The 576,716-nt window shown below is 47.4% G+C and overlaps 1 protein-coding gene across 1 annotated transcript; it reads left to right on the top strand.

Annotated features, from left to right (window-relative positions):
• Positions 1–177,869: 177,869 nt before the first annotated feature.
• DIABLO (diablo IAP-binding mitochondrial protein) lies at positions 177,870–515,648 on the top strand. The gene is made up of 6 exons (XM_069619599.1): positions 177,870–178,059; positions 242,194–242,314; positions 323,932–324,060; positions 335,986–336,096; positions 481,009–481,105; positions 513,181–515,648. The coding sequence occupies exons 1-6, from the start codon at positions 178,010–178,012 to the stop codon at positions 513,411–513,413; spliced, it is 741 nt and encodes a 246-aa protein (XP_069475700.1). The 5' UTR covers positions 177,870–178,009; the 3' UTR covers positions 513,414–515,648.
• The last annotated feature ends 61,068 nt before the right edge of the window (positions 515,649–576,716 follow it).

The following is a 576,716-nucleotide window of genomic DNA, read 5'->3' as shown; positions in this document are numbered from 1 at the left end:
TCCAGCACCGAAATACAATGGCAACTCCAATCTGAACGAGAGTACCACCAGCAACCCCATACACGTGTTTCACCCTTGTTGGGGATCATCAGTGAGGTGAAGCTGATGCCTCTCTAAGCACAGTGAGAGGGAGACCACGTCTGGTTGCCCCCAGGAGACCTAGGGTTACCAATCCCAGGTTCCTTAAAAAATAGTTTAACTAAGGTAGCGGGCGCCCCTCTCTCGCAAGAACAGACATGATAACCTGTTCAGTGGTTATTAACCACTTGAGAGTTCGCAGCCACTGCTTTTACTCACTGTGCCTTTCACAGATGGGAAATATCCATTTGCATATCAGTCTTTGTCCTGCCCAGGGGCAGTCCAGCACCGAAATACAATGGCAACTCCAATCTGAACGAGAGTACCACCAGCAACCCCATACACGTGTTTCACCCTTGTTGGGGATCATCAGTGAGGTGAAGCTGATGCCTCTCTAAGCACAGTGAGAGGGAGACCACGTCTGGTTGCCCCCAGGAGACCTAGGGTTACCAATCCCAGGTTCCTTAAAAAATAGTTTAACTAAGGTAGCGGGCGCCCCTCTCTCGCAAGAACAGACATGATAACCTGTTCAGTGGTTATTAACCACTTGAGAGTTCGCAGCCACTGCTTTTACTCACTGTGCCTTTCACAGATGGGAAATATCCATTTGCATATCAGTCTTTGTCCTGCCCAGGGGCAGTCCAGCACCGAAATACAATGGCAACTCCAATCTGAACGAGAGTACCACCAGCAACCCCATACACGTGTTTCACCCTTGTTGGGGATCATCAGTGAGGTGAAGCTGATGCCTCTCTAAGCACAGTGAGAGGGAGACCACGTCTGGTTGCCCCCAGGAGACCTAGGGTTACCAATCCCAGGTTCCTTAAAAAATAGTTTAACTAAGGTAGCGGGCGCCCCTCTCTCGCAAGAACAGACATGATAACCTGTTCAGTGGTTATTAACCACTTGAGAGTTCGCAGCCACTGCTTTTACTCACTGTGCCTTTCACAGATGGGAAATATCCATTTGCATATCAGTCTTTGTCCTGCCCAGGGGCAGTCCAGCACCGAAATACAATGGCAACTCCAATTTGAACGAGAGTACCACCAGCAACCCCATACACGTGTTTCACCCTTGTTGGGGATCATCAGTGAGGTGAAGCTGATGCCTCTCTAAGCACAGTGAGAGGGAGACCACGTCTGGTTGCCCCCAGGAGACCTAGGGTTACCAATCCCAGGTTCCTTAAAAAATAGTTTAACTAAGGTAGCGGGCGCCCCTCTCTCGCAAGAACAGACATGATAACCTGTTCAGTGGTTATTAACCACTTGAGAGTTCGCAGCCACTGAACAGGTTATCATGTCTGTTCTTGCGAGAGAGGGGCGCCCGCTACCTTTGTATAACTAATTTTTAAGGAACCTGGGATTGGTAACCCTAGGTCTCCTGGGGGCAACCAGACGTGGTCTCCCTCTCACTGTGCTTAGAGAGGCATCAGCTTCACCTCACTGATGATCCCCAACAAGGGTGAAACACGTGTATGGGGTTGCTGGTGGTACTCTCGTTCAGATTGGAGTTGCCATTGTATTTCGGTGCTGGACTGCCCCTGGGCAGGACAAAGACTGATATGCAAATGGATATTTCCCATCTGTGAAAGGCACAGTGAGTAAAAGCAGTGGCTGCGAACTCTCAAGTGGTTAATAACCACTGAACAGGTTATCATGTCTGTTCTTGCGAGAGAGGGGCGCCCGCTACCTTTGTATAACTAATTTTTAAGGAACCTGGGATTGGTAACCCTAGGTCTCCTGGGGGCAACCAGACGTGGTCTCCCTCTCACTGTGCTTAGAGAGGCATCAGCTTCACCTCACTGATGATCCCCAACAAGGGTGAAACACGTGTATGGGGTTGCTGGTGGTACTCTCGTTCAGATTGGAGTTGCCATTGTATTTCGGTGCTGGACTGCCCCTGGGCAGGACAAAGACTGATATGCAAATGGATATTTCCCATCTGTGAAAGGCACAGTGAGTAAAAGCAGTGGCTGCGAACTCTCAAGTGGTTAATAACCACTGAACAGGTTATCATGTCTGTTCTTGCGAGAGAGGGGCGCCCGCTACCTTTGTATAACTAATTTTTAAGGAACCTGGGATTGGTAACCCTAGGTCTCCTGGGGGCAACCAGACGTGGTCTCCCTCTCACTGTGCTTAGAGAGGCATCAGCTTCACCTCACTGATGATCCCCAACAAGGGTGAAACACGTGTATGGGGTTGCTGGTGGTACTCTCGTTCAGATTGGAGTTGCCATTGTATTTCGGTGCTGGACTGCCCCTGGGCAGGACAAAGACTGATATGCAAATGGATATTTCCCATCTGTGAAAGGCACAGTGAGTAAAAGCAGTGGCTGCGAACTCTCAAGTGGTTAATAACCACTGAACAGGTTATCATGTCTGTTCTTGCGAGAGAGGGGCGCCTGCTACCTTTGTATAACTAACTGGAAAATGTTCTGCCCTGATCAGATCAAAGGTAAGGTATTCCTGATGGTTAGCCATCCTTATCTTCAGTTCCTGTGTTTCGTGGCTAATGCGACCTGAAGTTAGTGGGGTACCATCGACTCCTTCCATTGGTATGGACCTAATCTTTGGGCGTCTGGGTATTAGATGTTCCTTCGCCCACTTGTCGTCTACAAAAGTGCCCGCTGCTCCACAGTCCAACATGGCTATGCATTCCACAGAACCCTTTGGATCCCATTCTATCAGTACCTTGATCACCATAAGACTGCAGCAGTCCAACATCGGAGGCTGTGTCATACGACAGGGATTTACGGTATTCACCCCTTCCTTTTCCCTGTTTAAGGTAGGGGGTCTTTCGTTTCCCTGCCTTCTGGGGGGCACTTCTGGACAAACCCTCAATAAATGGCTGTCTGATCCACAATACATACACAAGCCAAGGTCCTTTCTTCTTTTACGTTCGCTGGTAGAGAGTGGTACTCTTGTGGCTCCAATCTGCATAGGCTCTTCCGTGGATCCCTTTTCAGGCACCGAGGGGGGGCTTGGTCCCGATACGAAGGTGCGTGGTCTTCTTCTCTCTGCCTTTCTTTCAGCCATATGGTACTCTATTTGTAAGACCAAAGAAACCAGGTCTTGGAAAGTAGTAGGTCTGGCTACTCTCGCCAGCTCGTCTTTAATGTCTTCGTGGAGTCCTCTTCGGAATATAGTCTGGGCAGTTTCGGGCCATCTTGCCTCTGCTGCTATCCTTTGAAATCTCATAACGTAAGACTGGACATCAGATGATCCTTGTCGTATGTCGAGCAAGTTTTCGAAAGTGGAATATAAGACTTCCGGTCTCTCGAACCTCTCTCGCAGTCTTTGCACAAATGGGTTGTAACTGTTAAGGACCAGGTCCGAAGTAGTGACTAGAGGTGTGGCCCATACGAGGGCATTGCCTGTTAGATTGGATATTAGGAACCCGACCTTCGTTCTGTCTAGTTCGTAGGTTCTAGGACGAAAGGTAAATTGAATGGTACAGGCGTCCAAAAACTCTTTTATCTTCTTTGGGTCCCCATCATATTTCCCACATGACAGGGTAAGGGGAGGCAGTTCTCCTCTGATATCATCCCGCTGCGGAGCCTGTTGTCCCACCTGTTGGATCTGTTGCTGCAATGTAGTATTATCCACTCTTAGAGGCTGTACTTCAGCTGTCAAGGCTTGAATAGCGTTTACCATTTCTTGGTATTGTTCTAGGGAGGCCATTTTGTTTGGCGTTGCAATCTCTCAGGTTCTGTCTGATCTTTAATATCTTCACCAACCCCCTCCTCACCTGAAGCCTTTAAGGTAGGGGTATCGTCTGTATCTGTGTCCCAGGAGTCGTCCGAAGATAGCTCTTTCCTTTTCTGTCTCCAATTATCGCTGGGCTTCATACACGTTCCTTTCCCCTGTTTGGAGTGATGGGAGCGAGCTCCACCGGATGCCACTTTGCCAGAGATGCAGCTTGCCTGGCAGCGGAGACCCCGGGGAGCCCACCCCAGGCCAGGGAAAAGCTTTGCCGAAAAACCCTGGCAGATGGTTATGGCTGAATGGACTATGAATCCCAGAATGCACAGTGTTGTTGATGAAGTGTTCCGTGATATCTCCGGGAGAAGTTCTGAATCCTTGGAGAACACGGACAGATGGAAACTCGGAGACTGGAGGTGAAAAGGAAAGGAAGCGTGGCGTGCACCTCGCGTAGGATAGAACAGGCGTGCACGGGGAAGAAGGGGAATACAGGAGGTAGGCAAAGTAGAAGGCACAAGGAGTACAAGCCGTCCGAGAACGGCAGAAACGAAGGGTATGCCGTTTGGGAGCGGCAAGAGAAAAAGAAACACACAGGAGCGCTTGATTACCTTCCGTAGCACTGGAAGTTGCAACGCAAATGCGTTAGCCGCTTCCTGGAAAATAAAGGCTGAAATGGCTTCAGTGCGCAAGGCACTCCTGGGAAAATGAGTCCTTCCTCTATTGCTCATGGATGACAGTGCCTGCAGCTGAGTCTATGCAACACCTGCATGAGTTAGACAATAGTCAGCCAGGCAGTTCCCTAACATCATGCCTTTTATTCACCCACGGGAACATCATCTGACATGGACGGCGGTCAGCAACACACATCAAGGGACAGCGGACATGCAAGGGCCACAGCACACCGTCCCTCAACCTCTGGTGCAAGCACCTCGGCCATCATGGGAGTGACAACTGCAACGGTGCACCAGGCACAGCCGGCAGATTCCTCTCCTGCCCCTGTCACACAAGCAGCCCCTCTGTTTGCTCCACCTGCTGACCCCGCCACACAGGCACCCCCTCTGCTTGCTCCACCTGCTGCCCCCGTCACACAGGCAGTGCCTCTGCTTGCTCCACCTGCTGCGCCCGTCACACAGGCGGCCCCAAGTGGAATTCCATGGGGACCTCCACCACCATCACCCCAGCAGCCCGACTCATATGCCACAGACAGCAGTCATGGCAATGGAGCTGTTGAGGCAGGCCTAAACAATGGCGAGGACACAAAGCACACCCCAGAGGTTTTGGGCACATTCAGCCCCATGAGTCCCAGAAGTCCCATGCGTTCACCCAACCCCTCATTACAGGAGATGAATGCGCATTTCCAACGCATGCAGGAGCGACAGGACACACTAACCGCCCTGGTGCAGCAGCACTTAGAAGAGTCACGCCTGATGAGGGAGAGCAATCAGGCAATTGGATGGCAGGTTGCCTGTGCCATTAGGCGTTCGGCTTGTGCCACTGTACTCATGTCTCGGAGGGTCCGTGAGGGGAATAGTGTGCAGTCTAACGTTGCAGAGACAATGGCACTGGCCCTACAGGCTATCCTGTCCTGACTACTGTGTGAAAACACGCCAGTGCCCTCCACCAGCACCACACCAAGCATGGCCGAAAGTAATGCGGAAACATGGACACTTTCGCCACATGTGAATAGTTTGGGAGTGGGTGGGGGGGTCCATAGTTGGGATAGGTAGCTGGGGCATGGGAGGTGGGAGGGTACGTTTGGGAGTCGGAGGGGGGTCCATAGCTGGGATAGGTAGTTGGGGTCTGGGAAGTGGGAGGATACGTTTGGGAGTGGGAGGGGGGTCCATAGTTGGGATAGGTAGTTGAGGCCTAGGAGGTGGGAGGATATGTTTGGGAGTGGCAGGGGGTGGGTCCATAGTTGAGATAGGTAGTTGGGGTCTGGGAGGTGGGAGGATACGTTTGGGAGTGGGAGGGGGGTCCATAGTTGGGATAGGTAGTTGAGGCCTAGGAGGTGGGAGGATATGTTTGGGAGTGGCAGGGGGTGGGTCCATAGTTGGGATAGGTAGTTGGGGCCTGGGAGGGTAAGTTTGGGAGTGGGAGATGGGGTCCATGGTTGGGATAGGTAGTTGGGGTCTGTGAGGTGGGAGGATACGCTTGAGAGGGTATTGCTGTTGCACCTGTTTTCAATTGTCTTCATTATAATGCACTGGGTTGTGCATATCAATCACGACTGGACATTCTTTTTCTGCGTGAGTATTAATTAGTTAATTAAAGTGTTTGAAATTACGTGTCAGAAATGGGAACCATGTGCTTGTGAGGATTGTTCAAGAGAAATTGTGAATGAGTGCATCCCGTGCATGTTGACCATCCATGGCATCCCGCTGTGGTCGCACTGCCGTCCCATCATCGTCGTCATGCCCATCCTCCGCATCTGCTGGGTCCATGTCTGGGGGCAGTGCAATGTTCCGTCGAATACACATATTGTGCAGCATGGCACATGCCAGGAGAATTTTTCCAACCTTGATGGGGCTATACATAAGGGCCCCGCTGGATCTGCTGAGGCAGCAGAACCTGGGCTTGAGCAGTCCAAAAGTCCATTCTATGATGCCCCATGTATGGATGTGTGCCCGGTTGTAGGTCTCCTCATGCCTGTTCCGTGGACATTTAACGGGTGTCATCAGCCAAGGCGTGAGGGGGTATCCGGCATCACCTGCATGGGAGTGACATAATGGTGATTGAATGTTTTTGGTGTAAATCTCATGTCAGTGATGTGAGCATGTACACATTTCCAGAATTTAATTAGCACATAGCATAGTACATGACAGAGATGACCCAATTAATTTTTACAATGTTGCATGCGACAACATTTCCATATTCTAATGTTTGTTCACTCATTCTGCCTGTTTGGCCTGCTAACTGTCTGCAGTCATGATATGGCCTTCGATGCTACTACATTTCTTATTCCTTAGAATGGAGACAAAGGTGTGTGTCTGCCTACTAGGAGCCTCATGTTTTGTATGGTGCTAACAATCTGCGTTCCGCACCCGCAGCATGCAAGAGGCCAGAAACTGCTCTGTGCAGCGTCTCCTGTAGGCAGTGTGCACAGGGGAGCACCAGCTACTTTCTCACCAGTGTATATATCAGCATTGCATACTGTGGCACTCCATGGTTAGGGGGACTTTCGATTTACCGGCACATGGATTCCTGTGACATAGTAACCTAACCTGTAATGGACCTCATGCAGTGGTAAGCCAGGTGCATGTAAGTTGTGTGGTGTCCGGCACAACCCCAGCAGGGGATTGCTGGATCTTCACGCAGGCCTACGGATGGGGGCCATGTGCATGTTGCCTTTGATGTCTCTAACATATTGATGCCCTATCCCACTGAATTGTTCTTTCATGTTGTGTGTTTTGTCTGCTTCAACATGCTATTGAACATCTTTGGAGCTCTCATCTGTCATATTAAGGTGGGTGTATAGCCTGTAATGAGTACCTGGTGGTTGCGGCCACTTGTGTAAGCATATGTAGTGATAGCAGTTGCAGGCGTCAATGATGATGGTATGTAGGTTTCCATGATATTTAATTGTATGTGAAGCAGGCGGTAGGGGATGCGCACTGTCTTTTAGCAGGCACATGTGTGTATTGTCTGATGCATACAGGTACATGTGGCAGTTCTGTGTTACCTCATTTGGCTTATCATTGATAGGCATTGGGTGTGATCCATATGCCCGTTTGGTACAAACGTTCCATGATTTTTGACTAAGGGATGCAGTGTATTGAGGTAAGTTGCATTTGCCACATGCTCTGCTGACTGTGCTTCTACCCCCCCCCATTACACAGGGGGTCATGCATTGGTCAGTCTACTCACCCAACAGCCAGGTGTGCTCTCCGATGTGACGTGCCATGTACCCTGGCAACGTGGAGTTCCGCAAGACCATCGTGTCATGTGTCAATCCCAGAAAATGTGCACAGCAATGGGTGATGAGGTGTTTAGCATCACAGACCATTTGCACATTGAGGGAGTGGAATTGTTTGTGATTTGTATACACTGCCCCAATGGCATGTCTGGCCACCAACTCCACATGGGTGCAATCTAACGCACCTTTGCAACTGGGCATGCCTACAAGGGCATGGAAGGCCTCTTTGGTGGCATTGACCTGGGCAGAGGTTCGGGGTAGGGCAATGTGGTCTGACACATGGCGCATCAGTGCATCCAGTACCTGGAACAAGACCCTAGAAAAACAGGGTTGTGACAGCCCGTGCTGCACACCCACAATGTGCTGGTATGTGCCAGTTGCAAGCAAGTGCAGTACCGACACTACCTTCAGCAAGGGGGGGGGGTTTGCAGTCCGTATGTTTGTCATGCTGCTGATGTCATTAATGAGGGTGACTATTGATATTATGGTCTCCCTGTCAAGCCAGTACAAGGTGTGGATTTGGCTTGGGGTCAGGCACCAGGGCGAGGCCCTGATCCGGGGTATTGCTAGCTGCATGCGGGGTGCTACATGCAGGACATTGAGGTTAGGCATGGCCAACTAGTTCCTCATTCGCCTCCTGTGCCTACGCCGCCGCCTCTGCTTCTCAGCTGCTTCATCCTCAATAGCTCCTTGCAGGTCCCCAAGGTGGGACTCTTAAGCACAGCACACTCCTGGGCCTCGCCAACACAAGGTTACAGTTTGTTTGAAATATCAAGGACTTCTGTGGCCAAGTCTCTTTCACACAAAGTCTCTTGCCGCAGAGGACCTGATCTGTCACAACCAAAAAAACCAAAATGTTTGTTCAGTAGATCTTCACAGGGCAATTACTCCTCGCCTTAGGATCCCTCTCTGCTGGGCTACGATCCCTCCATACAAGGTGGGCCTCCCTCCATCAGGTTCACTACGGCCTTTCGTTCAAATTATCAGCAGCTTGTAATATTCAAGAGTCTTCAACCATTCACTGTGGACAACCCTCAGCCGGGTTCACTCTTGTCGACACAATGCTCACGGGTGTATTATGCTTCACCCCAATACGCAGGCATGCCTCATCCGGGTTCACGTTTGCCAGATACACAGTTCCCTTTGCTTTCTCACAATGCGGGATTCACTCTGGTTAGCTTTCCCCTTGGCATCCCTCCATCAGGTTCACATAGCCATTCTAACACAGTTCCTGATTTTCTAATACAGTTCATGAGTTGTTAATCTGATCAGAAAGCGGGGTTCCCTTCCCCTAGCTTTCTCTTGTCATCCCTTCGTCGGGTTCACACTTGCCTTAGTTCACAATTTCACAACCTTATTAGAAAGCGGAGGTTCCCTTCCCGTAGCTTTCTCTTGGCAACCTGAGTTCACATTTGCCACAATTCACACGAAAATTCCTTTAGACCCCTTAGGTCTAGATTCTTCCTTTTTCCTTAGTCTGGATCTCAGCATCCAGTCAGGCTTTCCTTTAAGCTCCCAACCAGGCTTCCCTTTACTTTCCTCATTGTCAACAATGCGTCAGAGACTTTCGATTATACAAGTGGTTTGACTCAACCCTTGTATGACCCCTCTGACTTCTCACCCCAGCCTCTCCTAGGGCCTCCCGGTACTTGTAGTTTCAACAAAGGGGACCTGTCAGAGTCCTTTGATGAGTGCCCACGCAACACCAGATCACTCTGGACCTTCACAAGTTCTTTGTTACAAGTTCTTTGTTCAACAATTTTGACACCTGCAACCTTGGGCCCAGCACAGTTTGATTTATTATCAGTCCTCTCTGACTCACTGGCTGTGCTGAACTGTTGGAGTTTGTTGTCTCGGGAGTCAAGGACGACACCACAGCGACAATCGCTTCTCCCCGCTTTGGCTATCAGCATGGGAGGGCCCTGTGTACTGTTGCCACCTGTCACACCACACACCAGCTGGACTTCCCGGTACTATGATTTCCCTTTCAGAGACTTTGCCAGTCTGAGTTGAAAAGGGCAAGGTCAAATCCCTCCTTGTCGTCCTTTCAGGTCTCGCTGCCTTTCTCCTCCGTTTGAACTGCTGGTCCGGAATGGCTGCTTCCTCGTGCGTTTGGCCTTGCTCGAAGTGTGCTCTCGGGCTCTGCCTTTTATCCCTGTGGGGAAGAGAAAGTGCTGTCAGGTGTGTGTAATTATTGGCAATTGCCTGTCTCTTCCTGACCCTTGTGTTGGAACATGTCAGGTGAACAGCTCTGGTGTAGTCTGTTGTTTGTCACAGTGTAGGAACGTGCTCATGTTAGAAAGGCGGGGGTAGAGTTTCTAGATATCCTACGGGGTAAGATGGGGGAAAAGGTGTCATAAAGAAGGGGATACAGCATCTCATCCTTTGGTGTCCCACTTCCACTCCCCGAGGACCCCTCATCCAGGTGATCCTCCCCCACTGGTCCACCCCCAGGACCTGCAACCAATAGAAATGGCTGTGTCCTGGCCACCTGGAAACGGAGACTAGTAAGTGAGACACCTTCAGGTTTCTCACAGTGATTAACTTACGTACACGTGCCTACACATTCTACTCCTCAGTGCACGATTAATTTTCATGGATTGATTCATGGTTGATCTCGGCTTCACTCTTGGTGGAAATGATCAGGCAGTAGATGAATTGCTGATGGGCAAGGCCCCAAGAATGGATGGCATTAAGGTTGAATTCTATAAGCATTTTAAATTTGCCCTTCGGCCTTATCTTCTTACAGTATGGGACGAGGCCACGGAGTTGCAACTGCTACCTACTACACTGTGTGAGGCAGTCATCACAGTTCTTTTGAAACCGGGTAACCTTCGGAGAGCTGTGGGTTTTGTTGGTCCCTCTTGTTAATAAACTCAGATGACAAAATATTCACGAAGGTACTGGCCAACTGCCTGACACCCTTGATGGCACATATTGTACACCCCGACCAATCAGGTTTCACACCCGGATGTTGCACTGCTCTTAACCTTTGAAGGTTAATTAATATAATAGCACAAATTGACCGCGCAACCCAGGTGGTGGCTGCCACATTAGACAGCCATTTGATTCGGTCTCGTAGAACTACATGTATGCGGTCCTCTCAAAGTGTGGTTTTGGTAGTGGATAAGTATCATATATTAAGCTGCTTTATTTCTCTCTTGCCACCAGGGACAGCACCAACAGCACGTTATCAGCCCTGCTCATTATACAGAGGGGTACCAGGCAAGGCTGCCCCATACCCCCCTGCTATTTGCCATAATTATTGATCCAATGGCAGATCTCATTAGGTATCAGGATCTTCACAGGGGACTCAGAATGACAGGAGCCCCAGAGATCTTCTCACTGTATGCTGATGATACGATACTGTACATCAGGAACCCGCAGACCAACCTAGCGCCAATTATGCAAGATGTTGTTAGGTTTCGGGATATTTTGGGGCTGAAAGTTAATTGTAGTAAGTCTGAATTTATTTCCACTAACGGATGCCACCACCAAGCACTTAGATTTTCATTGCTCCACATGGTCTCTCCACCACATCAGATGTCTGCGGGTGGTAGTCAGTAGACAGGCCACTACTCTGATAGATCGCAACTACAGGGATTATATGATGACATTGGGGTCTAAGCTGAGAACATGGGCGCAACTTGCACTGTACATCATGAGTAGAATTGCATACTTAAAATGGTAGTGCTCCCGAAGCTTCTCTACATCTTCCTAACTGTCCCGCGGTGGCAAGGTATGTCGTACTTCAAGAATCTAGATGCAGCCGTAACCAACTTTGCGTAGAACTCTGGGGTGGTACTGCTGGTCTACCCTCACTAGGACATACGAGAAGGGTGGGTTTGCGGCACCATACATCAGATTGTACTGGCTGATGTCGCTGGCACACTCGGCAATGTATTGGTTTGATGAGGGCTCGCATATGCTGCATGTTCCGATGGAAAGGTATCCAGCATGCGACTGTAATATCAGGTCCCCAGTATTGGTTCAAAGAAAGCTGCCTGTTTCACCCTGCAAATGTGACATCCCCTGCTTGGCTTAAGTTGCAGAAGATGATGGGGTGGGGTATCCGCATCATGGGAAGCTTCCACTCTGGGGCTGTATGCCCTCAATCCGCGTTGTCCGTACCGCTGAAATGCGATGATGGACGCAGGGTGGGTTTCACACATTGGGGAACATGTATTCAGGGGGGTGGGCAGTTTAATAAAGGTGAAGGATAGCGCAACGGTCTCATTAAACAACTCCTTGCATTGGTTAATATATTGTGGATTCTGCAGGGCTTTTAAGTACGTGTGGCGGGAGTGTCCTGCCGAGCCACCCATCAATAATGTACTGGGGTACTTAATGTGTGCACAAAACTGCCAAGGGGTAATCTATGCGATGTATATGTTGATCCAGGAATGGCTTTGGGGGCAGTCACTAAGGGCCCGTGACAGATGGGCAGTCGATTTAGACATTGAACTAACCGATGAAACCTGGGGTAAAACTTGTGCTCATACACAGGAAGGGTCATACAATTCCAGATCCAGACTTCTACAGTGAAAGGTGCTACAGAGACTGCATTACACACCAGCCCAGCTGCAACAGTTCTCACAAGAGGAAACCAGGGCCTGCCGCCCCAAATCTGGTGAGGAGGAGGCAGGGTACTATCCCATGAGCTGGGCTTACCCGCTACTCAGAGTCTTTTGGGATGATGTCTGCCTGGTGCTGACAATAATGTCCTGTACTGAGATAAAATGGGCCCCTCTGAAATGTTTATTTCATATCTTTGAAGATAACGTCGGGGAATTTATAAAGTTCTCTGGTTGTGTTTATTGTTAGCCTAGCGTGTGTATACCTTTGCAATGTAAGAGCCACATGCCACCCACTAACAGCAGTGGTTGCGCGCAGTAGCTTGGGCAAACGGCAAGGAGGAGCTGTGGGCCACTAGGTAACCTACGAGATCTCGGCCTACAGACATTTGTGGCCCAAGCAGGGCATATCTTCTGTGGATCCCACTGGGGGATACTGCTGGTTCCAACCCGCCCAATGTGTGTTGTCAAAGGCCCTTACAAACAATGCGAGGTTGAATAAAGGCCCTGAGGCTATGATGTCCGTCTGACTGTTCTGCTGTAAATTTGTCAATGATATGCACTATGGTCTTATACGAGTAATTATGTCATACCATGACGCATCTATACGTACTATGTCATGCCAAGTGTCTAATAAAGAAAGTTTAAAAACACACACACAAAAAGAAAACTTCTGGCAATTTAAAAATACTGGTGTAGAGTTCTCCATATATGGAGTTTACTTAAATGTGTTGATAAGGGCGCATAAAAAGGTTTGGTATAGTTGATGCAGCTGCCCATTAATTACTGGAGGGTGGAGACACTATAATAATGTCCACCTATGGATTTTGGTTGTCTTCATGTTTTTGTATTTCTATGTATTAAAGATTGGTTTGTCAGTTCGACCAGAAACAACATCCCTAGGAAACTGTAAAGGAGACAGAATGAGTCCCAGGATGGAGTGCCTTTGCAATATATTGAGGGTATCTGGCAATTAGTAGCCTCTTGTTGAGGAGGACAGGTAATGAGATACAGAAACATGGGACGCGGATAAGGAAAAATACATTGAAGGCAGGCTTGATACAGGCCTCGTGTGACTATACATCATGCTATACATACAGCAAACAGTCCTTATGTAGGGCGCAAACATCAAGTGAGCATATAAGGTGGGTAGAGGCCACTGTGTGTGGCTGCCTGCCTGAGCGCGTATGGACACAGGCTTGTAGACAAAAATAGAAAAGGGAGAGGAGAAACCCCAGCAAAGAGCAGTGGCACACCATTAATGACCCCAGGCCACAGGTATCTTCCTCTATTGAGCTTTAGTGGTGGAAAAGAACAGCACACACAGCTAACGCGTTTCACCCTAGAAACTCTGACGATGCCGTAATAGGGTGAAATGCGTTGAGTGTGTGTGTTATTTTCCACCATTAAAACACAACAGAGGAAGACACCTTGGCGCAGGCTTGATCAGTAATACTAAGCGCCAGAGTAGAGATTAGAGTTCTGGATGAGTGGTGATTGACGTGGGGGCCATCATTTTCTGACGTTGAGGAGATTGATTCTTGCAGCCTTGCCAGTGGCTGTATGGAACTGATTAAATCTAAAGTCACTGTCGGAGAGGTCCCACATGTTGTAAGCCTTGTGTGAATGATTAAGGATGTCCAGTAGGAAGGAACTGGGAGATATTAGAGTGGAAGTAGCATAGGACGCGAGGAGAACTATACATTACGTTTTGGAGGTGTTCACCATCCTACCAGGAGAAATATATTTTCTGTTTTGGAGGAGTTCAGCACCAGGCAGCGTAATGTCCCAGTAGGAGAGGGAGCGATGCAGTTGGTGATATTTTGAGAGATAGCAGATGTAAAAGATGGGAAGGAGAGGAACATCTGGGTGTTCTAGACAAAAAGTTGGTGGTTAAAGCCAAATCAGGAGAAGTGATTACCCAGGAAGGTGGTGTAGAGCAGGTACAAGAGTGAACCAAAGACAGATCCTTGGAGGACACCCACAGAAAAGTGAATAAGAGAGTAGGTTTTTGAGTTCCAGAAGATGGAAAACGAAATGCTGGAGAGGCAATCCATCTATGTCCAGTGCCCTGAAAGCCAAGGTTGGAGAGGGTTCAGAGGAGGCCCGAAAGGTCTGCAGCGCCAAAGCCGGCATAGAGATGGAGAAGAATTAGAATGGAAGAGAGGCGGGAGTGGTGGGTTGTGGCTAGAAAGATGGGTAGGTGGGTATGTGTAGGGGGGTAGCAACGAGAGTGGACCGAAAGGTAGCTGACCTTGCAGTTAAAGATGACTTGCTTGAGGATTTTGAGCTGGTGGGCAAAAATAAGGTCTGTAGAAGGAGAGATTACTGGAGTCAGCAGTGGGTCTCTAAAGAATCGGGAGGTCCGTGTCCTTTTTGCAGATTGAAGAGGGAGGGGAAGTGTCAGAAGGTGACAGCGGCAAGTGCTTTAATTGTTTCAGATGCAAAGGGGTCACTGTTCACACGGTTTGTGTTGGCTGAGCGCAGGATCTGTAGTAGTTCAGTGGAGATGTGGGGGTAAGATAGAGAAGAGAGAGGTGATCATGGGGTGGAGAGGATGAAGGGTCGGAGGGACAAACGGATTGATAGGGATCACGTATTTGCATCTATATGCAACATTTTCAAGCATGCATCTTCCCTGGCTGTCCAGTCCACCCCTGTTATCTCAGAACATAGGTATCCCATGCCCCTCTTCAGGTTAGCGCCGAGAAGCCCCTGATAACCATTGAGGTCTTCACCTTTCTTTAAATGACGAGTACAATGAGGTTATATTTAAAAATTCATATGAATAATAGTCACAGTATTTATTTCCAGATTTTGTTTTATTCGTGTGAATGAGCTTTGTATATTTACTGTTAGCCTAAAAAAGGAATAAGAGGGAAATAGTTTAATGAAAGCACTGGATTGGAATTTGGGAGAACAAACTAAAGCCTTGACTTAGTGGATGCATGCCATTCACTTGTGCCCAAAGAACTGTAGAGTGCTCATTCAGATGCCCTTATCAGTTTGGGCTATTAGGTGTCGCTTGCGACACCTATAAGCCTAAACTATTGAAATAAAGCACAGATAGGGAGCAATGGCATACGAGGAGGGATACAGAGGAATGACATATGAGGAAAGACACACAGTCTATGGGTGTTGTTTGGTTATGAGCCCACCCATTGACTGCCCATAGCTATGCTATGGGCAGTCAATGGGTGTCTTGTCAGTCAATGGGTGTCTATCCCTATGGCCATTCCCATCCATTCCTGCCTCTTCCCACCCACACCTCCTCCTCATGGGAACTCTTTTAGCTTGCTTTAATCAAGTCTTACCATCAGGCTTTGCACTCAAAGTGCCTGCCAAGGTTTTTTCAAAGCCGTCTACGGAGAGTTAATGACTTAATTGGAGTTGTAAACATGCTGCTGGTGTAATAAAATGTCTTTCCAGGCATGCCTCCACTCGATGTATAAGCACTCTGCTTGTCCTTCACTGAAGTCCTGTTAAAAAACCCACACTAACCAGGGTTGGACAAGCATCGTCTGTATGGGATGGAACTTCCACAGGGAAGCTTAGCCTCCATCCACCCCACCACCATTCTTCCGGCTATTCTTACACGCTGTACAGGGGGAGGAGTGGGGCATCCGAAAACGATGGCTGGGGGCTCTCTTACCTACAGCTGTGAAAACCTGCCTGTATATGTCCATAATAAAAAGGCATTGATCTGGTATTAGGATTTAAAATGCAAAAGGGCAGTTGAAAAATAATAAATACTTTTATAGGGGCGCAAGCAGTTTCAGTTGGTAATTCTTTTTCAATCCCATGAGCACATGTCTGATCACAAAATCCATGTATCATAACAAATGGGAAGAGTGAATTCAGTGCAACCTAGGTAAAAGACTTCTGTCAAGGGAGGCAGCAGTGGGGTGCTAAGAGTATAACAGGAGAATACATTTCCTATTGCAAATTGAATGAGTGAGTTCCCCGGTTTTAGCTTTAAGGTTGGATAAATTGATGGGTTCCACTGTTGAACTTTATTAATTTCCCAGTTTATTAGATACCCCACTCCAAAGAGCTAAAATGAAGGGTGAAACATGTCTGTGATTATTGAACAGTTTTCGGAACAGTCTGTCTTCGGCCAACAGTGCACAATTAAAGTGCACCAGCCTTCAATTTGTGAGGACTAATGTTTCTTTAGGGCTTATGTGCATATCTTCTGCTCCACCCTGTGCCTCATCTTGTGGCTAACACTAGATGTAGCAATAGAGAGGATGTTAAAACTACAGATTATCACAGGGCAGGTTTACTGACCTCTGCATAGCAAAACAAAGAAAGGCAGCCAGCAGGGAAACACTAACCCCCCCAACTGACTGCTTAAGAAAAGCTATTAAACTTTCTTGTCAAATTCTAAGGGGGGCACAAAGAGTAGAGTCCCATTCTAACTGAATAGCTTGAAAGGTCCTAACTCCAGGCCTGATTCTGAATCACCTTATTATATCATTTTATAATCTTCAGACTCTGGCAATTCATGATGCATGTAGCCAGAATCCCTATGCTTGCTCTGGTTCAGAGGCATGCCCCATTATCACCATCTGAGTAACCTCGCCTGACTGGTTGCTTGGTGACAGAGCATAAATGGTTTCTGGAAGTATTTCTGGTTTTTAGAGTACAGTAGTGGCTGTTGGTGGAGCAGTGGAGTCTCTAGGAAGGACCGGGCTGGACTGCATTAATAAAGCCTACCCTCAACCCCTTTACTTTTCCCTGCACTGAGCAAAAAGGAGGCCTGTCGTTGTGGACGTGTAGCACACAGAAATTGTGTTTGTTTCAGATTCTAGTCAGGTGAAATGTATGCACATTGCATTTAGTGCAGACTCCAGTTTGTCATTCGCACCACAATTCCTCCTGCCAGGAACTTTCCTCATTTCACATGCGTTTTGGCTTTCTTTCAGTGGCTAATCTGCTTTTTTCGCGATGATACTGGGAGACAGTAGGGTTTGTCTATTTAGGGCAGGCAGACTGGATGCTCCAATTCAAGAGATTCTTATATAGAATCAACTTGACTTTTTAAAATCGTTCTATGGCCTATCATTGAGGGCATGCCAAAATACTACATTTTTATGCTCCTGCGGTCTAGATTTTCCCTAATGCTGCGAGAATATGATATTATATCACATGTTTAAGTATAGTACTTCATGCCTTAACCCTCCCACTGCTAAGTGCTGTAGCAACCATGGAATTACTAACAAAAGTAATGGTACTCAATGTATCAACCTCAGAAGGATGAAGGACTGATTAGGCGCTGCCAAGATTTTAACTTGTAAAGTGCAGGCAGGCACATGTCGCAGTAATTGTATGTGGTTATTGGAACGCGAGATGCTCAGACAAGACCAGGGGTGTGGCTTATCGAAATGTCGCTGAACATAGTGTTATGACATTTAATGGATCAATTGCAAGGGCCACGCAGTGGCTTTGTTATATGCAGGAATGGGACCTGTTTTTTCTTAATGGACGGGCCAGGGGGTATTGCCGGGGAGGGTCAAACTTGTTCTCGGGAGGGGGGGCACGTTGGATTATTTTGCAGGTAATAACTGTTTATTGGAGCTGGTTAACTCCCTCAGAGTTGTCTCTAATGTATATAGCAATCATACTATGTTGATACTGGATCTCACGATGAATGACAGTGACAATAACATCCTCAAGTGCAGTGGTGTGATACCAAACCACACAGGAAACTGACTTAGTTGGAGACAGGTTAAAATAGGGAAACTGTGTGCCAAGGACTTTGCCTTCAGTGGCTTTGATTGGAGAGATTTTAAGGGCAAGATGGCCAATGAAATTGAAGTATGGCTTAATTCGCTGGCGCACAAAATGGGGGGCTGTACCAGAGTTCCTACAGGGGTCAGCAATATACGAATCACCAATGTCTTTGATATTAAGATACGTAATCGCAAGCATGCTATTTCTAAGGGCCGTTGCCCCTAGGCCTCGAGACAAATCTCACGATTCCATGGTGGCCGCATTGGGTGAAATTACACGATGGAATGACGATTCTAGAACTAGCGGTGATGGCAGCTTGAGAGCACTGCTTCTGCCCAGATAATCCTGCCAACATACATTATGGCAGACTCAATTGAAATGTTGTATGCATCCTCCTCCAGCAGATTAAGATTAGGAAGTGATGAGGAAGAGGAACCTGTTGATACCCGAAATGGAGACTCCCAGCCTTCAAAAAGGGTCAGAGATGAAAGTGAAAGAAGCCTGGTTGGAACAAATGTCAGTCTGCTGAGGACTACTTAACAGTAATCATGGATGGAGTTCTGCTATATATAGGGAAGATTAAACAGACAGTGGTGGAAATGAAAAAGGATCAATCCATGGTGAAGAAACGCACTGAGGAACTGGAAACTAGGTTCTCTGGATCTGAGGACCGACTGTTGGCCTTGGGGGGAAAAATAACAACCATGTCAGTGCTTCTCGAAACAGCTAACAAGAAAATCTCTGAATTAAAGAATTACAGTAGAAGATCCAACTTGAGAATTATTGCCTTTCCGGGAAGGTGTGGAGAACGGCCACCCGATGGATTTTCTACAAAAGATACTGCCTAAACTATTAGATCTTCCCCCACAGAAAGTACTGAAAACTGAACGGATGCATGGTACCCTTGCCCCCAAACCGTGGGGCTGGTCAACCCCCTCGCACCTACCTGGTGACATTTCTGAGATACCCTGTGAAGGAAATGTTGTTAAGGAGAGTCAGGGAGCTGGAAGTGCTAAAACGGGTTGAGGAATATGCCATTATGCTCTTTAATGACTTTAGTAAAGAGATTGTTGCACAGAGAAGGTTGCTTGCTGAACCTTAGAAACTGTCCAGAGACTTGAAATTGCCTTAACATATGATTTTTCTGACTATATTAAGAGTTGTTGTGGATGGAGTAACGCACTCTTTTTCAGATCACCAGAAAGCACTCTCATTCATTAAAGGATTACATCAAAGCGTTGGTGAAACATCGAGTGCTCGGAGTAGAAAGCATAAATAATGTGATATATTTGCAAAGTCTGTGTGACTGTGTGTCTGTGTAGATTTTCTGTTTTTCATTTTTTCTTTTTACATTAAAATGAAAATCAATATGGAGTTGGTAAGATTTGAAGAAAAAAAAGGCAACCGTTTCCAACTGTGGGAATCTAATCTCAATGGCTTTACATTCACAAGACAATGCGTGGACGTTTTGAGAAGTACTTTCCTTTAATCCCTCACTTGCTGTGCTGTCTTAAATGGCTCTTACATACAGTGTTCAGTGATTTCAGCACTCTGAGATGTGAGGAAGGTATGGTATCAAAGTAAGACAGAAACGAGTGATCACAGTTCAAGGGTATTTATTAAACTATAAAATGGGTCAGATAAACACCTAATCTACACCTAAATCTAAGATGGAAGCAAGCTATGACCATCAAACAATAATAATACAGTCCTGGTGGAGTATAGTTAAATAAAAAGGGCCTATACTAAGAAAAACCTATTGCCAATCCTTACCGCTATCCTACAAAATAGCGTGGGATGATGTTCACAAAGAAAGAAGTGTTCTCAAATGACAAGTCAGGATGTGATGGTCGGGGTCTCCCTTCCCCACGTTTGAAGCACAAGACAAGGTGGGACTCTCGAGCATAGCACACATCTGGGCTTCTCCGTCCCAAGGTTACAGTTCCTTTTTCAATATCAGGGCCTTCTGTGCTCAAGTCTTTTTTCTGCAAAGTCTCTTGCTTCAGAGGGCCTGATGTATCACAAACAACAAACAAAGGTTCCTTCTATAAATCTTCACATTGGGCGATTACTCTTCACCCAAGGATCCCGCTCAGCCGGGCTCTTATACCCTTCACAATGTCAGCCGCCCTCAACAGGGTCAGACCAACAACTCACTGTGGACATCCCTCAGTCGAGTTCACGTTTGCCACCACAATGAACTTTACTTATCTTTTCAATTCACAAAGTGCCAAAGACTTTTGACTGTACAAGGGGTTTTGACTTGACATCTCTCGCTGGCGTCCCCTAGGGCCTCTTGGTTCTTGTAGTTTTCTCAATTCAGCATATCCTCCTTGTTCAGGAGCGGGGTATTCGTCAGAGTCTTTGGAATGAGCACCCACACAGCACCGGACCACTCTAACCTTACTACCTTGTTTGTTCACAAAAGACCTTTGTCTATTATCTTCTTTTCTTGTAGGAAAATGGTGCCACTGCAAATTTGAGCTTAACACAGTCTGTACCGCTATTAATTTCCTCCGACTCACTGGCTGTACTGAACTCGTTGGCTTTTCTTCCGCTGGAGTCAAGGATGGTACCACTGCGGCAAGCTCTTTTCCCGCCCTGGCTATCAGGGTGGGAGGGCCCCATGTACCGTTGACATCTGCCACACCAATCGCCAGCTGCAAATCCCGGTCTTACTGTTCTTTTATCGAAGGCTCCACGGCTCTGGGTTGAAAAGGGCAAAGGCAATTCCCTCTTTGTCGTCCTTTCAGTTTCTACCGCCTTTCTCCTTCATTTGAACTGCCGTCCCGGAATAGCTTCTTCCTCATGCGTTCAGCCTTGCTGAAAGTGTGCTCTCGTGCTCTGCCTTTTATCCCTGTGGGGAAGGGAAAGGGCCATCAGGTGTGTGTAGTTATTGGCAACTGCCTGACTCTGCCTGACCCTTGTGTTGGGACATGTCAAGTGAATGGCTCAGGTGTTAGTCTGGTGTCTTTCGCAGTGTGAGAAAGTGTTCATGTAGGAAAAGGGGAGGGGTGGAGTTTCTAAATATCCTACAGGGTAGGATGGGTAAAAGTTTTCATAAAGAAGGGGGTACTGTGTCTCACCTTTCGGTGCCCCACTTCCACTCCCCGAAGACCCCGCATCCATGTGATCCTCCTGCCATTGTCCACCCCCAGGAACTGAATCCAACAGCGATGGCAGTGTCCTGGCCACTTGGATGACAGTTCCTCGGGGACTAGCGGGTAATACGCCTTCAGGATTCTCACAGAGACGAGATGCCTTCCAGATTTCAAGGTATTGCGTTGAGGTAATTTGTGCGTTGAGGGAGCTTCAAAGTAATGGAACGCTGTGACAGATTGCAACGACACTGCGTTTGGATTCCTGTAGCCTCTTGATTTGGAACTGGGTAAGTGACGTGAATCCAGTGGCTGATGCCCTTGAGGGGTGTACTTTGAAAACAATGATATATTGTGGAAGATGTTTACCGATTGCCTGCACACGACTGTCTTATTACTCTGGAATTTGAGCGACCAAGAAGATACCCCTGAAGATACTTTGAAGTTTGGAGGGAACCTCTGTCAAATTATAAGCCGTGCAATGCTTAACGCTAGTTGGCTGTAGAAAGGTCTTGTGCCATGCCGACTGTGGGACGGATAGTAAATATTGGGTTTGTCATTTATAAAATGGAAAAAAGTTCTGTAGATGGTGGAATTAGCTGGGAGGAGTCCTCCACCATGAATCTTGTGTATTAAATATGCTGTCCTAGAGTATGGCTTTCCGTGATGTTAGGCAGATTACCTTGTGAAAAAAGATATCCTTGTGACTTGCGGAGGTCTATGGGATATACTTTACTTATGTCTCTCGTGAGGGATCTCACATGATGAAACCGTAATGGGAGCAACGCATGCGCACAACCTGGCATACATGTTCACATGCCTTTTAATGACGCATTTCTAACTATACTTTTTGGTGCTGTCTCCTGATTGAACTAGGTTTTTAAAAGGGGAAAAACGTATTTATCACAAGCCCTTGTTGCGTGGGTGTATGTGGCGTGGATGTGGGTGCATGTGTATGTTTGGGTAGGTTGATATACATATATATTTACAAGTATGTATGTATGTGTGAAGTTGTATGGAGATTGTTATGAAGTTGCCTCACTGTATGTAAACAGTTATGGCCATGCTTGCTGTTCATAGAGAGCAGGGTGTTCATTGTGTATGATGTTCTATGAGGAATGTCACAGTGTAATACGGTTCTGAGAAGGGTGTCATAGCCTGCCTGTGGCCAGATAATGTTTACTCTTAATATTGCTTCTATTACTGTTTGCACTAGCCAGCCAGGTGTAAGGTTGAGCTGGGGGTTTGTACTTCATGACCTGTAATAAAGGTTATTTTATCTTCCTGGAAATTGTGTGGGACTATTCTTCATTGGCGATGAGGATCTTCTGACAGACCCCCGGCACTGCAGACTAATGGATTAGCAACCTATTTGCTTTGCAGTTATAACTTGAAGCCGCTCCGCCATCCGACGTTTGCAGCGGCTGGCGTGGGTGCTACAAGGAGTGACTTGCCTTGACATAGTCACCTCCAGACTGAGAAAAGCGACAAGCCGCTCTGCCTTAAATTCCCTAATTAAGGCATTCGTAGCGGCCAACATTGGGCAAGTATAGCAACAGTGACAGTGTGCACATGAGTGAATTGAAAGGCTCAAGTACGTTTGCATTTACCGTGCAAAACGATATTGGGCTGCAAAATCGAAATATTAAGTATACACTAAATGCATCAGCAAGCAAAACAAATACTGCAGAAAAAAAGGAGAAAGGACTGAATGGTCACTTCATTTACATATACAAAATAAATTGAACAGATGCAAAGTAGACAGCACTTACCTTTTAGAGAAATGCACAAAAAGTAAGCAATATCAGCAAGCAAAACGTATTGCAAAACGCAAAGTGAAAGAACTAAATAGAAGTTTTACCTACATTTACAGAGCAACTAAACAAGTGCAAAGAAGAACATGGCCATGACAGGTGTTCCGGGACCTTCAATGTTTATGGCATGCCCAGGAAACCCAAACGTGAAGTGGCCGCAATGGAAAAAAGTGTTTCAACACTACATTAGGGTGGCATGCAGTAACTCATACTCAATAGAAAGAAAGGTAGCACTGCTCATGCATTTTTTAGGTTATGAGGGGCAGAGGATATATGACACTCTTCCAGATATAACAGGAGCGGGAGACGGAGATGACATGACAAAGTTGGATATTGCCTTAATAAGTTGGATATTCATTTTGAACTTAACACAAGTACTATTCTTGAAAGATACGATTTTGGGGTGAGGGTTCAAGAACCTGATGAAAGCATAGTGGAATTTGTAACAGCGTTGAGACATCTAGCTTTGTCATGTAAATTCAGAGACTCATTTGATGAACGGATAAGGGATCAATTTATGATCAACTGCCGAAGTAACAAAATCCGTGAAGAACTATGGTTGCGAGATGAACCTTCATTGGATTAGGTGGCCAACATAGCAAAAAGAGTAGAACACTCCTTGGCATGTGTTACGAAGTTGTCAGAAAAGGATGGCAATGGTGGAAAAATTGAAGTACTCAATGTAGTAGAGTCAAAACAGAAGAAAAAGGTGAAGGATAAAATTGTATAAAAAGGAGAAGGAGAAGCCTGAATTCAAAAAGGAAGCATGGAAAGGGGAAAGAAAGGAAGAAAAGGAGCCTCTATGTTTCAGATGTGTGAGTAATTCACATTTTGCGGCAGCATTAGCATGTCCTGGGAGGAGGGCAATATGTGCAAAGTGCAAAAGACGTGGGCATTTTGCAAACTGTTGCAAACATTACCAATCTTTCCAAAAAAGTGTTTTGGTAGTAAATGATGAGTAGAGCATTGGGTATTCAGAGGAAGAGGAAAATCCAAATGAGGAAAAGATTATGGATAATGTGATAAATGATGATGATGAAATGGAGTGCGAGCATCCATATGCTATTGTGAAACTTAATGGGTGTGATGTTATGATGATGGCAGATTCGGGATCTAAAATTTCATTGATGTCCAAGAATGTGTTTGAAGAGGAAATGAATGGGGATGTTATAAATTTACTGGTGTCAGACATTAATACTGGTGTGTATAACAAAGACCGGATTGAATTTTTAGGATACTTCATCGTAGATTTTGAATTTAAGGGAAGGTATGCCAAAGGAAAGGTTTGCATCACTAAAAAAGGGAAAACTTTGTTTGGTTGGAGGGACCAGAAAAGACTAATGGTAAAATTGGATCTCAATCAAAATGAACAGGTGATGCAGATAAATACTTCTCAGTGTGTGGAAGATAAGTATGAAAAAGTGTTTAGAAAATAGATTGGTAAAGTGAGAGGTATTCAGCATCAGATTCTAGTGAAGAAGGGATGTGTTCCCATGAGAGCAAAGTTCAGATCTGTTCCTTTCGCTTTGAGAGAGGAAGTAAAGAAAGAACTGTAGAAATTGACAAAAATGGGTGTGATTGAAAGAGCTGGTTCTGTGGAATGGATTTCTCCACTAGTGATTGTAAAAAAGCCATCTGGAGATTTGAGATTGTGTGTGGATTTAAGGGAGGTAAATAAAGCGATTATGGAAGATAGACATCCATTGCCCAATATGAGCGTAATGTTATCGAAAGTTAATGGCTTTCATCACTCATGAAGGTGCATTTCAGTACAAGCGTATGCCATTTGGGCTGGTATCTGCATCCTACGTTTTTCAGAAAATTATGGATAGGTTGTTTGGCAAAATAAGTGGTGTATTTTGCTTTCAAGATGACATTCTAGTATCTGGAGAGAATGTGGAGAAACATGATCAGAGATTAAGTGAAGTGTTGAAAACTTTGAGTGAGAGTGGCATAACTCTAAGGAAAGAAAAGTGTATATTTCGTGGTGACAAGGTAGAGTTCCTGGGACATGTAATATCTGCCCAGGGTATAAAGCCGAAAGACTCAATGGTCACTGCTATCAAAGTGGTTGCAGATCCCAAGAACAAAGGGGAATTACGATATTTCCTTGAAATGTTAGAGTTTTATCAAAAATGTATAATAAAGTATGCAGAAAAGATCACTGAGATGAGAAAGTTATTGAGGAAAAGTGAAGAGTTTGTGTGGAATGATGCGTGCCAGATGGAATTTAAAAATATTAAGGAGGAAATAAATTTGGCTGAACCTTTAAAGAAATTTGACACAAGAAGAAAGTGTGTGCTCACCCTTGATGCGAACGATGCAGGTTTAGGGTCAGTTTTGTCCCAAATTAAGGCTGAGGGAGGTGAAGAAATTATAGTGCATGCCTCTAGAGCATCGAGAGGTACATAATTTAGGTACTCAGTCCTGGAAAAAGAGGCCTTAGGTTGTTTATGGGCAATTGAGAAGTTCAAAAGTTTCGTATGGGGCACACATTTTGTGAGTAGAACCGACCACAGGCCATTAAGGTCAATTTTTGAAAACAAAGGATTAGATAAGGTATCCCGGAGAGTTGCAGGATGGGTTCCCAGATTACAGTGTAATAGCTTTGAGGTGGCGGACATATCAGGAAAGGAAAATGTATTTGTGGATTGTTTGTCCAGATTAGCGATGAAGGAGAATGAAGAGACTCAAGATTAGGAAATACAAATGGTTTTGCCAACACTGATAATGTGGTATGTAAGGAGGAATGGGTGAGAGCAGTAGATAATGATAAATTGTTGTCAAAAGTGAAAATTTATATTCAAAGTTATTGGCACAGAAAAAGTGAGTTGGGTGTGAAGGAAAGGCCATATTGTGAAGTTGGAGAGGAATTGAGTATTGAAGACGGCATTGTATTTCGGTGTTGCAAAGCTGTGGTGCCCGAAGAGATCCGCAACAGGATGATTGATATTGCCCATAAACGTCATATAGGGATCAGCAAAACAAAAGCAGTTTTGCGGGCGGATTATTGGTGGCCCGGATTTGACAAGGACGTGGAAAAGAGATTGAAAGATTGTATGAAATGTGCTGCGAGCGGTAAAGGTTTGGTAGCGAAAAAACAGCCCATAATCTTTAAGGATATCCCGGTAAGAGTGTGGGAGGAGGTGGCGTTTGATGTTTGGGGTCTCGTGGAACTGGGCTATGGGAAAGGAAGGTTCATATTGGTAATGGTTGATGCATTCTCCCGCTGGTGCGAGTATAAGATAGTTAGAGACATAGATGGAGGTCGTATTGTTAGGTTTTTACTCGAGGTATTTGGGAGAGAAGGATTTCCCAAGTATATTCTGACAGATAATGCTCTTCAGTTTAAGGGAGGATGCTTTAAAGAATATGTGAGGAATTGTGGTATAATACATAAGAAAGCTGCATTGTACCATCCCGAAGGGAATGGGTTGGTGGAACGAAGGAACAGACGTGTTATGGAGGGTGTTCGGTTGGTGAAAGCATGTGGTGTGAGTAGAAGTTTGGCAGTAGAAGAAAGAATGGGTGCGTTGAAGATGGCACTGCATTCTGTTACAGGAGTTTCACCATTTGAATTGATGAGAGGGCGCAAAGGATATTCTTTGGAGTGTCCCCCTTGGATGGAAAGGGGAGTGGAATCAGATTGTGAGATTGAAATGTTGAGAAAAGATCTCAGAAATAAGAAAAAGCAGTTTGTTATGAGGGAGGACTGGAAAAGAGGGAATACGGAACTCAGAGTGGAATGTGGAGATTATGTGAGGATCAGGAAGCCGGTGACCAAGAAGAAGGGAGATCCATTGTATTCGGATCCTGTACGTGTGGTAGCAGTGTTGAGGGGTGCTGTGAGGGTGAGTGGAGGACAAGTTTGGAATAAGAATAGAATCGCTGTGGTGAGAAGATCGTGTGGGTAATAAGAGAGGGAGATATGTTATGAAGCCTTCTCACTATATGTAAATAGTTATGGCTATGCTTGCTATTCATAGAGAGCAGGGTGTTCATTGTGTATGATGTAGTATAGTTCTATGTGGAATGTCACAGTGTAATATAGTTCTGAGCAGGGTGTCATAGCCTGTCCGTGGCCAGAGAATGTTTATTCTTAATGTTGCTTCTATTACTGTTTGCACTAGCCAGCTAGGTGTAAGGTTGAGCTGGGAGTCTGTACTTAATGACCTGTAATAAAGGTTATTTTATCTCACTGGAAACTGCATGGGACTATTCTTCAGAGATGTATATGGTCTGGTATGGGTAAATATACATTTACGGATTTGACGGATACCTGACAGCTTAAACATTGCATGTGCTGTGCCCTTTTAGGCCCTTTTAGATCCTTTTTTTTAAAATTCTTTTTATTTTTAACAAACTTTATTTTTGTGTTTCATCTCAAGAGCACTGGTTACAAACATGTATAAAGAATAGCAAGCGTAATATTTGTGCAGTCTCTGTCTCTCGTACAATTTTCATTATCTTTTCAAGTAAGTTCTTGAGTATAACAGTTAAACAATGTATTCCCTCCCCCTCCCTCTTTACCCTCGTTCTTGATGATGTTTGGTTGAGATGACATGGTAACGTTTTCCATCTGCAATTCAGTGGAGTTCATCTCGGGGTTGTCCATATCTGACTCTCTTGATCATAAAATAGAGACTTTCCGTAAAAACCCTGTGTTTAAAATACATTTGTTCTTTGTCTCTAGTGAACTCATGAAGAGGCATCCACGTGTTCAAGTATTTAGGGTATGAGCTATATGCCAAAGCTGTCACTTTCTCCATAGCCATGACCCCCCCATAGTTTAACCCACCACAAAGCCACAACCGGTCCTTGTTTATTTTTCCATATGTGTGCTAAGTTGATTCTAGCTGCGCTCAGCATGTGGGTTATGAGCGTGGCCCTGTTCCCAGTATATGCATAACTACCTTCAACTGCCTCTCCCAGCATTATCACTAATGGATCCCTGTGTAGCAGCACCCCCATTATTTCTTTGATGTGCCTCAGAATTTCCTTTCAATATGCCTGTGCCCGAAGGCAAGCCCACCACACATGGATTAGATCTCCTGTGTTCCCTCAACCTCGCCAACACAGTGAGGAGCAGCTAGCGTTAATAGAGGTTATTTGCTGTGGTGTCATGTACCATCTAAAACATAACTTAAGTGTCACCTCCTTGATTGAGGCACATTTAGAGCCTTTTGCCGCTCGTTGCCATATTTGCCCCCATGTTTCTAAGGGAATAGGTTTGCCCACATCCTCCTCCCATTTCCTCATATATGAGAGAGTTTCTTCTGGGTCTGCCCCACAAAGCAGTCGGTATATTCACAATACACCTTTTTCAGGTGTCCCCTCTTATATCGTGAGTTACAGCCCTATTAGTTGCCGGGACGCTCTCTCTTTTACCTTTGTATTTGTGATCCAATGCCTGATTTGAGTGTAATAATATCGTTCACTTTCCGGGATCCAGAATGTTTCCTTACACCCTTCGAATGTTAGGGGAACCCCGTCTACCTTTAGTTCCTTTAATGTTAGGGCTCGTTGTCCCTCCCAGCAAGACCAAAAGTGTGGTTGTGTGCCTGCTGTGAAGTCTGAGTTATTGGCCATTGTCGTGAGTAGACCTCCCCCAGCTTTATCTTCTGACCACGTAGGGCCTTTTCCCAATACCACAGAGTGGCCCTGGTTGCTTCCAATAGTGTGCACTCTCTCCCTCTACATCTCGGGCGCAAGAACCCCAGATGCTCCAGCATCCTTACCTCTTTCTCCAGGCTAACCCAACGGTTTTGGTTCTCCCGTAGGGCCCATTGTAGCATCGGTGCTATCTGTGCTGCCCGTAGATATCTACGGAATTCTGGTACCCCCAGCCCTCCAATTGCTTGAGTTCGGAATAGGACCGTCCTAGGGACTCTGGGCTTCTTCCCTTTCCAAATAAAGGCCATAACTTTCTTTTGTAAGTTCTGAATCGCGGGGGCAGGAAGTCGTACCGGGAGTGCGCCCATTACATATAAAAACCCAGGGACAAAGGACATCTTAACTGCCGCTATCAGGACAGCTCCTGCATATCCCATCTTTTGAGATCTTCTGTCAGAGTTTTCAGCAGTCCCGGGATGTTTTCCCCATAAAGCCTCCTATAAGTGGGTGTTAGGTTTATGCCTAAATAGGCTATGGGCCCTTGACTCCATTTTAATGAGTAACGTCTCTCCCACTCTGCTACCCGCCCCAGGTCTTCTGTGATGTTAAGTGCTTTGGATTTAGGATAATTAATATGAAATCCTGAAACTTCTGCGAATTTCTCTAGTAGTGTAATAGCCTAGGGGAGTGAGCGCTCCGTATCCCTTAAAAAAAGAAGGATGTCACCCACGTATAGGGCTATTTTCTGGGGTCCGCATGTTCCCACCTCCACCCCCAAGATGCCTTGCTCCGCTCGTATCCTTTGTACAAAAGGCTCCATGGCCATCATAAATATTAACGGTGAAAGAGGACGCCCTTATCTGGTACCCTTGCAGATCGGGATGCTTTTGGTTAGTTGTCCATTAATCATTAGCTTTGTGGACGGGTGTATGATATTGGCTAGTATCATGCAGGAGAAGATCGGGCTGCACCCACATTTCTCCAGGGTCAGCTGTAGGAAGCTGCAATCCAGACTATCAAAAGCCCTGGAGGTATCCAGCGCCAATACCGACATGGGCTGACCTGTTCTCTGTCCCCATTCGATGGTGTTTATTGCCCTACGGATGTTATCATACGTGTGACGCCCCCTCCCAAAGCCCGCCTGATCCGGGTGGATAATCTTCGGGAGAACTCTAGCTAATCTTTGTGCTAAAATGATGTAGTACATTTTTGCATCCCCATTTAACAGTGAGATAGGGCAATAGCTTCCGCGATCTGTTGGATCCCTATCCGGCTTCAGCAGGAGAACCGTGGTAGCTGGACTCATGTCACCTGTGACTCGGCTGAAGTCCCTTATATAGTTAAATATGTGTGTCAGCGGGCCAACTAAAATGTTTTGAAATGTTTTATAATAAGCATTACAGAGGCCGTCCGGGCCAGGGGATTTGTTCCCTTTCAAGGTATTAATGACCCCCCTTACCTCATCTTCTGATATGGGTGCTTCAAGTTCCTGTCTATCTCTTTCCGTGATTTGCGGCATTTCTGTTTGCGCCAGGAACTCTGTTTGTGCCTCCCTTTGTAGGTTATCCCCTGATAAATGACTGGAGTGGATTGAATGTATAACTTCTGCTATCTATTTTTCCCTTATTTCTATTCCTCCCCCTGGACGTTTTAGTCGGTGAATGCGGTTGCAATCTTTTTTTTTTCAGTTTGGCCACTAATAGCCGATTGGCCTTGTCCCCTTTTATGTAGTACATTTATTTCGTTCGGAGAAGGAGTTATTCCTTTCGTCCACGTAGTGAGCTTCTAATGCGGCTTTGGCTTGTTTCAATTCCCGCCAGTTCCTACCTCTCCCTTTCCTTCCTCTCAGGAAGTTTGCTGTGTGTGCAATAAATTCACCCCGGACTACTGCTTTACTGGCATCCCATATTGTCCCCCAATTAATGCCTGGCGTAGTGTTTTCTCCAAAGTAGTTTTTATTTTTTCAAATATCTCTTTATTAACAGGTTCACATCACCATCACAGAGCATGTTGCATGTACAATAGTGCACTGCAAGCCCAGCAGCAAAGGTTCCAGCATTGTACATCATGCAACCTCCAGTAGTTACTTAACACACCCCACTGACTATTTATCTCCCCCTACCCCTCCAGTACTCCGATGCAGCAGCATATCGTCCCCATCCGCATCCCTGGCCAACAGATATGCCGTCAGAGGGCCCCATATGTCTTTTGGTCTGTTCCGCAAACCACACAAGGCAGCATAAATCTTTGTCTGAATCGCTCAGCCGGAGCAGGTCCTTCATCCACCCTTTAACCTCCGGGGGGGAGGGATGCGTCCATTTCATTAGTATACACCTCCTAGCAATAATCATACAGGATGGCAAACATTTTCGACATTTCACAGGCAGACCCGGGGACCACCCCAGCATTCCACACAACATCACCCGCGGCACATGCTACCCAAGTATGTCCGTCACAGTCTTAAACACCCCTTCCCAGAAGGGGCCCAGAACAGCGCACTCCCACAACATATGGATCATGTCCGCCTGGTCCTTCCTGCACCTCGGACAGGCTGCAGATCTAGTTGCATCAAATTTATGCGCCCTCGCTGGTGATACATATACTCTGTGGAGCGTTTTAAGTTGAATCAATTGCAGCCTCGAACTGAACGTCCCCGTATGCGTGATTTCCCATATTCTTCCCCACTGCGTATCGTCGAGTATAACCCCGCTGTCATTCTCCCAGTAACCTTTACTTGGAGGAGGTTCATGATGAGTACCTGCCAGTATCATTTTATATATCGTCGACATCACGCCTCCACATCCCTGGGAGGTACGAATGTATTGCAGCAAGGGTGTGGTCTGAGGGACCTCCGGGAACGCCGGCGACCATTCTTTAAAGGCTGCCCTCATCCTGTAATATTGCAACATACGCTGGGGACCCCTACCCATCATCTCACAGAATACCTCCTGAGGCATGAACTTTCCCTCAGGGTACAAATCCCCCAAAGTTTCAATCCCCTCCCCACTCCAATCACCTTCTATAGACTTGTCACACGTAGGCGCCAATACCTCAATCTGCCACAGCCGGATGCCTGGGGCAAACAAGCGTTCTACTCCTATCCTTTTCATAACCCGCCTCCATGCATGCACATTGCACGCCACGTGGTCAAATCTGCATTTATCAGCCACTTTGCCTGAAATTAAGAGTCCCTGTAGCTAGTAGGGGTATACCAAACCTCTCTCAATGTGGGCATGTGGTGGCCTTCACCCCTCCCACATCCAGTACCTCGCAAAGGACAACTAGGCTGCTAAAAAGTATGCCTCAATATCCGTGGCCCTGATCCCTCCACGTTCCCATGGTTGCACCAGAGTTTCCCAACCTATCCGCGGGGATTTGGGGTACCACGTCAAGCGAATCAACTGGGACCTGACCTCCTTGAAAAAACTCTTCCCCGGCCAGACGGGTATATTAGCGAACATATACAAAAGCTTAGGGACAACTACCATTTTAATAATAGTCACCCGGCTCATTAGGGTGAGGGGAAGCTTACACCAACGATCTACCTTTACCCTATGTAGCTTTAGATACTCCTTATGGTTCATATCCAGTAGGGCCTGAGCCTTCCTACTAACCGCCACCCCTAGATACGTAACCGAGTCCTGAACCCTCCCAAACCCCTCCATGCTAGTCGGGGGTTTCGTAGCCTCATTCAAGGGAAAGAGAGAGGACTTGGCTCGATTCAACCGAAGTCCGGAGAAGTCTCCAAACCTTGCCACCTCCTGTGCCAAAGGTCCTAGTTTAGCCTCAGAATTCTTTATATAGATAATCGCATCATCTGCATATAGTGAAATCAAATCCCTCGGCCCGCCCATACCTAGCCCCCTATGCCCATGCCGCTTACAAAGCCTACCCGCTAGATCCTCTATAGCCATTGCAAAAATCAGTAGGGAAAGTGGGCACCCCTGCCTCGTCCCTCTCCCAAGTAGGAATAACTCTGACCAAACCCCTCCCACACTTATCTGTGCACTACACCCCGAGTACAACAGCCTCACAGCTTTCACAAAATAAGGGGGGGTTCCCACTCACAGCTTTCACAAAATAAGGGGGGGGATCCCACCCACTTCAACACCTCAAATAAGTACTCCCACTCAATGGAGTCGAATGCCTTCTCCATGTCTAATAACGCAGCCACAGCTTGCGTCCCTGGGTCAATTTTTGCTAGAACGCCAAATAACCGCCTAAGATTCAACGATGTTGACCTCCCTGGAATAAATCCAGACTGGTCTCTGTGCACTATTTGTGACACATGCGGCTGGAGCCGATCCGCCAAGACCTTCGCAAAGATTTTCATATCTAGATTTAGCAGAGAGATCGGCCTTTACGCCGAACAATCAAGCGGGTCCTTGCCCGGCTTCGGAATCAATGTAATGACAGTCTCACGAAGTGTTGCGGGGAGTAGCCCCCTCTCCATCCCCTCCTCCCAAACCCCTAGCATGTAGCTGACCACCTCCGGACCCCATACTTTATAAAACTCTGCCGTTATCCCATCAGTCCCCGGCGCCTTTGCAGTGGGCAGAGCTTTTATTGCGCCCAGCACTTCCTCCACAGTTATGGGCCTAGCGAGTGACTCCACCGCCTCTACGTCGCATCTGGGGAGCGCCACGTCCTCAATATAACCCCTCAAGGCGGGCCCCGGAGGCGTACCCCTCACCGTGTACAAGGATTCATAGAACCTGCAGAACTCCCGGGCTATCGCACGCGGGCTCACCAAGATCTCACCCCTACTGGATCTCACTGCCGTTATTTCCCCAAACCCTCGCTCACCTCTGACTAGAGCTGCTAGGTATCTGTCCGGCCTCCCCTCCTCCTCATACACACGAGCCCTCACGGGGCGAGCAAGGTACTGCACCTCCCTATCCGCCAACACCCGAAACCTATCCAATCCCTCTTTCAACTTGAGGAGCGACTGTGAGGAACCCAACCTCTCTACCTCCCCTTCCCATCGCTTAATCTCCATCTCCACCCCGTCGAGTTCTCTTCGAATCGTCTTCAATACCCCGTGTTCTGCAGAAAGACACCCCCCTCTCAGCACCACCACTTTAAACGCTTCCCAAAGCGTCCCCTTGCTCTGAACCGACCCAGTGTTTTCCTGGAAGTAGTTCTTAATCATGCTATGTATATCACTTTTGAAAGCAATGTCCCGCAGGGCTGCTGACTTAAACCTCCACCTGGGCCTAGACATCGGTTCCCCCAGATCCACTGACTATAAGACCAAGCGAATGATCGGACAACGTCCTTGGTAGCATTTCACATCCCATTGTGCACTGAATAACATAGGGACACCCCAACACATAATCTATCCTAGTCGACGTGTTACATACTGTTGAGTGGTGGGAAAACCCCACTATTCCCGGATGCAGAACCCTCCACACATCTCCAAGCATAAGGACGTCCATGGCCCCTAGCTCCGCACCTGCCACTTTCGAGCACCTCTTCCTCCCCCCAGTTGAGTCCAGCCCCGGGTCCAGAATAACATTCAAATCCCCGGCCCACATGGTGTATGTATCCCGGTATTTCAAGCATTTTTCCAGAAGCACCTCAAAGAAGCCTGGATCGTCCCCATTAGGACCATAGATATTAACCAACTTCAGCTTTGATTGACCCAAACACCCTGAGACAATCACATACCTCCCAGCCGGGTCTATCTCCGATCCGCTAACCCTGAATCCCAGTGATTTATGAAACAATGTCATCACGCCCGCTGAATACGATGAATATGTGGTACAAAACCTACATTTACCCCACCCGCGGGCAACCCCTTCATTCCCCTGTCCCTTAAGGTGCGTTTCTTGCAACATAACAATCTTGGCCCCGTGTCGCTCACAATACTGCATGACTTTCCTAGCCTTTCGAGGGTCGTTCAGCCCCCGCACATTCCAGCATAAAACATTATGCACCATGGCTCAAACCTATATTATTACATGCCGCGATGTACCTCGCCAAGATAGCTCCACCCACTCATCCGCCATGGTCCTGTCGATGTGATGGGAACACTTTTCATGAACCCCAAACCTGCCAACTGGGCAGCTGGTAAACCCCCTGGCCCTCTTCCCGCCACCCCCGACCCACACTGCCCGCCCCCAACTTGCAGTGAACACCCCTCCCCCCAAAATATCCTGCTCAACCATCAGCATGGGCCACTGCCCGGGGGCGCCGGACGGCACTTACCAAGCGGCCGTCCATGCGTCGGCTGCAGGGGAGGACCTCTAAATACAAAGTAAAATGGAATAGTAACTTTCATGTATGCCGCTGGCCCGACTAGGTACATAACTCATTATATTTCAGCATGACCCCCCAAGGACAAGATCCAAGCAATCAAGGTTCTACTTGACCACCCTTCCACCATACAACAATGCCTGCTTGCCCATCACTTCAAGCGTGGTCTGACGGGCCTTCTCCTGACCCTTTATCATCCCTGCCTGGTAAATTCTCAATGAATTCATGTGCAGTCGCCACTTCTGTAAAGAAATATGCTCTTCCATTATGCTGCACTCTAAGTTTAGATGGGTACTGCATAGAGTACTGCATACCCTTCTCCCGCAGCCTCCTCTTCACTGCGGCAAATGACATATGAGCCTTCTGAACTGCCGGGGTAAAGTCAGGATAGAAGGATACTCTACTGCTCTCGTACATGAGATCTCCCAGCTCCCTCGCACGCCTAAGTATGGTGTCCCGGTCGCGGTAATTAAGCACCTTAGCAATAATCGGCCTTGGGTTTTGACCCGGCCTTGGCACAGCCTGCGTTACCCTGTGCGCCCTCTCCACTAAGAATTGCGAGGACGAGGCAGGTCCCTGTAGAACATCCTTGATGAAAGTCTCCATGAACAGCTCCAGATTCCGCTGGGGGACCGACTCCGGGATGCCAACCACCCGCACATTGTTCCTGCGTGATCTCGCTTCAAGGTCCTCATTTTTGACCCTAATGGCCATCCCCTCTCTTCTCAGCTCCTGCACAGCCTGGGCCATTTCATTGCCAGTGTCCTCTAGCACTCCCACCCTGGTCTCCACCTCCAAGGTTCTGCTGCTTTCTTTGTCAGTCCTTTCTTGCATTCTGTCAACCTTATACGTCAATCCATCCCGCTTGGAGTTGATAGCAGCGAACCCGGATCCCACCTCCGCCAGGATCAGTCCCAACTCTGAGGAGGAAGACTCTCCACTTGAACCCTTTGCTGACTCCGCAGTGGCCTCCGTCTGAGCCATCGTGGGTGCAGTTGTTCCCAGCTCGTGTGCTTTCCGGTCCTTCCGAGGCCCCTCCTTATGTGCAAACGGCAAACAGGTTTGTTTCTTGCCTCCCATCACCAGCAGCACCATCCCCGTTCCCAGCTGCCATACGCCCCTCCGGGACCTTTACCTTACAGCTGGGTCACTATTTTGAGCTTGGGCCATAATCCCGTCCTCAGCTGTAGCCGCACCGGCCCAGAGCCTCCGCAGCCCCACAACTCGCCTCCAGCTCCCCAGTGTGTAAAGGGAGGGCACACTCCTGTCCCACGTCCAGCCAGCAGAGGCCACAGAGTCTATCACTGCGCCTCAGTATAGCCCAAGCACTAATTGCCCTACTGGTGGACCGGCCACCGCCCAGTCATGGGCACCGCTTATGCTGCTGCCACACTGTGATACCCGGCTCCTCCCCTCACATCCCACCACACGGGACCACACTTCTCAGCCCCCACCGGGCCATGCTTGCAGGAGTTCCGCACTTGCACCTGCTTCTCTTGATCTACGTCTCACCTCCTCTCTGGCTTGCCATGGTAGCCTACTGTCTCAGCAGGGCCAGCCACTTAGGAGCACTCAGGCTCCAACAGAGGCACTCCACCGGTCCGGTATCCCAACCCACGGTTCCACCTGGGGGGCCGCAGCAGGAGCCCCTCCGTGATCGGGGGAGCACCCCCTCCTCTCCTGTTCCGTAGGGCACTGCCCGCGCTAGGCACCTCTCTGCTTCTCTCTGGGCCCTGGAATGGCCCTACTCCACAACTGGCCACCGCTCCTCCTCATACAGTGGCACCCGCGGTCAGACGGCGCACGAGCACTCGGGCCCCAGCAACTCCGAACCGCGCCGCCCGACCCGGACCCTCCTCCTCACCTCCGCGCCACGGCCGCCTCCTCCAAACTTCAGGCTGTTTTCTCTCTTACACAGCTGCGGCCCCGCGCCTCCTCTCTCCACCGTCGCAGGACTTTGCTCGCGCCAGGCTATGCTCTTTTTCCCGGGGACTCTGGTTTGTCCCGCTCCACCGCCTTTCCACCCCTCTGCACCTCGGCCGCCTCCTCTGATCTTCAGGCAGCCTCTACTCCAACATCGCCGCAGTCACGCCGCTTCTCCCTCCCGCCGCAGGGCTCTGCCAACACCAGGCTCTGCTCTCCTTCCTGGGGACTCTGGGCTGTCCCGCTCCACCGTCTATGCACCCCGCTGAGGCCACACCGTCACCGGCAACCGGGCAGCGCACAGGCACTCAGACCCCGTTTCTCCGAGCCGCGCCGTCCGGGCCGGACCCTCCACCACACCGCCACGCTCCGGCTTCCTCCTTCAGGCCGTCTCCTCTCCTGCCCGCCTACGGCCCACCAGGCGCTCTGACTTCACCAAACGCTGCCACAGGTCTCCAGCAATTCTTACCGCAAAGTTACTGCGGATCTAGGTCCTGAGGGGACGGGTTATGTCCTCCCCTGCCGCCAAGTCACAGGGAGCTCACATAGACACCGCCATCGTGTCCGTGGGCTCACTAGCGCCCTCCTTCTGCGAAGTAGTTCATTAGCACCTGCTCTACGTCTGTTCTAAGTGCCAGATCTTTTAGTAGCAGCTTGTTTAGGCACCATGGTTTACGTATTTGTGGCCTCGGGTTCGGCATCTCCATGGTCATAGAGACCGGCGCGTGGTCTGATATACACTGTACCCCTATTTCCAACCTCGTGACGTGTGGGATTGCCACATCCGAAACTAGGATCATATCGTACCGGGAGAACCCTCTATGTACTGCTGAATAAAAGGTGTAGGCTTTTTCTTGAGGGCGGAAAAACCGCCAGGTTTCTATTAGTTGTAGGTCTTTGAGAAATTGGGCAAGGGCTCATCTATTCCCATTATCGCTGGGAGAGTTTTATCCATTGGGGCGTTCATTACGCAATTAAAATCCCCCCTATTAGGATCTGTCCCTTTCCTCACTCTACAATTTTCGGAAGTAGTTCTAATAGAAACCGCTCTTGCTTATCATTGGGAGCATAGATCGCCACCATGGTCACCTGCTGGTCCATCAAAATCCCCCCAAGGATTAGGTACCTCCCTTCCGGATCTTTTTTGCCAAACTGCTTCTCGAAGCGGACCCCTTTAGCAATAAAGATTCCCACCCCTCTCTTTTTCGTCCCACTCGAGGCCAAGAATTGTGTTGGGAAGGCTCTGTGTTTTAGTCTATGTTCATCTTCTGGGAGCAAGTGGGTTTCCTGCACCCACACGACTGAAGCTTGCAATTCCATGAGCCTCCTCATAATTGATCTTCTTTTAATTGGAGAATTTAACCCTTGGCCGTTTAACGTAACAAATGTTAGGTCAGCCATACCCGAGGCTGTGTTGCATACCCTTTGGTCTGTCCCCATTTCCATAGAGGCCTCTAGGTACTGCATCTATGCTATTCTTGTTCTCAACCGCAAATTGTGTTTTATTTAGATTCCCCCTCCAACTTCTAACTTCCCCATAACCTTCAACATTAACATCTACCATGATTTATCACAGTAGCTCCCCGGGATTAAACTTTCCCAGGAGCATGGCGATCCGTGTCCCCTTTCTAGCCTCCCCTTCCTCCTCCCCTCGCCCCACACATATCTATTGCATTATTCCCATCCGCCACTAGTGGTGTGTCCTTTGAGGAGTACTGATCTAGTCTTCTCCTGGTCCTCCATCATTGAAGTCCATCGTTCAACCACCCCTATGCATGAATAATGTTAACAACCCAGCCCTGTAGACATCTCTTTACCCTCCCATGTAGGCCCGTCATATCGGGTCCTTCTCCTTAGTCTCTTTATTGCGTCCCCTCGGGTGAGGATGCGCCGGTTTACATTGATCCTTCTCCCTGGCTCTGCTTTCTCTAGGATGGTCTGAAGGATTCCTTTCTGCGGCATCACACACGCCTCCGTCCTCCTCTCTCATAAGTTCCTCCATGTGTTCTTCCTTTGTGACTGTGCACCTCTGCCCTTTCCATTCAAACCTAAGTCCGTTCGGGAAGATCCATCGATGTTCTTATTCCTCAGCCAGTCCGTATCCTCCCTGAAGCGCTTCCTCTTTTGTAAGGTGGCTTGCGCCAGATCTTGATAGAGCTGAATAGGCGCTGATTGGAAACGGATGGGGTCTGTCCCGCGAGCAGACTGCATGATGTCTTCTTTTAATAGGTACAAATGTACTCTGGTTAGTATATCTGGGATCAAGTTCTTGTTGATTTGATAGGTAGAGTAGACCCTGTGTGTTCTGTCTAGTATTATGTCCCTTTTTCCTTCCGGACCCAGTATCTGTCGGAATAGGTCTATTATGTTTGCTGAAGCTCAGAGTCTGGAATTGATTTAGGAATGCCCCGGATCCGTATGTCATTGCGCCTCGACCTATTTTCGGCATCTTCCTGTTTGCTTTGCACCCTGTCCATCTGTTGTTCCAACTCCTGAACTCTTCTGGTCAGAGCATCCTGTTCGTGTCCCTGCTGCGCTATTGCCGTCTCTGCTTCATTAATCCGTTTCTCCACGGCCGTAATTCCTTTATTGAGGTCTGCTATTGACCTGGCCAAGTCCGAGGCGCTATCCTTGATGTCCTTTTTTAGCTCTTGTAGCATCGCCAACAGGTCTGATTTGCACAAGGGAGGATCCTCGTGCATCAGCGTGTTTCCTGAGGGAGGGGAATGTACCTGAGCAGCTGTTTGCCACTGGCTGCGTTCATGGGTTTCCGCGGCTTGCATAAGGGCTTTGATGTCCCCAGACAATGGTCTTTTCTGCTTCTGACCCTGCTTGGCAATGTTGTGTACTTCAGTTGACATAGGAGGCTCCAAATCTTGTAATTTGAGCCTGGCCCCAGGGTTTCATCCACAGCTCCAACTAGTTAATTCCTCTCGGGCTTGCTGTTCCTTTAAGGTTCCGGGAGCCCACCGCTGGTGCTTGGATGTGGGAGGTGTCTCCTCCCTGCTTAATGCTTTATGGGTGTAAAAGTTTTTGAGGTGTACTCTCTTCCAATTCAGGCACTCCCAGAATCACCAGAGCTTTAGCTGGATCTTGATGTGCGCTTTGTAGGTCTCTGCCTCTCTTACTGCATTCATTGGCTCCTCAGCAAAGACCTCATAGGCTGGTATGTCTTCTGTCGTCCATCAAGTCAATAGTACCCCCGCAATCTCCTCACCATCCAGCTGCGCTCTGCTCCAGTGAATCCCACTGTCTCAGGCTCCCATTCAGCGCCTATGTTGGTCCATCATTTCTAGGGTGCTTCTTTGTGTGACACGACTGGGCTTTCATCTCCAGTATGCCAGGGCATTCGCTGTGGCAACGATGTGTCAAGTTGCAGGCCACCTATCTACATTGGGCCTTTCCCTTTCTGTTAGAGTCTGCTGCTCTGTGTGTTATCTAGAGCTCCTATCTACACCGGGTTCCTCTCTCTTCCTCCCTCACACATGCACATATAGGCCTCTGTTGTCCTCCCCCCCAGGTCTCCTTACTTCTGGGAGGCAAACGGACTCTGCTCCTCCACTTCAACGGCACTCCTCTCCGCCGTCTTCTGCCTTTCTTCGCTTCTCTGGGGGCGGGGTGGAGGCGCCCCCGGCGTCCGTTGCATAGCTCTCAACCATTTGTGTTTCAAGGGCGGGTGAAATCACCCGATTTTGTTTTTGGCGGGTGAGACGCCCATTGGAATGTATGGGTGTGCAGGAGGCTTGGCGGGTGAGTCAGCTCTTTACAAGGCGGGTGACACCCGCCAAAAGCGTGTGAGTTTAGAGCTATGCCGTTGTCCACAGGGACGTCAGCCCCTCTTCAGCCAGCTGCTCTCTCTCGCCTGTGCCCGCGTCGCTGCCCCTTGCTTTCTTCACCTCTTCGAGGGTGGGGTGGAGGCACACCAGGTGCCTGTTTTCCACAGGGGCACCAGCCCCCACCAGCTGTAGCTGCTTGCTCTCACCTGTGCCCGCTTTAGCGGCGCTTGCCTTCTCCTCACTCCTTCTCCACCGGCAGTCGTCTCAGGCTGCTTCTGAACTCCACTGTCCGCTCCCGGGCCACTTCAACAGCCCTTCAATCCCGCATTACTGCCGTCGTATCTGCGAAGGCAAGGGGGAAGGGGTAGGGGTTGCAGACCACAATCCGCTTTCCCACGAACTGGGATACCTGCGTGTGATTCATGCGCTCGATTGGACTTGCTGTCCCCAGATCGTCAGTCTTCCAGCAGGGTGCCACTTAGGAGACGCTCACCAGCCGCCGATCCTTCCTCTATAACTCCGGTACTCTTCTCCAAGCTTTCCCGTCGTTAATTGAGTAGCGGCCGCCATTTTGGCGGGAGGTCACGCCTGCACCACAAAGCTGCTTCAAGCTTCTCCAATAACACACCTCACCATACCATCTTTCCTCTGGTAATGCTCCAGACGTTCATGCACGTATGGGTCGTTTTCTGTAAGAATTTAGGCATTTTTGAAAGGGGATTTGGGCCTCGAGACAGAAAGGGATCACAGAGCTTACCAAGGAGCCATCCTTCTTGGTCTTCGGCTGGCCACGTCCCTAGATCCTTTTTTAATCTGGTTCCATAAAATACTGTAGGTTTCATTGTTTCATTTCTGTTTGTTGAATTAAACTAAGTCTGTTGCTCATATTTTGTGGGTGGGTAGTTGTTGCTGCTTTTCGGCTAACCTTGTTTTGTTGGTTCCAGTTGTGATGCATGAGGAGCATTTTTCAGAATTAAATCCTGAACTTATTAATGATAAACATCTTGGCATATGTGTTCTTCATTATACCAATGTTGCTTATTTGCTCTTTCTCCTTTTTCTGCTTCCCCCATTTTGGTTTTACTTTTCTAATTTTTATGATTTTATCTATATTCCTTGTGTGTGCTTTTTTTGGAGAGGATTTTAATGTGTACTTAATATTGGATGGCATTGTGTATTGGGGTAGATCATCCTGTCTAAAAATGTTATTGTATTTGGATCAATGACTGCATGTTTGACTTTCATGAGCATATAGTATTTCTGCAAGAGACCCATTTAAGAGGTGACCAAGTTGGATATATCTTAAATAATTTGTATGCAAAGGAATTTTTGAGTTCATTTGCAAGTAAATCTCGGGGTGTCCGTATTCTGTTTAGGAAAAATGTGAGATATCGGACTGATTGTGTATGCATTGACCTTGACGGCAGGTATGTTGCACTGAAGTTACACATTGAAAACCAATACTTGGTACTTCTGAATATTTATGCACTTTTTTTTAAACAGAAATGCTGTTTAAAAAAAAAAAAAAAGTGGGATGCAATCTTGGACCAGTTGGGTTGTATGGAGTTTGTCATTGGGGGGGACTTCGTAACCACGATAGATGTAAAAATGGATAAAACTAGCCATAATAGTTCATACGCTGAAGTCGAGGAGAGAAAAGGGATGTTAAAATTGATAGATAAATGGGATTTGTACGATATATGGCTTGATTTTAATGGGGAAAGTATACATTATACCTTTCACTTGATAGTGCATGGGATGTCTTCATGTATGGACTTTTTTTCTGCTAAGTAGAAGTCTATGTGGGGATTTTGCAACACTGCGATTGGAGATGTTGTGATTTGGGACTATGCGCCTATTGTGATGGCGCTAGATAGATTTGCAGGTGGCCTGAAAACTAGGAAACAGTGGCATCTGAATACTCAGTTACTATCTGATTTAGAATTTGTCAACCAAATTGAGACAGAACTCTCAATGTTCATGAGGGCTAACCTACATTCAATAGGCTCCATCTCAGTGGTCTGGGTCGCATTGAAGGGAACAATACGGGGGAAATTATTAGTTTCTCCTCATACAAGAAGCGGCAGAGGGAGAAGGCTAAGGTAAAGCTGCAGAATAAGCACAAAGAAGCTACTGAACGCTATTGCGGCTATCCGAGTGAGGAAAATATGTTAGCTTTATCCTGTGCTAAACAGGCTCTAAACTGTAAACTCGTCAGAAAGCAGAGACATACTTATTTTACTCGAGGCAAGCTTTCTGGAAACGAGGTGAGAGATCGGGAGCATTGTTGGTGAACTGTTGAAACAGAAGGATAATAAAAGGTGCTTTTTGTAGTGGATGGGAGGGCACCATTTTGAGAAAGAATGAAGATAGTTGTGAGGCGTTCATGCACTATTAAGCCACTCTATACAGGGATGACGGGATTGTCTCCGAATTGGAGATTAGCGATTGTTGACATGGATTTCTGAACTCTGACCTGGTGGGCAGAGGTTCAGAAGGCCAGCCTCATTTCTTGGAACAGGGTAACCTTCTGGACAAGCCAGACCAAATAAGGTAACATTGGCGGCGGTCAAGACTAGGTCTCAGGAGGAGTGAGGGTGATTGAAAGCCCAAAATGAGCACACACAGCAAAGGACATTACAAATTACTCTCAGTCAGGTGTATATATAAAAATACATATACATTTATTAAAGGCCTTTTAAATCAAACACAAAGTAAATATCAGCAGTAATAACTAAACCAACACAACACTACTATACAATATATATACGGTCACCAATGGCCTAAAGGAATGGTACACAGTAAGGTTCCACAACCTGTAAGGGAAAGGAGCATACAGTGCAAATATTTTTTAGGCAGTTCTTCACTTATCAAACCCTAACTGGGAGGCAGTCCAATCCCTAAGATGAGTGGAGCCTTGTGCTCAAAAGTACTTTTGGTGCTGGTGCACGCAATTGTGCGATTGGGACAAAACGGGGTCTCTTGCAGGGGCTGTAGCAACTCAGGAAGGTGGGTGGGGCAGCAAAGAATAAGTTCCCACTATTCAAAGAGGGCCCCCCAAAGAGAGCAGAACAGGATCCAAGAGTTGGGAATAGTTCGGTAGCACAGGCTACCTCGATAAAGAAGAGTGGCCCACAGGAGACACTCGTGCGTGAAAATGGATGGATGCGCCAGGGGCCACTGGTAAGTGTTGCAAGTACTCACTGACTTTCAGAGCACTTCGGACCAAACTTCGGCAGTCGAGTCCACTTCAGTTGCAGGTTCAAATCTTGCAGTTGTGCGGTGCTGCGGCTGTCAGTGTTACAGCAATGATTCCGTGGCAGGACAGTGGCAATTTATCTGCTCTTTGTGAAGGGATCAGGCCAATTCCACTGCAGCAGGTCTCAGGGCAGAGGGACACAGCAGCAAGGCACCCACAAAGTTCGTCACCACGGCTGGGCGACACAGTGACGCGTGCACTCGGGTTCAGGCATGCTCTCCTAATTCAAGACCTAGGGATGCTAGGTGTACGAAACTTGGCAGGAAATTGCCTTATACCCAGTGCTTATGATCACCAAAGTCTCAAGTGTCAGCTTGAGATGGTGGTGGTTCCTGGGCAAAGGTCCTGTGCAAGCTGGTCAGTTAGCTAGTTGGCCCAGGAACACTTCTGAGAAGGCTTGCTTTCAGGTTAAGTTGGAGGTCCAATGGGTCGAAGCACCTTTGCAGTCCTTCGAAGTTTGATCCAAAACAGGGGGTCCAACTGGACGACAGCGGGCTCGGGATGCCAAACCTTCCTGCGAGTCACCAGCAGTTCCTCTGCTCTGCTTCTTGGTTTCAAGATACTTGGCTCCTGTCCTAAGTTCGGTGTGAACTCAAGAGATCCACCTGGAATGGGTGTGAGATACCTTATCTTATCCAGAATCTCCTTCATGCCAAAACAAAGAGGACCCAATGAGCGATCTGTTCACATGCAGCCATCCCAGGCATGGACCAATCATGGACCACAGTGGTCCCAGTCATTCTCAGCCCACCAGACCCTCTGGCACCCAGGATGTGTATTGGAACTAGACAGTGCAGCCCACATCCTGGAAGCACACACACAAGGCATGCAGAAGCCCGTGAAAACTTCGGTTTGCGCAGGGGTCTGCATGACCAAATAAGGAATTTCCCGGATCTCGACCTGGGGAAGGCAAAGGGACAAGATAGCCAAAGGACAGAACAAAGACAAGCGTGGCATGGCCATTTTGGGCACAGGCCACTAACCCGGGCCAACTGAGGTAAATGCAGTATGGACTGTAGGAAAGGGTTACAAATATTTGAAAAGTTTCAGCTGACACCAGCTCTGTCCAAGACACATTAGTACTTCTGCTGAAAAATCCTTTGGGGGTGTCTAGGGCCTTAAAAATGAAAGGTAGACCCCAGCGCACTGTACTGTAAGGTACTTTGTGCACTGATAAAATGTTGCTAGAAAATAGCAACAAAGTGAAGGACGAAGGGAAACAAAGTCTCCCAGTACTGACTGTCTTACGGGCATGCCAGTTTCCCAATAACAAAGAGAGCAAAATCCCAGCAGAGTGCAGCAGAAGGCTGGGCTCCACTGGCAAAAGTCAGGCTAGGATGGTCAGACAACAGCAAAAAGGTGTGGGGTTCACAACTGGAGGGAAAATTACACATAAATGGAAATCTTTCCTTACAGCGATTATCCCCCATCAATAGATGTGCCAAGTCTGATTGAGCAGGGGAGGTTAGAACTAGATGCATAAATAACAGTTGAGGAAAAAGACGTCAGAGAACGGTAAATGTCCTGGCCCTGATGGGTTTCCAACAGAGTTATATAAGACTTTTAGTCAGGTTCTGGCCCCTTTCCTTGTACAATTATATACAGAGATAGTGCTTAATGAGATGGTCGCTTAGTCGATGCAAACAGCATTAATGAAGGCAATTCCCAAGCTTGGTAAAAAATCTCTCACTATGTGAAAACTATCGGCCTATTTCACTTTTAAATGTTAATGTTAAGCTTTTAGCGAAAGTATTTGCTAGAAGACTGAATGACTTGCTTCCACAACTGGTTCATAAAAACCAGACAGGTTTTGCACAAGGAAGAAATAGTTATGATAATTTACATGAATTACTTGATGTTTTTTATCTCAAGAGACACTCTGCTGCTGTCAGTATTGATGCGGAAAAGGCTTTTGACAGGGTGTGTTTTCCTTCATCAGGTGTTGCTTAAAGTAAATTGCGGGGTGCGTTTCCTCTGGCCTTGTGGAGCTTTGTATGGAGGTGCAAAGGCAGCCCTGGCCGTTAATGGATGTAGGTCTGAATACTTTGAACTCCAAAAAGGCTGCCACTTGTCTTCGTTAATATTTGATTTTATTATAGAGCCACTTGCCATTATGATCAGAAATAATCCAGATATAAAGGGCATTCAATTTGGGAGCTACACTTCAAAAGTCCTCTTATATGTGGATGACCTTTTGGTTCTAATTTCAGACCCTGAGCCTGAGCCCTCGTATCGAGAATTGCTATTGACACTGCAGAGAAATATCTCTAATTATAGGGTGAATGTCTCTAAGACTTTAATTTTCCTGATCACCCTTTCATGTCATAGGGAGCTCTTTAATGTGGACCGTGCAGTGTGGGATGACTCGGGTCTTAAATACTTAGGTATTCGTGTCAGCAGGGATATTGAATCACTGCTTGAGAATAACTTTTGTTTGAAATTTATAGCGATAGATAGACTTTTTTGGTAATGGGAAAGATTAATATTGACTCTTTGGGGTAAGGTTAACGTGGTGAAAATGACTTTGCTTGCCAAGTTGTTATACATATTCAGTATGCTCCATCTGCCGCTTTCAAATAAACTATCTTTGAGTATTACTAAATCCTTGAATAGATTTGTGTGGGGGGAAGGAGGCCGTGCACGATTCCCGAAATATGTTCGTCAGAGACCAGTGCATCTAGGTGGCTTTGGTTATCCGGACATAAAAAGATATCTACTGTGTGCAGACTCTAGTTCATGGAGAAACCCAGCTGTGATACGCGATAACTGTGCTTTATCATGGATTTCACGGAGAACTGGACAGGTTCATGATGGTCAGAACATGCTTGATTTTGATTCTTGTGCTTTAAGTATAAGCTGAATGCGGGGGAAATTCGACTTTACAATATATCATGGGGCTGCTTTGCTGATGTTTCTCCAAGGAATGCTGCAATGCATACTCTGCCTGCAGTCTTACTCATTTCTAGGACCATGACTCTCTCTGCATCCACCTTAATGTATTTATTTATTTATTTATTTATTTATTGTTTGCTTGTTAGGTGCTTTTACAGGAAACAAATTCTGTTTCAAAGCACCCACAGGGCAGCAGGGAGAGAACATGGGATAGCAGTACAATTAAATACAAAAAGAAAGTATACAATTGTATATTATACAAATGTATTAGTCCATCTGTGTTTACATAAGCATCGCAAAGTGTTAGAGGGAATTGGGATTCAGACTTAGGTAGTTTGCTGTTCGATATTGAGTTGGACTGCATATGTGCAGGGCCGGTTAGGTAAAAAGTTGATTTAGAACTAATGTATACGCAACAGCGGATTAACCACTATTTGTACTGGCCTCCTTGGAAGATGTGGTCGTGCAAGTTGTGCAATGAAGATGTTTGCTGGAACTGTAAGAGTGATGTGGGCACCACTTTCCATATGCTGTGGTTGTGTAAGAAAATGCTGTTGTTTTGGGATGGTGCTTTTCAGAGACTGGACCTGGTCTGGGCCTATCTCTACCCAGAGATCCACTTTTTGGTGTGTTGGGCTTATTTCCTTCTGATTTTATATTGACTACTGGTAAGTTATTTTGGGTTTGCAGAGCACTCATTGTTGCAAAGAGACATATTTTACAATTCTGAAAGTGTAATACTGCCCCCCTGTGTTGATGATTGGCTGCTGAGTCTGTGTTTCCTATCTAGGAGGGAGAAAGTATCCTTCAATGCTAAAGATCCACATCATAGGTATGAGGTCATTTGGGGTGGGCTTAATGACTTTTATGCTTAGGTGTCTTCAGTCTGTCTTCAGTCACCCTCTTAAGTTTGCTGCACCCTGTGCTCAACTGCCCCTCATGTGTAGGTCTCTACTCTTCCAACCCTCTCGTTTCTTTCTTTTTCTCCTCTCCTTCTTTTCTCCTTCTTGCCTCTTTCTTTTTTCGTTCTTTCTTTTATAAATTTAACTGTTGAGATGTATTCATAGATGTACTAAGAAAACATATGTATTTAAATATTTGTTTGTGTTACTTTTAAAAGAAAAAACAATAGTGTAAAATATATATATATTAAATGAATAAAAAGAGAATATCGTTTGTGGCTAAAGTACTACAAGATAATGATTGCCAAGACAAAATGGGAGCGGTTTGTACAAGTACTCCGGAGAGGAGATTCTGGAGCGATGTGGAAAATGCTGGCAATGGCTCGGGGTGAGAGGGCAAGAAATGTGTAAACCCAATCTCAGGAGCCGTTTGGAGTACCCACATTGGCGTTAAATACTTTGAGCCCTCAGCCCCAAGTGTACTCCCCAACACTGATCTGGCTTGGCCGTTGGTTATTAGCAGGAAGATCCTAGTTGCAGCCATAAGCAAGCTTAAGAACTCAAGAGCTCCAGGCCCTAATGGCATAGCGAGCGTGGTTCTTAAGAGCGACCCAGTAAAGTGGGCACACGTTATGCTTATTTTGTTTGCCTAGTCCGTAGGGAGAGAAGAATCCCGACCTCATAGCAGCAGTCTTTTTTTTATATCTATCTATAAGAAAGGTGAACGGTTGAATGTCAATAATTACAGGCTGCTGTCCATGTTGTAATTGTATTGTAATTGTTTATTTGTACAGCGCTTATACACAAGTGAAGTGCTTCAAAGCGCTTCAAGGCGGGAAGGGAGCAAGGGAATACAGTAGTCATTCTTAGGCCTTGAAGTTTCTGAATAATCTAACAAAAAAGTAACCAGCGTACTGGGCCTGAAGGCATTTCTCCTAGTGCAAATGCATGCAACATATCAGGCGCAACTAATTAGGGAGGTGAGAAAAAGGGGGGACAAGAGAGAACTTACTAGGCCTAGTAAATTCAGGTCATGCAAGTGTGCAGACGGAAGTGCAAGGGAGGGGAACAAGTGCGCCCAGTCCAGCAGGGTCCCGGGTTAAGTGCAGAGAGGTCACCCCTCTCATGGAACGTATGCTGAAAGTGCAGTGGTGCTGAGCATAGTGCAGAGGTCCGGAGGTAAGTGCACAGACTGGCGGGGGAGCCTGGGACCTGTGAGGCTCTGGAGATCAGCCAGGCGACCAGTCAGCAAAAGCTGAACAGAGTTAGGGGAGAGATGGAAGAGTGAATTTGGAGAGAAAGAGAGAGGACTTTTCAGCAAGGGAGAGGGAGAGAGAATGAGGAAGAGAAGAGGAAGGTCTTGAGGAGTTTACAGAACTTAAGGAGCACCGGCTCAATGCAGAGAGAGGCAGGGAGGCTGTTCCACAGGGAGGGACCTGCAGAGGATATAGATCTACCCCCAAATCTCTGCTTGGAAAAGCGGCTCACCCGCAGAGAGTTGGAGGAGGCCGAACAGAGGGCTCTAAAAGGAGAGTATTTAGGAAGAGAGCATTGTAGATAGTGCGGGCCCCGGCCCCAGAAAGCCTTGTGGACTATGCAGAGGGTCTTGAACTTGATCCTAGCAGCCATGGGAAGCCAGCGGAGGGATTTCAGTGCTGGAGAGATGTGGTCACTGGGCTTGAGGCCAAGGATAAATCTTGCGGTTCTGTTCTGGATGAGTTGTAGAGGACGGATAGTAGAAGTAGGCTGATTGAGAAAGAGGCTGTTGCAGTAGTCCAACCTAGAGATAACCATGGCTCTGGAGATGTTGAGCCTTTGTGGGAAGGTGAGAAAAGGTAGAATACCTCTGAGGTATCCAGAACTGCGCGGTAAGGGCAGTGAAGGGATTGGGGTGGAGAGACCATGTGCCTGGAGCAAGACGCAGTCTACAATGGCTCCCAATAAAAGCAAGACTACAGTTCAGACTACTATTAATCACACACAAATGCCATGGTTGGCATATGCCAACATATTTTATGGAAGTGATAGTGAAGAAACACAGCCAGAGGGCTCTGAGATCTAGCAACTCACATCTGTTAAGAACGCAGAGATGCAAATCCAGCAAAGCTCTCAAAGGATCTTCCAGCAAAGCTGCGCCCATGGCCTAGAATACTCTGCCTCTGGACATAAGAGAAGAAAACTCTACAGCTATATTCAAAAAGAAAAACAGGAAACTCCAGGACTCAGCGCCAGTTTAAGACTTGATTGTTTAATTGCACAATCTGTTGCAAAGCCCTCTACTTGGTTACGCGTTTCGGCTCTGCTCGAATGGTGAAAGCAGCCGACACGAGGGATTTCTGAGCGGCAGAATTTTCTACCATTGGGATTTGTCCCTATTATTATATTTCGGACAACAGTCGTACGGAACAAATAGTTCTATTATTGGCCCTGATTTGATAAAGGCTCGTGGGAGCCAAAACGCGTAACCAAGTAGAGGGCTTTGTAACAGATTGTGCAATTAAACAATCAAGTCTTAAACTGGCACTGAGTCCTGGAGTTTCCTGTTTTTCTTGTTACTTTGTGGACGGTATGGGCTTAATATCCGTCCAAATCCAGTGACCCGCGACAATTGATGACAACTAGTGCAATCAATATTGCCTAATTACCTGACATTCAATAGAGATTGAAATGAGTCGCCTGCCAGAGCAACTTTGTCAAAAATAAGCCCCACAATCTTGTATTCAAAAAGAAACTTAAAACACATCTATTTCACTAAATAGAAGAAGTGAGCTGGAGAAACCCCTCATCTAATTTAGAAGGATTGGTGGCTGGAGTGTACTCTTTGTTGCTTTTGTGTTTCGTTATGTGTGCGCCTGTAAGCCCTTGTGTATCTGGAGCGCGTTAGAAGTTAAATTAAAGTAAAGTAAAGAGGAGGTGCAACCGGTAGTGGGACTTTTTAGAGATGCCCGAGATGTGAGAAGAGGAGAGAGTGGAGTCAAAAATGACGCCCAGATTTTTTGCCTCACTATCAAGTGAGGGCGCAGGGCCAAGGGAGGCCGGCCAGTGGGAAATTGGCAAAGCGCGGTTAGGGGTCCCAGTGGGAAATTGGCAAAGCGCGGTTAGGGGTCCCAATGAAGATGATCTCTGTCTTACTGGCATTGAGCCAGAAATCGTTAGCAGCACAACAAGACTGAATTGCGGACAGATGGTCAGGAATGAGTGAGGAGGAGGAAGAAGCCAATGGTAGCCTGAAGGAGAGCTACGTGTCATCCGCATAACACTAAAAGTTAGAGGTGAAGGTAGAGATCCTGTGGGGCTAGAGGGACCATGTAGACATTGAAGAACCAGGTTCAGATTCCTGGGGGACGCCACAAGTAGAGAGAGTGATAGAGGAGAGAAAGGACCCAAGTTCCACCTGGGAAGGACGGTTCGAGAGAAAGGAGGCAAGCCAAGCCAGGGCCAGATCTGTGATGCTCAAGGTATCCGGGAGACTGGAGATCAGGATGTTGTGGTTTACCGTGTCAAAGGCAGAAGAGAATGAGGACTGAGGGAGAGTTAGAGTCAATATTTGAGAGCAGTTCTTCACGGGTGTTCAGAAGAGCAGTTTCTGTGCCTCTGGATGCTCTAAGCCAGACTGGTGGTCATGGAGACAACCAACAGATTTAGAGTGGAGGGTAAGCTGAGAGATAGCTAATTTCTCCAGGAGTTTGCCCAGGAAAGGAGTGATAGAGATCGGGAGATAGTTTGCTGACATAGACGGGTCAGCAGAGGATTTATTGAGCAGAGGGTGCACAAGTGAGTGCTTGCGAGAATTTGTTAAAATGGATTTCTAAACTATGACCTGGTGGGCAGAGGTTTAGGAGGCCACCCTCGCTTTAGTGAAACAGAGGAACCTTCTGGACAAGCCAGACCAATCTAGGTAGCTTGGCAGGTGGTCAAGATTAAGTATCAGGAGGGGTGAGAGTGATCGAAAGCGCAAAATGAGCACACACAGTAATGAACCACAAATTACTCTTAGAAAAGTGTATATGAAAAATATCTATACATTTATAGTTGGCCGGACCAATAGACACAAGCAAACTTTAGTAATATAAAAACAGTTACCACACATAATACTCTACTATATAACATATATACAATATGTTTCCTAATGCAACAAATGAGTAAAACAGATACACAACCAGTAAAGAGAAGGGTGGGTTAACACACTAGGAGCATTAGACAATTCTTCAGAGTCGTTCCCTAACTTTTGAGTCCAGCCCTAAGAAGTGGGGAGCCTTATTCTCAACAGTACAGTTGTGCGTAAAAAGGCATGATCACACAGGCAGAAAAAAGCAGTTCTTCTTGGAAGAGCTGTAGCAAGTCAGGAAGGGGCTTGACGCAATGAAGAATTTGTTCCCACTATTCGAGTAGGAACTGCCATTGGTGGCAGAGCAGTTTTCAAAAGGTGAGAATAGCCAGGGAGCATAGGCTAGCCCAGCCAAAAGCAAATACCTTTTAAGGGATATCCGTGTGTAAAAGAGATTGGTTGTGCCAGGGGGGCCACCACTAAGTGATGCAAGTACTCACCGACCCTCGGCACAGTACGGGCTAAACTTTGCCAGTCTAGTCGAGGTTGATAGTAGGTTTGAGTCTTGCAGTTTCACGGTGCTCCTGCTCTCAGCGGCTGCGGGATAGGAAGACCGTCCATCGCGGGACAGTTGCCTTTTCTCAGCTTCCAGAGGTGAAACAAAGAAAATTCTGGTGCAGCAGGCTTCATGGCACAGGGGAGCAGGTCAGCAAGACACCTACAGTGACCAACACCAACAAATAGTGACGCGGGAATCACAGATGTGTGGAGCGTTATGCACTCTCCTAATTCAGGACCCAGAGGAGCTAGGCCTGCGAAATTTGGCGGGAGAGGGCACAGGACAACAAGCAAGTGATGTCCCAATTCTCGGATTTCAACTCAAGACGGCAGTGGTTCTGCTGGATACCCTGAGGTACAGCTGAACAGTTCACTGGATGGCCCAGGAACACTTCCGAAGGGGCTCGCTCGGTGGGTAAGCAGTAAGCAGGGGTCGCCGAGAGTAGTTGTTCCCACTTCTCCAAAGGGGCGAAGCACCTTGGCAGGCTGTCTTGATCGATGATTGAGAAAGCAGGGGTCCAACGGGACAGCAGAGGAGGAAGGGTGCCTTTTTCTAGCTTGTCTATTACCACAGTACCACTGATGTACACAGATGACCGCTGGGGCTAATAAAAGCCTTCATATCAATACTGTGAAGCCAGGATGCCACCCGGACTCCGCAGCCACGTTGACAGCTCCATAAATGACTTGCGCTCTAGTGAGTATGTCTAATTATTTTGCCTCTATATGAGACTAGTTATAAGAGTCAGCTATTATACCGACGGGCCGGGACCAAGGAATAATAATTATTTTACAAGTTCTTACATCCACAGCTACTCTAGAGTTCTGTGTTTTTACACAAAGACGCTGAATGATATCTAAAAGCTGTACTGCCATATTGCTTTACAGATTGCCAATGACACTAATGTTTGCATTCGGGACCCCAGTCACTTCACGAAGACCTTTTATGAAGGCTTGACCGCCTGGATGACGGTTTCTTCTTCCAGACGCATTTTAAGTCCCATGTAAGTGTCAATTGCATCATAAATACCGTTTTACGATCATTGTTAGGCGTTCGACAACCAATGACCTCTAGGGTTTAATTTGCTCCTTTTAAGCTTTGCAACCATAAAGAGTGATTAATGGTGACCTTTTGTCACTAATTGCTCGTCCTTTTCTTTATTCTCAAATAGGGAAGAAGCTGGCTCAGCAGCTTGATACCTCCATTTTGCACTACCAATGATAATTATAGCAATTGGTAAGTGGGTTATGTGACGATTTGAGCGATTACTATGCTTCATATCGAATACCCCTATTGGTAATGATTAACCATTCGCTCATTAGCAACCAATAATAAGTTGCTTCTATCTTTTGTCCATATTACAGAGCATCACGTCCTTTGACAGAACAGGATACACCGCTCAGAAAGACCAGTAGGGATTTAGCTACCTAATAATAAAACTCCTGAAGAATTTCTCTTCAACTGTACATGAAGATGTTTACACGGGAAAGAAACATGTTGGGTTATTTTGAGCTATAATGACAATGCTCTTTGAATATGCACAATTCTTTTAGAGGTTTTGTTGAGTATATGTTATGTAATTGTAATGTCTTGAGTATCGTGCTCTCTTGATTAACTTTGAGCATGATGTACTATTCGGTTGTATGTTCCTTGTTAGGTGGTTTGTCTCCAATTACCACATGAGTGCAAGTCATTTTTTTGCTAAGTCTGACCAACACTTGCAATGTGGTTTCTTAATATGTGATAGTGTATGGGGTTGCTGTTGGTACTCTTGTTCAGAAGGGAATTGCCATAGCATTCTGTGCTGGACTGCCCATGTGGGAGGGACAAAGACTGATATTCCCCATCTGTGAAAGGTACAGTGAGCAAAAAGCAGATGGCTGCGAACTCTTAAAGTGGTTAAAAACCACTGAACAGGTTATCATGCCGTGTTCTTTCAAAATATTTTTGAATAAAATATATGATTTTTTCATGATCATAGAGGGATAATCGAATCCTTATTTAACTCTCTAGTCTTGCTCTGCATGAGTTTCCTGTACACATGTGTATCTGCGGTTTGGACGAATCACAGTGACCAGTCTTTGTGTATTGTTTGTTTTGAAGTTACCACCAGGGTTTACCGGCTTGCTTTTTCCCTGATGTTCCCCTTGTGTATACAGTTAATAGGTTGTAGTACCTGAAATCCACAAATCAATTTATTGGGTTTGAATGAAACATATGAACTGTTTGGTTTTATAGTGCTTGGGTTTATTACCAAACAGATCTTAAAGGTGGAACACTTAAATCTGTTATGTGTTTGATGTTGAAAGTTGTATGTTTTATGCTACATGTTTTTATGATTTATGCTGGTGATGTAATGATGCTTAAGGTGATACATTTAATGAATAGGATTTTCAAAGTGACATTTTGTGTAAAGTTCAATGTGAACTAATCATAATAAAGATTATTATTATTATTGTTATTATATCACATGTTTATGTATAGTGCTTAATGCTTGAACCCTCCCACTTCTAAGTGTTGTAGCAACTGTGGAATTACTACCTAATGTAATGGTACTCAATTTATCAACCTCAGAAGGATGAAGGCCTGATTAGATGCTGCCAAGATTTGAACTTGTAAAGTGCAGGCAGGTACATGTTGCAGTTGAGCATTTAACTCACTGAGTTATACACTGTTACGCTCACCTGGTATCCACAGGGGCGCCACCCAGCCGGGTTACTTGCTGGTATGCTTTTCAGCTTTGCCCAGATGTGGTCTGCAGGGAAGGTTCTGCCTGAAAATACAGGAGGACTGTGTTCAAGACTGACCGACCGGGGTAAGTATCCTCCCTCCACCCCCTTATGATTTCAGCCCCTCTGGGGCCCTCTCCTCACCTTGTGGTAGAATTAGGCGTGCTCTCCGTCCTGCCTTCTTTGCAGGGGTGCGTTATCTTTCATGGACGTGTGCGGTCCAGTTACTTCACTGACACGGGCCTATTGATATTGTTCAGGTAGGTCTTAATGCTGTTCTTTAGTTTTTTGCTGTCCTGCATGCCTTTCTTTGTTTTGAATGTCTCTTTTTCCTCCCTTAGGTATGCAGAGCTTCAGCGCGGCGAACTGGCTTGGTTGAGCCCCTCTGGTAAATGATGGCACATTAAGAGCGCTATGATGTGGTAAGTAAGCGCTATGCGCAGCGCTGCAAAGTCTTGCCTTTGCTAACCTGTGTTTTCCTTCCTTGTAGGTCGCGGTGTCCCGGAGTGGTGCCAGCCGTGAGGCGACCAGCCAGGTAAGCCTTTTGAGCAGTTCGTAATTTCCAAATGTCTCTACAGCTTTCTTTAATGTTGCCTCTGTCTTCCTCTTTCAGGTCGTACTGTCCGGGAGGCGTGCAGATTCGAGGAAGCTGTTCTCAGTAGCTGCGAGTGTTTAAAGATGAAGACTGCAGGTAAGATGCTGCTGCTAATGATGTTCCTTTTGTCTCCTTGCAGGTTCTGCTTCTCCGAGGTTCGAGGGAATAGCTGGACATGGTGAGCGTCACGCTGCAAGCTGCAAAGTAACGCGAAGCGTGTTGTCTTGCTTGGGTGTGGTTTAAATAGCCCCAACAAAATAGTCCAGGTGAAGTAGTCCCTAGGCTACCACACCCAAAACACTAGACCGCATAGCTTGGTTCCTGGGAACCAAGCTATGTGGATGCCTCCATGTTGGCTGGCAACACAAAAAGTAGTTCCCAAGCACATGTTTCTCATGGTGTATGAGCCTGGTGCGATAGGCGCCATGAGTGGCCCCCAGAGGGTTTTGGAAAAGGATTCCTGGCTCTAGAGGCCAGAGCCCTGACTCCACCTGGCCAATGGGTTTGCCAGAGGGGGTTTTGGGCGAGGGTTGTGACATACACTTAGTGCAGATAAAAAGAAAAATGTATCATGTTTGCCCCGCACCCTCTCCTGACCCATTCCATCCAGTCCTTTTTCAATACAAAATATAACATTAATATTATCGCATTTATAAGAAGTGTGTCATGACGGATGTACCCTGCTTCTAAGCACTCTAATAAAAGGTGGAATACGAGGTGTTACATAAATAAGAAATGTAACCCCCACAGTCAAAACATTACCAAATGTTGTGGGTATGCAAATATAAGGAGAAATGTCTAAATGTTAGCATTAATAATTCCATACAATGACTCAGAATGATGTCTTAGACTAAAATCTGTTTTGTCAGTGTTGATTTAAGTGTGGCTGCTGTCATTCTTACTAAACTTCAAACATGCCCCTACGAAAATCATATCCCAAGCAGTTTCTTTGCTTCCGTGAGATACGTACTAATCTAATTAGTTTGAGCTATTAGGTGGCACTTGCGCCACCTATAAGCTCTAAACTGAAACTATTGCATTAGAGTACTGATAGGGAGAAATGCATATGAGGAGGGACACACAGAGTGTAGGTGTTGTTTGGTTATGTGCCCACCCATTCACTGCCCATGGCCATGCTTATCTCTACGGCCATTCCCACGCAGTTCCTACCCATCCCCATCCAAAACACCTCCTCATGGGAACTCTTTCAGCTTGCTATAATGTAGCCTTACTATCAAACTTTGCACTAAATGTGCCTGCTGGTGTTTTTCCAAAGCAGTCATCCGAGGGTTAATGACTCAATTGGGGCTGTAAATGTGCTGCTGGTGTAATAAAAATATAATAACCAGATCTGCCTTCAGCCACTCGATTTAAAAGTACTATGTGTGTCCTTCACTGAAGTCCTGTTAAAAACAAGCTTTGGCAAAGCCAACCGTTTGGGCTTGTGTATTAGGTATTAGGCATATGCCAGATGCAACTATTAAATGCCAAGGTACTTGTACCATATTACACCTGCTACCATCAATGGCCAGTTAATATCACTGTGGCAGTACCTGGCAAGTGCCTTTCCCATGCCTACACAAAAACCCAAACTGTTGGTATTGCCGCTGCTTGTTTCACTTCCATTGTGCAAATCAAGGGGTATTTCTATGCATTTTAAAGTGCATCCCAAATTCACAAACGGGATGTGTTTTTAAATGACCAGACAACGGGAGCATTCACATTTGCCTGCCTGGAAGAGGCACATAGGGATGTGCAAGGCACATGAGGATCATTTCTGTTGTATGGCCACTATGAACTGCTGCACTTCCACTTGCAAATCTATCCATCAAACATGGCTTTGCCACTGAGAAATGTGCTCCCAGCACATACTTGCATGTCAGATATTAGTGCAAGGAGCACTCTGCTCATGCAAGGGAGTTGGTCAGCACATCATTTACGGTGTCCAGTTAAAGCGAATACCAAAGGATCGAATGCCAAAGGGTCGACGCAATTTGACCTAAAACCAAAGGGTCGAATTTTTTGTTTTTTTAAATGTATATTTTTTTGGGTTTTGTAAAAAAAAGTGGTTTTTACCAAAAAACAGGGGTTTGGAGGGGACCTCCACAGAAAAAAAAAAAACTTTAAAAAAAATAAAAACTTTAAAAAAAAAAAAATTCGACCCTTTGGTTTTAGGTCCTTTCGATTCGACCCTTTTGGCATTTGATCCTATGTTTTCGATCCTTTGACCTATAACCATCATTTACCAGTGCACAACACCGGAAATGTGCAGGTCACCATTGTGAATAAGGTGAGGTGCGCGTTTCGCAGGGGCGCCACCAAGGGGTTGCCGGGGGGGGGCGTGGCCACCCTTATAAAAATGCCAGCCCCCCCAATGGCCACTCCAGCGAAAAAGCAAAAAAAACATTTTTTTTGCACTGAACTGTGCATGAACAATAACATGTCCAGTTCAGCGCGAAAAAAAAATCTTTCTTTTTTGCTGTGGACGGGGATGGACTGTAGTCAGATCAGAGAGACAGGGTGGCCCTGCACCCCACTGATCGATTTGCGCATGCTCAGTGGACCCGGAAACACAGCCTGAGCGTGCGCATTTCTGCTTTGGCTCATGCTTCCAGGCTGTGTTCCAGGCTCTGAAAAGGAGACCTGGGCTGCGGCGCTGACTGAGGGTTCGAGTGGTTCCTGGCAAACACTTCAGGGCCAGCTGAGGATGGTATGTGTGTAGCACCAGGGGGGTGGTGCGGCAAGACCACTCAGGAATCTGGGAATCCTGGGGAAGATCAGTGTTGTCATTGCTAGGATGGTCAGCAAAATGTGTCTCTCCAGGGGTTGCCACGTTTATCATAGGGAATTAACCTTTATGAGTTCTAATGTAATGCCCCTTGAACCTGTAGGTGTTTAACCCAAACCCTACCTTCGACTAGAACTAAGCATGTTCGAGGACAGGTGGGCTATAAGCTAGCAAATGTCTACTGGCTTCTAAGGGTGCCCAGTATCCCTATTAGGTTAGAAATCGTGACACTCAATAAATAATAAATCCCATTCTGACTCTGTTTAGTGTTCTCAGAGAACAATATCCTATTTTGTTGTGGAAAGACCCTTTTCCCTGATAGGTCTGTATCCCCAGCCCATTCTGACAAAACTAAATAAAGATGATGGCTCTGTTGTCTAACTAGCCTGTTTTCTTTTGCTCCTATGTTGCACTGCCCCACATCCGTGCCACGTTTATAACGTATTGCATTTCCTCACATCCGAGCATGCCATACCGTACCACTACTGCCATATTTCCTAGACTTGCCCTTTTCTCTCTGACTGGCCCACTATCCTGTTTTGTCCATTGACCTCTTTGCCAAATCTGATATTTACTTGGCTAAAAAGAGGCAGATTAGACCACTTTAAGGCACACACTATCCTTAAAATGAGTTGGAGTATGCCCTACAAGCCCCCTGTTTTAAATGCCCCTTTTTAGTTTGGGCTATTATGTGGCAGAGCCAGCTAAAAGCTGAAACTATTGCATTAGGAGTACAGATGGGGAGAGATGGCATATGAGGAGGGAAACAAAGCTTTAATGTGTTGTTTGGTTATTTACCTACCCATTGACTGCCCATGGCTACGCTAATCCCCATGGTCCCTTCAACCAAGTACCCTCCCCCTCTCCTCAACCCCCACCAAAGCTCCTCCTCATGGGAATTCTTTGACCTCTCTTTGTTCAAGCTTTGCCATCAAACTTTGCTTTGAAAAAAACACTGGCAGGCCCTTCAAGTGCTGTGTTGAGTGTTAATGACTTCATTTGTGCTGTAAACGTGCTACCGGTGTAATAGAAATGCCTTCACCAGGTCTAGCACCCAATTTACAAACACTTGCATGTCCAGTGCTAAAGTCCTGTTAAAAACAAGTATTGGCAAAGTCAACAGTTTTGGTTTATGCAGACGTATTAGGCATTGCAAGGCACTGCTATTAGATGCCCAGCATCGTTTGCACCTGCTACTATCAATGGGCAGTTAATATCACTATGACATGAATTATTTGGGCCCTCCCATGCCCCTGGGCTTGGGAGGGCTGCCCCCCCCCTTGACACAGCAGTAATCAGTGCTGTTATGCCCAGCCCGGGCCCAGCCGGCAAGAACCTGTCACATTTCTCCCCTCAATGAGCGGTGTATTTATTTAAACAAATACACTGCTCTCCGAGGTGAGAAAACAGGCATTGAAGTGAAGGGTAGAGGCTGAGGACAAAAGCCTGCCAGCCCATCAGTAGGACTCCCAACACCCCCATGTTGCAGCTAAAGGATTAACTGCTGGCTCAGCTTGTTCATGGCCATGCTTTCAATAATTACCATTAACAAAATAAAAAGTATATTTGTTTGCATGTGGGGATTGTATGTATGTATACATGCATGGATGAATGTATGCGTGCAAGCATGCAAGGGAGTTTGTAGGTGGTTGTATGTTTGTATGCTAGGCCTTGCCTGCAAGTGCACACCTGTGAATGAATGCAGTGTGGATGGTGTGACTGCACTTGTTAATGAGCACACAGTCTAAATGTTCTGGGTGCTCGTGTGAATGACAGATCAGCTGTGTGGGTGCATGTGTCTGAATGTCTCCATATCTCTGTGTATCTGAGATGGGGCATTGGAGCATTGACATTTTTTGACAAGAGCATGGCATGTTTTACTGCCGTTTTTGGGCTAAGGAAAGCCAACATGAGTGTTTTTTGTCGGGTTGGAGGGGGCGTGGGAAGGGGGAGAATACTACAGTGGGGCTGACCTGGCTGGGTCTTACTGTGGCATAGAATGTTGTACTCGCATTAAGGTAAAAGGCAACATGATGAGTGTTCTTACATGTTTCCTTATTTTGACTTGGATCTTTATTTTACTGGTGTTTAAGGTCAAAGGCAACATACATATTCTTACATGGGGAATATAACAAGATGCGTGCAACGTAATTGTACTTATATCGGGGGTTTGTGTGATGATATGCTATTTATATAGTACTTTCGCTAAAGCGATGTACAGAGAACATATTTACATCCAATATATCACCCAGCCGCAGTTTGCACTCATTTAATGAGCTTAATTTATTGACATCGCCCAAACCCGTAAGCATCACGGCAGTGATACAAATTGGTGAGCAGGGAAAACAATACAGTAAGAGAGGGGTAACAAGGTGCAAAAGCAACAGAATAGTACAAGGTCCGTAGAGGAGGGTAGAGATCAGGGAGATCACTTTGAAGTATGAATGAACGGCTGAGTTGGCATTGCCATGCTATGAACCTGCAAATCACACTCAGATTACACTCAGATTACAAGAGCATGCGCTCAGCCCGCTGAGCTATCTTACTGGCTGGCTAGCCAACAAGAGCATGTCTTCTTTCTGTGGCATTGCAGTTTATTACTGGTGTTAAGGCCAAAGGCAACATAAGTGTTCTTACATTGGGGCGGGGGCATTCGTGCTGCCTGCAAGGCTGTTTTTTTTTACTGTGGCATGAGATGTTTAATGCCGTTAGGGAGCAAATACAACATAAGTGTTCTTATATGGGGAGTGAGGGATTTGTGTAGCCAGCAAGGATATATTTTCTTACTGTGGCATGGCTTTTTTTCACTGGCATTAAGGCAAAGCCAACAGGAGTATGTTCTTACATGGAGATACTGGCATGTATTGGGAGAGGCAGCATAAACATACTTTGTCATAGTATGGTTACTGGCATTATGGACAAAGCAAACATGAGTATTTTCCTATGTGGGAATAGTGGCATATATAGGTGCACCAGAATGGACATGTTTGCGCACAATCAATATGAAAATGCTTTTTTCACTTGCAGAGTCCTGGCATGTAGTGGACAAATGCTCGTATGCATTGTTGGTGGCTTGGCATCTAATGCACTTTTTATCTCTTACCCTACAAAACCGATTGTAAACTGTGTGGCTTTTTACCTAATTTATCACGGAAAGTGTACTGTAAAATGCACTATTTTAACCCATTATTTAAAACCTTTTATTTTTTTTATTTTTTATTTATTGAATTTTATCAAGATTACGAACAAACTTAGTAACTTCACTTCTCACTTCACACCCAGTCCGCTATCAAGTCCATCTGTTTTACCATAAGTAGTCAGAAATTCCCTCTTATCCATACTCAGTAAGATGGGTCTCAGTTCGACTGGGGAATAGATGAAGTCGATGCTTGGGTAATCTGCTGGAATGCTAGTTCTATTAATTTAACCATGGCCACCGTCCATCTGGTAGTTTCTCCTGAGATTAATCTGTTCCACAGATCGTCTTCTTGTAGCATCCAAGGGTTTGTTATCAGCGGTATGAGATATGTGCTTCTGTTTTGTTTGGTTTTGGGGCAGTCTATCACCAGATGTTTCAGAGTTTCTACCACTGCTGCCGTAAAACCGTGTTCACTAGTCGATCCCCGAATGGTTATAATTTCGTGAGTTAGCAACAGATTTAGTCTGGCTTTCATTAACAGGTTTCTCTTCCTTTTTTCCGGAAATTTGACACAATAGTTTTGTGGTCTTTTCAGCTTGTTAAAGGTTGGAGGAAGATGAGTTAAGAGTTTGTTCCCTGCTGCTTTCTCAATCGTGTGGATCCAGTCCATCTCCTCCATTTTTTGTTTAATTCTATCAGGGTTTTCTTGTAGCTCCTTTTCAGTGCAGGCTATTTCAGTTAGCTTCTCTTTTCTGCTTTCTACCCATTTTTTTAGGGCTTCACATTTTCCGATTTCGATTTCTTCCATGATGATATTATATGCGGTAATGTATCTGCCATGATGATTTTCCTATAGAGTTTCATGGCACTTTGGTCAACCATGGATGCTAGTGACACTAAGCCCAATTCTCATCTGATGGCCGGCATGGAGGTCGACTTTGGCAAGCCTAACACTGCTTTCCAGACGTGACCCTCCAATTTGTTCCAGAGCGGACGTGGGATGTTCAGAGAGGCTTCCATTCCATACACCAGTGATGGAACTACTTTTGTCTTGTAAAAGTTTATCACAGGGATTAATGAAAACTTCCCGAACTTGTTGTCTACTGCTCTCGTTTGCGAAGTTAGACGTTTAGCTTTATCCCACAACATATCTTGCATAGACTTGTCCGTTCCTGAGCTGTCAATTGAGCTCAGAGATATTTTATGTTCTTTACCATTTCGATTTTGGTGTTGTCGAGAAACCAGTTCTGCTGCTTGGTTATTTTACTTGGTGCTTTCTCGATTGCCAACATTTTAGTTTTCGTTTTGTTTATCTCTAGGTGCTTGTCGCCAATGTATTTCGCCAGATTAGATAGTTTTGGTTGCAGCCCAATTTTCATCTGTTCTATTAGGATTACATTGTCTGCGTACAAAAGTCTTGGGATGATGGTTTTTCCAATTTTCGGAGGGACAAACCCCCCTTGATTGGTTCGCCCTCCCTCACTACTCCCCGTTACTCCTGTGCATTTGGCTGCGGGCAGAACAAGTGCCCTTCCTTCTGTGGGCTCTTCTTAGTGTGGGCTCTACTACATTAGCTCCAGGCCCCACTTGTTACAGAATCATGGTTATGCCTCTGGTGAGTTGGGGTGAAGGATGGATCTAATGGGCCAAAGGAAGGCGTGATATCTACTCAGCCTCCTGGGCTTGGGGTTTGGGCGGTAGGACGGGTGGGTTTTGGGGGAAATCACTAGCGCAATAGGTTTAATGTCCCGTCTTACTAACAGTTTTCAAAACTGCCATCCAGCCCTGCCAAAATGTTGAGGCTGGACCCGCCTCTGTGTGGCACCCTGTGTGCCACCCCAAGATTTCCTGTGGCCTCATCGGGCCATCCCTGTGAAACATTTCTGGGGATGCCACTGTTCCGAAGATCCGGCATCCAAGGAAATCTATCTCCTGCACTCATTTAAATCCCAGATTTGCTGTGTATCTGGACCAAGGGACACTGAATGGTGTCTGGGTGGAATGTTAGGTTACAGAAAGAAATGGAAATGGAACCCAGTGAAACAGCAAATGTTATAATTCTCAAGGCCGTAGGAACGTGCTTATTGTGCTCAGTGGGGAAGGGGGTAAAAGTCGGTTGCGTCTTTGGAACAACAATTAGATGACGTGCTTGTGAGCTGTGCTTCATGTCCCAGATGGCAGGGGATACAAATTGCATTTATAGCAGTAATCCCATTAGCAAGGTAGAAGAGACCACTTTGGGGGAGTGAGTGGGTGAAGAACCTGGTATGCATTGTTGTTTTAAAAAAAAACGTTAAAGGATAATGTCCAGCGAATCCTCTTGGTGCTCCACTTTAATGCGGCTTTTACATTAAGTGTCCACGTCTCTAATGCCCCAGACCTCCCTGCATTGTTGACAAACAAAAAAGGGACTGCCATCACCTTGTCTAGCTGCATGGCAAAGCTGCACCATGCACTGTGTACAATCAAAGGAAGTAGCGGGCCCATTGAACAGGGAACAGAATGAACGCGGTGCCCAGCGTCACCGCCTGACGTCACAGTTTCGCGCTATGACGCAGACGCGATCTGCCAGGATCAGGAAGTCACGGAGCAGAGACCGCTTTTTTGCCAGCAGCGATGTCCCGGAGGTGCACGGTCTTCCGAGAGCCGCAGGGCATGGTGTGCGAGGAGGTCCCGGGGGCTACAGATGAACAAATAATAAACGCGAGAGACTCCTAGCAGTGACAGGAGGTCGACAAGGAGACGTAAGTGGACAAGTAACTAAGGGGAGCACTGTGTAAGACCAGGAAGACATTAGCCAAGCCAAGGAAGCACGAGACGTTTAAAAGAATCACTGACAAAGCCAATAGACCTGTCATTACAAATGTAGAGGGATATTCGCTTTTGTTGTCCTTTGGTGGTGTTTTGTAAAAAAAGCATGCTCTTCACCTTTACAAAGGCAGGGCTATTGGCTTTGCCAATGCTGGTTCAGATGTGCTGCTTTAACTGTGCACTCAGTAGAAGACATCACGCAGCCGTAGCGGCATTTTATAAAAGAGCAAAAAGGATTATAATCGCCATCTGCTAGGGCGCCACCTGGACTGCAGATGCGAATTCGAAGTTGGATTATTTTACAAATGAAGATGTGTCTCCTCGATATTTCCCAGCACTATTAGTATGGGTGCAGATAACAATGGGACATTTACCTGGGCTTAAAGGTAAATCAGGCTGCAACCTAGCTACAAAGGGTGGTGCCAGAGGAGTACCCAGCGTTTAAAAAGAATAAAACTGCAGAATCATTACAGATGAAGGGAACTCATCTATTAGTGCTCTGTCCGTGCGCTCTGGGGCAACATACACACAAACTTCCTAATATGCAAATGTATTGCATCAATAGAAATTACTACACAGAAAGCACATTGCAAGGAGCATCCTCAGCCTTTGATACTTGGAGGCACCATGAAGGTGACTTTAGAATAAGTTGGCATAAGTAAGCCAAGTGGCAAATAACTTTGTGGTGCAAAAATACCTAAATTGAACTATTGTCATTTATGCAGCAATGCTAGTCAGGCTTAAAAAAATAAATAACACGTTATATTAACATAAACTCTGAAGTGAATCTATAGATAAGACACAGTGTGATTAAATGATCTGCCCAGGATCACACCCTTTGGTTAAATGGTGAAACTGTGATGTGGACAATTTAAGCAACTGAGCACATTGTTGAGTTCAGGGCATTTATGAGTGCCTCACTGCCCTTGCAGAATCTCTTCACTGCCTCATGCAGCACCTCTTCACTGCTTCACGCAGCACCTCTTCACTGCCTAACGCAGCACCTCACTGCCCCTGCAGCGCGTCTTCACTGCCTGTCGCAGCACCTCACTGCCCTTGCAGCACTTCTTCATGCAGCGCCTCACTGCCTCTGTAGCATCTCACTGCCCCTAGCAGCGCTTCACTGTCTCTGCAGCGCCTCTTCACTGCCTGTTGCAGCGCCTAACTGCCCTTGCAGCACTTCTTCATGCAGCGCCTCACTGCCTCTGCAACATCCTATTGCCCATTGTAGCGCCTCACTGCCCTGGCAGAACCTCTCCACTGCCTCATGCAGCACCTTTACATCCATAGCTGCTCTGTTATTCCAGTGCCTCCGTAGCGCCTCTGTCTGGGCCTTTCTTGCCCCCTCTGCCTCTGTAGCACCTCTGTCTGGACCTCAATTGCCCTCACTGCACTTGCAGTGCCTCACAGCCATCCAGCGCTCTTACCTGAGAGAGGATCACTTCTCAGAGGGGGGGGGGCGATGGGTGTCTCCCTTTGGTGCTGTCCCCCCAGCACAGCCAGATCCCATCCTCGTCGCCAGTGTTGAGTTCAGGGTTTGGCCACAAATGACTCTGACACTCCAGTGAACTGTTAACTTATTTACTTAAGTTTAGGTACACCAAATACAGTTCTTAGAGTCAGGTAAGTAAAAGGGGACATAGGACACCCACCGGCATCCTCTCTCAGGGCTTACATCCTTGCAACTAACAAACCTGGAACTCACTCATAGATAAACATTCTAAGCCCTGCATTCCATCTCAAGATTCTAGTCACTTGCACCAGATGAATGCAAAGTTAATCACAACACACATCTTCACAGGTTTAGTTTATATAGATATTTGTTAAGGTTACCCTTTGCATTTCATGTGCTCAAATAATACTTTATAGCAATGGCTTGGAAACAAAACACATTACATAACAAACTATCCTTTCATAAATAACTTTACACTATATACATCATCATAGAAATATGTTGAGCAATAAGAGTATGACTTTAGTTTTATTATCCCCGTCCTGCATGTAAAGTCACAAAAGCATCATGCAGGTGAATGTGAGCCTAACAAATCCCCTTGGGCAGTGCCATAGTCATTATTTCATACAGCTGTGGCATTAGGCACCCTTCTCACTGCTGATCACTCCCTCCCATGCACATTTTGAAAGGGACAAAAGTACCTGTTAATAGTCCCACCTCCTTTCCATCAGTGTCTAATGGCTCACATTGAAATGCTCTGTTTACATAGAGCAACGTGCTGCCCAGAGCTCTTTAGGGCATTGTCCTGGCAGCGGGACACTTCTCCCGTTCGGAAAGGGTACGGTGTCCTGCGGTACGGAATTGCTCAGCACACATTGTCCTCTCAGCAGGACACCTTTTCCGCTGGGCACTCTCATTGAGGTGCTGTGTGGGAGAGGTGTCCCAGTGACAAAAATACCGGTCAGGCTCTCAAAAGAGCCTGTGGGGCAGTTTACCCTTACCACCACATCCCCCTATCCCCACCTCTCCGCTCGTTACGCCACTGAGTGGTGTGAATTTGAATATGGCTATAACGACTGTGAGATATATGGCCAGGCATATATGTAAGCAGGGTCGGACTGGGACAAGAAATAGGCCCGGACACCCAAGAAAAAGTGGCCCACCCCTTGCCTCAAAAAAGTAGTCCATCCCTCGCCTTACAACCCTTGACCTCTGATGATATCACCAGAAGTGATGTCATTTGACCCCACCCGAAAGTGACATCCCAGGAAGCAATGAAACACGGCCTATCACTCCTTGACAAAACAGGAAGTGGCATCAAATTGCATTGTCCCTAAGTACTCTACGAAAAATATGCTTATGAGTTCACTAATGTGATATACATTTCATGCAAGAATGGATCACTATATCTATCATTAATGTCTGTGTCTATAGATTATGTTATCAAATTACTGTGAATGCAAGCAGACGTCCAAGGCCAAATGATAATATGTTATTGTATAGCACTTACACTTAAGCTCTTTTTTATAGAACAAATATACACACAATATCACCAAACCTGTGTTGGTACTCATTTATGGACCTCAGAAGGATGAAAGGCTGAGATGGCCCTGCTGGGATTCACACCTGCACACACACATCGCAGCAGGGAGCGCTCAACCCACTGCACTGAGCTATCATATCTGCTAAAGTAAAATGAGCAATTATTCTGTAGTGGATACCATTAAACTGGTAACTGAGATTTAACAACAGACCAGTTAAGTTCATCTGCAGGTCTGCTGTAAAGTTGGCCGCATGTCAAGCCTGCGTGCGTCTACTTTCAGGCTTCAGAGACTATAACATATTAAAATGGTAACTGAGATTTAACAACAGACCATTTAAGTTCATTTGCAGGTCTGCTGCAAAGTTGGCCGCATGTCAAGCCTGCGTGCATCTATTTTCAGGCTTCAGAGGTTGGCAAAATAGGTAAAGCAGCGCACTTATAACCAAATTCCCAAGAATCTCCAGGTAGAACTGAACATATAACATCTCAGCAGCAGTTACTCAACCTGCTGTGCTAACTTTTTATCTTTCTAGTTTACATTTTTCGTCAATCTGAACACTCAAAGAACTTCTTGTGGATCCCTGATACTGCCTGAAATCACTGCATTATATGCAGTTCATTCATGTATATGACTTTAAAGCCAGTGGTATTTTCTCTCCAACAACATTGACACTGCACACTGATTACTTGGTATGTACGCCCAAAACTGGACATTGTTTAATATGTTATTACCAATGTGAGGTTGCCCATGTACTTAGTGCCCATTGTGCACATTTTAAATCTTGTGAGCATGCTTAAGCAAAGACAGACCCCCGCCCCATTAAAAATAAAATGGGAGGGACATGGAATTGGTTAACTAAAATGACCTGGCAGGGAGAACCATTTGCCCCCATCACTCCCCTTCATTAAGAGCTTACAGTGTAACCAGAAATTTGTATTGCATTTTTAGCGGAGTTCTGAATTTTGAAATTATTTTCTGAAATAAACTCTCTCAGGGTGGCACGTTCCTCTGTGGTGAATGTCTAGTAATGATTCAGGCTTTCTAATCTTTACATTTACTCCCGCTGTGGGCCTCTGCATTGCAATGAAATATAATTAACACTCACTTCAAGCTATGCTGTGACCTCACCTCACACGGGCAGTGGTGAAATGGAGGTGACGACGGAAAAAGATGAAGGAGGCGCCCAGATAACGCGGGCTGGGTCCTCCTCCCTCCCCCCTCTGTAAGGAGGAGGGTTTTGGTAAGCCTGCCATACTCAGGCGAAAACCCGCAAAGGACAACAAAAGAAAGGAGCATGCCAAGCGACATATAAGCCATACTCTGCTGGATCTCCCGAACTGCAGGAACTGCCAGGAACTACCGTCCCCGCCGGAGCCTCTTCCACTTTTAAGGTACATTGTTCCGCCAGGCCTCCGGTTTCGTTGGGTACTGCTAAAGGTGTTTTAAACCCTTTACTTACCTTCTGGGCTGGCCGTCCCAATCGTCTAACATTGTCTTTTTTACCTTCTGCACCCTCCTTTTCAACCGTTAAACAACGACTTGACGGCGGCTACTAGAACCGTTTGAACCCGGGTACATTGCCCCGTACCACTGACTCTGGCACAGGCCTATTGACTCTGGCTAATTCTGTTACAACTGCCTTCTCTAGATTGCTTTTCATCAATAAATGTGTTGGTTCACCTAACCTCTTATAACCACCGTTCCTTCCCCGTTATATATTGTTGAAGTGCCATTTTGCTCGGTTTTCACATAAGTATTGCTTATGCTAAAGTATTACCTTGCCTAACTTGTTCACAATCCAATTTGGAAGTGTTGCTGGTGTGTTTAGGAGTCTAACCCTGTATAACATGACCTTTCCCTCCCTCTGAAGAAATTGTTAGAGTGCCATTTCTGCTTGGTTTACACTGTGCCATTTTGCTCAGTTTTCACTCTTGCTCAAACTTGTCTACAATTTAAATAGGGAGTTGTGTATACTTTTCTTGACTGTTTTAACTTGCTTTAATGATAGTGACTTGTGTGTTGAATTAAGAGCGTGTAAAATAAATATATATTCTTTGTGATACAAAGCTTTGGTCAGTGTGTCCCATAGTACTGTAGTTCTATTGTGTAAACCCCGATACTGCTCATCTCCCTCTTGAGATAAGTCTGGCTGCCCAGCCACAGCTACCAACTAAATGTGTGTGGTACAGACTGATACCAAAGGGAATTTATTGCATATACCTGTAGTCCTAATCTTCTGTAGTGCTCCCTAAGGGAACTGCATAGGATTCTGCCTAACAGGGACGTACAAAGTATGGATAACGGCAGGCAGTAGAGTAGGGGTTGTATGTAAAGGGGAACGTCGCTAGCCAGGAATCAGAAATGCTAGCCAGGTTTGTGTCCTTTGCAGTGTTTTTGCCCGGCAGCACTCTTGCTCTAAAGCTGCCGGTCAGATGGCTCACTGCTGCTCACTAGGTATACAGGTGATGTAGAAGTTCCTTTAAGGTTCCGCACCATTTAGTGGATGGGCTTTGGTGTTAACTGACGTGCAGGATCTATTGCTCTGTTGGAATTAAGGAATGTCTTAGTGGTAAGTGTAAGGTTTGCACACTAAAACACTTGTTATTGGGGATGCTTTTGGAGGTAAGGCAGACGGGATGGGATGTTACACTTGGAATAGGTGCGGGTTTAGGAAGTTGTTGAAAGTATCTGAGGTCGAAGAAGTATGACCAGTTATTATCAGAATGTTTTATCCCCGTTTGAACCCGAGTTGCTCTTCTGGGATGGCCAGTTTGCGGGACAGTCAGGGTATATGGTGCAATTGTTAAGTGACTGGCTTGCGACCCGGGCGACTGCAGTGCGAATCTCTAGGTTGGAATACATTCAAGGAAGTCTGTTAATTGTTTTTACTGGGAGGTGCACCCGGGTGATATTACCGTTCATATTACGCAGATGCAAGTTTTTACTAGAGGTGTATTTTTAGTGGACAATAGCGGGAAGAGGTGTGGGCAAAAGAAGGGGAAATGAGGACCAATTTGCCCCGATCAGTGTTTTAAGGCTCATTTGGAATACCCGGGTGAATGTGCATGCAATCATTTTTGTGCTTGATGTGTTCTTATGTTGAATGTTTGGTGCTGGCAACATACAAACAACGCAGCAATCTTGTTGCATGAGTTTAGGGGGGATTTGGTGTTGTTTAAGGCCCATTTAGAACAAACTGGTGGATGGGTTCTTACGTGGAAGGTGTTGTGCTACACCGTACACATGCTGCAGCCTTGTTTCTTGATTTTGAGGGGCTTTTGTGTGTATTATGGCCCATTTAAAAACACCCTGGTTGAGGTGCTCCTGCGTCGTAGGTTTGAGCATACATCATATGAACGCTGCAACCTTGTGGCATGATTTTAAGGGGCTGTTGTGTGGTTTAAGGCCCATTTAGAACACTCGGGTTGACAGGTTCTTACGTCGAATATTTTGTTCTTACAACATACAAGCGCGGCTGTTTGGTGTACGGGATTGTAAGGGGATGGTTGGGGTGTTCTAACGTGGAATGGGTGTACTTGCAACATACAACCACTGCAACCTTGTCATGATTTTAAAGGGCTTCCTGCAAGTAACACACAGGGTGATGCACCGATTGCATATTGGGGGTTGGGTGTCAGTTGGATATAGTCGGATGAGTCGGCACGGGAATGAAGATATTATGGTGGGGTGGCCCCTCGCCTCAGGGATCGGGTGCAAACCTCGGACAGGTTGGGTAGGGTTAGACTAACTGTGCGGAGGGGGGATGCAGAGGCACGTGGAACTCATGGAAAGAGAGCCTCTCAGGGTACCCCACGGAATACGACCAGGAACAGTTTGCACTGGTCTATACTGAGGCCAGAAAGCAATGTAATGGGTAAATAGTTTACAAGGATACTCTACACTGGCTATGTATAACTTTTGCTGGCTATGCATAACGTATTGAGCTGCTTGCTCGGTGGCCGGCTGAGGGTAACAATATAGCGCCAGGGGTATAAAACAAAAGGCGGTGATACGTTTAGGGTCCGATTTGGAGTCGGGTTTTGAGCACCATGACAGGAGTTGAAATTATCAAAAGTTATATCACGCTTTGTGGGTTACGTATCATTGGCTTCACAAGATTAAATAAGCAGCATGCATAGTACAAGGTTCCAGGTATAGGCAAACAGGACTTGTTAGCGCTCCGTCTGACCCAGGGAATATCGAGATTTCTGAATTTATGACTGGGTGTGATGATCTTTGTGGGCAGTGGCTGGCCGATTGTAACAACATAGCGCCAGGGGTAGAAAATAAAAAGGGGGATACGTTTCATGCTCGATTGGGGTTTAAGTTTTGAGCAACAGAAAAGGGTTTGAAAGATCATCAGGATTTGTGGGTTAGGTAGCATCGCCTTTACAAGGCTAAAAAAGCAGCATGAGGAATAGCATGAAAGACAGTCAGCACTCTTTAACGTTGCGTCTGACCCAGGGAATAGCGAGATCCCTGAGCTTATGATAACAGGTTGTCAAGGCCAACTCAGTGTTGGGATTCGTGTAATGTGACGGCTGACCCAGGGCATAGCGAGATTTCTGATTTTATGACTGGGTGCCATGTATCATGCATTACCAAAGCTGCAATGTAAATTGGGAAAGGCATCATTCTCTAAAATAAGGTATTAAGCAATGCATGGTGTTAAGCAATGCATTGGGGTGCATCAATATCATTGGGAGTGGGGTTTTAGACTCACAGGTCGGCAAGGCCAACTCAGCCTGTCATCCTTCCGGGGTCAATAAACAAGTAGCAGCGGTGGTGGTGCATCTGGTACGTAGCAGTATAGGTTTTAGTAAGACGCTATTTAAGTGGCAGAAAGATGAGCGAGGGAGGCCTAAATAAAACAAAGACAAGCTCAGATTCCCCGGGTCTTGAACGGCACTCCTCCACCCTGGGACCGTCTGCGAGGGTAGGCAGTCTGCTTGGACTATGGCTGGGGAGCTTCGGCCTACATAAGAAATAGAAGCGAGGAAGGAGATCTATTTAAATGGAGGGTGGCCCAGCTCGGTCATGAACGGCACTTATCCAGCCTGATAAAACTCTGGCGAGGGCAGGCAATCCGCACAGGATTAGGGTGGGCGAGCTTGGGACTACACGAGCAATGGAAGATTTTGGTTGGGGGAGATTGGAGCAATAATCTTTGGAGACAAGCAAGTTGAAAGGGAAGTCGGACAAGAGGAGGTATATTTAAAAGGATGGTGGCCCAGCACCTCCCAGTCAGGAATGGCACTCCTCCAGCGCAGTAAAACTCCGGCAAGGGCTGGCAATCCACAGAGGATTAGGGGCGGTAGTTTGGGACTACATGACAGGTAAAAATATAGGTGGGGAGCCTCGCTTTGAAGCCCAGCGGTGAAGGGGCTTTAATTAAGGAATTAAAAGGTCAGCTTCCCCCGTCAGAAACGGTGCTCCTCCAGCACAAGTGCTCCGGCAAGGGCTGGCAGACCGAAGTTTCTTGTGGTGACTATTATTGTCCTGTGTGGCCACATTTATAGGTTGTGGATCCTTTTCCCCAATTTTCTGTAGGCCGTGGCATTCTGGTCACGTGCCCTAAAGAGGAAGAGAAAGAGAAAAGGGGGCGGGTTGTTTGTTTTAATCTAGTGTATGTGAATTAATACCCCATATGGTTGCGTATCAGGGAGGATTTCTCACCTGTCTTCTCTTTTGTACAGATGATCTTATGTGTGCTTTTCCCAAACGTGTAATTCAGGTATCTGTAAAACATTTATATATTTGTTTTATATTTATTATTTATATAGGAATATCCTTTTTGTCTCACCGCTGCTTACATGGTGTGTACCTATATCTTCCAGGGTCTGTAATTTCCTATTGTCCAGTTCTTTTCATCTCCCCGCCCGTGTGCGTGGTTATGGATAAGCCAGGCTACTGCCTTTTCGCCGTGATTCCCACTGACTAGAGACAAGGGAGAAACACATTGGCCCTCATTACGACCCTGGCGGAGATCCATGGTGCAATTTGCACCATGGTCCATGGCGCTAAGCTGCCAACTCCGCCATGGGGGTTGGCGGACTTACCGCCCCATTCCGAGGTTGGCGGGGCGGTAAGTCCCCAATCCCCATTTACCCTTCCCCATTCCCATTTTTGCCCCATAGGGTATAATGGGAGTGGGGAAGGCGTTAATTACGCCACCGTAAATTACGGTGGCGTAATTAACAACAAGTCCCGTAGCGCCATGGATTTTTCCGCCTGCAAAAAGCAGGCGTAAAAATCACCATGGCGCTACGGGAACTCGTAGTCAGGCGGAAAGGTACGCCATGCTTTACGCCGGCGTAAACCCCTTTCCGCCAGGGTCGTAATGAGGGCCATTGTTTCTATGGTGTGTATGCCCGGATTCTGCATATAATTATAGCGCCAGTTCTATATTTATCCACTATTATTATAGCCTGTGCCCAGTCCCGCTATATTTAACTTGTGTTGCGCTTACCTAGCGTTCAAGTTCCACAGGCACTGCTCTGCTGTCTCTGGTGCAGCTGCCATTTTGGAAAAGCTCCTATTTATATACACAGTGGTCACGTGATCGCGGGGTATTTCGTGTTTTGTATCGCTATGAATCTAGGTCATTTGTTCTCTCAAGTAATGCCTCTGATTCCTACTTCTAAAAGTTTGACTTCTACATCACGTTGTCCTGTTTTTCGCCTCGTTTGCGGTGTTCGTGTCAGCCAGGCTTATGAACTACTGCTGACTCCTCTTAGCTACTTGGTGCAATTCCAACACTTAAAAACCTCCATGCTTAATTTTCTACCTACTTGTTGGTTTTACATGCAAATTTGCCTTTGACCTACCCCGACTCACGGTATGTTGAACAATGTAGTTTACTGGCTGCCGTAAAATACCTGAGAGGCCCGGCATTTTATTCTCTCCATAAAATACACAAGGGGGTTCTTCCCCCACCGGGACGCCCTATCGTGTCGGGAATAGGATCGATATTGGAACCACTTTCCCAGTTTGTGGTTTTCTTCTTGAAGGATGAAGTGCCACATATGAAATCTTACACCAAGGACACCACAGCAGTACTAATATACCTTGTCAGTGTTGTCATGGATAGTGAGGACATCCTGATTGTCACCATGGATATCAAATCCCTTTACTCGAAAATACCACAGATAGAAACTCTGAGAGTTATAGAGAATCTGCTCCTTAATAAAACATCACCGACAGCGATTGCCAACAGCTTTCATAATGCAACTGGCAGAAATTGCATTAACTAAGAATTTCTTCATGGTAGAAGAGAACTAGTATGATCAAATAGCAGGGACAGCGATGGGGGCCACCTTTGCCCCTACATTGGCAAATCTATATTTTGAAGAGAAACATGTATACCAATAAACCAACCCTTTCTCTAATAACATCCTAAATTGGCGTCGATATATCGACAATGTACTCATGCTAATTAAAGGGACAGAAAACTCACAGAATTTATCTCCTGGTTGAACAACCTTAACCCATTTTTACGATTTACCTATGAAGCAAGTAAGAACGAAGCAACCTTCCTGGATTTAAGGATCAGTAGAAATGGCCAAAATTTGGAAATCACTGTGTACCAAAAAACCACAGATAGAAACTCACTACTGGAGTACAACTGAAGTACAATAGTTTCCATCAAAAGTCCCTCAAAGTGAATCTACCTTTCAGACAATTCCTCCGGTATCAAAGGAACTGTACTACAAGGGAGGAATATGACAAACAAGCAGAGAGGCTTACAGAAAGTCTCTGAGAGAGAAATTTCCCAGAAAAGACGATCAAACATGCCCACAAGAGAGCTAGAAATATCCAGAGAGAGATAACATTGATGCAACATGGAAAAAGGGATCGGGAAGAAAATATAATAACAGCGGTACTTAGCCATTCACCGGTCATTAATCGACTGAAAAAAGAGATAAAAAAAGCTTGGTACATATTGAACACAGGAGAAAACCAGTTGAAGACCTCTCTGTTTGCAATAAAAAGAAGGAAAAACATCCGGGACGGTTTGGTACATACCTACAAAGAAAAGAGGAAAGAAGTAGTACAAACTTGTGAAGCAGACAGTCAGAGAAATAAGAGATAATAACACACCCTCTCCATGCACTCACAGAGTTTAGAGGTAGTAGATTGTGAGCCCCAGCCACTTAGAAACCGGCACGAAGAATAATGGTAAAAGTGTAGCAGAAATTAAGGCTATCACTGTAAGTCATCCCACAACACAAGTTCCATGACTAAAGAACAGTAGAACCAAATAGCATAAGTATGATTATGATACACATCATCAGCCTTAGGCAAAATATACGGCAGCCAGTAAACTACATTTTTCAACATACCATGAGTCGGGGGTAGGTCAAAGGCAAATTTGCATGTAAAACCAACAAATAGGTAGAAAATTAAGCATGGAGGTTTTTAAAGTGTTGAATTGCACAAAGTAGCTAAGAGGAGATCCTTGGCACGAATAGACAGAAAACGAAATAGCCATTGACAAAAAACGAAATTTCCCATGACACCTAAAGTCAGCAGTAGTTCATAAGTCTAGCTGACACGAACACCGCAAACGAGGCAAAAAACAGGACAACATGATGAAAATTAAGCATGGGGGCTTTTAAGTGTTGGAATTGCACCAAGTAGCTAAGAGGAGATCATTGGCACTAACAGATAAAAAACTAAATAGCCATTGCCAAAAACTACATTTCCCATGACACCTAGAGTCAGCAGTAGTTCATAAGTCTAGCTGACACGAACACCGCAAATGAGGTGAACAACAGGACAACGTGATGAAAATTAAGCATGGGGGCTTTTAAGTGTTGGAATTGCACCAAATAGCTAAGAGGAGATCGTTGGCACTAACAGATAAAAAACGAAATAGCCATTGCCAAAAAATATATTTCCCATGACACCTAGAGTCAGCAGTAGTTCATAAGCCTAGCTGACATGAACACCGCAAACGAGGCGAAAAACAGGACAACATGATGTATAATTTTTAGAAGTAGGAATCAGAGGCATTATTTGAGAGAACAAATGACCTAGATTCATAGCGATACAAAACACAGAATGACCCGCAATCACGTGACCACTGTGTATATAAATAGAAGCTTTTCCAAAATGGTGGCTGCACCAGAGAGAGCAGAGCAGTGGCTGTGGAACTTGAACGCTAGGTAAGAGCAACAGAAGTTAAATATACCGGGACTGGGCACAGACTATAAGAATAGTGGATAAATATAGAACTGGCGCTATAATTATATGCAGAATCCGGGCATACACATCATAGAAACAATGTGTTTCTCCCTTGTCTCTAGTCAGTGGGAAGCACGGCGAGAAAGCAGTAGTCTGGCTTATCCATAACCATGCACACGGGCAGGGAGATGAAAAGAACTGGAGAATAGTAAATTACAGACCCTGGAAGATACAGGTACACACCATTTAAGCAGTGGTGAGACAAAAATGATATTCCTATATAAAAAATAAATACAAAACAAATATATGAATGTTTTACAGATACCTGAATTACACGTTTGGGAAAAGCACACATAAGATCACTGTACAAAAGAGAAGACAGGTGAGAAATCCTCCCTGATACGCAACCATATGTGGTATTAATTCACATACACTAGATTAAAACAAACACACACCCCCGCGCCCTTTCTCTTCCTCTTTAGGGCACGTGACCAGAATGCCACGGCCCACAGAAAATTGGGCAAAAGGAGAAAAGGATCCAGAACCTATAAATGTGGCCACACAGGACAAGAATAGTCACCATTCTTGCTGTTGTTGTTTTTCTGCTCTGCTGTTCTGTTATTAATAATTGAGACCAGTAATGCTAAAATCAGTATATGTCCTGAAGAAAGCGGGAAGTAATGAGATACCGCTGAAACCGGTAGACAACAGATCCAGGAGTGATGACCTAGATCCTGTGTTCGATACAAACGGAAGTGGTAGACACAGCACAGACATAGTAGCATCTTTTTAGGATAAGCAACCCCAACAAGATTGGTAGCTGTTTTTTGGTTTTAGAAATTCCTTGATTAGTAAAATCAAAGCTTTGAGTACTGTAAGCCACACAGTTCCAAGGAGATGACAATAAAGTAAAAATATCGACCTTGATGATGTGTGCAACATTTTAGCAGACAGGAAAGTAGTGAGCAAGGATAGGGATAGACTTCACCTCCTTTTGTGTACCCTTGACAGGTGTAATATTAGTAACCACTGAGGGCAAGCCCCTTACCTGTAGAGAGGGCCAATTAGCGAATATAGGGACATTTAGTTAGACATAGGGACTCAGACCATAGGATTAAGTAATTAGAATAAATTGTTTCTGTCTAAATGATGTTAAAAAGGAAAAGTTGCTCACCAATGTTCCAGACTAGCGGGTGGGTTGTGGGGCCTTGGCCGCGCGCCCAGGTGCGAACAGGGGCAAATAGGCCTTAGTCTAGGCTTTTGGTGGTTTCCGCCTGCCGGCGGATGTGGTGGATTTTCAAATAGAGCTTCGGTCGCCTAGCAACCAAGCTTTGAGGCCAGAGCCTGTGGTCAACTTGTGTAATACCCTATGTGGCACTCAAAACAGAAGTCTGATTGAACTATATATCACAGAATTCAGCCTCTTGCTTATCACAGATGTCCCTGCAAGATCACTTGTCACAGATTTCACTCTGTGTAGCTCAGGAGATATACCTCTGCCTACATGATTACACATCGCATAATGCACTTGACAAGAGGGGAGGAGGATTGCCGGATGCTGGTGAAGGCACGTTCCCGGACACTTATCCCAAGAAATACACACCATGCTGGGGAATGAGACCAAGAGATAGTTTGCAAAGGTAGCAAAGTTTATATAATATAGAAAATGCCAGCAAAGAACTTTGCTGCCCGAGAGCGCTCTGCTAAAACGTATACGGTGAGCACATTATAAGGTACAAACACATCAGTTGTGACATCACGGTATAGGGTCAGAATTCACAATACTGATTGGAGGGGATGCAAATCTAGGTCTGCTCTGTAGGTGATGCCAGGCCCTAATTGGTTGCTGCTTCCCAGTCGATCTGGGTGCATGTGGGTCAGCTGGGCTCATCGCCATGGTGAAGGTCAGTTTGCTGAATGCAACATTCCTGGCTATATAAGCTACACAACAGGAACCGACAAAATGACCCAAGGGCAGATACCTGAACATCACATGAAAGTGGTTTTTGGGTAGATCGGGAATAATATATAGATATGCTGACCCCACATTTGGGGCTTCGCTTATACCACAGTTCTGAGGGTCTTGCGTTGGGGCTTGATCTACTGTCCCTGTTGCCCCATGATATTGTCAGGCTGAGAGGTCCTGTGTCCGCGGAAGCTGCTGAACCCCCGACAATCCCCCTGAAATGTAATTCTCAGAACTAGATATTAATTCAGCTCTGCAAACTACAACCCAAAGGGAAAGGGGGAAGTGGATAACAAAACAACACCAGGCTGACTGCGTCAAGGCTAACTAAAGCTGAACCTGCAGAGGATATAAGAAAAGCAGATACAAATCCTTTTATTACTTACTTAACCTTTAGAGTTGGAAAGACTTTAAATCCTTAACTAATAATTAAGAATCATACCTGGTTCTTCTCTTGAAATTTCTTAGAGAAGCTTGTAAAGAAGCTGAAAATCTCTCTTACTTGAGTCTCTTGAAATTCACAACAACTTCTTATTTTGGGCAAACCTGGAAAGTTTTGCTCTTTGCCTTTTTTCCAAAATTCACTAATTGTCCAGTTAAATTGTCTTTAATATTTTCTTTCTTTTTCTTTCAAACTTTTCTTTAGTTTCCAAAACCTTTTTACAATTCAATAGAGTTTGAGAATTCTTGAAGAAACACGTGCTAAACACACACGCAGATGATCTCAATGCTGAAGATTCGCACGTTGAAAACTTCCCGCGCTGAAGAACACGCGCACTGTAAGAAAAGTCCACGCGCAGAAAACACACTAGCTTGTAAACACACGCGAAGCAGAATTCACGCGCAAACGGATTCTCGCGCAGATAACACACGGGCTTTTAAACACACGTGCTATTGAACTCCCGCGCCTATTCACACGCGCCTTATAACCCACGCGCAAAAGAGTTCACACGCGGTCGAGTTCACGCGTTAAAAAGCACACGCGCTGGTAATCACACGCGCAATTGAGTTCTCGCGCAGAAGCACACGCGCTTGAAAACTCACGAGCAATAGAGTTCTCACGCGGAAGCACACGCGCTTGAAAACACACGCGCATTACAGTTCTCACGCGGCGAACAGATCCTCACGCTAGGAAGCACATGCGCTGGAAAACACACGCGCAATAGAGTTCTCACGCGACGAACAGATTCTCGCGCTAGGAAGCACACGCGCTGGAAAACACACACGCAATAGAGTTCTTACGCAGCGGACAGATTCTCGCGCTAGGAAGCACACGCGCTGGAAAACACACGCACAGTTGAATTCTCTCGCCTGGAAGTACACGCGCTGGAAACACATGCGCAATTGAATTCTCACTCCAAAACAACGCGCTTGAAAACACACGCGCTAATTTCACTCGCACGCGCAAAGGTTCAACGGATAATTTCAAATTACACGTAGTACGTGTTTAACAAATAGCGTTCACCCGATAACCTCGTGCAAAACTTCAAGCGCACTCAAAAAAATAAAAATATAAATTCAAAGATAACATTTTACGAGTTCTCACTTAAATGTCTTTAAGATAAACAGAGCGGCAGTTAAACAATCTCTAAACAAAGTCACTTATCTCCAGAATGATTTCCTAAAGATCTTCAGAGTTTCCTGTCTTCAAAACGCATTCCTGACAGCTGAGAACTTCTCCTGAAACCCCCAAGAAAGTAGCCGATCAACTGCTAGCGCCTGAAGGATAAAATCCACCAGGCCCAAGTCTTAAGCAGGAGCAGCCACAACACACGTCCTCTCAGCTGGGGCTTAGATGATGAAAGGCAAAGAGTGACAGTTTAGAATGTTCATTGTTGTTCTGCAGTGTTTTCTAACCAATCAGAGCTGTCACTGTGAAACTCCATTTTGCCTTGGGTCAGAACCAGGATTCTGAATCAGGAAGTTAAGGCCAAACCAACTACAATAGAAAACTTCCCACCCACACAAGGCTAATCTAAAAAAGAATAATAAAAGAGAAATAATGGGAAGAAACTTGAATAAGGGAAAATAGCCTGAATAGGGGAAGGACACCTGACAGATATAAACAGACGTGTGTTACTGTGGAGAGAATATATTGCTGCATGGTTTAGATCTTGGATGGGTGTTCTGGAATGGTCGGGCGAGGGGGTCAGATGTCTATCGACATGAAAGGGGTTGGTGGGCCAAGCTGGTAAGGCCAGGTGGGTTCTGGCTTGGCGGGATGAGGGTCGAAGGGACATGAGCAGTTTTGTGGAGATGGATGTGCATTGATGGTGGGGCCTGCTTCGGTCTGACGCTCTCCGCAGAGCGCATCCTTCAAGAAACAATACTAGATATTTGCAACATTTGAAAGGACTGGGAACGGATGGACTTCCGTGGGAACAAGGTTCGTTCGGTGTTGGCCTGTTATGTCATGCTCTGGTCCCTCGGCGAGAGAGGCCTGGGATGCGATTGCTGCAGTCTCACTAAATGGTATGGGCCTAGTAAAAGATGGTGTCTAGCTCACTATAATGCAATACAGTGCAACAACAAATAGAGTTTTAGTATGGAAAGGATAGGCAAGGTTAGGCATCTGATTTGTTATGGTATAATGCTCTGCACATGTGTGAGATGGGGAGGGGGCAGTTTCGTTCCTTTTAGTTTGCCGCTGTGTCTCGTGTTCAGGGGGATGGGGTAGGATTAGTTCATTCCCAACACTGGCAAGGTAGAAGGAGCCGCTGCCTTCGCTGCTCTGGCCATAAGTCGGTAAAGATCCAGACTACCATTAGCTAATGTCTGTGGTGTTGGCATTAATTTAAAGTCTGGTAATGCTGCTGTGGAGCCAACCAAGTCAAGGAAAGAAGTTGGACATTTCCAGTCTAACCAGTGCCCTCATAGATTTGCCACATTGATACTGCCATACTCAACTCAGGTTTCATGTTTTTGAGGTAGGTTGAACAAATAAGTACCATTGGTTAGATGAAAGTAATCCCTGTTATGTGTATATGTACTGTGTATGTGTATTTGGGTTTATATAGCGTAAACCTAGCTTGAATGAAACAGTGCCCTGCACAAGTAATTTGAAGTTAACAGATGTCAGTGGAAGGGGAGATTACAGGTTATAGTAGCTTGATATCACCAGCCCTACATATTAGGGTTGTATCGGCCACTTTTACTCTCTAAAAAAAGGCAAATACTCAACTAAAACTAAAATACAGATTAAAACTACTCCCAACAAAACAAATGGGGGACAGACAAATATGACCTTCTGCCCCTGCATTCAGACAGCTCCATGGATATGTTTGGACCAGTAGTGCACGTAGTACTAAAGGAAGAAACAACTGTTATAACTGCCTGATCAGAAGAACTAAACATGTATCTTTTAATGTGCATAAATAACTAGATGCAAAGAAATAATTATTGCAAAAATCATTTCCGTTTATCAGTTAAAACATATTTTTACTTGTTTATAAAATACTCCCATTGGGAATTGGGCTTACATTTGTACTCGCAAAAAAATCATTTTGCTCCCAACTTTCAAAAATAGGGAGTAAAATACTCCTACTTCAAAATGTTTTCTAGAGCAGCGGACATCCCATACTACAGGGGGGGTCTATGCTCTAAGAGTAACATGCCCTAAGTGACATGTACAGGTTTCCCGAAAAACTAGTTCTTGAGTTTTTTCCTGATCTGCTGGAGAATTGGAGCAGTCCTGATGCGACTGGGATGCTGTTCCAGTAGGCTGGGGTGTGGTTAACGAAAGCCTATTTCCTGGAGTGTTCTTTTCATGCCTCTTTATTCTCAAACTTCACAGTGGTCTGGCTCCTAGAGGAGTGTGCCCCACCTGAGCCTGTGAGGTTTGTGGCCAGGTAGACAGTTGTTCGGGCAGTCGTTTCCCTACATGTGATGCAGGTAGCTGTGTAGAGAATCCTGGCTTGAATGGTTGCCCAGTGTAATTCCTTTAGGATGTGATCAAATGTAATAGTTCCTATTGATCTACTGATGGGCTAATGTAGTCAATCAATAAATTCAATCTTTATTAATTCAGGATTTCTCCATTAATAACAACACCAAATAAAATATGAAACTAAGTACAAACATCATAAAACATCAACATAACATACCCTATGCATTATTTAAAATAGTCAACCCCTATCAAGTGCTTGAAAACATAATTATATAGATTATACAAAAATCCTTCATCATTGCAGTCCATAATTAAACGAATTGTATCTCGATAACATCTAATAATTTTTGCTTTAAAATAATGGTTTAAAAACCATTTACGAAAATCCAAATAACATGGACATAAAAGTAAAAAATGACCCAAATCCTCAACCCTGTCCTGATTACAGAGACAGTTCCTTGATGTTACCTCAGGATCCCACCTCGTCCTGTCTTTCAGGGGTAATAAATTCAGCCTCGTCAAAATTATAAGTCTTCTACAGGGCCCAGATCTAACTGAACAAATCTCACTGCCCCCATGGGTAAAGTCCTGTGAAGCGGTAAAAAGAGCAAGCAAAGGCAGTGAACGTGCCATGCCAAGATCCCACCCCTTGCTTTCTGTTTTATCACCTTAACAATGCTCGATGATGGGTAATAAGCAGGACAGTCCATGGATGGAACTTTCCACCTAGTCAATAGCTTAAATCCCTCGTTATACCACCGATATTTAGTCATTGCAGGGGAACCCCTGATTTCCCATACCACCTTCTTTAAATTTGGATTAGATGGTTGTCCCATGAAGACTTTTAGAAAATAGCTAACACACCTTAATTGGGCCTCTGCCTCAAATTATGAAATCCCCAATTGCAACCACAAAGCACCATTTGGTGTACCTTGTGGGAGTCCCACTAATTATTTTAAGATTTTGTTTTGTAGTTTTTCCAAAATAGTACAATTGGCAAAGCCCCAGATCTCAAGCCCCTGGGCCATCAAAGTGCAGACCTTGTGCCTCATTCTGAGTATGCCGGTACTGTGGCGCTCGAGCGGTAGAGCCGCCAGGGTACCTGCATTTGGTTTTTACCTTTACTGGCACTCAGTCCGGCGGCTTGCGGCCCGATCTACGAGTGCCGGCAGTAGTGTAAATCCCCATTAATGGAGTCCAATAAGGGATTTTTTGTTATTGCCACTACTGGCAATGCCGGTGGTGGTAACAAGGTCTTTTTGGTCTGTTAGGGCACCTGGCTTACCTCCAGCATTTGCCTGGAGGTAACCTAGGTGCTCCACCGGCAAACCCATAGTCGAGTGGTTTGATAAAGTACTAGTATCCACGGATACCACCACTTTTTCAGCGGACGGCCCAACTTGGAATGAGGCCTCGTACCTTTATATACCTCCAAAAATGTATCAAGCATTTGTCCACCATATATATGGTAAAATCTTGAAAGGCTTCTTAGCCTTGCTGCAGCCTTCTCTGCAGTTGCTGCAATGTACCTTACCTATTTCCCGTTCTTGGTGAACAATATACCCTAATGTAGTCGATTTAGGGGTCTCAGGTTCCTGTTTTGCATTCCGTAGGAGCTGCTGAACCCCACAGTCCCTCTCCAGCTGTTCTGTGCCCCACGTTTGATTTACAGTGTGGATCAGATTAGATGGGAGGAAAGGGGAATGGGACAAACAAATAAATTACTCAGTTCTTCTTGCTTCTTAGTCACACCCTGTGACACCTCCGCCACAAGCTTGGAGGAAATGATAACTTTTATGCTTCTGCAGTCTTTTCAAATTTTTTATTTCTTGAAAACAACTGTCTTTCTTCAAATTTCACTTTTAACATCCCAGGTAAATATGTGTTCTTAACATTGCTAAGAACTCAGAACATCTCATTAGGTTCCAAGTGCTGCCTTAGGTTTCCAGACCTAGCAACACCCCTGCCCAAAAAGATGGCCACCGGCTTTTCCCTTGCACGTATGCGTCATCAGAAACTGTTTTTAAATAAAGCCTTTCGGAAATGTACAGTTTCCAGGTGCGCTTACTAGTCACTCAGTAATTCTCTCCATATGAACCTTTATTCAGGTACTGGCTTTCCTTTCAAATATTTACTGACACCTTTGTGATAAACCTGCTTGCTTGTTTGGCCTACGCACGCAAACTTAGATTGAAGTTGCGTACTCCGGTGGCAACCTCTAGAACTCACGAAGACTCATGCGCGGCTTCAAAACAGAGAAATAAACTTCACGCAAAAGGTTGCGTGTTAACAAAATGCTCTTTAAAGGACAGTATACAGTGAAATTCTGAACCAATTAGAAGGCACTTTGTCCCTCAAGCGCTGCTCGCAGCCTCTCGCGTAGACATGCACAGCTCATAAACCGTTTAACAAACATTGCGCGAAGGTCGCGTTAAGGCAAAATGCTCCACTGACCCTAATCAGAACTGTTCAGGATTCAAAGCCATGACGTGAAACTCCTTGCAACTTAGACAGTTACTCTTTTCTTCCTGCGCTGCTTTCCCTGACTAATTTCACAGTTCAGAGTCTTTACAGGTTAAAATGAAATTTGCTGTAAGCTTGCCCTCCCACCAGTTAATTGTAGACAGCTGACCACATCAAACTTGCTTTTTCTTCAGGCTTCGAATGACAAAAGTGTTAGGCCTAAAGGGAACTAATTAAAACATGACTGTCTACTCTAAGAGAAATGATGAAAGGCAGTTTAGAATTGTCTGCCAAGACAATCTGCCATCCACATTCTAAATTGGATCACTGCTGAGGGACTCCACCATCTTGGCTGGGTTCAAGCCCAATCCACCATCTTGAGTGCTCAATTCTGCTGATCTCTGAGAAAAGGCATTAAGGAAAAAAGATAACCATTTTGTATTGCACATAATTCCACAACCTCCCAACCTTTGCACCCTACAGACTCTGTGTATCCTAGTTCTAAGCCTGACTCTTCCCCTATGATCCATGATGTCCATGACAAGGGCCCCGGGCCCCAATGGGCTTCATAATAAGGTACTTCGAGCAGATCCTGTATTTTGGGCATCTATACTGCCAAACCTGTTTGAAGAAATAATTTTCCCCACATAACATGCCAGCTCCAAAAAGGGAAATAAGAGTGACCCACTAAACTATCATTCGATCGCTCTGCTGAACGGCGACTAAAACATTATTTGCATCGTTGATCTTCACAGACTTAAATGCATGGGCGGCATCCAGTGGAGCGATCAAAACAAATCAGATACGGTTTAGAGAGGGGGGCAGGACAACCACAACAGGAATTGTGATTGATTACCTTCAGCGATTAACATGGCAGTGACTGGTCTCAGAGATCTATATGGTGAGTGTTGACCTGTCGCTAGCTTTTGATAAGGTAGATAGATATTTTCTCTGGGGCAAACTGGTTAGATGGGGAGTTCTGAGCAATCTACTCAGTGCCATTATCCAACTCCACACAAATACTACTTTAAGAGTTCGTCTTAATCAAGCTGGAGATACAACAAGAACAATACATACCCACAATGGACTAGGTCAAGGTGTGTCTTGTCCCCCCTTCTTTTTAATTTATATTTGTCAGATATGGGGGAGGCCCTGGACAATGACGCTTTCATCTCACCAGTAGTATTTTCAAAAAAGATCTTGTGGGTGACATATGCTGACGACATCCTATTATTGGATTGTTCTAAAGTGGGGATCGGCAGATTATGGAAAGCCTTCACACACTATTCTGGTATAAATAACCTAGCCATAAAATATGACTAAAACAAAAATGCAGATCTTTGGAAAATCAAAAAGAAAACAGATCAGCAGGCCGCACCGTGAGCACAATATAGAAGTTTCAGATTTGAAATACCTGGGCTTCCAAATGTTTGCAAGGCCAGGACAACACTTGCTGATTTATTCCTTGTTGCTCAGAGTGAAACCATTGATCACACAGATGAATTTTTGTTTTTTGCAGGTTTGGGAAGTTCCCAATGAAGTCACTGATTACATTTGATGAATTGAAAATCATTCCGCAAATTAGATATTGATTAGAGATTCACCATCAGTTGGAGGATTTTAATGTAGATGTTACTGAGGGGAAAATATTGCAGGCCACCTTGGTCCCAATGTCGGTATTACGCTACAAGCTTGGATTAACCTCATCTATTTTCTACATATATAAAAGAGAAAATGCGTGGGTTTGTGGCTTTGTGTATGTTCCCTATACAATTCCACACTGTTTCACCAATCTGCACCACATTTTGCACAGTCACCTGTTAGGACCCTCTGGACATTGCTGGCTACATGCCATCTGGAGACCCCACCATTTCCTCTGGATTTCAGCAAAGGTGCAAATGTAGGTGTGGGTTTGTGGCTTCGCGTATGTTCCCTATACAATTCCACACAGTTTCACCAATCTGCACCAAATTCTGCACAGTCACCTGTTAGGAGCCTCCAGACATTACTGGCTACATGACATCTGGACAACCCACCCCTTTCCCTGGATTTCAGCAAAAGTGAAAATATGGGTGTGGATTTGTGGCTTTGCGTATGTTCCCTATACAATTCCACACTGTTTCACCAATCTGCACCACATTTTGCACAGTCACCTGTTAGGACCCTCCAGACTTTACTGGCTACATGCCATCTGGACACCTGACACCTTTCCCCGGGTTACAGCAAAAGTGCAAATTTGGGTGTGAGTTTGTAGCTTTGCGTATGTTCCCTATACCATCTGCACCGCACCGCCACCTGTTATGACCCTCTGAATATTACAAGCTATGTGACTTTTGGACACCTCACCCCTTTACCCGGATTTCAGCAAAAGTCACTGGGTTTGTGGTTTCACGTATGTTCCCTATACAATTCCCCATCTTTTCACCAATCTGCACCAAGTTTTGCAGAGTCGCATGTTAGGACCCTCCGGACATTACTGGCTACATGACATCTGGACATCCCACCCCTTTCCCCAGATTTCAGCAAAAGTCAGAATTTGTTTGTGGGTTTGTGGATTGGCAAAGCGTTGTTCCTTGTACAATTCCACACCATTTCACCAATCTGCACCAAATTCTGCACAGTTACCTCTACCTATGAGGGAATGAAAGCCTGGGCAACGCCGGGTATATCAGCTAGTTAAATACTAAAATGCTATGGAAGAAAATCCAGCTCTGCAACAAATTCATGAATCCCCAGGCATACTCTGTGTTCAGTGACTTTGGTGTGAACTCCTCCAAAATAACAAAACCGGTAGTAACTACAACTACCAGTGACGTACAACTAAAGAAAATGGACCTGAGCTTGGTAGAAATATCGGAATCACTGGGTAGTGATAAAAGGAGCCTTTGAAAACAAGACTGGTGCCTTACCTGTGAGAAAGTTAACCGCCCGAAGAGATGCAGAGACCTGCTGAAATGTAAGCATAAGCAGGGCACCATGGCAAGGTATCTGATGAGATATCCATCCTGGAAATTCACAAAGTCAATTCTTAGGTTTTGATTAAATATGTTACCCACCAAAGGCGTGTCCAGGGAGTGGCCTGGGGTTGCACGTGCTACCCCTGGAATATGATTGACCACCCCAGGGGCCACCCCATTATCCTAAACTGTGATTATCTGTGTGTGCGCTCGTACTTAATGCTCCACTTGTGCCACCCCACTCAAAAGAGTCTGGGCACGCCACTTTTACCCACTTCTGCAAATCGTGTGAAATGGAAGGTAGAGGGCTAGGAAAATCCACTCTCTCAGTTTTGTGTGTTAGGTGATGAAATCCTTTTTCATTTGTGTGTGGAGTGTATAAAGCTGCAGGCCCTACGAATGAAATATTTTGGGAGATATATCCAGGATTCAATCCTATTCCCTTGGGAATGGCTTTGGGGAAGGTTATCTTTAGATTATTCTTCTAAATGTATATTATTTGCAACTTCTTATTGCACATAAAGTTGTTATATAAGTCAAACTCCAATCTTGGAAGAAAAATTAAATTGTATGCAAAATCTTGGAGAGGTGGGCAATTGACGATTTAAGATTTTAATATTTGAGATTTTATACAGTTTTATCATTTTCCTTTTTGCAAGTCATTTTATGAGGTTAATCAAATTAAATTTGTAAGTGATTTAATGAGTGTAAATTAATGAAATTGGTTATGATAAATTGTTGGTAAATTGTGTTAAGGTTTTAATGTAAACCATGTTATGAGGAATGCTGAACGGCCCTAAGGGCATCCAAGTGGGTGGCTGGGAAGCCAGTGAGGAGGTGGTCCCTCCTTCGAAGTGGGAAATTACAAGGGCTTGGGCAGTAGTACTGAAATCCTCAGTTGGAAGGGTTTTGTCCTCTGGTGGAGTGCTTTGCATTGACAGCCCTATGAGGCAACCAAATTTGAGGGAGAAACTGCTTTATGTACAAAAATACATATTACATAACGGTGTACATTTTTTAAATAACATCTTGTCCGCCTTTTCCACAACTCTATTGGTGATCGGTGAGTCAGGCTTCTGTGTTTATTGATGCATAGCCATTTGCACAGTCTTCATGGACAAGACATATCTGCAGATCCCACTTGCACAAGCATGCTGTCATTTAAAATGCGGGTCCTCCTTTGCTGGGTGAATGATTGAAGATTACATAGGGACCAAAGCGTGAAGCTCCTGCAGATATTTTGAAATCTTTACAGGTGTGCAGCAAAGATGATTATTTAAACACAAACAATTGATACTATGAATGTTAAGCTAGAGTACAAAAAAGCAGCAAAAGAATCCGAGGTCAGGGGCAGTGCAACAAAAGAGGCTGCAGGTCCTGGGACAGTACAGAGGGAGCTGTGTACATCTTTTCCTGCTCTGATGCACTGCAGCTCTATGTGTTGCTCGAGCGCTTCTTCATCTTGATTCTTATCTGTGGATCCTCTTTTTGGATCCAAGGTTCTGTCAACCTTCTGATTGGATTGGAACATTGGAACTTCAACTCTTAGTACTTTCCGCAAAAGGTGAGACTATCTCTGCATGAATACAGCTTCTACACAAGTCTTGGTTTCATTGACTTCCACTGAACTGTTATCCCTCCATTTCTGAAAAGATAGAAAAGGCCTTGTTTATTTAGTTCTCTCCATCCCCTTAAAAGATGTTCTAGGACTGCTAAAAACATGTATAGATTTGAGACTATTTTTTCTTGATTTCCACATTTATCTTACAGAGTTTTACTTACTGATTTTTCGCTTGGCCGTACCTATAGCGAGATTATCTAAGAATATGTTGTGTGGAAGATCTTTTGTATCTATGAAAATATTTGCTGTAACTTCTGACCACCCTGCTCACATTCTGAGAGTTATATCACCCTGCCCTAGATGAAATGTATGGTACACTCAAAAAGAAATATGGGGACCCTAGTAAGGTGGATGCAGTTGGGCCCTGGAAACAGTGCCTAAGTAAAATCCTCTAAACAAACACTCCAGTCAGAGGCCCACAACTTCTCAATTACCTTACTAGCTGAATACTGCCCCTAGGATATGATGCATGCTTCTTCAAGAAATAAACAGATCTCCTAATTAACTTCAAATCAGCCATTGGCAAACTCAGTCTCTGGTGAAACTGCCAGAGAAACAGTTGTGACGGGGTGGCCCGCCCCAAATAACCATGCTGACTCTGGTAGTAAGTCCAAGGGTGTTTATTAGGACTTTACAAATAGCTTGGGCCAAGGGTTATCGGGTAGTTCTCAGGGACAAGCATGTTCTTGGGGAATTGGCACTAGAGACCTCCCTCTCTCTCACCAACCCTGGCCATTACCCTCCCCTCTAGTCCAGGCATCCTTAATGGATGTTAGCACTATCGATTGGTGTCACCTGTTGTCTTTAACTCTTTTTGGAGCAAAGTATGACTTCCCTAGGACATGGGCTAACTATCTCCCTTGGGGGTCTTCTAGCTTTGCCTGACCTATCCTGCTTAGTAGTCTTAGGGAGTTGGAGACAGTGCCTTCTTCCTCCCGGTATCACTTTTCTGTCTCTCACCTATGTTCTTTCCTGACCCTTTTCTACCCTAGTCTCAACTGATGTTCTTCTCCCACTGTGCTACTGTTCCTCTGATATCTCACTCTACCTTTCCACCTCCACCCTGGTCTTAACTTCTCTTCTTACCCCAGTTCTCACTATCGATCTTACCTGAAACTATCCCTCTACGTCTACTTCCGTTTTTATCTTCTCTTCCCTCCTTCCTCTCACTCTACTTCCTTGCCTCTTGCTATTCTTGTTATTCTCTCTCTCTCCATATACCCTTACCACTAGCTACTCCTGTTCTCCCACTCCCTGACACTCTTACTTCTCTTCCTCTACTGCTACTTCTTCCTGTTACTACCACTACTATCTTCTTACCTCTCACTTGAAACTGTCACTCAGGCAAAGCCCACTTCAGCACTGCCACCTACCTTCTCGGTCATTCGGCCCATGAAGCGTGTGTCAGTGGATGCCTTTGCCTCTACTTTCTCTGCCTCTCCTACTCCTGCGGCAGACTCACACTCTCACACAGCCCTCTCGTTCTTTCTATCTTCAACACTTTGGACATCCTTGCCCCTGTCATGAGAATCCGTCTGAAGCCTACCGCCAAGAGCAGCTCTTGGTATGACTCCAACCTGGCCACCCTGAAATGCAAGTGCAGGGTGGCTGAGGGGACGTGGAGGGCTTCAGTCGCATCATCTGACAAACTGACCTGCCGGCTGCTCTAAAGAAAATACAGACTCTCTGTCCTGTCCAAGAAGAGAGCCCACATCCAAGCATGTGTCTCTGCGGCCTCTAACAACATGGCCAAACTCTTTAAAATCTGCAAGGAGCTGGCTAATCCTTCTGCAGTCTCCACCTCACCTGTTCCCTCCCAGGCCCTCTGTACGGCTCTGGCTTCTCACTTCACCACTAAAACTCAGAACATCCTGCCTACCTCTCCTCTTCCTCTCCCTCTACCACCCTCGCCTACCCCCACGCCCCTGGCTTCCTCTCCCTCTCCTCTTCCTTTCTCCTCTTTCTCTCTGACAGCACCTGACAATGTTTTTAGACAAGTCTAATCTATAAAAGTGTCATCCAAACAGGTGCTCCGCTGCTCCTCCAGAACCATCAGGGACAACATTGACACCCTTGCTCCATGCGTGGATGATTTTTACAATCACTCTTTCGCCACTGGATCTTTCCACTCTCTTCTCAAGCACTCCCTTGTGCACCCCCTCTGTAAAAAGCATTCTGCAAATCCTACCTGCCGAGCAAACTGTTGCCGATCTCTGTCACTCCTTTCCTGGGCAAACTCCTGGAAAAGGCCATCTCCCAGCTTACTCACCACACTGAATCTGTTTGTTGTCTCTGTGACCATCAGTCTGGCTTCAGAACAGCCAGAGGCAAGGAAACTGCTCTCCCGAACACCCGTGAGGATCTGCTCTCTAATCTTCCCTTTAGCCTTCTTTCGGTCCTCATCCTCCTTGACCTTTCCCCTGCTTTTGACACAGCCAATCACGCCATCCTGATCAATCGACTCTGTGAGAAAACCGAGAATCACGGATCAGGCCTCCTTCCTCCTGGACCCTCTCAGGTCCAACTTGGGTCCTTTCTCTCCACCACCTCTCTCTCCACATGTGGTGTTCCCCAGGGCTCTATCCTCTTGCCCTGGCTCTTCAATGTCTACGTGGCCCTTTTGGCCCACCTGATCTCTACCTTCTCAAACTTTCAATGTTATGCGAATGACACGCAGCTCTCTTTCAGGCTCCCCTCGGCCACCTCTCTCGCTCATTCCTGACTGGCTATCCGGAATTCAGGATTGGTGCGCCTCCAACCATCTCTGCCTTAATTCCAGAAAGACTGAGATTCTTCTCACTGGGACCCCTGCTCTCACTTTTCCTCTCCCACTCTGGCCACCCTCGTTGGGCCCTCTTCCTTTGCCTTCCTGTGAGGCAAAAAACCTTGATGTCATCTTCAACTCCACTCTCTTCTTCTCACCTCACATCACAGACCTTGCCAAGAAGGCCCACTACCAGCTGCATCTCCTCTGAGGTATTGTGCCTTTCCTCACTTTCCCCCAGGAGCTCACTGTCTCCAGAGTCCTGGTTCTCTTTAGGCTGGACTACTGCAACAGCCTCTTTCTCAATCTACCTTCCTCTTCTCTCCGCCCTCTGCAACTAATCCAGAACAGGACTGTGAGAGGTATCCTTGGCCTCTGAAATCTCTCCACTGGATCCGGGTGGCTGCAAGGATCAAGTTCATGACCCTCTGCATCGTCCACGAGGCTTTCTGGGCCCTGGGCCCGCACTACATCAAACTCTCTCTTCCAAAATACCTTCTTTCTCAAGCCCTTCGCTCAGCCACCTCCAACTCTCTGAGGGCCAGACTCTTCTCCGGACAGAGAGTGGGGGGTAGATCTCTCTCCTCTACAGGTGTCCCCCTCTGGAATGGCCTCCCTGCCCCATCTCAAACTTGAGCCAGACCATCTGAAGTTCTGGAAACAGCTAAAGACCATCCCTTTCTCCTCTGCTTTCGCTCTCTCGCTGCCCTGCTGACCTACCTGTCTGCTGCGCCAACTGTTTGGTTGGCTACCCTCAGGGTCTCACTGGGTGCCAGGCTTCTCCATGATCAGTCCCCCCTGCACTGCCTCCAGGCCTACAACGCACTTAGGGGATGTAAATGTAACTCCTACGGTCTACTGCCTCCTTGCATTTACCCATAGCTGCACTGCCCTAGCTGCACTTACAGTGCATTTTGCCCTGACTATGCTCGCTTCCCCCTTCCCTCTACCTAGCACTTCTCCCTCTCCCTTCCCCCTGCACTTTGCGTTGGTGCACTTTCACGATCTGAATGACACAAGGCCTAGTAATATTGTTTGTTTTACCTCCCTTGTCTTATCGTGCCTAGAAGCACTTGTGGACTTGCGTGTTATAAATTACATATATCATACCACTAATCTCTTTCTATTATGACTCCCACTCACTAACACTACCGTCTGCTACTACTAACTACCACTTTTTACTACCACTACTACTACCACCTCAACTACTACTACACTACTTCTACTCTACCTCTACCCCGCACACTCTTCATTTTCTCATACAAGCACTCCACAGACCCCCTTCTCTCCAGTAGCTTCCGCACTCTGGTCGCTCTGGCCTCCTCTGGTCTCTCGGACGTCCTCCATAAACTCCTGTCCTCACCCAACTAACCCACACTAAACCACTCTCGCAAACACCTCCTTAAATACCCCACCCCCTCCCAGGATCGGATACTTACCCTGACCAATAGGGGTGTGCCATGGACTGGCCATGGGAAGGGCTTAAAAGAGCTTGTAAGCCCCATCCCTTGCTGTATTTCTGACATGAAAGCCAAAGCAGTGCCTAAGGGGCTGCTTTCCCAGTTTTCCAAGGCCTTCCAGAAGTAATTTATTATGTGGTGGTTTAGTGGGTTTTTGTTGAATGTGGCCTTTATTGGACCTTTTCAGTACAAAAGATCCCTGGTGATTTAGTGGATTAAGGCCTTTTTGCAGGCTTTCGTCTTTACATAATTTAATTTTTTTTAATTTTATATGCCTTATGCACCACAAAAAGAGAAAAATGACCAAAACAGTTTTTCCATGCAATTTCATCAGAGAATACAATACAACCCAAGCATTATTAAATCAATACAATTCATCAGTACCCAATTTATATTACCTATAAAATCGATCGAATCACAATCACAATAAAACAATCCTACACATAATTCATTATGTACATAGTCCTGATAAAACAGTCCTTCACGTTTCTATTGCATCTAAGAACTTCAACTTTTCTAAAAATTGTTTCCATAAATAAAATGAAGCGGCAGAGATGACCAGTGAACTCCCCATGTGAATAGCAGACCAAAATTGGTCAGTGGTATAAAGTTGAGAAATCTACCATACCCTTTCCTATACTGGAGAAGCAACACTTCACAGCCAGTAAAGTATATGCCTGGGCATTTCTATATGTATATTACATAGCCTGCATTTTCTCTCTGTGTCCCATTCCATGCGCCATTTTACTCTAGCACAGGTAAGATATTCAGACGTGGATACAATATGAATCTATGTAACTTTGTGCTAAATCATTTTACCAGATAACTAACAGGGGTATTCAATGGAAAACTCTGCCTTACATATTCCTCATATCTCTTTTTCCCAGTTATTTCTTCAGTGTTATCAACCTTATCTCTATGTGCTGACTTCCTTTTAAACTTTACCCTAAACTCCTCAGTATCATCTACCTCAGTCAGTGGAATACATAAATCTTTAAGGTGCTTTTGGGTGGTGCAACACAAATCACTATGTGCCAAATTTGTGCAAATTCCCCCTGGGTCTAACTAGGATCTGCTTCACATGTTCCACCAAGGTGTTCCTTAATGTATAGGCTTCACCCATTTTACAATGTACTCTTATTTATAACATACACCTCGCTATCTTCCAACATGTTGTCAATGATATCAGACCTAGCTGCAAACAGAAGGCCTCAACCATGTCCGTCTATGATACTCCTAATAAGGAGTGTAGTATACGCCCTTCTAATTGCCTCAGCCATACTACATGTTTCTCAGGTAGTGTCTGAATGCATAAAATATTGCAAGGACCATACTCTTCACTCTTCACATACTCACATACATACTTGAGGCCAAGGATACCATACTCTTCACATAAGCCTCGCGTAGTGCCTCAATAGAGGCCCCACAGCTCTGGTTCACACATTTCCTTATAACCTGCCACCTTCCTAATATCTTTGTCTGTATTAGAGACTTATATAATTGGCTATTAGGCAGTGAAAAAATAGGGCAACCCAGATATAGGGATGTATTCACAATTTCAAGTTTGTCCCCGCCTAAGTGCCAGACAAATGTAAGGTTATTATGCAGCTTGGCTCCCACAATCAAAACCTTTGTCTTGCTTTGGTTTATCTTTAACTCATTCTCTATTGTGTATTTTTCCAGACAAACCAAATATCTCTGTAGCCCCAAGGGTGTTTGATCTATTAGGATCGTATCGTCCAAATAGCTTATTGGTAAGCCGGCCAATTTAGGAGGGAAGTTATCACATTTTTAAAATGCTTTTTTCAAATCACTGACGTATACGTTGTAAAGCGTAGGAGCAAGTACGCATGCTTGTTTCAAGCCCAGGTTTGTATTAATTGGCTTTGTCTAAGTACCCGCCTGTGAAGTTCTAACTGTGACAGTAGTATCAGTGTACAATGCCCTTACGAAATTAAGGAGCGTCTCATCTAAGCCCCATGATGTACATTTCTCCCATAGGCGTGTTCTGTTTACACTGTCAAAAGCACACGTGTAATCCACGTAACACACATAAAGTCAGCTACCTGCCGTTTTCTTTATCTCAGCAAGTACAAGGTGCATAGCCCAAATGCAATGAGTAGTGCTGCAACCACTAGGAAATCCCGTCTGAGTCAGATCTAACAAGCCTTTGTCCTGACACCATTTGCTAAGTTGTTTCAGTAAAAGGTCCGCAAAAATTGTACTACTGGTGTCTAGCATCGACAGTAGTCTTAAGTTCTTTGGGTCAGATCTTGTACCCTTTTTCTGTACTGGTATGAGCACAGATGTTTGCCAAATCTCTGGTATTATGCCACTCTCTATGATTGTTTTAAACTCGTGGCAAAAGAATTTCGCCCATAAAAGCGTTTATTTTAATGACGATATTTGGGAGTTTATCAGGCCCTGGAGATCTAAAGGCCTTTAGGTTCATATTGAAGTAATTAATATATGTCATCATAAAAACGTATATCATCCAATACGTCTCCCCCTTTGCCGTTATATGTTTTCTCTTCTTGTTTCGACTCCTTCCAGTAAGATTTTCCAATATGTTGTACCCAGTTGGCTTCAATATGTTTGTCATTTCCCGTGGTTCACCTTGGACTTTATATGAGTGATACAAGTGCCAAAAAATCTTAGAATCTTTTGCCCTCATTAACCTATAAGCCAGCTTCTCACTAGCAGAGTTCCTGTTTTACCTATATTGTTTCAAATGTATTTTGTATTTGGCCCTTAACTTTTTCAAAGCTGTTATTTTCTCCTCATTCGATAACAATTTGGTATCCAAAGAGATTTATGGTGCTGTTTCTTTTTTGTATTTCAGTATCATACTGACGACCCTTACTGACGACCCCTACATTCAGTGATATAATGTGCATTTCTATCTTGGTTCAGGCATGAAACAATCTTCTGCCCTATGATAGGGCAGAAGATTGTTTCATACCTGAACCAAGATGAGCCTATGTGAGAGACCAGAGGGTCTCTCACTGTCTAGTCCCCGGGGGTCTCTTGCTCAGGTGGCCAGGGCATGGCCATCACCTTTGGATCCAGAGTCTGGGGATGGACCAGTGCGGGAGGATCACCTGGGTGAGGGGTCCTCAGGGAGTGGGGGTGAGATACCCAATGGTGAGATGCGGTATCCCTCCCTTTTCAACACCTTTACCCCATCCTATTTTTTAGGATATTCTGATTTTACACCCCCACTCCTTTCCTGAACAACACTGAGCCGAGGAAGAGGAGGTCTGCGCGAAGAAAGACGAACACTCAAACATTACACCAGATATGCCCCGTTAGCACGGTCAGGCAGAGTCAGGCAATTTACCACAATTGCATACACCTGATACCTATTGACTTTCCCCACATGGATAGAAAGGTGAGCAATGGAACACAATCTGAGCAATGCAAGGCACGAGAAGGAGCTGTTCTTCCGAGCCAGCAGCCAAGCAGGTGGAGCAGGATGGCATGCCAAGAAGCAGATTCAAGGAGTGAAGAGACCTTGGGCGTCCCGGCGAACGATCGTCACCTCCAAAGAATCTTGAAGGCTGCACATGTGACCCTGACGAAAGAGAACCATGAATCCGGCATTGTGTGCCAAAGATACCAGCAGCCCTCCGGGGTTAGCAACCAAGTTGGGGAGGTGAAGCAGCAGCTGGGGTATCAACCTTGGCTCCTAGATCAAAGATGTGAGCACAGAAACCAGCACAGCCGGTGAGTTAAAGAATGCTGTGAAAGGCCGGTCTGTGTGGAAGATAAAATGTGCAAGCTGTAACAGTGTATTACGAGAATGAAGGTTATGCATATACTGAGAAGACGCGAGTGAAAGTTAAATGTGATTAAGCTACCAAAGTATTGCTGAACTGTGAATAAAACACGTGAGACATGATAGGAGATAACAGAGTGGTCCGGCATAGCAAATGTGCCCAATCAAAGGTCCCTGTTTAAATGTGCATAGTGGTGCAAGCTAAAGTGAAAAGCCGAGAAACCCATGAATGACAAATGTATCAGACATCAGTGGAAAAAGGAAAATGAAAAGTGAATTGTAATCGAAGTGGTCATGCTCAGGTATGCGTAAAACCCCTCACACATTGACTAACTACTGTGGTGGAATTCTGTCTTTTTTTGTCAAACATGGTAGAGGTGCAATTTCTCCTGCCTTGGAATTACTCCACAAACAAGCCATACCGGCGTCTGCGTATGACTTTGAACTGTGGGGTCACGTTTACAACTCAGAGTAGTCTATATGTGAAAATAAATTTTTGAAGAAACTATTGCTCTTGCTTTTGTCAGCTCCATATGCTCATTTCCACCATGAACTTGATAACAGTAGGGTATCGGCTTGGATTTCATTCAAACCGATACTGTTTTGGGCCAGGGTATGGAATGGAGAGGGGCTAGAGAAATATACCAATGCTCTGTCCCACATTATGAACCTTGAAGGGGGAGGAAAGTTTAAAGTGGCTTGTACATGTGAAGGCACGTCTTCTCCAACTGGACATGCCAGATGTGTGGAATAAGCCCTGGTACATCAGATATGGCATTTGAACACCCTGAAAACTAAGGCAAACATGTTCATGTATGAAGATTTGATAGTTGATGCCACAAAGTTGAAATTCAGTGTGGAATTGAAACTACAGCAGAATTAGGGTTTAAGATTTATTTGGATACCATTTTCTTACCATTGGAGAAATCTCTTTATGTAAGATTCAGGCTTGGGTTTTTACCCTGTATAAACAAGAGATGGCAGGGGATGCAATCTGACCTCTGCCCAATGTGTGGATCCTATACAGAAAATAGTTTGCAGGTTCTATTAATTTGCAATAAAACCTATTATCTGAGATGTATATACCTGCGACCTACTTTGAACAATGCAGGTAGTCGCCATGTAATTCCTGCTGTAAGGTACTTAAGAGAATGTCTGCTCCCTTATGTGGTTTTTGGAACTGCACGTTTTATTTACAGGACATGCCAGCGAGAAATAAGACCTTGAAGAATCGCTGTGATAATACGCCCAATGTTGAATAAGTGACAGAGGCTGCAAGCATATTCTCTCCTTGGTCATTATTGCTTTAATGTTACAGCTGTTTAACAGATGTGAACTAACTATGTGCTGTCTTATGGAGCTCTGTTTAAGCTTTATTTCTAATTTCGGTACTTTCATGCTAAGTAATTTTGTGCATCTCTCCCCCTATGGGCTGCTAAACTTGGGAGTTGTGTATGAAATATGCTGCTGATTTGCACTTGTTGATTTTGTAATTGTGTGTATCTGTCCACTCCTATGATGTAACAATTGTAAGCTTTGCACGGAACACTCCGCTGATTCTTATCTGATGTTTTTATAGATGTATTTGGTTTTTTTTATGTATTAACAGTGTTTTGGAACTTCAAGGTCAAAACCAAATAAAAGTATGTTTGACTGACTGGCGGTATTCATAAAACTCCTCGCACATTCGATAGACTTCGATGAGAAAAGCACCCTGTGAGCAATTGTGATTTGGAGGGTCCGAACCCGACTGAGGGAGACCTGTAGCGAACTATGATAAAGTGTGATCGGAAGGTTCGAGCCCCACAGAGGGAGACCTGTAAGGAACTCTGAGAAAGTGTGATCGGACAGAAGGAGACCTATATGCACTATAAAGCCTGAAGTTTGTGAACTATGAATCCTGGAGGAAAGGAACTTTTTTGTTTAATGCACCCACGGCATCCAATGAATAGAAACTTTGTGCGAACTAAAGGCTTTGTGCGACCAAGAGACCTTTTTTCATGGAAGGCCCTAACCCGCGTCCTAAGCTGCATCCTTGTGTCAAAAGCCAGAGTGTGTTCTAAGACCCAAGTATGCCACCTTATCCTGTGCTAGAAATGTGGGGAGGGGAGTTTTGCTCAGTTACCTTGACATATTGTTTTGAACACTGCTTTTTCCTTTACATATACATATTTCCCTATACACATTTTTTGTAGTAGAGTAAGTGCAGGTATTTTATTTTAGTAAAGGCCATTTTGTTTTGACTGACAAGTGACTAGGACTTTGTTTTTTGTTTTTTTTTGTACTTTGATGGTCGTGAGTACTCTCATCTTTAGCTATAGGGAAAGCTAGGAGTTTTTCACTCCCTCCCAATTTTTCAAGTAACAATAAAGGTTTTTGAACTTGCCAATCGTGTGTCTGTGTCTACTTGTGATACCATGCCTCCCTTACACATACCTCAGCCATATAATGAACATTTCTTAAATGATATATGTCTCCCTGGAGAACCAACTGGGACAGAATTGTGTTAGCTTGATCAGTATTCATCGCAGTCCATCTTATGTGGTTACCCTTTGCATTTACCGTAGCTGTTAGGCAGAAACCTGTGCAGTTCCCTCTGGGACCACTGCAAAAGATTTAGGACTACAGGTGTTTGGCAGTAAACCCACTTGGTAGCAGTCTGTACCACAGAGATTCACTTGGTAGCTGTGGCTGAGCAGTCAGACTTCCCTCAAGAAGAGTTAGGCAGTATACAGAGTATTCGCAATAGGTCAAGAGCACACAATAGAACAAGTAAACACTGCCCAGGACTTGGTGTAAAAGAGATATAATTATTTATTTAAAACCACATCTAGAAAAACACACAGGCACTAATAGTAAGCAATTCAAAAACACGGTCACTAAAAGATATACACTCCCTTAAAAGAATATTAGACAAGTCTTAAGTAAATCCCCACTTATTTTCAGACAGCGGTGAGCGCTTAACGTAGATGGCACTCTAATAGTTCGTTTTAAAAAGGGAGAGAAAAGCAGAGAACAAATTGAAACAGATCCCAACACTTTTTCAAGAACACAACAAGAGAAGAAGGCAAGGTAAAACCGTGAAGTTAGAGTTCAAGAGGCCGGATCCACTTTCAGAGGATCCAAACGAAATGTGTCCAAGGTCACACGGTTGCAGTGCACAAAAGTCTTGTAAAGGTTCAAAAAGGAGTTGGACCACAGAAAGGGACCAGTTAGAGGGTCAAGGCGGCCAGCCCAGTCCAGAAGGTTAAGGAGTTATTATTACCTTGTAGCAATCTTTAGAAAGGGAGGCCTGGCGGACACAGTACCTTGGTGAGAACGCTCCAGCGGGGGCAGTTGTTCCTGGCAGCGGGTGCAAGTCGGTGCTTCGTCCGGGGGAAGAGAGGATCTCGTCGTGGAGGAAGACAGGAGTCCGTTGCACTGCCAGGGAATAAACCAGCCGCAGAGTTTCTCAGGTACAAGGAGCAGTCCGGTGATTCGCGGTTCAGTGGTGAGTGGCTATCCGGCTGCCGGGGTGCTTGGCACGGGCAGTTCGACCACAAACCGGGCTGGGGTGCGAAGAAAGAAAGCAAAACTGGTTGTGCCCACCAGTCAGGGGAAGAAGCCTCTCCAGCCGGGGAGATCTTCTCTGTCGTCGGGAAGTGGTGAGTCGGGTCTGCAGGGCTCCACCGGTGGTGTCATCGTGGTAGGTCAGCTCAGCTTCTCCCTCGTCGGATTCTCAGGTCCTGTGACGACTTCTGAAGTTCCAGTCCCCAAAGCCCTGCTTTTATGCAGAAAACCCCCATTCACTCAGCCTAGCTGTCACTCAAACATGCTAAGTGGTGAGCCGGCCGGCTCACCACTTGGGCCAATAACACAAGAGTGCGACCTGAGTTACCAAGGTAACTCGGTCCAGGGTGCCTAAACCCCTTCCCACACCCCCTGTGGTACCCAGACAGAGTGGCACCACTTTTGGAGGCTTCTGTGGAGAAGCCCGCCAAAAAAGTGGAACAAAGGGCTCGACGTCACAGAAGAGAACACAAACACCATTTTAGAATCGAGTCTTGGCAAAAAATGCCAACCGGAGAATTAATATTAATTAAATAAACCGGCGGTATGTTCGAGGCTATGAGAATTAAATAATGAAAGTTGGTAGCCTCGAACAATGGGAAAATCCCATAGGAAAATATTTGCGGTCGAATATAAAAAGTAGTTTCCACTGCCACCAGCCAAAACTCAATCAGTGGGGACGGAGACGTGCCCCCTCGACTAACAGACCCCGGGGCAATCGAATTGCCCCGACCAGTACGTCCACAATATGATGGTTTGTACTGGTTTCTGTTAATAATTGGGGACTAGTAAAGCCAATGGTGACTTTACATGCCCTGGGAGACAGTAGTCAGTCCCAGGGTATGGAGTCTATGGTGGGGTGTCACTATGACACCCCTGTGTTACTGCACGGAGGGTGCTGTGTAACACACATAGGGAAAACACATGAGACCCTATGGAGTAAAGGACCACATAGCCCATAAAACACATTACCAGTCAAAGGAATACCATTAATCATGTCCAAGAGTGGGAGGAAAAGAGTCTCACTCTTGGCAGGAGAAAAAAACAAACTCCAGAAATCCAGCAAAGCTGCTGGGGGACTCACTAGGTTAGGAAATTCAGCCTAAAGAGAGAATTCTCCCTAACAGTAGCCAAGGCAGATAGGTTCTTTTTAGGTATGGTCACTCTACTAACCAAGGTAAAAGTCAGAGCTACATGGTCACTCTGATTACTATAATTAGCCTCAAACTTCCTTTTTCGTATTCTTAAACTTTCTGTTATAAAAACAGCATCTAAATAGGACTTCTTCTGTCTGCTCTGCCATGTCTTAAAATGCAAGGGATCAGTTCCATCAGTCAGCAACAATGGATCCATGTTAAAATCATTCGGTGCTTCAGGCCATTTTTTCCCCTTATAAAATAACAAGATCTGATGTTTATTGTGTAGATTTTCCCTTACACAAACACTGTACCCCCCATAAACATCTATGTTAATTTCTTCCAAGGAAATACATTGTGCATTTAAGTCACCGACCCCAATGGCCGCTTTTTCCACTTCCACCTTTTCTGAAAACCATTGCGTCAGTACCCATACCACTCCACCCATTATAACAATTGGGAGATTGCCATCCAGGGGTCATACAAAGTTACAACCAGCATTTTTATCTTTAAATCAGGGAAATCACAGATAATCACACATAACAGATTATTTGTATTGATGTCACCTACTTCATAGTGGGTATTTACCCCATTACAGAGGCTCCCAAACAGGTGTCCCTCTGTACATTTACACGCTGGACTTTTTTTCACTGTATAGCCATCTATCAGCAATTTCCCTTCAGCACATGTTTCCTGTAAAACTAAAATATCTGCTGGGTTAATTAGGCTTCTACCCTCCGGATTTGACATAAACGAGTGAACACCCTTGGTGTTCCATGATATTAAAACATTCTCGCCACTAGAATTAGTATGTCAGTAATCTGTCCTCTACAGATGGTTCGTGAGCGGATCAGTAGCTGTTCCCATATAATTGGGATATGGACCATTGTGAGTAATTGCTTTCCATATAGGTGTCAAAGACAGCCGTATATTTGCTGATTTACCTGTATCTCAAAACCCAGCAGAACAAACTGCTTGTAATATGCATTCCCATTTGAGGTCACCACTGGGGAAACAAAATTTGCAGTAGTCCAATTCCTATGACTTCCCAACAGTATTAAGTCTACCTTCTTGATATCTCCTGTTGCAATTATTTGTAAATCTGGTATCTGATGTATCAATTGCAACAGATTCGTTTGATTTAAGAATGGGCTACTACTAATAGTATTTATTTCTGTAAAAAGAACTACATTCAGTGGTAAACAAGTGTGGTGTTGTTGAGTTATGTCCAACTTATGTGTGCTTATACCCGCTCTCGACCGTGACCAACAATCAATGGGAGAAGCCTGATCATATTGCTCTGCATAGTGGTTCATTCCATTTTGTACATTTTCATTTACCCCCTGCTGAGCATGTATATTGCCTTTAGGATTTTCTCTTGTTAGATTAGTGGGATACGTTTGAGTCCCTTCTGTTTGCTCCTGATTAACAAAATTAGGACTAGTTAGAGATGTCGTTTTTTCCACGGGTCCATCCTTCCGCACAGGTTCCACCTCCTGTGGTCTTATCCAATTGTCCAATATCTGCATATGCTGTACTCGATGCAACCCATTTTTTTCCCTCTGTTCTCTTTGTTTGTGAGAGGATATAACAATCTTTGCTTTCAGTGCATATGATGCCAGTTTGTTTGCTCCTAGCCAGGGCTTGCGCATTGTTTTTTCCCCTATGTTAACTGAGTCTCCACAATGTTTCCTTATTCTTTGTAGTGCTTATTTCAGTAGTTTTCGTCTAAGTTTATGTTTGCCTTTATTGGTAGTAACATTTGAGACCTCAGAAGTCTTATCTGTTTCCTCATATGTGCCCTTTTTATAAGGGGATCTTGATGGTAACGTTGGTGGTGTACTGTAATCCGACAGCATACATGAATCACATCCCATCAGCTCACTACCGGGTAATAGGGTAATACAGGACTGTTTGCTAGAACTATATCCACAACCCTTGCAAGTATGAATTTCATGTCCATGGTTCTTACATTAGCGTAAAGCACATCGCAAAGGTGGCATCTAGCTTAGCTGTTAGTGTGGACCAGTTAGAGATGTTTTTGCAACTGCTACTCCGCTATCACGCCAAACACTTTAAACACCTAGGGCCTGGTTTATGGAAGTGTTTTGTAAAGGCGCAATCCCATAGGAAAATGTTCCATGAATCAGGCCCTAACACTTAATGCCAACAGTTTGCGCCTGCATTTTCATATAGGCTTATAACAGGTCTGTGATAATTAAAGGGTTCGCAGCTCGAGTGTATTCCAATAGGAGAAAATAACCGATGGTCCACACTTGATCAAATCTAAACACTTAATGCCGATGCTTCACTCTACATAATAATCCCCGAAGGGTTAGTGGTGGCTCCTCTGTATGTGTGGGCTCCAGCTGACACTGCTAGCTGGAGCTGCATGCACCTCTCCCTGCAGCGGCCAGTGTTGTCCTGGTCGCTGCATCCCATGAAATAGGGTTATCCTCACTGCGTGGCACCTCTGCAACTGGGGTGAGATAATGTTGAGCGCCCCCTGTGACACCATGTTGAAAACAGCTCTGTGGCCCAGCCTAGCTACTCTCCACTCCGCTATCCGCTGGGTCGCGGCTTCGCATAGCGGCCCTGGAGCTGCTGACCTGGAGCTGCTGGCCTCCTCTCTCCCCCCATTTTCTGTGGTGGTGCTGCCATAACTCGAGGTAAGGAGGGTAGGGGGTCTGCCCGCACTTTGGTAGGGTGTCCAGGGCAGGACTCCCTCCCTCTCTTGACAGGGCCGTGAGGGCAGCCCTGTCACACAGTCCTGCCCAATCATTCACCAACTGCCTGGATAACCTGAACTTCCAGAAATTGGTAAAATGGTCAACAAAAATCTCCATTGTGCCTGTTGCCACCCTACAGTAGTAGGGCTGCCATTGCACGGGCATTACTATTGTTATTTTGGTATCCAAGTATGTAATTTAAACATAGGTTAGGATTATGTGATAAAGGTTCGAGGCAATGAATGAAAAAAGTACCCTTTATTAGCTGCTGAGCCAAACCCCATGTTTGGCTTATGGGGATCTGGTATAGATACGGGGAAAATGCACTGTGCACAATTCTGTGTAAGTGTATTTGTGAGCCACAATATCATTGTGATTTGCCCAAGAGTTACTTGTAGAGCCCCTAAATACTCCAAGTGCAGGCACACCACAAACTCACCCTGGGGTTTCGGGTATACAATAGGATTCATGGGATATACAACTATTTATATTGGCAGCCACTTTCCTTTGCAGTTGCAGCTCCATAGCACATCACATACAACATTTAGGGGGACTGAAGGGTTGTGAATCCACCCATAAGGTTTGGTCCCTTTCTTCATTGGCATTAAACCTTGCACTCATAACTACATTCTCGTTTCCTGATCTTACCACCAAATAGTACTAGCCAGTGTTTCCGCCACAAGACATAATTATTAGCTCAGGTCTAATAACTTAACAGCCCATTACATTTATCAGGACAGTGCTACAAAAAACCATTGCGAGAACACCCATTCCAAACCACCTAAAAACACGATGATGCCCTACTTGGGGTCCCCAACATTGCATTGGTGGAGACCATGGAATCCCTGGCTTTTACCTTGTCCAAAATAAAACATTACAATACGTTCTTACAAGTGACTTGAGAGGGGATTAGCCCATATGAAATGGGAGGACAGAAAACCAAAATGCTCCTGGAGGAATTCTAGTTCTGAAAATAATATTGCCTTTAGAATCCACTCCTGGGACTACCAACGTATTATTGATTGGTAGGGGAAAACCCTGTCATCATAATTGCATACCTGAGATCCCAACAAGACCACTGAAGTGTTGAGACTTTGCAATCATTCTTTTTATTGTTAAAAGTGTGATAGTTATATTTCATAAACTCTCCTCATATATCACAATAGCCTCAATAAAATAATATGACTTATTTCCTATCTTTACTTTTATAGTCAAACACAATTTCATTAATGCAATAATTACTGGTATTTGTCACGCCGCTAAACACCATAACCAGAACTTACCAGATTTTAATGTAGAATGGTTTAAAAGCACACACGAGCCACTAATAACCCTGACCTTTTCAAATCCATCATCTGGCAAACCTTTTTTTAAAAAAAATAGTATAAATACAGAACAACATAACAATCACACCAGGTCACCAAACCCAAAACTGATGCTAGATTAGTTGCCTTCACCCCAATCAACAATATCAGAATGGTGAATATAAGAAAACATCATCTAACCAAGGCCACCTCTGACCAATATATGTCTTAAAAACAAGGGCGATGCTTACCTCAATGCTGGCATATTTCTGTAGGACCGCATTTAGCAGGGGATACATCCTGGGCTCTCTGAAAAAAGCCATTATCACCCCCTTTGAAGAAACCAAAGGCGGATCCTAATGACTTTGCTAATTGCAGCTCAACTAGAAAAATGCTTTTAAATGCTGCTGAAATTAGCCACCACCCAACTACAAAAGAACAGCCAGGAATCCTCTTTGTTCACAAACATCATTTGGGAAAAGAACTCCTGATGATGATAGAGGGAAATGTCCCCTCTGCACGCAATTAGATCTATCAGCAAGATGCCACACAAAACTATGCCAATGGGTGATTGAAAAGATGTGCATTAGAAGGTTGGTTATGAGATGGTTGACCTTAGTAACTGGCCAGCTCAAGAGAAAACTGGTAGATTTATTTTCACCACCTATACCTTCAGTTGTGGGTGCCACTGGGGTGCATGCTGTCCCTTTGGTTGATTAACATCTACATGACATGCTTGGCTCACATTGTTGTATCATAAATTACACCTTTCCACATATATGCAGACAGCCTTCAGACATTGTTAAGCTAGATAAGGCCATCATTGATAAGTATGTCATCACATCCTTACATACAAACCCAAAACTAATGACTGACAACAGTCTATGTTGTAATGCCAACAAAACTTGAATTCTTTTCATAGGGATCCCCATTCCCCAGTAACTCCCTTTCATCTTCATCTGGAAAGTGCCCTTGGTCACTGCTTTGTCTCTTGTTCGGAGCCTGGTGGTGATATTTCGGAAATCAACCTTGAAATAATACTTACAATTACACCGTCAGAGTCGGGTTTCTATGACTTGCATGGATGCCTCATGCGTATCTAACTCCCTACCATTCGCACTACAATGATCAACCAGGTGGTGAGAAGGAAGGTGGAGGGAAAAAGCGAGACCAAAGTAAGAGGGGTCTACCAGGCTGTAGGAGAGATAAGAACATGGTAAATATGGGTTTGACTGAGTACCCCTTCCCAGCACCCTTGTATGAAAGTACCCCCGTAGGGAAAAGCGGTGAGAGGCACTAAACCTAGATGTCCTCATAGTCCCATCCTTCACCTGACTCCATAGGCCAGGAAGCCCATCCGACGATACAAGACGTGACATAAATGAAAGTAAGCAAGTGTCTGACACTCAGACATACCTGTAGAGTGCAGGATAGGATGTTGCAATAGATGGAGGCAAATACATCCAAGAGAGTGATCACACAGTGCAAATCAGGGCAAGACCAGAAGAGGCGTATCATATTTGAAGGCGTATTGGTTCATGGAGCCACTTGACAGACAGGCAGAAGACAATCCAGTACACATGAAGAGAAGGCTGTAGCTGAAGGTCAGGTGGTGAGAATGCAACTCTAGGGGGGCAGAGGAAGGAACAAAGGCGCGCTCTTGTAATTGGTAAACCCCCAGACAGGATGAAGGGCTAAACACCACAGTGAAGGAGACAGTAGCAAGAGGGACAGTGTATCTGCTGAAGTGGAAAGTAAATCCTCCAGGTATCCCAACCCCAGATCGAGTTGAGTGCATGGTTATTCCACAGAGATCCCAACCAGATGTGTGAAAATGCTTCCCACCATGAAATCAAAGGTACAAGAATGGGGAAATCACTGAAAATAACACAGAGGGAGCTACTGGTAAGAGGCCAAATAACGGGCACAGCGATGAGTGAAGTATGAAAGCTCACTTTCATTGAAGAGAGCTTCTCCTCTGGTGCTGACAGCATCTATTCAACGTGATGTCTTTGCAAACTCTGGTTTGTTTCTGCATTATGTGACACAGAAATCCAGGATCACCTTCGGAGCACTCCCAATGACACAATATGGCATCCCCTGATTAAAGTGGCAGTGGGACAGTGCAGTAAACACTGGCAGGGGAGCTGATGATGTAAAGTCCAAGCCGATGTGATTGAAAAATATCACCAATTGCATAGAAGACAGGATCTGGCAGAAGGCAGCTCTTCACAGGGACAGCTGTCATACTGGAAGGCAGCGCACTGAGGCAACTGGCATGAAAGAGACAAGCTGACATGAGAAAGGAATGAGAAACAGAGGCCAAGGGCACTGCCACACAAAAGGGAGCAGGCAACAGGAAAGAGGAAGGGAAGGCAGACTTCAGCAGGACTGGATTGAATTGGGTCTAATGTGCTTTGAACTAAAAGGAGCATTGAGATGCACTCAGCAGCTGTCAACAGGCCTCAAGCAATCTGACGGTGTACCATGCACGGTACATGTTCAGCATGTCAAACAGCAACCCCCGGCCCATGGTGTGTGCCTGGTGTCTGTGGTGAACATGGCATCCCACAAATGCCCAGCAATGCTGTTCTGTGTGTGGAATTGTCTTGGGACAGCACCCTCAGAAGGTGAAGAAGGACCAAGAATGGATTGCCTGCGTGGGTATACATGAGTAGTTAAAAATCATTGGGGGTCATTACGAGGTTGGAGGTAATGGAAAAACGATGCCGGTAAAGGATTACCGGCACCGCATACCGCTCCAGGTTATTCCGACCCAAGAACCCGGTATTAGAGGCGCCGCTAATAACGTTTCCGCTAATAGCGGCATGGGCGCGGGCACGCGGGCCTTCAGGCCGGCAATACCGGGATGCCGCAAACAGGAGGACATCACAAGTCAGGCGGACATGCAAATACCGGCATCATGAAGGCGCTAATACGGGATACCGGCATGCCAGCAATACCGGAATCGCGACTGCCACAGGTGCACACAATCTGCACAGGTGGAGGCAATGGAGTCTGGGCCAGCACTAAAGGAGCACACCCACACACCACACCCCTTCCCACACCAAAATGACTCCACTAGTAGTAGCAATACTGGGGCTGGAGGACATGCTTGCATTGCCACACCAGCAACAACAACAACAGCAGGCACCACAGAGGAGACGTAGGAGGAGAAGGAGGGTGAGACAGGCCCAGAATGCCATACCATTGCACCCAGTGGTACCACGCAGGCAGCCCTCAATCCCTCGCATCAGAGCCAGTCCATTCAACCTAACCCCTGAGCAGATCCACACCATGTACCGTCTGGACCGGAACACCATCACCACCATTGTGGACATGATACACAACGACATTGTCAGCCTCATTGAAATACGCACCACCATCCCCCCGCTACTAAAGGTAGTGTCAGTGCTCCACTTCCTTGCCACAGGCACCTACCAGCACACAGTGGGGCACATGCATGGCATATCACAACCCTCATTTTCTCGCATGCTGGACCAAGTGCTGGATGCCCTCCCTACCACGGACTCCCCAGGAGATTTTTGATACAGAAGTTGGCTTCCATGCACTGGCAGGCATGCCAAATTGCATAGGTGCCCTCGACTGCACCCACGTGGAGTTGGTGGTCCCGCATGCCATGGAGGTGGTGTACCGCAATCGATACCACTCCATCAATGTGCAGACGGTATGCGACGCCAGCAAGATCATCACACATTGTTGTGCCCAATATCCCGGATCAACTCAGGACTCAATGGCCCTGCGGAACTCCACGCTACCACGCTACATGGAGCGACATGCAGGACGACGTGCCTGGCTACTTGGTAAATTGCATGACAGGCACATGGCAGTGAAATGGGAGGATAGATGCACACACCAACGTGGTGTCATTGTTGTTGTGACAGCATGATGTGCACATCACAAAACAATGTGCCCCAAAGCATCCCAAACTGAACATGACAACCAAATCCCATAGCAATGAAGTAAGCTGCACACCTATCACAACATGCCAAACTTAAAACCACCCCACATCCCACAACACCACCCATCCTCGTACCTCACCCTCCGTAACACAATCCAGCAACATGCTGTGAATATTCACTATGTAGCTGTCTGCAGCAAATCACCACACAGGACAAACATCCATGGGAGTGCACTGAACAAGACCACCAAGGGAATCCACTGCTTGTCACAGGCCCATCACCACCACAGAAGTGCAGCATGTCACCATGGGAATAATCAGCGCTGAATGGCAAATAATGCAGAGAGTACTGCCAACGCTGCCAGTTAGAAAATCGTACAGAACACTACACATCACATATTCAACACAAACACACCGGTATGTGTCCACAATGCATGAGCAACATCAAGGCAATGTACACTGTGTATCATCTTGAAGATGCAACCCACACCATAAGTCCATGGCACAGAACACATTGAGGGCATGAGAAATGTGTGCATGCAACCAGGGACATGTGCATGTGACCATCAATTGTGTGACAAGTACAGCTGTCCATCATGAATCGACTAACATATACCTTTCATTTTCTCTCATGCAGGTGATAGTGGCTATCCCTTGAAGCCGTGGCTCCTCACCCCTGTCCGAAACCCGCAGAACAGGCACGAGGAGGACTACAATCGTTCCCATACCCGTACCCGTGTGGTCATCGAGCAGACCTTTGGCCTGATGAAGGCACGGTTTTGCTGCCTTATCCGTTCGGGTGGGGCACTCCTTTACTGGCATGAGAAGGTGGCCAAGATCATCATGGCATGTGTCATGCTGCACAACATGTGTATCCGACGGAACATGCCCCTGCCCCCTGACATTGAACTGCAACTGACATTGAACTGCAACTACCTGGTGATGATGAAGAGGATGAAGAAGATGTGGGTGCACATCATCGCGGTGCCGAGGCACAGGGGGGACGTGCTGTGCGTCAGTCAGTGATTGCACAATATTTCTAACACACATGGGTGCAGAGGGTTCCATGAAAGTGGGACAGAGGGCACTGGGTGTGGGAGTACATGTACACTATGCACTGTATATCAATAAATGACACATATGCAATAAGGAATGTCCACGCAAGATTTTCTTTTACATAACGGGTGTATTAAACTGTCCAATAGAATTAAGTGCTCAAACCCTCCACCTCACGCACCCTCTCCCCCTCCGCCTCCCCCACACACCCTCTCCCCCCTCCAACTCCCCCCACAACTCCCCCACACAGCCTCTCCCCCCTCCCCCTCCTCCCACAACACCCCACACACCCTCTCCCCCCTCCGCCTCCCCCACAACTCCCCCATACACCCTCTCCCCCCTCAGCCTCCCCCCACAACTAGCCCACACACGGTGTCCAAGCAAATGTTTCATATGTCTGCGTCTATTGCCTTAATCAGGCTGCCCCATCTACATCCTTCCACTTCCTGCACCTGGTGGCGGCATGTCCGATCGGCGCGAGGTGCGCACTGACCTACATAGAGGGCTGGTTTGGGTGGAGCTGGATGAGGAAGGGGTGGCTGCTTGCTCCAGTCTGGGGGCCGGACGCTCAGCCTCCATGGAATCCACAATGCGGGAGAGGACCTGCCTCAGTGCAGACACCTCCTCGTATAATCTTGTGGTGCTTGCCTCAATGGCCTTTCTTAGGGAGGCAGTGTTGTTGTGCCCCTCCTCCCTTGCCTGGGCACTGTCTGCAACAAACTGCCTCACTAGGGCTGTGAGCTCCTCCTGGCGCTGCACTGTGTGTCCTATCTGCTGCACCCCTGCCTGTACACCAGTGGAGGTGGAGGGTGCATGTGTGACATCCCCAAATCCATGTGGCTCCTCTGTGGGACTCATGCTCCCTTATACGGCCTCCCCTCCAGACTGCTCCGGTGTGGTGTCGTGGTAGGAGTAGACAGGTGTGACCTGGAGGGATGGTGTGGGGCTGTGTGTTGCAGGAAGGTCCGAGGAGTCGTCCTCGACAGGAACACACACACCTGGCCCTGCGCATCATCATCTGTCTGGGGTGCCGTAGCTGCCGCCTCCCCAACATAGCTGTTTTCTGCTGAATGTTCCCCATCGCCCACTGTCTCCTGTGCAGGTGACACAGGTGTTGTGGGGACTGTGGCAATGGGTTTTAGCGGCACCAGTGCCGTGGCATATTGTGCCGTTTGCAACTTCAGTGCCTGTCGTGGCTTGTCTGGGCCTTTCGATGTGGAAGGCCTGTTGCCTTCATCCCTGGCCCTCTTCTGGCGAGTAGTTGCCTGTGGGGGTGAGTCCCGGGCCTTGCTGTCAGAATCTGACCCTGTGGGGGACCAAGAGAGGGACGGCATAAGTGATGGTTTAACAAGTATTATGCATACATTGGTATTTTTGCTCTTCTACACATTAGAGGGGATTAGGCAGTGGAGTTTTGATGATCGCGATGCTTGCTAAATGGGTGGAGCATGCAGGCATCCGTCAGGGTCACTCATGTTGGAGCTGGCGTATGCCATGTGACATGCATTTCTGTTGTGGACTGCGTGCAGTGTGACATGCCATTTTCATATATGTTTGGTGTGTGTCAGGTATGGCATTGCCATGCTGCATGCATGTGCATGTGTCTGTGCTGCGGACGGCATCTAGGCAGGGATGTGTCAATGTGTATGTATTGGGCCATGCATTGCCTCTTTGGACGGACAGATTGGTGGACTATCATCATACTTCGCATTACAGTGTTTTCTTAGGGCACTCACCTCCATCCGCCTATGAGGTGGCGCCACGCTCCATCTCGCCCACACCTTCTATGGCCTCGATGCCAATCGTGCTGGTGCAGATCTCCTCCCACCGGCTTAGCTTTATGGGTGAGCTAGGACCACTGCCAGTAGCCATGGCCTGACTCCGGTTTGCAGACAGAATATTCCTGACCCTCAGGCTCAGGTCGTCCCATCGCTTGCGGACATCCTTGATGGTGCGGGGGGTGTTGCCTGCGGCACTGACTTTCCGGGCAACAAGTTGCCAGATCTCTTCCTTTTTTATCTGTACCTCCCTCTTGAGGCTGTTTGCAAAAACAACCTCTGCATTGTCTGCCAGTGTCTCTGCCAGCATGGTGAGTTCATCCTCATTGAAGCGCTCTTTTACAGCCTTGGGCATGATTCTGGTGTTGATGGTCGATATCTGTAGTCAGAAAAAGGCTCCAGGTCCTGTGTGGTGAGGATGGCAATGGATTGTGTTTTTCAAGATGGCCGCAGTGCTCTTTCCCGTTCCTGTGCGATGATGCTACTTCCAGTTCCGCTTATTTACAGGTACCGCTATTAGCGGGCACCGCTGATATCGGTGCCCGTTAATGCCGTATCCATTGATGTCGGTCACGTTATTAGGAGGAGGACACCGGCGGTTGTGCTGTCTGCGCTTTCCTTGATGCCGCAAAGGGACATTTTTTGTGACTTTAGCGGCATGCCGGTAATGTCGTTACAGGCATGCCGCTAAGCTTGTGCACGCAAACTCTTAATAGCCCTCTATTAGCGGGCTCTTTACTACACGGACACGGTATTTGCTCCATGCCGGTAAGGACAGTTACTTACCTCCAACCTCGTAATGACCCCCATTGATTGGGATCCCACATGGCAGGCGAGATACATGTGAAAAGTGCAAGGAAACACTCCCCATCACTACCATCACCATGTGTCACAGCACACAAACAGCCGGGCCAGCCACCCTCTTGACAACTCACCAACAAAGGCCCCACAGTGACATCCTCCCTCACACAACTATGAGCCCACAACCAGTGCCCCTCGGATTTTCTTGGGAAAACAGCATGCATAGACACACCAGCCTACCATCGCCATGTGTCACATGCACCCATGAAGCTGGACCCACTCACCTCAATACAAGTAAATGAAAAACAGCCCCGGCGGTCCTGGTAATTCCCCATAGCCAGGCGCTGGTAAAGATTACTCCCCATTCCCATTGAGTCCCATAGGACTCAATGGGAATGGGGAGGACGGATGCACCGGCACTCTGCACAACAGTACCGGTGCAATCGTCAAGGTCTGTGAGCGGGTGCCTGTCCGCTCGCCAGGTCAGACCTGGCAGGCGGAAAGGCACCCACTCGCAGAACTCAGAGTATGCCGGTCTGGTAACAACAGTGCCAGTAGTTTACCGCCACCGTTGTTATCGGACCGGCATACTCATAATGAGGCCCAGAGTGACGATTGCCTAGCAGTGGAGTGTAGAGAGAGAGAGAGAGTGGTAGGTGAAAAGCATTGCACGGGGGAGACTAGCTGAAGGGGAGACGAGGTTGGATATGTCTGACATCACAGTGAGTGAGGGTAGAGACAAGTTGTCCAAGAGGGGAAGACAGAGACATGAACACTTTTGCATGAAGCAGCTTGGTCAGAGAGCCTGGAAGGAACATAGATGGAAAAGTACCACATGTAGTGTGCCATGAAGGACAAAAGTGGGTGACGGAGAAGGGCAGATTTGCAAAGAATGGGCAAATGCGAAAGGTCAATCAGCAGCTCTACATCAGACAAACTACAGGCAACACCCACCATGGCATGCAAAGCATAAAAAGACCCATGTATAATACATCCTACAACCACATCCCCATACCCTACACCAACCAACATTCCCCCCCTGTTGGACACCACTGTAAATGAACCTCAGGACAACATGCAGCTGTTCACTCACCCCCCAACAGACCACACACCCTGTGTGAGACCGTCCCAATAAGTGTGCATGGATCCCAGGTGCCCTCCAAATCACACAGGGAGAACAGATGAAGACAAGCTGTGCGCAGTGGACAATGTAACATGCATGGGCCCACAATGTCACAGTGCCGGATGAGATGAGCAAGTCATGCAAATAAATAATTATGCAACACATCCTGGTGTAGATAACCTACAGCAACAAAAAAATGTACAATAGGTGACCTGATTGGGTAACACAGGAGCAGCCTGTTAGGGGTACACATGCGCATATCTGTATAACCCTAAATGCAACAAGTGTGACAAACCTGTCCTGTGAAGTCAATGTTCACAAATGCCAAGAACTGTATCACCAGAGGCTACGTCATGAAACAGTGCAGCTGAGGATGAGTAGACCTGACAATGGCAGGTCATGTAAGTGGATAAGGGAGTAGAGTGGGCAGTGGCCCAGGTCAAAGACTAGTGTGGACAGAGAGCACACCTGCAGGGCCCCTTATGAAACATGGGGACAGGGGGAGTAGAAGGGTGGCAGTAAGGAGACATCATCATGGTCAGTGAGGCAAGTGTTGGAGAGCCAAAAAGACACAGAGAATGCATGCCGTCAATTAGTATGAACATCCAGAACGTTGGAAATACTGCCAATGGCTAAAGTGTGACACTGCCCTATCACTTCCATTAATAGTGTCAATTGTGAAAGTGTATCGAGCAAAACATTGCATTTCACCAGCCATAGTTCTCAAGGGAAAAAAAGAAACAAAAGAAAAAGAGTCCACCTCGAAAAGGGCTAAAAAACAACACATGCCACCATCTTGGCCAGGGGTATTGAAAAACAAGAAAAAAGTGTCCATGCCGAATTAAGGAGCAAAAAAATAAAATAAATCAAACCACACTGGTCATGTCCAAAAGACTGGGGGGGGGCAACGCTGGAGGGGGTAGGGGAAGGGTGTATGTCAATATCCACATGAGTGGGGAAAAAATAAAAAAAATTATAAAATTCCCCATCATGGGCTCATGGACCTGACGGCAGCAGTGGACCAGGAGGCTGGTCTATGCTGGGACCCCCATCCTACGGTTGACATGCAGGTGGTTATGGTGTTGGACCTATATCACGCAGTGCCAAGGCCTCGACTTCAATGGCCACGGCCAGACATGACACAGTCAAATGCACCAGCACAGTAAGGACGGAGAGGTCTCCATGCACTTCCTCACGGATGGCCACAGAGTCTGTATGCGCACTCGTCTGTGATGCATTGAGATGCTCGAACAGTGTCTGCCTGAAGGCATCCACCTCCTCGTGGAGCACTGTCCTTGTGGCTGAGAGTTCTCCATGGATTGTAGTCATCATGGCCTGCATCTCACGCCTCCAAGCCTCTCTGTGTGCCTGAGCATCTGCATGCAGGAACCCCTGCAGACACCTCAGATCATCCCGTCGGCCCTTGGTGTTGGCCTCCATGTGCAGTCTGTGGGAGCGGCATGTGGAGCGGCATGTGGACTGCATGAAATGCAACTGTTGCTCTACCCGGGCCGCTGGTGGGGTCTGGTCTTGGTCATTTTATACATGCCCTCTGAAATATTGTCTATCTCATTGCCATGTCGGTTGATGGCGCACATTATCTGCTGCTCCTACTCTGTATCCCCAGCCTGCACACGTCCACCATGTGGCTCACAGAGGCCTGGTGCAAGGGACCATGCCCATTGCTGTGGTGCCCCTTTCATTGGCTGCAAGTCTGCAACCCTCCCTTGGACATCAGCCCCAGGACGCCAATTCATGGGAGGGTGGCCTTGCAGCCGTAACCATCGCAGATGGGGGGCCCACCACTGACTGGCCTTCTGAAGCCAGCTGCAACACTGCAGACTCATGGGCCCCATCTGATCTGCCCATTGGGGCACTCACCAATGCCCTCTTTGAGGCATGCACATGTGGTTCAGCATCAAACTCAGCTGAGTCTGAAGAGTCTGCAGCATGACTGAGGATGGTCTGCAGCACCAGTGGGTTCTCATTGTGTAGAACACCACGTCCTCCACTGGTGGTCTGACACAGCACTGACTCTTCTTCGTCCTTCTCCTCCTCTGCATCTGGTGCATCCTCACCTGCACATGGATAGGGAAGGACATTTTGGGTCATGTGACTCGAGACGCAAATGCACATGTGCATCAAAACACTAAATGACAGGACACAGAAGCATCAGACATTGTGCATTTCCACACTATGAGCTGTAAACTACTGATGTATGGCATTTGCTGACTAGTGTCCCCCCTCCGAGTCCTGTCCATGCCGTCAGTGGACACATTGACGTACACAAGTGGCATCAACATACAATGATGGGTCATGCAACTGCATTCTCAGACTGTGAACCAGCACTGCCTTAAATACCTATCACATTACACATGTTGCAACAGAGCCATCATGCCACATCTGAGTGGGTGATGTAGCCGGCATGTCTGACCTTGTCAGACCGATGACACGAGTATGGGGAAGTGTGCATGCATCCAGTTCACAGACAGGCCAATGTCTGTGCAACTGTACCGCACAATGATGGAAGTGCCAAGGCATGTGCCTGTCAAGTATCAACTGGCGGACACATACAGGCCTTTGACGTCAGACAGGTGCTTCCAATTTGAGGTTGGTTGATATGTTTGAACAACTACCATGCACACATATAGAATGGAATGCAGCCAGGCACACTCATTGCCATTCATGCTGCCCATGACCTTCCACATGGGCCGTCTATTTATTTATTTATTTTTAAATTTGTAAAGCACCCAAACCCTGAGGCACCAGGGCGCTGTTGCGTAAACCAGTTACATAATACATTACGTACAAAATTACTATGGCCATGTGATTGTCAAATTGCAAGGATGGCAACCTCTGCATGACAACCCACCATCAGCTATTGTTCACCATGTAGTGAATGGCGTAACCACTTACTACATTCATTTGTTATAGCACCAATAATGTTATTGCATTGGGGGCGTGGCCTGACGCGCATGGAGTGAGGACGGCGCTTCCGTGAGCTCCGGTCGGGCCGCGCAGTCGGATCCTTTTTTCGGGCATTACGAGTGCAGCTGAGCCGTCCACTCAACGGCGCAGCTGCTCATAAGGCGATTACCCGTGTGTGGCACCTCTTCCCGACGAAAATCGGAGCCTGGGCACCCGCAGAATCGTCCCGGCCCGGCTCCCCCTACCTCCCGAGGGAAGCTTCCAAGATGGCGGCCGCACCACGTCGTTGACTCCGGAGCGCTCGCAGAGATCAGGGACACCCGCCCGGCTGATCACTCGTTCCCTCTGCTGACCGCTGCCACCCAGGGGCCCGGGCCATCCCTCGGAACGAGGCCCCACAGACTTCTACCAGGATCGAGGGACAGCATCAAGGAGGCCCCCCGCTTCGCGCCCAGAGCCGGTGCTCCCGCGGATTAGATACCACGGGCTCCACAGATTCTGAGGCCCACTTGCCAGAGCCCCGGCCTGAGGGGCGTCTGGCCCACTCGCCGCCAACCGGGGGCCGTGGCTGCTCACCACGGCGGACTTCCACGCCGCCGTCGCGTTCGGCGGCCACCAACTGGGATCGACACAAGGACGCCTCACCTGGGGCGTATAACGGACTTGCTGCGGGAGCCCCCCGCTCCATCCGAAGGCCGACCCCACTAACTTTGCGGGCTTCAGACCAGTAGTCCACCAGCCAGACGACGGGGGCCTACCCACTTTCCCCAACCAGCACCCTCCTGCCCCGCAGCACCCAGCCTTGACCGGCTTCCACCACCACCTCATCCAAGCTTCGGGCCGCAACGACCTGCGTGCCTTCACCACGGGGCGGCCACATACCTGACACAGGGGGTGCACTAGGATTGGCGGCACGACACACCTAACAGATACGCAGTGGTGGGCTGCCCGAATTCGCACGCTTACCCACCCTGCGGGAAGACATTAAACCCCTTGCTTCACCCATCAAAGCCAAGAAACTCCACTATGGCGGCCGCAAGGAATAAGGCCAAAAATGCCACCATGGACCCTTTCGTTACATCTAAGTCTCAGCCCGTCTCCCAGACCACACCGGCAGGCCCAGCACCGCGAGCCAGCTCGGAGGAAGACACCAGGCACAACCAGGTATTGGATGCGATCGCTGCCCTAAGATCATCCATAGAATCGAAGATAGGCGAAGTCAAAGCCGACATCCAACTGATAAGACAGGATGCCCGCAACCTGACGGAACGTGTCACTGCTATTCAATCTTCCCAGAAGGACAGGTCTGATGACACGGCGGTCCTAAAGTCGGAGGTTGCTACTCTCAAAAACAAGGTGTCCCTTCTGGAAGCGAGGTCCGAGGAGGCGGAAGGTCGCGCCAGGCGCAACAACATCAGGATACTGGGTGTACCGGAGGGGACAGAGGCTATGGACCCGACGGCCTTTGTGGAATCCTTAATCCAACAGGAGATCGGGGTGGCAAATCTCTCCCAGGGCTTCGCCATAGAGAGGGCTCACCGGTCCCTCCAAAAGAAACCCCCCCCAGGCTCCTACCCTCTCCCCATCATTGCGAAGGTACTCAACTTCCGGGACCGGGAGGTAATCCTGAAATTCTCGAGAGACGGTGGAGAAATAGAGCGGGGCAATTCTAAAATCACTATATACCCCGATTACACTCAGTCGGTTCAGAAAGCCAGGAACTCTTTCGTCCCAATCAAGGCTAGACTGAGGAAACTAAATTTGAAATATATGCTGCTCTACCCCTCCAGACTGAAAGTGCTTGTTAAGGGAAGGGCAGTGTTCCTGGAAACCTCAGCGGCGGCCACTATGTGGATGGAACATAACGGCCTGGCCGAGGTCCCCACTGATTCTTCTCTCGGACAACATAATGAAGACAGCCAGGGACGACGCGGATGCCCTGACCGGGGCACCCGCCCCCCCCTCCCAACACACCTGAAATGGTAAAAGAGCCCCGACCCACCTGAAGCAAAACTACAAAAAGAGTATGCTAAACGATTGCGCGGCCCATCGGACTCCCCATGTGCGTACATGGACCCCGCTCCCACGAGGGACCAGTGCAGGCCAGTTGCCAGAACATACATACTCGCGCTAGACACCCGGATGGGGACAGACAGCGCGAGAGCACCCGAGCACTGCACCGTTGTGACAGGAGCTGGGTGCACCAGTTACAGTTCTTTCTTTCAAGTTGTTGTTGTTCTAACTCACCCGCCTCTGAGAACTCTTTCCGGCTCCAAAAAACGAACCCAAAATTAAACATCGAAACAGATCGCCCCTCGCGGTCTGGACAGGTCATGGCCCGTGACAACATACAATCAACCCTCGAAAAAGTGGGGGCATCCTTGCTGATATCTGAAGTCGACACACAATGGCATCAAAACCTAAGGTGATCACGTGGAACGTCAGGGGAATGGGGTCCTACCTTCGTAGAAACCGGATACACTCCTATCTGAAGAGGAAGAAGATATCCTTCGCTCTACTACAGGAAACGCACCTCTCCACAGACCTTGCGGACAAACTGATGAAATACTGGGGCGGCCAGGGGCATGGCTCATCCTACTCGAGATATGCACGGGGAGTGTACACATGGGTAAGCCCGGACACCCCATTCCAACAACTGGGCGTAGAAAGAGATAACGAAGGAAGATACCTGATAATGTGGGGCATGCTGGAGAACACTCGGCTATGCATAGTGAACTCATATTTCCCCCGACACGGCATTCCCTCCCACCTTAGGAAGCTATGCGCCAAAATCATGCTCCATAGGGCCTACACTCTAATATGGGGAGGGGATTTCAACTGCGTCATGAACGCTGAAATGGACAGGTCTACCACACCACGCACTCCCAACAATCTTTCCTCCGAAGCCCTTCGCAGAGCGATGGAGGAGCTACACATGACCGACATCTGGCGGGACCTACACCCAGTCGATAGATCCTACTCGTTCTACTCGGCCCCCCACAGCCTCCACACCAGGATAGACTATCTCTTCATAGACAATGAGCTAACTTCACAAGCTCAATCTGCGTCTTACCTGGGTAGATCGATATCGGACCACTCTCCACTAATACTGCAACTCTGTCTGAGAGGCCCTAGACCCCCTATCCCGATGTGGCGCATGCCAACAGAGGCCTTGACCGATCCCGCATTCAAAGAAACCCTAGCTGAGAAGCTTGAGGAATATATAGACTTCAACAAGGGCTCAGTTGACAAATGGAGTACACTTTGGGAAGCAATGAAGGTGGTGACGAGGGGAGAGGTAATTGCCGAAGCAGGCGGGATCAGGAGGCAATTGAGACAGGTACTAGAGTCCGAGGAGGAAAAGATTAAGCACCTTGAAAGTACACTCCCCCCAACGATAGAGACGGAAGCCAAGCTGAAGGAGGTTAGAGAAGACTGCAAAACCGCATGGGAGAGACTCTCGAAGTTCGACTTTTCCACACGATCTGCGAAGGCACACAACGAAGCGGACAAACCAGGTAGGATACTAGCCTGGCTATGCAGGAAAGAACACCCAAGGACGGCACTAAATTTGATTAAGGACAGCAGGGGCACAGCCCACAGGACACAGCAAGCTATAAACGACACCTTCCCTGACTACTATGCCGAACTACACGCCCACACCAACCGTATACCCAAGGCAGATATCAGAGATACCTTGGAGGAAGTCGGTCTACCCAAACTGAATCAGGAGCAGAGAGACATGCTGGGGGAGCCCATCACGCCCGAGGACATACCCGAGGCGATCAGATCCCTCTCCACGAGCAAAACCCCCGGAACAGACGGCCTCACTCCGGAGTTCTACAAGGCGTACGAGGGGCTCCTATCCCCCATACTACAAGAAGTTTACGCTGAGGCATTCGAAACTGGAATGTTACCGAGTAGCATGAGAGAGACCCTTATAGTCCCATTGCTTAAGCCAGGCAAACCACCTGAAAACTGTGACTCATACCGCCCAATAGCGCTCCTGAACTACGACAGTAAAATACTAACAACCATTCTGGCAAAGAGGCTCTCGAGAGTAATAGAAACCCTGGTACATGAAGACCAAACTGGCTTCGTTCCGGGACGCAACACCACGGCCAACCTGCGAAGACTCCAGCATGTGATAGCACATACGGCCGAATCCACCGAAGACCTGGCTGTGCTGTCGCTGGATGCCATCAAGGCTTTCGATTCGATCTTCTGGGAGTGGCTGATCGAGACCCTGAGGGAATTCGGGCTTGGCGATCAATTTGTTCGTTGGGTCGAGGTGCTCTACAACAATCCAGTTGCGAGAGTGAAGACTGGTGGCATGATATCGGAGGCGTGGCCCATCCAAAGAGGAACCAGGCAGGGATGCCCCCTCTCCCCAATGCTATACATCCTGGGTCTGGAACCGGTGGCGATCTATTTCAGGAATCAGCTTTTTGATGCCGGTATCAGCTTGGGCGGAACAGACAATATCATCTCCCTGTATGCCGATGATGTCCTCCTATACCTACGAGACCCCCAGAAAAACGCCCCTACAGCCCTGGACATCCTAGAAAATTTTGCGAAATACTCTGGGATAAAATTTAGCCGCCAGAAATCATGCTCCTTCCCTTTGGCTGGACTCAGAGGCAGGAACACTGACGAACTCCCTGTGATTGGGATTCAATGGCAGGTGGAGGCGTTCCGCCTCCACCTGCCTCACCATTAAGCACACGCCGGCCTCTACTCATGACTGTAACACAGAGGTGGCCATGGCCGGAGTACGCAGGTCTATCAAATTCTGGTCAAAACTGCCGCTCTCAATGATGGGTAGAGTGGCAATATCCAAAATGATAATATTGCCCAGATTTCTTTACTACTTCACAAACATAACATACTATATTCCACCACCCTTCTTCAGGAAGCTAGAATCCCTACTAAGAGACTTTCTTTGGGGCCGAGCCAGGCACAAGCTCACACTGAACATCCTCACGCTCCCCCACGCCGAGGGCGGCGTCCAGCTTCCCGACTTTCAGAGGTATTACCTGGCGGCACAACTGTCTCATATCGCAAAATGGCTATGTGACGACCCCTCGGCAGAGACGAATCTCCTGCGCCAACTAACCTCGCCCATGCACCCCAAGGAGCTAATATGGAGCAAGCAAGTTGGGCCTCATGACCCACCTATGATAGCACAGCTGGGGCGACAGGTATGGACAAAAGTCACCGCTATGCTGGGGCTACGGCACTCATACGCGCCTGAGATCCCCATCCTGGCAGACGTATGCAAAACCAACAGAGACTTATCGGCAATGTGGAGATGTGAGCACTACGGCCTTTACTCATGGGGAGACATGTTTAGCAATGGGCTGTTTAGAGACTTTGAAGCACTGCAACAGACAGATGGACTCGCCCCTGGACAATTCCTATGGTACCAGAAGGTGAGACAGGTTGCCAAAGAGAAATGGAATGAATGGCCTGAGGAGCCGGACACGCACCCTCTTGTGCGGGAGTTGTACGGTGTCGGTGACGGCTGGAAACCGACGTCGAGGTTGTACATCCAAATAAACGATAGGCCCAATCCAAGAAGCGCACGCCTGAAAGAGAGATGGGAGTCTGACTTAGGGACTGAAATCACAGAAGGAGAGTGGACAAGGGCCCTATCATACCCGAAGGAGATATCCCGGAATGCGAGGTTCAGGTTAATTCAGCTCAACATCCTCTACAGGACCTACATGACTCCACACAGGATAGCCACATTCTCCGACAAGGTGGCCCCGACCTGCCCATGGTGCACTGCCGACCATGCCGACATGATCCACATGTTCTGGACCTGCTCTAAAACACAGAAACTCTGGTCCGCCGCCGAACGGACCTGTAGGAGGGCTGGGTTGGAGACATACGAATGGACACCCAAGGAATGCCTCCTGGGCACCCACCCCAGGCTGAGTAAAATCAAACACCTGGTGAAGTTTATGGACATCGCATGCGCACTTACGAAGAGAACAATTGCCATGGCCTGGAAATCCCCGACTGGACCCAGATATGAACCCTGGATCAAGGAGATGCTAAGATGGACGGCAGCCGAAACCAGGGCGTGGGCGGAAGGGATTAACCGAGGCGGAGAGGACCCAAGCACTGCGCTGGAGGCCTGGAAGTCCCTCCTGAGAGACCTGATTTTTTCAACGAGCCTCAAGCCCCCTTGACTCTACCCCCCCTGGATCTCCAAGTAAGTTCGACCGAGAAACTGCAATATCAAACCCATACTCCCCCCCACACTATGCCCCAGTATGATCAGCCAGACCCCACCGACCTGAGACGAGGGTCCGAAAACAAAGCGAAGAGCCAACACCTCGGAGGACACGCGGACAGTTAGTGTTACTTTTGTTGTTTGTTAGTTGCTTAATCTTCCTAAGCTCGAATTGCATATATGTTATACATTAGGTGACTCACCCTCACCATGCTCTTGATGTTTTAATGCATATATATACATAAATGCTAATAAAAATATTTAAAAATAAAATAATGTTATTGCATTGACAGGACAATCTGGATAGCGAGGGCCAGGTGGAAGCTAAGGTACACTCCATTTTTTACTAATTGAGACTGCTATGGCAGGCCTTAGCATATGTCCCAGACGAAGATCATGCAACAGTGGTGGGTGCCTTAACGAATGCTCAACTGGATTATTGTAACAGCCTGCTCATGGGTATCCCAGCTAAACAACTTTATAGGCTTCAAAAAGCCCAGAATGTGACTGTTAGATTGGTTTGCAGGTTGGGAAAATCAGCTCATGCATCCCCATCCCGTTGAGCACTTCATTGGCTGGTAGTGAAAGAGTGCATCAAATTCAAGTTGGCATGCCTTACCTTTAAATGTTTAAACGATTTGGCACCAGCCTACTTGAGAGACAGGATTAGCCGCTATCAACCTTCAAGGTGTTTAAGATCAAAAGAACAGTTGCTCTGGAGTGTTCCCTCATCTATCTATGTGTCAAGGGGTGATAGAAGATGTGCTGTTTTTGGCCCAAAACTGTGGAACAGTATTCCAAGAGAGATTAGGGATCTGGAGATACTACATCAATTCCGTAAACCACTAAAAACATTCCTGTTCAAATAATAGAGTATCGTCATGTTACGGTGACCACTCTTTCTGTTTGAAACTGTTTTTAGTTCCTACCCTGGTTGATTCCTAATTTCAGCTGCACCGCTATACGGTTAACTCTGTCACAAGCGCATTATAAATTTTCAAAATCAACATCATGATTGCAACTCGGGGCTGTGGTATGTGGGCACTTATGCACCTTCACTTTGGGCACACCACAAGGTGTGGTGACAGACAGCTCAGATATGCATCACGACAAGGCATCCCATAGGGGCAGTTGACACATGGAACATGCAACTCTGAATGAGATGATGTGATTGTTCAACATCTATCACATGTACCTGTCTAGCAGTGCATAGTGACATGCCACAAGAATGTAGCAGACAACAGTACATGTAGGTGTCTAATTTCCTGCCCAAGCAACAGGGGGGTACCCTGTGGGTGATCTGTACTGTCACACAGACATCTGCCACACATGTCCACCACACAGGATACTTCCAGAATGATGGACATGTGGCATGAGTCCGAACTTCTGCAAACATACATTACCCAGGGATGTCATACAACTGCAGACATATGTACCACTACACAGATGTGGTGGGTCATGCATGATTGCCAAAACATATGATTCACAATGATGGCGACTCACCAGATGTGTCCTGTAAGGAACTCATGGTGGCAACAGTAAAGACAGACACAAGTGATCACAGTTCAAGGGTGTTTATTAAACTGTATGCAGGTTGGAAAAATGCCTAACCTAAATCTAAAATGGGAGCAAGCGTCGACCATGAAAATAAGGCAGTCCTAGTGTTCTCGTGTCAAATAAAAAAGGGCCTATACTAAGAAACCTATTGCCAAACCTTACAACTAACACAAAAAGGGTGTGGGATGGTTTTCAAGAAAAGAAAAGTGTTCTCAAATAATATGTCAGGATGCAGTAGCTTGGTTTTCCCTTTCCCACGTTTTGAGCCGGGGCAATGTGGGATCTTGGAGCACACTCGAGCTTCCCCAGAATGAGTCGACAGTTCTGTTCCAGTATATCAGGAGCCTCCATGGCCAAGTCTCTTTTCTCTTGAAAGTCTCTTGCCTTCGACGGCCTGACGTATTCAAACAACAAAAACAAAGGTTTCTTCAACACATGAAGTTCATTTTGTCATGCTCACCTGGTCTCCACAGGGGCGTAGCACGTGGCTGCACAAATTATGTCTGCGCTGACGTGGTACTGCGTGATTGGTGATGTTGCTGTGACTTTTCCCTTGTTATCATCCTCCCGAGGATTTTGTCTGCAAGATCGAAATAAGGTATTAGCTACTGAGGGGGGAGTTGAGTTGGACCCACCTCCTCCACCACCTGATGCCCTTCTCCGCTTGCTCTCACCTTGAAGTTTTGTAAGGTAGACTCTCCGTCCTGCAATCTAGCAGGGGTGCGAATAACACAGTCTTTCCAGGATCGAGTTACTTCACTGATCTGATGAGCGATTGCCGAGTCTTGGTGAACTTGGTCAAACAGGTAAGTCTCTATGCCAATGACTGCTTGGTATAAAGTCTTTGAGTCTTTATTTTGCCCCAACTCCTTTTAATCTGTGTCTTTGTCTTTACTTTCAGGCGCGACTTCGAATGGATTTTGCATGAAGGTTCAAGTAGACTTAGGACGCTGAGCAGATGTCCTACAGGTGAGTGGAAGCGCAAGAATGAAGCGCTGTAAGACTGAAGTACTGTTTTCCCTTCCGTGCGTGACTAACCTGTCACTCTTCTTCTTTTGCAGAGGCGGCGCAGCGCTGGAATGAAGAATGGAGGAACCGCTCTGAAGATGCTCCGGAAGGATGCTGAACCCGAGAGGACCCTTACAGCCAGAACGAAGACTGTCCCCTTCAGCTGGTGCGAAGGCCCGGGAGCGGCTGAAGAAGCTGAAGAAGCAACAGATGGAAGGATGCTGCAGGTAAGGCTTAGCTGTTGTACTGACTTGTTTTTCCTCTGTCTTTTTCCCTTCCAGGCTAGGTGGATGAAGTTCTGGACGGGCGTGGCTGTAGGAGTTCAAGGACAGGACAGACACGGTGAGCGTTACACTGCAGGAGTGCAGAATAACGCGAAGTGTGTTCTGTATGCATGGCATGGCTTAAATAGCCTTGCAAGTAGTCCCAGGTAAAGTAGTCCCTTTACCACACCCTGTTCTTCGAATAAAATAGCCCCTCAGCCACACCCTGAGGAAACATAAAGGCTCAGCCTGACTAGACTGGGCAAGTAGTTCCACATGATTTATCCCATATTATGAGCCTGGCGCCAACGGCGCCAGGACTGAGTCCAAGAGGCTCTGGGGGCTTGAACAGCCCTTATGAGAGTCGATGACTGGGGGAGTGGGCATCAGATCCATGGGGCTTTTAGTGCGAACCATGACAGCACTCCCCCTAATGGTGGGTTCTCCCAATGGGCCCGGTTTGTTCAAGTGGTTATGATGGAACCTCTTCAACAACCGAGGGGCATGAATGTGTTCACTAGGTTCCCACGATCTTTCATGTGGTCCGTATCCTTTCCAGTCTATTAGATAAAATAGTTTTGATTTGACAATTTTTGAGTCCAGGATATCCTTAACCTCAAATTCAGGTTCCCCGTCAACTATGATTGGTTTTGGTGGTTTCAGTATTCGGGTTCCGGGTTGCACTGGCTTCAAAAGTGAGACATGGAATACGGGATGGATTTTCATGTGTGAAGGTAAGTCTAGCTTTACAGCTACTGGATTTATGATGGCCTTAATGATGTATGGGCCTATGTATCTGGGAGTGAAGGTGCGAGTTCCTTTCATGGGAATATGCTTTGACGCCAGCCAGACTTCATCCCCCACTCGGTATTTGGGAGCTTCACTCCTATGCATATCTGCTGATTTCTTGTATCTTTCTTTTGCTCGTCTCAGATGGTCAGTTGCTTGTCTGAAGGCTTGAGTGATAGTCGTGTGCAAACTTCTTACTGCTGGCATTTCTAGGGGTTGAAGTGGGTCAAGATTAGAGGTTCGTGGATGCAGCCCGTAGATAGTATAGAAAGGACTTTGTCCAATGCTGGAGTGTAGGGAGTTGTTGTCGGCGTATTCCGTTATCCATAAAACGTCTTTCCAATTGTCTTCTGTTTGGTGTAACATACACCTGAGGAATTGTTCTGAGGTCTGATTGGTTCTTTCAGTCTGCCCATCAGTCTGGGGATGGTGACTGGTGGAAAGTCTTACATCGATGTGAGCTAACTCGCAGCATTTTCTCCAGAAACGTGATACAAATTGACTGCCACGGTCAGAAATCAGGATAGAAGGAAATCCATGTATCCGGACTATTTGTTCTAGGAATTCCCTTGCCAGGATCGAAGCCAAGGGTAACCACTTCAGTGGGATAAAATGAGCCATCTTGGAAAACAAGTCCACTACCACCAAAATTGTGTTGTAGCCATTACAAGGAGGAAGACCAGTTATAAAATCAAGTGACAATGTATGCCAAGGTGTAGGTAGAATATCCAGAGGTTGCAATTGGCCTGGTGATTTCTTTTTTAGGGCCTTGTTTTGTGCGCAGACCCCGCAGGATGACACAAACTGTTTGATGTCTTTACGCCAAGCTGGCCACCAAAAGTGTTGCTTTATCTTGGCTGCAGTCTTCTTTTCTTGAAGTTCCTTGCTGGGCAGATAAAGACGACCCTGAAAGTATGGTAATTGGTCTGAGATTGAATAGTGAGCACCTTTGGTAGGCCAAGCCTTCAGAGCGTTGATATCTATGAGATGAGTGATTTCCTCATGGATGTCATCTAAGGTGAGAGACGTTGTAATTCCCAAGATTTTTGCTCCAGGGATGATTGGCACCGGGTCTGGATTGACGGTCTCCTTGTCTACTCATATACGAGATAAAGCATCCGCTTTACCATTTCGACAACCAGGGCGATAAGTAATCACAAAGTCAAATTCAGCAAAAAATAGTGCCCATCGAAGTTGGCGAGATGATTGAGCTTTTGCCACCTTTAGGTACTGTAGATTGCGGTGATCAGTGATTACCATGATTGTGTGCCTTGCTCCTAAGAGATAATGCCGCCAAGCCTTAAAGGCGGCCTTGATTGCCAAGAGTTCTTTGTCCGTAATGGCATAATTCAGTTCTGGGGCCGTGAGTTTCCGTGACCAAAAGGCCACAGGGGTAAGCTGACCGGATTCAGGGTCCTTTTGCGAGAGTACCGCTCCCATTGCCAAGCTGGAAGCGTCGGTCTCAACCACGTACGGTAGATCTGGGCGGGGATGTTTCAGGATTGGGGCTGAGATGAATTTTTGTTTTAAGTCCTGAAACGCCTTCTCTGCTTCCTCTGACTATTGAAAACGCCTGTTCTTTCTCAGTATTGAGGTAATAGGGTGCACCAACTGTGAAAAACCTGGAATGAAACGACGATAGAAGTTCGCAAACCCAAGCATACTCTGAACTCCCTTAATTGAGGTCGGGGAGGGCCAAGTGAGGATGGCGTCCACCTTCCGCATATCCATTCGTACACCTTGAGGGGTTAGGACAAATCCAAGAAACTCAACCTCTGTGACGTGGAAGAAGCATTTCTCCAGTTTTGCAAATAGTTTGTGTTGGCGGAGTTTGTCCAGAACAGCACGGACGTGTTTTACATGTCCTTGTTCAGATGGGGAGTACACCAAATGTCGTCGATGTACACTACGACACACACATCAATTAGTTCTCGCAGGATGTCATTCATGAAATACTGAAACACCGCTGGGGCGTTGCAAAGGCCAAAGGGAATCACCTGGTATTCGAACAGCCCGTATTTGGTGCGGAAGGCGGTCTTCCATTCGTCCCCTTTCTTGATTCGTACTAGGTGGTATGCCCCACGGAGATCCAACTTGGTATAAATTTGTGCGTCTTTAACTTGGTCCAAAAGCTCAGGAATTAGAGGCAAGGGATAACGGTTTTTAACTGTGATCTGGTTCAATGCGCGGTAATCAGTGCAAGTTCTACGGTCACCTTCCTTTCTAGGCACGAAGAATAAGGGGGAGGCTGCCGAGGACTTGGACGGGCAAATAAAACCGTTAGCCAGGTACTGGTCTAGATATTTCCTTAGATGCAGGTTTTCGGGTTTGGTGAGTGCATAGATTCGACTGCATGGAATCTGTGCACCAGGTATGAGATCGATTTGACAGTCATCGATCTATGAGGAGGCAGAGTGTTGGCTTGATCCTTCTGGAAAACATCCTGGTAATCTTGATACTCCGGGGGTAGTGGATTAGCTAGGCTCATGATCGTTGTCGCTTCCTTGACCAGGGGTTCTTTTACCTGATAGCAGTTACGAGCACATTCGCCTGAGAAGGTCAGACTCTTAGCACGCCAGTCGATGGAAGGATTGTGTAATACTAGCCAAGGAATTCCCAGAATAACTTGGAATTGTGGGGCCTTAATTATATCGAACACAATGGCTTCCCGATGTCCGTCTTGGCACAGAAGTGTCATCTCAGTCGTTGTGTGCGCTACAGGACCCGAATCGATCTCTGTTCCGTCGACAGTGGTGACTAGATCTGTTGTTGCCTTTTCACAGAGACGGGCAGATTCATCCTTGTAGCCAATTCTTGGTCCATATAATTTCCAATGGCTCCTCTCTGTCAATATAAGCTTGAACTGCATGCATTCCAGACGGCTGTTGGTGATTTATAAGGATCATTGGCAAGGCTAGGTGCGAGGTCTGGAAGTCCTTCTTTTCACTCGACAAGCGGACCTCTACGCTTGTCGGGCGGGGTAGTTTTCCGACTCTGGCTCTGCTTCCATTTTGCAGGCAACCCCAACTGCTTTCTTCGGGGGCTTCACGGGGCACTCTCGAAGAAAATGGCCGGTTGACCAACAATATAAACACAGTTGCTGATCCCGTCTCCGATCTCTTTCAGCCTTGGATAGTGGCCCGCGCACCCCTCCAATCTGCATGGGTTTGGCCAAGTCGGTGGTTCTAGATGCCCTTTCCTTTGGGCGTACAAATACCCGAGTGTCCATTCTTGCTCGGTCCGCCTTACGGTTCTGTAGTCTATGATCAAGCTGAACCACCAAGACTATATATTCAGCACAGTCTCTGGGAGGGTTGACCACTTGAGCTAAAACATCCTTTAATTCACCTCTTAACCCTCGGTGAAACAGTGTTGTTCTTTTCTCGTCTGGCCAGTCGGTTTCCACTACCAGCCGATTAAAAGTGGCGATGTAGGTTAAAGGAATGGTTTGGTCAAAAATGTTTATTGTCCCTACGGGTCGGCCATGTGTTTTTAAGCCTAAGTCGCTCGATTTTAGAAACATTTCCTATGGACCTTACACGAGTTTTCGTCCATTAAACGCATGCGAAAACAGGCAGCAGGGTGCAGCCATTTTGTGATAATCCTATCACTTGCCGCATCGCCCTGGCTGACCTGCTTTTGCGGCACTAAATCATATCCCCCGCCCCTGAGCCTGTCATCAGCAGACGCGTACCGCCCATTTCACAACGCCAAAGCACGTCTCGTGTCAACATTCGCTGCGCTTCACCTAATGACGTGTCGCCATGGAAATGGCAGGACGCCTCTTTCCTCAATAAGTATAAACAGACCGTTTCACAACACACAGCAGCATATTTTCGATTCCATTCCTCTCTCTGTGTTACTTTGAGTATTCTGTGACTCGTTTCTGTGCTCTGGTCAGCTACCTTCGTTGCTTGTAGCCCGTGTGAACAGATACCAGTACCACCGCTATAAATTATTTTAGTTTGTTTAACACACAATGGCTACAATAATGCCCTACATGTACGAGCTCGAGTATACCGAGGAGGAACTACTGGAAAGGGAAACACGCAAAAACGATGGGTCTTCGGATGGCAGTTGGGAGGACGATTCAACAGCTGAAGAGCCTGGACCTAGTCGCATGGACGGTGTTTCCACCTGGTGCACATGCAATCGTTGCGAGCTAATGCCAACCGAGCACGAGAACTGCTGCTGCTGTGAAAACTCGGGATGCGTGGCCTAGATTTCGGAAGGCGAACCACGACCGCAATGCATCACCGAGCTGCCAGACTTCAGGGCAGCCTGCCTCACACGGTCCGTGTTGAGGATAATGATGGTGCTTGTGCACGAACTTGGCGCAACTGTTCGTCCTCGTAATCCGAGTAGCGAGTAAGTATACTCTGCTTGTCATGCCACTCCTATTTCATGGTCTTCTACTATATCCAAAATTACATATACATATCATTGTAACGCATGAAAGTCGTTCAATAGTGTGCAGTGTCTAGATAGCATTTGTCCGAGCAGAATGTCATTAGTTACAAGAATTGGCATTGACAACAAACGTTTATTAAACTTATCTTGGTCATTTAAAAACAGTTTGTTTCATTCCTTTTCACAGGTGGTACAGGCTGATGGCCTATCGTTCCTTTACATTGTGGCATCACGGGAGGCTTGGACACCGCGTTCGAAGAGTAATACCCGTCTGTGCCGTTCGTGCCATAAGAGAAACTTTCCCAAGTGACAGCGGTCAGTACAGGGGATTTTCTCTCGCTGTGCTGCAACCTGACCTGTATAATGTGTAAAGTCTTGTATTTTTGTGTCATCAAAATAAGATACAAAATAAAACACCACATATATTTTAACAATGGTTGTTTCGATTTTTTAAATGAATCAAGTGTGTCTCCATTCAAGGATGGACGTCAGACATCTGTGCTCCGAATGGGTGAAGGTCAGGTTGCTGTGAAGCAGGGTGGTCACTATCTAAGCTAACATGATATATTCTCAATAATGCATGCACTAAATAACACTTGTTCAAAGTCTTTCAGTCGGTTATGTCTCTATAAAAGTCACACATATATCTATACTATCAATTAACATTGGATTATACAGGCCTTAGGTTAAGGGTCTTGACCACTATAATACACTGTTTCAAGTGTGGGTCTGTGCTCACAAGAATCTCCGGTATGTGGTATTTGTTATTGATAGGCAACGATCTACTGCAGTAGGGGTCTAATGTTAGTTGGGGATCTGCTAGGTGGGCATCATGGCGTGGTCAGTGGTCTGGCACATGAAGAGAATACCTTGCAGAGACACAGTTTCCACTGACGAGGGTGCGTGGGCAAGGACACGTTTGTGGAGATGAACGAGCATTGTGCTTAGTTCAGGCTGGTTCACATGCAGGACAGTGATCTCAGAGGAAGAGTGATGTGTTACATTTATTAGCTGTTGCAAATACCTCTGGAGTTTTCCAGTCAGAGTGGGAACGAGGTTGGGGGCCATGTGCTCTGCGCAGTGAGGCCTGGTCACCAAGATGGAGTGGAAAGGGGGTACAAAAATGGATGCCCCGTGTCCTGCTCAGTGGTCCCATCTACGCGAATGTCAACCAAAGTTAACATCACATAAGGGCAAGGGGCGAACCCACTACTGGAGGCACTTGGTCCGAGTTTCTACTGATAAGTAAAGGATGAGAGGGGCCTGATGGCCCCTCGATCCCACACACTTGCCTGCACGCCCACCGGCCCATCCATCCCACCCCTCTCTATCAAAGGCGGTTCGCACCCGGGGATGAGCGCTGGCATGGGGGGGCTGTCAGGGGCGCAAACGGCCAAGGTGCCAAACAGCATGTACACTTCAAAAGGTATCCCACGCCCAGGGGCCATAGCTCACATGGCCTCCTCAGACCCCGTGTCTCCAGGCAGGCCTCCCCTGAGGCAGGCCGCCCCCCTGCAATCCACATATGTGTGTCTCCATTCAGCAGTCTTCCTGTGCCTTATCTGCACGCCGCAGGCCCATCCATCCCACCCCCCTCTATCAAAGGCGGTTCGCACCCGGGGATGAGCGCTGGCATGGGGGGCTGTCACGGGCGCAAACGGCCAAGGTGCCAAACAGCATGTACACTTCAAAAGGTATCCCATGCCCAGGGGCCATCGCTCACATGGCCTCCTCAGACCCCGTGTCTCCAGGCAGGCCTCCCCTGAGGCAGGCCGCCCCCCTGCAAACCACGTAATACCACGACATACACACGTCATTCATTCACAAACACACCCCTGTTTCTAATACTTTATAAACCACTTGATATGTCTCATGAGAACATCTTTGTGCGTTGCAAGTCAACTCCTGATCCTTCTACCTGAGAAGCACTGAGATCTATGCTAATCTGCTCTTCGTCGTGCTATCTGTGACCGCTTCGAGCAAACTCGTCAGTGTGCTACCTCTGGTCATCTACCTGTTCTCCTGCAACATACTGCTCGGCCTGCTGAATCCAACTGTTTGTTGGTCAAGGTAAGGCCATGTATCCTAGTCATATTTCGGTCATTTTTACATTTCTATCTATTTGCGTTTACAGTACCCAATAGTGCTATGGTCATTGGTCTCATTGCTATTGACTTGAGTTTCAATTGTTATGCTATCAATAGATCTATTTATTTTCATCTGTGTCAATTGTCATCGAATTGCATCCTTCGGGGGTCCAGTCTGTAATGTAAGCATGTTTCCTTCTCGTGCAAGACAGAACATCCAAGGGACGAGTCACATGTTCAGAGTTTAGTCACATCATTTAAAACATTTCTGTAACTTATGCAAATACTAAGCTGCACATGATGAACTGGTATAGTTCCGGCGACCAAAACAAACCTTGCATTGAACATGGTATGGTTCATTTACTTTTTTATGACATTTTTATTCATCAAGGTTTTATAATAATCTAGATATTTACTTTTCAGAATTTTCGATTAGCGGTTGCCCTTCAAAGACCATGCTAAATCTGAAGGCACTACAATGCATGTATTCCCTAAAACTGTTGATCGAATAAGAGAATAGGTCAGACATTGCGGATATCCACTGGAAGAGCTTGAAAGTAGAGTCCAGCAAGTCTTTGAGGACAAGAGGGGTGATCGATACCGCATCTGCAGCCGGCACTTTTCCTCGAACATGTACGCCACATCTAGGGCTGTTGTCAATGTGGTGGACACTTCAGCATCTCCCTGAAAGACAGTACTTGCATTAGTATGGATAACACTAATTATAACTGAAAACAAACACCAGGGGATGACAACTGATATGATATGATACTGGAGCTGTCAGTATCCATACCTCGTGCTGCTGAAGAACATCTAGGGCTGTTGTCAATGTGGTGGACGCTTCAGCATCTCCCTGAAAGACAGTACTTGCATTAGTATGGATAACACTAATTATAACTGAAAACAAACACCAGGGGACGACAACTGATATGATATGATATGGCATTTGTAACGCGCCTATACACAAGTGTTTCAAGGCGCGAAAGTAAGGTGTATATCAATTGGAAAGCACTAACCAAACAATTGGTAAAATAATCACACGATACATTAAAACTACTACTTGACATGCATAAAACAAGTCTGTAGCGGAATAGCCAAGTATGATTACCTGATACGCGCTAGAAGTAAATTATTGTTTGATAATGAAATGCAAATATTAAAAAATTGCCATGTAAACCGACAGAATACTTGAGAATAATGCTATTGAAAATGTGCAATATAGCACAGTTCCCTGTGCCCATAAATAGATTTTCTTTGGGGGTTATAAAATCAAAAAATAATTCGACCTGTGCGGTCGACCCCAAGTGTGTGTTGTGTTTTCAATATTGTAATCCTTACTAATGCAAATAATATGTTTCAGGCAGTTGTTGAAGCACGTACTTGATGCAGAGCCTGACATTCAAGTAATTCCAGGGGAAGTGGAAGCGGGACCATGCGGATACGAATCGTCGCAACAGCTTTCGGAAGTGTGCACCACATTTACAACATCCATAGATATTCTTCAGCAGCACGAGGTATGGATACTGACAGCTCCATCGACCGTGATCATCAGGACTGGAACACTTGTCGTTTGATTGCTCTACACCATGTTTCATTCGTGGTCAGCCATTGATATGTACCTGTGCGGTCGACCCCAAGTGTGTGTTGTGTTTTCAATATTGTAATCCTTACTAATGCAAATAATATGTTTCAGGCAGTTGTTGAAGCACGTACTTGATGCAGAGCCTGACATTCAAGTAATTCCAGGGGAAGTGGAAGCGGGACCATGCGGATACGAATCGTCGCAACAGCTTTCGGAAGTGTGCACCACATTTACAACATCCATAGATATTCTTCAGCAGCACGAGGTATGGATACTGACAGCTCCATCGAGCGTGATCATATAACGTGATTCCATTTGCTATATTTTCTTCCCTATTAACGCAAGTACTGTGTTTCAGGGAAACGATGGAGCTTCCACTACAATCACAAGATCCCATTTAGATGATGCAGATGTAAAGAAATCAGAGAAATAAGTCGATTAAATCTGATCATATTTAAATATTCCTTGATTCTTTTAGACAATGCATCATTTGTGGTTATCTCTTTATATGTACCTGTGCCGTCGACCCCAAGTGTGTGTTATGTTTACAATATTGAAAACCATACTAACGCAAGTACTGTGTTTCAGGGAGTTGCTGATGCCTCCTCTCCAATACAATCATTCATGGCAGTCCATGCAGAGCCAGAGGTATGGATACTGGCAGTTCCATGGAACTAGGTCATCAGAGCTTGAATACTTGTCGTTTGATTGTTCTACACAATGTTTAATTTGTGTTGAGCTATTGAGATGTACCTCTGTGTTCGTCCTCACGTGTGTTTTATGTTATCAATATTGTGATACATAGTAATGAAAGTACTATGTTTCAGGGAGTCGATGGAGCCACATTCTGTGCTGTCTATGCGGATACAGAAAATATAGTCGGTGCAGCGCAAGAGTAAGGGAAGAGATGCGGAAACGAATCAGAGCTACAGCGTGCAGATGTTGAAGGTCGAGTCAAGAAAGTTGCAAAGAAAAGAAACAAAAATAAGGTTAGTTACAAACAGTTCATAACTTTAAACTTTCTTTGTGCTGGGGACTATTTTATGTTTTTTCCAGTCAATTGTACTATACTTTATCTTGTGTTTAAACTGAACATCCCTCTTCCAATCTGTCCTCTAGTTACCCGTGGGTGTACGAACTATACATACACAGACAGTGAAGCGAATGAGAGATGTTGCTTGCCAGACCATTTACACTATGGAGGAACTATTAATTCAGACGCCGCGTGTTGAGACTAGAGATGCTCATATCCAATGGCCAGAACATGAAATGAATGTGTCCGGAGAATCCAGTAAAGTTGTAATGGACCATTGCTACAGTGCGACTGCACCACCACAAGAAGATGATACTGAATGTATTGAGGATGGCTCGGAAGTAGTCGCAGATCAATTCACACAATCTACACCCGCCAAAAAATTGCCACCAAAAAAGCTGTCGACATTGTTGTGTTCTCCCATCAATGTTGAAGTAACAGATGTTGAAATGACAGAGAATGAACCAGCAGCAGCATTCACCGACGCATCAGAACCTGATATCGGCGATATTTCTTTCAATGCTGCTGATATGTCCTCAACAATGCAGTCCGAAACAAGTGTGATGCCGGATGACAGTCTAATGAAAGAGGGCAAATACATAGTATTCGACAGTTGTTTGATGGATATTATAAGTATGCTGAAATGTGGGCATTCCGTCAGAGGGAAAGTATGTAGGAAGCCATTGATTCATGTGACTCGTCAAAAACAAGGCATTAACGTCACAATACATGCCGCCTGTAGATTAAATCGTACGTTCTCATGGTCTGCACAACCGATGCTGGGGAAACTGCCAGCAGGCAATCTACTGTGTGCAGCTGCATCACTTTTTAGTGGCTCCAGTTTTACAAAGTTAAGAGTCTTTCTTTCAGTTTGTGGGACTCCATTTCATTTCTAAAACGCAGTACTACAAATACCAACATGATTATCTGTTTCCAGCCATTAGTAATGCTTGGAAAATTGAACAATTGTCTCTAGCAAGTACATTCGAAGGGAAACGATTCAGGCTAGCCGGTGATGGACAGTGCGACAGCCCTGGATTTTCTGCCAAGTACTGCACCTACCACTTTCAGGACATGGATAGTAAGAAAATTGTGAGTTCGGTGGTCGTGCAGGTAACACAGTGTACATCCTCAGTGGCCATGGAGAAACTAGGATTTATAAAATCAGTGGAATATCTACAATCGAGGGGAATGCACATCGACCTCATAGCCACGGACAGACACGTTTCAATTGCCAAGACAATGAGAGAGCAGTTCCCACATATTAAACATCAATTTGATGTATGGCATCTTGCTAAATCAATCAATAAGAAAATCTCGGCTGCAGGGAAAAAAAAAGGTTTGGAAAGTATTTCACAGTGGTCCCAGTCTATCAGCAGCCATCTTTGGGGGAGCTCCAAAACTTGTGAAGGGTCAGTGGAAATACTACTTGAAAAATGGCGGTCACTGATGCACCACTGTACCAATGTTCACCGCTGGTCAGAAAACCTACATTTCCACCAATGTGAACATGGCCCTTTGTCCCCAGAGTAGGCAAGGAAGAAGAAGTGGTTGATTCCATCTTCACCGACACACAAAGCCATTGAGAAGATTGTTTTTGATAAAACTCTATCAAGAGATTTGAGGGGACTGACAGAATTCTGTCACACAGGAGGTTTGGAGGTGTTCCACAATATGTGCCTAAAGTACAGGCCAAAACACTTGCATTTCAGCATACAGGGCATGAAACATAGGACTCTACTTGTGGTCTTGGCCCATAACGAGAATCTCTGCCGTGAACAATCTAGGACTACGGGTAATGTAAGGATGCCTCGCTACACTAAGGTGTTTTCTAAAAGAAGTAAGCAATGGGTGATCAAACCAGTCTATGAGGAAATGGAGTTCGACTTTGCAAAAAGCCTTATTGTTGCTGCACTCAAGAAGCACAGATATGGAATTTTGAACGTTTCTGTGCAGAGCACTGATGCATTGCCACCAAACATTGCCACTGTGCCATGTCCACCCAAAGCAGAGCTGGTTGTGAAGTACAAATCCCGGTTTAAATAATTGTAATATGATTGTCTTTTTGTAAATAAATGTTATTGTACAGTGTACATACAAAGTATGCTAACCCTAACCCCACCCTTCACCATCCTGGGTGGCGAACAACCTGGGTGTCATCTTTGACTTCTCTCTCTATTCACCTCATATCGCTGACCTTGTCAATATGTGTATGTATATATTTCTGTTGCTGTAACTAAGTTTCGCAATCTCATGTAAATGCTGCGCACTGTTAACCGGGGGGGAGGCTTGCGTATTGCAAATAATAAAACAAACAAACAATAAATCTCACTTTCAACTCAACTCCTCGGGTACGTTATACTTTCCCTGACCTTCCCCCAAAAAGTCAATGTCTCCATAGTTATGGTTCTCTAGGGCTGCAAAGCTCGCGGACAGCGAGGACAAAATTGGGGGCCTCAGAACGCGCCAAGAGAGCCGTTGCAGATGGGAGAGAAGCCAGTTCACATTTGCACATTGAGGCCTAGTACATAGATGGATTCGAAAATTCAAGTTCTCAAAGATGGCTTTACACGGGATGTTTCAAAGTAAGAATGTATGCTCATTTAGAGTGAAGGTCAGCGGCTTTGATTTTCAGCTGGCGGCCTTAAGAGGCCCACAACTCGCACTGGCAGTATAAGGTTCTATTGTTTTTTGACCTTGAGAGACAGGGACCATGCCGAAAGGACTTTATTTGAAGGAGGGTGTCATGATGCCTACCCCCGGGGAACCAGACCAGGTCCAACAACCCCGGAAGCAGGCATCAAGTTATTTTGAGCAAGCCCAAAAACCTCTGCTAGGGGCTGTTTGGGTGCAGTCCTGGCGCCTATGGCGCCAGGCTCATATGGAGAGTCAGTCCTGGCGCCATAGGCGCCAGGCTCATAGAGTAGAACTTACCTGATGCAGACCATGCTGCAGAGCTCCAAGCCAAATGAGGCTTGGAAGGGACTATTTTATCTAGGGATTATTTTTTACTCGGGTGGGGCTGGGGAGGAATACTTACCTGGGACTACTTTGGAGGCTATTTAAACCACGCCCGAAGAGCAGCACACGCTTCGCGTTATTCTGCATCCAGCAGCGTAACGCTCACCGTGTCTGCAAGCCTGCATCCAGTCTTCTGCCACGCCCGCCTCGAGTCTGCAGCTCCTAGAAAAAGGGAGGAACAGAAGGAGAAGATGTTAGAATAAGAGCAAAACCTTCGATCCTTACCTGAATTCCGGATCCACCGCGCCTTCGAGCTGGAAGAAAGAAGCATTTTACGCGCGCCACCTTGCCTGCTGCAGCGCCGCGCTGAACTCACCGGCCTTCGCAGCATCCTCACGATCCACCGCATCCTTCTGCACGTTCCCGCCGCACTCTGGCACCTAAGGGGAACACAAGAACAGCAAAGGTGAGCCAAGGGAATAAACAGAGGCAATAGTAATTACCCCCATAGATTTACCTGATTACCGCCGTGGGTACTATTCCTCTTCACGGGTCGGCGCAGTCTCCATTGCATCCTCGCCGTACCCCAGCCCCTAAGGGGAACAAAAGGACAACAAGGTGAGACGAAGGGACAACAAGGGGCACTCTTCTCACCACAATAGACTTACCTAATTTTACCACCGGAGGCATTATTCCCCGAACTTCATATTTTCTCGCCACACCTGAATAAGGGAGCAAGCCACAGGTTACATTCTGGCCTTATTTTATTGAACTGTGTAGGATAAGCCAAATCCTTACCTGAACTTCGTCAGCTACCATGAGGAACTCTTCGCTGGGGTCAAGCTGCAAACTGCAAGGAATCGGACAAGAGTGAAAGTCAGACATGTGAACTCTTACGAACTACATACTTTTCGGAGTCAATATTGTTCTGGAACTCACCAATTCCTTCGAGCCAGTGAAGCAACTGGTTATCAACGCGCCCCTGCACTCAATGCAGGATGGAGAGCTCATCTTTTCAAACCATCACGTGACACTATAAGAGGGGACATCAAAGGTGATCTGTGGGGAGAACAGCGGGGGGGGGGTGAATTTACGCTCAACCCCACGGGTGGTTAATTCCCTTTCTCCATTTACAGAAGAATATTCCTACGGGCCAAGCAAACAAAGCTAGGTGGGCCAGTCCATTCCGTCATCTCGGCCCTACGCATCACATTGGTGGAGACCGCAGCTGTCCAGTTCAGATCGACGCCTCTGTGGGAGCCAGGTGAGCGTAACAGAACCTGAAGCCTACCTACAAATTCCCACCCGGGCGTTATGGATACCTCAGAGACTGACCAATTGGCCCAATTACTAGGGGAACTGAGGGCTGAAGTGCATTCCGCCCGTCAAGAAACCAATGCTCTTAGGAGAGAACTGATTTTGTCAAAGGAGCGAACTGATGACCTTGCTAGGCAACTATTGCAAAGCCAGGCTGGACAAGCACCCCTACCTGGTTCCGGGGGAAATCCAGCTCCTGTGTTATCGAGTAACCCTGTGCAAATAAACCTACCAGGAAATATTCCATTAGCCCCACCCGAACGCTTTGCCGGAGATCCCAAAAGGTTCGCCGTGTTTATGAACCAATGCCGCTTGCATTTTTTATGCAGACCTGGAGCCTTCCCAAACGATCAAACCAAGGTAGCCTTTGTATTGTCATATCTCAGCGGCAGTGCAGCTGATTGGTCAATTCCACTAGTTACTCAGGATGACCTAATTCTTCGGGATTTTCAGGGCTTTCAAACTAGCATGGAAAGACTATTTGCCCGACACTCCCAAGGACAGGTCCTGGATAACGAACTTTTGTCCCTACGACAGGGTAACCAGGACCTTCTATCCTACATCGTGACCTTTAATAGGTTAATAGTGGAAACTGGATGGCCTGAGGTAAAATGAATCACGTTATTTCATCGAGGGCTTCGAGGAGAACTCAAGGATGTCTTGGCTCAAGTCGTGAACCCACCTCAAGACTGCACTGAATATATAGACTTAGTGGTCCAGTTAGATCACAGACTTTAGAACAGAAAGGCTGATCGAGCCAAGTTTGAGAATCGGGTATTGGTCAAAACCCACGCTAACCCCAAAGGAGCAGATGCTTCAGAACCCATGCAAATCGGAGGGGTTAAAGGACCCTTAACCCAGAAGGAAAGAGAAAGGAGACGGCAAATGCAATTGTCTATATTGTGGAACCTCTGGACATTTTCTACGGGATTGCTCTGTAAAACCACCCAAGAAGGTGGTACGAGCTGCTGATAAAAGCCATATGGAGTCAGACTCGGGAAACTACCACGCCCGACAAGCGTAGAGGTCCGCTTGCCGAGCTTTTTGAAGGATACTCAGACCTCGCATTTCATAATACCAATGGTCCTCGTAGATCCAGGGCAGCCATCGCGTATGCACGGAGTAAGGGCATACATTGATAGCAGGGCCATAGGAAACTATGTGGACTATGAATTGGCTTCCAGGATGAATCTACCTCTCTGCCGAAAAACCACCTCAGATGTCATCACCACAGTCGATGGAACTGAAATTGCCTCTGGGCCTGTAACTCATTCCACCGCAGAGATGACACTATTGGGTCAGGATGGGCATCGAGAGACTATTGTGTTTGATCTAATCAAAGCCCCACAGTTCCAAATAATACTCGGGATACCTTGGTTGGAAACATATAATCTGTGTATTGATTGGCGAGAGAAGAGAATAACCTTCCCGGATTGTGCACAAACCTGTTACCCAAAGAAAAATCAGAACGCAGGCCTGGCCACAGTAACCACAGCAGCCATGCAACTACCTCCAGAATACCAAGAATTCCAGGATGTCTTCCAAAAGGAACAGGCAAACACCTTACCTCCTCACAGATTGTACGATTGTCAAATCAATCTCATACCCGGTGCTCAACCCCCTTGTAGCAGGATCTATGCCCTTACGGAACCTGAGAACCTTCACCTACGACAATACTTAGACCAGTACCTTGCCAATGGCTTTATTCGCCCATCCAAGTCCCCTGCATCTTCAGCTTTGTTCTTCGTGCCCAAAAAGGAAGGTGACCTCAGAACGTGCATAGACTACCGCGCATTGAACCAGATAACTGTTAAGAACCGATACCCGTTGCCTCTGATCCCTGAACTACTAGACCAAGTGAAGGACGCTTGTATATACACTAAATTAGATCTCCGGGGGGCATACCATCTGGTACGTGTAAAAGAAGGCGATGAATGGAAGACTGCTTTCCGCACTAAGTATGGGTTATTCGAATACCAGGTGATGCCTTTTGGGTTGTGCAATGCACCAGCAGCCTTCCAATACTTCATGAACAATGTCCTTCGTGAACTCATTGACATTTGTGTTATCCTGTATATCGATGATATTCTAGTATACTCCTCTTCAGATTCTGACCATGTGAAGCAAGTCCGAGCAGTCCTTGAGAAATTGCGCCAGCACAAACTATATGCAAAACTAGAAAAATGCGTTTTTCATGCCACAGAAGTTGAATTCCTTGGGTTTATCCTGACCCCAAAGGGAGTCCGAATGGACTCACGAAAGGTGGACGCAATCCTTAAGTGGCCATCACCAAGTTCATTTAAAGGAGTACAAAGCGTGCTCGGCTTTGCCAATTTCTACCGCAGATTCATCCCAGATTTTTCCCAATGTCGTACATCCCATCACAGCACTCTTGCGAAAAAGTAAGCGCTTTATGTGGACTGAAGAAGCTGAAAATGCCTCCCAAGAGCTGAAAGTGAAATTCACGTCTGCACCTGTGTTAAAGCACCCGCGCCCTGAACTTCCATACATAGTGGAAACTGATGCATCGAGTCCAGCCATGGGAGCTGTCCTGTCTCAAAAGGACCCTGAAACTGGCCAGCTTCACCCAGTTGCATTTTGGTCCAGAAAGTTCTCGGCACCCGAGTTAAACTATGCGGTTACCGACAAGGAGTTATTAGCCATTAAATCCGCCTTCAAGGCTTGGCGGCACTATCTTCTCGGTGCCAGGCATACCATTACTGTGATCACCGATCACCGGAACTTACAGTATTTAAAAACAGCCAAGGCCCAATCGTCACGTCAACTCTGATGGGCATTGTTCTTTGCCGAGTTCGATTTCGTGATAACCTATTGACCAGGTTTTAAGAATGGTAAAGCAGACGCCTTATCCTGAATAGGGATGGGAGAGGCAGAAGTGAACCCAGAACCAGTACCGATAATTTCCGAACAAAGGATTCTTGGCATGACTACTCTAGAGACACTAGAGGACATTCAGGTAAAGATCCAGCAACTCTATGATCCTACAGCCCTGCAGGACTGGGTCGAGAAAGGCCCGGAGTACTCTGTCACCAATGATCTGCCTTATTACCAAGGGTGGCTATTTCTGCCACACAAGGAACTACAAGAGCTAGTCATTTCCCGTTATCACAATACCATAATGGAGGGGCACCCGGGTATTGCAAAAACTGAAGCTAAAATTAAAAGACAATTCTGGTGGCCCACCTGGCGAAAGGATATTAAATCATTTGTGATGTCTTGTGGCATTTGCGGCCAAAACAAAAGTCAAAAGAAAAAAACAGCTGGACTCTTACAACCTTTAGACATTCCGCCTACACCATGGCACACCTTATCGTTAGACTTTATTACCGATCTACCTCCTTGTAATGGGTTTATCACCATTCTAGTTATTGTGAATCTTTTTTCCAAGATGGCCCACTTTATTCCTTTAAAAGGACTACCTTCAGCCTCAATTCTGGCCAAAGAATTCCTCGAAAACATTGTTCGCATACATGGATTTCCGTCCGTGTTGGTCTCTGACCGGGGCAGTCAATTAATTTCACATTTCTGGAGGAAATGTTTTCAATTGGCGCAAATCGACGTGAGATTATCGACCAGTCACCATTCCCCAGACCGATGGTCAAACGGAGAGGACCAACCAGACTTTTGAACAATACCTGCGTTGTATGTTACATCAGACTGAGAGTAATTGGAAGGACATTCTTTGGATCGCCGAATATGCCTACAATAATTCAGTACATTCTGGAACTGGACAAAGCCCCTTTTATACCCTATATGGGCACCACCCTTGAACCTCAGACCTTGACTCACCCCAACACTTAGAAATGCCCGCAGTGGACCATCTACACGCTACGATTACACAAGCCTTTAAGGAGGCAACTGCACATTTAAAACAGGCGAAGGAGAAATATAAGAAAGATGCTGATCGGCATAGAAGTGATACTCCACAGTACCAGATAGGGGACCAAGTATGGTTGGCCACAAAACACATAACTCTCAAGGGAACGCAGACCTTTAACCCTAGATATTTGGGACCTTACTCTATTAAGGCCATTATCAACCCGGTGGCCGTCAAGTTGGACTTACCTGCTAATATGCGAATTCACCCCGTCTTTCATGTGTCACTTTTGAAGCCAGTGCAACCAGGGACAAGACTAACCAAGCCACCAGACCCCATCCTTATAGACGGGGAACCCAAATTTGAAGTTAAGAGCATCCTGGACTCCAAGATGGTGAAGTCAAAACTTTTTTATTTAATCGACTGGAAGGGTTACGGACCACAGGAAAGGTCTTGGGAACCTAGTGACCACGTGCATGCACCTCGATTGGTGAAAAGATTCCACCGAAATTTCCCAGACAAACCAAAACCACGGAGAGGAACGACTTTAGGAGGGGCATTGGGGGGGAGTGCTGTCATGATGCCTACCCCCGGGGAACCAGACCATGTCCAGCAACCCCGGAAGCAGGCATCAAGTTATTTTGAGCAAGCCCAAAAACCCCTGCTAAGGGCTGTTTGGGTGCAGTCCTGGTGCCTATGTCGACAGGCTCATATGGAGAGTCAGTCCTGGCACCATAGGCGCCAGGCTCATAGAGTAGAACTTACCTGATGCAGACCATGCTGCAGAGCTCCAAGCCAAATGAGGCTTGGAAGGGACTATTTTACCTAGGGACTATTTTTTACTCGGGTGGGGCTGGGGAGGAATACCTACCTGGGACTACTTTGGAGGCTATTTAAACCACGCCCGAAGAGCAGCACACGCTTTGCGTTATTCTGCATCCAGCAGCGTAACGCTCACCGTGTCTGCAAGCCTGCATCCAGTCTTCTGCCACGCCCGCCTCGAGTCTGCAGCTCCTAGAAAAAGGGAGGAACAGAAGGAGAAGATGTTAGAATAAGAGCAAAACCTTCGATCCTTACCTGAATTCCGGATCCACCGCGCCTTCGAGCTGGAAGAAAGAAGCATTTTACGCGCGCCACCTCACCTGCTGCAGCGCCGCCCTGAACTCACCGGCCTTCGCAGCATCCTCACGATCCACCGCATCCTTCTGCACATTCCCGCCGCACTCTGGCACCTAAGGGGAACACAAGAACAGCAACGGTGAGCCAAGGGAATAAACAGAGGCAATAGTAACTACCCCCATAGACTTACTTGATTACCGCCAGGGGTACTATTCCTCTTCACGGGTCGGCGCAGTCTCCATTGCATCCTCGCCGTACCCCGGCCCCTAAGGGGAACAAAAGGACAACAAGGTGAGATGAAGGGACAAACAAGGGAAACTCTTCTCACCACAATAGACTTACCTAATTTTACTGCCGGAGGCATTATTCCCCTAACTTCATATTTTCTCGCCACACCTGAATAAGGGAGCAAGCCACAGGTTACATTCAGGCCTTATTTTATTGAACTGTGTAGGATAAGCCAAATCCTTACCTGAACTTCGTCAGCTACCACAAGGAACTCTTCGCTGGGTTCAAGCTGCAAACTGCAAGGAATCGGATAAGAGTGAAAGTCAGACATGTGAACTCTTACGAACTACATACTTTTCGGAGTCAATATTGTTCTGGAACTCACCAATTCCTTCGAGCCAGTGAAGCAACTGGTTATCAACGCGCCCCTGCGCTCAATGCAGGATGGAGAGCTAAACCATCAGGTGAGACTATAAGAGGGGACATCAAAGGTGATCTGTGGGGAGAACAGCGGGGGTGGTGGGATTTACGCTCAACCCCACGGGTGGTTAATTCCCTTTCTCCATTTACAGAAGAATATTCCTACGGGCCAAGCAAACGAAGCTAGGTGGGCCAGTCCAGTCCGTCATCTCGGCCCTACGCGTCACATTGGTGGAGACCGCAGCTGTCCAGTTCAGATCGACGCCTCTGTGGGAGCCAGGTGAGCGTAACAGAGGGGTGCAATAACGTAAAAGACGATAAGGCAGAAAATTCTGAAACTAGACCGAGTTTCATGTTAGTTCCGTATATGAAAAATCGTTGTCAAGAGCACAGTGGGATTTACGGACTGCATTACGCAGAGACACAATGGAAATTGCAAATATAATGTAATTAACTCTTTAGATGCTTTTATACCGGAATGAAGAATTAATGAATGGATGAATGAATGAATGAAGAGCAAGTAAAACGTTTGTGGGATTGTCTTTGTACCGGGCACATGGGCATGCAGGTCCACATTCCACATGCATGTAGACAAACAGTTGTTTCTCATTGTGTGTTAACCTCGATTTAGTTCGTTAGTTTTCGCATTGATTTTAGAGCCGAACATACTCCATTGCACTATCCTTGAAAGCAAATAGTTTCAGATCGGCCGTAATAAATAAAATGAATAATACTAATAAAGATCGGCTGGCAAGACTAATTATAATTTTTATGTTTTCAAAACAGGTATATCCTACCCTACTGCTATTACCACCAGTTTCAGACCCCGACAGATGGTTTTTTCAACCGCCAGCTGCAGTTTATCGTAAACAACTGGACCACTTTGACGATCTTATGGGACGATCGCCAAGGGCCCATATGCCCTTACGCGGTACTAGCGGCTAGAAGCAACATATCAACCTTTACGCTGGCCTAGTGCCTAGTTGATGGAACAGCCTTGCAGTTCACCGTGCGACCAAAGGGCTTCTTTTAACGAAAACCAACACCCTGTGTACCATAAAGGAACAGCGCGTGACTCACGATAAAACGGAACAGGATTTGCGGATAGAGAGAAAAGAAAAAAAATGACATTCCGATTTAATATGCCAATTGCTGAATATTCTATAAACATTTAATGTTAAATAAATGTACTTTACCAAATGTACCCTGTTGCTGTTTGATTTGAAAGTACAATTTCATATTCTGAATTGTGGCGCGCTGTGTTGTGAGTTGATCTGTGTTGGTTTCCAGGTTCTGTGTGAAGTCGCGCAAAAGACGACTGGGCGCGTTTGCCTACGCAGCACAGTAAGTCACAGAGAGAGGCGGGGAATATGAATGTTTTGATAATGTCAGGCTCAGGGGCGGGGGATATGATTTAGTGCCGCAAAAGCCGGTCAGCCAGGGCGATGCGGCAAGTGATATAATTATCACAAAATGGCGGCGCCCTACTGCCTGTTTTCACGTGCGTTTAATGGACGAAAACTCGGGTAAGGTCCATAGGAAATGTTTCTAAAATCGAGCGACTTAGGCTTAAAAACACATGGCCGACCCGTAGGGACAATAAAAAATTTTGACCAAACCATTCCTTTAACAGATCTTGATTGCCTTGGCGTAGAGACAAGAGTTCGTTATCCAATGCCTGGCCCTGGGAATGGCGGGCAAAAAGCTTCTCCATGCTCAATTGGAACCTCTGAAAGTCCCGCAAAATAGGATCATCCCGACTTACTAGTGGCACTGACCAGTCCGCCGCACTGCCACTGAGGTATGACAACACAAAGGCCACCTTAGCTTGGTCGTTCGGAAAGGCTCCTGGCCTACAAAGAAAATGCAATCGCCACTGATTGATAAAGACTGCATACCTTTTTGGGTCTCCCGCAAAGCGTTCCGGAGGTGCCAAATATACGGCCCCTGGAAGGACCACTTGGACTGTATTACTTGGTGTTGTTGGAACCGTTGACCCCAATCCAGGTAACAGTGTTTGCCCCGCCTGTGACTGAAGTAATTGTCTAGCAAGGTCATCAGTACGATCCTTGGCCACGATCAGTTCTCTCCTCAAGGCATTGGTTTCCTGCCGAGCTGAATGTACCTCAGCCCTGAGTTCCCCCAAAAGCTGAGCTAGTTGATCTGTCTCAGAAGTTTCCATGACGCCCGGGTAGAGGTTTTTGTATAAGGCTTCGCGTTCTGTCACGCTCACCTGGTCTCCACGGGGGCGTAGCACGTGGCTGCACGAATGATGTCTGCGCTGGCGTGGTACTGCGTGATTGGTGATGTTGCTGCGACTTCTCCCTTGTTATCACCCTCCCGAGGGCTTTTGTCTGCAAGATCGAAATAAGGTATTAGCTACTGAGGGGGGACTTGAGTTGGACCTACCTCCTCCACCACCTGATGCCCTTCTCCGCTTGCTCTCACCTTGAAGTTTTGTGAGGTAGACTCTCCGTCCTGCAATCTAGCAGGGGCGCGAATAACACAGTCTTTCCAGGATCGAGTTACTTCACTGATCCGATGAGCGATTGCCGATTGCCGAGTCTTGGAGAGCTCGGTCAAACAGGTAAGTCTCTATGCCAGTGACTGCTTGGTATAAAGTCTTTGAGTCTTTATTTTGCCCCAACTCCTTTTATTCTGTGTCGTTGTCTTTACTTTCAGGCGCGACTTTGAATGGATTATGCATGAAGGTTCTTGTGGACGCTGAGCAGATGTCCTACAGGTGAGTGGAAGTGCAAGAATAAAGCGCTGTAAGTCTGAAGTACTGTTTTCCCTTCCGTGCGTGACTAACCTGTCACTCTTCTTCTTTTGCAGAAGCGGCGCAGCACTGGAATGAAGAATGGAGGAACCGCTCCGAAGATGCTCCGGAAGGATGCTGAACCCGAGAGGACCCTTACAGCCAGAACGAAGACCGTCCCCTTCAGCTGGCACGAAGGCCCGGGAGCGGCTGAAGAAGCTGAAGAAGCAACCGATGGAAGGATGCTGCATGCAAGGCTTAGCCGTTGTACTGACTTGTTTTTCCTCTGTCTTTTTCCCTTCCAGGTACCGATGGATGAAGTTCTGGACAGGCGTGGCTGTAGGAGTTCAAGGACAGGACAGACACGGTGAGCGTTACGCTGCAGTAGTGCAGAATAACACGAAGCGTGTTCTGTATGCAGGGCGTGGCTTAAATAGCCTTGCAAGTAGTCCCAGGTAAAGTAATCCCTTTACCACACCCTGTTCTTCGAATAAAATAGTCCCTCAGCTACAACCTGAGGAAACAGAAAGGCTCAGCCTGACTGGACTGGGCAAGTAGTTCCACTTGATTTGTCCCATATTATGAGCCTGGCGCACTGAGTCCAAGAGGCTCTGGGGGCTTGAAAAGCCCTTATGGGAGTCAATGACTGGGGGGGTCCCATCAGATCCATGGGGCTTTTAGTGCGAACCATGACACATTTCCTGCTTTCTCTTAGTGTGAGGATTCTTCACCCATGGGCCCACCTCTTCCAGGTGCTGACCCCAAAACAGTTCCTATCAATATCAAGGCATCGGTGGTTGATTTTCCTGATCCTGAGGGCCTGATAGATTTACCAAGTAAAACAACAAACAAACACAAAGTTCTATTCTACGTATTTCCCGGGTGATGGATTCACCCCTGGGTTTCCCTCTTCTGGGCGCTGACCCCTCTTTGCTTTCAGCCTCCCTCTATCGGGTTCACTATGGCTTTACTCTGGTGATGGATTCACCCCTGGATCTCCCTCGTTCGAGCTTGGAGCCTTCTTGACTGTTGGCCTACCTCCACCGAGTTCACTATGGCTTTCAACAATCTTCCTTTATCGTTCTCGTACAAAGTCTTTTCAACAGTTCGCTGTGAACCTCCCTTCCTCGGGTTCACTTGATTAGGGTGACACTAGCTCAACAATAGGTCCCCCTTCTCGTCAGCATCCCTCTTCCAGGTGCACTCTTGCCAACTTCACATTCACAAATGTTTGCAGGATTCACTTCCCTTGCTTTCTCACAGTTGTTAGGTCAAAGGCTTGCTTTGCTTGACCTCTTGTATGACCACTTCAACCTATCTTGGCGGCTCTCTTACGGCCTTCTAGTATTTCTGGTTTCTCGAGTTAGCACCCATGTGGTGCCAGTTCCCTCTACAGCTGGTTTCCCCTCAACACTTTTACAGGTCTTTAAACTTGGTTCAACTTGCCATTTTGTGTCTTGCATTCACCACAGCCCGGCTCTTATCGGTTCTCCCCTCGACTCACTGGCTTTGATGAATTGCTTGCCTTTCCTTGTAACTGGAGTTAAGGCTGGTACCATTGTAGCAGGAGTTTCCGTCGGTCCCGCTTATCAACGCTGTTAGGAAAGATTTCCATTCATGGTAATTTTCCCTCCAGTTGTGAACCCCCCTAATTTTTGCTTTTGTCTGACCATCCTAGCCTGACTTTCACCAGTGGAGCCCAACCTTCTGCTGTACTCCACTGGGCTTTTGGTCATTTTGTTATTGGGAAACCGACATGCTCTTTACACTTTCGTACTGGGAAAGTTTGTTTCCCTTAGTCTTTCACTTTGTTGGGAATCCAGTGATTCCCTCTAATATAAAGCATCAAATGCAAGAGCCTCGAAAAAAAATGCATCGAATAAATGCATTTTTTTATGCAATTTATTTTTAGGTAAAGGTTTTTTTTTAATTAAAATGGGTTTTTAGGGGTATAAAACGGGTTTGGGGGGACCCCCCCATTAGAAAAAATGGAAAAATATGCTTTTGTTCGAGGCTTTTGCATTCGATGCTTTGGATGTCGAGGCTATCACTAGGAACCGCTTTGTTGCTATTTCTTAGTAACATTTTATCAGTGCACAATGTACCTTACAGTACAGTGCGCTGGGGTCCCTTTTTCATTTTTAAGGTCTGAAACACCCTCAAAGGATTATTTGTGAATGTACAAGTGTGCCCAGGACAGGGCTGGTGGCAGCAGTTACTTTTAAGGCATTTTTTACTTTTCGCAGACTCACTGTAGAGGAACTGGCCTGATCCCTTTACCAGGAGCGGAGAAATCACCACTGTCCCGCCATGGAATCAATTCCGGAACACAGCCCCTGGAAGCTGCATAGCCTTCAACTGCAGGATTCAAACCTGCAAACAAAATCTGGACTTGATTGGCAAAGTTTGGTCCAAAGTACGCCGAGGGTCGGTAAGTATTTGCACCCATTACCGATGGCTCCTGGTGCATTTATAGACTTTTACGCACAAGTGTCCTCTGGGGGCCACTCTCCCTTTCACAAGGTAACCTGTTCTACCGAGCTATTCCCAATTCTTGGAACCTGCTCAGCCCTCTTGGGGAGACCCTCCTTGAATAGTGGGAAGTTATTCTTCATCACCTCATCCACCTACCTGAGTCGCTACAGCCCCTTGAAGAGACCCCGTTTTGAACTTAACCAGACGATTGCGTGCTCCGGCACTGAATGTACTTTTGAGATCAAGGCTCCACTCATCATAGGGACTATATTGCCTCTTAGGGTTTGACTTGTTGAAGGCCTGCCTAAGATATATTGGCACCGTGTGAGCCCTTTCTTTGCAGGTTGTGGATCTCTACTTGTGTAATATTCTTTTAGGCCACATTTACTGTATATATGTTTTGTTTCATAGTTAGAGTTGTGTTGGTTTAGTTAATATTGCTTTTATTCTACTGTGTGTTTGACTTAAAAGGCCTTTAATAAATGTAATTGTATTTTTGATATATACACCTGACTGAGACTAATTTGTGGTGTTGTTTACTGTGTGGGCGCATTGTGGGCTTTCGATCACCCTCACCCCTCCTGAGATTAGTCTTGACTGCCGCCAATGCTACCTTGATTGGTCTTGCACCTGCTCAAGGAGGATGAATTGGCTTGTGGCCTATTCATGCAGTGTCATCTGCTCCTCCTCTGGTGGCACCCCTCCAGTTGCTAGTGCAGAGTCCAGGTTGACACTGAACTTGTGCTTGGTGTGAGATAATTCCAGCGCTTCTGAACCTGTTCAGCATTGCGCATCTCGACAGCTAAGGCGTTGATCTGGTCCATGACCTGCTGCCAATACACCATCCATTGTGTGGGTGTATGGGTGCTCCCGCATACATGCACATGTCACAATGGTGATCGGTCACGTAGTCAATTAGGATCTGGAGCTCCTCATTAGTGAAGCGCTTCTTCCTCTGTGGGCCAGTGTCCTGTGCTGTGTCTTCGGGTGGAGCCTCTTCCTGCTGTGCAGGGCCTCCCTTCTTGGCCCGAGTGGCACGAGGTGTTGGTCCTGTCCCTGTCTGGCTGGGACCAGGTTGGCATCCAGGTGCCAGGCCACCTCTGTCTTCACACCACGTCCCTGACCCCCTGGCGCTGGGGCAGATGTGTCCTCACCACGTCCCCGACCCCGTCTTCTCCCTTTCCCTCTTGGGGCCTTTCCACTCATGTCACAGGTGTAAGGGAGGAATGGAAGGCACACCAAGTTATTGGGCCTCATTATGAGTCAGCCTGTCCGGAAAGAACGGTGATGGTAAAACCGCCACCACCGTTCTTTCCGGACCGGCTGATTCTGAGTCCTGCAGGTGGGAGGTGTCACTCCCGGCAGGTCTGACCTGGTGGGTTTTACACCACCCACCTGCAGGCGGATGTGGAAACACTGGCACCATTACAGCATGGTGCCAGTGTTTCCACTTCCCCATTCCCATGGAGTCCTACGGACTCCATGGGAATGGGGATTTATTGAATTCCGCCTCCGGAATTACCGGGTCACTGGGGTTGTAATGCCCAGGTGATTCCGGGAATCACGGAGGCGGAATGGTAATACGAGTCCGGCGGTAACCTGCCGGTTTTTCCGGCTCGGTTACCGCCGGACTCGTAATGAGGCCCATTGTCTTGGGCAATATGAGTAAGGGAACAGTCTATGTGATGTGCAAACTAGATGTGTGGTCCAGCAAGGCTCCAATGTACCCCAAAAGCAAAATATATGGTACACGATACGCAGAGGCACGCAGGGACTCACAAATTGCAAACGAGATACCTTGAAAGCTTACGAAAAGTCAAATAAGTAGTACGCGATAAACAGAGGCACCCAGAGATTGAAAAATTAAATACGCGACACACCATAGGCCTCAAAAAGATCACAAAAACATACACGTATGTGCAGAGGCAAACTCCAAAAAACAGAAATGTGGTACGTGTTACCTGAAGGAAACTGATTGCGATGCACCCCAAAATACGTCAGCAAAACTCATCAGGATCGTAGCCTTCACACGCACAACCAGTGATGTACGTAGCGTGCCTTATATCACCCTGTCATTGCAGTGAGCCATGTAGGCGTGCTGCGTAGGTGCACTGCGTCACTGCGTGCAGAACGTAATGTACGCATTAAGGGCCTTTAATCTGCTATCGGCTGCTGCGTCGGCAAGATGCACACCACTGTTCCTCTTGCCGACGCACTGCTGTATTTGGCTCCTCCAGCCCTGCTTTGCCTCACTCACTTCTATACTGCTGCTGCCTGCTCGAACGGGAGTGCCTGCCTGTCCCACTTTTGCCTTGACTCCTGTGTTGGGCCTGCGACATCCTCCTCTGTACTTGCCAGAACTTCCACCTCTGCCAACACCACCAAAGCTCCTCAGCACCTACCCTGGACCCAGGAAGCCCATAACTGCCTGCCATGTCTGCCCCATCTACGCCATCTGAGGAGTGCAGCGCCCCCACGTCGAGGCAAAGGGCTGTCAACTTCACCTCCACCGAAGTTGACATCCTGGTGGGTCGGGTCCTGGGCACCTATGATGCCTTCTTCAACCTAGCTACGCAGCTGGGAAACGACGCAAGCCTGAGAATCTTGGACAAGATCATGGCTGCCATCAACGGGGAGGGGGAGGCAGTCCACCCCAGGACCACGGTCCCGAAACATTGGGACAACCTCAAGACCCATAGCCATTCGAAAGGTGGTGGTAGCCCTCGACACGGAACCCACGGTGGAGGTGTAGTGTGCTGTTTGCCACCGGTTCACCCAGATAGAGCTGCGGGTGCTTGAGAGGTTCTATCCAGTCCTCCACTCCCAGTTCTTGGCCTGGAGAAGTCGTCTGGATGCTGGGTGAGTACCCATGTGGGACAATGCTCTACGGCATATGTGTGGCATGCATGTTTACAGATGCCACATCCTGTTTGCAGCTTATGTGTGGTGTGACGCGCAGCTGATTGCTGCCTCATACCAATGCTGGGCATTTGTGGTGTCAGACATTGTATACTGGCATTTGCTTGAGTATTGGCAGATTGCGCATTAATGGCTTGTTGTACTTGGGCACGTACAGTGTGTGAGCATGGAGTAAGTGCTTGGACATGACAGATGTCGACATGCTATGTTGTGGGCATGTGAGTGGTGTGCATGATGTACGAGTCCATGTGTGGCACACCTGACAGTGCATCCATACAGGTACATCTGCTGAGAGTGACACATGTGCATTGATTCCTGCGTATGTGGAGTTGTGACCTCTCAGCCCACTGCATTTGTAACACAAGTGTATGTGTGTACACATGATATTTGTATGCTTGGCCACCTGACATGTGCAATTTGTACACAGATAGGTGTGCCGGTACATGTTGCTTGCTTGCTGGTCATGCTGTTGCATGTGGGTGTCTAGGTTTGTGTGGGCAGGTGCCCTGGTAATGTTGCCATGCACATGGCTGGCTGCATGTCATTCTTGTGTTGGTTGGTCATTGGTATGGTGGTGTTTCCTGTTTTTGGTGATGTGTTTTTGGCCACTGTACAATGTGGTTTGTTGACATGTGCATGTGCCATGACTGTGATTAGCCTTCACACTACACTCATGCAGCATTTGTATTGCAGTTTGCCTGGGAACGTACATGTGTTTGTGCATTGTGTGTGTGTGTCAATTCATTGTTGGTGCATGCTGCATGATTAATCATTTTTATTTTATGTATGCCACACATCCATTGACGACGGTTACTAATGTTATTGTGGTTGAATACTCCTCAGTGGCTGTGGGTCAGGTTTCAGAAATGGAGGGGCCATTCAGTGAGGAAGGCTCTCTGGAGTCATTCAGGTAGGTGCAGGAGATGGTGGAGGAGGAGGCAGTTGAAGGCCAGCTCACACGGTGGGTGGGCGCATCCAGGAGTGTGTTCAGGCTGCACCCCTGGGCCAGGGACAGGAGGATGTGCAGTGCACCATGGAGGGAGCTGCCCAACCTCCTGTCCCTGCTCCATCTGATGCACCAATGACAACCGTCGTGAATGCCTCCACCTAGACCGTGCCCCCCCTTGGGGCCACAGGGATCACCCCTGAGATGACGCACGCCCTGCTGGCTGGGATTGCATGGCAGATGGCCTTGATTCATGATGATGTGAGAACTTTGCGTTCCGAGCACTCACAGCATCACAAATCGATTGCCCTCCACCTGGGCCAGCTGACATGTCCGCTGCTCTCTGATGGTCTCTCTGCACTGGCACATTCAATTACCCCCTCCTGCACTACCTCCTCTGTGCCACAGTCATCCTCCAGGCGGCCTTTCTTGCCAGTTTCCATCATGGCCCCCTCTACTCCAATCCCACCCACACCACCCAATCTGGTGGTCAGCAGGTCCCTGCCTCAGGTGGAAGTCCTAGCACGTACAGAGGTGGTGGTCGCTGTGCCTGACCAGGCACCTGCACAGGTACAGACATCAGTGGGACAGCTGGCACATCAGGACAGATGGCAAGGGTACTTGCGCAGTGTACGCTTGCCTAGCCAGCAGCAGTATATGAGTGGCCAGATGCAATCCTCGCAGGGCCCATCAATATTGAGGAAGCTAGCAAGGCAGCAACATACAGTCACCTGGCAGGAGGAGGGCAGGCGCTTTCGTGAATTGTTGTGTGTCCGGATGGACTTTAGAATGCAGCTGATGGCAGAGTAGCAGCGGGCGAGGATGGCACGGGTTGCCAGGGCAAGGGCGGAGGTGATGGAGGGAAGGACACTGAGGTGGGTTGCCATACTGGAGGAGGCTTACAGGGATACAGAGGAAGAGGTGTGGAGGTTGAGGGAGAGCCTGCAAGCCGTCCAGGACCGGGCGCCGACCCGCCTCCAAGTGGAGGCCAATGAATGTGACTCTGCCCTGGAGAATGTCATGAGAGACTATTGAGCCCGACGCCTATGTATATAGTTAATTGTGTTGTTTTGATTTTTGACCTTTTTTATATTTTTACCCTTGGACAGTTCTCCCTTCCACGTAGTTGGTTATCATAGTGTACATTTTGGTTTTTGGTAATACCATTTTCTGTTTGTTTATCACACAGTTGTTGTCTCTTTGTTCATATGCTGCATTTGGTTTAGTTTTATTTTGTTATGCATTTGTTCTGTGACTGTCACGTGGGTTGGGGGCTTGACTGTGGATGTGTGTCATACACTCATCAATTATGCAGTTGAAGGGGGTTGCCTCCTAATGCATGGCCATCCACCTTTACACATCAGCTACCAGCCAGTGGGTGCTCTCATGTCATGCTGCACATCTGCCACTGGAATGGTGTATCATCGCATGTGACTCTGTCCTATCAGTGATGTCTTGGACTTGTGTCCTCCTTGGTCATTCACCTACAGCACTTTAGGCCATTGCAATGACACATAGGCACAATGATATGTCACATTGCATTCCATTGCTTTACTATTGTCACATGTACATGGTGCTTTCTCTGTGTAGCTGGTCCTACATTCTGCTGTCCTGGTGCTGTGCCACTGGTTGTGATGTACCAGGGAGTCCTGTGATGTGCTACAGACATGGGTCTGCATCAGTGCCCCAGTTGTTATGTCTATGGGTGGGTATGTGGCCATTGTGCTTAGTGTTGGTAGCAGGCCAGTGTAGTTGAAGTAAGATGTTGGTTAACATTGGACTGGTAGGAGAGGATATGTGGTAGGGCCAGGATAGGGTGTTGTCAGAGGTGAGGGGGTGGTGGGTGGTTTGAGGACCTGTGGGGCTGGCTGGGGGTTGTTTTGGGGGTGAGGGGGACTGGTGGGTGGTATGAGGACCTGTGGGCAGTCTGGGAGTGGTGTTGGAGGTCAGGGGGCTGGTGGGTGGTGTGAGGACATGTGGGGCTACCTGTGGATGGTGTCGGACGTCATGGGGGCGGTTGGGTGATGTGAGGACCCGTGGAGATACCTGGGTGTGGTGTTGGAGGTGAGGGGGGCTGGTGGGTGGTGTGAGGACCGTGGGGCTGCCTGGGGGTAGTGTCGGAGGTGAGGGGGGCTGGTGTGAGGACCAGAGGGGAAGCCTGGGGGTGGTGTCTAGGCTTGAGCGTGCTGCTGTACAGTCTGGGTATTTGGCAGCTGTGTCAGGAATCTTAGGAAAGGCGCAGGTCGGCGCTTCTTGCTTTGCAAGAGGCGATAAACTACATTTCCCATGAGGCATTGGGAAATGTGTAGTTCTCCTATCGCGCACTGCAAAAGCTGCTCATTAGCAGCAACTGTTAAAACTTGCCGCCGCCCGTGCCTCGGTGCAGGTAATTAATGATTCTCAGCACAGGCGGCAATTTAGGAGCAGGCATGCAGAATTCTCAGACGCCGAAGGACTGATGGAGCTTCCCGGGGCCGCGACGGTGACGAACAGCTGAATAACCACGGGCCGCGGCGGTGAAGCGGGCTCCCAAAAGCTTCGGGCATCGCTCTTCAGGGTCCGGATGTCCTTGTGAGGCATCCGGACCATCAGTTAAGTGTTTTTTACCCCAGTGTTCATATTCTGGAGTTGCTATATGCTTACTTTGTTTATTAATTGACTACTTCAACGCGGCAGTGGGTGTGTGATGTAACACGCCCTAAGATACCTGCCATGCATTAGACACGCCATGTGGAGAAAACATGCTATAAAGCTCTCAACGGATAAAACAGGGCACTGGGGAAGATATAGAGACTATTTAAAGCACACGCATGGGTTCACACAGTACAAGGGCATGTTCGTGTGTGTCTTTCTTCCTAAATAATTGTTTGTGGCTTCATTGTGCCCGGCGGGCCATGTGCCTCGTGTCTTCATAAAAAGGGACACCCTTTTGTTTGTGCCATTTAGCTTGTAAGCCGATCTATGTGTGTTCAAGAAATGACTGTCCAAGTCCTACGTTATGTTCAAGCCCTATGTTATGTTCAAAGTCCATGTTCTAGGTTATTCGCTTATGTTCTGTGAGGTGCAAAGTGGAGTTTAATGAGCTCCTATGGTTCGTATGTAGCAAGGTCATTACAGGTATAGGAGGTCCGGTTAGGTGTTCAGGAAATAGAGGTACAGGTTCAGGAATATCGCTGTATTGTATTTATTTGCTTGTGTATGTTCCCCTCCTTTCCTTTGTCACTCCATCCCCTTTTCCCTAACTCCATCTTCCCCCCATTGGCTGCCACGTGGCTTCCTGTGATATCAGTTTTCAGGCGCCCGTGCCAACCACGGTGGGAGGGGTCAATCTATTTGGCTTCTGTGGTTCGGAAGAGGGGATTGAGACCCCTATTCCCTTATAAGTTTGACAAGCTGTTTCTGTGCGTAGGGTGGAGGATTAGCAGGATCGCAGGGGTGTAGCTGTTACTAAAGTGGGGCCTCGCGCAGACTGGCTTGGGTGCAGCCGTTACTTACAGGTAGCTTGCGCAGGGGTGCAGCAGATACTTATTTGGGGCATCATGCAGATTGGCTGGGGTGTGTTACTTACATGGGATGTCATGCAGATTGGCTGGAGTGCTGCCGTTACTTACAGGGGAGCTCGCGCAGGTTCTCAGGAGGGCAACCGTTACTTGCGTGGGGCATTGCGCAAATTGGCTGGGGTTCTGCTATTAGTTATGGGAGAGCTTACACATATTTGCAGGGGTGCAACCGTTACTTGCATGGCGCATTGCACAGATTGGCAGGGGTGCAGCAGTTACTTACGGGGGAGCTCGCACAGGTTCGCAGAAGTGCAGCTGTTACTTACGTGGGGCCTGGCGCAGATTGGCTGGGGTGCTGCTGTTAATTACGGGGGAGCTCACGCAGGTTTGCCGGGTTGCTGGGTCACTGGTAGACGCAGAGGTTTGCACAATGGTTGGTCTGTGGCTGTTTTTGGTTTGCGTGGGGGCATGTCATGGGCGTTCCTCGTGCAGCTCGGTTTTCTTTGCGGGTCGGGTTGAAATGCATGTTTCAATCCATAAATATGCCAAGCATGCTTTGGAAACATTGCACATAGGGGCACGTAGACCCGTTCGCCATGCGCGGGCTTTGCAGGATCAGTGAAAACTTTTCCATGAATCGGGCCCCAAATGTCAACAGTGCCAGCCTGTCTCCAAATGCGTAGTGACGGAGAGGTTGGGCAGATAACAGGATGGTTGAAGACCCTCTGGATAAGATGATGCTGTATAGGAGATGGCAGAATACCGAAACTGGGATACGGTGCAGCTGTACTGATACAGATCCAGTACTGAGAAAACACAATTGTTGCCAAGTTGTCTCTTTCTCTCAAGGCTATGCAGGGCAAGTAGCAAATATTTCTCTGAAAACAGGATCCTTGAGTGTTGGCAGAGCTTTGCCATCACAGTAGTTTTGGCAAGGTGCATCAGCATGGTCCATTTTGGACTGCCATTGTCTTTCTGTGATTTGGGACTCATTCCAGAAACTCCTAGGTTAAATAGGAAAATTGGGAGCTAAGTGGAAGCTCAACCCCCCAAATAAAAATAATTATAAATCGGTGGGGAGACCACAACGGGGCGCAAATGAAGATGGCCGCTTGAACAGGAGCGCCTACTCACGTCGGGGAAAAAGGGATGATACAGAGCTAAAGCACCCGTGCCTAAAACCAGCAAATAAGGCAGAGCAGTGCCGTTAGACCCTTGGGTGCCTGTCAGCAACCCTAAACAGGAGCAGATTCGTGCCAACTGCGTGTGAGCCTGGGGATGATGAGTCCTGCAGCCCGATGCGCAGCAAGGGTGCTGTATAGGCGGACCCAGGAGAAGAGAGATGCTGGCCAAGAACAGTGCGGAAGGAACGTGCCCCGGGGGCTCCCCGAGGCACAGGCCATAGCAGGGGACCCGGCAGAGATACTGTGCTGGGGTCGCGCCGCCCGAGGCAGCGAGCAGCGAGAGCAGAGTAAGGCGTTGGGAAAGATCCCTGGCGGGAAGGAGAGAGGAGGAGGAGCGCCTGCCCTGCAAAAGGCCCTGTGATGCGAGACAGATCTGGAGAGGCATGGCAGTGCATGTGAAGGCAGCGAGGAATACTACAGCGTTGAGCAGTACAGACCAGAGTAGACGAAGTAAGTAGATGTGGGTTCCAACCCAGAGAGGGGCAGAGAAGGGAGGAGTGACGCTGAATCAAAGATACTAAGCGTCTTGCTGGTGGGTGCAGGAAAACACTTGTTGTGAGAGCGCACTGAGGTTAAAGCACCACACTCTAGAGGAAGAACTAGCTGAGGACCAGGGATGGCGTCCTCAGTGGCTGTGTGGAGGAGGTAGTCTTGAGAGCAGTGGCGGAACTCAGCAAGTAGCTTGGGGCTGGGCTCCTCCCCTCGTCAGGAGAGCTTGGGCAGTGGCGCAGCATACACAGAAAAGCGTTGGAGAGTAGCCTCACACAGGGAAGGGGAGGCCCGGGACTAAGTGTGCATGGCCTGCATGTGCCAGAGCAATGCTGCAGCGACAGCGACCTGGGGAAGAGGGAGAGCACACCAGCAGGTCACTTGAGGGGAGAATCCGCTGGAGGTGCAGACAAGGTGCAGCTGAGGGAGAGAGGAGCCAGTGAAGAGTAGTGCCCCGAAGAGCTGCCATATCAGACCCTGAGCAGGCAAAGAGGAGGCGCCAGAGGGGGCAGAGGTGAAGACGGGAGAAGACAGAGAGGACTAGTAGCGGATTAGGCCCGAACCACACCGGCCCAAGCGCAGGAGCAAAGGCACTGACCGATAACGGGCTGTATGGCGCAAAGGATCATGTGAGAGCGGCCCGTCCGAGTAAGGAGAAGACATAGTAAGTGCTTGGAATGGTGGTGAAGCGTAGGGATCGGAAGGCGTGAGGAAGCAAGCCCTGTGGGGACAATGGCGTACCTACCAGGGGGGTGGGACAGTCCCAGTTTGCCACGAAAGAGGATGTAAGCTGAATTATTGCTGAGATTCGGGGGCTTCGCACAACAGTAGGTTCCTCCCTAGTCGAGCTAAAGGACAGAGTTGGCAAAATAGAGGACAGGATGAAGGGAGTTAAAGCCAACCAGCTGAATGCAGATCTAGTGGAGATGCGCCTGGATGCACACATGACGGACCTTGAACAGCGGGAAGAGGAAGTAGCCTTAAAGCTCGACGACCCAGAAAATCGTGAGAGAAGAAACAATATTAGAATTATCGGACTCAAAGAAAAGGAAGGGGAAATGCTGAAGCAGGTGGAGCGGACATTGCAGGGGATTGTGAATCTCCTATTCATGTCAGATGGGGGCAAAGAGGTGCAAATAGAGAGGGCCCACCGAGGTGAGAGACCATTTGGAAGCAGCCCGAAATCAGTGATTGTCAAGTTTCTCCGCTACAAGGACAGGGCAGAATTGCTAGCGAAGGAGAAAGAGCAGCAAGACATTGAATTTGAGGGCTCTCAGATAAATATTTTCCAGGACCTCCTGGCTATGACGCTGACGAAGTGGTTAACGGAGTGAGAAATATGCTATCGCAGAGCCTACCCCATTGCTTTACAATTTGAAGTAGTGGCGGTGGAGTATAGGATCACAACGGCTCTGAAGGCGGAGGAAGCGCTGCGGCACCTCACCTCGACGGATGACTCAGAAGAGACATCCGCTGTAGCGGGAGGAGGAAGTGAGCTAGGAGGAGGAAGGCTAACCATGCAGCATCCAGGTAGAAGGCAAAATGGGGGAAGTACAGACGGCTTGATGGACCCTTGCCAAAGAACACCACATGAGTCCCAGGCTAGGCCGGCGCAGGCCCAGGGTTTGGGGAAGGAACACCTAAGGGATTGATGTGACAGGCACAGGTGCTTCAACATAGTCACTGACGTGCCGTACAGGGGTTCTTTTGCCCCAAGTGGACCTCGGAAGGATGAAGGTTGTCTCAGTATCTTCACCGGTTGATGTTAACCTGCGCCAAGGGGTTGGAGGTGTGTGGCCCAGGGGAGGATGGCATGGGAAAGTTACCACACCACCTCTGACCGGACAGTTATTGTTTGGTTTGAAGTTTGAATTTAATAACGTTGGGGTTGGGGGGCAGGAGGAGGGAAGAAGCGTGGATCCAAATGTCAGTATGCAGGGGGTGGAGAGGCACGTGTGATAGGGTCTGATGAATAGGGCGACCGAGATGAATGCCAACTGACCTAACCCAGCGAACAATGGGCTTGGTGTTGGCAGTGGGCACCCTTAACGTGAAGGGGCTAAACTCGCCTACCAAAAGAACGCTTGGGGCAAGGGAGTTGAAAAATGCAGGCTTAGACATACTCTCCACGAAACCAGGCTAATAGAGGGAGAAGAAAGGATGATAAGAGGGTCGCACATAAGGGGAGTTTATTGGGCCTCGGGAGAAGTGAAGCGGGGAGGTGTAGGCATCCTTGTCAATAAGCACCTGAAGCTCTGGGATGTAGTCGTAAAACGGTAATGTGGGGGGCTGCTGTTGACGGTGGAGGGGTCCCTTGAGGGACAAAGAATGGGCCTGACTGCGATCTACGCCCTAACCAGGGTCAGGCCACCTTCAATGCTGAAGTGCTCGATAAGGTTATGTCGCTGAAGGGAGATCTAATAGTCATAGGAGGTGATTTTAACTCCTCGGCGGATACACAACTGGACAGGGTAACAAAGGGAGGGGCTCGATGCCCCCAAGGATTGGGGTCCGAAAACACTTTTGGCCTGACGATAATAGCAACAGTGCTGGTGGATGCATGGAGACGGCTATACCCGGGGGAGAAGGGATACACCTTTTACTCAATACCGCACTCCACCTTCATGAGGAGAGATTATATATTGATGAATGGGGATCAGGGAGGGCTATTGGGGAGCTGCTAGCACAGGCTAATGACGTGGACAGACCATGATATGGTTAGGGCAGAGATCGATGTAGTAGGGATTAGTAGAGAGGATGCTGCGTGGCGGTGCAACAAGTCCCTAGGGAATGACAGGGTCTTCGAGGAACAGCTTCGCAATGAGATAGTGGAATATTTCAGGGTGAATGAAACGGGAGAGATGCACGTGAATATGGTGTGGGAAGCAGCCAAGGCCACATGGAGTGGGTGCCTTATGAGGGAGGAGGTGAGGAAAAAGAGAGAGAGAAGGCTATTGGAAGAAACGCTGCGGAAGGACATTAGAGGGGTAGGCTATACAGAGCCAGGCCTGCAAGAACTCAGACAGAAAAGAGCAGAGCTCAAGACGATATGGCTCATGGACACGGTCAATAAGCTAAGGTACCTCAGACAGAAATATTGCGAGAAAGGTGACAAATCGGATGCGATGCTTGCCGCTAGACTTAGGGCCCAGAGAGCTGCGAGATGGGTGCAGGCTATTATAAGTGAGAACGGAGAGGTCAAGGACAGTCCGGCAGAGATAGCCACTGAGTTTGCACAGTACTACCAGTCTTTATCCTACAGAGAGCCAAGTGAGAGGGCATCTCCTGGGGGCATATCTACAGGGGGTGGAAATGAAGCGACTAACAGAAGAGGAGAAAGACAAGCTTGATGCACCAATAACGATGAGGGAGATAGAGGAAGCCATTAAGAGGCTCCCTGCCGTGAAGGCCCCAGGGGAGGACGGGTACACAATGGGATTTTACTAACACTATGCAGCGCTGCACCTCCCCCATATGACAAAGCTCTATAACAGCATTATAGAAACGAGAGTGGCCCCCCCATCTTTTAATAAGGATTTGTAATCAGTTATTCCCAAGGAAGGAAGAGACCCAGACAAGTGTACGTCTTACTGCCCCATCTCGCTACTTAACACAGAAATATACACAAGCATGCTGGCATCCAGGTTTAAGGAGAAGATGCCTAGATTAGTCCACCCTGACCAGGTTGGGTTTATAAGGGGGAGACAGGGAGCTGGCGCCCTCCAGAACACGTTAAATCTCATGGAGCAAATAGAGCAAGAGGGAGGGGACATTGCACTATTAAGCCTCGATGCTGAAAAAGCATTCGACCGAGTAGAGTGGGACTTTTTGTTCACGGTCTTAGATAAGTTGGGTATTGGAGATAGGGCATGGCAAAGAGAAGATTCAGGACCATATATCAGGCCCCTAGTGCACGGGTGGAAAAAAGTCCAGGAAATTCTTTCTTCAGAGAGGCCCCAGGCAGGTCTGACCTCTCTCCCCTCCTGTTAGCCCTTGTGATGGAGCCTCTCTGTAACAAGCTGCAGGAAGACGCAGCAGTAAAAGGTATACAGGTTGGGGCACGAGTACAAGCTAGGAATGTATGCGGATGATGTGCTGATGTATGTAAGGGATATAGTTTCCTCTACCAAAAGAACACTTGACATGGTGGGGGAGTATGGGAGGGTATCAGGGTTTAAGGTGAATGCGGCCAAGACCAGTCTATTCCACTGTGGTTGAGGGTATGAGGAAAGTGTCCTGGACTTAGAAGAACTGAGAATCCCGATCGAGAGGGGGAAGATCAAATATTTGGGGGTGCAGGTCACCAGAACATTGCACGGACAGCATGAGGCCAATTTACCCCCTGCTGCTGCACAAGCAATTTATCGACATGGAGGCATGGAAGGGTTACTCTCTCCTGGCTGGGGAGGCTGAATGCTGTAAAGATTAACCTGCTCCCTAAAGTGTTATATCTATACCAGATGCTGCCAATAGCTATCCCACAAGAGCATTTCCAAGACTACAGAGTAAGATTTCCAAATTTATATGGAAAGGACAGAAACAGAGGGTGGCATATCGAACCCTGATCCAGCCTAAAGAGAGGGGTGGGGTAGGACTACCGGACATGCAGATCTATTATAGGGCTGCGCAGTTCAGAGCGTTGGGGGCACACCTGAGAGTCAACAAGGAAAGGCAATGGGTGGTTATAGAGAATTACATTCTGAGGCCGGTGACAGTGGGAGAGTGGCTCTACACACCGAGATCTGAAATCCCAAGGAGATAAAAAAAATCACACAATACTAGGCCCACTGTGGATGCTCTGGGGAGACAAAAGGGAAATGAAGGGAGTCACGACCTGGCCGTCGCTACTGACCCACATATGGGCCCCCTTATAAGGGAGGAAATCAGTCAGCCGCTCCGGTTCCAGGCTTCGTATGAAGCGGGCCTGGAGTGGGTGGGTCAAGTGGTGAAAGAGTCCGAATTTGTAAGACTAGAGAAGCTGGAAGAAGCCCTGAGGATAGGAAAGCTCCAGATCTTCAAATATTTACAGCTGAAAGGTGTTTTAATGGCAGATAAATGGGGGAATAGCCTGCGAAGAGCCCTGACTCCCACTGAAAAAGTGTTACGTGCCCCCTACATCACAAAAGGCCTGATATCCAGACTGTATAACTCCCTGTTGGAGGTGGGTGCAGAAGTGCTGGGAGGATACAGGAGGAAGTGGGAAAGGGACATAGGCATGGAGTTGGACCTGCGACAGTGGAGAATCATGTGCACAAACATGCACTGGACCTCCATTGCGTGTCAATACAAATTCCATGGTATAAAACCTTTGTATAGATGGCAGTGGGACCCAGTGCGCCTCTCTGAGATGTTCCCAGGGGCGAGCCTACAATGTTGAAGAAAATGTGGAGGGCACGCCGACTACTGGCTCATGTGGTGGTCCTGCCTCAAAATACAAAGATACTGGAAGGAAGTCCTAGGATGGATTACGGTGCTGGAAGGGGTGGAAAGGAAATGAGACCCCCTCCTGGTGTTATTTGCAATTGAAGTTACAGAAGCTGGATGGGACAGGCTCCCTCACATGGTGCACTTTCTCCTGCTTGCTGCCCTTGTCTGTCTAATACGTTGGAAGCAACCGGCTCTACAAGACAGCAGTGTTTGCTGAAGGAAAGGGACATTTATGAGATGGAGAATGTGGCGGGAGCCCTGCATGGGCGCAAACCAACCAGGGAAATGGAGTGGGCACCCTTTTTGGCAGCATATAGTAGCCAGCCAGCCCCAGTTGAATGAGAGGTGCGTAACAAAGAGGGCGGTAGCATGAGGATATGGGAAGGTATGGAATGCTGCTCTTAATGAAACTGCTCAAACTACCACGGCTGGAGTTGTCACGTGGGTGGCTGCCCACTGGACAATTGATGTACATACTCTAAAATGTGCAATGATTAATAAGCAAAGGTGACGTTTGGCAATCCCACACGACAGGTGGGATTGAGGGGGGGGGGTAATGAATATAGAGCTTAGGGAAGTTGTAGCCGATGGGGGTTTGGGGGGGTTGTCTGTTTAATTTGGGGTTAGTTATGTGGGTGGTATAAAGGAAGTAGATACCCTGGCTGTATAGAGGAGTGTAAGGAAGACGATGTGAAGCCAGTGTTTATCTGTAACACGTATTGGTTAATGCGAACTGTGTTGTGTTTAAATATTTCAATAAAGAAAATGTTACAACAAAAAAATAATAAATCGGTTGAGTTTTTTTCGCCAGAATTCTGGCAAAGTAAAGTACATCGATAGAATTCCTGTCGAAAAAATAACATAGAATCATGACTTTCGTTAACAGTAGCATGTCAAATCTCTATTCTATGACTGGAGTCTCATGTAATGATTGTTTAAATCGTACTCACCGCCACTTGGCCTATTGGCTTGAAGTAAAACTGCATAAACACAGACTCATTTGACCAATCCACTGGCTTCAGAATGTACTTTAATGCAGCCCTCAGGCTAAAAGCCTTTGAGGCCATAGCCACCTTGATTGGGCTCCAAACCTGCCAGTATCAATACCAGCCTTCTCCGTAAACCACTTTGCCCATCTGGCTATGATCTACTATACTACTACTACTCTAAAAGGGCGCCTCAGAACAATGAGCAACTGCACTCCCCTGGGGGCCAGAATTGATCTGTCAAGGCCTTGACTGCTGCGGGACATCCGTCAAATATGTGATGGTGATCAATGACTAGGCAACACATAAATAACTTAAGTTCAAAGTGGTTTATTGGGGAACGTTAACTGGACGTGGGCAAAATAAAAAATGGGCAAGGCAGAAAGTGCAACTGAAAAATGTCAGGATAGGTTTTGCGATTTATAACTACAGTTGCAGCGCAACTAAAAGTTCAATAATGGCTTTCCAGCAGCCTTAAAATGTGCCACGGTGCCCTTCATACCTACCCAGATGCCCCATCCCTCACTCCATATCTACACACAGATGCCCAATCCCACCATTCTGATCCACACTCAGATGTCCCATCCCTCCCTCTAGATCTACACCCAAATGCCCCATCCGTCCCTTCTGATCCACACCCAAATGCCCTGTCCCTTCCTTCAGATCCACACCCAGATGCCCCATCCCTCCCCCGGGGTCTGCACCCAGATGCCCCATCCCTACCTCCGGATTTGCACCCAGGTGCCCCCTTCCTGCCTCCGGATTTGTACCCAAGTGCCCCATCCACCCCTCCAGATCCGCAGCCATATGCCCCATCCCCCCTCCAGATCTACACCTAGATTCCAAAACCCCACCCAACCCCCTACTCCAGATGTCCCTTCCCTCTTTCCAGATCAACACCCAAATCCCCCATCAGTCCATCGTGCCACACAACCATAGCCCGATCCCTCCCTCCAGATCCACGCCTAGAAGCCCATTCCTCCCTCCAAATACACAAGTTTCCCTGTCCCTCCCTCCTGATGCACACCCAGATGCCCCATCCGTCCATCCAGATGCCCCGTCCCTCCCTGCAGATCCATACCAAGGTGCCCACATTCCTACCTCCAGATCCACACCCAGATGCCCCATCCCTTCATCCAGATCCGCACCCAAATACCCCATGCCTCCCTCCAGATGCCCCATCCCTCCCTCTAGATCTACACCCAGATGCCCTATCCCTCCCTTCTGATCCACATCCAGATGCCCACATTCCTACCTCCAGATCCACACGCAGATGCCCAATCCCTCCCTCAAGATCCACACTCAGATGCCCCATCCTTTCCTCTAAATCTACACCCAGATGCCCCATCCCTCCCTTATGATCCACACCCAGGAGCACCATTCCTCCCTTCTGATCCACACCTGTGTGCCCCATCTCTCCCTCTAGATCCACGCCCAGATGCCCCATCCCTCCCTTCTGATCCACATCCAGATACCCACATTGCTACCTCCAGATCCACACGCAGATGCCCAATCTCTCCCTCCAGATCCACACGAAGATGCCCATTCCCTCCCTCCAGATCCACACTCAGATGCCCCATCCCTCCCTTATGATCCACACCCAGATGCCCCATTCCTCCCTCCAGATCCACACTCAGATGCCCCATGCCTCTCTCCAGATCCACGCCCAGATGCCCCACCCCTCCAGATCCACACCCAGATGCCCCATCCCTCCCTCTAAATCTACACCAGATGCCCCATCCCTCTCTTCTGATCCACACCCAGGAACACCATGCCTCCCTTCTGATCCACACCCATGTGCCCCATCTCTCCCTCCAGATCCACACCCAGATGCCCCATCCCTCCCTCCAGACCCACGCCCAGATGTCCCCCACCAATCCCCTCTAGGGACCCCATTCAGGCATCTGTTAGACCACAGACACAAGCTGCTTACAGAATGCACGATTCTCCTCCTGCTAGTTTCTTCCATTCGAGATGAGATGACCTAGGACGTAATATGCTCAGAATTCACGTGACAAGGAGGAGGTGTAGAGTTCTAGTTCGATAAACTGAACCCAACGATCTGCCTCCTTCTCGCGTGACTTGGAGGAGAAATAAGCATACTTTCTGCACAATTTACACGTACACTGTTCGTACCTGTGAATTGTGCTGAATGTATGCTATTCGCAAGGACCAAGTGTAAATAGCATACATTCTCGACAATTTAAACGGACCTTCTTGTCCTTGTAAATTGTGCAGAAAGTGTGTAATTTATCCTTCGTCCTTGCAAAGAGACACTACCTAACTCGATACATCACATTTCAACACAGAAACTGGCGTTTTTTCTGCTGGTGCATCACTCGAGGAGGCACTACCACCTCCCACCCCCCAATGGTTCTCATCTCCCACTGGTACTTGAGTACATACCACACTCTTCACTTGAGGTCACTCCACCTCGTTATTATTTCATCCACGGTTTTTGAGTGCCTTCACACACCGGTGAGTCTATCATTGCTTGTCTTTCTTTTGTATTTGTTTTTATTGTTTTACAACAAACTTTAACATAACTCTCCATTCCCCCCTTCCACCCTCTCTTGGGCTTGTGTTTTTATGAGTCCTGTAGGGGCCAAGGAATTATTCAAATTTATCATCTTAAGCCCAACAACTTTAGGCACCCGGGGCACCATTGCACTCTGTAGTCTTTAAGAAAGGTTAGAACCTCCCCCAGTCTATAGCGAAATGTGACAGGGTATTGTTCATAGCATAGGTTGCTGCCCATTCTAGCGCTACAAAGTCCCACACTTTCCAAAGCCAGTCCCGCAGCGTGGGAATGGCCTCCCCCTTCCACCTTTGTCCGATTAGCAACATCGCAGTCAGGGTTAGCATTGTTCTCGCATTCCTGCGGCCCCAGCTATCACCCTCCTCATTCCCAATCCCTAGCCCCTGCAAGACCATCTCCGGTGGCACAACCTCCTTGTCCCCAAATGCCTTGGCTTGAGCCCCCTGTACCTCCTTCCAATAGCGTTCCTGTGTAGACCCTGGATTTATTTTTTGTAGGCGGGCCGGGGTGTAATGCCATCTATATAATTACTTATACCAACACTCCTGCAGCTGGGTTGCTTTAACTAATCTCTGAATTGTTTTCCATAGTCTCTCCCATACTTCCCTTGGGAGCTCCCTTCCCATCGTGCCTTCCCAGTGTCCCATATGGGGCCATACCACCCAGCGGATAGCCTTATCCAGAGGTTTATACAAGTTGGAAATGATTCCCTTAGATCTATCCTGTGTCACAAGGAATTTTTCAAACGGCGTGAGGTTGCGGCAAGCTGCTGCCTTGACCGTGGGGTTCTGGAGCCAATGCCGTAACTGAAAGTACCTGAGCCCTTTGGTTTCACCCACCTCGAAGCACTGTTTGCAGTCCGTGAATGGTCTAATGGTGGATGCCTGGAACATCTCCCTCACTTTCCTACATCCCCCCTCCCACCATTTCCCAAAAGCACCTGTTTCTGTGCCCAGTGAAAAGTCTGGGTTGTTGAGTATAGGGGTGAATCTGGAAGGGAATGTCGTAATCCCATACTTCATTATCATTTTGTCCCATGTTTCCGCCACCAGGCTCGTAACAGAGCTCAGGTACATGTGTTTTGGTCTATGTTGTCACAGCAACCACAAAACTTCATCCAGATCTTGCCTCACCACTGCACGGTCCATTGCTGCCCACTCGGTCCCCGCTTTCCCTGTGAACCATTCCCGTATGATGCGCAATTGGGACACCTCATAATACAACCTAAAGTTAGTAAGTATCAGCCCTCCTTCCCCTCTCAGGGATGATAGCAACGCTCGACCCACCCTTACCATCTTACCCTCCCATGGAAAGTCGCCCATTGCTTTCCAAAGGTCGCTAAAGAATTTATTCGGAACCGCAACCAGAAGTGCCTGAAATAGGTAAAGCAGTTTAGGGAGCGCCACCATCTTCACTGCCGCCATTCTCCCCATCCATGAGATCTTAAGCCCCTTCCATTTTACGAGATTTGCCTTGATTGTTGTCAGCATAGGTGGGTAGTTGGCTGTATACCAGCCTGGTAAGGTCAGAGTTATTTTAATTTCTAGATATTTGATCCCTTTAGGGTTCCATTTAAATGGTGATGATTCCTTCAGCTTTGCCACCTCCCTTTCCTTTACCGTGAGGTTAAACATTTCTGATTTGTTTAAGCAAATTTTAAGGCCTGAGGCTGCCCCAAACTCCGTCAAAATGTCCACCGGGTTTGATAATGTCAAGAGCATGTTGTCTGCAAAGCCTGCAACTTTATGTTGTATACCTCTGAATGGGATCCCATGGACTCCTTCCACCCACCCGATTAGTTCCAACAGTGGTTCTAGATATATAGCGTACAGGCGGGGCGAGAGATGACACCCCTGTTTTGTCCCCCTACACAGCTGAATACTTTTAGACATTGATTCGTTAATCCGGTGACGTGCCATGGGGATACATAATTTGTCTGGACCATTCTCCTAAAAATTCCCACCCAGGCCCATCCTTTCCATCACCTTGAACAGAAAAGGCCATCCCACCCGATCGAAGGCCTTTTCGCCATGGAGAGACAATAGGACCGCAGGAGTTGAGGACTTATTCATTTTTTCCACCAGTTGTGAACGTTGGAGAAGAACGAGAATCCTTCCCTGCTCCCTTGCACCCCCCTCCAAACATCCCTTAGGCTAAGGGCTACAAACCTATCCCTGAGCAAGGTCGAGGCCACTGCCCCTCCGTACGCATTCCCCGCCCAGGACCACGCAATGTTGAAATCGCCCATTAATACCATATTGCCCTGTTCGAACCCTTCTAGTACCCCTAGTAGGTCTCTCAGAAACCCCTCTTGTCCCACATTAGGGGCATAGATGGATGTCAATGTATACATAGCCCCCGCATAGTCTCCCACTACAATAATGTACCAGCCTTCCTTCGCCGCTCTTGAGTTCCTGATTCTAAAATCCACCCCGTCCCGAATGGCTAGTGCTACTCCGCATTTCTTCGTAGAGTTAGAGGCATGACAGATACTTGAGAAGCCCTGCTGTTTCAGTCGTACTTGGTCTTTCCTCAGAAGATGGGTCTCCTAAATGGCTAACAGCCTTAATATTTCCCTTTTGAGAGGGGAATTAAGCCCTCTCACATTATGTGTGGACCACTTGAATGATTATCCCCTGAGGGTTCCTACTCCCCTCATTTCATATTCCCGCTGCCATATCTTTCCCCTATTCCTTTCCCCTGTCTGCTCCATTTTGCCCTTCTTTTCACCCCCCTATCCTTTGATTTCTCCTTCTCCTTGGTTCTTATATGGCCCGCCTACTCCTCTGCCCTGTGCCTGTTCCCCTTCTCCTCCCTTTTCCCAACCTAACCTCTCCCCTGTAACCATCCCCCCAACCTGGGGATGGTTCCCACCTCCCCCTGCCCTTACCCCCTTCCTCCCTCGACACACATCCCTCCTCTCTTTCCCTCCTGGGCACCACTGCCCTAACCGAAACTAAGACGGAATGTTCTCTAATGCTCCTACAGCCCATTTAGATGCCTTCACTGTTCACCACCCCTTCACCTCTATATTTGTTTCCCATCAATTCTGTTCTCTCCACTGGCCCCCCCGGACTTGGGCCATGGGTCTTGCAGTGTGGTTCTTCTCCATCGTCCTCCAATTGTTGTCCGCTCCCACTGGCGGATTCTCGGCCGGGCCTTGGCTTGGGGGGAGCGATCCTCTTGGCTTGCTTCCAGTCGTAGAAGGTCCTCTCCCTCTTGCGCTGTGTTAATGCGTTTTTGGGCTCCTTCCCACTCAAAAACCAGTCCCAAGGGGAATGTGCATTTGTAGTGGATTCCCTTTTTGGTCAGTTCCCTTACCAACGGGCCCATTGTCTCCTCTTAAGCAGCGTGCTGCTCGCCAAATCCTGAAAGAGGGATATCGTGACACCCTTTTATGTAACCCTTTCCTGCGCCCTAGCTGCTCTCAGGACTGCTTCCTTCTGGGCGTACCTTTTGAATGCTGCCAGCACATCCTTTGTCCTGCCTTGCCAGTATGGTGAATCATTTCCAATTCGATGGCTTCAGGGAGGTTTTTGATCCTTATGTCAATCCTCCTTGAGCGATTCTCCATGTCCTCCATCTGCAGTTCAAGGTTGTGTGTGGTCATTTGGAGTTGCTCTATTCCTTCGCCCTGCGCCGTGGTGTCCTTATCCATCTCTTGCCAACCTTGTTCCAAGAGATCTGTCCTGTCCCCAAGCTGGCCGACCTCTTGCCTTATTTCCGTTAACACTGAGGTCCATTCTCATTGGTTGGAATTATTCCTGGAATGCTTTTGTAAGCGTTTCCTGGAGGGACAGCATGTCGCGGTGAAGGCCCCGTCTTTAAAATGGTCATATGGGGACCGACCCCTCGGTCCCCCTTGCTCTGTTGTTTCTTGGGGGCCTTTGCCCTGGCCCTTCCCCTCGGACAGGCCCCATATAGATGGAATGGTGCCTGGGATGTCTGCTGAGGACGCTGTCTGTTTTAGTACCTTTCGCCTTTGCTGATTTGGACATCTGTTTTTTTACCTTCCTCGTTTCTCCTCTCCTCGGGTTAACTTTATTTTGTAATGGCAGGTTTCCCAGGTTTCCTTCTTCTTTTGAGTGTAGGAGGGTGGACTGCCAGTCACCCCTTGTTGCCTGCTTGATGCCCTTCAGATGCTTCGGCTGGGCTGCCTCCTGTATGTGTGCCATGCAGGTGGGTTACGTTCCTGGACCCCAGGTTGCTTGTCCCCCTCCTTTAGTGTGATACTTCCTGCCATGCTAGGGATGGGTACCTCTAGGCAGATATTTCCTCTTTGTGGGGTTTGTTCCCAGGTTTACTGCCCTTCCCTCGTTGGGCCACTAGTCTCCGGGCGGGTCCTTGTCTCCTTTTGCAGGGGAGGGAGAAGGGGCAGGGGGCTCTTCCCACTTGTTCCACTCCTCTGATGGGTTTCTTTGCTATTTCCAATGTGACCACAGTGGTCCCCTCCTGCTCGATGCTTTGTTGCTTCCTATGGGGTTCTAATGACTTCTTCTGCTCTTGGTTGTGTTTAAGCACTTAACCTCTAGGCCACTGCCGTTCACTACCACAAAGCCTGCTATGGTCACCACTCTGCCTAAATACAATACCAAGGTGACACTTGTAACGCATAGATACCATTTCACCCCGCCTGATGACTGCTCCGTTATAATTTAGTAGTTTCCTTGAACTTACTTAAACATTTTTAATGCATTCCATTCGAAAATAACAAACCCACGACAGCGTACACCCACATTTGCGAACGCCTCCCCTGCTTAGCAGCCAACATTTTCCCCTTAATTCAACTTTGCACAATGGGTCGCATGGAAATACGTTTCCGTGACCGTTTCCTAGCTCTCGATTGGACCACATATGATGAAAGCAAGCCACGCATTCAGGCATCCTTTTACCGGCTTTTATAATAAAATGTCTCACAAAGTCCACCTCGACATATGCCGGGTGTACCTCCCAACTCGATGTTGGTGCATTCCAAAGAACGCCATTCATAGCTTCCGGCCTCACCCCCACCCCAGTTCCCTGGAGTGCATAGCAGTAGGTGACTGCAGATGCGGCCCTCTCTGCACGCATCCTTAATTTCCTACGCCCGCCCCCGTGCAATTAATCTGCACGAAACGCAACCCCTACATGCCCGGCTATTTACCTCTTTCCTTGTTAACGCTGCGTAATCTACGATCTCCTCTCTCCTGAACTGGCCAACACCTTCTCTGGAACCTCTGGAACTTCCAGTACCGGACCCCTTCCTTCACTGCGACCACACGAACCTCCTCACATGGTCACCGCAACACGAACAGGAAAGGCAAAACGAACATCCTTCTTGAAAACGAAATCCTCCGATTTTTGGCGGGCGCCCGGCTGCTGGAAGAGCTGCAAGTGCTCCTGTGCCGGGCGCCCGCCGCTTATGTAGCCCAAGCTCCTCCTTCTTCCTTTCTTACCCTTCGCGGGCTTTTGCGGGCTTTTTGGCGCCCTTTCCTCTGTTCACCTTGCCGCCCTCTCCCCTGCCCCTGTGGGGGGAGGGACGAGAGAGCGGAAGGAGGACGGCCCCTGCCCCGGTTATCGGGGTGCCTCCTCCATTCTCTTCGTTCACCCGTTCGTCACCTTCACTTCTGCCCCATTGCTGCACAGCTTCATCTAAGGGTGTGCCAGTCCACTCTTGCAGTCTCTGTCGCTCCCCCTGCCCTAAGTGGTTTCCCTTGTAAGTGGTTTCCCTTGCACTGATGGCTCTTAACAACGGTGTAGTGGTAGCGGTTTAATTATGCGAGGGCCAGACTGGATCCCACACTTGCCTGCTGCTCCTCCATTCCTGCTGCCTATCTACTGCTCCTCTTGCTCCTGCTGCTACTCGCTGCTGCGTCATTTCTGGTGCATATGATCCCCAACCTTCTCCCTCACTGATCCTTCCCTCTGCTGGCTCTTCGGCCTCTTCTACCGCAAGTGGGGCTGCATGGTGCAGCCCGCTGCCCTCTGTGCGAGGGTGCAGCTCGTGTTCTTATTGCCACTGGAGAGGGATGTGCCTGCTCTCCTCCAGTGCCCGTGTGGGGTCTCCCACACTGTGTGGGTCCCTCTTGCTTGTTTGTGCCGGGTAGCTGTGTGATATAGATTTGTGCACCCACCGGGTCCCCGTTCCTGACTGCTTCTCCTCAGTTCCGGTCGCCTGTATGCAGCTCCTCCTCCTCTGGCTGTTAGTTTCCCTTTCCCTTGATTGGATCCCTCCCTCTGTTGGCTCCTCCACTTCCTTCTCCGGGGACTGTGGCGGCCTTGGGCGACTTCCTGTGACCCGAGCCAGGGTGCCGCTCTCCCTCTCTCTCTCCGGCTCAGTATATTTGATCAATGGCTTCCCGCGCAGTTCCCCAGCCTCCGGGTGGCGTCCAGCGGCTGTGGGGTGGTGACGGCGCTGTGAAAGTTCTGCAGCCTTGCAAAGCTGCTGCCGACACTTCGATCTGGTGTCAGCAGCCATCTTGTCTCTTCATTGCTTGTTTTAACAGTAATTAAGTGTGAGGAGCAAATGCAAAGACATGCATATTGCTTATAAATCAAGTGGCTCAATGCACACCTGTAACAACATTTTATTACAACAGGAGCTTCTCTACAGCTGAAATTAAGACATTATCTTTTGGAGGAAAAAACATTGACATCCCCTTAAAAGTATAGAGCCGGCTCAAATAGATCTCAGGGGTGTGTACCATGGAGAGGGACACATAGAGGGTGGAAATGGCCATTGGAACTAGCATTGCCATAGTTGGTGAATGGTTGGTGTTATGGGGCTTCACAAGGCCACTCGAGCCGGCATCATTGGTGCTGGAGGGGCAGCACCTCTGTTGGTTGCCTGGGTCACCCAGTCTTATTATGGTGCACGGCAGAAGGACCCTAATAGGCCCTGCGGGACACAGGCCTGGGGTGTCGGTGCCTTACATGCCAACATTCAGATGCACCTGGAAGGGAGTTTTCCACAGGGAAATCGAGAGACGCATATTTCCCCATAGGAATGCATTGGGGCTCCAGTTATTTTAGGCGGGAGACAGTGAAAAATAGCTATATTTTTCACCTAAAAATCGGGAGTCTCCCGCCTTAATCGGGAGGGTTGGCATGTATGCGGTGCACCCATGGATGCCTGGAGCATCCGGTTGTGAGATCAGCCTGTGCGGACCCCTGCCACCATGCTAGCATGGTGGTCCCACAGCACCAAAACCCATAGCTCTCAACTCACCCGCTTTTGGCGGGTGTCACCCGCCTTGCAAAGGGCTGACTCACCCGCCAAGTCTCCTGCACGCCCATTCATTTCAATGGGCGTCTCACCCGCCAGAAACAAAATCGGGTGATTTCACCCGCCTTTGCGAGACAAATGGTTGAGAGCTATGCCAAAACCCATAGCTCTCAACCATTTGTGTCTAAAGGCGGGTGAAATCACCCGATTTTGTTTTTGGCGGGTGAGGCGCCCACTGGAATGAATGGGTGTGCAGGAGGCTTGGCGGGTGAGTCAGCCCTTTACAAGGCGGGTGACACCCGCCAAAAGCGTGTGAGTTGAGCGCTATGCCAAAACCTGCAGGACTGCGGTCACATGGTGCAGGCCTGCAGACACAGAATGAGCGCCAGACGCAGTAAATCCATTCTTGGAGTCTGCCATCGTTCTAAAGCACTTGCATGCAGGGGGCTCCTTTTATTTACACCCAGTCAGGACACATGTTAAAGGATCTTAACACCACAGTTGGGTAAAAAGCCAAACACTCAGCAGCTGTTTGTCTTCCACACATCGAATCTCACTCCTGTCTTCACATCTTATGCCACTAGTTTCGGTTTGTAGGCAGAGCTTGAATCCCCAATAGCCAACCAAGACTGAGTGGGCTACTTCAGAATGAAAAGAGGCTTGTTGGAATGGATGACATCAAGACATATGTATACATTAGATTAGACTGAATATAACTATGTTTTAGGGACATTTAATTCATCGAAAGCAAGTTATAATCTGTATATACTTTATACGTTTTGATGAAGATGTAAATTATAATTCATAATTTACCCAACTGATAGAGAAACCTTTGGAATAGGCCACATTCATATTGTACCGTTCAAATGAATATTGCTCCTTTTCGAGATGGCCGCCGTGTTTACGTACATTGTGAGAGCCGTAGAGCTCCAGTTTCCTTTCTATTTCTAGAATACTTGGTTGGGCAAGCTCAGTTCGTAAGAGAGATTCTCCTGCTTTCAGAGCTGCACAGCGTAACGTGATCAACTCCTCCCACCCACATAACGACTGGAGACCATAGTTCCACTGCGAATTTGACCTAGGGGCGGTGCTAACATCATTTCTTGTGTAGCAACGTAAGATGGCTGCTTTGACAGGTCGACTGCTGAGGAGATTGCACTCTGTTTTCAGGTACTGGATAGTCCATTATCGGTTGCGTTCCTGGTAATGTATACCTATGGAAGACCAGCACGGTGTGGGTGAACCAGTTAACTATCACACACTTGCCAAACAAAGTTGGGCGCCTTTGACGGCCGCCAGGGAGGACATTTCTGGAGTGATAGATCAGCAGCATTATCCCGGTATGGTCTGTTTTCAGCCGATAGGGAATGGCTGGTTGCTCCCCTGACCGTGTAATGTGTGTTCTGGTTTAATTGTAGTAATTATATTTCCTCCACTTCCCTCTTCATCGTCACAGTCCTTTCATCTGAGATTCTTAGGCATTCAAAAGGCACTAATGATGGGTCTATAAAACGACTTGGAACGCCAATCATGATGTTGGAACACAGCATCACTGGCTAATTTCCATTTGTCGCACCAACGTTCACCCTTTACTGTGATTGGTGGAGCTCATATCCATACATGCCAACATTCCGAGGCACCTGCAAGGGAGATTTCTTCAGAGAAATCGGGAGAGAACAATTTCCCCATAGGAATGCGTTGGGGAATGTACACTTTTAGGCGGGAGAACATGCAAAATAGCAGTATTTTCCCCTGAAAAATCGGCAGTCTCCCGCTTAAATCGGGAGGGTTGGCATATATGCATATCGGAAACTGCTCCTTTTCTGTACAAGTGCAAGCAGTAAATCCTGCTAAATTTGGATCGGCCAGTGTAGCCAATCAACACATGTCCTGTGTAGAAACACCCTGAGCTTCTGCCCAAGATACCATCCATCTTATGCCAATCTCCATTTGTTTTCCTGATCAATCTGCTAATACGGGGTGGGGGAGGGTGCGGGGGGACTGAAGTCACAATCAGGCTGTCAGACTGCCTAGATGCCACTATTCTTTCAAAATAAGCCAACACCACGCTTTGTATACCCATTGTGTGCCATCACTCCTACTCCGGGGAGGATGAGTCGTGGAAAAACTACACAATGTCTTGTGTTTGAAATACAGAGACTACTGTAAAAAGGATGGATCACACCTGGGAATGAGGCCTTGTGATTGGAAATGGCGATTTACATAGTGTTACGATCTCTCTGACCCTGAGCGTGCCTGGATGCCACCATTCTTTCAAAATAAGCCAACACCATGCTTTTTATACCCAGTGTGTGCCATCACTCCTACTCGGGGAGGATGAGTCCTGGACAAACTACACAATCAGCCTCATTACGACCCCTGTGGTAGCCGTGCCGGTAAAAAAAAAGCATGGCTGCCGCTGGAGTCATGTTTTTTTTCGGCACTTGGCTTTGGCGAATTACTGCGGCATTACAGCTCGGTGGTCCTGGTAATTCCCCAAAGCCAGGTTCTTCTGCCAAAGTCTGCGAGCGGGTGCCGTTCTGCCTGCCAGGTTAGACCTGGCGGGCGGGATGGCGCCCGCCCGCAGAACTCGGAGTGTGCCGGTCTGGTAACAACAGTGCCGGTAGCTTACTGGCCCGTTGTTACCGGACCGGCGCACTCGTAATGAGGCCCAATGTCTTGTGTTTGAAATACAGAGACTACTGTAGAAAGGATGGATCACATCTGGGAATGAGGCATTATGATTGGAAATGGCGCTTTACACAGCTTTCCGATCCCTCTGAACCTGAGAGCATAAGTAACACCTACCCAAAATGCTGATTTGAAAGTTAGATACTTGATATCGATTGCCTCAACTAGTTGCGAGAAGTAGAGAAACTTTGAAGGCCTTTAGTACCAGAGGTAAGTTCTGAAGGTGGTCACACCCCACATGCAATTAGAAACTCAGAATAATGGATACATGCCAGTAGGGAATGAGACCTGGAGATTGGTTGTGTGAGACAAAAAGGTTTTATCTAAAATTCAACATCTAGAGAACTCTGCTGCCTTGAGAGCGCTCTGGCAAACAATACAAAGCAATACATTTTTAAAGAGTTACAGCGTCATAGATGATGTTTTCCATATAGTCTACAAGTTACGTTTTGATTGGTGAGGGAGTAGGTCCCAGTGTGGGACTATAGAGGCAGGCTCCATGAGATTGGCTGTCAGCTTGGCGGGCTGGTAGGCATCACGTGGGTCAGCTGGGCTGGTCTGTGCGAGGTGAAGGTCAGTTCGGGTCCAGGATAAGCGGCGGGTACTGACTAACTAATATACACGCTATCACAGGACATGCAGTAAATAACTCATAAACTATACCTTTTGGTATTAAGAGAGGCCTATAAATTGTACACACTTATTTTCATTATCCCTCCTCAGATCATTGGCGAGGTGAAGGGTGTGGGGCCCATGCCCTCCAGGTGACTTACTGTGGGGTGAGATTTAACAGTTGTCGGGTCTGGTACTTCAGAGCAGGAGGGGATGGATTGATATGTGTTGGTTTTGGGCAGGATATATGACATGAGAGTAGTTCTATTGGGGGCACTCTATGGTGGTCATCAAGGAAGGGTCACCCTTCTGTTACATCAAAGAAGACTGGAGGGGTTAGAGGTGCAGGAGCGGGTTTGTGGAGACGGATGGGCCACAAGTCATGATTTGGCCCGGTCATCCGCAGGGCAGTGATCTCGGAGGAAGGATGAAAAGAATACACTGTTTGCTTGTAACAATTCGCGCCAGAGCATCCGTGAGAAATGGGTTTGGGTGGCACAAGCGCGAGAGGAAAAAGGTGGGGGCTGTCGGTGCTCGCTGTGCGTGGTGCTGCTGAGGGGAGAGAAGGCTTCACAAATATCAGAATGCGGCCTAATCCAAAGATGGAGTCTGGGGCACACAAAATGGAGTCCAAATGTATCTTGCAGTATCCCCGCTTCTGTAGGTGCCAGGGACTCGTCGCTGGGACCAGGGAAGGGCAAGGAAGTCGTCCCCCAACCATTGCAAGAGCAGGTGGTCTGTTTCGTGTGGAATGTACGGGGAGGGGGGAAAACTGACCCCCCTTCTTCCTTACCTACCCCCCCTTTCGTTACATTTAAAGTAACAACTTACTCTTAATGTTGCTAGCATTCTTGTAGTGTTTCACCTCCAGCAGGTGTCTTTTTTTGGGCATCCAAGCTCTACAAACACCTCATAAGCTACGACCCCGTCTGGCATATTCATCAGGGGTACATGTCATGTATATATCCCCATCCAGATCCACCTATACCATTCCCGCTCCCGGGGTTCTTTAATTGTGGTATTATATAAACTATCCACCCTGTCCCCTGGGTTGCGATACACTGCTGTCATAAGAAATTTGGGATGTTTAGTTTCCCCAGTCTGTATTTGCATGTCTTTCATCGTTTGCACCCTTGTCGTTTTGCCCATTGTCATCATCGCAGAACTAGGCATTGATTTTGCACTACATCGGATGCCTACCTGGCACACAAAAAACAGGAAACTATAATTGGGACAAGTATTTTCATCATAGTTCTGAACCAGGAAAGGATCCAGTCAAAAAATGTCATTAACCAATTGCTTGGTTGTATCTCCCCTTCCTTCTTCATCCTTTCACCAAGGTTGTGTACTGCATATATCATGTGTGAGAACGTTCCATTGTCTGCATCGGTAGAAGGTATGAATGTACAACATACACTGCTAATTTTTCGGCAAACACGCCGTCCATTGCTGTGAGGAGGTCAGGATGTACCGGTTTTGCATGGTCATTAACCACAGGGCTCCGAGTTCTACTTTGATCACATTGAATCCTTCTTCTGTGTCGTTGGCCAGCTGGATCAGCTCCCACCTCGCTATTTGCAGCCATTTAGAGTTCTGAGGACTAGCTGGAGATATAGTTTGAAGATCGCCTCTTGCGGGACACTCTTTCCTGCAACTTATCTATTGACAGGATGTCGTATGCGGGGGGCTCTTCAGTTGCTGACTGGGGTGCCAAGGACGTTTTGGTTGCCACCCTCTCCCCCTGGACATGGCTTTGTCGGATCACCATCAGGGCCGAATGCAGTGTGGCCATGGCGCAGGTACCTCTCCATAACGGTGGGAGGTGCAGGTAAGCTTGCTTGCCGCATACCCAGTAAGTGTCCATTAAGGCTGCTGTGCCTCTCTTCATGTCTGGGAGAATGAGCGTTTTGTTGCAGTACTTGTTTGATCCCATGGACACCTTCCCTTCTCTGTGAATGCAAAGTTCATACTGTATTTCTCGTTGTATTTTGATGGACTTTTCAAGAGCTGTCACCCAGGTTAGTTTGGCAATGTGTCGAGACCACGTGGGAATGCATGTTCCACCCATTGAAATTTTTCTTGACAATCCTCACAGTGCTTCTGCCTTGCACGTTATCGTCTCTTCTTGCCACTTATTCTCTGTGAACGTTGTCCCCTTGATGATAAAAAATTGCTCTTTCACGCAAAGAACTCTGCAGCAATTGTACTGTTACGGTGTGTGCCTGGAAGGTACTCTGAATCCTACGAAGGGCTAGATGAACAAGACATTGGTCATCTGACAAAGGCATTTCTTGGGGTATGAGAACTTTGGGTGTTCCAGATGCATGGGATATCAAAGAGCAAACGTAGCAACTTTCCGTGGTCGCCTGCTGAGCCATGGCACTCATGAATACCATTTATTAGATTGGTCAGGGTGGCAGGGGTCTTCTACAGCGTCTAATCTAAGGCCAGGGTGCGCATTGTACCTTTTGTGCTCCGGCCCCCTTTTGTGTCTTCTATCCCCCTAAACCATTATATAGCTTTTTCACCCTTTGATGTCCCCTTTGATATTGTATAGGAAAAATGTCTGTCCATGTTTCATCATTGTGTTCACTATCGCTCTGCCAGGACTGTGAGATTGAATACATTTGTGAGGTTGAGGTACGGGGCTTAAAGTGCATATTCTCGCCATCTGAGGTAGGTCCCCTGGTTGCGTGCATATGTACATATGGTGATACTGATATATCAAAGGTTGGATTGTGAACATTATAATCATTATATACTTCATCAACATCATAATTCATAGCAGCATATGTACATGTTGGGGCTCTGACAGTTTGGTTCTTATGCAGAGTGTTGAGATTATGATTTGTAGAGGCATTGTGGGCCAATATTACTTTAAACCTGTTCCAAATAAGGCTTGTTCCACCTTGTATTAGTTTTACCCCGCCCCCCTCCTCCTCTTTTTTTTATATCACCCAAAATAAAAATAATGCTCCAGTACATCCCCAAACAAAACAGCATTATAGAGAAAACAATGGCAACAAGATACAAACTGCACTCATAACTATAAGCTCTAGTAGCACTAGCATTTTCCCTATTGCTATCTACATTTGTAGTGTTGTCAGTGAGGGCCCTCCTTTCCGCCATATTTGAACCTGAAGGTGCGATATGAATGGGTTAAGTACACACATAAACAATAAACCATATTTCTTTCCTCATCGTGCAATTTAGTTAAGAAAAGTTAATTGCGGACCAGTTGTATTAGAAATGAGAAAAGCTATTGAGAGAGAGAGAGTGGCTCCTAGTTAATGCTGCAATCGATGAAGGAGGACTCTACTGCAATCGGTGGTGTCAGTCGCAGAGTCGATGATTGGGTGGTTAGTGGGGCAGAGATGGGTGTACCTGTGACTGTGATTGGGATGCGGTGTCAGGGCCTTATCTGGCTTCTCAGTGGCCACCACTCTGTGAAAGCCATCTATCTCCCTGTGGGCCCATACTATGATTCCACCAGTACTCGCTGCAAATGTGCTTCTCCCAGTTGCGACTAAGTTTCGTTGGATCTCACAATAGGGCTGTGTATGCAGCACGGAAGGTATGAAGCTTGGTGATTAAGTCTTCCGACTGTGTGGAAATGTTTGATCGATGAGGTGGGCGAGGATCGGATCTGCAGCGCTTCTCCTGTGCCTGGTTCAGCGTCCAAGTGGTGTGTCAGTGCGCCCAAAGGAGTTGGTCCGTACAGGCAGTAGTGGTGAATGTAATAGCATCTAGGTGACTCCGGGAAATGAAGTCACAGTATCACGTATTGGCCCTCCAGTCACTCGGATGAGGTCGCAATAGTAGAGGTGGGTCTCCCCCACACCCACCCGCCCCTACCCTCCACCCCTCCCATTCGAAGTAGTGTGGTGTTGATAGATCGAGGTGCACAACACTATCCAAGAGTGCTATCCGGTTGTAGACACGGAATGGCAGAACTTAGTACCCCAGCCCAGTATCTAGCTGGGGCTTACTGTTGGGGGAGAATCTGTGTGCGTACTCCCGCTGCTGCGTCGGTTCGGGCGTCTAGTGCCACCGTCTGGTTTATGTCTCTGAAGCCATGGTGGTTTGCCCCACGGAATACAAGCTCTAAGCTGGTGAAACTCGTGGAGTGCGCTGTGGTGCGGGGGGGTACAGGGAAGTGTACCGCCCCGTTGGAACGTTCCGGCCTTGCACCGATTTAGGGGGTGTTGCTTTACAGGTACTCCTCGTATGTAATAAGCAACACTTGCTATCAGCTATAGTCCGTTGTCCTGTTCTCAGGCAGCGTTTTCCGTTCCTGTCTGGGCGGAGAGGGGGGTCCGCTCACGTCGGCGAGGGTGACTCAAGTGCTCCCAGCGGTTCGTGATTCAGGATGACAGTAAGATTAGCATGGTTCAATCATGTGTGTCGTACATGGTCTTCCGTATGCGTGTAGCCTAATGTTGGGTCTAGCCTCCCCAGGGGGAGCCCTCCGTGTTATGGTGCTGGGAACAGGACGTTGCTGCTGTGACCCCTCGCTCTTACTTTTGTTAAATTGCATGGGGATAGCAGTATGTGCCTCGACTATTTGTGTCTCGCTAATGTGTTACTTGTGCCTGGGTATAGGCGCTTCGTACCTTTTTGCGCAGGCTCCGGATCTTGGTGGCTTAATCCGTGGCGCACTCGTTCATGTTCCGCTTTTGGGGTAATTCACTACTCTTGGTGTCGGAGCCCCGCGCTCCCTGGGTCCGGCAAATCCCCTCCCTCGACACTCGGTAGCAGTTCGATGGTCGCCGTCCCGGCAGTAGTTGAGGGCTTCCTCCGCACCTTAGAGCCTTCAACTCGAAAGCAGCGCGCTGAGGCGAAACGCTGCGTATCGTCCTGCTCTTCATTCCGATGTAGGTGAGGGAGTATTTGAATGGACCAATGCCACAAGAGTGAGTTGAGGGATACCATCCGTTCCTCTATGGAGCCGCTGTGTGGGCCGATGGTCCGCTGGGCTCTGTCAGCTTATTCTCCCTTCAAGTGCGCATTGCGACCCTTCAGTGCCATTTTGTGGGGTGCAGGGGCTTCTCATAAAACGAGCACAAAAGTGATTTGCCAAGTCCGATTTTTGTCGGATTGCGCTTCGGGTGACAGGAGAAGGGTTCATCCATCGATAACTGTTGTTGCAAAAATCTAGGTCTATGTCTGCCACAGCATGATCAAACGTAGGATCACGGACAGGAGCTCAGCAGGGCTGCTTGCGTGCCCTGTCTTATGGGTCTGTGTCTGTGTATTCCTCCTGTCTTGGTGCAGTAATCCTTGTTCACTATCCTACCAGATACTTTGACTATGAAGATGATTTAAGGTACTCTTCGTAAAAGGGCATGGTTCCCTGACCCGTGTTCAAATGCTTGTTAGCCCTTCTGTAGGCCCACCAACCTTCCTAGCAACCGAGGTACCTGAAAGGGACTTGCCGGTGTTGTTCAGTCTGTCGCAGGCTCGCCTCGATCCTTTCGGGCCACTCACGGTCCCTGCTGCTTTCTGGTGTGCTGCGGTGGCTCTTCAGTGTTTGGTTCCTCACGGGCTGGGTGGCTCCTGTTGACAGCGCTTTCCAGCTGCTCCTTGTGTCTGAACGCCTGCTTCTCCATGGCTATGGTGGGCCTCTCCATTGTAGACCAGATAGGGACAGATCTGCCTGCAGGGTAGCATCCCCAGCAATGAGTTCTCCTGTTCTCCGCTCTGGTCTGCTTCCCATCTCGCGGTTCCTCTAGGTAGGGCTACTCTCCCCTTCCTGTATTTCCTCTAAATATTTGAATGAATGGGCTGTGCCCATCCGGTTTCAAGAGAACTAGACTGTTCATTCATGTTCTTGTAAGTGCTCTTTATGCTTCCGCTCTTCTTGTTCGTCCGAGTACAGATCCTGAGATTTTTTAGGCAGTCAATTGGTCTCCTGCTAATCTCAGTACTTAAGGGATGCATGTTCCTTGATGAGTCCAGACTATTCCTTGTCGCAGTACTTCCTATGTTGCTGGTAGGACAAAAACATATAGGAACACTAGGGAAAGTGTTGGTGGAAGGCAGGTAGGACGGTGTTTGGGTTAGGTGGGCTATGGGCATACCATGTTCTCCCCAGGTCGTCACTAATCCCATAGGGTGTTTCCCTGCCATGAGATCCACTGAGTGGGCATCATACTGCAAAAGACAGGAGATTTGACTACTGCTGGAAATAAAAGATAACTGAGCTGCTTGTGATGCATCCCAGGCTGTCATGCGTTCATTGTTGTGATGTTCCCAGAGCAGGAACTGCCCCCTGGAGTTTTTTGAGGGGAAGCGGGGGCGAACACCTCCACCCCTTTTTCCACATAATCTGCATCACTGCAAGTTTTCTTTATTAGATGGGTGGTGGAAGTAGTGTAAGAGTTATATTGAGGTCCCACTAGGCAGGACACTTTTGCCACATCTGACATGATCTGAACGTTTTTGACAAACACCATTAAAACGGAAGCAAAGCAGTAAGTCGCTCTCGAAACCATTGGGTAGCACAGGAACCTCAAAAACAATCCACCAAAATGTCATGCAAAGACGACCAGGATTTTACCAAGATCGCAAAGCCAAATCCTTCATTGAGGAAGAGGAAATTGTCATCCTTTGTGGCTCAGCGCATGTACACCCTGCCTTAACTGCATGGCCAGCTGATCAATCTTGTTCTAATTAACGCTCTCTAGATGGGATTGATTACCGTTGTCAATGCCCTTGGTGTAGAAAAGTACGTCATTTAGGAGATAAAGAAGGTTGGGGGGTGACATCCGGAGGCAGACAAAGGAAAACATCACAAATCTGCATGCCAATGCTAGTGGCACAGGTGGTGGGCCACCCGCGGACGACAACCTGACATTGACCTTGCCATAGATGGTGAAGCAGAACCGAACCAGTAGCAGGTAAATCGCCACATCAGTGTGGGTGTGTGCGTATATGTGTATGAATGTTTGTGAAAGGCACTGAGCAGAGGCGTGGGTCAAGCAAACGCATACCCATCAGATAGCATGCTTCCAGTCCTGGAATGCAAAGGAAAGCCCCTTACTGACTTTGCATGTACCCTGCCTGGTCCTACACAGCGCACACAAGTGATGTCCCAGAAAAAAATGAGTGCATGCTTTTATGTAAATCCTTGAGTGACGCACATTAACGGAAAAGCATGCAACGTTACATTTCAGGTTCCATATGGCAAAGCAAAGATGTGAAGGTGTGCCATGCATGTATACATGAGCAAAGCCAGTTTGTAGTTAAACTGCAACATAGACCGGGTAAAAGTATCCTTGAAGGCAGTCATTCCCTGTGCACATACTTCCCATAGACATGTGTTGACGTGTATATGACTGCAACAGAAGCATGACCCAACATTCCACAGTTGGTATCCTCCACAGATGTTGATAACAGGGACCGACAGTGCCACCTGTCGACCCTGACACCCCGGCACTGGAGAGTGATGAAGGCACAACAGAAGGGCATGCAACTGTCAGTCCCACCTGTTGTAGGTGCACCCACAGGTGAACCTGCAGGGAAACGCCTGGTACAGGATGAGTCTACGCCTGCCACGTAAGCTCTAAAACCCAACACCCAGTCATAGAATGGTGACACACACTATCAAGTGGTAGTGCTTGCGTGTACCAACAGGCTGAAGTCAAACCTCCATAATTTTCCTTGCAGGATGAGATGCGTAAGTGTAAGCAGTCAGCATCCAACTTATTTCATCTGGAGCACTCTTGGTCAGAGATTACTCAGCATCTCAAAACAGGTGGCAGAGATCAAGCAGGCAGGCCATGAGGGAGGAGGCCAGGAACACTAGGGAGGAGCAACCGGCTCTGAGAGGAGATGAGGGCTGCCAGGAATGAGTTGCCCGAGACATACAATGTTGTACAGCAAAAAGACTGCAGGCAGGCAAGACTTCAGATGCAGTAAGAAGGCGAAAGCATTGCTGTCACCAATTGAATGGCTGCATCTCCAGCGGTGGAGGCAGGGTAAACCAGCACCAAAGCATCACGTATGCCATCAATGGACATGCATTCCCCAGCCACAAGCACACAACCGCCATTTGAGGCAGAAAGTGGACTGGGGCCGGCTCGTGAGGTCTCAAGTCTGAGACGTAGCACACATTGTGCACATTGAGTTTTTGTTCGTTTTTTAATGGTTATGTTATCCGTGACCTTTTTGTTTTTGCAGTGACTCATGTTGAGAATGTTTTTCTTTTTCTTTTTACTTTTTAAACTTTTTCAGTGCCAGGGCACTTTCATGTCTGAAGTCAAGACTTCATATTTCCTTGTTCATCACTTGCAGTGTTTTTCTTTCTCATGGCTCACTTGGTCTGCGGAGTGCAGTATTCTTTGCAATGCCAAAGGTAGTAGAGTGACAAGTCTACTAATTGCTGAGGCATGTTTGTGCTTGCATGTAGGTACAGAAAAGGTACTGCGCTCATCAGTGTTCTCACATTTTCCATTCCTTCCTTTGTTCGTTTTTTAATGGTTATGTTATCCGTGACCTTTTTGTTTTTGCAGTGACTCATGTTGAGAATGTTTTTCTTTTTACTTTTTAAACTTTTTCAGTGCCAGGGCAGTTTCATGTCTGAAGTCAAGACTTCATATTTCCTTGTTCATCACTTGCAGTGTTTTTCTTTCTCATGGCTCACTTGGTCTGCGGAGTGCAGTATTCTTTGCAATGCCAAAGGTAGTAGAGTGACAAGTCTACTAATTGCTGAGGCATGTTTGTGCTTGCATGTAGGTACAGAAAAGGTACTGCGCTCATCAGTGTTCTCACATTTTCCATTCCTTCCTGTGTCCAGGTACTTCAGAGTGCATTAAATTATATTGGGCAGCGTGCTTGGATGGCACAGACCTAAGGATCAGACTTAGTCACTGGCCGTTAAGGTGGCAATTTTCTTATTATGCAAGCGCATGTATCGGAGTAGGAATCTGTCCAGTGCTCCTGCTGCCTCGAGTGAAACCTTTAAGGCACCCCCTGCATCACTTTCTCCATCTGAATCATATGGAACCGGTAGCGGAGACCATAGATCAGGGCAGATCTCGCTATGCAAGTTCCATCTAAGCACTATGTCACTTGCAACTGTTCTATTGCATACCGTCCGTGGGGTCCTACAGTCCCACTCCACCCGAATGCTCAAAGGCCCTGAAGTGTGACTGGAGTATGCCAAATGTTCATTCAGTGACGTATCTGGCGCCAGTGTGAGCTGAATTGTACCTTTCATGGCTACTGGCCACTGGGCTGCTGAAAGGAGTTAGAAGGTGCATTCTTAGGGAGTATCTACTGTCACCTGTGGATGAAGGGAGGCATCATGTGATGTCTGTTACCTTCTGTATAGATGGAGGAGTTTAGGCGGTTGTGTGTCAGGACTTGACAAACTGCCAGGTCTCCACATTGTGTTCAACTTCTAATGTATATTGCTATTGCATAGTACCAGTACTGATGGCTGCCTTATGTACATCCTGGAATGTTTACCCTGATATTCGGGATGATGTTGGCAGTGTCGCAGACCACCTGGATATTGATAAAATCCCAGTGTCTCATGTTCCTGTACAGGTGTTCGATGTCTGCTAAGGGTTTTGAAGGCTACATAGGTGCAGTAATGTCATAAAAATCCCCTTCTGTGTGCATCATGTGTCAGTGTTGCCTGGCAGATGAAATGACCACATTTAGGATTCGATGTACAACCCTTAATTGTGAAGTCTGGGATATCCCAGATAGGATTCCACTGGTCCTCTGGCAAGTAAATGGCTGGAAGTAGTTTTACTAGTGGGGGTAAGGCCTGTGTCGGCATGGTTAGGCACGCCTCACAATTTCCTAGCATCTCCAGTAGTACATGTGGTTGGGAACCGGTACCTCTGGGTGACCTTCATCTGCCATTTGGAATAAGCAAAAACTATTTCATATCAATGTCCTCGGATGTCGTAGCTGCATGACGCCCAGTGGAGTCGACATATTTTGGACATTTGTGCTGCCTGAATGTGCCTACCTTTTGTATTGCTGTTTGTGCTGTGGTTGGAGTGGCCCGAGCCACTTTTTATGGGCCACTTGCTCCCTTTTGTGATTTGAAGCAAATCTAGAAGGACATTTTCTGAGAGAGGTAATTGGAGCAATTTTGTGCACTTTTTGTGTCCCAGTCGTCTTGCATGTTTCATTTACATGCTTTCTACCAACTTTGCACACCTTTTAGGCTTTTTTTGGGTGCCAGCTTATCTCTGAGGTGTGTACTTCTGAGAATAATGTGCATCTTTTTCTTGCACATCTCTGATTTGCACTGAAATATATTTTTGGCACTCAGCCATAGAGTAGAATGTAGAGCTCATGGTGCTGAGTTTTATTGTAGTCCTTGGGGATTGAGTCCCACCAGTATGCAGCAAATGCCAACATTTATTTTAGGATATCTTCTGGAGAAAGCATGAAGGGCCTGGTGCCGTTTTGAGGATGATAAACATTGATATTTTTCTTCTCTCTGGCTTCTGTAAAAGCAATGCTGCATGCTGGCTGTGGTTGATCATAACGATCAGACGACTAACTCCTACTCCCCTGTCACGCAAGACCCTTGTTCAATATCTTAGGCACTTGGACTGCACCCCATATTTAGCCATCGGGATGATCTAGCGTTTGTCGTTACAATTTAAGAGTTCAGTTATTCGAGCATTTCAAAGAACTCAATATATGTACATGATCGAGCAATGTATCATTTTAAGCCCTTGCACACGTTACTGGTGCATTTATTTTTCGTGTGCTTCTAATTCTCATGCCAGGAATTCTTGACTTTACACACTGTATGTAAATGTGTGTATTTTAATTTTATATTGGCACATGAATCTAGTTTGCTGACGTCTCAATGTGTTTTTCCCCTGCTGGAATGAGGAAAATGCCAACACCTGATATGGGTTGTATCTACTTTCTTTTTGGTGTTTATAATTTTTTTTTATTTGCCTTTTTGAAGGAATTGCAACGTGAATTTGAATATTTACCTACTCGTTTAGCTATCGAACTGAAGTCCCATTGATGCGAGTACAAAATCCAAATGTAGCTCTCTTGTGCGAGGGCTAGAGATTTTTGCTGTTTTCTACACTGGTCTACCCATTTCTTTCCTCTTAATTTCTCATCGTAGGCCACATTGGAGACGTGCATATATGTCACCAAGGGAGAGCCGCCTGGTTACATACTCCTTTTTCTCTGTGCGAGTCTCCTCATGGCTGACTGCGTGTGCTGGTTGCTAGCAGGGATTTCTGTGCACATTCTGGCGGGGGGGGGGGTGGAAGGGCAGGGGGGATACAGCTTGTTTTGGAGAAATCCAGTGGCCAGACATTGTTCCGGTATGAGAATGAATGGGATGAGATTAGAATGTGGGGATACATCGTTATTGCCAATCTTGAAGTACTAGATGGAATGCTGTATCAGTTCAATCCTGAATCCACACCTGGGGAAAACAACCCGTGGAAGATGAATGTGGCTGCTTCGCCCGATTTGGTAGCTGTCTGTCCACCTCCGAGACCTGGACCAACCTAAAAACGAAACGATCCCCGTGCTAAAAATTTGAATTTCCCACTTGTGACTGGCATAGTGGAATTTAATGGGGCGAGTAAAGATTTACAGCTATGTGGAAAGTCTGCTGACGGTGTTCTGACTAAGTGCGAGATGCCTCAAGTCTCCTTGGCAGGGAAAAATAAAAAGAACATGAGTGCCAAGATACGCGGGCCTGGTGGTGGTATGTGAAGGGCTGAGGGGAAGAGAATGCAGGAAAGTGAAAGGTTTGAGGTGGAGGAGAATGGGGTGAAAGAAGAAAAGGCAAGATTGAAGTCTGCAGTGTTTGTTACACGTTTGGCGGACTGAAGACCAATTGGCTCTTAGCCTATGAAAAGGCACAAGGTATTTATTTAAATTCCAGTGGGACTTTCAACTGCGTACTCGCCCTTAAAACACTTAAACCACACCGTATCTCCCCCGACCAATGAGAGAGAATATTTTTCATCAGGAACATGTGCGTTTTTCTCTCTCTGTATCTTTCTCTTTGTATCTCTCTCTCTGTATCCCCAGCATGCACAGTCTAAATATGGTGCAGCACCCTTATAATACAACATATATAATTCTCTTCGGGTGTTTGGGTACTGGGGCTAGCCATGTGCTCGAACAATTTTTATATTCCTCTTTGTGGGTCTGTCCTTTTTGTTCTAATTCTTTTTTTTATATTGTAATTTAACTTTCAATGTATTTCGTTACAATGCATGTTACTTTTTGTTTGATACATGCATTTTAATTTTGTTATACTCCTGGAAAAAATGTAATGGCAGGAATCTTAACTAGGCCCTGCTTAACCTCCTATAGAGTGAACACGTTGGCCGTTTGGAAGTGTTGTCAGACAGTTGCAGCATTTATTAGTACCATTTCAGAATGCTAATGGATTGATCATATATATGCTTTAATCTACTGAATTTGCACTATGTATTGTTTTGTGAAGAAAAGGACAAGCGTTAAATATTTAATTTGTTGAGGCACATGCTACTGCAATATAACCTTTTCAACATATAAAGAGTATGACTTTGGGGTATAGAGCATATATTTTGTAACACCATGTAGTCCAGTACGTTCTACATCGGAGCATACTAGCGCTAGATTTTCTATATCCAATTTTATAAAAATTCTCCAAGGGTGTTTGGGTACTGTGGCTGGCCGTGTGTACAGTCCTGGTTCCCGTCTCCGTCCCATCTCATCTAAAATTCTGGATCAATTGGGCATGCTGTCCCAGCCGTTTTATTCTCGCATCCAAACTTGAGGTTATCCGAATGAGATTACATGGTTCAGGGTTGCATAACAATGAACACAGATCTTTATATTTGACAAATGTGCCGTGGTTAAAGGGTTATATATTTGATTCACCAAGTGCGCAATGGGGTTGCTTCTCATTGTCCTTTTTCACAGCACTCTTCCCTAACAATAAAATGTTTGCAACCATCACTGCTACGTCCTTATTCAGTCAGCCTAAGGATTTAGATTTGAGGTTTAAATGTTGTTGGCTTAGGTATACTGGAGGGACTGGTGCCACACTACGAGCACATCATTCCAACTCCCAGGGCCCAACAACCCCTTCCCACCCCCCCAGTGCACAGACGGAGGACTCAAGTTAGAACTGTTGTTTATTACACAGGCAGGGATCATACAGGGCCCTGAAAATCTCCCAGACTTGCAGCCCCTAAGCTAGTGTTGGCCCATTTTGGTAGATTTTTACGTCGCAACATGGGGCCCATCCCCAAAGACCTACGAGAAGATGGGATTGGGTACTTGGGGTGGTAGTGCCTATGCATGGCACCTATAGATATTATTCTATTGGTCCTCTCGTGTAAGGTGGCTTGCCTGCCCTTTCCCAGAAAACTATCTATTACATTGTTGCTGAGTCGCAGGATTACCATTGGCCCTGCCCTCGTCCATCCACCCCTGGATTTCTGTCTCCGATTGACTAGAGCTGATCTCCCCAGGCCTGGCACCCAGCTCTGTTCTTGGCGCTCAGTACACCTTCTCAAGGTGATGAGAGACTGTGTTCCCAATGTACCCGTCAGTGCTACCGCTTTTGCCTGTGAGAGTGCTGTCAGTGTTGCAACGTTGTTAAAGAACCCATGTTTCACTCTGTCAGTGTTGCTGTGAACTGGTCATCTTCCCACCGTGGGTGAATGACATAGCAACGTTAGTCATGAAGCAAACTCGCAGCCATGCACAAAGTTATATGAAACCCGTGCGCACATGAAGAGAATATCTGTTCGCATATGTGGATGTCACTGGCCCTCCTGGGGGCTGTCCAAACAGTGAGTTACTTTGTGCATTCTTGACTCTTTGCACTGTCATGTTCATGGGGGTGAGGAGGGGCATTCCAGGGACCTTCTCTTCAGTGTCTGTACATTTGTCATTCGATGCGTGTCCTATGCCTAGCTTTCTCTAATTTCTGGGGAATATTAGAGTGGATAGGTTTTTGTGTGTGCATGACTAGTCCCTAATGGGCAGAGATCCTAGAGAATTGCAACTTATTAGAAGATAATGTAAATGGTTATTCTAGGTTTTGATAATGTGCTTTGTTCAGTAATAAGTGTAACTTAGTAATTACTAAGTGCACTGGAGGTAATCATTAGAAATGAAGATTGCAATTTTAGAAAGAGTCAGTTAACAATGTTGGTACAATTTTAAATAATTTCTTTTTTTTAATAGCTTATTTTGCCGAGAATTAACCATTTTCTGTCTTAAGTTGTCCTTCCGTATTGGAAAGAGTCACATTCAACTTAAAACAAATGATTGGTTTCTTATGTGATCACCACAGCAACATTTAACCCCCTAAGTGCAAAGGGCGAGGTGTCTCGTCCTTGGGATTACCTCCCTGTTGCCAAGGACGAGATAGCTCGTCCTTGGCACTTAAGGGGTTAATGAAACAGAAAACATTAGAAGGCATTGAATGGCGAAATACCAAAATCATCAAAAAAGGCCTTGGCACTGGGAGGGAGTGGGGGACTCATGGCTGTTAATATAGCATGCTGGCTTCTGATTGCACATATACTAATAACAAGTACATTTGTAGACCCTGCAGTGCGGTATTTCTGACCCATATATGTGAGTCTCCAACCACTCTCCATACACCCTATCTATGTCCCCCATGCTGTATGGGCAATGCGCCCTAAGTATGTTGATGATATTCCAACAGGACATGGCCTTTGACAATGTTTGGTTCCAAATAGCGGGCCGGTCCCTACCTCCAAATCGATGGTCTCTGCTGCTCCCATTCTACTTTTAACCAGAAAAAAACACACACAGCATGCCCTCCACTTCAAAATGTTTTTTCTGCTGTCGCATTGCTGTCAGCAATGGGTTGGGTAGCTGCAGCAAATACACCTGACAACGTGACTTTCCGACACTGAAGAGATCGAGTGAGACTGTGAAGCGGACAGACCCTCAGAGGCAGAAATGGAGCGAGAGCGCTCTGCATGTCCTTTCTTCCAAATTTACTTCTAATAGAATACCTTTCACAATTGTTCTTTCAATGATGTGAAAAAGGGTTATGTAGTGTCCTTCAAGCATGACCTTCAAGTAAAGCCGGAAAGCTTTAACCTACCTCAGCAATGCAAGCTTCTTGCAGGCAGCGGTGGACTGGGAACTAAAAGAGGCCCTGGAACAAATGTTCAAAGATCCCCCATATTACACATTTTTAGCAAGCCCAAGCCTTTTCCAATGAATAAATGTGGAACTACCACACAAAATAGGCAGAGTGTGCAGAGGCTTACTGGGGGAATCTCCAGAGTTCCCTAAATGCCAGTCCAGCCCTGATTCTTGCACCTTCTGAAAACAAGGCACAGTGTGTTGAAGTGTTTTACCCAGGATCAAGAAATTATGGCCTAATGAGGAATCTGCGATTCCTGGTTCATCAGTTTGCAAGTCGGCAGAAAACACGAATTATTTTGTTACTTGTTTGAGCAGTCTTTAGGTTGGATGGTAAAATGTGTGTGCGGTTGCTGGGCGGGAGGGGGCATGACCTTAAATGACTTTATTACAGCCCAACACTGCAACCTCCCAGGAGATGGTGCTAATTTGTGCAGCTAGTGATAATAAAGCATAGTGGGATAGTGAATTTCCTAAAATAGCATAATTTGTTCAAGCATGGCAGCTGAGATTATTTTGCAACTCAGCAGTTAACGCAGCACATTACGCATCGGCCCGGATTTAGCTTTTTTATTAAGTTTTTATGAAGAAAGCACTTAGTGGTTACTGTTTTATACACTGTTTTGCCCCGCACGATGACTAAGACACAAAAGGGAGAAGGTGATGTTCTCAGGATCACAATAATTTAGTGATGAAGAAGCCAGGTTTGGAAACCATGTCTTATCTTGGATATCTCCTCCATCAACTTCACGCAAAAATACATTGCTACAACCGTAGCAAGCAAACTGAATATTAGTTCTACAATCCATATAGATTTAAGGTGCCTTCATTAAAATTGATTTAAAATATGTACTTGTACAGTTGGTGCTATGCGAGCTACACCAATGAGCATGTGCTTGTTATGCACAGTGCTTCATTTAAAAAATGGGAGGAGTAACTTTTATGTGTGGCTAGTAGCTTTGAACTTGATAGCCAAATTGAAGGTTGGCTCTCCGAGGCATGCTTCTCTGACCTAACCTGCTTTCATTGGAGACTCCATGCATTTTTGCCACCTTAGCTGCACCTCCACCAAAATGGAGAGCCACACGGTGCACCATCTACAGTGGTTCTTCTCACTTCTTCGGCAACCTGCATTTCAAATGGTTCCACAGCTGTATTCTCTGATTTAAGAATCACTGACAGTCGCTGATGAACTAGAACACCAGGAGCTACTGCTTTTGAACGTTAATCACTGCAGAACGCAAACTTTGACTGGCCTGTTCAGAAATGGCAGAAGACACCTGATGGAGTTTCCCACAATCCTGCTGATCTTCTGAAAGCCCCATCTTTAGCAGTGGTTCTATACTTAACATTGTACTCGTCCTATTATTGAGGGACTGTGCAGCATTGGGACTAGTGGTCTGCTCGGGCAGATCGAAGTCAGTCTCCCCCCCCCCCCCCCCCCCCATTATTTTCTATTTTATTGGCAGTTGAGTGAAACTATGTCCTGGTGTAATGATTTGGCAAATCATGAGGGATATGATTTTCATATTTCGCTGCACTGACGTCATAGCCGGGGGAGTTACAGGGGTGAGGGGGTTATAACTTTGTGTCCTCTGTGGTTGCTAAATAGTGTCCAGATGCATCAACCTGGTTGCAAATGCCAAAGAACTTGGCTATACCATTATTCGTTCTGCAGCCCCCTTAAATAGATTGGAAAACATACTGAGTCATTACTTGGAAAAAATATAGAAGATCAGGGACAATATCAATTTTACAGGTTCAGGAAGGGACACTGCTAAAAGGAACATTTGATCTAATCAATTTATAAATAACTACTAGTAAGCTTTTTGGCAGCAAGGAAAATGTTAAATAAAATAATATCAAACACGTAAACTCTAAATGTACAGCATTAGTTAAGGATGGCTTTATCAGCGAGGAAAAATACTTCAGATGAATAACCAAATGGGTGCAGTACTGAGAATAATATGTGAACTAGAAATGGGAAAGAAACTATTGCCCAGTTTCATAAATGGTCTATACTACATAATTGAAAAAACATGCATCTACTTTATAAGACCCAAATATTGCCTTATTGCAGAGTAAAGAATAGCGAGAAGTGTCATTGAAACAAAGAAAGAAGTAGGAATTTGTGAGCATTTACTCTTCGAATTATGAGTCAGCAGAATGAATTGGAAGTATTTTAAAAAAAACAATAAAGATTCTGGGGGAAATGGTTAGGATGGGAAACTAAGGTACCAGTCAGAATGTCTACCATTTGGAACAACATTGATAATGAGATCTTTGATAATTTTGTGGAATGTTATCGTAGATGGGCGATTGCTTAAATATTTGGGACAAGGAATGAAAGGACCATGCTGACATGTGATTGATATTTGTTTGATATGTAATGTTGCCAGTGATAAAATCAAATCCAATATAAGAGGCTCCAACATACTGTAACGCTCACCTGGTATCCATGGGGACGTCACTCAGCCTGTTCTGACCTCTTATGACCTCAAACCCTTCCCTGGAGGCTATTCGACTGGAGACTGGGCCTGAAACGCAGGATTGGTAGAGTTTAACTCCCTATTGTCTCTGTGTGCTTGAACCCCTTCTTCCCCGGGGTCCAACCCTTCCCTTTGATCCGCAGCTCACCTTGTTTTCTTGGATAGTGTGCTCTCCGTCCTGCCTTCAGCGCAGGTGCGCGTTGATTGATGTGGGATTGTTGCTGCCTAGTTACTTCACTGGCAAGAGTCCGACAGGTAAGTATAATGAGCCTTTTGAACAGTTCTCTAACTTGGTTCCTTTCCTTCCTTAGATGATGGCCGGCGTCCGGGGATGGCGGCGTGCTGCTGAGATGAGTAGCGCTAAAGGTGAGGGAGAGCGCGATGCACCCCTTTCGTATTTGCATTGAACTGAGTTCTTTTTCTGTGTCTTTTAGGTGCCGCTACATTTTCAGCATGGATGCCGGTTATGAAGAACAAATGCGGTGGGTAAGCGCGGTTTGCAGCGCCTCTAGATGTTTCCACGCTAACCTGGAGTGCCTTTTCCCTCTTGCAGATGGATGAGCAGTTCCGGAGACAGAGTTCCCCCAGAGCGGCTGGGATTCAGGTAAGCGTTTGAAGCTCGTACAGTATTTAAAAATAAGCAAAGATTTGCAGAATGCTTACTAATGCCTTTTTTTTCTGTTCTTTTCCCTTTTTCTTAGGAAGCGGCGTGCCGGGATGGTAATGACACCGCCGAAGATGCCCGCAGAACAGAAGGAGCGATGACTGATGGGCAGAAACGCCACAAGGTAAGGCTGCTCCTAATGGTGTTCTTGTTCTTGCAGGAGCTGAGCGCAGAAGAAAGATGCAGGCCTACTGGAGACTGATCCGAACACAGTGAGTGTCACGCTGCAGGTGCAAAAAACGCAAAGCATGTCTCTCAGCCTGGGTGTGGCTTAAATAGTCTCTGGGTAGCCCAGGTGCCTCTGGGCTGAACCACACCCAAAAGAATAGACCGCACATGCAGTTCTGGGAACCGAAATATGTGGGGGTATCCATCTTGTCCCCATCAATGCACTACAAGTCCAATCCCCAATGTTATCCTATGGGAGTGAGTGAGTGAGTCTGGTGCCACAAGCGCCAAGTCTGACTCCAAGTGGGTCTTTGGAGGGATGGAGAGGCCCTTGAGGACCATGTAGGTGATCGTGGCCTGGCTCCAGCCAGACATCTTTGAGGGCTGGGGACACGAGGGGCAGGAATCATGACACGTACCAATACACTAAATAGAAACCCTGCATGGTGAAACTTATTCCTAGAAATCCATGAGCTTTGTAAGGCACGCATGGTGGCAACAATACAGACAGACGCAAGTATTCACAGTTCACGGGTGTTTCTTAAACTGCATAAATGGGTGAGAAAACACCTAATTTAAACCTAAATCCAAGATGGGAGCAATCTGCAACCATCTCATAATAAGGCAGTCCTAGTGGTGTCTTTCAAATAAAAAGGGCCTATACTAAAAATAAACTATTGCCAATCCTTACCGCTGAGTTACAAAATAGTTTGGGATAATGTTCACCAGAAAAGAAGGGTTCACAAAATAAATCTGGATGGTATAGCTGGGGTCTCCCTTCCCACGTTTTAGCACAGGACAATGCGGGTATCCTGAGCACAACACGCAACTGAGCTTCTCTAGCACGAGGTTACAGTTCTTTTCAGCAATATCAGTGTGGCCACGTCGCTTTTATACAAAGTCTCTTGCCTCCGAAGGCTTGATGTGTCAACAATAACGAAACAAAAGTTACTTTCCGTAATCTTACATTGGGTGATGACTCTTCACCCTGGATCCACTTCAACCGAGCTCCGATCCTTCTTTAATTTATTTTAAAATTTGTTTATTGGCATTTATAGTTACAATCACTAGTCAGATTGACCGACTTGGTCACTGAAATTCTGTCTTTGCAAATAAACAACAACATTTACATAGCAAGAACATCCAACATTAACTATCTCCGGTCTGGGGGCAAGTGATGGCTGATTGGGTCGCAAGCGGGGGGAGTGGCCGGGCGCCACGGTCGTGGGTATGGGCTTTCCAAGAATGTTAATGCTGGAGGGGTCTGATTTCGAGTGTCTTGGTCGACCATTTAGGTCATGTGATAGGGCCGGCGGATTGTTCAGGGGGGCTTATAATCGGAGGAATGAAACAGTCTGGACATGGTGTCTTTCCATGCAGCAAGGGCCATACTCGACTCGTCCGTGGATCTAGCCACGCTGTCCTCCCAAGCTCTTGTTTCGGCGGTCGCCCCTCTTTCAAATTCTTTGCGCCATGCTCTGTGATTCGGCCCTGCCGGCCGTTTCCATGCCATGGCGATGGTCCTCTTGGCTGTTATGCATAGCAAGTCCATCAGCTTAACCGCATATTTGAGTTTGGCCAATCTGGGGTAGCAGCCTAAGAGGCATTCAGCTGGGTTCCACTTATACCTAGTGACTTCCGCCTCTTCACAGGTTCTTTTCACCATTGACCAGAGGCTATGTGTTTTGGTGCAGTTCCATAGCATGTGGATTAGGTCTGCTCCCTCTGTCCCACACCAGGTGCACTGTGTCTGGGCGGTTTTATTGAACTTCGCAATCCTGCTCGGGGTTAAGTATGTGCGATAAAGTACATTTAATTGGATTAGCCGAAATCTCTGGTTTCTAGAGACCTCTTTCGGAAAGGACAGCGCTCTACTCCATTACTCTTCGAACAGTTCTTGTCCCATGTCTGATTCCCAGCGGGTCTTTAGTGTATCACTGCGGACATTGGGGATGTCAGCGAGAAGACTAAAGATTTGAGATATTGCCCTTCCCCCCCCCCCTCACTCAGGCTGTATAGTAGTGTCAGAAAGGGGGTCGCCTCTGGCTCCTCTGGCCAGGTGTCCCATTTTGTGCGTGCTGTCTTGCGGATCTTTTGGTACCACAGGAATTGGCCAGCGTGAATGCCCTCTCCCTCCTGCAACTCGGTGAAGTCCCTGAATATGCCTTCGGAGTATAGATCACCCCAAGTGTATACACCTTTGTCTTCCCAGAGCCTAATAGTGTGGAGGGTGGTGACAGATTTATCGAGTCCCGAAAGTATTGGTACTTCTTGGAAGTATGGTTGCTTCCAGTGTAGCGTCGTCTCAGTTCTACGCCATATTTTCCTGCCCAGGGTTGCCAGAAAAGGCTGATCGTTAAGCAAAGTTTGAGGGGCCCAAATCAATTCCTTCAGACAGATTGGGGAGATCATGGCCTGTAGCAGGGGGGTCTCTGACGTAGTCCCGACTGCTAACCATTTGGTTACATGACTTAACTGGGCTGCAAGGTAGTACTTCTCAAGGCTCGGTAATTGGATCCCTCCTTGTCTGTGTGGTAATACTAAGGTAGATAGTGCCACCCGATGTCTGCCTTTCCCCCATAGAAACTCCTTAATTATTGTGTCCAAAAGCTGGAAGAAGGGTTTGGTGATATAAAAGTGCACATTCTGGAACCCGTACAGGAATCTAGGTAGAATGATCATCTTGGTTATTGAGGCCCTGGCCAGCATGGATAGTGGTAGCTTAGACCAGAAATTTATGGACTTGCGCAGTTTGGGTATCGCAGCTTTCGTGTTATGCATGTGCATTTGTTCTGGGGTGTGCATTATCTGGATCCCAAGGTAACAGAAAGATTCAGTCTCCCACTTTATGCCCACTGAGGGAAGCTCTTCTGTGGTTTTATTTTTCAGGGCTGCTAATGGGAACATGCAGGATTTCGTTTTGCTGAATTGTATGCCCGAGACTTTGGCGTAGTTATCAAGGACCTCCAATATTGTCGTAACATTGAGATGAGGGTTGTTAACGTATATCAGTACAGTGTCTGCGTATAGTGAGACAATGTGATCTATCCCGCCCAGCCTAGTTCCTGCATCGAAAAATGTCTGCCTGAGAAAGATTGCAATGGGTTCTAGACCCAGGATGTAGAGCATGGGGGGAAAGTGGGCAGCCCTGCCTGGTGCCCTTGCGGATATCCCATGCGTCTGACACATACTTCCCAGATTTCAGCCTGGCCCTAGGTTCATTATACAGGATCGATACCCATCTGATAAATCGTTGGCCAACTCCAAAACCCTCCAAAACCGCTACCAGCCACTCCCAATAAATGAAATCAAATGCTTTAACTGCTTCTAGGGTTAGTAATGCAAGTTGTTTTTCGCTTGTATTGGTCTCAGCTATAATGTGCTGAAGCCTGCGTAAGTTTAGGGACGCCCAGGTACAAAACCATTCTGGTCTTCGTGCACTATGTCACCTATCACTCTAGATAGTCGCTTTGCCAGTATCTTCGTCAATATTTTAACATCATAGTTAAGCATGGCGAGCGGGTGATAGGAGTCGCATTTATCGGAGGGTTTATTGGGTTTGAGCATCGGGACCAATAAGGTTTCCCTCATACTGTCAGGTAGGATACCAGTTTCAAATGTCTCAAGAGAAGACCTGGTGTAATAAGGGCGGCAGGGCGGGTTCATATGCCTTGTAGAATTCTGGGGGGAGCCCGTTGCACCATGGGGCCTTACAAGTAGCGAGGGACCTGATAGCCTCTGTTAAGTCTTCCGGTGTGATGTCGGAGTCTAGGGTTTTGGACTGTGTTGGCAACAATTTGGGCAGGCCGATTTCTTCCAGGGTATCTAGTATCTGATCTTGTGGGACCTTGTGTGTGTGGAAGTATAGTCGTGCGTAAAAGCGCTGAAAGGTGTTGTTTATGCTCTGTTGGGTTCTATGTTCTGTGCCTTGTTCATCCTGTAGTGCTGTAGTTGCATGCCTAGGGTGTTCTCTTTTACAGAGCCATGCTAGTAGCCGACCCGGCCTATCGGCCTCTGCATGTGCTCTGTTAGTTATAACGCTAAAATTGAACGTAGCCAGTCTGTCCCATGCTTTAGAGCAATCCTCTCTGAGAGAACTTAGTTCCTCCTCTCTCCCCGATGTGTCGACCGGGGTGGACTCTAGTCGCTGGACTTCCAACTCTTTCTGGTTCAATTCCTCCCGAAGTGTTCTCCTGATGCCCCCTGCTTTTGCAATTGCTTCTCCCCATATCACCACCTTTAGGGCATCCCATAGCGTACTTATGTGGTCTACACTGCCTGAGTTTTCCGCTACATAATTCTCTATGGACTCTTGGAGCTCCTCCCTGAAGGTCGGATCTTTCAGGGCCTCGGCAGACATTCTCCACATAGGGATGGGCGGTCTAGGACTGTTGTGTTGCCAGTCTAACAGGAGTGGGGAGTGGTCGGAGATGGTCCTCCCCAGGTATTGCATACTACCTATCTGAGGCATGTGTTCTCTGCTTATGAAAAAATAATCCAACCTCGTGTGAAGTTTGTGTGGGGAAGAGTAATATGAGTATGTCCTTTCGCCCGGGTGAAGGTCCCGCCAAGCATCAATCAGATCTAGTTCATCGATCATAACATTCAGGGATGAGGTGGCGGCGGGAAAGCCGCTTACCGGTGGATAAGACCTATCTAATTCAGGATTGTGGACGCAGTTGAAATCACCTCCCCATAAGAAGAAACTGTCCCGATATTGTGACATCTGGGTGCTGAGTACCCTTAAATGGGCTGGGATATTGTTGTTGGGGGAAGTATGAGTTTACTATACATATTTCTCTTTGTTCTACAGTTCCCCATATGATCAAATATCTACCTTCAGTGTCCTTCACCATCTTACGTAGGAGAAACGGTACCTGGGGGTTGAACCAGATGAACACTCCTCTGGCGAATTTAGAGTAGGGGGCTCCGTAGCCTTGTCCCCCCCCCAGTGCTCTACGAGTCTCTCGTCAGCTTCAACGGTGCAGTGAGTCTCTTGTAGGAGAGCAATGTCCACTCTCTTTCTGTATAGGTAAGATTTGATCCTGTTCCTACGGAGGTAGGTGCCCAGGCCCCTTATATTCCAAGTCAATAGTCTAATGTGCGTAGCCATCTCGGTTTCGCAAAAAGCTTAAGGAACCCCTTCTTCCAACGGGAGTGCAGATGGCGACATCCGGTGCCGCCAATTCGGCACTGTTTTGCAAGGTCCAGCCCATCTCGGCCCTCAAGCCAGTCCCCCCATCTCGCCAGTTGTGTTATTGCCTTCGGAGATTTTCCAACTTGAACAACTTCCATCCCGTGGAATGGATCAACGAAAAAGAACAACAGTAAACTGCCCCCAGCAGTCGATGCAAACTCGCGACGCTCAGGGGCTCCCGGGCCTTCCAGTCCTCTCCAGGTCTTCCGGCTCGGGTGGTGTGCAGGCATTTCACCTGCACCGCTTCGGTTGGGGTGGGTCATCAGTAGTTTTGCACGTGGGCCTTCGAGCTCCTGCCCGTTTGCGTCGCCTTCCTGGTGTGGCGATGCGGTTCATTCCGAGGTTGTAACCATAGTTGTGTCATTTAGCTTCTCGTGTGGTCATTGTCCTTGCCCTGGTGTTTATTGCTTCTCGCCATTCCTTCCGCATCCTCAGCCAGGTTGTTGTGTTCAAGCCATAGATTTGCCGCCGCCGGGGTTTCCAGAAAGATTGCCTTCCCGTTGTGAAGCACTTTGAGTCTCGCTGGATATAGCAGCATGTATTTAAGGTTGAGTTTCCTTAGAGTGGCCTTTACTGGTATGAAAGAGTTTCTTGCTCGTTGTACCACAGGGTTATAATCGGGATACATGACTATTGACGCCCCGCCTATTCTGATCTCTCCGCCTTCTCTCGAGAACCTCAGTATGGCCTCCCGACCCCTGAAGTTTAGAATTTTTGCTATTATTGGTCTCGGATGTGAACCAGGGGGTGGCTGCTTTTGAAGGGATCGGTGAGCTCGCTCCACGGAAAACCCCTGGGTGAGTTTGCCTGCCCCGATTTCCTGCAGGAACAGCGATTCAATGTATTCAGTAGGATCGGGGCCCTCTGAATCTTCCGGTATCCCTAGTATTCAGACATTATTGTGGCGGGCTCGGCCTTCCGCATCCTCTGAGCGTGTTTCCAGTCGAGCTACTGTAGATTCCAGCTCTTTGACTTTCGTTTTAAGTTCCAGTGTGGTCTCCGCGGTGTCCTGCAGGGAGGCTTCCGCGGTGACCATCCTGTCGGTTAGGTTTCGCGCATCTTGTCTCATCAGTTCAATGTCCGATTTTATTTCGCCAATCTTGTCTTCCATGGATGTCCTCAGTGCTGCTATCGCCTGTAGGATTTGGGAGTCTCGAGGATCTACTGCCTGAGTCGGAACTTCTTCGGCAGCGCTTGTCTCCTGTGGCATCTGTTGTTTTGGTCTGACTGAGGTGAAGGAATCCATTGTGACAAGTTTGGGTTTTTGCCTTGGAGGTGACATTATCTCTAAAGAGGCTTTTTTTGGTGAGATGCTATGTGATGTCCGCTTCAAGCTCGTGATCGGCGTGAAGTAACCGTGGAACCCTGTGGGTCGCCCGTTCACCAGGGTTTAAGGCTGAGTATTCCGAGAGGTATATGCAGTGTCGTTGTTGCCTGTGGTAGTAGCGTGTTCGTTGGGCCTTCCTCTTGAGTCGTTTGTGCAGCTGTTGGCCCTGTTACTTGTTGCTGTTTGGGCCTGTCTATTGTGAGGGAGTCCTTGATGCGGCCTTCAGTTTGCCTTTGGGAGTTGACTTCCCCTGCCGCTGGGTTTCCTGTTCCTCGCTCCGCCTCTGGACTCACTCGCGTGCTCATATGCTATAGGGCCGGTGGCTGTCTTCGCTGGATCCCGAAGTGATGTGGCCCCTTCCAATGGCCTTATTCTCCTGCACCTGTGGTACTGGGGCAGTGGTGGCTTCTGTTTTTTGGGTGGTTAGGCAGTCGTGATGTTGGCCTCCCGCTGGTGTGGTCCAAGCCGTGGTGGGTGTGGGGCACTGTAGCCGGTGTGCCTTCCCCACTTCCAGACCTGTGGCGTTTCTTGGGCTTCCCGTTGACACTGCACCTTACTTTCCGCAGCACTTCTTTCCTTGAGACCTCTAACTGTCAGGTATATAGGAAGCCTATGTCTATCCTGGGGCCATCGTAGATTGGTAGTCTTGTGGCCTGATGGCTACTCGGACCGTTTCCGGTGATTGCTTGGGTCCTGGGAGGCGTTCCGCTCTGCAGCCTCTCAGCCGTTGTGTGGGAGGGTGCAGTTCACTGGTTTGTTACGGGCGCCGCCATTTTGCGTGCAGTAAGGGGCCCCACCTCACTCACCTCGTTTTTGTAATATATTGATCCAGTTATTACCAAAGGGTAGTTCCCCCCCCCCTCTCGGTGCTGTAGGATCTATGGTGCTGTGCTGTTTTCCCCCATTATGTGTGTATCATTCAGGCAGGAGGTGGGGGAGTGTTCGCAGGAGTAGAGCCTCTCTTGGCCGTTGGTGCGGGGTGTTTCTCGTGCTGAGGCCAGACACTCCAGCTCTGTGTAAGTGTCGGTCCTCCGGCTGCGCTGCGTGGGTAGGCCGTGTGATGGCCCCTACCGTGGGGCTCGTAGGATTACGTTGCGGTTTGGCTAAATCCATGTGTCCCGGGGTGGGGGGCTCATGTCCTGCTGGGTCGTCTGCACTGGGTCGTGTGTGCAGGCCTTATGGGGTCGCAGCCTGCAGGGCCCGCTGGTGTCTGTTAAGGCTCAGTGGTGGCCCGGGGTGCCCGGGTCAGAGCGCCGCGGAGCGAATTGTCCGCCGTGGATGAATATTGCCCGGCGGCAAAGTCCTCCAGCCGCTGGGTCCTAAGAAGGGCCTTGGTATCCCGGATGACTTAGTGCGCCTCTCCGTGCGGCGCTCCCTGCTCACTTAGGGGCCCGCAGCGGCCCGGGCCTCCAGCCCCCGCCTTGTCCTCCTCACCTCTCAGTGGCGGTGCGCCTCGCGATAGTCTCGGCGCAGGGATGGGGGCGCAGATGTCCGAGCGCCGTCAGTGGCGCAGGTGGTCAGCGACTCTGCACCCTCCGGAGCCACGAATGTCGCCTCCCTCAGTTGTCGGGTTCTCCTCGTCTGCGGGCTCAAGACGGTGTCGCGGCCGCCATCTTGGATTCCTGGGGACCGAAGCGCGTAAATGTTGTTGGCTCCGTTTTCCTCTAAGTTCACCTTCGAGTGGTGCAGGATCGGGTGAGGCAGCTGGACATATAAATTATTCTCGTCCTCGGATCAGGCTGGAAGTTCTTTTAAGGATCAGTCTCAGGATCGGGGCAGGAGCTCGGGAGAAGTGCGTCCTCAGTCCATGGATCTAGGCCACGCCCCCCCTCCGATCCTTCTTTAATGTTGGCCTCCCTCAGTCGGGTTCGCTACGGCCAGATACACAGTTCACTTTGCTTTATCAAAATGCGGGATTCAATTCTCGTAGCTTTCCTCTTGATTACATGTCAAAGACTTTCGATTGTACAAGGGGTTTACTCGACCCTTGACCACTTTGACCTCTTCGTGCTCTCCTAGGGCCTCCTGGTATCTGTAGTTTCAACAAAAGGGGACCACTGTCTTTCTAATGAGCGCCCACGTAGCGCCGGACCACTCTGCAGCTGGTCTTTCCACTAGCTTTCTTAAAAGTTCAGTAACACACAAGTTCTTTGTTCACAAGTTCTTTCAATTCATATCATGTTGCCGTTTGCATCCTTCGCTCAACACAGTCCGGTTTACTATCGGTTCTCCCTCCGACTCACCGGCTGTGCTGAACTCCTTGGCGTTTGTTTCTGGAGTCAAGGACGGTACCACGATAGCAAGCGCGTCACCCCGCCTTGGTTATCATTGTGCGAGAGCCCCGTGCACCATTGACATCTGTTACACCACACGTCGGCTGTAGTTCCCGGTCTTATGGTTTCTTTTACGGAGGCTTCGCAGGTCTGGGTCGAAAAGGGCAAGGGCACTTCACTCCTTGTCGTCCTTTCAGGTCTCGCCGCCTTTCTCCTCCGTTTGAACTGCTATCCTGGAATAGCTGCTTCCTTGTGCATTTTGCCTCGCTGAAAGTGTGCTCTTGTGCTCTGTCGTTTTATCCCTGGTGGGAAGGGAAAGGGCCGTCGGGTGTGTGTAGTTATTGTTGATTGCCTGACCCTTTTTTGGGACATGTCGGGTAAACGGCTCTGGTGTTACTTTGTTGTCTTTCACAGTGTAAGAAAGTGTTTGTGTCAGAAAAGGGGGTGGGGGAGTAGAGCTTCTAAATTTCCTATGGGGTCGGATGGGGAAAAGGTGTTCTAAGGAAGGGGGAACAGCGACTCACCCATCGGTGTCTCACTTCCACTCCTCGAAGATTTACCCTCCCCCCCCCGGGTTCCCCTCCCAATCCAGGTGATCACCCCCACTGGTCCATCTCCAGGAACTGTATCAAATAGTGATGGCCGTGTCCTGGCCACCTGGATGACAATCTCCGGGGACTAGCGGTGAGACACCTTCAGGTTTCTCACACTACTGACCGAAAGTACATTTGGGAGACTACTTTCACAAGGATAGGAACTCTGACGAACACTGTTGCAACCTTAGAGACCAGGGTTGAAGTTCTGGAACATTCAAACCATATAATTTAAGGAAATTGTTGCAAAATTTTCAGGCTCTTTTGTTCTAGGAGGAGTACATAATGGGTTGTGCAATTATATTTTTGTCTGAAATTTGGTCTTAGCAGTGAGGAGTTACAAGATGCTTTTGTTATCGCTAAACCTATTTTCATCCTAGGTAATATTTTACTTTTGGATCAAATTAGTATTACAGAGATATGTTTGTTAAGCTCAAAATGCTGAACCTGGTCCATGATCTGGATGACTGCGAAATAAAATGGGTATATTTAGGGGTACTTACTACCGCAAGTAAGCCATTCGGTGTTCCCACGAAAGGGGCATTCCTGAACATCCTATTGGAGGGCATTCTGAGATCCTACCAAGGAAATCCATAGGGAGGCTGTATTTTGCGATCCAAGTAGGGCTGGTAATGGTGCACAAGGCAATAATACAATAATCAGTCTGACATGTACAATTCCTTGATTGAATCACATTCACAAACTGCTAAAGACCTGGCTGTTTAGATCAATACATGTGAGTCACGTGATACTCATCTCTATGATCTAGTTTTATTTGTAGGTGGCCGCCGCTTTTCCAGGTGCTTGCATTAATTCAGGTTTTGGGGTTCCTAGAACCTAACATAACATTTTAGTGTTCTAGGGACAGTTGGTCGTCTGGTTTTGCACATTAATTTTATGGGAATCCATCAGACGCAGACTTATGCAGGAGGTATGTATCCCAGTGTGTGGACTAACATTTGCCTACATTTTACATCACTTGACTGATGCAAGGGCCTGTAAAATTAGAAGAATACGAAGAAACGCTCTTTAAAAAATAAAAAAATAAAATTTGTATTTCTCCCCTATTTCACTGAAGCTCTCTACCAGGGTACTCTGGTTCTTGTGCAGGTATGTTCAGGGTCCTGTGGGAGGGATATAAAATGCAGATGGAGACACAGGCACACACTCTCCATTCACTGCAATTAAAGTGCACAAACATGAATTTTTAAAACCATAAAAACCAAACCGTGCATCGAACTACCGATTTTAGAAATGAAAAATCTACATAATGCACCACCTTTTTTCCCCCGAGTTACAGCATCCCACCATAGTATGTCAACTGGAGCATTTGGTGATCTACGTATGCAGTGACCCTATGGCCCCCAACCTAATCTTTTCAGGGCAAGGCTATCAATACTGATAACATTTCATATATAACATTTCATATATACACAGAACGACGAACAACTTACAGTATATATCTTTATTGACAATGTCAATAAATGCTCACACAGAAGGCCATGTAAACCACTTTCAGTTTATATAGGTGCTTCACAATGGAAAGGCAGGTATTTTTCCATATTCCGCTGATGCAATTTATCAGTGTTAGATTGACCAAATGGCAAAGTGCACTTCTGTGTGCCCTTCCACTTCAACAACTGCTATAATTTTAACAAACGGAATGAACACGGTTCTGCACAGTCACCTTCGCTTTCCACTATTGTGAACGTGCAGAATAATTTCAAGTTACTTCTTTCCACCCCGACTTCTCTTCACACAGGGTACGGTGTTTCTTGTGTTACTGAACAGTTAATTACCGGCTCAACGTTTCAGTCTCTAAAGAGGGAAACGCTGTAGGATGAGTGCCTCCTCCACTACGCAATCTTATGCCATCACGGGGACTCTGCAATGGAACAAGGTTGACAATAACGCGTTGTTAGGGAGAATTCTCATTTATGGCTAATTTCCCTTACCTAGTGAGTCCCTCAGCAACTTTGCTGGATTTCTGGGGTTTATTTTTTTCCACATGGTAAGAGTGTAACCTTTTCCCCACTCTTGCATGTGTTTTGCCATGTGTATTTCTACTGTTTGTGTGATCTTGGGCTCTGGAGCCACACCACTCCATGAGCCCAACTTTTTGTGTGTTGCACAGCACCTTCAGTGCAGTGACACAGGGTTGTCTCGAAGACTTCCCACTGACTGAATTTTTCTGGGGCTGACTACTGTCTCCCAGAAACAGGTAAAGGTGCCATTTACTTTATGTAGTCATTTAAACTGCAAACCCAATACACCCCATCTTACATGGAGTATTGGAAAGGGTTAATTCCTAGTCCTTTTTGTCTGCGCCTCTTGGAGCTTTGTTTCGCTCCCTTAACACTAAAACTTGGCTGGTGGAAGTGGTACCTGCCCTATCTTTTGTAACGCGATTATAGTATATAAACGTGGTACTGTTTTAGGCTATTGTATTAGCCTCGAACTTAAACCTGCTTTACCAAATACTTTTTATTTTGACTCCGTTCTGGTTTTATCGCCATTTCTTTTTGATAAAGTCCTTCTTGTGTTTTACTTTTCGCGCCAAACCAGGTTTACCTTCTTTGTTCGCCGACCTTTGGTGGGCTTCTGTCCAGAAGCCCTCCTTTTGGCGTCTAGGTGTCTAGGTGGGTTGAATGTGAGGGAGGAGTTTAGCCACCCCCTGCACAGGGCCTCCTTGGAGACCCAAGCTACACTTAGTGTCGATTGGCTGAGGTGGCTGTCTGGGCCGGACAACCCCCCTGCTGAGTGATTGACAGCCAGGCTGTGTGAATGGGGGATTTTGGCATAAAAGGCAGGACGCTTGGGCTAGAAGTCAGTCGCCACTGGAACTGCGAGAAGCGGAGAAGAAGACGGTCCCGGTGAAGCCCTGCTGCAGTCCTGAGCTATCTACCCTTCAACGACAGAGAAGATCCAGTCCAGAGTCTTCTTCCCTTGAGCCTGGTGAGATCAGCCAGCTCACCTTCCACAGCCAGAGGATGATCCTCTTCTTGGTCGAAATCGCTGCACAAAGCTGTAGTGGTCCGGATAGACATCTGAAGAGCCTCTCCTGAGGAACGCACCTTTTATTCACTGTTGCTTCGCTGCTGCTGGCCTCATCCCTGGGTAGTGCAGATCGCTCCAGACATCCTCCTTGTCCCCACGACTGAAGCTCCAGGAACCGTGAGTCTGCAGGAACTACCAAGAACAACTGCCATAGCACCATCTTTTCTTCAAACGCATAAGGTAAAGTGTCCAACTTTGAGGAATTGAGGTGAACCCCTTTTTCCTCACCAAGGGCTTGTCCTGGTCTTCCATCTCTTTTATAACTTTTGCTTCCCTTTTGACAATATCCAAGTACTCCTGGCAATCTCGAATCGTGAACTGTTTTAACCTTGTGATCCTCGACAACAGGACCCCTGTCCCATTTGACACTGGCGCAGGCCTATTGACTTTTATTTATGTTTTAGAAAGTAAACTCTGATTCTATTTGTCTTGACAAAAGTATTGCCTATGATTTTCATCCCCAATTCTCTTGTGCTAATTCATGTGCTAAGAGTGTTTGACTTCGGTAACATTTCTTCTCGCAGGCACGCCTTTCTTTCGTAAGACTGAACTGCCATTACTGTCAAAAAGTGATTGTGTAGTAACCCACGGTAACGTCTTTGTTTCACACCACCGGCCTGTCAAATCCTAATGTACTTACCTTGAATTGATCTGCACAAGGGCAATTGGTTGTGTGTAGTATATTTGGAGTGTGGAAGTGTGGTTTTAATTTAAATAGAAGTGAAGTGTTTTGTGAACAGATGGTTTAAAAAAAAAATGTACTAATATTTTTTAACCAGAAACCTTGAGTCGGTGTTTGCTTGAGTCACAGTAATTGTAGTCCTTTGTTTAATCTCTACTACTGCTCATTGCTCTTGAGGTATGTCTGGCTGCTCAACCATTGCTACCACTTTTTCTGTGTAGTACAGGCTTGTACCAAAGGTGAAATTGTACTACCACTTGTAGTCTTAATTGTGTGTAGTGGTCCCTAAGCACTGCACAGGATTCTGCATAACGCGCCTCTACAAAGACACATAATAGAGGCCCATGTAATCGATGGAACTTAAATACTGTTCTTATACCACGCATACCTCTCTTTCCATCTGATACAAATGACCTCCTTTCTTCAGGAAAGAGTGTTGAAGGTTTTCTCTTACTCCTCTAGTGCCATCCCCAGTCCAATCAAATGTGGGGTCCCGCGGGGATCCTGCATAGCCCCTACTCTATATCCTCTTCACCAGGCCCCTGTTCAGAATCCTTGATGCCTTTGGCATCTCATATACCATCTATGCGGATGACGCCCAGGTGCTCATCCCACTCTCGGGTGACTATCCAACTGATATGAACACCCTCAACTTCATCTACTCTACAATTCAATCCTAGATGGCAGAAAACTGGCTATGGCTCAACAGTGAGAAAACAGAACTTCTGCTGGTTGTATCCCCCTCCACGTTGGGTAAATTCGACAAGGAGTATTGTTCATTCACCATTGACAACATTCCCATCGGTGTGTCAAGTAATTAAGACACTGGGTGTGTATCTCGAACCTAGCCTTACCATGGATAGGCAGGTCAATGCCATCGCATCCTCTGCAGCCTATCATTCTAAACTGATCAATACAGTTAGGCCATTTCTCTCCCAACAGAACTGCATCACCATCGCTAGGGCCATCATTGGCTCTAGGTTGGACTACTGCTTTTTTGGGACCTCCCAAAATAATCTGGCTAAGCTCCAGATAGCTCAGAATAATGCCTTAAGGGCTGTAACAGGCACCTCATGCAGGGACCACATTTCTGGGTACACTGGCTACCCGTTAAGGAAAGGATTGTCTTCAAAACACTTGCCCTTACACATAAATGTCTTCACGGCTTGACACCCTTGTACCTAGCACAAAGGATCACCCAACAGGACCGCATCCAGACCCTCTAGGTCTGTATATGCTAATTGTATTACTGTTCCTTTCACACGCAGAGTGTGTGCTGGAGGTTCCAGTTTCCCAACCATGGCCACGACCTTCTGGAACACCCTCCCAGCCCAGATCAGGACAATCGACACTCATGCAGCCTTCCGCAAGGCCATAAAAACTAGGCTGTTTGTCTGAAAGAGCCTGTCCCACCGCGCTATGTATTATATCTGTAACCATCCCTTCGTCCTGCTACTGTATTATGAATGGGCCTGTCCCACTACGCTATGCAATGTATATGTTACCATTCATTTACCCATCCACTGTACTATGCAATGTAACCTCTGAGCATGTAACCAACCCAACTGTAACCAAGTAAATTGTATTAAGCATCTGTCCATGTGCCGTTTCCTGTAACCCTCAAGCAAGCACTCGTAAATATCCTTCTAGCGCCTCGATGCCAGTGGGCTGTAGTGCGCTCTACAAATCCAAAATAAACAAATATGCCTTTTCAAATTCAAAGATGACCGTTATCTATACGATTAGCCTTTTCAATGACAGTTAATAAGTCACAGGGACATGCTCCCCCTTCCTGGAAGCGATCAGTGATAATTCTGATATTTAAGAAGGGGGAACAGAAGTGACCCTATGAATTACCGACCGATAATGACTTTTAAGATATGCTAGAACAGCGTTATATCTTCCCGGGAGCGGATACTATATTAATATCCTTGGGTGGTGGATGATAGTTGCATGTAAATTCCTTAAGCAGGACTTTCCGTTTGGGGATCGCCCTAGCAAGAAATGTTGCTGTCGAGGAATATGCCAGAGATGCACAAATCTATAACAAGCTTGAAATCTGTGGTAGGCAGGAAGGCAGGAAACACCGGACTACTGTGTCTCCTGTGCACTCTCAGAAGAGGTGACATTGTTAGAATAGTACTCACACACATCATGAGATGAACAATGAGGGTTGCAATATTGGATCTCCAAAATCATTTTTTTTTTTTTACCTTTCTTTATTGGTTTTTCAACAGATTAACAAACCATAAACTTTATCATTTACTGCATATGTAAATACACGTCCACAATTTGCCCATTACCACCCTCCTCCCTCCCCCTTCCACCAAGACCAGGGTCAACTCAACCGTCCAATATCAAGCCGGTTTAGTGGCCAGGGCTGACCGATCCCTCTGAGGAGTCGTCCGCCGCTTTAGGGTGGAGTAATGGTACAGTCAGCGACACCCAGCGGTGTAATTCCTCACTGGAGTCCAGCCTCTGTTCGTGGATTGCGGTTTCCCATGCTCCGGTCTCGGCAGCTATCCACTTTGTAAGGTCGCCCCACCACTGCGCTTCGATTGGGCCTCTGGGGCTCTTCCAACACATGGCTATGCGTCTTTTCACCGTGATATAAATTAAGTCTGAGTCTGGTTAGAGGCTTGTTTTTGTGGTTAAGGCTGTATCTGCCCAAGATACAGGCCGCAGGGTCGTGCACCTCCAGTTCAATGTCTGCTTTTGCCACCCTTCCCTGCACCTGTGTCCAAAAGGTCCGTATCACAGGACAACCCCAGAACATGTGAGTCATTCCCGCCCTCGGCTCGTTGCATTTGGGGCATAGCTGGATTGCGGCGCCCCTGAAACTCGATATTGTTTCCGGAGTTAGGTAAGCCCTGTTGGTGATGTATAGTTGGATGAGTTGTAAGCGGGCGTTTCTGGAGATTTTCTTGTGGTAGAGAGTTACCTTTTCCCATTCTTTGTCGTCAAATTCTAGGCCTAGTTCGTTTTCCCACTTTCCTCTGCTTCTGAGCTCATTCCTGGTCGTGCCTAACATTAAGGCTTCATAGAGCCGAGAGGTTTCATGGCCTCCCTCGGCAGTGTTTAACATAGTTTCTATGACCTCGTTGTCCGTTGCTAGGATGGCAGCCACAGGCCATCTGTCCTTCATAGTCTGCATTACTGCTCTGTGGAGTAGGAATTGGCCTGCTGGTAGCTCCGTGGTCTCGCCGAGGTCGGAGAATGTTAGGATTTCTTGGTCCTGAACCAGGTCTCCTAGGGTAGCCACACCGCAGGGTTCCCATTGTGCACGCTATTCCAGTTGGCCCCATGGGCGATGGGCCATGAGTGCCGCTATGGGGATCTGTGGGGAATATGGATCTATGGACCCCACTGATCTGCAAGCCCTTTTCCAGAGCTGGGTTCCAAGCTTGGCTAGGTATGGGTAGTGCCTTAGGGCTCCCTCCCTGACCCAGAGTAGGTCTCTGAGTAAGAGGCCGGCCAGAGCCGGTTGGAGAAGTCTGGTGTCTGTAGTGATCTCGTCGGCCATCCATCGCATCACGTGTTTTAGTTGGCTTGCAAGGTAGTACAGTTCGAAGTTGGGGACTTTCAATCCTCCCCTCTCGTAGGGTCTTTGAAGTATCTCCAGCGCCACCCTGTGCCTGCCTCCCTGCCAGAGGAACTGCCTACATAACTTATTAATGTCTCTAAAGAAGGAGGGGGGAATGTTGAAGGGGACGTTGGTAAAATTGTGTAATAGGTGGGGAAGTGCTACCATCTTGAGGAGACCCGCCCTCCCGGCCATAGAGAGCGGAAGCTTCCCCCAGAAGCCCATGGATTTTGCCAGGGTATCTTTAGCTCTAACCGAAATGAGGATGTGCTCCGTGTATGGGTTTCGGTGTATAGTGATTCCCAGGTATCTAAAGGAGTTCACCTGCCATTGAAGATCTAAGAAGGGCAGGGATCTGAAGTCTTCGCTGTATAGTGCAGCTAGCGGGTAGAGGCAGGACTTGTCTTTGTTAATCCGGATTCCCGTGTGATTGTAGAAACCTTCTAGGGTTTCTAGAATGTAGGGCAAGAGGTGTTCGGGATTGTGTAAGTATAACAATGTATCGTCAGCGTACATGGAGACAAGGTGGGTTACCCCGTCAATCTCAATGCCCCCATCTCCGTATTCCTGTCTAAGGTATGCGGCCACGGGTTCGTTGGCGATGATATATAGCATCGGGGATAGTGGGCATCCTTGGCGGGTGCCCCTGTGGAGGGACCACGTATCGGAGTAGGTCTTGTTGGTTCGCACCCTGGCGGATGGGTTGGTGTAAACCAATTTGGTCCATTTCAAAAAGACTGGTCCTATCCCCATTTTTACCATGGTGGCATATAGCCACTCCCATCAGAGTCGAAGGCTTTGGTGGCGTCTAATGACGCGACTGCGTATTTCTGAGGCCTCAGTTCCGTGCTGTATATAACGTGGTGCAACCTCCGCAGGTTCTCGGTTATGGAGCGCCCGGGCACATAGCCCGTTTGGTCCTGATGGATTAAATGTGGTATTACCCTACGCAATCTGTTCGATAGTAGGGAGGTTAGGATCTTGCTATCAACGTTTAGCATGGATAGGGGCCTGTAGGAACCGCAGTCCGTACCATCCTTGCCAGGCTTGAGGAGGGGGATGATTACGGCTTCCCTCATGGTGTCAGGGAGGGTGCCACGCTCATAAGCTTCATTAAACACCTGGGCCAGCAGAGGGGCTAGAGTCTCCTCTTAAGTCTTGTAAAACTCCCCAGGGAGGCCATCGGTACCTGGGGCTTTTCCAGATGGAAGGGGATCTAATGATTACATTTACTTCATCGGGAGTGATGGGCTTGTCTAGTGTTTCGGCCATCTGTGAGTCCAGTTTAGGCAGCTCAATGATGTCCAAGACATCCTCAATACTGGTATCAACTACAGGCGGGGTCTCGGAGTACAGGTTGTGATAAAAATCTGAAAAAACTGAGTTGATTTCTTTTTGGGTATGTGCGGTGGTGCCATCCGGCTTAAGAATTTGGCAAATGGGTGTACGGGGGGGGTCTCTCTTTTATACAGCCAGGCTAGGTGTTTCCCGGGTTTGTCTCCCAAGGCGTGGGTTCTTTCAGTGTGTTTAGCGTAACTCAATTTCCCCAGGGATTCCCAGTGTGTTAAACAGGTTTGCTTTAGGTTGGTTATTTTATGTAGGAGTTCTGGGGTTGAGTCAGCCCTGCTTTCCAATTCACCCAGCTCCCCCTCCAAGCATTCCAGAGAGGATATGATGGATCTCCGGGCTCCGCCTATGGACGCAATCATTTCTCCCCTCATGACTACCTTGTATGCCTCCCATGCAGTGCCTATATATTTGACGCTATTCAAATTTCTTTCCCAGTAATCCTCAGTACTGTCACTTATGTGTTCCCGGAAAGTCATATCGTGAAGGGCTTCGGCTCTAAGCCTCCAGGTAGGAACCGGGGGTCTAGGCGGGAATACTTCCCAGGTGACCAACAGCAGGGAGTGGTCAGACAGCACCCTGGGCAGGTAAAGGGCGTCACCAAACATAGCTTGTTGTTCTTGACTTACAAACAAATAATCCAGCCTAGTATGGACAGCTTGGGGTGGGGAGTAAAAGGAAAATACTCGTTGTTCTGGGTGTAGTTCTCTCAACAAGTCTCGGAGTAACCGCTGGCGAGTCAGGTTGGACAATATTTTGGCCGGGGGGGATGGGCGGGTATGTTTATTATCCGATCTATCCTTTAGGGGGTCTAGAGTGCAATTGTGATTGCCTCCCCAGATCATGACGCTGTCCCTGTAAGGGCTGAGTCGTGAGTACAGGGAATGGAAAAAAGCAGTAGCGTAATGGTATGGTGCGTAGGTGCTAATTAGGCATATCTCTGCCTTCGATGGTGCCGCACGCCAGTGCCATCCTACCCTCGTCATCCGTTTTTGTGCTTATTAGTCTGAAGGGGATGGTTGGGTCAACCCAAATCAAGACTCCTCTGGCATTGTCATGATCTCTGCTTCCAAAAGGTCAGGACTCACCCAACTCCCTTGGAAGCAGACCCATAACTCAGGTTCCGAGTGCCAACCAGTCCCAATTGGGACCTTTTGGACCCTGTCCTGGCGCCAGTGGCACCAGGCTCATAAATATGCCCAGTCCCAGCGCTGGAAGCGCCGGGCTCATAATGCTTGGGTGGACTTACCTGCAGCAGACCATGCTGCTTACTTACCTGCCAGTTGAGCCTCTGATCCTCTTCTGTTTGGGACTACTTTTCCTGTTGGGTGGGGCAGGAGCCACTCCCTAGGTTCAGAACACTGGAACTCTTCTGGAAAGCAGGAACTCTTTTCTTACCTAGGCGAGGCTGTGGAAGGAGACACCTAAGCACTACAGGAGGCTATTTAAACCACACCCGATGGATGAATCTTGCTTTGTGTTATTCTGCATCCTCTGCAGCAGAACGCTCATCGTGTCTTCTGCATCTGATCCTGGGCCTAAGGGAAAAAGGCTTACCATCCTGAATCCAGTCTTCAGCAACACCTATAAAGACAAGAAAGAACAGGTTAGCACTACGGCCTTCAGTGACAGCTCATCTCTTACCTGGTCCATCGGCTGTCACCAACGCCTCGCGCTGCATTCCGGCATCTGAAAGGCAAAGGCTTACCTACTCTTCGCGTGCTCCGGAGGTCTTCGCACTGCATTCCGGCATCTGAAAGACAAAAGCTTACCAACTCTTCGCACGCTCCGGAGGCCTTCGGCGCTGCATCCCGCATCTGAAAGACAAAAGAAGGTGCGTTTAAAGACATTGGGTAACTTTATTACTCACGTGCCATTACTCCTTCCCACGCCGAACCCAGTGGGTATTCCGGCACCCTTCAGCAGCTCCGAACTTGTACCTGCAAGATAAAAGGACAGTTAGTGCGCATCGTGAAGCAAGCAACAAGCGCTTACTTACGTGCTTCCAGGCGCTTCTATTCCTCACACGGGTTCCATCCTCAACTCACTTCAGCCCGTCATCCGCCATCGCCGGAACCCTGCAAAACAAGAGACATCTTTACAAAAGACATTTGAAATACTCAGAACTTACCGTTCGTGCAGTAAACGACGGACAGCAGTCCTCTGAAGTCAAGAGGCCTGCACCCTTATCCAGTGAAGAAACTGGTTACGGCACCCTGCCCCGAGGCAGATGGAGAGCTCGGCGTTCACTTACCTAAGGTGAGAGCGTTAACCTTTGGGATTCTACAGGAGAAGAGAAAGGGAAGAAGAGAGACGCCCAATAACCCCAGTCCATTAATCCCATATTTTTTATCTGCAGACATCTTACTCTTCGAGTCAGACATACAGTGCACAGAGGTCCAGCCCAAAGAGCCAACCGTGTGTTACACATCACCTTTGAAGATACGGTATTCGCCCAGTCAAGACCGGCGCCTCTGCAGGAATCAGGTGAGCGTTACAGGCATAGGAGGAGTAGGAGGATCCTATCACGGTTCCTCGCCAAGTCTTGGCAAATGCCTTCAATTTATCTGCAGTTAGGTGCGTTTCTTGGAGCATGGCAATCCCGGCTTTGCATCTTTTCAAATATGCGTGGATGCGACGTTGTTTCACATAGCTATTCATGCCGCTGACGTTCCACATCATGATTTTTATCGTGTCAGCCATGGTTATCTGGAGATATAGCGTCCGTTTTGGGTCTGGCTAGGGGCCTTGTCAGTGGCAAGAGGCGTGTAGAGTATTTCAGTGGTCTTGGTGCTTTTTGGTAGAAGTGCCTGACTTTAATGCCACCACCCCCTATCCCTCTTCTCGATAGTTTTGGAGTCTCCAAGCATAGGGGCCATGTTGTCTTCGTGCTGTGTGTAGTGGACGTTGGTGGTCTTGGTGTTTCCCTTTTCCGGCACCTAACATTCGTGCCAACTCCCGTTCCCCCCCCCCCCCCCATAACTTTAAACGCCCCAAACTTAAAACAGGTTGAGCGAGGTCTCCTTCGTTGTGACTATCCCGTTTCCGCTCCGTTAGACCGTACATTGGTCGCCTGGTGCCCTATGGACGGGTATGTGTATACCCAAAAAAAGAAAACTTCCGGGGGTAGAAGAATGTTCGTCTCTGGTGCCTCGCCGTGAAGAATCAGTCCAGCTGTGTCGAGCTTAGCATTTGCGTGGAAGGGCCCTTGAGGGTCATTGGACACGAATGTTGCCATCGTGGTGTGGCTCAGCGCGGTTGTTGTCCTTTTACTTCAATGTCAGGGATCTGTTCCCTGTCCATCCAGTCTCGGGCTTCCGTTGGAGTGTCGAATAGGTGGGCTTTGTTGTTACATATTACTTTTAATCTGGAGGGATATAGGAGCATGTAGCGCAGTCCGGCAGCCTTCAATCTGGCTTTGGTATGTATGAATTGTGCCCTCTTCAATTGGACCTGGAAGGTGTAGTCGGGGTAGATGGATATTTTGGCAGAGTCTTTAAGGATCTGGCCGCCTGACCGTGAGTAAGCTAGGATGGTCTCCCGGTCCCTGTAATTAAGAACTTTCGCTATCATTGGTCTGGGCTGGGTGCCAGGGGGAGGTCTTTTAGTGAGGGATCGATGGGCCCTTTCAATCGTGAAGCCTTGGGAAAGTTTCTCAGCGCCAATCTCCTGTAGTATGAGGTTCTCCACGTAGTTCGTGGGGTCGGATCCCTCAATGCCCTCCGGCAGGCCCAGGAGGCGGATGTTGTTCCGGCGTGCCCGCCCTTCTGCCTCCTCGGCCCTGTCCTCCAAGTTCTTCACTCTTTGCTGTAGCTCATCAACATCTTTGAGGAGCACCGCTTTGGCTTCAGTGTTTTCGCGAACCTGGGCCTCTAGTGTATCAGTCCTGTTGGCCAAGGAGCGGACGTCCTGGCGTAGGAGGCCCAGGTCTATGGCCACCGCGTCAATTTTGTGCTCCATAGTGGTCTGGAACAGTTTAATGGCTTCGAGGATATGGGTGTTGCTAGGTTCAGTAGCCGTTCCCGGGGGGTCCGGCTGTACTTGATTGTGCCGTTAATGGTTTCGGAAACTATGGGTCCCCCAGCCGTGAAGGTATTAATAGTGGTTTGGCGCTGTTTGGACCTGGCCCCTTTAGTGGTCATATCGGTTAGTCTGTTGGCTCTCTGTCATCTCTAGCGTGGACTTGGGGTGGCCAGAGTGTGGCGAGGCTGAGTAGCCGTATGATCTCCAATGCGGGCGTTAGTGGTAGGGTTCCTAGAGCAGCTTATCCAGTGGTCGTGTTGGGAGCTCGGGGGAGATCCATGGTATTGGCTCGTGGGCCCTCAGTGCCTCGAGGTAGGTCGCCTCACCAGTATCTGGTCCGATGGTGGACCTGCAGGGCGGGTCCTTGGTATAGGCCTGAGATGCGCCCAGTAGGCCTTCTGTGCTTCGAGGTAGGTCGCCTCTCTTGTGTCCGGACCGATACCGGGCCCGCGGGCAGGACCGCTTATGCGCAGGGGCCAAGCCGAGACGTCTGGGACTGCCCCTCAGGGTTCCGGGTATGCAGTATGTTCGGGGTGTTGCGCCCCCTCGGGGGTCCCAGTGAATATGGTGGGCTTGGGGGGGTGGGATTGCAGGCACGGCACTAGCGGCACCCTCCGGTGAACCTGCTATTAATGGGCTTTCCCCCCCCCCGCTCACCTCGTGGGCTCAGCGGCGCCCGGGCTCTCCGCTCTTCGTTTCGGCCGCCGCTCCAGGGGCTCCGCTCGCGGCGGGCTGCGCACAGTGCCTTGGCAGCTCCGCCTCCCGTCTGCGCACCCAGCTGCGTGTGTCCTCCGCAGGCTCCCCGCTCCGGTCGGACAGGACAGCAGGTATTGTTGGGCCTCTGTGTATGGCCGGCTTTCTCGGCGCTGCGGTCCCAGAGCTCCGGCCGTTGCGTAGGTTGGTGAGGAGGAGCAGAGTGGGGGGGGCCGCAGGCACAGCACTTGTGGCGCTCGAGATGTTGTAGGGCCTGTCTCCCCCGTTCACCTCCGCGGCTCCTCCCGACAGCAGCTCCGAGGGCTATGTTCGCGGAAGAAGGGCACCTCCTCTCCGCCGTGCACCCAGTCGCTTGTGTCCTCCGCAGGCACCCCGCTCAGGTCGGGCAGGACCGCAGGTACTGTTGGGTCCAAGAGTGTCCGATCGGCTCAGCGCCGGGGTCCGGGTGCAGCTCTGGTGTAGGGGCTGCCGCGTATTTTAGTGTGAGGGAGCCGCCATTTTGGCTCGGATCCGTAGTGCCTTTTCGTGCAGCCGTTCAGTCCCATCAGGTCACTCTCGAGCGCGGAAAAACAGCCTGCGGGTGCTGGAAGGTGGTATCAGCGTTCGATGGGGAGGTTCGCGGGCTTCAGGGGTTCACAAATTATGTAGAAAAACAGCTTATGTTGGTCGCATCGAACGGAGCGCACCCAGAGCACGTCCTCTTCACATGGAAGTTAGCCACGCCCCCTGGATCTCCAAAATCATTAATAGACAACGTCCGTGTATGTAGTCCGCCACAACACTGTTTTACTCCCCTAAACTATAGAAAAGGTGTGTGCCTGTCTTGTTTATGTGACCAGAGAGACCCTTGCCAAGACTGCTGGACACAGTAAACCCTTAAGGGGTTTACTCAAATGGGTGGTTGCCAGTGAGTATGGGAGAGTTGGGAGCACATGCTGTACAGGTATTTTTGTGTTCGGGGGCAGAATGTGTTTTGTGAAGAAATAAAGGTATTGCGACATGGTACACATGAATGGTGAGAGACTGGTGGAGCAACATATGTTGCTAACAAAACTCTTAAGGGGCGAGGGAGGGGTGGAGGCACAGAGTGGGGGAACTGGTGGAAGATGCATGGTGCCAGATGAGTTGGTCAGTTGGACATAGGTCAAGTGATGTGAAGTGTCAGTGGATTGAATACATTAAACTCTGTAGGATGGGGAACTCCCCTCCAAAAAGAGCACAATTCAGATAGCTTTCCCTCAAGGTACACACATATTGAAGGACATGTAGGCTAACATTGCAGCTAAATGAGTTGCAGGGCAAGGATCTGGGTTGTCCTCCACATATTCCAGGTTAGGTTTGTCTTGATACCATGAGGAATGCTGTTCGGAATGGCCATGTTCCACCGGGACCAGGAGCAAGGATGTATTGTGTTGTGGTAACGGCCGCACTGGAAACCTGGCAAGCATGGCGCTCAGCAGGGTTACTATCTACACCTGAATTGAAAATCTGTAGTTATTGTTCCATGGCATGTACTAACTTCAACTCACACTTACAGAACAGCTGGTGGAGAGGTAAACTCTTCCTTTTAACTGTGAAGCCTCAATGTTGGACCCTAGTGTGTTGGAGGAGAAGTGGTGCTGTGAGGACCGTGCATCTCTGCTACATGGCCAAGCTTTGTTTCAGTTGAAGGGCCATGTGTACGACATATGGATGATAAAGGAAGACGCCCCACAGTGACTAGGGAATCCACAATAACCTCTGAGCTGAATGCGTAAGGGCATGGGAAGCTCTGTATAACCATGATTATGGCACCTATACTGCTAGATGGCATGTGGAAGAGGGTCGGTCATGGAGGCTTCTGGTTTAGTACGATGTGAACAGGACTGCCCTAGAATCCTATGGATTATTACCACAACCTGTATTCACATATCCTAACCATTAACGCAGACCTAGACCTAAATTAATCCCACATGCTGGAACAAGCTGACTCCTTACTCTCAATACCAGGTCACCACAGAGTCTTGGACACTCGACACCCTGCATCCCCTGTGTCTGCCACCCCCTCCAAACTGTGTATGGGATTATGGAAAGGGATTAGGGAGGGGTCAGGAGGAATTAGAATGTGGGGACAGAGAGTTGATTATGAGTAGCATTGGTACACCCTAACCTGTGGCCCCCCAGATCGCCAAGAGCTCCCTCCTAATGCCCTTCCCTTTATCTGAAACCATAAAATAGCTTACAGTTTTAATATCTCTAGGGGTGTAGAATAGTTGGGTTGTATATGATAACCTTATTTCCGTGCTGCTTGTTAACCCCTACGGTAAAGTACTGCTTGTTGAGTTTGGTACTGAAGTGTACCCTGGGAGTCTGCTCAATTTTCCTCATGATGGGTCCTTAATAATGGCCTATGTGTTTCCTCATACACTGCCATATATGAACTCTTAAACTGTCCATGCGTAGATCTATTTCTAATCTGTGAACAGTAAGCAATGTATGCGTACATTGTTCAAGTATCAAGGTTGCTCTTCGTGTATGATGCACAAGCACTGGGATTCCACAAATGTCCAAATCGCATTACACCAGCGGCCCAAAAGGCTATCCAAAGTAAGCCCCCGTCAAAGCCAATCACAATTCCAGGTGGCTGCCTAACACAGTGGGAGTTACTGTCCTGAAAATTTGTTTCAGTATCGTCACACCACTGCCAGAGTTGGGAGTTCTCTGAATAATGAGACAAGATATTGTGGCAAGTCCAGCTTCTGTAGCCTGAAAACCAAGATAACCGCCGACCGGGAAATTTGAAAAATGTAGTCCCATAACACAAGTCTCTGCAACAAAAAAAGCACACTGGTGCACAGAGACCTCCTGCGCTTTCCTGCATTCAACCAAGACACCCCTTCAGTCTCCACCCTGCCCATGTTATGTTCCCTTTCCTCTCATTCCTGTGCCCAGAAGGCCTACATTGTTCTCCTTCCAAGGCCCATTTTATCCCTGGAACATAGTATGCCCACCTGGCCTCCACATGTAAATTTGTTTTCAAAAACGGATGAACAGAGTTTGCTAATTAAAATGGTCTTGATTAGCAAAGAAACCAATTTGATTAGCAATGTTGTACCAATATTTTTGATGTCGTCATAAGTTATTTGTACCCAAGACCTAAAATGAGCAAAAATATAGCATTGTTTTTTTCCACTGAAGTAGGACATTAGTGAGATGAGTCCGGCTTTGCCAGTTCTTTAAAATTCTGCTAGACCTGCAGGTTGAGCAATGTAGTTTACCTACTCGACCTAAGAAATGCACATGACCCATGGCAATGGGTGAAACCTGTAAATGTGCTTTCTGTAAAATGGTGCATGTGACCACAAATTTACTGTTTGGCACACTGGTGCCACCCGGCCAGCCATGCACAGTGAAACTTTTATTTGACATTTACTGCAAAGTAAACAATAAATACAAGTTTAAAACATCCCTTGCAAATGGTACTCGCCCTATATAAAATCTACTCAACTTTGCAAGCCCTGGATAAGTTGCTTTAAAATGTCAAAGGTTAGCTGCATGAATGGGGACACACAAATAGATTGTCTCAAACTGTTTGTCCAGCTCTCTCCCGCAGGTGCAAATATATAATGAACTCATAATCGTAGCTTGGTTTGCCATAAAAGGCACTTGGCCGTGTGATCATGTACATTTTAAAGGTTTCACTCGTCAATATGATGCATCTTCCCCAACAAAATGAAATCTAGTTGACACTATGCCATTTAGATACACTAAGGTAAATTTACTGTGAAACATGGTGACAATGCAGTGTTTTACTGTAGCAATACTGTAATTATACATTATGTAACACATTGAATTGCATGACTGTCTTTAAAAATAATTAAGTTAAGACATGCTGGTCAGGTAGGATATAGTTGGTTTAATAAAATGTCTGGTTTGCAATTATTTGAAAAAAGAAAACAAATGTTTGCCTAGCACTCCCGCACATGGAGCAGATGATTACCGATACTCTCCCTACATTAGCCCTGTTGAACTTGCAGTGAACAGAACAAAAAAAGGTGGAGAGACCCCTGAGGGTAAGAGGAATGCAGTGTGAACTGTGCTTTCATTGATGAGGGTAACTTAAATAGCTAGCTTTGTTGCACAAGCTTTTATTTAATTAGCAAACCTACAGAATTGCATAGCAAATTGCTATGCAACACTGTTTATTTTATGCCTTGTCTTAGGATTGCGACCTGCAGAGGTGGGGTCCGCCCATGGCCGTGATGCTCAATTATTCAAGCGATTGCAGCTGTAATAACCGTCCCCATTTTTATGATAAGAGACTACTTGAATTGAGTATGCCTGAGGCAGTTGTAGAGGTGGTGCCAAAGCTGGTCTGGTTACCTCAGCATTGCAAGTTGCAACTTTCCTTATCAATACTTAGCACTGACATTAAAGTTCTCTGTGCTGTGGTGGCCAACAGACCATAAACAGTTGTCATAAGTATGGCACAGGCAGATCAGGCAGGATTCATTCCGGATGGCGGTTGGGGGGAAACCTGCAGACATTTTGGACACCTCCATCATGTTATGACTGAAGCACAAGGTGGTCTTGATGCGCAAAAAAACCTTTGCCTCTACTTTGGGGCTGGATGTTTGCTAGACTCCGAAGTAAAACATAGGTGAGAGACTGCTGAGATGGATACACCTTGTATACACATCCCCATTTGCAAGGGTTAAGACTTGTTACTCTCCCTGACCAATTGGGAATTATAGCAAGGCCCGAGGAAGGAATACTCCTCGCCTGAATAATGTCTGAGTTCTGTGTGTTTCCCGATATCCAGACAACCTACTCTTATGCGCTACTATGCCTTATGACCAGCTATGATGGATAACTTCAGTGTATTATCTGGACTCGTAATTAACCAGGGTAAGAGTTGAGCATTTTTGTTGGCTTCCCTTAGACAAGCACATGACAAGGACCTGCCTAAACTACCAGTGTAGTCGAAAATCTATTCCTTTTAGCATCCTGGCATCAAAATGCACTGATACTGCACATGTTGGAAGCAAGCACAGCGCTGCGTTAGAGAGGATCTGAAAGATGTTGGGCTGGTACCCAGTTACCTCTTTACCTGATAGGCAAGATAGTGACACTTTGTGGCTTGATTCCTGAAATGGCAGCCTTCTATGCATTATGCTGCTTGCGTCCTTCTCTCTGAGAAGGATTTCGCTTTCTTCCTAGAGTGACAACTGCCTCTTGTGTTAGTCTGGTTTTTCTGTGCCTGTGGCAACCATTCACCGTGTAGAAGCTTTCTGTAATATTTATTTTCTGTGTATAGTCAAATGACTTTACTTTCTGTCCTTCTGGACTGAGCATGTCTGTTAATGGCAGGAAGACTTTCCAGACTGAGGGTGTCTGCAGCTGGCAACCTCACACTCTGATTGGGAGCTGATGAAGGGCACAAGCTGTAGGGTTCAGGGTTCCAAAGTACAGGACATCTACCTGAATCTGAAAACTGACAATTCAGTGGTAAATCTGGTCCCTTTCTGTGAAAGTACTCTTTTGTCATGGACTGCATTTCACAAAATCTTTCTACGTTAGAGTGTGGTTCTGATCTCCTTCATACTTGTTTCTGGGTGACGTGGACATTAGTGGACATCCGTCTGTTATTAGTGTTCGGCTATAGCGTGGCTTCACGTTTTCTCATCTACTTTGTTTCCTACATCCCCTTTTGTTCAGAATCGGCAGCAATCCTCCTTCGTTAAAGGATAGTTCCGGGACTTTTTTTTTATTGTCCCTACGGTTCGGCCATGTGTTTTTAAGCATAAATCGGTAGATCGTAGAAAACTTTCCTATGGACCTTACCCGACTTTTCGTCCATTAACGCACTCTAAATCAGCCGCCATTTTCTGATAATCCTATCATTTCCCCCCATCGCCCTGGCTCACCTGCTTTTGCGGCACTAAATCAAATCCCCCGCCCCTGAAACAGACTTTATCAAAACATTCATATTCCCCGCCTCTATCCGTGACGTGACTGTGCTGCGTAGGCAAACGCGCCCAGTCGTCTTCTACGCGACTACACACAGAACCCGGAAACCAACACAGATCAGCTCACAACACAGCGCGCCACAATTGGGAATATGAAACTGTACTTTTAAATCAAACCGCAAGATTGTAAATTTGGTAAAGTACATTTATTTGACATCAAATGTTTAGAGAATATTCAGCGATTTGCATTTTTATTTGCTCACGTTCCAAAAAGTTCGTTTTGAGGCACGCGATGTTCCTTTGCTGTACACAGGGTCTTAGATCATCTCACAATACAGCGCCACAATTCGGAATATGAAACTGTGGTTTAAAAGCAAACGGCAGGATTGTCCATTTGGCAAAGTACATTTATTGGACATCAAATGTTTAGAGAATATTCTGCGATTTGCATTTTTCTTTGCTCTCGATCCAAAATAGTTCGTCTTGAGGCAAGTGATGTTCGTGTGCAGTACACAGGGTGTTGGTTTACGATAAAATAAGCTCTTCGGTCGCACTGATAATCGCATGGCTGTTCCAACAACGAGGCACTAGGCCACCACAACGGTCTGTATGTTGCATCTAGCCGTTAGTACCGCGTAAGGGCATACTTGTACTTGGCGATCGTCCCATAAAATGGTTCGGGTGGTAACGTTGTTCACGCGGAGAAGCAACTGGCGGTTATAAAAGCCATCCGCCGGTGTCTGGTACTCGTGACACATACAATAATGAAGGATGTACCTGTTTTAAAAACATAAAAAATGAAATTAGTCTCACCATCAGATCTTTATTAAAATTATTCATTTTATATATTAGGTCGGGAAATTATTTCATAGCTAGGACAGTGCAACTGGGTATTATACGTCAAGGGGCGGCTGTTGGATACTGAGACAGTCCCCCAGTGCAGGGGTTGACAGGGAGGCAGTGCAGGTGGAGAGTGGAAGGGCCCAGGACCGAGGTCGCAGACAGTGGACCAGTTGTAGCAGGGGAGAGGGAGAGAGAAAGCAGAAGCAAAGAGGAAGGTTTTGAGGTGCTTCCGTAAAAGGAGATGGTTCTCCTCAAGATAGTGCGCGGTACAAAACAATATGCCACATAGAACGAACAAGTACAACTTAACCCGTCTTTAAAGCTACTGTATAGTAATTAAATTGCGGTATAAACTCATCTAAAGAGTTACTTACATTATATTTGCATTTTCCATTGTGTCTGTGCGTAGGGCAGCCCCGAAATACCACTCCTTCTATGCCGACGTTATTTCTTCTAATGAACGAACATTAAATGGCTTTCGTTTCTGAAATTATATTCATTATCGTTTCTTACGTTATTGCCCCACACCCCCAAAAAGAAGTCTTTCGGGATGGTCCCGGCCTGTCAAGGTCAAATAACAATAGAACCTTATACTGAGTCGTGGGCCATTCCGGCACCCGAGAAAAAAATCAAAGCAGCTGACCTTCACTTTGAACGAGCACACATTCCTAGTTAGCTACATTCAGTGTAAGGCCATCTCACAGGACTCATAGAGCAATCACTTTTATTTACACAATACATAGATACACATATTCAATGGGCCTGCGACATGAGGAGACTCGAGAGAACAGACAATCAAATTACAATCATTTAAACCGTGATGTGTATTTCTCAATGAGCTCTTCTTTAGGTGGACATGGAACAGAGGCAATGTTGGGTGGCAATGCAGTTGTCCCCTGCACAGGTTCGTTCACAACTCCATGTATGTGCCTATCTAGGACATCAACAATAAGTCTCTCAATAAAGTCATATTGCATATCCTCAAACACTGGTTTGATAACCCATTGTTTACTTCTTTTTGTGAAGGCCTTATTGTAGCGAAGCGTCCCTAAAGTTCCGGTCGTCCTTTTTTGTTGACGGCCAACATTATGGTTATGTGCCAAGACCGCTAGAAGAGTCCGATTTATCATGCCCTCCATACCAAAATGCAATCGTTTTGGCCTGTACTTTAGGCACATATTGTGTAACACCTCCAAATCTCCTGTGTGGCAGAATTCCGTGAGTCCCCTCAAATCTCTTGTTATAGTTTTATCAAATACAATCTTTTCAATGGCTTTGTGAGTGGGTGATGAAGGAATCAACCACTTCTTCTTCCGTGCCTCCTCTGTGGACAAATGGCCATGTTCACAATTGTGGAAATGTTGGTTTGTGGTCCAGCGGTGAACGTTGCTACAGTGTAGCATTACTGACCGCCATTTTTCCAGTAGAATTTCCAACGACCCTCCACATGTTTTTGAGCTCCACCAAAGATGGTTGCTGATTGACTTGGACCACTGTGAAATACCTTGCATATCTTTTTTTTTACCTGCAGCCGACATTTTTTTATTGATTGTTTTTGCAAGATGCCAAACGTCAAATTGGTGATTTATATTTTTGTACTCTTCTCTCATTGTCTTGGCAATTGAAACGTGTCTGTCCGTGGCTATCAGGTCGATCACCATTCCCCGCGATTGTAGTTCTTGCAATGATGCTACAAAGCCAACTTTCTCCATGGCCACTGAGGATGTTCTTTGTGACACCTGCACGACCACCGAACTCACAATTTTCTTACTTTCCATGTCCTGAAAGTGGTAGGTGCAGTAGTTGGCTGAAAATCCTGGGCTGTCGCACTGTCCATCACCGGCTAGCCTGAACCGTTTGCCCGCGAATGTACTATCAATAGACATTTTTTCCATTCTCCAAGCTTCGCTAATGGCTGGACATAGATAATCGGTTTGGTATTTGTAGAACTGAGTTTTCGCAATGAAATGGATTCCCACAAACTGAAAGAAAGACTCTAACTTTTTAAAACTTGAACCACTAAAAAGTGCAGCCGCTGCACAAAGTAGATTGCCTTCTGGCAGTTGCCCCAGCATGGGTTGTGCAGACCATGAGAAAGGATGATATTTTGTACAGGTGGCATGTATTTTAAGGTTAGTGCCTCGAATTGCACGAGTCACATTAATCAATGGCTCCCCACATACTTCCCCACCAACCGAATGCCCACATTTCATCCGAATAATAATATCAATCAAACAACTATCGAATACAATGAATTTGGCCTCTTTCCTTATACTGTCACTCTGCATCCCAGCTGGTTCGGCCTGTAACGCTGAGGACATGTCACTCACATGAAAGGTAGAATCTCTGATATCGTCTTCCGCTATGTTCAGTGATATTGATGGTGTTTCATTGTCGTCCACTTCATTCTCTTCCATTGCAACATCTGTTCCTTCTCCGGCGATGGGTGAATAAAACAATTTCTTCAACTTTCTCGCGGTCTTGGTTTTTGCGGGTGTGGATTCTGTGAATTGATATCCGACTGCATCCGAACTACCAGGAGGACATTCACTATCAATGGCTGGATGTGGTATAGCTCCGTTGTCAATCACTTCATATTCTTCCCATTGGCACGATGCATCTCCAGTCTCAAGTCCCTGCCAAAAGGTTTGACAAGCAACATCTCTCGTTCGCTTCACTGTCTGTGTAGATCTAGTTCGTACACCCACTCGCAACTAGAGGACAGATTGGAAAAGAGATGTTCAGTTTAAACACAACTTATTATACAGTATTGAACTATTAACAGTGAAAAACAACATAATATAGTGACCAGGACACTAACCTTCTTTTGCTTTCTTTTCTTTGAAACTTTCTTGCCTCAAACTTCAACATCGGGACGCTGTTGCTCCGACTCGTGTGTGCATGTCTCCACTTCCTCTTGTGCTGCAACGACTATATTTTCATGATAAGCACATCCATCACGCACTGACGCTCCATCGACTCCCTGAAACATAGAACTTTCATTAGTATGTATAATAATATTGAAAACACAAAATGTACTTGGGGACCAATACCCACGTACATCTCAATAGCAAAACACGAATGAACGCTTTGTGTAGAACATTCAAACGACAATTATTCACGCATTGTTGATCTAGTTAGATGGAACTGTCAAGATCCATACCTCGGGCTCCTCATAGACTTCCATTGATGATATTATTGAAGATGATGCTTCAGTAACTCCCTGAAACACAGTAATTGCATTAGTATGGTTTTCTATTTTGTTAAAAAGAACATACACTTTGTGCAGGCGTCAACGGCTCATCTAAATAGACCTGCACAAATGATCAGGTGTCTAAAATAAATAATGGCTATCTAAATATGATTCGATTTGCTCGATCGTTGGAAGTGTCACCACCCAGATATCTGCATCAACTACTAGGGGTGATGTTCTTGTAGAAGAAGCTCCATCATCTCCCTGAAACATAGTACTTGCGTTAATAAAGAAGGAAGTATAGCGGATGTAATCACGTCATATGATTTCGCTTGATCGGACTGTCAGTATCCATACCTCGAAATGCATAAGAACATCAAGGAACGATGTAACTGCGGTGCACACTTCTGCAAGCTGTTGCGCCGACCCGTAACTGCATGCTCCCCCTTCTTCTTGGACTAATGCTCCATCGACTCCCTGAAACATAGGACTTTCATTAGTAATGAACACAATATTGAAAAAAGAAGACACATAGGAGGGCGACGACAGAAGGACATATCAATGGCTAAAAACGAAAGAAACATTGTGTGTAACAATCGCGCTACAAGAATGCAAGATCTGATGATCTCCATCAATGGAACTGTCCGGAAATGTACCTCGAGCATCTGAGTGACATCAACTGTTGTCGTCAATACGTTGGACTCCTCAGCATCTCCCTGAAAGACAGTACTTGCATTATTTTGGATAACAATAATTATAACTGAAAACAAAGACTAGAGGACGAGTACAAGGGTGTACCATTAGGTAAAATAATCACACGATAAATTAAAACTATTGATTTGCATGCCTAAAACAAGTCAGTGGCAGAATAGCTAAGTAAGATTACCCGATAGGCGCTTGAAGTGGCTGATGACTGCAATAACGACACGGATGGAGAATCTTCCGCCTTCATATTGAGTGGATACATAAATGGGGAAATTATTGTTAGCTAATGCTACACACTACCGCAAGGCCGAGAGATAAATACGTAAACTTGACTCACCAGTGGAGGGATGTGGACGAATAGAGTGGGAATAGCGGTTGAGAGCAATTTTCGCCTCGCTCGCGGTGTGTTCTTCTTTATTAGCAATGATGTGGAGTACATGTCTGAGCTAAAGTGCCTGCTGCAGATGCGGTATCGATCACCCCTCTTGTCCGCAAAGACTTCTAGGACTCTACTTTCAAGCTCAGACGGTGGATATCCGCAATATCGGACCCATTCTCTTATCTGATCTATTGTCTTAGGGAAAACATGCATTATAGTACCTTCAGATTTATTATGGGTCTTCGAAGGGCAACCGCCAATGGAACAGGCAGGCATTGTGGAAAGTTCTGAAAAGTAAAGATCAACAATTCTCTATGAATACCAATGTGTTAAAAAATTAAATGACACATAAAAGGTTCAATGCAAGGTTCGTTTTGGTTCTTGGAACTATACACGTTATTCACATGCGGATAAGTATTTGAATAACTTTAAAAAAATAGAAAGATAATTTGACTAAACTCAGAACATGTGACTAGTTCCTTGCATGTACTGTCTTGAACGAAAAGAAATTGGACGCAAAATGATTATGGTACATGGCCTTACCTTGACGAACAAACAGTTAGATGCAGGGATCAGAGTAGTTTCTTGTCGTAGAACAGGGAGCAGTTCACAGGTTGCAAACTGACGAGTTTCCTCGAAGTGGTCACGGAAGTTCACAGAGACGAAGAGCAGATAACCAGCACCTTCACGGGTTGACTAGCAAAGCGCAAAGAAGTTCTCATTAGAATATGAAGTGGGTTATAAAGAATTCGAAACAGGGGTGTGTTTGTGAATGAATGACGTGTATATGTCGTGGCATTATGCGGTTTGCAGGGGGCCGTCCAGCGTGAGGGGGGATGCTTGGCAGGAGACACGGGGTCTGGAGGTAGACATGGGAACAACAACCCATGCTCTATAGACCACTTTGAAGTGTACATGGTCTTTGGCACCTCTTGGCCTTTATCGCTCCCTGACAGCTCCACTTGCCAGCACAAGTACCCCGGTGCGAACTGCCTTTGATAGGGCGGGGGGGGGGGGGTGGATTGGGGCGGTGGTCGTGCAGACAAGACACAGGAAGACTCGTGAATGGAGATACACTTATGTGGATTGCAGGGGGCCGTCCAGCGTGAGCGGGGATGCTTGGCAGGAGACACGGGGTCTGGAGGTAGACATGGGAACAACAACCCATGCACTATAGACCACTTTGAAGTGTACATGGTCTTTGGCACCTCTTGGCCTTTATCGCTCCCTGACAGCTCCACTTGCCAGCACAAGTACCCCGGTGCGAACTGCCTTTGATAGGGCGGGGGGGGGGGTGGATTGGGGCGGTGGTCGTGCAAACAAGACTCGTTTGCCGCAGGGCCTCACCAAGGAGAGGCCATCTAACTGCATGTAAGAGGCAGGCTGCAGGATCTAGTACATGGAAGGCAGGGGGGTGAGTTTATAAATGCCTCACCCTCCCAGGAGAATATATGGGTGCAGTTCACCCTGGAGACCCTGGATGCCTAGGCAGTTAGTCAGCAGCAGGCTGGCCTGTGGTGGCAAGGCGGAACGGGCCAGAGGGGGTCATCTCTGTACCCGGTGCCCAAAAGGATGATTTATTATGATCAACCATATGGATTATTTACCTATAACCATGTTTTGTATCAATAAAATCCAACGGCCTTCCTTTTATTGCCAACGCTTGAACAAAGTGGTGTGGTAAGTATTTTTGGGGGAGGAGGCAAGGCCGGGAGGCTTGATGCCAACCCGCAAAATAAAATATGTATGTCTGCTGCATATGGGTTCAACGGTTATGTGGATTGAAGGTGGGCGGCCAGCGTGAGGGAGGATGCTGGCCGGAGACATGTGGTGTGACAAGACAAGGCACAGGAAGACTATTCAATGGAGACACACTAGATTCATTTAAAAAATCAAAACAACCATTGTTAAAATATATGTTGGGTTTTATTTTAGATCTTAATTTCAATTGAACATAAATAATAAACATTACACATTGTAAAGTTCCGGTTGCAGCACATCCAGGGAAATTCCGCGGTATTGTCCGCTGTCGCTGGGGAAATGTTGTCTAATGGCAAGTACCGCACAGGCAGGTATTACTCTCCGAAAGGCGGTGTCCGAGCCTCCCGTGAAGCCACCAAGTGAAGCAACGATAGGCCACCAGCCTGTACCACCTGTGAAAATGAAAGATGCAAACTGTATTAAAATGACAAAACTTTCTTATCACTGTCGATTCAGGTAAAAAATGTCATTCTGCTTTGAAAAAAATTCTATCTAGAAAATGCACAATATGGAACCAATTTACATGCATTCGAATGATATGTAGATGTAATTTTATATGTGGGAGACGACCATGAAATAGTAGTGGCATCACTGACATCACAACCAGAGTATACTTACTCGTTACTCGGATTACGCGGACGAACAGTGCCGCGAAGTTCGTGCATAAGCACCATCATCATCCTCAACACGGTCCGTGAGAGGCAGGCTTCCCTGAACTCTGGCAGCTCGGTGATGCATTGTGGACTTGGCTCGCCTTCCGAAATGTAGGCCAAGCACCCGGAATTTTCAGGCAGCAGCAGTTCTCCTCCTCAGTTGGCATTAGCTCGCACCGATTGCACGTGCACCAGGTGGAGACGCCGTCCATGCGACATGGTCCAGGCTCTTCATCCGTTGACTGGTCCTCCCAACTGCCGTCCGAATCCCCATCGTTTTCGCGTGCTTGCCTTTCCAGTAGTTCTTCCTCGGTGTACTCGGGCTCGTACATATACGGCATTATTGTAGCCATTGTGTGGTAAAGAAAGTAAAATAATTTACAGAGATGGTACAGGTGTTCACAAGGCCTAGAAGCGGCGAAGGTAGCTGACCAGAGCACAGAAACGAGTCACAGAATACTCAAAGTAACACAGAGAGAGTAATGGAATCGAAAATCTGCTGCTGTGTGTTGTGAAACGGTGTGTTTATACTTATTGAGGAAAGAGGCGTCCTGCCATTTCCATGGCGACACTTCATTAGCTGAGGCGCAGCGATTGTTGACACGAAACGTGCTTTGGCGTTGGGAAATGGGCGGTACGCGTCTGCTGATGTCAGGCTCAGGGGCGGGGGATTTGATTTAGTGCCGCAAAAGCAGGTGAGCCAGGGCGATGGGGGGAAATGATAGGATTATTAGAAAATGGCGGCTGATTTCGAGTGCGTTAATGGACGAAAAGTCGGGTAAGGTCCATAGGAAAGTTTTCTACGATCTACCGATTTATGCTTAAAAACACATGGCCGAACCGTAGGGACAATAAAAAAAAAAAGTCCCGGAACTATCCTTTAATGATTCTTTACTTAGATCCCTGCGCATGCTGTACACCAAAACCTTTTATAGTAGGAAGCAAACAACTTGCATTAACCTGTTTTCCATAGAGACTGGATGGTCTTTTAAAACCAAATGTTTTTAGAAGATCCGGTTGATTTTGATAGTGGAAATTTCGATTGTTGCGCTTTACTTGCATGATGGTGGCAATGTTAAGTCTGTGTTCTGTATCTCTCGCAAGCGTGTGCTTTGTGATTATTTGTGAAGGAAACTAAAGTCCTGTACATTTCCTTTTCCCAACCATAATCCGTACTGATGCCCATATATATGTAGTCAGCAATTCAGAGGCCCAATGAGCCCTCGGGCTCAGACTTGAAAACACAAACATATAGTCGGCAGTTTGCATTTTTTGGATGATGGCACAGTGTATTTCAATTGCAGCCGCACTTTCTTGAACATAGGGTTCACCTGGAGCCGTTCCCCACTTTCACTTTTGCCATCAGTGCAAGGTTCAAGCTGTGCAGTGGAGGAAAGTACACTATTCCACTCACTACTGCTCCCTATATGACTTTGTAAAACCAAATTCCACATTTCCCATGTATGGAAAAGGGAGTTTTTGTAATTCAATTTTCATGCTGGGGGACGTTAAACTTCCTAAACACCTTGCAGCCATCTGCCTTGAACGTTCACTCCCTAATATTTAACCATTCCCTCCACAACCAACCTACCCGCTCTGGTTAAAAACTCTTGACCTTGTTTTTCTCTCTAATTCACTCCCCTCCTCTGAACTCTCCATTGACCCCTCTCCCTCTCTGATCTCGCTATTGTTCACTTTAACATCTCAGTCCCTCCACCTTCTATTCCTGCTCTTCTGTGACTAAGAGGACATTCAGGCAGGCCTCTCTTGCACCTTAACTCGATGTGAGAACCTCTCTCCCCTATTTCTGCCTCTTCCATTGATTGGGCTTTTTCTGACTTTCACTGGGCAATTTCGACTCTTTTGACTAACCCTATCTTGCTCTCGTATTCAAATATTCAACCTTCCAGTCGCCGTCCTCCACCTTGGATCACCACTGAAATTCAGATACTCAAACCTGCAGGTGAACCAGGACACTGATGCTAATTACAGATCTTTGCCCTATTCTTTGCTTAAAAAAACTTCCCTTGCTGCTCTCGCCTCTGCACTGAACTCTGTGAAGTCCTTCTACTTCACAAATCTCATCTCGTCTCTACGCATAACCTCCAAAAACGTTTGTCTACCCTTCTAGCTTTGCTCTAACCTCCCAAGCTAATAACCACCGCCTCCCTTTCTGCTAATGACTTTGCTCTTTTCCTTTCCTCTCAAATCTCAAAAATGTGCGACTGTCAGCCCTTTTCAATCTCACTTCACAGTCGCCATCTGTCCTCCAGCTCTCCCCCTACCTCTTCTTCTTTTGACCACCTCTCTCCTATTGAGTAAGCACCCATCTTTCGCCGGGCTAACCCATCTTGCGCTTTTATCGATCTTTTTGCTCCTCAAATAATCAGACAGTCTCAATCACTTGCCCATATCCCTCTGAGCTCTCACTCCGCTGGACTCTTCCTCTCCGCTTTCAAATCTGCAAATGTCGTACCCATATTTAAGAAACCCTCTGTTGACCCAAATGCCCCAGCAAACTATCGCCCAGTTTTTCTCTCCCCATTTTTCGAAGGTCCTTGAGTGGTGGGCTTCAACCGGTTCACCATGTACCTTTAGGGCAGAGGTCTTCAAACTTTGGGGCGCACCCCCATTCCAGAAGATGGCGCAAGAGCCCATCCTGAAATGTAGTTCTCTTTTTTTGAAATCGGGGAAATTGGCTGGGTCGGCTTACTGGAGCATAAAACCGTCTCTGGCACCAATGAAAAAGCGTCCCATAGTTGCAAATGGCTATTCATTCCTTTAGTGAAGAGCCCATCCTGAAATGTAGTTCTTTTTTTTTTAAATCAGGGAAATTGCCTGGGGCGGCTTACTGGAGCATAAAACGGTCTCTGGCACCAATGAAAAAGCGTCCCATAGTTGCAAATGGCTATTCATTCCTTTAGTGACCGACTGTTTGAATAGTACCCAAAGGGGTGTTTTTTGCTAAAATGTAAACAAATAGTGATATTTAAAGAATAATTTATTCAGCAACAACAGTCAAAACTAATAGCTGCATAGTGAAGTAACTCATCAAACAAAACTGGCCCACACTAGCATTTTTGGTTCGTGCCTTGCATTTCTAATTGGAAATGCTGGCTGGGGAACTGCATGTCTGTATGTGCGAAGGGAGCTCCTGCGCCTCCTCGGACATACGGACAGAGCACCCTGTAGTGGGGCATTCCAGGACCCACGCGCAGGCCAGTGCAGGCCCCTATGCATGTACAGGCCCCGGCGCACACATGTGCAGGAACCAAAATTCCTGATTCCTGTTCGTGGATGCATGAATGCTCGTGTTATGAGCGAGTGTATGGTGATGGGTGCTCGTGTGAATGATAGTGGTAAGTGTGTGTGTGTGTTTCTGTCTGTGTTGGTCTGTGGAGCTGAATTTGGTGAGTGTGGTGGGGTTGTACAACAAAGGCATTTTAAAAATGCCTTTTTTGCACAATCCCTCTACCCACCAGCCAAAATCAGCTCTCCTTCTAAGGCGCTATGGAACCCAGGGGACAGGGATGGTTTTTCTTTACTGGATATCTATCATAGATGTCCAGTATCATGCCTTCCTCCTGGAAACATCCCTCCCCCCCTCCCGCACCGATTGCAGACTGTTTGACTTTTTACCCAATTTATTTTAAAGTATGCTCTAAAATGCAACATTTGAACCCATTGTTTTAAAATAAATTCCTGGGGGGTAAATGTCATGCCTACCCCCGGAGCACCAGGCCAGGCCCAGCACCCCCGGGAGCAGGCATCATGCCCTCGGGTAAAAGCCCAGCGGCCCCTTATAGGGGCTCTTTGGACTCTGTCCTGGCGCCGTTGGCGCCAGGCTCATGTTGGACATCAGTCCTGGCGCCATAGGCGCCAGGCTCATAAAGGAAGGCGTTTTGTGCACTTACCTGATGCAGACCATGCTGCAAGATTCAGGCCTCCCTGAGACCTGAAAGGGACTATTTTTTCATTGGGACTATTTTGCCACTCGGGCGTGGCCAGGGAAGGATACTTACCTGGAACTACTTTGGGGGCTATTTAAGCCACGCCCAGACAGTAGCTCACGCTTCGCGTTGTTCTGCATCCAAGCAGCTGAACGCTCACCGTGTCTGCTCCTGCATCTGGTCTCCAGTCACGCCCGCCTCGATCCTGGAACACCTGTAAGGAAAGAAGAGAAGAGAAAGGTGAAAACCAAGAATTTTATCAAACTTCTTACCTGCATCCGGAACCTTCACGCCAGCATTCCTGAGAAAAGACTTTCATTTAAAAGCACTGAGTTGCTCGCTGCAGCGCCGCGCTTCACTCACCTGTCCTCGGGAGTTCTTCTGGCTCCACCGCGACTGTCTGCACCGGTCGCCACATCTCTGCGCCTAGGGGAGAGAAGAAGAGACAAAAGGTGAGCAGAAGGAACATATGAGGAAAGCCTAATTTTCCGCCATAACACTTACCGGTCTTCTGTTGGTGGACCATTCCTCATTTCGGGTCGGCGCCGCTTCGTTGGCAGGTACCGCACCCCGGCCCCTATGGGGAAAGGACAAAAGACATTACTGGGGGAATATAAAGACATTAAGAGGGATCGCCCCCATCGCTAACTCACCTGAGTTTACCATCGGCAATTCAATCCCTCAACGCATCGCCTTCATTCTGCACCTGAAATAAAGGACAGATCACAGGTTAGGAAGGCAACAGAAAAGGAGGCTCAGAACTTTTGTAATCTTCATACTTACGGCGTTCCGCTCGGAAAAGTCAAGTGGATTTTGCCAGCGCCATTCTGAAAACCAGTGAAGTAACTGGACAAACACGCGCCCCTGCACCAGAAGCAGGATGGAGAGTTCATCCTTTCAAACCATAAGGTGAGCTTCAACCGGGGATTTCGGAGGAAGTTAGAGAAGAACGAAGGGGGAGCAAGCACACTATTCTGCAGACTGTTAATCCCCTTTCTCATCTGCAGAAGGATATTCCTACTGGCCAGACAAGCAAGATTTGAGGGTCCTGTTCAGTCTGTGTTCCGAGTTCTGCGCATCACGCTCGAAGAGGCCACAGCAACCCAGACTAGACCTGCGCCTCCGTGGGAGTCAGGTGAGCGTTACAGTAAACCCCCGAACACCCTTTGATTGGTTCAGGCTCCCTCGCTGCACTCGGTTGCTATGGTACAACTAGGGAAATATGTATGCCCCTCCACTTAAAAAATTCACCTGTCGCCACTGGCCCTGGGACTGTGCTGGGGGCAGGGTGGGGGAGCTCAGGGACTGTGTTGGGAGCATTGTGGGCAGGAGCCATGGGATGGTGGTGGGAGCAGCGTGGGGATAGCCCAGTGTCTGCGGTGAGGTGGGGAGAGCCCAGGGACTGTGATGCCCAGGGACCATACTGGGAGTAGGGTGCAGTGACATTGCACGATAGTTCATAGCCATTTGGATTTAACGTCCATGTGTCATTTTTGTAGGGGTGGGGGGCCCCGCCAGCCCACATTTTGCTCAGGGGAGCCCAGTCCTAAAAAGTTTGAAGACCACTGCTTTATTTGAAGATCCACTTCAATCGGACTTCTGCAGTAAACATTCTACCAATACTGCATGTCTCCAACTTTCCTTCTGTTGCACACCACTCCAAACTATTTTCTATGTTCATCCTTTTGGAGCTCTCTGCCGCTTTAACACTGTTGACTACTCTCTACTCACTCTCCATGACCTTTGGTTTTGCAAACATTTGCTCTTTCCTGGTTCGTTTCCAGTGTCAAGTCAATTTGTTTACATCTCTCATCATCTCCCAACCCCCCAGGATCTCTGCTCTTCATCCTCCATACCCCTTCCCTAGGAAGACTTATCTTGTCCTTTGGCTGTCACCCAACACTTTTGTGCCGATGACACTTAAAATTGTATATTCTTCACTCCAGTCATCTCGTAATGGATTACAAACTGTCTCACTGCAATTCGTTACTGTATGGTACCCCGCTGCCTCATGCTGAACTCTGCAAAAGTGGAAGCCCTCTTCTTCCAGCTTCCAATGACAGTCCTCCCTTATATTATTCCCACCTAGCATACTTGCTCCCTTGCCCAAGACTCTGTCTTGTGATTCTCTTTAATAGGGGCCTGCGACTACACCAATTTACCACAACCCCTGTCTCTGCTGCTTGTATTAACCTCCACATTTGTCAAATTCATCCCTTTCTTACTAATTACCCTTGTTCTTAGCAACTTGGCTACTGCTCAAGCCTACTACTTAGGCTTCCTCTCTGTTCTTTCCTCCCTCCCAGACAAAGTCTTCAATCTTGCTACTTGCACTCTCTGCAACCTACCTGGACCCCCCGGCCCCACTTCTACCTACTGATATGCTGCTTGGCCCTCCATGCACAAGGCTCCCATTTCAAGGTCCTTCTTCTAAACTACAAAGCGGTCAATGGTCATGCTCCTCAGTATCTGTCTGTGTCTCAATTTGCTTAGCATCTGGTTCTCTCCGATAACCCTCTGTATTCAACCTCACTGTCCCATACCCTCCCTTTGCCTCCTCTCGCTGCTGCTATTTCTCTCTACTTGCCCTGTTCCACTGAAACCCAATAGCCATTACAAACAAAGCCAGCCCAACTGTGGATCTCTTGAAAGCTCGGCTTGCACTTCACTTACTTGCTGAGAAGGGATCTTGCTTATCCTCTTACCCCATCCTCCCTACCTGACCCACCACTCTCTTCATTGCCCCTTGACAATGAAAGGTATGTATATATTTTTTTCCTTTTGCCCCTGGTATATGTCCACCTTTTTTACATACTAATAAACTGGCTCACTCATATTTGTGCTATTGTACAGGCACCCTTCGTGGAGATGTCTCTGCCGTGTGTAAATGTGTTTATTAAGTCATTTCTGATTGACTTGGCATCCCTGTTCTTTAAATAAATACAAATGAGTGTTAAAATAGTTTATTTCGTGCCACTGTATACTCCCTTTCAACGTAAGATTAATCACAGCTTCAGCGAATTTGATTTTTGGGTCTTCTACAATTATTATGTTAGTTTTAACTCCCATTTTCTGTGTGTATATACATTTATATATTGCCACCTGGAGAAGTTTTGGAGTAAATGTTTAAAGTGCACATTGTTATCCTTTTTCACTGCAGCAAATGGCCATAATCTGTGAATTAATGCTAGACCGACAAACGTCTAGAATTTTCTTTTGTTTTATCTGAAAAGAAATCGGAGAAAATATTTTATTTGAGAGAGCACAGTTTAAATATACATTTTTAATGAAACTATTCTATTTTTCTTTTTTAGACAAAGTTTACCAGTTCTTGCTGAAGTGCAGAGGGATTTCGTTTCTGGATTGAGGGGCCAGTGGCGTAAAGTGGTTTTTGTGGGTTTTGGAGCAACCCTATGTGCTGTACCCATTGGACAGGTATTGGTACTTAAAGGATATCATTTTTAAAGGCAAAAAGGACCTGTGTAAAATGGAACATGTGCATTTGATTTTGAAACATAGAATTATGTGAGAAAATTGCTAACAGAATAAACCCATTTATGTAGCTACATATCTGGAATAATACATGACTGAAAATTAGGAATTTTCAATGAAGAAAGCACAAGCAACTACAATACATAATTTCCTTGGTTTTTGTAAAGCCGAAAATGATGTTATAATGTATGCCTTTTTGTTTTAAAAAATGGGTCTTGTCTGAGAAACCATCCTCTTAGGTGGCCGGGGAAAGGCCATTGCTTTTGCATGCTGACCCTGGGGGTGGAGATGCGAGGGAGGATCCCCCGGGAGGAGGGTCCTTGGGGATTGGGGAGCTGATATCCACAGGCGAGACATGGTATCCCCCCTTTTCTGGTGGGAACCAAACTTCCTCCTCCTGCCTTTTGATAGGCTGTTGCAAACCATCTCCCATCATTTTCCCCCATTCAGACCATCATAGTACTGGGACGAAGAATGGGAGACTAGAAGTAGTGCACACTACAATGTTATGTCACCACTATGGTACTGAGACGAGGAAGGGGCCTGGGGATTGTTGAGGGTCAGGCATGTCACAGTAACTATGGTCAGGCAATGAGAATTAAGAACTCTCACCTGCAACCTGTTAAATGGTTGCAGGTGTATAAAAGAGGGAGCAGGCAGTAGAGCAGAGAACCAGCGGGCCGGAGTGAGTGCCAAGCCGAGTTGGAGCAGGCAGAGTATGGGCCGGTGAAAAGGATGCCGACCGCAGGGAAGCCAGAAAGATGCCGACACCGGAGCGGGCCGTGAGAGGATCTGGAGCTGAGTGGAGTCCATTGCTGAGTGTTTCCCGTTGCGAGTGCCTAACACAAAGAAGCCACCGAACTCTGCCGGAAGGTCTGGAAGATGCAAGCACTGCTCGCCAGAGCTCTGCGGTAGAGAGAGTGGAGCCAGCGAAAACCTGAGAGCGACACCAGAGCATCCGGTGTAGTGGCTGCACATCAGCGAGTGACCGGGCTGCATCACTCAGGCCGGGGTGCTCCAGGGACGTTATGTGTGTAACGGCTGATGCTGGTCAAGCAGAGGGTCTGGGCAGCCGATCTGAACTATTGAATACCAAACAAGTTGTGTAGCATGAAAGGAGTTTTGAATGGCATGGAAATCCGGTCTGAGACCCAATATGAAATATTGAATACTGAACAAGTTGTCAAGAATGTAATGATGATTGAATGCTGAATAAAGTAAAAGATATGAGAATATCACTCAAATGAAACAGAAAGTGATGTGCATTTGTGAACAAAGTGAAACTAATAAAAAAGCAAAACACTATTGGATAGAATAGAAGCAAGGTGGTAACCAGGAGAAATGCCACAAAAAAGGTGTGTGAGAATCACATGTTAAAGGCAAGAAGCTGCTAAAGTAAATCGGAAGCATATTTGGATTTATGACATAGATGCAGAAAGGAAACCTGTTGTCAAGGAAGTCCTATGAGAGAGAATTTTTGTAAAGTGCCAAGGGTTATCGGTTGCACGAACTGTGATCGGTGGACCATGTGGTCCAACAACTGCACCTAGACCGAGGAGCCCTTACTTGGAGTGAACCAAGAGAAGTCGAGAGGCTGAGGCTGGTCGGCCTAAAATTGTTCAAGTGACAAAAACGAGAATGCGACTGTTAATTTCAATCCTGTGGAAGGGAATAGTTTCTTACCTGTAACTCCATTTTTCCAGCATTGGTATCTTTCATGGATTCACATGCTTAGAATATTCCCCGTCGACAGACTGGGAACCCTCGGTAAGCTTATGATGCCGTTTCCCATAGGAAAACGTTTGACTCTTTCGTGTCCTATCTACGTCGTTTTGGGCCGCGCACGCATGCCCCACTAGGACATAGCGGTATAAATGCCCCGCCCCCGCGGCTCCCTTCAGATTTCGACCCCCTCCAAAGCAGAATGGGGTGAAACCAAGAACTACAAGATAATTGCATTTAGGGGAGGCCGGTGGGCGCATGTGAATCCATGAAAGATACCAATGCTGGAGAAATGGAGTTACAGGTAAGAAACTATTCCCTTCTCCAGCATTGGCTCTTTCATGGATTCACATGCTTAGAATAGAATGCACAGCAGTGATCCTGAAAAAAGGAGGAGGTGTGACTGCAATCCGGCACCCACCTAATCCTGCGTATAGCGAACCACGCTTACATAAGATTCGAATTAAAATTGTGCCAGAGTAACTGCACAGAGCAATATCCATATAAAGCTATAACAGTATACATAAACATATATGTATATATCCATACATATATATGTCCAAATCAGCATAGACCCTTGAAAAAGGTCTTACCTTATTGAAATAGATGTCGCAAGACTGCTCTTCCCATTTGTATTTCGTCCGCATGCTGTCGTTCGAGGCAGTAGTGGCGTGTAAATGTGTGAGGCACTGACCATGCTGCCGCCTGGCAAATGTCTGTCAGTGGTACCCCTGCCCACAACGCCGTCTACGACGAAGTTGCCCTGGTTGAATGAGCTCTCGGACGTCCTTGTAGCGGTTTTCCCGCTTTTGAATGACAGAAGACAATCGTCGACGAAACCCATCGGGCCAGTCCCTGTTTTGAAATTGCCTTCCCTTTTGCCGAAGGGCCATATGCAACGAAGAGTTGCTGCGTAGATCGAAGTTGTTGAGTTTGATGAAGGTACAATTTTAGCGCTCTCTTGACATCCAAGGTATGTAGGACCTTTTCCGCAGCCGATGAGGGGGTCGCGAAGAAGGTGGGCAGGACAATGGATGAGTGCTTATGATAAGTTGTAGGAACTTTTGGGATGAAACGAGGACTCGTTGACAGAATCACTTTGTCCATGAAAAATCTTAGGTACGGAGGGTCTATGACCAACACTTGCAACTCCGAGATCCGTCTAGCTGATGTTATAGCTATTAGAAAAGCCACTTTCCATGACAAGAACTTCATCGACGATGTGGCCATTGGCTCGAAGGGGGGTTTCATTAACCCTGCTAGCACTATATTCAGGCTTCACGTAGGTGGAAAACATTTAACCGGAGGGAATGTCCGGAACAAACCTCATGAAGTGTTTCACTAACATGTCGCTAAACAAGGGAGAGGTCTTCCTTCTTCTTGTGAACCTAGAGATGGCCGCCAGGTGAACCTTTAGTGATGAAAAGGACAATCCGCTTTTTGCTAGGTGTAGCAGATACGGAAGAAGCTGTTCCGGAGTAACCCTCGGAGGTTGCACTCCCGTCTGTCCTTGACACCACGCACAGAATCTTCTCCACTTACACCTGTAGGATTTGTTGGTGGAAGGGGCTCGCGCAGCTTGTAAGATCCTCCGACAGTCCGAGGAAATGTTCAAGGCACCAAATTATGAAAAGTAAGGAGCCAAGCTGTGAGATTGAGACTTTCTTGATTGTGATGCCACACAGTTCCCTCATCCCGGGACAGGAGGTTGGGAACCTTCGGGAACGTTATCGGATGATCCGCTGACAGGTGAAGCAGGTCGGAAAACCATGGTTGCTTCGGCCAACACAGTGCCACCAGGATGACTCGGCACCTGTACCTGCGTATCCACTGCAGAGTTCTCCGTATCGGAGGAAACGGAGGGAAGGCGTAGAGGAACTTGTCAGTCCACGGGAAGGAGAACGCTTCCCCCAGCGAACCTTCTTGTGGCCACCTGCTGGCATACATCTCACACTTCTTGTTCCTCTTCATGGCGAAGAGATCCAGCGGAGGCCGCCCCCATTTCTCAAAGACCTTCGACAATTGACCGGTGTCTATTTCCCACTGGTGAATCTGGTCCATATTTCTGCTGAGCGAGTCCGCCTGTTCGTTGCTTACTCCTGGAAGGTGATGAGCTACGATGGATATATAGTGTTTCAGAGCCCAGTGTCACACCTTCTGAGCCTCGATGGAAAGGGTCCTGGATTGTGTGCCGCCTTGCTTCCTCAAGTAAAACATCGCTGTGGTGTTGTCCATCAAAACTCTCACTGTGGACCCTCTGATGTGAGGCAGGAACGCCATCAGGGCCCAGCGCACTGCTCTCAGTTCCAGAACGTTGATGTGCAGGTGAGATTCCCTCTGAGACCAACGGCCTTGTGTTTGCAGAGTGCCCATGTGTGCCCCCTAGCCAGTTAGGGACGCGTCCGTCACTATGGTTAACCGAAACTCCGGCACCTGTAGTGGTACTCCTTTGGATAGATTCTGGACACTTTTCCACCATTGAAGAGCTAGTAGGAGCTCGTCGTCGTCGAAGGTCAGTTTGTCTGACCAGAGGCCTTGAGCCTGCGTCCATCGGTCCGCCAGAAACTGTTGCACTGGCCTCATGAACAGGAGGCAGTTGCCCACCAGAGGAATGCAGGACGCCATAGCGCCCAGGATCGACGTCTATTTTCTCACTGACAGTCTGGTATTGATTTTCAACTGACCTGCCAATCGACTGAGTTTGGTGATCCTGTCGAGGGATGGCCTCATTAACCCTGACTGGGTCTCGAACTGTGTGCCCAGGAACACCAAGCTTCTTGACCGTGTTAGCGAGGAGTTCTCGAAGTTTATCGCAAACCCCAGCCGCTGTAAGAGGTTCATGGTGGCCTGCAGGCTTCTGTGCGTAGACATAGGGGTGGACCCCCTCACCAACCAGTCGTCGAGATATGGGTATACATGATGGCCTTGCCTTCTCAGCCAGGCTGACACCGGGGCCAAACATTTCGTGAACGTTCGGAGAGAAGATTTCAGTCCAAAGGGAAGTACTGTGAACTGGTAGTGAGTCTGCCCTACCACAAACCTTAGGAACTTCTTGTGTCGACGACGCATCGGTATGTGGAAGTACACGTCCTGCAGGTCCAGAGACGCCAGAAAATCTCCTTCTTGAACTGACCGGATCACTTCATGAGCATCTTGAACTTTATGCTTCAACGATTTTTTCAGCTCGCGCAGTTCTAGGATGGGACGCCACTTTCCGTTTGGCTTTTTCACCACAAAGTATCGGGAATAAACCCCTTGTCCCCTTTGTGACGATGGAACCAATTCTATAGCACCTTTTTGTAGCATAAGTGCTACTTCCTGCTGCAACACGCTCAGATGGGATTGAGCTACAAACGCCGGTGGAATGCGCGGAGGGTTGCTTTTAAATTGCAGGGAATGTCCGTATCTTAGTGTGCAACACCCATTGATCTGTTGTTATTTGCTCCCATTCGTTGATGTAACATGATACTCTGCCCCCCAGAACGTTCCGATGCCCGTCATTGCTGGTCCTTGGTCTGCTTATCCCTCGTCGACGACTGGTAACCTGCTCTCTTCTTGGGCGCCTGGTAGTCCCGCCGACGTTTAGCTGCTTGTGAAGCACGTCTGTATCGCTGGGAGGGGTATGCTGGCCTACTGAAGGATCTGTCCCTCGATGCCGAGAATCTGGAATTTCCCGATGCTCCCCTGAAGGGACGAAAAGACCGGAAACTCTGACCACTCTAGAGGGCCCCCAAGGAACGCGCCGTGTCTGAGTCCTCTTTCATGCCCTTCAGGGCTTCGTCCACCTTCTCGCCGAAGAGGAGGTCTCCTTCAAAAGGCATATCCAGTACCTTGTACCTCACCTCCGGTCGGAAGTTGGTGCATTTTAGCCATGCCTGCCGTCGGAGAACCACACCGTTATTCACCTGCTTAAACCCCGACTCTGCGAGGTGCACTGCGATGTTTATGGCATAATTGGAAGCCTCTTCACCTTCCCTGACCAGCAACATAGCCGCTTTACGATGTTCATCCGGAAGGTGTCCAGTATAGGAGCCAGCCGGTGCCACATTTCCCTGTCGTATCTGGCAACTATGGCTAGAGAATTGGCCGCTTTCATTGTGGTAGCACCTACCGACAGCACTTTTTTGCCGAAAGCATCCTGTCATCTGCCATCACTTTCCGGGGGGGTCGTGCACTTGTGCTGGGCCCTCGCCTTCCTCGCCGCCACCGATACCACTGAGTCAGGAGTTGGTTGGGAGGAAAGGCACTTGGGCGTAGAGTCCGGGGCCTTAAAGTTTTTCTCTAGACGACCCTTTATCGCTGGTTCCGAGAAAGGGTGGCGCAAGGTCTGCAATCCTTCCTTCCACACATGATCCAGGATGGGTACTGAAAACACTGACCTTCTCCTTTTCCCCATGTGGTCGAAAAGAAAACAGTCCTTTTTCTCTTCTTCCTGGGCCAGCCCGAATTCTGTGCAAGCCCTGGCCGCCATGGTGTGAAATGACCCAATATCATCTGGGGGAGACGGCTGAGCCGGGCTTTTCTGGGTTTCCAATTCTGCTTCGGACTCCCAGATGGGATCCCTGGAGGGGGAAAGGGAGACAACTGACGAGGCTCTGCTGTCCGAGTCCGAATCCATCAGCTCCCCTTCCTCGCGGCATGGAGCCGAGAGGTTTGCATCCGGCAGCACTGCCGTGGGGGTTGACGGCGGTGGTCGGGGAGACGGGCCCGGGTCGTCGATGACCGACCTAGCCGGAGTTGTTCGAGCTAGTCTGTCATCCAGTGTCTTCAGCAAAGTTTGCAACATGGATAACATTTCCAATGACAAAAGTGACTGTGGATTGAGCAGAGGGGTAGAACCCGGAATGCTCCCGGAGAGAGGCCTGGTAACCCCTTGTAACCCTAGGTCTGCAGGGCCAGCTATTCTCACATCCTCGTCTCCCGAGGACACCGACAAGGCCTCTTGCTGCAGAAGTGTCTCTGGCAAAATTGAGTCGTATACCTCTGGACGCCAGGCCTCTTGCGGGATCTCCGTTGAGGAAGCGATAGTCGGCTCTGTCATCATCGTCGTCGTCATCTGCGGTTCAGGAACGGTTGAGGCCAACTGCGTCAGCGGCAGAGAAGTAGTCGACGACTGCCCTACCATCGATGACTGTGGTGGCCGTGTAGGCCTATGAGGTGTTCCCCCCTTTTCCGAACTCGACCTGCGTTTTTCTGCATCTCAACCCGAGGCCAATCTATGACGATCGCTCGAGGAGGATTTAGATTTTTCTTTTCTGTCTTTCCTCGTTGAAGATGAGGATGACGTGGCCTTCTTCGACGAAGAGTCCTTGGAATGGCCTTCCGATGATTCTTTCTCCCCCGGTCGCGATTTCTTCACCGGGGGTTCCGACGACGTTGAGCGGCGCGGGGTCCCTGAAGATTTTGACACTGAGGCCGCGCTGCGCATGGAGCCCACCTCCGAAGGCGGGTATGCCCCCGCTCCGTCGTTCAACCATGCAACAAGTCTTCGACTCCGATCTTCAAGAGTCTTCTGGGAGAAGCCCTTACATATGTCGCACTTGCCTGCCGAATGATGAGGGTGGAGACAGTATATGCAATCCATATGTCCGTCCCCTTCGTACACCTTCAGCCTGCACTTAGCGCACAGGTGGAACAGCTCTTTTCCCGACATCAGGAGAAAACTACAACAGCACAACTGAAACAAAATAGACTACACGAGGTGCTCCCACTACTTTGGAGACGGTTGAAATCTGAAGGGAGCCGCGGGGGCGGGGCATTTATACCGCTACGTCCTAGTGGGGCATGCGTGCGCGGCCCAAAACGACGTAGATAGGACATGAAAGTGTCAACGTTTTCCTATGGGAAACGGCTTTATAAGCTTACCAAGGGTTCCCAGTCTGTCGACGGGGAATATTCTAAGCATGTGAATCCATGAAAGATCCAATGCTGGAGAACTGTGTTGAACTTGGGGGAGGGGAGAGGGAAGGAACCACAAAAGCCATTTTTCTGGAACTGGCCCAAACTTGAGGAAGGGAGCTAAGAGCAAACCGGGAGCTGGAAGAAGCTCTGAACTTTAGTTTGAACACTGTTTCTTTGTTGACATCCCTAAACATTGTTAAGCTTAGTTGTGAGTGGGAAGTATAGGTTTTGGACACAGATGGACTTTGTTGAGTTGAATACGGACTCAGACTCTCCTTAGTTTTTTTTAGGTAGGGAAATCCCACCTTAGTATAGGGCAAGTTCGACCTTACACCATCCTGGCATTTGAGTTGATAAAGATCTTTTGTTTGAACTTTGAATCTGTTGTCTGTCTTGCTTCATGATGCCTTCACACTTGGCAGACTACATTAATTAGTAGGTAGCGATACCACCCAGATACCCCATCAACTCAGCTTCTCTTCCTGTTTACTGCCCTTTTCCATCTGTGAGGAAATACTTTCAAGATGTGGGTGAGTGGTGCAACCAACCCATACCTCCAAGGACCTTAATCTTTTCCACTCTCCTCACCTGCTATGAACCGTGAGTCTCCTGCCCACATGTTTTATTTCTGAGGCTGTGGCTAAGTGATCCAATATGACACAATCCAAATGCATGACATCTCCAAGTCCAATCTTATGCATCTTTGGTCGGTCCTGGCATATAGATTTGACGAGAAGGAGCTAAAAGCAAATGTTGGGTTTCACCATCCTAAAGTAAGTAGGAGCTACCTCTGAGGAATAAGAGCTAGTACTCCTTTACACACAAAAAACGAATGTAATAAAGATGTATTTGTATGGTGCCAGTTGAATGGGGTTGTCAAGAGTAGCTCTTGGTAGCAGTTGGTGTTAAGTTAACCACACTCTTATATGCTAGACTTTACCATTTTGTTATACTGGTTCTCGGCGTTCACCTTGAAATCCAGATGCCCTGCAATGATTGTGCTCATTCCTGCAAGGCAGACCTTGCTTTAACTTGGGACACTACTGTTCTTTCAGGCATTCCAATGAGTATGGGGCTGCATAGAGATCACCAATCTTATCCCATACTATTTAATATCTATAAGATGCAGACCGATGCCCCTACTGTCTACTGTAGCCTGTTAGTCCTACGCGACTGATACCCCGATTTATGTAGAAGCCAATGGCAGGCTAGACTCCCTTTAGATGCTCCCAAACTGCCTCTAGATATTCAAGAATTGGCACAAATATTATTGCCTCCAGTTCCATTCTACTAAATTGTAAGTTCTCTGTTTTGGGAACCCGGATAACCTGAATCCGCTTTTAGACCGGTTCTCTGTGTGACTGTATTGTCTTATGTTTGTTTATTTATTTATTTATTGTGCGCACCGGACCCTGGGGTAGCAGGGCGCAAGAGACGAGGTTTACAGCTTAGTTACAGACGTTACAAGTTACAGAGCAGGCAGAGTGGACATTTCTTGACTCAGCAAGGTAAGACAAGTGCAAGTGCAGATAAAGCGCAGCCAAACAATCAAATCTATGGCGAACGAACAATATAGCAAGTCAGTGGCGAACAAACAATATAGCAGGTCGTAGCGTGTCAGGTGAAGTACAAGTGGAGGTGCGAGGGGTAGAGTGCCATTTATATTGCATTCTCGGTGAGCCATTTTATGGTATTCTTTCTGAAGTTGTTGAACGTTTGGTCAGATCTAAGTGCATGAGGTAGGGCGTTCCATAATTGCGCTGCCTTGACTGGGAAGCTGGATCCTCCAATAGTGGCTAGTTTAAATCTGGGCACTAGGAGGCAGTTGGGGCTGACTGTCCTTGTAAGTCTAGTGGGACTTTTTCTGTTGAAGCGTTCTGAAAGGTAGCCGGGGGGCTTTGTTGTTTAAACATTTGTGGATAAGGGAGGCAAATTTGAGGTTGATTTTTTTTTTTCTTGGGTGGAGAGCCATTTGTGTTTACGTCTTATTTCTGAGATATGTGCTCTTCTAGGGATACTTAGGGCCGCTCTAAGTGCATTATTTTGGAGCACTTGGATTCTATTGATGATTTGTTTGGTTGTCCCTATGTAAAGGGCGTTACAATAGTCTAATTATGATAAAATGAGGGCTCTAGCTAGGATAAGACAGCTGTCATCTGATAGGAATTGTTTCCCAGCTCGTATTAATTTACATGAATAAGCCGTGGATGAGGCCAGTGAGTTCACCTGTTTGGTTAAGGATAGTGTTGCATCAAGGTAAAAACATAGGGTTTTTACTTCTCTGGCGACCTTGATAGTGTTGCCATCGATGATGAAGGCTGAGTAGTTTTCGTTGAGTTCGGAGATGTGGGCTGCAGTGCCCAGGATGATGAGCTCTGTGAAGCTTATGTGAAGAATCCTACGATCCTTCACTGAAACCCTGCCTATAGTCTCCTCCTAGGTGGACAGGGGAAGGCAGGTGCTTCCTGATTCCCAACCCTGTAGGTGGCATACTGTGGGAGGGGGACAGAGGGCCCACGGCGGTGAGGAGATTCTGTGGAATAAGGCACAGTATTTTTTCTCTGACAGGAACACTCTTCCTAATGTATCTAAAGGGGTAATGACCTATTGTCACTGGGATTTCCAAGACGTTCATATTAAAACTAGAAATGTGGACAACTGAACATGCCTTACCAAAAGAAACATCTTTTTGGGTATCCCAAATGAAACCCCCTCATTTCTCCCAAGGGTACAGTGGAAAGGAACCTGGAAATATTATCTGAATACATTACCTTTCTCTATAACCGCTAGTTCTAACAGCCCTTCTCTTAATGAGTTCAGGGAAATTAAATCTACCCTTAAAATGAACTCTGATGTTAAAATAACTTATTTTACTGAATGGGATAAAAAAAAATTAGAATTCCAGAGGTACTGGGATGAGGAAGAGGGCTGAAGAGGCATGTAGATGTAGTAGTCTGGAAAATTAAGCCTCATAGTAGTTGCAGTATTCAAGCTTAACAGCCCACACCTGTTGAAACCTGGGGGGCATAAAAGGCCCCCTCTGGTGCAGGCAAGGAGGAGCGTAAGGAGCTGGAACGAGAGCTGGAAGGCAGACTGTAGCAGTAGAAGCAGAGAAAAAGCACAAGGCTGATAAATCACACAGGTGGCAGAACAAGAGGGACACTGTAACGTGGAGACAGCAGATTTAATCTGCAAGTTCCGGCAGAGTCCTGTTCTCCCAAAATCTGAAGTGCAGAGGCTGCGCAGCGGAAGACGTTCTGGAGACAACATTTTCCCCATGTGAGCCTGATTGCTGTGATTGCAGAGCTGTGAACTTGCAGGAGACTGAGGCAAGAAGCAAGAGGCAAGCCGAGGTTCTCGTGAGCAGAAGGAACTCCCAACAAGTGTGGCTGGACCGGAGACACCGGTTCAGGATAAGGATGTGGGTCCCCAGCGAGCCAGAAGCAGTCGAAGTTGTAGTGGAAGTCTGGAAACCAATGCAACTCGCAAAGGAAGAAGCTGGTGAGTGAAGCGCAGCCTTCTAAGACATTGCGCAAACCTTCCCGATAACAGTATCCAACTTTTAACTGATTTGCGTATAACTTTATGCGCGTTAAAGCTGTTGGTTGCATTCTAAGTCATAATAAGAAATGGACATGTAGCACTTGCGTATCCTGTGAAAGACCTATTGCTCGCATTAGAAGCAGTGTTACTGAAATCCATTGTTTCATCCTTTAAAGACTGTTGCTGTCTAGTGGAGTGGTCGCGTGTCCCTAATTAAGAAAAGGGACTGCTGTTGAAACCTTTTCTGAAATTCCTAATCTGTACAATACACGAGTTACATTTGAAAAAGGCAGAAAAATACTTCAAAAAGAGGTCGCGTGTACCTAATTGTGTTTTCAACTAAAATACTTAATCTTATATTGTTATGTTTTTTGTTGTTGTTGAAAACATTGGTTTTACAACACAATACAAGTGACTAAGGTTTGCGTATACACCTTGCTTTCTTAGTAATGCTTTTCAACCAAGTGCCTCTGAGCACTTGTCCCACCCTTCCTGCCCCCCCTCAACAATATTTGCTCCTCTAATAACTGTGTCGCTGAGGTATCCTTGGGGATGTGCTTGATTGTCTCTACTGGTGGTCTCTACTTTGCCTCCTTGGGATGTTGTGCTATGTTCTAACGGGGGGGTTCTGTATCCCCCCCCCATTTGTCTCCCTTTTTGGCCTAGATATATGGGTTGCGATTTCCCAAAATCTAGTTTCTCTGGTCGGGTTGTGCATTACCTGTCCCTTGAATGCCATTCTTTCAGACTGGCATGTTTTTGAGAGAAGCGTGGCCCTCTCGGCAGCTGAGGATGGTTTGGCCTTCCAGTGCATGACGAGGAGTTTGTGCTGTGAATAGTATGAGGCTAATGAGTTTGCGGACTAGTGTGTCTGCATGCCATTCATCCGTGTCTGCTCCTATTAGCATTGCCTCGGGTGTGAAGGCGACATCCACCCCATCAATGTCTGTGATTTGTTTGTGCACTCCGTGCCAGTAGGGGATGATGACCGGACAGTTCCACATCATGTGGCCCATTGTACCCACAGTGTTGCAGCCTCTCCAGAATCCTGCTGTGGGGGCTAGCCCCATATTATGTAGTTTGGCCGGGGTGCAGTAAAGTCGCTGCAGAATTTTGTATTGTTTGCTCAGAGGCTAGCAGTATTGCAGCGAAGTATTCGAGGATGTCTGGTATCCCAATTTGGACACCTAGGTCCTCGGACCATGCCAACGCTAGGGTGTTGGTTCTACTAATGTTGTTGGGGGATTGCCATCAGGTAGAAGGTGCAGAGGTGTGGGAAAGTATTTATATGCTGTTCATCTCCTTCTCACATGGGGCTGGGGTCAGGAGGCGAGAGTCCATCGTGTGGGAGTGTATTGTGGCCTGTATGGTGTGGTATATTAGCCAGTCTCCCTGCTCGAGACCTAAGATCGTGCGTTCGGCTTGGAATTGCATTAGTGTGGTTGGCACCCCCTGTGCGGCCCGTAGTTTGTGCCATTGGTTGATTGTTGGCACTATAATTGGGCGTCGTTTCATGTTTGCTGTGAGTTTGGGGTTATGGCCATTGTCTTGACTGGGGAGAGCAGATTGAGGAGTGTCATCTCCATTGCCCGCCAGCTGGAGTCATCCGACGTGTCGGGCCAGCGTTTCATCCAGCAGACCTGGGCTGCTTGGTGGTAGGTTTTCAGTGGCGGTACCGCTAGTTCATCCGCATAGAGGGAGACACTTGTGTTCCTCCCTGCCTTGGTGTATGCTCGCCCAGCCTTCGTCTGCACAGAGTTTAATCGCTATCGGCTCTATGGAGAGGGCGTAGAGCACGGGCGAGAGTGGGCACCCTTGGCGTGTGCCCAACTATCGTTCAAATGCAGGGGAAGCTATACCGTTGGTGATTATTGAGGTGGTCGGGCCTGTGTATACTAGTTTGATCAGTTGGACTAAGTAAGGGCGGGAACCGTATCTGGGTAGGACTCAAAATATGAATTTCCCACTGTACCTTGTCGAACACTTTTTCTGCGTCAACTGGCAATATAATATCCTCTGGGTCTCTATCCCCTGCAATCTTATGCAACAGTCTACGGATCTTGTTGCTCGAGTGTCTGTTGCGGATGAAACCCATCTGATCTTTATGTGCTATGAAGTGGAGGCTGTTTTCGATGCGTCTTGCCAGGCATTTCGCCAATATTTAGGCGTCAGCATTTATCAGAGTTCAAGGTCCCTCCCGCCCTTGTGAAAGACTATATTTGTTGCAAGCTTTGATTCCGGGAGCCGACCCTGGGAAACTGCCTCGTTGAACACCTCCTCGAGTCTTGGTACTAATTCGTCTCCCATATTTTTATAGAAATCTATGGAGTTTCCGTCTGGGCCAGATACTTTCCCGGCGGAGAGTGCGGCTATTGCACTTGTGATCTCTGCCGCCGTTATACGGGCATCTTGTGCGGCCCTATGAACGGCTGGGATCATTGGATCACTATGGAGTTCAGGAATTATTCTATGTTCTGAGCTGTGCATGCGTCCAATGCTGTATATAGATCTTTATAGAAATCAGCTAATCAGGCATTGATATGGTCGTCGGCCACTAGGTTACCTGCTGTATCCCTGATGGAATCGATCGTTTGTGCGGCATGTCTCTGCTTTAAGGCTAGTGCCATCATCCGCAGCGGCTTGTCGCTCTCTAAGTAATATGCTTGTGACCAGCTGGTGTACGACTTTTAGGCCCTTTCTGTGGTTATTTGTCTGCTCTTTGCCCTCGTTTTTATTTTTAGCCCAGGCCCCAGTTGTTTGTTTCTGGATTCTTTATGGCGCCTTTCTACAGTTCTGAGTTCTTCGGTCAGCTGGGTTTCAGCCTCCTGCCATGATGTTCTTTTGTGCGCCCAGCGCGAGATGCATTGTCCCCGCATGAAGGCTTTGAATGATTCCCAGCATGCATATGTTGTGTATTGCTGCACCATGTTAAGTTCCTAAAACCCGTTGCTGTCATCAGCGAGCCGCTCTATAAGATCTGGGTATTGTAGGATGCACAGATTTAGATGCCATGCGGGGGGCTGCGTATAATATCCGGGAGGGTGATGCACAGCAGTACCAGGGCATGATCTGATGGGGTGGTCGGTAGAAATGTGCATTCTGTGATTAGGTGAAGTGTGTTGGCTGGGGTTAACCAGTAGTCTAGTCTGGAGTAACTATCGTGCAGATGTGAATACAACTTGTAGTCTTGGCGCTGCCTGTGGGTGCTTCTCCAGATGTCTTATTAGGCAGAGATCTGTGATTAATGTTTGGAGGTCTGTTCGAGTGTTGGGGTTCCCTGTGGCTGTGCACTTTCGGTCAAGGTTCATGTCGAGGGCTATGTTAAAGTCACCCCCTATTGTGATATTGCCCATATATTGGGCGCATGCTGCAAACGTACGTGTGAAGGATGGGGTGTCAGTAGTAGGGGAGTACACATTTAGCAGTGTTGCAGGATGTTGGTGGATTAGGCCCTGGGCGAGTATGCATCTGCCCTCCTTATCTGCGCAGTTGTGTTTGATCTGGAATGGGACCCGCCTGCTTATGAGGATGGATGCACCCCGCTTTCTGTGATGTGGCGAGTGAATTGCTTTGCCAGCCCACCCCAGTTTTTCCCCAGATGAGTTTCATGGAGGAACACTATATCCCCCTAGATATCCTGCATGTTGTTGAGCATTCTCCTTCGTTTGATGGGGTGGCCCACCCCTTGGATGTTGAGTGTCACAAAGGTGATCTGGGTCATTGTGTGTGTTCCTGGGCTGGTCTGATGTAGCATCTGATCTGGGCATGCTGAGGTGAGTATGTGGGAGGGTCAGTAGAGGTGAACCACAACCATTGTTCAATCCCCGGAGCATTATTCAAACACAGGCTCGAACATGAGCTTAACCTGAACCGTGAGCCAAAACTTAAACTATAACTTAAACTATAACTTAAACTATAACTTAAACTATAACTTAAACATTGGGTTAGCCTGCAAAACGGCCTATGCCCAATACTAGGCCATTGTGCCCATACATGGGGCTGCGTACCCTCGGGTTGGCCCCTCCCCCCAGGCCGTGCCTTTCAAGGGGCAATCATCACAGCCATATACTCTCGACGAGGCGCTGGCTGCCTCGGATGGCTTGGAGCTTGCTGCTGTTTAGTCCGGTCTTCTCTTGAGCGTTGTACGTAAGGGGGCATGGTCCTTCAGTTGAGTGTCTGGATCTAAGGATTGCCATGCAATGTTTCTATGTTTGTGTCAGTGGAGCTATATCTTTTGTGGTTTGATGCTGCAGAGCGACCCATTGATTACATTTCGCTATTTTCTGCGGTTTGGTTCCCAACCTTCTGGTCTTCTGCCTACTTTCTGCCATTTTCCCTTTGTGTGTTGCCTCTTGGCTGGTCGAGGGGTGGTAGTCTGATTTCTGGGCCTCTAATGACATCTTTAGAAAGTCAAAGGTGACTGTTGCGTTGCTGGAGGAAGCTCCATGCCATTTCCGTGTCGTCAAAGGAGTGCCTTTGTTTATCTAACTGGATGCACCACGTTGCTGGGAATTTCAGGTAGTGTCTATGGTCTAAGGATTTGAGTGCCTCAAAAATCAGGTTGAAGCTCTTGTATCGTCTGGAGACTTCCATTGAATAATCATTGAAGATCCTTATTTCTGCCTCTCCGACTTGGATGGGCCTGCGGCTCTGTAGGCTTTTAGGTTGATCTTGTGCTGGAAAAAGTTGCATGGTAATGATCCTGGGGCGCTCGTTTGGTGGCGGTTTCAGTATTGGTGCCAGGAAACCCACTCTATAGTGAGGTCTTGCACATTGTCAAGACGCAGAGTGTCACAGAGGAAGTCTTATACATATGCCTCCAGGTTCGTTCTTTCTGCATTCTCAGGAAGTCCGACCACCCTCAGATTATTTTGTCGGGATCGATTTTCCTGGTCATAGTTACTCCCCCAGTCTTTGCACCTCGCTGATGGCCCGTCCAATTCTGTCTTCACGAGCCAATCCGGACGAATGTGTCAGTCCGACACCATCGCGTATCAGCTGTGTGAGGATTCCCACACGGTACGCGTCTCTCAAACGACGCGTCATCATGTTGCAAGCTTAAACACCAGGCAAGCCTGCAGCTCAGTCTCTGCTGCCAGACTCATGCAGGCACTTTAACTGACGGCATCGGCTCCAGCAGCATCCTATCGATCCTCAGAATTCACGGTAAGCCCCAAAGAGCATTTTCCTCACCACATCATTTGTTTAAAGCATTTAAACGGGCCAAGCAGCCCTTTTCTCGTAGCTAATGCATTTCACACCCGCTACATTATGCATTATTTCGACCAGTTTGTTAGTGTAGATTCTTTCAAACTTGTCATGATTTCGACTAGTTTGTCAGTATAGATTATTTTTAATTTGTCACACAACACGTGTTTCTTACCGGCAGTGAATTCACAACTGGACCTTTTCTGTCCTTTTTCTCTCCTTTTCTTCTTTTTCTTTTTCTGCTACGATGGATAGGTATTTATTACCGGACCAGTGTTCCCAAATTGGACATCCTTTTGTCAACAATTTGTGGCAGTCTTCTCTTTGTTTGAAGTTGGACTTGGTCTACTGGCCTTGATTCATTCAGGACAGATGCCTTGGCTGAAGAGACAAGTATACCTTCACACCCAGGTATCTTTTTCTTTCCCTTTCTTTGTTTTCATTGCATTCCTTGTAGATCCGGTAGACTTAGACTATCATTTGTGTTAATTTCCACACTTTTGGACTCCTAGTGATTTTCTCCAGTCATTGCTGCCCCACGCTCTACACCGAAGTGGAGTTTGCGTCGAGAATCTCTGCCTTGGATGAATTTCCCCCCACATTCATTTTGGGTAAGGTTCCCCTCATAGGCAGACCTAATGAGTAGTCCTTTCTAAATTAAGAATTGTTTGGCCAAACTAGTCAAGGCCTTACTTGAGAAATCCAGGTTGTGTTTGAGAAACATACAGCAAGTCACATTTTTACTTTTCTGTACATATTCATTGTGTGATGGATTGTTTTGTCTGCTTCCCTGCAGGATTATCACTATTTACTCTGCCCAGAGGAAGGCGGTTCTTTAAAAGAGGCCCCAAAGGTGGCCCGCCGAAACGTAAAAGTGGTCTCTTCTTGTTGAAACTCAATTTTGTTTCCTACTACACCATCTTTGTTTGAGACCCTTACCTTAGCACCAGAATAATGTGAAAAGTTTACGTCGGCAGACCTGTACAACCGCATTTATATGTTTGCATAATTAACCAAATTGATTAATTCACTCTGGTTTTCTTCAACTTTTTGGTTTTCATCTTAATGGCAAATCAGGATATTCACTAAAGAAGCTGAATTCTGTTGTCTCCATGTATTTGTTTAAAGTACATCCATGTATTTGTTTAAAGCATAGGATTTCATGTATTTGTTTAATGTACTTAACTTTGTGAAATAAAAACTTGTAATATATTTTTGAACAAGATGTTTTTGGTGTGACTCTATATTGCTGTATGGTTGTCAGGGCTACCCTGGGTAGTTCCAAGTCAGGATATCCATTTGTTGGAATCCGAGTTAATTAGAATTAGTAGCTTTCTTGAATTTATTTTTTACAGCTGATGTAACTCCTTGTGTATACCATCCAATTCTGTCGCCATGGTTGTCTGGTTGTCTTTGATTGCGGTGTTCATTGTCCGTTACACTCTCCGCCTGGGCGGCCAGGCGGGTCTGCACGTCTTGTAGGTCTCGTTTAATGTTCAGCACGGTCGAGTTAGTCATGATCCTCATGTCTGCCAATATGGTCTAGAGCTGCGACTGGACATCATCTCTATTTGGATCTTCTTGGCAGGCTGTGTTACGTGGCTCCAGGAGCGTCCAGCAGATCGGGGCTTGATCTTTCTGTTGCATACCCCTCTAGCTGTTCTTTCTGTGCAGATCTTGTAGCACTTTTCCCAGTGGGAGGGAGGGGGTTTTACACGCTTGGTCTCTGCCTTCGTGCACCTGTATCTCCTTTGTTGTGTTGAGTCGTGCCTGAGCTCCTGTGGGCAGGTGTGGATTTCTCCCAGGGGTCGACGTGTGTTTAGGGTTACTGCGGCAGTAGAGGATGGTCCCACCATTCGAGGGTGCCCGCGCTGTGTGTGTGGGCTGTCTTTGATGGTGGGGCGCACTTGCACCTGGGTGTGCGTGGAATTCAGTTGGGATGTGGGTCTGCTGCTGGCACCTCCTGACTTTCAGGCCTTGTTCCTTCAGGGAGATCTCCAGTGGTGTTCCTCTGCTCCTCCAGGAAGGAAAGGCAGAGGAGGCTCCTCTGTGCTGCCTTTGGGGTGTGTGGCGCCTTACTGGTAGTGATGGCGCCTCTGGGTGCTTTAGAGCGTTGTTTGTATGCCCAGTATTGTCATCCCCCATGGGTGCCACCCATCCGGGGTCGTGCGGCTTGCGCGGAGGGGCTGCGGCAGCCCCTCCCTTCCAGTGTGCTGCGCCTGATATTGAGCCCTCTTTTAGAGGCTACGGCTACCACTGTGGCCCCCTGGCTGTAAGAGCTTATCTCCGCTTGTGCTGGGGGGGTGTTGCACCTTGGTTAGTGAGGGGGGGCGTCGTTATATGCCCACAGGAATTGTGTGCAGAGCTCTTCCGTGTACAGTTGGTTAGCCCACCCTTGTAGTGCTGTGTCAGCCGGTGGCTTAGGCCTCTGGATGGGGAGGCAGAGAGGGTTTATTTATGGGTCCGCACTATATTCACGGGCCAGGGTTGTCTGGTGCTCTGCTGTCGTTGCCTTAGGCTGCTGCTCCCCCCGTCCGGTCGCTGGGCTCCCCCTGCTGCCTCACACTCCACTTTGGTTCCTTCCCTGCTGATGCGTAGTCCAATCCCTGCCAGACGTATCTTTGCTTCTTGCTGCTCTGGAGTGAGGGGTGTCTCACCCGCAGAGACTGGGCGTCCCGGTCGGCACCCAGTGCAAATGCGCTCACCTCTGCTGGTCAGCGTTCTTGTGGCGCTGTTTCCCCCTGCCCTGCGGAGCTTGGCTTGCTGGTAGGTGCCACGCTGCTGGATTCTTGCTGCTGGCGTGCCGTCCACTAGGCCAGTGCCGGCTGGGGCACTGGTACTCTTCTCTGCCCCTGGCTTGGCCCTGGCTGTCGGTAGGCGCGATAGAGTGGACCGTTTCTGCCCACAGCATTTCTGGGTTTGGGTGATGGTTTCTCTCCCTCAGCCAAGTGCTCTGGTTTAGGTGGCTCATGCACAGATCTCGCCGCCCGCCTCCTGATGACTGCGGATTTGGCGGGCTTTGCTCCATACCCCGCTGGGGCTCTGCGGCGAGCTGCCTACAGATATCCTCGGCTCCACGTGCAGTTTTCGGCGTGCCTCACATCCTTTTGATCCTGGTCGTTGCGGGCTGCATGTGCCTCCAAATACTGTTTAATTTATTTTTGCAGCTTTTCTTTCATTTCTCTGCGCCATCGCTGGCAGTAGCTCCGTCAGCCCACTGCCATCTTGTTCGGGCTCTCTAGCGCCCCCCCTCCCCTTAATCTTATATTGTATCTAGAAGTAATATACCTTTCACTTCTACAAAGTAAAGACTCTAAACTGTTGAAGAGAAGAACAAGCATTCCCAGAGCCAAGAGGCAAGCCCTGTCAAGAGGGAAACTAGGCTTTCTAAGTGTTAAAGAGCCATCCGGCTGCACTGTGAAGTTAACAACTAAATGGCATACGATAGAAGTGTGCAAGTATTAGCTGAGAGAGTGGCACCAAGGCTTCTGGGTAATCACTTTGGTTGAAAGCTGGCAGAAAGATTTAAGTGAACCTGGGAAAGGGGAACTAACTGCTTGTGAAGAATATCCTGAAGTAGACCTTACCTGTAATGCCAAAGGCTATGGAATCCAGAGAGAAGTGAGTCTTCTGGGCAGAACCAGGTTGATGTTGACGAAAGACTGGAGAGGCAAAGAAGCTGCCCTGAGTGCCTTTCCTACCTGAAGAGATTGAAGTATATGTTGTTGAAGCCTGTCTAACAGTTCAAAGTACTGAGCTGTGGCAGTAGTACTGAAACTGTGGTGGTATATTAACTTGTCAGTGGATGTAATTTTTCAGTGGTCTGAACCTAGAAACGTACTGTGGGACAAAGGTGACTGTTCTCATAGCACCACCAGTAGAAGTGTGGTTGTTGAAGTGGAAGCAGCAGCACAAAAATCATATTTTCAAAATTATGTATTGACTTCAGAATGACCAAGAAACGATACAGGCAAGGTTAAAGAAATCGTAAGTGTAGAATTGGTGCTTCCAAAGCATTTAGGACAAACCTAAAGCTTACAAACAACATAAGAACATAAACTTTCCGTACATAGATTTAGGACAGGGCACAAGGTATAAGTCGGGAAGCGTGACTCACGGACCGGGGCAGTGATGTAAGCGATACAGGGTGGTTACATGCAAGGATGTGAATAGGGGTAGGGGTGGCAAGAGTCAAAATTACTCAAAGTAAAACATGAAGAGGGCAGTTAAGGCATTCACGGTTGTTTATCATCTGATGGATGGAACATAGTGAAAACTAGTAATTTCCAAGCTACAAAAGTGTCAACCAGACTATTATCATGGGGACGCAATGCCATTGCCCAAGCTCTGGTTTCGGCTTTGCACCAAGTGTTAAATTCGCAAAACCATAATTTGAATTGAGTGCCACCAGGGGATTTCCAGGACATAGCAATTTGTCTCTTTGCAAGTACACAAGTTAAATCCATAAATCTAAATACATGCTCGTTTGCTTTGTCTAGGGTATGCACCCAACAGACACTCCATTGGGGACCAGTCGTATCTAGTGACCCCAGTTTCTTTGCAAGCTTGTTCAAATCAGCACCTAAATATCTGCACTTTCACACATTTGCAATAACATATGAATAAAGTCTGCATTATCTTGATTGCATTATCTTGATTGCATTGTCTTGATCGCACCAGGGACAGGTGGACTGCGTGTTATTACGGAATTTAGCTGCTCTACTAGGAGTCATGTATGTACGATGGAGTAAATTGATCTGTAACAGTCTAAACCTGGTGTTACGGGATACATTTTTAGGGAAACCTAGCACTCGGTCCCATTCAGTGTCAGTAATTTCAGAAACCAGATCAGTCTCTCAGCTCAGTTTCAGATCTGGGTTTCTAAAACTGGATCCATCCATCCAACAGGCAATTGTAAAGTCTAGGTACAGGCCTCGAGCCATCCACCAGCACATATACCAGAGTGAGGAGTGTTGTTTCTTCTGGCTCTTCGGGCCACCTTTCCCATCTGTTTCGACACTCCCCTCAACCTCATGTATCTCAAAAATTGTCCCTTGGACAGACCCAGCTGTTATATTCAAGGTCCCTGAATCTACCTTTGTCATATAGGTCCCCCCCCAGGTGTAAATGCCACATTTCCCCCCCCCCCCCCCAACACCTGCAAACACCCAGGCCATCTCTGTTAGCACACACGTCCACAAAAATTGGCCCATTGGGAGAGTAGTGACGACTCACCCTAAGCACCTTCAAAGTTCTGGACCAGATCTGCCTACCGAGCCCGACGAGCACGAGCAAGGAGTCCATGCAGTTTTCTAGAAGCCATAATATCTCTTTAAGCCTGGCCGGTGACACCAACTGCTGCAACAGTGACAATTCTGATGTGGGACCATCAGCTAACCACTGTGAAACTGAACTGAGCGGCTAAATGGTAAAGCACAAACCTTGGTATATGTGCCCCCTGTCCTTTATAAGGCAGGCACAACACAGTAAGGGACAGTTTGTCGACCCGAGCCCCAAAGGAAATCTCTGATCATTGAATCTAGGAGACAAAAAAAGGCTACCCCTATATAATAATGGATATTGATTAAATAATAAAGAAATCTAGGGAGGACAAATCATCTTGACACTAGCAAACCTTCCCATAAGCGGTAGCCGAGACAAGAAAGACATAGATTTCTTAAGGCAATCCACCACCCTAAGCATGTTGTGTGTGTGTGTGTGTGTGTGTGCGCATCTTTAGGCGTGCGAGTGATTCGGATTCCCAGATATCTAAAGGATTTCGCCTCCCATGGGATGCCCAAATCCGGGAAGGCGGTCTCGCTTTCTCCCAGGAGTTTGCCCATGGGGGAAGAGGGAGGATTTCCACCTACTGAAAGAGATTCCAGATAACTCTGCAAATCTGCTTAATATGTCAAGGATCATAGGGAGGTTGTGTTGTGGCTCACATAGGAAAAGCTGAACATCATCTGCGTATAATATCAAGTGTCTGAGTCCACCAACCATAATGCCTGCATCCAGCTATTCTTGGCGTAGGAATGCTGCAATAGGTTCCATGGCTAATATATATATATATATATATCTGATGCTTGTGGAATCTGCTTAGATCACATGCTGTGCATAGGCCGACATCTAGTGGAAGCTGCGGAGTATTACAGTTTGTTTTTCGAACTCTAAAATGGGCGTCGACACAGGGTGTGCCAGTAATACTATCCCTAGTGTGACGTCCACTGTACCCAAGATCCCTCACGCGTCTAGGATCCTCGGATTGTTTTTTTCCGCCATACTGGTCGGAAGCATTTTGCGGAGTTCCCTGGCCTTAGCCATACTTTTGCTAAAATTTAAAATAATAATCTATTGACATCCTTCCCCACCCCAACGTCGAACTTCGACACTCGACGCCGGCTGGAGAAGAAATCGACCGTCGGCTGCTGCACGACGGATCTGGGCCTCGGAAGCCTGCTGGCCGCCCGGGCCTGGTAGGCCGCTGGCCTCGGCCCTGCAAACACTCGTAAGAGGGCTGGGACACCCTTGTCTTCGTCAGAAGCCCCTCCCGACAAGGAGAGCAAAAAACTATACGGTTTCGGCAGGAAGGTAGCCTCAACGTCCACCTATCAAGCAAGGATTGCTAACTCCACCACCCTGTTGGTCAGCTACAACTGCCATCAGTGGGAAGAAGTCGCGGCACTCATGGCCTCTGCTCCTGAACCATTAAAGGGCCAATTAGCTCGGATTTCCGCAGAGGGTAGAGCCGTGTCTGGTTGCATTTTGAAAGCAACCTTCGACGCAGCGGACAACGCAGGCAGATTGATAGCGGAGGGTACTGTTATCAAGAGACATGCGTGGTTACGGCAGTCTGGTTTTAAAGCAGAAACCCAGGCATCATTGTTGGACAAACCGGTGGAAACCGATCTGTTGTTTGGTAAGGCGGTCGAAGACGCGCTGAAAAATGCCAAGGACGAATACGAGACACTCAAATCCCTTGGCCAGTTAACCAATAAACCCCCTAATCAGAGAGGGAATAGTAATTTACGTCGCCCACGCGGCCAAAATTCCCAGAGAGGATCTAACTATTCCCAGGGGCAGGGTACACAGTGGAACAACAACCAACAGTCTACCCAGGGTTACGGCAGAGGTAATAGGAGAGGTTGTGGTAAAGGCAGAGGCAGCCCCAGCAAGGGAGGCGGCACGCCTCCACCAAAGCAGTGACGCTCAGTTCAGGGTCCCTTCTCACGCAACCCCAGTAGGGGGACGCATTTCAAACTTCACCCAGGCTTGGGAAGGGATCACATCACATCAGACAGATGGGTGCTGTCAACAGTATCCACAGGATATTGTATAGAGCTACTGCAGGGTCCCCGGAACCATCCTCCACGACAAAGAGTACACTCCTTAGAACATCAGAAGATTCTCCTCGAGGAGATCGCCATTCTTCTACAAAAGGACGCAATAGAACTCATCCCGGGACACCAGGTAAACAAGGGTATTTATTCAACTTACTTCCTTGTGCCAAAGAAAGACTTGACAATGCGCCCAGTATTGGACTTACGGCCTGCCAACAAGTATGTCAAGCCCCAAAAATTTTGCATGACTACTCTCCAAGAGGTAATGCCCCTCCTAAAAAAGGGGGATTACATGGCAACATTGGACATGAAAGATACCTATTTTCATATTTCCATGTTCCCAGCGCACAAAGTACTTGCGCTTCAAGGTGGACAGTCAGCACTACCAGTTCAAGGTACTGCCCTTCGGGATAGCCTCGGCTCAAGGGTATTCACCAAGGTACTGGCTGTGGCGGCAGCACACCTACGCAGGGAGGCAATCCCGGTGTACCCTTACCTGGACGACTGGCTCATCACGGGGGAGACCCCAGTAATTTGCAGAACAAACATTCAAAGGACGATCGATCTCTTCGAATTAGGCTTCTCAATAAACAAGAAGAAGTCAAGTCTGGTGCCAAGCACCTCCATGCAGTTCCTAGGAGCAATCCTAGACACGCAAGAGCGGTTGACCTTTTCATCAGAGGAAAGAATTCAGAATATACTGCTGCAAATTCTGCAATATCGGGCCGGTCGCCAGATAACGGTACGCAAAGCAATGCGTTTTCTGGGTATGATGGCGTCATGTATTTACCTGGTCCCCCACGTGCGCCTGCGTCCCATGGAAAAATGGTTGGCGAAACCGTGGTCTCAGGCAAGTGGTCAGTGGGACGATCTAGTGGTCGTTTCGCCAACACTGGTACTAAGCCTTCACTGGTGGAAAAGAGTAAATCTGTCCAAGAGGAAACCCTTTTACGATCCCGAGATACAGGCGGTAGTCACAACCGATGCATGCCTGACAGGGTGGGGAGCTTACCACCTCCACCACACAGCTCAGGGTCTCAGGTCTCACTCAGTGGCCAAGAATCACATCAACCTGCTAGAGCTTCTGGCAGTATTCAGAGCGCTTCAAGCGTTCGAGCCCTACCTGCTGAATCTGTCAGTGCAGATCCGGATGGACAGCACTACAGCCATGTTTTACCTAAACAAGCAAGGAGGGACTCGTTCGCCAAATCTGTCCAAGCTTGCCCAGAAAATTTGGATATGGGCACTCAGACGGAAGATCTTCCTGTCATCTCAACATGTTCCAGGGGATCTCAATTCTCTGGCGGATGCTTTGAGCAGAGATCCCCTCCCAGAGGAACACGAATGGTGTCTACACAGAGAAATCGTAGAAGATATCTTCTCTCAGTGGGGTTTCCCCACCAAAGACCTATTCGCCACAAGCGAAACCAGACGGTGCCCAGGATTTGCATCCAGGTTCCCCCAGCCAGACTCCGAGGGAAACGTCCTGTGGATGAACTGGTCAGGGATGTTTGCGTACGCTTTTCCACCAACACCTCTCCAGGAAGGTGGTCAACAAGATGAACAGAGCATCAATGACGCTCGTCCTTGTTGCTCCCATGTGGGCGAGACAACTGTGGTTCCCACACCTACGCAGACTAGCAGTGTGCGAACCCATCAAACTCCCGGGCTGGTACAACCTACTGTCCCAGCACCAAGGTCAAACAGTGCGTCCTCAACCCAACTCAATGAACCTAGCAGCGTGGCTCCTGAGGTCATAGAGTTCGGACATCTCAAATTACCACAGAGATGTATGGACATCCTAAAAGAATCTAGGAAGCCAAACACGAGGCACTGCTACTTTGACAAATGGAAACGATTTGTTATCTGGTGCCAGAATAAGCAAATCAACCCAGTTGATTGCACTCTTTCCACAGTTTTTACATACATGCTCCATCTGCTGGATGCAGGACTGGTATTTAACTCACTGAAGGTACACCTGGCAGGGCTGTCGGCATACACCACATCCCATAACAAGGTGTCGTGGTGGAAGATGCCAGTGGCTAAAGCTTTCAGGGAAGGAGTAAAGAGACTTCACCCTCCTATTTCAAACCCACCACCAGGATGGGACCGTAACGTGGTGATATCTAAACTCATGGGCCCCCCCATTCGAACCCATGCATAAAAGCAGTCTCAAACACCTGACTTATAAGACGGCCTTCTTAGTAGCAATAACATCTATAAGAAGGGTCAGTGAAATTCAGGCTCCGTCAGTGCAGGATCCATTCTTTACAGTTAATAAAGATAAACTGGTTTTACGTACACACCCTAGGTTCTCACCTAAGTTTATTTCTAAATTCCATGTGAACCAGTCCATCGAGCTTCCGGCTTTCTTCCAAGACCCACAAAGCTCGGCTGAGGTGAAACTACACACCCTAGATGTGCGTAGGGCGGTCCTCTACTACGTAAACAAAACCAGACCGCTAAGGAAAACAGATCAGCTGTTTGTCTCCGTAGCTACAGGCAGAGAGGGAGATCGCGTCTCTAAAGGTGCCATCTCTAAGTGGATTAACTGTATCCAGCTGTGTTACTCTCTTTCTGACAAAACTCTGCCTTTCACGCCAAGAGCCCACTCTACAAGAGGCATTGGGGCCACTCTGGCTTTCATTGCAAATGTACCCCTTGACACCATTTGCAAAGCAGCTACTTGGAGCTCTATTCACACTTTTACTCAGCACTACTGCATTGACACCCATTCCAAGACAGTTACTCAAGTGGGACAAGCGGCTCTAAGACATTTATTTGCGCATGACCCTTCTCACATCCCACCTCCTTCTTCTAACACTGCTCGCTAATCTATGCACAGCATGTGATCTAAGCAGATTCCACAACGTCAGAAGAGATGCATTACTCACCGTAATCGTATTTCTGATGCTTGTATCTGCTTATATTCACATGCGACCCACCCTTCCTCCCCTCTGAGAGAAGGCGCATGGATGCTTCTAGTCTTATTTATCTACTGGATTATCTGTACTCGCGCTACTCCTCATGCTACCTCATGGCAGAAAAAATACAATCTGAGGGTCCTAGACGCGTGAGGGATCATGGGTACAGTGGACGTCACACTAGGGATAGTATTACTGGCACGCCCTGTGTCGACGCCCATTTTCGAGTTTCAAATAACAAACTGTAATACTCCGCAGCTTCCACTAGATGTCGGCCTATGCACAGCATGTGAATCTAAGCAGATACAAGCATCAGAAATACGATTACGGTGAGTAATGTATCTCATATATACAGCATGGGACGAAAGCGGGCAACCCTGATGGGTCACCCGGCATATATTCCAAACCTCAGAAATCTGGCAGCCGGATTTCACTCTGGCTATTGGCAACCTGTACTGTAAGACCACCCACCGAATGAAGCAATCGCCCAGCCCAAAACTTTGCAGCAAGACGAGCAACCATTCCCAGTATACTGCATCGAAAGCTTTGACAGCATTGAGGAACGCCACCACATAGTGCTCGCCTCGGGGGTTAGTTTGATCAATGATCTGCTGGACTCTACGGAGGATTAAGGCGGTGCTGTGACCTGGCACGAAACCTGTTGGTTCTGTATGTATGACAGAAGTGATCATCGCCAGTACAGTTTTGAGTATTTTTATGTCCTAGTTCAACATGGCAAGGGGGCGGTAAGAGTCACAACTATCCATTGGCATCCCGGGTTTGGGGATGGGTACTATCAAGGTCTCTCTCATACCAGCCGGCAGTATGCCCCTATCATAAGACCTTCAGGAGTACTGGGGCTAAGGTAGAACTATAAGCTTTGTAGAACTCCGGAGGGAGTCCATCTCTGCCCGGCGTCTTACAGGTAGAGAGGGATGTAATTGCTTCACATATTTCCTCCACAGTGATGGGTTGATTTAGGGGGATTGTTGGTCAGGTGTGAGCCACGGAAGTCGAATCAATGACAGAGCCTCTGCTATATCTTCCAGGGAGACCAAATTGTCATGGCTATGTAATTGTGTGTAATACGCAAAGAAGATATCATTGATCGCAAGTTGGGATCTCCATGGAGCCCCGCAGTCTAGTCAGGGGGTCTAGGTTGTTCGTGTTTACAGTGCCAATCCAATAGCCTCCCAGGTTTATCCCCCTCTGCGTGGGCCTGGGCCGTTCGCCTGGCATTGTTGAATTCAGACAGTCTCCCCAATGCCTCTTGGCACCAGGAAAGAGCCAGATGTTCCTCAGTCGCACAATGGGCTAGGAGTTGGGCTTCTAATATTCTAATCTCATCTTCGATGACCTTCAATTCCTCCTAAAGCATTAGAGGAATGCCCCGGCACTTGCTATGACCTCCCCCTGAGTTACCACTTTCAAAGTTTCCCAGACGGTGCCCCAACTCTTCACACTCCCCACATTGAGGTCTAAAAAGTTAGTTAAAGATTCTGATGGTGCTTTCCTGAAAACCTAATCGGTTAGCTCGCCATTAGGCATGCGCCATGTCGGTATGGTGGGGGGGGGGTTCTGGGGCTTGTACAGTTCCATTTAACCATTAAGGGGGAATGGTCTGATATAGTGCAGCCCAATATATTCCGAGCTGCAAAATTCATTTAACTGCCCGGCCCTGGTGAAGAAGTAATCCATCCTAGTTTGTTTATTAATTTGATGATGCGCACCAAGCCCTTGTGCAGCTGGGTGCAGCAGTACAAGAATTCTCAAAGCTTAGTTACAGTGTCTGTCACAAGTTAGTACATGCATGTGTGTACAGTGTGAAGTACAATAAATGAAACGGTACAAACATTTGAATACAATGTGAATACAGTGAGTGAAGCAGTATCGATATTTGCCATTCGTGGAGCATGGAAAGGTATACAGGACAAGGGTCAGACTAGCATAGCGTAAGTTAGTGAGAGCCTATGGTTACGGCTATGAGTGAATGTAACGCTCACCTGATTCCCACGGAGGCGCAGGTCTGGCTTCGAGTGCTGATGCTTCTTCAATGGTGAAGCGCAGGACTCTGAAGATGGACAGGAAGGGCCCTCAACTCTGGCTTCTCCGGCTCGCAGGAATATTCCCCTGTGCGTGAAAAGGGAGTATTACCTACTGACTGAGTTATGATCAAGCCTCCCACTCTCTTCCAACCCTCCACGATACCCTTCCACGATTCCCCGTGAAGTCTCACCTTAGGGTCAGGAAGGATGAGTTCTCCATCCTGCTTCTGATGCAGGGGCGCGTTGAAACCCAGTTACTTCACTGGATTGAGGATTGATGAGAGTTCAGGTAAGCTTGACTATTCAGGTAAGGCTCTGTAGAAGTTCTGTTGCAAGTTCAAAAGTCCAAGCTTAATAATAATGTTCATTGTCTTTTTGCAGCAAGCGCTAATGTTTGTCCTTTTTTCCCCTTAGGGGCCGGGGTTCGGAATGCCGGAGATATGGCACCGACCCGAAGTGAAACGTGCAGTTCCAGTTCCAGTAAATGGCAGGTTAGTTCTGGATGAGCGCTCGGGAACTGACTTTGCATACGCTCATTCAATGTCTTTGTCTTTTTTCCCCATAGGGGCCGGGGTCCGGAAAATGCCTGGAAGCGGCAAGACCCGAAATGAAATGAGGCAAGTCTTATTCCCTTCCTTCTCTCACCTCTTATTCTTGTCTTTTTCTCTAGGCTCTGGGAAGTGGCTGTGTATCCGGTTGATCGCTGCTAAAGATGGAGGAACCCAGGAAAGGTGAGTGAAATGCAGCGCTGCAGCGATCGTAACGAAATGCTTTTAAAAATAATGTCTTCCCTTTCAGGATCGTCGGTGATGTCTCCGTGGTGCAGATTTAGCTGGTAAGGTCTCTTGTCTCCCTTTGCAGGTGACCCAGGATGCTGACAGGCGTGGCTGAAGCCCAGAAGCAGGAGCTGACACGGTGAGCGTCCAGCTGCGAGGAGCAGAACAACGCGAAGCGTGAGTTGCTGATCGGGTGTGGTTAAAATAGCTTTGGAAGAAGTCCCAAGTGTGTATCCTTCCTCCGATCAGGTATGTATCCTTCCCCGACCACACCCGGGTGGAAAGTAGTCCCACAGGTAAAGTAGTTCCATTCAGGCCTCAAGAGGGCCTGGATGTGGCAGCATGGTCTGCATCAGGTAAGTGCACATGAAAACACTTGCACACATGAATAGCTTTATGAGCCTGGCGCCTAAGGCGCCAGGACAGAGGTCCAACATGAGCCTGGTGCCTAAGGCGCCAGGACTGCGTCAAAAGGGCCCCAGCTTGGGCCCGCTGGCACTCCCCTGGGGGAAATGATGCCTGCCTCTGGGGTCGCTGGGTCGGACCTGGCTCCTTGGAGGTAGGCATCATGACAGTACCTCCCCCTCAAGGCCCCTCCCAAGGTTCTTCCCTCCGGGGGTTTGGGCTTGTTCGGAAATCTCCGGTGAAACCTTTGTACTAATCGAGGTGCGTGGACATGGTTACTAGGCTCCCACGATCTCTCTTGAGGTCCATATCCCTTCCAGTCAACAAGATAGAAGAGTTTCGACTTTACCACCTTGGAGTCTAAAATGTCTTTAACTTCGAATTCTAATTCCCCTTCAACTTGAACTGGATCTGGAGGCTTGGACAATCGGGTTCCTGGTTGTACTGGCTTCAAAAGTGATGCATGAAAAACTGGATGAATGCGCATGTTGGACGGTAGATCCAGTTTAAAGGCCACTGGGTTGATTATAGCTTTGATGGGATAAGGTCCTATGAATCTGGGATTGAAGGTTCGCGGGCCCTTGAGGGGTAAATGTTTTGTTGCTAGCCATACCTGGTCTCCTACTTGGTAAGGAGGAGTTTTACTTCAGTGCAAATCAGCGTTTTCTTTATACTTTTTCTTGGCTTGCTGTAAATGAGTTGCAGCTTCTTTGAAGGCTCGGGTTATTGTTGAATGCAGATGATTTACTGCGGGCTTTTCCAGGGTCAGAGGTGGATCTAGGTCAGAGGTCCGAGGATGGTGACCATACAAAGTATAAAAGGGGGTTTGTCCGGTTCCAGAATGCAATGAATTGTTGTATGCATATTCTGCGATCCAAAGGATGTCTTTCCAATTTAACTCGGTTTGGTGTAACATGCACCGAATATATTGCTCGAGAGTCTGATTGGTTCTCTCGGTTTGTCCGTCAGTCTGGGGGTGGTGGCTGGTGGATAACCGCACATCTATTTGTGCTAGTTGGCAACACTTCTTCCAAAAATGTGAGATAAATTGACTTCCGCGATCCGAGACTAATATGGAAGGGAAACCATGTATGCGAACTATATTCTCCAGGAATTCCTTGGCCAAGGTGGAAGCTGAAGGCAAACCCTTTAAAGGGATAAAGTGGGCCATTTTGGAGAATAGGTCCACAATTACAAGGATTGTGTTGTAACCAGCACAAGGAGGCAGATCTGTTATAAAGTCCATTGGCAGGGTGTGCCATGGCGCCGGTGGAATATCCAAGGGTTGAAGTAGGCCGGCTGGCCTTTTCTTTTGAGCCTTGTTTTGGGCGCAAATTCCACAAGACAGTACAAAAGACTGTCTTTTCTTCAAGAAGGCCACCAGAAGTGGCGTTTGATTTTTTTCCTCCGTTTTAGCGATACCAGGGTGTCCTTCCATTAAAGATTCGTGATGATGGGCAATAACAAGTTCTTGCAATTCTTTACTTGGCAGAAACAACCGCTCCTGGAAGTAGGGTAAGTCATCCTTAACGGTGTAATGAGGACCCTTTTGACTCCATTCCAGTAAGGCTGAAGAGTCTAGAAGTTGTTTTACTTGCGTTTGGATGTCCTCAATAGTTTGCAATGAAGTTAAGCCTAAGATTCTTTGCTCAGGTATGATGGGCACAGGTTCTAAGCTCGAATTAGGTTCTTCCATGCCAATCCGGGATAAGGCGTCCGCTTTTCCATTCTTGCAGCCAGGGCGATAGGTAATTACAAAATCAAATTCCGCAAAGAATAGAGCCCATCGGAGTTGTGGTGAAGATTGAGCTTTGGCCGTTTTTAAATACTGTAAGTTTCTATGGTCTGTAATTACGGTGATGGTGTGTCTTGCCCCGAGAAGGTAGTGACGCCAAGCCTTGAAAGCAGATTTGATGGCCAGTAACTCTTTATCGGTGATTGCGTAGTTGATTTCAGGAGGAGAACATTTTCTGGACCAAAAGGCCACTGGGTGTAGTTGGTTAGTTTTTGGGTCTCTTTGCGACAGGACAGCTCCCATGGCCGAACTGGATGCATCGGTTTCCACTATGTACGGAAGATCTGGGTGCGGGTGCTTCAATACAGGTGCAGAGGTGAATTTGATTTTCAGGTCCTGGAAGGCTTGTTCGGCCTCAAGAGTCCATTCGAAGCGTTTGTTTTTCTTTAGGAGAGCAGTGATGGGTTGGACTGTTCGGGAAAATTCCGGGATGAATCTTCGATAGAAATTGGCAAAGCCGAGCATGCTCTGAACTCCCTTCACCGAGCTTGGAGATGGCCATTTGAGGATGGCGTCCACCTTTCGCGAGTCCATTCGGACTCCTTGAGGTGTCAGGATGAATCCGAGAAACTCAACTTCTGTGGTATGAAAAACGCATTTTTCGAGTTTTGCAAATAATCTGTGCTGGCGCAGTTTCTCAAGAACTGCCCTAACATGTTTTCTGTGCTCAGATTCTGAAGAAGAGTACACCAGGATGTCGTCAATGTAAACAATGACACAGACATCGATAAGTTCTCGAAGAACATCATTCATAAAGTACTGAAAGGCGGCAGGTGCATTGCACAAACCGAAGGGCATCACCTGATATTCGAAGAGCCCAAACTTGGTGCGGAATGCAGTCTTCCATTCGTCGCCTTCTTTTATGCGCACCAGGTGATAAGCTCCTCGGAGATCTAACTTGGTGTACACACAAGCGTCTTTCACCTGGTCGATAAGCTCAGGGATCAAGGGCAGAGGATAATGATTCTTAATCGTTATTTGTTTTAGGGCGCGATAGTCTATACACGTTCTAAGGTCGCCTTCTTTTTTCGGCACGAAGAACAGAGCTGAAGAGACAGGAGACTTGGACGGGCGAATAAAACCATTGGCTAGGTACTGATCTAAATACTGACGCAAATGCAGGTTCTCAGGTTCCGTAAGAGCATAAATCCTACTACAAGGTAGTTGAGCATTGGGTACCAGATCGATTTGGCAATCATAAGACCGATGGGGAGGTAACGTGTTAGCCTGTTCTTTCTGAAAAACGTCTTGGAATTCTTGGTATTCTGACGGTAGCAGTACAGGGGTGGAAGTTGCTGAGGCTAGACCCATAGCTGGATTTCTTGGATAACAAGTTGGTTCACAATCAGGAAAACTTATCTTCTTTGCTCGCCAGTCAATTCTGGGATTATGTGTTTCTAACCAAGGAATTCCAAGAATTACTTGAAATTGTGGGGCCTTGATCACATCAAACACGATTGCTTCCCGATGTCCATCCTGACCCACCAGTGTCACTTCAACAGTGGAATGCGTTACAGGCCCTGAGGCTATTTCGGTTCCATCTACTGTAGTAATGACATCTTGGGTTACTTTCGGGCGGAGAGGAAGCTTAATCCTGGAAGCCAATTCACGGTCTATGTAATTTCCAATAGCTCCACTGTCGATGTATGCTTTTATAGCATGCAACTGCTGAGGCTGTTTTGGGTCCACGAGCACCATTGGCATGACAAAATGCGAGATCAAAGAGTTAGTTTTCAAGCTCGGCAAGCGGACCCCTACGCTTGCCGGGCTAGGTCGTTTCCCGAATCAGGTGTCACTAATTCGTTATCAGTAGCTCCAACCACCTTCGTAAGCGGTTTAACTGGACAATTTCGAAGAAAGTGACCGGAAGTCCCGCAATACAGACAAAGTTGCATTCGCCGCCTTCTCTCTCGTTCTTTCTGCGTTAATGGTCCTTTAACTCTTGGAGTTAGCGTGGGTTTTGATCGGTGCTCGGTTTTCATACTTGAACCGATCTGCTTTTCTATTTTGAAGTCTGTGATCAAGTTGAACCACCAAGTCAATGTAGTCTGTGCAGACCTGGGGTGGGTTTACTATCTGAGCTAGAACATCCTTAAGCTCTCCGCGCAGGCCTCGATGAAACCATGTGATCCTTTTGCTTTCTGGCCATCCAGTTTCCACAACCAGTCTGTTAAAGGTGGCTATGTAGGACAGAAGATCCTGATTACCTTGTCGTAAGGATAGCAGTTCGTTATCAAGGGCCTGTCCTTGAGAGTGTCGAGCGAACAATCTTTCCATGCTGGCCTGGAAGCCCTGAAAATTCTGGAGAATGGGATCATCCTGATTTACCAATGGAATAGACCAATCGGCAGCACTACCACTGAGGTAAGATAGTATAAAGGCTACCTTAGTCTGGTCGTTAGGGAAGGCTCCGGGTCTGCATAGAAAGTGTAAACGACATTGGTTCATAAAGACGGCATATTTCTTGGGATCCCGCGCAAAACGTTCAGGCGGGGCCAAAGGCATGTGTCCAGGTAGATTAATTTGTACCGGGTTACTCAAACCCATTGATGTGGAAATGTCTCCGGAATTAGGTAAAGGAGTGTGCCCTGCCTGGGCCTGTAATAACCTTTTGGCTAGGTCATCTGTTCTTTCCTTGGAAAAGATCAGTTCTCTTTTGAGAGCGTTAGTCTCCTGGCGGGCTGAGTGCACCTCTGCCCGTAATTCCCCCAAAAGCTGGGCCAGCTGGTCAGTCTCGGAAGTCTCCATAGCGCCCGGGTGGGAAATTGTGGGTAGGCTTCGCGTTCTGTAACGCTCACCTGATTCCCACGGAGGCGCAGGTCTGGCTTCGAGTGCTGATGCTTCTTCAATGGTGAAGCGCAGGACTCTGAAGATGGACAGGAAGGGCCCTCAACTCTGGCTTCTCCGGCTCGCAGGAATATTCCCCTGTGCGTGAAAAGGGAGTATTACCTACTGACTGAGTTATGATCAAGCCTCCCACTCTCTTCCAACCCTCCACGATACCCTTCCACGATTCCCCGTGAAGTCTCACCTTAGGGTCAGGAAGGATGAGCTCTCCATCCTGCTTCTGATGCAGGGGCGCGTTGAAACCCAGTTACTTCACTGGATTGAGGATTGATGGGAGTTCAGGTAAGCTTGACTATTCAGGTAAGGCTCTGTAAAAGTTCAGTTGCAAGTTCAAAAGTCCAAGCTTAATAATAATGTTCATTGTCTTTTTGCAGCAAGCGCTAATGTTTGTCCTTTTTTCCCCTTAGGGGCCGGGGTTCGGAATGCCGGAGATATGGCACCGACCCGAAGTGAAACGTGCAGTTCCAGTAAATGGCAGGTTAGTTCTGGATGAGCGCTCGGGAACTGACTTTGCATACGCTCATTCAATGTCTTTGTCTTTTTTCCCCATAGGGGCCGGGGTCCGGAAAATGCCTGGAAGCGGCAAGACCCGAAATGAAATGAGGTAAGTCTTATTCCCTTCCTTCTCTCACCTCTTATTCTTGTCTTTTTCTCTAGGCTCTGGGAAGTGGCTGTGTATCCGGATGATCGCTGCTGAAGATGGAGGAACCCAGGAAAGGTGAGTGAAATGCAGCGCTGCAGCGATCGTAACGGAATGCTTTTAAAAATAATGTCTTCCCTTTCAGGATCGTCGGTGATGTCTCCGTGGTGCAGATTTAGCTGGTAAGGTCTCTTGTCTCCCTTTGCAGGTGACCCAGGATGCCGACAGGCGTGGCTGAAGCCCAGAAGCAGGAGCTGACACGGTGAGCGTCCAGCTGCGAGGAGCAGAACAACGCGAAGCGTGAGTTGATGATCGGGTGTGGTTTAAATAGCTTTGGAAGAAGTCCCAAGTGTGTATCCTTCCTCCGATCAGTTATGTATCCTTCCCCGACCCCACCCGGGTGGAAAGAAGTCCCACAGGTAAAGTAGTTCCATTCAGGCCTCAAGAGGGCCTGGATGTGGCAGCATGGTCTGCATCAGATAAGTGCACATGAAAACACTTGCACACATGTATAGCTTTATGAGCCTGGCGCCTAAGGCCCCAGGACAGAGGTCCAACATGAGCCTGGTGCCTAAGGCGCCAGGACTGCGTCCAAAGGGCCCCAGCTTGGGCCCGCTGGCACTCCCCTGGGGGAAATGATGCCTGCCTCTGGGGTCGCTGGGTCGGACCTGGCTCCTTGGAGGTAGGCATCATGACAGTGAACAGGTCTGGTGAGTAAGTCGCAGCAGTACTGTCAGGTGCAATGGTTGTCAAGGTGTGCAGGTTATGGGTCATTAGAACGAAGCCTTTTGAGAGCAAGTGTGTAGCTTATGGGGAGCTGAGTAAAAAGAATACCCTCTGGTAGTTGGGTGTAATTCCCTCCAGATGTCTGTCAGGTCTAGATCAGTTAGTGTCGCATTAAGGGCGATAGAAGCTGGAGAAGGGCCGCCCCGATGGGGAGAGGACCTATCCAGTGTTGAGTCTATAGCGCAATTAAAGTCAACCCCCACCCCCTCAAATGATGAACCCCTCTCGTGTGGGTGCTATTAGGTTGCAAAGTGTGTGAACATGGGACGGGATGGCATGTTTTGGGAAGTATGAATTAATGATACAAACTTCTCTGTGATGTATGTAACCCTGTAGAATCAGATGCCTCCCATCACTGTCGTTCCCTACTTCAGGTATTGGAGGGGTTGCGACCCGCTAATCCAAGTTAGCACTTCTCTAGAAAACTGAGTGCATTGCTCCATCGGCCGTAACGCACCAGCGGGTGAAGAGCGGCTTTTCTTCTGCTCGTAGGTGGGTCTCTTGCAGTAAAGCTATTGGGGTTTTCTTGCACTGCAAGAAGGATTTCACACGATTTCTATGAAGGAGTTTATACCACGCACATTCTAAGACAATATTCTAATGGCAGTCATGGTACCTTGCTACCGTTATAGAATCTCAGTGGGGTTCTGGAGTTAACTATCACCTGAAGCAAATCTCACGGTTTTTCCCAGTCTCTCTTGAAAAAACATACCAATGAGCCGATTCCTGGTGCGTTTAGCATTGCCACTGCCAGTATGGGACAGTAGCATTGCCCTCTCATTAGTCCAGATACCCTCCCTAGTGAGCCATGATGTATGGCTGAACAAGAGCAGAACACTGCTCAGCAAAACCGTAAAACATTGCCCAACAAAACCGTATTGTTCAGGTATCCTGGTAATACCAAGTCTTGGGGTGGTCATTGTGTACTAGGAAGCAGGACCAGCAACAGGCCGGTAACCAGTGTCAACTGAGAGTGGGTGGGTAAGGCCAAAAGTGGGAAACAGGGCTTCACTCCCACTGAACAAAAAAATGGAACATACATAGCAGCCTCAAATCTTGGATTCAGTAACATTATTCAAGGGAAACCAAGAAATATCGGAGGTCACGGTCGAGCCAGTCCAGAGGATTGCTAGCGAAGCATGGGCTCATTGTCTGCTCAAATGCTCGGACAAATTTACCCACATCAGTAAGGGGTGGTCAGTGTTTTAGGAGTAATAGTAATGGAGGGGGATCATTTCACGCATTGTGTATCGGGTATCGAAGCCATCCCTGCTGGACAAGTTATGTTCCATCTACATGGTTGCGGCTTCAGGACTGTCGGATCTTCAGCCTTGAAGGATATATGAGCATATATTTAAATCCTAATTGTTTTAGCCTTACCTTTATGGGCACAAAGGTTTTCCGAGCCCTCTGAACAGCTGGATAAATGACAATTCTGGAAGCGTCTTGTGATATCTCACGCCCCTCCTTGGAGTAATGTAAAATTACCTCCCTGTCATGGAAGGATCTTGGTGATCAAAGGCCTAGGATGGGATCCTGGGGTGGCTTTTTTTTCTGGAGCGACCGGTGGGCTCGTTGGACAGCGAAAGCTTGTGACAATTTGCCAGGGCCAATCTCCTGTAGCAGCACATTTTCAATATAAGAGGTTGGGTCTGGCCCCTCAGTACCCTCCGGCAGGCACAACATGCACGTTTTGTTCCTGCGTGATCTGCCTTCAGCATCCGCACGTTTTTCCAGAGAGACTTTCCTCTGACTCTCACCTCTATGCCCTTGGTAGTGACCACAGTGTCATTCAGTAGTGATTCTGCAGATGTTACCCTTTCTGCCAACTGTCTGACATCTTGTCGGAGCAATTGCACTTCAACCTTGACCTAGTCTATTTTGGTCTCCAGTGAGGTTTGCAGAGAAGCAATCACAGCTAAAACTAGGTTGTCTAGTGGGTCGTGGGTGGGACTCTGCGCTGTTGGTTGGTGGCGCCCGACACCTGGGAAGCAGTAGAGGTCTTGCTTTGGCCAGCGAACAAATCCATAATGGTAGGTTTCCCCTAGTTTTTCATAGGCAACATAGTAGGAGGTAAGCTGCAGGGACAGCTAGATGGGTGTTATTGCACCACTTGGTAAGAGGAGGGAGCAGGGAGCAGGGAGGAGGGAGGAGGGAGGAGGGAGCAGGGAGGAGGGAGGAGGGAGGAGGGAGGAGGGAGCAGGAGGGAGGGAGGAGGGAGGAGGGAGGGAGGGAGGGAGGGAGGGAGGGAGGGAGGAGGGAGGGAGGGAGGAGGGAGGAGGGAGGGAGGAGGGAGGAGGGAGGGAGTAGGACAAGGTTTAGTGGACCCTTGGTACAAGCTTTGATGATGTAGCCCCTGTCACAGAGGGGGCCTACCAAGGCAGGCGAGTAGGCACAACAGGTAAACCATTGAGTGGTTGTAGTGCTGCAAGGACACACTGTAAATACAGTGAGTGGGTTCTTTTTGTCAGTACCTCCAAGGTTAAGGGGCCAGGAGGGCCCAGCAGACCCTGCCGCCACAGCAGGTGCAATCAGCACAGAGAGGTGGATTGCCGCTGGTCTGGGAGGTGGGCTGCTCCAGGAGCGCTAGGTCGTGTAACCATGGGTGAGGCTAGAATGCTGGGGTTGTATGCAAGCAGGGGCAAGGGCCAGGGAGACTGGAGAGAGCAAGGACCCTCAGCAGCTGTACCTGAAATTTCAGTGAAGGATGGTGGGTATTGGGTTGTGTGCTGCGTCTGTGAGGCTGCAGGGTGTGGGGCGGCTGTCGACTTAATACGCGCAGACCTCTTCAGATTTCAGGAGCAGGATGCTGCATCTCCATATATTGACTAAGGGGCACAGGGCAGCACCCTAAACAGGAAGCGCAGCAGTGGGTTGGGTCCGCACCCTGACGTAGCTCTGGATCGGTTCAGTCGAGGGCTTGGAGCGTATCTCAGCACATAAACCCTGCAGCGCCAGCAGGTCTCCTCCCGACTCTGCCGAATCGACTCCCTCGGCCACCAAAGCGAATGGTGTGTACCGCCAGTGGGCCCCAAGGGGAGCTCCGGTCACTCACAGGCGTTGCAGCCAAGCTGCGTTCGCAAGCAGCTTTGTTAGCCTCTCATCACCGCAGCAGCCACCATCGTGGAGCGTAGGGGGGGTGCTGGTTTTTATGCAGATTAGTCTGTTTGCTGGATCCGACTCGCGTCAGGAAAAGGCTGGCAGGTTGGGCTCTGGTTACTCCTTTGCTGGGGTGTATTTTAATGTGGATATGAGCAGTTCAGGAAAGTTGCTACGAGGATCAAGCAGAATCTCAGTGACAGCTTCACACAGTCACGTTTTTGCTGCATGAGCCCGAACCACGCCCGCCTCAAGAAATCCTCCTGACAAATATACCAATTTAAAGTTGTAACTGAGGAAGTCCTAAAGAACCGTGTCTTATTGACAGTTGGAACATTACACCTTCTTTTGAAACGTGGCAAACTATTTGGAAGAAGAGACAAGTCATCTTGGGAAGGATTGTGATTGGTGTTTCTTTTCTGAAAGTGAATCTTTCATCCAGGAACAAAGAATTGCTACCAGGGGAGTTGTTTTGTTGATGAACTTTTACTTTTGACTTTGAACTTTCAAGAACTGGTTCACAAAACATTATTTTCCTTTGCTGAATATTTTGAGTTGACTTTGAATCGTGGGGAAGGGGCCTTACCCAGAACAGGAGAAGGCCATTCAGACATTGTGTTAATGTTACTTGTGTAAGGGTGTCCCTAATTACGTTCACACCAGAATAAATACACCCTTCTCGGGAAAGGAGGCCAAATGTCTATCTTGTAAGGATAACAAGTTTAATCTTACAAAATGAGGATGGTAGCAAAGGACTCTGCTGCCTTTACGGTCTTCTTCTGTCCCACTTCCGTTCCTTCCCAGCCAAGTGGTCCCAGGCAGGAGTTTATATAGGCCTGTCTTCCTGTAGTGGCGTCACTGGATACGGGCCATGACTTCAACCTAATCCATCCTTTTTCCATACAAGGGATGCTCCAGGGCCTTCCTTTCCTTATTGTCGGAGGTTTCTGTCAGAACGTGCTGCTCTATATTTTGCTAGTTTATGCAAGAATACACTGTAGCTCATGCTTTCCTTCATTTACATTTTAAGTATAAAAACATTTTCCAGTCATTCTCTTCATATTCCACTCATTCTATTAATGTTATCTGGACCCTGTAGGTTCCCCCCACGCTTAATAATTATAATATGTGCCATTTCTGCATATTGTCACACCGAGCATGCAAATCCCTATTCTTAGCCTGCATGGACTCTTGACGGACAGTTGACAGCTGGTGAATCACTTTAACTCTGCCAGTGCTAGACTTGGTGACAAAACATAGCGGAAGCGCCTGCATTCTAATTTTAGCGCAGGCCACATTCCTTCTGGGACGGAGGGGAGAGTACGACAGCACTAAGATTTTAAAATGCCTAGAATCTGACATTACAAATCAATCCAGCTAATAGTTAATTGCACCTTATTTAAACAATAACTGCCTTCTTCAGTGCCTGCCCATATCTGTGTATGTGATTATATTGGCATGAGAGAGCCTTCCCAGTGCCCCTCCTCCCCCTTTGCCATTATAGCGCCTAAAAGAAGTATTTCCGAATTCTAAAGCGCTTGTGGGTGTCGGAAGACCCTAGTTCCTTCCCAACACTTGCTATATCGTACTGCCATATACTTTCTGGTATATGTTTGGTTTGAGGGCCAGTTACCATATGCAGAGCGGCAGCCGTCTCATAGTTTGAAGACCAAAGCTCTAGAAGGTGAAACCTGCTTTCTGTTCAACACAAAACCCAACCCAAACATTTGGCTTTTAGAAAGCGGGTCAAGACGGGATTGTTTTCCAATTCGAAATTAACACGTTGGCTGTAAAATGCCTTAGGGTGAACATTTGTGCTTTATAAAATACAAAAACAAGAGTTTGCTAAAGAGCAGTATTGCAAAGCCTCCAATTGTGGTCGGGATCAAATCTTAAGCTCAAGTGGGGAGCAGTTTCCATGTTACTTGGGATAGCGCACATGGAGCCAGTCACTTTGCAATTTCGAATCCCAGCAGGCCTGAGTTTGCCGTGTTCTGAGATTGATAAATTGAGTACCAATACATTGGGTAAAAAACACTGCTTACAACCGCTCTTGTAAGCAGAAATAATCTAGCATGAGCCACTATGTAAAGTGAGTGAATAGGATCCTTTATATGACAAAGGTTATCAAACTGAATATCTTCTTTGAATGTATCATTAGTCATTACTCAAGAGGACAGAAACAAGGTCTATGACAAGGCTACTGAAAGTTGCCTTCTTAAGACATTTTTTTAAAGCACCATGAAGTGAAGATGATTGGGTTCAAGCCTAATGGGCACCTGTAGTTTATTCCAATGTTTTGTGCCCTACATGGAAAGGCGAAACTACAACAAGCTTTCATTAGCTGCAGTGAGAAATCCAGTATGTGCAGGGCGGCAACGGCAGTTGTAGAAAAAGTGCAGAATGCAACAAATGTTTGTATCCAGCCAATTGATTTATTTATTAAATTCTTCTAACTTGCCAAATGCCCATAGGCCTCAATGCGCATACAAATAATGCACAGGTGGCGAGATACAAAAGTACAGGAGCAAGAGAGTGATGCATAGCCAGGAGGACTAGCCAAAAAAGTTTGTTTTGACTGCTTTTTTTAAAGCAAAGCAGGGAAGAGTGAGACCGTATTTTGTTTAGGAGGGCATTCCACTCCCTGGATGCCTGCACTGGAAAGTTGTATCCACCAAATTTAGACAATTTGAAACTTGTGTGAAACCCCTGATCGCAGGCCACATGTAAATTTATCTGGAGTCAATTGTTTCATAAGATAAGGAGGGGCAGTGGATGGCCAGCATTTGTGAGCCAGTGTACTTTTCTCTGGCCTCAAACAGGATCATGTTTTCGCAAACTGAAAACAGCGCAAACAGCACTATTCTGCAGCGACTGAATATTTGACTTTGAGGTCCCTGCCAAAAGACTACTACAATCATCGAGTCTTGAGTTAATATGTGCCGATGCTAAGGTGGATCTATTCTCAACAGAGAAAGAGGTTCTGATTTGGTTAAGGAGTTTAATCACGTAACCACAGGAGGTCCTACTATGGGATACATGATCTTTCATATTAAGCTATGCATCAAAAATTACACCTAGTGTTTTTACGCTAGTGGACACAGGGTTCTGACTGCTAGCAATGGAGAAGTTCTTATACAAAGCATCCAGTTTATTTAACCTGTGATTGGTTGTTACAATAAGAGGTTCAGTCTTGCTATCATTGAGGGCAAGTGAATTTATGATGATCCAGGATTGGATAGCAGAATGAACTTCATCAAGTCTCGGAGTCAAATGTGTGATCCCCCGAAAGTTTAAAGATCACTTGGGTGTCATCAGCATAGTTTGTATAGCGGACACCCAGGTGATCAAAGTCCAGTAGTGGTCTTATATAGATGTTAAACATTGCTGGTGAAATACAAGAACCCTGAGGTACTCCGGCATTAAGAGTATCTGGCGGGGATTGATCCCCCTGCATGGCTACTCTTGATACTTGTGGACCGATAAGAGATGCCACCCAGTCTGCCGTCCTCCGGGTACAGCCGATCAAGCTCACCAACCTGTTGACTAGTATAGAATGGTCGACCAGGTCGAAGGCCGCCGACCGATACAGATGCATCAGCAGAGCTGGGTGACCTTTGACCGCGATACTAGCAAGGGGGTAGACTTGAGATCTAGCATAGCTATCTCGGTTCCATGTCGCGCTCGGAAACCACACTGCTACGTACCCAAGATATCTTTTTTCTTTTTTTTTCCCAGGAAATCCTGCAACTGAACAATGCAAAGCAACGTTTGATGCCATGCTAGTTAAGTTTCAAAATCGGGAAAATGCAGTTTTTTGTATTGGTAGCAATCACTGTAGAAGTATTGGGCATCTTAATATTTTATGATAAAAGATTTTGAAACCACAGACACCTGAATAACTAAAGATACATCTGCATCAATGATAATCCCAAAATTATGAACTGGGGCAAAGGCAAAAGGCAGAAACTGACTTCCATGAATTAAGTGTCAATGATTAGCCTATGCTCTGTCTGTGTTCATCCTTAACATATTCTCTTGCACCAGTTCTTCATTGACTGAAAACATTCCTTTACTTTTGTGTTCTAGTAACAGTTTCATTTACCAGACAACATTTCATACATCCTGGATATCCTCTGCATAATCTTTTTAGGTCCTTTCAGGATTTGAGTTTGCTCAAAGCTAGTTTGCCATATCAGGGGTGTGCACAATAGAAATGTGTATTCATGCACTCATCTGTACAGCTGCAGCATTCTTTTTTTACCCCCAACCTGTTGCAACAGCCTTCCTTAACAGCTGCTTCCGTTGTCTGTCTTGTTTCCGAAAGCCGTTGTTCAGGCTTGTGAGATAAAATAAACCAAGAGGAACAGATGCGATAAGTTATTATTTTGTTTTTCATTCAAATCATAAAGGTGAGATTGCACTTGTCAAGTGACTGCATTACTCTGTATATTCTTCAAACCTTAATCTCAAGAAGACCCTTCATGTTGCTTCTAGTTTCAGATAGAGTAGATTGAAAGAAAAGCAACCCATAAGGAACGTAAAAATCACATAGCCGCAAAACAACCTGTATCCTACTCAATGAGTAGTCAACTTCTCGGATCATAACCAGTAAGAGACGTTCCACTGCAGCAATGGCTCAGACTCCTTGCCCCTTCCACGCAACATAACCCTCAAACCGGTAGTAATCCTATGGGTCCGTTTCCAGCAAGGGTTTCAGTGTGTTTAGGAGTCTCTTATATTTCCAGTTTGTGACAGCCGTATTCTTTTGACATATTAGGCTCTGCCATATTTCCTTGAAATGCTTGTCCTTGTCGTAGAGCCTCGCCATTTTTAGTACTACGCATGATGAAACACAATTTCCTGCTTGTCAAGAGTCATTTCTCACTTGCCATTGTGTAGTGGTGTGTGCACATTTTGAGGTCTACTGTAGGAATACCAGAAGGGGAGAAATCTTCACCCTGTTTGTTTTGTTAAGGCCTTTGGTGACCGCCACTCCACAAATTCCCTTCATAGTCTGTCACCTCTGTTTTATTCCCCTTTATCCTCTGACTGCCTCATTATATGTAGATGCATATTCCTTCCTCTCCACTACCCCACTCACAACCTTTCCAATAAAGACCAGACCTTCTACGGTCAATACGCCAGATCTTATGGTGTCTCGTCCCATCCATACACCTTGTTGGATTACTCGGCCTGCCACAGTGTTATTTGCGGCCCTCCTTGGTTAAAGACTTTCCTAATGGAGTGCGGCCCACAAGCAACAACGAGCCACTCTCCATTAGGAAAGTCTTTAACCATGCCGGGAACAACAATGGCCCTCTATTGGTTCAGTGCATGCACTTGCGTGGCTGTACATCTTACAAGCCACCTAGTGCATGTGCTGGACCAATAGAGGGCCAGCACTGGGGTTGCCGTGGATAATGAGGCTTGTTGCCAAAGGCATTTCAGCCTCGCCACGCAAGCATCAGTACTAGTTTATTCTGAGGCGCAGCGCCCAATGGCCAGGGGAACTTGTTTGGCTGACTGCTTGCTTGCCTGTTTGCATGCCTGCTGCTGGTGACTGTCCGCCCAAATGGTAAGTTCTTGTTTGGGGGGTGGGGATGGTTGGCATGCTGTTTGCAGAGGTTGAGAGGGTATGGGTACCTGACAAGTAGTGAAGTATGGAATGTACTATTTGATAGCAGGTTTGGGTGAAGGGGCATGTCGTTTCGTGGGGGGTAGTCGGTGGGGGTCAAGGGGACATACTATTTGGTGGGGGGTGAAGGCTTGAGGGACATGCTGTTTGGTGGGAGATAATCGGCGGGGCTCAAGGGACATTGTTTGGTGGGGGGTGAAGGGACATGCTCTGTGGTGGGGGGAGTGGGTGGGGCTCAAGGGATATGCCGTTTGGTGGGGGTAGTGGGTGAGGCTCGAGGGGCATGCCGTTTGGTGGGGGAGGGAATACGGGGACCAGAGCCATGCTGTTTGGTTGGTGGAGAGTAGTGGGACCAAGTGTGGTGTCATGTGTTTATTAAAATTTGGGGGTTGAAAAAGCCTCCTGCTAAGCCCCCCATCGCCTGCCTACTGCCCCTCCCCACACACTATAGGCAGCATATAAGGTACATTCAGCCCTCTGGCAAAATCAGTTGTGCACCCATGGACTCCCTTTTTGTACACCTCTAAAAGTTGTCCCAGCCCTTGGGAAGATTTTTACCTTGAATGAGTGGGCTTCCCTATCACGCCCATCTGCAAGGTTCAATATGAAACGGTTTCAAAACTGCCAGATACTCACTTGGAGGAGAGCAACCCTTTTAAAAGTAATAGCCATCTCCATGCATTAACCTTACTGAAGGATGAACACCCAATGTCTAATGGGGGGTGCAGGTGGATATTGCCTTATATTACTTTCCACTTTAACAAAGTCTGTGTTGCATTGCTCAAAAGGCTTTATCCTTCCCCAATCAAATTGGTGGGCTACAAATGCACAGCCCCTTTCTGCCTAGGTGTCGGAGGCCCCTTTCAAAACCCCAGAATAAACAGTTACATTTTGAGGGTAGTAATGCATGGAAAAATAGTCACCCGACACTGCACTGGAACAGGTCCCAGATCGTTGCAGTGATCCTGATGGCAGGTCTTTGATTTGGCTTCGCAAAGCACAAACGTTTGGCTGACTATCACTCTCTATAGCAGGAAATCCAGAATACTGTTTTCAAACCTGCACCAGCTCTTATTTGGTAGGGTGTTCCAGACGCTCAAGATTCTAATCTGTGTTGTTGTCTGACAATATTTTAGTAGGTTTTGGCAAATCTCCTTCAATTCACCACACATAAGCATTACCAGTAGCACATGCAAGTAGTGATCAAAACAGGAGGAAATAGCTTTTATTTTGTTTTAAGTGATTGCTTGTTTTTAGTGGTATCCCTTCCCAGGTTCTTCATTTGGCTGTCCCCTCTATCCCCCTTGACTTGAACAGATGTTGGTCTTGCAAAGTTGCCACCTTGTCCTGAGGCAGCTTAAGATTCAGGGCCTCAGATTTGCCCATATCGATGTTGAAGCCAAAACCTCATGGAATACCTTACATTCTTGCAGAACGTGAATTGGGCCCACTGCAAGATGGGTAAATCGCACAAATTGTGTGCAAATAGGCAACCTATACTCTTCTCCCTTTGAAGGAGTCGGGTCTTGACCTCATCCCATGGTGGGAGGTAAAAGACCTGTAAAACTCCATTGACTTTATTAGAGGTGGCCTCCCTGAGACTGGGAGTAGCGCACCAAGAGCTCCTTAAACCCAGAGAGACCTTTGCCACACCTGGGAGAACTGCAAAGTAACTGCCCCTCCTCTTTCCTAACCTCATTACCCAGCTGTGACACTCTATCCATTGATTTTACTTGACCCACCCGCTGTGACCTCAGAGGGCAAGAAACAAGACACCCCAGGAACCAGTTGTATGCCGAGAGTCATATAATTGTGACCCCCTTACTTCTTTCCTCCCCTCCACTTAAGTGAGAAACTACACATCAAGGACCATGCCCAAGCCCATTCAGCAGCAAGGTTCACACACCCAAAACAGATATCCTCCTCCAAGGATCCTTGGAAACAACAAACGAAATTCCCAAGGGAATGGTGGGAACCCTCGGCATGCCATAATTCTCCAGTGTACAACCCCTTTATCTGAAAATAAAGAAATAAAGCAGCAAGCCAGGCAGTGAAGGGAACTAGCATCCCAATCCGCAAGCACTGCAAGAGTTTGGTGTGATTCTAAAATTTCCACTAGCCCTTTTGAGGCCATCCTTACTTCAGAACTGCAAGCCTCACAGCCAGTAGTAATGTTGCAAATAAACACCTGACAGTCCCCAACCAATCTAGGAGCAGGAGGCTGTGCCAGTCAGTATAATGGATGATCTGCTTTCCCAGTCTGAGTAAGAGGAAGCAGGGGTACAGCTGTGGTGTGGAGGAGTTGGCAGCAAAGGGACCAGGACCGCAGAGGCAGACGAGGAGGGCAAGGTCCTGAGGCTGAGAAAGGACCAACTAGCCTCACAGCTGTGGAAGCATCTAAGACAAGGCTTTAGGTGCTGGACACTATTCTGTTAAACCTTGAACTTCCTTACTGGTGTTAAGGGCACCATGTGATCCCTTTATGGTGAAAAGGGCACTATTTCTTAGTCCTCAAAGACAGAGGGTCCTCAAGGGTAGCAGGGCATCTCCTTAAAGAACGATTGAAAGAAGTGAGGGGTCCCTTATTACGTCAGAAGGTATCCTGAACTGGGACACAATAACCCCAGATAAAGAAGCTGTTCACCAGACACCATCTTTTTGGAGTTGACTACAAATAGAAAGCAGGCTGCTCTACCCCTCTGAAAAGGACCTGTGGCAAAGAAGAAACTTGGTGCTAAATCCCAGAGACTGACTTGAGGGCCAATAAGCGGCTGAGCACTATACATTTTAGATGGTTTTGTATGTTCTAGAGCCTGAGGAAGTGCAGTATCCCTACAATAAGAATAACAACAAAGTGAGTTGTGGCTAGAGGAAGAAGGCTTTTTATCCTGGAGATCTGGTTGCAGTCTGGACATATGTGCAGAAGAGAAGGGGAGCGCGCAAAGCACACTTCAAAGTGCAGTTGATGTTGTTGGGGGTGCCTAACTGGGTAAGTGCCAAAATTCCCTCTTGTATACACAGCTCTTCCCTACTATATATGCCCTTCATAGTAAAGAACTGCCCCCCCTGCTCTTCGGGGATACGCCATGGCCGACTCCTCCTTCCCCCACGGTAGATGGATTACAGAGTATGAGCAACTCCATACCGAAGCCTGCTGTTAATGTAAACTCTACCTCCGGGTCTCCAAATTTCAACTGCGGTGTCAGGCATATTACAAACTTCTTTCATACTAAATGAGCTCCTGTTGACTTGCCACAGCACGCAGCCTCACCCACTTATTTTTCACACGCCGGATAGTTTGGCATTGATTGCGCCCTCATACCCTGATTCTCAGCTTCTGATTCCTACCCGGGTGCTTCGATCTCTATGGTCCACATTACTCAGTAGGCTGTTTAATGTTCAAGGCAAGAGGAACCCTTAGAAACCTTAACAAGCTCTCCACTTCATTCTCCATACTGCCTTCTGAATCACTCTCCTTGCAGCCACCAGTCAACTGACTCTAAACATTCTGTTGTGGATCAATTTCAGAGTCCCCATGGGCCAGATCCTCTTCTTCAAACTCGTCATTCGGGTTCTAATTTCATCTCTGCACTGAAGTTTGTTCTCAGTTCATTGGTGTGCTTATATGATAATGTTAGCGCTGAAGTAAGGGCAAATACATTGGCAGTTAATTCTATGCAGAATCCAGTCTGTCTACTAGAAAGCTTTTCTTTTAGTTCAGAATTACTCAACACTACTACACTGATCAACAGAAATGGAGACACTGAGCCAATCAACATATCTCTTATGTCATTCTCTAATGTTGAAGACAACCGTGAACTGTACCATTATGTTTGTGGCTTTATCCACTTCACCGGGATACAATGTGGAATGTGGAGGTCACATGAGCTGCAATAAAAAGTATACCAGAAGGAAAAAAAATATATATATTATATATATATATATATATATACACAATTTGGCAACCACTAAGAACGGCTCTCGCAAAAGTTGGAGATCCCTTAGGGGTGGTATGTCGTGTGTCTAATGATCGTGAAGTCCAGCAAAAAGTATTCAAAAGGAAAAAGCGTATGCAGAACTGTGAACAAAAGGGGGAAATAAAAGCACCTGCGCAGTCTGTGGTGCAAGAGGAGTCACTGATGGATCTAGCTCTATGATGATCAAATATCTCTTAATGATGAGATGGATAAGATTTTGTCAGCAGCAAAGATATAATCTCATATACTGCAATGTGGGTCCCCCTCCCAGTCGGTCTATTGAGCACTTGGAACTTTTGCATGCTTCATCGATGCACCATAGACCCAAGTGTTTGAAGCATGTTTTTTAAAATTTGAATCCTCCAAAGTATAAATATGGCAATCATTTGAAATATGGACTATAGGCCCAGGACATTAACATGATTTTGTGGAATACCTGCGGTTTTAATCATTTTGTTATTAATACAGTGTCCATTTGTTTGACAAAATCTAGTGGGAGTTTTGTTTATGGAGTGTCCTGTGTTGGATGGCTACTCTACATTTTCGCAGCCAGCCCCTGAAGGATCCCGTGGGCGCCCCTATGGTGGTCTAATCGCTGCAATTAATAGCAACATTGGTGCACTATTCAGAAATTGCCATTTGTTTTTTTTAATTGAATTATATGTTCTTGTTCTTAATTAAAGTTTATTACAATCTGGTGGTTACTGAGATTGCTAATTATTTGGATTCTATTGCTGAGGTATTAACTATGTGGCGTACAATCTGTTATCATCACAGTAGGGAATTTTAACTGTGAATGTGAGAAGCACATGCAAATTTCATGTATTTTATCATTAAACGCATAATCTGGGACAAACTATGAATATGCACGGAGTAATTTTATGCTTTGTCTGAGGATTTAGCAACAATTTAAGTGGCACAAGAACGGATTCTATTTGTTTGATACCTGCTCTGATTTTAATGTGTAGCCTTCTGACTAATTTGCTGATGAAGGGTGAAAAAAGTCTAACTCTGCTTCCTTGCCTGGGCCCACTTGTTACACAAAGGGCGGAAACTGCTTATTGTGGTGACAGTAAGTAACTAGAGAATTGAACTGTAATCTGATGAACCTATATAATAGGTTATCTGATACTCTTTTCAGCATCATACTTTTCTGACTACATCCATCAACTAGGGCTGTTTTGAAACATTGATGTCTGCGCCCGGGATGTGTTCTGTCGCCGCCAATTTTTTATTTATTGGTGACATTTGCCACATTTTTGATACAAACACCGTTATTGGGGTCTACACCTCTGCAATAGTTGGCATATGCTGATGATCTGATAATTTTTTAGCAAACACCCATATGCCTCCAACGTAGTCTCTGCTCTGGAGTCCTGTATGACCTGCCATGATCTTGAGATAAATAGTTATGAATCTAGGATCACACTCTTCTACTGTGGCAAGAGAAGAGTTTATTTCAACTGGTATCTGAATAAAGGCAAAGTGGAGGTCATTGAAGATTACGTTTGTTTGGGCTTTGCAATTCATAGGGTTCCTGAAATGGGCCTAAAGATGGGAGGGGCTACATTCTCGGTTATTCTTGCTGCACAAATGAAAGCAATGAATGAACATTCAGGGGAAATTTCTACTCTTCCAGTGCTTACTTTTACTAAGTTAAGGGACTGTCATCATTGTGATATGCCTCAGAAATCTTAGTTTGAAGCAGGGGTGTTTTGCCAGAAATTGGAAATCACTGTTTTCTTTACCCAAGTGTGTACCTATGGTTGTGTCCCCTTCCCCCCCCAAAAGTTATTTTATATTTGATTCTTTACAATCGTCTCTGCCTAACCAAAATCTGAAAGGTTTTTTGACATGCCATGAAACCAAATTGCATCTTGCTTAACCTTCCATAAGCAGGAATGAACATCAACCAAAACTAGTACATTTTCTACCTCTCCCCCTCACTTGGTGCCCTTCCCCAACTTAAATTGTTTCCTGTATCGCTGCAACACTCAGTACAAAAATGGGCTTACAGTTTCCGTCCTGTCTAGAGGTTCTCAAGTACTCGGGGGCATATCAGCTGTTGGATCCACATAAACTCTTAACCTTATTGGGCATGTAAGATCTCAGTTTTCCTTAGAGAGATAGAAAAACAATGGATTCCAGGTCTGATAAAATGCCTTGGAGTTATCTTTGAGCTCAGCTGTCAGTCTCTGCATTTCCAGTATGTGCCACACTTTGTTCCACCAAATGTTGACCGAAGGGCCAGCTTTTTGTCGCCGGAGACCTGCTACTGTAAGTTTTGGCTGCGACTCGCAGTGCTTCAGATAAGATTTTTAGGTGGGAGTATTTTACTCCCTATTTTTAAACTTTGCGTGTAAATGTGATTTCAAGAGAGTAAAAATGACTTTTCTCCTTTGCAAGAGTAAAATGTATGTAACATCCAGCCGACGTGTGCAAAAACTGTATGGAAATCATTACCATGCTGGAGCTTTCAGCATTGTGACAGAATACACCTTTAATTATCTCTCTAAGATCCGTCCATTTTATCTCTCCTATATATATTTAATTGTTGAAAACACAAAAACCTCGTCAATTACATAGTAAAGCAAACCTGTATTGTGTGTTTTGAGGTTCGCTAGCAGAATTGACTTTTGATGTTTAATGAAAGTTCTCATTTCCTGGAGCTATTAATCCCTAATGGTATCCCAATGTTATGATAGAACAGTGCAGAGAGGCAAGGACTCCATGCTAAATTATGTACTCAATCTCATTGTCCAATGGTTATTTACATAGCGCTTTTGGCAAACACTGTACATAGAACAACATATTTATCACAATTCTCACCAAACCGAAGTTGGTACTCCTTTATCGACCTCTAAAGGGTGAAAGGCTGAGTTGGCCTTGCCGGGATCCGAATCTGCAACCTAGAGACCACAGCAACGAGCGCTCAACCGGCTGACCCATCTTATTGGCCAACATCCTTCAGAGGTTGGTAAACTGAGTATCGACTGAGGTATAATAATCACAGTGCATAGATGTTGGACGAGCCATGTATGAAGCGCTACATAAAGTTAAATACCCATCTGGATTATTACAGAGACAGGCTTTGCTGAATTTCTATTTCAGTTACAAATGTAACTTTAATTTATTTGTTTTTGAACAGCGCTTCGACTTCCTAGAGAGTCAGGTTTTGGATGTTTTTAATTGTAGTCTTGAAGATTTGCTAGGCTATAACACCTGTGATTGGTGTAATGACAATCACTCACCCTTGAGCGAAGACTCTTCTGCCACTGACCATTTATAGTAATGTACTGCATTGACTGCAAAGTTGACTGGATGTAAACTAGACCATGCATACTCGTCATTTTACACACTGTTTTTATAATTGGAGTGTAATATAAATTCTATGTGAAAAAATTATATGCATCTGCATGATTATGCACACAGCACAGGAACTCTGAAAAATACAATACTTGTTTGCTTTCACGGGGTAAAAAGCATAATTCGTTTAGAAAAGATAAATTCTCAATTGCAACCTAGTTTTCCATCTTAAGTATACAATCCTAAAATGCTACGAAAATAAATCTGCACAGTGCTTCTGTTTGCTCCATGAGCATCTTCAAACAACACTTCAGAAGTTGAATGGAAAGAAACCATTCCTTTTATTAGTGTGCAGTTTCTTTTTTTTAAAAGGTTTCAGAGAAAACAATTCTGTTTGAGGCTTTTTTCCATGGCTTGTAATTGCATCCATGTAGATGGAGCGTTCTGGTTTCTGTCAAGTAACCTAATCTTTGCACTGCCATCTGCTCTGAACTTGTGCGTAAATGTACACAGGAAACTAATAATGCTGGTGTATTTACAAGATTTTCATGAGTAAAACGGCCTGGTACAAACATTATCTGGAGGCCTGGCTGCGATCAATAGTGATGTAATCGGTTTACCCCTCAGGAACCTCATAAGGTATGTGCTTTGCACCAGTATTCAGCAGAGGACTACACCTGTCTTAAAAGGGATGTCTTTTTCTATGATTTACATTACCCCCAACCTCCCAGAACAGTTGCAAGGTTGGGCATTCCCACCAGATGTAGCTAAAGGATCCCTGTCTCCCATGTTTTCTCCAACAATTCGAAGTGCAGTCATTTGTAGTTTGTTTTTTTATATAGGACATAAATTGAATAGATCCTTGCTCTTTCCCAAACCTTTTCTCTTTGTGCCCTAATAGGGACTCGAATGTCTGAGATAGAAACAAACATTTTGAACAAAGAGCATTGTCCAACTAAGCCATTTATTTTCCCTCCCTTTCCCCCATATAAATTCATTTTCAAGCTAAATACGTCTGCTCTCGGCAAGTACCCTTCTCCCTTGCCCAGTTCCAACCCACCACCCCACACTACCCCCCTCTCTTGACTATAATAATTTAATGGTTGGCTCCCAAAAGAGGGAATGGCCCTATGGTTCGATGTCCCTGTCCCCCACCCCTCACATTGTAGGAACAGTAATAGTGGAAATCTGGATAGCTAGTAGCTTGTCCATTTTCTTCATTGTCTCTCAAGACCACCACTGCATTTGCCTCATCTCTCTGCCTGATCTTCTCTTTGACCATTTGCTTCAATGGCACACAGGGTAGGTTGTTTTCTTCCATCCACGACCATTAATCACTCAAGACCACCTATTCCTGTTGTTTCTGTGTCCTGTGCCATCGGAATGCGAGGTGGAGGGCCATGAATTGTCAATCCCTAGAGCCAAGCAGCCCTTCTATATTTGTTATTTTGTGGAGAGAACCGTTCACTGAAAACGAAGTCTCACGGGGAATAACCATTGGTAGGGTATGATGTGTGATCTTAGATGTTCTGTTATTAGTTTATGATAACTTAACTTCATCAACCTTCACGCTGCTAGGTCCTGAAAAAAATGACTAGAGAGCCATTGTATTCCACAGCCGGCTTGTTTCTAGTTGCAGGGAAGATTCTCTTTTGTGGTGAAAGATTGTAATTTCACCAAGATGTCTCTTGGCCTGCCCCGTGTTGGATGGATCTTGAACCTGTTCTGTGTGCTCGATCATGATGTCTAGGCCTTTGTTTTCCGGGAGGCAAGATCGGAATAGACAGCATAGAAATCCCTGCAGGGCAGCTCCTTTGGTGTCTTCTTTTACTGCTCTCAGCCTTGAGTGCCCCTACGTGACTGATTTTCCTGGTCTTCGCATACATCTAAAAAATTGGCTTGCAATGGTTTGCAGCACAAGGGTATTGCTGTGTAATTTGGGTACCTCGTTTGATATCTTTTTTTATTGTTTCTTCGTTTACCGCCTCCTTTCCCCACTGCTCGTAGCTCCTTGTGCATGTCTGCTAGGGATCTCTTCATGTCCTCTTTTAAAGACTAGATCTCCGTTCTGAAATTTTGTTGGTCTCTGAGACCGGATGTGAGGTCTTCCTTTGTGATGGCCATTTGTAGAGCCGCTGGTAATCTTCTGCAGTTTAGTGGTATGAGCCATTGTTTTGTCGGAATCTGGATCGAGGGTCCAGGAGGCAGTTCTTCTGGAGGGGAGAGTGAAGCAGTCTGTTTATGGAACCTGGTTGGTAGGTGTGCTCTGGGCTGTTGGAGCCACAGTCATCTTTTGGGATCAAACCTAGCTGGTTTCTGCACCTGACCAGTGATTCACGATTGCACAGGCTGCTGCTATCTTCTCCGGTTTTGGGGGCAAATGGAGTGGGGCCCTGGGCTCTCCAGCCGTTTTAGGTCTAACTTCTTTCCCCTTCCTCGCCTGGCTGAGACCCCTGTATACCTCCCTCTCCGTTGCTGCAACTGAGCTGTGCCCTCGGTCCCACGTGTAGGCCTCCAATCTGCCTCTGCCACTCCCTCGCGGCCTACCACTGTGGTGGTCTTCACTAGCACTTCGAGTGCATCTCCTCCTTTGGCAGCCGAGAGTGCCAGTCGCTGCAACGCTCTTCCCTGCAGGGTTGCATCACCCTCTCCTGCTTTTCCCTTCTCTTTCGCCACGCATCCTTGTGTCCGCACTCTCCTGTCTTTGGTCTCTTTTCAAGGCTGATTCTTCTGCCGAACTGCTCACTAAAACAGGGTCGCATTACCCAGTGGTTGCTCCTTCCATTGGTCGCAGCAGTCCGTTCAGCTGGCATAAGCATTAGTGATCCAGGCTGATGCTTAGCAAAGGGCTTCTTATCGAGCCACCATCTTGACTCCGCCTCCCCAAACCCATGGTTGTTTTAAGATTTGAACTTGGTTTATTATCATTGCAAGCACTGATCCTATGGAAACAAAGCTCATTGTATAGAAAGATGTTTATCTGCAGATCACTCTGGGACCTCAAATTACTTGAGGCCAAGAAATGTATGGTGTTAAACGCATAGGTCAATAAGGGAGAATCGGCATTAAATACAATAAATGTAAACTCCAATACTTTGTTAACATCCCCTTTGATAGTCAAAAAGACCAGTTGGAATTGATTGGTGTAACACCAAAGACTCCATACATTCTTATGCCCTTTTATTTATCATGGCTGCAGGGAGGATAAAAAAGTATAACCTACTGAACAATTATCTTATACAATTTCCGAAAATGAATTGGAGGAAAAGGTTTCTATGAACAAGACTTCACCTCCTTGAATCATTAAGTAGTTGGTGCAATGCTAAAGATTTTGCAGCTGAAGAAACTGTCTCGCTTTTGCAACAGCATTGAATTTATTGAAATACTGGAGAATTTCTCCATTATGTGTCCACATTTACTATCTCGGCGCCAAGTATTTTAAACCGTATATGTATGGCTATCGCTCAAACTCCTTTTTTGTCTTGCATGCTAGCTGTTCAGCATTAGATCTGTGAATGAACATTTTAAACTTGGGATGAAATGATATTTTAATTGGTCATATGTTATTGATCATGTTATGAGTAATGTGGTATGTTGGGTAGTTTGTTTTGTTAGTGCCCTTCTTTATTCTTTGTTCTTATTCTGATGTTTTTATAACAATTGTTGTGTAGGTTTGTTTATTAAACCAAAAACGCAATTAATAATTTTAAAAAACCTGACACTGTATTTTTGTACTCATTCTTGCATGGTGTGTTCAGGCCAGTCCCAATGAGGCTATCCCTGTAACACTCTTGATACTATTGGAGTTTATCCCAACCCCTTAATATTTTTCTGATTCTAGCCAAGACGTGTGTATGGCACTATATCGCAGTGCCCCTATTCGATAAAAAAATCTGACACCTTGTGGTTTGCCCCATCCTGACACCATTTTGTTTGATTGTTCTTAGACATGAATAACCTGCTTTGTTGTGCTTAAACCCTTAATACTCAAAAGCATTTCTCACAACCCTAGCATGAAAAGGTAAAGGTTTGAAAACATACTTATGTGTCACTTGTTTATTGGACTCGCCACACTTCCCATATAGTATTTCTTTGATGTTTGCTTCAGTTGGTAATTTGGATGATTTTGGTTGTACGATCAGAGTCAACACTAAGAGTGACAGCAGGCATCCCTGCGGAGTGCCCATTGCATAAACTCGCTCCGATCAGACACAATGTAATGGCTCAAAGAAGTCATTTTATGTCTAAAAACAATGAGGACTGTCCCCCCTTGCCCCAATGTTATCTTGTAAGAAAAGCCCATATGATGCAGTCCTGTCCCAAGCTGGTCAGCAGGTATTCACTGCCTCTTTGAGTATCTATCATGTGTACAACCTTACTGACAAGGTGCTCTGCCTGCCTCAAGGAAGCATGTCTGGCCCACATGAGCCAAACAGAGGATCAGCTTCTCAAATCATGCTTCAAAAAATGAGTGTATAGCTTAGTGTTAATATTTAGGGGTGCAGTTGGTCTTTATTATGAATGACGCTAAAGCTTTTTTTGATTTGGGAAGTACTGTCACTGTAGCATCAGGGTTTGTTTTCCTAATCTGTTTGTTACTTACAAAGGAATGAAACCAGTCAGTAGGGTGAGTAAAATTGGTGCAAATTCACGGTAGATCTGACGGAAAACTGTCCGTCCGGGTCTAGAGAATTTTTCCATAGCAGGGCTTTTAAACATATTTTTTTTTCTCCAGTCCCTCTAGTTTCTCCCTGGCCTCTTCCCTTAAACCGAGTTAATCAATGCTGTCAACATTCTGCAAGATATGCCCTCTTTGGGGCATTTGCAAACAAATCGCGTTTGATAAAGAATCTAAAGGGGTCTAACTTGGCACATTCATCAGAAGAGGAACTTCTTCAAGCCCCCTGGATCTTTTAAACCATGTTTTCGTCCCTTGCAAATTATAAGCCTGTTAAACAGTCCCCTTTATTGCCTTTCATGTACTGCTTGCTCAGTTCTCAATAAGGCATATTCATCAGAAACGGTCATCTAAGCATTTAGTTACCCTAACAGCAGAACGTTTACTGGCGTCCTTTCGAGACCCAGTTAGCTCATCAATATCTTCTAGTCTCCCCGTCTCTTCAGTTAGTGTCTCCTTTTTTACTTTAGTCAGTGAAGCACTTCTGCTAATAAGCTTCCGTCTGATCATACATTTTATATCATCCCCAAGTGCTAGTAGTCCCCTATACCAGAAAGTCCCTAATGTCTAATGCGATCTTGTCCTTTGCAGTTTGGGTAATGTATTATAGCCTGGTATAGGCTCAGGTTTTGGGTTATACAGTCTGAGGTAGAGATCCAAAAACAAAGGGGGATGATCAGAAAAGTGTACATGTCGATGCATTAGATATTGGAAACTCTAATCTAACCTGCTATTGGACCCATGAACATCAGATTTGCCTTTTCTTTGACGATTTTATCACGGCACATGCATCCAATGGATTCTATCGACTGTGAACCAGAACAAAAACAAAAGGTGGGGTTAGGGAAAGTGGGGTATAGAATAGTGGAGAGAGTTGACAGGAGGAGGCAGTCATTGTCTTACAGGTTGTCAGTTAGGTTAAAAAAAAGTCTAAGAGGCTCTGTATTCCCACCACTGTTCTGGTAGTGTTCGGCATAAAATTAGAGTGAATAATATTGAGTAAATTAAACTGTGGACTTGAATCTTGAGTGAAGTTAGTTTGATAAGGGTTTAATAGCAGCACTGCGGCTTAACACAAATTGACAACGCACAATCCCAAACTGTTAACCCCCCCCTCTACCTCCCAAAAGCTTATATATGTTTTCCAACACGTTGATGCTAATGCAAGCAGTGGAAGATATTTATGACTTCATTAGGGAAGGTTTCACTTCATCCCAATTAATACAATGGATCTCTATACAGAGACTGAAGAGCCCTAGTCTTTTAGGGTTACTTGTGCTACCTTCCAGAGATACCAGCTTAGATGTGTGCTCATTATCCCATAACGATTGACACTGTCTCTTGAACACTGTTTGAAGTGAGGTCAACTAGCACAGGAACAAACTGTCTGCCGCATGTGCGAGGTTACCTAAATGTGTGCAGAGGCAGCAGTAAGCAATCAGGGTGGCTGAGAGGAAGTGGGGAGCATCAGGTGCACCCTCTGACAAACTGGTCTGCCACCTGCTCAAAATGCAATTAAGACACTCTGTCCTCGCCAAGAAGGGAGCCCACATCCAAGCCTGCGTCTCTGCGGCATCTAACATCTCAGTCGAACTCTTCAAAATCTGCAAAGGGCTGGCCAATCCTGCTGCAGTCTCTACATCTCCTGTTGGCCTCCAATTTCATCACTAAAACTCCGGACATTCTGTCCACCTTGTTTCTCTTCCTCCTCCTCCTCCTCTACTCCTGGCCTGACTGTGACCGCCTTCCCCCTTCTCTTCCTTTCCCTTGATCACCCCAGACGATGTTTCTAGACAAGTCCGATCTATGAAAGTCTCGTCAAAACAGGTTCTTCCCTGTTCATCCAGAACCACATTGACACCCTTGTTCTAGCTTTGGCCGATTTCTGCAATCACTTCTGGAGCCACTGGAACCTTTCCCTCTCCCCTTAAGCACTCCCTTGTACACCCCCTTCTAAAGAAGCCTTCTGCAAATCCTTCCTCTCTGGCTAACTATCGCCGGATCTCCGTCACTCATTTCCTGGGCAAACTCTTGGAAAAGCTGACCATCTCCCAGCTTAATCTGCACACTGAATCTGTTGGTTGTCTCCACGACCACCAGTCCGGCTTCAGAGCGGCCAGGAGCACGGAAACTGCTCTCCTGAACAACTGCAAAGACCTGCTCTCTAACCTTGATTCTAACCTTCCTTCGGTCTTCATTTTCCTCAATCTTCTGCTTTTGGTACGGTCAACCATGCAATCCTGTTAATCGCCTCTGTGATAACCTGGGTATCACTGATCAGGCCCTGGCCCGGCTGACCTCCTTTCTCACTGATAGACCCTCTCAACTGGCGACTTTCCTCTCTTCTATCTCGCGCTCTACCTGTGGTGTTCCCCGGGGGGCTCTAACCTTTCTCCCTGGCTGTTCAACCAATACCTGGCACCTTTTGCCCACCATATTGCTGCTCTCTGCTCCAACTTTCAGTGTTATGTGGATGACATCCAGCTCTTTCAGGCTCCCCTCCGCTGCCTCCACTCCTTCTCACATTCCAGACTGTCTGGCTGCAATTCAGGACTGGTATGCTGCCAATGATCTCTGCCTTAATGCCAGTAAGAGTGAGATCCTTCTCGCCGGACACCATCTCCCTTCTTTCCGCTCTCTCTGGCCGCCCAATCTGGGCCCTCGTCCTGCTCCGCCCTGTGAGCCTAAGAACGTTGGCGTCATCTTCGACACCACCTTCTTCTCTCCTCACATCTCCGTCTCTAAGAAGTCAAACTATCAGCTGCACTTCCTCAGAGGTATTCTTCCTTTCCTCACTTCCCCCAGAAGCTCACTGTCTCCAGAGCTCTGGTCCTCTCTAGGCTGGACTACTGCAACGGCCTCTTTCTAAATCTTCCTGCCTCTACTCTGTCCTCTACAACTCCAGAACAGGACTACAAGACTTGTCCTTGGCCTCAATCCCAGGGATCGTATCTCTCCAGCTCTGAAATCTTTTCATTGGCTCCCAGTGACTGCAAGGATCAAGTTCAAGACCCTCTGCATCGTCCACAAGGCTTTCTGGGGCCTCGGACCCCCCTACCTCCAACTCCCTCTTCCTAAACATCTCCCTTCTTGAGCTCTCCGTTCATCCCCCTCCAACTCTCAGAGGGTCAGCGCTTTTCCAAGCAGAGAGTTGGGGGCAGATCTTTATTTTCGGCTGGGGCTTCCCTCTGGAATAGCCTCCCTGCCTCTCTCAAACTTTAGCAGAACCACCTCCGGTTCCGGAAACAACTCAAGACCTTCCTCTTTGCTTCCGCTTTCTCTCTTCCTCTCCCCTGCTGATGTACCGACTGCTCCATGCACTTGTCAACCGGCCGCCCTCTGTATTTGGGCACAGAAATTCAGACTTCTCTAAGAAGTCCAGTTGCACTTTGCACTGCTGCTTGGCTCCACCAGCACTTGTGGCCTGTATCTGCAACCCTATAGCCCCCCTGCACTTATGAGCCACCCGTTGGCTGCACTTCTGATTTACCTCCACAGAGCCACCCGCTGGCTGGGCTGCACTTCCTGAACTCCCCCAGCCAATGCCCCCCCCCAAGCACTTCTCCCCTTCCACCTCCCTGCACTTGCGCAATTTGAATGACACAAGGTCTAGTAAGAGCAGAGTCTGTGCTGAGTCTTTTCGGGTGGAGACACTGTTGGTGCTCCTACATGTTGCTTTTTTTTCTGATTGCGCTGCCCCGAGACTGTGGAGTCTGCTTTCATGATTCATTGAGAGGAGGGACTTGTAGCATATCAAGACCAGCAACCCGCGAAGCAGTGCAGAGTCTTCCTGTGACTGACTCGACTGACAGACTGCCCCTCTTACAGCCGTTTGCAATTTCCATCTCTTCTAAGATCAGCTACCCTTCGCCCCCCATAGGCACATGGCCACGGCTTCTGGACCGGCAACCCGGCTACGTAACAAAGCTGGATCGACCATTGAGTTGCCTCTCCCTCCCCTTGTGGATACATTGCAGACCTTGGATCCACACCATGCTCGATGCAAATGTGCACGCCATCTGCCTCTCCCGGCAAAATAGCGAGATCAAGATGCCATGACGAATGTGAGTGAAACTCTAACTGATCTAGATGGGCTTTTGCGTGTTGAGGATACACACGCGATTATGGGGAGGGAGGCTGCTATGCCAACAGCAAATTTACCCTGCTCTGATTCTAGATCAGGCATGCAGCCGCAACGGATTGTACATGTTCAGGATGACCCGCTGACACCCTATGATTACGAGAAGAGTCAGAAATGCTCTTGTAGTGAGGAGCTCCTCAATATAGAGCCAGAAAGAACTAAAGAATATAGCAAAATTAATCGGGACCAATCCGCTATCCAGTGTGAGCAAGCTATTATCCCGGTTCCTCATGCTGATGAGCCGAAAAGAGCGATGTCACAAAAGAATAAAGCATTGATAGCAAAGTAAATGTGGCAGAAAAAATATAGAGATGATTAGAAGTCTGAGAATACTGTACCAACAAAGAAGCAGTCTAGTAACGCGCGAACTTCGCGTCTATCTCTCAATATTACAGAAGTCGAAACACTGATGAATAATCACGAAAAAAGGAATTAAGTGTTTCGCAACTTCACTAAACCAAACATTTGTGACAATCTGACCACTTCGACACCTATATTGCCCACTCCGATTACCCATCAAAACTTTAATAGTGGAGCTCAGGCTTTCAGATTGGCCACTCATAAAGATGAGGGATGGGACCCATAGAATGAAGCAAGAAAAGTTCAAGAAGAGATCCTAACTGCGAAAAGCCAGCGTAGTCTACTGAGAGGACAACAACCAGAAACCATACCCACTACAATGCTAGACCTCCAGAATCTATTGCTAGGGGTGTCCTCCCAGGCCATTATCCCCTTCATGAAACTGTAAGAAGTCGGTGTTGAAGCGATGAAAGACCAAGCCACATTGCTTGCTCTTATTCATTCTAAACACGTACACTTGGAAGCTTTTGTGAACATGATACACACTCGCTTAAACACTGAGGCTGAAGCAACCTACCAATGGCAGTCTAGACTGTTTGAGATTGCCAGAAATGAACGTGAGGACGAAACGTACCTCACATCTGCAATACTGGCTATGATGGCTGCGACCCATGCCTCAAGTGAGGCTACAAACCTTCCCCTCTCAACCGCTTTAGCAGGTCCATCTCCTCCACTGAACGCTATTGTACAGAACAATGTAATTGTAACGCTCACCTGATTCTCGCAGAGGCGCCGGTCTTGACTGGGCGACTACCGTATCTTCAAAGGTGATGTGTAGCACCCGGTTGGCTCTTTGGGCTGGACCTCTGTGCACTGTATGCCTGACGTGTAGAGTAAGATGTCTGCAGATAGAAAATATGGGGTTAATGAACTGGGGTTATTGGGGTGTCCCTATCGCTTTCCTCTTCTCCTCTCCTGTAGACCCCCAAAGGTTAACGCTCTCACCTTAGGTAAGTGAATGCCGAGCTCTCCATCTGCCTCGGGGCAGGGTGCTGTAACCAGTTTCTTCACTGGATAGGTAGCGCAGGCCTCTTGACTTCAGAGGACTGCTGTCCGTCGTTTACTGCACGAACGGTAAGTTTCGAGTCATTCAAATGTCTTTAAAGTCTTTAGTAATGATGTCTCTTGTTTTGCAGGGTTCCGGCGATGGCGGATGATGGGCTGAAGTGAGTTGAAGATGGAGCCCGTGTGATGAATAGAAGCGCCTGGAAGCACGTAAATAAGCGCTTGTTGCCTGCTTCACTATGCGCTCTAACTGTCTTTTTATTTTGCAGGTACGAGTTCGGAGCGGCTGCAGGGTGCCGGAATACCCACTGGATTAGATGTGGAAAGGAGTAATGGCACGTGAGTATTAAAGTTCCCCAATGTCTTTAAACGCACCTTGTTTTGTCTTTCAGATGCGGGATGCAGCGCCGAAGGCCTCCGGAGCGTGCGAAGAGTTGGTAAACTTTTGCCTTTCAGATGCCGGAATGCTAACCTGTTCTTTCTTGTCTTTATAGGTGTTGCTGAAGACTGGATTCAGGATGGTAAGCCTTTGCCTTTCAGATGCCGGAATGCTAACCTGTTCTTTCTTGTCTTTATAGGTGTTGCTGAAGACTGGATTCAGGATGGTAAGCCTTTTTCCTTAGGCCCAGGACCGGATGCAGAAGACACGATGAGCGTTCTGCTGCAGAGGTTGCAGAATAACGCAAAGCAAGATTCATCCACCGGGTGTGGTTTAAATAGCCTCCTGTAGTGCTTAGGTGTCTCCTTCCACAGCCACGCCTAAGTAAGAAAAGAGTTCCTGGTTTCCAGAAGAGTTCCAGTGTTCTGAATCTAGGGAGTGGCTCCAGCCCCACCCAACAGGAAAAGTAGTTCCAAACAGAAGAGGATCAGAGGCTCAACTGGCAGGCAAGTAAGCAGCATGGTCTGCTGAAGGTAAGTCCACCCAAGCATTATGAGCCCGGCGCTTCCAGCGCTGGGACTGGGCATATTTATGAGCCTGGTGCCACTGGCGCCAGGACTGGGTCCAAAAGGTCCCAATTGGGACTGGTTGGCACTCGGAACCTGGGTTATGGATCTGCTTCCAAGGGAGTTGGGAAAACCCTGACCTTTTGGAAGCAGAGATCATGACCGTACCCCCCCCTCAAGGCCCCTCCCAAACCGGGCTTCTCCGGGGGTTTTGGCTTGTCAGGAAATGTTCGGTGAAATCTTTTGATTAGGCGAGGAGCGTGGACATATTCAGCAGGTTCCCAGGATCTCTCTTGGGGGCCGTAGCCTTTCCAGTCAATTAGGTAGAATAGTTTAGATTTGGAGATCTTGGAGTCCAGAATGCTTTTGACTTCAAACTCGAGTTCTCCATCCACTAGGATAGGTTTTGGAGATTTGGTTAGTCGGGTTTGAGGTTGCACGGGTTTTAATAGAGAGACGTGGAAGACCGGATGTATCTTCATGTGCGGGGGCAAGTCCAACTTGACCGCTACTGGGTTTACTATGGTAGTGATGGAATAGGGACCAAGGTATCTTGGGTTGAATGTGCGTGGCCCTTTTAGAGATAGATATTTGGTGGATAACCAGACTTGATCCCCTACTTGATAGTGAGGGGCTTCCTTCCGATGTTGATCTGCTCCTTTCTTGTATTGTTCTTTAGCCCTTTGAAGGTGAGAAACAGCTTCCTTAAAGGCTTGGGTGATTGTAGAATGCAGGTAGTCTACTGCTGGTGTTTCAAGATCTTGGAGGGGATCCAACTCCGAGGTTCGAGGGTGACTGCCGTACAAAAGAAAAAACGGGGTTTTCCCAGTTCCCGAATGGACAGAGTTATTGTAGGCATACTCTGCTATCCAAAGGATATCTTTCCAAGTTTTTTCAGTTTGTTGCAGCATGCACCATAAATACTGTTCCAGAGTTTGATTGGTCCTCTCGGTTTGTCCGTCGGTCTGAGGGTGGTGACTGGTCGATAGTCTCATATCAATTTGAGCCGACCGACAGCAACTTCGCCAAAAATGAGAAATAAATTGACTACCTCGATCCGAAATTAGAACCGAAGGAAAACCGTGCAGTCGGACGATGTTTTCGAGAAATTCTCGGGCCAGAGTTGCTGCTGTTGGCAAGCCTTTGAGCGGAATGAAATGCGCCATCTTGGAGAATAAGTCCACGATTACTAGAATCGTATTGTATCCGGAGCATGGAGGTAGATCGGTGATGAAGTCCATAGAAAGCGTATGCCAAGGGCGAGGTGGGATGTCAATCGGGCGTAAGAGGCCTGCTGGTCTTTCCTTTTGACTCTTGTTTTGGGCGCATACTCCACAGGACATTATAAAGTCTCTGATATCTTTTTTCCAAGACGGCCACCAGAAGTAGCGCTTGATCTTTTCTGAGGTCTTGGCTATACCGGGATGACCTTCCATTAAAGAGTCGTGATAACAAGAGATTACTTTTTTCTGTAAATCTGTGCTGGGTAGGTATAATCGTTCTTGGAAATACAATAAGTTGTCCTTTACTGCAAAGTCCTTTCCCTGCAGATGCCAATTCTGTATGTCTGCTGGAGTTACAAGTTGCCTGGCTTTATCCTTAACTTCCTCTATGGATTCTGTGGCGATTACACCCAGAATTCTTTGTTCGGGAATGATTGGTACAGGTTTAGGGTTGACCAAGTGTTCTTCCACTCCCATCCGAGAAAGGGCATCGGCTTTACCGTTCTTTGTACCAGGTCGATAGGTAATTATGAAGTCAAACTCGGCAAAGAATAATGCCCAACGGAGTTGTCTAGAGGATTGGGCTTTTGCGGTCTTCAAATATTGCAGGTTTCGGTGATCCGTAATCACAGTAACGGTGTGTCGGGCCCCCAGCAGATAATGCCGCCAAGCCTTAAAGGCAGAGTTGATAGCCAGAAGTTCCTTGTCAGTAATCGTGTAATTGATTTCAGGAGGCGAGAATTTGCGGGACCAAAATGCCACGGGATGCAACTGATTGGTTACCGGGTCCTTTTGTGATAGAACTGCCCCCATGGCAAGGCTTGAAGCATCAGTTTCCACGATGTAGGGGAGTTCGGGGCGAGGGTGTTTTAAGATTGGTGCAGAGATAAATTTAGTCTTCAAATCCTGGAAAGCTTGTTCCGCCTCGGTAGACCATTCAAAACGTTTGTTTTTCTTTAGCAAGGCAGTGATGGGCTGGACTATTCGAGAGAATTCGGGGATAAACCTGCGGTAAAAGTTAGCGAAGCCTAACATGCTTTGCACACCTTTTACGGAGGATGGTGATGGCCATTTGAGAACTGCATCGACCTTCTTTGAATCCATACGCACTCCGCCAGGTGATAATATGAATCCCAAGAATTCAACTTCAGTCACGTTGAAAACACATTTTTCCAACTTAGCGAAAAGTTTGTGTTGACGCAATCTTTCGAGGACCATTTTCACGTGTTTCCGATGTTCAGATTCCGATGAAGAATAAACGAGGATGTCGTCAATGTAAACAACAACACATACATCTATGAGCTCTCTGAGGACATCGTTCATAAAATATTGAAAGGCGGCCAGGGCATTGCAAAGTCCGAAGGGCATGACCTGATATTCAAATAGCCCATACTTGGTGCGGAAGGCCGTCTTCCATTCATCGCCCTCTTTTACTCGTACCAAGTGGTAAGCTCCTCTAAGATCCAGCTTTGTATATAAGCATGCTTTTCTGACTTGGTCCAGGAGTTCAGGGATCAAAGGTAACGGATATCTATTCTTAACGGTGATCTGGTTCAGGGAGCGATAATCGATACAAGTTCTAAGGTCTCCTTCCTTTTTTGGAACGAAGAACAAAGCTGAAGAAGCAGGGGACTTGGAAGGACGAATAAACCCATTTGCCAGGTATTGATCCAGGTATTGTCGAAGGTGAAGGTTCTCAGGCTCGGTGAGGGCATAAATTCTACTACAAGGAGGAGTGGATCCAGGTATCCGGTCTATCTGGCAGTCATAAGACCTATGAGGAGGTAGAGAGTTAGCCTGATCCTTCCGGAAAACATCTTGGTATTCTAGGTATTCGGGAGGTAACTGGGGAGTCTCTGAAGAAATTGCGGCCAGTGCAACACCAGGTGGAGGGTGACAAGTAGAGACACATTCTGGAAACTGGACCGTTCTTGCTCGCCAATCGATCAGAGGATTGTGTTTCTCTAACCAAGGTATTCCTAGAATAATCTGAAACTGAGGGGCCTTGATCACATCGAACACGATCTTCTCATGGTGTCCATCTTGACTTACTAGCGTCACCTCTTGAGTGGTATGCGTTACTGGCCCGGAGGCTATCTCCGTACCATCCACCGTAGTAATTACGTCCTTTACAGCCTTGGGACAAAGAGTTAGATTCATCCTCAAAACCATTTCATGATCCACATAATTGCCGATGGCACCGCTGTCGACGTAAGCTTCAATTGCATGTAATCGATCTGGATTATCAGGGCTAATGAGGACCATAGGTATCACGAAATGCGAGGTCACGGAACTGGTTTTCACGCTCGGCAAGAGGACCTCTATTCTTGTCGGGCGAGGTCGTTTCCCTGCTCAGAGTTTGTAACTTTGGTAACTGCAGCTCCTACTGCCTTCTTGGCAGGTTTCACCGGACAGTCTCGAAGAAAGTGCCCTGAGTTTCCGCAATATAGGCATAATTGCAACTGTTTCCTCCTTTCCCGCTCCCTTTGTGTTAGAGGACCTTTCAGACCCCCTATTTGCATGGGTTCCCCGGGGTCTACTCCTTTGGAAGGAGTTGGCGGTTTGGAAAATACTCGAGCATCAAACTTGGAACGATCGGCCTTCCTGTTCTGCAGCCTGTGATCTATTTGAACGACCAAGTCTATATAATACGAACAGTCTTGTGGGGGATTCACTACTTGGGCTAAAACGTCTTTGAGCTCTCCACGTAGACCTCTATAAAACAGCGTAATCCTTTTGTCCTCAGGCCATTGAGTTTCCACTATTAGTCTATTGAAAGATGCAATATAAGCCAAAAGGTCTTGATTACCCTGTCGCAACGAAAGAAGCTCATTGTCCAAGGCCTGCCCCTGTGAATGTCTTGCGAACAGTTTTTCCATACTAAGCTGAAAGGCTTGAAAATCATGGAGAACCGGATCATCTTGATTAACTAGAGGGATCGACCAGTCTGCCGCATTGCCACTAAGGTACGAAAGTACAAAAGCTACTTTTGCTTGATCAGTTGGAAAGGCTGCTGGCCGGCATAAGAAGTGCAACCGGCACTGATTGATAAATACTGCAAACCTCTTTGGGTCACCAGAAAATCGTTCGGGCGGAGCCAGAGGTACATTCCCAGGTAGGTTGATCTGCACTGGATTCATAGAGGATGTTGAAGGACGATTTGCCCCTGATGCGGGTAACGGGGTCTGTCCGGCTTGTGACTGTAGCACTTGTCTAGCAAGATTGTCTGTTCTCTCCTTGGAAATAATTAGTTCCCTTCTTAGAGCATTCGTTTCCTGACGAGCTGCATGCACTTCTGCCCTTAGTTCCCCAAGTAACCGGGCTAGGGGGTCAGTATCCGAGGTTTCCATAGCGCCTGGGTGAGAGTTTTGCGGTAGGCTTTGCGTTCTGTAACGCTCACCTGATTCTCGCAGAGGCGCCGGTCTTGACTGGGCGACTACTGTATCTTCAAAGGTGATGTGTAGCACCCGGTTGGCTCTTTGGGCTGGACCTCTGTGCACTGTATGCCTGACGTGTAGAGGAAGATGTCTGCAGATAGAAAATATGGGGTTAATGAACTGGGGTTATTGGGGTGTCCCTATCTCTTTCCTCTTCTCCTCTCCTGTAGACCCCCAAAGGTTAACGCTCTCACCTTAGGTAAGTGAATGCCGAGCTCTCCATCTGCCTCGGGGCAGGGTGCTGTAACCAGTTTCTTCACTGGATAGGTAGCGCAGGCCTCTTGACTTCAGAGGACTGCTGTCCGTCGTTTACTGCACGAACGGTAAGTTTCGAGTCATTCAAATGTCTTTAAAGTCTTTAGTAATGATGTCTCTTGTTTTGCAGGGTTCCGGCGATGGCGGATGACGGGCTGAAGTGAGTTGAAGATGGAGCCCGTGTGATGAATAGAAGCGCCTGGAAGCACGTAAGTAAGCGCTTGTTGCCTGCTTCACTATGCGCTCTAACTGTCTTTTTATTTTGCAGGTACGAGTTCGGAACGGCTGCAGGGTGCCGGAATACCCACTGGATTAGATGTGGAAAGGAGTAATGGCACGTGAGTATTAAAGTTCCCCAATGTCTTTAAACGCACCTTGTTTTGTCTTTCAGATGCAGGATGCAGCGCCGAAGGCCTCCGGAGCGTGCGAAGAGTTGGTAAACTTTTGTCTTTCAGATGCCGGAATGCAGTGTGAAGACCTCCGGAGCGCACGAAGAGTAGGTAAGCCTTTGCCTTTCAGATGCCGGAATGCTAACCTGTTCTTTCTTGTCTTTATAGGTGTTGCTGAAGACTGGATTCAGGATGGTAAGCCTTTGCCTTTCAGATGCCGGAATGCTAACCTGTTCTTTCTTGTCTTTATAGGTGTTGCTGAAGACTGGATTCAGGATGGTAAGCCTTTTTCCTTAGGCCCTGGACCGGATGCAGAAGACACGATGAGCGTTCTGCTGCAGAGGTTGCAGAATAACGCAAAGCAAGATTCATCCACCGGGTGTGGTTTAAATAGCCTCCTGTAGTGCTTAGGTGTCTCCTTCCACAGCCACGCCTAAGTAAGAAAAGAGTTCCTGGTTTCCAGAAGAGTTCCAGTGTTCTGAATCTAGGGAGTGGCTCCAGCCCCACCCAACAGGAAAAGTAGTTCCAAACAGAAGAGGATCAGAGGCTCAACTGGCAGGCAAGTAAGCAGCATGGTCTGCTGAAGGTAAGTCCACCCAAGCATTATGAGCCCGGCGCTTCGAGCGCTGGGACTGGGCATATTTATGAGCCTGGTGCCACTGGCGCCAGGACTGGGTCCAAAAGGTCCCAATTGGGACTGGTTGGCACTCGGAACCTGGGTTATGGATCTGCTTCCAAGGGAGTTGGGAAAACCCTGACCTTTTGGAAGCAGAGATCATGACAGTAATCAAGAAGTCTACTATACAGAATCCTTTCAAATCGTTAGCAGCGAATGGAACTGAAACGTGCGATTTTTACGCAGAACAGAAAAAATTCACCAAAACCGGTACGAGAAGCAATAAAGAAAACCAAGAGGAAAAAAATTGATCGAGAGCATTTTTAAGAAATGTAACAACTCTAGGGTGGATGAAGGACAATGTAAGATCCCCATACCCACTGCCTTAACAGCCCAACTGACAAGTCTAGCCCCAAGGCATATACAAAAACAACTTACTGATCACTCACAAATACAGAGGAACAACAGCAGCAAGAAATACTGATTAACTTATCAGTATATCTGGATCCTGAACAGCCCTCGATGTCGACACGAGTATAAATGGAGGAGGACCCTTCACTGATTTATACTTGATCATTATGACAAAGGCCATACGGACTAACTCCGTCCTATGATTTATTGTGCGAAGACATTTCTGATAATGAGTTGGACGCTTCTGTATAGGAATACTCCTCAGTCATTAATCTTACCTCTCATTACGACGAATCAATAAGAGAAGAAAACAGTTTGCACAAGGCGACAAAGTGCTGCAGCGTATGGGAACGAGCAAAAGCAACGAGACATGGAATTGAAATGACCAAACTTTGTTGATCCATGGGCACATATAAGATTGAATACATTGAAAATGGAAAGACTGGAAATCAGAAATGACTCACTTATTTTAAACAGAACCAACATTCTTCGCCTTTAGCACACAGTACCTTTACCAAAATTCTTCAGGTCAGAAGACCTAAAGCTGGTCCAATTCATTCATGACTCAGTTACCGATCGAGTACGGATTGATTTCGACTCTATACATATTGTGAACAAAGTTCTTGATATGGCTGTTCTCCGCCAATTGGGATTTAGCTATACATCATTTGGAGATGACAACGAAGTGGATGAACAGACAAAATAAAGTATAAACCAAGAAAGAGATGTCGCATCAAAATTCCAATAATGCAACACCAAACAGATTTCAAACGATGTGACCATCATAACCCAGAGAACATCATACACTGGTAACCAAAGCATACTATGCTCTAAATACACCAAGCACTTATGGAGGGATATAGAGAAGTCCATTACCTCCTTTAACTCTACCAGAAAATGGCAAAGATAACCATTGGTTCAACATAATTATTCTCTATCAGTTTGCTCCTGGAACACTTAGAGGATTTGCCCATCTGCACCAAAGCAAGACCAACGAGCTAGATACTTTTCACTTTATTTGTCTACAAGAAACCTGGATAGTGGACCAACAGACATGCAAAGGATTTCTTACATTGATAAACAGTGATTCTCCGAGCAAAAGGTCGCCCATCCACGAGTCAACTAACTTTGATTAAAAATGAGGCGAAGATAGAAGCGATAGAAGCTAAAAATGTAAACCCATGGACCCAGTTGACAATATGTGAATATCCCTTACACAATCGGGTGATTAACCAGAAAAAAAAGGAACTACGGAAGGAACTGAAAACAATCGCAAAAACAGGAGACCCAGACAACCTCCACCTAATGAAAATGGCAAAACAACGTCACAGAAACTGGATTAAACCGATACAGATGCTGACGAGCCAAAATGAAGCAGTGTATTTTAAAAGCTCTGAAATCAAATAACCTAAGGGTGCTATGGAAACTTCTGAACCCGCAAACCCAGCGGCAGGAACTACTAACTCAGGATGTTCCAGAAGCAATATGGCTAGCACATTTCTCTACCCTTTACAAGGAAAAGGAATGTAACAGAGACGTCAAAACATTACCTGAATCTGAAACGCCATGGGACTGGGACCAACAGGGTATTCTCTCCATGATTAATAACCTAAATACCTCACAGGCTCCCGGCCCGCATGCATTATGCAATGCTATTTTGAAGCGCAATCCAGATATATGGTCTGATATATGCAAACAAATCTTTACCATCATTGCTGACACAACGCAGATACCTTTGTCATAGAAGATGGCCACGCTGATTCCTATCTTTAAGCATGGAGACTGGAAAGCGCCCAATAATTACCGTCCCATAGCGTTATTAGATCTCTGCAATATTTTCACCACATTTCTACAAAAGTCTGCCAGCATGGGTTATAAACACCAAAAGATATGATGAAAGACAAACAGGCTTTGTGAAAAACACCGGCACTAACTTCAATGTACTTCTCAACCTGGTGAAACAAGAATCTATCTTGCACAAATGTCCAGTATATGCAGCTTTCATCGATCTTCACTTGGCCTTTGACTTGGTAAATCGACACAAACTGTGGGCCAAACTTACACTCTGGAAATGCCCGCCTGATGTACTTGACCCGATAAAACTACTGTATACAAATACAATGATTAAGCTAAGATTGTCACAAGATGGAGTTGTATGGGCACCCATACACACAATGAATGGGTTTAAACCGGGCTGCCCACTAGCCACAACCTTATTCAATCTATACACAGCAGACCTTGCAGAGGAACAACGCTTTGCTTCAGCTAATTCCCCTAGAATCAACGCTACTCCACTGCCCTGTATGTCATATGCGGACAACATTGTGATACCGGATAAAACTCTGCCTGGGAATGTGGCTCAGACATTCTGAAGTGGAGAACGAATGGGCTGAAAATCTGAAAGTAAAGACACGATCCCTGGCACGTCAAGGCCTTTATATCCATAACAAATTTCGAAAATACTCCCTGAAACCTGTAATTTTTTACAGACAGACGGTTGTGGCAATCCTGTCATACGGGAGCGAATCAATGATAAACATAGATCAATCAATCTGGCAGATACTCGAAGAAATATTTTGGCGTAAAGTGCTGGCCCTACCGATGGCATACCCAATGCCCTGAATTCGGCACGAGATTGCAACACAATCGCTTGATTCCAGAGTGACCTGGAAACACCTTGATTCATATAGAAAGACCAATAATGAGTAACATACCGGCATTTTAATTTTTACAAAATAGACATAACTCCATTGCTGTCACTGCTCTTAATGCCTGGAAGCAAGGTGCAGTGACAAAACTACAGCAAGCTGACATTAGCATGGACATGCTAATGCATCGACCGCAACAAGCAAAAAAGCAAATCATGCAAAATTATTGGATCAACACAAATCAACTGAAAATGACATACCAGCTGAACATCAATTGCTGACTTGATATTAGACCAATAATTGGTTGCCGCAGTACTTGATGCTATTTCGAGATTGGCACATTAGAGATCTATATCTTAGATTTTGACTCAATTTTTTACTGACCCGTGAAGTACTACAAGATGAGACAAATTCCTGTAACGCTTGAACACTGCCGATTTTGTGCACAACTGGATACGGTCGAATCTCTTTTTCACATTATAATGGAGTGAACGGGCTGATAGAAAAACGAATATTATTCAGAGACATGTTGACTACCACAAAAACGCTGAGGGCTCCGAATCAAAGATTGGCTCAGATCCTTTCAGGAATTTATAAAAACCTTGTTATAACCATCATCTCATTTTGGATCATCGAACCATACAGAGATGTATTGATTTAAAATTCATTTGGCTATGAACAAGGATGATGAAAATGCAATATATTATATAAACGTCTGTATTGCAGAGAATATAAATGAAATAAGCTTGTAAATAAACAAAATCATTTAAAAAAATCATTGTTGTCCTCCCTGTGTTTTCCCCCTCCTTGTCTTGTCACACCTAGAAACACTTGTGTACAGGCGCGTTATAAATGCCATAGATCATATCATGCAAGTAAAACACAGCTTTTGCCACCCAAATTTGAAATCTCCATTCTGACGGCAAGAATATATGTAATTTCAATATGGAGTCTCTCTGACAATGTCAGGCCGGTGCAGGGAATGTTCTTGTGTTCTCTTAAACCGGTGCATTTTTGTCTTCATTTGAATTCACTCGCAATAGCATTGTAGTCTACTTTCTTATAACTCTTCATTACAGACAGATGCGTTTTGTCTCCCCTTTGAGATTAATGACCACTAGCAGGACACCTTTTAAACCTTCTGAGTTATCGGGTCAAAAAGACATGCCTTTTTTTACAAGCTTCATCAGCAGTGTTCGTTAATAGCTTTTCATGGGTTTTCAGGGTGTTGACAGTCGTCTCCTCACCTTTAAAAGCACATTTGCTTAACCAACATATATAATAAATTCCTGACATGATAGCAAAAATCATCATAACTCTTGTATTATGGAGGATCCTAGCAAGCCAATGGAATTACCGAGGACCTAAGGGAACACACAGTGTATCTATTCTCTTTATTCAGTATGGCCACACATTTAATATCTGCAAGATTGTTTTCTTAATTATTGCTACATAGTCAGCATTTGAATCCAGTAATGTGCGACAAACAGAACGCGGTTGCCGTTCAGTGAGGCATGCGTCAAAGAGAACAAATGTGCGGCTTTAACTTCATTACAGTGTTCAAGGCAAGGATCTATCTACGTGGTATTGCATGCATGATTCTTCATAATTGCGGTTTAGATCATCATTGCGTTTGAGTCAGGAAAGCGCAGGTACAGCAAACAGTCTTAACAGCAACCAGACGGGATGCACACTGGCTGCCAATCAAAGAACGTATTGACTTTAGAACTTTATCCATTGCACACAAGTGCATCTACAAAGAAGCTCCTCCCTACCTCAACAATTGTCTCACTCAGGAACGACCAGTGTGCTTTTTAAGATCTAGCTCCAGTATCTCACTGCTCACCCCTCGTTATAAGAGTAAAAGAGCTGGGGCGGGGTGGTGAGGGATCGGGGGAACAGCTTTGGTGTTACTGCACCTAACCTATGGAACACTCTCCCGGCAGTCATCAGAAACAAACAGTCCTATATAACGTTTGAAAAAAACGTGTAAAAACCTGGCTCTTTGATAAGTATGAATAATGCTTCCATCACCTGTTGTTGTTACCTTACGTTTCTGTACCACATGCTGTGATACTCTTCGGTTTGGCCGTTAGAAACATTTTATAAATATAAATAAAAATAAACTTTCTTTTTTTGGATCACCCGCAGATGTATGGGAAACTTCCACGACAGGCGGTCACAGGATCTAATGTGACAAGCATGCACCAATTGCATATAATCTTTAGTAAAATAGTAGCTGATAAAGTAACTAAAGGCAGCTATGTGTACTTCAGAATGTGAATCGAGTTTCAAATGGATTGTGTCCTCCCACGGGTTCCTCATCTTCGATGTATCCATATTCTGCTTTGCAGTTTCTGAAACTTTTTCAACAGCAGAGGGTGCTGTGTGGCATTGGGTCGATGTCCCTCAGCGGTTACCTTTCTCGTGTCCATACCTGATGTTGATGATGGTATAAATGGCATGCGCTGTGCCCATTGCTTCAGTTCCTTTTTTCTGCATGCACAGCAAACTCTTGGTATCGTTCCAGTCACCACAACGATTGCAACATTGTATTTCTTTTCAATCTTCAAGACGTCTACACCGAAAACGTGATTTAACTCGAAGATGTTGATCACTGACCCGCACAGAATTTGTCTCTGGTGCCTCAGCAAAGAATGCAAGGTTGAGTGGATTCGTTCGATGACCAGTAAGGCCTTAAGAGAGAAGGTCGAAACTCACCCTAGGTTGGTCAGTTTCAAAGTCTCCATCTTCTCCTTTGAAGAGAAAATCTTTAGAACAAAGATGTTTTACCAGAGAGAAGTCTCCAGAAAGGTCCCAAAAATGCTCTAAACATGCTAAGCATTGAAGATCCAGAAGTGACTTCGGTCACTCTTCTTCGTCGCGAAAGAAGTCGAAGAAACAAAGCCATTACTCCTCCTTCTGACTCCTCGCCCGACAAGCACCAAGTCTGCTTTCCCGATAAGACCGCCTCATCGGCCGAATGGTGAAGGTTCTGTCAGAAAATGATAGATGTACCAGAAGGCGGCCCCTACTGGTCCCTCGTAGAGCCGTACAAGGCTAGTCATTCCACCGGGTCGTCCAAGACCGGCAGGGAATCGAATGAGACTTTGACTTGCATGCCCAAAGGCCCGAGTCAGAAGGCCTCATGGATGTTGTCAAGAGTAGCATTGATAGTGTTGACCAGAGACCACATTGAATCCAAAGTTTCCTGTACCATCTGTGTTGAAGTGCTTGAAGTTGAAGGGCCCTTCGACGTCTACCTCGGATCCAACTTTGTGTTTGAAACCTCAGTCAAAGAAGTAAGTTTTCAAATCATTTGGATCCATTTTTGAGAAAGAAGAGGAATATCGTTTGGGTATGAATGTTTTGGACACCTAATGCTCCAGAAAAGTTGATCTCTAATCTAGTTTGGAGGACCGACTAGTGGTCTGCAGGAAGCCAGTGGTTTAGGTACCTCCCCTGAGGTAGCATTTGACACTCCAGATGTGAATGTACACCCTAATGCGGCCTATGGAATGGTTATGAACAGGGTAATTGAATAATTGGGTTGGGGGTGTCCTGCAAAGGATGTAACTCAGGGTGACCCTTACAGGCATCCTGGATCCCTCAGGAGCCTGTGTTGCCCTTTAATTCAGTTTAAAAACCCAATTTTAGAGAAATGGCAGAAGCCTGACACCACTCCTGCTGTAAACCTGGAGTTGGTGAAGAAATACAAACCACCTACTGTGGACCCGGTCTTTCTTTCAAGGCACCCTGCATCAGTGAGTTTGATGCAGGCAGCTACTTCCACTTTGAAGACTGCAGCTTATCCGACCATCCCCTCGGATAGAGATGATAAAAAGTATGATTCCCTGGCAAAAGTATTCTCTGTTGGAAGGATGGCTTTAAAATGCCCTTAATGCATCAAGATCTCTGGCAAAATACTTATACCTTGTGGAATACTCTTGCATAGGCTCCAGATAACATCCCTGACATTAAGATGAGAGATGGATTCTATAATCTCATCAATGATGGTAGAGCCCTCTTGCCAGTCCCTTCAGTTGGGCCAAGATGCATCAGATGGCATTGGCCAGTGTATGGGCCCTAGTGTGGTGATCAGGTGTGCATGGTTATACAAGTCTGGATTTGCCCCCAACGTCTGATAGAGGCTGCTGGACATGGCCTTTGATGGGTCCAACCTTTTTTGAACTAAAGGCCGACAACGGCTTAGGAAAGCTGCAAGCTTCTAAGGCTGATGCAAAATCATATTGGGCTTGCAGAGGACGTTCTTTTCGTTATTACTCCTTTTGGCCAAAGGGGAAGAGGTCAAGCTACCCAGAGAGGACAAAAGGGGGTTCACAAGTGCCCCCAGAGGAAGTGGAGGAAACACTGCTCAGGCAGCCACATCCTCACTGCCCTCTGCACAGCCACCGCCCCAAAACCTCTTTTAACACTTTGCTCACAGGACTCCGGGCGGAGGCAGTTTGACCCAGCATCTGCAAGGATGTTTGACCCAGCATCTACAAGGATGACATTGCTTTCGTTTGACCCAGCATCTGCAAAGCTGGCATTGCTTTACTTCAGTTGCATGGGCCCTTCAGACAGTGGCTCAAGGGTACTGTCTCCCATTTCTAGAAAGGCTCCTAGATTGTCCCCCGAATGAACAAGCTCTTTGGGAACCGGATTCGCTCCTACAGGAGATTTTCCCTTCTGGAGAAAGGTGCAGTGGAAGGGATACCTGTAACGGAGCAATACCAAGATTGTTATTCCACCTATTTTCTGGTTCCCAAGAAAGACTGAGGACTGCAAACCATCTTGGACCCGAGACGCTTGAACAAGTTCTTTGGGAAGGACAGATTCAAGATGCTCACTCTTTCGCAGATCCTCCAAGCCCTTCACCTCCAGTATTGGATTGTGTCACTCGATCTTCAGGATAGTTATTTTATACAGGTAAACTATGAACTATCTACTTCCTAGATTCTGTAGACTCTTCTGTCAACTCCCCAATCTACCTAGTTCTATAACTACTCTGCAGTGTTGACTTTACTATTTTCTTCCAAGAACACCCCCGCCTTTCAAATGAAATGACGGTAGTTGCTTGTACGACCTGGTAGTGTCAAGGAATGAACTGAATGATCCGCAGCGTCATGCATAGTCCGAGGCGTGCATACAAGGATACCACTCGCAAACAAAAACAGGCCAGTATCACTATTGTAGATGGGGAGTCAAAAGAGTATTTAAATAAAGTATACCTTTGCAATTTCTCAGATGATCTTGTTCAACTTCAACATGCTCAGCTGGAATCCTAGTACTTCATATACAAGGGATTTAATAGGATAATGTTCTCTACAAAATAATTGTGTGTGTAGCTTTTCGTCTACAGTCTGTTCACTCACTTTTCCACCCTCTGCCTGGGCGGAGATTAGATCTCCCTCGGACTGTAGTATCAGTATTCTAGAGGGCAGGAACAGACAGAGGCTGCTCTCCTTCTGTGTTAAGTCAACCCTCACTGACGGAGAAGCTGCACCTGCAGCTGTCTGCGAACCCTCGGTTGAAGCCAACAGTATGATCAGGCAATAAAGCTCTCTAGCTCTTGTCTCAGAAATGCTGCATGCAGAAGCAGAAGTGGGCATGGACGATCCTGCTGGCATGCGCCTTCTAGTATCGGTCACTCCTTCCAGTGAATTTCAGCGACAGAAGAGCCCTGGACCTCCAGGGTTACTCCTGGTGCTTTCAAGAGAGAACAGTGGAGATGTGTGCTCATTATCCAATTCACTGTACTTGGCATATTGAAACTATAATAATGTTAAAAGGCGCTATATAAAATACTTATGACTTGTCTTGTTAACTGCTTGAAATGAAGTCCACCAGTACTGAAATAAACTTTGGTGGCGAGTGAGAGGTTAAGTTCAATATGCTGAAGTAGCGGTTAGCCATTGCGCAAGTAAAACAGTGCCTTTGTGAGCCAAATTGCAAACCTCCATTCTGACAGCAATCCTACATGTAATTCAAAATGTATTGTAGTCCAAACTCCCAGACCGGTGCAGGGTATGAAGTGTCTGCTTCTCTTAAATCCCTCCATGGCGCTCAACTTTTCCTCCTCAATAATTAGCCAACATACAAAATACAATTATAATCCAAACCTAGCATGTTTTCAACAGCACACAACAGGAGGTCTATAGGACAACTCTTCTGAAGGGGATCTGTTCAGGGCTGTTTGGAACTTTGAGTGATTTGGCTTTAGCCTTAGGTTTAGTGTGAGGTTGTTCCTCGGTGGCTAGACTTTTTATTGCCCAGTGTAGAAAAGTGGCTCTTTTGTTGGATAAGTAATTTGCTGGAGCTGGATCGCAACAGTCCAAGGTGCATAATCCCTATCAGCCTGATATTTTACCCTGCACACATTCACTAATCCTTTTAACATAAGCAAGTCAAGCATGTTTTCTTAAGTTATATTGGAAACATAATTATATACTGTATGTGAACTGTCAAGTTCTGCTGAAAAAAATCAAATTAAAGTCACCTATAGTTAACAGATCCCCTTTAGTGAAATTGGCTATTATGCAGAAGGGAGAGACTTGAAGTAAGGTCTTAAAAAGATGCAGTAAGGATTAGAAGCCCCCCAAGCTTACCAGTGATCAAATAGAAAGCGTCACTTCTTATCTGCATCTGGACCTTCAGTGCAAAGTGGTGTGCCTGCCAAGCAGGATTTCTTTGGTCTTCCCCTTAGTGTACTAAAAGAAGTATTGTTACGGGAAGTGACTTGCAGGGCCCCTTTTCTGGTCTTGCAAGCATGTAAAGTTGCACCTCTGATCCTTTAGGAATTTGAGCAATTGCACCCTCTTACCAGGAAATGTGAGACCTGATATTAAGCGATTTCCCATTGGCCATTGAAAGGTTGATCATATAGTTCTGGTTGGCAACTTGTGCAGGTCATCTCCCTCCGCCCTCTTGATAAAAAGCTTTTGTTCCAGTTTATGCACATGTTTCCATTTTAAGGTCTTCACACCTAGCGAGAGCCACTGGACCAATCTCCCTAACATCTGTGAAGTGAAAGCCAATTACATCTGAGGTCTCTGTTGTCTCCTGAATGGGATTCTCATTAATGTCTCCCTTCACTCTCATGAAGTCCAGGTACTTCCTAACTTAATTTACCAACTGCTTAATTTCCCTTGTTTTATTTCAGAAAGCTTCACCCAGGTTAAGTTATTTGGTGACCAGGCGCTTATTGAGGGATGCTTGGTTTCTTATGTGTTCTGCCATATTTGATGACACTCCGTAGCTCATCAGCCTCTCTACTCACACCAGTCCTCTGGCTTAAAATAGTTCTGCAAGTTGCTTGTCTGTGGACCAGGATGTGGCTGCCCCTTTTTTGGTGGCAGATGGGCTTAGCAAGCTGAAGGTCGCACCACACATGTGTCCCCATTAAAGAGTGCTAATTCTCTGTAATTCTATGGGGCCTGTGAAAGCACCAAACACTGGAGGCATCCCTTAACACTGATATGAATGGGCCCCACTACAGCAGGCACAGGACTCATTTCACACCTACCTTGGGAACTAGATGAAACACCATGATCATCTACCCATGGTGTTCAAGCCGGATTTCCCACAACCTGGAGAGAATGCTGAAAATAAAGCTCAAGCTTTATGCACCGCTCGCTGATCTTGGCTCTGACCCTCAGGGGTCAGTGGCTACTCTTCAAGGATCAAAGCCTTTGCAGCATCTGACAATTGCTACCATGAGATCTTCTCAACAAAGTCTTGTGTGGAAGTGAGCATCGCTGTGATGACAGGAAACATTACCAGCTTGCAGACCCACACTCTGGCTTGATTGAATCTTTGCTGATCTAATAAATGATCTTTCCCTGTTTGGCACTCAGTTACTCAAAAAACGCCCCGCAAGGTGGTTGGTTGAAGAGGGGGCAGAGTAGAATTGGATAAAGGCAGTTTTATATAAATCAAATTTGATACTTTTTCCTTTCTTGAAAGAAAAATGGCATCCTGGGAAATCTATTGTTGGTTCTATCCAGTTGAACCAACGACAAAATCACACCTGATGACAATTGATTAGCTTTGGATTCATTTAATTGGACAGCCAGTACAGAAGATGACTTTGATGCAGGTAGTTGGATATGAAATTGGTGCTGTACTGCTGGGATTGGGTGAGATTTGTTGGTCATGTAGATGATGGATGATCCTATTTGACATTGCTGCTTGTGCTTAATGTGACGAATTGTAGGTATTCATTCCTTCTCAGTATAAAAGAGGAGAGAGTCTGAGACAGAGAATTCATTACAAGGATAACTTAAAAAGGGGGACTATAAGCCCAACTCGGCAAAGCCTGAAATTAAAGACTGAGAGGAGTCTACAAGGGATGACCAGAGTGTGAGGAACCATCACCAGAGAAACCATTCTAAATATAGGACCACGGAAAGCACGAAAACCAAGAGTTCTTTGAAGAACTGATCTTAGAGGCTATCCAAGGAGACCATGTTATGAACTATATGTACCACAGTGAGAGACTACCTGAAGAGGAGACCAGGCGAGTAAAACACATCTTGGCTGATCTAGGTTAGTTATAGTATTGGGGTCAGATAGTTAGTTTGGAAGGGAGGACACATTTACTTTGGACTTCCTGACAACCTAATTTAGTTCTTTATATAGGTGGGGTATTCCCTCTAGCAATAGGGAAAGTTAGGCCTTTTATTTATAATTTCATTAAAGATATTGAATAATGTCCTCCGTGTGTTCGACTATTTCTTCAGACCTGCCACATTCCCTTGAAGACATGATGGTTTTATTGGTATGTACTGGTATCTGGTGTCGAAGGAGGGGATTATAATGGTTTAGTATGTTCACTTATTTAGGGCTGGATGTATCGGAAGGATATGCTACCACTGCAGTGCTGACCTTGCACATTCTGCTCCTGTGACCTGCCTAGTTCAGAGGAAACGGAAGTGGTCTACCACAGGCCACTTCCTGACTGAGAATACCTAAAGGTAAAACATTGACGACATTGAATCTTGGTTTCAGTTGAAAGAATTTCTTGTAACAGCTGATCCTAGTTTGGTTTCTGATGCGCCCGTCCCATGTATCTGCCTTGACGTTCGATGCTGGGTTTAGCCTCTTGCGCTTCTGAAGTCTGTACGTTTTTTAAAGTCTATATAGCTACACAAATAGTACGCTTTAACATTAGGGAGAACACGCACTTAAACCTGGGTTGATGATTGCTTCTGCCCCAAGTTGAGTCTGATATCTTCCAGAAGGACCGCTATCGACCGGTTCTGTTTGTTTTATTCTGCAAACTGCTGTTGCTTTCCCTTTGTCTTAGATCTGAAAGCTTGCTCAGTTCTAAACGTTTTCTTTTTGTTTTACATGGCAAAGTTCTGCAAATAAACTTGCAGAAAAAAAATTGTTTCGGTTTTAAAATGTGTTTGGAAAAAGAAAGGATGGGGTTGTACTTAAATGGTGGCGTTTTCTTTTGCTACCGAAGATGTGACTTAATGTTTTCTGTCTTTCAGCGATCAGACCCTGCTCTTTCTTATGAATCCTTGATGAAAAGGGCTGTTTCCTTGGTAACAGACAGCACTCACACCTACCTATCGCAGACAACGTATGCACTCAGTGAAGCATTAACGGAATATACAAAGGTGAGATGGATTTTGCTGGATCAGGTACAAACGCATTTAGGGTATTCCCCCTCACGCCCCTCTTCCTGTACTAGGATTTCCCCTATTCACCTCTGGGGTTGGATAGTATTCATTCATTTATGGCACTATGTACATCAAATAGAAATCTGAGCAATAACAAAGTAGAAAAGCTGTGGAAGCCCTGCATCCAGAAAAGAATACAGCGATATTAACCGAGGCAGTAGGCTGACACTGTTGGTAACGGCCCAACGACCAAGTTAAGGGCCTGAGCGAAGCAGTCGGCCCACCGCCTCGTTTATTAACGCCATTAGTGAAATGCATGATCTGTGGGGTAAGGAGGACCTTCAGCAACATATACATTACATTTTTGGAACTAAAAGCTATCTTTCCTGGTCTCGGGGCTTTTCTGCTAATTTACACAGACACCACTTTCATGTTTTATTTAAACAAGCAGGGTGGGACAGAATCAGCCACCCTTTGCCGTCTGGCCTGGATGTGCTCAGTTGAATGAATCATGCTCCTTACAAATGGAAACTAGACAGCAGGGTGCTGTGACCAGTTTTTTAGGCATGGGGCACACCAATGCGGAAGGGGCAAGATTAGATGGGGCATCGGGCTGGGTGTACGCACGTGCTTGATGTGGATGCACGTGCGTGGGTGGTGCTGGATGTGGATGCACTGTGTGTGTGTGTGTGTGTGTGTGTGTGTGTGTGGCGAGTTGGCTGTGGATGCACGGGGGGCTAGCTGCAGGTGAGATGCAGATGCGCGCACGTGGTGGGGGGTGGCTGGATGCATGTACATGGAGGGGGGGCTGGATGCAGATGCGGGTGCGCAGTGGGGGGGTGTCTGCATATACACACAGGGCTGGATGCGCGCGTGGGGAATGATGTGTGTGTGTGTGTGTGTGTGTGTGTGTGTGTCTGTCTGTCTGTCTGTCTGTCTGTCTGTCTCCAGGGGAAGACTATGACGGGGACGTGCAAGAGGGATCATGGGGGTGGGGAGTTGGCGGGGACGCCCAAGGTTTTTCTCAATCCCCCAAGAAAGACAATTCCTACCAAGGGAGAAGCTTAAGATGGTCACTCAAACCAGATTCTGAGCACATTGGAGGTGCGCCTTGTACCTTCAGAATTCTTACCTTAAATGCATGTCCATTTATGGCCCACATCGCAAAGATCAATTGCTTTTCAATATAGCGGGAGTACTACCAATACAAAGTCCTTCCCTTCGGTCTGACCTCAGCCCTGTAGGTGTTGACAAAGATTGGATGCCTTCATGGCACACCCCTTCCTACAAGGGGTAAATATATACCCATATTTAGACTGGCTCACCACGCTGTCACAAGTCAGGGATTCAGCCTTGATTGTAATGTATGTGCTAAACTGAATAATACATCCGGAGAAATCAATGTTACCAGTTATAACGTTTCAGCAACTCCTGGGTCTAATGGCATCATGCATATTGGTGATTCCTTTCTCCAGGTTGCACATTTGTCACGTGAAGTTGCATTTAAAGTCTGTATGGAATCTGCCGACTCATCCCCACACAACAAATCGGGATGGAAGAGAAAACCTCACAACAGGAGTGCTCCCTCCACCCATAAGGGATTTGGTAATGGATGCGTCCTTCGCTGGAGAGGCGGGGCAGGCTGTTATAAACGCATCTGAAATACACAATCTTTCGGGTAAGGAGGACCTTGAAAGCCATCTTCATTGGTGTCCGGTCTTTTCTACTGATTTACACAAACGCCACGTTTTATTATAAACCAGTAGGGTGGGACACAATCAGCCACCCTTTGCCTCCTGGCCTTAGAGGTCTGGGCATGATGTTTAGATCATGCGATCTCCCAAGTGGCGTCCCACATACCAGGGGTGGGGAATATCAGAGCAGATGTGCTCAGTCTGATGACTCATGCTCCGCACAAATGGAAAATAGAAAACAGGGCGCTGTGATCATTTTTTCAGGGCTTGGGCAAATAATTTTTTCTTGCGAGAAATGTACACTGTACGCATCATGGAAGGGGCAGAATTCGCTGTGGCATGCTTTCCTGCCTCTCTGGGATGGGCAGACCCTACATGCTTTTCTGCCGCTTACACTAATGTGCTAGGTTCTTCACAAATTGAAACGATTGAAAAAGCGCCATATGATTCTGATGACACCAAGAAATATTTAGTTTTCAGATCGTCAAACGCTGAAATGTCAGAACTCCTTGAAAATGCCCGAGTTGAAGGATATGCTTTCCCAACAGAAGATCAGGGTTTTACATCCCATACCCTCAATCGCTGTCCTTGGCAGCTTGGTCCCTGAGGACCTAGTATTTGTAAAACATTTTATTGGCATTTTATACATAAGTAAACGAGTTTCAAATGCTTCCTTTTCAGCAGTACAGTTCTCTCATTCGTATGATAATTGCACGTCTTTAAACGGAACAACAAACACAAACTGTCTTCACTTGGTGGGTAAAGTGGACTATGTAACATTCCTTCATTTAGTGCAGATTGTCGGGGGCGCCTCTTACGACGCACAATTTCCTCTATGGGGGTGGCACAAATGTAGTTATGTCTGTGACGTACAGTTGTTAGCACAACATCAGGTTTTCACTAACCTACATATGGCCCTGAGAACCTAGTATATGGTCACATTGGTCTTTTGCCAAAAATAAAGTTGCACTAAAGGACGGCACCAGGGCTCAGTACTACGAGCAAGTGGACTCGTTTTTGACACTGGTGTTTGGAGAAACAATAGGAGCTGCAGCCAGCACCACACAATGATGTCATACCACATCTGCCAGAATCCAGGGTGTCGGTAGAAACGTGCCAGACATATTTGTTGGCGTTAGGGGCATAACTGAACAAGGGAGAAATGGATTTCTCCTTGTCAAACAAGGTGGTCAAAAGGCACTTGACTGGACTGATGAAACTCTACCCACCAAGATGAAAACCTTACTGTCGATGGGATCTAGCTATTGTACTATCTGCTCTCATGCAGAGGGCTTTTCAATTATGGCTTTCACAGATCAAAAACGGGTTCCTCAGAAAACAGGTTTTCTGGTTGCTCTCATCTGCCAGGCAGAACTATATTATATATTGAAGAGCCCTATATTATTTTTCACAAGGCAAAAGGTGGTGCTTAGAACAAAACAAACCTTTCTGCCAAAAGTTGTCAGAAGTTTTCATCTGAACTAGGAAATTGCCTTGCCAGTCTTTTTGTCAGTCTCCTTCTACGGAGGCTGAAAGGACTTTGTGATCCCTGCATGCATCTAGGGCTTCAAAGTTTTATTTGCACAGAACAAAAGATCCGAAAGGGGTCTGAACTGTTTGTGAACATGGGTGGGAACATGCCCGGAGAGGTGGCCACAAAGGCGTCCATAGCTCGCTGGATAGTTTTGGAGGCATATCGATTGCTTGGCAAGGACTCTCCTAAGGGGCTTCATGCCTGCTTATTTAGGGGTGAAGGCGTGCCGGTAGTGTTCCAGAGACATGTGCCGATACAAGACCTTTTGTTAAGCGGCAACTTGGGCTAATGCACACTCATTCTGTAAATATTAGTCATCGATGGCAGTTCAAGAAATGATGCATCCTTTGTGCAGGCAGTCTTTAGAAACCTGCGCATTAATTTCAACTGCCCCTTTTTGAAGTAGGGTGCTTTTGAATCTCCCAGCAGTGTGGAGGAGACGGGACGTAAGAATACGAAAAGGTTACTCACTGTAGTGACACTGTTACTCTAGTCTATTGTCCCTTTTCCTCCATACACCCACTCTCCATGCCCTCTGTATATATATATATATATATATATATATATATATATATATATATATATATATATATATATATATATATATATATATATATATATATATATATATATATATATATATATATAGCTCCACATTGCTACTCTTGCTCCGCTGTCAAACATTCCTCCGACATCTGCCGTCTCCTCGAAGAGCTGATTTGGATGTACTCTGTCTCGCGAGACTTGGTTCACAGCCAGCTCTGTCATGAGTTTTGACACTCACTGTCCTCATGGCTACAAGACCCTCTCTGAACCCAGAACCAACCGTGCCGGCGGGGGTGTAGCCTTCATTTTTCCCGGAGTGGATCCCTGCTTCTGTCATTCCTACGCAGGACTACTCCTCCTTTGACTGCCTGGTCTATAGTCTCCTCTCTCTCTCTTTCTCTCTCTCTCTTTCTCTCTCTCTCTTTCTCTCTCTCTCTCTCTCTCTCTCTCTCTCTCTCTTTCTCTCTCTTTCTCTCTCTCGTTCTCTCTCTTTCTCTCTCTTTCTCTCTCTTTCTCGTTCTCTCTCGTTCTCTCTCGTTCTCTCTCTTTCTCTCCATGTGGCCACTATTCTACAGGCTGCCTGGCCAGGTCGCCCTCTTCCTCTCTGAGTGGGCTGACCCCTCCTCCTCCCTTCTGGACTCTACCTCTCAACTTCTCCTACTCGGAGACCTGAACATCCACCTGGATGCTAGTAGCCCATCTCCAGGCTCTTTCACAACCTCTGCAACTCTCTCTCTCTCTCTCTCTCTCTCTCTATTCTTCCCTCAGGCCCGACTCACTCTGCAGAGCACACCCTGGATGTTCTGATCTCTTCGGACCTCCCCCCCCCTCTAACCCTCTCACCACTCCTCTCTTCGAGTGTCCACTTACTCCTACGTCCCGTCCCCTTTCCTCCATACTTATGGGACATCTCTCCGTCCTGTGGGACGGGACCGGAGCACTTTGTAAAAAGCAACCCAACATTTTTTTTTCAGAAATGTTTCCTTACACTCTTTCTTGCGTGGGGCCCGGCACGCAGCCGTAACCCCGCCCACCTTGGCTCTGCCCCGCGTATCGCCCATAAGTCCTTTTCTCCGCTCGTTCGGGACTGGACGCACTTGCATCCTCGAAGATTTTCTTCCCTTTTTTCCTCTCTGGCTCTCGCTAGCGATTGTGTACTAGTCTGTCTGTCGTTCAAACTAGACTTTCCAGATTGTTCACCGTTTCACCGACGCTTAGCGAGGGCGGATCCCCATCCTCTTTGTTTAGAGTGTTTGGGTCCGGATCACCGTTGGGACTCCTGTTTTTACTGCGACTCCCTTTCGGTCCGGGCACTTCAACGTCGGTTGGAGCGGTGGGAGGAGGTGTTCCGACAAACTCCCCCTTCGCATTTTCAGGTGTTCATTGACGAAAAGAAGAAACGCCCGGTAAGTTCTTTACTTTTCAGAGCACCCCGGCCGGGGGATACCTTTCCAGGTTCCTCTCGGGCTAGGAGGAGCGTTGATCGCTCTGTCACCGGGGTTTGCCTTGAGGTGCCCGTTGGGCCTAATAATTGTACCAAACTTATCTCCGAGGGTCTCAGTAAGGGGCCTGTGGATACCGGAGCACACTCCAAGGCCCCTCCTGTGGGGGCTGTTTGTAGACCCAGTTCTACTGAGTCGTGGGGTACCAGAGCTCGCTCTGAGGCCTCTTTCGGCTTCCCTCAAGAATAAGACTGCGGTGTGCCCCGAGGCCTTTGTTGGGGTTGGTGTCACTGAACGGATGTTCGCGGGCCCGCGCGGATAAGGCTGTTACCGGACCTGGGTCTGAGGTCCCTCGTACAGAGGCTAAAGCTACCAACAGTTCAGAGAGGCCTGACAAGGCCTTATCGGTGAAGGTTGTTTCTCACCGTTCCCGCTCTTGCGGCGACACCAGATCTGTTGAGGGGGCAAAGAAGGAAAGTTCTTCTTTTACCGGCAGTGCCGAGGTCCTTCCTGGGAAGGCTAATTTGGCGGTTGGTATGTTGCAGAAACATTCCAGGCCTCTTAGTACTGGCTCTGCCGAGGTTCCTTATTTTCAGGCTAAAGTTAAGACCCCTGATCCATCGACGGGAACCCCTGCCTCACTTCCTTACGTGCCGCAGTTCCCCTCAGGTGATGACAAAATGGCGCCCGTTCCCACCACGACCGCGGTGGCCATTTTGGGTGTTACCCCTACAACTACGCCATCGGCCTCAGGGTTATGGCTTGGTTCCGTGGGTGTACATAGAGTTCCTTGTGCGCATCCTTATCGGCCAGTTTATGATTGGAACGCCAGGATGCCTCTTCCGCACAATGTTTCGTTGCCTGCGGGGTCGGCACCTTTGATTTATGTGAATACGTCGGTGGAGGGGCCGGTGTGGCACCCTTCCCCTTTACATCCCTGGATTATCCTCCTCATGAGAGGCCTCCTCAGGTTCCAAAGCAGTCCCCGGAGGACGCCTTTTTCGGTAAATTTCAAACGCTCATGTGTACCGACCCAATGAGGGAATATTTCAAAGGGCTTTTTAGGGATATATGTCCGCCCGTGCCTCCGGCTCCATCCGTTCCTCCGGTGGTTCCGCCGGCGTATCCCTTGCCTGCGGTGCCTTCCCCGACTCTCCCGCCTTTGCCCCCATTGTCCCCCGTGGACAAGGCAGCGCCCGACACGGCTCAGCGGGATCCTGACCTGTCGGATGACGCGCAAGGCGATCAGGACAACAAGGACCTGCCCCACTCTATTAGAGCTTTTCATGACCGGGTACTAGACATGATGTGCTTCTTGGATGTTCCGGTGCCCGAGGCACCCGCTCCGCAGGAGGGCGTGCTTTCTGGGGCATTCACCCTGTCTCCTTTGGAGCGTCCTGGCCTGTTCTTGCAGAAGGACGTTCTGACCGAGGTCTGCAAGGTCTGGGAAAAGCCACACTCTGGACTTTTCGTCAATAAGAAAATTGACGTGCGATACAGGCTGCATTCTTCGGAAGAGGTGGCCCTGTCGTCTTGTCCGCCCCCTCCTCCACAGTGGTGGCTGTGGCCACTTTGCATTCCAGGCCTGCAGCATCCTCTTCCACAACGGCTACTCAGGTTGTGGGAAAGGAGGATAAGCTCCTTGACTCCCTTGGGAGAAAAATCTTCGCCAACTTGGCCTTGTAGCTCAGGCAAGCCAATGCCGAACTGGTGTTAGCGGGGGCTAATATGCGGATGTGGAAACGTCTGTCGCAGTTTGAGGAGTTCATCCCGGTCGAGAAGCTGGAAGACTTTAAGGCGGGATTCTCCGACACCAGGGTCTTGGCCCAGGATCAAGGCCCTGGAGGCTGCGGCACATCACGTAGACACCTCGGCTCGGGGCCTTATGCTGGGGGTTGATAACTCGCGGCAGGCGTGGCTGCATGCCAATCAATTCTCAAAAGAAGTGCAGGACAAGGTGTTGGACCTTCCGTTCGATGGTAAGGAGCCCTTTCATTCTACAACAGATATAGAGCTCACCAAGACGAAGGATAGTGCTCAGACAGCTGAGTCCTTGTCGGTCCTTGTTAAGACCCCTTTCAAAACCCAGAGACCTTTTTCGCAAAGCCGACCCTCCTCTGGCTTTAGGGGCTTCCTTGACCGGAAATCTCGCAGAGTGGATACCCCTTTGGGGAATAACCGCCGTAGGCAACCGCGGACTCGGTTTTTCTCCCGCTCCTCGGCCTCCTCCTCAGATTCAGGTGGCAACACCACCGAATAACCTACAAAATGAGGGTTCTCCGCGCTCGCACGAGACCCCGGTGGGAGGACGCATTGCGTCTCATTGGGAGGCGTGGCAGACCTCACTGAAGACAGATGGGTCTTGTCAGTCGCTCGGGCGGACTTCCGCTTACCCCTACCCTTCAACCCTCCTTTTCAGCTGTCGGGCTCACCCTCCCTCAAAGCCGAGGTTCAGAAACTTCTGGACGTCAGAGCTGTGCTCGGGGAACAAGGGGAGGGCTTCTACGGTGCCCAAACCCAACCAGCCTGGCCTGCACACCATCCTAGACCTTTCCCAGTTTAATCTTTTCCTACCCCAAGAGAAATTCAAGATGATACCGCCCAGCCAAATACGGTCCTCCTTGCAGATGGGACATAGGCTCAGTGTGGTGGATTTTCAGGATGCATACATGCATATTCTGATTTGGAATCCACACAGGAGATCTCTCCGTTTCTCTTTGGGAGAGGAGCACTTCCAGTTTCGAGTGCTTCCTTTTGGCCTCAGCTCAGCGCTGCGTGTTTTCACAAAGATGTCGGTGATTGCGGCCTATCGTTGTCTGCAGGGTATCCATGTGTGTCCTCATTCTCCTCAATCTATCCTCTACTTTTGACACGGTCAACATTGCCATCCTACTAAATCGCCTCTGTGACAACCTAAGTATCACTGGTCAGGCTCTGGCCTGGTTGACCTCCTTTCTCACTGATCGACCCTGCCAGGTCCTACTGGGGTCATTCCTCTCTTCTATCCCTATCTCTGCTTGTGGTAGTCGCCATGGGTCTAACCTTTCTCCCTGGCTTTTCAACCGCTACCTGGAACCTCTTGCCCACTGCATCGCTAAATCCTGCTCTAACTTTCAGTGTTATAGGGATGACACCCAGCTCTTCTTCAGGCTCCCTTCAGCCACCTCCACTCCTTCTCTCATATCAGACTGTCTGGCCGCAATTCTGGAATGGTGGGCCGCCAATGATGTCTGCTTTAATGCCAGTAAGACTGAGATCCTCCTCATCGGGACACCTGCTCCCTCCTTTCCCCTCTCTCTGGCAGCCCACACTGGGCCCTCTTCCTGCTCCTTCCTCTGAAGCGAAGAACCTTGTTGTCATCTTCGACTCCACCCTCTCTCCTCTCCTCTCCTCACATCTCTGACGTTTCTAAGAAGTCACACTTTCAGCTGCACCTCCTCAGAGGTATTCCGCCTTTTCTCCCTTTCCCCCAGAAGCTCACTGTCTCCAGAGCCCTGGTCCTCTCTAGGCCTGGACTATTGCAACAGCCTCTTTCTAAATCTGCCTGCCTCTACTCTTCGACCTTAACTTATCCAGAACAGGACTGCAGGATTTGTCCTTTGCCTCAAGCCCAGGGATCGTATCTCTCCAGCTCTGAAATCTCTTCACTGGCTCCCTGTGGCAGCAAGGATCAAGTCTGACCCTTTGCATCGTCCACAAGGCTTGGGACCGCACTACCTTCAACTTTCACTTCCTAAACATCTTCCTTCTCGAGCTCTCCGCTCATCCAACTCTCTGAGGGTCAGTCGCTTCTTCAAGCAGAGAGTGGGTTGCAGATATCTTTCCTCAAATGAGGCCTCCCTCTGGAACAGCCTCCCTGCCTCTCTGACTTGAGCAGAACCACCTGTGGATCCAGGAGCAACTCAAGAACTTACTTTTCGCTTCTGCTTTCTCTCTTCCTCTCCCCTGCTGATGTCCTTGACTGCTCTGCGCACTGGTCACCGGGCCACCCATTGAACTCGAGCCCAGGCTCCTGCATGTCCAATTGCCCTTGCACTGCCCCCCTGCCCCAGCACTTAAGGGTCTGTATCTGCAACTCTACAGTGCCTTCTCACTGCACGTTTGAGCCACCCTCTAGCAGCACTTATTGAGTTACCCTCACTTCTCCTCCCCCACTCCCTCGCTAGCACTTCTCCCCTCCCTCTTCCCTGCTCTTGCGTGATCTGAATGACACAAGGGCCTAGTAAGATCATTGTTTTGCCTCCTTCTGTTTTGTCCTCCTCGTCTTGTTGCGCCTAGAAACACTTGTGTACAGGCGCGTTATAAATGACATATATCTTGGACCCGATACATTTCTTAAAGGAACTGGTGGGGCTTGCTGGGGGTGTACTGCACGGGACATGGCAGGGCATGCATGCATAAAAACAATTCAGGATTGCGGCTTGGCATCACACTCCATTCCATCTCCTGTTCTGAGGGACAACCGTATGGAGGAAAGAGGACTATCGACTAAGAGTACCAGTGTCACTACAGTGAGTAACTTATTTCTACTCCCAAACTCATAGTTGCTGAGTGCATTGTTAGTTCACTGTCCTCTGCCAGGCAATGTGAGCACTAGAATTGGATTTGATTATACCTGATAATACTGACAGACACCGGTGAAGTGGCTCTGTCCTTTGCACACTGGGGCTGCTGAAAGAGCGTGGTGTCAGACTTGCGTTTCTAGTCTCTGCTGCTCCCGTGTTAACGTGCTTGTATTCAATGCAGGTGTGCACTAGGCTGTTATCTACACTGTGTTCTTCTCAGATGCGATTCAGTTTACTATTTTACACAGTATGTAAAATATTCTCATTATCATATCAGATTTTACTCCAAATTTGAGTTCAACGCCAAAGCACTCCTATTTGGCACAAAACAACTGTGCATCTCTGTGAGATCCTAGAATTACTCTGAATAAGTTAACTTGGCACAGCGCTCTCACCAACAACATTCAGAACATGTCCCACGCTGAATCTTCTAAATTGACGTTCCCAAATCGCTAAATTACTCGCAATTCCCTTGTTTCATGCAGAGTTCTTTTTACAACACGACCAGTTCCCAAACTGTATTGGACAAAAGCCAGTTTAGAACTCTGCTGAAGGTTCCATGTCCCCTGTATTCCACCGCAAACTCATCTGCAGTCGGATGCTCCCACACAATCTTGGAATGTGGAGGAATCGGGCCCCGGGTGTCAATTAATTGAGGGCAAAACCTAAACAAAACCTGCTGCATACACTCGCACATTGAATGACCCCCGCCCCCAACTTCTACTTATTAGGCTGCGACTGCCTGCTCCTACTGCTACCATAGGGATACACATATACATTAGCTTTTTTTGGGTGTTGGGAAGGCTCCCAGTCGCAATATGTCTTCCCGTTTTATTTTTGATATTTTTGTTTGGTTACAATTGCATTGTGAATGTGGCCTGGCAGGGTTTTACACACAGCTGGCTCATGCATTTCCATGTTATTCCATTCTTTTCCAGAGGAAAATCCTATTATTCATTTTTGAACACTTGTCCAAGGATGCCACCATTCTTTGAAAAAGCTCTTCTCCTAAAAGGTGTTTGATATCCATCTCCATGACTGTCACAAGGAAGATTAGCGTGAGGGCTGCTTGAAGAGTAGCAAGGGAAGATTAAATAGAAAAATACAAGAATTAACTTTCACATGCACAGTCTGGTTCCAGAAATGCGCCACTGTATTTGATCTGCAACCTTCAATAGGATATGTTGGTTCTTTTCACCTGTACATTCATTAATTCATTTGGGTATCATTGGCGACCAGCTAAACGAGTTTCATAGCAGTTGGGTAATAGAGACTACTTAAATTGCCCATTTGTTACTTTTGAGCATTCATTTCTGGAAATCCAGCGCAGCCATTCATCCTTCCGAGGTCAATTTACTGAATGCAAGGATTGAAATAAGGAGCTGATGAGCAGAAGCTAAAAGCAGCTCTTTGGTAATTAATACGTATTACTCATTACCCAGCAAGTAGGAGCAACCTCTGGGGAACAAGGAGCTAGTACAGAGCAATATATAGTGTGCTATAAATCTAACTTCCACATTACATAATGACCGATTGTACTGTGAGTCCCAATGCTTCTTTATGCACAGCACCAAACTGAGAATTTATGTCAGGTAGGTATGTATGGCATCAGTTGGCCTGGGTAGCCAAAAGTATCTCCTCGTAGCTCTTGCTGTCAAGCTAATCAGGCTCTTCTAAGCTACAAGCTGTTGCTAAATTGCTCTCAGTTCATGGCAATGTCAAACCCTGTCAATTCCATTATATTGGGTTTTAAAATGTATTGTTACGGTGCTCAGAAGCGAGAAGAGTATGATATGAAGCCTAAATTAAAAACCTTATATTGATAGTCTGAGGCATAAGAACAGGATGTACGGTAGCTATGGATTCTTTTATTTTTATTTTGCACTCCATCTTTTAGCTGCCACTACTATAATTCAGAAAATATAAACCGATAATATTTTTGAAACAAGCGCTATGGAAAACCTCTATTCCCAGGGAGTTTGCCAACTCTGGATGGAAGTTGATTAATGTTTGATGTACATTTTTCTTTAACTCTGCTACAAATTAGAACCTTGTATTCAAACCTACATGGCTTCTGTATTGTAAATAAGTGAACTACAAAAATAGCCTTTTTCTGTTTGCTGTCTTGAACTATATTGCAGGCGGTGTACGCATTAATTTCCCTTCAGAAGAGATTTACAGCTGTCCATGACCATGTGTCCCAAAAAGACGATGATTCCATGTGGCAGGTCGTCATTGGAGCCCGTGTAGAGGTAAGAAGAGGAATGAGACTGTCATTCTCAATGATGTTTGCTTTTTTAATTATACAGACTCGCCATGCTGCACGCCTATTTGGCAGTTGTGCGTCTTCCCAGTTTTTGTTTTGGCTTTAAATATGTTTTTTTTGGTTGCTTGTATGCACATCTAGCTGCCTTACTCAATTTAAACAAATACCAAGGCCGGCCTTATTTAAGTGAACTTTTTTTTATTCATAAAAAAACATTCAATGGATTAGCTTGCAGGTGCAGTTACACTACCAGCATTCCTAACCACAAAACAGCCAGTCTCCAGGATCATAAGTGCTTTATTCTTTTATAACCCACAAACTCCTGTCCGTACACATCTAACCTTCGGCACTCCTAAACTGTGTCTCAGTGTATGCGACTCTCTACTCTCAAACAGTATTTGGGGATATTTGGGTAAAGCTGTAGACAATCCTACACTCTTGTCAAATATTTTTATGTCTGATCATGTAACTCCTGCCCTAACTTTTTTTCTGCTCTTGTATGCCCAATCAGTCCACTGCCCTGCCTTCCAAGTGTGTATATGTATTCTTTTGTATTGTAGTTGTCATTTATATAGCACCATTTTCCCATTTGTATGGCCTCAATGCGCTTTGTGGTCGGAACGGCCTCGGGGACTGAAGTCCAAGTACTGAGAAAAGAGTCTAATAGACTTTTAGAGGCGTGTGTGTGTGTGAGAGAGAATTGGACTTGGCAGGGATGGCTAGGCTTCAATAAGCAACCAAAGAGGTCCGGTATGTTGGCGGGTGCTGAGGGTGGGCATGAGAAAGCTCTAGTTCAGGAGACTCGATGTGTACTTAGCTAGACCAAATTTGTCGTAGGTTGTCGCTGTATGGCAGAGGTGTTGGGGCAAGTCTGCGGTTTCAGTGCAGAATATATGTGACCAGCTAGACTGAATTTTTCATAGCTGTAGCTGCATTCTAGAGTGCGTGGATGGAGAGCCGTGCCTGTGGCAGGTGTCCACAGAAGTGGTGTGTTTATAACCTACCTTAAACTCGGATGGAGTACATTTTTTCTGGCCCCGCTACCCCTTCGTCTTTCCAGGTGATGGGATGGTTGTCCGAGAGGATCTTCTAGTTGGGGTAGAATGCTACCATTGGAAGGACCAGGCTACTGGGATTCTTTGAGTGCAGTAGATGGGGAAACTTAAAAAAACACAGCTACTCTGTCCGCCATGTTCGAAAGAAGCTAACCAAGTAACCCAATAAGTGCGGTCTCACAGGAAGCTTGCATGTAGCCACTGCGCGTTTCAGCGGCCAGCCCAAGCCGTCACAAGTTCAAAGCGGGGTGCCAGCAATTGACTTGGAGCGTCATGGGTGGACTGAAACCTTGTAGGCGTAATGCTCTAAGTGGAGTCATTGTGTTAATAAGATGCAGTGCCAGGCCACCCACATGTTGCGACCCTGCTCTTGCCGGTATGGTAAGGGTCTAACCTATGAAGACTTTCTCGTCCCCAAACATTAGTGTATCACCATTCCTACCCCCAAATCCATCTAAGTATGTATCGTGTCCTGTACCCACATTCCAGTAGGCACTATTCATTTCTGCCTTCAGTGAGCCTGTGAATCGAGCATTGAGTGCTTGGGCAGGCCTCTTTGAAAAATTAGGTTGGGAAAGCCATCTAAATGCGCGACATGTCCTGTCCTTGTAATCAACTACACGGTCATTTGTTGCATCCAGTGATTAATCTAATCGAGCATTCAGAGCGATCTTGGGCAAGCCCTTTTTGATATTAGGTAGAACAGGATATGACGGTGCAGCGCCTCTAGGAATTTGGCCGATGCGGGAGATTGGGTGTGTCCCCATTGCCTATATCAAGGTCTGATCAACTGCCAGACATTACAGGCTACTACCAGATTGTCAGGTGCTGTCTGGTAGCCAGAGTGCACCAGTCAGTGTGGAAAATCCCAGGGGACTGTATTATCATGTGCGGGAGTGGAACGTGCCGAGTTTCGCACAGAGGGCCACAGCAAAAGCATCCGGCATCCACTTTAACGTGAGCAGTTGCAATTTCTGTGAATGTGGGCCTGTGCTTGTGTGTGAAGGCAATTGTGTGAATGTGGACGGAGAGGATTCAGTAAGAGTGAGGGAATAGCCAGGTTTTGAGGGCTTTTCTGAAATGTATGTGACCTGCTAGACCGAATTTGTCAATGTGGTTGTCAATACGGCAGATGTGGAGAGGGAGAGAGTTCTAGATGGTGGGAGCTTGGATTGAGAAGGCGGATCATCCCAATTTAGTGGAGTTGCACTGAGGGATAACTAGGAGAAATGCAGCACTGGATCTGAGGATCCTGGTGGGTTGTTAGCTTATGAGTTTATACTGGGGGTATTCTGGATCAGTGTTGTGAATGGCATTGTGAGTAATGCACATGTCTTTAAAGGTAGTCCATCGGCAAATAAGTCCCCTGACTCTCCCCTCCCCTCCTCTACCCCCCTCTTCCTCCCTCCCTTTCCCCCTCTTGCCCTCCTCCTCCTCCTTCACTCCACCCCCAACCTGTCCCATCTTCCTTCCCCCCCCCTCCCCTTTCAGTTAATTGCTCTTTCCATTGTTTTGCTGTTTGATTCATATTGTTATGCTTCAACAGTTTATCGTTCATGTTTTATGTATCATGTTGTTCTTTGTACAGCGCTTTGGCCTAAGGCGCTTTATAAATCAATAAAATACAAATACAAATAAGGTGCCAATGGAGGACTTTGAGTTCTGGACTGATGTGCTCTGTAGGTGGGAGGCCAAAGAGGAGACGGGCAGCAGCTTTTTGGATTGTTTGGAGTTTTCAAAGTTGGAAAGCCAGTCCACCTAGATAAAGGCAGTTGGCACAATCTCAGCAGGAAAGGATAATGGTGAGGATGGCAGAGATTCAATGTGGGTAGGTGAGGTACGGGAAGATTCACCTGAGGATGCCTAGGTGTAAAGAAGTCGGTATTGAAAACAGAGTTGATTTGTTGGGAGAGAGAGATTTGAGTCGAGCATGCATCTGAGGTTTTTCACTGTAGTGGAAGTGGTCTTGGGATGGGGGGGGGGGGTTTATCTAGGAGTGTGGCATGGTCAATGATATCAAAGGCAGCCGAGAGGTCAAGTGAGATAAGCGCTGGTCATTCTTCCGTGTCTGCTGTTCATTTTAGGTCCTCCCAAACGGACCCCAGGGATGACTCGGTTTTCCCGAAGGGGTCTGAAGCCAGATTGGTCTGGGTCTAGAAGGTTGTTGGCTTCTGTGAAGTGGCAAAGCTGTGCAGTCCAGCTGTTTGGCAACAAAGCGGGTGTTGGAAATGGGCCGGTAGCTCTGTGTAATGAGTATTTCAAGCCTGTTTTTTTTTTTTTAGGAGAGGTTTGATGAGGTTTTGACCGCTTCTGGGAAGATTCCCAAGATGGAAGAATGGTTGATGATTGACTGCAATGCTGCCTGCGCAGGTTGAAGTTAGGATGTTGAGGAATGTGGGCGGGCAAAGAGAACCCGACGGGCGGCTTTGTGCTAGGAGCGTGAGGAGCTCCTGGTGTGAGATGGGGGCAAAAGAGGAGAAGGATTGCACCGGCAAGGAGTTCGGACAGGGGATGAGTGGAGAGCGGGGCGGGGGCATCATTGCTATTTTAGAGAGGATGGCACTATGTCCATCAATGGCGATGTTAAAATGTTCAGACAAGGCATTACATAGGGAATGGGAGTTAAGAAGGGGAGCTGTTGAGCAACCTGGCAACTTGAATTCAAAGATGATTCTGTGCAGTTTTTGCTTGGGTTGCGAGAATACAAGATCTTGTTCCCATAGAAGATCGGTAGGCTCTTGTCCATCTTGCCAGGGAGGATTTGTTTTGGGGGTTGGGTTGATTCTCCAAATCTTCTCCAGTCGGTGCTTGAGAGATTTGGTAGATTTGAGGTGGGAGGTGTACCATTTGGGGGTGGGGCATGATCTCTGCGAGGTACGTTTTGTTGGCGTGAAGGGTTTGAGGGTGCCGGACGGCCAGTGATCGAAGAGTGTGATGGGGGGAGGGCCTTTCTGGAGCAACAAACCACACCTAATCTCGCCCAACACCACATGGCGTCGTCCAACCGAAAATCACACCTACGCTCAGTGAACAGTGTATCGGAACTGAAGCTGCCAACAGCACATCACAGCTCTCTTGCTCTTCTTTCCTGCTCAATCCTACTAACCACCCCCCGCCCTCCTTGCATTACAGATCCGCCAGTGCACCAATGGACCATGCAAGTGGCAATAGGCAATGCTATAAGAACCTTGAACATAACAGAGAACTGGGAGTGAGTTGACCAGAGAATTTGCTAGGTCCGGGGTGATGAAGTCTTTATTCCAGAGAGGGGTGAGGGGGCCAGGGGTTGGCGATGGCGACTTGGGAGGGAGCCAGTGGTGAGGTTGGCAGGGAGGAAAAGATTGCGGGGTGATCTGTCCAGATAAAGGGACAGGGAGGGAGAGGGAGCTATGATGTTTGTGGCGCTGAAAACCGCGTCAAGGGTGGGGCCTGCCAAATGAGTCGGGAGTGTAATGAGTTGAGTCAGGTTGAGAGCTTGCAGGGTATCTGTGAGGCAATGGATCATAGGGCTTAAGGGGGGAGTCAAACTAATGTTGAAATCTCCTAGTATGGTGAATGCGGGATGTTGATTGAAGGTTGTTGATAGTGCGTCAGTGAGAGAGTCTGTGAAGTTCCAGTTGTAGCCCGGGGGTCTGTATATGAGTAGAAGGCTGTGGGGGTAGCTGGGAGAGTTTGAATTTTACAAGTAGAGAATCATAATCTGTGCTGCGGGCTAAGGTGTCCTTAAGTAGGACTTGGATCAGGTGTTTGTGTAAGATGGCTAGCCCCCTCTCCTCTGTCTGTTCTTAACAATCTGGTTGTATCCAGCAGGGCTGCCTACTGAACAATGGGTTTGTAGTCTGTAGGGATGGGGCAGGAATTTGGATCTGGGATGGAGCATGGGAGACGCAGGGTCCCGTCTGAGGCCATGGTCCTTTTGTGTCTTTCGTGATGCCCACAGAGTGTGGGAGAGAGTGGGGGGGGGCTGTTGAGATTGGGGTGCTGGCCAGGGTGGCCTTGCTGCACTTAGCGATGGGAAGTGTGCGTTGGAAGTGAGTTGGGGCGGATGTTAAGGAGGTGTGGGGTGAGGGAGCAGAGGCAAATCGGTAGGGAGTAGGAGGGAGTGTATAGGTGGGAGGGGCTGGGCAGGTGATATGGGGAGAGGCTGGAAGGGTTTAGTTTTCATTGCTTGCTTTCCAGTGTGCAGCTCTGGCTTGGGAGGAGCAAGATGTGCGTTGAGGTTGAATTGGAGGGGGAAGGGGACGGTTGGAAAACGGGTGATGCAGCGTATAACTGAATGTGGATGGGAGGAAGGCGCTGCATGTACGGAAGGGGGTGTGGAGGGTTGGGCTAGATGAGAGGGGGGTGAGGGTTGGCTTGGTTGGACAACAGTATGTTTTCTGGAGCGTCAGCGTGCTGCTCTGAGTTTGGTGGTGTGAAGCATGCTATCTATCTTTGGGTAAGGTGCACCCCGATTCAAAGCTCATGCTGGTTGGAGGACACACCTGGGAAAACGAGGGAGCTGGGGGAATTTAGCTAGATTTGGAAGTGCTAACCAAGATTATAGGAAAGCACAGATGGGAAAAGCACCTAGAATTCCAAGAATTCAAAGCACACACCTGGATTTAAAAGGACACAGCAGGGAAATGCACCAAGATTTAACAGAAACCCGGCAGAGAAAATGCACCTAGATTTAAAAGCAATACAGCGGGCCAAAATGCACCTATTTAAATGAAACGTAGTAGGGAAATGCACTGTCTGGTCCTGCTTCCCTTGATCCGCTGGAGCTGATGAACCCTGCAGACCCCTGAAGAGTTTGGTCCACAACTGAACTTTTCACAGTTTAAATCCGAAACTCCCCAAAGGGAAAGGGGAAGTCGATAAAATAACAAACCACAGATTTGTTGTTAGTTCTCGTGAAAATCTGTATGGGACGAAAAGACAGGGGGTTTGGGTTATTTCTTTTCTTGCTCAGAGACCGAGTCTAATCCCCCCCCCCTCCCCTGAACTATCTTTTCCTGGGTTTCCTCCTCGAAGAGCGGAGATGAAAAACTCTTACCCTTTCAGCGGAGTAACTTTGTTTTTGAGCATTTTGTTGACAGGAAATTCACAACAATCTCATGTACATGTTTGTATACCTAAAAGCAGTTTCAAGGTTATTGGGTCCTGACGTATTCCATATCTATGACAGTAATCACCACGGCTGTGCTGCTTTGGAAAATCTTTTCTGTGTCCTGCGTCGATACGCCGCCCTCGAGGACCTACGCCGACGTCACTGGATGTTATAAGTAGGACGCACGACGCCCGTAGCCTCAGTTCCGTTTTTTCTGCGAACGTGTTCACTTCGGAAATCTCGGCGCGCCTCGACTCTTTGGAGTTTGTTCTTTCGGTTCTTCGAACCTGTTAGTTTGTGAAGTTGAAATCCTTTGTGATGTCTACCTATTCTTCCACCCCGCATCTGGGCTTCAAGAAGTGCGGGGACTGCGGGTCCAAGATGTTGGTGACGGACTCGCACAACGCCTGCCTCTGGTGCCTCGGGGAGGCCCATGACACGGATGATTGTGTCGACTGCCAGTCGCTTACGTCCAAAGCCTTGCAGGAGCGCAAGAAGAAACGGTCGGTAAGGTGTCCAAGCCCCGGAAGTCGAGGTCTGCGGGGCTTTTGACAGACGATTCGAGGGGCGACTCTCCGCATCGTCGTCAGAAGTCCAGTGGGTCTCGGTCCCGGAGTGGGTGCCGCCACTCCTCTGACTCTTCGAGGCACTCCCGGAAGCGCCGTCATCGGTCGCCTTCCCCGTCCTCATCCGAGGACTCCGCCCGTCGGCGGGTCGCTTATCCCACCAAGCATGCGACGCCGGAGGAATGGGCTTCCTTCGTTAAGAAAATGCTAGCGATTCTCGAATCGCAGAGCACTGGTCCGTCCGTGCCTCTGAGTGGGTCTAGTCGTGATCGGACTAGAGACACCGCTCGTACGCCTTCGGGCTTGGGTGGTTGGCACAATTCGCGGGAGCGGTCGCGCTCGGACAAGGGGAATCGTTCTAGTCACACCCGTTCCAGGTCCCGGTCCTCGACGCGCTCGAGACCGTGTGAGCCTGTGATGTCTTCAAGGAAGACGTCGACGCCTGTGGCGTCGAGGGACTCTCTCGTGGCTCGGCCTCCGAAGAAGTCGTTGGCGCCCAGGATGTCGAGGGACACGCTCGGGGCTCCGCCCTCGAGGCCTGTGTCGACGCCGTCGATGCTGTCGGCGCCGCGTTCGCCGTTGACGCCGATTCACTCGACTCCTTTCAAGGCTGTCTCGACGGGGGTACACCGGGGCACGGTGGAACCCCCTAGAAAGGCTCTGGCCAAGGTCAAGCATGGCTTTGTTCCCCATTCGGTGCCCACTTTCCGCCGTCTTGAGTACATTTCGGAGGTGGATGAGGGCTCTGATGATGGCATGGTTCCTGATACAGTGCCAGATGAGATTCTCTCGGGCCATAGCCAGATTGAGGACCTGCGTCAGTCCCTGCATGACGCCAGTGGTCTGGACACCTCTCCGGAGGTGGAGTTTTGTAGGCCTGAGCCTGGCACACATGCCGACTCCTCGTACCAGCGCCTTATGTCTAGGGTCACCGAGTACTTGGGGTGGTCTGCTGCCCCAGGGGATTTTCTTCAGGATGACCTCACGGATATCCTCGACCAAGGTCCACCAACTGACAAGGTACTGCCGTTCCTTATGGCTCTACAGAGGAGGGTGGCGGAGGCTTGGACTGCTCCGGAGAGTCTCCCGGCAGTGGGCAAGTCTTTGCCGCAACAATACTGCCCAGCCATTAGCGACCCCTGCTACTTCACCAAGCACTCCACTCCGGAGAGTTCGGTGGTGCAGGCGGCTACGGCCCCAGCAAAGCAGGCGTCGTATCCTACCATCCCACCTGATGGGGACGACGTTTTGATGGTTGCGCGAAGAAAGTGTTTTCTTCAGGGGGTATGGCTCTTCAGGCGGCCAACTCCGTATGTGCCTTGTCACGTTTCACGCACACTCTGTGGAACTGTTTCCTTAGCGTCTGAACATATTCCCGAAGGGGACGAACGGGATGGTTTTCTTGCTATGGTCCAGGATGGCTAGGATGCCATGTGTGAGGCCGTTCAGTCGGGTTTGGACATGGTAGATTTGCGTCAGCCGGTACCATGGCGGCGAGCACCGGAAAACGCAGGTTTGCATGGTTGCGGAAGTCGGGGTTTGCTCCTGATGTGCAGGCCCGGCTCCTCAACATGCCCTTTGACGGTGAACCTCATTTTGGCAGCAAGGCTGACGAGAGCCTTGAGAGGTTGCAGACCTCCAAAGCTGCAGCGAAGTCGTTGAGCGCTGCAGTTTGCCGACCTCCGCCTTTTTGTCTAGGGGACAGCAATGGAGGGGAGGTTCCTTTCGTTATTACTCATCCTTTGGTAAAGCGAGAGGAGCTGCCAGTCAAAGGGGCCACCGTAGGAGTACCAGAGGTGGAAAGCAGGATACTAGAGGTGCCAAGGCTGCTCGGGCAGTTGCCTCTTTGCCCTCGGGCAACGCCACAGCCACTTCAGCGCAGTCATGAGGCCATGTCCCATGGTTCGCCGGTTGGGGGAAGGCTGGCGCAGCATCTTGTCGAATGGCGTGCCATTACTTCAGATGTGTGGGTTCTGGAGATCATAGCCCAAGGCTACTGTCTTCCCTTTCGGCAGAGGCCTCACGACAATCCACCTGGGAATCTGAGTCCGGATCCGCTCCTAGTGCAGGAGGTTCAAGCCCTGCTGGAGAAAGGCGCCATAGATCTGGTGCCAGTAGCGGAGAGGAACAAAGGATGGTATTCCCCCTTATTTTTTGATTTCCAAGAAAGACGGGTATTGAGACCCATCATGGACTTGCGCGGTTTGAACAAACTCCTCAGGAAGGACACGTTCAAGATGGTTACTCTTTCTCAAGTCCTCCAGGCCCTTCAACTTCAGGACTGGTTGGTGTCTCGACCTCAAGGACGCTTGTTTTCATGTGCCGATCCATCCAAAGCACAAGAAGTACCTGAGGTTCGCTGTTGGCGACTCGCACTTTCAGTTTCGGGTCCTGCTGTTCGGATTGACCTCCGCCCCGAGGGTCTTCACCAACCTCATGTAGTGGTGGCAACGTTTCTCAGGAAAGGGGGGGATTCATGTCTACCCCTACCTGGACGATTGGTTGATCAGGGCGTGCTCTCCCGAGCAAGTCCTGGATCATCTGTCCGTCACCTGCCACTCCCTCCATAAGCTGGGATTCTCCCTCAACTTGAAGAAGTCCCACTTGACGCCAACTCAAAGCCTCCAGTACATTGGAGCAGCGCTCGACACGTCCCTGGGGCAGTGTTTTCCTCCCCAGGTGAGAGCTCATCACATTCAGCAGATGGTGCACAAGTTTCAGCATGCCCAGAGTCTCCCAGCGTTCGAGTTCTTGAGATTGCTTGGCCTCATGGCATCCTGCATTTTTCTGGTGCCAGAGGCCGGGTTGCGGATGAGATCCTTGCAATGAGCTCTCAAGCTCCAGTGGTCTCAGTTCTCCGGCAGGATGTCGGACCCTGTTCAGGTGCCGTCTTCGGTCGCCCAGGACCTTCTGTGGTGGGCCGTCGAAGGCAATCTGATGAAGGGGGCTCAATTTTGGCTACCTTAGCCGGAGGTGACGATCGTGACGGACGCATCCCTCACGGGATGGGGAGCTCATGCCAACGAGTTGACAGTCAGCGGTCGTTTATCTCTATCGGAGTCCAGACTCCATATCAATCTGTTGGAGCTGAGGGCCGTCAGGCTTGCCCTGAAGGCTTTTCTGCCGACTGTGCGAGGAAAGAATGTCCTGATCCTGATGGACAACACAGTGGCCATGCACTACCTCAACAAAAAGGGGGGGCAAAAAGGGGGGGCAGGGTCACTTCCTCTGTGCAGGGAGGCGATGCATCTCTGGTTCTGGGCAATCCAGCAGGAAGTTTCGATCTCGGTAGTTCATCTGGCCGAAGATGAAAACGAGACGGCGGATGCTCTTGAGCAGACAGAGCGCGATCTCTCACGAGTGGGAGTTGGCTCAGAAGATTCTCCTGGAGATCTTTGCCCTTTGGGGGACCCCTCAAGTGGATCTCTTCGCCTCCAGTGTCAACCGGAAGTGCGATAGGTTCTGCTCGCTGGAATTTCCTCCAAGAGGAGCCTTAGGAGATGCGTTCGTGGTGGAGTGGTTATTCCCACTTCTGTACGCGTTTCCTCCAGTCCCCGTCATCCCGCAAGTGCTGCAGAGGTTACAAAGGTTCGGTTCCCGGATGATCCTCATTGCTCGGGCATGGGCCCTGAGGATGTGGTACTCGGACCTTCTCGACTTGTCCATCTGCCCTCCACGTCGTCTTCCCTACCGAGACGATCTGCTCTCACGGGAGGGGGGTCAGGTTCTCCATCCAGAGGTCAGATCCCTCAACCTTTAAGCTTGGTTTCTGAAAGGTTGAGGTAAAAGGATTGGGACCTCCCTGAAGACGTGATGGAGGTGTTGCTTTCGGCCAGAAGGCCCGCGACAAAGTCCCTGTACCGTTGCCGTTGGAGAAAGTTCTGCGACTGGTGCAGGGTTAAGAATGTGGATCCGTTTTCATGTGACATTCCTGTGGTTCTGTCTTTTTTGCTTTCTTTAGCCCACAGGGGCTTGCAAGTGGGTACCGTTAAAGGTTACCTGGCGGCACTGTCCATATTTAAGTGCTTGTCTGTAGAGTGTTCTCATTTTAAAATCCCTTTAATTTCTCAGTTTCTAAAAGGGCTCACTAATGTGTTCCCTCTGTCACCTTTCCAGATGCCCGGTTGGGATTTGAACCTTGTCCTCGAGTTTCTGATGGGTGCTCCGTTTGAGCCTTTGCATTCGTGCCCTTTGAGACTAACTCTTAAAACTGTATTTTTGGTTGTGGTCACTTCTGCTTGCAGAGTGAGTGAGTTACAGGCACTTTCAGTTAAGACACCCTTCACTGTATTTCATAAGGACAGGGTTGTCCTTAGAGTTCGTCCTTCATTTCTTCCGAAGGTGGTGTCTGAATTTAATTTGGGCCAGAAGGTTGTTCTTCCGGCATTTTATCCTCCTCCGCATCCTGGTAAGGAAGAGAAGAGGCTCCATAGGCTTGATCCTAGGAGAGCTTTAAGCTTTTATATTTCACGCATGTCCTGGGTCAGAGTGGACAATCAACTCTTCATTGATTACGCTGGAAAGCGTTTGGGACAAGCTGTGACTAAGCAGACTTTGTCTCGCTGGATTATTCTGGCAATTTCTGAATGTTACCGCTTGGCGGGCAAGGACCCACCGGTCGGCTTGTGGGTCCATTCTACCAGGGGTATGGCTGCCTCTACTGCCCTACAGAGGGGTGTTCCTATTCGTAACATCTGTGATGCAGCCACCTGGGCTTCGGTCCATACTTTTGTACGTCACTACTCCCTCGATTCCATCCGTGGGCAGGATCTGGCCTTTGGCAAGGCGGTCCTTTGTTCCGCAATTTGATTGGGCATTCTAAATTATTTTCCCACCTCCTTGCATTGGTACTGCTTTGGGAGTCTGTCATAGATATGGAATACGTCGGAGGACCCAATCCCCTCAAAGAACAAGTTACTCTCTTACCTGGTAACGTTCTTTCGATGGGATGCTCCGACGACGTATTCCATATCGTTCCCTCCCTGCCTTCCCCGCTACAGAATTTCTTATGCGATTGCAGCTTACGTTTCCGCAAGGCTTTGTGTGGTCAGACTGGCAGAAGACTTGTGCCACACGTTCTGGGGAAAAAAACTTCAACTGAGGCTGCGGGCGTCGTGGGTCCTACTTATAACATCCAGTGACGTCGGCCGTCGGAGGAGGTCCTCGAGGGCGGCGTATCGACGTCGACGCAGATGCCAAAAAGATTTTCCGAAGCAGCACAGCTGTGGCAATTACTGTCATAGATATGGAATACGTCGTTGGACCATCCCATCGAAAGAACGTTACCAGGTAAGAGAGTAACTTGTTCTTTTCAAACAAACTTTCGATCCAATCCCTTCTCCCCCGCACCCCCCTGGGACGAGACGAGTCATAGGTACTGATCTTGGGGATGGCTTTATGCATGTCCGTGGGGTGAATTGCCCCTGTCTTCATCTCCAGTTATTTATAGGCGTCGAAGGGTGCCCATTCCATTTCTCTACTTGGGGTGATCTTGAGGACGGCTCCTGTAATGTTCTCCATCTCGTAGAGTTCTCGAGCTTTCTGGGTCCAGATTGTTTGACTGGTGGGTATGAGATTTCCAGCCTATCCTGATGCAGACCCTGGCCACTTATAGTAGGAAGTGCGGCATATGGGGGATTTGCATCCACCAGCCTTCCTGATCTTCCAGACCAAATAGCACCAACCTAGGAACGCATTCTCTTGCAACCCTGTCCACCTTTCTGATTCACGCCAGCACCTCTTTCCAAAATGTCTGGGCTTTCGGGCAGGCTCACCACATGTGCCAGTAGTCTGCCTGGGCCCAGCATTTCCTCAAGCATTGAGGGCTTGTTTGTTTGAACATTTTGGAGAGTCTTCTGGGATCATATTGCCACCTGTGCAGCAATTATATTCTGTGTAGCTTATATTGCGCTGAAATTGAGGTCTTGTGTGCTGATTTGCACATTTGCAACCATAATTGGTCCGACATCATTGGGCCCAGATCGGACTCCCATCTTTTTTTAAGGGCATTGACCCGGTTTCCTTGCTCGCTCAGTTGGGATCTATATAGTCGGGAGATGAGGCCCTTGGTTGAAAGGGTTTTGCTGAAGATTTTTTCCAGTGACGTGAGGTCCATTTGAATTTCCTCCTTCCGTTTTGGAGTAATTAGCGCTCCCCTTAGCTGTAAAAACATGAACGCTCCCAGGGGTTTAAGTTGCAGGCCTGCTTCAAGGTTTTGGACAGTTATGCATCCATCAGATTTTACCATCTGTCCCACCCTTTCCAGACCTGCCTCATACCACTTCTAAAAAAGTTGGGGGTCCTGGATCTCATTTCTAATGGGGGTGGAGGGGGGGCATATACAAATCATGGGGGATGGCCACGTCATAAGACCCTTCATTTATCCTTTGTTCCACAAACAGTTTCAAGAGTGATCCTAGTTTAAAGTGGCTGACTTCTTTGGTCGGAAATGCCAGGCCTATAGCCATTCTCTGAGTGTTACGGGTCATAGTAGGTGGTTTTTGATTGCAACCCACTGTTTTTGTTTGTCTCCTCTTAGATGTGGCACCGAGGCCCTGAATTGGGCCACTCGATAGTATGTGTAGAAGTCAGGGAGCCTTGCTCCACCTTCCTCCTTTGGTTGTGTTAGGGTGCTGTAGGCTATTCACTGCTTTTTCACCCTGCTATAGATATTTTAGGAGTTTGGCTTTCAGGACTAGGAAGTGGCTTCCTGGAATGTCAATTGGGGGTATCTGATACTATTAAAGGAATTTGGGGAGAATTACCATTTTTATTTCATTTAGGCGGCCAAGCCATGATACTGTTAGCTTGGCCCATCTATCTAGGGCCTTTGATAGTTCCGACATTAGCAGCGGGAGGTTTGCCTCGTATAGGTCTTTTGTCCTTTTTGTGGCGTTGATACCTATGTATTTTAATTTCTGTTGCGCTACTGGTATTCCCCATGTGTTTGGATTTCTCATACCTGGGTGATTTGGTGCCTTGTATAGGAAGAGCGTGGACCTCTCAGCATTGGCTTTCAGCCCTGCCCACTTGCCAAATTCTCGTATAATCCTTAGCACTTTGGGTATTGAGGTCTGGGGATCCTCTAGTTAGAGGAGCATGCTTTCGGCAAACATGGCCGGTTTATACTTTGTCACCAATCCCTTCTATTGTGCCATCCTTTCTAATTATATTGCCCAGAGGCTCAATGGATAGGCCGTAGAGGAATGGTGAGCGGGCACCCCTGTCTGGTTCCCCTGGACATACCAAATTCTTCTGAGTTTGCCGTTTACCGCCTCCCTTCCCTCTGGGGCTTTGTAAATTGCTTGGATCCAGTTTATAAACCGTTCTTCAAAGCCCATATTTCTAAGTATGGCCCAGAGAAACCCCCACTCTACCTGATCGAATGCTTTTTCAGAGTCTAAACTGAGCAGCGCCTGATCCCGTCCCTCGCAGTGCTCCATAATGTCTAATATCTTACGTATAGCATCTCCCCATTGCCTATCTTTTCATAAAGCCCACCTGGTCCGAGTTGATCAGATGAGGCATAATCTCTTCCATATGTGAGGCTAAGACCCGTGCATACATTTTTCCATCAGTGTTTAACAATATCGGACAATACGATTTGCAGCATTTGGGATCTTTTCTTGCTTTTGGGATTACCAATATGTGCGCTACAGTAAACGATGGTGGTGCCTGACCGGATATCTGTATACGATTGAATGAATAATTTGGCTAGGTGCGGGGCCAGTGTATTGGCAAATTGCTTATAGAAGCCTGTGCTATAACCATCTTCTCCTGTGGCCCCTCCCGAGGGAATAGATACAAAAATAGGGATACCCCTGGTGCTAATGTGGATAGGGGGGTAAGATACTTTTAACAAAAAAAGGGGAAATCCACATAAAAACCAATATTCATTTCATTGTCATAAATTCTCAGAGAAAGTAATAAACGTATGGAGAAGGATTAGAATCAGTGCCATATAGGTCACCAGAGAAAACGACAAAATACAGGTGCACTCTGATAGCTTTACAGTTCTAATATATTTAAATTCAAAAAGACCAGTAAGAACATTAATACAACAACCAAAGACATGTGACAAAAAAGGTTCAAAAGAAACAAACACAAAAGTTGCAAATATGTGCAAACATAGAATACATATACATTTACATAATTTGATTGTTAGGTCAAAAACAAAATTGCGAGTAGTAAGAGAAGATAGTCAAACTGAGATAATAGTTCCAGTCATCTACAGAGTAACAGACTTGTGTTTCTAGAGTAAATTGGATAAATCCTGTTGGGCAAAGAAGGGAAAACAGGATATTGTTCTGTTTAAAGCATATAGGACTGTAGTCATTTACAGAACTGTGGACCTAACAGGTCTTCAAATTTGTTGTGTGCCAACGTGTAAAGATACCAAATCATTTAAGAAAAAATGTCCAGTGCTACTCTGGAGGGTATTATGGAGATAACTTCCCCCCCGTAAAGTTGTTGTGCACCTGGAGACACGTTTCGGCTATGCCAATAGTTGATGGCATCTATATGTAGCCTTCCTCAGGGTGAAAAAGATGAGCTGCTGGCTCTGTGGGAAAAAGAGAGCAAGAAAAAAAGATACAGATGTGTATCAGATAGAGTACATGAGTGCACCAATACATTGGAATTATGAAACCTCCTCCATGGAGGGTGTTTAAAGGCTAAAAACAGGGAGCTGAGTCCACAGATTACTTACCCTGTTGCAGAAGCAGGAGTAAGCACAATGTGTGACTACACACGCGTATGTCCAGAGTCACATATGATACATCAACCGGGAACATGCACAGGGGTCCACCTCAGCATTCCAGAAAAGCAGGTATCTAAAGGCAAGGGTAAATAAGATGCGGACCAGTATGTCTGGCACTGTGTCAAGTGAATGATCTTTCCCATTTTAGTATTGGTGAATGCAAGTAGCAGTGACACCAAGTGAAACATGCTTTTCATCTTGCTCATGGGGAGAAGTGGGTTAGCGTGGGTGGATAGGAGGCATTCTAGTGCTGGGTTAGCGTTCCAGGCGAGGGAAAGGTTTACAGTGTAGTGCTGGGTAAGGCGGCTCCCAAGGGAAGCCTTTTTATTGCTACTTTTATTTGGGCTATGGGCGATTCCAGGAGTGATCGCGAAGATGTGTTGGTCCCGCCCTGTCAACGCAGTCTCCCATCTCTTTTTCTGCCCTGTCCCCCTCGGAGGTATATAGGCCTCTGCAGTATTTGGCAAACTGATTGGCTACTTCCTTTGGGGATATTGCCCAACCCCACTCCTCCACTTTAAGTCTCTCAACTCGTCTCTTGGCTCTTTGAGCTCGTAGTCTGGTGGCTAGCATTTTATCCGGCCTTGTCGCCCTTTTTGTAGAACTTCTGTTTTAATAATTTCAGTTTTCTCACTATATCCTCCTTTCCCACTGCTTTTAGCTCTTCCCCTTTTTTGTTTGTCTCTAGGTGTACTTTATGATAGGACCCCTGGGCATGTAATCTTTCCTCCAGGCTCGAGATTTCTTTCCCCAGTTTCTCCTCCTGCAACCTCCATTCCCTTTTCTGCCTTGCCCCTTCCCTCATAAGGAGACCCCTCCCCACTGCCTTTCCTGCTTCCCATACCGTTGTGATTCCTACCTCCCCATTATCGTTAATTTGATAGTATTCCTCCATTGCAGTCTTGAATTCCTGTGCAAAGAGTTTGTCCTGCCACAGGAATTTGTTACATCGCCACTTGGAGTCTCGGTCGTTAAGCCCCTCCATAGCCAGCGTTGCCATCACCATGTAATGATCTGACCAGCCGATGGGGCGGATTGCGCATTCCGTAATTCTGGGGCGGGATTCCTTATTGACCAACAAATAGTCAATTCTAGTGAAAGTTTCATGGTCGCTGGACCTGAATGTATATCCCTTATTTTCTGGGTTAATTTTTCACCAGCCATCAACAAGGCCCCTCTCGTTTAGGTTGTTCAGGTACCTGCTACCCTCCTCCCTGGAGTGGTCCTTGGTTACCTCTCTTGTCATTTGCCTGTCCATTTGTGGGTCAGCCCACATGTTGAAGTCGGTATACACGCATTTTGCCGACCTATTTTTGGTCGTGGTACTTTTCATCGCCGGATTTTACATCGCCAGAAACCCCATTTTTTTATTTTGGGGGGTGTTTTGTTGGGGTGGGGTATTATTATAATAGTAATGGGGGGTCTGGGCGGGGGAACCCCCCAGAATAAAAAAAAAAACAAAAACAGGGTTTCTGGCGATGTAAAATTCGGCAATGAAAAGTACCACAACCAAAAATAGGTCGGCGAAATCACGTAGAACCGTTAGTCTTCCCCTATCACTATTGGGCCTTTACTCTTTCCTGTGATTGTGGCAAGGGCTTCCCCATTGAACGCCCCTTGACCTTGATTGGGCGTGAATATATTCCCGCAAAAGTGACCTGGGTGCCTTCCCATTGATATGATATGATGGTTATTCATAACACGCTTAATTCTCAGAGGTTTCTGAGCGCGGACCCGGGGATCGAACCTGTGCTTCTCCGTGGCGTCTTGCTTCCAAAGCGAGCATGCAGCTCCTGAGCTATCCTCCCGAGACAAGACATTCTCCTTGAACCAGTAGGAGCCTGCCTCCCATAGATGTTTGTACCACAGGGTTTGTTAATCTGATTCGCTTGTGCAGTATCCGGCCTATACCCCCTTTCTTGTGATCTACTGAGGCCCAATATGTTTGTCCCACTCCGCTCCCTCTCAATGGTTTCTCTTCCCCTCTTTTGAGCCTGGTCTCCTGGATAAAGAGAACGTCAAGGGTGGCTCTGTTATTCCCTCACCACCAGTGATCTTTGGTGGGGGAGTTTAGCCCCTTGACACTAAGCGTGCCCACCTTTTAATGTTGCATTCCCTGGCCCTGTTCTTGAGGTCCCTTCCATCCCTATGTAGGGTCCCTGCTCTCTTGTCTGTCCCATCTGTGTTCGCTCCTTTGCTTTGCATGAAACTCTAATCCCCGTACCTTTGTAGTGCTCCTCCCGGCTGTGCGTGTCCCCCCACCACCCTCTTAAACCTGTTAACATAACTGAACCCCTAACTGGACCACAGTCGTTTTAACAGTCTTGGGTCCCTTGAGTTGAGACGCCCTCTTACTGAGGGCCACTAGGTTTTGAACTCGCCCCTCATTGAGAAATCACTTTTTATTAATCCCTTTCCTTGTCTTCGTTACCATGTGCGATTCAAAGAGCCTGTGTTTCCAGCCTCCCCTTTACCTCTTCAGGGTGGTTTTGCTGGCGATGGTGGACCCAGTTTGACTTATTTTTTTCCCACCTTGCTTCTTTTTCGGCTCTGGGGCGGCCCCTCTGTGTTTTGTTCTCTGGGCGAGTGGGCCCCATGGGGTCCGGCTGGACCTCTGGTGTCATTTCACTGTCAGGTGTGTCAGCACTTGCTTTGCTTCCTCTTGTGTGATAACTCTGTAGTGCTCCCCTTTAATTTCAAAAGTCAGTGCAAAGGGGTAGCACCATCTATATGGATACCGTGGCCAGTGTGCCATGAGGTGAGCGGCCTGCAGTCCCTCCTTCATCCCAGTGTGAAGCTCGACAAGTCCTGGAATATCTTTATCTTTGAGCCATGGAACTCAATGTGTTGTACTTGCTTTGCGGAAGACTTCATATTTCTATTTGTATTGGAGCAATTTCACGACTATTGCGCAAGCTCCTCCAAATACTCTTCCTCCTCTATGGGCTCTTTCGATTTGCACCCATTTGCCTCCCTGCGCCTCGAATAGTTGATTATTTCTTGGACCTTCCTCTCAACCTGAGTCGGTGTCTCTCTTTCACTTTCCTCCAGGCTAATTATTTGTATATTTGATCTCCTTTCTCTATTTTCCATATAGTCTATGTTGAGTTATTCTTGTTTTGATTCTATGTCAGTCATTCTTGCATTTAGTTTCATCTCTACTAGGTCCATATTGACCTGATTGTGGTTTTCTACTTTTCGTTCAATTTTCCCCATTTTCCCTCTCATTTCCGAGATGGAGGATTGAATGTCGGATCATAGGGCCCTAATTCCTGCCATAATCCCTGCAATGTCCTCCTTCGTGGAAGTGTTGCTCATTTTGAGGGGGCCTATGCTTTGCGGGACTCTTCCCTCCTATTTGCTGCAGCCTGTCCAGGCTTCTTGTGGGGAGGGCCCCGGTCTTGCTTATTTCCCCTACTGTTGTCCTTAAGACAGTGTGGAGCAGGGATCCCCCGGGGACCTCTGGTCTGTCTTCCAACCTTGACCTCTGTCTGAGTTACTCTATCCTTTGTCGGGGCATGCGCTGTATTTTGACAGTTCCTCGTGAGCCTTTTTATGGGGGATTTTGCATAGCTGACCTTGTCTGTTACACCAGGCCTCCTCTCATGTGGGCAGATGGTGGTGCAGTCCCTTCCTTTCTGTTTTTCTCAGCAGATCCTGAGGGGTGTTCTTATCCCTTTTTTGCCCCTTTAGCTTCCCTTGGCATCATCCGCTTCTCTGTGTGCCCTGCGATAATGTGGACGTCGTTTCAGCCCCCTCCTCCCCCGCACCCTGGGTCCGCCCAGTCTCAGTGCGATCACCACTATGAGCTCTGAGGGAGGGGGGGCGGGGAGGGAGGGTCACCAGTCCGGGCTTCACTGTTCCTCCGACTGCCGTTCTTTAATCCACGTTTTTCTGTGTATTTTAATCATCTTGCTTTGCCCATCTAGACACACTGTGTATAGATGTCTAGGACTGTGGGTGAGAGGATTGTGGCATGTCTTTTATGCTTTTATGCCTTTGATAAGTAACCTGACCGTGAAAACAGGACTGTTTTCCCATCATCTACGACGTGTCGGGAGACAGTTTGCTGGGATCCCATTTGTAAGATATATTGTATATCGGGTGTTCTTGACAGGGTTATGGAAAATGTAGGTGGACCCAGTCCGACAAGTGCTTTGTTTTTGTGTATTTTAATAGTTTGCCTTGCCTTGCTAGACACAACGTGTAACGATGTCTAGGGCTGTAGCGGGTAGATTGTGGAATGTGACATTATACCTTTTGATAAGCAAATTAAATCAAGTGTGCAATTTCCTGAAGGATTACATGACGACACCAAGATAGGAGGGTGCCAGAAGGGGCATAGTCCTATCTATGAAGAGCTGTCTCATCCTGGGCAATTCTCAATTGCGAATGCAATACTTAAGAACTTTCTGAAAACTGTAGATGATAGGGAAAACAGTTATTCTGTTACATGGAAAGAGCAATAGAAACATTAATGGCTGGTTATCATTTCTTGCAGCTACATAGAATTAAGTAATGATCACTTCTTTAAAATAAAATGCCATCCATTTCAGGCAACAGAATACCTGTCTAGCCAGTGGCAGACACAATAGATCCCTATATATCATAGTATATGTGAGACCTCCTCAGTGTCCGCTCTTTGATCAATGGGATACTTTTGATTTCCTTTAAAGTCACAGACATCATGGTATCGCACAGAAATGTAAAATTTAGCATGTATATCTTTTTACACAGTCTTTCAAATGATCATTAGCCTTGTTTTTGCAGGTGTGCAACTTGTGGTTTTTATAGATGCAACATTTTGCGAAGGTGACACATATAGCGCATAATGGTGTGTTGGGGGAGCTGCCTGAAACGTTCCATATTTAAAATATTTGCTTATTCTGACATGTCTATTATTTTGAAAAGACATATTTTCTATTTTTGTTAAGAGTTGCTTCAGGGGTGTACAAATACTTCATCCCACTTGCACTATGTTTGCTAGAGAGACAGCTTTATCAGTGTTTGAACTAGGTGCCACTTTCAAGAACAACCCTGATGTGCTGCTGTGTGTAGCCATGCTCTGAGAGAACTCCCAGAGCTTTAACAAAGTCAGCAGAAGGTCTGTGTGGGTGAGGAACAGCTGCAAAGTACAACAGCAGCTTGTGAAATGTGTTGGCACCGCATAGACTATTGAATTACTCTACCAAGTGAGCATGTTGATCAGTACATGCTGGGTTTAACTGACCTCTGTAGTAGTAGAACAGTGTACTAAGTGGCACTACATCTTGCTAGAGTATGAAAACCTTATTTCAGATATTGGGAACAGTGCTAAAAGTCAAAGCTCTATGGAGCTGGCAGTTACCAATAATATTAGACATTATGCCTCATGACACATCAGATTCAAACCTCAAAATAAAACGCATGACGAATTTGGGAATTCTTTGCGGATGGAACGTATAATGCACTTGGGAATAACGCTGCACACTTTGGTTCTGAGTCTGCTGTGAATCCACCAAGTATATGATTTGTATACCACAAAACAGTATTTATAGCCACGATATACAGTGTTCATTTCATTAAAGAGATAGTCGTTAAGCTTGTAATTAATTTTCAAATGTGTTCGCTATGAGACAATTTTATTATCCATGCCCAAAATCACTTCCTAGGCCTCCCATATAGCCTGAGTGCAAACTAAAAGGTGAGATCTGGTAGGGACAGGCATTTGAAGCAACAGGACAATGAAGAAAGTGCAGGGCCAACATGCTAATAGGGGTCTTTATTTTGGTCAAAAAGTGCAATTTGTAACAGTTACTTCACTAAGCAGTCACATTTTACCTGAACATCACCTGAAAACTTTTAATCCTAAAGAATTTAATTCTGCACTACTGAAATAGTTTCTTTCAAAACGAATGACATGACGTTGCTGAGTGTGCACCTCTTTTTCATTCTATATTGCCCAGATTCAAAGCTCCCACTCAATTAGTCCAGAATATACTGCCAAAAAAAAGGCATTGAAAAGCAGACCAACTAAAGTCATATATATTCATCTTAGATGGTTGATAGATTTCTGTGTGTCAAGTGTCACACGTGTACCAGGACATAGGTTATTAATGTAAAACATGGTCACATGGAAGAAGTGTAACTATTCGTGGTGCTGAGAGTAGAGTGATGTTTGTTAAATATTTTGAATAATGTAATGCTATACTCACTCGTTAGTGGTGTCACATGGATTAACAGTACCCCGTAGTTAATAAATCAAGGGGCCTCATTACGACCCAGGCGGTAACCATGGCGCAAGTAGCGCCATGGTTGCCGTCGGTATTTTACCAACTCCGCCATGGCTGTCGTGGGGGCAGGACCTCTTGTTTGGCTTGCTCTGGTGAGGCCTGAGATGATGGTAATGGCCTGTGTTGTCGGGGCTCAAACTGTAGGGAGAAAAATCTGAGAGATCGAGTAAGCTCCCTAAGATAGCACCTGAATTCCTCCCCCCAAGATTTCAGCTGTACTGGGTGTCGGAAAGAGAGCGAGAATTTCTAGCAGAGTTGTGAGGTGTAAGCATCTACCTGCCCTTCACAATCTCATGAGGGATGAGATGATCGAACCCCCACTGATTGTGCAGAGTGAAGAGGGCCAGAGGTAGTCGGTGAAGCCTTCTCTTGTGAAGTGTGGTGCACACATTTGTAGGATGCTGTTTGAGCAGACTGTAGAGGTGCTCCATTAGACCGTTGGCTCGTGGGTGATGGACAGAACAAAGTTTGTGTTTGATCCCTACCCGGGAAGTTACTACTTTTTAATAACTCATTGGAGAAGTGCAGGCCATTGTCGAACCTTAATACCTCGCACACGCCCCCATCCTGGGAACACTTTGCTTATGAGGAATTTAACTGTTGATTTAGTGTCACAGTAGACACATGGTCCTGCTTCAAGACAACGGGAAAAATGGACAAGCCACAACTATTACATTGCGATAGTTGGCATGCCTATTTTGCATATCCATGTAGTCAATATGCAAATGGCAGAAAGGCCCTAGGGAGCGAGGTAGATTAACTTTGATAGTTTTCAGCGTGTGCACTGCAATAAACCGTTGACGTGTCGCACAGTTGCCAATGTATTCTGTCACATATTCACTCAAATTTGTGATGAACCAATCTGCCTGATGATCAGCTGCACTGCTTTCTTTTTGACATGTGTGCTGGGTAGTGCAGCTGATCAAGAACTACCATACGTAAATCAAAAGGCATCACTGACTTCCCTGAAATATTTTGGTGCCAAATTAAATCAGTGGGGGACAAGGAACACTCTCTCTTCTTCCAGAGTTTCTGGACCTGTATTGACGCTCTGCCATGCAACTCTGTTATCTGTGTAATCAGTAGAGCATTATAAGAATCTGGTAACCGTGCCTGCTGTTGTCATGCCTGTAAATATGGGTGGCTGATAAATGCTGTAGTGCAGATAAACTGGCTATTTAGCTGCCCTGTCTGCCGCCTCATTGCAACGTGACACAAAGTATGTACCTTCTATGTGGGCGGCACATTTGACCACTGCAAGAACAGATAGTAACTGCAAAACTTCAATCGGGCACGCCAGCAAGGGTGCATGCTTTGCCAGTGCCCCGTCTCTTCCATCTAGTTAACGCAGAATCTCCACTGCTGTTATTCAAAATCCTGTCTGTTATATACAATTTTTCCTTTTTCACCCCTTTAGCCAAAGACCATTATACCGCTGAGGAATTCATTCTCGACAATAAGAGATCACAATTTGCTTTCCATTTTTGCAGCACTTTGCACGAAATCTGAAGTAATTTTCCTGCAGCTTCACAAACAAAGTCGCCGCTGACAGACCAAATCCGCTCATCTGCAATATAGAAATCATGCCCAATTCAGGCCGATACATGTCTGGGGTTGCTTGTGTTTCCACGCAGAGGGGACCTGGCCTAGCAGTTCTGGCTGGGCTGCTCCCATTGGTGGCAGTCGGACTGATTTGCATATAGCAGGACCTCTTTTGCAATGGCGCAGACGGGCTAAATAAGATTAGTGTGGAAGGTTGCCCAAAGCAGTGCGAGTGGTTCAGATTTATTTAAAACCTTCCACCCATCACTTTTCTGGTTATAGTTTGTCTCCCTGTGTCAGAGAGGATATGCCCAGACATGGGCCCCTTGCTCGCTGCGCCATAGGGAAGCAAGCTGCACCTCACTGATGAGGCCCAATAAGGCCGAAACATGTCTGAGGTCGCTTGTGTTTCTGCACAGAGGGGACCTGGTCTAGCAGTTGGGGCTGCGCTGTTCCCATTTGTGTCCGTACCTGACTGATTTGCATATGGCTGGAACATTTTTGCAATGGCGCATACTGGCTTAACTCGCTATAAAACGGTGGTGTGGAAGGTTGTCCAGAGCAATGCCAGTGGTTCAGATTTATTCCAAACCATTCATCCATCACTCTTTTGGTTACAATTCAACCTGGCAAGGAGAGGGTTTTTCTCCACAGTAAGGCTTCCAGTCTAGACCCAGCCACACCATAATCCAAGATCTCAGACATGAATAATTTTGGTACCAATTTTAGATGCCGTCTTGGCACTGGAATGATTGAAAAGCACCCAAATTTGTAATTAATTTGCCACAGCTGCTGACAAAAAGGATAGCCTAGCAGATTTTTAAACTGTCTTCTTTACCCTTTTAGTATACATCAAGCTGCCAAGATATTTATATTGATTTACAACCTCTAGACTGATTTTCAACATACCATTTGATTTCTTTTTCATTGACCTTGGAGCATTCACTTTTCATTTCGCAATATTCAACTGCAAATCCAAGTCCAACAGGTACATATTTAAAGCTGGGTAAACAGAAGAAGCAGGAGTTCCTTTCTTCTAGATTGTGGGAAACAAAATATAAAAATCTGAAAAAAGCTAATCTAGACCAATAGATCAACACGTCAAATGAAACCATTTCAAATCCATACAAAAAAAAAATCAAATCATAAAAATCAGCATTACATCATCAGTACATACAATAGTGATACAACAGACATAAATACTTTTGAAAAACTGAACATGTCAGAGTAAAACTACCTACTTCTCCAGCATTGGATCTTTCATAGATTCAGATGCTTGAATATTCCCCGTCGTCAGACCGGGAATCCTCAGTGATTTAAATCATTATTAAAAAAAAAAAAAAATATATATATATATATATATATATATATATATATCTATATATCCATAGAAAAATGAATGCAGATTGCCCATTATGGCCTACGGGCCATTCAATTGTGTAGTCCCTCCACCTCACTTTGGTCTTTTATGGCCCTAACCAATGAGGTGGCATGGTTTAAGCTCCGCCCCAGGCAGCCATCTTCAGATTGTTCACTGCAGTCTAACAGACTGAGGGAATCCTCCAGCTCTCTGAGCTTTTTTTTTTTTTTCATTGTTAGCTGTGAACTTTTTTCTCAAAATATAATCCTATCTTGATCCCCTAATCAAGCTCTTCCTACTCTTTGTTTCTGGGCTCGGAAAACACTTATTTTCAATAGAAATTCGTTGAGTGAAACTTTTCTTCACACCATGTCAGTAGAACCAACTGTCTAAAAGCCTTCCCTGTTCAGGGACTGCATTAGATGCAAGAAGAGGTTTGTCTACATGAAGGATCCTCATGAGCAGTGCATATACTGCCTGTACCCTCATGAAACCCACAAATGCGACATTTGCAAGACTTTCTCCAACTCAACTCTTCAGGACAGACACAGAAGACTCCTCCTACATCTAGAGTCAAGAGGACACTCTTCTGATGCAGAATATGTTAAGACAGCTCCTGTGCTGTCTAGCAAACCTTCTGAGAGGCAAACTTCAAAGAGAAGGGCCTCCTCAATGGAAAGGAGTACTTCCCCTTCACATAAGGGCAAGAGAACGGTGGAATTGACCTATCTCACACCTTCCCAAAGCTCTGGAGACCAGAAGAAAGGGCATCCAGAGGAAAAAATGACCTCCAAAGGTAAGGGGCATTTTAAAAAAAACTCAGGGGGGGGCATCAATCGTCCTTGAAAATGCAGTCTGCCAGCGGCACCAGCAATAAGGGCACGTCGACGACCAAGCCATCAACGAAACCAAGAACGTCCACGACAACGCTTCAAACCTAGTCATTGACGAGTTAGTCCTCGTCGTTGAAATCTGCCTACACTAAGCAATCGTCGACGAAGGAATCCCATCACTCGTCCATGAAGCTGTCGTCGATGGAGTCAAAGGACCATCAACCGTCGGTGAAGCCACAGTCGACAAAACCGTCAACACCGTCCAAGACACCACCCACTTCCTCGTCGACAGAGAAAAATAAAACCAGAGCACCATCCACGGATGCCGTGGTTACGTCGCCCAATGAAAGTGGTTCAAACAAGCCAATGGGCACGGCCCCTTACACCCCAGAGGACCACAGTCAACCAATAGGAACTCAACTGTCTCCCTTAAGAGAGATGACAGAGCTTCCAGACTTCATTCTACAGGTAGAATTTTCGGACACCAAATTCATTTGTGGACAGCCTACTCTCACTCCCAAGGAAAATAACCCTACCTGGCATCCCACTACGGAGGAGCCCACTGATCCATACGATCCAACACTCATGGTGTCAATGCAAAGGATTATTGACCAATTCAACATGCGTCAAAAGCAAAGACATTGATCTTCTACGCCGAAAGATACAAGCTCTCCCCCCACCAGAGGGATATTTCACTGCATCCTAGCATGCCAAAAAGCTCCCCTACCAGGAGCAGACCTCATAAGAGCACACTCACCGGAGCCTCCTCGCAGATCTAGGAGCAGGACGCTCAGTGCTTCGCTGCCAAGGGTCTCCCCTCCGAGATCATCACCTAGGTCAAGGCCACCTACAAGGGACCCTACGGTAGTTCCATCCACCGCATCTCAGTCTGGCAGGAGGAGCCTTTCAGAGATTTTTCAGACCCTGAAGAAGGGGAGATTACTCATGAGCCGGACACACAAAGCCAGTGTGACAATTTCATCGTAGAAAAACCTAGGAAGGAGGACTCCCCAGGAAATACTTCCCCACCCGACAATTTAGTGTTTCATACGATTATCGGCAAGGCGGCAGACCTTTTCAAGTTGCAAGTCACATCAGAGGAAAAGAAGACGGTTCTATATGAACAGAACGTAGGAGAACCATCACTACGATTCCTCTTTTAGATACCATCTGGGACGCTGGAACTAAGATTTTGGCTACCCCATTGTCCACACCTGCACTAGTCGCAAGACCAGAGAAGAAACATAAAGCACCAGACACGGCACCACTATGCCTAAGAAAGCATACTAAACCAAACCGGACTCTGTTATCACGGTTGCAGCCAGGAAAGAATTGGCTAATTCATAATCACCCTGATCAGCCTCACCTGACAAAGAAGGGCGTAAATTGGAGGCTATGGGCAGGAAGGTGTCTTCTTCAGCTTCTCTGACCATCAGAGCTAGCAACGCTCTGCCCATGATGACACGGCTGGACCGTGAACTATGGCTTTGTATGTCTAAATTGGCCAAACACCAACAGAACTTCAGGAAGAAGCCAGAGCGATCATATTGGACGGTGAAGCTACTGCCGATCGTATGATCGAAACAGCAGTTGACATAGCAGAATCGGGTTTCAGGCAAATGGCCCATGGTACTGCCCTTGGAAGGCAAGCCTGGATGAAGGCTACAAACCTTTGACCAGAGGTTCAAGCTCAAATATTAGATAGGCCTTTCGAGGTACATGACCGCTTTTGGAAAAAGATTGACGGCCATCTCAAGGGAATAAAGACGGATACTGATGCAGCACGAGCCATCAGTTCCCTTAAAGACAAGGACAAAGATCGTAGATCTTTTGACACTTTCGAGGTGCATCATCCAAATACAGAAGCTTCAATCGCCCTTCCTACAGCCAAAAAACCCGGGGCAACACCTTCCAGGAGAACAGATACCCTCAGTCAAAGAGCAGATACAGCCAAAGGGGAATACGTGGATCTAACCAAGCCAAAACCCAAGGCAAGCAGAATTGACTACTCCTATCCTTCACTCCCACGACACACCCGGGTCGGAGGAAGAGTAAGCCACCATTATCAACGCTGGCTAAGGATAACATCGGACAAGTGGGTGTTGCAAGTGAGTTGCGAGGGTCACACCATCGAATTGCTGGGTCAACCTCCTTCCCTTGCTCCCGCTCCATGCAAGGTACATCTCCTGAAACATGTCATGTTGGAAGTTCGCAAACTGCTTCGGAAAGCAGCTATAGAACTGGTTCCAGGCCATCACATGGGAAGAGGCTCCTACTCACGATTTTTCTTGTGAAAAAGAAACGGTCAGTGGAGACGATACTGGATTTCAGAGCGCTCAACATATTTATCAAGCGCATCAAGATGACTTCCCTTCAGAGCGTCTTTCCATGGTTAAACCAACACGACTTCCTGGCCACTCTGGACTTGGAAGACTCCTACTGCTACATCCCCATTCATCCTGCACACAGACAGTTCCTTCGCAATAGGGGAGTCACATTTTCAATTCCGTGTCCTCTCATTCGGACTGAAGTCAGCACCAAGAGTTTTTACCAAATGTCTTGCACCGGTAGCGTCAAAGCTCAGAAGAATGGGAACTGAGGTTTTCCTGTACTTGGATGACTGGCTAATAAGGGCGAGCTCATTCAAACTCACGAGCGTGGCAGTTGCAAGAGCGACAAACCTCCTAAACGAGACAGAGTCCTGCTCAGTACCCAGCAAGACAGTGCTTTTTCTAGGGGCAGAGCTTGACACCAGCATACCCAGGGTAAGATCATCAGCAGACAGAATATCATCATTACTCCATCTGACCTCGTGGTTGCAAGGCAACGTGACGGCCACAGTACGCTCTTTCAAATCTCTCCTGGGCATGATGTCTTCCTGTATATTGCTCATACCAAATTGCAGGCTTTACATGAGACCAGTTCAAGAGACCCTGGACTGCCAATGGAAACAAGCACTCGGGTCTTGGGAGGATACCATCCAGCTACCAGCAACCTTTCATAAGGCACTTCGATGGTTGGGTACATCTCGAAACCTGTTACAAGGAATGCCTTTCCAAGCTCCGACATCAACCCTTCTCCTCAGGACGGATGGATCACTATCGGGCTGGGGGGGGGCACACCTGGCAGATCTGCAAAGAAAGGGCACGTGGTCCGGGCAGGAGTCCCAACTGCATATCAATGTTCTGGAGCTCAGGGCAATACAGTGGGCGCTAAAGACCTTCCTACCTGTGCTAGAAGGGCAGGTGGTAACCATCCAGACGGACAAGTTGACCTTCATGCATTAGACAAACAAACAAGGAGGCACGAGGGCAGATGTTGTCCCAAGAAGCTCAAAAGCTATGGACCTGGGCTTTACATCACAAAGTTCAGATCAAAGCAGAACACCTACCTGGAGTGGACAATGTCTTGGCAGACAAGTTAAGCAGAGACTACACAGCATCCCACGAATGGGAGCTAGACGAAGCAGAAGTCCAACAGATCTTTCACAAATGGGGACATCCGTAGATCGACCTTTTTGCTACCAAGGCCAACAAGAAATGAGACAGATTTGCCTCCAGATATCCAGAAAACCTTTCGATAGGGGATGCCTTCTCAGTGGACTGGACAGGGAAATTCCTTTATGCCTTCCCTCTGATTGCTCTCATAGCGAGAGTACTTCGCAGACTGAAGGAACAGGCCTGCTCAATGATTCTAATAGTAGTGGATTGGGCTCGCCAAGTTTGGTACCCAACCCTGCAACACTTGTCCCGATGGCCCCCCGAATCGCCTCAGAGTTCATCAGAGCCTCTTAACGCAACAGAATCACGTGGTTCTCCACTACGACCCAGCGAGCCTGTCACTCAGGGCGTGGTTCCTGATCAGCAAACATTAATTAACTTGAATCTTCCTGCTGAGTGCTGGGATATAATTAAGGCATCTCGGGCCCCCTCCACACAGTTCACTTGCATCCGAAAATGGACTTGTTTCACCAAGTGGTGCGAAACATCATCAGTGAATCCACTCGCTGCATCGAACAAGTACTACCTTACCTGTTGCATCTAGCTAAAGCAGGGCTCTCCCTATCATCCATCAAGTTGCATCTATCTGCCATATCTGCATACACGACAAATCCAGGTCAACAATCTTTGCTCACCAAACTGGCTATCAAGATATTTCTGAGAGGATTGATGCGTACTTACCCACCAACGCTGGTTCCTTCATGGAGCCTGAACACGGTCCTGGCAGTGCCCATGGAACCACCGTATGAACAGATTTGTAGGTGTGACATACCATTTTTATCCTGGAAAGCGGCTTTCTTAATAGCAATTGCGTCAGCCAGGAGGATTAGTGAGTTACAATCCCTCTCGTCAGAACCCCCTTTCACCTTGTTCCTCAAGGACCGCGTCATCCTAAGAACGCATTCTAAATTCCTACCCAAGGTGTTGTCAGAAATGACGCTCACAGAGCGCATCGTGCTTCCAACCTTCTTCATGAATCACACATCTAATGTAGAGAGATCATTACATTCGCTGGATGTTGCAAGGATTCTAAAATTTGACATACAAAGAAATAAGGAGTTCCGTTCCTCGACTCGACTTTTCAGTGCATTTGCTGGCCGCACCAAAGGGCAGCATATTTCAAAGCAGACCTTGGTGCGTTGGGTAACCCAATGTATCAGTCACTGGTACCAGGCTAAATGCGACCCACTCGCCAGACCTCCTTCAGGTCACTCCACCAGAGGGAGAGCAACTTCGGATGCGTTTCACGCAGGAGTACCACTAAAGGACATCTGCAGAGCCGCAACCTGGAGTCCTCTGCATACTTTCGCCAAGCATTACTGACTGGATGAAGATGCCAGCAAAGAATCAGCAGTGGACCAAGCGGTTCTCCACCATCTCTTTGCGTAAGTTAGGAGCAGCCTTCTCATCCCGCCATCCCTGGTAATGTAACCTATTTTGTTGCTGTATAGTAAGGCGAACAGAAGGATCTGCAGAATATACGTATGTTATAGGCATGTTTTAAATGCTTGGTATTCTATTCAAGCATCTGAATCCATGTAAGATCCAATGCTGGGGGAAGTCTTATTTACTTACCTGTAACTGTATTTCTCCAGCATTGCTCTCTTTCATAGATTCACATGCGCCTACCCGCCTCCCCTTAGAGGCTGCTCCCACGCCCAGCAGTCATCATACATCTAGTCTTCTACGGCTCAAAATCTGAAGATGGCTGCCGGTGCTGAGCTTAAACCCTGCCACCTCATTGGTTGGGGCCATAAAGGACCAAAGTGAGGTGGAGGGACTACACAATTGAATGGCCCATAGGCTATAATGGGCAATCTACATTCATTTTTGTATGGAAATAATGTGTATATATATTTGAAATAATTATTTAAATTGGAGAATTCCCAGTCTGACGATGGAGAATATTCAATCATGTGAATCTATGAAAGTTACCAATGCTGGAGAAATACAGTTACAGGTAAGTAACTAAGACATATCGCATCCACAACATATACAATAAAGGCTAAACCAGTTAGCCCAACACAGCAATAAACAAGGAAGAGTGCAAGTGTTTACATCAGCACAGAAATTCACAAATTCAATATTTAATCCATTTTGAACAAAGGTGTAGCCAATTGGAGACAAAATAAATAAAATTGGTGTCCTTGTCGTCAGGCTACTTCTATGTACACCGACCGGTTTCGACGTTTGCACATAAATTGGAACGTCTTCATCAGGGAAAGAAGGTTTGACAAGACAAAATATAAGCCACACATTATTAAGGGACCTTTAAATTGGCACAGGGCACCAGCACACAATTGTGGATTCCTTTTCTATGGACATAGAAAACTTAGTCCTTAGCCCCCAAGAGTTTATGCCCAGGCTAAGGAACCAATTGATCACGCATATGCACAATGAATGTGCTTGATTTGTGAACGGACTGGCACATGAGCTGCTCTGGGTATAACCCTCGTAGTCACGGTTGCAGAAAACGCCTATCGGGAAATTCATTGAACTGTTGGCGACGGGGAGCTCCGCTTCCCTCTGTGGCCTTTCTTTCAGCTAGTGATCGTCAGCAGGCCTGCTGACTGGGATGGTGAGCGCTGGAGTTTTCATCAGCATTACATGAACATGGAGGGATCCTGCGATCATGGGAGGTTGTGGTTTGCATTTTTTGTTTTTATTGAGCTTGGTGCATTCAAAATGAAAACATTTCATTTTGCAATATTCAACTGTAAATTCAAGTCCAGCAGGTACATATTTAAAGTCTGCAATCTTTGTAGCCCAATCGGTGTCAAATCGCATATAACCATATCATCAGCGTAGTTCAAATAGTGTAAACACAAATCCCACACCCCCCCGGCCCCATTTAGGGGGATTCTCCAGTACCTTCTGTAATGATGGACCCATGTCACAAATGTAAATACTAAATAAAAAAGCGGCCAGGACACATTCCTGATGCAGTCAACAATGGGTATTTATCCGTCTAGTACACATTTACTTGCATCCTATCATAGAGGGTGGCCAGAATTCTCACCTTATCGGCGGGACAACCCATGGCATGCAGTTTTTGCCAAAGCCTTCTGCGAATTAAGCTGTCTAAGGCCTTTGAACGATCAAGAAAAGCCAAATATACAGGCCTACTGCATGCGCTCCACTGATTAGCCAGTAAATGCAAGTGGAAATGGTTAAATGATGTCCCCAACCCTTTCTTAAAACCTGATTGAAAAAGGCCTTCACGGCCCAAAGCGCACTACTGCCAACCCTGTGTGGTGGCACCCTGTGTTCTAGTCAATCGTCAATGACCCATCAATGAATAACATTTCGAATGAATTGTGGCCTCCCACGTATTCTTCATCTTTGATACCAAAGTTTTCATCTTGCAGCTTGCTTTTAAATTGGTTTTTCATAGGATCGAGCATCGAGTCTTGGTCCTCGAAGGCCTCCGTAGCCTCCCTTGCCCCTTGTGACGCTGACGCTGGTATGTGAAGCACGTGCACTGACCGTTACCTCAGTTCTGTTTTTGCCACATTGCTCCTTGCCACGACGACTGTGGCTCATTTCAATCCATGACTGTCAAGGCCTTGCGGAAAAGGAATGGGAAACTCGATGCAGGTAAGCTCACTCCCAAATCCCTGGCTGTTACCCCATCTAAAAGATAATCATCATCCGAATCTATAGATGTTTCTCCTGTTTGAAAGCTTCATAAACACCGAAGAGGTTTAAGGTCTAGTCCAAAACACTTGTCCTCTTCTCATATGTGTAAAAAATGTTGCAGATCCTCGTGGTTGTCCTCTCCTGGAAAAGTTGCGTTTCCAAAAAATAACTTTATTCGAGCGGAATTAGGAAACTTCAGTTTAAAAATCACCCTCTGAAGGAGTCTGAGAAAGGAAGCCTCCACAGCATCTAACAAGATCAGTAGGGAGTCTCGTGTGTCTCCTTCTCGTACGCTTCAAGGCCCGGGAAGAGAGGCTCCTCGACACAAGTTGAAGGATTCTTCCTCGACACACAAGAAAGAGCCTGTGTCTGGCCCCCCTAAACATTCATCTTCGGTATATAAGCCATTGCCTGAACCTTCGAGGCATGTAACCCATTGAAGCATACAAAATTGTCGGCTCATTCACCGACTGCTTCGAGGAAGTCGTCGAAGCCTTCGACCCCTTTGACGCATTCAACTTCGTTGGAGCATTCAGTGCTCTTAAAGACTGTTAAACCTATGGCTGATATGTCTAAGTGTTTTAAACCCATTGCTCACCCTGATTTCTTCAGGCAAATGGGATCAATCTTTGGAGAAGATGAAGAGGAAGATCAACCCCCTTTTGGGTACGAATAATGGACACCAAATGCTGCAGAAGTGTTGATCGCTGAAGAATCAAAGATGCAAAATCCTGTTGAAACTCCAAAGGAGACCAGTAGCTGGGAAACCTCACCAGAGACAGAGTTTGGTAACCCAGAGATGGCTGGTCAGGCTCATACAGAGCTGTAATTTGTAAAGTTGCTGAGTGTCTGGGGTGGTCCAAACCCACAGCTGCTATGGAGACCGATGACTTCACTGATATTTTAGACAGTGGCCCAGTTAGGGAGGCTGTGTTACCATTTCATAATACAGCCTTAAGAGTAAGGATTATGGAAAACTGGCTGAAACCAGATTCTGTTACACCGGTTAACAAATTGTTAGCAAATAATACAGAACTGCTTCTGTGGACCCTCCTTTTTTGAACTCACAACCCACACCAGGGAGCCTGGTTGTTCAAGCAGCAATAGTTACTTCAAAAGTAGAAGCTTACCCTTCTGCTCTGACAGATAAGGAAGATGGAAGAATCGACTCTTTAGGAAAAAGAGTATTGAGTGCAGGTAGCATAGCATTACAATCAGCTAATGCTACCAGTGCCTTAGCGAAGCACACTCGCACCCTTTGAGGTGTAGCTGCTCTTGCAGTAGAACACATTCTGGAGAGAGAAGAAAGTGAAGGTTGCTTAAGCCTTATACAGGATGGAATAGATGCAATGAGGCAGTCTTTGCAGTCCAGCCTGGATGCAGTGGATTCAGTAAGCCGGTCCATGGCTGCCAGTACAGTGCTTGGGCGCATATCTTGGCTAAGAAAATCATGATTTTCTGCAGACGTCCGGGCACGTTTTCTTGACTTGCCATTTGATGGGACTTCCCTGTTTGGTGAGAAGGCTGATAGCCTGGAAAAACTGCAAGCGTCTCGAGCGGCAGCAAAATCATTAGGGGAGGCAATCCGACAACCTTCAAAATAAGGATGGAGAGGACGTCCTTTTTAAATAAAAAATGTATTTTATTTCTCTGTCTCTAGAGGAAGAGGTCAATTCTCACAAAGGGGCCAAAGAACCTCTGGTGGAAGTAGCACAGACAACACCCTCAGCTGCAGGTAGTACAGCAAAATGACTCTCTCATCCACAAGTCTGTGGTAGGAGGCAGATTGTCCTATCATCTCCGGAGTTTGAGAAGCATTACTTGGACACATGGGTGCTACAAACCATAGCAGACGGTTACTGACTTCCATTTCTAAGGAGACCTCCCGTTTGTCCCCCAAAATCCTGATCAACCTCGATTCCAGATCCGCCCTTCCAGCAGGAGATTCTCATCCTGTTGGAGAAAGGTGCAATGGAATTGGTATATGCAGCGGAAAGAAACAAGGGTTGGTGCTCTCCCTACTTCCTGAAACCCAAGAAGGACAGAGGAGTGCGACCCATCTTGGACTTGAGATGCTTGAACAAGTTCCTCAGGAAGGACAAGTTGAAGATGGTAACTCTTTCTCAGATCCTTCAGGCTCTTCGACTCCAGGATTGGTTGGTGTCATTGGACCTTCAGGATGCTTACTTTCATGTGCCAATACATCAGAAGCACAGAAAGTACCTGAGGTTCGCAGTTGCCGATTCTCATTATCAGTTTCGAGTTCTGCCATTTGGGCTTACCTCAACCCCGAGGGTCTTCACCAAGCCTGTGGCAGTGGTGGCAGCAAGTCTAAGGAAGGAAGTGATTCATATCTACCCCTACCTAGACAACTGGTTGATCAGGGCTGTTTCTCCGGAACAGTCTCTGAATCATCTGTCGCACCTGCCACTTCCTCCACGTGCTGGGCGTCTCCCTAAACTTCAAGAAGTCCCACTTGACACCTTCACAGAAGCTTCAATTTCTTGGAGCAGTCCTGGATTCAGCTTCGGGAAAAGCCACCCGAGTTAAGGGCTCAACATATCTTGCAGATGGGCCAAGAATTCAAGAGTGCCCAGCATCTTCCGGCCTATAACTTCCTAAGGTTGCTCGGCCTCATGACATCCTGCATTTTACTGGTGCCAGAAGCCCGTCTGAGAATAAGAACCCTTCATTGGGCTCTCAGATCCCAGTGGTCTCAATTGTACGGCAGAATGACGGCCCTTCTCCCGGTTCCGACAAAGTTCTCCCAGGATCTCCTGTGGTGGGCCAGCCGATAAAATGTGATGAGGAGAACCCTTTTGGCAACCATGGCTGGCGGCGACAGTTGTGACAGACTCCTCCCTCACAGGATGGGGAGCGCACATGAGAGATCTTTCAATAAGCGAACACTGCTCTCAGTTGTAGTCCAGACTCCCTATCAACCTTTTTGGAGCTGAGGGCAATCAGATTTGCACTGATGGCCTTCCTACCCTCACTACGAGGGAAGAGTGTCCTGATAATCGCGGACAACACAGTGGCCATGCACTACCTCAACAAGAGGGGGGTGTAGGGTCACTGCCCCTATGCAGAGAGGCAATGCAGCTCTGATCCTGGGCACTGAAGGAAGGAATAACTGCAGCTGTTCATCTAGCCGGAGAAAACATTGCCACAGGTGCTCAGAGCAGGAAGAGCACGATCTTCCACGAGAGCAGGAAGAGCACGATCTTCCACGAGTGGGAACTAGCTCATGAGGTCCTTCTGGAGATCTTCACGCTGTGGGGAACCCATCAATTGGGTCTGTTTGTGACCAGTGTCAACTGGAAGTGCAAGCTGTTCTGCTCCAGGGAATTTCCCCAAAGAGGAGCTCTAGCGGACCAGTTTGTGGTGGACGGGGATTTTCCACTACTGTACGCGTTTACGCCAGTCCCCATCATTCCTCATGTCATCAGGAGGTTGAGGAAGTTCGGGAAAACAATGATCCTGATTGCTCCGGATTGGGCCAGGAGAACGTGGTAGCCGGACCTTCTAGAAATGCCCACCTGCCCTCCAATTCGTCTTCCCCCAAAGAGAGGACCTACTCTCACAAGAGTTAGGTCGCATTCTTCACCCAGAGAACAGGACTCTCAATCTTCACGCCTGGTGTCTGAAATGGTAAGATATAAGGATTGGGACCTTCCGGAAGATGTAATGGAAGTGTTGCTTTCAGCTAGTAGACCAGCAACTAAATCCCTTTACCTCTGCCGTTGGAATAGGTTTTGCAGCTGGTGCAGGGAAAATAAACTAGATAACTTCCCCATGTTCTGTCTTTCTTGCTCCATCTGACCCATTCTGGGTTGCAAGTGACCACAGTGACGGACTACTTAGCGGCACTCTCAATCTTCAAAAGATCTCCAGATGAGGGGGGGTGGGGGAGGTCATACTTCAAAATGCCGATTGTGGTACAGTTTCTGAAGGGCTTAACCAATTTGTTTCTGCCCACTCCCTTCATCGTGTCACCATGGGATTTAAATCTTGTGGTTTTATGGGAGCTCCATTTGAGCCCTTACATTAGTTTCCTCTGAGTATGCTCCCTATGAAAACAGCTTTTCTAGTAGCTATCACGTCTGCCCTTAGGGTGAGCTACAGGACTTATCTTCCAAACAACCTTTTATGTCCTTTTCCAAGGATAAAGTAGTTAGGTCATCTTTCCTTCTGAAAGTTGTCAGTTTCTTTTAGCACAACATATTGTTCTGCCTGTTTTACCCTCCTCCTCGTCCATCTAAAGAGGAGAGACTACATCATCTAGACCCGGAAAAGGCACTAAGCTACTACATTATAAGCACTGCAAGTATTCGCCAAGATGATAAGCTTTTCATCGGTTATGGTGACTAAAGATTAGGCATGGCTGTCACAAAACAATCTCTGGATAGATTGTAATGTGCATAACAGAGTGTTACTTGTTAACAGGCAAATATTCGCCCATAGGTTTGAGGGTGCTTTCCACTAGAGGGATTGCTACTTCTTCAGCTCTGGAAAGAGGTGTGCCGGTGCAAGACATTTCCTAGAGCGGCAACCTGGTCGTCCCTTCTCACTTTCAGTAAATTTGCTGTGTAGATTCTTTTTCAGTAGTAATATCAAATAAGAACATTCTTGGCACCCACTGCCTAACTCAAACTGCTTTGACAGTCTAAGACAAGGAATATGTGAGACGACACAATCCATTTGATGAACAAGTTACTTACCCGTGTAACGTTCTTTCGACTGGATGTTCCTCCCGCGTATTCCTCATCGCCCACCCATCCCCTCTTGACTGCCTAGAATTTCGATGTCTTCACTTTCCTTTCTCGCAACGTCAAGGTTGTCTCCTCCTATGACACAGCATGCAAGTTAAAGGTGGGAAAAAATGAATAACTGAGATAATGGTCAGCGCGTGTGCTTCATATACCAGCGTCAACATCACGAGGGACTCTATGGAGGCCATCAAGGACCAAGACTCTACGACGCTCAAACATTTTTTCAGAAGCAAGCTGCAAGCAGACTTGAATATCAAAAGATGGCGAATACATGGGAGGAACATTGAGTCAAAAGAACATTACCACGGGTAAGTAACTTGTTCTTCGAATGGATTGTGTCCTCCAACTATTCCACATCTTTGACATGTAATGTCCACAGCTGTGCACTTCGGAAACTTTTTCAGCAGAGGGCGTCCTGTGTCGATGTCGGGTCGATGTCCCTCGAAGGCCTCAGTTGAGGGTGACGTCACCAGGTGTTACAAATAGGATGCACAGCGCCTGCAGCCTCAGTTCCATTTTTTCCGCGAACGTGTTACTTAGTGAAACTCGGCGTGCCTCGTGTGTTCATCTTTTAGATGTCTTTTTCTCTGACCCCTCCGACTCCGCAGTCTGGCTTCAAGACCTGCCGGGACTGCAAGTCGAAAATGTCGATCACCGACCTGCATCGCATTTCTTTGTGGTGCTTGGGCAACACAGATGACTGTCCGAAATTCCAGTCGCTGACTGCCAAGGCCTTGCGGAAGGGGAAGCTCCAGGTAGGTAGGGGTTCTAAGCCCACTAAGTCCCAAAAAGTCCAAAGGAGTGTCCACCGACGACTCGAGGGGTGACTCTCCACGTCGGGTGGAGGCCTGGTGTTCTCGGTCCCGGAGTGGTTCCCGCCATTCTTCTTCACCACATTCGCGGAAGCGCTGTCACCGGTCTCCTTCCTCGTCCTCCTCGCATGCCCGACAAAGTCCTCGACTCCGGAAGAATGGGCTGCCTTTAAGGAGCAAATGTTAGCGATATTTCAATCGTGGGGCACGGGTCCTGTTCGGAGAGTCGAGGACAAGGCTTCGGATCATCGAAAGAGACGTGCTTCTAGGTCTCGGTCCTCGTCCCCAGCGAGACCGTTGCAACCTACTAAGGGCTTGATGCCGGTGTCGACTGTCGGCGCCGTGTCCGTCAGACTCGGACGTCGACGCTTTGCCATCTTCTCAGCCCACGGCGCCATCGACACCAGTGTCTGTGCTGAAGCCTTCTGCGCTCACGACGTCTAGGTTTTCGGCGCTATTGCCGTCAAAGCCTTCGGCGCTCTCTGCGCCTTTGGGGATTTTTGCCCGAAATTCGCCATTGGAGTACCCCGATGTGGTGGATCCTTCTAGGAAGGCAACAGCAAAGTCTGTGAGGCCAGTTTTGGACTCCAGGCCCTCTTCTGTCACCAGGCCTGGGTTTCAACTCCCTCTGGCTGACATATATGAAGAGGAAGAAAAGGTCTCAATTTGAGAAATCTGGTGAACTTGATGAAGCTCCACTTTTTTCTGGAGCCAGTCAGTTGGAGGAGTTGAAGCAGACCCTCCATGATGCCAGTGGGTTGGACACTTCTCCGGAAGTGGAATTTGGTAGGCCTGAGCCTGGGACTCATGCAGCGTTTTCATACAAGAGGCTCATGGCTAGGGTCTCGGAGTATCTGGGCTGGTCCAGTCCTTCTGAAGACTTTGTGCAGGATGTTCTAAAGGACCTCTTAGATCAAGGTCCGTCCTCTGACCCGGTTTTACCATTTCATCTCACCTTACAGAAAAGGGTGGCTGCTGCTTGGCAGTCTCCGGAATCTCTTCCGGCTTCTAATACATCTTTGACAAAGAAGTACCGCCCTTCCGTTAGCGACCCCAGCTATTTATCTACTCGCCCCACTCCCGAGAGTTTGGTGGTTCAGGTGGCTATGGCCACCTCGAGGCAGGCGGCGTACCCTACCATCCCTCCGGATAGGGACGACAAGAGCTTTGACGGTTGGGCCCGGAAGGTATTTTCTGCTGGGAGCATGGCCTTGAAATCGGCCAACTCCACTTGTGCATTGGCAAGGTTCTCGCACACTCTGTGGAACTGTTTCTTTAGCGGATGAGCATATTCCCGAGGGGGAAGAAAGGGATGGTTTCCTTGCTCTCGTGCAAGACGGCAAGGATGCCATGTGCAAATCCCTTCAGTCGGGTTTGGATACCGCCGACAGTGTTAGCCGATCCATGGCTGCAAGCACCGTTATACGCAGATTTGTATGGTTGCGGAAGTCTGGTTTTCCTCCAGATGTGCAGGCCTGTCTTCTGAACATGCCCCATTTGTTTGGCAGCAAGGCTGACAAGAGTCTTGAGAGGTTGCAGACCTCGTAAGCTGCGGCTAAATCTTTAAGCGCAGCTGTGCGTCAACCTCCGCCTTTTTGTCCATGGGTGCAGCAATGGAGGGGAGGTTCTTTTCGTTACTTCTCCTCCTTTGGTAGAATGAGAGGGGCCGCCGGTCAAAGGGGCCAGCGAAAAAGTACCTGTGGTGGTCGGGGAAATCGTGGTGCCAAAGCCGCTCAGGCAGCTGCCTCTTTGCCTTCAGGCACTGCCGCAGCCGCTTCCACACAGTCATGAGGCCATGTCCATGGTTCGCTGGTTGGGGGCAGACTGTCTCAGCATCTCGAAGAATAGTGAGCCATTACTTCCTTCAGCGGCCTCACGACAATCCAGTAGGGAAACTCTCTTTGAAGCTTCCGGATCCGGTCCTTGCGCAGGAAATCCTAACCCTGCTGGAGAAAGGCGCTATAGAACTGGTGCCTGTAGCAGAGAGGAACAAGGGATGGCATTCCCCTTATTTTATGATTCCAAAGAAAGACTGGGGATTGAGACCCATCATGGACTTGCTTTGGTTGAACTAACTTTTTAGGAAGGACAAGTTCAAGATGGTTAATCTTTCTCAAGTCCTCCAGGCCCTTCAACTTCAGTATTGGTTGGAGTCTCTGGACCTAGAGGATGCTTACTTTCATGTGCCAATACATCCCAAGCACAGAAAGTACCTGAGGTTTGCGGCTGGCGACTAGCACTTTCAATTTCGGGTCCTGCCGTTCGGATTGACCTCCTGCCCCCCCGAGGCTCTTCACCAAGCTAATGGTGGTGGTGGCGGCACTGTACCTCAGACGAGGGGATATTCACGTCTACCTCTACCTGGACGATTGGCTGATCCGGGCGCGCTCTCCCGAGCAAACGTTGGATCACCTCGGTCTCACCTGCTGCACCATCCACAGACTAGGCTTCTCCCTGAATTTCAAGAAGTCGCATCTGACACCTTCCCAACAGCTCCAGTACATCAGGGCTGTGTTACACGTCCTTGGGGGAAGTGCTCGCCTCCCAAGTTGAGGGCTCATCACATTGTGCAGATGGTGGACAAGTTTCAACATGCCCATAGTCTCCCGGTTTTCAAATTCTTAAGGTTGCTCGGCCTCATAGCATCTTGCATTTTTCTGGTGCTAGAGGCCAGGCTGCGGATGAGATCCCTGCAATGGGTTCTCAAGATGCAGTGGTCACAGTTCTCAGGGAAGATGTCGGATCTCGTTCAGATTCCACTCTTGATCTTCTGTGGTGAGCCAACTAAGGGAACCTGACGAGAGGGGAACCGTTTTGGCAACCATGGCCGGAGATGACTGTAGTGACGGATGCTTCCCTCACAGGATGGGGCACTCATGCCAACGATTTGATAGCCAGTGGTCGTTGGTCTCCGTTGGAGTCCAAATTCCACATCAATCTGTTAGAGCTAAGGGCCATCAGGCTAGCCCTGAAGGCTTTTCTGCCTTCTGTAAGGGGGAAGAGTGTCCTGATCATGACAGACAACACAGTGGCCATGCATTACCTAAACAAAAAAAGGGGAGGGGTGGTAGGGTCACTCCCGTTGTGCAGAGAGGCTATGCAGCTCTGGTTCTGGGCCATCCAGCAGGGAATTTCGATCTCGGCATTTAATCTGGCCAGAGACGAAAATGCGGCGGCGGGCGCTCTGAGCAGGCAGAGCACGATCTCTCACGAGTGGGAGTTGGCTCAGGAAGTCCTTCAGGAGATCTTTGCCCTTTGGGGATCCCCGCAAGTGGATCTCTTCACCACCAGTGTCAACTGGAAGTGCGAGAGATTCTGCTCAAGGGAATTTCCTCCAAGAGGAGCCTTAGGAGATGCGTTCGTGGTGGATTGGTCATTCCCACCGCTGTACGTTTCCTCCAGTCCCTGTCATTCCTGAAGTGTTGCAGAGGTTAGAGTTTCGGTTCCCACATGATCCTTTGGGGAGGGGAGGTTTGGGGAGGGAGGGTTGCGGTTGGGGGGGGTGGTTGGTATTCAGGTTCTCCATCCAGAGGTCAAGACTCTCAACCTTCACGCTTGGTATCTAAAAGGTTGAGGTATAAGGATTGGGACCTCCCGGATGATGTGATGGAGGTGTTGCTTTCGGCCAGGCGGCCTGCAACAAAATCCCTGTACGGTTGCCGTAAGTTCTGCGACTGGTGCAGAGGTCACAATGTTGATCCTTATCAGTGCTCCATTCCTATGGTTTTGTCTTTTTTACTTTCTTTGGCCCACAGGGGCCTTCAAGTTGGTACCATTAAGGGTGACCTGGCGGCGCTGTCTATCTTTAAGCGCTTGTCTGAAGAATGTTCTTACTTTAAGATTCCTTTGTTTTCTCAGTTTCTTAAAGGACTGACTAATGTATTCCCGCCGTCCCCTTTCCAGGTGCCGGTTTGGAATTTGAATTTGGTTTTGAAATTTCTCATGGGTGCTCCGCTTGAACCTTTGCACTCCTGTCCTTTGAGATTACTATCCTTCAAGACTGTGTTCTTGGTTGCGGTTACTTCCGCTCGCAGAGTTGAGTGAATTGCAGGCACTTTCATCTAAGCCACGCTTTACTGTGTTTCACAAGGACAGGGTTGTACTGCGGGTACGTCCCTCTTTTCTACCTAAGGTAGTATCTGAATATCATTTGAGTCAAAAGGTGGTTCTTCCATCTTTCTACCCTCCTCATCCTGGTAAGGGAGAGGAGTGACTCCATCGGTTGGATCCTAGGAGAACTCTGAGCTTTTACAATTCTAGGATGTCCAGGGTCAGAGTGGACGATTAATTCTGTGTAGGATATGCAGTACACCGATTGGGCCAGGCTGTTACCAAACAGACCTTGTCCAGGTGGATTATCCTCACCATTACGGAGTGTTACCGATTGGCGGGTAAGGACCCTCCTGAAGGGTTGCAAGCTCATTCCACTAGGGGCATGGCTACTTCCACAGCCCTCCAGCGGGGGTTCCTATTAGGAATATTTGTGATGCAGCCAGATGGGCTTCAATCCACACCTTTGTTAAACATTACTCCCTGGATACAATCCATGGTCAGGATATGGCCTTTGGAAAGGCGGTTCTTTATTCCGCAATCTGATTGGGTACTCTAAATTCTTCTCCCTCCTCCATTTAGTGGTACTGCTTTGGGAGTCTGTCAAACATGTGGAATATGTTGGAGGACCCAATCCATTCGAAGAACAAGTTACTTAACAACTGGTAACGTTCTTTCGACTGGATGTTCCTCCAACGTATTCCACATCGCCCTCCCAGCCTGCCCCTCTGTAGAATTTCCTATGCGATTGCAGCTCACGTTTCCGCAAGGCTATGTGCAGTCAAACAGGCATGAGACAGGTGCCACACGTTCTGAGGGAAAAAACTTAAACTGAGGCTGCGGGCACCGTGCGTCCTATTTATAACATCCGGCGATGTCACCCCCGACGGAGGCCTTCGAGGAACACCGACCTGACGTCATTGACGCAGGACGCCCTCTGCTGAAAAAGTTTCCGAAGTGCACAGCTGTGTACATTACATGTCAAAGATGTGGAATACGTTGGAGGAACATCCAGTTGAAAGAACGTTACCAGTTGGTAAGTAACTTGTTCTTCTCCCTCGTCTAGTGCCTATTCTCGCACTGGGTACTGAACCACCAGTCCTTCATATGAAAGGCAGTTATGGACATCATCATCTTTTTGCACGGCTGGGCGAGGGAAGTCGCCAGGTTGACAATGTGGCATCTCACAATGTTAATTGCAGGGTTTGAAAGTATAATCTCATGCCCACACACTTGTTTGTTAGTGAGGTTAGACTTGGCCTTTTCCAGAATTTTGAATATTTCACGCTCTACATAGTGTTACTTGACATCCCATCATTATTGCTGATGGTTTTTCGATAGCAAAACCTGCTTCTGTGAGCGCTTGCTCGCAGGAGAAATGCCCTTGTATTTTTGTATTCAAAATGCCACTGTAATAAGCCTGGGGTTTGTGGCCCTGGGGCAAAGCAGTTATCACTTCCCCGTTGGAATACGAAGATTTTTTTGTTATCTGGAGTAGCTAACACTGGTTTGTTTGATTTTGTATGGCGCGCCAAAACCCAAAGGCAACTTGGGCATAACATAGAGCAGAACATCATGAATACTTAAAAGCTTAGTTACAAGGTAAGGCATAATATAAATATGAAACATTACATCCCGACCAATCAGTTAAAGGATATACATATACACATTCAGATTGAGTAAGATCTATAGGTGTTAATTGAGACATGGTTAATCTTGAGGGTCATTAGCGTGTAGCTGTGTCGGAATATTCCTTCTAAAGTTGGAATAGGATTGGTATGTTCTAATGTCAATTGGTGCGTGTGTCAATGCATCCTTTAGATACCTAAAAGAACTGCTAATTTCTGTCATACATATTATGGGGCCCTTTGCTTTTTGTGCTGCCTTGAGGCCCTGCAATAATGGCTTGGGTGTAACTCAGTCGAATATCCAGGACCAGCAGTAGTTGCACAGACCCAGGAACTGTTGTATCTCTTTTACAGTGTTTGGCTGCAGCGTATTCCGTACTGCTGCTGCCACCCTTTCAGGCGTCACTTTCTTCTGATGACCATATCTGTCCTAGGTACACTACCTCCTTCTGGCAATATTGCAGTTTGTCCTTGTCCACATTCTATCCCTTTTCTGCCAGTAACGTCGAGTGCTATTGAGTCCGCCCTATACTGATACTCTGTGGTGCTGCACATCATGAGGTCACCCACGTATTGTATCACTGCGCTCTGTATATTGCCTAAATCTGCCTTCAATACTCTATTAAAGATGCTAGGGGACTTACAGTACCCTTGTGGAAATTGGGTGTGTTGGAATCGCTGCCCGTGGTAAGAAAATGCAGTAAGATATTGGGAATCTGGATATAATTTGAAAAGTACGCATTCTTAGAGTCGGTCATTGAAGCATGTAGTGCCCGTGGGAATGTTACACAGGATCGTCGCTGGATTGGGTACCCGTGGAAACTCCGCCTCCACAATGTTGTTCATTGGGCGTAGGTCCTGTACCATCCTCCAAGAGCTCCCTTTCCCTCTTTTGATTGGGTACACCGCCGTATTGCACGTGGGAATCTGAATGTTTATTATGCCCTGTTGCCATAATGCTACATTGGTGTTGTATACCCCTTCTCCGCCTCCTTGGACAGGAGTTACTGTCTGACGTGGGGCAACACGGCCCCTCTTTCAGTGTGAAGCACACTGCTCCAACCCCCTTTAAACAGTCCTGCGTCATAGGGCCTGCTGGTCCAAATCTCTGCAGGTGCTCCTGCATATAAGTTGCCATTTCTCTCGCGAGCTGTGCCAGTTGTTGGATCTCCCTATGCTGTACGCACAGGTGACACAGTATGCTAATGACCTTGTCAGTCAGGCGTTGGGTGAGGTCAATGCACAGGACAGTTTGCCATTCAATACCATCCTCATCCACCCCCTGTAGGCTCACTGTGTCTTTCTGTGTTATTACCACATCCAGCTATACTGTGATAACTGTGCCTGGTGCTAATTCTTTGTGTGCTGCAGGTCTGAACAAAAATTATGTGGGTAGTCCAAAGGGGTGGTTTCTTATTCTGGGTACCCACCCTAGCAACACCTGCACCCCATAGAAGAGCAACTGTGGGTATATTGGGATCCCTCGTTGTGCACTGTGGGGCCACAACATTTACAACACGGCGCATGCTCTGCTGTAATGCTCCCCAGGAATGGAACAAACTACTCCCTTGTTAGTGAATGAAATGGCCATGTTTAATGTATTTATAATGTGTCTGACCAATATGATGTTCAGAGTTTCTTTGGAGTACAGTAGGGGCGCAACTATTTCCTGATCGCCAATGATATGGGGTAGATCTTTTGCGATAGGAACTGTGAGAAACCAAATTGTTTCACCAACCAAGCCCTTGGCATCTGTCATCCAGGTGGCCGGGGCATGGCCATCACTATTGGATCCGGACCCCGGGGGTTTACCAGTGCGGCAGGATCACCTGGATGGGGGGGTGGTCGTGTGGGATTGAGGCACCCAGAGGAGAGATGCGATATCCCCTTTCCCATTTGCCTATCGATCCTCCGGGTTCCATGTATTACCTAGGAACCCTCCCCCTTTCCTATACACACACTGCTCCATGGACAAATCACTTAGAAAGAAGACACTCGCACAAAGCCCATCCATTTGACATGTCCCAATGTTAGAATCAGGCAGGGCCAGGCAATTAATCCTGATGACCCACACCTTAATCCTATTACCTTTCCCCACTGGAATATAATGCGGAGCAAGAGAGCACACTTTGAGCAAGGCGAGAAGGCTAAAAGGAGCGAGCAAGCCCAGCAGAACAGAAGGGCAGGAAATCCCTGGAAGGCAACGCGACCATGGAAGCAGAGCAGATGGGGACCAGGAGGCGAATGAAAGGCTGCGGTCCTACCAGCTGCGGGGTGAAGGTTGCTGCAGAATCCCAAAGGGGCATCTCCCTGCTACTGCAGAAGGTCACGGCGGTACCGCCTTCATGTGCTGTGTGAGGACTTGAGAGGAGGCAAGCCGCACTGGGCCAAAAGCCTTGACTGGACGGAAGGTCTCGGAAAAACCGTATCAGCTTCTGCCAGTGAGTGAAATGGGAGACCGGCTTGTGTTGATAAATGAAAAGGACAATAACTTTTGAAGTGTTTGTTGGGTTGTCCAGTTTCCGCAAGTGAAAGCACAATAAAGAATGCAGAGATTGTGCATGTGAGAGAAGCCGCCAAAGAATTCTGAAGCACTTAAGAGTGTGACCGAGAGAGGAGGCGAATAATCAGTGGTCATACGAGGGTAAAGTCAAGGGTACAAGCCCCCCTCATACAGTCGAAAGTCTTTGACAAAAGGTGAAACGAAGTATAAAGTTAACCTAAGGAATTATTAGCCCTGTGATGGTAACTAAGAACTGCAGATACCAGAAGGCCTCGGGAGAGGAGGACGTTATAAACCTTTGAACTGTATCCAGTATTGTGGGTTGCGCGTAGGACGGCAGCCGTGAGAAAGAGAAGCCTGATAGTTGAAAGTAAACGCAAGTGACCCGGCGAGGCGCAATCACATATCTGAAGTCTCTGTATTGAACTGGCAAGTACTTTGAGGTGAAAGCTTGAAAGATTGCAAAGTAACAAGTGTGATGCTAGCGGTTTTGAAGCTTGCGCCAGATCGAGGAAAGCCAGAACTGCCTACAGAGACCTGGAGGAGGGCGACATGTGTGAATCCGTGAAAGTGAACCAAATATTTGTTTAAAAAAGACATTAAGTGCTCCCGAGCGTCATAAGCTAGCAGAACTGGTAAAGTTAACTGAACTGTGATTTGAAGGATAGAGTGAACCCGACGGAGGGATGCCTAGCAAAAGACATTGATTCGAGGGATCCTGTTTTTTCTGAAGAAACTGCTTCCCGATGCCTATAAACTCAAGGGGTGCTCAGTCATGCCACTGTTCCTCTTTGTCCCGTGATGTAATGTGGGGAAGGGAGTGCACCAGTTCATCAGTCCTGTACTACCGAAACCCCTTTGGACATTTGTTTGCACTACACTCGTTTGTTATACATATCAATGTCCCACACCCTTTGTAAGAGTAAGGATTTGGCAATAGGTTTATTAGTATAAGCCATTTTGTTTTGACACAACACCACTAGGATAGCGTTTTCTTTTACTTTGATGGTCGTAGCTTGCTCCTATCTTAGATTTAGGTTTAGTTTAGGCATTTCTCTTACCCATATATTGTTCAATAAACACCCTTGGATTGTACTCCTTGTCTGTCAGACTTCTGATAACCATGCCTTCCTTACAGAAACGTTATAATAACCCCAGAGAATCCCTGTGTGCCCATTATTTTGTCTGACAAGGGGAATCTTGTCTGCCAGAAATGAAAACGCCTTGCCGCCTATGCTCGCTGCCACCTGTAGCTCCTTTTGCAGGTTTGAAGTTTCTGATAGGATTGGGCACGCCAGAGCCTTCTGTGGGTGGGGTGTCCTATTGTGTGTATGTTGGTGTGGTGGGTAGAAAAGGGTTGTCCCCCAATTCTGCTGCACCCGTATAGTGTGGTACCATGCCCTTGGGTTACAGATTGGTTTCCCATTGCTGCTTGCTTGTCTTTGCTTGTGTGTGTACCTGAATCTGTGCCTATCAGAGGATATGTCGGTTGATATTGCTGAGGGGCACCGCCTGTGCGCAGGACAAATAGTAACTGTGGATATGAGGCTGAGCTGGTGGCACGGGCGTGTGCTGCCGGGGAAATGCTTGCACATTCTGGGCCTTTGGGATTCCTGCGGGTTGCTGTGTTGGCATTACTAGCTGTTGCAGCACACTCTGAACGTTCTGAGGAAATGTGTAGTGTATGGGCTGTTTGTTGCTGTGCCTGGGTGTATTGCGTAGGGTGTATTGCGTAGGGTGTATTGCGTAGGGTGTGTGTGGGTGTGGGTGTGGTAAGGCATGCTGGGGTAGAATGGGGGCCATCAGGGTCGTACTGTGTTCTTGCTCCTATATTCCCTTGCAAAGTTACCTATTCCTCCACAAGCCCAACACTGCCCTCTGTATGGTGTCCTCGCTGCTCCACATCCGAAACCCCTTCCTCTTGGAAACCCCTCTCGTGTTCTCGGATAACACCCCTCCTTGCAGGACAAAACCTCCTTGTGGTGCAAACCCCCGTTGTGTGCAAAAGTGGCCTGTAGTGCAAACCCTCCTTCCTGTTAACCCTGGTGGCATAAACCCCTCTTGGGCAATGGGCCCCCCTTGTGGGAGGGCAGTTAGAACAGCAGCTCCTTCCATGCTTATTTTAGCCAATTTCGTCTGTAATGATGTTGCCTCACCTTTTGGGTCATCCATCTTCCTTCTATCCCCATCTTATTTTGCCTTGCAGTGATGTACTATGGTGCTCTGTATCTCTGACCATCACGTATTCTCTATTGCCACTACCGTCCCCAGTTCATCCTGCACCTCTGCTGGGAGACCCCTCAGTAGGATGTCGTAAAAAAAGAGGTATGTTGGTGTCCCATGTTTGTCGTGTCTCTAAATGCCACTTCTCTTTAATCTCTTGGACGTAATGTGCCAGGTCCCCATTTTGGACCCATCGTGCGACCGAGGATGGGACTGCATTTTGGCCGAATCTGGGTGCATTTCCCTTAGTGTCCTCCATACATTTGCCCTGCAGCTGTTCAATGGTGTACCGTCGTGAGCATCATTGTTTATCATCGCCCCCTCAAACACAGCCTTCCGCCACAAATAATTCGCTGGTTCACCCAATAGGGTGTAAAACAAACTTTTCATGTTGTCTACTGCCAATGTTATCTCTGCCGTCTCTTTTTTCCAGAGTATAAATCCATGTTCCTGCCCCTGCAGTGAGGGATGGCACGCTACTCACCAAATGCTATTTGTCCATATTCGGCCAAGGTACATACTGGTTACCCCCATGGTCTTTCTGTAATGGGGAGCTGAGTCTTTTAATTCTTTCATCTCTCCCTGCTCTGTGCCCCCTTTGGCCTTTTCCTGAGCCTCTCTGCCCATGGCCTGTTGTCTTTCTTCCCCCTCTTCATGCACCCATATTTCCCCTATTTCCTCTTCCTCCTCCTCCCTGGCCCCGCAGTCTGAATCGTTTCCAAATTATCCATGTGAAGGCACATTTCTGTCGACAATGGCCCTGCTGTCTAATTTAAACATCTGTCCTGATCTCCATTGAACGGGTGGTGTGGTCACACATCGCCTTCCCTCCAAGTGCTGCTCCTCCTGCTTTTTTTCAACACTCATCTATCCACCTGTCTCTGCACACTCTTCCTGATTTCTGTAATGAAGGAAGCACTGGCTGAGTCCCCTGACCTACTTCTGCATGTGCAGTAGTAGTTTTTACTGGATCTTTGTTGAGGGTTGGTATACCCAGCGGCTGCTTTTAGAGGAAATTACCCTCCTATGTAAAAGTGCTGACTGTCGCGGCAGCTGCTATGCTCCCTACAGTGAAGGGGGCAACCTGGGCTGCGATACCCATGCCCTCAGTCCCCTTACCAATGGACGCTCCCTCCTCATTTCCATAATTCTAAAATGCCCTGTCTTTTCTTCAGTTTCTGCGCCTTATATTTTGCTGTGAGATGGCCCTATAATATCCTCATCTGTGTCCCTTGCCCCTTGCTCACTCAGTGATGTTTTTCAATATTTTGTCCCTGTGCTGTGGTAGTATCTTACACATGTGTTGAAGTGCGCTTTGAGGCCTGTGGGCGATTTAGCGCGATATACAAATTAAAATTGAATCAAATTCCCTTGACCCCCCCCTTTAACCAATGTACCAGGTGTGCCCAATACCCCTTCCTCTGCATGTTTTTCCCCCCTTCAACAATGTCAATGCAATAAGAATTCAACTATACATTTGCAACCCCAAAAGTCAATTCAGTCCCCCCTTAATCCCCCCCCAATTTCACAATGCAAATTGTCCACCGGTTTTCTTCTAGACCTCTTTAATTCATAACACGCTTGTGTGGGTATGAAGAAGTGAGAAGTAACAACACATTCTATTACACATCCATCAACCTCCAATCGCACACCTTTCTCATAAATGCACCAAAACCACAATCAATCTAATCCAAACCAAATACACCTAAGCCAACCTTTGCACCAGAATGCCGTCCTTCCAACCATACAAAATTAACTCACTCCCTTAACCACAGTAATACAGCTCCAAATATACACTTCTAAAAAAACACCACTTGTTTTTCACAAACCAAAAATCACTTCTGCGCAGTGTGGTATATATTTATCACAATAATTACTCCACATCAATATATCAACACTAGTCATCTAGCCTGGACGTCATCTTTCCTCTCAACAGATTTCCCCTTCCTTAATCCGCATTCACTATAACACTACGCTACTCATGACGCGTCCTCACTAAATCGCCATCCACCATTTTGCTGCACCGTCTTTCTCCCCCTTTGGAGAGCTTCCTTTTTTAATCTGCAGGCACTACACAACGCAGTCTCTCCCCCCCCTCCCCAAAAACAGAGGGAGGTCCCTGCTATAATTGCACTAACCAATAAAGAGAAAAAAATAACAAATGTACAAAATCCAATACCACGCGGCACCTACTGATTTCATGCAAGAGTGCACTCACACATTTGTTGACCCTCCGCTTCCCTTGATGCTGGACCTCTCCCAAGCGCCTGCACTACACCAGGTTCAGGCAGCTACGCCCCAAGGGATCAGGCAGACCTTGCAAGAGCTCTGTGTCTACTATACATCCTTGTTGGAGAGAGGAACAAAACAAGTTGGCTTCAACACGCCACTTGCAGGGCCTCATCGGAACATCAACATATTGCAATACACATGTAACAAACCTCACCCTAACATTGTGATTGGCTGGGCGTCCCCCGCCACCTAAACAGTTTTCTACATCAGTAGAATACTATTGGTCATTACCATTTTGTTAAACAAACACCACCGGCCCAACATGGTCACAACCCCCCTGATCCGCCCGAAGAATGCACCAATCCCAGTTTGTGAGAATAGTTCAATAAAGTGCTTCATTTTAATGGGTTCATACCACCTCAAACAATTAGGGCCGTAAGGTCCTGCCGCAGTGGACCAATGGGTGATGAACAAACATGGCACACGCCTCCTTTATTGATTTCTCATTCCCACAATCTGTACCTGTTCATTGTGTAACTCCCTGTCGTGTTACATGTTACTAGTCTGAGTACATTGCTTATTGGCACCCTTCCTGCGATTAATGGCCTGCTAGAAAAAACGTGATTGGACCACTGTAGAGCACTGCTCCTGACCCTTATTTCTGCTCATTTCTCCATATAATTCAGTTAATTCCATATTGCGGCTGCCTGAGAACCCTCACTGTTGCCTTCACAAACACTGTATTCTTTCTGGACCTGATGAGGCAGCATTTGTTGTTTGGGACCAAGCATCCGTACCTTGAGAAACTCTTCTCTTGCAATAACATGCTGGCAACTATCTCGCACCCCTCCCCACCTGCCCTTGATTTCTAAGTTTGTGTGCCGGACTGGACAAGATTTAATCAAATGCAGCTGCATCCCTCTAACAGAGTCCTAGAAAATGGCAAAGCTCCGGCTTAAAAATGTTTAGTACCTTTTTAGTACAAGAAGTGTCATGTGTCCCACATTAGGTGTTCCCAAAAAGATCAAAAACAAATGGTGCAAATGTTTGACATAATGAAAAGAATGCTATGTGATGAACCTTGTGTGGGTGTGCATGCGCTGAGCCAGATGGTAAATGTATGCCTGTTCTTCACATTCCATTCTGCTATCGTGCGATCTGAAAATGTGGTGCCAGGTGCTTGGTTGTGGGTATGCATGTACCTGTACCTGTACTTTGTGCGTTAGGTGTTGTATGATGCTTGCGGGAATATGACGTCATTCGCCATGTACCTTCGTACCAGGTGTGTCAAATGTGGTCTTGTGCAGTCTGCTCCGGACCGATCAGACGTGAGGCAGTGTGTTCTCTGAATGGAAATAGTGTATGCCAATAACCGTGTTTTGTTATAATTCTGGCAGGAACTAAGAGGTATAATGCAAAGAACAAAAGCTACCGTTCACTACTTAAATATGTAATGAAAAGAATTTGTGATACTGTATGCTAGTGCTATCTTGTGCCATCTTTCAGCTGCCCACCTAAAGCTGTTAATGCTGCTACTGTTCTCGTGGCACATGCCCCTTATGTCCATGTCAGGAGCCTAATGTGTTTGTTAAAGGACCCTCTTCAATCAGTGCTTCCGCTCACATGGTGGACGGTGCACCTACATCTGGTAACCCCCAGTCCCCCCCCCCCCCCCCCCCCCTCTCAACAGTGTCATAGGACCTGTTGCCTTGGAGTTTCTTTTGTTTCCTGGATTCTGGACAGCTACTGTTTCGGATTGTGGTTTCGATCAGCCATTTCTGAATCTCAGCATGTATTGAGAGGCTTGTGGCCATGACACTTAGACCAAGAAATCCAGCAGTGCTAGGTCTTTTCTCAGTGAAACGGCAGAGATGATACTGAACCAGAGGTTTACTGAGACAATGGCTGGATGGCAATGGTACATGTCCTGTGCCCATGCCAAAGGGCTTCAAGATGTTGGTGTGGTACCACAGAGAACCTGCGCTGGACATTCGTAGTGCACAGAAGTGTACAATAATTGGGGAGGTATCACATCAGTGTGTGGTAACAGCGGGGGCACAAACCTGTGCTGTGCACCGGTTAGGCAGAGTCCTGTGCAGCTCAGGGAACCACTGGGTTGAAGACAAGTGAGTGCAGCTGGTACACGCTCTAAGAGGTATTCTAAGGTAGATCTTTGGTGTAGCCATTGAAGCTCATGTCGGGCAGAGACATCACGTTCTCAAAGATCCGGCTTCATAAAGCTGTCCAACGTCAGGCCCGGGTCACTGACAGTTCTTGTCGCTTGGCAGTGGTCTTTGTTTGTTGAACAATCACTTTTTGATCAGGCAAACGGGCAAATGCAGGCTCCTGAGATGAAGATGGTCCGGTCTGACTGTCCTAGTGGAGAAGGAACTGAAGTACCACTGTGTAATGTCCGTCTGAGATCTCCATTGGTTTCCAAATTATTGGTTTAAACCATCCAGTATTTGTAGATGTTTGATGGTTGGATATGGGTCGTAGGTCAATAGTGGCATGACGCATGTAATGAAAATTGAAGGAACTAAAAAAATACCAATTACAAAGCTGTATTTTGGCTGCTGTAGGTCAGTGTATCCTCATTTTTTATTTGTGGTGGAAACCAGCAGGCGCTTACTGACGCAAAAGGATACCTCATTTTTTAGTGGGGTCGCAAATGGGTATCCTGCTCGACTACAAGCACCAGGATGTATCCCCAAAAATAACAGCTTCCCCCATGCAGTCTGCTTATAACCAGTTAGGCAATGTTCTTCACCTGCAACAAAAGGCTTTTTACAGTAATTACCATCCACAGAAGCAGGGGGCTTTGTAGTACACATCATAGGTTCCCCACCCTGCCTGGTCTCCAGAAGTCACAGCCTCAGGTAAAAGTGGAGAACCAGGAGAAGAAACGAGAAATCCAAAGAATTGTAGGAACACTACAGGCTACTCTTAGCGTACTAATTTCGTTCCTTCAGTGCTCATAATCTGTCCTGCCTATATTTCTGGCCAAGTTTCAAGGACACAAATACGGTACTTGCATATCCTCTATCTTGGAGCAATTCTTTGTTGGGTTGCATTCATGATTGTAGGGTTGTATGTAATGGGATATTCGAGTATGCTTGCAAATGCTATGTTATTGAGGTATTTAGTTAGAGCAGACACTGGCAGTGAATATTTTCAAACCTATTACTGCTGCACAGGTGCATGTTTGTTTTGTTTGTGGATGGAAAGTGGGTGGATATTGGAGTAGAAATGAATTTGGGGTCCAAGGATCATCCTAGGTTCCCCCACAAATCAATTTTTTTGCCTGGATCAGTCTCTAACTTTTGGCCTGTTTTGGAATTTTTGGGAGGCAGTAACGGACTCTTGATAGGGTGGGCTGGGAACAACTCCCACAGATAGGTTGTTCTACCCTAATATTAAGGACCACTTCACCTCTCTAAGCCGCCTAGATTCTACTTGAGTATCTTACGATTTTAAGTGCTGTGGAATACAGTTTACATGACCAACATGGTGTGGATTGCATAGGAGAATGAGATTGTGAAGGGCAGAGACCCTAGAGTGGTGCTGCAATCTAAGGCTGCATGGGGTCATCACTGCTACAATGACCCATTTCCTCATTGTCTCACTTGCTGGCCTCGTGTTAATACGGTGACAAGATATCACAGAATTGGTTCTTCTGTCCTGCTGCTCAGTCAGTATTTTTATATATTCTTTAAAAACCATGTCCTGGTTTTAGGGAGAGGAAACCTCTTTGGAAAGGAGACAGCTCGGGTACGAAGTGATGATGTCTCAGCCATTTTACGCTCACATGGAAATACTGATTGTCTGAATGGTTTGTGCTTACAAATACTTTACAGTTTGGGTGAATGCTGTCAAAATAAATGAATAAGCACCAAGCCCAGGGTGCATTATGTTCTTTTGATTCATGTATTCAGAAAGTTTATCAAAGACATTTGTCATGTGTAAAGTTCTGCAGTTATTCTTATGTTTCCAAAATGCTCTTTAATTTCATGCAAAGCAACCAGGATCCCTCATTGGTTCTGTGTGTCAGCTTCTATCGAAGGGATATTTCAGAGCGTACAATACTTGTCTACAAGACTTTGCATCTTGGAATGATGTGTTGCTTATTTGTGAAAGCTTCTCAAGAAAAACAGATGTGACATAACTGTCATCAGAAAATGATTTATGTGGTTATTCTAGGTTTTGATAATGTGCTCTACTCATTAAGAACAGTGTAATATTATGAATAAAATATATTTTTCGTTTTTTAAGTAGGCGCCATTTGCTGAGAATGCACAAAATTGTCTCTCAAAATGCCCTTCCTTCTTGGAAGGGTTGCACTCAGATGAATCCAATTATCGATTTCATTTGTGAGCATCAATGCAATGATTTGTTTGGTAATGCTGCTGAACCCGTGTGTTTGTTGCAGTTTGCACACTTGTATTGAAGGAAAATCGAAACCAGTTGTATAACCCGCAGCCTGACCATCTAGTTCCTTACAAGTTCTGTTAGAACCACAGCACCCCACAGCAGAACACTGCTGCTCCCTCACCTCCCTATGTAATATTGTGTCCTAAGGGTCCCTTGTTCAAACTATGAGAAGCATTGGCTATGCTGCAGTGAGTGAGATTGAAGACCAATTACTCTATTAGAGTGGCTTCAACATTCTTACTGCTTCCTCATACTCGCTGGCTAAAGCAGTGATGCCCCAGGAACCTAGACTAGACATTTAGTCTCTATTTAGTCTCTACCCCTGTGATGGTTGTGTGCGCCCCAACCCCCCCTTCCCCCTGTGATGGTTGTGTGTGCCCCAGCCGCCTGTCCCCCCCCATGATGGTTGTGTGCGCCCCCACCCCCATTTGATGGTTGTGTGCGCCCCCACCCCCTTTGATGGTTGTGTGCGCCCCCACCACCCTTTGATGGTTGTGTGCGCCCCCACCCCCCTGTGTGCGCCCCCACCCCCCTTTGATGGTTGCGTGCGCCCCCACCCCCCTTTGATGGTTGCGTGCGCCCCCACCCCCCTTTGATGGTTGTGTGCGCCCCCACCCCCCTTTGATGGTTGTGTGCGCCCCCACCCCCCTTTGATGGTTGTGTGCGCCCCCACCCCCCTTTGATGGTTGTGTGCGCCCCCACCCCCCTTTGATGGTTGTGTGCGCCCCCACCCCCCTTTGATGGTTGTGTGCGCCCCCACCCCCCTTTGATGGTTGTGTGCGCCCCCACCCCCCTTTGGTGGTAGTGTGCCCCCACCCCCCTTTGGTGGTAGTGTGCCCCCACCCCCCTTTGATGGTTGTGTGCGCCCCACCCCCCTTGCCCCTGTGATGGTTGTGTGCGCCCCACCCCCCTTGCCCCTGTGATGGTTGTGTGCGCCCCACCCCCCTTGCCCCTGTGATGGTTGTGTGCGCCCCACCCCCTTGCCCCTGTGATGGTTGTGTGCGCCCCACCCCCCTTGCCCCTGTGATGGTTGTGCTCTCCACCCACCCTTTGCCCCTGTGATGGTTGTGCGCCCCACCCCCCCTTTGCCCCTGTGATGGTTGTGCGCCCCCCCCTTTGCCCCTGTGGTGGTTGTGTGACCTCAATCCCTCCCCTTGCCCCCATGAAGGTTGTGCACCCACCCCCTCCCATTGCCCCCTGTGATGGTTGTGTGCCCCCACGCCCCTTGCCCCTGTGATGGTTGTGTGTGCCCCCAACCCCCTACTGCCCCCCATGATGGTTGTGTGTGCCCCCACCCCCTCCAGCCTCCCTTGATGATTGTGTGCGCCCTACCCTTTGCCCCCTTGTGATGCTTGGATGTGCCTCCACCCTCTCCTGCCCCTCGTGATGGTTGTGTTCTCCCACACCCCCTCCCCCCCCCATGATGGTTGTGGGTGCCACCACCCCCCGTGATGGTTGCGGGCGCCCCACCCCCCTTGCCCCCTGTGATGGATGTGTGCGCCCCCTACCCCCTCCTGCCTTCTGTGATGGTTGTGTTGTGCCCCCACCCACCTCGGTTCTCCCTTGATGGTGTCTTGTTACCCCCCTTTGTCCCCCTCTGTTCTCTTGCACTTTGCTATTCATACCTCCTGACCTGTATGATAGTTTGCATATCTGTGTCCCCCCTCTTTTGTTCTGTTCTTCTCCTACCCCTCCCCTCCAGCACTACTCTGAATGGTCGCGTGGCCTAGTATGGTGGGCGCTTGTTTTGTCCTTCTCCCCCTCCCTCACCCCTCAACTCCCCTCCTCCTTTTAATTTCCGGCACTACCTCAATTGCCGTCATGTATAGTAATTGTAGCCACCTGTCTTTCTCATCCACTTGCCCTCACCTCCTCCCCAGCCCTCCCCTCATCTTGTTAAATTCCGGCACTACCTCAATTGCCGTCAGGCATAGTAATTGTAGCTACCTGTCTTTCTAATCCACTTGCCTTCCCCATCTCCCCACTCCTCCCCTCTTCTTGTTTAATTCTGACAGTACCTCAATTGCCGTCAGGTATAGTAATTGCAGGCGCCTGTCTTTCTCATCCACCTGCCCTCTCCTCCTCCCCTCCCTTTTACTGTTCATTAGCACTTACTCTATCATTTGTCTCATGACATTTGTGATAGCAGCTTGTTTGTTTTCTCCCCCACTTCCCTCTCCAGCACTTTTCTGAATCTTAGTCAGACCTAGTAGATTAGTTGCTTGTGGTGTTCCTCTCCTTCTCCCTCATTCCATACCCCCCCTATTGTTAATATTCTGGCACTAAATCAATTGCCGTCTGGCATAGTAATGTAACTGTTGTTTTGTCTCATCCCCCGCACCCTCCTCCTTTATTGTTTCTTGCACTTGCACTATCTGAAATGCCGCCATGCTAATTACGTTATTTTTCACATTCTGAAATGTTTCAAGGACTTGTAAGAATGTAACTGTATTCTCACATGTTCCCTCCCTCCTTGAAGCGCTTTGAAACACATTGTGTATAGGCGCTATACAAATAAACAATTGCTTCAATATCTGGGGCCTTTTTTAAATGACTGAATAAAGAATAAATGGAGAATTTCACATATCTGCTTTTGAAGTCACTCTTGCTTCTTTTTCAAGGATCTTGGTAGAATGCCTCTATCGTTGGCAGCCTGCAACCAAAGAACTTACCACTTGGCTCTCTTGGTCTTTCCCAGTAGAATGTCTGTTATAAAGGCTGTCAAAGCCGGGTTACACCTTGTCATAATGCATTAGGAATTGGTCAAGATTCTGTTAATGCAGCACAGAAAAGGGCATATGCTATCAAAGGGATCCACTGGAAAATGTCCTTTTCTTTGTTTCTCACCTGGTTAGCTACGGTTTAAAGTTGGATTCTTGCTGCGCTTATCACTCAGCATTATCAGCTCATTTTATTGTATTGTTGGCTAACCTCTCCATTTTCAACACTGTGATCAAAAGACACATGTCAAAGGGAGATGGATGTGACCCACTCAAGATGGGGTAGGTGAGTTTAGAGTGGCTCCATTCCCCATCTCCCTGAAGTGTCTGTTAGTACCCCTGTCCCTGTACCCATCAGCCTCTGTTACGGTAGGGTCTCTTACTTGTCTGCCTCGTAGCACATAAACTGCAGCTGACCTCTCAGAAGCCTAACAAGAAACCTTCGTCCAGACAGGAAATGGCACAAAAAGACCCCTCTCCAGGCTAAATGAAGCACTGTACACCCACCCCACCAAACCCAAATGGACTACAGTGGGACATCAGCAGAAAGACTGAGACTGTAAAGGAACTTCAGGTGAACGGGGGGGAAACCCAGGAACAATTCCCAAACCCTGTTTGAAAAAATTGACCCGGGAGAGGAGAACATTCAGAAGCAAACGACCTGTGTGAGCACATGGCTGCCTGCAGGAGAATAGAGTCTGATAAGTGGGCAGGGCTAGAGGGCTTTTTAGAGACTACAATGAGATGTCCCGTGCACCAAGGGAGTAGCTGGAAGGGATTTGAAGAGTAGAAATATGAGTGGAGAGATAGTGAAAAGATTAGGGGGACAGAGTATAGAGCAAGAGCTAGAGAGGTAAGACCATAAACTGGGGTACAGGGAGAGGGAAGAAAACAGTTGGAAGGTGGAGATACAAGAATCAGGAAGACAGCGGATGGAGGAGAGAGACAGAGACACGCACACAAACATGGAGGGGGTGTGGTGAGAGAAGAGAGGAAATGGGCAAGTGGGGAGAATCTGGAGCGTTTGCAATCAGGAGGGTAGTGGCAGACCTCCTAGACTATCCTGTTACATCCCTAGAAAGTCCCTATTGGAGTGAGTTCGAGAAGACTACGGTCTTCAGGCCTCCCGAGTCTGTGGGATAGATCCAGACGGTAGTGATACCCTGTAGGTAGTCAACCGATATTTTGAGGGGATTGGGTCCTCAGACGTATTCCATATCTATGACAGTAATCACCACAGATGTGCTGCTTCGGAAAATCTTTTGGCATCTGCGTCGTGCGTCAATGATGATGATACGCCGCCCTTGAGGACCTCCTCCGACGGCCGACGTCACTGGATGTTATAAGTAGGACGCACGACGCCCGTAGCCTCAGTTCTGTTTTTTCCACGAACGTGTTCGCTTCGGAGATCTCGGCGCGCCTCGACTCTTTGGAGTTTCTGTTGTTTCTTGGTTCTTCGAACCTGTTCGTTTTGTGAAGTTTCTTCTTTGTGAAGGATGCCTACCTCGTCTTCCACCCCGCGTCCGGGATTTAAGAAGTGCAGGGACTGTGGGTCCAAGATGTCGGTTATGGACTCGCACAACGCCTGCCTCTGGTGCCTCGGGGAGGCACTTGACACGGATGACTGTGTCAACTGCCAGTCGCTCACGTCTAAAGCCTTGCGGGAGCGCAAGAAGAAGTTATCGGTAGGTAAGGTGTCTAAGCCACGGAAGTCGAGGTTTGCGGGGCTTTCGACGGACGATTCGAGAGGTGACTCTCTGCGTCGTCGTCGGAAGTTGGTGGGTCTCGGTCCTGGAGTCGGTCCCGCCACTCCTCTGCCTCTTCGAGGCACTGCCGAAAGCACCGTCATCGGTCGCCTTCCCCGTCCTCTTCCGAGGCCTCCGCTTGTCGGTGGGTCGCTTACCCTACCAAGCAGGCGACGCCGGAGGAATGGGCTTCCTTCAGGAAGAAAATGTTAGCGATTCTCAAATCGCAGGGCACCGGTCCGTCCACGCCTCCGAGTGGGGTCGGTCATGATCGGTCGAGAGACACCGCTCGCACGCCTTTGGGCTCGGGTGGTCGGCACGATTCGCGGGAGAGGTCCCGCTCGGACAAGGGGAATCGTTCTCGTCATGCCCGGTCCAGGTCCCGTTCCTCGATGCGCTCGAGACCGTGTGAACCTGTGATGTCTTCGAGGAAGACGTCGACACTGGTGGCGCCGAGGTCATCAACTGACTCTTTCGCGGCCCGCCTTCGAAGAAGTCGTCAGCGCCCAGGCTGTCGAAGGACACGCTCAGGGCTTCGGCCTCGAGGCCTGTGTCGACGCCATCGATGCTGTCGGCGCCGCATTCGGCATCGACGCCGATTCACTCGGCGCCTTTCGAGGCTGTGTCGACAGGGGTACCCCGAGGGTCGGTGGAACCCCCTAGAAAGGCTCTGGCCAAGGTCAAGCATGGCTTTGGTTCACATTCTGTGCCTTCTTACTGCCATCTTGAGTTTATTTCAGAGGTGGATGAGGGCTCTGATGATGGCATGGTTCCTAATACGGTGCCTGACAAGATCCTCTCGGGCCATAGCCAATTTGAGGACCTGAGGCAGTCCCTGCACAATGCTAGTGGGCTGGACACCTCTCCGGAGGACGAGTTTTTTAGGCCTGAGCCTGGCACTCATGCCGACTCCTCGTACCGGCGCCTTATGTTGAGGGTCTCCGAGTATTTGGGATGGTCTGCTCTCCCGGGGAGTTTCTTCAGGATGACCTTACGGATATCCTCGACCTTGGTCCACCAACTGACCCGGTACTGCCGTTTCATATGGCTCTACAGAGGAGGGTGGCGGTGGCTTGGACTGCTCCGGAGAGTCTCCCGGCAGTGGGCAAGTCTTTGCAGCGAAAAAATACCGCCCAGCCAGTAGCGACCCCTGCTACTTGTCCAAGCACCCCACTCCGGAGAGTTTGGTGGTGCAGGCGGCTACGGCCCCGGCAAAGCAGGCGTCGTATCCTACCATCCCTCCTGATGGGGACGAGAAGCGTTTTGACGGCTTGGTGAAGAAAGTGTTTTCTTCAGGGGTTATGGCGCTTCAGGCGGCCAACTCCGTATGTGCCTTGTCACGTTTCACGCACACTCTGTGGAACTGTTTCCTTATCGGCTGAACATATTCCCGAAGGGGACGAACGGGATGGTTTCCTTGCCATGGTTCAGGATGGCAAGGATGCCATGTGTGAAGCCGTTCAGTTGGGTTTGGACATGGCAGATTGCGTCAGCCGGTCCATGGCGGCGAGCACCGTGATACACAGGTTTGCGTGGTTGCGGAAGTCGGGGTTTGCTCCTGATGTGCAGCCCCGGCTCCTCAACATGCCCTTTGACGGGGAACATCTTTTTAGCAGCAAGGCTGACGAGAGCCTTGAGAGGTTGCAGACCTCAAAAGCTGCAGCGAAGTCGTTTGGTGCTGCAGTTCGACAACCTCCGCCTTTTCGTCCTAGGGGACAGCAATGGAGGGGAGGTTCCTTTTGTTATTACTCCTCTTTTGGTAAAGCGAGAGGAGCTACCAGTCAAAGGGGCCACCGTAGGAGTGCCAGAGGTGGAAAACAAGGTACTCGAGGTGCCAAGGCCGCTTGGGCTGTTGCCTCTTTGCCCTCAGGCAACGCCGCAGCTGCTTCAGCTCAGTCATGAGGCCATTGTCCCATGGTTCACCGGTTGGGGAAGGCTGGCGCCGCATCTTGCAGAGTGGCGCGCCATTACTTCAGATGTGTGGGTTCTGGAGATCATAACTCACGGCTACTGTCTTCCTTTCCGGCAGAGGCCTCAAGACAATCCACCGGGGAATCTCTCTTTGAAGAGTCCGGTTCCACTCCTTGCGCAGGAAATTCAATCCCTGCTGGAGAAAGGCGCCATAGAACTGGTGCCTGTAACTGAGAGGAACAAGGGATGGTATGCCCCTTATTTTTGATTTCCAAGAAAGACGGGGGATTGAGACCCATCATGGACTTGCGCGGTTTGAACAAACTCCTCAGGAAGGACAAGTTCAAGGTGGTTACTCTCAAGTCCTTCAGGCCCTTCAACTTCAGGACTGGTTGGTGTCTCTCAACCTCAAGGATGCTTATTTTCATGTGCCGATACATCCAAAGCACAAGAAGTACCTGAGGCTTGCGGTTGGCGACTCGCACTTTCAGTTTCGGGTCCTGCCGTTCGGAATGACCTCCGCCCTGAGGGTATTCACCAAGCTCATGGTAGTGGTGGCAGTGCACCTCAGGAAAGGGGGGATTCACGTCTACCCCTACCTGGACGATTGGTTGATCAGGGCGCGCTCTCCCGAGCAAGTCTTGGATCATCTGTCTGCCACTCCTTCCACAAGCTGGGCTTCTCCCTCAACTTGAAGTCCCATTTGACACCAACTCAGAGGCTCCAGTACATCGGAGCACTGCTCGACACGACCCTCGGGCAGTGTTTTCCTCCCAAGGTGAGGGCTCATCACATTCAGCAGATGGTGCACAAGTTTCAACTTGCCCAGAGTCTCCCAGCGTTCGAGTTCTTGAGATTGCTCGGCCTCATGGCATCCTGCATTCTTGGTGCCGGAGGCCAGGTTGCGGATGAGATCTTTGCAATGGGCACTCAAGCTTCAGTGGTCTCAGTCCTCCGGCAGGATGTCGGACCCTATTCAGGTGCCGTCCTCGGTCGCCCAGGACCTTCTGTGGTGGGCCGTGGAAGACAATCTGATGAAGGGGGCTCCATTTTGGCTACCCTGGCCGGAGGTGACGATCGTGACGGACTCATCCCTCACGGGATGGGGAGCTCATGCCCACGAGTTGACAGTGAGCGGTCGTTGGTCTCCGTCGGAGTCCAGACTCCATATCAATCTGTTGGAGCGGAGGGCCGTCAGGCTAGCCCTGAAGGCTTTTCTGCCGACTGTGTGAGGGAAGAATGTCCTGATCCTGACGGACAACACGGTGGCCATGCACTACCTCAACAAAAAGGGGGGCAGGGTCACTTCCTCTGTGCAGGGAGGCGATGCAGCTCTGGTTCTGGGCAATCCAGCAGGAAGTTTCGATCTCGGCAGTTCATCTGGCCGGAGACGAAAACGAGACGGCAGACGCCCTGAGCAGGCAGAGCGCGATCTCTCACGAGTGGGAGTTGGCTCAGAAGATTCTCCTGGAGATCTTTGCCCTTTGGGGGACCCCTCAAGTGGATCTCTTCGCCTCCAGTGCCAACCGGAAGTGCGAGAGGTTCTGCTCGCAGGAATTTCCTCCAAAGGGAGCCTTAGGAGATGCGTTTGTGGTGGCGTGGTCATTCCCACTGCTGTACGTGTTTCCTCCAGTCCCAGTCATCCCGCAAGTACTGCAAAGGTTACGGAGGTTCGGTTCCCGGATGATCCTCATTGCTCCGGCATGGGCCCCAAAGATGTGGTACCCGGGCCTTCTTGACTTGTCCATCTGCCCTCCACGTCGTCTTCCCTACCGAGACAATCTGGTCTCACGGGAGGGGAGGGTTCAGGTTCTCCATCCAGAGGTCAGATCCCTCAACCTTCACACTTGGCTTCTGAAAGGTTGGTGACCTCCCTGAAGACGGGATGGAGGTGTTGCTCTCTGCCAGACGGCCAGCAACAAAGTCCCTGTGCCGTTGGTGTAAGTTCTGCACCAACTGGTGCAGGGTTTAGAATGTGGATCCTTTTGCATGTGACATTCCTGTAGTTCTCTTTTTTTGCTTTCTTTGGCCCAAAGGGGCCTGCAAGTGGGTACCGTCAAAGGTTACCTGGCGGCGCTGTCCATATTTAAGCGCTCGTCTGAAGTGTTCCTATTTTAAAATTCCTTTAATTTCTCAGTTTCTGAAAGGGCTGACTAATGTGTTCCCTCTGTCACCTTTCCAGGTACCCGGTTGGGATATGAACCTTGTTCTCAAGTTTCTGATGGGTGCTCCGTTTGAGCCTTTGCATTCATGCCCTTTTGAGACTGTTAACTCTTAAAACTGTATTTTTAGTTGCGGTCACTTCCACTCGCAGAGTGAGTGAGTTACAGGCACTTTCAGTTAAGCCACCCTTCCCTGTGTTTCATAAGGACATGGTTGTCCTTAGAGTTCGTCCTTCCTTTCTTCCGAAGGTGGTGTCGGAATTTCATTTAGGCCAGAAGGTTGTTCTTCCGGCGTTTTTTCCTCCTCCACATCCTGGTAAGGAAGAGGAGAGGCTCCGTAGGCTTGATCCTAGGAGAGCGTTAAGATTTTATATTTCACGCATGTCCTGGGTCAGAGTGGACGATCAACTCTTCATTGGTTACGCTGGAAAGCGTTTGGGACAAGTTGTGACGAAAAAGACTTTGTCTCGCTGGATTATTTTGGCTATATCTGAGTGTTGCCGCTTGGCGGGTAAGGACCCACCGGTCGGCTTACGGGCCCATTCTACCAGGGGTATGGCTGCCTTTACTGTCCTACAAAGGGGTGTACCTATTCGTAACATCTGTGATGCAGCCACCTGGGCTTCGGTACATACTTTTGTACGTCACTACTCCCTCGATTCCATCCGGGGGCAGGATCTGGCCTTTGGCAAGGCGGTCCTTTTACTCCGCAATTTGATTGGGCATTCTAAATTTCTGTTTTCTAAATTCTTTTCCCACCTCCTTGCATTGGTACTGCTTTGGGAGTCTGTCATAGATATGGAATACGTCGGAGGACCCAATCCCCTCGAAGAACCAGTTACTCTCTTACCTGGTAACGTTCTTTTGATGGGATGGTCCGACGACATATTCCATATCGCTCCCTCTCTGCCTTCCACGCTACAGAATTTCTTATGCGATTGCAGCTTACGTTTCCGCAAGGCTTTGTGTGGTCAGACTGGCAGAAGACTGGTGCCACACGTTCTGGGAAAAAACTACAACTGAGGCTACAGGCGTCGTGCGTCCTACTTATAACGTCCAGTGACGTCAGCCGTCGGAGGAGGTCCTCGAGGGTGGCGTATCGACGTCATTGACGCAGGACGCAGACGCCGAAACATTTTCCGAAGCAGCACAGCTGTGGTGATTACTGTCATAGATATGGAATACATTGTCGGACCATCCCATCGAAAGAACGTTACCAGGTAAGAGAGTAACTTGTTCTTCAGAATCGTTGTGCTGGAATAGGGAAACCTGGAATAGGGAGGTGGGAACCCACTTCAAGGTTGAGGTAAGGTGCGGGAACACCCCTAGTCTGGAAGCCACAAGTGTCACATATCCATATGTTTCTAATAAAAAGTACAAAATATATGCCATTGTCACAAGGTTCTTTTTAGCAACTTGTCACAAGTGGTAGGATTGGTTAGGCCCTGACAGAGGCCATCCACAAGGGTGAAATCAGGGACAACCCCCCTCCACCCCCCAGCAAAAACGAACAGCCATTCAGACGCAGTGGAGTCCCGAGTCACAACTGCTACTGAACCCCATAGGGAAGTTTGGGAACTGGAAGTTCGGTTTCATTTCTCAGTTTACAAACTCCATCTGATGGGTTAGAAGACTGATCCGAACCCCAACCTGGTGGAAGCAACCTGGGAGGAATAAGAGCTTTCAAGAGGACTGGCGTAAACCCAAGCCACTGAGAACTGAGAGGGAACTCTGAGCAAACCCCTGCACACCCACCTTTCAGCAGTGGAGAGAAGCCAGCCTATGTGACGAGGAGGAAGAGTTAGGGGTCCCATAAGAGACAACTAAAGAACAAGGGGGGATCCCGAGCCCCAAAAGGAGAGACCTATGCCAGCAGCCATGGCAAACCTACTCAGACCCTAGGTTGAAGGATAACTAATAGTGAACTGACAACACCAGGAGACTCTGGTGTCCTGCGCAGTGCACTGGTGGAGAGACAGGTGAACAGAGTCATCCACCGACGGTGCTCCGAAAATTGGGGAATGGAGAAAACCTGGTAGTATTCTTTGTAAACTTGAGATTATAGCAGAGATAGTGAAGATAGTGAAGTGGCACAGAGATATTTGGGTTCACTATGTGGCACCACTTCTCATTGGGGAGGCTCAACAGGTGTTCCAGGCTCTGAACCCCAAAGGGAATACCCATATGGGGAAATAAAAAGGGGTATTCTTGAAAGGATGGGGCACAATCAAGTACTTGGAATGCAGCTAAAGAATCTAGTTTTTAGCCCTGGGGAGACATCAAGACAGCTGTCCTACCAAATAGCTCGAGTTGAAGACATTTGATGAAGCCAAAGAGAGGTTCATATCTAGGGAAGGTGGTGTACCAGCTCCATGAACCCACCCAGGAAAAAGCAATTCAAATGCCTACCAGTAAGTCATGTTTAATGGATTGCTTTTCTCCCGCAGATTCCTCATCTTGATAGATGGCCTCGTAAGGCTCTGCTGCTCAAACCTTTTCGACGGGGTGTAGTAGACCTCGACTTGGCCGTCGATCAGTCTTGCTCTGTGCTAGATCGTCGGCTCCAGACGTGACGTCGGGCGTTGTGTATTTATAGCACATCACTACACCCCATGCTTCAGTTCATTTTTTCTGTGCACTTGCTCACTACATTGGGAACCCAACCTCGAGTTTCACTCGACTTTTATTTGGTGAAAAATGTGCTTTTTCTCACAAAACCTCCACTGCGATATCAACTCACCGGATTTCAGGCTTCAAGAGATGCACCGGTTACCAGGCCAAAATGTTGGTGATGGACCCCCCACAACGTACGTTTGTGATGCTTGGGTGCGAGTCATGACACAAGGCCTGTGCATCGTGCTCGAAAACGCAGCAAAAATCCCTACACGAGAGTGCCGGAAAACTAGCTTTGGTCCGACCGCCACCGGAATGGGGAAAGAAAAGCATTGTAAAAAAAACAAGAAGCGGTCCCATTCAAGAAGCTATTCTTCTTAGTGTTCCTCGCAAAAGAATAAGCACTGCCTCCATCATCGACGCTGTCCAGCTCTTCGTCGGACCGAGGTAAGCCCTCAGTGGGCCGACCACTCGGGAAGAGTGGAACAGTTTTAAAACGGAAATGCTGGAAATCTTTAAAGATCATGCTGCTGTAGGTGCTTTCCACCCCCCTGCCCCGACCAGCAAGCTTCGGCAGCAAAAGCGGCAGTCGGTGCTCTCAAGCACACGCTAGCCAGTCCGTTGACTCCATTGACGTCGACCCAGCCTTCGGGCTCAACACAGACGAAGGCGCCAAAACCGTCATCCAGAATAAGGCTGATGTCGGACATCCATTTGTCCTTGTAGCATCCCTCAGCGCCGAAAACCGTCCCGTTTACATCCACAGGGGAAACCCTTGGTGGCGACTATCAGCAATGGTTCCTTTGTACCCCTATCAAGGTCTGGATTCTTTGAGTCCATGCAGTAGATCTTCGTCGACCAGCACGACCTCCAAGAGGATGTTGACCCTATCTATTCTGGCACCGGCTGTGTCGATTTCTTCAAGCATACTCATGCTAAATTCAGAGCCTTGGTTGAGAGGGTGGTATTTTTTATTTTTGTATTTATTTATTTCATTTGTAAAGTGTGTACAAACCCTTGGGCATCAGGGCGCTGTGGAACCAGTTACATGGGGACCGAAGGCGAGAAGGCATAATCTTACATCGGAACCGGTAGCAGACAACGTTCAAGAGGTCAGTTTGGTGTACATTAGCAGATTAGTTGAACAACCACGTTTTGCGTGCTTTGCGGAAGGCCCAGAAGGACCCTGCAGCTCTGAGGGCAGGTGAGAGGGGGCTGGGGGGCAGGGTTTGCAATGCTTGGCTGCAATGACTGGGAAGCTTGTGCCTCCTGCTTTCGCATGTTTGAGTTTAGGTTGCACAAGCCTGTGAGAGTAGGGGGTTGTGGTGGGCCTAGAAGGTTGGAACATGGTGACTTCATGCAACATGTATGGGGGCAGACTTTGAATGCATTTATGCCTGATGGCGAGGGTCTTGTAGGTGATTCTTCCTTTGATGGGAAGCCAGTGGGCCGCTCTGTGTGCAGTGGAGAGGTGCTCTGAGCGGGGAATGTTGAGGGCCACGCAATGGGCATGGTTTTATATAGTTTGGAGTTTCTTTAGATTCTGAAATGAGGTGCCTGCGTACAGGGCATTGCAATAGTCTAGCCTGGCTCCAACTACTGAGCGGGCTATGGTCACACAGTTTTCTTTGGCAAGGAAGGGTCTGGCAGCATTGATGAGTTTGGTAGAGTAAGCTGCTGCTAAAGAGATGGCGTTGACCTGGCGGGTAAGGGATAGGATCGAGTCAAGGTAGACTCCTAGGGTTTCGACGGATGCAGAAACTGGGAAGGCTGATTATAGGGGGTTCAGTTGCTTCAAAGTGGAGAATGAGCCTAGGATGAGACGTTCTGTTTTCTCATCATTGCGGCAGAGTCCATGGGTAGACATCCAGGCTCGGATAGTGGCATATGTGGAGTTTAGAGTGGCAGCATTGTCGTGGTAGGATCCAGAGAGGGGAAAGAGGATTTGTGTAGTCAGCATAGTTGTGTATGCAATGCCGAGGGAGTCTAGGAGATCGAAGAGGGGCTTAGTGAAGATGTTGTAGAATGTAGGGGACACACAGGACCCTTGTGGCACCCCACAGTTAATGGCGTTTTCTACAAAGACTTTCATAACTGCCTTCTAGAAAGGAAGCAATCCAAGTGGCTGCTTCTGTAGAAAAGGAGGCTGAGGAGATCAGATGTTGGCATAATGTTATGATCAACCAGGTCGAAGGCCGCGGACAGGTCAAGGAGAAGGAGGACGGCTAGCTTTCCCTTGTCTCTGATCTCGTCCATCTGGATTTTCAGGTCTAGGAGTGCTGATTACGTGCCATGTCCTGGACGGAAATTGGGGCATGCCAAGGATTTGATTAGACTCGAGGTGATGTTGGATTTGGATGTAGACTGCCCTGTCGAGAATTTTGAGGAAGGGAACCATAGTGATGGATGGGTAGTGGTTGGGAGAGGTAGGATCAATGGTAGGTTTTTTAGCAGCGGGAGGACCCATGCTTCCTTTAGGCAGGCTGGCACCCGCCCAGAGGTGAAGGAGGTGTTAATGAAAGCCGTGAAAAAGGGGCTAGTGTTTCAGCACAGTCTTTGATCAAGGCGGCTGGGCAGACATCTCCTTTACAGCGTGATGACTTGAGGCTTTGGAGAATGCGCAGCGATTCCTATATGGACATTTTGTTGATGGTGAACAGGGGGGCTCAAGACTTGTTTAGAATAGGGGCATGGGAGAGCATGCGCAGATGAGCGAGGCTGGTTTGTTTGGCAGAGATTTTCTTTTGTAGCATGTCAATTTTTAGCAGCATGGCCTCTGGGATGTTGTTGCACCAGGCTGTATCTTTAGTTGGGGTGGAGCTTTGGGGGATAGGGGCTTTGAATTCTCTGAGAATGGCGAAGAGTTCTTTTGAGTTAGTTGGCTTTAGCTATTCTGGTGTTGAAGGTACAAGCTTTAGCTTGGATAATGGCTTGCTTGTATTGTTTGAACAGGTTGGTGAACTGGAGTTTTGTGTGTTCTGTGGGGTTGCTATTCCAGCACGTTTCTGCAAGTCTTTTTTCGTTCTGAAGGAGGCTAGATTAGGGGTGTACCAGGAGTTTGAGTGAACAATGGGTTTGGCTTTTTTAGTACCATCGGAGTACTCTGACCAACGCCATGGAATCTATGGCGTTGGTCAGAGTTTTGGAGTAGATGTCTGCTAGGTACATGGGGTCGGTAGACTCCAGATAGTCAGGATTGAGGGCAGCGAGACAAGGGGTGGTTTTCTTTAGTGAGTCTCTTAGAGCAATAAGCTACGGTAGGCAGGTGCGATGTGTTGGAAGGTTTGGCGAATGGACCATAGGGAAGTGAGAATGAGATATGATCGTCGGACCAGGGACATTCAAATGCATTGTACAAAGCTGAGTTTGTTGAGGGCATTGGCTAGGGAGTAAGCTTGGAGGTCAGAAGGATCGTTGAGGCCAAGGTTAAGGTCACCCAGTAGTAGCACTTGTGACAAGGATTTATCGTTGTCACCGAAGATGTGGAGTAGGTCCTCTTCGAATGAGGACAGGGCCAGCAGGGCGGTTGACGATGTGGGTAAGGATGGTGTTTGTCTGGGAAGTGGAGAGTTTGATGGAGAGGATGTCACAGTTGTTGTTGAGTGTGGATTGGGTTTGTCAAACGATCGGGTGATCCTTGGAAATGAAAGCGCTGCTGCCTCTGGTATTGGATCTATCACTCCTGAGGATGGTGTAGCAAGTGGGGATGGCGAGGGAGAGGGTAGGCCCGGGACAGAGTTGAGCCATGTTTCTGTTACTGCTAGTGCATCCAGATTGTTGGCAGCCAGGAGATCATGAATGTCTAATGCATGGGCGGGTAGAGAGCGTGCGTTGATCAGGGCTAGGTTAAGGCAGGGGATGGTGGGGGGGAGCTGCAGAGGAGGCCTGTTGCATTTCCGTTGTACTCTAGAGGTGGAGGGCTGGGCATGAAGAGACGGTACACATACTGTTTGCAGCAGTACATTTCTGATTGGTATTGGGGGGCTGGGCAGGTGGAGGCCGTACATGTGAATTACTGCAGGGCATAGCTTCTAACCTGCTAGGCGTGTGTGGCAGCTTGTAAATGGGGGTGAGGTGCGCATGGGGCTTAGTGGTGCCTATAGGGTTTGTGCTCACTTTGGATGCTTGGTGAGGTGCGCAGCTGGAGGAGCTGGAAGCGGAGCTTGCCGTCAGGCAGGTTTGAGGGGCATGGGGGGGAAGAGAGCTCAAGGGTGTAGTAGTATGGGCCGGAGCATAGAGCACGGGCCTGAGCGTTATCGGACAGTGACTCCTAAGGAGGCCTTGGACATACATGGTGGGTAGGTATAGATGAGGGCGCGCAGAGAGATTGTTCCCTTATCTTGATCCTAAGCACTTATTACAACAAAGGGTGGACAGTGTTTTTTCTGTGTAGTGCCTGCGAGACGCTGTGCTGGCAGATCGGCTAGAGTTGCGGCGAGCGAGCGAGGCTGCATGGAGACAGTTTTATAGTGCATGAGGTGGCAGGGAAGGTGGCTGGGCTAGACACATGGAGATGGTGCCTGAAGCCAGCGGCAGAAAAGGGCTCAGCAAGATATCCGAGTATGCAGGAAGATTAGGGGACATTGTTGGGTTATGTCGTGGAACTGTTGGTATCTGCAGCCGCCTGATGCGTGCAAGTTCCAAATGGTTCGGCTGAGATTGTGTGCCAAGGAACGTAGCTGGTGAAATCTGCGGCTCCATTGTGAGGCATTTAACACCTGAGGCACACAACACTGCGCCCTTGGCCTGCGCGATAGACCCCCTAGGCTTAAAATATTCTGCTACACCCCTTCAGGGGTACGAACTCGCGACACTATGGACAAAGGTCCTGCATTTGAGCTTAATATGCCTTTTAACCCGGATAAAGATGACCCCCATAACCTTCTTAGGGCAACACCCATGCGCAATGCCTCCAGTAAGCTCCAATTGCACTAGAAAATACTGGTTGGCAAGAGGAAATCCTTCTTTCCGCTCTACACACCCTTCACCAGGAGGGCTTGTTGTGCAAGCTGCCACTATCACCACCAGACCTGCGGCATCCAATCTGCCTCCGGATAGAGAGGGTAGGAAACTGGTTGCCATGGCCCAGAAAATGTTTACTTCAGGCAGTATGGCCGTAAAGGTCACTAATGTGGCTTGCAGTTTTGTCAAATATTATTTTGGTCTGGAATAAGCTACCCAGTACATCCCGGAGGGTGAAATACGGGATGGTTTTATACAGCTGGTGGAGGATGGAAAGGAGATAGCCAAGCAGTTGTTGCAGACTGGCCTGGATGTGGGGGGCTGTGTTGGCTGGTCAATGGGATCGGCAATAGTGATGAGGAGACAGGCCTATTTGAAAACCTGTGGCTTCTCCCCAAATGTTTAGAACAGGCCACTGGACATGCGCTTTGAGAGAGGGATGCTTTTTGGTCAAAAAACTGATGACGCTTTAGAAAAATGTAGAGTCTAAGATTGCTGCGGAATCTCTGGGCCTAGCTGCACCGCTGGCCAAGCTTGCCTTCAGCTTAAAGGGCCTTCTCAATAAGTTGAGATCCCACAATTTTTTTCTGCTATCGTGGCAAGTTGTTATTTCGCGGAGTCTGTGTAGCTTGAGCTACTTTAAGAGTTAAACTCATCCATACCTCTTGCGTTTGTTGCACTCATTCGACAGCTGTTTCCCTAGAACATCTCGATGGCTGATCCCAGCTTCAGAAATGGACGTTCTGTTCCGACGACGGGCTTTGGCCTACACCGAGCTTCAGCCTAAACAGTAGGGACATTGGGGTGGGGACTGATCTTTCTTTGTTAAAGAATGCATACCCCCCCCATTTCCTGCCCCTACTACCTTTGTCCTGCTGCCTTTATGTCCGCCTTCCACTATGGAGCGAGCCCCTTTTAAGTTCTCTCCCAAGTGCAACAGAAGATTACTGTGGGTCGTCAAACAGAGTTTGCAACCACTGGCTTCCACGTGACAACCTCGAATCCCGTTGTGCGGCATGCAAGCTCTTTAGGCCCAAGACCCTGAAGGAGCACCAGACCAAGCGGTGGCCGGTATATGCCATGTAGGCGGAGTCAGAAACAGCCGCTGGAAAAGCACAAACCACATTCTCGCCCAGAGAAACACCACAAGGAGCCTTCTGCTCAAGGTAAACAAGCCTCTCAGGCCTCTTGGCACTGAGGATTAATCATCCCTTCTGTCTTCCGCCCTCAACAAAAAGCACCCTCGGAAGATCCTCGAAGACACCCCTGAAGCAGATTGCCCTTAACTAGCACCTCCTTTAGCTTCAAAGGTTACTCCGGAGCCGCCAAGATCCATCCTGGCTGCTGCCTCCTGGACCCAATCAGTCTGTGGACACCATGGGTAAAATGTCATTCTTTGTTGATTTCATGAGTAAGTTGCCCACTCCCTCAAGGCCTGCTGAGCAGCCTTCTATACCTCCCCCAGTGTCGGGTAAACCTTCTCTTCCCGCCCCAACCCTGCCACCCGGGGAGCCTGCACAAGGATCTCTTTATGGGGACATGCACTTCACACAAGCTGACCAGGACATGTGAGTGGATATTCAGTGACCCTGCCCAAGAGGATCAGGACACCTACTTTCAGGACCAGGACGACCCAGACCTCATCTTTGTCGACCCAGTTGATCCCTCCATAGTTGAGGACAGCCACTCTTCTATTGCACGCCAACCTCTCTACAATGAGCTGCTGAAGGAGGTTTCTCACCATTTTGGCATCAACACTGAGGAATCCAGTCCTGCAGGGACCCACTTCGTTGAAGATATTCTTAACGAGAAAAAGCCTGTTAACCAGGCTATTCCACTCCTGTAGTCCATCAAGAAAGGGTCTCTGTCCCCATCTACCCACTGTCTTGCTATGGCGATTAACCCGCGGGTGGAAAAATCTTTCAGCCCCTCTTCAGATACCCTCTACATTAGGGATCACATCAAGCCAGATTCTCTGGTGGTGACCGCTACCAGAAAGAGAGATGGTGTTCCACTCTCAACCTCCGAGACACCTCCCAACAAGGATTGCAAGAGACTAAGCGTATCACGATCTCTGCTGCGTACATCACCAGAATAGCAAACACCAGCTTGCTTGCCAGCTACAGCAGTACCCAGTGGGATGAGGTCTCACTGCATTTGTACTCGATACCGGAACCGGTTCTCTGGGTAAACGGGTCTCCCAAAACATCCTGAAAAATTTCTTGAATTGCGCAGACACCTCCGGAAGGGTCATTGCAGAGGGTACTCCCCTGAAAAGACATTCCTGGCTTAGAGACTCTGGGTTTAATCCAGAGACAAAGGCAGCCTTGATTAACATGCCCATCCAGGAGGGTCTCCTCTTTGGCAAATCTGTCGACGACCAGCTAGAAACGGCAAAAAAGGAACATGAAAGAATCAAGACCCTTGTTCGGATTTCCAATAAGCCCTTCGTTCTGAGGGGCGCATTCAGCACATGCCGAACTTTTTGGTGCAAGGCTCAGGAAAACGCAGCCAAGCCGGAGCATGCACGTCTGATGCCTCCTTTTTTATAGCCTGCATGTTCAGATGTCCTACCAGTAATAGCAGCATGGGTTTCGCTGCGTGTCAGGACGAGGCAGAGCTGCAGCCTCTAGGGGTGCAGCAACCCCTGCCTCCAAATGACTGACCGATGCTCCCATTCGTCCCCAGTCGGGGTTTGTAGTACACTCTTAGCCCAGCAATGGGAGGGAATAGCGTCAGACCTCCGGGTCCTCGATACAGTGGCCAATAGATACTCAATAGAGTTCCTCAAAACACCACCATCCACCGCGTGTAGGACGAATATCCTCTGAACTCCTCCACATCCTGAAGGAGGAGATCCAAATCTTACTACGGAAAGGAGCCATCAAGCTGGTGCCCTTCATGGAACAAAATCAAGGTATTTATTCAATGTACTTCCTTGTTCCAATGAAAGAGCTAACAATGTGGTGTAAGGGAGGCATGCTATCACAGGCATGACACTGACACACGAGCTACAAGTGTCAAAACCTTTAAACCTTTATTAAATTCTTGGGGTTTGGAAAAACTCCTACTTTGCCCACTAGCTATGCTGGGAGTATGTTCTACCATCACATAAAGAACAGTCCTAGTCAGTCTGTCAAATCAAAATGGCCTATACTAACAAAACCTAATGCCTGCCCTATCTCTTATGTGATATGATATGGTATGTATAACGCGCCTATATACAAGTGTTTCAAGGCGATGGAGGACAAGAACAACAATCTTACTAGGCCTAGTGGCACAGTATACAAAAAGTGTGTAAAGGGCAATGTGTAGGCAAAGGAAAGTCAGTGTTATAATATAGAGGATCAAGGTGGTTGAGTCAGCTCTCTTCCCCACGTTGGACAGCACAGAGTAAGGCTGCCCCCGTAAATGGGATGAGACACTCTGGCTCAAGTTATCAAAAGGCAGTTCAAAACGTGGGTCGCGGTCCTCTTGGCCTTCCATGTTAAAGTCACGTATTCCAGTTTTCCAAAAGTTCTTTCACAGTTCAACAATGGGTCACGTAGGTCTCCCTCTGTCAGACTCAGACCTCTCAACAATAAACTAACTGATTCCACGTAGATCTCCCTCAGCCGGGCTTGGACCTCGCAATCACAGCACTCGCAGGGGTTCCCTGCTCCAAGCTTCATTCACATTGGTTAGGGGGTTCCCTTCCCCTAATTTATTTTATGTTCTCGGTCTCCCTTAGTTGGGCTCAGACCTTTCATAGATGTCAAAGACTTTCTAGTGTGCAAGGCTTTTTCCATAGACCTCCGCAGGACCACTTTGACTTTAACTACAGCTCTCCCTTATGTTATTTGCCCCAGTGTCTCTTGGTCTTGGTAGTTCCATAACACAATCAGCAAAGTTGAATGAGATCTTTCCCTTAAAGCAATCACCTTTTAACTTCCCCATTCGATGGGATTAATCTTAACCATTGCGCATTTCAGTATTCCTTCACTTGCCGCTTTATAACAAGACCTCAAATGTTTTGCAGAGACTTCTTCCTTTCCCAGGACCACTCTGCTACTCTGTATCACTGGCTTCAGAGTTATCAGTAACTTTAAAGTTTACTACTGGTTTGCTTTCTTTCACGTCTCATCAGCATGTGTGCAAACTTGTGAAATACACTGTTGCCGTTTAATCTTTCCTTGACGCAAACCGGCCTTCCATGACTTTCGTTAACTCACCGGATGTGTGCATTCCTTTCTTGTCTCTGCGGCTTTGATTCACAAGTCAAGGTTGATACCACAGGCTTCGCCTCACCTCAGCAACTCTATCGTTTACCCAAGAGGGTCGCGGTATACACGCATTTCGCCGACCTATTTTTGGTCGTGGTACTTTTCATCGCCGAATTTTACATCGCCAGAAACCCTGTTTTTTGATTTTTTTATTTTGGGGGGTGTTTTGTTGGGGTTGGGGTATTATTATAATAGTAAGGGGGGGTCTGGGAGGGGACCTCCCCCTAGAATAAAAAAAAAACAAAAACAGGGTTTCTGGCGATGTAAAATCCGGCGATGAAAAGTACCACGACCAAAAATAGGTCGGCGAAATCGTGTAGAACCGAGGGTCGCTAGAGCCCTAGAATAAAATTGCAGGCTTCTTCTTGTCTGGGATTTGGCTTTCTCTATGTATCCAGCATGGTTTCCCTCCTGCATGGATCTTCAGAGTTTTCCTACCCTTTGCTTTGGTCCCTCAATGGGTGGTCCTGCTCCAGTGAGTTCACCGTCGCCTCGGAAGATCTGCTCCTTCTTGTGTCTCACATTGCTCAGAGTGTGTCTATGTCCTGCCTTTTATCTGTGTGGGGGGAGCTAATGGTTATCAGATGTATGTGATTACGGTCAAGTGCCTGACTTTGCCTGACCTGTTTAACAGGACATGTCCAATGAGATATGCAAGTGTTCGCCTCCCTCAGTCGTCCTCTTCCTCGGCCCAGTGTTTGTGTAGAAAGGTGTGAGGGCTGGAACGTTGGAGAATCCTATAAAATAGGATGCGGTATGGGCATGGGAAAGGAGGGATGGGAAAGGGGGGAATGCGCATCTCATCATTGGTTGCCTCACCCCCCACTCCCTGAAGATCCCTCACCCAGGTGATCCTCCGGCACTGGTCCACCCCCAGGCTCTGGATCTAAAGGCGGTGGCCATGCCCTGGCCACCTGAGAGAGAGATCCCCAGGGACTAGCAAGTGAGACATCCTTTGGTTTCTCCCAGCGCTGGACATGCACCCTGCAAACACGTATGTCAAACCCCAAACATTCAGGATGACAATGCTGAAGGAAGTCATCCCACTATTGAAGTTAGGGGATAACATGGCAACATTGGACAAGAAAGATGCATACTTTTTATTTCAATGTTGCCAGCGTACAAAAAATACCTCTGATTCAAATTGGGAAGAGAGCACCATCAATTCAAGGTGCTACCATTCAGCTATGCATCAGCCCCCAGGGTATTCACCAAGGTCCTAGCAGTGGTGGCCGCCCACTTGCGAAGGCAGTCCATTCGAGTGTACCCTTACTTAGACAACTGGCTCATTACTGGCGACTCTCCCCAGAGGTGCATTTAAAACACGCAGCAAACAATCTGCTGTTTCAATTGGGCTTCTCCGTGAACGAAAAGAAGTCAAGTCTGGTACCCAGCCAATTAAAGCAATTTTTGGGGGCACTAATCAAAACAGACTTTGGTCTAGTCTACCCCTCCGAAGAGAGGGTCCAAAACATACTGTTTTAAACACCTCAGTACGTAGCCGGTCGTCAGGTGACGGTATGAAAGGCAATGCACCTTCTGGCAATTATGTCTTCCTGCATCTATCTAGTGCCTCATGCTAGGCTTTGCATGCGTCCAATGCAAGTGTGACTAGCGAAACAGTGGTCACATGCAAGTGGGTTGTTAGACGATCTAGTGATGGTTTCACAACCTCTGGTTCAATTTCTACAGAGGTGGAACAGAGACAATCTTCTTAAGGGACAGCCTTTCCACACAGCAGCGATTGAGGGCACCCTCACAACAGACGCATCTATGACTGGGTGAGACGCTCACTTCCTGCATCTCAATGGTGACACAGGCGCTAACCAGGAAGCACATCAAACTTCTGCAACTTCTAGCGATTCTCAAAGCACTTCAAGGCTTCAAGACTCAGCTAGCACACACAACATTGCTAGTCCTTATGGACAGTACCATGGCCATGTTTTATGTAAACAAACAGGGGTGCACATTCTCCAGGGCTGTCCAAACTGGCCCAGAACATCTGGCGTTGGGCACTGCATCACATGTTCCTAGTGGCACAACATGTTCCAGGGGAACTCCGTTCTCTAGCAGCAGTACTAAGCAGGAGTACAATGCTACCCTCAGAGCACAAATGACAACTAAACACTGACGTGCTAAATGACGTCTTCTGAAACTGGGGGTTCCCCGAGATGGCCCTATTCACAGCCCTGGAAAACGCACAATGCCAAGATTACACATCCAAGGGGAATGCGCTTCTGATGAACTGGTCAGGGAAACTTGCATACGCTCCCCCCTGGACCCCCTCCACCCCTGTCCTCCCGACACCTCATCCCAACAAAATAGTACACAAGCTACAACGGGAACGAGCAAAACTGATCCTAATAGCTCCAATGTGGGCCCGCCAGTCCTGGTTCTCACACTTTAAATGATGACCCTGTGTCCTCACATGAAACTACCTTGCAGGGACAACCTGTTGACTCTTTGTGTTATGGTGCAGGACACAGTTTTTCAATCTAACTGACTGACTGTTCCCGACCAATATAGTCAACCAGCTGCTCTACCTTCTTGATTTAGGATTAGTCTTTCACTGTAACGCTCACCTGACTCCCACGGAGGCGCTGGCCTGGTTTGGATTGCTGTGGCCTCTTCTAGGGTGATGCGCAGGACTCGGAAGATGGAATGGACCGGACCCCCCAAATCTGGCTTGTCTGGCTCGTAGAAATATCCTTCTGTGTGTGAAAAGGGAGTATTAACAATCTGTTTGATAATGCGTAGGCCTCCCACTCCCCTTCTCACCCTCCACGAAACCCTTCTGTGATTCCCTGTGAAGTCTCACCTTAGGGTCTGAAAGGACGAGCTCTCCATCCTGCTTCTGATGCAGGGGCGCGTTGTTATCCAGTTACTTCACTGGATCTCGGATTGGTGAGAGTTCAGGTTCGCTTGACTTTTCCGGTAAGGTATCGTAAGAATTCTGTTGCAAGTTCAAGCTTTAAATAAGCATTGTCTGTTTTCTCTATTTCAGGTGCTGAATGAAGATTCCGAGTTAGGGAATGGAACCGTCGAAGGAAACTTCTGGTGAGTTTTTGATGAGTGGTTCCTCTAGTGTTCTGGCATTAATGCACTAATGCTTGTGTCTTTTTCCCCTTAGGGGCCGGGGTTCGGAAATGCCGAAGATACGGCGCCAACCCGAAGTGAGAAGAGATGTCCCAATAAATATCAGGTAAGTCTTTGATGAGCGTTCCGCTAATGTCCTTGCATTCGCTCACTAATGCTAATGTCTTTTTCCCCTTAGGGGCCGGGGTTCGGAAATGCCGAAGAAACGGCGCCGACCCGAAGTGAAGAGGGATTGACCCAACAGGTAAGTCTTATGGTGGAAATTAAGCCTTTCTTATTCTCTTCCCTAGCTCACCTTTGTTCTTGTCTTTTTCTCCTTTAGGCGCTGAAATGCGGCGGAAGATCCAGATGGTCGCTGATGGGCAAGAAGGCGCCTAGTAAGGGTGAGTGGAATGCTGCGCTGCAGCGAGCTATGCGATGTGCTTTTAAAAATGAATGTCTTCCCATTAGGATCGTCGGCGAGATGACTCTGGAATGCGGATTAAGCAGGTAATGTCTCTTCTTTCTCCTGTTCTCCTCTCTTCTCCCTTTACAGGTGTTCCAGGATGCTGTCAGGCGTGGCTGGAGTCCGGATGCAGGAGCAGACACGGTGAGCGTCCAGCTGCTAGCTGCAGAACAACGCGAAGCGTGAGTTGCTGCTTGGGCGTGGCTTAAATAGCCTTCAAAGTAGTTCCAGGTATGTATTCTTCCTCTAAGATATGTATTCTTCCTCCGGCCACACCCCTGTGGTAAAGTAGTTCCATAGGTAAAATAGTCCCATTCGGGCCTCTAGGTGGCCTGGATGTTGCAGCACGGTCTGCATCAGGTAAGTTCACACCAAGCACTTCTTAACACAAAGTCATCCTCTATGAGCCTGGCGCCTATGGCGCCTGGACTGTTGTCCAACATGAGCCTGGCGCCAAAGGCGCCAGGACTTAGTCCAAAGGGCCCCTACCTGGGGCCGCTGGGACTTCCCTCGGGAACATGTCTGCCTCTGGGGTTGCTGGGCTCGGTCTGGCTCCTTGGGGGTAGGCATCATGATATTAACTCACTCAAAGTACACCTAGCGGCTCTCTCCGCTTACACATCGTCTCAGAATAAAATGTTGTGGTGGAAGGTGCCCGTAGTTGAGGCTTTCATGGAGGGTGTCAAAAAGCTGTACCCTCCCATCTCTAATCCTACTTCCGACTGAGACTTCAATGCTGTACTTACAAGGCTCATGGGGCCCTTTTGAGCCTATGTACAAGGCCAGTCTTAAACATCTCGCATACAGGACATCCTTCCTCATAGGTGTTGCCTCTATCAAAGGGGTTGGCGAACTACAAGCTCTGTCAGTACAAGACCCTTTCATAGCTATACACAAAGGTGGTGCTACGACACATGCTTGCTTCTCACCCAGATTCATATCAAAATTCCATGTCAATCAAACTTTAGAGCTTCGTGCGTTTTTTTTTCAGAACCCAACAAGCACAGCAGAAAGAAGTCTACATATACTAGATGTAGACAGAGCTGTCATGTTCTACCTTCAGAAGACAGTCGATCAGGAAAACAGATGGTTTCTTTGTATCTGTAGCTGCTGGAATAGAAGGGGGTCCCTATCTCTAAAGCAACAATTTCCAAATGGATTGTCGACTGCATCCAACTGTTACTCTCTTGCCAAGAGAACATTGCCCTTTAAGCCCAGAGCACACTCCACTGGAGCCACTGTAGCAACGTTAGCCTTCATAGCAAACGTGCCTCTAGATGCCATTTGCAAGGCTGCCACTGGAGTTCAGTACACATCTTCACTCAACATTACTGTCTGGACACATATTCTAGGGTTGATACACAGGTGTGACAAGCGGTGCTGAAACCTCTCTGTGCAGCGCTACCTTCATTTTTCCAATTTTGTATTAACTTTTAACAAACAATATTCCCCAACATACCCTCCTCCCTCTACTCCCAAGCCCCCCCTTGACTCCCTCCCCCCTTCCCCACAGTGCCAGCGTGACCAATTAATCTGTCCTAGTCTTGGCCGCTGCGTTCCTATTAGTGTAAGTTCAAGAGTCTTCGGTGCTGGGGACACCATTGGGCTCTATAGACCTCCCTCCCTTCCCTGGCAAATCGTAGTATTCATGGTGTATGTTGCCCATTCCAGTACCACGTTGTTCCAGACTTTACGCAGCCAGTCTTGGATAGTGGGTATTGTCTCTCCCTTCCACCTCTGAGCGATGAGCAAGATTGCTGGTAAGCATTGTTCTTGCCTTCATAGTCCTCTGCATTCACTCTCCTCCACCCCTCTGTCCAGCCCCTTCCCCTGAATACCTGGACTTGTGCCTCCCTGCACCTCCCTCCAAATGACCTGACCTTGGGGTCATCTCCGGCAAATATCTCCAGCAGTCCCGCATGATTTCAGGATTTATCTTGTGGAGGCAAGGTGGGGCTATAGTGCCATTTGAATAGTATTTTATACCAGCATTCTTATAATTGGGAGGCCCTGGCCACCTGTGGTATTTGTTTCCACAGCTTCTCCCAATCCTCGCTGCCGATTTCCCTCCCAATCTCCCTAGCCCGACGGTCCATATAGGGCCATGTTGCTCAGGGAGTCGCCTCATCTAGAATTTTATAAAGGTTGGCTACCATGCCTCTAGTCCCATCGTGTGTTAAGAGGAATTTTTCAAAGGGGGTAATCTGGGGGTGGCTGCTGTTTTTGCCTCTACATTGGAGCCAATGCCGTAGTTGGAAATATCGCATCCTCTTGTTTTCGCCCACCCCAAAGCATTGCTTACACTCTATGAATGGTCTAATAGTTTGGTCCAAAAACATGTCGCGCAATACTTGCCACCCTCCTTCCTGCCATTTGCCAAACGCCCCCTGTTGCATTCCCGGTGTGAATTCTGGATTGTGAAAGATGGGGGAGAAAGGGAAGGGGAAGGTTTGTGATCCCATATTTCCCTCCTGGCAACTTGTCCCAAGTGTCTGCCATCAGCCTTGTTATCTCGCTCAAGTACATATGCTTTGGTCTGTGCTGGCGCAGAAGCCACAGTACCTCCCTCACGTCATGCCTCACTATTGCCCGATCCATGGCCACCCACTATTTCTCCTTTTGTCCCGAAAACCACTCCTTTATTATTTGCATTTGGCCGCTTTGTAATAACGCTGAAAGTTGGGGTCGCTCCATCCCTCCTAGGTGATGTCAATAGGAATCGGTTTATCCTCGGCATCTTCCTTTCCCATGTGAAGTTGCCTGTTGTCTTTCCTAGTTCACCAAAGAAACTATTCGGGACCACTACAGGGATTGCTTGGAACAAGTAAAGGCGCCTCAGAACCATCACCATCTTACCCGCGGCCATTCTGCTCACCCAGGAGATCCTAACATCCTTCCACTTTTGCAAGTCTGTCTTTATAACTGTTAGCATAGAGGTGTAATTAGCTCCGTAACCAGCCGTGGTGTGATGGCGTGATACAAACTCCCAGATATTTAATACCCTCCTGTTTGCCATATAAAAGGCGAGGACGCCTTCAGCTCTGCCACTTCCTTACCCCTCACCGTGAGATTGAGCATCTCCGACTTGATGTTGATCTTGAGGCCTGAGACTGGCCGAAGTCCATAAGTATCTCCCTGCATGCCCTCAGGGATTCTCCCGGCCCTGAGAGTGATAGAAGCATGTCATCCACAAAGGCAGCGACTTTGTATTGGGCGACGCCTAAGGATATACCATGTACCTCCCTAGGCTCCCGCAGATAATGTAGTAACGTTGCCAGATACAGAGTGGACACCCTTGATTGGTCCCTCTGCTTAACCGGATGACTCGGGACAGGGATCAGTTAATGAGGAGACGTGCCATTGGCGTCTTGTAGTTGGCCTCCACCATACTTAAGAAATCCCCTCCAAACCCCATCCTCTCCATTACCTTAAATAGGAAAGCCCACTCCGCTTGGTCAAAGGCCTTCTCAGCATCTAGGGAAAGGAGGACCAAGGGAGTGGCTGTCTTGTGGGCCTTTTCTATCAGATGTGCCACGCGCCTGATAACGTCTGCCGCCTGTGTACGAAACCAGACTGGTCCAGGTGGATCAGGCTTGGGAGGGGTCCCTCCAATCTATTGGCCAAGATTTTGGTATATGTTTTAGCGTCTACTTATATCAACGCTATTGGCCTGTATGATGTGCACCTTGTATGGTCTTTGTTGGGCTTAAGGATTAGTTATTTTAGCTTCCTCCATGGATGCCGAAATTCTACCCGATTTCCAAAAGTAGTTAAACTGGTGAGGTATTGTAGTAAAACGCCTGCGTAGTTTTATAAAAGGATGCCGTAAAGCCGTCCAACCTGGGCGCTTTATTTAGGGGAAGGCCTGCTATAGCCTTCCGAACCTCCTCCATCGTGACTTCCCATTGCAGTGCCTCCCTCACTTCCCCTCCAGAAAAATCTGTCTGTTGATAATGTATCATTCTGCATAATAGGTAGCAAGCATTCCTGTATTTCCTCTGTACGAAAGTGGCGGATCCCCTGGTCATCTGTTATAGCCACAGTGGTGCTGTCCTCCCCTACCCCTGTCAGTAGTCGTGCTAGAAGCATGTCCGCTTTGTTCATTTTACCTCTGTCTGACTTATAACAATTACCCCTTCGCTCTTAGTCCTGAGGATGTTAAATCTTCTTGAGGACTCTTCCTTTCTAGTTGCTATCATTCATCTGGTTGACCTCCTTTAGCCTCTCCCCTGGTTTTTAGTTGCCGACCCTGCAACAAGGCCCTCCTTCTACGCCTTTCTCGTACTGTTGGCCATTCCCAGGGTCGGGGGGCCTTCTGCGGTTCTCTGTCTAGGGGTGCGGGGGGGGCGATCTTCTTGATGATCCTGCCCTGCTTCCAGCTGCAAAAGGTCAACGCCCTCTTGCGGAGAGGTGATGCGCTTTTGGCCCCTCTCCCATTCGAAGACCAGTCTGAAGGGGAAAGTCCACTTATAAGAAATATCTTGTCGGGCCAGCTCCCTCACCACCATGCCCATCTGACTTCTATTGAGAAGAGTGCTGCCTGCTAAATCTTGAAAGAGGGAGATTAGGAAGCCTTTATACAGCACTGGTTCTCGCGCTCTAGCCACTCTCAGGACTGCCTCTTCTGCCTGTATCGGGAGAATGCTGCAAGAATATCTCTCGGCCTGGCATTGTGGCCCTTCACCAGCCTACCAGTTCTGTGCTTCCGATCCAATTCAATCCCTTCTGGTCCTGTGTCCCTCAAAAGTCCTGTGAAGACCTACTGGTCCTCACCCCTCAGGTCTTTGTCCATGACAGACTCCGGCTGAATCCTTATATTAATCCTCTTAGACCTGTTCTCCATATTTATTTATTTGTAGAGCGCACAAAGCCCAAAGGCAGCTAGGCGCTATAACTTGCTTAAGAATATGGTTACAGCTTTACAGTTAGAAATTCGTTACACATTTGTTGCACACATACTTATTTACACATACAATTTACTGATATATACAATGCATTCATTACATTACCTTATTACATCCTATTTTTACATGGACGGCGTTAGGTGATTAAACTAGGAGATTATGTGCGTGTTGAAGGTGATCGGTTCTTTACAAGGAGGGTTTTTAAGTTTTTTTCTGAATGACCAGAAGGAGGTGTCATTTCTCAGTTGAGAGGGGAGGGCATTCCACAATTTGGGTGCGATCAATGGGAAGCTTGAGCCTCCTGCTTTCTATCTTCTATACCTAGGTGTCATGAGCAGGTTAGTATAGGCTGAACGAGTCTGTCTGTTGGATTGAGCTTTATTGATGAAGTTACTAAGGTATTTTGGTGCCTTGTTTGCAATGCATTTGTGGGTTAGCGTGAGGATTTTAAATTTGATCCAGTCGTGGACAGGGAGCCAGTGGATGTTCCTTCTGAAGGTTGAGATGTGTTGGTGACTTGCAATATTTAAGGCTGCTCTGATAGCATTGTTCTGTACTATTTGTAATTTTTTTATATTTCTAGTACTTGTTCCTGCAAAGAGTGAGTTACAGTAATCGATCCTGGATAGTATCGAGGCTCTAGCCAAGGTGATTTGTGTTTCCTATAGAAAGGAAAGGTCTACTAGCTCTTATCAGTTTGGCTGTATAAGCTGCTGCAGATACAACAGCGTTGACCTGTCTATTTAATGTGAGTGAGGAGTCGATGTAGACCCCCCAAGATTTTTATTTCGTTGGCAACCTGAATAGCGTTGCCATCAATATTGAACGATTTGTACAAGTGGGGGAGATTGCTAAATTTGGTTTTATTTCCAATTATAAACTTGGTCTTCTCATCATTGAGGCACAATTCATTGAGGGCCATCCAGACCTGTATTGCTAGGTACATTTTATTAAATTCTTTGGAATCTGTGTCGTAACATCCCGTGATCGGTATGAGTATTTGAGTATCATCCGCATAGTTTGTATACGTGATGCCCATTTTATCAAGTTTGTCAAATAGTATCTTAGTAAAGGCGTTATATAATGTGGGGGATACACAAGAGCCTTGTTGTATGCTGCAGGTCACAGGGACAGAAGGTGCAGCTGACATGTCAGAGAAGACCCTCGTGGATTGGTTAGAAATGATTTGATCCATATGATGGATTCTGGTGAGAAATTTTCAGCGGTTTCGAGGTGTCATGGGTGTGGCTGCTAAATGGATTGCCTTTGCATGTGCTCACTCTCTAGGAGTGGCAGGGTGTGGCTGGTAAACCGGCCCTATTGGGCGTGCCCACGATCTCAGCTATATAAGCTGCTCCGATCCTCAAGACAGACGCTTCGCGTTATTCTGCACTTGAAAGCAGCGGAACGCTCACTGTCGCCTGAGGTCAGGCTTACCTTTGAAGATCCTGCTTCCTGGACTACCTGCTTCCTGCCAGCATACTTACCAACTGGGGGAAGCTATTCTTACCTGTACCTGAAGCAAGTATTCATCTTTACACTTTCCAGAACGCCAAAATCTTCATCTTGGCACTGCAGCACGACACGTTCCATCGTTGACAGCAGCTCCTGCAAGGAAAAACAGAAGACAAGGTTAGACATCGAAAAAACAGTCTGTTTAAGGTTGCACTTTGCCATACTTGGCGCTTTCCTTAAACCATCACTTACCTGCTGTCGAACATTGCGGTAACATCCATCTTCCATCCGGCCGCGTCTCGTGTCTCACGGCTGCATTGAAGCCACATTTCCATCTAAGGGAAGAAAACAGAAGAGACATTATTGCGGACATAAATAGGAGCAACATATAAAGACATTAAACAGAACGAACAGCATCACAAGAGCTCAAGAAAGACTTACCAGTCATGAGGAGAAGCATAGTCGCAGCTGGATTGGACTAATCCTCATCAGGGATCAATGAAGGAACTAGATCCCATTCAACACGCCCCTGCCAGAAGTAGGAGGACGGAGAGCTCATCTTCCAAAATTCACAGGAGCCGTATCACCATGTACCACTGCTCATAGCTTTTCTACTGAGGGAGAAGCCTGAAGGGGGTGATTCAAGTTCAGGGAGGGCTGCAACCGTGCCCCAGTGCCTCCGCAGAGACCAGGTGAGCGTAACAGTCGACACAAGATATCATGATTGACCAAATCGAAAGCTGCTGAGAGATCTAACAAGAGGAGGATACATAGTTCGCCTTTGTCTTTATATTGCTCCATTTGTGTTTTCAGGTCAAGTAAGGCTGTTTCCGTGCCGTGACTTGGTCTGAATCCTGATTGTCTTAAGCACAGGAGATGATTGTCTTCTAAATATTTTTAGATCTGCAGATAAGCTGCACGATCAAGTATTTTTTGCAAAAAAGGTACTGTGGTGATAGGGTGGAAATTAGTAGGAATATTAGGGTCTAGTGTAGGTTTTTAAAGCAAAGGTCAAACCCATGCTGTTTGTTGGTCTTTCGGAACTGCACATTACATTCTTTTATCAGGGTTGCAGGGCATATGTCACCTTTACATCTAGAAGGTTTTAGACTTTTGATAATGTTGGTGGTGGCTGAGATGAAAAGTGGTGTGAATGAGAATTTAATGATCTTGGATGGATCCATTAAGGAAGGTGTCGTAGGCAGGGTTGGATTGAGGCTGAGTTTAGAATTTTTTAATTCTATTTTACATTGTAATAATGAGATTTTGGCTGATAAGGCATTTAAAATATTGGAACACCAAATCTTCCATTTGCAACTCTGCGTTTCCACATTAAGCTGCTCTGTGGCCTCACTGTTCGCTGTTGTATTCTTGTCCACGTCTTGCAGTCCCCTTTCGAGGATGTCCGTCCTCTCCCCCGGTTGGCCTACCTCTTGCTGTATTTCTGCCAGGGCTGTATTGAGATCTGCTCGCATTAATTGAAATTGGTCTTGAAAGACTTTAGTGAGTGTCGTCTGAAGAGTCATTAGTCGCTGTGCAGGTCCTGTCTCGATATGGGCTCAGCTGCAGCCCCTGACTCTGTGTGGTCTCTGGTCCATCATGACTGGGGCGGTTTTGCCCGAGTGCTTTGCTTCACTTGGGGCCCACATGGTGGTGAGGGTGCCCGTGTGTCCCATGTTCATGTTGTCTGCTTTGAGGCTTTTGCTTTGACTTTAGATGTCCGTCCCGCACTCCTGTGCTCCAAGCCTCTGACCGCCGTCTTTGGCAAAGTCCCTTCAGTCACTTCTCCCCTGCCCTCCACCAGGTTCCTCCCATCTGCTATGGAGGGTGCAGGGGAGCACCCTCTGGGGTTTGTTCTCCCTCAGTTCTTCGCTTCCTCTCTTCCACCTGGGCCCAGCCTAAGTACTCTGCCCTCTGGTGTGGGACCCTGCAGGTCTTGCCTCTGGATCTGGTCCCTGTGTAGTTGAAACTCAAGTCCATGAGGGCGCCTTTCCCGTCCCAGTTGGGCTCCCTCTCCCCGGAGGGTCCCAGGCCTGTGTTCTCCTGTTTGGTTGACAACTTCTCTCAGCGTCCCCGAGGCCCAGTGGCTACTCGTCTGGCATTCTCCTATGGGGTGGCCCAGTGTTCATTCTTCCTGAGCCAGGTCCAACTGCTGCCCCCTGCCTGTTGCAGGCCTTCCTTGTTGCCTCTGGAGTCCCAGCGGGACCCCTGGCTTCCTGCACCGGCCTACTGGCTCTGTGGTGCGGTCTGCAGGCTATGGTCCAATGATCAGCCCTGCAAATCTTGTTGTCCAGGGCAGCAGGCCACTCTGGGTCCCATCAGCTCCCTGGGCTCCCTCAGGTACTTTCCCCAGCTTCTCTCCCCTGTGGTCCCAGTAGGTACTCCCTGCGTGGGATTCCGTCTCCTCCTTACCACCACCAGCAGTTGTCTTGCCACTGGTGTCTTCCTGTGCACATGGAGCCTCCCAGCCGCTGCGCAGCTTTTATCAGTGTGCTGTGGGTCCCTGCTGTGTGTGTAATGAGACTCTGCGTGAGCTGGAGGCAGGGCTGTCCTGCTCTGCTGCCCCAGGCCTCACGGAAGGCCTCCCGCAATCGTCCCTGGAAGTTGCCTTCCATCCTGGGCCTCAGCAGGATCCTTCTCTGCTGCTCACCACCACCACCCGGGGCCCTCTGCGCTTACTGGTCCTGGCCCAGCACCTCCGGGTCCCTGCCGCTGCGCCTCAATCCTGCACGCTCCATTTGCTCAGGAGCACGGAGGTCCCTCAGTGCGCTGCTTTCCCATGCCTCCCTGCCCGCAGACTGGAGCCACAGCCTTCTGGTTACCGCACCGGCTGCAGGTCTGCCACGATCCTGCGCCTCTGTGTGCCCCCGGTCCTTGTAGACTTGACTAGGGGGTCACCTGTCCCCTGTATCATTGCCAATGAGGCTTATTGAGGCTCTGGGGCTGGTGGAGCCGTTTTAATTCCCCGGCGGGCACAGGAGCGCTGCCGACACATCTATATTGTGTTGGTGGCCATCTTCATTTACAGAGCTACCTTATAATAACCCACCTCCTTCTACTAGTACTGCTCGCTAATCTATGCAGAGCATGTGATTCTAAGCAGATCCACGGGCCTCAGAATGGATACATTACTCACCTTAATCGTATTTCTGATGCTTATATCTGCTTAGATTTACATGCACGCGCCCTTGCTCACCTCTTGGTGTAGAAGGTGCTTGGGAAAGAAGCATAGATATTTCACACCTCACGCTTACAACTTACACTCCCTATTTCCAGAAACAAATAATCAGAGGGACCTTGACACTTGAGGGATCATTAGTACAGGGTACGTCACACTAGGGATAGTATTAGTCACGCCCTGTCGACATCCCTTTTTGAACTTAAACTTCATGTGCAATACTCTGCATCTTCCACTAGATGCACTTGCCAGCTGCAGCAACACCCAGTGGGATGAGGTCTTGCGGCATCTAGACTCAGTACCGAAGCCGAGCCAGCTTGCACCCACCTTCTCAAGATCACCACCAAAGGCAAACCGGTTTCCCAAAACATCCTCAAAAATGTCTTGCATTCCACAGACACCTCCAGAAGGATCATTGCAAAAAGACATTCCTGGCTTAGAGACTCAGGATTTAAGCGGGAGACACAAGCAGCCTTAATCAACCTGCCCAGCAAGTCAGGCCTTCTCTTTGGCAAAGCTGTCGACGACCAGCTGGAAACAGCAAAAAAGGAGCATGAGACAACCTAGACCCTTGGCCAGATCTCCAACAAGACATTTGTTCCTAGAGGAGTGTTTAACACATGCCATAACTTTCGGCACAAACCTCAGGAAAACAAGGCCAAGCCGGATCAAGCGCGTCTGGTGCCTCCTATTACAGCCCACATGGTCAGTCATGTTACCAGTAGCAGCAGCGTAGATTCCGCCACGGAAAGGACCAGGCAAAGCTGCAGCCTATAGGGCGCAGCAGCCCCCGCCTCCAAATGACATGCCGATCTATGTTCCCTCCCATGCGTCCCCAGTTGGGGGTCGTATACCACTGTTCGCCAAGCAATGGGAAGTAATAACATTGGACTGCTGGGTCCTCGATACTGTGGCCAAAGGATACTCGGTTGACTTTCTCGAAACACCTCGACACCATCCACTGTGTGCAGGACAAATGTCCTCCAAACACCTCATCCTCAAGGAGGAGATCCAAATTCTATTACAGAAAGGAGCCATCGAGCCGGTGCCTATCATGGAACAAAATAAAGGTATTTATTCTATTTACTTCCTTGTTCCAAAGAAAAATCTAACGATGCGCACAGTGTTGGACCTGCGCCTTGCAAACACGTATGTCAAACCTCAAAAATTCAGGATGATGCTGCAGGAGGTCATCCCACTATTTTAAATACAGGATTACATGGTAACATTGGACACAAAAGATGCATACTTTCATATTTCAATGTTGCCAGCGTGCAAAAAATACCTCGATTCAAATTGGGAAACGAGGACTACCAATTAGAGGTGCTACCATTCGGCATTGCGTCAGCCCCCAGGGTATCCACAAAGGGTCTAGCATTGGTGGCCGCCCACTCATGCAGGGTGTCCATTCCACTGTACCCTTACATAGACGACTGGCTAATTACTGGGGACTCTCCCCAGAGGTACCTTCAAAACACGCAGCAAACTATCATTCTGCTATTCCAATTGGGCTTCTCCATAAACGAAAAGAAGTTGTCTAGTGCCCAGCCAAGTAAAGCAATTTCTGGGGTCACTAATCAAAACCGTCGTCTACCGCTCCGAAGAGATGGACCAAAACATGCTGTTTCAAACACCTCAGTATGTAGTCGGTCATCAAGTGACGGTACGAAATGTAATACGCTTGCTGGGAATGATGGCCTCCTGCATCTACCTAGTGCCTCATGCCAAGCTGCGCATGCATCCAATGCAACAGTGGCTAGCAAAACAATGGTCACAAGCAAGCGGGTTGTGGGACAATCTAGTGGTGGTTTCACAACCTCTGGTTCATTCGCTACAGTGGTGGAACAGACAATCTGCCAAGTGGTCAGCCAGCAATCGAGGCCACTCTCATGACAGACACATCGATGACCGTGTGGAACGCTCACTTCCGCCATCACACTGCTCACGGCCTGTGGACACAGGCGCTTACCAGGAAGCACATCAACCTTCTCGAACTACTAGCGATTCTCAAAGCACTTCAAGCATGCAAGACTCAGCTGGGTCACAAGACATTCATTGTCCTTACAGACAGTAACACAATCATGTTTTATGTAAATGAACAGGGGGGTACTAATTCTCCAAGGCTGTCCAAACTAGCCCAGAACATCTGGCGGTGGGCACTGCATCACAACTTGTTCCTAGTGGCACAACATGTTCCAGGGGAACTCAGTTCTCTGGCAGACATATTAAGCAGGCGTACAATGCTACCCTTAGAGCACAAGTGGTAACTAAACACAGACATGCTAAACAATATTTTCTCAACCTGGGGATTCCCAGAAATTGGCCTTTTTGCAACCCTGGAAAACACGCAATGCCAAGATTACGTGTCCAGTTTTCTGCCCAGGAAGGATACAAGGGGAACGCACTTCTGATGAGCTGGTCATGGAAATTTGCATATGCATGCCCTCCCAACCCCCCCCCGCAACCCTCTGACACCTCTTCTCAACAAGATAGCCTACAAGCTACACCGGGAACAAGTAACACTGATCCTAAAAGCTCCAGTGTGGGCCTGCCAGACCATGCTGCACCCATGCCCTCAGAAGCTGAACTTGGCTCCTGAGGTAATAGAAAATGGTCCCCTTAACCTAGACCAAAGGTGCATGGAAATACTCAAGGAGGCGCGCAAGCCTAACACAAGGCTATTGGAAACGCTTTGTGTTATGGTGCAGAACACAGTCTATCAGTCCAATTGACTATTCACCCACTAATATAGTCAACTACCTGCTACCTACTTGACTCTGGATTGGTCTTTAACTCACTCAAAGTTCTCTTAGCGTCTCTTTCCGCTTATACCACGTCTCAGATCAAAAGTTTGTGGGGGAAGGTGCCCATGGTTAAAGCTTTCATGGAGGGCATCAAGAAACTGTACCTTCCCATCTCTAATCCTACTCCTGGTTGGGTCCTCAATGTAGTACTCACAAGGCTCATGGGGGCCCGCTTCGAGTCTATGCACAAAGCCAGCCTGAAACACCTTGCATACAAAATGGCCTTCCTAATAGCCGTTACTTCTATCAGACGGGTCGGTGAACTACAAGCTCTGTCTCTTCAAGACCCATTCTTAGTTATACACAAGGACAAGGTGGTGCTACGCACACATCTTCGCTTCTCACCCAAAAGTATATCAAAATTCCATGTCAATCAAAGTATAGAGCTTCTTGTCATTTTCCAAAACCCAACAAGCGCAGCACAGAGCTGTCTGCATACATTGGATGTACGCAGAGCTGTCATGTTCTACCTTCAAAAGACAAAGCCGATCAGAAAGACAGATCGTTTCTTTGTATCTGTAGCTGCTGGAAGAGAAGGGGACCCTAGCTTTAAAGCGGCAATTTCCAAATGGATTGTCATCTGCATCCAACTCTGTCACTCTCTTGCCAAGAGAACATTTACCTTTAAGCCCAGAGCACACTCCACTCGAGGCAGCGGGGCAACTTTAGCCTTCATAGCAAACTAGCCTTTAGATGCCATTTGAAAGGCTGCCGATTGGCGTTCAGGGCACAACTTCACCCAACATTACTGTCTGGACACACATTCTAGGGGTGATGCACAGGTGGGACAAGCAGTGCTTAAACATCTCTTTGCAGAGCTGTCTTCTAATAACCCATCTCCTTCTACTAGTACTGCTCGCTAATCTATGCAAAGCATGTGATTCAAAGCAGATTCACAAGCCTCAGAAGGGATACGTTACTCACCGTAATCGTATTTCTGATGCTTGTATCTGCTTAGATCCACATGCGCCAGCCCTTCTTCCCCTCTTGGAGAAGAAGGTGCCTGGCAGAAAGGAAAAACCCTAGATCTTTCACACTTCATGTTCTCTACTTAACCTTCACGGTTACAACTTACTCCCTCTAGTCAGAAAGAGATAATCTGAGGGACCTTGACGTGTGAGGGATCATGGGTACAGGGTAGGTCACATTAGGGATAGTATTAGTCATGCCCCGTCAACGTCCCTTTTCAAACTACGAAAACTTCATGTGCAATACTCTGCGACTTCCACTAGATATCGGCCTATGCAAAGAATGTGAATCTAAGCAGATATAAGCATCAGAAATACAATTACGTTGAGCAATGTATCCCATATGTGTACGTGTTTTTATGTAACTTGTGATTTTGTACATTTGCTCTTACTACTATTATATATGTGCTGTTAGGACTGTTCATGAGTTTCCAGAAAATCACTAACTCCTAATTCATTCTGTTTCACATGTAATGGTGTTTTGCATGTCTCCTTTCTTAGCAATTGGAGCTTTGTAAGTGCGACTTATCCTACAGGGGGCAGTATTGTTCCTTGATCATTTGGTCTCAACAGGCATGTTACTCACTGCTCATCGTTTGTCCCTTTTCCTACCACTTTGTGACCTTCATTATGATAAGTTTTGATGTACTGCCTAGGAACATACATTGTTATATTTCTTTTGAACACAGGCTAGGGAGCTAAGCTAATGTGTTTTGACCAATCGGTATGCAGTGGTTTGTCCTTTAGCTCAGGGGTCTGGTATCTTTCTTGGTTGCTCTTTCATGACCTCACTACCGCAACTCGGGCCTGGGAAGATGTTCGCCCCTCCTCCTTTCACCAATCACTGTGCAGCATTTAGTCTTGCTTTGGGAAGGTGCAATTTGGTATGTTTGCATCTTTCTGCAAAGGCCTGGCTAAGGTTTTCTGCTGAGGGGCTGAGGGTTTTCATGCTTCAGAGATGGCTATCTAGATCTCGAGGCCTACATGTACTGTTTATTCAATTAGTGTAAGGGCTAGCTATCATTTGCTATTATTATGAGTGCCACTCTGTTTCTTTACTTATTGTTAAATGCTGCTGTATCTATTTAGGACACTTGGTTATATATGCATTATGACTCGCTGAAGCATGGCTACGAGTGCCTTGTTGGGCCTACACAGGGAAGTCTCCTTTATGTGGGGGCTGCTTGCTACTAAGCTGTCTGCCTTTCACAGTGATGTTCACATCTTGTATTTTTATGCGTATTTAGTGCGTTGAATGTATTCTCCAACATTACGGTACTCCCCAACATGCCCCCTTTTTGGACCATGAGGGACGAATCTCTCTGCATATTCTGTCATATTTATCTTCTTCCTGTTGCCAGTCATATACACTCTTGGGTACCATATTTTGCATACATTTCTTAAATCTCTTTCCACAAATGCCATAATCCCTTGAGGTGCATCTTAAGAAACTGTTTGGCCAATCGGCATTGGTATCTATGTAACGCTATATAATTTTCTGGGTCGGGGATGGTGACCAAAGGGCATAATGGAATGGATTGTGTCCTCAAACGTATTCCACATCTTTGATATGTAATGTACACAGATGTGCTGCTTTGGAAATATTTCGGCGAGGGCGTCCCGCGTCGATGGCGTCGGGTCGAAGGCCTTGCAGGAGCGTAAGGTGAAGTTGCAGGTAGGTCTGGTATACAAACCCCATAAATCCAGTAAATCTACTGGTCTTTCCACTGACGACTCGGGGGGTGACTCTCCCTGTCGGAGGGAGTCCAAGGGATCTCGGTCCCAGAGTGGTTTTCGCCACTTGTCCTCCTCGTCGAGGCACTCCCGGAACGGCGTCGCCTTCCCCGTCCTCGTCGGAGAGATGGCTCAGTGAGGAAAGTGGCTTGCCCCACTAAATCCTTTTCTTCCAGAGGAGTGGGAGGCATTCAGGGAGAAAATGCTGGAGATTTTTCAATCCCAGGGCACTGTCCCATCTGCACCATTGGTTTAAGCCGGAGGGGAACGGTCTCGGTCTGACGCTCGCGCACCTTCAGGCCCTTGCAGTCGGAGCGATAAACATCGGAACCGTCAAAGTCCCTTTCGGACAAGGCTCCGGTAGTTCGCCGTAAATGCTCCAGATCCAGGTCGCGTTCTTCGTCCCCGACGAAACCTTCGAAGTCTGGGAAGGTGTCGACACCATTGCCGCGTGTGTCTATCGGGGCCTTGCCCTCGGTCAGGCCCCTCTACCATTGTCGACGTCTAAGCCGGTGGCGCCCTCGACCCCAGCGGGGCCTATAGTCCTGAATTTGTGTGTGGAGGCCCCTGGAGCTGTGGAGCCACCAAGAAAGGCTTTGTCTAAGATTGTAAGGCCCCCTTTTGACTCCAGGTCTACTCCTGCACCTAGGAGGGAGTTTCTACATTCTCTACAGGATATCTATGAGGATGTGGAGCGGTCTGATGTGGAGTTGGAGCATTTTGGTGCTCCTGGTGACACTCCTGAAGCCCCTGACATGGTCTTTTCAGGGGACAGTCAGTTGGAGGATCTGCAGCAATCTTTACATGATGTTAGTGGCCTGGATACATCTCCTGAGATGGCGTTTGGCAGGCCTGAGCCTGGGGCTCCTCCTGAATCCTCCTATAAGAGGTTGATGTCAAGGGTTACTGAGTACCTGAGGTGGTCCGGCCCTCAAGTTGAATTCGATCATAATAATAATAATAATAATAATAATAATTAGGCTTTTATATAGCGCTACAAACCCTCAGGTATCTGAGCGCCGCTTATTATTACCCACGGTGTGTGGTGCTCATTTATCGACCTCGGAAGGATGAAAGGCTGAGTTTGGCCCCGCCGGGATTCGAACCTGCGTTAACAGGCTCTGCACGGGTGTCAAAGCGGGCGCTCTACTCGCTGTGCCACTTGACCGGCAGGGCTCCGAAAAGGTGTAAACACTGGGGAAGCACTCTTCCAGTCACGGGGAGGGGGGAAAACAGCAGAAAAAGCATTCTCAGCCTTCATCAGCACTACACACATAAGGACAAGTCACAATCTTCTGAAAACATATCCAAGACCCCTGCACTAGGCCATAGGTCCAGTCAGGATATAGCAGGGAAACCCTCCCAGGAGAGGGTAATCACCAGCTCCAAAGAATGGTCAAGTAAGGATATAGACATGTATCTCTAGAATGTCCTGCCTGGCAGACTTCTATGCCAAAACTCCACAATACTTCCTCGCCTATACCCCTGACGGGGCAACCCCCTCGGGGTCTAAGGACCTGCAACCCCCTGGTAAAAAAACCTCGAGTTGAGGCGCCAACGCAAAGTAGGTCTTCTGACCTTTACCACGTTCAGCCATACTCTCAATATGATGAGGATCCATCATTTAACGAGGATCCAGAATTGGCCACGTTGGACGTCCATACTGGAGTGGATTACTATGGGGGTGACGAGGGCCAAGAGGAGGACGAAGATGACACAGAGGTCTACAGAGTAGACTCCCCAGTAGACAAGGAACCTCCGGTTACCGACTCTCGGTATGACCTGATGGACATTTTAGATCAGGGTCTGTCCACTGATCCAGTGTTGCCTTTTCACATGGCATTACAGAAAAGGGTGGCTGCAGCTTGAACACCCTGGAGTCTCTTCCGGCGGTCAACAAGACGCTGACTAAGAAATACTGCCCATCCATTAGCGACCCCCAGCTACCTATCCACATACCCCACTCCGGAGAGTTTGGTGGTTCAGGCAGCCACGGCCACCTCGAGGCAGACAGCGTCCCTGAACATCCCTCCAGATAGGGACAAGCGCTTTGATGGATGGGCACACAAGGTATTTTCGGCTGGGAGTCTGGCCCTTAAATTGGCCAACTCCACCTGTGCCTTGGCCAAGTTTTCACACTCTGTGGTATTGTCTCTCTGGCGGCTGAGCATATTCCTGGAGGGTAAGAAAGGGATGCGTTCCTTGCTATTGTGCAGGATGGCAAGGATGCCATGTGTGAATACCTTCAGTCTGGGTTGGACACGGCAGATAGTGTCAGCAGGTCCATGGCTGCGAGCCCCGTGATAAGCAGGTTTGCATGGTTGCGGAAGTCAGACTTTACACCGGATGTGCAGGCCAGTCTTCTCAACATGCCCTTTGACGGCTCTCATTTGTTTGGCAGCAAGGCTGACGAGAGCCTTGAGAGGTTGCAGACCTCCAAAGCAGCTGTGTAATCTTTGGGCGCAGCTGTGCATCTACCTCCGCCTTTTAAGCCTATGGGGACAGCAGTGGAGGGGTTCCTTTCGTTACTACTCCACTTTTGGTAGAGCGAGAGGAGCAGCCAGTCAAAGGGGACACCTTAAGGGTACTCGCGGTGGACAGTGACATGGTGCCAAAGCCGCTCAAGCAGCTGCCTCTTTGCCCTCAGGCGCTGCCACAGCCGCTCCGAAAGAGCTATGAGGCCGCCAGTTGGGGGCAGACTGTCTCAGCATCTCGAAGAGGGGCAAGCCATTACTTCAGATGTGTGGGTTCTGGAAACAGTATCTGGTCAATCCGTTGAATGCTATTGCATCTATCACCAATCCATCAAGTTATAAGCTTCGAAATGCCATTCCATGGAATGACCATTTTGTTGTCTATAATTCGAAATGTGTTTATATTGGATTAGGGTTAGGGGTTAGGGTTGGGGCTAGGGTTAGATTAGGGTTATGGTTGGGGATAGGGTTAGATTTAGGGTTGGGGATTGGGGCTAAGGTTAGATTAAGGTTTAGGGGTTAGGGGTTTGGGTAGGGGTGCAGGTTAGATTAAGGATTAAATTAGGGTTAGGGTTTGGGTTAGAGTTAGGGTTGGGGAGGTGGGCGTGGGGTTGGCGGGGCTCGTGAGGGGAGCCCCCCCCCCAATATACATAAAAACTTAAACGTTACAAATTTCAGCACAGGACAGCTCCATGTAATGTTTTAAAGTTACAAAAAAAGCATTGAAATGCTATTTTTTACATGTAAAAGTGCATTTCCATTGAAACCAGTCCTTTTATATTTTCGATGGACTGGTTTAGATGGAAATGCACTTTTACATATTAAAGATAGCCTGTAGATGCTTTGGCAGACAATGCTTTGCGTTAGATGGTTTGGTATGTAGATGTTTTTTTCCTGACGGATTGACCATAAAACCTGGAAACAATAGCCCACGGCTACTGCCTACCCTGCCTAAATCGGCCTCATTATAATCCACCGGGGAAACTCTTTGAAGATTCCAGATCCGCTCCTTGTGCTGGAGAAAGGCGCTATAGAACTAGTGCCTGTGGCGGAGAGGAACAAGGGCTGGTATTCCCCATATTTTTTGATACCCAAGAAAGACGGAGGGCTGAGACCCATCTTGGACTTCCGTCGCTTGAACAAGTTCCTCAGGAAGGACAAGTTCAAGATGGTCACTCTTTCTCAAGTCCTTCAGGCTCTTCGCCTTCAGGATTGGTTGTGTCTTTGGACCTACAGGATGCTTATTTTCATAATAAGCATCATTATTTTGCCGATCCATCCAAAGCACAGAAAATACCTAAGGTTCGCCGTTTGCAGCTCGCACTTTCAGTTTCGGGTTCTGCCATTCGGGTTGACCTGTGCCCGAGGGTCTTCACCAAGCAGCTCATGGTGGTGGCAGCGTATCTCAGGAGAGGGGGGTTCACGTCTACCCCTACCTGGACGACTGGCTGATCCAAGCGCGTTCTCCCGAATAGGCCCTGGATCATCTCAGCCTTGCATGCCACTCCCTTCACAAGATGGGCTTCTACTTAATTTCAAGAAGTCGCATAGGACACCTTCCTAACAACTCCAGTACATCAGGGCTGTGTTTGACACATCCTTGGGGAAGCGCTCGCCACCCAAGGTGAGGGCTCAACACATTGTCCAGATGGTCTACAAATTTCAACATGCCCAGTGTCTTCCGGCTTGCAAATTCTTAAGGTTGCTCGGTGAAGCCCTGAGGTGGAAAGGGCTGTGGAAGCAAAGCTGTTTGCTGTGGCGAGTGGAAGAGAGACATTATATCTATCTATCCTCTTAATAACCTGAGAAAACCAGAGAAGCCCGTGGAAGAGGGGAGAGGTGCGTGTGCCTTTAACAGTTGGGTTGTCAGCTGACCACCCAGCTGACTACTTGAGGCCGCCTCTGTGACCCTTGCGGCGTGAAGCCCTGAGGTGGAAAGGGCTGTGGAAGCAAAGCTGTTTGCTGTTCGGCGAGCAATGGAGTCTACCCAGTCCCCTGTGCTAAGGACCCGGGCACAGAGGCGACGTGATGGTGTGGTAGCCTCTGACGAGATAATGGCCACTCGGCGACCTGCACGCTTACAGAAAGTAAGTTATCACTCATGCACCTCTGAAACTGATGAGCACAACGAAGGTCTGATTCAAGCACACGAAGCACAGCTCCCCGAAAACGCAGCAATCAACATTTCTAATCTACCCCCTCTCTGTGACAATGTGTTCGACACTGCATGTTTCACGCACGATGTCATTACGGGTCGCGACTTTACTTACGGGCGGCGCGGGGCGGCAAACGAATGCCACGCGCAGGAGGTCGGTGAGCCCCTGCATGCGATCGCGGGGCCTGGAGATTGCGCGGTTCTTGGAGCCCCGCCGATTCGAGGTGGCGTCAGCGCCAGTGGCGAACCGTTTGGACACCGCCGCGGCGGTTCTCTCATCCCGGCACTTGACCTGGAGTGTGTTCGCTTGGCCGCCGCTCCCGCGAGCGATTACGCCGCGGGGGCGGGTCTCAGAGCGCGCGAGTCCTTGAACGCGCGCGGCCAAGGCAGCCTAGTCTCCGTCACGACTAGAGGCCTCGCTGAAGACGGAGCAGCTCCCTCTAATAGTGAGCTCGCTGAAGAGCAGGTTATTGATCAAACGAAGGAACCAAATTCCGCCGAAAATCAGAACGCTGGCCCTCGCCCGGCCATTTACTCTCCTGCTTTCCTACCCTGCGATGATGTGGGGCTCATTTTAAATTACTCTAGTACAATGATCACTGCGAGCTCTCCAGTGAGTGAAACCACGAGACGGTCCACAGTGGGCTTGCATGAAGAAATCGTATACATGAATGCGAATGATTCTAGCAACCAACATAGCATTTTTAACTCAAGTTTGCACGAGTGCGATCGCAATTGCGTTCTCAACTTGGAGCACGGTACAAGGGGCGAGCCAGAGGCGCGCGATTCAATGCTCGCAAGAAGAGACTCCCTTGGGGTAGTGAACAACGTTCCTCAGAACTTATCGCTCTTGAACAAAATGTGCGCCAGTAAGGCATCTAAAGAGCTGATCCTTTCAGCAGAAACGAAAGCAAAAACTGCAGTTAAACGCAACAACAGCCAGCTGCTGGGGGCAACTTCTGACATATGGCCTGACTCGTGTTATAAACGGTTAAAAGCAACCGATCAATCCTTAAAGGTCGACTCGAGGCACGAGACATCTGATTTACATCTGACTTCCCAAAAAAGACTTGCCACCTCTAAATGGAAGTCCAATGGAGCCATCGATGAATCTGATGGCAACAAACATGCTTCACATAACGAGTCTATGGACTCCTCATTAATGGAACGCCCATTTCCGAAAATTCGTCGTGACAAGGAGCCTCATGAGACCAGACCTGCCGAGTCTCAACCGAATTCATCTTGCACAAACCTGCCGACGATGTCTTCTTCAACGGAAATACAAGCCCTTTTCATGGCCTCTTTGTCGATTTCCTTGGCCCCGTTTACGAAACTGTACGAAAATATACACGAAGCCACTAAGGACTTAACAACGGTGGTCGCAATGATGAGTTCCAAATTAACTCAGATTGAAAAAACTTGCGACAGCTCGTATGTAGAGCAACATGAGTGCCTTAAACGACTGGAAGGAGCGTTTACCTTGTTAAACGAGTGCAAGAAAACCGACTCCTCTGATAAAAGACTGTTCGCCGAAGTGGCGCGAGAGACCCTTGCCCTATTTAAACATGACATCAAAAACGCAAGTAGGCGGCTATCTGAAGAATGCCCATGTGGCAAGTTCACTAGCTTGAAAGATAAGCCTCAGGTTGAACAAGACCTTACTAGGACATCAAAACATCAGCACTCATCAATTGATGCTGCCCCAAACCAAGATCCTCCGTGCTCTCAATCGTCACAATCGACACATATCTCTTCAGTGGAAGTGGATCTTGCTCTGGCACCTGTAAAGGCCCTTGGAGCCCCTCACGATACAGGGCTCATGATCGTTTCACCTACTTTAATCACTGGGCCTTGCTCATTGGTTATTCCGTTTAGGTGCCCCTAATCACTGTGCCATTACCTAAAGTTGATCCGATTTCATGTGAGGAGAAATCCGTTCCATCATTGGTCAAAGTCGCTTCAAATACTGTAATAACAAATCCCCCTTGTACTAAGGAGGATACTGGTAACAATTCGACATTCAAACACAAGTCCCGCGAAAGACACTGTGAGCTGATTGAAGTTTGTGATAATACGAACTCTACGTCCCTGCCAACAATCAGTCCTGTGTTTATGACCATGGCCGACAAGCGGAACTTTTGCATAGCTCGGGCTCAAATCACCAGACCAGAGGGTCCCTTGGCATTGTCACGCTCCTCGATCAAAACAGACAAAAATAAGGAGCCCGTAAGGACTCCGCTGGAAGGTATCGAGGAAGATCATCTTGAAACCAATCGAAGAAGATTTAAAGAATTGGCGGTTGAAAGACGTCCTCAAACTTCACACGATAAGGTTCCAAAATCAGCGCTGAATAAAGTCCACATATATAAGCTGGCAATTGAGAGCCTGGAACCAATCAAGAATCTGATCTTGAATCGAAGAACGGTGCTTCAGTTACTTCACCTCGTTCCAAGCCTTCGTGCAATCTCCTCAAACGACATAAAAGTCGTGGAGTTTCCAGCGGAAGGCACGAACGACAAGGTGTTGCTTTACTTTACATCGAACCTTCTGATCAACTCAATATTAAAAGAAAATGTAGCATTGTTTTCATTAGGTTTCGATGTTTACAATCTGAACGGCTCTGATGTACCACCGCAATACTCTAGTGGAGTGCCTAATAATGGAAGAGATGCACCTTCGATTGAGGTTGCAGTTCCAATGCTGTCGAAAGATGTGCCAACAAGGACACCGGAAGGATCGTCTCTTTTGACAAACACCCGTATTCAAAGCTTTAACCAATCACCGCGCCGGCCAAGGACTCCTCAATTGCCATCTAGCGAGGCTACTGCTAAATGTGACGGCTCCAATGCTCAAATAAGAATTACAATTAAAAGAAAGGATTCTTTCAACGGAACTCTTAATGAGTGTCAGCACCTCGCAACACCTGCAGCTGAAAATCTAGAATGGAATTGGCTTGCCGGGGCGTTCAATGTTAAAAAGAGCCAATAACGCCAGGACTCTAATGCACCTACGGTTTGTTCTGTTGCCTCATGGAACACTAGAGGGTTTTTTCACCTGTTTAACAAACCTTGGTTAGAAAAGCTTCAAATTGTGTGCCTACAGGAAACATGGCTAAGTGAATTACCACTAATAGCGGACTTTGAGTCTGTAATAAATCCGGCCATAAAACCCAAGATGGGTCGCCCTATGTCAGGGCTTCTAACGATGGTCAGAAGGATTTCTGGCTGGCGCATCACAAATTCCGTTAATCACTCTCCATATATTCAGGAAACCACCATTGAAAATTTAGGGAGACGGGCCACGCAGAAGGACAAGATGATAATATTGAACGTATACTGGAACCATCTACGTGCCGGTAAAATGGAGTTCATTGACCAGATCACCGGCGTTATTGATCATCTAATGGAACATTCTGACTCTCCAAACATTCTCCTGTGAGGCGACTTAAACATCGATCTATCTAAGGAGCCACAGTTAGCCCAAAACTCACTGGCTTGGATAACTGAAATGAAGCTACGTAACTTTCAGATGTTGAATGGTAACACTCGCGGCGATTTACCATTTAGGCAAACATGGCACCGTATGGACTCATCCTCAACAATCGATTATATGTTCACATCCGAAGCTTTACATCCGAGGATACAATCGTTGAGGATTTGTGAAAAAGATCATAGCGACCACAACATGTTGCTTATGGAATTTGTATCAAGCTGCACCATTCAAAGACCAAAATGGACTCATAAGCTTGAGGTTGAATCTAACAGAGTTCGCTTAAGACTAGAGGAGAGCGAAGTTAAGGGGGTGATGCTCCAGTATTGTCATCCGAGTGCTGACCTCGAATATGATCATCTCTTGACACAATTCAAAACGGTAAAAGTGGGCTCCAAAAATCCCAACATGGTCCGCGCCCACCATTTTGATATTGAGATATTGACGCAAAAACGAATGATGCGCACAGCCATAAGGAGAGCTAAGGCTCTTGACAGGGTCACTTGTAAACTAGAAATAAAGGCGGCAAAGCAAAAATACAAAAATTGGTTGAAAATGCACAAATACATACAAGTGCAAAACGACGCAGAACAGATGTTAAATACTTTAAAAAACAAAAACACGAGGGATTTTTGGAGACTCATTAACAACTTTCAGGCTCCTCAATTGGCACTACAGTCCAGCATGGTTTCAGAAGAAACCTGGATTAATCATTTTGAAGCCCTATATAAAGATAAAATCCCTGAGATCACCACCTTGGGATCTTCAGCGAATCCATGGAATTTGACGTTCCCAAGAGAAGAGATTGTGTCTATTATTAACAAAGCAAAAAAATCAAGAGCTCCTGGACCGGATGGGCTTTCCAACTTCACGATCAAACAGCCTGAGCTATGGGCGTCCATATGCGTAATCCTATTTGATCGGAGTTTTTTGAGATTTACAAATCCTAAGTCCTGGAAATCTGCGGTTATTGTCCCAATATTTAAGAAAGGCGACAGATCATGCCCAAAGAACTATCGTCCTGTGGCTTTACTCGACAGTTTGGGGAAAATCTATGCCACAATGTTACAATACAAACTGGTGAAATGGGCAAATGAGTCTAATCACGTAGATAAAAGACAATCAGGTTTCGTTAAGCAAGTAGGCTGCTCTTTAAACTTGTTAGTCCTAAATTTGTTGAAAATGGAAGCATTAAAATCTAAAACTAAGGTCTACTTGGCCTTTATTGACTTTTCTTGTGCCTTCGACACCATTGACAGGCCCCGCTTGTGGTCAAAATTGCAAAGTTGGGGATGTCCTGTCGACTTATTGGCAGCAATCCGCGAATTGCACTCTGAGACCTCCATAAAAATCCAGTTGGATCAAATTGGAAACGTAACAACCCCAATTAAAACCTATAAGGGGGTAAAGCAAGGTTGTCCCTTAGCAGCTGCAATATTCAGCCTATTTATCTCCGACATTGGATTGGCAATTAATGCCGTAAGATCTTTTCCGCCGAAGATTGGCAAGACCTGCTTAAGTTGGCTGTTATATGCTGACGATCTTGTTCTTATGGATCTAACTCCCGTAGGTTTGCAGAGGAAATTGAACGCAGTTGCCCAATATGTTGCATCAAACCACTTGGTAATAAACACAAAAAAGTGTGAAATTATGGTGTTAAAAAATCTTAATAGCGGAAGCCAAAACAAGAAAAATCATCCAAGATGGTATTTGGGTAGTGACACCATCCAGACAACTCTGAACGTAAAATATCTTGGAATGTTACTAAATTCATCAGTCAACGACGGCCCTTGGATAACTGAAAATAAAAGGAAATGCAAACAATTGGCCAGTCAAGCAGCCATCATACAGAACAAATATGGGAAATTTTCACTAAAACCGGTCCTTGCCTTTTACCATCAGAAGGTAATCCCAGTGTTACTATATGGCGCAGAAAACGCCTTGGGCTGCAGTTACGAGACATGGTCTTCGCTGGAGCATTGCTTTTGGTCGAAGGTACTGGCGTTGCCTCGGGGGATTGCTACTGCTTGTGTGAGGTACGAACTTTCGCTTATTTCGTTACACGCAAGAGTGTGCTGGGCCCTAATAAGCTTATTTCGAAAATCGCGCCAGCGTGAACACATTCCACAATTTGACATCTTTCACGACCCTTCACCGGCATATAATAGCATGTTATCATTATGGTCGAGAAGATGCGAAGAGATCTTAAGTATTCATGGAATCACCATGGATCAGCTGCATAACGACCCGAACGCTGCAAAATTAAAAATCTGGCGTGCGGACTGGGAACAAACTTGTACTCGACGCACCACAGCTGCCATGATGAAGGACGCCCCGCTTGAGATAAGGCCTTTTAACATTCTACAACGTTACATTGAATTATTTCCAGGCCCACAGGCCCGAAGAGCGTTCATGTTGATGCGGCTGAATGCATTTAAAACTAGTGAACGGCTGGCGTCTTGGCGAGCAAATAAAGTTGCATCCTTGAAGTGTAGAATATGCACTAAAGACAAGGAAACCCTAAAGCACTTGGTGCTATTTTGCACTAAGCTTCGCTCTGAAAGGACATTTCATCTGGGGCCTTGGGGAGCAAATTATCCCTCCCGCTGTGCTGATGAGTGGTGGGCTGCTATGTTTCAAGGATGTGACAGGAAGCTGATATTACCATTAACCCGATTTCTGATGTTGATTGAAAATCGACTGAACGTACTGTCGGTTGATGTTCAAGGGTGACAAAGTCTTGTATTGTGGTCGGCGATCTTGGAGGGGTATCGCTAAGCGATTGCTAAGGGACTGTCAAGCGATTGTTAACGGACACTTCTCTCTTGATGAAATCCAGTGTTTGTTGATTGTAAACATTTTAAAGGTTTGTAATAAACCGATAAAAATAAAAAAAAATAAAAAAAAAAATAAGGTTGCTCGGCTTCATGGCATCCTGCATTTTCCTGATGCCGGAGGCCAGACTGCGGATGAGATCCCTTCAATGGGCTCTCAGGATGCAGTGGTCCCAATTCTCGGGCAAGATGTCGGATCTTCAGATTCCACTCAGTCTCACAGGATCTTCTTTGGTGGGCCAGCGAAAAGGATCTGAGGGAGGGAGAGCGTTTTGGCAACCGTGGTGACGGTAGTGACGGATACTTCCCGAGCTGACCACCAGCGGTCGTTGGTCTCCGTCGGAGTCCAGACTTCACATCAATCTTTTGGAGCGGAGGGCCATCAGGCTATCCCTGAAGGCTTTTCTGCCGTTCGTACGCAGGAAGAGTGTCCTGATCATGACGGAAAACACAGTGGCCATGCATAACCCCAACAAAAAGGGAGGTGTAGGATCGCTCCCGCTGTGCAGGGAGGCAATGCAGCTCTGGTTCTGGGCAGTATAGCAGGGAATCTCACTTTTGGCAGTTCCTCTGGCCCGAGAGGAGAATGCGGCGGCGAACGCTCTGAGCAGGCAGAGCTCGATCTCACACGAGTGGTAGTTGGCTCAGGAAGTCCTCCAGGAGATCTTCGCCCTTTGGGGAACACCTCAAGTGGATCTGTTTGCTACCAGTGCCAACCGGAAGTGCGAGACATATTGCTCGAGGGAATTTCCTCTGAGAGGAGCCTTGGGGGACGTGTTCGCTGTGGATTGATCATTCCCACTTATGTACGTGTTTATCTGGTCTGTCACTCCTCCGGTCCCTGTCATTCCTCCGGTTCTAAGGAGGTTGCAGAGGTTCGGGTCTCACATGATCCTAATTGCTTTGGATTGGGTCTCTTTCCCTCTCTCTCCCCCGAGGTCACGACTCTAAACCTTCACGCATGGTTTCTGAAAGGTTGAGATATAAGGATTGGGACCTCCCAGATGATGTGATGGAGGTGTTGCTTTCAGCCAGGCGTCCGGCAACCAAATCCCTGTATCGTTGCCGTATGTTTTACAACTGTTGCAGAGGTAACAATGTTCATCCTTTTCAGTGTTCGATTCCCATGGTTCTTTCTGTGGCCCACAGTGGTCTTCAAGTGGGTACCATTAAAGGTTACCTGGCAGCGCTGTCTATTTTCAAGCGCTCGTCTGAAAAATGTTCTTATTTTAAGATTCCTTTGGTCACCCACTTTCTAAAATGGCTCACAAATGTTTTCCCACCGTCCCCTTTTCAGGTGCCGGTTTGGGATCTGAATTTAGTCTTGAAATTCTTGATGGGTGCTCCATTTGAACCTTTGCACTCTTGTCCTTTGAGACTGTTGACCTTCAAGACAGTTTTCTTGATTGCAGTTACATCTGCTTGCAGAGTGAGTGAGTTACAGGCACTTTCGTCTAAGCCACCCTTTACTGTATTCAACAGGGATAAGGTTGTATTGAGGGTACAACCTTCCTTTCTACCTAGGGTCGTGTCTGAGTTTCATTTGAGCCAGAAGGTGGTACTTCCTGCTTTCTATCGTCCTCCTCATCCTGGTAAGGAAGAGGAGAGACTCCATAGGTTGGATCCTAGGAGAGCTTTGAGCTTTTATATTTCTAGGATGTCCAGGGTCAGCGTGGACGACCAACTTTTTGTGGGGGTACACTGGACACCGATTGGGCCAGGCTGTTACCAAACAGACCTTGTCCAGGTAGATTATCCTCACCATTGCTGAATGCTACAGATTGGCTGGCAAGGACCCTCCTGAGGGTTTGGAAGCTCACGCCACCAGGGGCGTGGCTACTTCCACAGCCCTACAATGGGAAGTTCCTGTTAAAAACATTTGTGATGCTGCAACATGGCCTCCAATCCCTCCCCCCTTTGTCACGCATTACTCCCTGGATACTTTCCATGGTCAAGATAAGGCCTTTGGTAAAGCAGTGCTCTATTCTGCCATCTGATTAGGTATATCCAAATTCTTCTCCCTCCTCTGTTCACTGATACTGCCTTAGGAGTCTGTCAAAGATGTGGAATACGTTGGAGGACACAATCCATTCGAAGAACAAGTTACTTACCAACTGGTAACGTTCTTTCGACTGGATGTTCCTCCAACGTATTCCACATCGCCCTCCCAGCCTGCCCCTCTGAAGAATTTCCTATGCTATTGCAGCGTGCATTCCCACAAGGCTATGTGCAGTCATGGAGGATTGGTGTGCGGTTCTGGCACACGTTGTGGAGGCAAAAAACATGATCTGAGGCTATGGGCGCTGTGCGTCCTACTTATAACATCCGATGGCGTCACCCTCGACGCAAGACGCCCTCTGCCGAAATGTTTTCGACGCAGCACAGCAGTGGACATTACATGTCAAAAATGTGGAATACGTTGTAGGAACGTAGGTAAGTAACTTGTTGTTCTGGGCAACTGTGCCCATCGGGAATCTCTTTATTTCCCCTACCTGTGGTTGCAGGTCTGTCTTGACCGCTTTCATCTTTCCAACAAGGAGTGGCATTACTTATCATAACTGCAAAGCGGTTACATTTATTTTCATGAGACACACAGCAAGTTATTATTTGGTAAATACACTAGAGTATTATCAAGACAAGTATAGGATACAAAAAGGCAGAATTTAAGGAGCTGCTGGGGCATCATGACGTAAGAACTGCTAACCAGTCGTCCTTTTTGATTCCGCCTCTTTCCATGTCTATTAACTTGGCCATTTGTTTTATTGTGAGGGTTAGTATTCCATTGTCAGCATAGTTAGGAAGTACATAGGTACAGTAAGTGCTGCCATTCTTCCTGCATACGCTGCCTTCCAACGCTATTGGGTCTAGCACCTTTCTGTTCTTTAGTGCTATGAGCCTGAGGGCACAGAGTTTCTCTCGGGCTGCATTGAGACCATTCGAAAGTTCCATCAGTTTCTAGCAGATAATCTATATCCACTTAAAGTTTATTGCAGTTTGTATTGCAGGAGCTAGCAATGAGGTGAAAAATGCTTACATTTTTGAAAACAGTCCAGATTGTATCTTCTCCAAGGCCTCATCAGCTTCCTTTCAAAAGTAATTTGACAGTTTCCTTCTTTTCGCGCTCTCTGAGTTCATTTGTCATACGACCGCTGCGGGCAGTACATGGAACTGGGATTGTTCTTTGAGCAATTTTGCATGACTATACGGAACCATCATCACAGGGGTTTGCAAAGTTACCAATGTGCAGTGTCCGCTCCATGAGGGTGGCAGGTAAAAATAGGCTTTAGTTCTGCATTGCCACAGGATGTCCATAACAGTGGATGTTCCCTTGTCTTGTGCTGGCATTTTGTATGTTCGATTGCAGTTATTACTTCAAACTGTCACACTTCTTTTGCCCCTGAAACAGAATGAGGATAGAGTGAGTTTCTGTACTTTTACAGGTTGTTCATGTTGATGCAGACTGGTCAATTTATGTAAGTGCATTGCCCATACATTGCTACAACTTTTATCGGTTTGCATTATTTCTTCTGTAAATCACATTAGTCCCTCTGTATTACACACTGTCTGCCCCTTCACCCATTTCTTGTTCCAAAATGTTCCACCGTCTATAACCATTTGTGGTTTTGCTGGACACTATGCTTCTTCATATTTCCCCATCCCTTCACATTCACTTTTGGAGCTTCTTTTCATTTTTATTCAAACTGTGTCCCCCTAAAATTGCCCCTGCATTCTACAAATTTAAATGTGCCAAGCACTGTGCTGCTAAAGTCGATACTTCCTTAGATAAGAATAGTCTGGGGGTGCCAACTGCATGTGGGATAAACCCAAATATGTAACATGACTCCTTTACCTGGGCCCTAGTAATGACCTCTATGAGGTGGTAACACACATTGGTACCATCTGAATGATGTTCATCTAATACGTTATTGACTTCTTCGCTCAATTGTCTTTTTTGTCTGATCACAAGGTTATATCTAAGTGAAAGTACATTCTCTACCTTGGTATCATTATGCTTACTACCACTAATAACTGATTTTAATAATTCCCTTAATGAAAAAGAAAGAAGAAGAGAGAAAAATAGACAACATATCCCTATAAACACATTCTTTATATTTCTATGATTATTCACTTTGGCCTCTTGGATATTGACTCTTGCACTTGCTCTCCTGTGTCCAAAAGGCTTCATTCTCCTATTGCACTTTTCCAAAAAACTTTTGTTGCTGATTCTTTGTTTTGAGTCCCAAGGGTGCTTGCTCGTCAATGCTGTGGTGCTATACTTGTGTTTCTGCACAGATCTGTGATATGCACACAGGCGCGACAATTTTTTTGTTTTTCTTCAGTTGATTTATCTTTTTCCACCTGAAATGGTCCAGTGAACTTTGGTTGGTTCCACTGGTGAAGACTCTGTTGCCAGGTTGTAGCTGATGAGGTTCTTCTGTTGATGTGTTGTGCTGGTCAGTTGGGGCATGCTTGTGCACTTTGATGTCTACCTGCGAAGAAATTAACTTTGCACAGGTTGACATATTCTTAAGCTATACATTAAATTCATCCCCCAACAAATCTGCACTTTTGTGTGCGCCAGACGCTGTTTGTGTGGGCACAACCGGGGCATGCATGCATCATCCTTCCCGTCACCACTTTATGGGGTATCAGGTAGCAGTCCTAGCTTGGCTGGTTGCACAGACTGAACAGGGGTATGGGCAGGTAGTAAATCCAGCTTTTTTTGAGATTATTGAAAAGTTTGGCCAACTTTATTTTTAGGAAACAGTTTAACCTTTCCACCAGTCCATTTGCTTGTGGGTGGTAGGCAGTATATAGCTTATGTCTGATGCCTAGCAATCGAGTGAACTCCTCCAGAACCTCATTTACAAAGTGGGACCCATATCGATCCGCAGAACCTCACAGATGTTCCACCTGGGGAACACCCCCTTCACGAGAAACCTTGCAGCCGATTTGGCATCTGCATTAACGCAAGGTCCTGCCTCTATCTGGAATACAGGCACACTACTACTAGTAGTACATACCTGTATGTTCTGCAACTGTTCACCATATTGATATGGGGCTCCTTGAATGGTCCTGTGGGGCGGGGCAGTGTTGCTTTTATGGTCTTGTTTATGTCCAGGATGGAACCTATGGCACGTAGTAGTTTTCCACAAATGTATCTACTTATTCAGCCAAATTAGGCACAAACCAGTCCTCACTAATGTCAGCAGCAATATGCTGTTTAGGTGCATGTGTAGGAATGTGGAGCTGTTTCAGAGAAATGTTTAATAGCTCTATGGGCATCACTACTTTACCTGTGCTGTTTTGCCTCCATATGATATCTGTGGGTGGTAGGGCTCATCCTCTTTTTACCCCCAATGCTTTTTCTTCTGCTGGCGCTCTCTTGAAACTCCATTATATGCTCCTTTGATAATGCACTATAAACTTCCGGTAGTGTTCCTTGCTGAACTGCTGTAACAGGCCCTTGGCTTTTCTATGGAAAGGGCATATAAGCTGCCTGTTTTGCATCTGCATCTGCAGCTGTGCTTCCGCGCAATGTCAAGTCTTTCCCCTTGGAGTGTGCTACGCACTTCACAATGACTATGTGTAGGGGGCGTTTCCATGCTTCGATTAGTCTAGCTAACAAGATCGCATGTTGGACTGGTGACCCATCTGCCCTTCTGTACCCTCTTCTCTTCCACCTTCATAAACGTAAATGTACTGTAGATGTCATATAGGCAGAATCGGTATAGATGGTGACATCATAGTATGCTGATATGTCTAGGACTTCTATGAGTGCTACAAGTATTGCTGCCTGTTCTGAATAGTGTGAGGGTAATCATTGTTGCATCACTATTTGGAATTCGTCTTGGTCCTTCACATACTTTATTAATGCTGCTACTGTATGTCTCTGGCCATTCTCTTGCTCTATACTCGAGGATCCATCTACATGAAGCACTTGTCCTGTGTCAAGGGGGTCTTCGCTCGCCCTGCTGTGTTGATTTGGTTCTCCTTCATATACTGCACAGTCATGGACTTGGTCTTGGGGCTCAACTGGCATGCTCTTCTCGGGTGGCCAGGGAAAGGCCATCGCTTTTGGATCCCCACCCTGGGGGTGGTTATGCGAGCATCACCTTTGTGGAGACAACTTGGGGAGTTGGGGAGAGGACGTCCTTAGGTGAGACATAGTATCCCCCATTTCCCTTTCACCAAGAACTCTCCATCCCTTAAGCATTTATAGGCTTTTGTCAGTCCTTTCCCTTTGTTTCCTCCCACCATTCCCCAAAACACAGCAGTATACTACTGGAGTGAAGAAGAGAACACCTAGAACAACACATCCTAATTTTATTGATGCAGACACATCAATCTCATTTGGGCCCTGGGATGAAGAAAAGGACACCTACACATCTTCACTTTGTGAAAACAAACACTTATCAAACCCAGCCAAGTACTGGGTCGAGGAGGACGACGACAAGAGCAAAGCAGGACTACCGCTTTAATTGTGAGCGGTCTAGTCCTTTTTGGAATGAGAATGGAGGTAGGAGCTTTAAAAGCTGTAATCCCGTAAAACATAATTATAATTGGTTTTTATAACGTGCTTAATACCGAAGTGGTTTCTAAGCACAGACCCAGGATTCAAACCTATGTTGCTCTGTGTCGTCTTGCTTCCAAGACGAGCGCGTTGCCAGAAAGCTATACTACCCATGTCAATGGAGTCATCTGTAGGAGAACAGTCAGCTGTGGGAGAACGCCCATGAACTGCTGGGTGCAGGCGGGCCTCTCCGGTGTGGCATTGGAAGCGCTCGAGACCCATGGAATAGTGCAGAGCGTATGCAGCGGGAAGTGAAGGCACAGGACGTTAGAGGCCAGTAGCCAGCCGTAAGGAGAAGGCCGGCCAGACCAAGGGAAACGGTTGTGTGAGTCCTGCGTTAAGGAAGCACTACTGGATTTGTGCGAGCCACAGAAGACTGCTGGGAGAAAACGCAAGGGACCGTACAGATAGACAAAGGGAGACCCATGGCGACGAAGGACCTCGCGAGGGGCCATAAGACCGACTGGTGAGTGCAACCAGAAGGGGGAGCCGGGGGCTGGCAGGTGATCTTCGAATAAAGCTATGAACATTAAGCCTTTGGAATACCAAACTAAATGAAAGAAAAGCATTTTGAATACCAAACAAAATAATAGAAAGCATTTTGAATACCAAACAAAATTAATAGAAAGCATGTTGAATACCGAACAAAATGAAAGCAAGGCATTTTGAATACAGAAGGAAATGAAAGCAAGTTAAAGCAAATATAAAGAATTTTCGAATATTGAATAAAATGAAAGCAAGTTAGGAACACAACAGGAAAACCTAGGGGGTGTAAGGGAGCAGTGTGCTAGCTAGTACCACTAATTAATGATAGTGGGTGGTTCTGCTGTGTTGGAAACCTTCTACTGATGCCCCCTACAAAGCAGAGTTAGGAACACTCTTGCACCTTGAGAGGAGTGCAAGATAGATTGTGAATCGTACTGAAAGGAAGTTTTTTGAACTGCATTGAAACACTGATGGGTATTGACTGAAAACAAGTGCCATCAAATGAGAAATTCAGAATTTTCCAGAGCCAAGAAAGTGCAAAGAACTGTATATCACAAGGCAAACAAGCATTGCCAAGAGCCAAAGGACCATAAGAGTTGTATGCATGATATGAGAAATCCAGCACTGGCGACAGCCATGAAAGTGCAGAGAACTGTATATTTTTTTAAGAAACAAGCATTGGCAAGAGCCAAGGAAACCTAAACCAAGCCACAATACAGTGTCAGGAGAGTGTGACGCATGTGACTGAGGCAAACCTCACTGCTGAGTAGAGGCAGTGGACTGGTGTTAATGGAAAAGCAGTCAAGGAGGGGTACCGGTTGCGTGACCTGTAATGGGTGGACTGTGTTGTCCGACAACTGCGCCTAGACAGGATTCCCCTGAATGGAAAAGCCACTGGAAGTACATATAAAGAAGCTTGCTTTGTGCAAAGACCTTTTTGTGATTTTGAAGTCAAGTGTTGTTTTGAAAGCTGGAAGATTTGAACTCATGGGGGAAAATAAACCCATTGTGTTTTGTTTGACAGTTGGAAGATTTTAACTCTTGGGGAAGGGAACCCCTGTGCTTTATTGCTTTGTGAACTACTTTGAACTTGGGGGGGAAAAGGAGCTGATTACAAGCAAAAGAGCTAGAAGAAGTTTACTTTAAACACTATTCATTTTTTATGCCGATAGCTCAACACATTGTATGCAGTTAGTTGTGAGGGCAAGTCTAGGTTTTGGACACAGACGATGTTTTTAACGGTTATATATGATTTTACTGACCACAGTTAGAGTGGTACATTTCATTGTGGGCAAAACACAGAATATTTTTTTTTAATTATAATTTGGGGGGGGGGGGTCCCCTCCAACCCCTTGATTTTCTACCCCTATAACATCACCCCAACCCCATGCCGTCCCATTTTAACCCCACTGCCCTTTACATATTTAATGTTTTCTGTGTTTTTCTGTGTTATTGTCTGCAGTGAAATGTACCACTCTGTAATATTTTAGATGAATTGACTGGTTACCTCTTTTACTTTTACTTTGGACTGCCTGATGCAGACTATCCTCAGTTTTCGTTAGGTAGGAAAAATCCCACCTTAACATTGTGCAAGTTGGGTATTAATCCACTCTGCCTTTTTGAGTTAATAAAACTTTGTTTAAAGAACTTGAACCTGTGTCTGACTCATGATGCCTTCACATTTAACTGTGTGACACCTATTGGAATTGATTTCTAAACTCTGCGCTGGTGAACAGAGGTTTAGGAGGCCAATGGTTAGTGAAACAGGGTGCACTTCTGGGAAGAAAGCCAGACCAATTCACGGTAGCTTGGAGAGAAGTAAAGGCTAGTCACAGGAGGAGGAGTGGGGGTGATGTGAGGTGTTTGATGAGCACACGCAGTAAGACACTAAGAATTACACTTAGACAGTAGTATATGAAAAATATACAATTCATTAGGCCCAAGAATAACCACAATTGAATAATGAAATGCACAGTAAAATCACCACTCAAACAACACACTCTGTAAAATATGTACAGTCACTTTGGTCAATGCGGTAAAGTGCGGAATCCCACCAAAACCTGTAAGGAAAAAGGGTAGGCAAACTGTAGATCATCGACAATCTTCAGAGATGGATGCCCTAACTTATGTCCATTCCTATGATGTATGGAGCCTTGTGCTCATTGTTCAATGCACGCGTAAACATGCTCGGTCGTGTGTAAAGTCACAAAATACAATTTCTAAGGAGCTGGCAAAGTTAGGGACCGGATTCTGAAGGGTAAAAAGAGGTTCCAAGAGTCAGGCGAGGATCTGCTGCGATGAACAAAGCTATTACCAACCTTTGGAGGACTTTAGGAAGTAGAGGCTACCCAAGCCAAAGAGAAGACCACAAGGGATCCTTCATTCGTAAAATAAAATGGATGAACAAGGGGCCACCAGTAAATGGTTTCAGTACTCGCCGCCCTTAGCTCGGTTTGGGTCTTAACTTGGTAGGTCTGGAGGGGGTCAGCAGAGGTACGATTTCCCACCCTTGATTCGGCTTCAAAGTGCACAGGCTCTGCGGGTGCACATGCAGGCCGGGTTTACACCAGGAGCTGCATCTCTCATCTCGGTTGAAGAACAAAGGTAACTCTAATGCAGCTGGGCACAAGAAGGAATGCAAGAAAACCGCCTTCAGTGACAGTCACTGTCGCACAGTGACAAAGGGGCACCCAACTGCCGACATATGACGTACACTGCAACCAGAGTGGGGCAGTCTACTGAGTAACTATGCAATCTTATCAGCATGTACCACTTCCTGTACTTCAGTCATACTCAAACGCAGTCATCCAGTCCATGATATAATTTTTCTCATACACACTGAGCAGATCTTTACTAAATCTTGGATGAGATGAAGAATAAGAACCATTCCCAGGCCCTCTTGAGGAGCTGTTGGCAGCTTGAAACTTGGCAAGCTACAACTGATGATCCCTATATGTCTGTTTCTCAATTTCTTTTCTCTAAGCCTCAGCTTGTCTCTTGAGTTCCAACATAGCCTTAGAGGAAACATGATACATTGGACTGAGCATCCTCCTCCTCCTCATCCTCTCTCTCTATGATGGCAGAAACAGATGTATCATTACAGCTACTCGGAGCAGCCCCAGCACCTTCTGCACTATCCTACGAGGGCAGAGGCATAATTCTACTTTCCTGCCAATATACAGTTTTTTGGCTAATTTCAGTTTTTGTGCCAGAGGTAGTGATACCTCTTTCTGCACACAGCCTTCTTAACGTTTAAGACTTGGAAGCACCTAAGGAAACATGGATTGATTCAATTTGATAAGTTAAGCAGGTTGTTTACAATTACTAGCTAACAAAAGTCACCAGAGGGCATTACGACCTTGTAGGTAGCCATGCCGCTATTTGCGGCGTGGCTACCCCCATTCCGGGTCCGGGTTCCTCGAATGGGGAAATACCGGGCCATTCTGACCTTGGAGGGTCCGGTATTTCCCCATTCCAGGAACCCAGACCCTGTACATCCCCATTCGAGCCCCCATAGGGCTCAATGGGAATGTGGAGGATGCAAACAATGGACCCGTTAATGACGGGCCCATTGTTTGCATCCTCGTCTGCTCGCGGGACCCGCTAGGAGACCTCATAATGAGGCGGTAGGGGGTTAACGGGGCCAGCAGCTCTACCGGCCCTGTTAACCCCCACCGCCAGGGTTGTAATGACCCCCACTGTGATACTGTGTAACTGTAATCCAAGCACTATACCAGTGTGCAACACCAAAGTACCTCGTTTCTTATCCCACCGCTGCCACCAATTTGTTAGAATGGATGTCTAAACTCTGTGCTGGTGAACAAAGGTTTAGGAGGCCACCCTTGCTAATGAAATAGGGAGCACTTCTGGGAAGATAGCCAGACCAATTCACAGTAGCTTGGAAAGCAGTCAAGAGCAGTCACTGGCTTATTCCCAGGGGCAGTGGGGGCGTTCTGAGGTATTTGATGGGCCCAAGAGGTGTCAAAAGTGGCTGGTCCCACCACTCCAAGTGGTTGAAGCGCCTTTGGAGATCGAGCGCAAAGCAGGGCTCTACCGAAACACTGGCCTCAGGGTGCCAACCTTCTTCTGCGTGATTCCCGATAGTCCTTGAATCTGTTTGGCTCTTCTGGATACTTGGCTCTGTCTACAGGTCGATTCGAACCTGTTGCTGATCTGCGGATATATGTTCTGGACCCCCTCCTCATATCCACAAGTCTGGTGAGTGCTTGCATCCAGCCGGCCAATGAAGAGCTCTGCCCCACTCATGCACGCCAGCACTGGTCCAATCTGGGACCACTGCTGCTCTCATGTCCTCATGCAGACGAGACATCATGCCACCAGTAGTGTGGATTGGGACCAGACTGTCCCAGCCTACTTCCTGGGAACACGTGACCTGCAGTAACCCGCGAAAGAAGCGGCTCTCGCGGTCAACTGCATGCCCAAATAAGGAATTCCTGGGTTACAAAGAACAAGGGGAAGGCACACAGACAAAATGGCCAAAGGAATAGACACAAGACCACGTGGCACGGCCGTTATGGACACTAGCTACACTCATGAGCCAAACTCAGTAACCGTGGTATGGCTCAGTAAAAAGTTATACACTTGCACGAGAAAGCTTCTGCTGCCACCAGTCCACTACTTGGCATATTGTCCAGTCACCAAAAAATCCTTAGTGGATGACTAGGGCCAGAAAACACAAGGACCCCATTGCGCGGTACAGTCATATACTTTGCACAATGATAAAATGTTACCAAAAGTGGCAACAAAGTTGAGAGACTGAGAGAAACAAAATTTCTCAGTACCGATAGCCTGAAGGACATGTCAGTTTCCCCGTAATGATGAGCGAAAGTCCAGTAGAGTGCAGCTGAAGGCTGTGCTCCACTGGGAAACGTTGGGTCATGATGCTGGCGGGGTCCACAAATATAGAGCTAAATTAGTCGTAAGAGAAATCGTCCCTAACACCTCAATATGGCGATGGCTGGTTTTGTCAAGATTACCTCATACCCACTTTTTCTCTGTGTGTCAAGTGTTGATTTGTCCCTCTCTGAGGGAAAACACTGCATGCTCAAAATATAAAGTGAGTGGACATCCCATAACTATGATGGCAGATTTGTGTACTGCAAATGCTGTAGCATCTAATGCCTGCTCGCATGGGAAGTGGCCTTGCATTACTGGATCTAACAGACCACTGGTGTATGGAAATGGCTTGTGTTTCTGGGATGATCGCTGTGCGAGTACTGCTGTCATGACCTGTTCATTTGAGTGTGAAAATAGGAAAAATGGTTTGTTGTAATCTGGGTTGCTAATAATGGTGTGCTGCTGATAGCTATTTTGAGATCCTCAAAGAATTCAGCCATCACTTCTGTTCATTCAAGTGTGCCTTTAATTTCCTGTGCTTTCTTGAGTTTCTGAAATAGGGGTCTGACATATGTTGAATAATCAAATACCCATGTGCGGCAATAATTGCATAGGCCTAGGAATTGCTGCATTTCTCTTGATTGTTTTAGGGTGTGGTGTGTTCCTCTCTGCTGAGTGAGCTTATCCTCCTTCCGGCTGAGGATATGATCTGTCCCAAATATACCACTTCATTCTGGCAGTATAGTAGTTTGTCTTTGTCCACCTTGTACCTTTTGTCTAAAAGTATTGTCAGGAGTTGTATTGTATATTTTCTGCACTGTTCTTCTGTTGTGCGGCACACTATTAAGTCATCTTTGTATTGTAGAACTGCACTGGCCATGTTGAGGTCCCCGAAGTCTACCGAAGGACCCTGTTAAAAACACTGGTGGATTTGCAGTATCCTTGGGGTGGGGGGGGGAACAAGTTTGCTGGGATCTTTTTCCACAATATTAAAAAGCAGTCGAGTATTGGGCGTGTGGATGCAGTGGTATTGTGAAGAATGCATTCTTAAGATCTATCACAGAAAAGTAGACTGCATTAGTGGGTATATTACACCAAAATTGATGCAGAGTTTGGCACTAGCAGAAATTCTGCTTCCACTAGGTTGTTCAGAGAACCGAGATCCTGAATGAATCTCCATGATGATCCCTTTGCTTTTTTCAGAGGATATGTTGCATGGTGAGTCTGACGGCACTATGATGCTTTGGTCAAGCAGTGCTTTAATCGTGTCGTAAATTCCCTCATCTGCTTCTTTGGACAATTGATATTTTTTAACTCTAGGGAGTTTAGCGCCTGGTTTGAGTTTGATTTGAGCTGCCACTATGCTGGTCAGTCACCCTCCATCATGTATGTTGCTTGTCCATATTCGACTAGGCACTTGTGCTAAATCTTTGTGCAGCTGTAAAGGTGTTGCTGTGGCTGTCAGTATTGTCTGTGGCACTTCCCTGTGCTGTGCTGATGTTGATTTGATAAACTATTACTCCTACGTCCCGCCCCCTTTCCTCCATACTTGTGGGGACATTCTGTCCTTCGGGACGGGACCGGGTCATTTTTGTAAAAAGCATCAAAAATGTCAATGTTTTCCTTCTTTTATTTTTACGCAGGGTACTGCGCGTAACCGTAACCCTGCCCTCCTTAGCTCTGCCCCACGCATCGCCCTTCAGTACTTTTCTCTGCGTGGTTGGGGCTGGTCGCACTAGCATCACTGTGAATTTTTTATTTTTATTTCCTTTGTCCTTCCTCCTGCTCCTCGGTCATCTAGTCCTCCGTCTATGCTGGAGTGTCTGGGATTCATGTCCTGTTCTTCATGCGAACGTCGCTTCGCGAGGGTGGATCCGGGCACTCCAATGTCGTCGTCTTCGGTGGGAGGAAGTGTTTCAGCGTGGTGTTCCACCTCATTTCCAGCTTTTCATCGACGAAAAGAAGAAACACCTGCTAAGTTCTTTACTTTTTTAGGCACCCCGGCCAGGGGACTCCTTCCGAGGGTCTTCCAGGTCCAGGAGGGGCTCTTGTAGCTCTGTCACCAGGGGTTCCCCTGAGGTGCCTAAAGGGCCTAATAGGCGCACCAGAGTGTTCTCCCAGGGTTCCTGCAGCGTACGTGCCAAAACCAGACACAGTTCCGAGGTTCACCTTTTTGGTGCTAAGATTCATCCCAGTTCGTCTGTGGCTCTGGATACCGGGGTTCGCCCTGTGGTCTCTATTTCTGGAGCTTTTCATACCGAGCCACGGCTCGAGGCCCCTCTTGAGGGAGCTATGCGCCCCGGGTTAAAACCGAGGTTCCCATTCTTGGGGCGAAAGTCAGAACCGAGAGATCCTCTTTGAAGGTCTTGTCAGTGAGGTTCTTCCCTCGACCATCCCACACTGAGACTCGTGGTGGTACCGGTTCTGTCGATTGGGCAAAGAGGGTGGTCAAGGACCATATTCCCTCCACTACCGGTTCTGCCGAGGTTCCTCCACTGAAGGCGAATTCTGGGGCAGTTGCTAAAATATCCAGTAAGCATCCGAGATCCCCCAGTACCGGTTCTGCTGAGGATCCTTGTGTCAAGGGTAAGGTGTTAAGTGCCCCGACTCCCCTGAGGAGACAATTGCCTCATCTCTACATGTGACGCAGTTCTCCTCGGGTGTCGACAAAATGGCAGCCCAACCCCTGCGGTCCAAGAGGGCCATTTTGGATACCTCACTTACACCAACGTTCACCTTGTCTGCTGCTGGGAGCATTCTTTTTGGTGCTGAGCGGCCTTTTCCACGCTATGTGGACAACAAAAATCTGTTCCGCCCTTCATTCGACTGCTGTGCTCAGATACCGCTGCCTCATACGGTCTTGCGCCCTCCTGCTTCTGCTCCGCTGATCTATGTGGATCCGGCCGGTGGTGGGTATGCCCCTCACGAGCGGCCTCTGCCTGTACCAGTGCCAAAATCTGCGGCTGAGGATGAGTTCTTTGGGAAGTTTCAGATGCTCATGCACTCTGACTCTATGAAGGTGTATATCAAACGTCTTTTCAGGGAAATGTACCCTGAACCTCCTGGCCCACCTCCTGCTCCGGCTGTTGCAATGCAGGTTCCGGTGGTGCCACTCCCGCCACCGCTTCCTCCTGGACCTTCTCCATCTCTCCCTCCTCTGCCCCTGTTGTCTCATATAGGGAAGACACCGGCAGACCGGGACACCACTTTAAAACATGAGGCGTTATGCGTGGTGGCCCAGTCTTCTGGTCACGTCTCGTTGGATGAGCCTCAAGCAGCCCAGGATAGCGATGAGCCGCCCCGCTCTGCGAGAGTATTCCATGACCGGGTCCTGGATATGGTGGCCCTCCTTGATATCCCGGTACCGGAGGCCCCGACTCCTCAGGAGGGGGTGCTTTCTGGAGCCTTTACCTTGTCACCTCAGGAGCGCACCGGCCTGTTCTCCAGAAGGACGTCTTGGCTGAGGCCCATAAGGTCTGGGATAAACCCCACACCGGGCTACACCTCAACAAGAGAATTGACGCTCATTACAAGCTTCATGCCTCTGAGGCGATGGCCTTATCTGCTTGTCTGCGCCCTTCCTGAACGGTGGTGCCTGCAGCCACCCTAACAGTATAAGCCGGCCTCTGCATCTTCAACGGAAGCGGCCCAAATCCTATCCAAAGAGAATAAGCTTCTGGACGCCTTGGGCAAGTAAGTCTTTGCCAATTTGGCGCTCCAATTTCGTCAAGCGAACTCTGGCTCATCCTGGCAGCAGCCAATCTGAATCTCTGGAAAGAGTAAGCCGACTTCCAGGAGTGTATTCCTGCGGATAGGCTAGATGACTTTAAAGCCGGTTTGTCGGATGCCGGAGAGTTGGCACAGGATCTACTGGAAGTTCCGCCACACCACGTAGATACCTCGGCTCGAGGCCTTATGGTCAGGGTTGACACCTGCCGCCAGGCGCGGCACCACGCGACGAAGTTTTCAAAGGAAGTGCAAGACAAAGTATTAGACCTTCCTTTTGATGGCAAGGAATTGTTTCATTCTTCTACAGATGAGGAACTCACAAAGACTAAAGCGAGTACCCAAACCGCCAAATCTTTATTGGTCCTGGCGAAAGCTCCAGCTAAGGCCCCGTATAAACAGAGGTCAGGGTCCCACACTCTGTCCTTCTCTGGGTTCAGGGAGTTTCAGGATCGCTGTGCACGCCGAACTGAAGCTCAGGTTGATGGGACCCATCGAAAGCAACAGCAGCAAGGTGGTCGGTTTTTCTCTCGCCCATCAGCCTCTTCTCTAAGGACAGGTAGTCTCCTTACCGACAAATCCTCAAAATGATATATTTTGTCAGTCGCACGAGACTCCGGTGGGAGGACAAATCTCGTCTCATCTGGAGGCGTGGCAGACCATCACGAAGACTGGTGGGTTTTGTCCATCGCTCGGACGGGCTTTCGCTTGCCCCTCCCCACTATCCCACCCTTCAATCCTCCCTTCCAACAGATTGGGTCGCCCTCCCTCAGAGCGGTGGCGCCTGTTCCCCTCGGGGAGCAAGGGGATGGTTTCTACTCACATCTGTTCAGTGACCAAACCCAACCAGGCTGGCCTGCGCACTATCCTCGATCTTTCCCAGTTCAATATTTCTCTTCCGCAAGAGAGATTTAAGATGATCACGCCTTGCCAAATAAAGTCTTCTCTTCGAATGGCGACTGGCGGGTGTAGTGGACCTTCAGGACGCTTACATGCACATCCTGATATGGAGGCTGCATCAGAAATATCTGTGGTTCTCCCTGGGAGGGGAACACTTCCAGTTCTGTGTGCTCCCTTTTGGTCTCAGCTCGGCGCAGCGTGTATTCACGAAGATGATATCGGTCATCGGAACTTTCCTTCGGCTACAGGGCGTTCATGTATATGCATATTTGGACGACTGGCTTCTGCGCAGTCCTTGCCCACAGACAGCATTGAGCAATCTCCAGTCTCTTCTACAGCTCCTGTTCCACCTTGGGCTGTCGGTGAACTGCCGGAAATCTTCCATGACGGTCTCTCAAGACCTGATTTGCCTGGGTTTCCGTTGGAATACTGGCAGTACCAAGGTGTTCCTAACGACGGACAGGATTGCAGACCTATCAGCCACTTGTCAGGCCTTACTCCAGTCTTCGCACATGTTATGTTACTTGGCATTTATATAGCGCCTTATGTATCATTGGTATGATCTCAAAGCGCTGGTAGGTTGAACGCCCTCAGGAACCGTAGTTCAAGTCAGTAGAGAGTGTTGTATCGTGCGTGGGTGCACCAGATATTTGTGCAGCTGGTTGTTGCATGATAGCTGCTTCTTAGCGGTAGATGTGGTGCTGAGGAAATCAGTTGGATGTGTTCAGTCTGGAGGGTGGACACCCAGACTGAGTTCTGGCTGCGTTAGGCCTGAGGAGACGCCTAAGCTAGCTGGTATGTGATCAGCGAGCTGTGTTTTATTAGGATAATGAGGTGTTCTTGGGGTCATGTTAGTATGAGAACAGCTAGACCGAATGTGTCCTAGTATAGCTGTGTTCTAGTTGAATGATGGTGTATAGGAGAAAGTAAGCGTAGTAGTGTGATATGGTGATTATCAGTAAAGCGCCTGCGACCAAGCACGAGAGCAGGACAGGGGCCATTCATAGCGGTGACACACTTACTAATTTTCAACTTTAACACAGTGATGCTATTGGGGCATACTGAGCGATGCTGGGAATACATTCTAGGGTCAAACTTTAACACAGTAACGCTATTAGGGCGCACTCAGTTGATGATGGGGATGCATTCCAAGTTCAACTTTAGCACAGTGACGCTATTGGGCGCACTCAATGATGATGTAAATGCCTTCTAAATTCAGCTTCAACACAGTGACCCTATTAGGGCACATTCAGTGGTGTTGGGAATACCTTCTAAGTTCAACTTTAACACGGTGAGGCTATTAGGCACACTTTCTAAATTCAGCTTTAACACAGTGACGCTATTCGGCATACTTTCTAAATGTAACTTTACCACAGTGACCCTATTAGGGCGCATTCAATGGTGTTGGGAATACCTACTAAGTTCAACTTTAACACAGTGATTACCAGGACACTGTCCAAAGGGCCCCTATATGGGGTTGCTGGGTCTTTCCTTGGGGACTGGATGTCCGCTCCCGGGTACGCAGGGCTTGAACCGGCTCCCCGGGAGCGGGCATCATGACAGCACTCCCCCCCCCCCCCCCAAGGCCCCTCCCAAGGTTGTTCCCTCCGGGGGTTTTGGTTTGTCTGGGAAGAGTCGGTGGAATTTCCTGACTAATCGAGGTGCATGCACATGGTCGCTGGGTTCCCACGACCTCTCCTGAGGTCCGTACCCCTTCCAATCAATTAGGTAGAACAGTTTTGAACTTAACATTTTTGAGTCTAAAATGTTCTTCACTTCGAATTCGGGCTCCCCATCTATTAGAATAGGTTCTGGAGGTTTGAGTAGTCGGGTTCCGGGTACCACTGGTTTCAGAAGTGACACATGAAAAACAGGGTGAATTTGCATACTAGCTGGTAAATCAAGTTTAACAGCCACTGGGTTAATTATTGCCGTAATAGAATAAGGTCCCAGATATTTTGGGTTAAAAGTTCAAGGCCCTTTGAGTGGTAAATGTCTGGTAGCTAACCACACTTGATCCCCAATCTGATACTGAGGTGCTTCACTCCGATGTACATCAGCATTCTCCTTGTATTTTCTCTTGGCTTGTTGTAAATGCGTAGTTGCCTCTTTGAAGGCTTGGGTAATTGTAGAATGCAGATGTTCTACTGCAGGCATTCTGAGGTGAGTCAAGGTTTGAGGTTCGAGGGTGATGCCCAAACAAAGTATAAAAAGGACTGTGGCCAGTTTCAGAGTGTACCGAATTATTATATGCGTATTTGGCTATCCAAAGAATGTCTTTCCAGTTGCTTTCAGATTGCTGTAACATACACCGTAAGTACTGCTCTAGGGTCTGATTTGTCTTCTCGGTCTGACCATTGGTCTGAGGGTGGTGACTGGTCGATAATCTTACGTCGATCTGCGCCATTTGACAACATTTGCGCCAAAAGTGGGAAATGAATTGGCTTCCCTGGTCATAGATTAGTATAGATGGGGATCCATGTAGCCGAACAATATTTTCGAGGAATTCTTTGGCTAGGACAGAAGCTGAAGGTAAACCTTTCAAAGGAATAAAGTGGGCCATTTTGGAAAACAAATCCACAATTACCAGAATAGTATTGTACCCCGAACAAGGAGGCAGGTCCGTAATAAAATCCATTGATAGGGTGTGCCAGGGTGCTGGCGGTATGTCTAGAGGTTGAATGAGACCTTTATTTTGGGCGCAAACACCACAGGACATCACAAAAGATTTAACATCTTTTCGCCAAGAGGGCCACCAAAATTGTCGTTTCACCTTTTCCTCTGTCTTGGCAATACCGGGGTGTCCCTCTATTAATGAATCATGATAACCGGAAATAACTAGTTTGTGTAATTCCTTATGTGGCAGGAATAAGCGTACTCGGAAATAAGGTAAACCATTATCTATGGTAAAGTCTGATCCCTTTTGTATCCAATCCTGTAAGGTTGTAGGGTCCAGGAGTTGTTTCACTCTGGCTTGAATGTCTTCTAGCGTCTGTAACGAAGTCATGCCTACAATCCTCTGTTCGGGAATTATTGGTACTGGTTCTGAGTTTGTATCAGATTCTCCCATTCCAATTCGGGATAAGGCATCTGCTTTGCCATTCTTGCAGCCAGGTCGATAGGTAATCACGAAATCAAATTCAGCGAAAAACAAAGCCCATCGGAGCTGCCGTGATGACTGAGCCTGGGCGGTTTTCAAATACTGTAAATTCCGGTGATCAGTGATCACTGTGATGGTGTGTCGAGCGCCAAGCAGATAATGCCGCCAGGCTTTAAAAGCGGACTTAATAGCTAACAGTTATTTGTCAGTGATTGCATAATTAACCTCGGGTGCCGAGAATTTTCTGGACCAAAATGCTACGGGATGCAGTTGGTTGGTTTCGGGATCTCTTTGGGACAGGACAGCTCCCATGGCTAGGCTGGATGCGTCAGTCTCGACGACATAAGGGAGATCTGGACGCTGGTGTTTCAATATAGGTGCAGAGGTAAACTTAGCTTTTAAATCCTGAAAGGCCTGCTCGGCTTCTTCAGACCATTCAAAACGTTTATTTTTCCTCAAGAGTGCAGTAATGGGTTGTACCACGCGTGAAAATTCCGGGATAAACCTGCGATAGAAATTGGCAAAGCCGAGCATACTTTGAACCCCTTTTACAGAGCTAGGTGATGGCCATTTGAGGATGGCATCCACTTTTCTTGAGTCCATTCGGACTCCTTTGGGTGTCAGGATGAAACCTAGAAACTCGACTTCTGTGGTATGGAAAACACATTTCTCCAATTTAGCAAATAGTTTGTGTTGGCGCAGTTTTTCAAGTACTGCCCTGACGTGTTTTCTGTGATCAGATTCCGAAGAGGAGTACACCAGAATGTCATCGATATATACGACAACACAAACATCGATGAGTTCCCGAAGGACATCATTCATGAAGTATTGGAAGGCAGCCGGCGCGTTACACAATCCGAAAGGCATCACCTGGTACTCGAATAATCCGTATTTAGTACGGAAGGCAGTTTTCCATTCTTCGCCTTCTTTAACTCGTACCAGATGATAAGCCCCCCGGAGATCTAACTTGGTGTATATGCAAGCGTCCTTCACCTGGTCAAGGAGTTCAGGGATCAGAGGCAGAGGATAACGGTTTTTAACCGTTATCTGGTTCAATGCGCGGTAATCGATACAAGTTCTAAGGTCGCCTTCTTTTTTGGGCACGAAGAACAAAGCCAAGGATGCCGGGGACTTTGACGGGCGAATAAAACCATTAGCTAGGTATTGATCCAAATATTGTCTCAAATGCAGGTTCTCAGGTTCGGTAAGGGCATAAATCCTGCTACAAGGGGTTTGTGCACCGGGCACCAGATCGATTTGTCAATCGTACGATCTGTGAGGAGGTAACGTGTTGGCCTGTTCCTTTTGGAAGACGTCCTGAAAGTCTTGGTATTCCGGAGGTAGTTGCATGGAGGCAGAGGTTATAGATTCTAGATTAATCTTCAGGTTTTCTGGGTAGCAGGTTTGTGTACAATCCGGGAAGGTTATTCTCTTAGCTCGCCAATCAATTCGAGGATTATGTGTCTCTAACCAAGGGATTCCAAGAATAACCTGAAACTGTGGAGCCTTGATTACATCAAACACAACACCCTCCTGATGGCCGTCGGGACCAATAAGAGTCACCTCCGTAGTAGAATGTGTTACCGGGCCAGAGGCAATTTCAGTTCCATCGACTGTGGTGATGACATCTTTGCTGGTTTTAGGACGGAGAGGGAGGTTAATCCTAGAGACCAATTCACGATCCACATAGTTTCCAATAGCCCCACTATCGATGTATGCCTTTATTGCATGCAACCGCTTAGGCTGTTCTGGATCTACGAGAACCATTGGCACAATGAAATCGAGGTCTGAGAGTTAGTTTTCAAGCTCGGCAAGCGGACCCCTACACTTGTCGGGCGGAGTCGTTTCCCGAAAAACAGTCTTCATGATTTTTAACAGCGGCTCCTACCACCTTTCGGGGCGGTTTTGCCAGGCAATCTCGTAGAAAGTGTCCAGAATTGCCACAATAAAGACATAATTTTAACTGCCGCCTCCTTTCACGTTCCTTTTGAGTTAAGGGTCCTTTAACCCCTCCAATTTGCATAGGCTCAGGTATGGGTCTTGACCAACACCCGGGTCTCAAACCTGGACCGATCTGCTTTTCTGTTTTGAAGTCTGTGATCCAATTGGACCACTAAGTCTTTATACTCTGTGCATTCTTGGGGCGGATTTACAACTTGGGCCAAGACATCTTTAAGTTCTCCGCGTAGGCCTCGATAAAACAACGTGACTCTTTTATCCTCTGGCCATCCCGTTTCCACAATTAGTCTATTAAAGGTTGCAATATAGGATAGGAGGTCCTGATTGCCCCTGTCGCAGGGATAGAAGTTCGTCATCCAGAGCCTGCCCCTGAGAGTGTCAAGCAAATAACCTTTCCATGCTTGCTTGAAACCCTTGAAAATCACGGAGAATCGGGTCATCTTGAGTAACCAGTGGAACTGACCAATCGGCCGCGCAGCCGCTGAGATATGACAATACAAAGGCTACCTTGGTCTGATCATTAGGTCTGCATAGGAAGTGCAAACGACACTGATTAATGAATACGGCGAATCGTTTGGGGTCCCCAGCAAAGCGTTCGGGTGGGGCCAGCGGCATGTTTCCGGGTAGATTAATCTGCACAGGGTTACTGGAAACCACAGGAGCGGGGTTCCCTCCGGAACCGGTTAGAGGAGTTTGCCCAGCTTGACCTTGCAAAAGCTGTCTGGCCAAGTCATCAGTTCTTTCCTTTGATATTATTAATTCTCTCCTGAGGGCATTAGTCTCTTGACGAGCGGCATGTACTTCGGCCCGTAATTCCCCCAGTAATTGGGTCAACTGATCAGTCTCAGAACTTTCCATAGCGCCTGGGTGGGAATTTATAGGAAGGCTTTGCATTCTGTAACGCTCACCTGACTCCCACGGAGGCGCTGGCCTGGTTCGCGCTGCTGTGACCTCTTCTAAGGTGATGCGCAGGGTTCGGAAGACGGACTGGACCGGGCCCCCAAATCTGGCTTGTCTGGCTCGCAGAAGTATCCTTCTTAGGGTCTGGAAGGACGAGCTCTCCATCCTGCTTCTGATGCAGGGGCGCGTTGTATCCAGTTACTTCACTGGATTTTCGGATTGGTGAGAACCAAACTTGCTTGGCTTCCAGGTACGTTTTTTGATAAGAGGTTCCCCTTGTGTCCATGCATTAATGTACTAATGCTAGTGTCTTTTTCCCCATAGGGGCCGGGGTACGGAATGCCGGGGAACAGGCACCGACCCGAGATGAAAGGTGAAATCCTTGTAGAAATCAGGTAAGTCTTTAATGAGCTTTTTTTGGTAATGTCTTTTCATTCGCTCATTAACGCTGATGTCCTTTTTTCCCCTTAGGGGCCGGGGTCCGGAAATGCCAGGATGCGGCGCGGACCCGAAATGAAGAGGGAATGAATCAACAGGTAAGTCTTAACATGGAGATTTATCTTTCCTTATTCCCTTCTCTCTCTCACCTTTTGTTGGGGTTGCTGGGTCTTTCCTTGGGGACTGGATGTCCGCTTTCGGGGACGCAGGGCTTGAACCGGCTCCCCGGGAGCGGGCATCATGACAGTGATGCTATTAGGGTATGAGTAAGTGTTTGACTTTAATATGTGACTGTACGATGTAACACAGTAAAACTTTTTGGATTCTTTAAGTATGAGTGGTAGGGCTTTCTGGCGTCACGTAATTGCTTCACTCCCCAACCTTGCCACACTTACGTTTTGGTTGGTGCTGGTTGACGGCAGACTACTGGCTTCTAGCTTCTCCTGCGGATACCTGCAGATACGATCTGGAGCTGCCTCTGTAGGAGTCGCCCTTTGTCTTGGGCCCTTAGTCACAGGGCTGCACGGGCAGAGGGCTGCCCTGGGAGGTTTATTCAAGACAGGGCAGGAGACCAATCAGGGGAGGTGGTAGGGCTGGGGAGGCGGAAATAACGAAATCTGGGCAAGGGAAGGCGAACACTGCAAACAGGACCTGGGGGGCACACAGAAGGACAGACAACACTCGGGAAAGGCCCAAAGGGTCTTCACTAAGCAACACTCACCTCTCTGGCACAATGGAAAGTGCGGGCTGGGAGAGAACACAGATGTAAGCACTATGGGGCACTGGGGAGAGAGGACCAATCGGGGGAGGTGGGAGGGCTAGGGAGGCGGGAATAACGAAGTCTGGGCACGGGAAGGTGAACGCTGCAAACAGGCCCTGGGGGCACGTGAAAGAACAGAAAACACTTGGGAAAGGCCCAGAGAGTCTTCACTCAGCAACGCTCACCTGCCTGACATGATGGCACATGACGGCTTGGTGGTTCCAGAGATTTCAAGATATTCCTGGTCCCGTCCTCTATGATGGCGGATCTACAATGGTGGTCTTCGACAACCTCTCTCTGTGGGGTTCTCCTTCCAGGAGCCCTGCCCACAAGTGACGGTTACCAACGACTCCTCCCTTCTGGGGCTGGGCGCGACGCTGTATGACCTCGAAGTATTCGACCTGTGGACACCTCCGGACATGCAGTTTCCTATCAATTATCTGGAACTCTAGCTGTTTTTCTAGCGCTCAAAACTTTCTAACCGTCCATCACGAACAAGGTGGTCTGTATTTGTACGGATAATTCTGTGGCAATGTTTTACATCAACTTGCAGGGTGGCATCAAATCACCCCTTCTTTGTGGACTTAGTCATATGATTTCGAATGGACCATCCAGCACAAAATTTGGCTCCTGGCTTTGTCTAGTGTCTTTTTCCCCATAGGGGCCGGGGTACGGAATGCCGGGGAACAGGCACCGACCCGAGATGAAAGGTGAAATCCTTGTAGAAATCAGGTAAGTCTTTAATGAGCTTTTTTTGGTAATGTCTTTTCATTCGCTCATTAACGCTGATGTCCTTTTTTCCCCTTAGGGGCCGGGGTCCGGAAATGCCAGGATGCGGCGCGGACCCGAAATGAAGAGGGAATGAATCAACAGGTAAGTCTTAACATGGAGATTTATCTTTCCTTATTCCCTTCTCTCTCTCACCTTTTGTTCTTGCCTTTTTCTCCCTAGGCGCTGGGGCGTGACTGCAAATCTGGATGATCGCTGCTGAACATGGAGGCGCCCTGTAAAGGTGAGTGGAATGCGGCGCTGCAGCGATCAACGCCATGAGCTTTTAAATAAGTCTTCCTTTTCAGGATTGTCGGCGAGATGTCTCCGGAATGCGGATTTAGCAGGTAAGGACTTTTCCTTCTTCTGTTCTCTTCTTCTCTTCCTTTGCAGGTGATCCAGGATGCTGGCAGGCGTGGCAGAAGTCAGGATGCAGGAGCAGACACGGTGAGCGTCCAGCTGCTAGATGCAGAACAACGCAAAGCACGTGTGGCTGTTCGGGTGGGGTTTAAATAGCCTTGGAAGAAGTTCCAGGTATGTATCCTTCCCCGACCACGCCCGGATGGTAAATTAGTCCCACAGGTAAAGTAGTTCCTTTCAGGCCTCAAGGAGGCCGGGATCCTGCAGCATGGTCTGCATCAGGTAAGTGCACCCAAGCACTCCCATAATGAGCCTGGATGTCTATTATGAGCCTGGCGCCATAGGCGCCAGGACACTGTCCAAAGGGCCCCTATATGGGGTTGCTGGGTCTTTCCTTGGGGACTGGATGTCCGCTTTCGGGGACGCAGGGCTTGAACCGGCTCCCCGGGAGCGGGCATCATGACAGTGATGCTATTAGGGTATGAGTAAGTGTTTGACTTTAATATGTGACTGTACGATGTAACACAGTAAAACTTTTTGGATTCTTTAAGTATGAGTGGTAGGGCTTTCTGGCGTCACGTAATTGCTTCACTCCCCAACCTTGCCACACTTACGTTTTGGTTGGTGCTGGTTGACGGCAGACTACTGGCTTCTAGCTTCTCCTGCGGATACCTGCAGATACGATCTGGAGCTGCCTCTGTAGGAGTCGCCCTTTGTCTTGGGCCCTTAGTCACAGGGCTGCACGGGCAGAGGGCTGCCCTGGGAGGTTTATTCAAGACAGGGCAGGAGACCAATCAGGGGAGGTGGTAGGGCTGGGGAGGCGGAAATAACGAAATCTGGGCAAGGGAAGGCGAACACTGCAAACAGGACCTGGGGGGCACACAGAAGGACAGACAACACTCGGGAAAGGCCCAAAGGGTCTTCACTAAGCAACACTCACCTCTCTGGCACAATGGAAAGTGCGGGCTGGGAGAGAACACAGATGTAAGCACTATGGGGCACTGGGGAGAGAGGACCAATCGGGGGAGGTGGGAGGGCTAGGGAGGCGGGAATAACGAAGTCTGGGCACGGGAAGGTGAACGCTGCAAACAGGCCCTGGGGGCACGTGAAAGAACAGAAAACACTTGGGAAAGGCCCAGAGAGTCTTCACTCAGCAACGCTCACCTGCCTGACATGATGGCACATGACGGCTTGGTGGTTCCAGAGATTTCAAGATATTCCTGGTCCCGTCCTCTATGATGGCGGATCTACAATGGTGGTCTTCGACAACCTCTCTCTGTGGGGTTCTCCTTCCAGGAGCCCTGCCCACAAGTGACGGTTACCAACGACTCCTCCCTTCTGGGGCTGGGCGCGACGCTGTATGACCTCGAAGTATTCGACCTGTGGACACCTCCGGACATGCAGTTTCCTATCAATTATCTGGAACTCTAGCTGTTTTTCTAGCGCTCAAAACTTTCTAACCGTCCATCACGAACAAGGTGGTCTGTATTTGTACGGATAATTCTGTGGCAATGTTTTACATCAACTTGCAGGGTGGCATCAAATCACCCCTTCTTTGTGGACTTAGTCATATGATTTCGAATGGACCATCCAGCACAAAATTTGGCTCCTGGCTGTACACATTCCGGGTCGCTTCAGTGTAACTGCAGACTCACTCAGCCAGCTACGAGTGGGAATTGAACACAGATGTTCTCTCCACATTTTTACCAAAGTGGGGCACTCCAGAAGTGGACCTCTTTGCGACCTTTGCAGACAGGAAACTTCCTGTGTATGCATCCAGAGACGGACTCGGGCGTCATCCTTGGAGACGCTCTCAAAATTCCATGGAACAATATGAAGGCTTATGCTTTCCCTCCACTGCCTCTGATTCATCGGTCACACTGCAAACTCAGGAATGCATCGAATTGCACTCTCCTCCTCATAGCTCCTTGGTGGCCAGCCAGATTCTGGTTTTCGGAACTTTTGCATCTGTCGATTTTTTTCCTCCGATCAGATTGCTGTTGATCCCCAACCTGCTTAAGCAGTGCGATCACCAGATGTGGCACCCCTCCCCACAATCATTCAGCAATATGCGCATTATCCAAGCGGCCAGAAAACCACCTATGAGGGCTCAATATAGGAGCAAATGGCTCAGTTTTTGCCACTGGTGCTTAGCTAAACAGATTGACCCCAGGCATGCTAGGGTGGACACTGTTATTTCATTTGTGCCTCACCTTGCAGCTTCGGGCATTCTCGTCTTGCAGGACCTACTTATCTGCCATTGTGGCTTACCTATCTACTGACAGCTGTTCCTTTTCTTTGACTAATCCGGTCATTAAAAGGGATTTTGCAGGTCTTCTGCATCTTTTCCTGCTGGTGCATACTCCTCCCCCCAAGTGGGATTTGAATGCAGTACTCACTGCGTTGTGCCATAAACCGTTTTAACCTATGGCCAGTACCGATCTTAAATACGTTTTGTGGAAAGTCACCTTTCTGATCGTAGTGACATCAGCAAGGCGAGTAAGCGAGCTCCAGGGTCTTTTGGTGGAACATCCATTCCTCACCTTTTATAAGGATAAGATTGTGCTTCGCACTCATCCTTCCTTCCTGTCTAAGGTGGTTACCGATTTTCATTTAAACCAATCAATCTCCTTACCGGTCTTTTTTCCTAACTCGGCATCGGATGCCGAGAGAGTCTTACACAACCTGGGTGTCAGACGAGCCCTGAAGTTTTACCTCAACAGGACGAGTGAACTCCAGGGCTCCTCACAACTCTTTGATACATTTGGAGACCCGAAAAGGAAACCAGCTTCAAAGGCAACTATCTCCCGATGGATTGCCTCCTGCATTTCGGAAGCCTATACCGTTCAGGGCCTTCAACCTCCAAAAGGCATCCATGCCCATCTTGTACATGGCAAAGCGGCTGCTGTTAAAGAATGTTCCTTGGGAAATAATCCCCTGGGCTTCCCCATCAGCTTATTGTAAGCATTATTGCTTGGACCTGAGCTCCAGGGCTGATTCCCAGTTTGGCCAGGCTGTCCTTAAAAATGTATTTCAGTAAGGTTTTCTTTTTCCAAACTAGCTGTGGTGCATGCTTGGGAATCTCCCACAATTATGGAAGAAAGGGGACTGGACGTAGGAGTATAATAAAGTTACTCACCGTAGTGACTACCTTACTCCTAGTCCATAGTCCCATTTCCTTCATACGCCTGCCCACCATCCCCTCCTAAAAGTATCCTCTATTATTGCTTAAATGGTCTCAGACTTGGCGATAGAAAAGGACTGAAGGGCGATGCACGGGGCGGAGCTCAGGAGGGCGGGGCTACGGCCAATTGCAGTACCCCATGTAAAAATAAAAGGACAACAATTCGAAATTTTTGATGCTTTTTACAGAAGTACTGTGGTCCCGTCCCAAAGGATGGAATGTCCCCACAAGTATGGAGGAAAGGGGACTATGGAGTAGGAGTAAGGTAGTCACTACAGTGAGTACCTTTTATTATTCTCCATCTTTTTCCATGTTTGCAAACAGCTGTTAATCTGTGATCTCTCTTATGCATAATACTGTTCTCCACTCCATCCCTTCCTCATATGTGCCAGTTATAATGACTGTGTCTTTCCTCATGATCACTGCCTCAATGTGTAATGTGAAAATTGTTCCTGGGGCTTCCTCGTGTGGTTCAGCTTGTCTGAATAAGAATTCTGTTGGCAGGCGAAATATTACATTTTGTACACCTGGTAGCCGTAGCAAACAAATCGAAATGCTCACTGTGAATGCAAATTAGAGCCTCATGCAATGGTAATGCTTGAATTGTGTCGGTGCTGGAAAGTGCCTGTATTACTGTGGCTATTCTTTTGTAATGCATGCCTGGTGTTGAACACACGATTCCCTTGTCAGTGAACGAAATGGTCATATTCAGTTTGTGAAGGAGATCTCTCCCCGGTAGGTTCACTGGTGTCTGTGCTGTAAAGTAGTGGTGCGACTATTGAGGCCCAATAGTAAGGGATCATTCTTCTGTGAAAGGAACCCTTCAAATTGCCCAAGAAAATCCCTGAGCATCCATACTGTTTGTCAATGGAATCCGACCTCCCCTTATACAAGATGAAGTGGCTCCAGTGTCTACCATGAAAGTAAACCTTCTGTTCCCTATCTTCACCCCTACTTTGGGTATCTTGGCTGCATCTTGGGTGACTGGGAGAACTGGGCACGTCAGAGCTTGCTGTGGGCTGTCCTTTTGTGTATATCTATTGGATCTGGACATTGGAAAGCATTGCTTCCTAAAACACTAGCTCCAGTGTAGTGTGCAACTGTTCCTTGTGGGAAGGGCATTCTGCTCCCATTGTACTGTAGTTGCTTGTGCTGGAGCCTGTTGAGTGACATTCTGCATAACATTTGGAGTTGGGTACTGCTTGGGCTGTCCCTGTGTGGGTGTGATCATTTGTACTGAGCCTACATTCTGAGGTTGTACCGATCCTGGAGCTTACATTGGCACTGTTGCTGTGGCTGGGTTTGGGACATAAAATCCCTGTGTTGGCCCTTGTGCATAATACAGAGTTGAAGGTGGTCCTGGGTAATATTGCATCTGGTTTGACAATCCTTAGACATGTCTCCCATCTTCCTGCATGTTCAACATGCTCTTCCAAATCGAGGTCGTAATCCACCAAACTCTCCCCCTTGTCCCTTATTTCATTTTTTATTTATTTATTGCACGCCCAAGCCCGGGGGTATCACGGCGAAGTTTTTTACAGGTATGCTTATTCTTGGTTGTTAAATATAAAACAAAATATACAATGGTTGCTTCTAGTTACTTAATCGATAAACACTTTGTTACATAGTTTTGCAGGTATACTTGGTCTTAGTTATTACATATAAGAAGATTAACAGAGGTTGCGTCTGGTTAAGTAAGCGACTAAACTTTGTTACAAAGTATCATGGATATGCAGATGAAACTAGACAACAGTTGTACGATCTACTACAATCTTTCGTTCGGTGATAATACAAACAGTACTAATATACATGGCATGGACGAATTTAGTAATTGTTAAATAGCCAAGTTTTGAGGAGTTTCTTGAATTTGTAGAGGGAGGGCTCATTGATAATATATGCTGGGAGTGAGTTCCAGATTCTAGGGGCTGCTGCATGGAAGCTCGAGCTGTCTGTTCTAGCATTCTTGAATCGGGGGTTGAGTAGATGCGTGTTTGCGTTAGATCTAAGGACTCTGGTTGTTGATTTGAGGCTTAATCTTTTAATGAGGTAGCTGGGGGCTTTACCTGAGACACATTTATGTGTGGTGGTAAGAGTTTTGTGGAGAAGCCTGGCTTGTATATGTAGCCAGTGTGCCTCTCTCCTGTGTTGATATGCAATCCCTTTTTTTATGCCTAGTGCTGATCTTAATGCTTTATTCTGGAGTAGTTGCATTTTATTTATATTTTTTGGAGGTTCCTAATAGTAGTATGTTGCAATAGTCCATTTTAGCTAAAATGAGAGCTCTGGCGAGGGTAATGCAGTTTGGTTTTGTAAGGAAGGGTCTACTTAAAGCAATGAGTTTGGTGGTGTATGCTGTGGATGAGGCAAGTACGCTAATGTGTTCTCACATAGTGAGACTAGAGTCCAGATAGACCCCTAGGGTTTTTACTTGGTTAAAGATGGTGATGGGGGTGCCGTCAATGACTATGGCTGTGTATTGAGAGTGAAGTTTGGCTAGTCGGGCATGCAAACCTACTATGAGGATTTCTGTTTTTTTTCTCCATTTATGCAGAGACTGTTTGCCGCCATCCAGCTCTGGGTGATGGCTAGAGTTTGTTCACACTAATAGTATCCTGTTCAAGGTTGCCTGATATTGGGATAAGTATGTGTGTGTCGTCAGTGAAGTTGGTGTATATTACTCCCATTGTGTCTAGTGCTGCAAAGAGTAACTTGGTGTAAGCGGTATAAAGCGTGGGGAAGAGGCAGGAACCTTGGGGAACTCCTAGTGGGACTGGAATGGGGTCTGCTGCTATGTCTCCTATGGCTACTCTAGTTGTATGGTCTGAGAGGAATGAATGAATCCAATTGGTAGCTTCCTTGGAAAAGTGGAAGTTGATGGCTAAGCTTAGGCATAGTTTTTTGTAATATACAATATCGAATGCCGCGGACAGGTCAAGTAGTAGGAGAATGCATAGTTTCCCTGAGTCACCTCGTCCATTTGTTTTTTGTTTTTTTTATTCAATTTTATTGGTTTTTCAAGGCAACAAAGCATTAATACAAACAATGACAACAGGGCGCAGGCCCGTGCCAACTTCAATTAAAGAACCGTAATACTCTGCTGTATACACCCTCCCTCCCCCCTCCCGCACAAAACCCCTAATGATGGGGCACACAATCCACCTCTCCATGAATAACCGTTTCGGGCAGCTCCAACCGGGCATACAAGGAATAAACATAAATGACTTTACTTGGAGAAGTGCAATGAGTCTTATACCACAACCAGTTTTCGGGCCGGGTGGGGTTACATCTGTTAAGCTCCTGTATCGTCCACAACATTGCCGCACGCTTCCATGAATTACAGCCAATCAGTCTCAGCCTGCGTGCTGGAGCCGTGTATTGCTGATGTTAGTCTCTCCATGAAATAAATGTCTTTGGCCACCATCACCCATTCCCTCTTTGAGGGGAGAGATGCTCTCTTCCAAGTCCTGGCCCGTACAGCTCTGGCTGCCAATAGCAGGAAGTGTCAGGTCCGGGAGTTTCTCCGAGTGGTCGTCCCTGTGGCGGAGACCAAATATTAATAACAATGGGTCTAATGGGTAAACCCCATCTCCCGCCTCCTCTAGCCAGCTGAGCACTTTTGACCAATAGACTTGTACTTTCCTGCAGGACCACCACATATGCCATTAGTCGGCTCTTTCCCCACATCCGTGCCAACACCACGGGACAGTGTCTGGGAACATCCTAGAGAGGGAGATCGGGTCGTACTGCCACCTATGGAGAAGCTTAATGGTGTGGGACATGTACTGGCATGAGATGGAAGTCTTAAATTCCCTGCTACATAGCCTCCCACAGGGCCCATCTCTGATGGTACAGCTCAAAGTCCCTTTCCCATTTCCCTCTGAGGCTCTTAGTCGTTCCCTCGCGGGAGGTTAACAGTGCTCTGTACAGGAGGGAGATGAGACCTTTCATTTCAGTGTGGGAGTCTAAGATTTTCTCAACCGGGATAAGCCCTCTTTGTAAGCATGATTTTAGTTTCGGTTTCATTAGGATGCCCTTGAGGCACAGGTATAGGAGCGGGGAGAGCCTGCCGATTCCCAGTGCGCTTCGAGTTCCTGGATGCTTATGAAAGTGTCTTCCCTTACCAATTGGCCTACCCTACACAGGCCCGCATCAAACCATGACTGATAGTGTTTGTGGCCTGGGATTTCTTCCAGGACTGGTGTAGACCAGATGTGGCTCAGAGGAGAGGGCCATGTGGTGACTTTCTCGCTAGAGCCTTTCCCTGCTAGTGCTTTCCTCATTGTGCCAAGTATTGGGTGGTCCCTAATTCTTTTAGGGAGCTTTTTAAGTGGGACCCATAGCCATTCACCCACGGTAACTGGGCGTAAGTAGAAACTTTCAATGTATACCCATTGTTTATTGGTGTCCTCTCTAAGGTGTGGAGCCAGGGCCCTAAGTTGGGCTGCTCTATGGTAGGCATTAAGGTCCGGCAGGGCGACCCCTCCTCTATCCTTGGGGAGGGTGAGAGTCTCGTATCCAATTCTATGTCTCTGGCCCTGCCATATGAACTTCACTATACGCCTCTTGGCTTCTCTGAGGTATGATTCAGGAGCCTCCAAGGGGGGCATCTGGAAGACGTACAACACCCTGGGGAGCAAATTCATTTTTATGGCGTTTATTCTTCCCATCCAGGAGATCTGCCCCTTCCCCCAAGCCTCCATGTCCCTGAATAGTTTGTCAAAGAGCTGGGGGTAGTTTGCCTGGCCTAAATCTCCGTCGGGACGGACTATGTTGATCCCCAAGTATTTTATCTCCTCTGTACAAATTCGGAGGCCCAGTGGGACGAGTTCCGCCAGATCTCTATCCGCATCGGGTGCGAAGGGAAAGATCATGGACTTGCCTACGTTTACCTTGAACCCGGAGAAGTGGCCAAACTGTTGAATCACCTGCAAAGCGGCTGGGACCGACCTTGCCGGATCCCGTAGGTGGAGCAGGATGTCGTCTGCATAGAAGCCTAATTTGAAGGTGTGTTCGCCGACCTCAATTCCTCTACGCCTTCTGGCGGATGTGGGCAGAATACAGCGGGTAGGTCCCCAATGAACGGAGGTATAGGTTGCTAGGCAACCGGTCAACAGATATTGGCGTCGGCCATCTTAGATTCGCAAACCATGCGGTTTTACACACGTAGACTGTGTAAAAGTAGAAGAGTGGCGAATAATGCAGATTTCGATGTGATTGCAGATCCTTGTGGTTCTGCAAGCCTTGGGAAGCTCCAGGCTGCTTACCCCGACCAGGATCACTGGACGCTGCCGGATTTCGGGATCCAGGCGGTCATATTGCAGGAGCTGGCAGCGCGGCCGTGACGGAGGGGCTCCTGCCCTTCCTCACGCAATGAAAATGATGCTGCTTGCTCCTTGGACTCCTTCCTTGTCTCGCCGGTAACGATCTGTAAATGTTTGTCCATTCTTGTGATGGTCCTGACTGCTGTTGCGCATCTGTACGTTTGGTTACTACTGCTCCCTCTATGCTAACCTTTCCTAGTTTTTTTTTTTTGCATTAGTTTGGCTTCTGCGCGCTGCCTTTTCTTCTGCCGCCCTGTCATTCTTGCGCTTGCGTTTGCAAAAATGCACTATGTGCGTTTGTATCTCAACCCATCCTTTCGCATCCATACTTAATATTCTATATAATTCTACTTGCACTTCAGTGGGAAGACCTTTTCGTAATATATGGTAGAAAAATGGTATGTTCTTTTCCCATGTTTCCCCCTGTCTACGCTCGCTCCATTTCTTGGATGGACTGAATATACAATGCAAGATCCTCATTGTATTTCATGGTGTATGACATTAAGGCACCTACATCAGTTCTATCAGGGTATCTCGGCACTTATTAAATGGAGCCCCATCATGTGCATCACTCTCTAACTGATCCCCTGGGTACCCTGCCCATTTCCAAATTGTGTTTGTCTGATCGCTGATTAGGTTGGCTAATAGGCTTTTCATATCTCCAATTGCTAGGGTTTTTAAGTGAATTTCATGATGTTTTACAAGTGCATGCTATTTTCCTACAACTTACAAATGTCATAGTTACCCCAATGTAGCAAGATTCTTGTCCAATTTACAAAGTTTCACCTTAAAACCCTGCCATTCCCCACCTTCTAGCATCATTTTGAACACTTCTATACACTTCTTACAAATTTTTCCACTGTTTTTATCGCAGACCTTCCGGATAGTGCCAAGTGACCATGCGCTCATGCGCGGCATGAAGACGGGTCCGCGAACGCCTCTGCACTTCGCGATTGGGTCCGTGCTTCAAGGACAGTTCAGAACTGCATTTTCTACTGATCTAGGAACTTTCAAGCTCAGAATGTACCCTTGCACAGCCTATTCTTGCCCATTATCCATTAACAATCTAGTACAAAGCACATACTTGTAAGAATATTAGCAAAACTGCTATTTATCTTAAAAATGGCATCCGCTATTGCCATCCCTCCACCCCAAGAGCCACCACCACCAGGTGGAGAACCTACACAACAAAAAAGTGCAGTGCTTCCAAAGACAATGAAGAGGACCAAGAAGATGAGGTAGCGGAAGTACCTACCTCTAGCACCCAGAGAGAGCCATGGGTGTGGCACTTCTTTACCACTATTAGGAATGTACCAAAGTGAAATGCACTGTACTCAGTCGCGGACTACCTGGACAGTACTCCTACGGGACCACCTCCATGCGCTGCCACACCAAATCCAACCACTGCAATGCTCTCAAAGATTGTTCCTTTCTTAGCAAGTAGTAGGCTATCTTCCTCCACCTAATCTTCCTCAACCAATACTGTAACCACACAGCCTAAATCCCACCAGCTACCTTGCAAGCAATAAAAGTGGCTGTTGAGCCATATCTTTGGAAGACAACAGTCCTCTGTATATACTGCAACACACCACTCTGCAGGGGGAAGCAATTTCAAAGTGCTTTTGAAGCTGTAATCAAGGAGCATGAGAAACACTGCCCCCTACCTTAGAAGTAACACACACGCAACATCTTCCCCTGTCTAACTGCCCCTCCATATTAGTGCTTGGTGCCTCTTCCCTCATTTCCTTCCCCACTGTATGTTCTAACCCCTCCTGCAAAAAGAAGAATACATTAAAAAAACAACAAAAGAAAGGTTCCTTTAGGAAGCACCTTTCACAGTTAAAAAATGGAACCAAAGAAAATCGTATAGGCTCCATCTACTTTACATTTCTCAGTAAAGTACATAGACCCAATAAAATGTTCCAACATTTCCATTTGCATTTTGTGTTATGCTAATAGGAATAATGTGGCGTTCATCCCCCGTTCCAGGGAGTGGAACGGGGGATAACGGCCCAGAAGCCCAAGTTATCGGCCCAAGCGAAGCAATGGGGGATGAAGGCCATTAGCATCCTGGGTTCCCAAAGCGGTAAGCTGGGGTGCTAAAGAATTACAGCGTCCCGCTGTAGGAAGGAATATCCTTTTCCAAGACCGAACCTGAGAGAATTCTGTTGAGGGATACCCGCAAAAGAGGTGATCTTAAACTTTATTTACACAACATCTATTACAAAATCCAAGACAATCAGCGTATAATAAATAAAACATGGCAAATTACACAAGAGAAGCACAGCATTTTACACAGTTCTATGTACAGAGTGACATATACAACACTGTAAACCCCCAACAAATCAAATACATCTTTCAATTACCCCCCACCCAACAACTACAATGCCAAGTTAAAATAGCTGCAAAAATCTACCCCATATTTTCTCAAACAAAGCTAATTTACCAAGTCTCCTATGCATCACTCTCTCCATATTTTCCAATTCATTCATCTCAGACAACCACGTCTCTATTCAATGTCAAAGCATTCTTCCAGTTCCTCAAGATAATTCTTTTACCAGTCATCGCCCCTCTGTACAACCACTTCTTCTCACTCCGAGTGAGATCATCCAAAGACTCATCACTCCCCAATATGATCACACTAAAATCCAAGACCGGGAGACCAGCAATCACTTCATCACATATACGTCCAATCTCACCCCAAAACAGCCTCACCAGTCTACAACCCCATAGTAGATGTTCCAGCGTACCGATTTCACATGAACATCTCCAACATTCTGCACTCTCCAACATCCCTCTTTTATACATTCTTTCAGCAAAAGAGGTGATCTGTAATTGGCCCTAACCATTTTGAGGATGTTTTGCCCGAAGCACCATTTTCTCCATAATGCATAATAGTAATGTACGCTCTACCCTGTCAAACGCTTTCTCAGCATCTAGCGAGACTAGTATGGTGGGTGTTTGTGTTAAGTCAATTTTTCATTTAGATGAGACTCTACGGATGTTATTGAATGTCTGCCTTGTCCGTACATATCCTGATTGGTCTGGAGCTATGAGTGCTGGGAGTAGGAAAGAAATCCTTTCTTCCAGTATTTTTGTGTACAGCTTTGCATCTCGGTTTATTAGGACTATTGGACGATATGAGCCTGGGAGGTCCAGATTTTTACTCTGTTTGTGGAAGACAACCAATTTTGCCTTGTTCATCGTTTGGGTGATAGCTCCTTGTGCTTTAAATGTATTATATAGTGCTCTTAGTCTAGGGGCTAGGATATCCTGAAATTTCCTGTAAAAGCCCTCCGGGTATCCGTCAGGGGCCGAAGCTTTATTCTTTGGCAGATTTTTGATTGTTCTCCTCACTTCTACAGGGATTATTTTTCCTCCTCCGATATCCAGGGGAGGGTGAGGTTCGCCATGTATTCGTTCTGACGGTCCCAGCATCTGGTAATACTCCTTTAGGATCTCCCCCATGTCTTTAGTCTTGAGCTGACCATATTTGTTCCCGAGTTTCATTATGGTCTTATTTCTTTCCGTAGATTTGAGCTGTCAGGCTAGGAGTTTGTCCGCTCTGTTTGACCTTCTGTAGTACCAGTGTTTCAGGTAAAGGAGTGACTTTTCTGCTTTCTTAGAGCGGAGGGTGTTCAGCTGGCCCTGAAAATGTCCGAGTGCCAGCCGTAGCTTTTTACTTCGTTTTTTTGAGAGTTCTCCTTGGATCTCTTTCAGCTTCCCTTCTAATTCCTCCTCCCACCTGTGTTTCTGTTTATCCTTAGCTGCTTTCAATGCTATCAGGTCCCCCCTCAGCACTGCTTTGAATGAGTCCCAGACCGTTCCCACTGATGTTTCCCATGTCATTCTCTGTGAAGTTTTGCTCTATCTTTTCCCTTATCGATTCTACCATCACCTGGTCCTGTAGTAATTTCGTGGGGAAGTTCCACTTCCATAGTCCCCCCTCGATGTTCCCCCAATTGAGTATCGCCATAATGTGGGCATGGTCCGATAGAGAAATTGACCCAAGATCTATCTCTGTAACTTACCCCACCAGCCCTGCAGTGGCCCAGATGTAATCTATTCTAGATTGGGAGGTGTGGACATGGGAATAGTGAGTGAATCCTTGTGCATGTCCCCTAGTCTCCCTCTATATGTCGTGCAGTACTAGCACTTCCATTTTCTGTTTTAGTGCTTTTGATGGTCCCGGTGTCCCCGCATGTATGGTGTTGCTTCTTTCCAGTTGTGGGTCCCATGCTAGGTTGAAGGCACCCGTTAATATCACCTCCCCCGTGGCAAATGTTTTTAGTTGTGAGAGAGTTCCCCTCAAAAACCCGTCCTGTCCCGTGTAGGGGGCATATATTGCAGTCAGCGTTATTTTCCGTGTAGCGTTCAAAAAGAGGTAGCGACCTTCTCGCGTCGGCTAAGGACCCCTGCACCTGTATTCCTAGACCATGCTGTATCACTATTAGCACCCCTGCTCTTTTCTCAATGTTGTGTTTTTTAATGTTTTTACTGCGATGTTCGCAGACAACGGCGGCTGTCCGTGAATCCAACATGGCAGGTGTTTCCAAAAAATCTGACGCACTTCACACTTTTCACCATCCAATCAGTAGGTGTGTACGATGTTGCGGACATCACGTCGCCCTCTAGGCCAATTGAATGCCCGTCCGCGGACCGAACAGGGAAGTGGACTGAACCCAGATATCACTAAATTTTGTTTACCCACTTTTGGGCCGTTTAAAAAAAAAAAAAACACTGGACGGATTTATACTAAATTTACAAAAGCACGCTTTCGGGACCAAGCCGCTGCTCCTGCCGCAAATTTGGTGAAAATCCATCCAGCGGTTTTGGCTGTGGACGTGAGCAAAATTATTTTTCCATTGCGTTGGGAACACCCCTATAACTTTGCCGCCCCCCTGACAAAACCTCACTGAACATTGCAGAATCCATCTGATTGGCCGTATACTTTTGTTTGCAAAGATTCGACAAGGTGGGGGCAGGGGAGCAAAAGTTATAAGCCACCCAAAAAGTGCTCCTCCTATGGGTTGAGCAACTTAACTATAACTACAAGACCTGTAATTACCTCACTACCTCAAACTCAAGCCTGGGAAGATGTTCGCTCCCCCCTTGCCTTAACCAATCACAGCATTTAGTCTTGCTTTGGGAAGTGTGCATCTCTCTGCAAGTGCCTGGCTTATGTTCTCTGCTCGGGGGGCTGAGGGATTTCAGACTTCAGAGATGGCTAACTAGATCTTGAGGCCTACATGTACTGTTAATTAATTTAGTGTAATGGGTAGCTACCATTTGCTATTTTTATGAGTGCCCCTCTGTTTCTCTACCTAATTTTAAATGCTGCTGTATCTATTAAGTACACCTGCTTATGTTCAAATATAAGGTGTAATGCATTATGACTCGCTGAAGCATGGCTACTAGTGCCTTGTTGGGCTTACACAGGGAAGTCTTTATGTGGGGGCTGCTCGCTCCTAAACTGCGTGCCTTTCACTGTGACATTCGCAGCTTGTATTTTCACACACATTTAGGGCATTGGATGTATTCTACATCATTACTGTACTCCCCAACATTGTGTATTAAGGATCATTCTGGAATTGGCTAATCTTATTTTGGCATATGATAAAATGTGTGCCTTAAGGATAATGTTTTGAAACAAAACATTTGGCACCTTATAGTGGCACAGCCACTTAGAGAATTATTTCCAAAACCATTTACACCCTCATTTATGCCACTCATAAATGTGTCTTAACATGTTTATTTGATGCATCACAACGCATGTAGATGGAAAATACTAATTCATCAGAGGGCAACAGTTTTAATTTCAGTTTGTAAAATGCAAATTTCTGTCGCTTTCTAGTCTTTTAATGGCTAGTTTAAAGGTATTAGGCCATAGCCATTTATCTACATTTTGGCTGAATAGGTATTTGTAGGTGGACATTGGCACACCATTTTTAGTGGAGGGGTTGACGTCAGGGTTTGAAATTGAGATTTGACTAGGAGGAGCTAAAACTAGCTCCTGAGTGTCAGACATCACCCAGTAGGCAGGAGCTACCACTGGAGAACCAGGAGCCAGTCCCAGCACACCTTGAATCTAACTTCCACATGAGATGCACTTTTTTGTCCTTGAAAGTGTACTAGATGTGTCCTAATTCTTCTCTATTAGCAACCTCAAATGCTAAAATGTAATGTCATGTATGCATGTATGCATGTTTGTAATGCACCAATTGGCCTGGGGAGCCAAACGTAGCTCCTGGTAGCTGCTGTTTTCAAGCTAACCGGGCTAGACGCAGGAGCTAAATAGCTCCCAGTTCACCTCAATTTCGAACCCTTTGACGTGCATGCCCTCAGTTGTTAGTAGATTGCTTTCACTTGTCTGCTTACTTCTGCAGGTTAAGAAGAGACAGCAAGACTATCTGAGGCTTGAATCCAGCTGGATGACTGCTGTAAAACTTTCCGAAATGGCTGCGGAGGCTGCGTATCAAGCAGGTAATTCAATTATGAGCTTTTCAGTAGTAAACTTGAGATGCTGTTTTTTTCTTTTATTATTTTAAGTGGTTTCCACAGCTGTAAATGAAAATGTTGCAGATTAGTTATGTTCCGAGCACATTGGGTCATTTGTTATGCGTTATGTGCTGATAGTTTGTGACAAAAGGAAGATGCCCAACCTAGTTCCAAGAAATGTATAAAAGCAGAATATAGACTTCTTTTGATAGTTATTAACATAACACTTCTAGTGGCGGGGAGAAACCACCAGTCCTGACATAGACGGAATTCAATACAAATAGAACTAGATCGCATAGACATGGAACCCTCGTTCCCCTGCACTTTATATATGGCATGAATAGCACAATCACTTGATATTGTAACAATACTCCGTTTTCTTGTGGAAGTTGATATGAAAAATCATCAGATTTACATTAAACAGATACATCAATTCTTCTTTAAATACGACAATATTTGTATTACAAATAATAGACTGAACGCGTTTCAGGACTTTGGGCCCTTCTTCATGAGCAAATAGTAATCAATCTGTGAAATCAATAAGAATAAGGACTGATGTGTTCGTACTTTTATGCATAATTTATAATAGTCAAGCAAAAGAAGTTTGATCATTTACCTGATGTCATGTATGAAAATGTACTTCGGGTAAATCGACTTTCATGACACTGTTTCATGGCGTTCCACCAAAAGAAGAATTCCTGTAATAACTATTGGTAAAAGCCCAAAGGACCTTTGTAAGATCAATGTTGTTCGGGAAGTCAATAAGATAATTCTGATAATGAGTATATGAACTAGTGTGAGGTCCACTAGATATTGCGTCAAAATTAAAATCAAACCTTGGAAAGCAAGGAGGCAAAACCAATTCAGAGTGGAAAATAATTGGACTCTAGTAGATAAATAAAACACAAATCGAAAATCAGTCAAGGGCCATTAATGTGTCAGCAAATTACCCAGCCATCATGACTGCACTTTTTCAAAAAAGGATCAGTATGAACTTACCTTAAGAATAAGACAGACTGGACCAAGTCAACAATTAGGTCTATTTGAGAATTGTACAATAAATGAAAGAGGAAACCATATATCACTACAAAGTCTATAAGGTCAATTAAAATCCTAGTAGTATTCACACAAAGGCTTTCCCACTACTTGGTGTTGACACCCTCCTTCTAAATGGGAATACAATGTATGAAATCAAACAAAAGGAAGATCACTGTCTATTAATAAAAACGTGTGTACCCTTCCTCACAAACAAGGACTATCAACCTCTGAAACAAATATAGGGAGATAACATTGTGGTCAACAAAGATGTTTCTTATTTCTTATTTCATCAAAACGCAAGTCTAACCACCTCCTGGTTCATATAAAAAAACATATAAACACACATGATTGTAGTTCAATACAACAATCTATAAACATAAAATGAAAACAAAAATCAAGTATTCATAACTTGATCATACACAGTGATGATTTAACCCCCCCTAATATTACACTGTCTTATTAGGCCTGACTTATATAAGTTTCTGTCCCGAATAGCTGGAATTAGCGGGACATTCCACCGGGGCGAAAATGTGTAGATCGTGTGTCGCTTGTAGGTGGCAAAGCAAAATTCCCTCTAGTTGTTTCCCGTGTTATTCCACAGAATCCCTGTACAGGTCTGCTTGGTAATGTCATCAGCCAAGAAAGCAACTCCAATTGTTGCTTATTCATGCACTTGCGATTGGTTACTCCACTACGTTGAATGCCTTTCACAAAACTCAATAGTTGTAGAGTTGCCTTCCAAGGAAGGCTGGGTTTGTAACCATGCAATAATGGCTTGTAGTCCCAGCTGAATCCTTAAAACTACCCATGCCTCAACAGAAGGAATTAATTTCCTTGTTCAATTGTCAATTGTCTTTTGTCTTCTTTCCATGGGAAAAAATGTTATTTTCCAACAGTTTATTATGACCGCAACATGGACATATGCCTGCTCAAGGCCATCGTGGCATAACGTGATGGCCATGAGCAGACAGATGTCCATGTTGAGGTCATAATAAACTGTTGGAAAATAACAGAGCCGACCTACTCAAGTACTGATGAGGACAATGATCTGCAGAACGATTGCTACACGGATCACGAAGGGTCCCCTGCTCACAAGGGGGACCCAACCACCAACTCATGGGGAGAAGACATCACCCAGAGCCCTGGCCCCCGCCTAAAGACACGGGCACGGACACTGCTACCACGGCTACAGGCACCGATGAGGATGACGACTTCATCGCGGCTGATGGAGAAACGCCACATGCGACGCGCCCCATAGGGCCTCCCCACCCAACGAAGTTGGATCCTTTCATTCTATGTCGTCAAGGGCCTCTGAACTGTTTCAGTTGGTTCCAGAGGAGCCCAAATAAGAAGGCTTCCTGTACCAACCGCGCAAAATTGAGAAGAACCACCCTGTCTGTTCCCTTCCTGGACGACATCTGGGAGGAAGGCCTAGCTCTAACGAAAAACGGAGTACAGCCCCGAGCAAGCCGGACATGTTGAAGAAGAAATGCAGGGTTCCAGATTCAGCTCCCAGGTGCTTAAGGTCTCAGCCCTCGTCTGATTCAGTGGTCTTGACTGCAACCAAGAAACGCCCAGCGAGCCGTCAACGGCAGCCATGGTACCTGTGGACCAGGAGGGGGAAGAAGTTGGATGCAATGGGCAAGAGGATTATTTATATAGCAGCCTCTACTATCAAGGCAGCTAACGCCCAAGCCATCTTATCCCGATATGACCGGGAACTATGGTTCAAGTTGGGTCCTATTCTGGACTTTATGCTCAAAGACGAGAAGGTTGAGGAGTTAGAACTCTTTCAAGAAGGGGAGATGGCCTCGTATTGCACCATCATGGTGGCAGTGGACATCGCAGACACAGGGTTCTGCCAGATGGGGAACGGCATGTTCCTGCGTCGTCAAGGTTGTTTGAAGGCAACAAACTTCCACCAGGACATTCAGACTAAGGTTCTGGATATGCTGTTCGATGGAGAGAACCTTTTCGGAAAGGCAGTCAACGAGTCTTTGCAGGCGATAAAGACCGACACAGAGACGGCACACTCCCTGGGAACTTTGCAGCAGCGACGGCCGTCTTTTCCCTATTCCAGAGGAAAACCAGGAAGATCTTCAAAGGATTATAAAACCCCATACCGGCAACCTTCACGCTCCTCCTCTCAAGAAGCATACAGGGGTTGCTCTCAAGGCAGCGGAGTACAGTGGCCGCGCCGCCCACAGGGCAGAGCTCCAACCCCCAAGTAGGTCTAGACTGCCCGTGGCCTTGGTCCCCCACTTATGTGCCCCAGTGCGAGGTCGGCTGGGAAAGTTAACGCGTGGGAAAAGATTACCACAGACAGTTGGTTGCTGGACGCTCTCGGACAGGGGCACAACTTGGAGTTCCAATGCAGGTGTTCTCGTATTCCGCCAATTCATCAGCTAGAACAACACAGGACACAGCTTCTGCAAGAGGTGCAGGCACTGTTACAGAAGGGGGCAATAGAACCCGCCCCCCTGCGTCTCCGGGCCTCCAGATACTTTCTGGTTTGAAAGAAGACAGTGGGTTGGAGGCCTATCCTTGGTCTTCGTCAGCTAAACAAGTGCTTGAAGTCCCCAAGGTTCCGGATGGTCACATTGCAACATGTGCTTGGTCAGCTGGAGCAAGGAGATTTTCTGACGATGTTGGAACTGGAGGACGCCTACTTCCACATCCCAATTGACAAGAAACACAGCAAGTTCCTACGATTTCTAGTTCAAGGTCAGCACTACCAGTTCTAGGCTCTGCCTTTCGGCCTGAAATTGGCCCCAAGGTTTTTTTTTACGAAGGACCTGTCCCCGGTGGCGGCATATCTTTGTCTACAAGGCCTCCACGTATACCCCTACCTGTACGACTAACTGGTGCACTCTGACAGATAAACACACATCGAAGACTGTACGTCTGCTGACAGAGTTGGGGCTCTCCATTAACTATCCAAAGTCTTACTTGACGCCTTCTCAGGATGCGCTGTTTCTGGGTGCGTGACTCAACACGGTGACGTGTTTGGCGGCGCCCTTGGAGGGGACTGATGAGTCATGCAAGGCCAGGTACAGCGCATGTCGTCGGCTCAGACAGCGACGGTTCCAGAACATGAGACATCTCCAGAAGTTTCTGGATGCAAGGTGGATGCAGGTGTTGGGGAACTTTTTCAGGACAAGATCTCGCTCAACGAGGAGTTCCGTCGGGTGATACAGTGGTGGGGCATATGACCACATCTCATTCAGGGAGCTCCATTTCAGGTTCGGCCTTACCAGGAGGCGGTCACTACGGACACCTCTCTAGAGGGATGGTGGGAGCCCACACCGGACAGTTGCACACCAGCAGCCTCTGGCAACCGGAGGAGAAAGACCTCCGCATCAATGTCCTGGAACTTCGAGCCGTATTCTGGCCCCTCACGTCTTTTCTACGGTTGTTGAAGGGCAAGGTGGTGAGGATCTTTATGGACAACACCACCACCACCATGTTCTACATCCGGAATCAAAGGGGGGACCCACTCACCAGCTCTTACCAAGTAGGCCCAGGACCTTTGGCACTGGGCCATTAGTCGAGGCATGTTCCTTGTCCCGTTTAATCTGGTGGGAGTTGAGAACACCATTTGCGGACTCGCTCAGCAGGGGACTGCGTTCTTGGAACGAGTGGGAACTTCAACAAGACTGGGTGGATTTTCTGTTCAGCAAAAGATCAATCTCCACAACTGCGGCAAACACCAAGGCCCAGAGGTTCGCCAGCAGGATCCCTGAACTGAGGAGCATGAGAGTTGCATTCTCATTTCTGTGGGAAGGACGGTTCCTGTACGCCTTTCCTCCATTTCCACTCCTCCTACGTGTCATGAACACACTCAGACAGTGCCACTACAGGATAATACTCCTGGCCCCAGCTTGGCCGAGGCATATCTGGTATCCGAACTTACTATGGGCCTCATCATGAGTTTGGCAGTAACCCTTAAATCCGGCGGTCGCGCTATTACCGCCAGATTTAAGGGTCTGCCAAATCAGGGCTTCAGCGGATTTCTCCCCAGCTCTATGCTGGGGGGGGAAATCCGCTGAAAATTCACGCTCTTACCGCCGGCGGGAAATCCGCCGGCGGTAAGAGCGCGATGATTCCCCATTGAGCCCAATGGGGAATGGGGCATTCCCGAATGGGCTCAGTGGGGAATGGGGAATTCCATTACCGCCAAACCCGTGATCCGGTGCTAATAGCGCCGGGGGGGTTGGCGGCAGGGCTAATACCGCCAGTGGTAATACTGCCAGCATTCCCGCCCAACTCGTGATGAGGCCCTATGTCTGTCAGTGGCTCCGTCCATCAGGCTGCCACCTGCCCCAAACCTTCTTGCCAGAGATAGAGGGCTGCGATTTTGCATCATGACCCGGAATCCCAGAACCTGAGGCCATGGCTCCTACAGCCCTAGCGTTTGGAGGTTATGCTTTACTCGCAGACTATAAGCAGATCCTGGCCAGGGGCAGAGCCTCGTCAACGTTAAAGTGCTACGGACAAACATGGAAACGTTTCTCTGTGTGGTGCCAGACTCAGAAGATTACCCCTCTGCCTATCAAGACACTGCAGCTTCTTCCTTACTTGCTCTCTGGCCAAAGCAGGACTGTCTCACGCCTTTTTCAAGGTGCATCTCCCTGCCATATCCAGGTACAATAGGTCTCCAGGCAGACCTTTGCTGTGGTCTTAGACTCATCAGAGTTCCTCAATAGACCTTTCAGGATTTTCCCGCCTGCAAAGGCTCCTGACCTGGCTTGGGAGGTCAATGTAGTTCTAACTAAGCTCATGGGATCTCCTTATGAACCTACACATCAGGCCCTGCTCAGGTTTCTCATGGAAGATGGCTTTCCTTGTGACGATCACCTCGGCCAGGCGTGTTGATTCAGGCCATGTTGTGCAAGCAGCCTTCTTGTCTTTCCACGCTTCAAGGGTGGTTCAGCATACACACCACACCTTTATGCCAAAGGTACCATCGCAATTCCACCTTAATGAACCTTTGGTGTTAACTGTCTTCTTCCTGAATCCATTGTTGCCAGCGGAAAGGGCCTTGCATTAGTTGGATGTTGCTCATGCCCTTAAGTTCTATGTGGCACGTACAAAGAACTTCCAGAAGACTTCTCAGTTGTTCGTCAACTTTGGATCTATAAATCAAGGAAAGGCCTTGTCGAAGGCTTCTATCTCCAGGTGGCTCTCCGGCTGCATTATGCACAGTCATCGACTGGCTAGCAGGCCGCTGCCAGGTCGGCCGAGAGCCCACTCCACCAGAGCCATTGCAGCAACGACAGTGTTTCTCTCTGGTGTGCCCATGAGCAACCTCGCCATGGCTTCTACGTGGAGGTCCATGCATACCTTCACAAGGTTCTATTGCGTCGACAGGGATTCCATGGAGGAGTCCTGAGTCGACCAAGCGGTGCTACGCAAACTGTTTGTTTTGAGGCAAGTCTGTTCCAGAGGGGAGTGTTTATTGCTTCTGTGGAACCTTGCCACATCCTCTAGTTGTGTATATGTACTGCTGTGTAATAGTTTTTCATGAGCATGTGAATCCATGCCAGACCCCGTGCTGGAGAAGGTTTTAAGTTACATACCTGTAACTATTGTTCTCCATCATGGGTCTGGCATGGATTCACATGCAAACCCTCCCTCTTTCCCCTCTGTGGCTCTTCTTGGTTCAAACTGCCACTTTACCAAATCTGAAGATGGCCACCAGGTGTGGAGCTTAGGGAGAGGACTGTCCTTGGATGGGGCAGTATGACCCAGAGTACAGTGATTGGTTTGGAGGAGAAATACAGTTTTAAAGTGAAACTGTTATTTCTTTTACTGAGGATTCCCAGCTGGACGACGGGGAATATTCATGACTGTGTGAATCCATGCCAGACCCATGCTGGAGAACAATAGTTACCGGTGAGTAACTTAAACCAGATTGCAGTTCTTGTCAAAATGCAGCCCATACATTTCCAGATTGAAAAGTCTTGATGCAAAAGCAAAGTTCCAGTTCACAACCCTTGATCCCAAGAGAGGGACTCTGATCTCCTGGTCTCTCTCAGTTCCCTTAGTGTTCACAAAATTCAGGGGAATGCCTCCCTTCCTCTGGTTCCCTTTAGGCTTCTTGCAATGCCAAGAGAATAACTCCTTTCTCTTTGGCTGAGGTTACAATGTTCACACACACATGGGGGTGGTGGGGTGTATTGCATCCCCTGGCTCTTTTTGTTCGGATCCCAGACCCTTTTACACCGGTTCTGTTTATCTGTGGGTCCCAGAACCCTTTACAATGGCTTCTTATACAGTTCAGCACACCAGTGTTATAGCTCTTCAACTGGCCTTTCTCTGGCTTACACAGTTCACAACGCCAGTGGATATGTCCCTTCCCCATGCCTTTCTCAGGCTTTCACAGTTCACAACGTCAGGGGGTGGGGGGGTATGGATCTTCTCCTTGACTTTCTCAGGTGTGTACAGTTCAACACACCAGAAGGTATGACTCTTCCCCTGGCCTTGCTCAGGCTTACACAATTCACAATGCCAGGGGTTATGGATCTTCCCCTGGCCTTTCTCAACGTTCACAGCCGTCATGGCCACGGGCCCCAGAACACAAAAACCACACCATCTAGTGACGGGGGCAATGGGTCACTTGACTCACTTATGTCCCTTTGGGACTCATAAACACAGGGGCCCTGGCTGGACCTTTGGTTCCAGGCTCGTATAGAGATGTGAGCAGGAACACTTCAGTGCAGGAGTGCTTTTATTTTACTTCAGTGCAGGAGTGCTTTTATTTTACTTCAGTGCAGGAGTGCTTTTATTTTACAAGAACTTTCCAGGTGCTGCAAGCATTTTTTCCAGAAAACATCCCCATGTGCTGACTCGTCGGGCATGACTCCCTAGGCCTGGTCTTCAGGTCTTCAGGCCAGAGCTACTGGGCGTGGCCGGGAACAAGACTATATAAACCACCGATCCCTCAAGCAAAGGCTTTGCGTTACTTTGCACCTCCTTGCAACGTGACGCTCACCGTCGCCAGGAGCAGCTACTTACCTTGTGATCCTGCAAAACAACATCCTTACCTGGACTCTGGCTCGCATCTCACACCAACGCACCATCTTCTTGGCAGATCCCGAATTGACGCCGCAGCACCTGCGCTCTATCCCACGAAGCCGAAGTCCTGAAACGAGAAAAGAAGACGAGACAAGGTTCGAACTCCCGAAAACGCCCAACCCTGGGTCGTGCCACATTTAAAACCCAATGGGACCCTAAAGCACCATTAAAGGCTACTTACCAGCTGTCGGACCATCTCAGCCCCGCTCCCCTGTACCGCCGGCGCCGCTTCTTCTACCCCAGCTACCGCTGGCACCGCTACACCACCTGCAAGGGGAGAGAGCAGAGAAAAGAGACATTAAATACAAAGGACAGAGAACAAACTTTACAAATACAATTACAACAGCCAGAAGACAAGCGGGCAAGTGGAAACAATGGAAACACTTACCTACAAGAGAAATGGACTAGTCGCAGCTGACTTGGACTTCCACGACAAGGGACCAGTGAAGGAATTCGGTTCCCTTCAACAAGCGCCCCCGCCAGAAGCAGCAGGAGGGAGAGAGCTCATCCTCATCATTCAGCAGGTGAGTTTCAAGAGTAGTGCAACCTCAGGGAAACCACATCCAGCGAGAAGAGGTCTGGAGACGGGGTCAAGGACCACAGGTTGCTACTCATACGACCCCCCCCCTATATTCACGCAGGAACAGCACTGCTCATCACCGCAGTTCCCCACACAAATGCAGAGGGCGGAACAGACAAGAGGAGATTCATCCGTGGGAGGGCTGCAACTGTGCCCCAACGCCTCTGCAGTGACCAGGTGAGCGTAACAGCTCACTTCGTTCACTATCCTGCCAGGTACTAGGAACTATGAGGCTGACTTCAGAGGCCATTCCTATTAAATGGGTGCGGGTCCCAGACCCTGTAAAATTATATTCTCCAGCACATGGTGTGAATATTCCCTGTTGTCCAGCTGGGAATCCTCAGTTATCTTTTGATTCCCCTTGCTGTAGGCAAGAAGAACCTACATTTTGTAGCCTAACACCCTTGGTATGGTTAGTTTTGGTCCTCACCAATGGGATCTCGAGCAGTCCTAGACCCTCATCTTCCCCTCAGATTCTAACCGTGTGAGCTGGGGGAGTTCTCTGGTTTCCGACAAGATGAATCTAGGTCAAAATCCATTAAAAATGAATAAGGTTTCTTGTTTCTCGACAAATTCGACCATCAAGTCTACTATATCAAAGTGTGACAGAGAAGTGAGGATGGAGGGAGAAAGGAGACCTTTTTTCAGGCCTGTGCCACTTGTGGACTGAAAAACGTAAATGTGGTAGATAAAACTCAGACTGCATATACTGCTTATACCCCCACCATACAGTTGACAAGTACACTATCTATAGAGATCTACGTTCCTAGACAGGGAAAGGAAAAGGGCCAGGTCGGAAGTGCGGCTGCCGAAAAAGAACTAACGCGAGTTGCGCACAGCTACAAGCTTTCGACGCTGGGCGAGAAGAGGCCCTTCAAGTGGTCGGAGAAGCTGCTGTCACCCGCCACAGGTCCGTTGTCACTGGGGCGGAAGTCGGGGATGGAAGGTGGCAAGTCGACAGAGAAGCCGAAACACAGGCACAAGTCCAGGGCAGTGGGAGAAGACGAGACCACATTAAAGTCGCCACTGGTTTCAGCGGGAGGCACATGGAGCACCCAAAACCCCTGGAGCTAGCTAAGACCACCACAGCCATAGACACAAGCCCCTCTTCCTCGATAGCACCGAAAGGACATGAACAATCGTCGACTAAGTCCGTTGAGGTGCCAAAGACGCATAAGCACACTTCAACCTCGACAACGGAAAAAGAGAGGCATAAGGTGGGCCCGGCGACGAAGCACAAACACAAGGACAGCTCACCGACCAAACATAGGGCAGCAACCCCCTCGTTGACGCCCCACAAATCTCCTTTGTCCACCACGCTCCACAAGTCCAGCTAGTTGATGATGCTCCATAAAACCAGCTCAACCACGACGCTCCATAAAACCGGATTATTGACGAAAAATCCCACGGAAAAAGACTGCACAGACATGTAGTCTCTGCCTACAATGACCACAGGGGTAAGGAAAAATCCTCAGGACTCAAGAAACCATGAGAAGACGGCTTGTAGCCCACGTCATCGGAGAAGCAAAAACTTCAACAGGGGCAGCCAGTGCAACCTCCTCAGGCAAACAAGGCGGAACTTCCAGAAACTGACCAAAAACTTGTCGAACCCATGGGTCAGATCTCCCCAATTTAGTACTGCAATGTGATTCCGAAGGAGGTATTACAGTACAAAATCGACACCGACTTTGAGACACAACATCAACAAGCCGAAGGTTAGAATCAGAAAAATCAATTATGATACAAGAGGAGACACCAGCCAGGCCACCAGTGCCAGGGAGATTCATGACGGAGGCAGGCTGAGTGGGCATCAACAGGAAGAGGCAGGTTCAACACCACTCCCAGGGCCCTCCCACCTGGAAGTCCAACAAGGGGAAGTGCAGGCACTATTAACTAACCCGCAAGCCTTACTATCGATACAGGTACAATTTTTTTTTTTTCTTTTTTGCAGAGGGTGATCACCCAGCTTGATGCAGTGCTAATGAGGCCAGTGATGCTGCCATTCTCTGTAACGCCTGCCTCAACCAGCGGTGCTGCAATCCTCTCCTCCCAGATCTACATCATGAGGAAGATCAGCAAGGTCCTCCAGAAGGCGCTCGCAATCCAGGTCGCTCGCCCAGTCTCCCCCCGGGCTTCGACCGGTCAGCAGGGGCATAAGTACATCACTGGTTCTGACCTCGCCCTCACGCAAAAGAAGTTGCACCATAATCACCTCTAGTACGATCAGTAGCGGAGAAAGGGGAACTGACGGATACAGATACGGACGAGCCCCGCAACACTACGTCTTCCTCATCCCACTCCCTGCGGCGGGATGACCACGAGGACACAGATTCCCCACAGGAATTCCTCCAGGACGAGGAGTCTGCAAAACAGTCGGCTTGATCACACCACAGCGTTCCATTCAACCATCGTAAAAGCGTTTAAAGAGTTTGTCCTTCTCTCCTCAGAAGATGAGAAGGAGTGCTTTTTATTTGACCATATGGAAAAGAGGAGGAAGGCGGTTATCTCAATTCCTATCCGTGACCACGTCTGGCAAGAGGGACTTAAGTCAATGAAACGCCCATTCAGAACCCCATCTGTCAAAGGCCACCTCGATAAAAAGTACAACCCGCCAGAAAATGCACCTAAATGCCTAATTTCTCAGCTGTCACCCGAGTCTGTAGTCTCAGCAGCAAAAAGCCAGAAGGCAAAGTCCGAGAAGCACAAGTGTGCTGTGCCACCGGACAATGAGGTGCGCAAACGGGACACTTTTGGGAAAATGTCCTAGCAATTGGGGCCACAACGGTGAAAGCAGACAACTCCCTGGCCATCATCGCCAGGTATGATAGGGAGATGTGGCATGAATTGGCTCCAATTCTTGAACATCTCCGTGAGGAAAAACTAAAGGAGGCAAAGGCGATCCTAAAGGAAGGGGAGGAGGCCTCCAACCTGGGGAATCAACATGGCAGTGGACCTGGCGGAAACAGGTTTTAAACAGGTGGCCAATGGGGCAGTCCTGAGTAGACGAGCGTGGCTCTGATGCATGGACTTCCGTGTGGATGTCCACCACAAAGTAGTGGACATACCCTTTGAGGGTGATGAGCTTTTCGGTCTGAAGATCAACGAAGCACTTAAAACAATAAAGACGGACACCGACAGTCGGATCCTGAACGTCCTTACAGAACCAGCGGCCTTTTCGTCATTTTAGAGGTGCCGCAGGCAAAACGTCCACATCTTTGCCGAACAGGGGACGATAATACTCCAGGGGCTTTCCTTTTCAAGTTCAAACATTCATTAACAGTTTTGCTTTACTCGCGTCTTTCATCACATGCGTTTAACAATGTTTGTTCCCGTGTTCGTTACACAAGGTTGCTGCTTGCACCCTTGACTACAACACACAGGTCTTGCATCGGTCTCCCCAATTCATCGGCTGTGTTGATCTTTCTGACGCTTCTTTGCTCTTGGAGCCAAGGACAATACCACCACCATGGCAGCTGCTGCTGCTCCTCCCCGCCTTGGTCAGTTAGGAGGGCCTTCAGTATCTCCAATACACAATTCAGGATTCTTTAGTCTGGTTTCCTGGCCTTGCGCTTTCTGCATTAAAGGTTTCTTGAAAGTAACAGCATCTTGCCGAAAAGGTCAAGGGTAATTCCCTTCTTACGAACCCTTCTTGGTTTTCCGTCTTTCTCCCCTCGTTCAGGTGCTGACTTGAAACTGCTGTTTCCTTGTGTGCTTTGCCTCGCTCAGTGTGTGCTTTTGTGATCCGCCTTTTATCCGTGTGGGGAAGTTTAATGGAAGTCTGGTGTGAGTGATTGCCAGTAATTGTCTGACCTCGCCTGACCACAGTAGCGGGACATGTCAGATACACTGCTCATGTGTGAGTCTGTTATCTCCCAGAGCGGCTGTCCATGTGAAAGTGCTGGGAAAGTGGTGTTCGGGGTGGAGGGTAAGGTTCCCACATATCCTACCTGGTTGGATGGGTAAAGATGTTGCAGGGGGAGGGATACCACGTCTTGCCATCCGGTGTCTCACTCCCCGAATAACCTTCACCCAGGTGATCCTCTCGCACTGGTCCACCCCCAGGGTCTGGATCCAAAGGTGATGGCCGTGCCCTGGCCACCTGAGAGATCGATCCGCAGGGACTAGCGGCTGAGACACCTTCTGGTTTCTAACACTACACATCCCACGGCGCCCTGGGAGGGAGGGTCTTAAGGTTTGCCAAAAACTGGAGAAAGATAACAACCGACATATGGGTGCTGGATGTGGTATTGTACAGGCACTTACTGGAATTCAAGCAAACACCCCCTCCCATACCTCCAGACCACCGACCACAGACACACAAGACTGCGCTGCAAGACGGGGCCATAGAAAAAGTCCCCAGGCACCTCATGGGGGAAGGGCGTATACTCCGGGTATTTCGTCATCCGCAAGCCGGACAAAAAGTTGGAGGCCCATTATCCAAACAAATTTTGTCCAGCATGGGGTCTGGCATCGATTCACATGCTCATGAATATTCCCCATCAGGCTGAGAATCCTCTGTAAAAGAAAAAAAAAATGGTTTCACTTTCGCTTGAAAAATGTATTTCGAATGGATTGTATCCACCAACGTAGTCCTCATCTTTGACATGTAATGTCCAGTTTTGGAAAAAAGTCTTGGCAGAGGGCGCCCTGTGTCGATGGTGTTGAGTCAATGTCCGTCGAGGGTGACGTCATCGGGTGTTATAAGTAGCACGCACGGCACCCATTGGCTGCAGTTCAGTTTTTCTGAAAACGTGTTTGCTTCGTGAAACTCAGCACGCTTCGTACTTGTGAAGTTTCGCTGTTCATCTTTATCAACGATGTCTACCCTGACGACCCCTCATTCCGGGTTCAAGAAATGTAAGGAGCGCGGCTCCAAGATGTCCATTACGGATCTGCATCGAGTCTGTCTGTCTGTGGTGCCTGTGCCAGGGCCACGCGATGGAAACGTGCTCCAAGTGTAAATTCATGACGGAGAAGGCCTTGCAGGAACGAAAGCGGAAGCTTCAGGTAGGCAAGGTGTCCAAACCCAGTAAATCCCGACCTGCTGGGCCTTCGACTGATGAGTCGAGAGGCGACTCTACTCGGCGGAAGAAGGCCAAGCGTTCAAGGTCTCGTAGTGGTTCCCGCCACTCTTGGTCCTCGTCGAAGCGTTCGAGGAGAAGGCACTGCCAGTCGCCTTCCTGGCCTTCATCAGGCGGCACCCCAGACATGCCCGTCCAAATAATCGACACAGGCAGAGTGGGAAGCTTTCTGTGTCTAGATGCTTAAAATCTTAGCTGGGCAGAGCTCCGTCTGCACCTTCTGTGGAAGCCAGCAAGGAGCGCTCTTGGCCGGACACTCGCACATCCTCGAGCCCGAGTAAACGGCGTGATCCACATCGGGAGGCCTCGATCGGACAAGGTATCGAAGGATCATTCGAGACGTGATGAGAGGTGAAGGTCGTCGACACCTTCGAAGCCATCGACATCGTTGTTGGTGCCTGTCATGCCTTCGGCGCCACTCCCGAAGCCGTTGATGTCGAAACCATCGGTGCTGAAGCAGTCGACGCCTGCTGGGCCACTTTTACCGGCTCGGCCCCCTGTTGACCCGCCAAGGAAGGCTGTGGCTAAATCAAAGTCAGCGCCTTTGACGATTTCAAAGCCTCTGGGTTCCATTCTAGAGAAGTTGTGTCCCTCTTCCGAAAAAGGATTTTTTTCAAGAACCTCACTTCCATTTTTGAGGAGGAGGAGCGTTTGGATGAGGCGGATGCCTCTTTTGGACTCAAGCATGGGACTCTGAATGTGCCAGAATGCCTCATTTCAGAGGAGAGTAGGATGCAAGATCTGTGTGATACTTTACACAATGCTAGCGGTATTGATACCTCTCCTAAACTGGAGTTCGGCAGGCCAGAGCCAGGGGAGCATGCCGACTCCTTGTACCGACACCTCATGTCTAAGGTGGTGGAGTATTTGGCGGTCTAGACCTCCAGCGCCTTGTTTATTAATAATGCGCGCCAGACCAGAGGGTATCGGGCGCAGGTACAAGGATATTTTCAGCTTATGCTTATGGTTACGTAGTTACATGGTTACCCAGAAAACAATGGTTACAAAGTTGCATAGTTACATAGTTACACAGCAAACTGTTTGACTTCAATAGTAAGGAGAATATATACAACAGGATATGTACACAGAGCAGGGTTAGAGGATAGGGAATGTGTGTTCAACATGATGTGAGCATGTTGGTAGTGGTCACTGGTATTAGTAGTCCAGGTTAGAGGTCATTTTCTTTGAACCACTTAATGATGTTGAATCTGAAGTTTGAGTAGGTTTGGTCTGCCCTCAAAGATGGTGCGGCGGGAGTTCCAGAACTGAGCTGCATATGATCAGGATGATCTTACGGACATTTTGGACAGGGGTCCACCTACGGATCCTGTCTTACCTTTCCATGTGGCTCTTCAAAAAAGGGTGGGCAGGAATTGGGAAACCCGGAAACTAATACGGCGGTTGACGAGTCTCTTACAAGGAAATACCGCCCCTCTAGTAACGACCCTGGCTACCTGTCAACACACCCCACACCCAACAGTCTGATGGTCCAGGCAGCTACGGCTACCTCAAAACGGGCAGCGTACCCTCCCATCCTTCCTAATAGGGACGATAAACGCATAGATGGATGGGCGCGGAAGGTATTTTCGGAGGGGAGTATGGCGTTGAAATCCGCCAACTCCACTTGTGTGCTTGCAAAATGTTCGTACACTCTGTGGGAGTGTATCTCTATGGCGGCAGAGCATATTCCCAAAGGGGGTGAGAGGGACGGCTTTCTGGCTATTGTTAAGGACGGCAAGGAAGCCCTGTGTGAGTCCCTCCAGTCTGGGTTGGATTCTGCAGATAGCATCAGCAGATCCATGGCTACGGGCACCGTGATACGCAGGATTGCGTGGTTGCAAAAGAAGTTGCAGACCTCTAAGGTGGCCGCCAAGTCTTTAGGTGCTGCCGTTAGACAACGTCCACCTTTTCGTGCTAGTGGACAACCATGGAGGGGTATATCCTTTCATTATTACTCCTCATTTGGAAAGGCGAGAGGAATGGCCAAAGAGGCCTTCCAGAGTTTCCATGTGGGGGACGAGGTTGAGGTGCCAGGTCAGCTCACACAGCAGCCTCTTTACCATCGGCCTCTGCAACTGCTTCTTCTGCAACTTCGTGCCTTTTCACCATGACCGAGGAGAAGAGATGCCTCTTCAAACTGCACGAAATGTGGACTAAGGAACGTTTTCGTGGAGGGTTGACGTGACGGATGTCTTTACTCGCTGCATCCGGACCATGATGAGGAGGGATGCAAGGTCTGCCGTGGTTTTTCTGAGAAGATCTAGAAGGACTGCTACAGCGGGCTGGTGGCATGATTAAAATCGGGTAAGGCTTCTGACTCAGCCTCTGGGCATTGTCTGCGGGGGTACGCCACAGATCCCACTGGGTTTACTGGTGCTGCGGGTCCCGGCTTGGGAAGGACAAAGCTGCCATCACCGATCATATCCTTGGGGAGCCTGCCGGCGAGGGTTGCACACTCAAAGAGAAAGTCCTTGACCTCTTCGAAACTCTGCTTGCCATTAGGGGACAAGATGATGAAGTAGAAATCCAAGGTGTGCCCTTCGCTGCCTCCATCGGAGTCTCAATCAGCCAAGACAACACCATCATCAACTGCGTCAACGGCCACATTGTCGTCTTCCCCATTGATGACCACTACTTTAAAATAAGGGTAGACCACGAAGGTGGCGCCTGCAGTCACAGCGACGGCTGCTCCGCGGGTGTCCTTACCGGTACGGCATGAGGTAACTGCCACAGCTTTGCCAAAGACCCCCGGAAAGGGGGCATCAGCCTCTTCCTCCCAGAAGTCTCAGGAGAGGGGCAGGATTAGGCCTTCAATGACACCTAGGAATGGTACAGAACAAGGAGCTGAACCAAGTGTCCTGGGACACGCTTATACTAGCTCCAATGAAGGTGATGACCTGCCAGAGGGCTACTATTTAGACCACGAAGGGGGCCAGGGTCCCTTGTTGGAAGGTGCGTCGGCGCGGGTGAACCTTACCGCCTACCTCTCCAGAAGAGGCGTACCAGCCCAGAGCCTCCCCCTCTCATACCTTCTACACCTCAACCCAGAGATGTTTTGTTATTGTGACCACGCTGCACAGGCTGGTATCAGAAAAGACTGCTGCCCACACCGGGCCCTGCTGCGCCTGGAAGTCCACCAAGACCACTTTCCGGGCGTCCTTCTAGGAGCAATCACAAGTCAAAGGACTCTGCAGGTCCAAGGCGCCAACCGACACAACCGCCTCCTCTACCTCAGGTTTTGACAACCAGAGGGGATCCTGCCACACACACAGACACAGATACGGCGGCTATGGTAATACACTGAGGAAGCCGATGACTTTGTGCCAGCAGACAGAGAACCAGCAGGCGCGATTGACCCGCAAAGGGCCTCTTCACTGGATGAGGTTGGCTCCTTCTGTCCAATGATGTCCTGAGCGTCTGAAATTTTTCAGCTAGTACCTGAGGAGACGAAAAAGGAAGGTTTCCTTTATCAACGTTGCTAGTCCAGGCGGAGGACCATCATGTCAGTTTCTTTGTTGAACGATATCTGGGATGAAGGCCTAGCACTGTTGATGAACCCAAGCACTATCCCGCACAAGCGGGACAGGCTCGAGAAGAAATGCAGAGTCCCCGAGTCAGCCCTCAAGTGCCTGAGGTCCCAGCCTTCACCGGACTCTCTGGTCTCAGCCGTGGCCAGAAAACACTATGCGACTCAGTCGTCCTCAGCCATGGTATGTTTGCTCAGTCATACAATTATTACATTAGTTAATTGTTGTAAGATCAGTCCGGCATTCACCGTTTAATTATCATATGCGGACGAACACGGCACAGGACCTTTTTCCAGCTTGGTAACACTTTTGCGATGGAGACTTTTTCTTAAATAGTCTAGCTTGTCAATAGGATGCCGAACACAGCACAGTATCTACATTGCTCTTTGGAAAGCGTTTGAGCGTTCTTAAGAAATCGTCTGTTTATGAACAGCCAATGCAGTCATACGCACACTCTGATACAGATAAAGACAATTATGCCTTCAGCAATGGATTAGACAACATTATTTGAATCGTTAGACCACGTATCTTCAAAAGGAAACTGTCCACTAGGACTATCACATGACAATTCAAGAAGCTCTTGCAATATATAAATTCCTTTATTTCATCACAAGAAATTGTGTATAATAAATGAGCAATCATTTTTGTATGTTTTACAAACTTTAGCGTTGAGGCTAAATATGACTTAAATTCACTGGCAAATCTCACAACAATTAACTAATGCAATAATTTCACTAATTCTAGTTAACCCCTCCAGTGTACTGTAACATTCTTGTATTTTCCCTCTTTCATATCAGTGGTCAGTCTGATCCACTGCCTACCGTTACACAGGCACCCCTTCTTCAACAAGCACATGTCCCTTGCTTTAAACATCTGGGATCTTACCAATTTGATAGTCTGTATGTCTTTCCTATTCCCGCTTTGCCCTTATCCTTTTATGGTCTTGTTACCCTGGGTAAGAGAACACTATGCCAAATTTCCCGGCTCCATAAGACCATTGTAGTGGTGATTGAGGCACAATAAGCCCCTAATAACCTCTGCAACCAGGTTGGGGAAAAAGGACTCCACAGCAACTGTCACTTTAAAAATCTTCAAAGTTTGGGCCTGACGCACATGCGTGTCTGGCACACACTGGCCTATGCGTGTGCATCACCAAATGCCACACCAGTTCCTTTGTTTTTTTTTCACCTGAGGCTGTTGTAGCACAGTGAATGCTTACTGGAGATGCCCGGATGTTTGGCTTGGAAGGGTGTGTAAAGGATTACGTAGGGGGACCTGAATGACCATGAAGATAATGTTTTATTTCTCGGTCTTGCTCACCCTAAAGTCAACTTTTTCCTCAGACTAAGCCTATAGATGCCTGCTTTAGTGGCAGGAAACTTGGAAGATATTTCCGGTTTCTAGAAGATGCTGAAATGTGGTAATATGCTGTGATGTTTTGGGATAAATCACACATTGGAGGAACAGTGAAAGGAATGTTTGAGATAAGTAATCCGTCCCTTCATGGGCTTGGAGATTGAGAAACCATGTTTTGATGAGGGACAATATTCTGGACACACGGCTTTCCAAGAAGTCTTAGAATATTCTTCAATTGCTTCCTATTGAACAATGACTATGGCATGGCCCTGTTCTCCATTGTAAGAGTCAGTTTTGTGTGTTAATGACCACGACGTCTTCGAAAAGGAAGCGCGGTGCCACACCTGAAGGTAAGATTTCTTACTCCTACGTCCCGTCCCCTTTCCTCCATACTTATGGGACATTCCTCCGTCCTGTGGGACGGGACCGGAGCACTTTGTAAAAAGCATCACATTTTTCAAAAATGTGTCCTTCCTCTGTTTTTACGCGGGGTAGCACATGCTGCTGTAACCCTGCCCTCCTTAGTTCCACCCAGCGCATCACCCATCAGTCCTTTGTGCTGCAGGTTTGGAACTGGACGCACTTGCATCTTCGGAATATTTTTTGCTTCCAGTGTCGTCCTCTCATGCTCTGGCTTAGCGGTCGCACAGTAGTGCGTCTATGCCGCTTTGATTCGATTTTCCTAATTGTTCTTCCTGCATACAATGCTTTGCTAGGGCGGATCCCTATCCCCTTTGTTTAGAGTGTTTGGGTCCAGACCACCGGAGGGACTCGTGCTTCTACTGCGATTCCCTTTCGGTCACTTCAACGTCTTGAGCAGTGGGAGGTGGTGTTTCAGCACGTTCCTCCTCCGCATTGAGTTTTCATCGACGAGAAGACGAGATGCCCGCTAAGTTCTTTAGTTTTTAGGGCACCCCGACCAGGGGACTCCTTCCCGGGGTCTTCTCGGTCTGGAAGGAGCTTTAAAGGCTCTATTACCAGGGTTTCTCCTGAGGTGCCTTTCAGGCCTAAGAAAAGTACCAGAGTTTTCTCCGAAGGCCTCCGTCAGGGGCCTGTTCACACCGGATTACAATCCGAGGCCCCTCCTGTGGGGGCTATTCAACGGCCCAGTTCTACTGAGGCGGTGGGTACCGGAGCTTGCTTCGAGGTCTCCTTATCTGGAGCTTCCAATACAGACACTGGGGCGTGCCCCGAGGCCTCTATCGAGGTTTTCTGTACCCAACCGAGGTTCGAGGCCCCTCGTGAGGGACCTTTTACCGGACCCGGGTCCAAGGTCCCTCTATCTGAGGCTAAGGTGACCTGAGAGGCCTGTTAAGGTCTTGTCGGTGAGGTGGGTTCCTCATCGGTCCCGCTCTTGTGGAAGTACCGGTTCTGTTGAGGGGGCACAGAGTGAGGTCACTGACCGTAATTCCTGTTACCGGCGTGGCTGAGGTTCCTCTTTCAGAGGCTAATTTGGCTATTAGTATGTCTCAGAAACATCCTAGGCCAAACATCCTGCCGAGGTTCCTTGTGACAAGGCTAAAGTCAAGACCCCTGACCTGTCTGTGGAGACCCCTGCCTCACTCACACAAGTGACGCAGTTCTCCTCAGGCGTTGGCAAAATGGCGCCCATTCCCGCGTGAACAACGATGGCCATTTTGGACTCTTCCCTTACACCTACGCCATCGGCATTGTGTGCTGGGGAAATCTTTTGGGGGAGCAGTTTGGTGCAGTGTATGACTGGAATGCTCAGATGCCATTGCAGCACTCGGTCTCGCTCCCTGCGGCGTCTGCACCATTGATCTATGTCAACCCGGCTGGTGAGGGCCCCTCTTGGCAGCCCTCTCCCTTGCGGCTCTGGAGCTATTCCTATTCCTCTCATGAGAGGCCTCTGCCTGACAGTGTCTAATCCTTCGGCGGAGGATGCCTTCAATTCAGAAAATTTCAGAAGGTAATGCACTCCGACCCCATGAAGGAATATTTCAGAGGTTGTTTTAAGGAAATCTACCCTCCGGGCCGGTTGTTCCGGCAGCTGTCCCAGCTCTACCAGTTGGCCCACCTCCAGCCCTTCCTCCTCAGCCACCCTTGTCTCCAATAGACAAGTCTTCAGCGGAGCCAGATGTGACGCAGGTCGATTCGGACGTGTTGGATGACGTGCAAGGGGATGAGGATGGCGATGACCAGCCCCCCTCTGTTAGGGCTTGACATGACGACTCTTTTGGATGTTCCAGTACCTGAGGCACCCCCTTCCGCAAGAAGGAGTGCTTTTGGGGGCATTCACCTTATCTCATCAGGACGTTTTGGCCGAGGTACGCAATGTCTGGGGTAAGCCACACTCTGGACTGCACGTTAACAAAAATATTGACGCTCGTTATAGGCTTAATACTTCGGAGGAGGTAGCCTTAGCGTCTTGCCTGCTTCCTTCCCCCACAGTAGTGGCGACCGCCACACTTCAATCCAGACCGTCTTCAGCGTCGTCTACAGCCGCGGCTCAGGTTCTGGCTAAAGAGGACAAGCTGCTTGACTCTTTAGGGAAGAAGATCTTTGCTAATTCGGCCCTGCAGTTGCGCCAGACCAACGCAGAGCTCATATTAGTGGGGGGCGAATATGAAAATGTGGAAAGGTCTGTCGGATTTTGAGGAGTTCATTCCTGCGGATGATTTTAAGGCTGGCTTATCAGATGCCAGAGTCATGGCGCAGGATGTACTTGAGGCTGCAGCACACCACGTTGACACCTCGGCTCGGGGCCTCATGCTTGGCGTGGACACCTCTCGTCAGGCTTGGCTTCATGCCACCAAGTTTTCTAAGGAGGTTCAGGATAAAGTTCTGGACCTGCCCTTTGGCGGCAAATAACTTCCGTTCATCAACGGATATAGAGCCGACTAAAACTAAGGACAGCACCCAGAGAGCCAAGTCCTTGTCTGTTCTGCTGAAACCTCCTTTCAGGGCTCAGAGAATGCCCTTGCAGCCTCGTTCCTCCTCTGGTTTTCGGGGGTTTCTGGATCGAAAGACACATAGAGTCGATCCTCCAGCTGGAAACCCCTGTCGGCGTCAGCAGCGAGGCCGATTTTTCTCTTGGTCCTCTGCCTCCTCTTCAGGATCTGGGGGTCTCGCCACCGCTGAATGAGGTTTTTCGGCGCTTGCACGAGACCCCGGTGCGAGGACGCATTGCGTCTCACTGGGAGGCCTGGCAGACCATCACCGAGGATCGGTGGGTCTTGTCCGTTGCTCAGGCAGGCTTCCGCTTGCCCCTTCCCCCTACCACACCCTTCAATCCCCCCTTCCAGCAGTCGGGGACACCCTCCCTCAGAGCCGAAGTCCAGAAACTTCTGGATCTCTGGGTGGTGGAACCCGTTCCCCTTAGGGGAGCGAGGGGAGGTCTTCTGCTCCTGTCTGTTTACAGTTCCCAAACCCAACCAGGCTGGCCTGCGCACCATCCTAGACCTTTCCCAGTTCAACCTTTCTCTTCCCCAAGAGAAATTCAAGATGATCACCCCCTGTCCGATAGTCCTCTCTATAGAAGGGCGACTGGCTCAGCGTGGTGGACCTTCAGGATGCTTATACACCAGTACTCATTTGGAGCCTGCATCGGAAATACCTTCGGTTTTCCATGGGGGAGGAGCATTTCCAGTTTCGTGTGCTCCCGTTTGGTCTCTGCTCGGCACCGCGTTTCTTTACAAAGATGATGTTGGTCATCGCAGCTCATCTTCGGCTACAGGGTGTCCATGTGTATCCGTATTTAGACGATTGGCTGCTGCGCAGTCCTTGTCCACTGAAAGCCTCGAGCAGTCTTCAGTCTCTCCTCCAGCTCCTGTTCCACCTTGGGCTGTCGGTGAACCTGCAGAAATCACCCATGACGGTCTCTCAGGACTTAATTTTCCTGGGTTTTTCGTGGAACACGTTAGATTGCAGAGTGTACCTGACTGGGGACAGAATGGCGCATCTGTTCGCCACGTGTCAGGTGTTTGTGCAGTCGGAGTGTATGTCGGCCTGGTGGTTCCAGTGGCTTCTAGGACTCACAGCTTTGTGCGTGCTGGCTCTTCCTCTTGCTCGTCTCAAGATGAGGCAAACGCAGATGGCTCTTCGGAGCTCATGGCTTCAAGCAGTGGATCCAGATTCCAAAATGATACTGGTTCCACCTTTCATGAGGGTGGACCTCTTGTTGTGGTCGTCTCTCAGCAATCTGTCGGTGGGTGCTCCCTTCCAGGACCCTTGCCCACTGTTGACGGTCACAACGGATTCCTCAATTCTGGGTTGGGGTGCGACGATGGATCATCTTCAGGTTTCAGACCTTTGGTCGCCACAGGACAGAGCTTCATATAAATTATCTGGAGCTCCTGGCGATATTCCTGGCGCTGAAAGAGTTCAAACCAGGCATTGTCAACAAGGTGATCCGTGTCCGCACGGACAATGCGGTGTCCATGTTCTATATCAACAAGCAGGGGGGGTACCAGGTCTCCTCCTCTTGTGGATCTTGCCATTAGGATCTGGGAATGGGCCGTTCAGCATGGTATCTGGCTGGTAGCAGTACACATCCCGGGCCAGCTGAATGTCATTACAGATGCCCTCAGCCGAAGAGCAATAGTCGGCTACGAGTGGGAACTGAACACAGAGATCCTCTCGGATATTTTTCGCTGTTGGGGCACTCCAGAAGTGGACCTCTTTGCGACATCGACAAATCGGAAGCTTCCCCTGTATGCCTCCAGGAACGGGCTCGGAGTCTCCTCACTGGGGGATGCTCTTGAAATTCCATGGCACAACATGAGGGCCTACGCTTTTCCGCCTCTCCCTCTGGTCCTTAGAGGCGCTTTGCAAGCTAGGGAACATGGCAAATTGCTCCCTTCTGTTCATAGCCCCTTGGTGGCCGGCCAGGTTTTGGTTTTCTGAGCTTCAGCATCTATCAGTGTGGTCCCGACCTGCTTCACCAGAGCGATGAACAGCTGTGGCACCCCTCCCACAATCGTTCAGCTTGGCCGCCTGGTGCCTGCGTTCAAATCTTTAGAGCGCTTCAATTTGTCTCCGGATAATATGCGCATTAGTCAAGCGGCCAGGAAGCCTTTAACAAGATCTCGGTATACAAGCAAAGGACCCCAGGGAGGCTACTATCGACATGGTCCTGTCTTTATCCTCCTGTTTGCAACCTGCATCCAAGGTGGGTTTTGAATGTGGTCCTTATGGCCTTGTGTCATAAGCCTTTTGAGCCCATGGCAACTGTCGATTTTAAGTACCTTTTTGTGGAAAGTGTCCTTAGAAGGGATTGTGTCCTCTGACGCATTCCTTATCTTTGATGTTATCCATTCCAGCTTGCTGGCCTCGGGAAAAAATGTTCAGTAGAGGGCGCTGCGTGTCGACGTCCTTCGAGTCGGTGTCCCTCGACAGCCTCCGTATCGGCGCCAACGTCATCATGAGTATAAATAGACTTGCGCAGCGTCCGTTGTTCAGTTCTGTTTTTCCGCGCTTCGGGTGCCTTTGGAAATGTAACGCTCTGTTCCTTTCTTCAGAAAAACCTTCTTATTCTTCTAAGATTATTATCATTACACAATGGTTTCTTCATCCGAACCATTGACTCCACGGTCCGGTTTCAAGAAATGTTGTGACTGTGGAAAGAAAATGTCTTTAAGGGATCCTCACAGGATCTTTTTGTGGTGCCTGGGATCGGAGCATCACTGTTCGGAATGTGAGGACTGGATGTCCATGACGGTGATAGTCTTGAAGGAGCGTAAGGGGAAGTTAGAAAGAGGTAAGGATTTTAAAACCTCTACTCCCTCGAAAGTTTCCTCCGCTGAGTCGAGACATTCGTCTCCTCGTCGACAAAAGAAACATTCCTGTTCAAGATCTCAAAGCAGTTCTCACCAGTTTTCGAGATCAAAACACTCTAAGAAGAGGCGTTGTAGATCTCCCTCTTCTTCTTCCTCTACTTCCCTAGAAAGGGTCACCTGCCCCACGAAACACAGTTCTCCGGCTAAGTGGGCGGAATTCCGTAAATTAAGCGTCTTCAAGAAAGCGGCCTCAACCCCCTCGGAGACATCTAAAGGTGATACTCTGGGTGAAAGACCAGAGAAATCAAAACGCCACGAGTCGTTGAACCCGGCGAGAGAAAGATCTCGAGAGCGTCATGAACCCTCGAGTAAAATCAATAAGACTGCGTCATCGACGCCGTCGTCAAAGATTCCTTCGACTCACAAATCTGCCCTTCGACGCATAAATAGGTTTCATCGACGCCATCTCCGACGCCACTGTCGACCCAGATGAAAGACAAACTTACAACTGCCACTACGTCACAAGCAGTAGAGGTGTCTAAAGCCCTGACGATGACGTTGAAGATGCCGTCGACAGCCTCGACGACGCCAAGTAGGATTCCGATCCTCTCGAGTGCATCAAGGTCTCTTCAAACTTTTTCGACGCCTTTCTCAGGTTTTTCGAAGCCTATAACGTCCACGTCGACAACCTCGACGTTTTCTCAGGCTGCGACAACGAATTTGGCTCCTTCTTCTCTAGAAATGGGTTTTAAACCATATCCTAGGTCTGATTACTTTAGAGCCTTGTCCTCTATATATGAGGAGTAGAGGATTCCAACAATGAGAGACCCTTTGATCTGTAAAGGACTACAATACCCATGCCAGAGGAGTTAATCTCTGGGGAGAACAGGTTAAAAGACCTTCAAGAGTCTCTTCATGAGGCAAGTGGTTTAGATACTTCTCCAGAAGTACAGTTTGCTAAACCAGACCCTGGAGAGCATGCTGAGACTCCTTATATGATTCTGATGGCCAGAATAATTGAATTCATGGGGTGGACTACACCTTTTCAGCAGGATGACCTTACTGATATTTTAGATAAAGGTCCACAGGAGGATCCTGTTGTTCCCTTTCATACTGCTCTGAAAAGAAAAATATCTGCTAATTGGGAAACTCCTGAAGTTATCCATGCAGTAAATAAAAAAACTCTGCTAAATACAGAGTATCCGCTTCAGATCCTGAATATCTGAGCAAGCATTCAACTCCAGAGAGTTTAGTTGTACAGGCAGCAACTTCATCCAACAGTAAGTCGGCATACCCTACTATTCCACAGGACAGAGATGATAAAAGATTTGGTGCCATATTAAAAAAAGTCTTTTCGGCATGTAGCATGGCGCTTAAGTCTGTCAACACCACTTGCACGCTAGCAAGATTCAGCCACACACTTTGGGAGTGTGCTTCATCTGTGGCTGACTTTCTCCCAGAAGGGGAAGAACGGGATGCATTCCTAAACATCATCAGGGATGGAAAGGATGCAATGTGCGAGTCCCTCCAAACTGGCATTGATTCTGCTGACAGCATTAGCAGGGCCATGGCGGCAAGTACCACAATCCGCAGATTTGCGTGGTTGCAGAAGTCTGGTTTTGCTCCAGATGTACAAGCCAGACTTCTGAACATGCCCTTTGATGGCACTTCTCTATTTGGAAAGAAGGCTGATGACGGCCTGGAGAGATTACAAACATCCAAGGCAGCAGCGAAATCCCTTGGGGCTGCAATTCGGCAGACTCTAAATCACCCCTCAGGAGCTTCCTGGAGGGGTAGGTCCTTTCGCTTTTACTCCGCATTCGGAAGAGGCAGAGGACAGCCAGCTCAAAGGGACCAGAAAAGATTCATCTGTGGTGGACGGGTCAAAGGTAGAAAAGCCGCAGCAGCAGGTGCTACTTTACCCTCAGCATCTGCGTCAGCCGCTTCTAAACCCCTCTGAGGTCTCCCCTCACAAGACACCAGTAGGGGGCAGGTTAACTCAACATATGGCAGAATGGCAGGCTATTACGTCAGATGCTTGGGCATTGGAGACAGTGGCCCAAGGTTACTGCCTGCCCTTCCTACACACTCCTCAGAGTCATCCACCGGGGAACAACTCTTTGAAGCTTCCAGACCCGCTCCTTATGCAGGAGATTTTAGACCTGCTAGAGAAGGGTGCCATAGAACAGGTACCCGTAGCGGAGAGGAACAAGGGTTGGTATTCCCCCTATTTCCTACTACCAAAGGAGGACAGAGGGCTGAGACCCATCTTGGACTTGCAAGAATTGAACAAATTCCTCAGGAAAGACAAGTTCAAGATGGTAACTCTTTCTCGATCCTTCAGTCCCTCCAGCCTCAGGACTGGTTGGTATCTCTAGACCTTCAGGATGCATATTTCCATGTGCCTATCCATCTCAAACACAGGAAATACCTGAGGTTCGCATTTGGCAACTCTCACTATCAATTTCAAGTTCTGCCATTTGGGCTGACCTCCGCCCCGAGGGTCTTTACCAAGCTAATGGCGGTTGTGGCTGCAAGTCTAAGGAGAGAAGGGATCCACGTCTACCCCTACTTGGATGGCTGATTGATAAGAGCAGTATCTCCGGAACCAGCTCAGATCCAGCTAGATTATGTCTGCCACTTCCTTCACAGGCTGGGCTTCTCCCTCAACTTAAAGAAGTCACAGATGATACCATCACATAGACTCCAGTTCATTGGAGCAGTCCTGGACACTTCCCTGGGAAAAGCTTCGCCACCAGAGGTGAGGGCTCAAGATATTCTACAGATGGTCACCAAGTTTCAAAATGCCCAACGTCTACCAGCCTTTGACTTTCTGAGGTTGCTAGGCCTCATGGCATCCTGCATCTTCCTAGTGCCAGAAGCTCGCCTGAGGATGAGATCCCTCGAGTGGGCACTAAGAACCCAGTGGTCACAATTCTCAGGAAGAATGTCAGATCTCCTACAAGTCCCGGACAGAGTAGCTCGAGACCTTCAATGGTGGGCCTGTCGGGGGAACATCTTGAAAGGAGAACAGTTTTGGCAACCATGGCCGGAGATAACATTAGTCATGGATGCCTCTCTCACGGGGTGGGGAGCCCATGCCAACGACTTGACCATTAGCGGTCGTTGATCTCCATCGGAGTCCAGTCTACACATCAACCTGTTGGAGCTGAGAGCAATCAGACTAGCACTGAAAGCTTTTCTACCATCGGTACAGGGAAAGAATGTCCTGATAATGACGGACAACACAGTGGCCATGCACTACCTCAACAAAAGAGGAGGCGTAGGGTCACAGCCACTGTGCAGAGAGGCAATGTAGCTCTGGTTTTGGGCAATTCAGGAAGGAATCTCTCTGTCGGCAGTTCACCTAGCTGGAGAGAAGAACTTGACGGCAGATGCTCTGAGCATGCAGAGCACAGTCTCCCACGAGTGGGAGCTAGCTCAGGAAGTCCTTCAAAGATCTTCACCCTTTGGGGAACCCCTCAAGTGGATCTGTTCGCCACCAGCATCAACAGGAAGTGCGATTAGTTTTGTTCAAGGGAATTTCCCCCAAGAGGAGCTCTAGGAAACGCGTTCGTAGTGGACTGGGAGTTTCCACTTCTGTACGTGTTTCCACCAGTCCCTGTCATTCCTCAAATGATCAGGAGGTTGAGAAGATTCCGGAAAGCCATGATCCTAATTGCCCCAGATTGGGCCAGGAGAACGTGTTACCCGGACCTTCTAGACATGTCCACCTGTCCTCCGATTCGTCTTCTGCAAAGAGAGGATCTTCTCTCGCAGAAGGGAGGTCAGGTTCGCCATCCAGACATCAGAACCCTCAACCTTCACGCTTGGTTTCTGAAAGGTTGAGATACAAGGATTGGGATCTCCCGGATGATGTCATGGAGGTGTTGCTTTCAGCTAGAAGGCCAGCAACAAAGACTTTATACCACTGCCGTTGGAACACATTTTGCAGCTGGTGTAGAGAAAAGAATATTGAACCCTTTTCATGTAATACACCGATGGTGTTATCTTTCTTGCTTTACTTGGCAGATTCAGGTCTCCAAATTGGTACGATCAAGGGCTACCTCGCAGCGCTGTCTTATCTTTAAGCATACTGCTGAGGAGCCTTCATATTTCAAGCTACCCGTAGTAATCCAATTTCTGAAAGGATTAACAAATGTCTATCCACCAAAACCTTTTCAGGTTCCTTTGTGGGACCTAAATTTAGTCTTAAAGATTCTGATGGGTACTCCTTTTGAACCACTTAATTCTTGTTCACTAAAGTTTCTCACTCTTAAAATAGTCTTTCTAGTGGCCTTAACTTCGGCTAGAAGAGTGAGCGAGCTACAAGCTCTATCTTGCAAACCGCCTCATACAATCTTTCTTAAAGACAAGGTTGTCTTACAAGTGAAACCCAATTTACTCCCAAAGGTGGTCTCTGAATTCCATATTACTCAGAAAATAACCTTACCTTCGTATATCTTCCTCCCCATGAAGAGAAAGAGGAAGAGCGATTACACAGGCTGTATCCAAGGTGTGCCTTGAGTTTTTATATTAGCAGATTTGCTAGGATAAGACAAGCAGACCAATTGTTTGTAGGATATGCAGGGCATAAATTTGATATTGCCAATCACAAAACAGACCATTTCAAGATGGATCATTTTAACCATTCTATAATGCTACGAATTGGCAGGAAAAGAACCCCCTCAACGTTTTAGGGCTCATTCAACCAGGGGTATCACAGCCTCTTTGGCTCTCCAAAGAGGGGTCCCAATTAAAGATGTATGTGCGGCTGCCACATGGTCGTCCGCACATATTTTACCAAATTTCACAGCCTAGATTCCTCCTCTAGCCATGAGACAAGATTTGGGAAAGCTGTGTTGCATTCTGTACATCTTTAAAGGGAAATATTTCATCTTTACTCCCACCTCCTCTTCATACTACTGCTATGGGAGTCTATCAAAGATAAGGAATACGTCGGAGGACACAATCCCTTCGAAGAACAAGTTACTTACCAAACTGTTACATTCTTTCGATGGGATGTTCCTCCGACGTATTCCTTATCGCCCCTCCCATCCATCCCTGCAGTAAAGCTTCCCCTGTAGTTGCAGCTTACGCTCCTTCAAGGTCACTAACCAATTAATGTAAAGTAAATATGAACTTCAAAACGGAACTGAGCAACGGACGCTGCGCGAGTCTATTTATACTCATGATGACGTCGGCACCGATACGGAGGCTGTCGAGGGACACCGACTCGAAGGACGTCGACGCGCAGCGCCCTCTACTGAAAACATTTTCCGAGGCCAGCAAGCTGGAATGGATAACATCAAAAATAAGGAATACGTTGAAGGAACATCCCATCGAAAGAACGTTACAGTTTGGTAAGTAACTTGTTCTTCTTGATTGCTGTGACTTCGGCAGAGCCGGTAAGTGAGCTTCAGGCTTTGTTCGTGGAAGATCCATTCCTTACTTTTCATAAGGATACGGTTGTACTGCGACCAAATCCCGCTTTTCTCCCAAAGGTGGTCTCGGATTTTCATTTGAATCAGTCACTCTCATTGCCTGTATTCTTCCCAGACCCGGCCTCAGAGGCTGAAAGGGTTCTGCACTGCCTGAACCTTAGAAGAGCCCTTAAGTTCTATCTGGACAGAACATCTGAGCTTAGGAACTCTTTGCAGCTTTTTGTGACCTTCGAAAATCCACAAGGAAAGCCAGCCTCGAAAGCGACCATGTCCCGATGGAACGCTGCCTGTATTTCTGAGGCCTATACCATTCAGGGTCTTTGGGCCCCAAAGGGAAATCATGCTCATCTTGTGCGGGGCAAGGTGGCTGCCTTGCCTTCCAAAAAATTTCCCTGGGAGACCATCGCGAAACCGGCTACGTGGGCCTCCCAATTGGCTTTTTGTAAGCATTACTGTCTGGACCCGAGCTTCAGGGCTGATGCTCAGTTCGGTCAAGCTGTGCTTAGGAACCTGTTTCAGCAAGGAGTTTTCCATCCACCCGTAATTCCTGTGAGGAGTGCTTGGGAATCTCCCATAAGTATGGAGGAAAGGGGACGGGATGTAGGAGTATAATAAAGTTACTCACCGTAGTGACTAACTTACTCCTAGTCCATAGTCCCCTTTCCTCCATACGCCCGCCCGCCTTCCCCTCTAAAAAGTTTCCTGTTATTGCTTAAAGGTCATAGACCTGACGATAGAAAAGGACTGATGGGCGATGCGCTGGACGGAGCTAAGGAGGGCGGGGTTACGCCCGTGTGCGGTACCCCGCCTAAAAAGAGGAAGGACACATTTTTGAAAAATGTGATGCTTTTTACAAAGTGCTCCGGTCCCGTCCCACAGGACGGAGGAATGTCCCATAAGTATGGAGGAAAGGGGACTATGGACTAGGAGACCTAAGAGTCACTACGGTAAGTAACTTTATTATTTTTTAAGTTCTACTCACCCATAGCACCTGTGTAGGATCTACACGAATGCTAATGGGTGCGGGGGAAGCAGGGAAGGGAAGGAGGAGCAGGGAAAGGATTGGGGCACTGGCCAGCAGCACCCTGGCTGCTCGGAACGCAGGCTTGTACTGGACAGTACAGCCTGCATTCTAAGCATCCTGATTGGCCAGTGCCCCTTTCTGGAGGCTAATGTCTGTATCGACGCGAGAGCTTTAAAAAGAGTGTCTCGTGTTTTTTGTCGATAGCCCAGAGATTGATTTAATGCATTGATGGAGTATTAGAAGATGGAAGGGTATGGACAGCCCTTTATGAGTGTCTACCCAGCAATCGGAAGTATATGAGATGTAAATTAGGTTGTAGTTTAGCCATAAGGATGGAAATATGAGTGAAAAGGGAATGTGTTAAACATTTCACATTGGAAGTTATTGGCCATAAAAATGCACTCGTCCCCTCAATACTCCATAGTAGATCCTCTTTTGCCTGCAATCTAAACATATCGGGCAAAAGAGATTGCACACAAAAGGCTGCAAACCCGCTAATTCCAGCCAAGCCCCACCCAAAGCTGCACACGACTGTGCATAGGAGCTAGAAGGCCCAAACGGTCTGCCGAAGAAGGGAGGCATGGGCAGCCGGAAGTGTGTGTTTATGCATGTGGGGGAGGAGTCTGTGTGTGTGTATGTGGGGAAGGGGTGTGCTGTTTATGTAGTGAGAAAGGGAGGATGAGAGATTTGAAATGTAAATTTCAGGGGGGTGAAATCGTCCTTCCCAGTTTCAAGAAAATCTTTCCAACATTGGAGAAGGTGGGCATGGGGGTTCGGCCGGTTTTCACGTCTGTTATAGGCCGCACCAAGTTAGCCTAAAAACAGGCATTTTGGTATGCGGCCTTCAACGGTGGCCTAGAGACATAGATCAGTACTCCAGATGTACATAGCTGACCATTTCTTGTTTGTCAGGTGCCGTGTCACTCGCCAATGACTAGTGGCTAATGCATGTTTTGATGCCTATAATTAATGTACCTATTGCATTTAGATATCAGGACATTTTACTCTGTTGAATAATCAGGTTTCTATTTAGTTGTCTTTCTAGATAAAACAAACCATTGTAAATTCAGTGACTTTGTTCGTAGAATCTACATAAACTTGTAAAAAGGTGTCACATTAAAATGTTGCTTGGCAGCAATTCCCATGCTGCTTTGAAACCGCTTTTGTTGGTTATGATATTGTTTGTATGTTTCAGGTGCAGATCAGGCATCTATAAACGCTCGCAACCACATTCAGCTCATGCAAGCACAAGTGCAAGAGGTGCGCCAGGAAGCACAGAAGGCGGAATCCAGACTTGCAGAAGCTCAAACAGAGGAAATCCAAAAAATGTTAAAAGACGCCGACACGGACACTGTACAGAAGGAAAGTCCACCAGAGAATACTTTAGATGAGGACGAGGAAATTGAAGCATATCTACGTGAAGATTGATGCTGCTGTTGTGTAGATGATTGGAGCAAACCACTGGAGCTGGCCGTTTGATGATAAATTGTGGGTTCACTCATGTTGCCAGATTTGGCTAGTTTGCAGGTTAAAATATGTTACCTGTAGTTTCTCCTCTTCTTTACGTTGTGATTTGCTGGATCTTTCTGTAAAGGGGCTCTGCGGCTGTGGTAAACCAGGGTTGATGTCATCGGCGCAGACCCCATTTCAGATGGTGTCAGTCGCCTAGATAATCCAATCATCCAGAGGCCTCTCCTAGCCATTCAATTGACAATATGAAACTTGGTCTTAAAATAAAATTCAATTGTTATGCATAGTAAAATGAGTAATTAAATATCAGTAATCGGGAGAGAACAGCCAGGGAGACTACAATGTTTAAAACAATAGGTAGACAAGCATTTTCTGCAGAAGTAAAACCTGCTTTTTTACTTCAATATGAAATCTTTTTCTTTGTTAATAAAATCGTAAGCACTTTGAATTGCACCCTTGGCTCTTGTGAAGTTGCTTCATATGAGGACACTCTTCCCTTGTTTAGTGCTACTTTCTGGAAACCTGTAGCGTTTCATAAAAGCTATTCAAAGACAAGTCAGTGGCAATAAAAGCAGGGGAACACTAGCGCTTGCATGCACAGTATATAGTACCTACATGGCAGCGGGTAATTGTAAGGTGTGGGTATTTTGCCCAATACGCCACAAGCAATAAACCAGTTTACGAATTGTACAATCGCACTGTGCCAATAACTCTGTGGTTTGCTGCATCATTGCAGAAGTATTTATTTTTTCCACAGATAAGCCGTACACGTGTTTCGAGCGGAACAAGGCTCTTCTTCAAAGGCTCAAACGTTCTTGAGTGGACACCATTAACTGAGTGGGCTATTTAGCCAAAGAGTCAATATCGTGTGCCTTAATCCTGCACTGTCGCATTTTACAGATATGACTACCAGCCTTTTGGGAACTGAACGGCTTCTACGCAGAGCTCTAAACACGAAATTGACTCTTTGGCTAAATAGCCCGTTCAGTTAATGGTGTCCACTCAAGAACGTTTGAGCCTTTGAAGAAGGACCTTGTTCCACTCGAAAGACGTGTCGGGGTATTCTGTAGAAAAAAAAAATATTTCTGCAATGATGCAGCAAACCTCACAGTGATTGATTGGCGCAGTGTGATTGTATAATTTGTAAACTTTCACAGAAGCTTGTATTCGGGAGAATCCATTGAAATGAAAACCAAACTGATATGACTGAATGCTTCCTTTGTTCTTAACAAAATTCCAGGATGTTGTGAGCAAATTAATCTGTTTTCATGAGACAGGTTTGCTGTAATCTCTCTTGATGCTATATGTAAAGTGGGCAGTCGTATCTTGCCCAAGTTTTAAGTGTGCTGCTTTTTACAGTTCAGGACAGTGCTAGCTGGGGGCAAAGTAGATTGGTAAAAGCCAGGGTTGGCTTTCATTTGATGGCCAGGGTGCAAGCCCAGCATAGGTGATCTAGACCACTTACTGGCACTTAATACAGAAAAGAAGATATTTGTATTAATTTCTGTGTCGCTGGGTAAATCTTGGTTTCTATGTCACGCTCTCCAAGGCATTGTATAGGTCTTCTTAACAATCTTTAATGCTGGAACTATGTAAGCGTGACGTGCCTCCCAAGACAAATGTATGGTACTGTAAAAGGTGAAGCTTAATGCTGCGTGATTAATCTGTGCCCGAGTGATGCAGTCGATATGCACTTATTTTCAGAGCAGTACCATGACAAAGAAATTGCACCAACACTCGGAACACAGCTGTGCAAGTCAATATTTGTTACATGGTTTTCAAATGTTCTCACTTCATATTCTTAGCAAGCCAGAACTGAATCGAATACGTTGTTAATTTTTAATTGCATATACTAAATAAAGTTACATTTAATCGTTACAGAAAGTAGGGCATGCGCCGACTCTCCCTGGTTTAAATAGTGTGAAGGGAACCCTTTGACGAAGTTTTCATAACCTTTAGAGAAACTCCAGTTTCCAAGATGAAAAGGTCATTATATTTTGGTGTGGATGTACTGCAGTGAATTGGCTTGTATTTGCTATGTTTTCAAACTTTTAACACTTAAGTATCTTCCAACAAGGGGAATTGATATTTGTAACTGTGACTTTGTATTTGAGCTCAATTTTGTAAATGCAGACAAGAACTGTGACCATTTGGGAAAAACAATGTAAATAAAAGTGATCTTTCTAAATTTTATCCATGAGGTGTGAACATTTAAAATTGCATTGCTATATTAAGCCATTATATCACGAAAGTCCTCTGCGTAGATCTGCTGACGTCCATTAGCTCAGTTGGATAAATCATAATCCCATCTGCCTCACGTTATAGAGATACCAGACACTTGCATCCCTCGCACAACACAAAACCGGTTTCCAATCCATAATCTATTAAAGCCTAGCTGTTGATTAGAATTTTAGATAATGCAACGTTTGCAAGCTTGTTTCATTAGGAAACATTTCAAAGTACTTGTGTCTAAGAAAACGTACACATATAATTAAAAAGTTCAACTAGATTGGTTTTCATTGGATTCGTGGCGGGACTAGTTATTTTGAACCGAATTCCCTCAAAATTCCAGTAGCTTTAGAAGGATTGTGCCCAGCACCGTATTGGTGATGTGTTGGGTGCTAATTGCAAAACAAGCTGCGAGGATGCAACATGCAATGCCACCATTCTTTGCACTCTGGAACTTTTTTAATTCCTGTCCTCAGTCCTGACATGCCTTCTTTGCCACTGGTCGCCATGCTTTCATAGTGTGAGATCTCTAAAAAGATCACTGGCCATAGCTAGCGCTCATCAAGCAGCACAAGAATCACACGAAGGGCTAGGTTTGCAGAGATTGTGAACGTACTCAACTGTGAAGAAAATAAATACACTGTATAGCAACAAGCACCACAATTGTTCATCTTGATTTTTCAGGAGATGGATCAAACAATGGCGGCTGGGGGGACAAGGTCTGCATATACTACTGAGATTATTGCCCAAAGCCCCATGCACCCTGAAAAGTGACCAAAAGGCGTTAATTTATAGCACCCCACACACAGTGAGATTTCGTTGGCTTCTCAAATTGCCAGTGGAGGACCTACTCATCCCCCATCCCTGCAGCCCAGACATAACCTTCCCATACAGTCCCAGCCATTATTATCCTTTCTTGTATTCGTGTTGGCTCTATGCAGGGCTCCAGACTAAGGTGTTGTCTTAGAATCCACAAGCTCCCAAGGCAAACATTTTAGGAGCTAAATCGATTTTTTAAGAGCTGCTTTAAAAAAAAAAGAAAAATGAAAAATTAAATTGCATGAATCATTGCATCGCTTAATCAAGGAGCCACATAAACTGGTAACGTATGTTTGTATGCTCTGTGCATTGTATTGAGTTGAACTTTGAAGACAGAGTAGCTAACGTGCATGTGATAGTGAGGTGTAGAAATGTGGCCTGCTGCCCATCAGCCATTTGATTGCATGGCGACGGGGTGGTGCTGTAGAAGGGAAGTGGGTACCTTCGGTTATTGTAATAATGCAGCATTGTATTGTTTTGATCTCTGCTGGGCCAGCTCCTGGCTTGACGGGGAAGAGAGGAATAGTCGTCATCAGAAGCAGGGTGACCCCAAACCAGCAGGGGAGCGGCCTTGGAGGCATTAATGCTACTTACTGTACAGAATTTAGTATCCAAATTCCATCCTTGGTTCACCTGTACCCAATCCTGCTTCGGTTCACAGAAGTCTGTTCACTAGGTATATTGATAATGCAATGTGTTTGGAAACAATCCAACATGTCCTGCCAAGATTCATGAGCTGTTTTCACATTTCTGTTTTTTCTTGGCAAAGCCGGAAAACAAGCTTGAGTGGAAATGCCAGAACTGACCAAGCATAGCGTGAAAGGAATGGGGTATTTAGGCATGTATGTGATACGGGTATTGTTCTCCCAGGAATTGAGATGATTATTTGCAAGAAGAGCCTGCTGCTAAAGTAACTCGGTTGACAAGCGCGCACCAAGGCAAAGGGCAGCAAAGCCGTTATGCGCCAAGCAAGAGGTACATAGGAAGCGGAGGAGAGAGGCAGATTACTTGCTGGGATTAGTGGACAAGGCCTTGCTCAGTGATCATAGTGGGAGGCTGAAGTAATGCCCTGTGACCAGCAGTGGCCCCCCCCCCCCGAGGTTAGGTAGACGTGGAGGAAGAATGTCATAGAGCTCCACAGAAGAGATGGTGGAGGGGCTAAGTACTTGCTGAGTGACTGGGAGACCCCACTCTGGGATTGCAGATCAAGGCTGTGGTGACACCCATTGCCTGGCAGTGCCTCTGTGGATCACTGGATGAGATGCCGGTCAAGACTTGCCTGTCCCAGCAGCTGTGGGTTGCCGGCTACCAAGACATTAGTCACACCTAAATGCGTGTTTGTGGCAAAGCCGGACATATTGGATTTCTGGATGGGATCCTTGGCGTAAATGAGCTGTGGACTGTGCTGAGTTGCAGACATGTTTGGAAATGATGCAGCCAAACTACAGCCATGATTAGGGAGGTGGTGCGGAAAGAAAGCAGATTGGTTGGCACCCGTGGCACCTTCGTGAAAGCTAATAGGGCAAGTGCATATGTAACAGGCGTGTCCAGTGCGCAGGTACGCCCGGTTACCGGTTCAGAGACATCATTATTCAGGTTTCAGGGAGTGAAACCGACCTTCAAAGTTGGGTACCATTATATGTTGTGGAGATATCCTCTAGAGGCAGTGGTCTGTATCACGTGGGTAGGCTATGCGTAATTGGGCAGCTCCCGAATGGTGCTGTAAAGCAATTCCTTTCATATCTAGGACTTTAATTGTTAATGTAACTGACTTAATGTGTTGCCTTAATTTACTGTAGGATATTGATTGTACATGCTGAAAAAACCCCAGAGGTTTGTGTGCTCAAGGAGCCTCATTTTGGCGCGGGCATACTATGCTGGTTTGCAGACCCATTTCTGCACAGCTGTTTGGAAATACACCTCTCTACCTTTACTGACTGGTTTCCTATTTGGTAAAAGGCGGAGGGATTTAACATTGGCATATCACTGAAACTGCTTGCTGTGCAAGTGGTGGCTATCACTCGTGGGGATGATGAGGAAAGTAACACTGGGATGACCCCTCCTTCCCCAAGCGAGAAATGGGCAAAACACCAATTCGAGACCAGAGAAAAAGGGCATGGTGACACCCTATCAAAGATCACTGCCCACCTCTGCTGATAACTTGAAATGTAAACCGTAAAATGTCTGAAAAGAAATCCCAGAGTGCAACTGAGGCCTTGAAGGCTGCGATTCATGCGGACCAGTAGACATCGACTGTAGTATTCACAGCATGCCTCTTCAGAGCGCCTGTCTCCATCAATCCTCAAAATGTCCGCCCAGCCAGCATAGTTTTTCGAGCTGGCACGTTCTTTTCTTAACATGGCTGTCAAGTGACCCTTAGTTCCACATTCATGCATCTGTACATCGCTTCTCAAACTGTTATCAAAGCCAGTCAAGTGGCACAGCGAGCAGAGCACTCGCTTCGATATCAAATGAGCACCACACACCAGCAGCCCTCAGATACCTGAGTGAGGGTTCGTAGCGCTATATAAGTGCCAAATTATTATTTAAGTATAACCATTTGCCAAATAATGCAGCTCGGCTAGCTGGATCATTTCACATCAAATTAAATAGCACAATCTAGAAACTGACATTTCCAATAATACATTCGGCCCAAAAAATAATGCTATTACATTATAATTGACATTATTCTCTCACAAATTATTTAAAATGTACAACATATATTTTCAAACATTGCATGCATTCGTCACAGTTTTGGAATTGTCAAATTGTAGTCCACAATTGTAAGCTGTCCTTTTATCGTTCGTTAGCTGAGCTATCCGACTAACGGTACATGTAGCTGCAGCTCCCTCTGTTGTCAGAAACAAGAACTAAAATATAAATAATTTCCCTGCTAAACAGAATCATTAGTAAAGCTATGAACACTAGAGGGTACCATTGGCTCCTAAACAGATTTTTTTTCTTTTTTAAATGTATTTGTCGCATTGGCAATTATTTTGGGCGCAGTCTGGGTGGCGGCTTTGTCGATGCAGTATATCTTGACTTCCTGGCTTGCTGGCTGAGACCTCGCCAGATGCTTTATTAGGCAGATGAGCGTCCATGAGGACATCGCTTCCTGTAAATATAGTTCCTTGTTTACCTCTGAATAAGCATTTAAGTAAACTGGTCCCACTTGTACACTTTTGTCCATTATGCTCTCCCCTCCCCAACCTATTGGGAAGGCATGCTCTTCCTTCAGTGCAGGCAGGACCCCTAATCCAAAAATAATGCATAAAACACAGCAACATAATTAAGCAATAGAACCTGAGCATCGGGGGGCATTACCGACTCAAAAAAAATTGCGTGACCGCGTCACTAAAGCTTTTTTTCTGTCCCAAAACTCTGCAGCGTTTCGGGAGAAAAGAAAAAAGGCCACCGCCATGGGAAGGGAAAACAAAGTCAGTTTTCCCTTTCCATGGCGGCCATCGGGAGCGGACGCGCTGGGAACACAAGTGTTCCCCAGCGGGGGACAAGGGAAGCCCCCAGCCGTGTGGAGACGCAGAGCGGGGATTGCCCCGCTCCGAGTCTCCACACGCCTGGAGGCTTCCCTCGTCCCCTGCCGGGGACGCAGGACCAAGAAGGTAAGGATGTCGGGAAGGGAATAAAAAAAAAAAAAAAGACTTACCCGAGTACCCGGCGGGGGGCGAAGGAAGCCTCTCAGCCGCGTGGAGGCTCGGAGCGGTAATGGCCCCGCTTCGAGCCTCCTCATTGGCTGAGGGGTTGCCACGCCCTCCGCCGGGGACAAAGGCCGTGGAATCCCGACAGAGGGATTCCCAGCCGGGTAGGGACCTGGCGAGAGCCAATCGGAATGCTTGTTGCATTCAGATTGTCTCTCGCCGGGTTACTAAATAAGCAATAGAACCCGAGCGTCGCGGGCATTACCGACTCTGGTAATGCCCATGGGCCCGAGTAAGGACCCGAGCGAAGCGAGGGCCTTACTGAAGACCCCGGGGCATTACCAGAGTCGGTAATGCCCCCGACGCTCGGGTTCTATTGCTTAAATATAGACCCCTGCTATTCAAACCCTTCATTATGTGCCTGGGTAACTACACATCTCTATATAGCCACCCCCTACGACCCAGCACCAATTCCACTTTTTTGGCTCTTGTGGCCTTAATGTTTGTTTTATGATGTGTGATGCTAAGCCCACAAGCTGTTTAATTAAAGAAAATCTCATTCATTTGGGTTTTTAATACTCTTCATAAATTCTTTTCATTTTTAGTATTATACAAATAGATCAAACAATATCAAGGTGAGTATGACAAATGTAATCTAAACATATTCATCTTATCATAAATACATAAGTACATCTCATAAATATATTCTCTACCCACCCTCAGGACTCCAGATAAGACACAACACTCACAACAAAGACAGGGCTGCAAAAAAAACATTCCCCTAATATTTAACCCTAAATAACCAGTAATGGACATTTCGAGGGGATTGTGTCCTCCGACGTATTCCATATCTATGACAGTAATCACCACAGCTGTGCTGCTACGGAAAATCTTTCGGTGTCTGCGTCCTGCGTGGATGACGTCGATACGCTGTCCTCGAGGACCTCCGTCGAGCCGACATCACCGGATGTTATAAGTAGGACGCATGATGCCCGTAGCCTCAGTTCAGTTTTTTCCGCGAACGTGTTCGCTACGGAGATCTAGGCGTGCCTCGATTCTACTGAAACCTGTTCTTTCAGTTCTTCGAACCTGTTTCTTCGTTGCTACTTGTAAGCATGATGTCTTCGGCTTCTTCCACCCCACGGTCCGGGTTTAAGAAGTGTCGGGTGTGCGGGTCCAAGATGTCGCTGACGGATACGCACAACGCTTGCCTCTGGTGCCTCAGGGAGGACCATGATATGGACGACTGTGTCGACTGCCAATCGCTCACATTGAAGGCTTTGCGGGAGCGTAAGAAGAAGCTGTCGGTCTGTAAGGTGGCCAAGCCCCGGAAGTCGCGTTCCACTGGTCTTTCGATGGACGAGTCGAGGGGCGACTCTCCGCATCGTCGTCGTGAGTCCGGGGGTTCTCGGTCTGGGAGTCGGTCCCGCCATTCCTCTGCCTCTTCGAGGCATTCCAGGAAGCACCGTCACAGGTCGCCTTCCCCGTCCTCTTCCAACGACTCCGCCCCTCGGCGGGTTGCTTGTCCCAACAAACATTCCACTCCTGAGGAATGGGATTCCTTCTGGAAGGAGATGTTGGTGATTGTTTAATCGCAGGGCTCCGGTCCGTCTGCGCCGTCTGAGGACGCCGGTCGCGGCCGTGCTAGAGACACCGCTCGTAAGCCTTCGGGCTTGAGCAGTCGTTGCGACCACCGGGCGCCTTCGAGGTCCCGGTCAGACAAGAATGGTCGCTCTAGACATGCCTGTTCCCGGTCCCAGTCCTTGACGCCCTCGAGACTGCGTGAACCTGTGAAGTCTTCGAAGAAGACATCGACGCCTGCGGCGCCAAGGTCGTCGATGGACTCTCTCAAGGCTCCGCCTCCTAGGAAGTCGTCGACTCCATCAGCGCCCAGGCTGTCGAGAGAAACGCTCGGGGCTCCGCCCTTGAGGCCTGTGTCGATGCTGCCGGCGCCATGCTAAACGTCAATGCTGATTCCATCAACGCACTCGACTCCTTTCGAGGCGGCTTTCTCGGGGATGCCTCATGGTACGGGGGAACCCCCTAGAAAGGCTCAGGCTAAGGCAAAACATGTCTTTGTTCCTTTTTCGGTTCCCTCTTTCCAGCCTCTGGGTTATATTTCTGAGGTGTATGAGGGGTCTGAGGAAGGTGTGGTTCCTGCAGAGGTCCCTGATGACATTGTTCCTGGTCATAGCCAGCTTGAGGACCTGCGCCAGTCATTGCATGACGCCAGTGGGCTCGACACCACTCCGGAGGTGTTCCTCTTATCGGCGCCTGATGTCGAGGTTCATGGATTACCTGGGGTAGTCTGCCCCCCCAGGGGATTTTCAGCAGGATGACCTGACTGATATCCTGGACCAAGGTCCTCCAACTGACCCGGTGCTGCCATTCCATATGGCATTGCAGAGAAGGGTGGCTGCGGCTTGGACTGTTCCGGAGAGTCTCCCGGCAGTGAGCAAGTCCTTGCCGAGGAAATCTCGCCCAGCCAGTGGCGACCTCTGCTACTTGACCACTCGCCCTACTCCGGAGAGTTTGGTGGTGCAGGCAGCTACGGCCCCAGCAAAGCAGGCGTTGTACCCTACCATCCCTCCTGATAGGGACGACAAACGTTTTGATGGCTGGGCGAAGAAGATATTTTCTTCTGGGGGGTATGGCGCTTCAGCCTGCCAGCTCCGTTTGTGCCTTGTCTCGTTTCACGCACACTCTGTGGAACTGTATTTCCCTAGCGGCTGATCATATTCCCGAAGGGGAGGAACGGGATGATTTCCTTGCTATCATGCAGGATGGCAAGGATGCAATGTGTGAATCCGTTCAGTCGGGTCTGGACATGGTTGATTGCGTCAGCCGGTCCATGGCGGTGAGCACCGTAATACGCAGGTTTGTGTGGTTGCAGAAGTCGGGTTTTGCTCCTGATGTGCAAGCCTGGCTCCTCAACATGCCCTTTGATGGTGACCATCTTTTTGGCAGCAAGGCTGATGAGTCTTGAGAGGTTGCAGACCTCCAAAGCTGCAGCGAAGGCGTTGGACGCTGCAGTTTGCCAACCTCCGTCTTTTCGTCCTAGGGGACAGCAATGGAGGGGAGGTTCTTTCAATATTACTCGTCCTTTAGTAAATTGAGAGGAGCTGCAAGTCAAAGGGGCAACCGTCGGAGTGCCAGAGGTTGAAAACAAGGTACTCGATGTGCCAAGGCCGAGCATGCAGTTGCCTCTTTGCCCTCAGGCACTGCCGCAGCTGCTTCAGCTCAGTCATGAGGCCCATGCTTCTCCGGTTGGGGGAAGGCTGGCGCAGCATCTGGTAGAATGATGTGCCATTACTTCAGATGTGTGGGTTCTGGAGATCATAGCCCACGGCTACTCTGTTCCTTTCCGGCAGAGGCCTCACGACAATCCACCAGGGAACCTCTCTTTGAAGAGTCCGGAGCTGCTACTTGCACAGGAAATTCAATCCCTGCTGGGGAAAGGCGCCATAGAACTGGTGCCTGTAGCGGAGAGGAACAAGGGATGGTATTCCCCTTAGTTTTTGATTGCGAAGAAAGACGGAGGATTGAGACCCATCATGGACCTGCGCGGTTTGAACAAGCTCCTCAGGAAGGACAAGTTCAAGATGGTTACTCTTTCTCAAGTCCTCCAGGCCCTTCTCCCTCAACTTAAAGAAGGTCCCACTTGACGCCGACACAGCGGCTCCAGTACATCGGAGCGGTGCTAGACACATCCCTGGGGCAGTGTTTCCCTCCCCAGGTGAGGGCTTTTCACATTCAGCAGATGGTGCACAAGTTTCAACTTGCCCAGACGCTCCCGGCGTTCGAGTTCTTGAGGTTGCTCGGTCTCATGGCGTCCTGCATTTTTCTGGTGCCAGAGGCCAGGTTGTGGATGAGATCTCTGCAATGGGCCCTCAAGCTTCAATGGTCCCAGTCCTCCGGCAGGTTCTCGGACCCTGTTTAGGTGCCGCCCTCGGTCGCCCAGGACCTTCTGTGGTGGGCCGTCGAAGGCAATCTGATGAGGGGGGCTCCATTTTGGCTGCCCTGGCCGGAGGTGACGATCGTGACGGATGCATCCTTCATGGGAAGGGGAGCTCATGCCAACGAGTGGACAGTCAGCGGTCGTTGGTCTCCGTCGGAGTCCAGACTCCATATCAATCTGTTGGAGCTGAGGGCCGTCAGGCTTGCCCTGAAGGCTTTTCTGCAGACTGTGCGAGGGAAGAATATCCTGATTCTGACGGACAACACAGTGGCCATGCACTACCTCAACCAAAAGTGGGGGGGGCAGGGTCACTTCCTCTGTGCAGGGAGGCGATACAGCTCTGGTTCTGGGCCATCCAGCAGGAAATTTTGATCTCAGCAGTTCATCTGGCCAGAGACGAAATCGAGACGGCGGACGCTCTGAGCAGGCAGAGCGCGATCTCTCACGAGTGGGAGTTGGCTCAGGAGATCCTCCTGGAGATCTTCACCCTTTGGAGGAACCCTCAAGTGGATCTCTTCACCTGCAGTGTCAACCGGAAGTACAAAAGGTTCTGCTCGCGGGAATTTCCTCCAAGAGGAGCCTTGGGAGACGCGTTTGTGGTGGAGTGGTCCTTCCCACTGCTGTACGCATTTGCTGCAGTCCCCGTCATCCCGCAAGTGCTGCGGAGGTTCAGTCCCCGGATGATCCTCATTGCTCCGCCATGGGCCCGGAGGACGTGGTACCCGGACCTTCTCGACTTGTCCATCTGCCCTCCACGTCGTCTTCCCTACCGAGACGATCTGCTCTCACGAGAGGGGGGGGGTCAGGTTCTCCATCCAGAGGTCAGATCCCTCAACCTTCACGCTTGGCTTCTGAAAGGTTGTGGTATAAGGTTTGGGACCTCCCTGAAGACGTGATGGAGGTGTCCCTGTACCGTTGCCATTGAAGAAAGTTTTGCGACTGGTGCAGGGTTAAGAATGTGGATCCTTTATCCTGTGACATTCCTGTGGTTCTGTCTTTTTTGCTTTCTTTAGCCCGCAGGGGCTTGCAAGTGGGTACCATTAAAGGTTACCTGGCGGAGCTGTCCATATTTAAGCGCTCGTCTGAGGAGTGTTCTTATTTTAACATCCCTTTAATTTCTCAGTTTCTGAATGGGCTCATTAATGTGTTCCCTCCGGCACCTTTCCAGGTGTCGGGTGGGATTTGAATCTTGTTCTCAAGTTTCTAATGGGTGCTCCATTTGAGCCTTTACATTCTTGTCCTTTGAGACTGTTAACCCTCAAAACTGTGTTTTTAGTTGAGATCACTTCCGCTAGCAGAGTGAATGAGTTACAGGCACTGTCTGTTAAGCCACCCTTCACTGTGTTTCATAAGGACAGGGTTGTCCTTAGAGTTCGTTCTTCTTTTCTTCCGAAAGTTGTCGGATTTTCATTTGAGCCAGAAGGTCCCTCTTCTGGCATTTTATCCTCCTCCACATCCTGGTAAGGACGAGGAGAGGCTCCATAGGTTAGATCCTAGGAGGGCTTTAAGTTTCTACATTTCACGCATGTACCGGGTCAGAGTGGACGATCAGCTCTTTATTGGTTATGCTGGAAGGCGTTTGGGACAAGCTGTGACTAAGCAGACTTTGTCTAGATGGATTATCTTGGAAATTTCTGAATGTTACCGCCTGGCGGGTACGGACCCTCCAGTAGGTTTACGGGCCCATTCGACTAGGGATATGGCTGCCTCTACTGCCCTGCAGAGGGGTGTTCCTATTCGTAACATCTGTGAAGCAGCCACTTGGGCTTAGGTCCATACTTTTGTACGGCACTACTCCCTAGATTCTATCCATGGGCAGGATCTGGCCTTTGGCAAGGCGGTCCTTTACTCTGCAATTTGATTGGGCCTTCTACATTTGTATATTCTAAATTCTTTCCCCACCTCCTTACGTTGGTACTGCTTTGGGAGTCTGTCATAGATATGGAATACGTCGGAGGACCCAATCCCCTCGAAGAACAAGTTACTCTTACCTGGTAACGTTCTTTCGATGGGATGGTCCGACGACGTATTCCATAACGCTCCCTCCCTGCCCTCCCCACTACAGAATTTCTTATGCAATTGCAGCTTACAGTTCCGCAAGGCTTTCTGTGGTCATACTGGCAGAAGATTGGTGCCACACGTTCTGGGGAAAAAACTACAACCGAGACTACGGGCGTCGTGCGTCCTACTTATAACATCCGGTGACGTCGGCAAGACGGAGGTCCTCGAGGACAGCATATCAACGTCATCGATGCAGGACGCAGACGCCGAAATATTTTCCGAAGCAGCACAGCATAGATATGGAATACGTTGTCGGACCATCCCATCGAAAGAATGTTACCAGGTAAGAGAGTAACTTGTTCAACTACACTATCTTAAAAGCGCTCCATCTCTCTAAATAGTTACCCTCTCGTCTAAATCTGATTCCTCTGAATTTTTCAAAATGAGAAAGTAAATGCATATCCGTCAACCAATTCTCCAATTGTGGCTTTTTCCTAGTTTTCAGGAAAGCTCTATCAACCCAAAACGACGAGACACAAGCCTCTTTACATCTTCCCTCACTTGAAAGCAAAAGGACCGCCTCCAGAGTGCACGGAAAGGAAATATTCACCACAACATAATTTCTATCAATAATGTCTCCAATAATCCACCACCCTATTGCAATTCCATAGCCTATGCACTAAGGATCCCTTCATGTGTTGACAACCCCAACAACGATCATTGTCCAAAAGACCCAATGCGCACATCTTCTCATTTATTCATTTGAATTTATAAAATGCCCAGAGTGTTTGCTTCTTACAGAGTATGCATGCATGTTATGACAGAACAATACATAAGTGGTGAATACAAATTGGTACAGGTAAGTTTCTTAGACATTATGCATGTTCATGGACAGGTTTAGATGACAGTGTTGGATAGTTGTTCCGTGTTAGCACTGTAGCACAGCCAGGGATTATGCTGAGTTGATGAGTTGTCTAGTTGAATAGTTTTGTTTTTAGAGCCTTTCTGAATACTGTGAGGGAGTTTTCGTTTCTTAAGCTGAGTGGGAGAGCATTCCAAGCTTTAGGTGTTAGTACTTCAAAGTTTGTGCCGCCCGCTTTAGCTCTGTTGAATACTGGGACTGAGAGTAGGTGGCAGTATTGCTCACGTTTTGGTCTGTTGGTTGGAGCCTGGTGTATTCTGTCTGAGAGGTATGCAGCGGCGGTCTGGCTAAGGCATTTGTGTGTGATTGTGAGGGCTTTGAATGTTCTGCGTTCCTTGATTGGGGCCCACTGGGCATCCTTTCTTGCCTGGGAGATGTGCTCTCTCCTGGGGATGCTGAGGGTGGCTCTTAGAGCATTATTTTGTGCAGTTAGTCTGTTAATGTTGTTGCTGGAGGTGCCTAGGAGTAAAATGTTGCAGTAATCAAGTTTTGCGCCAATAGTTGCTCTGGCAATGTTAAGGCAGATCATTGGTGACACATGAGGTTTTACTGCGTTAGATTTTTGTTGTTAATGCCGCTGAGGACGAGATGGCACTGACTTGCCTGTCCATTGATAGAGTGGAGTCCAAATATACTCCAAGGGTTTTCACTGTAGTGGAGGCTGTGATGACTGTGTTTTCAATAATGAAGGAGCTGTATTTTTCATTTAGCTTGTTTAGGGATTCCTTGGGGCCTAACAGTAGGATTTCAGTTTTTTCTCCGTTTAGACAGAGACCATTGGCTGCCATCCAAGCCTGGATGTGCGAATAGGTCTTTTGGAGTGTGTCGAGGTCTTGCTTGTAGTCTCCTGTTGGGGGAGAAGAATTTGAGTGTCGTTGCCATAGTTGGTGAAGGCTATGCCAAAGTCTTCTAAGTCGCTGAAGAGTGGGAGGGTGAATAGATTGTATAGTGTCGGGAGGTGCAGGATCCTTGAGGCACTCCGCATTCAATGGGGGATGGAGAGGCTGAGGCCTGGTCAGAAAAGACCCTCATGGCTCGGCCTTCCAGGAAGGAGGTGATCGAAGCTGTGGCTTCTTGGGAGAAGTGAGCGGTGTTGGTGAGGTGTTTACACAGGATCTTGTGGTCAACCAGGTCAAAGGCTGCCGAGAGATCCAGGAGTAGGAGGAGAGAGGATTTGCCTTTGTCCATGGCTTGAAGTAATTGTTTTTTAAGGTGCAATAGTGCTGATTCTGTGCTGTGACGTGGGCAGACGTCTGATTGTCTTTTGCCTAATATATTATGAGTTTCAAGGTAGGATTGAATCTGTAAATATGCAGCCTTGTCTAGAATCTTTAGCAGGAATAGCACAGTGGTGATTGGGCGGTAGTTGTTGGGAGAGTCCAGGTCAAGGGTAGGTTTCTTTAACAGCTGTCTAACCTAAGCTCCCTTGAGGGTGAGTGGGACAGTGCTGTTAGCGAAGGATGCATTGATAAATGATGTGACAAATGGTGCTAGGGCTGCTGCACACTCTTTGATTAGGTTGGCTGGGCAAGTGTCCTCTTTGCATAGCGATGATATTATGCGCTTCATGATTAGGAGGTCTTCTGGAATTGTTACTTCCCTGAATGCGAAGGGTGTGGGTTTGTTAGAGGCCTGTGTGGTGTCTGCTATTGGCAAGGTGGCCACGGGTGGCGATATAGGGGGTGTGGCTTTGGGTAGTTTGTCAAATTGCGTCTTAATTTTGTTTTGAAGTGTTGTTGTTTTGTTTAGCATAGCATGCTGGATGTTGCACCAGGTTTCGTTTATTTCTGTGGATTGTGTGGAGGAGTGGGGGATGGTCAGCTCATTATAAATAGCGAATATCTCTTTAGATTGTGAGTTGGCTTTCTCAATTCTGGTGTTGTATGTGGCTGCTTTGGCTTTATATATGGGTTGCTTGTACTCTTTGGCTACTGAGAGGTAGGTGTCTCTTGTGGTGGTGGAGGGGTTTGTTTGCCATGTGGTTAGTGCTGCTCTTTTAGTGGTTCGGGCGTCCAAGAGTTCTTGTGTGAACCATGAGTTTGCGTGGAGTATCCGTTTGACTTTTTTCATTTCCTGTGGGGCTATGGTGTCTAGTACCTATGAGTGTGGTATTATAGATCTCAACTAGTTCAGTTGGATCTGTAGATGTGGGGTGGGCTAAAGCTGAGGTTTCATGAAGAGGAATGATTCTTTCCATGGTGGTAGCTTCTTGGATCTAGCCATGGTGGCTGGTGCGGGTAGGTTTGGGTTTATTACTGGTTTAGAGGGTATGAAGAAGTGTAGTAGATGGTGGTCTGTCCATGGGCGTGGCGTGTTGGAACTGATGTCGGCGGCACAATTGTGGTTGGCGATTCAGTCTAGTATACAAGCTTTGCTGTAGGTTGGGTCATTGACTAGTTGAGTGAAGCCTAGGTCTTTGAGGGCTTTGGTGAGGGTTTTACCTTTCTTACCTTTGAGATCATTGAAGCCCAGGTTGAGGTCACCTATGAGGATAGCTTGTTTGTTTTGAGGTTCTCCCCTAGGATATGGGTGATTTTGGACTGGAAGTCGAGGGTTGGTCCTGGGGGTCGGTAGACAATGTGCAGTGTTATGGTGTGATTAGGTGAGGGCGATATTGTTACTGATAGCAGGTCAAAGTTGTCTGCCTCAGTAGATTTTATTTTCCTAGCATTAATAGTTTCTCTGAGAATCGAGGCAACCCCCCTGCCTTTACTAGAGGTCCTGTCTTGGCGAAGAATGGTGTAACCTGGGGGTAGAGTTTGGCAAATGGCTGGACCGGCAGCTTCATGTAGCCAAGTCTCAGTAATGGCTAGGATGTCTAGGTTCAGATCAGTGATTAGGTCGTGAATCTCTGTGGTGTGCGCTGGGAGGGATTGTGCATTGATAAGGGCGCATTGGAGTTGTGTTTCCTGGTTGTTCTCTAGTTTAGTTTTAGTGGGGATGTTAGTATTGTCAGTTTTGGTGTTAGATTTTCACAGGGAAGCTAGCTTCGGTGGTCGTGGATGGTGTGGTTTCATGTGGTGTGTTTTAGGGGTAACTGTGAGGCGAACGTATCGGGAGCCTAGCCTATGATTTTGTATATGGGGCGGCATAGGGCAAGAGTTAGTTTGTGTCGTGTGTTGTGGGATGGGTGGTGTGCGAGTAGGAATTATTCTGATGGAGGTAGGTGTGGGCATAGCTCTGGTGGTGGGGGTGCATATAGACAGTGCTGGTAGAAAAGGTGTGGTGGTATGTTGTGAGAGTGTGGGAGTGTGGGGGGCATGTCGGAGAGTATTCCTAGGTAGCCTGTCTGACTTTGGTAGGATGCCTTGTACTGTGGTAAAAGTAGCATGGATGAGGGGTGATGCTTGGAGCTTTTAGAAGATAATGCTAGTGACAAAGTGGCAGAATCTACAATTGAGAAACATAGACAATATTTCTCAGCCTACAAAATGGTTAACAGGGACAGTAGTGTCAGTCTGACAAGCTGGTAGTCGGATTTGGTGGGGAGGCAGAGCTGGGTTCGGCAAGGCGAGAGTAGTATATTGCAGCAAGTCATGGCTTTATGTAGTCAAATGGATTCATGCAGCAACACCTTATTAGCACATACATGGGTGGCACGAGCAGAGAAAAATGGCACAAATTAATAACAGGTGGCAGGGGGAGCGTTAGGGCTTAGCAGAGTAGAGGCAGCAACAAGAGATTTACTTGGCTCAGGCTAGTACACCCTGGTTTGCAGGAGGCCCGTAATACACAGTGCACAGGAATTATACGGGTCGGAGTGCGCCAAGGAAACAGTAGGCTTACAGGCAATGAGCAGTAGGGGTGACACACACGATTGGCTCACTTTGGGAGGTAGCTGTCAATACATTAAGGCTGTTTAACAATAGTAAGTGATCTAAGTAGTATGCACTTTTAAAGATGTGAATGCAGTAAAGCTGTTAGACAGTAATAAGTGAACAGAATAGTATGCACATTTAAAGAAAAAATGAATTCAATAATGAGGGAGTGCCAGTAATACAACATACAATCACACGCTAGGACGAAATCTTGGAGCTCGGCTAGTGGCGCCGTTGGGTGGGGGGGGGGGGGTATCGGAGGAGGAGTACAATGCGACCAGGCGGGCCGCCGAGGAATTATAAAATTGTACTGTAGGATGGGCCGGGCAATGTGCGCAGGTATAGTTAGAAATGCGTACAACACGTGGATAGATTCTCAGGTGTCCAATAGATACGGCCTAAATCTTGCTGATGAATATAGCACACTTTCAAACCCATTTTGGTTTTCACTGCTACCCTCCATGTATCTTCCCACTCTTCCAGCGGAATATCTCTTCACAACTCTGATGTCCATTTAAGACGCAACTTCTCCCAGGCCTCTCTCATACCATCATCAATTGGCATAAGCTTAATATAAATTGATGCCCTATGAGGAGGCGTGTCAAACCAACTACATAGGTTAGGTCTATTGGTCAAAAGACACTTCCACATTTGTCGTTTTTCAATCATTACATTTTTTAATGAGCTATATCTTCCCCATTCCCTTTTGCCCAGACCATATCTCTTAACTAGTTCCCCAAAAGGAACCATATTCTCATCCCACCATATATCCTTAATTTTCAAAATGCCCCATTAACCCAACTTCTCCAGTTTAAAAATGTGTTGTCAATTGGCAACCCCTGATTGAGCCAGATAGACGCATCTTCATACATAAAAAAAGTCTTGTCCATCCCTTACAATCCATTCCATCAACGCGGATCTAGTCACAACTTCAGATTACATCTTTTTTTTTAGGATTAGGCAATCTCCCAAAGGAATATAAACATTCTAAAGAGAAGGGTCTAAGTTTCTCCCTTTCCATTTAGAGCCAGAACGGTTCTGACCCCTTTCCCTCACTGAAATAATAAGAAGCCTTTTTTGAGCAGAAATCCTCTATAATATTTTTCCATCACTGGATAACCAAAACCTCCATCTCTGACTTGCTAAGCCATGATAAAGCGTGGTATTTTTGGTCTTTTACCAGCCCCTATAAAAAATCCATAAATATTTTATCAATCTGTTTAGGCCCTTTTTTGGTAAATCCTATAGGGAGTGATTGTATGTAATAAATAACCTTAGGTAGAAGCATCATTTTTATAGCATTCACTTTAGCCGAAAGGCTGAAAACTAAACGGTCCCACCTACGTATATCTCTTAACAGAGTCTCGGCTAATTTATCAATATTAAAATCCATCATCTTTTTTATATCCTCAACAGATCAATTCCTAAATACTTTACATGAGTGCCCATTGACAATTCCAATCCAACAAACCTCTACCCACTGGATCCACATTCAGAGGGAAAACAATTGTTTCCCCCAATTGACTTTATATTCAGACAAGGCACCCACCTCTTCTAACAAACGTTTCAAAAGATTTCCCCCATCCTCCGGATTAGTCAATACAATAGTACATCTGCATATGCCAGGACCTTTACTTCTCTATCTCTAACACCCCAACCCAGAAGACCTGTTTCCTGTCTTACAAAAGCTAATAATGGCTCCAAGGCTAAGTTAAACCAAAAGGGACACCCCTGCCTGGTCCCTCTAAACAACAGAAATGCCTGTGACAACACATCATTAACCCACAGTTTACTTAAAATCCCATATTGTAAGGCCCCAATCGGATTGAAGAATTGAGGACTACATCCCATTTGAATTAAAGTATAATTTAAAAAACACCAATTAACACAATCGAAGGCCTTCTCTGCATCTAAAAATGAGATGGATCTCTTCGGTCTTGGAGTCAGATAAACCCATTATATTTAACAAAGTCCTGATGTTATCGTAACCATACCTTTCGAAGGGATTGTGTCCTCCGACGTATTCCTCATCTTAGATATCTCCTTCCAGCTCTGCTGGCCTCGGAAAAAATTTTCTCCAGAGGCCGCTGCGCGTCGACGTCCTCCGAGTCGATGTCCCTCGACAGCCGCCGTATCGTCATCGACGTCATCCTGCCTATAAAGGCTGCGCGCAGCGTCGGTTGCTCAGTTCCGTTTTTCCGCGCTTACTCAGTGCCTCGGAATACCGTTGCTAAGTTTTGTCAGGTTAAACCTATTTACCTCGAGTTATTCGATCCGTACTCGATGGCTTCTTCGTCGGAAGCGACAACTCCTCGATCCGGCTTCAAAAAATGCCGAGATTGTGGGAAAAAGATGTCGCTGACTGACCCTCACAGAGTTTGTCTGTGGTGTTTGAGAGCTGAACACCATTGTTCGGAGTGCGAGGACTGTATGTCCATGACAGCTAAGGCCCTGAAGGAGCATAGGGGGAAGCTGGAGAAAGGTAAGACTTTTAAAGCTTCTTCTTCGTCGACGAAGTCGAGACATTCGTCTCCTCATTCGTCGGACATTCATCCGACATTCGTCGGATCCTGTGGTGCCTTTTCATAAAGCTCTTCAGAGGAAGATTATGACGAACTGGGAAACCCCAGATGTCGTCCCGGCAGTAAATAAAAAACTGTCTACAAAATACAGGGTATCCTCTACAGACCCGGAGTTTTTGTCAAAACACCCATCCCCAGAAAGTCTGGTGGTACAGGCGGCATCTTCTACCGATGTCAAGACGGCTTATCCTACCGTCCCACAGGACAGGGATGATAAAAAATATGATGCTATGGCAAAGAAAGTTTTTTCGGCATGTAGCATGGCGTTAAAATCTGTTAATGCTACTTGCACCCTTGCTAGATTCAGCCATACACTTTGGGAGTGTGCTTGTACAGTGGCTGACTGCATCCCGGAGGGAGAAGAAAGGGATGCGTTCCTGAATATCATACAGGACGGTAAAGACGCTATGTGCGAATCCCTCCAGACGGGCATTGATTCGGCTGACAGTATCAGCAGAGCAATGGCGGCAAGTACAACAACCAGGAGATTCGCTTGGTTGAGAAAGTCTGGTTTTGCCCCAGATGTGCAAGCCAGGCTCTTGAACATGCCATTCGATGGCTCTTCTTTGTTCGGGAAAAAGGCGGTTGACAGTTTAGAGAAACTGCAAACTTCAAAAGCAGCAGCAAAATCCCTAGGCGCTGCAATCCGTCAGACACCTTTTCATCCCACAGGAACCTCTGCGAGGGGCAAGTCCTTTCGCTTCTACTCCGCATTCGGAAGAGGTAGAGGACGACCAGCTCAAAGGGGACAAAGAAGAACTACCCGAGGTGGACGGGTTAGATATTCAAAAGCCGCAGCAACAGCAGGTGCCTCTTTACCATCGGCATCTGCATCAGCCGCCCCAAAACCACTCTGAGGACTTCCCTCACAGGAAACCTGTAGGAGGCAGGTTGACTCAACATCTGGCGGTATGGCAGGCTATCACGTCAGATGCTTGGGCATTGGAAACAGTTGCCCAAGGTTACTGCCTGCCTTTCCTACGCATACCTCAGAGTCATCCACCGGGGATCAGCTCTCAGAAAGCTCCAGATCCGCTCCTCTTGCAGGAAATTTTGGACCTGCTAGAGAAAGGGGCCATAGAACCGGTACCTGTAGCGGAGAGGAACAAGGGCTGGTACTCCCCTTACTTTCTCATTCCAAAGAAAGACGGAGGACTGAGACCCATCTTGGACTTGCGAGAATTGAACAAATTCCTCAGGAAAGACAAATTCAAGATGGTCACTCTTTCTCAGATCCTCCAGGCCCTTCAGTTCCAGGACTGGTTGGTATCTCTGGACCTTCAGGACGCTTATTTCCATGTGCCTATCCATCTCAAACACAGGAAATACCTGAGGTTCGCAATTGGCAACTCTCACTATCAATTTCGAGTGCTGCCATTTGGGCTGACCTCTGCCCCGAGGGTCTTCACCAAGTTAATGTCGGTAGTGGCGGCAAGTCTAAGGAGGGAAGGGATTCACGTCTACCCCTACCTGGACGATTGGTTGATCAGGGCTGTTTCTTCGGAACAAGCTCAGAACCAGCTAAATCACGTGTGCCACTCCCTTCACAAACTGGGCTTTTCCCTCAATTTAAAGAAGTCACAAATGATACCATCGCAGAGACTCCAGTTCATAGGAGCGATCCTGGACACTTCCCTGGGAAAAGCCTCGCCACCAGAGGTGAGGGCTCAAGATATTCTACAGATGGTTACCAAGTTCCAAGATGGCCAACGTCTCCCAGCCTTCGACTTTTTGAGGTTGTTAGGCCTCATGGCATTCTGCATTTTCCTAGTGCCAGAGGCTCGCCTGAGAATGAGATCCCTCCAGTGGGCACTGAGGACTCAGTGGTCACAATTCTCAGGGAGAATGACAGATCTTCTTCAGGTTCCCGACAGGTTGGCTCGAGACCTTCAGTGGTGGGCCTGTCAGGAGAACATTCTGAAAGGAGAACATTTTTGGCAACCCTGGCCGGAGATAACAGTAGTCACGGATGCCTCACTCACGGGGTGGGGAGCCCACGCCAACGACTTGACCATCAGCGGTCGTTGGTCTCCATCGGAGTCCAGACTACATATCAACCTGTTAGAGCTGAGAGCCATCAGACTTGCGCTGAAGGCGTTCCTGCCAGCTGTACAAGGAAAAAACGTCCTGATAATGACGGACAACACGGTGGCCATGCATTACCTCAACAAAAGAGGAGGTGTAGGATCACTACCCCTGTGCAGAGAGGCGATGCAGCTCTGGTTTTGGGCAATCCAAGAAGGAATCTCTCTATCGGCAGTTCACCTAGCCGGAGAGAAGAACTTGACAGCGGACGCTCTGAGCAGGCAGAGCACAGTCTCCCACGAGTGGGAGCTAGCTCAGGAAGTCCTTCAAGAGATCTTGCCCTTTGGGGAACCCCTCAGGTGGATCTGTTCGCCACCAGCCTCAACAGGAAATGCGATCTGTTCTGCTCAAGGGAATTTCCCCCGAGAGGAGCTCTGGGAGACGCGTTCATAGTGGACTGGAAGTTTCCGCTTCTGTACGCGTTCCCACCGGTCCCTGTCATTCCTCAAATGATCAGGAGGTTGAGAAGATTCCGGAGAACCATGATTCTAATTGCCCCGGATTGGGCCAGGAGAACGTGGTACCCGGACCTTCTAGACTTGTCCATCTGTCCTCCAATTCGACTTCCACTCAGAGAGAACCTACTCTCACAAAAGGGAGGTCAGGTTCTCCATCCAGACATCAAAACCCTCAACCTTCACGCTTGGCTTCTGAAAGGCTGAGGTACAAGGATTGGGACCTCCCTAATGATGATATGGAGGTGTTGCTTTCGGCAAGGAGGCCAGCAACAAAGTCGTTATACCGCTGCCGTTGGAACAGATTTTGCAGCTGGTGTAGAGAACAGAATATTGACCCTTTTTCATGTGGTATACCAATGGTTTTGTCCTTCCTACTATATTTGGCGAATTCAGGCCTTCAAGTTGGCACCATTAAGGGCTATCTCGCAGCGCTATCCATCTTTAAGCGCACTGCGGAAGAACCATCCTATTTCAAGTTACCCTTGGTAATACAGTTTCTAAAGGGATTAACCAATGTTTATCCCCCAAGACCATTCCAAGTTCCCCTATGGGATTTAAACTTAGTCCTAACTTTCCTGATGGGCACACCTTTCGAACCACTCCATTCTTGTTCGTTAAGATTCCTTACCCTTAAAACTGTTTTATTAATAGCACTTACATCTGCTAGAAGGGTGAGCGAATTACAAGCTCTTTCTTGTAAACCCCCTCACACAATCTTTCACAAAGACAAAGTTGTCCTGCAAGTGAAGCCTAATTTCCTCCCAAAGGTGGTTTCTGAATTCCATATCACTCAGAAGATTACCCTACCATCTTTCTATCCTCCTCCTCATCCGGGGAAAGAGGAAGAGAGGTTACACAGGATAGACCCTAGAAGGGCTTTAAGTTTTTACATCCGTAGACTAGCCAGGATAAGACAGGCAGACCAGCTGTTTGTAGGTTACACAGGTCACAAGCTGAGGTTACCAATAACTAAGCAGACCATTTCCAGATAGATCATTCTAGCCATTCTGGAATGTTATAAACTGGCAGGGAAAGAGCCCCCTCAAAACCTTAGGGCTCATTCGACCAGAGGTATTGCAGCTTCATCGGCCCTCAAAAGAGGTGTGCCGGTTAAAGACATCTGTGCGGCCGCTACATGGTTGTCTGTCCATACCTTTACACGATTTTACAACTTGGATTCCTCCTCCAGTCAAGAGACTAGGTTTGGAAGGGCTGTACTGCATTCTATTCATCAATAGAAGACAGCGTGAAGTCAGTACTCCCTCCTCCAATAATAGAATACTGCTATGGGAGCCTATCTAAGATGAGGAATACGTCGGAGGACACAATCCCTTCGAAGAACAAGTTACTTCTTACCTTGTAACGTTCCTTCGACGGGATGTTCCTCCGACGTATTCCTCATTGACCCTCCCATCCATCCCCGCAGTTCTACTTCCCTTGTTGTTGCAGCTTACGCTCCTTCAGGGTGATTAGTCTAGACCAGAAAGAATTATTGTGGGCTACAAAACAGAACTGAGCAACGGACGCTGCGCGCGGCCTTTATAGGCAGGATGACGTCGATACGGCGGCTGTCGAGGGACATCGACTCGGAGGACGTCGACGCGCAGCGCCCTCTGGAGAAAACATTTTCCGAGGCCAGCAGAGCTGGAAGGAGATACGTCGGAGGAACATCCCGTCGAAAGAACGTTACAAGGTAAGAAGTAACTTGTTCATCTCCCATAAAACCCACCTGTGAATAGTGATCCCCAATATATTTGTTTAGCCGATTAGCCAATATCTTCGTGAAAATCTTTACATCAACATTGAGCAATGAAATGGGTCTATCATTTCCACATTTAGTGGTAACCTTTCCTGGTTTCGGTATGATGGTAATTACTGCGTCCCGCATAGATGGACAAAGTACCTCTCCTGAAAGAAACTGATTAAATAGCTTACATAACTCAGGTGCTAAAATAGCATTAAATGATCTAAAAAACTCTACGGGCAGCCCATCCATACCCAGAGACTTGCCCAAATTAAGTTGATTGATTGCCTCACTCACTTCAAGCATGGTAATCGGATCATCTAACACCTCTCTCCCTTCCTCACACAAACTTGAGATTTCTAGTTTTGCAAAATAAATTAGCTAAGTCCCTTTCATCCGTAACTAACTCTTCTGAATAAAGAGAGGCATAAAAAGCTGTAAAGCACTCACAAATATCTTTCCTTTTAAACTTCATTTCTCCCTCCCCATTCTCAATCTTTTGGATATATGATCTTTCACTAACATTTTTCAGTTGATTTGCCAATATACTTCGTCCTCGTTCCCCTACTTCCCAAAACCTTTGTTTCACATAGTTTAAGCCTTTATCTAATTGGTCCTGCATTTCCACTTGAAGTTTCTCTCGAGTTCTATCCAGCTTCATCTTATCTTTCTTGTTCTTTGATAATGTATACTGTTTCTGTAAAACCCCCATCTCCAAAGGTTTAACTTTTCCTACACTTGTTTTCCTTGCCCTCGAGGTCCAAGAAATGAATTCAACCCGCACAACTGCTTTAAAAGCATCCCGTACAATAAGGCTATCAGCCGAGCCTGTATTTTTCCTGAAGTAATTATCTATAAAGATTCTGATTGGCTTGCATGCCTTGTCATTTAGAATCAAAGTTTTAAGCCGCCATTTAATACCAACAGATCTATCTCTGCCCCACTTTATTTACAATGCAACCATAGAATGGTCCGACAAGCAACGCTCTCCCATTGTAACCTCTAATACCTCCTCAATTAGTCTATATGAGATTAAAATGTAATCGATTCTTGAGTATGAATCGTGAACTGCTGAGTAATATGAAAATTCTCTATCACTAGTGTGCAGTGTTATCCACGAGTTTTATTAGAGCAAAGGATTCTGCGAAAACCTGAAAGGCTTTACTTAATTTCTGGCCTGTAAACCTACATTCCCAAAGATATATCTATCTTGCTATTTTATATGCAATTAAAATAAATCTCCCAAGTATATTATCTTCCCCCTTCATATGCCTCAAACTTTCAATTAAATCCTCATAAAATTTAGTCCCATGAGAACATGGACCATAAATTGAACCTAGAGTCAATAGCCTTCCCTCATATCTCACATCCGCCAAAATAATACGACCTTCCTCATCAGTGCGCACTTTCTCCATTCCTATGCCTAATTTTCTGCAAATTGGAATTCCCACCCCTCTTGATTTCCCTGAATAACAGTTCAGTAGGACTTTCATAAACTTAGCATTATTGAAAATATTATCTGATTGTTCTGTCAAGTGTGTTTCTTGTAAGAGAATATCCGCCTTCTCTCTTTGCTGCCTTGCCAATACTTTCTTCCTCTTTTCAGGACAATTCAGTCCTTTCACATTCCATGTGACTAGTTTCAAAGATCCTGTTATGAACTACTAAAGAAAATAAGCCTCAACCTACCCCTCCGTCTTCTATAAGAAAGATCATTCAAACCATGAAAATGGTCTAACTCAGAGTAATTTCCCCCACACATAAACTGGACGACACAAACACCACATAAAAACACACAAACATATCGATTGAAAATTGCCCATACATGTATGGACCACTGGAAAATAATAGTATTTACAGAATTCATCCAAATCCGAACTACAATCCCAGAACCTGATGCCAAAACATATTGCTAATTTTCCAACTGTCCCCCAATGTATCTTATCCTAGCAGCCTTACATGAAATAAGCCTTACGAAAAGTGGATCACTCCGCACTCCTAGCCTAGTTCAATTTTATTTTAAAAAAATTGGTTTTGTAATTTTTATGATCGTGTATGGAATTTTTGGGTGCAGGGGAGAAGAAAAACAACCCTGGCATATGGATTGTGACCTGAACTAGAACACAGAGTAGTTCCCAAGTAGGGAACTCCAGTCCCCTGCACACTTTTGATGGCCGAATATACAAGCCAAACAGTCTAGAATTTTTCTTGGATATAAATTTACACAGTGTTGAATTTTCAATTGTTCATACACAATGTCCAGAATTAGTACAATTCACCATTAGGTTGTGATTTCATATACAATTTATTAAAACAAATAGTGTGGCCCAACGCGTTTCGACAATGTTCTCTTCAGGGGCGGATGATCTTTTCAAAATTAGTCTGTAGAAAAAGTTAAACATACATTTCAATTAGAATTGTGCCTAGATATCATCACAATGATTCATTATAGCTTCAGAATGCTATATATTTGTGTCAATTTATATCACAGAGAAATGTTAGGAGACATTTTCTGATGATCATTTCTAATCATAGTTTCAAGAAACCCCTGTCATTGACCTTGTGGTCTGTACCTAAATCATCATTCACTTAATCTAGTCCCAGATGCAACCCTGAAATTCTCAAGCCAAAGTTTTCAAATCAAAAGGATTATAAACAAGAATTGGGACCTCATCAAATCAGATCCAAATCTGCACAGAGTATTCCCAGAACCTCCAATGTTAGCTTAGAAGAGGGGCAAAAACTTGAAAGAGGACCTGATTAGAGCTGAAAGACCCCCAAAACAAACTCAGGGAACCTTAAAGAAACAGAAACAAGGCACCCATACATGCCTCAATTGTGAACATTGTGTGAACCTTATCAAAGGAGATTACATCAGGCACCCAAACAGTGGTCAAATAAATACCATTAAGAGACTTCTCTACCTGTGATAGCAAAAACGTAGTGTATGCACTTCGATGCCCGTGTGGCAAATACTACGTGGGGAAAACAACTTGCAGAGCTAAAGAATGGTGTACGGAGCACAAATCAAATATAAGAACTTGTAACATCAAATAACTGGTGTTTAGACACTTTCAAAGAAAATGTACACAATATATCGCAACTACGGTGGGTCATATTGGAAGTCATTCACCCCTTACTAAGCAGGAGGTCTTTTCGGCCATCAAATGTGTGCAGGGGACAGGAGTTCCTTACCTGGGAACTACTCTCTGTTCATGAAATAAGCCTTACCCACTAATCCCTATTACTTCAATTTACTAACCTAAGAACTAACTACCACCATGAGCTCAAGATTAACTCAGCCAATTTTATTACAAATCTCATAGTAATCCTATCAAACCGCACAACTTGTTCTTCATTTTCCTAACGAAATATTATGTGTGAGAACATATATAAATCAACCCCAACCTCATAAACATCTACAAGATACTCAGTACTATTGCTCAGAACCCTCTTGCCCACAATCTCTCCAAGAATCTATGCACTAAATCTAATTGTTCAGATCTACAGCATGAACTCCAACCAGATCCCTCTAAGATCAGCCAAATGCTATAAGGGAGACACGCATACATCGGAACCCTCCAATAGCAGGGGGATATTATTAGACTGCTCCCATCAGGCTCAATTCTCATACAACCTGTGTATAGCGACAAATACAATCATCTCGATACACTAAAAATAACAGTTGTCTTTAAACTTATCCTCCCCAAACATACCCATCCTTAATGAATTCATGACACATAATACACTGGATCAGCTCAATTCCAATACAGCCTCGGAGCCCAAACAGCCCTGCCCCTCCCTCTGACCGCCCCCAGACCCGTTAGCACACCATCAAAAACATAACATATCGATCATTTACAGGGGCCTCCAAGCCTCTTTCTATGAAAAAAGGAGCATATTGTATTGAGTGGTGGCGCCTCACATATCCACCGGAAAGATTCAAATGAGGGTAATCCATAAAATGATCCCCTTTCGAGAATCCAGCCCTCAGTACAGTATTTTAAAGCCTGTGTCCAAAGTATCTAAGCTGGCTGCATCGTTACTTGGCCCCTGATGAAGGTTGAGGCACCAGAGTTATATCTGAGACCTAGCCATCCACCAGAGGGTCTTAAGTCAGGAGAAGAGCCAAGTGCAATAAATAACTCATTTGTCTACAGCCATCCTGTTTTAGAGAGTCTTAAAATAGAGCACGAATTCGGAACCACAGCCAGTAACCCCCAGGATACATTGCTTCCAGTATCTGCTGAATATACTGCAGCCATCAGTCACCACTACTGATGTAAACATGAAATTAAAAAAAAGAAAACTTCATAATACGTTTAGCATTGCTGCCTCAATGCTGCTCTGCTCCTGTTATCACATTTGAAATCCCAGCATAATACATGTGATTGAGTAAGATCCCATCAACCCCTGTAGGTATGCCAAGCTGTCTGTCCGAGCGAAACAAAAAAGAAAGTAATTCCTCTCTTTGATCTGTACGAAATGCTGCATTTCCAATTGATGCCCATTTTATCAAGTTAGCTCAACCTTGGCATAGACACAGACATTGCGAGCAGAGTTTGCAAACCATCTACCGATGTCCTTGGCGAATATACGTGCCGGCCGGGGAATTGCTGGGGGCAAGGTGTGCCATACAAGATCATGCAGAGTGATGGCATGGCAGATCTATAGTCTGATTAGTGCGGTGCTGACCTTTCAAGCATTTATTTCAAACTCTGAGCAATCCCCCCAAGACTTTGGCGAGGCCGGGCTGAATTGACATAATTTCCACTCACTCGGTGCATTACCTCAGGTTTTCTCCGCCTCAGTATCGCCCGCACACCACATGTCCATCTGCTCGCCGGTTCCACCCTCTGCTCCGCTCATATCAATCTGAAATCCTCTGACTTCCACAGGCAAGCATTCCTCAAACCACGCAACACGTCCAGTCTCATGTGACTCACGCTGACTGCACTGCTTCAAAGCGGTTTTTTCCTCTGGTTTCATGGCTTGTATCTGTAGGAATCCAAATCCATCACTAAGTCATCAAGCAAGCGAACTCGGGCAGGGCAGGATTGATTTCCATACAGATGTGTAGAAATAGACAGAGAAATGGGTATAGTAACCTTGTTGCACAATTGTGGCCCCAAACACAGAAACCTCAGGTTTTTATAGTTTTACACAATGAGCCTTGTACAGCAAATTATACATTTAGTCTTTTACATTAACAAAGAACTTCCTAAGGGAGCATCATCTGTCCTTGGAGTGCATGGCTTCACAGCACCATTCAATATGTGTACAATTCCGTTTGGGCTAACCACATGATACATTCCACCTACTTTAGCGGATCTTTCCACTACCTGCAATAGGTCTCATTATGACTCTTGGCACCATTGTGATCACTGTTTGGGTTCTCAAGCAGTTCAACACACCTTTAGTACACACTGCGGGTTTCTTGGCTTACTTGCGATTTGGACCGCATTGGATCCTTCATAGTCACATGCTTGAATATTCCCTGTCATCAGACTGGGAGTCCGCAGTGATTTAAAACTTATCAAAATAATCTTTTTCCATACGAAAATGCTACACAGATAGCCACATAAGTCCCTCCACCTCCTTTGGTCCTTGTAGACCCTAACCAATGAGGTGGCAGGGATTAAGCCCCCACCCCCCTCAGTCAGCATTCTTCAGATTTTTCTCTGTAGTCTTCTGGCAGGGGAATCCTCTTGAGCTCTCTGAGCTAACTTCGAATATATTGTAAAAATCTTGAGGTAAGCGTTTACTGCTGGGGTTCTGCCTTCACTGGCTAGGTTTTTCCTGGGCCGAGGACACCTTTTTCTACTAGAAATCATCGAATTTTGGCTGCTCACGGCAGAGCCAGATATGCACGCTATCAAGGAGAAGACTTCCCTTTTCAGGGACTGTAGCAAGTGTGTCAAGAGCGTGATTTCTATCAGGGACACTCACACATACTGTATTTACTGTTTTTACCCTCATGAAAATAATCCTGTAAGATTTGCCAAACCTTCTCTAAGACGACCCTGGACGACTGACACAGGAGGTTTCTACTACATCTCGAAAACAGACAGATGTCATCCAACGAGGAATCATCGAAAACTGTGCCTTCTACATTACTAAGGCACACGGAGGAGCAAGCTCCAAAAAGGAGAGCTTCCTCAGCGGACAGAACGGACTCTCTTCCTCCTAAATCGAAGAAACGGAGTGAAAAGGCCACTTCTACATCTGAAAAGGCCCCCCAGGTCCTGCAGAAGGGGGATTACCTCAAAAAAAGGTAAAGACTTTATCTCTACACCTTCGTCCACGGAGCGGTCGTCCACAGAAAGGGCTTTGTCACCATCCACGAGTGGCCTCACACCTTCCAAAACACCTGGCCTGTCGACTGAAACACACTCGTCGACCAAGAAAATTGTTGCCTCGTCGTCAAGGAAACACTCATCCATGAAACACCATTTGTCGACGAGGCACCCCACTTTGACGGAGTAATCGTTGACGGAAATACTGTTGATGAACACCATCAAACTACAGAAAAAAAGCCCATCGACTACCATGTCACCGTCCACGTCTGTGGGTGAATCAACTGCTACAGACATCATCGATGAGCCTCCAGTTCAGTTGGTTATTCCTGAAAAGGAGCCTGTCACCTGGAGTCACAAATTCCAGAGATCGGGGGCATTGGCAAGGCTGCACAGAGTATTCAGGGGGGGAGCCACAGCCAGTACAGCCTAAAGATCAGAACCCACGCTGGCAGCCTGCCATCGAAGACATGTTGGATACTTTTGACCCAGCTTTAATACAGTGCATGCACAGAATAATTGGCTATCCCATTACCTAGACATGAAGAATCTATCCCTCGCATGAACACATCTGCATCTCGTCGACCCCCTCGAAGCAGGTCGCCTGCAGTTCACACTCGGCATACCTCACCATAAGCAAGCAGACCATGCTCACACTACAGTGGGTCTCCTAGGGATATATCACCATCAGCTCCACATAAACTGAGGTGTTCTCCTTCTCTGCCACATTCCTCTCCACAGAGGACCTGGGTGGCCAGGCCCCCATCTACTGTTAGTCTCTGAATGGCAAGAGAACCCCATGGAAGACCTGATGGACCCGGATGAAGGGGACAACCCTTTCACTGATTTTTCTGACCCAGAGCTGCCCGAATATACACCCGACAAAGAGCCGGATGAATGGGAAACCCATATAATTGAGAAGCAGAAAAGGCACGACTCTCTGGGTCGGGCTTCTCCTCTAGATGGTATAGTCTCTTTTCATTCAACTATTGCCAAGTCGGCTGAAAATTTCAAAATTCAGGTTGCTACGGAGGAGACAGTTCTTTATCAACACAGAGACAAAAGATGCCAATCAGTTACCACAATACCAATTCTGGACACAATCCAGGAGGTGGAAAAAAGATATTGGACACTGACCTCTCCACACCTGCGCTTCTGGCAAAACCTGAGAAGAAATACAAGACCCACGATTTAGCTCCTTTTCTGTCTGCGAGGTCACCCAAAGCCAGACTCTGTGGTTCTCCAGCATGGGGTCTGGCATCTATTCACATGCTCATGAATATTCCCCGTCGTCAGGCTGGGAATCCTCTGTAAAGAAAACGGTCTTTCTCCTAACAACCAATCACTGGTCTTTGGGTCATACTGCCCCCAGCCAATGACTGCCCTCTACCTAAGCCCCTCCTCTGGTAGCCATCTTCAGATTTGTGTGGGAGTCCGCATGCTATAGCTGTAACGCTCACCTGGTATCCACGGGGACGTCACTCAGCCTGTTCTGACCTCTTATGACCTCGAACCCTTCCCTGGAGGCTATTCGACTGGAGACTGGGCCTGAAACACAGGATTGGTAGAGTTTAACTCCATATTGTCTCTGTGTGCTTGAACCCCTTCTTCCCTGGGGTCCAACCCTTCCCTTTGATCCACAGCTCACCTTGTTTTCTTGGATAGTGTGCTCTCTGTCCTGCCTTCAGCGCAGGGGCGCGTTGATTGATGCGGGCTCGTTGTTGCCTAGTTACTTCACTGGCACGAATCCGACAGGTAAGTGTAATGAGTCTTTTGAACAGTTCTCTAACTTCGTTCCTTTCCTTCCTTAGATGATGGCCGGCATCCGGAGATGGCGGCGTGCTGCTGAGATGAGTAGCGTTGAAGGTGAGTGACAGCGCGATGCACCCCTTTCGTATTTGCACTGAACTGAGTTCTTCTTCTGTGTCTTTTAGGTGCTGCGACGTTTTCAGCGTGGATGTTGGTTATGAAGAACAAATGTGGTAGGTAAGCGCAGTATGCAGCGCTTCTAGATGTTTCCACGCTAACCTGGTGTGTCTTTTCCCTCTTGCAGATGGATGAGAAGTTCCGGAGACAGAGTTCCCCCAGAGCGGCTGGGATTCAGGTAAGCGTTTGAAGCTTGTACAGTATTTAAAAATAAGCGAAGATTTGCAGAATGCTTACTAATGCCTTTTTTCTATTCTTTTCCCTTTCCCTTAGGAAGCGGCGTGCCGGGATGGGAATGACACCGCCGAAGATGCCCGCAGAACAGAAGGAGCGATGACTGATGGGCAGAAGCGCAGCAAGGTAAGGCTGTTCCTAACAGTGTTCTTGTTCTTGCAGGAGCTGAGCGCAGAAGAAAGATGCAGGCCTACTGGAGACCGATCCGAACATGGTGAGTGTCACGCTGCACGTGCAGAAAACGCAAAGCATGTTTCTCAGCCTGGGTGTGGCTTAAATAGTCTCTGGGTATCACAGGTGCCTCTGGGCTGAACCACACCCAAAAGACTAGACCGCACATGCAGTTCTGGGAACCGAAATATGTGGGGGCATCCATCTTGTCCCCATCAATGCACTACAAGTCCAATCCCCAATGTTATCCTATGGGAGTGAGTGAGTCTGGTGCCACAAGCACCAAGTTTGACTCCAAGTGGGTCTTTGGAGGGATGGAGAGGCCCTTGAGGGCCATATAGGTGATCGTGGCCTGGCTCCAGCCTGACATCTTGGAGGGATGGCGACATGAGGGGCAGGAATCATGACAGCACTCCCCCCCCTCCCCCCCAAGGCCCCTCTCAAGGTGGCTCTTTTGTCTGGTCCTGGTTTGGTTGGATGGTTTTGATGAAATCGTCTAAGCAAGCGAGGTGCATGGATGTACTCACAAGGCTCCCATGTCCTGTCTTGTGGACCATACCCCTTCCAGTCTACTAAGTAGTATAATTTGGATCTGACGTACTTTGAATCTAGGATGTCCTTGACTTCGAATTCTGGCTCCCCGGCAACTACTACTGGCTGCGGTGGCGTTGCTACCCGGGTCTCAGGTTGAACAGGTTTAAGGAGAGACACGTGGAACACAGGATGAATTTGCATGTTTGACGGCGAAGCTAGTCTGACCGCCACAGGATTTATCACGGAGGTGACGGTGAATGGACCCAGGTATCTTGGACGGAAAGTTCGGGCTCCTTTAATGGACACGTGTTTAGACGCCAGCCAGACTTTGTCTCCCACTTGGTAGTTAGGGGCATTTGCTCAGTGTTAATCAGCAAACTTCTTTTGGCGATTCTTAGCTTGAAGTAGGTGTTCAGCTGCCCTTTTAAAGGTTTGAGAAATGGTCGTGTGCAAGGTTTTGACTGCTGGCATTTCCAGGATTGTAGGAACGTCCAACTCAGAAGTACGTGGGTGCCTGCCATACATAGTATAAAAGGGTGTCTGCCCAGTGCTGGTGTGTAGGGAATTATTATAATCATATTCAGCTATCCATAATAGGTCGAACCAGCTTCCTTCAGCTTGGTGTAACATGCAACGCAGATACTGCTCGAGCGTCTGATTTGTCCTCTCAGTCTCTCAGTTTGACCATCCGTTTGGGGATGGTGACTGGTGGATAGCCGGATGTCGATCTGGGCCATAGAGCAGCATTTTCTCCATAAGTTAGATACGAATTGAGTACCTCGGTCTGAGACCAAAACTGATGGAAACCCATGGAGCCGTACAATGCCTTCAAGAAATATATTTGCCAGAGTGGAAGCATTTGGGAGCCCCTTAATAGAAATGAAATGTGCCATTATTGAAAATAGGTCCACGACCACAAGAATAGTGTTAAACCCTTGAGTGGGTGGTAAGTCAGTAATAAAATCGAGGGACAACGTGTGCTGGTGGGATTTCCAATGGTTGTAATGGCCCAGCCGGCTTCTGCTTGGATGACTTGTTTTGAGCACACACTCCACAAGATAGGATGAATTGGATAATGTCTTTACGCCACGTGGGCCACCAATAATTTAGTTTTACCTTGGGTAGGGTTTTAGCGATTCCGGGGTGGCCCTCGATCAAGGAATCATGATAACTGGACATGACTTGTTCTCCTAGTTCTTGGTTTGGTAAGAATAAACGATTCCTGAAGTAGGGCAACTGATCTTTTATCATGTAATGTTCTTCTTGTGCACTCCACGCTTGTAATTTCTCCGGACTCATCAGGTTTTGGATTTTTCCATGTAATTCTCTCTGAGTTATGGTTGCTGTGATTCCTAGGAGCTTGTCACTCGGGAAGATTGCTTTTGGGTCAGGGGTCTGATACCCTTGCTCTTCCACCCCCATTACGGGAAAGGACATCGGCCTTCCCGTTTTTCACCCCTGGTCGAAATGTAATCACGTAGTCATATTCAGCAAAAAAAAGAGCCCAACGTAGTTGTCGTGATGATTGGGCCTTTGCTGTTTTTAGGTACTGGAGGTTCCGGGGGTCAGTTATTACGGTGATTGTGTGTCTGGCGCCCAAGAGGTTGTGCTGCCATGCCTTAAAGACTGACTTAATGGCCAAGAGTTCTTTGGCTGTGATAGCGTGATTGAGTTCTGGGGGTGTGAATTTACGCGACCAGAAGGCAACAGGGTGTAACTGGCCTGTTTCAGGGTCCTTTCATGAGAGGGCGGCTCCCATAGCCATTCTTGAGGCGTCCATTTCCACCAGGTATGGGAGATCAGGGCGAGGGTGGTGTAAGATTGGGGCAGATGTGAATCTTGCTTTGAGTTCCTGGAAAGCCTCCTCGGCTTCTGTTGTCCACTGGAACTTTTTGTTGCTTTTCCTTAGTAATGACGTGATGGGATGCACGATTTGCGAAAATCCTGGGATGAACCAGCGGTAGAAGTTTGCAAAACCCAGCATACTTTGAACCCCCTTGAATGAATTTGGGGATGGCCAGTTCAGAATAGCATCTACCTTGTGTACATCCATTCGGATTCCATTCTGGCTGAGAATAAAGCCCAGGAATTCCACCTCGGAGATGTGGAATGAGCACTTTTCGAGCTTGGCGTAGAGCTGGTGTTGACAGAGTTTCTCCAATACGGATCGGACGTGTTTAACGTGGTCCTGCTTTGATGCGGAATATACTAAAATATCGTCAATGTACACTAGAGCACAGACATCAATCAATTCCCGTAGGACATCGTTCATGAAGTATTGAAATGCAGCAAGCACGTTGCAAAGGCCAAAGGGCATTACTTGATATTCGTAAAAGCTGTATTTGGTGCGAAAAGCGGTTTTCCATTCGTCCCCCTGTTTTACGCGAACAAGGTGATATGCCCCCCCTCAGGTCTAGTTTTGTGTAGATTTGGGCATCTTTGACTTGATCAAGCAATTCAGGTATCAGTGGTAGGGGGTAGTGATTTTTTACGGTAATCTGGTTCAGTGCGCGATAGTCAATGCACGTTCTCAAGTCCCCCCTCCTTTTTCTGTACGAAGAATAGAGGACTGGCTGCTGGAGACTTCGAGGGACAGATGAACCCATTGGCCAGGTATTGGTGAAGATAGGCCTTCAGGTGCTGGTTTTCTGGTTCCGTGAGGGCGTAAATTCGCCCACAAGGGATTTGTGCGCCGGGTATCAGGTCGATTTGGCAATCGTATGGTCTATGCGGTGGTAGGGTATTAGCCTGTTCTTTTTGAAAGACATCTTGAAAGTCCTGGTATTCCCTTGGTCGGGAGCCGATTGCCACAGTCGCAAGCGTGGAGGTTCTAGTGTCTATTGGTTGTTTCTCTTGGCGATAACATGTGTGGGCGCAAGTCTCGGGAAAGGCCAATTCTTTTGCTCGCCAATCGATTCGAGGATAGTGAGCTACCAACCATGGCATTCCCAAAATCAACCGGAACTGTGGTGCCTTAAAGAGGTCGAAAACGATAGATTCTTGGTGTCCATCCTGGCACAGAAGCGTTAAAGCTGCAGTGCATTGGGATACTGGACCAGAAGCTATTTCCGTGCCGTCGACTGTGGTAACAGTGTCGGTGGTTGATTTAGGGCGTAACGGAAGCCCCATCTTTGCCGCAAGATCCTGGTCGATGTAATTCCCAACGGCTCCACTGTCTATGTATGCTCTTACTGCGTGCATCCGAGATGGTTGTTGGTGATTGATCAAGACCACAGATAGTGCAAAATGGGAGGTCTGTAGTTCACTTTCTTCGCTCGACAAGTGGACCACTACACTTGCTGGGCTGGGGAGTTTTCCAACTCCTCGATGGTATCTTCCTTGTCCGTGGCCACTACCGTCCTCCTCGGTGGCTTCACAGGGCATTCTTTAAGGAAATGACCTGACCTTCCACAGTACAGACATAACTGCTGCTGTCTCCTTTTATCCCTTTCCGCTTTAGTCAAGGGGATCTGACCTCCCCGATTTGCATTGGTTCTCCTGAACCTTCCGTTGTTCGGGCAGTATTGTCCTTTGAACGCACATACATAGGGCGAGGGTCCGGTCTGGTTCGATCTGCTCTTCGTTCCTGCAACCTATGATCCAGTTGAACAACAAGGTCAATGAATTCTGAGCACTCTTTTGGGGGTTTCACTACTTGTGTGAGAACATCCTTGAGCTCCCCCCGATGAAATAATGTGGTTCTCTTGTCCACTGGCCATTCTGCTTCAACTACGAGTCTATTGAACGTGGCTATGTATGATAATAGTACGACGGGCGAACATCTTTTCCATCTCCTGCTGAAAGCCCCTGAAGTCATGCAGCAAAGGATCGTCTTGGGCCACAAAGGGTACAGACCAGTCCGCGGCGCTACCACTCAGGTAGGATAGCACAAAAGCGACCCGTGATTGGTCATTCAGAAAGGACCCTGGCCTACAACGGAAGTGCAGGTGGCACTGGTTCATGAATGTTGCAAACCTCTTGGGATCCCCCGTAAATCGTTCGGACGGGGCCAATGGAACTGCCCCAGGAAGGGTTATCTGAACAGGATTGGCTGATTGTGCTGGCATCGAGGGCACGCTTCCCGGCAATGGTGCATGCCCTGCTTGTGACTGGAGAAGTTGCCGGCTTAAATCATCAGTGCGTTCTTTGGCTACTATCAGCTCTCTCCTCAGGGTGTTGGTCTCCTGTCTGGCTGCATGTACTTCGGAACGTAGCTGCCCCAACATGTGGGCTAACTGGTCGGTTTCTGACATTTCCATGAAACCCAGGTGGATTTTGATGTGAGGTTTTGCGTTCTGTAACGCCTGCCTGGTATCCACAGGGACGTCACTCAGCCTGTTCTGACCTCTTATGACCTCGAACCCTTCCCTGTAGGCTATTAGACTGGAGACTGGGCCTGAAACACAGAGTTTAATCCCTATTGTGTCTGTGTGCTTGAACCCCTTCTTCCCCTTAGTCCAACCCATCCCTTTGATCCACAGCTCACCTTGTTTTCTTGGATAGTGTGCTCTCCGTCCTGCCTTCAGCACAGGGGCGCGTTGATTGATGCAGGCTCATTGCTGCCTAGTTACTTCACTGGCAAGAGTCTGACAGGTAAGTATAATGAGTTTTTTTAACAGTTCTCTAACTTTGTTCCTTTCCTTCCTTAGATGATGGCCGGCGTCCGGGGATGGCGGCGTGCTGCTGAGATGAGTAGCTCTGAAGGTGAGAGAGAGCGCAATGCCCAAGGCACCCCTTTTGTATTTGGATTGAACTGAGTTCTTTTTCTGTGTCTTTTAGGTGCCGCAACGTTTTCAGCGTGGATGCCGGTTATGGAAAACAAATGCGGTGGGTAAGCGCGGTTTGCGGCGCCTCTAGATGTTTCCACGCTAACCTGGAGTGTCTTTTCCCCTCTTGCAGATGGATGAGAAGTTCCGGAGACAGAGTTCCCCCAGAGCAGCTGGGATTCAGGTAAGCGTTTGAAGCTCGTACAGTATTTAAAAATAAGTGAAGATTTGCAGAATGCTTACTAATGCCTTTTTTCTGTTCTTTTCCCTAGGAAGCGGCGTGCCGGGATGGGAATGACACCGCCGAAGATGCCGCAGAACAGAAGGAGCGAAGACTGATGGGCAGAAGCGCCGCAAGGTAAGGCTGTTCCTAACGGTGTTCTTGCAGGAGCTGAGCGCAGAAGAAAGATGCAGGCCTACTGGAGACCGATCCGAACACGGTGAGTGTCACGCTGCAGGTGCAGAAAACGTAAAGCATGTTTCTCAGCCTGGGTGTGACTTAAATAGTCTCTGGGTATCCCAGGTGCCTCTGTGCTGAACCACACCCAAAAGACTAGACTGCACATGCAGTTCTGGGAACCGAAATATGTGGGGGCATCCATTTTGTCCCCATCAATGCACTACAAGTCCAATCCCCAATGTTATCCTATGGGAGTGAGTGAGTCTGGTGCCACAAGTGCCAAGTCTGACTCCAAGTGGGTATTTGGAGGCATGGAGAGGCCCTTGAGGGCCATGTAGGTGATTGTGGCCTGGCTCCAGCCTGACATCTTGGAGGGCCGGGGACATGAGGGGCAGGAATCATGACAATAGCTCTTTTGCTGCGTTTTGCGATTTTTCTAAGAGTTTTACTCTATTTTTGCGGTCAATGGAGCCTCAAGCTCCACCGATTAACCTTCCGATTAACTGGGACCCGTTTTCAGATTCTTCAGCGCCCCCCAAGGGCGGATTTTCAGCGAGTTTCTTCTTGGAGGATTCCAGAGGCTTCTCCGAGGCCTACGCCACGTGGATATGGCGGAGGAGGAGGACTTAGCACCTCTCTTCAAGGTTTACCCCGGCTGCGACCTACAGAATGTCTTTTCAGACAATGGACATTCCCTGTGCCTCTACTGCCTACATTTAGACCAGACGCATGTGGAGGACGACTGCGTGGCTTGTCTGGAGATGGTGCCGCACACGCGGGCCGACCGACGCAAGTGCCTCAATGGGTGGCTGCAGGCCAAGGCCCCTGCTCTGAGTGAGTCCCGGCAGCATGCCTGCCCAGAAGAAAGCTGAGCAGTCTTCTAAGACCTTTTGTCCAACATAAGGCCAAGCACCGCAAGTCCACTGCCTCCGCGAGCGATGTGGCGACGGGCTCCTCGGCGGCCAGGGCGGGTTCAGCATCACCAGCGCCTTCGACCACAAACCAACACTCAGGTTCTTCAAAGAAGAGGAAGTCGGACCATCCAGGCAAGCTTTTGGAGAAGACCCAAGCCGTACCGACGGAGAAGGCCAAGCGGTAGCGGGGGTCACGATCCTCCCCCTAAGGTGAAGGCCGCAGACGCAGTCAAGACCATGAAGGCCCAGGTGCATCAGACAAAGAGCACTTCCATCAAAGTAGTAGCATCGTCCCTGGTAAAGGCCACCAGGGCCGATTTGCAGGGCACGGACCATAAGGTGAGGGTATCCCTGCCAGCCAGGAGGGAGTCCTCTTTCCACCCCATCGAGAAGACTCTGGAGAAGTTGATGCCTGTAATTTCACCAAAACCATCTCCCCTGGTCACAGAGAAGGGGGGGCCACGTTAGTCCTCCAGGGCACTGACATTTCCTCAGAGGAAGAGCTCACCGGCCTCCCGGTCCTCCAGGAGGGGAGATGCGTCGAGAGCAGGCCCGACGAGGAGCAACAGGGCGGTGACAACAGAGCGGATCAGCCTAAGCTGCAAATGCCCCGGTCCCTGTCGCCTCCACCCCAGCAGCCACCTGGGGATATCTCTGTGGAAATTCTTACGGCTCTGCATATCCTGTGCTCAGATATCCGAACAAGCATGCCTCTCGCGCCGGCGGCCCCACCCGCGGCTCTGAGGCCATCGGAGGAACCACTACCCAAGAAGAGGAGAGTTCACCCCCCTCCGTCTTTTCACCCCTCGTCTCCCTCTCCCCCACCAAAAGATGACACGGAACCGGATATGGCGACGGCGGGCACTGTCACGGATGACGATGGTGGCCTGGGGGATCTCCCGTCTCCGCCGGCCAGATCTTCACTGCCCAACGAGATTGGCTCGTTCCACGCCATGATCTCCAGGGCCTCAGAGCTGTTCCTGCTCATCCCGGAGGAGAAAAAGAAAGAGGGTCTCCTTTACCAGTGCCGCGAGGCGAAGAGGAAGACCGTACTTTCTATCCCGTTGTTGGATGACATTTGGGACGAGCGTTTGTCCCTCGTGAAGAACCCTTCATCGGCTCTGGCAAAGAGGGATCGCTACGAGAAGAAATACAGAGTGCCGGACTCTGCGCCCTTATGGTCGCATCGTTTGGTCAAGGAGTTTGTCAAAGAACTATTTCGCTCATTCCCGCCGGTGAAGTCTCCGCCCCCGGAGTGGGAGCTCAATGTGGTCGTTACTAGGCTCATGGGTCCCCCGTTCGAGCCTATGCATTCGGCGCCACTGAAGTTTTTGTCGTGGATAAACAGCTTTTCTTGTGGCCATCACCTCCGCAAGATGAGTGGGAGAGATCCGGGCCATCTCTTGTAAACCACCTTATCTGACATTCCACGAGACGAGGGTGGTGCTATGGACACACCTCTCCTTCATGCCCAAGGTGCTGTGGGACTTTCATCTAAACGAGCCCTTGATGTTACCTGTATTCTTCCCGATGCCTTTGTCGCTGGCTGAGAGGACTTTGCACTCGCTGGATGCGGCTAGAGTGCTGAAGTTCTATGTGGACTGCACAAAGAGTTTTCCGAAGACGTCCCAACTTTTTTTGAACTTTGGCCCTGTAAACCATGGAAAGGCCCTCTCCAAGGCTTCCATTTCCAGGTGGCTCTCCGGCTGCATCACCCATTGTCATCGTTTGGCAAACCGACCGTTGCCTGGCTGTCAGAGAGCCCATTCGACCAGAGAGATCGCTGCAACTATGGCGTTCTTGTCTGGTGTGCCCCTGCTTGACATCTGCAGGGCTGCTACGTGGAGGTCGTCGTACACCTTCACAAAGGTCTATTGCGTCGCCAGGGTTTCCAGGGAGGAGTCCAGAGTCGGCCAAGCAGTGCTGCGCAACCTGTTTGCTTGAAGGTGAGCCTGGTAAGGAGGTAAGAGATGCTTAATGTTGAGCCTTGCCACCTCCCGTTGTTGTGCATGTGTGTACTGCTATGTATTCTTTATTCATGAGCATGTGAATCCATGCCAGACCCCATGCTGGAGAAGGAACAAGTTACTTACCTGTAACTGTTGTTCTCCAGCATGGGTCTGGCATGGATTTACATGCGAACCCTCCCGCCTACCCATCTGCGGCTCTTCTCTTGGTCCTACTGCCACTTTACGTGCTACCAAATCTAAAGATTGCTGCCAGAGGAGGGGCTTAGGTAGAGGGCAGTCATTGGCTGGGGGCAGTATGATCCAGAGACCAGTGATTGATTGTTAGGAGAAAGACAGTTCAGAAGTGAAACTGATTTTTTCTTTCCCGAGGATTCCCAGCCTGACGACTGGGAATATTCATGAGCATATAAATCCATGCCAGACCCATGCTAGAGAACAACCATTACAGGTAAGTAACTTGTTCCTTACAGTTGCAGCTAGAAAAAAAGCTGCAAAAGGCAGCATCTCCTCTTACAGCCCTACCAGACAAGGTGGGGCGCAAACTCGAGGCTATGGGGTGGAAGGTGTCGGCAGCAGCAGCGTCACTGGCAGTGAGGGATGGTAACACAATGGCTATGATGGCCAGATTTGATAGACAGCTATGGCTCAACATGTCCCAACTGGTGAAGCAGCTACCAGCCGAATTTCAAGACGAAGCAAGGTCCATAGCCACTGACGGTGAAAGCGCTTCTGACCATATGATTGATACACCAGTGGATGTGGCCCAGTGTGGTTTTAGACGGATGCCTCACAGCACAGTTTTACAGTGCCAGATGTGGATGAAGGCCACCAATTTTAGACCAGAGATCCAAGCACAGGACAAAGCAATGGCCATTAGTTCCCCGAGAGACAAGAATAAAGACTTGTCATCCCTTTCATTCTTTTCAGGGCTCAGGCGCTAAATACAGATCCCATGGCAGGTTGTTTCAGACCCAAGGCTCATCGTCCGGCTCCTACCAGATAACGGGCATGTATCACCAGACCGCTTCCAGGTACCAGACCCAGAGAGGCAGAAGGGATCCAGCCAGGGCAGGGCCAAGGCCAAGAAAAATGGCCTTCAGGGCACTGCGCCTTTCACATTTCATCCCGTTAGAAGGGCGGATAAGCCAACACCTAAAACACTGGTACGGCCGCAGGTCAGACACGTGGGTGTTACAGGTGGTGCAAGGAGGCCATACCATAGACTTCCTCCAGCGATCTCCATCGTGGCCTCCTCAATCAAGAAAGAAGCATCTAATAAAACAGCTGATGGCAGAAGTGAACCAACTACTGCTGAACGCAACAATAGAGCAGGTTCCACTCCAGCAACCAGGAAAGGGGATTTATTCACACCTTCTTCCTGATCAAGAAAAAGAATGGACAGTGGTGTCCAATACTAGATCTATGGGCCCTCGAAAAGTTTGTGCGTCGCCTCAAATTCAAGATGGCATCACTTCAGATGGTCCTTCTCAAGGGTGAGTTTCTAGTCACTCTACCCCTAGAGGACGCGTACTTTCATATTCTGAGCTACCCCTCACACAGGCAGTTTCTTTCGATTCTCAGTGTGAAAAGACAATTTCCATTTTAAGGTACTCCCCTTCAGACTCAAATCAGCACCAAGGGTGTTCACAAAATATCTGGCGCCAGTAGCCGCCCATATCAGGTGATTAGGAATACAGGTCTTCCTATACCTGGACCCCTGGCTTATAAATGGAAGTTGCCTAGGAGCAGCATCGTAAGCGGTGGCGCAGAGTACAGCCCTGGGATTTACCATCAACAGGGAAAAGTGATCTCCTGTGCCAGCACAGATTTCGATTTTTCTGGGAGCTGATCAGGATACATGCATTCTAAGGGTATGACCATCACCAGAAAGAGTGGCAGCGATACTAGGGCTGGTCACTTGGTTTCGAGAGAATGCAATGTCCACAGTAGGACAATACAAGTCCCTCCTGAGCATGTCTTCCTGTATCTTCTGCATACCGAATTGCAGACTGAAGATGAGACCTATTCAGGAAGAACTGAACAGGCAGTGGGTCCAGCACAACGGATCATGGGAAGACCGTGTGTACCTCACATCAGCATTTCAGCAGTGGTGGGCCAAAGAATCCAACTTGGCTCAGGGCATGCCATTCCAGACACCCACATCAAAGTTAGTGCTCTGGACAGACACCTCTCTATCGTGATGGGGTGATCGTTTGGGTGACTTGCAAGCAAGTGGATTGTAGTCAGAAAAAGACTCCTGCCCTCACATAAATGTGCTGGAACTGCATGCAATTCGCTGGGCACTGGAGTCATTCCAACCAGTCCTCATCGGTCAGGTGGTGACGGTGCAAACAGACAATCCAACGTCAATGTACTATACAAACAAGCAGGGGAGAACACAATCCAACATCTTGTTGCTAGACGTGCAAAGACTCTGAAATGGGCCCTCAAGCACAAGATCCAGCTGAGGGCAGAGCACCTCCCGGGAAAGGACAGCATCCTAGTGGACAGACTTGACAGGGAATATTTGCAGTCCCACGAATGGGAACTGAGCAAACGGAAGCTGTGCCGGCTGTTCGCCAGGTGGGGGAAACCCAAAATAGATCTATTTGCCTCATTCGACAACAAGTGCAGCCTTTTTCCATCCAGAGACCCAGAGAATCCCTCTCTCTCTGGGACGCATTCTCGTTGGATTGGACAGGGACATTCCTTTACAGCTTCCCCCGACCCCGCTGATACCGCGTGCACTGAGAAGGATGAAGGAGCAGGCATGCACTATGATCCTGGTAGGCCAGGCATGGGCCCGTCAGGTGTGATATACAACACTTCTGCAAATGTGACGAGAGACCCCCCCATCCCTATCCGACCAAATCTGCATCTACTGTCTCAACACTGAGGCAAGCTGCTTCACCACAATCCTGCTAGTCTGGCTCTCAAGGGCTGGTACTTCAGCAGCAAAGATTCCATGACCTTGCACTAGACTCTTGGGTCCTGGTACATTCTCGTGGCGGCCAGAGCACCATCCACGGTCAAACTTACGCCAAGAAGCGTTTCAAAGTATGGTGTGTGGGATCGTGCACAGACCCACTCTCAGCATCTGTGGAACAGATCTTGCCTGAACCTCTTCACTTGGTAGAGAGCAGACTAGCCCAGTCTATCAAAGTGCACCTCTCGGCCATTTCCGCCAACACCACAAGGCCTTGTCAAGCATCTATGGTCTCTGGCACAGCAGTTACAGTTTTCCTTAAGGGTTAATGCACACCTTCCCCAGAGAACAGGCCCATCCCTTCCTGGAGTCTCAATACTGTTTTGACAGCATTGATGAGAGCACCCGATGAGCCCATTCATAGGTGCGACCTACGCTTCCCATCTTGGAAGGTAGCCTTTCTGGTGGTTATCACCTCAGCCAGGCACATTAGGGAGCTGCAGGCACTATCCACCGAGCCGCCCTTTACAATCTTCCAAAAGGATCGGGTCATTCTTCGACCACACCCAAGTTTCATCCCTAAATTGATATTAGAAATGACATTGTCTAAGCGGATAGTATTGCCCATCTTTTTGAGCAACCATGCAACTGCAGCTTAACGGACACTGCATTCTTTGGACATTTCAACAATTAGCACTAAAATTCTACATGCAGAAGACGAAAGACTTTAGATCTTCAACAAGACTTTTTGCCACCTATGCGGGCTGCAGCAAAGGACGATGTAGCTCCAAACAAGGTCTAGCCCGCTGGGTGTCTAGTTGTATCACCCACTGTCACCAGATAAGAGGCGACCCACTACTGTCTCCGCCGACAGCACACTCCACCAGAGAAAGAGCAGCATTCCAAACAGTAGTGTCTTTGAGAGAGATATGTCGAGTGGCCACATGGAGCACGCTCCACACGTTCACCAAGCATTACTGCTTGGAGGAAGATATCAGAAAGGAAACTGCAGTCGGACAGGTAATCCTTCAGCACCGGTTTGCCTAAGGTAGGAGCAGCCCATGTATCCCTCCTTCCCTTTTTCATTGTTTCCTAGCATGCTTGCTCTGTGCAATTGCTATGTTTATATAGAGAAAAACTCTCATATATTTCTCGCAGGCACGGCATTTGATTTACTGCTTAGTATTCTATTCAAGCATGTGAAGTCTTTGTTTCTTACCTGTAACTGTATTTCTCCAGCATTGGTATGTTTCATAGATTCAGATGTGCCCGCCTTCCTCCCCTGGAAAGTGGCTGCTCCCTATCCAGTCAGTCATCACCTATCAGCCTAAACAGTTCAAAATCTGAAGATGGCTGCCAGGGGTGGTGCTTAAGCCCTGCCATATCATTGATTAGGGTCTAAAAGGACCAAAGGAGGTGGAGGGACTACACAAGTGAACGGCTTTCCTATGGAAAAACTTTATTTTTATTATACATTTTAAATTACAGAGGATTCCCAGTCTGACGACAGGGAATATTCAAGCATGTGAATCTATGAAAGATACCAATGCTGGAGAAATACAGCTATAGGTAAGTAATGACGATACAAGTCCTGTGTGCACAGCCTTATGGTCATTCATGTGCTTACCAACCAATCAGACCTCTTAACACGGTGCCTCCCTATAGATGGCTGTGGTCACTGCATCATCGTCTAGTTTGGGCTGTGGTTTTGCACTACCTGTGGCTCATGTATGCCCACAGCTCATCAGAAATAAAATAGTTGTTCTCGTGTGCTCTGTCCACAACCCACACAAGTGATTTATTTCTTTACCTTTGTTTCATTTTCCTGCTGTCTACACCTGGGTCTCATTGTATCGTTCTTTCTTCCCTGTTCTGACTATTTTTTATTACTGGGTTTTTGTTTTATTGAAATCAACGATGAATTAATGAAAAACAATGTCATCATGAATAGTCAGTCTGCATAATCCTTTGCATTTTATCTTGTGCACAGTTGTTTTGTTAAACATCACTGTTTAGTATCTCTAAACGTAGTCTCTATCCTGTCATTTAGATTTAGGCAGCGTATTGTATATGGGCAATGTAATATTATTATGGACAATGTAAGGAGTTTTTAAGGTTTTTGAATCAAAAACACCATCAACAGAGTGAGAAAGTGAGTACAATGACTACTATTATTGCTATTAGTGTTAGCCACTTTTATGAATAAGCCAATTTCAGCATCTTAGTTGCATGACACATTAAAACCATTTTGGTACATAGGATTACTATTCAATTTGCTACATCAAAGGGGTTCTTTTCACAAATAAACAGTGCTTATATCACATATAGTTCTTCTTCGTTTGATAGTCTGCTCTTCTGGCAATAGTCCTACAAAAACTGAAAATGGGGATTAATGGTAGACCAATTGAATTTGTCTTCATATTTCAAATGCACTTCTTACTTTATTTCTGCAGGCTAGAGCACATTTGGCCTCATTATGAGTTTGGCGGTGTGGCCACAAATGGTGATAATGAAGTTGCAACCACTGCATTACCGCCAAACTATGGTTTTGGAGGAAACACCTCCAGCAAAATGCTGCAGGTAATTCCACCACCTTATCGCCAAAAAAGCAATTTTAGTGCACTGCCGCTCATACTGCCGAAATCCCCATAGTCGTATACACTCCATAAATGGGGACTCACAACGCCACTTATAATTCTGCTGTAATTCCACCGGACCAAGTGTCGGTAATGGTAAATCTGTTTGGTGGTATCTTGCTGGATTTATGCTGAGATCCCACCAAACTTGTAATGAGGCCCATTGTGCCATTCAGTCATGGTTATTGGAGCAAAACTCCTTTCAAGTGCCAACCCTTCCTTTGGATCCACGCAAATATCATGTACGACAAGAAACAGTTTCATTTGGCATCAACACTTTGTTCTGTTTTCCGGGAACTGCCAGTTGGTTTTTGTTTGGTTTCACTTTCTCATGCAATCGGTTCTTTCAGCCACTGTATCCATTTGTTTGCAGTCCCGATCCATGAGTCCTGCTGCAACTCAGAATCCTTCCCGACATAGTACTTTTCTTCCCTGGGAATTAGTATTCTTCGACACCTTTGGGTAGGACTGGTTGGTGTCTGACATCGTCATGGATTGATCTTAGATGGGAATTCACGTAATCTTGCACTTCTTCACAAGCAATGTCCCATTCAAGCTTTCTGCCTGCAACAGTAACATTAGATATGACCCCACTAAACTGAAATGTCAGCAGGGTTTGCAGACATCGCATCTATAAGCATTGCTAGCTAACAATAGCTTGCATGGGTCCATGGTGGGACTTCTCAGCAGCACTCTGCTGCATCCGTAACTAGGAAAACCTTGTATGGGCCAGACCACCTTGCTGATAAGTTTTTCCTCCAATGTGTTTCCATATAAAGCCAGTGGGCCTCATTACGACCCAGGCGGTAAGTTACCGCCTGGGTCATACCCTTACCACCATGGTGTAAACTGCGTTTACACCATGGCGGATTTACCGCCCCATTCCAAGGTGAGTGGGGCGGTAAAAATCCCCATTTCCCATTTTACCCTTCCCCATTCCCATTTTTGCCCCATAGAGCATAATGGGAGTGGGGAAGGCGCTAATTACGCCATCGTAAATTACGGTGGCATAATTAGCACCATGGTCCCTTAGCGCCATGGATTTTAACGCCTGCAAAAAGCTGGCGTTAAAATCACCATGGCGCTAAGGGACCTTGTAATCAGGCATTAGGGTCGGTGCCGTTAACCCCTTAACGCCTGACTCGTAATGAGGCCCAGTGTCTGGGTCAGAAAGGGTGACACTATGTGGCATGCGCCGGGGGTTGCGTTCCCTACCAGCCCATACATACAATCTACAAGGTTGACCAGTTATTGACAGTACTTGGACATTGCCTTGGCTCAAAGGTAGTGGGAGCGCCTCTGGTAAGCACATTGGTCTACCAGTGAGACTCCCATGCAGGCCCCAACTTGTAACCTGGTTTGCAGTTGCTCAAATGCTCATCTGAACAAGTCGAGGCATATCAAGCCAGTTTCTGCGCCTGTTTTGGAAATATTATTTTTCAGGATGCCGTTTCATCTTTCCACGGCCACCGCGGATGTTGGGTGATATGGGCAAATAAATTCTTGCGCATTACTTCACTGAGGTCATGTACCAATGTTCCCATGAAGTGTGTTCCTTACCATCGTCAATACTCACTGGCACCCCATTCATATATCGGAACCTTTCTTGCAGCTTGAGTATTGGCTTTGTGGGTCGGATACGTTTCTGATCATATCAATGAGAAGTATGCGTTCACCTTGGGCAGCTGAATGAAATTACATTGTATGAGCAGAGAGATCCTATGGGTCTGGATGGGCTTCCCCCCCCCTCCACATTTAAACTTTTGCCCACAGTCTGTTGCTGACAGATTAAACACTGGCAGCATATATGATATACCCCTTGCGCAAGAACTGGGGCTTACCATCTTACCATACCTTGTGTAGCTGGCCCACTGCCCCCCCCCCCCCTCCCTCTCACAGTGCGTTCGGCAGTGTGCTGCACAAGTGCAAAATATGGTTTGTGTTCAGTTCATTTACGGTCGCCAGAGCTCATCCCTGTGACGGGAACCCTCTGCTTTGCTCCATGCATGTTTCTCAGCATCTGCAGCGCATGCTTCAACCTCTGCCAACTCGTCCAGTGTAGAATGAAGGTGGAACAATAGACTGCATTTTTCTTTGTGGCATCATTTTCTCTGCCAATGAAACAGAGGAAAGGGCAATCTCCCTTGCTGCTTAGTCTACAAGGGCATTTCCTCGGCTGACGTCTTGTCGCATGGATTGGTGTGTGAGGCCCTTTACTATTTCTAATTCTTCATGAAACATTGAGTCCAGAAGGACGTTAGCCTGTTGTGCGTTCTTAATCTGTGTGCCTGTGGCTATCACGAAACCTCTCTCCTTGCATAGCATCCCGTAGTCGTGCACTAGCCCAAAGGTGCTGCAGGAGATGTGAAGTTACCGACTTGTCCTTCAGCATGCTGCATGCCTGTGTTAAGGCTACAAATTATGCTTTTTGTGCCGAGGACAAATCTGAAAGTGCTGCATTTTCAATTACTGAACCTGCAGTACATGCTTCATACTCTAATTTTAACACTCTGGGCCTCATTACAACTCAGGCGGTAAGGGGTTTACGGCAGCGTTAACAGCGCCGACCCTTACCGCCTGATTACGAGGTCCCCTAGCGCCATGGTGCTTTTAACACCTTCTTTTAGCAGGTGTTAAAATCCATGGCGCTAAGGGACCATGGAGTTAATTCCGCCACCGTAATTTACGGTGGCGTAATTAACGCCTTCCCCACTCCCATTATGCCCTATGGGGCAAAAATGGGAATGGGGAAGGGTAAATGGGGATTGGGGACTTACCGCCCCGCCTAGGTCGGAATGGGGCGGTAAGTCCGCCAACCACCATGGCGTAAACGTAGTTTACGCCATGGTGGTAAAGTCACGGCCCAGGCGGTAACTTACAGCCTGGGTCGTAATGAGGCCCTCTGCCTACCTTTCTTAGATAACACCCATCCTTGTAGTAGTCTAAATCCACATTTTGCAACGGGATTGCTAATGGGTCCTGGTATGGTCTAGTGAGTGGCCTGGTTAAGAGACCGTTATGGAGCTCCCTTTCTGCTGAACGTGGCATTCGCACCCGAGGAAGGGCGCTCAACCAATCAACAGGCTGGAAAAGAGGGTGAGCACACTGTGTACCACCTGCTGTTTCCAACCACCCAAGGCTCTTCCTGGGTTGCGCCTTCTTGATTGAGGGAGGTAACAGGGAGTCTCTCCTCCATCCATGGCGGCCATGGAAATGGAAAAGGGACTACAGGGTTCAGAATTGAGGGGAGCTGGGAGCTATTTAGCTCCTGCTTCTAGCCTAGGAGAGCCTGGTTAGCTTGAAAACAACAGGTACCACTTGCTACCTTTGGCTTCCCTGGCCAATTGGTGTCTTTCAAACATGCATATGTGACATTAACATTTAGTATTTGAGAATGCTAGGAAAGAATAATTAGTGTTGTGGGGGAATCCCTGACCCCCACCGTGCTGTTCTGTGAGCCCTGGGCCTCCCTTGTCTCCAAGCACTCACACGGAGACATGCGTCAGGCTCGTGCTCCCCGGTCACAATGCCGCGGCCCGGAACGCCCCTTTTATTTATAGGGCATGTGGCGGCGTGCAACGTCACGCTGCCACGTGCTATTCCCTTAAAGGGGCAGCACCACAATTAGGGCACATCTAGTACGCATTTAAACATAATAAATTATACATAATGGACGAAACATTTAAGGGTGCATCTCGTGTGGAAGTTGCGGTGCACTCTCTACTCGCTCCTGGATCCCCAGTGGTAGCTCCTGCCTACTGGGTTATGCCGACACCCAGGGGCTGGTTTTAGCTCCTGCTCACTGAATCTTAATTACGCACCCTGGACTACTTCCCTTCTCCTATTGCGGTGGCCATGTTTTAAAAAAACGTACTGGCGATTGGGCTTGTGCAATTAAAAGAAATTAAACTATTTGCACCTCACATAAACCCTGGGATGCAAATGGCAATCACCCTTTTGTTGGGGATGGACATGGCCGATAGTGGCACACAGCCCTCGTAGAGGCCCTTACGTGCCTGCCTTGGCTTGGCGGGCTGTTACTGGCCATGTCCACCCCCCACACGGCGGGTGAGTGCCATAGTAATGAGGCTGGATTTAACACTGGGCATTGTGTAAAGGTTACAGAAGCTGCATTTAACAAAATGAGGTCATATTCCATAGGTCTGGATGCAGATAAGTGTTGTGTATTTGTTTTATGCAACAATGCAGTCATGTCATGCAGCACTGCCACAATATGTGATGATCCTAACAATATTTTTGGAACGCTGCACCGCCAATGCCGCGGATGACATTGACTGCAAGCGTGGTAACACTGCATCGAATGTGGCAATCAGCTCATGCTTGTCATCGTGCTTTTGTGGAAATACTGCCTGCGCATATTCCTCTTTTTGTGACAATACGTGTCAAATGGCTTCAATAATCAGGCAACCTTGGTGCAGGTACACTTGTAAGGGAATATTTTAACTTGTAAGTGAATATTTTATTTTGACAAAGGCCGTTTCTGCCACTTACGACCACTGTAGTGGGTGTGGCATTTGCAAATGATTAATTTCTTGCAACCGACTTACCATATTTGCGTTTGCAGTACCCAGGTTTCCCTCAAAAAGGTCTCATCTGACTAATTGTGGCCGTTTTAAACACTTTCAAAATTGCTTCTACTCTGTGATACTCCTGCTCCCTGCTGCGCCCTAAAAAATTGACCTTTTCAATACGCAATTTGTTTTGTCACTTTGTGTCCTTTCTTTGCTAGCGCAGTTAACAGTACTAATGTGTCTTGCTTACACGACCTCATATGGAGGCGATGCCACTAGTAGATTGTCCTTTTATCGGGCTAGCACTCAACCCCATGGAAAGTGAACATCTTTCAAATCCTTTTTCAATATTTGGGAGAAAAGGGTCAAGCTCGCCTTGTCCTGTGAGACGGAAGACCATTTATACTGGAGCCCAGAATGGGCATTTTACGTTAATGTGCGTAAGACCACTGCATTTAATGCTCCCAAATCTTTCACTAATCTCGGTACATCTGTTGATTCTATTACATGGGCTTGTAGTGGGCAAAATTACTCCTTGCTCCAATAATGATTTGATCAGTACTGAATGATGTCTCAGCTTCTTTCAAAGATAAGGTAGTTTTAGGCTCTAGGGTTGGAACCTGCCAGTGCTGAGCTCCAGTTATATTGATCATGAGCAAGATCACAGGAGTGATTGTAGGGGTTTAGCCCAAGCCCCTGTTTGGTTGGATAAGAAAAATGGTGGTCTCCTGGTTATCTCGCTTTGGAAGTTAGTGAAGTAATTACTGTGACACTTTGTTCCATACGAATTGGTTCGTTTTTATTAGTGGTGGTTGTACTTGCATTGAGTTATTACATACTCATAGTTGTTTTTGAGAAACACTGTTTCAACCTAGATAAGCAAGTTAGGTCAGCCGACACGTGTTTCGACCCGTACGGTCTTTCTCAAGGCTGAGCAATGGTCATGGTGCCATGTGTGGGGTGTTATGTGACAATATCGTGACATATTGCAATAATACATTTGTGGTGTAAAGGTGATGTGTAAGTATTGTGACAATATATGACATTGACATCAAAACCATTGATGTTTAGACAAAACATTTTTACATTGTATTGTAGGAGAGAAGGGAAGAGAAAGGAGAGGTGAGCAACTGGTAGAAAATGATAGCTTCATTTAATATAAGGAAAGTTAGGGGTGTGGGAAAAAGAAAATGGATAACCCCTTACCATTTAATTCTGGTGTGTGCCCTCTGTGGGGCTCTGTTAGAATGTGGACTGTCCTTACGTCAGTCCAGGCTCCTGTTGGGCCCTGCAGGAAAGTAAAATGTAGTGAGCTTGTACTGCGGCTCAGCGGATACAGATAGTGCCCTGTGCTAAGTCTCCTGGATTCATGGACAATCCCACCCGTGCCGAGTCTGCTCCCAATTGTGTTGTGGTTGCCTTTTGATGGGCAGTGCAATATGAAAATCACATCACGTGCCGTTTTCCATGGCCATGTGTGTTTAATACTGCTTGGGTCGTTTAATCTGTATTATGGTAAATCCAAGATGAGACATTCAATTGAGTAAGGATGGGTTCGGATGAACATCAAGAGCTCGATTGCAGTTCTTGTGTTCCCCAGGCCCATGATGGCCGTTTGAATTGGTGCTAGCGCTGGAGCGTCGGGGGTTTACCAACTCTAAGTGTAGTCACCGTCTCCCCGCGCTGTGCGAGTGAGGTGACTGCTGTGGAGTTCCATAGAAGGGGCTAGTCACTTTCGCTAGTGCTGAAGATCGGGGGGATTTGCGGGAAAGTTACCTGAGTGCTTCTCTGTAGTCCTCGGCGGCGGTACGCTGCTGCTAATTGTGCCGTGCAGCGCCGCCATTATGTAGTGTTGTAATTAGCCACTACTTTTGTTGAGTCATGTTGATAGACTCAGCGCGCATGCGCATCACTGTAGTGGCAGTGGTCTGCGCATGCGTGTGTGGGCAAATTACTGCCCGTCTGACGCTGGTCCATGCGCATGCGCATTTCGTGCTCTTGGTTGCGCATGCGTCATGGATCAGCTCGGAGAGGGAGTGTGTCAGCTTCCATGAGTCCGTTCCATAGAAAACAGCTGAGTGCACCCAGTGGTCTGGGGTCGGTCTGTTGGACAATTGGGGGGAAGAGGGGGGTCGCAAGGGGAAGCCGTGGCTAAGCATGTGTCCTGGTCCATGGGTATTAAGTAGTTCAGTAGTCACTAATTGCCCTATTAAGGGGCTGCTGGAGAGGCCCTAGGGTCCCGTAAGGGTCAACATGATAATGGTCCATCCCTCTGGTGGTTTATAGAGAACTTGCAAAAATGGAAGACAATAAAGGATCATAGGAAAACATTAAAATCATGATCCTTATTCAAACCATTTTTTACACATCTGAAGTGGCAGATAAGACGTGCTTCTTCTTGTCTCAGTTTCAGGATTCTGTCCCCTCCTCTGGGACCAAGCCGGACCGTCTTGAGTCTGATGAATCGTATGTCACTCTTGTTCTCCATTTGGTGATTCTTTTGCCAGTGGTGGGCCAGAGGGAGTCGAGGGTCCTGTGAATGTATACTGTTGATGTGCTCTCTAATTCTGAACCGCGTCTCGCGGATTGTACTGCCTATGTATATTTTTTGGCAAACACATATTAGGGCATATATCACAAACTTTGTTTTACAGTTAATGTGCTCTGTGATGTTGAACATTGGGCAGCCTGAGAATTTGGCACAGTTGGTCTGAGTTGCATACTTGCACATGGTACATGTTCCACATTTGGTAAATCCATGTGGTGACAGCTTGCTAAGCCAATCCTGTGCTGTGATCTTTTTTTCTGAAAGAAATGAGGGGCTCAGTATGGTCCTCAGAGTCGGTGCTCTACTGTATGACATGCTTGGATACGATTCAAGTTGTGTTTCTATATGTTCATCCATGCGGAGTAAACCCCAGTGTTTTGTCAAAATTTTTTGAAGCGCATAGCTGTCCTTGTTGTATCTAGTGACAAATCTAATTTTGGGGTTTTCATCCTGTCTTCTTGGTTTTGGTGAGAGTAGGGATGACCTTTCGATTCTGCAGGCTTGGTTTCTTGCTTCGACCAGATTTACAGGGGAGTAGCCCCGATTTCTAAATCTTTCATCCAATAGGTTGCATTCATCTATGAAAGCTTGGTCTGTGTTGCAATTTCTTCGTGCCCGAATGTATTCCCCTTTCGGAATATTTCGGATGACATTTTTTCTGTGGCAGCTCTGTGCATGTAAGATAGAAGTCAACTCTATCTTACATGCACAGAGCTGCCACAGAAAAAATGTCATCCGAAATATTCCGAAAGGGGAATACATTTGGGCACGAAGAAATTGCAACACAGACCAAGCTTTCATAGATGAATGCAACCTATTGGATGAAAGATTTAGAAATCGGGGCTACTCCCCTGTAAATCTGGTCGAAGCAAGAAACCAAGCCTGCAGAATCGAAAGGTCATCCCTACTCTCACCAAAACCAAGAAGACAGGATGAAAACCCCAAAATTAGATTTGTCACTAGATACAACAAGGACAGCTATGCGCTTCAAAAAATTGACAAAACACTGGGGTTTACTCCGCATGGATGAACATATAGAAACACAACTTGAATCGTATCCAAGCATGTCATACAGTAGAGCACCGACTCTGAGGACCATACTGAGCCCCTCATTTCTTTCAGAAAAAAAGATCACAGCACAGGATTGGCTTAGCAAGCTGTCACCACATGGATTTACCAAATGTGGAACATGTACCATGTGCAAGTATGCAACTCAGACCAACTGTGCCAAATTCTCAGGCTGCCCAATGTTCAACATCACAGAGCACATTAACTGTAAAACAAAGTTTGTGATATATGCCCTAATATGTGTTTGCCAAAAAATATACATAGGCAGTACAATCCGCGAGACGCGGTTCAGAATTAGAGAGCACATCAACAGTATACATTCACAGGACCCTCGACTCCCTCTGGCCCACCACTGGCAAACGAATCACCAAATGGAGAACAAGAGTGACATACGATTCATCGGACTCAAGACGGTCCGGCTTGGTCCCAGAGGAGGGGACAGAATCCTGAAACTGAGACAAGAAGAAGCACGTCTTATCTGCCACTTCAGATGTGTAAAAAATGGTTTGAATAAGGATCATGATTTTAATGTTTTCCTATGATCCTTTATTGTCTTCCATTTTTGCAAGTTCTCTATAAACCACCAGAGGGATGGACCATTATCATGTTGACCCTTACGGGACCCTAGGGCCTCTCCAGCAGCCTCTTAATAGGGCAATTAGTGACTACTGAACTACTTAATACCCATGGACCAGGACACATGCTTAGCCACGGCTTCCCCTTGCGACCCCCCTCTTCCCCCCAATTGTCCAACAGACCGACCCCAGACCACTGGGTGCACTCAGCTGTTTTCTATGGAACGGACTCATGGAAGCTGACACACTCCCTCTCCGAGCTGATCCATGACGCATGCGCAACCAAGAGCACGAAATGCGCATGCGCATGGACCAGCGTCAGACGGGCAGTAATTTGCCCACACACGCATGCGCAGACCACTGCCACTACAGTGATGCGCATGCGCGCTGAGTCTATCAACATGACTCAACAAAAGTAGTGGCTAATTACAACACTACATAATGGCGGTGCTGCACGGCACAATTAGCAGCAGCGTACCGCCGCCGAGGACTACAGAGAAGCACTCAGGTAACTTTCCCGCAAATCCCCCCGATCTTCAGCACTAGCGAAAGTGACTAGCCCCTTCCATGGAACTCCACAGCAGTCACCTCACTCGCACAGCGCGGGGAGACGGTGACTACACTTAGAGTTGGTAAACCCCCGACGCTCCAGCGCTAGCACCAATTCAAACGGCCATCATGGGCCTGGGGAACACAAGAACTGCAATCGAGCTCTTGATGTTCATCCGAACCCATCCTTACTCAATTGAATGTCTCATCTTGGATTTACCATAATACAGATTAAACGACCCAAGCAGTATTAAACACACATGGCCATGGAAAACGGCACGTGATGTGATTTTCATATTGCACTGCCCATCAAAAGGCAACCACAACACAATTGGGAGCAGACTCGGCACGGGTGGGATTGTCCATGAATCCAGGAGACTTAGCACAGGGCACTATCTGTATCCGCTGAGCCGCAGTACAAGCTCACTACATTTTACTTTCCTGCAGGGCCCAACAGGAGCCTGGACTGACGTAAGGACAGTCCACATTCTAACAGAGCCCCACAGAGGGCACACACCAGAATTAAATGGTAAGGGGTTATCCATTTTCTTTTTCCCACACCCCTAACTTTCCTTATATTAAATGAAGCTATCATTTTCTACCAGTTGCTCACCTCTCCTTTCTCTTCCCTTCTCTCCTACAATACAATGTAAAAATGTTTTGTCTAAACATCAATGGTTTTGATGTCAATGTCATATATTGTCACAATACTTACACATCACCTTTACACCACAAATGTATTATTGCAATATGTCACGATATTGTCACATAACACCCCACACATGGCACCATGACCATTGCTCAGCCTTGAGAAAGACCGTACGGGTCGAAACACGTGTCGGCTGACCTAACTTGCTTATCTAGGTTGAAACAGTGTTTCTCAAAAACAACTATGAGTATGTAATAACTCAATGCAAGTACAACCACCACTAATAAAAACGAACCAATTCGTATGGAACAAAGTGTCACAGTAATTACTTCACTAACTTCCAAAGCGAGATAACCAGGAGACCACCATTTTTCTTATCCAACCAAACAGGGGCTTGGGCTAAACCCCTACAATCACTCCTGTGATCTTGCTCATGATCAATATAACTGGAGCTCAGCACTGGCAGGTTCCAACCCTAGAGCCTAAAACTACCTTATCTTCACACTAGGGAACTAGCCTATGCTCAAGCACCCAGGATTTACCACAATATTTACAAACGAATAAATCAAAGAAATGGCAGAATACATGATGTCAAGGAATGAAGACATCAAGGCACTCTTTGCCCCTAGAGGATTCACGGATAATGCGTTTAGAGATAGCAACATACAAGAAGACCTAAGACAGAAATTTATGAGGCTTGAAAAATTGTCCAAAAAAGAGATCAACAAATTTTGGGAAAAAACTACGATGCGGGAATATGCTGAACAAAAGAGAATACCAAGAGGCCTAAGGATCCTTATCTTCCCAGATTTTGATGATCCACTTGACTCAGACCTAGCAGACGAGTGGGAACAGAACCTTATATTTGGATCAACTAGAATGATAGAATTACTAATAGAACATGCCAAAAGGAAGCATGATAGGGTTGTGATTCTACTAGAAGAGTTAAAGAAGGAAATAGAAGACTATGATGCACCTAAATCAACAAAGGAAAAAAACTATAAAACCATGTACAAAATCCTGAAAACACATCAAGATGAAGTGAAAATGAGGAAACTTCACAAATTCTTCAGGGATGACAAAGACTATAGAGAAGATAGGGTTTTCACCTATCAACCGAAATTTGACAAGAACCAACAACAAATCAGATCTACAGAAAGCACCCCTAACACTTCGGGAGCGAGTTCAGAAATAGAAAGTGACCCAGAAGAAGCACTGGATCCAAGCGAAAAAACAATAGACAAACCACTAATCAAACAGAGTTTTTTAGACCAAATCAAACTACACAAGAACGCAAGTCGTTTGAAATCACAACCAAAAGACAAGCTCACCAAAAAGAAGGTATCCTTCGCGAGACCACTAGCAAATACAAAAACCCATCAAGAAGAAACAGAGGAGGAAGAAGAGTCAGAAGACACAAGACAACTGGAAGAAGAAATAGAACAAAGACAAACAAGATCCCAGTCACAGAAAACTGGAGGACAGAAACAGAACAAAATCTAATCATGAATCTATCAAAAAGGGAATTTTCAGTCCTAGAAAAGAAAGTCCTCAACAAAGGACTATCCTTTTCGCCGTCCAGTAACAACAACTTCGTTGATATACAAATAGACCTATTCAAATTTACGAGACGCCTCAAGCTTAAGAAATTCTTTGCTACAAAAGCAAGGGAATACAAACCACCGGAAATAGCACCCATACCAAGCATATTAACCATTGGGGATGTTGAGGACATCCATCTCGTCAGCACGCTTGCAGAGAACAATTTAAGTAAACAAGAATGCTTACTAGAACTAGGCATCCAGAATGTAGCAATGGCAATTCCTGAGCTCAAAACCAAATCTAGATTCACACCTCAACTCTTTTCAGAAAACTATATTGACACCTTTCACCAAGCAGTCACCTCGGACCTACACAAATTGGAAGATCGACGAACCCATGAAACAGAAACCAAGGGCAACCTCAGCATAAAGGAAAAAACCATACTAAAAAACCTACGTGAAGAAAACAACATTATAATCAAGGAAGCAGACAAAGGTGGCAATATAGTTATAATGGACAAAACAGATTACATAAAAATGGCACTCAACCATTTGGAAACACCAGGCAATTATATCAAATTGGTTAATAATCCTCAAACTAACATTTTAAAGGAACATCAGGCATTATTAACCAAATACAAAACAACGGGACTCATAACGGACGAAGAATACAGCTACCTCAGGACAGACCACCCGATTATGCCAACTATATACTTTCTGCCAAAAGTGCATAAAAACTTCGAGACTGTTCCAGAGGGTAGACCAATACTAAGTGGTATTGGAGGAATAACAGAGACATTAGCCAGGTATATCAATAATGTCATACAACCACTTGTTACCAAAATCCCCAGCTATCTGAGGGACACAATGCACACTTTGGAGCTACTGGCAAAAATAAAATGGGAACCCCATTTCTGGCTGGCCACACTTGATGTCAAGGCCCTATATACATCGATTGACCACGAACTTGCAACAACAAGCATGGGGTTCCTTCTCAAACAGGAGTCTGCATCGCATTTGGAACAAGTGGAAATGACTAAAGCCTTCCTTAAATTTTCACTGACAAATAATATATTCATATTCAATGGTGAATATTACAAACAGACAAAAGGGATCGCAATGGGAGCCAGCTATGCCCCAGCACTAGCAAACTGCTTCATGCATTTATACGAAAGGAAACATGCTATGAAGGAAGACAAATTCACCGGGCTCATTGTCAATTGGGCCAGATTCATTGATGATATCATTCTAATTTGGAAAGGGACTGAGGAGGAACTCAAAGAATACATGGACTTCCTCAACAACAATGACTTTGGTATCCAACTAACCAGCCAAATCAGTAAAATCCAAATCGATTTTCTGGACCTTAAAATTGAGATAGTAGACAACAAAATTACCACCAGAACCTTCCGCAAACCGACAGAAGTCAACTCTATCTTACATGCACAGAGCTGCCACAGAAAAAATGTCATCCGAAATATTCCGAAAGGGGAATACATTCGGGCACGAAGAAATTGCAACACAGACCAAGCTTTCATAGATGAATGCAACCTATTGGATGAAAGATTTAGAAATCGGGGCTACTCCCCTGTAAATCTGGTCGAAGCAAGAAACCAAGCCTGCAGAATCGAAAGGTCATCCCTACTCTCACCAAAACCAAGAAGACAGGATGAAAACCCCAAAATTAGATTTGTCACTAGATACAACAAGGACAGCTATGCGCTTCAAAAAATTGACAAAACACTGGGGTTTACTCCGCATGGATGAACATATAGAAACACAACTTGAATCGTATCCAAGCATGTCATACAGTAGAGCACCGACTCTGAGGACCATACTGAGCCCCTCATTTCTTTCAGAAAAAAAGATCACAGCACAGGATTGGCTTAGCAAGCTGTCACCACATGGATTTACCAAATGTGGAACATGTACCATGTGCAAGTATGCAACTCAGACCAACTGTGCCAAATTCTCAGGCTGCCCAATGTTCAACATCACAGAGCACATTAACTGTAAAACAAAGTTTGTGATATATGCCCTAATATGTGTTTGCCAAAAAATATACATAGGCAGTACAATCCGCGAGACGCGGTTCAGAATTAGAGAGCACATCAACAGTATACATTCACAGGACCCTCGACTCCCTCTGGCCCACCACTGGCAAAAGAATCACCAAATGGAGAACAAGAGTGACATACGATTCATCAGACTCAAGACGGTCCGGCTTGGTCCCAGAGGAGGGGACAGAATCCTGAAACTGAGACAAGAAGAAGCACGTCTTATCTGCCACTTCAGATGTGTAAAAAATGGTTTGAATAAGGATCATGATTTTAATGTTTTCCTATGATCCTTTATTGTCTTCCATTTTTGCAAGTTCTCTATAAACCACCAGAGGGATGGACCATTATCATGTTGACCCTTACGGGACCCTAGGGCCTCTCCAGCAGCCCCTTAATAGGGCAATTAGTGACTACTGAACTACTTAATACCCATGGACCAGGACACATGCTTAGCCACGGCTTCCCCTTGCGACCCCCCTCTTCCCCCCAATTGTCCAACCGACCGACCCCAGACCACTGGGTGCACTCAGCTGTTTTCTATGGAACGGACTCATGGAAGCTGACACACTCCCTCTCCGAGCTGATCCATGACGCATGCGCAACCAAGAGCACGAAATGCGCATGCGCATGGACCAGCGTCAGACGGGCAGTAATTTGCCCACACACGCATGCGCAGACCACTGCCACTACAGTGATGCGCATGCGCGCTTAGTCTATCAACATGACTCAACAAAAGTAGTGGCTAATTACAACACTACATAATGGCGGCGCTGCACGGCACAATTAGCAGCAGCGTACCGCCGCCGAGGACTACAGAGAAGCACTCAGGTAACTTTCCCGCAAATCCCCCCGATCTTCAGCACTAGCGAAAGTGACTAGCCCCTTCTATGGAACTCCACAGCAGTCACCTCACTCGCACAGCGCGGGGAGACGGTGACTACACTTAGAGTTGGTAAACCCCCGACGCTCCAGCGCTAGCACCAATTCAAACGGCCATCATGGGCCTGGGGAACACAAGAACTGCAATCGAGCTCTTGATGTTCATCCGAACCCATCCTTACTCAATTGAATGTCTCATCTTGGATTTACCATAATACAGATTAAACGACCCAAGCAGTATTAAACACACATGGCCATGGAAAACGGCACGTGATGTGATTTTCATATTGCACTGCCCATCAAAAGGCAACCACAACACAATTGGGAGCAGACTCGGCACGGGTGGGATTGTCCATGAATCCAGGAGACTTAGCACAGGGCACTATCTGTATCCGCTGAGCCGCAGTACAAGCTCACTACATTTTACTTTCCTGCAGGGCCCAACAGGAGCCTGGACTGACGTAAGGACAGTCCACATTCTAACAGAGCCCCACAGAGGGCACACACCAGAATTAAATGGTAAGGGGTTATCCATTTTCTTTTTCCCACACCCCTAACTTTCCTTATATTAAATGAAGCTATCATTTTCTACCAGTTGCTCACCTCTCCTTTCTCTTCCCTTCTCTCCTACAATACAATGTAAACATGTTTTGTCTAAACATCAATGGTTTTGATGTCAATGTCATATATTGTCACAATACTTACACATCACCTTTACACCACAAATGTATTATTGCAATATGTCACGATATTGTCACATAACACCCCACACATGGCACCATGACCATTGCTCAGCCTTGAGAAAGACCGTACGGGTCGAAACACGTGTCGGCTGACCTAACTTGCTTATCTAGGTTGAAACAGTGTTTCTCAAAAACAACTATGAGTATGTAATAACTCAATGCAAGTACAACCACCACTAATAAAAACGAACCAATTCGTATGGAACAAAGTGTCACAGTAATTACTTCACTAACTTCCAAAGCGAGATAACCAGGAGACCACCATTTTTCTTATTCTTTCAAAGATATGTGATCCTTCTTGGTAAAGGATTTGTGGCGTCTACCTGGATGCACGATATCTCAACATTTCATATTCATCCCACTTCTTTTGCATGCATAACTCTTTGGGGCGCTATTTCGAAAGTAACGTCTAAATATGCATGTCTTGCAGTGTCTGCCCGGTCGACTCGCTCCTTTAAAGATTCTGTCTGTGATATTGCCATTACACTCACCCTTTCTGCGTTTGTGGGACACCTAAGAAAATACCATCTGGAGTACATTAAATGGTGCATTAAATGGTGCATTGTAATTTACACAATCGCTCCTGCACTAGGCAATTCAATGGTGGTAGTGGCCTAATAGAAGGGCCTGACTTTCTGAAACTGAGACAACATACCCTGTTAATTGTTGGTTACTGAATGGATCACTGGATTATTGGCAATACGTGCAGCTCACAGTTTCTGTGACAGTGGAACGTTTGGAAATTCTTTACATTTCATTGTTGCACATTTTGTCCCTGTATCTACTAGACATAACAGATTTATCCCATGTATCTTGCATTCAGTAACAATACCTTCTTGGACCACCGGTATCAATGCATTTAGAGTGACATTTGAAGATAACACGTGCTCTATGTCAGTTCGGTTCTACTGGTCTGTCTGAGACCATTTTGCATGTAATAAACCTCGTTTTCCCTTGCAAAGAGGTGCAGTGATTATTTTGTCGTTTGGATTGTTTTTATTCCCCGGTTTTTGGGCTGCCATCCTTTCAATTTGGTGACCATGACATGATCACAGACTCTCAGTAAGGTCGG

The sequence above is a fragment of the Ambystoma mexicanum genome, chromosome 10 (genome assembly GCF_040938575.1).
Source record: "Ambystoma mexicanum isolate Mex_15411 chromosome 10, UKY_AmexF1_1, whole genome shotgun sequence".
Taxonomy (NCBI): domain Eukaryota; kingdom Metazoa; phylum Chordata; class Amphibia; order Caudata; family Ambystomatidae; genus Ambystoma; species Ambystoma mexicanum.
This window is presented reverse-complemented; position numbering and strand designations above follow the sequence as displayed.

Coding starts and splice junctions, on each gene's coding strand:
- DIABLO (XM_069619599.1), top strand. CDS start 178,010: ATGGCTGCTTTGACAGGTCGACTGCTGAGGAGATTGCACTCTGTTTTC. Junction 178,060..242,193: donor AGATTGCACTCTGTTTTCAG/GTACTGGATAGT, acceptor TTTCTTTTTTAG/ACAAAGTTTACCAGTTCTTG. Junction 481,106..513,180: donor GGAGGCTGCGTATCAAGCAG/GTAATTCAATTA, acceptor TGTATGTTTCAG/GTGCAGATCAGGCATCTATA.